Source organism: Leptidea sinapis, chromosome 12, assembly GCF_905404315.1.
Source record: "Leptidea sinapis chromosome 12, ilLepSina1.1, whole genome shotgun sequence".
In the NCBI taxonomy this organism is placed as follows: domain Eukaryota; kingdom Metazoa; phylum Arthropoda; class Insecta; order Lepidoptera; family Pieridae; genus Leptidea; species Leptidea sinapis.
Genome location: NC_066276.1, coordinates 2387813 through 2950271, shown reverse-complemented (window position 1 = coordinate 2950271; position 562459 = coordinate 2387813). Strand labels below are relative to the sequence as shown.

The 562459-nt window shown below is 36.2% G+C and overlaps 12 protein-coding genes, 7 long non-coding RNA genes, 3 other non-coding genes and 1 pseudogene across 28 annotated transcripts; 13 read left to right on the top strand and 10 right to left on the bottom strand.

Annotated features, from left to right (window-relative positions):
- The first annotated feature begins 5360 nt into the window (after positions 1-5360).
- On the top strand, positions 5361-16146 carry LOC126967062 (transmembrane protein 134). The gene is made up of 2 exons (XM_050811397.1): positions 5361-5640; positions 13140-16146. Exons 1-2 carry the CDS (start codon positions 5489-5491, stop codon positions 13480-13482), a joined length of 495 nt encoding a protein of 164 aa, XP_050667354.1. The 5' UTR covers positions 5361-5488; the 3' UTR covers positions 13483-16146.
- Positions 16147-20593: 4447 nt separating this feature from the next.
- LOC126967064 (translation machinery-associated protein 16 homolog) lies at positions 20594-21563 on the bottom strand. Its single transcript, XM_050811398.1, has one exon. It carries the CDS (start codon positions 21257-21259, stop codon positions 20774-20776), a length of 486 nt encoding a protein of 161 aa, XP_050667355.1. The 5' UTR covers positions 21260-21563; the 3' UTR covers positions 20594-20773.
- An 8587-nt stretch (positions 21564-30150) lies between these two features.
- LOC126967037 (RNA polymerase II-associated protein 1) lies at positions 30151-33997 on the top strand. Its single transcript, XM_050811347.1, has one exon. The coding sequence runs from the start codon at positions 30372-30374 to the stop codon at positions 33960-33962; it is 3591 nt and encodes a 1196-aa protein (XP_050667304.1). The 5' UTR covers positions 30151-30371; the 3' UTR covers positions 33963-33997.
- A 2626-nt stretch (positions 33998-36623) lies between these two features.
- Positions 36624-50344, top strand: LOC126967048 (cell division control protein 45 homolog). Of its 2 annotated transcripts, XM_050811372.1 has the most exons (10): positions 36624-36777; positions 36862-37152; positions 37294-37377; positions 37519-37653; positions 38859-39035; positions 41063-41220; positions 42312-42513; positions 44901-45095; positions 45604-45773; positions 48276-50344. In XM_050811372.1, exons 1-10 carry the CDS (start codon positions 36727-36729, stop codon positions 48415-48417), a joined length of 1605 nt encoding a protein of 534 aa, XP_050667329.1. In that variant the 5' UTR covers positions 36624-36726; the 3' UTR covers positions 48418-50344. The 2 variants fall into 2 exon arrangements, with proteins under 2 accessions (XP_050667329.1, XP_050667330.1); XM_050811373.1 differs by lacking the exons at positions 36624-36777; positions 36862-37152; positions 37294-37377 and having other exon boundaries at positions 37519-37645.
- Positions 50329-52725, bottom strand: LOC126967056 (venom serine carboxypeptidase-like). The gene has a single exon (XM_050811385.1). The coding sequence runs from the start codon at positions 52064-52066 to the stop codon at positions 50660-50662; it is 1407 nt and encodes a 468-aa protein (XP_050667342.1). The 5' UTR covers positions 52067-52725; the 3' UTR covers positions 50329-50659.
- Positions 52726-53206: 481 nt separating this feature from the next.
- LOC126967316 (uncharacterized) lies at positions 53207-53851 on the bottom strand (annotated as a pseudogene).
- A 2877-nt stretch (positions 53852-56728) lies between these two features.
- On the bottom strand, positions 56729-57875 carry LOC126967066 (uncharacterized). Its single transcript, XR_007729867.1, has 2 exons — positions 57604-57875; positions 56729-57489 (listed from the first exon to the last, which is right to left on the bottom strand). It is a non-coding gene; the product is annotated as an uncharacterized LOC126967066 (long non-coding RNA).
- Positions 57876-60736: 2861 nt separating this feature from the next.
- LOC126967053 (venom serine carboxypeptidase) lies at positions 60737-62576 on the top strand. Its single transcript, XM_050811383.1, has one exon. The coding sequence runs from the start codon at positions 61057-61059 to the stop codon at positions 62479-62481; it is 1425 nt and encodes a 474-aa protein (XP_050667340.1). The 5' UTR covers positions 60737-61056; the 3' UTR covers positions 62482-62576.
- A 718-nt stretch (positions 62577-63294) lies between these two features.
- On the bottom strand, positions 63295-64894 carry LOC126967058 (ATP-dependent RNA helicase WM6). The gene has a single exon (XM_050811388.1). The coding sequence runs from the start codon at positions 64763-64765 to the stop codon at positions 63488-63490; it is 1278 nt and encodes a 425-aa protein (XP_050667345.1). The 5' UTR covers positions 64766-64894; the 3' UTR covers positions 63295-63487.
- A 4939-nt stretch (positions 64895-69833) lies between these two features.
- On the bottom strand, positions 69834-125485 carry LOC126967054 (nucleoredoxin-like). Its single transcript, XM_050811384.1, has 6 exons — positions 124932-125485; positions 92034-92264; positions 91198-91307; positions 73701-73902; positions 72487-72577; positions 69834-71991 (listed from the first exon to the last, which is right to left on the bottom strand). Exons 1-6 carry the CDS (start codon positions 125295-125297, stop codon positions 71573-71575), a joined length of 1419 nt encoding a protein of 472 aa, XP_050667341.1. The 5' UTR covers positions 125298-125485; the 3' UTR covers positions 69834-71572.
- Positions 125486-131681: 6196 nt separating this feature from the next.
- LOC126967060 (crossover junction endonuclease EME1) lies at positions 131682-141286 on the top strand. 2 transcript variants are annotated; one of them, XM_050811394.1, is made up of 10 exons: positions 131682-131895; positions 131997-132065; positions 132317-132411; positions 132941-133114; positions 134342-134511; positions 136385-136458; positions 138391-138496; positions 139441-139523; positions 140886-140998; positions 141114-141286. In XM_050811394.1, exons 1-10 carry the CDS (start codon positions 131814-131816, stop codon positions 141267-141269), a joined length of 1122 nt encoding a protein of 373 aa, XP_050667351.1. In that variant the 5' UTR covers positions 131682-131813; the 3' UTR covers positions 141270-141286. The 2 variants fall into 2 exon arrangements, with proteins under 2 accessions (XP_050667351.1, XP_050667352.1); XM_050811395.1 differs by lacking the exon at positions 131997-132065.
- A 3249-nt stretch (positions 141287-144535) lies between these two features.
- LOC126967059 (required for meiotic nuclear division protein 1 homolog) lies at positions 144536-164188 on the top strand. 4 transcript variants are annotated; one of them, XM_050811390.1, is made up of 8 exons: positions 144537-145012; positions 145168-145323; positions 147102-147179; positions 148434-148511; positions 149504-149630; positions 150746-150901; positions 153440-153588; positions 163932-164188. In XM_050811390.1, the coding sequence occupies exons 1-8, from the start codon at positions 144636-144638 to the stop codon at positions 163990-163992; spliced, it is 1182 nt and encodes a 393-aa protein (XP_050667347.1). In that variant the 5' UTR covers positions 144537-144635; the 3' UTR covers positions 163993-164188. The 4 variants fall into 4 exon arrangements, with proteins under 4 accessions (XP_050667349.1, XP_050667350.1, XP_050667347.1 ...); XM_050811391.1 differs by lacking the exon at positions 163932-164188 and adding an exon at positions 157718-157833; XM_050811392.1 differs by lacking the exon at positions 163932-164188 and having other exon boundaries at positions 144536-145012; positions 150750-150901.
- A 7082-nt stretch (positions 164189-171270) lies between these two features.
- Positions 171271-397164, top strand: LOC126967039 (GAS2-like protein pickled eggs). Of its 2 annotated transcripts, none has more exons than XM_050811350.1 (5): positions 171271-171371; positions 308774-308981; positions 372328-372891; positions 382449-383109; positions 394494-397164. In XM_050811350.1, exons 2-5 carry the CDS (start codon positions 308799-308801, stop codon positions 395384-395386), a joined length of 2301 nt encoding a protein of 766 aa, XP_050667307.1. In that variant the 5' UTR covers positions 171271-171371; positions 308774-308798; the 3' UTR covers positions 395387-397164. The 2 variants fall into 2 exon arrangements, with proteins under 2 accessions (XP_050667307.1, XP_050667306.1); XM_050811349.1 differs by lacking the exon at positions 171271-171371 and adding an exon at positions 283298-283437.
- Trnar-acg (transfer RNA arginine (anticodon ACG)) lies at positions 177674-177746 on the bottom strand. The gene has a single exon. It is a non-coding gene; the product is annotated as a tRNA-Arg (tRNA).
- LOC126967345 (5S ribosomal RNA) lies at positions 193068-193186 on the bottom strand. The gene has a single exon (XR_007729979.1). It is a non-coding gene; the product is annotated as a 5S ribosomal RNA (ribosomal RNA).
- Positions 294997-298183, top strand: LOC126967040 (zinc finger BED domain-containing protein 4-like). Its single transcript, XM_050811351.1, has 2 exons — positions 294997-295807; positions 296374-298183. Exons 1-2 carry the CDS (start codon positions 295588-295590, stop codon positions 298077-298079), a joined length of 1926 nt encoding a protein of 641 aa, XP_050667308.1. The 5' UTR covers positions 294997-295587; the 3' UTR covers positions 298080-298183.
- Positions 351323-351394, top strand: Trnag-ucc (transfer RNA glycine (anticodon UCC)). Its single transcript has one exon. It is a non-coding gene; the product is annotated as a tRNA-Gly (tRNA).
- Positions 397165-409442: 12278 nt separating the features above from the next.
- Positions 409443-415493, top strand: LOC126967344 (uncharacterized). The gene is made up of 4 exons (XR_007729978.1): positions 409443-409630; positions 410294-410381; positions 412954-413030; positions 415290-415493. It is a non-coding gene; the product is annotated as an uncharacterized LOC126967344 (long non-coding RNA).
- Positions 415494-431454: 15961 nt separating this feature from the next.
- Positions 431455-432914, bottom strand: LOC126967288 (uncharacterized). Its single transcript, XR_007729964.1, has 2 exons — positions 432770-432914; positions 431455-431712 (listed from the first exon to the last, which is right to left on the bottom strand). It is a non-coding gene; the product is annotated as an uncharacterized LOC126967288 (long non-coding RNA).
- An 8520-nt stretch (positions 432915-441434) lies between these two features.
- Positions 441435-442791, bottom strand: LOC126967292 (uncharacterized). Its single transcript, XR_007729965.1, has 2 exons — positions 442653-442791; positions 441435-441768 (listed from the first exon to the last, which is right to left on the bottom strand). It is a non-coding gene; the product is annotated as an uncharacterized LOC126967292 (long non-coding RNA).
- A 23304-nt stretch (positions 442792-466095) lies between these two features.
- Positions 466096-470988, top strand: LOC126967113 (uncharacterized). Its single transcript, XR_007729928.1, has 2 exons — positions 466096-466301; positions 470665-470988. It is a non-coding gene; the product is annotated as an uncharacterized LOC126967113 (long non-coding RNA).
- Positions 470989-480702: 9714 nt separating this feature from the next.
- Positions 480703-485583, top strand: LOC126967112 (uncharacterized). The gene is made up of 2 exons (XR_007729927.1): positions 480703-480899; positions 485262-485583. It is a non-coding gene; the product is annotated as an uncharacterized LOC126967112 (long non-coding RNA).
- Positions 485584-491636: 6053 nt separating this feature from the next.
- Positions 491637-493733, top strand: LOC126967114 (uncharacterized). Its single transcript, XR_007729929.1, has 2 exons — positions 491637-491800; positions 493409-493733. It is a non-coding gene; the product is annotated as an uncharacterized LOC126967114 (long non-coding RNA).
- The last annotated feature ends 68726 nt before the right edge of the window (positions 493734-562459 follow it).

Here is a 562459-nt window from a genome sequence, read left to right as displayed (position 1 = left end):
GCCCGGCCTCGCCGCCGGAGCAGGAGTCCGGCCAGCGGCTGCACGGCGGCCTGCCGGACTGGATCGCCGTGACGCGGCGACGTGCGGCCAAGCCGCGCCCGGACAACGGACGCCCCAAGCCGTTGGCAACGGCCAACGTATTTAAGCCGCTCCCGGTACAGGAGACACCGGGAGCCAAGGTAACGGCCAAGCCCTCACAGGCGAGGCCGACTCCAATTGTTATCTCTAAGGAGAATTTCGACTTTGAAAGATGCCGAGCGGCGCTTATCGCCGCGGGCATCAAAAATTTTAATTTCAACATCCAGCCACATATGGCACAGCTGTCCTGCAAGACTAAGGCCGATAAAGAATCGGCTCTTGCAGCGCTCAAAGGTGTGGAACGTTTGCAGTTCCACACATACACGGATAAGGACGACAGAGCTCACATCTCTGTCGTCCAAGGGCTGTACTACAGCTCCGCAGAGGAGCTAGGTAGTGCACTCCTAGAACTGGGGTTCAAACCCACTAAAGTTGTCGCCTTCAAGGGCGATGCACTGGTACCAAGGTACCAAGTGACGCTCCTGAAGAGCACTGATATCGGTGCCTTCAGGAAAATTAAATATATTTGCCACCAATCGGTGCGTATCTACAAATATAAACCGAACAATAAATACGGCACCATGTGTTCCAGGTGCCAGACATTCGGACATGCAGAACGGAACTGCAACCGGGCCGCCCGCTGCGTCAAGTGCACGGGAGCCCACCTCACAGCGGAGTGCGACCGGAAGGAGGAGGCTCCAGTCCGGTGCTGCAACTGCGGCGGAGAGCACGCGGCCTCGTACCGCCAGTGCCCCCAACGCCGCATCTACCTTGCGGCCGTCAAGGAGCGCCAGGAGCGCTTCCAGACCCGCCAAAGCGCACCACCCCAGCCCCGCATGTTCAAATCGAACATGGCGAACGGCCGCGGGTGGAACTCAGTTATGACAGGGAACGCCCCGTCACCGTCAGGCCTTCAGCCACAGGGCCTTCAGCCACCCACAACGCGGTCCACTGCCGGACCGCCGCCCCTCACGGGCACCCAGTCCGGAAGACAAATCTTCCCAGGCCTTAGGCCCACTGGCCCTATGCCAGGTGGCTTTAAAAGAGTCGAGACAGACTCAGCCGCCTTTAAAACAACCGAAGAGCCAGACTCGGAGGAAATGTCAACACATGAAATTATAAAATTAATTAAAATCGCAGGTCAGCTGAAGCCTCTGCTCCGCCGCAGCATGAGCTACGAGGAGCAAATCATCACAGTATTCGAGTTCCTGAGCATCCATGGATGAAGAGACGGCGACCCCTTCCCTGACTGGCACTGCTCGTCCTCTACGAGTAGCGTCGCTTAACATAAACGGTATTGTGAGTAGGAAAAGAGAACTCATACATTTCCTAGGTACACACAACATCGACATTACACTCATACAAGAAACACACCTCGTTCCCGCACGACGTTTTTCAATTCCCGGTTACACCTGCTACAGACGTGACGGACAGACAGACAACCGCGCCCGAGGTGGCGTCGCAATTTTTGTCAAGTCAAATATATCGCATCATTCACTCCCACCGGTGGAGCATGATATATGCGATATAATTGCAATTAGATTAAAGTCTCACCGCGGACAGACACCCATCACAATAGTTAACTTTTATTGCCCTAAGCAAGACAGTAGAATCACGACAGCCATCGCAAAAGCTCTCTCTCTCGGCAACACCGTCATCTGTTCCGGAGATTTTAACGCCCGCCATAGACACTGGGATTGCAATCGAGCAAATTCCAATGGATCGCGTCTTTTTAATCACTTTGCAGGTCACGAATATAATATTTTAATTCCGGACAAAGCGACCCACCTCCCCTCCAACCCTAGGCACTCGGCCGCTAAATTACAACTCACCCTTGCCAAAAATATCACAAACGTTACAGACCCACTGACTTACGACGTTATCTCGGACCATTGTCCCATTATTTTCGAAATTAATAGCCTCATCCCGCGCATCTCGCGACCTATTTTTAAATACGGTAATGCTAAATGGGACACTTATAAAAAACAGATTAATGAAGCCCTCCCCTCCCCCGGCTCCTTAAAATTACACCGACCCGAATTAGTGGACAACGCCATACAAACACTGACTGACGCTATAATCAAAGCCCGTAACGCGAACATCCCGACGTTCACACCGAAACAAACAAACAAACTTCCACACGACATAACAAGACTTATCAAACTAAAAAACCAATACCGACATCACGCACAGAGACTCCATACGCGTCGGTTTAACACGATTATTAATTCACTTCAAAACCAAATATCTTTTAAAATAAAATCTCTCACTTCCAACGAATGGAACAAAAAGCTCGAATCGCTTGACACCCGCGACAATTCCCTCTGGCAGTTCGCGAGACGCCTCAAAAACGTACACACCCCTCTACCCTGCTTCAGCACCTCCTCGGGCCCCGCCCGGTCGGACGCTGAAAAGGCCGAGGCCCTAGGTACACACTTCGAGCGACAGCATAGACTCACCGTGGATTTGAGCGACCCCGACACCGAACGCGAGGTGTCGCGGTCTCTAGACCACCTTTACAAAATAAACGGACCGACCGCACCTACGCCAGTTGTACCTCGCGAAGTAAAATTAATTTTAAAAACCTGTAAACCGCGAAAAGCCCCCGGGCACGACGACATACAGAACATACTTCTAAAACACCTCCCTTCAAAAGCAATAGACACCTTAGTTAATATATTTAATGCGTGCCTTCGTCTTACCTATTTTCCCTCGTCCTGGAAAATAGCAGTAATCACCGCGATTCACAAACCGGGAAAAGATCCCACCTCCCCCGCGAACTACAGACCAATTAGTTTACTTTGCACACAAAGTAAAATATTAGAAATTTTAATTAATAATAGAATAAACTCACTTATAGAATCAAACCTACCTGACGAACAATTCGGTTTCCGAAGGTCACACGCGACTACTCACCAACTGGCGCGCGTAGTCGAACATATAACACACCAATTTAACTTGAGACACCAGACTGGTATGGTTCTACTCGACCTTGAGAAAGCCTTCGATACCGTCTGGCATGATGCCTTAGTTCACAAATTATTCGAAGCACAAGTCCCCTTTGAATATTGTAGAATAATAAAATCATTCCTTACGAATAGATTTCTTAGAGTTAGAGTCAAAAATAGTTTATCCTCCCCACATCCAGTAGTAGCAGGTGTTCCACAGGGCTCCATCATCTCACCGAGGGCATTTTTACTCTATATGAGAGACATCCCAAAACCTCCGAACACGGTCCTCGCCCTGTACGCTGATGACACAGCTTATCTGTGCAGCAGTAAGAACATCAATTCTATAGTCTCACACCTTAATACAGCCCTACATTGTGTAAGCAACTACTTCTCTAAGTGGAAGCTTAAAATCAATGACACAAAGACCGAGGCGGTTCTTTTCTCATACAAAACTTCCCGTAAACTCAATATCTCTTTAAAGCCACATATTAATAACCACCCAGTCGAATGGCAGTCACAGGCTAAATACCTAGGACTTATCCTCGACCGGAAACTTTCCTTCACGCCTCATATTAATTACGCCCGCTCTAAGGCACTTACTGCCTTGAGCCTGTTGAGACCCATTTTCTATAGGAATTCCACTCTCTCAACTAGTAACAAGCGTCTACTATACCAGTCGTACATACGCCCGGTCATGACATACGCAAGTCCGGTATGGATTAACACAAATCAAAACAATTATCGTAAACTACAAACTGTGCAAAATAGATCCCTTAAAACCATCTACCGGACCCACCCGCGTACAAATCTTAAACGACTTCATGTAAAGAAAAACATCCCAACACTAGAACAACACATACAAGAGATATCTCATAACTTCTACAGAGGGCTACGCCGACTGAAGGACGGAATAAACCCCGCCCTCCGGTCGACTTGTAGTCGTAAGTCACTCACAGAGTACTGCCTCAGCATAAAACGTTATAAACATGCATTACCACATCACAACTGGTTAGAGCTCACAGAACACTAGCGTATAGACAAACACACACCCACGCACACAGAGTTCTATCTATGTCTGAATAAATGTAAAACCAATATATTGTAAATTGGTTTAGTTATAAGAATTAAATAACGGCGAAAACTGGCCTCCTATTCCCTCTCCCTCCTTCCCTTTCCCAAGATCCCCCCTCCCCCCCCCCCTTATATTTATGTTATATATGTATGTATACATATCTATGTATTTATTTACCTTAGTTTTTAAGTTAGTTTTAAGTTCTAGTCATTAGTCTTAAGTTAGGTTAAGTGATAGGTTACGATTAATATTACGTTATATCAATAGCAAATAGCCAGGTTTTCCCAGTTTCCTGGATTCCCCCCCCACAAACCTCATGTATTAGTTTTTAAGCTTAATAAAGTTTTATCCCTCAATACGTAGATAGGGTTGTAGAAATAAGTTTTCTGATACCTACATATATAAGGCTTAATTGTAAATTGCTTTAATAAGTAGATTTAAGTAATTTTGTAAAATGTATTTAATACCAAATATAGAAATCTTGAATTTGAATTTTTTTTTTTGTTCCATGGTTTTTTTTTATAACGCGCTCCGTCGACTGAATGTCGACGATTCGGCCAACGTCAAGGTGGAGAGATTTTTTATTTTAAGTTAGCTGATTGAAGTATATAAAGAGTTGATTTAAAAGGAAATGATCGGTTGATATAGCTGTGGTTTTTTTGTGAACTGAAGAATAGGCAACAAGAGTCAGTACGGTTAGTAATAAACACCCATAACACAACAATAGTTTGTTCTTAATTGTTCGCTATAAAAAATTGTTTGTTCTTTTGTTGTTTATTTAAAAACAATTACAAAATCGAGAACAAACAAATGTTTATAGAGAACAATCAAGAACAAATGGCGAACTAACGATGTAATAAAAAAAACTTAAAAAATAAAAAAAATCTGGGGGGCTAACTTTCTTGAGCTATATCGAACAAGGATAAAAGCACTCTGACAGCCGACAGTCCAGTGGTACGTAGTAGAGGTTAGTGGCGCCACCACTAGGTGCGGTACTTACATTACATAAATGTTTTATTATAGGTAAGAAAAGTATTATTTGTGTATTGATTGCTAAAGCATATACTTAATTATAATATGTAATAACATATATTCAAAAAGTACAATAATTGTTGTATGTTATGTGCCACACGTCAACCATAACACAGATTACCAACTAAATAAATCAACTGTCACTTTCGTGTTAACTGTCAACATCACATACTCGACAGTTGACAGTTGACTTGTACAGCTGTCTCTTGTCATTTCACATTTCACAATTCACATTTTGTATAGTGTAAAGTGTAATCTTAAAATTATCGCGATTCAATCGTACCTATTCCAAAGGTACAAAATTGTAATGTTTTAACTTTTAAGTACATATTCAATAATATACCAGGCAGCTACCATGACTAAATCTTTTGGCAACAGCGAGAAGCGATTTTCAATTGACGATGCATTCGAAGAAGAGACGGATGAAGCCATCAAAGTTTACGGTGCAACGGGCGATAGACCTCAATTTCAAAACAAATTCAAGAACGGAGGCGATTATATTGCTAGGTGAGTTCTTTGTTTATTTATTTAGGCCATATTTGTATTTGTTGCACTTTTAGGCGTTATGAAATATGATCTTTAAAGTACAATAACAAAACAGGTCTGTGTGTTCATGACCTTCTGTGAGTCATGATGCTAGTGGGGCAAAGGCTTATGAACTGAGTCTATACCCGTTATTTATAACACCTCTTAAGCATGCTAATTATGTTCTAATTACACTTTTATCTGCTAATTCTGGGGTCATACAACTGAAACAGTTACAAACCTTTTAACAGTACCTGTTTAACACTTTGTATCTTATCAACATTAATTAAGTAAATAAATTATGTCCTTGTGAAATAGCTTAATTGATTGTCATTATGAAATGTATGTTGCTTTATTTACATTCATATTAAGTTCCCATTAGAATAGTTTGTTTTATTTTTACATAATAATTCAAGTAATTCTTATTTAGAAAACAATTGATTGGGGTTAACAGTATGCTAAATGAATCTGAAGATTCTATCTATGGCTATGACAGGGACAAGATGAGCAGGACATTTAGCTGATGGTAATTGATACACCCTGCCCATAACAATGCAATGCCACTCAGGATTCTTGAAAAATCCAAAAACTCTAAGCGGCACTGCAGTTGCGCTTATCACCTTGAGACATAAGATGTTAATTCTCATTTGCCCAGTAATTTCACTAGTTACAGAGCCCTTTAGACATCAACACTGCATCACGGCAGAAATAGGTGCTGTTGTGGTACCCATAATCTAGCTGGCATCCTGAGCTTCCGACTATTGTTATGTTCATGTTTTTCTTGCTGTAAATATAACTTTTAGTATAAGAAATATCAGGTCCCTACTCTGATCTGGTCTAGTGTGTGAGCAAAATAGACTCCCACAATCCCCTTTCCCCTTTATCTATGCATTTCAAGCTACATTAGTATTTTGAAGTAAAGGAAAATTTTCAATGTCAGTAAGAAAATGTGATGAATAGTTAAGAAAGAAAACGTGGGAAGCTCCTAGTTTAGTCAGAATTCTCATATTCATCTAGCATACTTTCAACCTGTAAACCAAACCAACCTGAGTTGTATTTTATAAATTTGCAATTCCAATCTCACTGCTACATGCTGAGTTCTTTCAAATAAATAGAGGCTTGAATTTGCATTCTTAATTAAGGTTTGAGGGCTGAAGGAGGGAGGAGGGGAGTGACATGAAAATGGAGGTATGGAGTGGAAATTTAAACCATATATTCAAGTTTACAGTCTCTTGAAGCAAACCAATTTACCAAGCTAATTAAAAAAAAGATACAGCCATTTATGCCAAAACAAACATATATTTCAACAAGTTATTTTCCATTGACCTAGAACTATGAAATTTGGCAAGTAATACCCATCATAAACTACAATTACAGGAAAATGTCTGAAGACCATATATTTACAGTAAAGTCATAAAAACAGGGTCTTTATTAAAGGAATGGTGCTGGGGTCACTAGAGTTGTCATTCGGCATGTTGGCGAAATTCTACTTCATCAGCAACTTTAGTATGGAATTCCCCTCAAGAGCTGACTGGTTAAACAACCAAATTACTTGGAAAAACGGGAGTGTTACATGGTATACCAATGGATCTAAATCGGGATCTGACATTGGCTGTTGAGTGACCCAAATATGGCTGGCAACATCTGTTAAGTTGAGAAATGACTAGATTAGTTCTAAAGATCGTCTTGAGCAATGTTTTCCGTAGTGACAATAATTTGAAGCTTTAATAACTTTATGTTTATTAAACGTAAAGTTATTACTTATTCAGATATTACCAGTGGGAGGCTCCTATTATGGGTACCACAATGGCTCCATCCAATGTACATCCTGCTTGTCTCATCCCTTATAGGAGTAAAAAAAATCAGATATTAACTTTTGTTAGTTGCAACGTAGCATTTTTTGGATACTACCAAGGTTTAGTTTATTACGGTAACAGCATTATTGTTTGTAGCAATTAAGGGGAGACCATCTACTTTTTCATAGTACGACCTGTTTCTTCATTATGCTTACCCGCATAATTTTTTCTCATTTAGGTGTAATCTTTCTTTTTTAGGTGTAAGATTTATGAGCCCCGTGACGGAAGGTTTTTGTCCTGTCATGTATTATCATCTAGACAACTTTCAACATCCTCTTTCGCTGAATCTGCAAGTGATTATCCTAATTGGATAATTTTAATATATATAAATTACGTGACACACTGTTTGTCCGCGATGGACTTCTAAATTAATGAACGGATTTTAAAGGGGATTACTTCATGGAGTGCAGTTTGGTCCAACTTGAGAGATATTATTTCGATTTGGACCCATAATTTTTTTTATTTCTAATATTTGTTTTGTATGGACATAATATTTTCCATTCGAGAATTTATTGACGCACGGGTTGACAGTTCCGCTGTGAAACAATTTCATTATAACAACAGGGAGCATATTTTACGAAATAATTTTTGATGTTTTGAAATATTATTGGCAAATTCCTATAAAACACTATTTTTATTATTATCTACAGAACAACGTCAGTCGGAGCAGCTAGTAACCGTATATGTTGGGAGTTCTCCGTTTTTTTTCTATAATTGCTCCAATGGCAGACTCAGTTGTATGCATATGCTGGGGGTTACCTCTTCGGTGACATCATCTAGCTCTTTCATGAACAGCGTGAGCGGTGTCATTACGGTTCTGCACTCAGCGCACAAAATGGGCGAGGCTCTGTTTTGTGTTTGAGTACGTGTATTATAATTGGGCGGCTTAGGATTGGAAGATATTTTCGTATTATTTGGGCTATTGCACTAGCACTGCCATGTGCATTCAGGCAATTTAGAATCGGCTACCGATAAAAATGTCAAATTGAGGGACATAACATTAATGAGATCACTAAATGGCTATTTGTAGAATTATTATTATATTTGTCCATACACGAGTATTATGCAAACTTGTCCACTTTTGGACAATAACCTCACAGATTTACTGACAAAAACGTAAGTTCCACAAAATTTGCGATTTCACATTATTCACAGTTTGATGTTTGCTCATTGAATAGTCAGATACAGTTCTTAATTAATATAGCATACAAATCTGCATGTCCTGTTTTAATTAAATTGCCGTTTTAGCGTACTAACTAATTTAGATTTAAATAAATCCTTATTGTGAGATGACAACTTGAACATTCTAGATTTCAAAAGGCGTTAAAATTAAAAAAATAAATAAAGTAATTTTTAATACGTGTACCGGCGTGGAACTAACGCAGCAGAATGTATAGAATACGAGTGTAGATACTTCGATTACATAATTATATTTTAACTTAAAAAATGTTTGAATTTTTCAGTACAAAACGGCAGTTTCATTACTGAAAACTTTAATTATTAGGAGACATTTTCATTACCACACTTTCGTATGAAGTATTAGCCTGAGGCTGTTTAGTGAAAATGCGTGTTTTTTTTAAACATATAAGTAGTATGTTCACATAAATAAAAAATATACTTAAGATTATATTATGAACAAGCAAAAAACAAAAAGACTTAAACATTTCTACTATATACGATTAAAAAAAAAATTCACCCATATTTCTCAAGTCTGAGACAATCCAATTCTGACCTTCTGTAATTTGTAATATTCTTAAGTAAGATTGTATAATTCTATTTTAAGTAACATATTAATTTAATATTATTTGACATTAGTTGGTAAAATATGATCCAGCTAATGTTTATAGAGATTCATCTACTCGAACCCACGACCTCTGGCGTTCCGTGCCAGTGCTCAGCCAACTGAGCTAACCGTTCGAGTGACGTATCATCATAAAATCCTGTACGCTTTGTTCAACTCTCAGGTTTTGGTTTCATCTACAGCATAGGTTCTCAACGTGGGCGACTTGAGACTTTCGTGGGGGCAGTAGAAGACCCAGAGAAAATTAGGGGGCATTGAGATGGGGCGTGGCCGTGGGTAGATAAAAAAATATAATCTAAAAAGGCAAAAAAATACACGAAAATACTCTAGACAAAAACATATTCTCAAAGTGGGCGGTGAGCAAAATTAGGTATGATAAAGAAACTATGATCTACAGGATCTACTTTACAGTTGATAACCTGCTCAACCCCAACATTTGCATATTAGGAAATCGACTTGAGATGTCGCTCTTGTAAATCTAAACAATTTGTTATGTTTTTAAAGTGATAATCCTCACTTCTACTGTCGTGAGTAGGAAGAAATGCCTCTTTTCTTCACACTACTCCGGCAAGTTGCAGAACTATCTTTGTGTAACATTGTAATATGTAATTTTTACAATGTATCTTGAGACTTTTATTGAATGTCCCTTTTTAAACATGTGTCGATCATTACTCTTGTTAATCTGTAAATGGATGGTATCTGCAATGTTGTTAAATTGAATTACCTGACTCATTGGACTGACATTATAAACCTTAAGTGTTCTGTTGACAATCCAATTACCACGTACCATAACTGATGCTGTTTAATGTTTACAGCTGAAAGAACATTCAATTAATGATAAAAATTCTGTACGCGGGTAAACATTATTGGGTAATTTTTGTGCAACGATGCTTTTGATGTTGTTTTTAATTATTTATAGGGAAACTCATGTAATTGCCCTGCCCATTACAATGTATTATCGCTCAGAATTCTTGAAAATCCCACAAATTCTGATCGGTACCACAATATCGCTCGTCTCCTTGAGACATAAGATGTCATGTCTCGTTTGCCCAGTAATTTCACTAGCTATTCGCCCTTCAAACCGAAATACAATAATACTTACACATTACTGCTTCACGGCAGAAATAGGCGTCGTTGGTATCCATATTCTAACCGGCATCCTGTGCAAAGGTGCCTCCGACTGGTAAATCACCATCTTGCTGATGGACGCTAGTGTAGCTACGGACTATTACGATAATTTTACAACGGCGATCACATTGCCATTTCCCGTAAGGCAATAACTCGGGTGTGGGTACATGAAAAAAATTATCGCGAGGTATGTGCGTTAAAGCGGGTGACAATATGATTGTCATTGAACTCCGGGACCGCGTCTAGTGTTTGTACTATATCTTCGATGGTATAATAATTATGGAGTACGCTAACGAAAAAGTATTTGTGTTTCTAGAAGTACTGCACACTGAGCCATGTTTGCGGAATACATGTTATAAGAATCGTGCATCACAAGATGATACTTACCGATGAATAATCCAATTACCAAACCAACAATAGACGAAATCAAAAGGAAACCATATTGGGTACAGTCCCAGTCAAAAAAATATTTTACTTATAACAAAATTACTAAGCTTTATGTAGGTTATTCAAATGTTACAATCGGATTATCCCTGACTCTTAAACTAGATCTACGTGGGTAACACTGAAAATGCTTAGAACTGGCCAGTTAGAAACATTGCTAATGAAAACCTTCTGAATTTCAATTTTAGAAATCCTTGGTAATCTAATTTAGTCTATTGCATTCATTATCATATTTTGTTTTTGTGAATTCGCGGCAAATCTAAAACACTTGTTACACGTGAAAATGAAGCTAACGCCCCGAAGCCGCATCTCGTGCCATTATTTACAACGATCAATTTTTAACAACTGGTTTAACGAGTTTAAGCTTGGACGTAACAATCTCAATGATGATCCGCGTGAGGGACGTCCTTTAATAGCGACTACTGAAGATAAGATCAGTGCTGTGCGACGCATGATAGAGGAAATAAGAGAGTGACCTATCAGCAGATACGAAAGCCTAGGGATTGGTATGAGTCAAGTTCAAAAAATATTACACGAACATTTAGGCGTCAGGAAGCCTTGCACCAGATGGATTCCCCATAATTTAACCGACGACCATAAACACCTTCGCATGGACTGGTGTCGCCAAATGTTAGATAAATTCAACGGCGGTGACTCAAATGCTGTATTTGACATCGTCACAGGTGAAAGCTGGATATATTGCTACGAACCCAAAACCTTAAGACAATCAACTCAGTTGGTGTTTCCTTTCGAGTATCGGCCAACTAAGATAGTGAAAGGTAAAGATAAGGAAAGAAGTCAAGGAAAAAAATTATTGCCTCATTCTTTAGCCGGAAAGGTCATTTCGCGACATTTGTGCTAGAAGATGGAAGGACTGTTACTGTAGACTGGTATTTCAATCGCTGTTTGCCTGTTGTCTTGGAAAAAATTCGTCAGCAGCGCCCTCGAAGGAGAATCCTCCTTCACCACGACAATGCTTCAGCGCACTCCGCAAAACGTACTGTTTAATATTTGACTATGGCAGATGTCGAGATAATGAGTCATCCGCCATACAGTCCTGACCTGGCGCCCTGCTACTTTACTTTTTATGTGTGTTTATTGTATAGCTTACTTGAAGATCATCACATTGTGAATCAGCAGGCGTGGTTCAGCACTTTATTCGTGGATAAATGTTTTGTCTCGTTACGTCTCACGACAATGGTTTGAGTCATTTTTGCGTATAACTGTGCGAAGTATGTAAACCTGTTATATCGTTAGGATCTTACTTTCCGAATAAAGTTGTTTTGTCGGGTATAGTAACAGACTTACGAGCCATCACTTTTAAGATAGCTCGTTCTTTCCTACCTAATCCGTTCCTTCCCGTTACGTTACGTGTTACGGGAATACAGTAGGTAAGGATGGACTGGCACGTGGCAAGATAGAATCTAGATTATCAGTGCGTTTTATAACTTTAAAAATGAAAATAAGTTTCCTTACCCGCGACAGCCAAAACAATGACTTTTTTAGTACTTGGGTACATAGGTACTCTTGTATTTGTTAAAAAAAATTAAATCACTTATTATGTTAATGTGAATGTCAATTTATTAAGTACTCATTTTTAAACAGTAGATATCTATTATTCTTTGTGTTTCGGTAAGCAACCAAGCACTTTTTTCATTCAGGTTCATTTCAGGGTTATATAAGCCTTTTTTATGAAAATGTCCTTGATTACCGATTTAAATCTATCAAAGGGCAATTCTTGCAGGCATTTTGTTGTTTTTTTTATAAATGAGGACATTCCCACAGAAGAACAATGTACTTTTTGCAGGCGATAATATTCAGTACGCAATTATGATTGTGTTTGTTCAAACAAATATAAATTCTGACGGACATGCGTTACATGCGCACAATCGTTAAATATCTATGTCCTTAAAAAACTCCTTTAGAGAATATCTTGAACCTAGGTGATAATTACACCAAGTCCTTAAAGGTCGGCAACGCTCCTGTGATTCCTCTGGTGTTGCAAGAGAATGTGAGCGGCTGTCACTTAACACCAGGTGACCCGTACGCTCGTATGTCCCCCTTTTTCCATAAAAAAAAATTATCTTACCACCCGTTATTGTAAAACAAAGACTATGGATATCAGCAGCATTTCCCAAAGTCAGAATACCATAAGATTTTAATTTAAAAACAGGCGATAGCTGATAGATATTTCTGATCTGGCCTAGTTCTGCCTAGTGAAAATTCTGATTTTTATTTTTGTTTGTTCACAGTAAAACATACAAATGCACAGAGGATACCGCATCCAGAGACTCAGATTCACTGATACATGAATATGTAGAGGCTACACAATCCGTCTACTGTTGGAATCATCCCAAAGTAAGAGAAAATTGGAAAACTGTGTGTGCAGCTGTCATCCTCCTTGTAGTAGGAGTTGGCCTGTTGGGGATGGGTGCCTTTGCTGTCGCCGAGCCAGAGAAAAGTCTGCAAGGTGCAGTGTTCTTTGTTGCGGGAATGATTTGCTTCGTACCTGGTGCATACCATGTTGTTTACATTTGGCTGGCTGCTCGTGGACAGAGAGGTTACGACTTCTACCACCTGCCTCTATTCACCTGAACGGTTAATGGAGATGTAGAAATCTAAATTGTGAAGTGTATTCCAGGTATGACTGATTTTGTGATGTGCTCTCTACAGTTTTACAGTTTTTTTTAATTTAATTTAAGGCATCTATTCGTTTTTTCAGTCATACAAAAACAGCCGAAAGTTTATTGTATTTTCATTTGTATGAAAATCATTATAAATGTTGAAAGAACTTGTGATGGTTAACAAGAATTGTGCTGCAAACCTTGTTTAGTAGTTACTAAATATTACCCATGCAACATTATTAATAATTGGGTGTGCCTCAATCTCAATTACTAAAAGAGGTAATCAAATGAGTCAATTTTATCATCTTGATTATGGTGGTTTGTCATATTAATATAATTTAGTTCCTCTCATAATATTTTGTGTTTTGATTTTGCTTAAGGGAAAATGCTGGAATTAATTTAATTAAAGTAAATTATTGTATTGTCCATCAGCCCATAGAATATTATCGTAATATTAGTTTGAATCTTGTTGTGTTTAGTGTAAATCATATTTTCATAAATCTGAATTTTTAAGAGCAACATGGACCACCTTGTTCCAGTGAGTTAGACAAAATTAGCCCATTTTAAAAACTAGTAATGGATAAATAAGTTAACTTGTCTTATTATAATTGTTATCACAGAAAATATTCACATTGGAGTCTAACACAATAAGAATACTCTCTAGTACTGTAAAACACACGTACCCTCTTATTCATAATAGTCTGCTAACTTAAAGCATTGCTAATTCTCACTCTGTTTTCTTCTATTGACCTAAGTCAGAATGAGAAAAAACACTCCTAAGCGGCTGTTTAAAGTCTGCGGACCATTAATTAAAGCGGGTTAATATTTAAAGTCAATGTGCTGAAAAAGCTTAATAAATGCAATGAAGTTACTCAGGACAATCTAATATAATTCTTTGTGTAAATTGTAAAACAATATCGGTGTGACACAAGTTGAACCTAGCGTGATTCATTGGGATAGTGTGAAAACAGTACTAATTGGACCGTTATAGAAAATATTTTAAACCTAATTCCCGAACATTCGAGATAGTTCGTATCGACAGTCGTACAGCCATGCCTGTACACAGCTTGTCGTGTAGTTGCGTCGCTTCCTTACGCTGTTATGACACATAAACACTGACCTGTACCTGTTCTGACCACTGGACCTGTTCCACATGTTTGACAGCTAATTTTGTGCCTATTTGAAGCGCCACTCGCGAGCGTCCAGAGAACTGATTTTGACGTATAATACAAATGGCTGCGAAGGAACGTACAATGCTGTGAAGTATTTTTACATTTTGAATTAATTTAGTGCGTTTTCCGTGTTATTTATAATTCAAGAATCAATGTAGGTACTAAAGTATACAATTTTTTTTTGTAAATAGTTTCCCACCATCTATGTTGTCCACTAGTTTTAGTACCGCAGACTCTCGCTACATGGCCAACAGCGCCAAAATGGCGAATATCAAACAGGCACAAAAGCACTTTGACAACCGCCAGTCCAGTGGTATATAGTAGAGGTGAGTGCACATAACGTATTGTTGTTTTTTTTTGTGTGGGAGTCTGACAAAGTGTGCGCGAGGCAATCCCCCCCCCCCCCCCCCTGTTTTATACGATGAAAAAAAAACGTTATGTGTACTCCCGCCCCTACCGCCGGTGGCCCATTTTGCTCTATATTTACGATCATTCATTAAACATATTTAACTTAGGTAACCATAGTATTTACTGATCTGATATTCAATGTAGCTGTATAGAAAAACATTAATTAAATAATATGAAATTATATTGAAAAAACTTGGTAATTACTATGTAAATCAATCAATACATTCACCAAAGTTATAAATTAATATGGTGTTATGGAAAAAGAGTATTTATTACTTTTTGTTGGTACATCGTAAACTTATTAATAATATATTGTATATAAATATATACAATAACTTATGAAAGGTCTAGTTCAAGAAATAACAAATATATAAGTGCTAAGGACTTTCCTTAAAAAAATATCTTCTTTTTTCTGCTTCCAATATCGAGTCTGCTGATAGATCGGTTTGTGATTATTTATTATGGTAATCGAAATATTACAAGATTTAAATCAGTCGAGTATTATTGATTGCCAACTACATTAAATGCTTTAGTCGTTTAAAACCAATGTGATTATGTAGGTATCTAGTGTTCCAGATAATGTTAGTTGACGAAATTATGGAGAATATTGCATACAAAAGAACAGTAGGCAGCAGAAAAGTAAATTTATAGGGCCATGGTTGTATAGTGTTTCAACCTATTTTGAAAGCATGCCCTTGAAATAACCTTGTACATAATATACAGTTCTAAATATATACTGAAGCCTTTATCTTACTTCTTTGAAGACTTACTAATGTAAAGACTATTTTATTATTTTATTATTGTATCAAATCTAATATGATGTTATGGATGATATTGTAATTATTATCAACACCACTCAAGTGTGATAACCCAGTTGTTGTGTATCCAAATCATTTTTTTTATATTAATGAATTCACTATAATTTATCAAAATTGTAAATATGTAATTTTTTTATGATTTCTCTATTATCATTGTAATGAAGTTTGTAAATTTCATTATTATACTTTATTTAAACATGTAAATATTAATGTAATAAATATAAATTATCTATAAAATGTAGTTTTAAAATTTTATTCCTTTTTAACAACTATACTTAAACTTTTATGTAATTAATATGTATGTATCTGAATTGTATTTTTTGTGATTGACCTTGACGAGCAGTCTTTTGATTTTATGTCAATAAAATATTTTGACTTTGTCTTATATAATTGAAAATGACACTCAATAATAATAAATTTATGATGAATGTGGTATTTCAGTTCCCCAATCAAAGCAACATGAAAATAAATTTTAAAGTAAGTCTTATTCAGGCGCGGATTAAGGGTAACTCAGATATTTTTCTGACGGAAGTAACTGAGTGTTATATTAAAAGAAAATGTTAATAAACTGTTAAAATGTAATGGTTTAAGTTTTTATAAATTTTCTGACATTTACAAACTTCTTTAATATTTAATATCAAAATTAAATTGGCATGTGCTAATCTAACCCATAATTTCTTATTCTCAATAAAAAAAATTAAAGAGTTTAAATTTTTAAAATGGTAAGTGGTATTAATAAATTATAAATATCCTTATCCTGCCCATTGGTATTTTTAAAGTACATTTTAAACTTCACGGTTCCTGTTTAATTTTATGCCCACTGTCCAGCAAAAATTACATAATCATTTTTCATCCACAGGATTTGAAATTGCCGTTCAATAGCTAAATTAATGTTGTTTGATGATTGGTTATTTTGCAATTAATGAGTGACAAGATGTGATCTGGGGCATAGACAAAATATTTTCTGACAGTTATAACTCCACCATCCAAGATGTTGCCACGCCAGAGACAAGGTAAGTATAAATCTATAACTTGTTTGGTTTTAGCATTATTTTTGAAAAATTGCTAGTATTTGTTTTTTCGTAGTCTCCGAAAAATTTATGTCATTTAAAAATCACGTTGGATATTTTCTTTACAGAATCGAGGTTAAAGAATATTGAAATAGAAGTACTCTTAGGAGATGTTGACCCGGAGTTTATTCCGGAGCGCAGGGGAGAATCGCTAAGCGATAATAACACTACTGATTCCGAGCCTGAAGAAGAGACAAATCTCAACTTGGAAAGTTGTACTATATGAACAATGATTGATCATCATGGTTGGTCCCCGATAATTCGAGCTGCACTGCGTTGCACGAGGTCAAATGGTTCGAGCTGATACTGGGGGTGCCAGATGACAGCAATACTCATAATGTGGCTGGACCTGCGCTTTGTCTCTAGTAATTAGGTCAAAGTAAGTTCCTTGGTAAATCGCCCGAGATTTCGAGATCAAATTTATATTTAAGTTTTTAGTTTTTTAATTAGTTGATTTACATGCTTTTTGAAACTGATTTTGAGATTAAAGGTTGATTCAAATAAATATCCTTTCATTTAAATGTACCATATGTCTTTCAAAATGGACAAATACAGCTTAGGTAATTTAAGTAATTGTGCCCAATGTGCTTTCAAAGGGACAAAATATATCAGAGTTTGGAATTACCCCAATACATTTAGAATAGACCAAGGGTATCCGAAAAAAATTGTTCAAAAAATCTACACGCTCATATGAGAAAAATAAAGTCTTTATTTGTCTTGGGCAGGAAGCACGTGAATATTAATGTTTTTTATAAATGACACCGGGCAAAATTACAAGGCATTCGGTTAAACGCCTGGGCAGGAGGAGGATATAATATTTTTGACTGACATCAGGTAAGGCATTATATATTTGATATACGAGTTATTTTTTTCATGACTAAATACTACCACGGACTAGTAAAAAAATAAGGACTCCGTGTCACCTTACATGACAGTGTAGCAGCAAAACAAGCCGATAACGTGTACATACATAGCACACTTACACTTATACAAGCATTATTTTAAAAATACCGTCGCGCGTTGTGAAAATGTGTAATCACAATACTACGGAACATAAAAATGTCAAGGAATTACATCTCACAGATAGAATAGTAGTTATCACACTTTTTTTGTTCTTTTCTTACAAATAAATTAGATGTTTGGAACACAAAACCTCCACAACGCTAGTTTTTTTTTTAATTTATTTAGTGGCAAACGCGCGATAGTAACATCCAGTGTAACCGGAATATAAACAGGGACATTACCCGAAAAATTGGGTAATCCATATTTTAATGGTGTTCTAAGTAGATAATTCATTTTTTTTATGAAAATAAGGGTCGAGATGAGCAGGACGTTCAGCTGATGATAATTAATACGCCCTGCCCATTAAAATTCAGTGCCGCTCAGGATTCTTAAAATACCCAAAATTTGTGAGCGGCACTACAACTGCGCTCGTCAACTTGCCAAGTCTCATTTGCCCAGTAATTTATTTTAGTCTTTACCAACAATTTTTCAAGTAGTGTGGAACACAACTTCAAACCGGCCCATATTTGTGTGCTTTATAAGGTGCGGTTCCGGCCACATGCGGTGTGGCCAAAATGAGGAAGCTGTAAATGTTGATTTGAAAGCAATGAGTTTCTTTCCACTTCTTCTCATTGTTCTAACATAACCTAACCAATATTTATAAATTATAGTTGATACAGCTTTTGTCCACGATTATAGTCCTACTAATCATATTACAAGGTAATGCACAATTTTCAATAAAATAACGAAAAAATAAATTACAACATCTAAACGGGTAAAACACGTAAATAAAACACAGAACATAGGAACATTAACGCAACAACGCAAGAAACGGAATAAAGAATAAACATTCTAGGAAATTGGAATAAACAAGGTTTAAGAAAAATAATTATTGTTTTTTTTACTGGCTTTACAACTCTGGGTTCTAGCCTTTTTAGTTTAAATATTATAATTGATGAAACTGTCTAGTCTTACCTCGACTATTTTTACGATTCCGTTTCATTTTACTGTTTTTCATTATAATTGACAGTTTTTAGCCTCCTGGCTCCAAGACAGCGCTCATCTACAGTATTTTTATACTCATTACATCTACATTTACTTATCCGTTTTAGAATATTCTTGAAGTTATGCTTCTTTAGCCGCGTTATGAAAAAATGATGAGAGTGAAATTTTAAGATGCGCGCGCATCACTGTAATACAAAAGTAACAGGGTGAAGTTGGTTCCTAAAATATTCTGATTTTTTTTTTTTATATTAATTCGTTCTTTCGAACAGGCTATAGCCAGGGGCCTTACTGCCTTGTCGTTAGTATTTTCATTTCTTTGGGTAAAATATTCTGATGTTTGCGACATTCGTTATTTATTTTGGTTTCTTCGTCCATTATTAGGACAGGCAAAGGGTTAAATCTCATACAGCCGTATTCGTTATTTAATAATTAATTGTCAAAGCCATCTTTGTAAGATTTTTACAATATTGTTCTTTCTACAAACGTAGAATAGCACGAATAATAAATAATTTTAATGATTTATGCTTTGTTACGCCAAAGAAGTACAAATTCTCGCGTGCATACATATGTACACACACATTTTTTGGTTATTTTCTTGAAAACGGAGCATTACCTTGTAATAATAGTGGTATCATTATAATCTTGGACTAAAGCTCTATCAACTACAATATTTTTTACCTCCTAATTCGTGCTACGGGCTACAAAGTCCAACCCGTAAATTTAAAAAGAAGAGTTTCAATATTCCTTAGTGTCATTTCCTCGACGAGTCGAGTCCCAGGACGATTGGCTCTTTCATCAATATATAAGAGGAAATCAAGAATATGACTTAGAATACCCTAAAATCATGCATATTATGCATGATTTTTAAAAATACTTAAATTTGATTATTTACTTCCTAAAAGATATCCAATTATTGTTAAAAACATTCTTATTGAATTAAAAAATTAAGATTATTTTTGGGCAATATATTTCCTATATTTGGAACCATATTATTGGTTATGATAATCTGGACTTTTACGACACACTGAGCTTCAACCAATAGCATTGTGTTTCAATGTTTTATATTATGGGTGTATTTTTAATTGTTACACTTTTGTTTATTTAATAATTATTATTCAGCTAAAGTTTAACAAGAAAAAACTATTTAAGATTTTTTTTTATAGATAAAGTAAAAAAAAAACATTTGAACTAAAATATATAAATTACATGCATACATCCTATGGACCTGTAAAAGATGTAAGTGTTTATTTTTAATGAATAATATCAAACTATCAAGTTGCGCCTAAAGAAGTTTTACTTCAAAAACAGGAGTAGAGACTACTTTAAAAAAAACTAAAAATTTAAGTAAAATAATTGATATTTTCAAAAAAAAAAGTTTAGTTATTGTAGCTCCTAACTGTTTTATAACTTATTGAATTTGATATAAAACACTTTATATCCCTAAAAGGAATAGGTGAAGGTTGCTTTCCATCTAGGTCTTCTAAGACTTCTCCACAATTACAATCAAATTTCATCTTACAATTTATCTTATTCATTAATTACATGAATAAATATTCCAAAATGTGAATTTATGTGTGACTATCATATTATAATAACAAAAAAAAGTATTATAGTAATAATAGATATATTTTATTTAAACATTTCAGTAAGTATTTAATTTTCATAATTTATGCTCTCTTGGGTTTCCATTTTGGTTATCAAAGTATGAAATAGACTATAATCACTATGTAACAAGGTTTATTCGTATAATTATTTTACATTTCTGTCCACAAAAAATAAAACCTGAATCATGTCAAGTGCTTTTTAGATATTCTTTTTAACTTAAAATGTTGAAGAAAACGTAATTCACCATTCCAATTCTTTAGAACCTCCATTTCATGATGGTCCATTAAATTTGGCATTTCTAAACCACATGTTTCAAATTCTTCGCGTTCCTTCTGCTTAGTTATATTTATAACGTCTTCTCTACTTGCATGTTGGCGATTTTTCCTTTGGCCTATAGAATTTTTTAAAGCTATTTGCTGTAATTCTTCATCAAACCTAGTTAAATACCTTTCTATTAACTCTAGGGTCTGTTCCTTAGTTAAAATTATACAGCCATCAGGTAATCTTTCCTTAAACCACATTATTTTTTCACCAACTAAGTTCTGCTTGATATGAGTCCCAAGTTTGTTATTGTTTTTCTTCTCTTGTTTACACATTTTCTTAGTAAGTGACAACATTCTTCTACTGTTAGGATGCTTAAGCTTTTCTAAATTTTTTACTTTTGGCATTTTCGATTAGCTTTTAACTTCTCTTATTAATATATATTTTATTAAACTTTGTCTAAAAGGTGAAAATAACCTATAAAATATTATGCAGACATGAAAAACAGGCGATTGGCAGCATAAACATTTTTTTTTTTGGTTCTGTTCGTCCATCTGGACAGGCAAAGGGGTCAAAAGCCCATACAGCCAAGTCTTATTTTTATTTTTCTATTCTTCAGTCTTCACTTTACACAGCTTGTTCAAAGTCAAGCTAAGTCTTTATATCATCTTCAAACATAAATAGTACAATTTCACATAAAAGTAGTATTTCGTGTTCTTCATGTTTCATTTTCTTCATATACATATAGGTTCACATGAAAGGCCGAAGCCAAGTCTTTTATTGATAATATTCTTGTTCCAATGAAGATCAAGCTTAAACCCCGGGCGGGTTTAATAATAAACTTTTATGACATAATACTAAAATATAAATCTCATATACGTTATAAGAAATATATTATACATGAATTATAAATAATAATGATGAATATTAGTTGAATATAATAATTATAAGATAATATGAAACTAATTTAAGGTATAACTACAAATATACTATTTACATTTTTATATTAAAATTTAAATTATAAACACAAGTCCAATAATAATTTATGGACGAATATGTTTTAAGTCTGTGTAAGGGATTGTGTCAAAAGCCAAGCCGTATTTTCAAATTTCGCCTACCGTTGAAACGATAAATTTGTAAAGCGGCACGAAGCAGTCATAAGTTTTCAATAACTGCTGAAGTGAGCGCGGGATGCAGTGATGTCATATCTACCAACTTTTTGGTAGATCTACCCATTTTCACCTCAGTCTACCTATCTACCACCCTAGACCTAAAAACTACCTATTTTGTAATTAGTTTGACCATATCACCACTTTAAATTATTTTTATATCGACAAGTGACGATTCGATGTGCTGCGTGAGCCATGCGACGATGCGTCAAGCATACATAGAGTCCAGGCCATAAACCACAAAAAAAAACATCAGCAACAGTTCGCCGTTCGCGCTATTTCGCGCTCATAAGTCATAGCCATTATTATACTGTTCTGTCATCTGTGGCTCATTCCCGGTTGGTTAGTTGCGGAATCAATGGTGAATCTTTACTTTTTGTGAGATTATTAAGAAACATGACATTTCATTTCACAGAAAAAAATGTGGATCCTACACCTGAAGAATTCTGGAAGCATGTTTCATCCATTAAAAAAGGAGACCAGTCTCCAATGTTTCTCCTGCTATGCGAATTCGTGAGAAAATTACTCGCACTTCCACATAGTAGCGCCAACATTGAGAGATTGTTTTCTGCAATTAATAATATGAAAACCTTCCAGAGAAATAGAATTTGCACGGAGACTCTAGAGGGATTGTTGCGTACTAAAAGATTTATAGCAAACAACGGGCAGCCTATCACAGAACACTTACAATTTTTCAATAAAAATATGTATAATTTTCAAAAATAAACATTTTAAGAACAGTTCATGCATTTTTAATCTTATTTTTTTTTTTAAATTGAGGTGGTAGATCTACCAATTTTGCATTTTACATTCTACCAACTTCTACCAACATTTGGCACATAATCTACTAATTTTCTAAAATTCGGGTTGGCAACACTGGCGGAATGTTTTCAGCATTCTTATAAATATCCAAGAGGCAGTCTATCAATGTAAATCTTTGAAGATTATATTGGGGACAGTCAAAGAAAATGTGATCAAGAGTTTGGATGGATAAATTACAGAATTGAGAAGTTGGAGAATCTAAAACACCGATCCTAAATAAATGAGCACCGCTACGAGAATGTCCCAGACGTAACCGACAAATTGTGGTGTAAAATTTTCTGTGTAAGTATTTTTTCTTTTTAACAAACCAGGGAGGAGAGATTTCGTTTTAAATGTCGGCTAACCAGCTAAGCTAAAGCTAATTTGCCCTTTGTTTGAACAACTTGTTGCCAATAATTCTGAAAGTCTTGCAAGAATGTACCTTTAAAATGAGACAGTGCATCTGTATGTGGTATGGGAATGTTCAAAGCAGTATGTATCTAATTACTATTCACAATAGATTTAGCAAGATAATCAGCTTGTTCATTTCCTTCCACGCCTATGTGTGAAGGAGTCCAGAATAAAACAATATCTTTTGTTAGGGATAAGCATTGATATTTGTCTCTAATATTGTAAATGATGAAATTAGTTGTAACATTACATTTAGGATATTGTAAAGCTTTTAAAACACTCATGCTATCCGTTATAACAATCCAATTATTACGAGAGGTGGTTGATATAAAATCTACTTTGTTAAAGAAAGTTTTGAAAATCGAACTGGCCACTGCAAAATCATATTCTATATTTATTCCTTTTTCAAAATTATGACGCTTATTTTTTTTCGCTTGCTTTTGTTTTTTTGGCGCGGCTTTGATTTCACCATGTCGAAAGAAAATTGTAAAATGATGAAATTTGAGCATCGAGCAGTGATTAAATTCCTAAGTAAAGAAGGAAATACGCCTACGCAGATCAGAGAGCGCATGTTAAAGGTGTTTGGTGATTCAAGTCCTTCTGAATTCGTCATAAAGTTTTGGTCGAAGCAATTTAAACATGGCCGTGAGAGCCTGGAAGACGACCCACGTAGTGGAAGGCCAATTTCTGCTGTTACCGCAGATAATGTTGAAAAGGTGAAGAACCTGATTCTTGCAGATCGGCGAATCAAGCAGTGGGAGATAGCCAGAGATGTGGGCATTAGCAAGGAACGAGTTCATGAAATTATTCACGAACATTTGGGCATGTCCAAGGTGAGCGCGCGTTGAATCCCTAGAATGTTGACCCCCTTTGACAAACAAAGGCGAGTAGAATGTTGTCAGGCATTTCTAGACCTGGTCAAAGGTAAAGAAGAAGAGACTATCTCTCGAATTGTGACCTGTGATGAAACTTGGATTCGCCAGTGGGATCCGGAAAGCAAACAAGAGTCAATGCAATGGAAATTTAAAGGAGAAAAGCCGCCAAGGAAGTTCAAGGTTCGGCCGTCGGCTGGAAAACTAATGGCCACCGTATTTTGGGATGTCGAGGGATTTTGATGATAGATTATTTGCCTAAAAATACAACAATGAATGCTGAATATTATGCAAACTTGCTTGACCAGCTTCGTGAACAAATCAAAGAAAAGCGGAGAGGCAAACTCAGCAAAGGTGTTCTGATTTTACAAGACAATGCTCCTGTACACACAGCCTTAAAACGGCGAGGTCAGCCCTGAGCAAAAAGGGCTTCACAGAAATTAACCATCCACCTTATAGTCCAGATCTGGCTCCCTGTGACTATTTCTTATTCAAAGATTTAAAGAAAAAATTGAGGGGTCACAGATTTTCGACGGACGAAGAAATGAAGGAGGCTGTGACTGACCATTTTGACGAGCAAAATAAAAATTAGTATTATAACGGCATGATGTCACTTATTTGCAAATGTCATAAGTGTATTTCACTTGCAGGAGACTATATAGAAAAATAAAAAAAAAACTAGCCATCAAAGTCTTTTCTTTCATAGTTAGGTAGATTACTTATCAGCCTCCCCTCGTATATGACTGTTCTCCAATATATTCTAGAGCAGCATATATGGCAGCACATTCTGCTGTGTATATACTAGCCAAGGTATTTAACCTATGACCAAACCCACTCCGCAGTTGTATGTCATAAACTGCCATAGAGACAGCAGTATTACTTTTAGATCCATCAGTATAAAGTTGGTTATAATTTTGCCACTCTGACAGCATACTATATACATCTTCCTTATATTTTAATGATTCATTAATAATTATTTTAATAGGTGTATATTGTTGCGTAGCAACCCTTCGAAGTATATGACCAGAGTTGTCAAACTTCAAGACATTGTTAATTTCAACAGCTCCGTCAGCATTACTCGTAGCTCAGCGGAAAAGTGTTTACTCTAGACGCTGTAGACCCGGGTTCGATACACCTACCAGTGTATGGATTTTTTTGGGTTTTGTGAAGTTAAAGGAAATTTCTAGTCAGTTCAGGATCAAATCGAACAGAAAATGTGTAAGCAGGATAAAAATAGTTAAAAGAATTTTCTAGTACAATTTAAATTTAAAGATGGAATGGGAGAATCATTTTGAAAATAGAACGGATCCGGGGGTATATAAGCCGTACTTAGCGTGGCCTACGGCAGTTCTAGTTCTGACTCGAAAGTGTAAAGAAGAAGAAGAAGAAGAAGTAGTGAAAAGTGGAAGTGTTCCAAGAGGAAGAAGATAGAAGAGACTTAGTGTTCGGTGCGGTGTGACGCGTTGAAGGTACCGCCGCCCACAAGAGGAACAGCGGCAGACCGGCGAAGTGCAAGTTCAGAAAAAGTGAACGCAAATAAAGACTCGTTCCTATAAGCGGAGTATTATTTCCAATCCCTGACCCACTCCTGTGACAATATTTTGAATTATAAGAATTTAAATAACATGGCCAAAGAATACTAGAAAATAGATTAAGATCACAAGAAAAATGTAACAAATCAGAGATGCCTTCTACTTGATAGTAGGAATTATTGTCAGTTTGGTTAATATAGTCCTGTCCACTATTCCATTCTTCTGGAATAGTGGAGTTCTTCCATAGGAGATTTAATATTTTTAGAAACTTATTTAAGTTAGAAGAGTTTAGGAGATTAAACATTTTATAGGAGAGCCAATCCAAACCGCATGCAGAGTCCTTTCTTGATGATAGACCAGCTTTTAATTCTTCAATAGTAAAAGGGGCAATCATAAATGAGTTGGTGCTATTTAAAGGATGATTATTATGAATAATTGTCAAATTTGGTACTGTATCTGGAGTATATTTGTGTAAAAAGTTGGATATCCAATTATTGCTAGAGAAACAATTATTATTAGAATATAAGTTCTTAAATTTCCTCATTTTTGTCTAAATCTGTTTCATTGGTGTTAACCTATTTATGGTGGAGCAAAAATCTGTCCAGGATTTACGACGTTCAAGTCTTAATATACATTTTTTCTTTGCTTGAGCTTGCTTAAAATGAATGTAGTTTTGGATATTGCAATTTGATTTGAATAACAGATAAGCCTGTTTGCAATCTTCTACCACTTTAGTACATTGCCCATTCCACCAAGGAAGTTGTCGCTTTCTTTTAGGTAGATTAGTAATATTGTTACAGTGATAGTTGATTTTAGGTACTGAATTTTCTACCGCTCTAAGAATTATGGAACAGAAGTTATTGTAAGACTTCTGTAGATTATAATTATTTATATCAAATTGTTTTAACAAGTCATTTACTAAGTTCTCATATTGGTCCGAATTTACTATTTTCAGATTACTGTGTGGAGGAATGTTGGATGGAATTGAAGAAGATTCAGTTTCCGACACTATCATGGAAAATTTTGTGATTGTAGGCAAGTGATACCTGCCCAAAGAGTCCTGATGAACTTGGCATTCACAGCACAGGAATAATGAAGATGATACTATTGTTAGATCTAGTCCATTCGGTCTCCAAGAATTAGTACCCACTGTAATTGGTTGATCATTATTTAAGAGCATTAAGTCATTATCGTCCATTACATCCATGATGTCTCTACCTCTAGAATTGGTTCTATTACAACCCCAAATGGTATGGTGAGCATTAAAATCACCAGCAATTATTAGTGGTTTTGGAATACTATGCAACAGTCTATTAAATTTAGATTTGTCAAAGTTAGGTACACTGTTGCCAGGACTATAAAAGCTAACAATTGAGATGTCTTTTTGTTTGTATTTAATTTTGATTGCTACATTTTGCAAGGAGTTATCAGAAAATGTTTCCAACTTTTGAAAATAAATGTAATTTCTAAATTGCTACACCATTGTGATCATTACCACAATAATTTCTTAGTATTATATAACCTCTGATAGAAAACTGTATATTTGGTTTAAGCCAAGTTTCTGATATAAGTGCTATGTGTATGTCCTGCTCATAAAGTAGGTTTTGAAGCTCAAGTCTGTTACTCAACAGACTTTGAGCATTCCACTGTACTATGTTAAGTTTGTGACAGTTGAATGTGATGTTTTATTTTTAATTTGTATGGTATCTTTAATAGCTGAACTAATTGCGTGTGAGCTAATGCTTTGATTCTGTGTTTTATCTAGTGTAATGACTTTGATTATTGATTCTGTGATTAGGTTCATTGCTGCTGGATTGGATAAAATTAAATTAATTATGTTTTGTGTGTTCTCTGTCTTATTGAGTGATGGAAAGTTTGTTGGATGTTTAAATAAATCTGATAATGGTGTTTTACTTTTATTTTTACTATCCAATATCTTTTTTGTTTTATAGGGCATTGACCTGATACTGCAAGATGGTTACCTTTACAGTGCACACATACTGCTTTGTCAATAGGTATAGTACATTCTTTATATGAATGATTTTCAGTACAGATTGAGCAACGCTGAGCATTCTTACAGAATTTAGCCAAGTGGTCAAACCTAAGGCATCGGAAACACTGCTTAACTGGCGGCACATAAGGTCGCACTGGTAGACGCCACGTCTTTAAGTGAACGTAATCTGGGAGTGAAGTAGATGACGCAAAAGTAATAATGACTGCCTGTGTAGGTTGTAATATAAAACCACTATCGGATTTGTTTTTTTTCATTATACGCCGAACAGAAATATTTTTTTTTGTACTTGACAAAGATTTGAAATTTTTTTTGTTGGACATATCAATGGGTACGGAGGAAATCACTCCAGACAATTCAGTGGCACCAGCTGGGATGGACGCCTTAATATTTTGTTCCCTTAAAAATGTCGTGTTGTCTAGGAATGTATTAGCCAAATTGGGTCGTTTAAACACTACTCCTATCTTATATTTGTTGAGTTTCTTAAGATATTTAATGCCTTTAATGAAGCGCGATAAGTAGCTACTAAGAGTTAGCATGTCACGACTACCAAGTGGCTGTTCAGTGACACTCTCTATGAAGACTATAAATTCATGACCGGCACCTGCGTCTTCCGGATATCGGCGACAATAGTCGGCCACCCTATATGGCAAATAAAAGTCCTCGTGGTCTTCCAAAACTGTACGCGAATCTGACTATTCGCTACTTTCAGAGGTGGAATCTAAAATAGACTCACCTTTATCTCGTTCCGGCTTGGTTTTTTTCCGCCTTTTCGACATCTCTTATTACAAACCTAAATCACTAAATATATAGACTATTACTTATACTAAACAAATTAAATGATAAACATTACAAATACTTATATACTTTTCAATAATATGAGGATTATATACAACATAATAGAAATATTTAATGTTATAGTTAAAAAGACCGCCTTATGCAACCAAGAGATCCCGCGCTTTTTTTTTTCGCAGCATAAACATTCATGTAATTGTCAAATGCATTTTTTTTTCTTTGGCACTGCACAGTATGCGCATTCAGCCAATGACTTTTATTACTCGTAGCTGTTGATCATAGTTATCATTATATTCGTCCTTTGGCCTTTTTGATTTGGACAAATGATATAAGTTTTCTTATTTTAATGTTTGTTGTATGAGGTCTGCGAGCTCAAATCGCTCCGCTTCAATTTAGTTGACCTCCGCGCGTTGTTCGTGACGGACGTCTACGGCATAGAACACTTTCACTTTAACGAGGTCTACGGATTACATTCTAATACCGGAACGCATTACAGCGGTGCTGCGCTGCGCGTCGCTTAACGGGACCTATCTCATTACAACTGCAGTAAGCGGTAACTCTCGTCATTTCTATACCAGTTCCCGTGCGAGCTTTATTACAAGATGAGCGATAAATAAGAGCTCTTGAAAAGAACATACAAGAAACACAACGGCCACTCTTTTCAATCAATAGAGTATTTTACAATGGCTACAAAATAAATTTGTTTGTAGGGGTATGCATCCAAAATAAATCAAATTATTAATTGATTAAATTTAAATAATAAAATTATTTTTATTTCGATTTTATAATTAATTTAATTATAAGACAAAATCCTATAAACTTAACAATTAACAGTATGCATACTAAAGCGACGCGCCGCTTGCTGTGACGCACTGAGCATCGCTGCACTGCGCGGCGCTAATCGTCATAATATTATTTCAACCATTTAATTATTAAATATTATATATAAACAATTCATAGAATATGCAACACTAGAGGAATCACAGGAGCGTAGCTCGACCTTAAGGAAGGTGTACGCGCTTTTTTTGAAGGTACCCATGTCGTATCGTCCTGGATACACCACACCAGGAAGTTCATAAAACAGCTACATGGATGAAAGCTCCTTGAAAACCGCACTCTGGAGTACTGCCACACATCCAGATCCTAACTTGTGGCGTGTTTTGCGAAGGTGGAATTCGGTGGCAGGAATCAGGTGATACAGCTCTGGAACGCAAGGCCAAGTGATCCAACCATTCACAGACCACTGGGACCCAGACAATTCGAGCTGCTCTGCTTTGCATGCGTTCAAATGGATCAAACTTATCAGTGGGGTGCACCAGACCCGAGATGACAGCAATACTCCATTTGTGGCTGGACATGCACTTTCTAGAGCGCTAGAATGTGGGCCGGCGTGAAGTATTGCCGTGCTCTATTTATGACGCCCAGATTCTTCGAAGCCAATATGGCTTTGCCCTGGAATTGGCAATCGCTTGAGGTTTCGAGATCCAGATACTTATACGTTTTATATTATTTTATATTTATAACTACAATTTTCCGAAGTCGATTTTCTGCAGAACAATTTATAAAGACAAGGTACTAGGCAGGAAGGCCCCGGGCCGCTACAGTCTGTCCAGAGAGACGAATAAAAAAAAATTGGAGTGTTTATTTACATTGACATAGTATTGACATTTGACATCCTCTTTGTTTACTTTTACTGAAAATTGAAAACAGAAAAAGCTACAATAATTTAATTCAAAGAATAATAGTATAATTTTAAAGTTTCTTGAAATAATTTTTTGATATTATAACTAGTAGGTAATGTTAGAACTGTTGTGATTGTTGATCTTTATACAAATTGGCTATATTAAACTAAATAAAAATACATTACATTTATCAAGAAGTGAAATTATCAGCGTTTCTTATTTTGTATAGTTGAAAAAGTCATAAAAATGCTAAGACGTCCTAAACCCGGTGACGACGAGTTTGAGATACTTCGAATGCAAGAAGAATATTTGCTTGAAAAGGGAAAAAATCAAAACCTTCAACCAGCGGCACAGGTTATAAACCTACGGAAAGCCGAGCATCAAACTACTAAGCGATGTAGCCCCGGTACATCGACAGACCGTAAACCATCAAAATATGCACAAACTAAGGGTCTTTCGAATAATTTACACAAGCGTGTGAAATTTGACGAAAACATTTCCATTGTTGGTGACATCCTTGAAAAAAATATAGATGAAAGCAACACTAAGAAAATACCTGAATCAATGGATGATAATATTTACTTCCCGAAAATAATTCCTTCAGTTTTAGGAGACATAGTCGAAAAAACTTCTGATATTCAAGTTGAACTGGATTTCAAACAGATGCCTTCTCAAGGATTTCCAGTTGTTACCAATCAAAAAGATTTCTCTGTAAAAAGAAATGCTAGTACCTCAATAACTCAAGAAAAAATGAATGTTGATGAACCACCAGGAAATGAGATGGATTCAACAAATTTACATAATAACCTTCCTAACCAAAGTTATATTGTAAGTACTGATGATGCAAATGCTATCCACAAAGACAACATTGATATTCTAAGTAAAATGTCAGAGAAAGATATTTTAAATGAACAGCATAAATTACTAAATAGCTTGGATCCTAAATTGATAGAATTTATAAAATCCAAACGATCTGCAATGTCTAAGGGTAAAGAGGAAATTATTAGAACCCCAATAAATTCTGATGAAAAGGAAAATTCAATGGACATTACTGAGGAGAGTTTGGCTGATGATATACTATGGGATAATGATGTTCTTTCCCACCCTCACATAAACAAATGGTTAAATTTTGACAAGTTAGAAAGGGATAAACTAGACTGGATGCAGGGTTTGCAGGAACATGGAATAAAGCCAGATGAACCCTATGAAGCTAGGTTTAATTTTCAAGGATATTTATTACCATACTCAATTGAGTATACTGAGAAAACTAAAACACTTTTCCATCATGGTGAAGAACCACATAGACCAGGATATACTTTAAATGAACTTTTTGAACTCTCAAGATCAACCATTATTCAACAAAGGGTGATGTCATTAAATGCTATAGCTGGTATCTTAGAGTATGAGAATGCAGGAATTTACAAAGAAATCATTGAAATTCCACTCAGTAAAATATTCTTTTTAATCAGAATTGCTATGGATGAAAATAAACTCATTATATTGGAGCCTGCCCTAAAAGGGATGAGAAATTTGCTGTACAATAGATTAGATGAGGCCAGTCTCGATGCTTTGATAGGTTTCAGGGATGCTGCATATCAGCCATGTTTAGAAAATGACAAATCAGAAATAGCGGAAACAGAATACAAAGAGTCTGAAATAAAAGATTTTCATTTGGCTGAAATAGACATTGTGGCAGCTACTTTAAGGACATCAATATTACAAAGGATCTACTATATATTGAATCATGTGAAGCCATCATTTAACTGTGTGCAATATTCATTGCAAATATTAATTCGTTTAGTGAGAAATTCTCTGGAAACAGCAAAAGAAATTATTGGTACAGAGCATCTTATGAATGCAATTCTAGTCTATTTTGTGCCAAATACTGGCATCAACTTTTGCTTTGAGCATGGTATTGTGTATAATGGTAAACCAGTATTGAGTGCACTTAAACTAATAAGAATATTATCACTGCAATCTAGAGATCTTAGTCAGACTTTAGTGGAAAAATACAATATTTTGAAGCCTCTATCAACATATTTATGTTCTGAAGTAGATGGCACATATGGGCTGAGATTACAGATAGAAGCATATTCTATATTTACAAACATTATGAAGTTCCAACTTGGCATGGAGGAAGCTATGTCTATTTGCCCAATTATTGTGATGGCACTGTATAAACATGTGCAAGGAACTAGTATATTTATCAACTCATCAATACTATCAGCAACCCATGCTGCTGTTTTATTGCAATTCGTGAACAATTTTCTTCTTAGTGGTTTGAATAATCTAGACTATTACAAGCAACAATTATACCCATTATTAACAGAAGGCATGCACAAATGGTTCACACAAACTGCTCAACTAGATGCTTTTACATGTGGACATTTGCGCCTGGTTTCCTCATTATTTAATTGTTTTGAAACCATTATTACTACAGATAAACTATTTATCAAAGAATTACAGGAATCTTTACTTAATTTAGGCAAATCTGCTGGTATTAGAATCATCATGCAAAGTTTGACTTCTAATTCTAATCTCTTATCTGGAATTGAAGACAAAGATATACACAATATAAAAAATTTAGTAACATTGGGGTCTTGTAGTAGTCTAAAAGAAAGAGTTCTACCCATTCTAAATCCTGGATCACCAATACCATTTTTGGATTCTTTATTCCAATTACTGAATGTGATAGACAACAAGAATTTGGCTATGTTTTACTTGGAACAAACTCTGCCTTATATGCAAAGAATATCCAACACTTCACCATATTTAATGAATAACTGGTTCACTAGAATGGAAACAGATATGATATTTAATATAATCAAGCTATCTTCATCACTGGACATACCAGAAACCTTAAAAGATTTATTATATGCTGTTGCAAGTAAACTATGTTATATCTTAAGAATAGATAAGCAAATGGAATTGGAATTTCTTTTTGACTCTATAATATTTAACAAAACTTGGTTTACAGCCCAGAGACTGTTTAATCTAGTGTCATTATCAGAAGCAGATGGGTTTTCTGTTGCCCTAAATAATATAGAAGATATTAAAGCTTGTTATAGAAGTGTGAGCCTCAAATTTGTAGACACTGGGTCGATTATCATTTTACATAAATGGCAGGAGCCAATTCTTCCCCGGGATTGGATATATCTGCCAATATTATCATTGTACAGTAAAAGTCAAGAAAATGTCGCACCTAAAGTTGTTGGAGATCATGCTAATAAGATACATCTTCAGATTGCAGGAGAGCGAGAAATTATAATAAAAAGTAGCCTCGAATGGATTTTATTCAATGAGCTATGCTTTCCAGATTTACTGAAAGACATTGATGTTACTGATAGATTTTGTAGAATACTGTGTGTATTTTTATGTGATAATTCATTATTTTTGAACAAGAAAATCAAAATGCTTTTAGAAAAATGTGTTCAAATATTGTTTAAAATGGGTTCAAAGTTTGATTTTGATAAAGAGCTTGTTGGTCTGCATAATTTCCAAGATTTTTACACACAAATTCTAGAACAGTTCCAGTCTGTTAGCTATGGAGATGACACATTTGCTGCATGTGTATTGGTGCCAGTAGCACAAAAACATAATATTAAATGGAGAAAATTAATGTGGTCTGAATATGCTGGGTGCTTAAGAGCATTAGACTGTCCCGAAAATCAACTTTGTTATGGAATAAATGATTATCTCTATCCAGAAGAATTAGATGAATCTCTATTAAAGTCGTATCATAGAGCATTAACTTGTAATTTGTTGAGAGAAGGAACAATAGCTTATAAGATTGCCCAACACCATGTAGAATCATTTAAGCTAAGGATTAAAAGGTAGGAGTAATAAATTAATAAAGGTTTTATATTATCAAATTCAGTGTTTTATTGCCATATTGGTAGTACATATTGATAATTTGATTTCTAGTACTGGATGTACATACAGTACATCCTGGAGCTAACATCATAGCTGGTCATCTGCATTCAACACCCTTTTAATAGGCAAGTTGTCGGACAGACATTTGTTCTGCAGCATATGCTGTTAACATGCATGGAAACTGCACAGCTTAATTATTTTCACGGCATATTCTTATAGGGCCTTGTGGGGTAGTGCTGCAGATATTGATTGTATCTTTGTGCTGCAAAAGGGCCTTCTGCCATATATGGAATGGACCCTGAATGTTGGAGTGTCGTATTTCAGCTAAGTGCCCCGATATATTAACAATATTGCGTAAATAACTTGACGTTATTAATAATTTAGCTGAATAATTACAATTCAATTGTTAAAACAAAATGTTCTTGCCTCGTGTTCGCGACCGAACTTTTAATGAGCGTATACAATAGGTTTTGAACACTACTTCATTACATATCTTACTTAATTTGAATGAATGTTTTAATGTTATCTATATAAGTTAAAATATATACAATGCCGCTCGGACATTTTTTATGCATCATGGGCCACGGTGGTTCATTAGGTATCGATGCAGTGGATGGACTGGCAAGGCGGGACTTGGATAGCTTGTGCAATGCCATTAGCCCTCAGCCAAATACGATCATGGCTACGCTATCTTTCCTTCGTAAAGGCGATGGGTAAATCTTACAAGCTGTAGACAGTCTGACTTTGAACTTGTCAGTGAGAATTATGATGGGCAACATAACGGGGCACATACCTACCACTAAGTAAACACCTATTAGCAATCGGCATAACAGACAGCCCCAAGTACAGTCTGTCTGGTCGAAGGCGAATCGGTTAAACATATAACCCTCAAATATACAGGAGTGGCTGACCAACGGGCAACATTCTCCAAATTATGAGGTGGCTCCGAGAAGCCTGAACCTTTCTTTTCCTCGAACTCAGTCACGCGCAACGATAGCGCCCTATGGACATAAAGTCGCCACATGCGATAGCTCTTGCATTGCTTCCATGCGAACCGATCGTTTGTTGGTTTTTGAGACTGCATCAAAGTGTAGCTGTACCTACAACCAATAATATCACTTAATACAAATGTCTAATACCTAACTTGTAACGTAGCATTATAGATCGTAGAAATAGTAATCGTGCATAATAACTGTAATAAGCGTATGCCGAAAGATTCGTTCTGACAAGAACATTTTATTTTATATAACGTAATATTAGCTCTGATAAGAACCATTTCATAATGCTGTACATCTCTACTCATAGAATCATACAGATCACCAGTAGTCATCTCAGTGAAGTTTCAAGCATCGTACTTTCTCTCGACGATCGCAGACATACTCACGTGATCAGTCATATGCTCCGCGTTACACAACCACACAGCAAGGCCGAGCGTCCTCCAATAACGCGTCGGGACTCGGGCGTCGATCGCTATTCATGCAATTTTAATCAATGAGCAATAGCGTAGGTGCGGAATGCTCATTGACATCGTATGATCGAGCTTCGACGCGAGTTTACACAAACTGCGAAAGCATTAGTTTTAGAGCGAGATAGAACACATAATATTATTCTCAATTCTTATTGAATGAAACGTTTTACTATTGGTTAAAATGTAAGCTTTAGTATTGGTGTGTATTTTCTGAACTTGTAAATATTTTTTAAGTAACGATTGTAATTGGGTAACTAGTTTTAAGGATTTTGTATATATATCGTGTTACCTTTTAATAAATCATATCTTCCATATATCTTCCACATATTCCTTACAGTCAAGCAGTTGTTTTATTTAATCACCAAACGCTCAGTCTCTAAAAAAGTAACCGCGGTCGTCTTCTCGCGCGGCGATATTCAGAATGGACGATGTCACGTGGCGATTATTATTATATTTGTAGGAAAATTACTTGTTGTGAAGCACTAATTCCTCTCAATACCTACCACAAAAAATCTGAGGTATGATTAATATAATATATTTACGACTGCATGTATATGAATATACGATTATAATTATTATTGCGCATACTACAACCGGTGCCGCAGCAGCACTGAGCCAGCATCGAACAGATGATTTGTTCCGATGTTTATACATGCTTATCGTTAGAAAAAAACAATAAGAAGGGCATAGTTAGATTATGAGTCGTAAATAAGCTATCTATTATCTAAGCCTTTTTTGGGAATAAAACTTGTCTTCAGAATATGGTACTTTCATTGGCTATGTTTTATTCAACTTTGATTGTTGCTTTTGGCATCAATGCCGTAAATTTCAAGCCTTAAGTTGAAAGTTATACATAACGTTTCCTTTTTAGGGTAATGGGTATGTGCAGGATGGAGGAATTTTAATAATTTTTTCACTTATTTAATAGATTATAAAATAGCCATTGAAATACCATTTTTATTATTATGTACTAACCACAGGGAACAGGCTTACGAAAGGGAAGACTAAAACAAAACAATAGATTATATAAAACAAACACGAGCATCAGTTTTTTTAAAAAGAGCAACACTAAAATTTGGCGGGAAACAAAAAGTTAGTTGTTACTTGTACGATCTTGTTTTACTGTTTGTCACTATTTTACTACTGCTAATGTCAACTTTCACGCACCTAGCAGGTGTTTAGCCTTTCCCCACTTGTTGCTTAATTTGAAAATTGAAGATGGATTTATAAATTATGATATTATACTGAGGAGAGCAGAAAATGTTCGTGGAAGACATTAAAAATGACTTCTACAACAGTCTCCTAGGAAATGTGAGATTTTTTTTAAATGTTTATAATCGTGGATACATAGCCGTTGAAGTGTTTCTACATTATATATAAATAATTTCATTTCAGAGAGTTTTATTATTAGTCCACTATGATGTGGATGCAATATGTACCTGTAAAATACTTCAAGACTTATTTAAATGTGATAATATATCTTACACACTTGTCCCTGTTGGAGGTATATCTGAATTGAAGACTGCCTATGAAGAAAACAACGAAGAAATCAAATATGTAGTGTTAGTGAACTGTGGCGGGACAATTGATTTAGTCGATATCTTACAACCAGAAGAGGATGTGGTATTTTTTGTGTTAGACTCTCATAAACCTACAGATATTTGTAATGTGTACAGTGACGGACAGGTATGTTAGATACAAGATTTTGTTTATCAATCGTTAAGTGCTGTTATATTGATATAAGATAACTGTGTATGGTTTATAATGATTATATTAAGTTAATGATACAGTTTGTGTTTAGTGTTGTTTGTTTGATTGTAATTTCAGGTTAGGGTCATTTACAAAGATGATGAAGAGAACATTCCAAACTTCAATGATATATTTAGAGAGGATGAAGATGAAGATGATCATGTGAGTATTTTGTTTGAACCAACAAAAGTCATAAAAAAATTCAGGGATATTTAAAAATAGAATACTTAAAAAAATATTTAAATCCAAAAACACTACCATTTTATACTGTAAAATATTTTTTTTTGTTGCATGTTTTTTCAGGAACCAGAAGAGGAATTACAGGGAACTGAGAGACTAGAAGCTGTAGTCCAGAAAAGAAGGGAGAGAAAGGCTTGGGAGGAAAGGAGACACACTCTTATGTTTAATTACACACAGTTTTCATATTATGGTAAACCGGTAAGACTTCTATATAGGTATTTCAAATATAAATAACTTTATTTACATGATGAGAATGAATTTTATAATAAGTTATCATTTAATTATTATTACCACTGGTTTCTGATCTTGTACTAGATTATCCAACCCCAGAGAAGAAAGCAGTTTATTAATATATTCAGGAAGTGAGTTGCCAGTTCATCAATTACAGTATTTAATGTTTTTGTCTGAGCTTTTTGTACTTGCCTATATAAATAATTAATATCAGTTTATTGCCGTTATTAAAAATGTTATTTTTGATTTTGTACAGATAGCATAATAATTTTATGCTAGTCAAAACAAAGTTCTAAATTCTTATTGAAGCGTAATTTATTCAGTAAAGTTTCCAAGAGCTGCTACAGTGTCTGGGTTCTAGTTCTCTGAATAGCTTGATGATTTGGAGTTGTGTAAAGGCATTGATTATTGTGTGTTTTGTGACATGTTTATCATTGAGGACTGTTGCTGTTGAAAACCTTTTTTTATTATCCTTACCGTCTTGGTTTGGGGCACTTCTCTTCAGAGTGCATTTTTCCCAGGTTTCATCAAATCAAAATTATTTTATTTCATAGGTAAATTGCATTACACTTGAAATATGTCATTTTTTATACTCTAGCTCATTCAGAAGGCAGACTTCCTTAGAGAAGAACGAGGAAACTCTAGGGTTGCTCTTTACAAAACGGAATGGTATTACAGGTTCTTATTTTCAATTAAATTTACAAATCATTTCAATTACAATATATATAAAGTGATGCAACAAAATACACAAACATCAATTAAATGCCTTACACAAGTAACTAAAAAAATTAATAAGTAAAAACATAGTTATAGTTATTGAGTACATACTTAAAGTACAATACAGTAGATGCATCAATCCGCACATACGGTATTTAGTTTAGGTATCACGCGAGCATTTTATTAGATATATACTTAAAAATATATATAATAACTTTAATTTAAGAAAATAAAGGAAATAAAAAAAATCAGATTTCCCAGTGAGAGGATCATCCAGCCACCACAAGCAGCGCCCGTTCATGAGCATGACACATGGACATATTTTAGGGAAAGGAACGACCCGCCCCACGTCGTCGCCACAATTAAAAATTAGTACATTAAAAAAGCTTGTTAATTATTGTGTAACAAAATAATCCTTCTCAATGAATTGCTATGGTGATTTTTGTTGTGTGCAGAGTGGTTGTGTGGCTTTGGAGTTGGCGGTTCGTGCTTCTCGCTGTAACACGGCGGCACTCTGGGCTGCCGCGGTTGCGTGCACGGCGCACTCCGCATTGCACCTGCGGACTAACGCTCGTTGTTTGCTCGACGCCGAACCCCTGCACCGCTATTTAGCCACACACTCTCATGCTGAGGTAATTAAACAACTGATAAAATATATACTATGTCCCACGGCCACATGGAGGGAAAGTACCTTAAATATTTTAGATGTAACATTTTACTGAAAGAAGACTTTATTTTAATTTAATAAATAATTTAAGAAGCTAGAGGCTACCAGCCTCAGGATGGGTCTGGCAATAAATACGGCCAAAACCAAGGTCATGGTCGTCGACCGCTTCGCAGCCATCCCGCGCACTTATCTCCTACAGAGCTATGAAACCGTGGATCAGTTCAACTATCTTGGCTCAGTGATCACGAACAGAGGTAACTGCGAGATCGAAATAAGGAGGCGAATTGGAATGGCCAAAACAGTAATGACACAGCTAAGCAAGGTGTGGAAGGACAGAAATATCACCAATCGGACGAAAATTCACCTGGTCCGCTCTCTTGTCTTTCCCATCGCGCTCTATGGAGCTGAAACTTGGACCCTGAAATCGACTGATAGACAACGGATTGACGCGTTTGAGATGTGGTGCTGGCGCCGCCTGCTAAGGATACCATGGGCAGCTTACCGCAATAACGCCTCGATCCTTATACAGCTTAAAATAGGGAGCAGTCCACGTCTATCCACTACATGTCTGCAGCGGATCATGAGATACTTTGGCCACATTGCACGACGCGGTGCTGATAACCTTGAACGTCTGATGGTCACCGGGAAAATTGAGGGGAAGAGACCAAGAGGCCGGAGCCCACGACGCTGGTCTGACCAAATATCCGAGCAGACTAAACAACCCATCAGCATCGCACTCCACCATGCGACAGACCGAAACAGATGGAGGAAAGCTGTAGACGAACTTAAGCGGAGTCACGATCTTCAGCAATGAGGGAACGACTGTGAAGAAGAAAACAATTTAAACTGCATTTATAAATTTTAAATAAATGTGAATCAAATACCATAATGTCAGTTGTATGTCCTTATGGCAATATTAGCTTTTAATTAAATGGTGCTTTTATTTCTGATTTTGTGTTATGTTGTACCAAAAAATAATCATTCTGATGAATGAGCCTTTTGATCAGTGTGATTAAGCTACAGGGTATTATTTTGAGTAGCCGTTTCGCTTCCTGTTTCTACCAGGCAATTATTTAAAATCTATGAACGCAATTTAATTTGTTTTTAAAATTAAAATAAAGTATTCTTTCTGTACATCTACAATATTTAAGAGGAAAAAATATTTTTTTTGACATTCACAAGTGTCATTTCCGTGACCTACATGAATAAAGTTATTTTGATTTAAGGTACTTCCCCTCTATGTGGTATAGCTTTGGGACACCTGTATAGAAGGTTTACAAGTTTTTGCAAGTTCGTTTAAATTACGATTATCAGAAAAAGTCTACAGAGCTCGTAAAATTGAACACCTGTTGATTCTGCTTGTATGTTCTAAAATCAAAAATGTATTCCACATTTCTGTCCCACCATATTTTTTCGGTTTTAAATTGAATAACCCTACTTAAACACATGGCTGAGTTATATTGTCTGTGCCTAATATTATGACAAAGTATTCCCGTTTTTTACTTTTAATTTGAAGGTTGAAGAGTATTTACATCATCGATTCTTATCATGGTATTATCGTTATATAAGTTTTGATAAACAGCACACTGGTCTTATTTGTGCCTAGTATAGTCCAACAAAGTCACCGATATAGCCGATCGATGATCTTTGGGGGAGGCCTTTGTCCAGCAGTGCACGTCTTCCGGCTGATGATGATGATGACTATGGTCTAACAAAAGCTAACGTGCGGACTCTCTTATATACCTCAGTGTGTTTTCAAGAAATGCGATAGTAACCACGGAATGACCGAGTTTTCAGGAGATTACATATTAGTTAAACTGATGAAAAATGATTATTTTTACAATCTAGAACAAATGTACACATGAAATAGTTGATACAAGTGTCTTCAGGCGATTGAGATGAAGAGCATAGCATATCGGTTTTTAACAGCCAGTGCACTATTTTGCTAACTATGGATGTTGAGAGAAAACGTGAAAAATATTTATGTTTCAGGGTGCTCGCGTGGTTGTTGAGAAAGACTTGTGTATACCGTTGTACCGCTGCTGGTCAGTAGAGAGTGCCTTGAGCCACGCTCGCTGCCTGGCGCCCGTGCTGCGTCTGCATGCTGCCTCCGGCCCCGCGCGCTTGAGACAGCTGCTCGCTGATATGGGGTAACCGATTGTGTCTTGCAGGAGGAATCATAGGAGCGTTGCCGGCTTTTAAGGAGGCGTACGCGCTTTTTTTGAAGGTACCCATGTCGTATCGTCCCGGAAACACCGCACAAGGAAGTTCATTCCACAGCTTTATGTTATAGGCTATTTCGCAACTTATTACAAATTGTGGATAACCTACCAGATTATAGGGTAAAACACGTACTACCCGGCCAACCTTACTTGGGACCTGAATCGAGAAGCTGCCATTCTCCCTTTCCGCGTTCTCCACCCCGCCGTCATCATATTAGTAGCGATAGCAACTTAGCACACTAAATATCCCTAGATTATTATTCATTATTATACTATTATGCTTGGTTTTCTTACGTTTAATTCTACCTTCTGAACATAACGTATTTAATAATAATTACTTAACATTTATTAAGTGTTCGGAACATTAGAAAAAATATCCCGCTAATTCCATACCTAAACGTTTAAAATTTTACTTATGACGACTTTGAGCTCTTCGAGCTCATAGATAGATAGATGATGAACACTGGATTCGCTGTCAGCGTATGTAAATGAGATAGCGATAGTCTGTGACATGCGTTATGTTTTAATGTTTTCGTTATGAACGATTTGTACATCATAATTGACAACAACGTCCCATATTTAAATAATATCTGAATTCACTCCTAATCAGACAATTAATAATCAGAATGAAATGAATTCCCAAATGATTGCCAAAATGAAGTGGCAGTGGGCAGGGCACATAGCTCGGCGGACAGATGGCCGTTGGGGCAGTAAGGTCCTCGAATGACGACCACGTACCGGAAGGCGTAGTGTTGGTAGGCAAGATTGCCGGAGTAGGTTGGATGAGCAGCGCAGGACCAATCGTTATGGCGATATTAGGGGGAGGCCTTCGTCCAGCTGTGGACGTCTTCCGGCTAAAATGATGATGATGATAATGAATCAGAATTTAAATTAAATATAATTTTACCACGGCAACCATTATTTGTTGGAAGCCGATAAACTGGGTCCAATCAACAATAACAAGCAGATATTGTAGTGTACCTCACTCCTCTAATACATGTGCGTCTGCGCTGCGCCAGGTTCCCGCTGCAGCAGGCGCGGCAGGCGTACCGCTCCATGGACGTGGAGCTGCGTCACGGGCTCCTGTCGGCGCTGGAGTCGGCGGCCCCGCGCCTCCGCCTGCCCGCGCCGGCGCGCGCCGCCTTCCTGCTGCGGCGACCGCATGCGCACGTGCTCGCCGCGCTTGACACCGTGCTCGCTGTCATGGCGCTCATTGAACACGTGAGTCATGACCGCATCGCTGCCACGCTGCCACTTTAATGTTGTGCATGATTTACATAAATAATGGTATTAATACATTACCATTTCTCATTACGAAAAATAGTATACGATAGTATTAAGTTGCGCAAAGTTCGACCACTACAGTTATTTTGAATAACTGGGTGGCGTTGGGGCTCGTTGTCCGTATTAAGAAAACGGCAGGATAAAAACACAGAACGCACGTTTTGACAGGTCCATTCCAGACGACAAAGATGTAAACAAACCGGCGCGAGCGAGAGCGCCCGGGCTCGGAGCGACAGTGTTAATGCGAACAGAGTGCCAGAGATGACGCGCGCGTATACATCTTGGAATCGTTCGCTTACTTTTATACATTCCCGCCCGCTCTTGTCAACGTCTGGGAAAGTGGTACTTTGCGAACGTAAATGCATGCGCAAAATAAAACTGCACGATAATAGGAAAAATAATATACTCCGCGGTATTCTCTTCCGTGACTGCTAGGTCACGTGATTATCCTAAAAATACGACATCAGTTGCGATGACTGCTTTCAAACTATTCTCGAATGAAACAACGATATAAACTTGCTATAGGTGTGAGCGACACGACAGTAGCAATGAAATGAGGAGCTGTCATTAAGACAATACCAAGCGAAGTAAGGATATTATAAAACTATGACAAATATAAGGTCGGAACTCGTATTTTTTATATTTAAGGTGTTTTTATACATCGATAGCAAAAGAAAATAAACTCTTTTTAATTGTTTTGTTCTGAATTTTTCATGTGACATTTTGACTCTTGTTTTGACATTAGTACCAATGATATTTAAAAGTATAGATAGGTTACGTAGACAACATTCGATGTTTGAAAATGACACACTAACGCACTCATGAATAATTTAACATTGCAATAGCACACTACATTACGATTACACGTCAAAGAAGAATAGTAAATGCAATTATCGCAAGCGAAAAAGAGATAACTCTAATTTGCTAATTGCTTCGTATTTGTATAGAAATATACAGTTAATTCATCAGATATGATTTTTTACCGTACACCGTGATTTATGCCTAAATTACGATTTCAAATTCAAATAATTTTATTCAAAATAGGATTCAAAATCACTTATTGAACGTCAAAATCTACCACCCATTTAAAAGAGAAAGATTCATTCATGAGTTCATGTAGTAAGCTATAAAGTAGTAAAACTGCATTAAAATTAGGTAGATAATTTGTCATTGATTTTATATGATACAGCCACATTGATGATATCAATTATTTATACATAAAATAATAAAAAACATACAGACATTAAAAAGCAAAACAGAAAGAAAGGTATCTACAGTTAGGGTCCTATTTTTACAATTTTACTAACGACGGCTCCCAAAAAGTTTTAAGTTTACAATTTTTATTTTTTGTATCTTATATTATTTATGCATGTCTTTTTGTTGAGGGTTTATTACAATAAGGTAATGGGAGAAGAAGAAAATGATCCAGTGATTCTTCTGCAGTTAGCAAGGGATATACTGAAAGGGACAGTGTTACTGAAAAAACTACTACATAAACAAATAGCACTCATTGTCTACGTCCGCTACCTACCCTAAAACTTGTTTTAGTAGTTTTATAGTTCAGCTACCTATATACGGACTTGTTAATTAAAAATTATTACATTTCGTATTACATTCACTGCAGCGACGACTTTTTACATCATTTCCTAAAATATTTTACCTCGATCATCATCATTTTGTCATTTCTGTACGTTAATCTATGATCGGCTTGGCGGCGACCGGCGTTGTCATGGCGACATATTTATTTTGTTAGATAAATATTGAAATCAAATAAAATTTTATAATTCATGATTTCTTAACTGTGGTATGTAATTCTATGATTTTTTTTACTTTCGTAATTAGTGCATCGTCCCATAACACAAGACGACGTTTTAATGTTGTACCTATATCAAATTGTAAGCAATTCTGTCAATAACAAACGCGTGTGTATCGTTTTTGTATGGAGAGAGCGACTACGACCAAAGGAACCAATTGACTCCATTTAGGCGATTGATTTTCGGCGCGCTAGTGACATTTCTACCTCTTTTAATACTATAATTGATTAGTACTAAGAATGTAAACAATGATTGAATAATTGAATTTGCAAAACGTGACACTAAGATAATATATTCGTCTAGATAGACAGCTGCTGTGAATACGTCGAAAAAATATTACGGTTAGCCTCTATTTTCAGCTAACGCACGCACACTAAAGCGATTTATAGTCGGTGATGTAAGACATAGCTGTCATGCACACTAAAGTAATAAACCTGGCCTGGCTATGAGTTACCTAACAGCAAGAGCCTCTATCTAGACGTATAATAATGTTTTTTTAAATTGTTTCAGGATACAATACCCAAAGCGGATGGTTTTCAGAAGGCCCTGGCGGCGTTACAAATAACCGGGGAGAATGAATCTCTTAAATTTGGCATTGCCGCTGCAAAGAGATCTATGGAGGCTGTAGGCAGGCTGTCAAATGGCATACTATCTTCTAAAAGTTTAATGCTAGCGGGACCGTTTAATTACTTTATCATTCAAGAAGTTAGTATAGCCTTTACTTAACTAATACTATATTGAGTTTGTGCGATTGTAAGGGGGGAGGGGGGAATCTCTGGATCTAATGATACCGATTTTGAAAGACACTTTATTTGTGTCTTATGCTATATATTAACACGAAATGAGAGATATATCATTTTTTGTGTATAATATATGCATGTTGCTACGGTCCTAGTATTGTTCCTTGGGGGAACCCATATCACGCAGAATTCAGGCTGCTTTCATTTATTCCAAGTTTAACAAGTTGTTGGCGATACGTATAGTACAATTCAAATATTGTGTGTGAGTTACAGTGCTGCTACTATCATTAAATTTACTACAAGCCACAAAATTATTTATTTTGTGGCTAACCATATCGAAAGCTTTCTTTTGTTCACCTTAAACGCTAGTTATAATTTTGTTTCTGTTCTTTCTCTTAATGTTAGTAGTGGTAACCAATCTTGTCGTTTGCGAAATGACTCATGAGATTTTAATTACAATGTATGTTTAACAGGGCGTTAGCGAGTGCTGGTGTGTGCGGGGCCCGCTGTGGCTAGGCGAGGTAGCGCGCTGGGTAGCGGGTGCCACGGGTGGCTCGCGACCGCTTCTAGCTTCTGCGCCGCTGTCCGCCACACACTGTCTACTGCTGGGGCTGCCACCGCGCCACGACGCCGAGCCACGCAAGTATGTCTCTCCCTATACAATGTTGGCGAGGTGGCGGGTGCGACGGGTGGCTCGCGACCGCTTCTAGCTTCTGCGCCGCTGTCCGCCACACACTGTCTACTGCTGGGGCTGCCACCGCGCCACGACGCCGAGCCACGCAAGTATGTCTCTCCCTATACAATGTTGGCGGGGTGGCGGGTGCGACGGGTGGCTCGCGACCGCTTCTAGCTTCTGCGCCGCTGTCCGCCACACACTGTCTACTGCTGGGGCTGCCACCGCGCCACGACGCCGAGCCACGCAAGTATGTCTCTCCCTATACAATGTTGGCGAGGTGGCGGGTGCGACGGGTGGCTCGCGACCGCTTCTAGCTTCTGCGCCGCTGTCCGCCACACACTGTCTACTGCTGGGGCTGCCACCGCGCCACGACGCCGAGCCACGCAAGTATGTCTCTCCCTATACAATGTTGGCGAGGTGGCGGGTGCGACGGGTGGCTCGCGACCGCTTCTAGCTTCTGCGCCGCTGTCCGCCACACACTGTCTACTGCTGGGGCTGCCACCGCGCCACGACGCCGAGCCACGCAAGTATGTCTCTCCCTATACAATGTTGGCGAGGTGGCGGGTGCGACGGGTGGCTCGCGACCGCTTCTAGCTTCTGCGCCGCTGTCCGCCACACACTGTCTACTGCTGGGGCTGCCACCGCGCCACGACGCCGAGCCACGCAAGTATGTCTCTCCCTATACAATGTTGGCGAGGTGGCGGGTGCGACGGGTGGCTCGCGACCGCTTCTAGCTTCTGCGCCGCTGTCCGCCACACACTGTCTACTGCTGGGGCTGCCACCGCGCCACGACGCCGAGCCACGCAAGTATGTCTCTCCCTATACAATGTTGGCGAGGTGGCGGGTGCGACGGGTGGCTCGCGACCGCTTCTAGCTTCTGCGCCGCTGTCCGCCACACACTGTCTACTGCTGGGGCTGCCACCGCGCCACGACGCCGAGCCACGCAAGTATGTCTCTCCCTATACAATGTTGGCGAGGTGGCGGGTGCGACGGGTGGCTCGCGACCGCTTCTAGCTTCTGCGCCGCTGTCCGCCACACACTGTCTACTGCTGGGGCTGCCACCGCGCCACGACGCCGAGCCACGCAAGTATGTCTCTCCCTATACAATGTTGGCGAGGTGGCGGGTGCGACGGGTGGCTCGCGACCGCTTCTAGCTTCTGCGCCGCTGTCCGCCACACACTGTCTACTGCTGGGGCTGCTACCGCGCCACGACGCCGAGCCACGCAAGTATGTCTCTCCCTATACAATGTTGGCGTGGGGCTGGTTGGGCAATATATAGATGTATAACAGTTTATCTCCTCGCTTTGTGCATCTCAAGGGTGTAAAAATTGGGTCGTCCCTGGTACTAGGTGACTAAGGGCTCTGATGATGTAGATGCGTTAAGTTGATGCCCTACTTTGATGTTGATGCACGAACGATAAACTGGCTTGGGTGGCGGCGGCTAAGTGACGCAATGTTTCGCATAGGTAGGTAAGTGTCGCGAACTGGCAATCTTAACATGGTAATCTGTGTATAATTTTGCATTGGCGTGTCATTTATCGCCCACGCGGCTCACAGCCTCACAGCGTCCTTGTTGGATGACCTACTTATTATAAATTCTAATAATTGTCAAGTATCCGTCGGCGCCTCTTGGGATTTTAGGGTATTGCCTACGCCTTCGTCTCACAACACCAGCGACCAGCTGCGTATGGCACTACTACAGCAGATTCAAATATATGTTTCTTTCCGTTTATCAATCTTACCCTTCGAGCAGGTTTTGTTTCCGTTCCAGTGATCCTAGTACGTGTGCTATTGCACAAGCCGATAAAATACCACAGAGCATTCACACCTAGTACTGTGGTACTGATCTGTGCCACATAGCAGCCCTATCGTCCAGATAACATCGGCAAATGGCCCGAGCAAAAATTTATGCACGTCGTCTAAATCGGCAAAAAGCTTTCAAAGTCACCCGGTACGGACACATTAAATCTTTCGCAGTCGAAAGCTGGTTTTGGTAACTTCAGGAGGCAATCCCTGCCACCGCAGCACATGGAGACTGGCTCCCTGTGCCATACGGCAAAGGTGAAGGCTGATCTTCTGAGCACTCTTTTTGCGTCTAACAAGGCTCATTTTTATGAGCGGGGCGTTATTGTTTTTACAATGGAAATACACAATTCTAATCGCGCTGTACTTATAACGATTGATGAACCGGATTCATCTCAGGGGTGTGCCCCTGAGTATCACTTTGAATTATTTGACTACGTGCAATGCAGGGTTTATCGAATCATCGGGTATACAGTACTTTGTAAACGGCTCGAAGACTAGTGTTGCGTAAAGACACCATTACATTGTGGATTTTCTGAAGACTCAAGAAAGAGACTCATGAAAAGCTTTTTGACTTGATTCCTGCTGGTAAATTGCATTCTACCACTTGGATGTGACGATAGACAAATTGTTTTATTTATTTATACAAAATAATTTTTTTTTCAGTTTATTCGGGGCAGCTTTTGAACAGGCAGCTACAAAGAGTAGTGTTAGTGTGTCGCTGGACTATGTGGACACTTCAGTAGTGGTGTTGCCAACCTCACAGCGGACTCAGTTCCTGGACGCGCTCACCGCATTACTGGCATGATCTCATAACTTACTGTACACAACATTTTTTATGTTTATCTGACTAATTGAAACACTTAAATTGTTGGGCACAAGGTTATATTTTGTCATTACTGGATGCAATCATCATGACCAACACATATGACCTACTATTAACATGGTTGAAAAGATTCTCTGACTAGGAATTAACAAGCACCACAATGTTCAAAATCGGTATTAATGTGAATATTAATTACAATATGACAAGGCTATCTAGGGAGTTGTGCCTCATCAGGTTATTAGCCTCTCACTTTTCTATATTGCCACGATATATCTGGGTTAACCTTACCTAACTTTTCTTACCATTGACTTGAAAAGGCCATCAGTTGTAACATGGTTTCACTTCTGGAATAAGTATAAATCAGTCTGTCCTGGGCCGAATATTCTACAGTCCAATGACTAAAATGTGTATACAAGAATAAGTATAAATGGAAGTCTGTCCTGGGCCGAATATTCTACAGTCCAATGACAAAAATGTGTATACAAGAATAAGTATAAATCGAAGTCTGTCCTGGGCCGAATATTCTACAGTCCAATGACAAAAATGTGTATACAAGAATAAGTATAAATCGAAGTCTGTCCTGGGCCGAATATTCTACAGTTCAATGAATAAATGTGTATAGTACATAAGGCATTCAGCACACAGTCACTGTCAAATTTAAAGATAGATGTCCTCGAATTTTCCAGAGCTATTGCCCGCGATTTTGATCGCGTGGAAATGATGTGGGTTACCAGAAATTATGTTGACCCTTGCTCTGCGAAAGACGAAATCTATCCCACTGGAACCGTAAATTTTCTCAGTATCAAAAGTGGACCATCCTTTATTCCAGATTATAATCTATCTCTGTGCTAAATTAAGAGTCTGTTGTTATTGAGTAACAAACATCAAAATTTTCACATTAATAATATTAGATTTCATATGATCATGTCATAAGAACAATATTATAAAAGAACTAATTCAAACAAAAAAACTGCATGTTGGATACAAATCTGTTTAACTTTAAAATTAGACTACCTATGAAGACATGTTCAAAACAAAGAGTTTCAATTTATTTGAATAAATAATAGTTTTCAGCCAGTTTGTTAATATTCAATAATTTGTATCTTATTTAACAAAATATGGCAGGTTACTATTTATTCACAGAATTTGAGCAGATACCGAAAAATGTACTTAACCAATTTTTTGTGAGCTTTTTAGTCTGTGTATTTGGAACAGTCAAGAAAAAAAACAGTTTATTTCATAGGTTAGCTTATTAAATAAATCATCACATAACCAACAGTCATGTACTATTAAGTAATTTTTAAATACTAGAAATGGATTTGACTTTAATTTACTTATGTTCACCATGAAAATAGCAGCTTGTTGACCATAGAAATCTAAATAAGAATGTCTAGACATATCCTGGTTAAAGATGTCAGCGAGCAAGTAGTGATGGATTGGACATGAAACAATCTGTAAATATGTCAATACTAATATACAATCTTTACTTATACCATATACCAATTAAAATATTATATTTTATCAGCAAGTCTTATTTTTAACAAAACAGCTGTTTTTTAAATAAAATACGTGTGGATAAATTTTCACTCTGAGATTCTTAAAAAGGAATTAGCACTAATAATATTTCTATTACCTTCTTATTTAAGATTTCTATTTTGGTGAATAGTTAGCTAATTTAGTACCTGTAATAAAGTTCATAGGCTCAACAAAAAATATTTTATAATCTCTAAATTGTGTTTTAAATATGATCCATTTTAGAGATTTTTTAACCTTATGTACAAAACTCCTCTAATTTTCTAAGAATGTTTATGAAATGTGTGTGAATGAGTGTAAAAAAATGTTTGTTTAGGGAACACAATGTTATTTATTTTTAAATAATAATTGAAAATAAAATTTGTACATATGAAAAGGCATTTAATTCTTTGTAAAACTTAAAATTTAAGTGAGTAATGAGTATTCCTTGTGTTAACAAAGTTAATAGTAATATTATTATTGGAGTATAAACACTTAAATCATTAAGAAATATTACATCTATAAATGAGAATATAAATTATTATTATATAATATACTCAGTCAGTGCTTAGATTGGGGTGTAGCAATTTAGCAGAGGCCAGCTGAACATGATGTGATGTTACACCCTAAAATCTCTACCTTAATGAGTGAGTGATATTACTATCATATCTTACCACAGTCAACACCTATTATGATAAAAAGCTAAAATCTATTATTTGTTTTCAATAAACATTGTAATCAAATCCATTGCCCATTTAGCTTGATCATGAGGTACCATATGTCCAGCATTTCTAACCAATACTTCAGTTAAATTTCCTGCTTTCTTATAGTAACCTGCAATCTCACCTTCTACTCTCCAAATTTTTCTAAGTGCCAACTTGTATTCATAGTTGGATGAAAAATTAAGGTTACGAAGAAAATTCTCTGTTAATGGGTATGCCACAATTATGTCCAATATAATAATAATATAAAACAACATTCTATAAAAATTTAAAAGTGTAGAAATATATGGTGCTACAGATTGTAAGATGTCTTCTGCTAAATTTATTTGCACATCTTTGCCTGAATTAAAAGGCAAACGCCCAACATGTACACTACTTCTTACTTTATCATTATTTAGTAGATCTATTAAAATACTCATATCTGTATTATCTTTGTCAAATAGAAAATTATAATAAGTATTAAATCCAGTAAAGTCCCTAAAATATGAGAAATTACTTAAATCACCATCCATTAGTTTGTCCATCATAATACCAGCCTGTACCCAGTTCTTTTTCTGGATTTCATCAATAATTTTCAGTTGCTGTTGAGAGAAAAATATTCTCTGATTTCGATCTAGAAGCCCAAGCTGGTAGAGATAATTACAATAATCTATCTGATTAATGGGATCACAGTAAGCATTGCCTAATGCCATACCTTTCAAATTTATTTTATTTTTGGCTATTAAGTTTTGCTTATGAATAAAAACACCTAATGAAGGGATATATTTTCCAGCATAAGATTCACCAGTTATGTAAAAATCATTATATTTCAACATAGGAAATAATTCAAAAAATTGTTGCATGCACTCATAGAGGCCTTCTGCAATACAAATTTCATCTTTGCAGTATCCTTGTGCATCCTTGGTGAAACTAAATCCAGTGCCCACAGGATTATCAATAAATATAATGTTGTATTTCAAAGCCCAGTGATACTTTCTTGTAGCAAATCCTCCTTTTTTTGCTATTAATGGGCCATTTTCTGTGAAAAGTCCATATAACGAGGATGCACCAGGCCCTCCCTGTAGCCATAAAATAACTGGAGCTGCTATATTTTTATTAAATGCAGGAAAGAACCAAAAATACATGTTGGATTCATATTTTTTGTTAATTGTAAAGAAGCCGGCGTAACTTTGAAATCCTATTTTTTGCGTAAGATAAACTCTTGAAAGGTTCCTTGCTAGTTCACCTTCTTGTCTTTCTAAATATGGAGTAAGTATTAACGGATCTCCAGCATCGCTGTTTTTGTTCGCTACTAGATCAATGCGTGGATACACGAAAGGAAAAGATACTGCCTGAGCCACTCGCAGTTTAACTACAAAAGTTAGAACAGTTATCACTCCAATACAAATGTTATTCATTGTAATACAGTAGAGGCACTAGGGCACAAAACATAACACAAAAAAAAAAGTACTACAGTTATCCAGAGCTTTAGAAACTGGAATCAAGTATTACTAAACGTACTCAGTGACTGGAATCCTAAATACGATTCTCGTGACTCGTGAGACCAATAGTCAATACTTATGTTTATTTCATTACCTACGTAGTACGTACACATCAATAATAAGTCGAAACCGAAATGGCTGCCATTGTAACTTCAAATGTGACGGTTTTTTTTAAATCCATATGGAGGACCTAGGTACAATTTATAAGACAGGGACCGTACCGAGTATGACGGCCGACTAATTTGTGGGAGGCGCCCACTAGATCGTACCAAACAGACCATGTGTTTAGGCTATAAGTGGTTCGAACTTCGAGTAAGAAATAAAGTCTTTTTATTTAATAAGGGTCTTATGCGCAATGTAAACGACCAAACATATTTGTCAAATTCTGTTTTGGTTGATCAAGGTCATCAAAACCTCACACCGTTCAATCAAGTTCGTCAAGCAGTTGGTAGAAAATTACGCGTTTGTTTGACAATCTCAGCCGTGCACCAACATGTTTAAAAAACACTATCAATAATTAAACACGACGTCAATAAAATTTTCATTCAAACGCGCCTTCCAAACGCATCAATACAGAACACTTTTTCTATCACATCAAACACGGCCACAGACTATAAAAAAAATTTACAATCACGTTAAATTTGTCAACAATGACCGCTTACAGTACGTTCACATTTATTTTACCTCTAGCTGTTAGGTTAGCTAACCTGAGCGTAATGTTGCCATATTTAGTTTCTATGACTCCCTTATTCAACTTGTTAAATTTTACGGTAATGCTGATAATTTTTTTATACAATATAATGATATATTTGAACGTAAAGTTTGTAATAAGATTTTTTGTTATCGGGCCGGACGAACGCATTTAAATTAATCTATATTTGGAATCATCGGTTGTACATAAATTTGCTTACCATAATTTTTGTTATATTTGATAAAGTAAGTAAAGGTAAATTTTCAATTATAATTACATCAGTGTGATATATTTACTGTTAATATTTTTTTATAATAATTAAAATATATATTTTGAATAAACATCATGTTTATTTGTTTTTTTTGTCATGTTTGTTTGTGTTTTACCATGCGGATTGCCGATGATGAATAATCACAATCAGATGAATCATCGTAACTGTTTTCAGATTCTGTATCAGACTCAGCATTCAATTCTATTATGAATCTGTCCATAGCAGTATCCATAAACCCATCTCTTTCACATAACTTTTCTTCAATGTGGCGCACATGTTCGCATTGTTTTTGCCAGTCTTCTGCAGTGATAGACTGAAAATAATTTTCAGTTAAATTAACAATGTTGTTTGTTTCTTGCCGTACATTTTCAATAGCTACTCGCCTTTTAACGAGAGTCCACTTTTAAAGAGATTCAATAGCGTTTAGCTCACAGTGGTATGGCGTTAATCACGCCACCTTGTGGCGATGAGCTTGAAGCATTTAATCGGCTTCATATATTTGAGCTTCTTTATGCTCTTAAATAATTTTATATAGTTCAGGTTTTACCATGGAAGACACATAAGATAACCCCTCATTTGTTATCCAGTTTTGCATTTCTGCTTTGATAGAGCTTAATGTCGGTGCTTTGTTTAATTTTACCGTGTGATAAGGGGCATATTCCATAACTTTTAAATTATAAGTTGGCAAGTTAGGAATGAGTTTTTCCTGAAGCAGTTTCATAAAATTTGTTTTATTCATGTCATCGTGATAGTCACCCGATTTTGACTGGGATTTAAATATTAATAAGGCAGGTGGTATAAATCCCATTTCACCACCTCCATGAATTATCCATCACACGCCAGTAAAACCGTTTTTAGGACACCTTGCTCCTCTTTGTACCTTGTACCTCGTACCTCCGCTACAGTGTCAAGCCTTTCCATAAGGATCTTTCTTTAGAACATCAAGTTTTCAGTAAAATTGGGAAAAAATTTCAAGACTGGTGAACCTTTGTAAATGGAACTAAAGGAGCATTATTTTGTTTTTCTCTATCACAGAAATTACGCGCCGATAGTATAATATTTCATCCGCTACCTTGAATTCTTTTCGGCGTGTTAACAGACACAAAATATATTAAAGAAAAACGCTAGGAACTTTACAAATAGACTCGACAGGAACACCAACATAACGAAAACACATTATAATATAACTTCTGTCAGAGGTAAAATAACTGTGAACGGACTGTACAGGGCCTGGCTAGGCTACCCTATATCAAGATTTTTTTACCCATATCCCATAAAATAAATCTAACGGGGGTTTTTCTTATAACCGAGTAGGATATATTGAAAAATGATATAAATATTCTCTTTGATAGTTTTTTTTCTTTCGGAAATCGGATACAATACCTATCGTAACAGGATAAGTGTTTTGCACAGCGTTCGGAACCGTACGATAATTATCGTACACATACGATAATTTTGTGCCTACGTACGATGTACGATAGCATATTATTATCGTACGCAGATTGTACGACAATTTCTATCATGATGCAAAATTTGAGAATTTATATTATTTCACTCATGCGTTGATAGTCTAAATCGCAGTAGCATGATTTTATTTTGTCCAATAAAATCTTGGGAAAATACCGGGAAATACAAGTTCTCTATTCCTATTGGTCCTTACGATCCGCTCTACTAAGTTTCACAACTGCCGATATTGTAACTTTATCCAGCGCCTGCTGTACACGCTTTCTTATTGGTTAGTATAGCATCTACCAATGCGAACAAGAGAATATAAGTTCGATATTTCGATTATGTTCACACTTCATATGTATCGTATATTTTCGTGTAGAAAAGTTGGCAGTTATTTCGTCATATTTATATGTCTGTATTCGCTCTGACAAACGGAATTATTCAAATTAAGTGAAGAAAGAAGTACTTGCATGCATATCAATATTACAATTTATATGATTTATTTATAATAGACATTATCCTAAAAAATATGATAATTTCGATCCATGTACGATAATTTTTACTCCTCTGGTACGATAGTCAGTCCACTTCAAGTTGCTAACGCTGGTTTTGTAATCTATGGATACAATTATTACAAACAAGTATTTTAATGAGAAAGGGCGGGAAACTTAAGATCGGTCGAACGTAATTTTGATAATTTTTCATTTTATTTTTAAATTTTATGTAAATATTTAGATATTTTGATCAGATAAGTTGTAGTTTGTATATATTTTTGTAGTTAGTTTTTATTAAAGTGTTAATTTGTGTAAATTTCATCCTATTGGTAAGTCTTCTTTTCTTCACTTTTCTATGATATGATGGACCCCCCGGATGATCCTGGGGGGACAGCCCCTGATATAGGTCATGTAGTGACAATTTCTAATAATGACGAAGGTAGCACTATGGATACAGATGGTTCTGTGTCTCAGACATCTATCTTTTACGGCCAGTAAAAGAGTGTCAGCTCGACCCAGAATATGCAGACACTGTAATAAAAGACGACGAAAACACCGTGGTGATAAGAAGGATATTAAGGAAAGTGATTGCAAATGTGTAGACATTAGTGACAAACAAATTCTTTCCAAAGTCGATTCCTGCAATAATTCTTCTATAGTAGTAGAGACCATACAAAAAAATAACACAGACACTCCACAACAGCCACAGCCCCTGTTGTAAGGCTGTTATATAACTCATTAGATGCTGCTCCTTTTGTTGTACACATTCAGAAACAGTATTCATCTCCCGATGATAATGTTACTTTACATCCAGTTACATTTGGTCGTTTTCTCAAAAGAAATTCTATTAAAAATAGTGAATGGAAGTTTAAAAAGGATAGGCCGGAATAGGTTATCTATTTCTTTTTCTAAGTACCAAGATGCAAATGACTTTGTTGAAAACAAAAATTTAGAAAATGAAAAATATAAGGCTGTTATTCCATCATTTTCTGTGAGTAGAATAGGAATAGTCAGAGGAGTACCAGCTGAGTGGTCTGAAGAGGAAATAAAAGATAATGTTTCTGTTCCTATTGGCTGTGGCCCAATCATAAAAATTAGGAGAATAAAACGAAAGATGATGATTGATGGACATGACATCTTAAATGTACTGAGTCTGTGGTATTTACTTTTGATGGACAGTTTTTGCCTAAACGAGTATATATGTGCTACACTTCTCTTACTGTAGACTTGTATATATATCCTACTATTCAATGCTACAATTGTTGTCGGTTTGGTCATGTGAAATCTCAATGCAGATCTAAACCAAGATGTTTTAGATGTGGTCAAGGACATAGTGGTGATAACTGCTCTGTTCAAGATGATTTTATATCTTGTTGTTTATGTAAAGGTTCCCATATTGCAACTGATAAAAAATGTTTAGAATATGAAAGACAAAGAGCTATAAAGGAATCAATGGCTAAAAACTGTATTTCCTATTCAGAAGCTTCAAAGATACATCTGTCTCTCGAATTTCATATGCAGATACATTACTCTCATCACTCCTAATACTTTTACAACCCAGCATCAACATTCAACACCTAAAGCTATAAACAATACTTCATATAAAAAAACTGTTTTTGTTAAACCAAAGCCTCCACCTACACTTAGCAAAGGATAATGAAAATCCTTTGGAATCCTCAGTAATTGATTTAATTATTTCTCTTATAAAATCTCTTAGTCAATCGAATGAATTTTCACCATCCAACGCTGCCTTATTAGTTTCTGCAATTACTCAAATTTATAAACCAAATAATGGACAAAGTTCTTCAATGGAATTGTCAAAGCATCACTCCTAAAAAAAATGTGATCTTATTTATTTATTAAATAAATATAAACCTTATATCTGTTCTCTTCAAGAGACATGGTTGAAACCAGGATCTTTATTTAAGATTCGTGGTTATTCATGTCTCAGAGAAGATCGTGTGGATGGGCATGGCGGAGTAGCCATGCTTGTGAAACACCCTCTTTCCTTTTCTCTCTTCTCTATTCCTTCTCACAGTAATGATTTTTCTATTATTGCTGCTTTAGTTGAAAATATCTGTTATGTATCTATTTATATACCTCATCCTTCTTCTGCAATCTTAAATGAAATTAAAGATATTATTTCCATTCTTCCGAAGCCTTTTATGATCCTTGGTGATTTTAACTGTCGCCATGAATCCTGGGGTTACTTATCTTCTAATAGTTATGGTAACACATTAATAGATATATTTGATTCGGTGAATTTGTGTATATTAAATGATGGTCGTCCTACACGACGTTCTCATCCTGACGAGGGCTCAAGTGCTCCAGATTTAACAGTCACTACACCTAATCTTGCTTCTTCTTTGTCCTGGGATCCATTACGATCTACTTTTGGTAGTGATCACTTCCCACTATTATTATCATTTCCAACCTGCAATAATAACAATAAAGTATTACATAAAACTTATTCTCCTCGTTTAAAATATAAGCTTAATGATGTTGATTGGGATTTATATAAAGATCTAATAAAAAACAAAATTATTACACTTCCAAAAATTAATCCAGGTACAGAATCTCAGTGTGCAGATTCTTTAGCAAGAATCTTTATTGAGGTTGCCAATGAGATATTTCCAAGTAAAAATAGCTCTTTGGGTTTTATTCCTTCTCCTCCTTGGTGGGATAACGAATGTACTGAGGCAATAAAGAGAAGAAAATATGCTGAAATTACATACTGTCAATGTTCCACTGACGAGAATTTTGAAATTCATACAAAGAGTATGTCAGAAACTTAAAATTTCTAAAGAAAAAGAAATTTGATGGCTGGAAAAATTTCTGCTATTCAATATCACCTGATGTCAATCCATCTCTTGTATGGCAAAATATAAGAAGGTTTAGATCTGAATACAAAGATTCATCCCCAAAATCAATCCCTTTTCATTTAGTTAATAGCTTTTTAGATAAATTGGCTCCACCTTTCGTTCCTGAAGACTTTATAATTGGTTACCCTGTAATAAATATAAATAATGATAACTGTTTTGGTTTAAACAGTATATTTTCTCTCACTGAACTAAATGGTGTATTGTCTCATGTTAAGGATTCTGCTCCTGGACTGGACGGTATTCCGTATTCCTTTATCTCTCATTTAGATGATGATGCTTTATTTTATTATTTATCTCTTATAAATTCCATAGTGACATCTGGTAACATCCCCTCCACGTGGAAACGTCAAGAAATAATTCCCGTACTGCAACCTAATAGGTGTTCTTCAGACCATTCTGCCTATCGCCCAATCGCACTTTCTTCTGTTTTGATGAAAATTACAGAACATCTTATAAAAAATCGTTTAGAATGGTTTGTTGAGCATAACGGTCTATTATGTGAATCCCAATTCGGTTTCAGACGTGGAAAAAGTACTATTGATAGCTTAAGTATATTAATTTCTGATATTCAATTATCATTTTCAAATAATAAATCAGTAATAGCTGCGTTCTTAGATATAAATTGTGCCTATGATAATGTCGCAATAAGTATTTCCAAGAGTAAGCTTTTACAACTTAATATACCTCTGCTATTAACAAATTTTATCATAAACATGCTTTCCGAAAGATACATAATCCTGAAACTAGATGACAGGAAGTCAATTACTCGACTTGTTTCAAAGGGCCTCCCCCAGGGATCAGTACTTAGCCCAATATTGTATAATATTTATACACACGATTTAAAATCATCACTTAATAGTGTATATGTTCTTCAGTATGCTGATGATCTATTAATTTACTGTCGTGATATTTCTATTGAAAAAGCTAGTTCTTCTATAACACAACCGCTGATAAATTTAAAAACTTGGTTGGACTTAAATGGCCTTGATCTATCACCTGAAAAAAGCACAATTGTTTTATTCACGAGATCAAGAACTCCTCCTCCTATTTCTATATTTTATGAGGGTTATCAGATTCCAGTTAAAGATAATGTTAAATTTTTGGGAATTGTCTTAGATTCGAAACTAACTGGTATCCCACATTGTGATTACCTAAATGCTAAATGTGAGCGTACTCTTAATATTTTAAGATGTCTGTCAGGTGTTTGGTGGGGTGCGCACCCTTTTTGCATGAAATTGTTATATAATGCTCTTATAAGAAGTATATTAGATTATGGTACATTCTTGCTGGAGCCTGGTAGTGTTAAGACATTTAAAAAACTAGATCTCATACAGTCCAAAGCTTTACGAGTAGTTTCTGGTGCTATGCGGTCAAGTCCTATCAATGCTCTTCAAGTAGAATGTGGTGATCCTCCACTTCATCTACGTCGTCAATATTTAGCAGACAAATTTATATTCCGATCTTTTCAGTTTCTTAACCACTCTCTTTATAACAAACTTCAGAAACTTTCTCATCATATAGATTCATCTGCATATTGGTCAAATAAAAAACCACCTTGTCTAATCAATAGTTTTAAGAAATTTATCAACATAAAAGCTCCTATTCATCGATCCATTAATTATCCTCTTTTCAGTACTAGCTTTGAAGCATTAATGTTGCTTCCAGAAATTAATTTTAACTCAGATTTAAATAAGCACGATATTAGTACAAATTTTTCGTTTAATCTTCTTAAAAATACTGTTTGGGTTGATTACCATCATATTTACACAGACTCGTCTAAACAATCCTCCTCGGATCCCGTTGGTGTAGGTGTCTATCACGCTCAATTTAAAATATCACAGAAAATTAAACTACCTCCGGAAACATCGGTGTTTACTGGGGAATGTTATGGTATTTTTAAGGCTATTGAATATATTATTCTATTTAAACTTCCAAAAACAATAATTTTCTCTGATTCAAAAAGTGCCTTACAGTCTCTCAATAGGTTCCCATTTAAATCAAAAAACATTTGTTCTGTTGTCATAGAAATAAGAAATCTATTAAATAAATGCAATCACTTTGGTCTTTCTGTGTTGTTTGTATGGATCCCCAGCCATAGCGACATTCCTGGTAATATAAAAGCAGACCAACTAGCTAATGAAGCCGTGGTCGATGGCGATATTTTCCCTTATAAAGTTTTTTGCCAGGATCTAGGTGCTCTCCCTATAGTTCACCTTCAGGATTGTTGGAATAGACTTTGGACTGAAACTGGTCAATCAAAAGGCAGGAAATATTTTAACCTTCAGCCGCTTATTTCATTTAAACCATGGTTTTTCCGTGCCAAATGCAATAAGTTAGTATGTTCTTCTATCATAAGAATGCGTTTGGGTCATGTTTGCACTCCTGTTCATCTTAATAGATTAGGCATTGTATCTACTGACATGTGTGAATGTGAATCCGATAAATGTGATCTAGATCACATTTTCTTTTCATGTTCTCTATACGACCGCTCCTCATTCCTGAATGATATAATATCTCTTAATGTTCCTTTTCCTACCTGTATATCCTGACTAATTATGTATCCATGTAAATTTTATAAAATATTGTCATCTTTCATTCTTCAGAATCATATTAAAGTTTAAATATTTGTAATGTTGTGTAAGTAGCAAGTATATATGTATATTTATGAAATTTTTAATATCCGTTTCAATCCTCTTTCTACTTATTTGATCCTTTCCCGTGTTCCGTATCCTTTTTTTAACTTAGTTTCCCAATCTTTTAATTTACGTTATTGGCAAAAAGTAAACGCTATTGCCAAAAGAAGAAGAAAAAAAAAATTATTTTAATTTTTAAAATATCATTACACTTAAAAATATTAACGTTTAGTTTGCTTGTTTAACCTAATTGAAAGGTCAGGGAAGTTAGAGATAAAATGTAACGATAACATGTTCAACACGAGATATAACTATTAAGTAGCACTTAAGTTCAATTTCTGTAAGAGCAAAGAATTGCTTTAAATATTCACGATATCATATTGGAAAGCTTCAACGAGAAGAACCGTTAGAGTAAATATATATTTTGGCCGGAACAAGATAATTTAATGCATACAAATACAGTTCGGTTTCACATACCTATTTAAAATGTACAACAAAATGACAGTGCTTTATTGGATTCTCTTGATTCAATCTCTCTCTGTACAGTGCATGATCCATCATTATCCAAAGTTAAATCTTCCAGAGATAGATGGCGGTGATACAGGAGCTCCTCTGTTTTTGACACCATACATTGAAAGAGGCAATATTACGGAAGGCAGACGATTAGCTCGCGTACCGTTTACAGAAAGCTTGGGTTTCAAAAGTTATGCTGGATATTTCACAGTCAACAAGGAATATGACTCCAACCAATTTTTCTGGTACTTTCCAGCCATAGTGCCAAATAAGGATGCTCCAGTTATCGTATGGCTGCAAGGTGGACCTGGTGCTACATCTTTGTTTGGACTTTTTACTGAAAATGGACCGTTGAGGGTGCATAATGGTAAATTTGAAAAGCGAAAATATAATTGGGCTCTAGGACATCATGTTATTTATATTGATAATCCTGTTGGGACTGGCTTCAGTTTTACTAAAAACCCAAAGGGATACTGTACCAATCAAACTCAGGTTGGACAAGATCTGTATTCAACAATCACACAATTCTTTCAGTTATTCCCAGAACTTCAAAAAAATAAATTTTTCATAACAGGTGAATCTTATGCTGGAAAGTATGTGCCTGCATTTGCCTATACTATATACAAAAACAATCCTGCTGCAAAAGTTAAAATTAATTTAAAAGCAATTGCTATTGGAAATGGATTGAGTGACCCTGAACACCAGTTGGTGTATAGCAAATATTTGTATCAAATTGGTCTTTTGGATTGGAACCAGGCCAAGGTCTTTGCAGACTCTGAAAGTAAAGTTGTTGAATTAATTAAAAATAAACAATGGCTTCAGGCCTTTAAGTCATTTGATTCACTACTCAATGGAGACCTTATAAATGGCAAAAGTATGTTTTATAACATGACGGGATTCGAATTTTATTTCAATTTTCTACACACAAAAGATTACTTTAAAAAAGAGGATTTTGGACCAATGATTCAGAAGTCTTATGTCAGAAAAGCTATTCACGTGGGTAATCTAAGTTTCCATGATGGTAGTATAGTGGAGGAGAATTTAAAGGAAGATGTGATGCAGTCTGTAGCGCCATGGATATCTGAGCTGCTAGATCATTACTATGTTCTAGTTTATAATGGTCAGCTTGACATCATTGTAGCATACCCTAACACGCTTAACTACCTTAGAAATCTTAACTTTACTGGAGCTGATGATTATAAGACAGCAAAACGTTATCACTGGTTGGTTGATAATGAGTTGGCTGGATATGTTAAGCAAGGTGGCAAGTTGGTAGAGATAATGGTGAGAGATGCTGGTCATATGGTGCCTGGTGATCAACCTAAATGGGCATTAGACATGATCACTAGACTTACTCATGAGAAGACTTTTACTAATAAAAAATATGTAACATTTTAAGAATATTGTTTGTTCTAACTCTTTTTTGAAAAGGCAATAATCATTTACTGTTGATCATAATGGAAGTATATTTTTAAATAAATTTTTTATGTAAATTGTTGTAAGTTTTTTTCCCCTTTTTATGCTGAAAGATATCTAAAACAACTAATTACTGCCCAATCTGTAATAGATATATTAATGACTCTTCTGGATTCCTTTATCTCATAAATGTATAAAATAACTTGCCTATTTATGCAGATTTTCTTTATTTCTTCCTTCTACAAGGTGTGTAGTTGACATGTAGCTGGAGTTGTATGTTTTGATGCTATTCATACATGACACAAAATCTTGGGCTTACTTTTTCGATGTTTGCTTTTAGTCTCCCATGCTTTTGCCACTGGGGAATGTTTATTTGTTCAGGGTAGGTTAGTAGGGAAACTGTTTTACTTAGATTGTAAGTTTTATGAACTCGGTCTATGCTATTATTGATGTAACAAAAACTTATGTAGCCACCTAATGCACACATTAGGCAGGTAACTTACTAAATGGACCAAAAAAGAGTTTATATGTTCAAAAACAGAAGTCCATATCATTATAACCAAACTACTGAATATGTTTTTCACCTCCATTGCTTACAAGATTTTTTTTCAATGTAAATTCAAAACTAGGAGGATGATCCTTACTTGATTTTACAGGTATGCTTTGCATGTATATTTTGCAGAGCTCCATGCATTAAATTTGTCTTGACAATAATATAAGTTGTTTTATAACTCTCCAACTAATTTACTGTTAAGACAATGGTGATTCAACAATGTAAGGAAATAAAACCAGGCATTAAATCAAAACATCTTCATTGCTCACTTAAACTAAATTACTCATAATAAGACTTAGCATGTCAATACAAATTCCTTAGAATTTAATGTTAGTTACACAAAGTTTCAAAAATAATTTGATTGTAAACACAACACAATTAGTGATCAATCAATTACCCCTGAATACAGATGGAATGAACTAAACATTAGATATTTTATCGACCTTCAATGTAAGTAGATAATTCTATTTCTTCAGGTAACTCAGTGATATTAACATCAAATCTATCCTGAACTTCATTGAGAATCTTGGCATCATTTTCATCAGACACCATGGTGATGGCAAGTCCTTTGGTACCAAACCTACCAGCTCGGGCCACTCTATGTAGATAAGTATCAGAATCTTCAGGCATGTCATAATTAAAAACAATGTTGACTCGTTCAATATCCATTCCTCTTCCAAACAGGTTGGTTGCTACTAATATTCTCTTTTGAAAATCTTTAAACTGTTGGTAGCGAGATAGGCGCTCATCTTGACTCATACTTCTGTGAATTCCAATAGCAGGGAAGTTCTGGTCAGTCAGCAGTTGAGCGAGGGCAATGCATCGTTGTACTGATTTAACAAAAATAACAACTTGGTTAAATTCCAAAACATCCAGTAACTCAAATAGTTTCTTATTCTTCTCGTTTTCTTTGAGTTTAACATAATGTTGCTGAAGTCCATGAAGAGTGAGTTTAGCTTCATCATCTACATAAACTTCCATTGGATCTTGCATAAATTTCTTGCAAATTGGCCGGATATCTTTGCTTAATGTAGCTGAAAACATCATCACTTGCTTTCCATGAGGTGTGTTCCTAAATATTTCTTGGACATCACGTCTCATGTCCAGAGATTCTAACATTTTATCACATTCATCCAATATGAAGTGCTTAAGATGTTTTAAATTCAACTTTTTGTTATTTACCAAGGCTAAGATTCGTCCAGGTGTCCCAACAACTATGTGGGGGCATGCTGTTTTTAATACTTCTTCATCTTTCTGGATAGGCATACCACCAAAGAAGACAGAAACTCGAACTCCCGGCATATATTTGGAGAACCTCTCATATTCCTTGCTAATCTGAAAAGCGAGTTCTCTTGTGTGACACATGACCAGAACGTAGACGTGGTTTTCTGATGGTTCCAGTTGTTGGAGTGTCGCAAGTACAAATACAGCCGTCTTTCCCATACCAGATTTAGCTTGACACAATATGTCCATACCAAGTACAGCCTGAGGTATACATTCGTGCTGGACCTCTGACGGATGTTCAAACCCGCAATCAACTATTGCTCTAAGAATCTCAGGTTTTAAAAGAAAATCTCTAAATCCTGAACTGTGAATTGATACATACGAGCCTTTAACCTCTTTCTTGGGAGCCGCTTCGGTGGTTCCATCAGTCGTCTGCTGTTCTGCTTGCTCTTCATCTTCGTAGTCAAGAAGATCGTCGTTATCAGCCATTTTAATGCGTAAGTTTTATATTTTTAATATACTTGTACTAGCACGTGAATAGTTTAGAATATTGCGAATTGGAAAAATATTATTTCCTGCTAATGGCGTCGGTAAAGGCAATAGACAATAGACTTTCATAGAGTTAAAATTTTAAAAATATGAACGATAGCGTCATTCACAGACTATGTTCCCGAGCAAAAACAACATAAAAGAACGTAGATAGAGTTGCATAGTAAACTATGATAACTTGTGTATTCACCACATTGTGGTATTCAGTTATGGTGTTTTAAAATAAAGTTGGTAATACAACTTTACTTATATAGATACGAAAAAAATTCCACTTTTATTCAAAAAAAATAAAATTGTCTATTTATTATGTTATAATTACAATGTTAATATTCAATTCAACTTTATGTTATATATGATAATTATAACATATATAACTTCATACCTCAAAAACTAACGAAAACGAGTACAAAAATGAGTTGTATGCAAAAATGAATCTTTATTGTTTGCCTCTATTGAAATTTAAAATAAAAAATGGAGGTCTAACCTCTATCAATAATTGTCTTTCCCATAAACCTAACGGAGTTTTTCTTGTAATCGAGTCTTTTAAAATTATTTAAATCATCATCAGCTGGAAGACATCCACTGCTGGACAATGGCCTCCCCAAAGATCGAAAGACCACGACGATCGGTCCTGCGCTGCCCTCATCCAACGTATTCGGCGATCTTGACCAGATCGTCGGTCCATCTTGTGGGGATCTGCGAACACTGCGTCTTAATTATGTAAATATTCTTCTTTTATTGTATTTTGGTTTGAGCTTATGGTCTTGTTACTCTTGTTGTGGGGAAAAGCACACTAAGAATTGACTGACGTTTAATGGACACTCATACTCTTTCTTGACGAGTCATTGAACACAATTTTTTGCCTCATTCCGGGGTATGTGTGTATGTTAGGGAGGATATCTGCTGTCGCTGTCTCGGCAATTTTGAGGGTGAGACCTGTCTACTCTCTGGCTGCGCGTAGATTTATAGGACCGCGTCCGCATCTATGCGTGTGTCTACAGGTCCCATAGTGGTAACGCAGAAACCGATCAACCCATGGACTGCGTTAAAGCGGCAATTGACGACGTGCTTGCACAGAATCAATCCTCTGAAATCGTAGTCTTGGGTGATTTCAACGGGCACAATGCCGAATGGCTTGGATCACGCACCACAGACTACGCAGGGCGATCTGTGCATAATTTTGCATTGGCGTATGGTCTGTCCCAATTGGTTGAGTTGCCAACGCGGCTCCTGGATGTGGATAGCCACGTGCCGTCCTTATTAGATCTTCTGCTGACTACACATCCCGATGGTTATCAGGTCTTTGTCGACGCCCCTCTCGGAACGTCTGACCATTGCCTGGTCAGGAGTGTAGTGCCTATCCGACACCAACGTCGCAGACCACCAGCGACCCGCCGCGTTTGGCACTTCAAGTCAGCAGATTGGGATAGGATGCGTTCCTTTTTTGCATGCTACCCTTGGGGCAAGGTTTGTTTCCCTTCTGATGATCCTAGTGCCTGCGCCGTTGCAGTAGCCGATGTGATACTACAGGGCATGGATATTTTTTATCCAAGCTCTGTAGTACCGACCGGTGGCAGATCATAGACCTGGTTCAATGCGTCAGTTAAAGCAGCATCTGACTGCAAAAAACAGGTGAATTGAACTTGGGTTGCGGCGCTGAGCACAAAGGATCCGAACTGCAAAGTTCTTAAGAGGAAATATAACCGTGCCTCAACAGACTCTTTAAGCGGCAAATCGCCCGAGCGAAATCGAAGCACGTCGTCAAAATCGGCGAGCAGCTTTCCAATTACCCGACCGGAACACTGGTCGTTGTCGAAAGCTACTCAACTGCTCTCTGGTAACTTCAACCAGCCGTCCATGCCGCCGTTGTACATGAGGAATGACACCCTGGCCCATACGGCAAATGAGAAAGCTGATCTCCTTTGCGCTCTTTTTGCCTCCTACTCGACTCTTGACGACAGCGAAAAAACTTCGCCGACCATCCCACGGTGTCAGAGTTCTCTATGCCTGAAGTAAAGTTCAGACCGAAAACTGTTAGGTGGGCTCTGTTTTCGTTGGTCGTCAGGAAGTCAAGCGGGCCGGAAGGCATTTCTCCAATCGTGCTTGGAACGTGTGCCCCTGAGTTGACGTCAGTGCTAATGCGTTTATATTCCGGCACTCTTATTCCAAAGGCGTATTCCCTGACCCATGGAAGTCAGCCTTTGTCCATCCGATCCAAAAAAATGGAGACAGTTCGGATCCGGCAAACTACAGGCCTATTGCTATTACCTCCCTGCTCTACAAAATCATGGAGAGCATAATCAGCCGCCAGCTCTTGGTATATCTAGAAGGTCACCAGTTGATCAACGATCGACAGTACGGCTTTCGCCGTGGTCGGTCGGCAGGAGATCTTCTGGTGTAACACATAGATGGGCTGCGGCTATTGAAAGCAAGGGGGAAGGAAGACTGGCAGTTAGCCTGGATATAGAGAAGGCCTGTGATCGTGTATGGCACAAGGCGCTCCTCTCAAAACTTCCATCATTTGGGCTTCCCGAGAGCTTGTGCAAGTGGACCTCCAGCTTCCTCACTGGGCCTCAGCATACAGGTCTTTTTCGACGGATATTGCTCGAACCCGAAGCCCGTGCATGCTGGAGTGCCCCAAGGCTGTGTGCTATCTCCTACGCTGTTTCTTCTATGATATGTTGGACACCTCCAACATACATTGCTATGCAGATGACAGCACTGGTGATGCCGTATACACGGGCCATGCAGTTCTCTCTCGGAAAATCGTCGACTAGTGCCGGGAGAAACTTGTGTCTTCTATCGAGTCCCCTCTCGAGAAGGTCGCGGAATGGGGTAAATTGAACCTTGTCCAATTTAACCCCCAGAAGACTCAACTTTGCGCGTTTACCACTAAAAAACCCCATTTGTCGTATCACCGCTCTTCGACAACACTTACCTTAAAGCCTCGCCTAGTATCGGAATACTGGGTCGCGAAATCTCGAGCGATTGCCAATTTAAGACCATCTGGAGGGCAAAGCCAAATTGGCTTCGAAGAAGCTGGGCGTCATCAATAGAGCACGGCAATACTTCAAGCCGGCCCACATTCTAGCGCTCTACAAAGCGCAGGTCCAGCCACACATGGAGTATTGCTGTCATCTCTGGTCTGGCGCACCCCAGTATCAGCTCGATCCATTTGACCGCGTGCAACGCAGAGCAGCTCGAATTGTCGGGGACCCAGTGCTCTGCGAACGACTGGATCATTTGGCGTTGCGTAGAGACGTTGCTTCATTGTGTGTCTTCTACTGCATTTATCATGGGGAGTGTTCCGAAGAGCTGTTTAATCTGATTCCTGCCGCTGAATTCCACCTTCACACACGCCACAAGTTAGGATATCATAGGCCACAAGTTAGGATAGCCAAAGGCCGGCAACGCTCTTGTGATTGATTTGTGATTGTGTGTTGCAAGATAATGTAGGCGGCGGTGATCACTTAACACCAGGTGACCCGTACGCTCGTTTGTCCTCCTATTCTATAAAAAAAATATTAATGGTTTCGGCTGGAAATCATTTGGTCGTAACTAATCGTATTTGTTTTACAGGAAACTTCATTTTAATACCGCACTGAGGTAGTGGAACCTGTAATTATCCCGCATGGACTGCAACTGCAACAAAGAGCAACTTTTTGTTCACCTGAAAAGAACCTGGGAGTTGGGACCTTATAGTATACACGAACAAGATATGGACAAATTAATATTAAGTAGAGAAGAACAGATGCAGAACTCTTATTAATGTCAGGGGTGGAAACAACGATTATTGAATTTAAAAATAAATCGTATTTGGCGTCCTGACCCATTTTTTAAAGTTTCATCTTGTTAAGATCTAATCTAAGTACAATGTGTCAAAATTCAAGACAATTGTAAACGTTATTAAAAAAAAATAAACGAGGCTGGTTTTGCTAGCAGGTGCTGGTGCTAGCTGTTGTTATTTTTTCATATTCAAAGTTCACTTATGAAGTTACTCATAGATTTTCTGAAAATTATGGATGTAGGTGTAAGTGTATAATGTTCATAGATAAAGTTGATGTGTATATTTTTATAATGTGAGAAAGGACGAACGTAGCATGAAACACACGGCACCGCTAGTAAGTAAAACAATTTCACTACTAGCGTTGTATCATGCAGGTTTAGCGCGCGGCTGCGATAACGTGGAACATCTTCTCCACTAGCTTTGCATAGTGCAGGTTTAGCGCACGGCCGCGAGTAAGTAGAACATCTTCCCTCCTAGCGTTGTATCGTGCAGGCTTAGCGTGTGGCCGCGAGTAAGTAGTACATCTAATAATATCTAATATTGACAACAATTGGCTTACGGCCATTCCCAATATTCAGTTTATCTCTTACTTGAGATAAAAATCGTAACTTTCGTTGAGTTTTCTGTCCCAATAAACTTATCGACGGTAACTCACCATCGGTACACGCCGTCTGTCAATGGGACGACGTATGTCGTATAGCTTACCAGCGATAGATGTTTGTATGGAAATTCCAATTCACGCGTTCCAATATAAGGCGATAAGAATGACTTATCGGGTATATTGGGACAGCTTCAGATTATTGACAGCTAATTACTGACAGTAGAATATTGGGAACGGCTGTTAGAGAATAGATTACGATAATTGATATAAACGAGATTTTAAAATTAGTTTTCCAATGAAGTTTTACTTGTGTACTTTGTACGCACGCCATTTTTTTTATTTACTTAGATTCGAGTAAGTATTTAGAAAGAAAGCGGTTGGTATTTATTGGTACATATTGAACTACCCTCATTGTGAGTAAATATTATTTTTAACATTTAATTTTAATTTAAAGGTGAGAAAGAAACAGTTGCATGTAGAGGAAACAATGTTTGGCACCATATAGTATTTAATCTTGTGTTTACGTGATACAAGTTGAACCACTTAAGTAAAAGATATCTACTACTATATCTTTATAATATTCATTCTGTATTAGAAGTGGGTAAGAATAAATAAACCAGTTCTATCATTGTAAATATTTACTTTAATTGAAACTGATCACAGATAATATAAATATAAAAAGGATACAGAGGTTATGTACAAGCGACTTAGACATTTTGAATAATTGTAATAAAAATGTGGTTAAGTATATTTCTATACTATTTTGAATTGGTGTAATTTTTCTCTATTATAATTATGTTTTGGCTTGTACAAAACGTTTGCATGCACTGCAGTAAACTAGTTATACCAAATACAAAAACTGCCTAATACCCCCAAATACTTCCTTACCCTAATGGTAAATATGAATAACTACATCTATAACCTAATTATTACTTATCCTTCTATTAAGAATGTCCTTGCTACTGATTTACTCTAATATCTGTCCGTACCTACAAATTTTCTAGTAGCAGTAGCTATGAAGTAATTGAAACTCCTAATTTTATAGTAGGTATGTTGAGCCATTATATATTATAAATTGATCATGTTGATACCAGCAGCTGAATTCAACCCCAATTCAATCATTACGTCAAAATACGAAAATCAACCCGCATTATGACTGGCATTCTAAAAACAGCGCAAAGAACTTCTGATCTCGCACAGCCACTTTGTGCAATCAACTACCGGCTTCAGTTTTCCCGAACCGATACGACTTAGGGACCTTCAGCATAGAGCATGTTCCCAACTTAAATACCACGCATCTCTTGACCCTAGGTGTTGCAGAAGTCCATGGGCAGTTGCCTCATCAATTCCCACCATAGATAATACACTATATACTAGAGATAGATGTGCAACTAATGTTTTTATTTTGTAAAATCAGTGTACCTAGGCCAAGAGATGGCGCTGCGTTATTTTTACGCTCTTAGCGTACCGTCGCTAGATGGCGCAAATTATGTTTATAGTTTTTACTATTGTTGTAGACCGTATTGAATGCATGTTGATGTTTGTTGAGTGTGGGTGGAAATTATTATTCGTTTATTAAGTTCAGCAGTCACCTTTATATCACGAGAAGCCTTCAATGATTAGTGATTACAAGTTACAACACGATAGTCAAGTCTTGTTTTAATAAGTACGTTAAGTGAGTTTTTTGCTATCACTAGCCCCATCTATCCATCTATCATGTATGTTAAATTATCGCCATCGTGGTGAAGTTGCAGCGTACCTAATAGAATAGGTGGCAGTACTTTTAATGTAGGGAAGTTGCACCCCTCTGGTTCCCACCACGCGAACCTCTTGTTTTTCTTCAATAAAAACATCTAATCAGTAAAATTGAAAACACATTGAGTGTTTACTGCAACGGTGATCTTTAACTTTATATTTTTGAGTTTAAAATCTGTTTTTAAATTCTTTGTGACTCTACGATAGTTGATCATAAAATTGTCAAAGATTATAATTTTTAATACTCAGTTCTAAAGTGAACATAGGATCTGTTTTGTAATAAATACGAGAGATCATCATATGTGTGGAGAAATTGTTTGTTCATATTTCAGTGAATATTGGCTGAACGAGGAAAAATTGGTATTTAAATCTTTAATAATATTTTTTAACCCTTAAGAAAATTACTCCTTCTGTTACAGTTTAATTTATGTTACTTCTATTCGGGTGGTTATTTTCGCAGTTCTTGAAAATAGAAAGGCAAGAAGGTTATTTGTGCTCTTATTTCTCCGGGAATTAACTTTAGTCTCATACATACTTGATCGAAGCCCATAATTTGATAAAGTTGAACATAAGATAGACGTCATATTTATACTACCCGCAATATCTAACACTTATCACTATACGGCTTGAGTGGCTTAAAATCAGCATTTCCACTGAGGAAGGAATCCACAAAATTCTGCACGCTGTCTGTGGTGATCTCCTCTCCGTTCTTCATGGTGACCATGCGTTGCCGGTGGAAGTCGATGGCTGTGAGCAGCGGAACCGCGTCATCAAGACCGATGTGCTCTCGGATCATGTCAGCGCTGTCCGTGCCGTCGATGCCGATGAAGAACATCACGTGCTTGAACGACTTCTTCTTGATTTTGGATGATTTTGTCGTGTAGTCGAAGTCCATGGTCTCGTCGTCTGATGAGTTCTGGTAGGGACAGAATCCAGGATACTGGATGCTGCACTCCTCGTAGTAAGACTCCGCGGAAGGTGTCAGAACTGATTCCGCGAACTCTATCTCGGCATCTTCATCATCTGGAAAGCAGAACAGCGTTACGTAGATTAGAGTTATATTGTGTAATGCTTGTGAAAGGGAGTTCAATTATATTCGGTATATAACTTATAAGAACCTTACGTGACGGAATTATGCTTTGAAAACTCAGAAAAACGCGTTTCCCCAGAAATGACGACACCTAACTAGATTAATATTTTGCCCACGAAAACCTGCATGTTTTGTATATGGTTCTAACGATTTTCATTAGTTACACAAAATGTACTCAGAAATATATATTATACTAACTAGGACTGCTCGTGTAAGTATACCATACTAACAAAAGAGCATTTTTAATTTTATTGGCGACTTTAATCTCTTGTCTCCCTTTTCCTACCTAGGTATGATGATTCATCCTACTCTATTTCTACTTTTAAAAATGCAACATTAGGAATGTTATTTTTTATCCCTTTTCCCTTTTCCTTATCCCGCAAAACTTGAGATATCTTTTTCATTAAGTACTATATTCGATTACTTACCAATAAATAGTACGAGAGCAGGATGTCGAGCCATTTTCAACAGTGCTTGTTCAGTGAGTACAGAAACGGGGCGCTGTCCCCACGGGAAGTTCTGAAAACATTTTGTGGAAGATATTATACGCTGTGTGTGACAGCTTGAAATTAGTAAAAGTACAGGTTGAATTTTGCAACAAATTAAAGTTTAATTTTTTAAACTTTAAAACTAAGCGTAACGTTTTAAATAAAAACGCATTAAATAAAATTTATAGTTAAAATAAGTTATGGACGACCGCATAATTCCCAATGATTTGTTATGATTTAGATAGCCATTCAAGCTGTATATTCATTAACAATTCTTTTGAATTTCGTATATTTTTTGGTATCCCATCACCTACAGCTACACACATAGCAGACACTTCGAATAGCCTTACTTACTCGACTTATTCGAGTGGTATCCTGTCAACATTGACGATTCACATATTTAAGATAAGGCAATTCACATGTTTATTAAGCAAATATTATTTGATTTTTGACACTAATATTAGTTCAAAAATAAATTGCGCTCTGACATAAGAAACATCACAAAAAAATCTCCCAGAATGCTGTTTGCATCCTTAATAATATTTTCTATTATAAATAAAATTATATTCTAATGTTTTTATATTAAGTTCCAGGGAGTCTAATTATGTAAATACTCTGCACTCAGTATAAACACAGTCTTACAATAGAGCATTTTTTAATCTTAGATTTATACATGTCATTTATTCTACAGCTGAATGCAAAATGTCGACTATATCACTGACAAGTGACAACACTGTCAATGATATTCTGAAGTCTTTCGAATGTCAAGCAACCTTGCAAATAAACGCGGGAAATATGATACCTCCGAATAAACCAATCTCCAGCAAAATGTCTATTTGTAAACATTGTGTATATTCTTGGTTTGGTATAAGGTTATGTGTAAGGCCGTATGTTTTTAACATAACACAATCTAATCAAACATGAGAGGATCTTTTTGATCTGATTCCTGCAGCCGATTTCCAACTTCGCATCACACGTCACAAACTCATATATCCCCACAATCTGGATATGTGCGTTCTTCCACTGTGCGATTTTTAGGTCTTTCTTCCACGTATACTACAAAATAGTTAGAGTTACAACAATATAGTGGTAACCTAAATTATTAAGGTAATAGTGACATAAAAGATAGAGTAATAGGGAAAGGGAATACGAACCAATCCAATGGGATCAGCGGCTAGGTGGTGTCGCCCGTTGGAGGTGAGAACTTTGCCGTCACCATCGGTGATCACCAAAGCGGGGATGCCGGCTACACCCAGTGTGGAAGGCAGAGAGGTGCGCACCTCGCAGTTCCAGGGGACGGTTAGCGGTCCGGCAGCCGCCACTGACGCCGCGGTACGCTTGAATGACTGCTCTGATCTGAAACGTTTACAATTGATTTAATTTGAGAAAGTGAAAGTTACAGAGAAATTTTGAAGTTGAAAAGTGCTTTAGACACCCTGAGCACTTTATGTTGTGGGTTATGATTGAGCCTTTTTACCAGTGGGAGGTTCCATTGCACAGGATGCCGGCAAGACTATGGGTACCAAAACGGCGTCTATTTCTGCCGTGAAGCAGTAATGTGTAAACATTACTGTGTTTCGGTCTGAAGGGCGCCATAGCTAGTGAAATTACTGGGCAAATGAGACTAAGCTTATGATTTGTAAAACAACTAAAATGTAAATTTTGACTTAAAAGAGTGGCAATGAGTTTCTTGCTACTTCTTCTCATTAGCTCAACCCTTTACGAAGTAGCGGTAAATTCAATAAGAAACAATATTTATATATTTTTTTTGACATTCATAAGTGTCATTTTGTGACCTACATGAATAAAGTGTTTTTGACTTTGAATTTAGCATCTTATGTCGCAAGGTGACGAGCGCAATTGAAGTGCCGCTCAGAATTTTTGGGTTTTTCGAGAATCCTGAGCGGCACTTCATTGTAATGGGCAGGGCGTATCAATTACCATCAGCTGAACGTCCTGCGCGTCTCGACCCTTATTATCATAAATCATAAATACTGAGCTCGGCTGTGTCACGCTAGAAGTATAGAAATAACGCCTAGAAGTGGGCATCAACAGTTTGTTTTTGTTTCTTGTAATATATCTTTCATAGTAGGTAAATTATCCATAGGTATTGTAACCATAATAATTTTATAATCAAGTTTTCAACTAAATATATCTCTAACAGCTTTTTCCAGCAGCACAAAATATTATAGGTACCATTTTACATAATGCCGCGAAAGTATTTAAAATAGATCTATCTTGTTAAGATACGAATCTTTTATTGCGTGTGGAGCCGAACGATTATTTGTCTATATGAGGCTTTTCCCTTTGAGTGTGGCATCTAAATTTATCCAAAAAAAAAAACAGCGGTATATTCTATATCTAGGACCCACACACTACATATGTTTAAAGAACCTGCCTCAAATCGCATCGAAAAGTCCAATCTTAATTTTTTTTTGTCCGAGTATGAAGGTTATGGTAAAGAGACCGTAGAAGCAATAAACGTATTTTGCTGAGATAAGATGGTGTTGAGCCAGCCCCTGAGCTGAGAGCCAGCGGCTTTTCAATTCATCCGCAGTATTGATACTAGATCCACTGTGTAGCCACACTGTTATCAGAGGCCATTTTTTGTAAGGATTGGTGACACTCTTAGGTTCACTCAAGTCCTTTTTGCGTCCAGTATTGGTAAGTTACTCCAACCCGTCTGGCTTCTTCCAGACGTTCAGAACGTTTCCGGGACTTCGCAGACTTCTACACGAGAAAAAAGGACGCTGAATTATGAAGCTGTCAGCTGATCAATAAGTTTAGAGCCTTTTACCAATGTTATATTATTATGCATTAAATACTAGCGCAAAATTGTAACGAACAATATATAACTGTATATTTTTTTTTTATAAAAATACGGAACGAGACGAGCAGAACGATCAGCTGATGGTTATTTATACGCCCTGCCCATTACAATGCAGTGCCGCTCAGGATTCTTGAAAAGCCTAAAAATTCTAAGCGGCACTATAATTGCCCTCGTCACCTTGAGACATAAGATGTTAAGCCTCATTTGCCCAGTAATTTCACTAGCTACGGCACCCTTCAGACCGAAACACAGTAATGTTTACACATTACTGCTTTACGGCAGAAATAGGCGCCGTTGTGATACCCATAATCTAGCTGGAATCCTGTGCAAATGAGCCTCCCACTGGTGAATTAGTTTTAGTTTCAATGATTATTATGAATAAGAAACTTATAACTAACTTACTAGCAAGCAGCAAACGAAATCTTACAGCTTATAAATTAACTAAACTTTGTCCTCACAAAATATTTTACTCATTGCAGTAAAATCCTACATGCTTTTACAACAAACACCCAGCTCAGATTTTGTTCGTTATTTGAGAGAAGCTTTTTTATTAAACTTCTCAAAGAAACAAAATAAACTAATATTATGTTCGTAAGTTTTATTCGAGTTATGGGATAGCCTCGTTTTAGTTAGAAATTGTACGTTTTTTTACTCATACGCAAAGATTGCAATGTATTGTACCTATTTTATGTAGTTTTTATTATTTATGGGAACTGCGGGTATATCGCTTATTGGTTATAGCTAGCCTCAGCCCTCAACACACCACCAATTGGCCATACGTCCGTTTTTTTTTAATTTTATGAAAATTAAAAAAAAAGACGAGACGAGCAGGACGTTGCTGCTAGCTTATGGTCATTGAAACACCCTGGCCATTACAATGCAGTGCCGCTCAGGATTCCTGAAAAGCCCAAAAATTCTTAGAAAAAGTAAAAAGGCTTAGACACGTGTTCTGTTAAACAGTGACCAAACTATAATAATGTCAGTGACCTAACGATAATAACGATTGCTTAAATGGAATTTAACTTTTTCTATTACAAAACATTTAGCTTGTGTTAAACTAAAACATCGATAAACACAACAAAAACTAAAGTTTACAGGAACATTTTAAGGAACGAAACTAAGTTTTGTCAGCTGTCATCTATCTGTCATGATATAATCAGAATCCGTTGGATACACCTTAGACAAGCTTCGACTCGTGTTTAAATATAAGCAATGTCTAAAGATTCTTTTACGCTAAACAACAGAACTTTTCTAAACAAATGTTCAACACATGTTTAACTTTTTTGTAAGTTATTATTACATTAGAATAACAGAATTAATTAATTATTGCTATCTATGTTAGAATTAATTCATACTAAATATATCGCAGCAAAACAATTATTTTCTTCTTATACAATAAAATAATACACTTTATTTTATGCTGTTTATCTATGGAAACCTGCGCGTAGATAGTTCATTGATTATAGCTGGCCTCAACACACCCCCAACTTGCCAGCCCCTTAACATAACTTTTACCATGACTACGAAACTCTAACTAGGAAAAACTTTACTGAAATGTAATCTACTTATATTAGCTGTGCCCGTTTCTTTGTCAGCTTGGACTTAAAATTTAAAATGTTTTCCTTTTAGCAGGCAAAATATATTATAATTATCGCATCTCACACCACTCACTTTTTTGACCCTTCTTATACAGCTGTTCCATTAAATACTATTATGTAGGTACTCTATTTTACCTTCTAATCTCTACTTTTTAATAATTAATTAAGGCGATTGTCTAACTCGGTACGCAAGGGGTAAAGGATTTTAAATATATAATATATGAAACTCAAATAGATACCTACTTTTAATCTAATTCAAAGAGTCAAAGACTTGGGTCTTATATTTTAAAAAAGATCTTTCTTGCAAGTGCAAGTCAGGGAAATGATCCACAGTACATATTAATAAAGATTAAAAATAATGAGTTCCAATAAAAACTTGTCTAACAGAGACTCAAAGATAGATTCAAGCTGACTGTAGAAGCATATTAAGCGGTAACAAAGGTTTAACATCAGACGAATGCGCCTCCCCTGCAACTCAATCAGTCGGGGTGGGGCTAAGCTGAACGAGGGCTTACGTCTGTAAGACTTATAGTTACTTGGCGCGAGTAAGAGCGGGTAATTCAGTACACGTAAAATCGTTCATAATTAACAAAAATAAATAAAAAATACGTTTTATAAATTATTTTTATGATGCTCTATCTAAACACCAAAAATTGCTAAAATCTAGTATTTTTTACTCACATTTTCAATTCTTAGCTGCATGTACAGCGCGAAGTACTGTATTCACTTAATATCTGGGCGACGCGCACAGAAGTATAATGTTAGTTAGTCTATGGATGTATGTTTTTTGTGGTTTTTCTAGAGGATAATTTTATTATTGTGTGTGCCTTTTTTAATGATTATTTCGTAAAAAATATTGCCTTAATTGCAATACCAGCTGTACTTGCAGCTTTGTCCTCTGTCCTATATCGAATGGCGTGGCGCGGCTGTGCTATCGTATTATCGTACCATAACCACAGCCACAACCAGCACACGGCAGGTGTAACGCAACGTGGCACCCGATTCTATGAGGTTTCTAAACTAAATAAAAAATATAATATTCAATCGCTCTAAGTGTGACCCTACGTTTCGGTTTGTTTGTATCAATGACGTCACAGAGTCGCGACGATGCGGACGGGTTATTGTGTACTGGGAAGGGTAGTTTGTGCTGATACAGTCAATTCAAAGCTGTCTCGCCCGGCAGGTCCTTTAAAAATCCGACTTAAAGAGCCAAGATTATTTACAATATACTCCTAGCATTAGGCACGAGTCATAGGAGTATATTGTAATTGCGAAAGTATGTTCTTTTGCTAGAATTTCACATTGTTTTGATGAAAATAAGCGAGGAGACGAGCAGGACGTTCAGCTGATGGTGATTGATACGCCCTACCCATTACAATGCAGTGCCGCTCAGGATTCTTCAAAAACCCCAAAAATTCTGAGCGGCACTACAACTGCGCTCGTCACCTTGAGACATAAGATGTTAAGTCTCATTTGCCCAGTAATTTCACAAGCTACGGCGCCCTTCAGACCGAAACACAGTAATGCTTACACATTACTGATTCACCACAGAAAAAGGCGCCGTTGTTGTACCCACTGGTAACTGGTAATTATCTTATCCACTCAATAAAATAGAGAGCTTATAACTTATCTAGCCTTTAATCTAGGAAAATAACAGAATTCGCGTGAGGTAAAAAAATATTTTAGATTATCACATGACCATGCGACTCTCTAACATACACGCTGAAAATTGAACCATGACTGCATTTTTTGTCGATATTATAAAGCGTTTCTTTGAACTTGATTAACGGAATTCCACGCTGAGAAAACTGTGGGTAGAAAAAAGCTTATGTACTTACTTGAGACTACCTGTTTTAATTTTTTCTATGATATTTTGCCTCGTATTTCAACAAAGGAATAATATAGTTTGTACAGACCTTAAGATTTGTTATAGTAACTAAATGCATAGGTTATAGTAACCTTTTAAAATCCAATCAATAATCGACAGAACCTGATTGTTCGTATTTATCGTTGATATACAGGACATACCCTAAATCAAACCCGTGTAAAAACGTGGCTCGATCAAAATACTTGCTGTCTCTATCCTTTTAACTGATGATAAAACTTTCACAATGATAGAGCACTAAAATAAACAAAAATACAAAGTCTACGCTCATAGCTCCAAAGAGGCTTAACAAGTGATCGTAAAAACTCAGCGTGGACCATATCCTGCGTCAGTTTTGGTTTGGTTTGCAGTATCTCACCAAGGAGCCACACAGCTTAAGTTTCGTGAAAAAGAGGCGAAGATTTCAGCCATAGTGTATGAAGACTTGCTTAGATCGTACTGTAAAACCTCTTAGTAATACGCTTTTAAAATGGACCATAGACTATCCAGCAAGACTCCGCACCTGGTCACAATGCACAAACTACCCAAGATTAGCTGGAAGTTAACATTCTAGACAGAGCTGAAGACTGGCCAGCGTCTAGCCCAGATCTGTTCGCCTTGGACTACAAATTATGGTCAGTTTTAATTGACATAGCCAGTCGTCTGCTCTAACGACACGCTGTCATCGAGGCGCTTAAGAAATCTCTAGAAAAAATAGTGACAACATTTCCAATGGAAACAGTGAATTAAACCAGGGATTCATGGCCAGACAGACGCAAAGAAGCCTGAGAAAAATAAATAAAAATTTTATTTGAATCAGAACTTAGAATATAATAGAATAGAAATATATTAATTTACCATAGGGAGTGACAATAACATAACATATTGCAACAAAACTTGGTAACGTCATCTCTGGTCTGGCGCACCCCAGTATCAGCTCGATCCATTTGACCACGTACAACGCAGAGCAGCTCGAATTGTCGGGGACCCAGTGCTCTGTGAACGGCTGGATCACTTGGCGTTTTGTAGAGACTTCGCTTCATTGTGTGTCTTCTACCGCATTTATCACGGGGAGTGTTCCGAAGAGCTGTTTAACCTGATTTCTGCCGCCGAATTCCACCTTCGCACGACACGCCACAGGTTAAGATATCATCCCCACCATCTGGATGTGTGGCGGTCCTCCACAGTGCGGTTTTCAAGGAGCTTTCTTCCACGTACTACAAAGCTGTGGAATGAGCTTCCTTGTGCGGTGTTTCCGGGACGATACGACATGGATACCTTCAAAAAAAGCGCGAACACCTTCCTTAAAGGCCGTCAACGCTCTTGTGATTCCTCTGGTATTGCAAGAGAATGTGGGCGGCGGTGATCACTTAACACCAGGTGACACGTACGCTCGTTTGTCCTGCTATTCCATAAAAAAAACGTCGTGAAGCTACATCAGTTCGTAAAGGAGCTTTGACAAGTTGAGAACTGGAAAAGAACTGATAAGAAAATTCCCAGGCCATCTTTTAAATTATAATATAATAACTAAAAAAATATTATACAATATTAGGTGGCCTGCGCAGAACCAGACGTACCATACCTGACAACTACCTATAGCATAGGTTCTCAACGTGGGCGATAACGCCCCCTTGTGACTTTCGGGGGGGAAGTAGAAGACCCGAGATAATTAGGGGGCATTGAGATGGCGCAGATGGGGCGTGGGTAGATTAAAAAATATAGCCTAAAAAGGCAAAAAAATACACGAAAATAGTCTAGAAAAAAATATATTCTCAAAGTGAGCAAAATATGGTTGAGAAACTATGATCTATAAGCAATTTTATGTCAAGAAGAAAATGAGAAGAAGTTAATTTAAGTCTTGAATTTGTACTCAGTGAGTCCTAATATACGGTCAAGTATTTTATTGTAAAATTGGATACAAAGACCTATGAAGGAGCCTTTAACCCTAACTCTAGATTCTAGGAAGGTTATTGAGTAAATATAACTATATTAACACACGAGAGCTTACGAGTGTTGCGTTAACTATCACAATTAAGAATAAACTGTGAAATGAAGCCTAGCATGACAAATAGCATAAAATAACAAGAAATCAAAGTAATGCCAAAATAAATGGCATCAACAAAACTTATTATAAAGTGATTATTAAAAATGTTCAAATGTAAAACATAGCGCAAATGTTGCCAGTCGGCACAGACGTCAAGGGGTGCCATTACGTGACCACCATGTTTCCCGCCATTTTCGCGTTACCTATCCGTCATTTTATAATAATTATGGTTGCGTTCACATCAAGTGCATTAAACGTTTCCCATTTTATTCCGTTTGCTTTTCATTTTAAAAGCAAACTTGAAAAAGTTGAAACTTAACGTTTCGCGAGTAATTTATTTTTATTTGAGTACGAATGAGGAATAGGTTCTCTGTTCTACTTCTTGGAATATTATTATATACGTAAGTAGGTAATGAGTTGGGTAAAAGTATTTTTGATCAATAATTTATCAAGTTTACGTACATACTTCTACACTTTTTTGCATATTTTATTTATAATACAACCTGGCGTTGATTTAGATATTTTAAGCTGTTATTAAATTTCGATTTTAATTTATGTCATTTATTTGCACTCACATAAACAAAACTCAACACGTTCGTTAAGATAAAACAAGTACCACGACAAAGAAAAGGCAATAAAAAACCAGCGAGGCACACAAATCAGTCCTTAACCGTTCAAGAAATAACACTATGATCTTTTTAAATATCTACTTTAGTAATTTTAACACCTAGAACCATGTCGCGTATTTTAAAAGATGACTTAGGACTTACAGCCTATAAGAGACGTACTGGCCATTTCTTAACTGATAATTTAAAAAAGAAGAGGGTGATAAAAGATAGGTATAAACGAGAGGTCATAGAAAAAATTTGTTTACGGATGAGATGTTTTTTATAACTGAGCAACATTTTAACAAACAAAGTGACCGTATTTATGCTTTAAGGAAGCTTCCCAATTAGTCGACAGAGTGCAACGTGGGCACTATCCGACTACAGTGATGGTTTGGTAGGATATTAGCTATAAAGGAGTGACTGAGCCATACTTTTGTGAAAAAGGTATCAAAGCATCGGCACAAGTGTATCATGATACCATTCTTAAGAAGGTAGTGAAGCCCCTTAACAACACCATGTTAAATATCCAACAATGGTCCTTCCTGCAAGACGGATCATAAAGCACGGTGTACGCAGTCTTGGTTGGAAACGAACGTTTCGGACTTCATCAGAGCTGAAGACTGGCCGTCGTCTAGCCCCGATCTTAACCCGCTAGATTATGAGCAGTTTTAGAGAGTAAGGCTTGCTCTCAACCTCCCTAAAACAATCCGTACGATTGGCAGTGAAGATTTTTCTCATGGAAAGAGTGCGTGCTGCTATTGATAACTGGCCTCAACGTTTAAAGGACTGTATTACAGCCCATGGAGACCACTTCGAATAAGCTGTTTATATTTTAAATTGCTTTATTTTTATGTATTAAACTAACACAAAATGTATATGTTATTTACAATAGAATTTGTTTTTCTTTGTTTCAGTAGTTATGGCAAGACTAAGGTACATACTTAAACATACATAAATATGAATAGACATCCATGACTCGGAAACAAACATTTATATTTATTTAAATCCAATATTCTGGATTTTTTGAATTCATATTTGAGTTGTAGAATACAGAGTGTTGATGTCAATGGAGTGAGGTAAGCATTTTCAGTAGGGCGTGCCACAGGGTGCAATTCGAGGCCCTTTCTTATTTATATAATTGTCCTCCCCTATCATATTGACAATTGACCAAGTAAATGAGCGCGTTACCAATTTTGATTTGTCAATATGTGCATCAAAATACTAAGGAGGTAATGCCAAGGGTGGCTGACTGTTTCCGACTTGTCAATCAAGTTAATCAGTTACAGTAACAATAAATTCGCTTTCCTTTTCAATCTTGCTGTATATTCGTTAGTGATATTCTTCTCTCTCATCTCTTGTCACGCTTTGTTTGTCTTTACGCAAGTATTTTGTCTATGGTCAGAAAGGACGGATAAGACAAAGAGGACGTCTTGGTAATTAATTATTGCTCCATTTGGTCACCCTTTGGATATCCAAATGGAAACTAATAAATTAAATAGTTAAGCTATACAAATGGTATAATTTGAGTTTAGCTGTGGAGATTAAGAGGAAACATTTGTAGTGTAAACCGGCCTTGGTAACAGATTTAAGAATTCTGAAACAACATACCGTCGCGCTAACGCGGGTGAGACAATCAACAGTCTGATAAGAAGTAAGGACAACTCCATCTAAAATTGTGTGTAATAAACTCAAATATCAGGGTTTCGTTCTCGAAAATCTACTCCTCGAAAATTAACGAAATTATTGAAAACTGAACAGGAAAGATTATTTCAGACATTTTATTATTTTTGGTGTTTACTCCTTAAGAATCAATTTTCATATAAGGCGCTCGGTATGCGAAAAATATGGAGGGTAAAACCTACTCATAAAATGGCATAGTAACGTTTTTGGTGCGCATCATTTCTCGCGCATCTTTCAGTTTCTTGTGTTTGAAGCTTTATTATATTATTAAAATTGATTTATTATTATACTTTTACAAAGTGAAGTGAAAATTCTATAAATTATCGAAGAAAGTGGTGTAAATAATAGTGCCGGAAATCTGAAAAGCACTTAGGTACTAAGTAAGTTACAATTCATACATTAATATGACATGTATTGTATATAATATATACATGTGTGATTTGTATTTATTAAATAATTATTGAATTATCAATAAAGTTCATACAAATTTATATGAGCTATGCACATAATTAAATATGGAGAATATATATAGCGCATATCACGCCAAATAGACAATTTTTAACCTAACCTATTATTTTATTTATTAATATCTATATTTTTTTTAAGTTATTTTTATTTAATTTCTATCAACTATTTTTGTAGTTTCAGTTATGATAATTAATGATTCGATAGTATAATTATAATGATGTAATCATGTAAGATCTACTTAAATGTAAAATATTTGATATATAATATTTCGCCGGATAGTAAGAGTAGTTAAGAATGTGAATAAAATAAAAATGTATATATTCTTTAAGAATTTTCATTAATGCGTTTATTTAACCTTACATATGATGTCGATCTTTTTTAATTAATACGCTTTTATTAGCTTCTGTTGTATGTCTGTTTGCAACCGACTCCATTGGACTTGATTTTGTTTAGTACCTGTTCAAAGACAATCGTTCTTGAGGAGTAAACTCCAGTCGTGCGTCGGAGCTGACACACACTCTTTTATCTGACACCATTATAATCTATAGGGTTAAGCCGTTTAAGCACATATTGAAGTACTCTACTTACAAACACAAAAATAAAAATAGCATAGCAGAGAGACATATAACATAATGATGATATTGTTCTTATTTGAAAGAATTTCGATCTAGAATTAAAAACCAAGGCAAAAGATTCCAGAATGTTTGTATGGAAAGAATGACTACTAAATGTTTCCTCATAATCTAGTACCCAGCGATGTTCCCAATATATAAGGCTTACAAAGTAACTCTGCGTATAAACTTACCGCTTACATAATCGCAATAGTCCGCTATATATAATGCAATTTTTGGCAAATTATTACAGAGATGCTAATAATAGATATCTTCTGTGACAATATACCCAAAATAAAAAAATAAATTAAGTACATAGATAAGTTAGCAAGTAAGTAATCTATTATTTTTTTTTATTCTTGTTATTGGCTGTTGTAATAAGTCCTGTTTTTATCAAGCTTGTTTGTTAAGCGTGTTTTGTTGCGCTGTAGTTATTGTATCACTTAATCACGCATGCCACGTCCACATCCAGTAGACTCAATTGATAAATAGTATTTTTGTATATTTTACTACTTTGCAATCCATACAATTGTAGTCAGTTTTGTGTACTAAATAAAAAAAATAAACTAACTGATGTAACACAGTTTTCATTAATGGAGCTATGCAGGTAAAGTTTCGCCGAATGACATCTCTGCTACCAAGAGTAAGTTTTGCGACTGATATTAGTATAAGTATAAAGTTTAGAAGCTTGCGACTTGTGAGACAAAACTGATTCAGAAAGTAGGAACCTTATACCCTTATCAGACATCTTGAAGGATCTAAGAAGTTTAAATTGAATAACTTTGTGCATTCATTTTACTAAATAGTGCTGAAATTTGGGCTTTATTTTTATGGAATAGGAGGACAAACGAGCGGACGGGTCACCGGTTGTTAAGGTGAAGAGTAAGCAGAAAACAAGCAAACAAGGTGTTTTTAGACAAGTTTTTTGGTGAAAATATAGCATTTCCAGCTATGAACACTACTTAATCCTGTTACACATATCCTCAAGTCTTATTTGTAGGTTGCGAATGCTTGCTATTGGTTAAAGTTAACACTCCAGAGTCTTTTTGAACTACCACTTTTCTTTACAGTTTACGCATTATTTTAGTACAACTCTCAAAAAAGTAATTCTTATAGCTTGTACTTTTTTGTGTAGGTATATTTATTCGGATTAGTAATGAATAACGAGTATAAACTGTTTTCCACGCAAGAATTTTGAAAATATTGGCTTTGTTACATAGATGGCGGGCCGGAAGCCGTAAACTCATATCGCTCAAGGTCGCTGGCATTTAGTATCGCCTTAAGTGATCACCGCCGCCCACAATCTCTTGTAACACCAGAGGAATCACAGGAGCGTTGCAGGCCGTTAAGGAAGGTGTACGCGCTTGATGAGTTTTGGTATAAACCTTGAGATTAAAAAGATATTCAATTAAGTATATATCTAATATATAAAATTCTCGTGTCACAGTGTACCGAAACAGTTGATCCAATTTGTATGAAATTTTTTGTGCATATCGGGTGGGTCTGAGAATAAGCCAACATCAATTTCTTATAGCCCAAAAATTTTCAATTTTTTTGGCAATACAACGTTTGCTGGGTCAGCTTGTAATATATAAAATACTCCAAGCGGCCATGTTTACTGAAAAACTGAGTAGAGTGAATGACGTTACAGCTTAGTAGTAATAACCACAGAACACAGAAAGATAGCTAATAACCGTGTCCCTTGAAGTTCTTGTTAAACATAACGCGTTTTTACACGCTTTTTTTTAAGCTTCAGCTGTATGTATGTTTGTTTGTAACCGACTCATTTGGGCGCGATTTTGATCCACTTTAAACGGCCTGATTCCGTTCAAACTTCGTAGATCTATCGAGGACCGATGACAATACATTAATTTGATATATTTCATTTTTCAATTGTTAAAAAAATATTTTTCTTAATTTATTTAATTTCTATCTATCATCGTCGTCGGCAGGAATTGATGTTAATTTTAAATTTCTTTTCTATTTTTTAGTTCGGTTTTCTATAAAATGCATGTTTTTTTTAACTATTATATATTATTACTATCGTTGATTTCTGATGCATGACATATACAAGAAATAATAAAATATAGAATAATTAAACTTTGTGCATCATAAGGTTGCGATTTCGTTACGCCGTTACCTGTCGAATTCGATGACTCTCGACTGACGACCAAATTTCGACGTGACTTTCGTAATATGCAGATAGGTTTAAAAACAAACCCGGTCGAGTGCCAGGTGGACGGATGCACAAGAAGTGTTTCTTACCATCGCAAAGGATCATGAGTTTTGAATACTTTTACAAAAGTTTTTTTTTATTTACCTGATGACCCTTCTGGAATTAGTTAGTCATCATAGTTTTGATATTAGCAACCGAAAAATTCACAATTAAAATTTCAACTGCAGCTAATGCACAGACACAACTGACAAAACGTTAAGATTTTCTACACTGAAACCAGGCAGAAAGGGCCGAAGATCAAAACCTTTACTTTAAACATTTGTTCAAATAACACCTCGTATTATAACTCAATCATAAGAATGTGTCGCTCATATAATGAAATAGCCAAATTAGACATGGATGTTTTCGATTCCAGACTTTCGTTATTTTTTAATAAACTTAGAAAAATAATTAAGTCGATTATTAATTTTGAAGCTGATTTAATTTTTAGAATCTTATTCAAGCTGTGCGACCCTATAGGATTGCATAAAGATTTAAATGTTATTTAATTAAGACTTTAGAAATTATTGTTATGAGTTATCTATTTGGTTTGCCTATATACAAAAGAATGTCACGATAATTTTATATGAAAACTAGCTGACCCAGCAAACATTGTATTGCCATAATTAAAAAGAAATTCAATAATTAAAATTTTTGGAGTATAAAAATTTAATGACGACCGATACTACCAAATATATAGATGTGGATACATAAAATTTAACGTACTGTAATTATTGTATTCGATTGCCATCTTACCCGATCAATGGATGGAATAGAATATTAATATAAAAATAACGGTACAAAAATAGGTGTTGATCGTAGAGGATTGAAAATTTAGGGTTGTATGTATTTTTTAATATTGTATCATAAAAAAAATATAATATCTAAAAATTAAAAAAAAAACGTTTAGGGGTGGACTATCCTTACATTTAGTGGGGTGAAAAATAGATGTTGTTCGATTCTCAGACCTACCCAATATGCACACAAAAATTCATGAGAATCGGTCAAGCCGTTCCGGAGGAGTTTAACTACAAACACCGCGACACGAGAATTTTATATATTAGATAGTTGTCACAAAGATTTAAATAACAAGCAGACCGACTATTCAGAGCGTTGTAAATGTACGTACCAATGTAGTTTGTATATGTATATAGGCGACAGTGGTGCTGCAAGGAATTAACTAACATTTCTACTTCCTTCATATTTTACCAGTGGGAGGCTCCTTTGCACAGGATGCCGGCTATTTTATAGGTACCACAACGGCGCTTATTCTGCCGTGATGCAGTTATGACTTATGTGTAAGCATTACTGTGTTTCGGTCTGAAGGGCGCTGTAGCTAGTGAAATAACTGGGCAAACGAGACTTAACATTTCTCAAGGTGACGAGTGCAATTGTAGTGCCACTCAGAAGTCATTTAACATCAGCTGAACGTCCTGCTCGTCTCATCCCTTACGATCATAAAAAAAAATTTAGATTTCTGTGGATACGACCCTGATCAAATAGCACTGGTTCTAATATAGGCCATTATGACGGACCCATACCCTTCAATACTGAACACACCTACAGCTGCTTAAAATTGTGAAGAATATTTTGTGACTCAAAACAATTAGCTGCGCCACACCAGCTAGTGACCCTCGCGCTCGGTAAGGGTCAATATGAAGAGCGTGCAATCTATGTGAATCCAGGCTTTTGAACAAAACATTCCCCTGAATACCCACTCAACTGTACACCTTCCCCCATTGAGTTACGGTTTTTTTTTGAAGAGCACCTACTTGTATCCTCCACGGTTCGTATTACATCGCTCCTGTTGTAAGGGTGCGTTGTAATTATTTTTGAAGCAGGTTTTTCTGAAGTCGTGATGAATGAGGCAATTGTATAATATCTTGGCTGAATGGAGTCACTGTAAAATTACCCTCCGGGGATTGAAATGTTGAGACACTGTCGAGTCACTGAATAGACACTTCGTACCTACCTGTAAACATTCATTTTGCAACTTTTACATATTCATAACACCAATTTTACTAAAAGTTATTCTAAATCTTTATTCAAATACAAAATCAATACATTTATATTTAATTTACTAAAAAATCAGAGCCCATGAGAAGAACGTACAAGGAACATTAAATTGATTCCTATCGAATACATACATTAACATCTATTAAATCACTACCACAGCGTGGTAAACAAATGGTGCGCTGAGATATAGAAGAGGTGCTTTAAGAGAGAAGAAACAGCGCATTTTAAATATGCTGTGTTTCATTTAATCGAAAACTGCAAGTCATAGCCTAGTGGTTAGTGACCCTGCCTACTGAGCTAGGTCCCGGGTTCGAATCCCGGTGCAATCATTTATATGATTAATATTGACACGAGAGTGGGTCAGGGATTGGAAATAATACTCAGCTTATAGGAACGAGTCTTTATTTGCGTTCACTTTTTCTGAACTTGCACTTCGCCGGTCTCCCGCTGTTCCTCTTGTGGGCGGCGGTACCTTCAACGCGTCACACCGCACCGAAGTCTCTTCTAACTTCTTCTTCTTGTAACACTTTCACTTTTCACTACTTCTTCTTTTCTTCTTCTTATTCTTTACACTTTCGAGTCAGAACTAGAACTGCCGTATGCTACGCTTAGTACGGCTTATATACCCCCGGATCTGTTCTATTTTCAAGATGATTCTCCCATTCCATCTTTAAATTTAAATTGTACTAGATATTTTTTTTAACAATTTTTATCCTGTTTATACATTTTCCATCCCTTGTTTTCTGTTCGATTTGCTCCTGAACTTACTAGAAATTTCCATTAACTTTACAAAACCCAAAAAATACCATATACTGGTAGGTGTATCGGAACCCGGGTCTACAGCGTCTAAACACTTTTACGCTAGAGCTACGTGTATTGCTGACGGAGCTGTTGAAATTATCAATGTGTTGAAGTTTGACAACTCTCGTCATGTACGTTGCTGCACGATATGACGTTTGACAACTCTCGTCATATACGTCGAAGCGTTGCTACGCGACAATATGAATGTTTGTTTCCGAGTCATGGCTGTTTTTTTGTATTTATATGTAAGTAAGAATATTTTGTATTAATTATATCGTTACATACTTTCCCATAGTTCAGGCTATGCCTAGTTTGGGGCAAGATAATTTGTGTAAGAGTGTGTCAATATTATTATAATTATAAAATAATAGTTTATGAATGCATGAAGTACGATAATCCCTTGCTATCAGTTGTCTAGCAAGTTAGTATGTTAACAGGGGGCTGTTACCCGAAAAATTCTGGTTGAAACATAACATAACCTCACACTTAATTTGCTTTACAATATTAAAGCATACAACAAATCTTAGGTTCTCTCCCCTTCAGGAAATAAATAAATTGGATTTGAGATTTTCCCCTGTTGTTTAATTGTTTGAATTAATTGCCAGTACGATGGGCCGTGGGTACGAGCTTGTTAGGGTGCATTAGGGGCTTAACTTTGTTCCGCAACAATGTGTTTTAACAAAAGTTAGCCACTTTTGTTAAAACACATTGTTGCGTTAGCTAGAGTTGCACGTAAACACTGAGGGTAGGTCGGAATCGAAAGGTCAGTCAGGAATAGGAAGCTTATTAAATGCTTTCTAACTTAAAGATAATAATAATTTTGTAGCACAGAACAGTCTGAGAAGCTTTATGAGTCTGTCTATAAATCTGTATTAATTATTTATTAACACGTAATACAGAGAGCTCTTTGGTGTGGAACCTTTGAATTTCGTTTAAAATGATTACTCTTAGTAAACTGAAAACACATACTAATTATACATATGTATGTAGGAAAAAATGTGTATTCTATAACTCTGTACTATCGTACGAGGTAGTTTTATAATACGTTCGAAATATTAAGGTTTTTTAGTTTATTTTTACTTGTAGAGAAATAGTAATCGCTCTGCCAAAACTACAGCTGTCTAATTATTGCGAGATCATACAAGTCGCTGACAGACAGACAGACGCACTTATGCGTGGATAACCGAGTAAACGTGTATGTACGGATCCCAGCAATTGGGAATTTCAATGGCAGAAGTTTCCAAAATGCGGGAAGTACAGTTAGATAGAAAAGTGTAATCAAATTTAAACTTTTACCAATCCGATTTTGTTGCACGCCCGTTTAGTCAGTTTAAACCGGAAGTGATTTGGCAGATGAGCTTGTGGCCGTGCTTGGTTGTAATATGAGTTATGGACAGCTGTGATCAACTCACTTAGACTTTGCATCGTGTTTGTACAAATAACACGCATTTGAGTGATGTTGATTTTTTTTTATGGTTAAATGTGACGTAACTTAAGTGGCAGTGGGCAGGGCACATAGCTCGACGGACAAATGGCCGTTGGGACAGTAAAGTCCTCGAACGGTGACCACGTACCGGAAGACGTAATATTGGTAGGCTAACGAAATTAACCGATCATCTGGTCAACATCGCCGGAATAGGTTGAGGACTGCTTGATAAGGGCAGCCCAGGACTGATCTTCTTCGGGCTGGAATGATGATGATTAGTGATGTTGTTTTCTTCATCAAGTCGTGATAATTTCACTATCTATATCCCATAAGTGAACTCATAAAATAAAGTAAGAATACAGTTAATGGCCATGTCTATGTCATGTCAATTTTGCAGCATTATCATCCATCTTTTCTGCATAACGAAAATACGTAATCTTTAATTTCTTATCACAGTATTTGTAAAGCATAAGTGATAAAGAAAACATACCTGTCGCTGGAAACGACGATGAGCTGAGTGTTGGCGTACTTAGCTCTGCGTTTGCGCACCGCTGCCAGAGTAGTGCATAGTCCAGGGGCGAAGGAGCGACATGGTGGGCACTGTCAACAAATCCCATATTGTGTAAGTTATCAATCCAAAGAGGAGTTTTTCGTAATAAAAGATATCATAAAGGCTTATTTTGCGTAAGTGATTGAACATGCCAGCCCCCCCCAACATCCTTCAAAAACTTTCGACCTGTATCATGGTAGATCTTACGCATAGAGCAGTAGGGCTCCTCCTTTATATCAAAGGAAGCATGCATGAAGTATCCACAATGCCAGAAGTGTACGCTTCCATAAAGAAAATCCATAAATTATCTAAGGCTTTCATATTAAAAAAATCGCATTTTCTCTTTATGACGCTTGAAATTGTTTCATCGGTCTACAGAATTTTCGAACATGATTTCCATTCAATTCACAATGTTACTTGAAAAATTTTTTCACATATTTACGACCTATGACAATAATATAATTTTATCATTACTCTGGCCTTGAATATTAACCAGAATCACCAGGACAATTAAAGTCATACTATAATATTATACTATAAATCCGCCGATATCAAACATAACAATAAGTGAATATAATCACATCTAAGAACACTTCTGTGCACAGGATGCCGGCTATTATGGGTACCACAACGGCGCCTATTACTGTCGTGAAGCAGTAATGTGTAAGCATTATTGTGTTTCAGTTTGAATTAATTACCATCAACTGAACGTCCTGGTCATCTTGTCCCTTATTGTCATTAAATAAAACTTTGCGGCATGATGTTGAAATTATTACCCAATGAGCAGCGAAGTAGAAAACCCTGATGGCATCAGCGGGCAGGTCTTCGTACAGCTTGTTCTCGTCTCCCTGGAGCTGCACACCTCGCAGCACCTCGTTGAGGGGAGGTGCTGGCCACGGGAACCTCTCCCCCTGTGGGTCAGATAGCAGGGCGTCCCGCACAGCACGACCTCTGATGACTAGAGTGGGCACTCCCACCGCGATGCTGTATTTCTGGGTTAAGCGACGCTGTGAAAAGAATTTATGATATTGAATATCGTGTTAAGCTTTTAGAGCTGCTACGTTAACCATTAATGAATTGACTACCCATATAGCATCACAATTGTCGAATTGCAAAACAAAAAATCAGGTAAAGAACTTATGGCGAAAGTTTTACTTAGCACAATGTGCATAATAAATAGACGTAAGAAATATTGGTAGGGACTACTATTAAATTAAAAAATAAATAAATAGTCACACATAAAAACATATTATTATTGGTTTGGAGACAAATACTTATAATATGCGAAACACTAGAATTACTGCCTGAATAGCCGAGTGGTTAGCGATCCTACCTACTAAGCTAGAGGTCCCGGGTTCGAATCCCGGTAGGTGCAAGCATTTATATGATGAATATAGATGTTTGTTTCCAAGTCATGGATGTTTAAATGTATTTATGTAAGTTTATATGTATGTTTATATGAATATATGTATGTTTGAGTAAGTATATTGCATTAAATATATTATTGTCTTGTAACCCATAACACAGGCTATATATGCTTAACTTGTGGCAAAATAATTTGTGTAAAAAGTGTGTCAATATTATTATTATTATTACTGCCGACAACCTCCTGCGCAGTTTGGCAGAACTTTACTTACTACCTCGATTACATAACTACAACCGTTAAAAATAGTTTTTAAGAAAAAATAAATTGTCTATTTTGAAATTTTTTAAATTTAATAATGAACTTTCACTAAATCCATTCAATTTCACTTATAAGATATACATAGCACTAATGTTGCACAATACGTCAGCTGTATAGCTACAGATATACTGCTATAAGCATTTCGGTGACGCGAACGCACAAGATTTCGTCCATCCAAAAAAGTGTCTAAATATAATATTTATATATTTTATAAATTATTTATTTATCGCGAAATGTCAACATATATTGCTATGTTATTTTGTTTCCGAAATAAATGATTAGCTAGCCGCAATTGTTACAGCTGAAATTTGTTTGCACATAGCTTTATATTTTGTAGGGTGATACGAAACCGGTGGTATGCTATTTCGGCCCGCACTTGACCGGTTGTTGACCACATTTTATACAATAAATCGTACACGTGTTGTGTCTTTACAATAAATTATTGAAGTGAAAATTTCTTTAGCCGCATTGGAGACTTTTTGGTAGGGGAAAACCTTATGCGTTCGCGTTAACGCCATGCTCATGCCTGGCGCACGCGATAATTAAATAATAATAAAAAATATTAATATTATATTTAGGCACTTTTTGGATGGGTGATATCTTCTGAGTTCGCGTCACCGAAATGCTTATAGTAGTATATCTTATGAATGAAATTGAATGTATTTCGTGAAATTTATTGGAACGAAGTTCCTTACGGCAGGCTTGGAGGATATAGGGATTTTGCTGCGGGACCGAACTGAAAAAAATGTGATAGTAAAACCGTAAGAAAAAGTCCGTGGAATAAAATCGTTAAATGAGACGTGCGCATCTAGTCGTTTCTATTTCTATGTAATTTTATGTTGTCAAACAAAAATAAAGAGACATATTTTATTATTTTAATTGGATTTAATTTGGATTACGGTTTTTTTTTATTTTACGTAATTTATTATTTCTTAAAATACTGAATTTCCTAAATACTTTCGTGTAGTTAAATAAAAACTAATCTGCAAAATTTAAGAGAAAAATCAAGAAAATCTACATAAAATTGAACACGATTTTTTTTTTACAAATTGTTTCGATTCTACATTAGCCCAAGGAACTTCGTTCCTACCTGGTGTCTCACGACACCACATCTTTTTTTATTAAATTTAAAATTTTAATACTAAAAGTTTTAGGTTTTCATTTCTATCAGCAGTCTCTAATACTGCCGATTTAAAAAAGCAAAAAACTATTATCAACGGTTGTAGTTATGTCATCGAGGAAGTGAGTAAAATAAGTCATTTTTATAATTTTTGTTTATTTTTTTTTTACGGAAAAGGAGAACAAACTAGCGTACGGGTCACCTGGTGTTAAGTGATCACCGCCGCCCACATTCTTGCGTTGCCGACCTTTAAGGAAGGTGTACGCGCCGCCATGTCATATCGTCTCGGAAACACCGCACAGAGCTTTCTTCCACAGCTTTGTGGAAGAAAGCTCCTTGAAAACCGCACTTTGTTTGTAACGAGCATCTCTGTTAGAATGTCATTTCTCGCCTCAAAAGTTTGAAGTCAAACACGTCTGTATAGGAGATTAAACATAAATTTGATTGAACAAAGCCGCGGTGTGAACTGGAGGTCTATTACCAAAATCGAAAGCCGAAGTTTCGGTCTGAAACGAAAGAATGACGACTTTCAAATTAAATCCTACTACCAAAGTACTTCGGATCCAAATAGTGCGGACGAATTTCGTTTCGGAACCATATGATCATAATAATATAATGTCAAACAACAAGAAAGTAAATGTCAAGTGATTTTAGGAATATGGTAAACGAAAGACAAAATGTCCAATCGCGAATTTCGTATCGACTTTCGGATCAGAAACATCTTCGTAATAGGAAAATGTACGATCCGTCGACCGAAACTTCGTATTTGAATTTGGTAATAAGGCTCCTGGCCTGAAGCAGCTCACTCACAAAGGGAAGCAATCAAAGTAAGCCGCAGTAATACGATCCTCAAACAGTGCAATATTCTGCAACGCATGACAATAGGCCGGAAGTTGTGGTTGCCAGACCGTGTCATATCATATCTACACTAGCGTTCGGTTTTGTTCACGGGATAATTGCCGATTGCATTTTATATAATACCATAAAATTTAAAGATACAACATAATAATAATAAGATACAACAATAAAGCTTTTCAGATACAACACTCAATTATTTTTTTTTAAAATATCATTTTAATTAATTTAATTACTTTTTACCAATTTCAATTATTATATGTTATTTCAAAATATTCAATTATTGATATGTATATCAATTAACTGTCATTGTGTATAAATATATTTGTTTGACTTGTTAGTAATTACTATTTGTACGTCACAGCATGCGGGCAAGGAATGGAGAACTTTTTTATTGTGACTTGTAACATCTATGTATACCCGTGACTACAAATAAATGATCTTATCTTATCTTATCTTAATTTATTTTTAATCAGCTTAAACCTATTCTACGTAAAGGTCTCGTATGTATGTAAAGTGTGATCACATTAAAGTGATAATACAATTTATGTCAAAACTAATAATCTAAGGCGTAGCGTGCCGTGGATAATAATCCTAGACTCATGATATGCCTGTTTGTCACTGCCTTAGAGTCCCAGATGAATACCTACAGCACATGCAGCAAGTATATAGTTGTTACTATATAATATATACTGCATGTAACTTATATTTAGTTCAAATTTTACGATTTTATTTCAGTTAGTCTCCGTTACATTAAATTATTTAATTAATTATTAAAAATTTACTAAATCCAAATTGTAAATAAATCCACTAAACACAGCGTTAGATAAAATAAACGCAGTAAAGAGTTGCGGCGAGTTAATTGAACAGTTATGTTTGAAGTTCGCTCCAAATATAGTTGTACTTCCGGCGGGAAGAGCACGTGTGTAGTTTACACAACTAATGATTAACAAACACCGCATGTATATTTACTTTATAGATAATCTCTTCATTATGTGGCCACAGACGACTGTGGCATTCCATAGGTATGATTTTGTTAATGTTAATGGTTAGTGGTTAACTAAAAGCGAGCTTGTCATCCAGGTGGGAAAAAAAATCGTATACGCAACAACGTGAGATAAGTAGGACATTGCCCCCCGCGATTGTCACTATTCAATATTCCGCGGGTGAGATAGACCTACTTTTCTCCCTAGGTGCGTAATATACTATTTTTCAAAATTGGATTTCGCTTTTTTCGCAGAAAAGAAATGTCGAAGTGGCTAACTCTCAGCAGAACATTATCATATTATATAGCTTTGACAGTTTACAAATATATTTGTTCTAAACAAAACAAATCTTATAACTATATTAACAATACTATGATTACATTAAATTAAAACTATCATTAGCATCATACCACTATACCGATGCATGAAAAGTTACAATTCGATTCATAACATAGTCCCTGTTGTTAGAGATAGACATTTTCTCAAATTCTATAACACAATTTAAGAAATTGGCGGATGAGACTATAAAAAATCATCTTAGTTAAGTAGGTAGTTAATTGAAATATGTAAAATATGAATTTAATAGAATTATTTAATTTTTAATAATTATTTGTTTTTGTTTGTTGTCTTAATTTGAATTATTATTTGCTGTTAGCTTAATTTTATTTATTCTATTGTTAGTAAATTGTTTTTTTTTTGTTACCTGTTATAAGTAAAAACTGTATATTCATTTAATTATTATATTATTACTATAAATTTATTGTAATTTAATTTAATAGTGATTTAATTTTTAATCTAAGACATAATCGTGATTTAATTTTTAAAACAGAAATTTTTACTTTGTAATGTACTTGCTTTTTATATAAGAATGTTATTTGCGCCTATAATTGAGGTAGCACTCAACTTGTATTTTTGTCTATATATATATATATATATATATATTGCATGAATTAGTGTATACTTTGTTGGTGCAATAAATAAATAAATAAATACTGGCAGCATTTCCAAATTCCACGTTGGATAGCTAGGCTGATTCATTGACCGAAATAGCTGCCAGCCCTTGGGTTGAAAGTAGCCCTATTGAGGCGAGAAGTTAGTACTTAGTACATTCTCCGCTCCTCTGGGCACCTTTCGAAACCAAATGACACAAAGATGTAAGACTCACTGAGACCGACATATTTTGACAACTGCTGTCTTCAGCAGTCGAAGCAGCAGCCCAAGTACCAACTGACGTAACTTGGACATGAGAAGGAGCCAGAGTGTCGACGAATATTATAATAATAAGTATCCAGGATCTAAAAAAGGATTAATACACAAATAAAATTTGAAAACAAAATGTAGATTTAGTAGATAAAGCCACAACCTGAGAGTTGATTAAAGCATACAAGATGTTATGACGATACGTCACTCGAACGGTTAGCTCAGTTGGTTAGAGCACTGGCACGGAACGCCAGAGGTCAGGCCAGGGTTCGAGTTCCGCATCGTTCATAAAATTTTATTCAGGATATTTTATGGCTAAATTATATAATTATAAAAATTACTTGATCAAAGAAGCTGGGGGCGATTGATAAATTCCTAATGTGTTCTATCATTTATATGTTTATGTTTGTCTACTTGTATGTATCGTGTTTTAAAATATTATTTTGAATTTTACTATAAATTACTTTGTACAGTTTATAAATTTGTTATCTTTTCGTTAGAAAAAAATAATACCGAATAGTAAGGCAATGTCAGGACTTCATCGTTCAAATAAATTTTAGTGATTCTCTATACAAGCTTTATTATTTTTTTTCAGTTAAAGCGCATTTATATAAGTAATTCAATATATAGCTTAAATAATAGCGAGATAGCCAAGCTAACTAACATTTATTCACGTAGCATTTGTTAAGACTTACATTAAAAGAAACAAAAAAAAATAACAGCATGGAGACAAACAGAATAGTTGGAGCGTTGTTGTCATGAAAGCTCTGGAGAGCTGGGCTTTTAGCTGATTGCGTCATCTTTGTGAAGCTTCAATAGCTTGGCTGGATACGTCGCAGGAATCAATTCATTTTGTTCTTTTTACTAAAACTACTATTAATGCTTGTTTAAAATTTACTCACGTTTTTGCGACTTTTATTATACTGTTTTTAATGTTGCCAGTGTTTTGGGTAGACACTCGTAGTGTGTAGCATATAATATGTAACATTAGCTGAAACCTTCCGCATATTTAAATTTGAATTCTACATAAAAAAAAAGGTTTTGTTGTTTCGGATGACACTTCACTGATTCTTTTTACTTTAAGTAAAAAGAAATCAGGTTATATATGATGAAGTAAACGATATTATTTTACATCGTGTACTGGTTTAGCAAGATCGCCGGAATACTTTGGATGAGGGCAGCGTAGGACCGATCGTGGCGGAGATCCATGGGGGAGGCCTTTGTCCAGCAGTGGACGTCTTCCGACTGATGATGATGATTCTATGATTAATCCGTTATAATTACTCTTTTAAGTATCCTACTTACTTATTCTATCTTATTCTACGCACTTAGAAAAACAAAAAAAAGGAAAACAGAGAGACTGAAGCTGATGATGATCATAATATAGATCTTAATAGAAAAGATATTGATCTAGGATTAAAACCGGGGGGAAATATTCAAAAACGTTTCCATATTGTGAACGAGTGACTTTGCTTGCGCTTTCGTTAATGACAATTCAATAGATTTTTATAACAACTTAAGATGGTTATGCCGCGTAACGCTGATTATGTTTCTAAAAAGTTACATACCATGTTACACTGTGTTCATGAGTAATTATTCAACAAAGAAAATCCAGTCCATATCAGTAATGCCGGTTCAAAGATAAGCCGGAACAAAATAGCCAAAGTCAATTTCACCTGACATCCCTAATGTGTTAGCTCTTGAGAGCCGAACAGCTGAAAGTTGGACAAACCACTTAGTATTATAAATGATGAAACACTTATGATATATTAGTAATGTGGGTTAATGGAGCTGTTAGCATAGCGCCTACACATTGGGCTAAGAGCGTTGGTGGCGTTATATTTATTGACCCTTTTTTTTTAAAAAAAGGGGAGTCAAATTTCCAGGTTTGTGCGCATAATAGTTATTTGAATAGGGAATGAGAACACGAAGAGCAACTCACATTCAATTCTACTAGTGCAATGGAAAGAACCTTCGTTTGTTTCACGCCAAATCTTCATAGCCGATTATTACATATACAAATCAAATCGAATCATTTATTTATAAAAACATTGTTACAACTCAAAAAAATAATTAAATTAATAATTCTAATTAGGTATCAGTTTAAATAGGTAGGGAAGTACTTAACTCACAATAGGACATCACAAAGGGGCAGGAATAAACAGAGTATATTTTATACAGAATATTTGCATTTGCAATTGTTTTTATCACAAAATTTCACAAGAAAATGTAACTACAGATAGAGGTTAGAGGTTTATATAGCTGTAAATACCTTAATTGAACAGGAAAAAACGTGTTCTCGTTTTGTTGGTTGATAATATCAGAAGTACAAGAATTGAGGTCGAGAGTTGGGACCTACACGATGTATTGTGGCCTTTCTTTCAACTTAACATTTTTCTTCGCACTATTTTTCAGTGACACAGTTTTGTTTCATACAGAAGAAGAGATTTTAATTACACAGATGCTCATCATTTATGTACAAACTCCTTTTAGTGATTATCTTTCACGACAGAAAGCAAAGACAATATCAGCGAAGATGTAGAGATGAGATACGACTACGGCGTCCCACATGGTATTGTGTTTGGTCCCACCCTTCTCTTATTTACTCTTAATGCCATCTGATTACAATTGATCAAACTGGAAGTTGGAACAGAGTGATAGAAAATAGATTTCATCACAACTCCAGATGTTTAATGGCGCGTAACAGTGATTTTGTTTCTAAAAAGTTACATACCATGTTACTCTGCGTTCATGAGTAATTATGGAACATAGAAAATCCAGTCCATACTAGTAATGGCGGTTCAGAGATAAGCTGGAACAAAATAGCCAAGCTCATTTTCACTCGACATCCCTAATGTGTGAGCTCTTGAGAGCCGAACAGCTGAAAGTTGGACAAACACACTAAGATTTATTAGTAATTTAGGTTAATCGAGCTGTTAGCATAGCGCCTACACATTGGGCTAAGACCGTTGGAGGCGTTATATTTATTGACCCTTTTTTTTTAAAAAGCAGTCTAATTTGCAGGAATGTTCGCATAAAAGTTATTTGAATAGATAATGAGAACACGAAGAGCAACTCACATACTAGTGCAATGGAAAGAACTTTCGTTTGTTTGACGCCAAAACTTCATAGCAGATTATAACATATACAAATTAATTCGAATCATTTATTAAGAAAAACATTGTTACAAGTCAAAAAAAATCTAATTTGCTATCAGTTTAGATAGGTAGGGAAGTACCTGACTCACAATAGGACATCACAAAGGGGCAGGAATAAATAGAGTATATTTTATACAGAAAATTTGCATTTGCAATTGTTTTTATCACAAAATTTCACAAGAAAATGTAACTACAGACAGAGGCTAGAGTTTTATATAGCTGTAAATACCTTAATTGAACAGGAAAAAACGTGTACTCGTTTCGTTGGCAGGTAATATCAGAAGTACAAGAATTGAGGTCGAGAGTTGGGACCTACACGATGTATTGTGGCCTTTCTTTCAACTTAACATTTTTCTTCGCACTATTTTTCAGTGACACAGTTTTGTTTCATACGAAAGAAGAGATTTTAATTACACAGATGCTCATCATTTGTGTACAAACTCCTTTCAGTGATTATCTTTCACGACAGAAAGCAAAGACAATATCAGCAAAGATGTAGAGATGAGATACGACTACGGCGTCCCACAGGGTATTCTGTTTGGTCCCACCCTTTTCTTAATTACAATTGATCAAATTAGAAGTTGGAACTATGTGATAGAAAATAGATTTTATCACGGCTATTTAATTGCAGCTGTTAATTGTTATTGTTATAAATACCATTAACGAAAGTATTAGATATGGCACTGCGTAAAAGTTGAATTTTTTTGGTAAGATTATAAATAATCGTTTTATATGAGGAAAATATTTCTATTTTCGGAAATGTTGCAGTTTGGTAAGCAGATTTAGAAGATTACTGAATTACATAACTAATTAATTCATTATCTACAATTTGTGTAGCTGCTTTAAGCAGGCACTCATAATATGAAGTGATGTAAATAACGCGTTATTTTATCGAATAAGATACATTAATTTATATACATTATTAAATACTTTAATAAGACAATTCTAACTTTTGTTTGAATTGTTTATTGTGAGAATACTCCTCATCGTTAAGACGCAACAATTCAGTATCGAAATAAATGAAAAGCTATAAATCTAAAATTGTAAAGTCTAGACTGAACGCTACAATGGGCTCAAACGTCACAATCAAAATATAACAATCTCAAATAGATTCCCGGGGATTCTTTAAAATGTATTATACGAAGCTTACAAAGCAGATATAAATTCTATTATATGTGTACTATATTTAACGTTGCAAGTTTTAAGTCTTTTGATACGCATTTTCCTAAATATAGGCCTTCAATATTGTTTTAGCGAATTAGGACTAGCACAACCGACTAGCACATCTTAAATGTTATATTAGGGAAGATTATATGATTTTAATTTTCTATTTGTATTACAAAACTTTTAATATTTATAGAAATAGTACATAATTCAGTATAAGGGCAGATTTGTAGATTATACATAGGTTCCTGCATGAATAAATAAATACTTTTTTTATGAAAATAAGGGACGAGACGCGCAGGACGTTCAGCTGATGGTAATTGATACGCCATACCCATTACAATGCAGTGCCGCTCAGGATTACTGAAAAACCCAAAAATTCTGAGCGGCACTACATCTGTGCTCGTCACCTTGAGACATAAGTTGTTACGTTTACTCATTTGCCCAGTAATTTTACTAGTTACGGCGCCCTTCAGACCGAAACACAGTAATGCTTACACATTACTGCTTCACGGCAGAAATAGGCGTCGTTGTGGTACCCATAATCTAGCCGGCATCCTGAGCAAAGCCTCCCACTGCTTATCGAATATAACTAATATAGTTTCCGCTCTTTCGTTATTTTTATATTTATCTATATATATCAGGCAAACGAAGAAGGAGATGCCTAAGGCCTTAAAATGCCGGATATAAAATTAATACTTTTCAGTTTATACACTAATAGTAACAGTAGCAAAATCAGGCTTGCCATCTAGAAATATTCACCAAAGAGTTTACAATTATTATACCCTACCCTATACATTTACCCCCTTATTCATAATGGTCCGCTAACTTAAAACAGCCGCTAAGGAAGGAGTGTTTTTTCTCATTCTAACTTAGGTCAATAGAAGAAGACAGAGTAAGGATTAGCAATGCTTTAAGTAAGCAGACTCTTATGAATAAGGGGGTTAACAAACAACTTATTAAAACTTATTAACTAATTATGTCATAATGAAGATTAGATGTAATCTTCATAATGACACACACACACACATGTTTTTTGTAAAAACTAAAACTTGAAAAGAATATGTCACAATCATCTATATGTCTATTGAAAAATTTATTATTGAACCAGCACCCGTGTGGCTATGTACGTACTATTTTGCCGCAGAATGGATATGCAATTTGGCGTTACTTTTACACTCTTAGATAAAATCCTACAATTGAAATAAATTCTTAATTTTTTTTATTGAAGTAGGCGTTACTTTACGCCAATATTTGTCTTTTAATCAATTCGATACGTGTTTCGCCACTACACGAGGCATCCTCAATACATGTTGACTCACCAAATATTTTTTGGCGAGGGAATTAAGACTAAAGAAAACTCAATACATTTGAATAATTCTTGATCTTATAAATTATAATATGGTCAAATTGCGTTCAGCTGCCGACCCCTTATTCTGTTAAATCAAATATGATTTTATTTGGCAGACATAATGTGAAACAAACAAATATAATCGCAACTGAAAGACATGATTTTTATATCCGCCCCAGGTGCATCTCATTGCCTCGACCCATAGGGGTAAATGAGGGGCACATGGGGTGAAGTACCCCCGCCATAAATATGGGGTTAATCCTGATGCGAGAGATTTCACCGTATATTAAAATGCACTTGTTTATGCAACATTTTACGCTGCAAAATTCCAAGTGCGATAAAAATGTATATTATTTTAATATTTGTTAAGGCTTATAGTGCAATATTTATTTGAATTAAATTTAAATATAGGATACAAGGGCTCGCTTCTAATCGTTTATTTGAATAGTAGTGTGAAGACTTCTAATGTTCTCGTTTGAACTGAACACTTATTTAAAAGCGCGTTGAGCACTTTATTTTGTGATTATTCGACTGAGGTAAAGTTACGATCGGCTATAAAACGTTTATACACAATTATAATTTTATATGTTTGTAATGTTATGTCTTGGTAATAGGAAAAAGGTTATCCGACATCACAGGAGACCGAAGAGCATGCAGCTACCTCGGACAAAGAATTAGTCTAGCTATTCAAAGGGGGAACGCTGCCAGTATCTTCGGAACCTTGCTTAGTGGGACTCCTTTTAATTTTATATTTTAGTTATTATATTTTATAAGTATTTTAGTTTTAGGATCATTGTTCTAGCATATATATATTTTTCTTTCTCTATAAATAAATGCATCATATTTCTTTATGTGTAGAGACCAAAAATGTACAGAAATAATATTTCATATTAATAAGCTCGCTCCCTCTTATCACTTGTAGTGTGGTTTTAAAGGGGAATTTAAGTAGAAATGTTTCCATTCAAACGCTTTCGGCCGTTTTCTCCTACATGAATAGTTTTTTTCGATTAACATAAATAATATTGTGATCTGTGTATATAAACGGTTTATTATTATTTTTTAATGGTAAAGGAGGACAAACGAGCGAACGGGCTACCTAGTGTTAAGTGATCACCGCCGCCCACATTCTCTTGCAACACCAGAGGAATCACAGGAGCGTTGCCAACCTTTAATTAACCGTGGTACCGATCTCGTATCATCCCGGAAACACCGCACAAGAAAGCTCATTCCACAGATTTTTTTGTACATGGAAGAAAGTTCCATTAAATCTGTGTCACTGTGGATGATCCACCACACATCCAGATGGTGGGGATGATATCCTAATTTGTGGCATGTCGTGCGAAGCAACGACAAGTGATCCAGCCGTTCACAGACCACTGGGTCCCAGACAATTCAAGCTGCTCTGCGTTGCACGCGGTCAAATGGATTGAGCTGATACTGAGGTGTGCCAGACGAGAAATGACAGCAATACTCCATATAGGCCGCAAACAGAAGCCTAGTATACGAATCCGACAATAATAAGCGGAAAATAAACAAACCAACACATTCTGTGCGTAAGAATTTATAAAATAGCAAGAGAGGTTAAGTAGTCGAGAACGAAGCCTTGAATTTTGAGTTTTTTACTAACGATGTTAAGTCGGTGCTATAATTGCCTTATCGTACTGATTACTGTCTCGCCCACGTTGGCGCAACGGAAATATTGATTTTGAATTCTTAAATATGAGACAGGCCTTAGCTTATGTTACATATTAAGCCCACATCGTTTCCTTTTAGCATCAAATATTTGCATGTAACAATTAATATTGTATGATCTATATCATAGGTATGTTATAATATAAAATCGAATTAAGAACTGTAGGTACTACATTGAATATTTTTTTAAAGAATATTCGCTCTGTGTTCTACGAACAATACCGAAGCCAAAATAGTACCTACTTTTTACAATTTTTGTCTCTTTGTCCGTTTTTATATATGTTCGGTAAAAACCCCTAATCAACAGAAGAGATTTATTTCAAAAATCAAATGAAGTGAAGTTAAATTCCGTTCAAGAGGCCGGAGCAATATATACTTAGGCTATTATAACGCTTAATGCAGATATAGTGTTTTTGCGGCTTATAACGTCCACACGGACGACGTCGCGGGCAACAGTTAGTATTATATAAACAATTGTATCATAAGCATATAAAATTTGGCGTCCAAAACTCAATCAACGGAATCGCTGTATCCTATGCAAAATGTACATTAAACCTCTAACCTGCATATGAAGTACTGGTATATGTTGCTAGGATGACACATGATTTCAACCGCTATGAAAGACATTACTATCACCGCTACCATATTTATGTTCTCCTGGTGTCTATGTAGTAATATCTTATATATAAAATTCTCGTGTCACAATGTTCGTTCCCGTACTCCTCCGAAACGGCTTGACCGATTCTCATGAAATTTTGTGAGCATATTGAATAGGTCTGAAAATCGGCCAACATTAGCTATTTTACATCCCCCTAAATGTTAAGGGTGGTCCACACGAAGTTTTTTTTTAAAATTTTTGACATTTTTTTTTAATTTGTTTGATTATGATTCAACATTAAAAAATACATACAACTTCATCCATCTACGATCAACAGTTACTTTTGTATCGCGATTTTAATATCGGCAATACAACGTTTGCTGGGTCAGCTAGTATACTATAATATAAGGTGTACTAGCGTCAAACATAAGACCATCTCTTCTTTAACTATGATCACCTGGTACCAAAACAATAATTAATACTTCCTACCTCATTTTCTCCCTCACAAAATTTTATGAATTTTTGTGTCCTGTCTAAAGAGACAAAAATTAGTTATTGTCTTGCTTTTTCGTTTCTTCGAATTTCAAATCACAATGATGCTAAAAAAGTTACAGTACCTATGATGATGAAAAAGAACTCTTCTAAAACAGGCAGCTTATGATACCATCAACAGCTGACGTCGCATTTGCTTCACTAAGAAACAAATTGAGAAGTGAAAACGAGTTCCTTTGAAAGAAACGTGAGAGCACTTGTGGAGACGTCAACCCTTCAGTGATTCACGTCCGAGGCGTTACGAGAGCTGTGGGATGTGTGGGCAACAATCTAAACACCGCCTGGCTTGTAGCTAACAATTATTATTATGTAGAACCTGAGACCGAAAATGGCAAGAAGAACGATGTTTGAACGGAGGACCATATTATAAATTCAAATATTTTTATTCAAATTATGTCACTTATTGAAAGTCAAAAACTACCAACCATTTGAAGATGTATGCCTCAGACCTGAGAAGTACGGGCGCAAGAAACTCAGCGGGCTTCTTTTTTTTTAATAAAAATATGGTTTCAATGTAATATTGGACAATAATGGTATATTTTCATACAAGTGAGTTTGCTGTCTAGTGAGCAATTTGCCCACGAGTTTCATACGCACTTTTACAACACACTTCCGAGGAATAAACAAACATATATTGCATAAATCATTTATTTATTAAAAGAATTCGTGAATATACAATTTTCAAAACGATATTGCATTTAGTATTTCTGGATGGGTTAAATGTATCAATTGATCTCCACTAAAACTTGACATTTTTACAATTATTCACCTCACAGAAAAAAATACGATACAAAAAAAATATGAAAATTATTTGAAATGGAGAGCAATTTTCTTGCGCCCGCCAAATGTAAGATGATTGATTACATATGGCCATACAGCCTACTTCAAAATTTTAATTTTAAGCCGACTAAAGTCGCGCAAACGCAATTCCAACGGCTTACAATTATCAATCTTATTTGTGTCATAAAAGAACTAGCAATTATTTAGCTTAATAGCAATTTATTTCAAGTGTCAATGTAAGAACTCTACTTCAAGACGACAGAATTAGAAAGTGCACTTAACAAAATTAAATGTGACATAATTGGCCTTGGTGAAGTCAGAAGAGAGAATAATCAGTTGCAGAGCAAGTAAGTAAAAAAATATCTGAAATAACACAAACAAAATTTTTAGGCTTACATATTCAAAATTTGTGCATGAAGCTAAATAGATTTTGATTTGCATTGGACATGCTTTCTTAAGTAGTAATCCAGTCCGCAGTGTTAGTTGCTTTTAACGCATATGTCACATCAAATATTCGGTACGGGATCATGTTTTGGGGAAATTGCACAGATAAGGATAGAGTCTTTAAATGTCAGAAAAAATGTATGAGAACTATATTTCATTTAAGCCCCACTGATTCCTGTAAACCATATTTTGATAAATTTAAAATACTTACTTTCCCGTGCTTGTATATAATATATGAAGTGCTAGTATTCATTAGAACAATTAATGATTAACTACTTAGATACTCTGATAGTAAACGCAGAAAAAATAAAATATGTTTCACGCAGCATACAACGGCACTTTTTGGTAATAATATATTTAATATAGCTCCTCAACTGTATAATAAACTGCCAGCATCATTAGCGGACCAAAACTTAAATATTAACTCTTTTAAAAATAAAATTAAGGAATTTTCAATGACGAAGAAATATTATTCAGTTAAAGAGTATTCAACAGACATGAATCTATAGTAATTAGAATAAGTTAATTTAGATATTTAAAGTTGACATTTTTAGTAAACAATTTTTATTTTTCACATTTTAATAATATTATGATGGATAGTAGACTGTACACTTTTATGAATAATGTGGTTTTTATGTTGTATGTTTTAACTGTAAGCTTAGAGTAAGAATTGTTAAATATTATTTTTGCATGCCTACCCGGCTAATTGTTAGCACCTATGATTATAATGTAACAACAATGTACCCACTCAATCTATGCAAATAAATGGCTTGATAATTTAATTTTATACCACTCATACAAAGGGTAGAAACAATCTCTAAAAAGTTATTCTAAGAGAGTTTCAGCTAGAAAAGTGTAAATCATGGACCATTACTCAATTGTACGCGCCTGAAGATAGCTACCATGAAGAAGTAATAAATTCATTAAACCAAACAGTGGATGAGGCGCCAGCGAATCAGCGAATACTAGCAATAAAATTGGATGGGAGATTTCAATGACAAAATAGGGGAAATGCAACAAGTTGAAAATGGAATTTTGGGAACTACTCGTCTAGCAAGAGAAATTAACGTGGTCAATAGCTGGTAGACTATGTAATAGAGAACAATTTAAAAATTGTAAACAACATGTTTCATTTAAAACCTCACAAAAAATAGATATGAATGATTAACTTTTTCCACACTTTCCATTTTTGTTTTTTTCTTATGTTTTTTATTCTTATTTTTCTTGCTTTCTTATTTTCAACATGCTTCGCTTGGTCCCATGTTGGCACACTTTTAATTTGTTTAAATTTTTATTTGTGAGTCACCAAGTTTGGCACCCATAAGTCATACAAGGACGTATACACGTATTTAAAACTTTTGTCTTAATGGATTGGAATATGTGACCGCTTTTCATTATTTGTTTGAGTGACCAGTACCTTTGCCAAGTACTTGTTATTCTTTGCTCAATTTCCTTATATGATCTTTAGTAGAAATTATCTGGCGATAAAAATGGACATGGTGATCATCAAATCACCAATATCACAATGAGATTGATTACATCAATATGTAATCAATCTCATTGTGATATTGGATATCGTCAATACGAGTCGCCCAAAATAAATACACAACTTTGATATAATTAAGAACCTGAACTTTGAAACAGATCATCACATGATTTGATTTGATTTGTGGAATATAACAAAAAGCTCTATTTATGTTTTATAGATTACCAAAAAGCTTTTAATTATTTGAACCACAGTTCAATCTGGGAAATGCTACAACAGCAGGTTATTGACGCAAGTAACATTGCTGTTTTACGTGAAATATACTTAAATAGGTTCTCTAAAATCAGATTAGAAAGGGAGGGCAGAAGGTTCCCTATACAAAAGGTGTGTTAGGCAAAGAGATCACCAAAAATATTTACAGCAGTTTTTGAAAACATCTTTAGGAAATTAAATTGGACAGGAAAAGGATTGAGAGGGAATGGAGAGTAGTTAAGTCATCTTCGTTTAGCGGATGATATTGAAATTTTCGCCGAAAATCCGACATACTTAACCACCATGTTGATTGAATTGACAGAAGAGAGTAGGAAATTGGATCTATGTATTAACACCAATAAAACCAAGATAATGACGAACGATCCCATAATCATTGACAATCAACACATTATAGAATTTGTATAGGAACATATTTATTTAGGCCAATGGATTTTATTCGAAAATCCTATAGCAAAAGAAATTCAGAGACGTATTACCATAGGGTGGAAAAAATATTGGAGCTCAAAAATAATAATGGCAAGCAAATGCATCAGTATTAATATAAAAAAAAAGCTGTTCGAAATAGCAATCCTACCATCTCTAACATGTGGGTGTTAAAGTTGGTCACTAAGGAAATGTAAAGAAAATTTGCTAGCCATATGTGAAAGTGAAATAGAAAGAAGTATATACATCATCCCAAAAAAGACATATTAACTCCACTTAGCCGAGTATTAGTGTTAATATTATGGTTATGACATTAAGCAAATTCACTTATTAAATAAAAATAAAATAAGTAAGAGACCAAAGTTAAAATAATAAAGTAAATAATAAAAAGTCCAATTTTATTTCTCAGTACCGGCTGTATACTTTAACCTTTGCCTCTATTGTCTGGAATAAAAACAAAAGCATAATATGTTATTTGATATGCATGTAAATGCACATACCAGGTGACGTCATTGTATTGTACGCCGGTTCTGGTTATTGTTGCTAAGTATGCTTGAGAGTTGAGGCTATATTTAGAAATGATCGGTAGCCCAACACTGTATACGAATATCAATAAGATATATTGGTTAGTTATAAAGTCCTATGACTACAATTACGCATATATTAGGTTATCATACGAGTCGGGTACCCAATTTTTGGCTTTTGTTGTGTTATTTCACACATTTTAACATTTCCACATATACACACGCACACGCACACGCACACACTCACTCAAACACACATACAGTTATCATTTAAGTTGAAATTAAAAAAAGAACCTACCTATTCTTTAAGAATTAAATAATTTTTATAATATTTGTAAATCTATGTCGCTGCATTGTTAAGGTGTTCAAAAATAACTTTCCAAATATTTATATTATCAATTTATATTTATGTTTTAATCATTTCATAACTACTTTATTATTATTTCACTAGCATGGAGCAAGAGCGGAACCACCTGGTTGGTACAGGTATTATTTGCCTCAAAGGAGACTCCGGTCACTGTTTTTTTTTTAAATAACAATAAGGGACGAGACGAGCAGGACGTTGAGGTGATGGTAATTGATACGACCTGCCTATTACAATGGAGTGCCGCTCAGGATTCTTGAAAAACCCAGACAATCTGAGCGGCACTACAACTGCGCTCGTCACCTTTAGACATAAGATGCTAAGTCTCATTTGCCTTAATTTCACTAGCTATGGCGCCCTTCAGACCGAAACACAGCAATGTTTACACATTACTGCTTCACGGCAGAAATAGGCGCCGAAATAATCTAGCCGGCGTCCTGTGCAAAGGAGCTGGTGTTGAGTGTAAAATCGCAATGCTACTGCCATTGCCGGCTTTCAGAAAAGTGTATCTAAGCACCGCACAAGGAAGCTCATTCCACAGCTTGGTTGTAAGGGGAAGAAATATCATTGAACACTGCACTGTAGATGAAAGCCAGACATTGTGACAGAAAAGTTTAGAAAGTATTGAGAAAACACCGGAAAAGGCAAAGTATATATTAAACAAACAATATTTAATATTATTATGTGTATCATAAGGCGTGTTAATATAATTAGTATAACAATTTAATATAATGTAAGTAATTAAGAGCGATCTCGTCCCCACGGATAAACCTTACAGGGTTTCGTGTGGGTGACTTTATATGTATTTTGCTTTGTAATACTTTATTTATTGTGAAAAAAAAAAAGAAAATAAAAGATAAAAGGCATAAAAGGCATTTATTTTCTCAAGATTGATTCCTTTAGAATTCTTTTTGATGTCATTTCTAATAACTACTACATACTACTACCACTTCGGAAACAAATGGCGCTCTGAGAGAGAAGAAGCGGCGCAAGAAACTCTCCCAGCATTCTTTTTTTGCGTTCTTTTCAATAAAATATACAATATTGTACAGTCATTTCTATCGCTATAAAATAATCACAATCTAGTCCCAGGCTTTCTGATCATTTAGATATTCAGCAGTGGAGTAATAGGATTTACGACAGAGCCATTTTTTATAAAACATTTAAATTTATTTATAGATAATGCCTGAACAGTGGCTGGGACTTTATTATAGAAGTGTATATATACATTTACCCTTAAAGCTATTATGTATCTTGTGAAGCCTACTAGAATTAGTTACAAGCAATCCCTTATTTCTAGTGTTATAATAATGAAAATCACTATTAAGAGCAAAAAGGTGACGATGATATGCATATAATATGTTTATATATACCGTCGCAAAGCTGAGAGAATTTTTTAGTAGTACCTATATAGTTATATCGGTAATCTGAATCAGGACATGTAATAGGCTTATAGCTAACATGCAAAGTCTGGCTTTAGTAATTACCTAGTTAGCTTATTGGTTTATCCGGTACGGGGCATTGTTCTTAGCGTCCATACCATGAGAAATACAGTGTATCATTTTCTGTATGCAGACATAATTCGAACTTCGCGATTATTACTAGGAACTTGCATAGTGTAAGGCCATTTAATGCCACAGATTGTCTATCAGGATCGAATAGCTTCATTTCCGCGGACGGATTCGATTACTAAAGAATTCTTTGTGCATTAGTAATAATAATAAATAAAGCAATTTGTTCTCTCATTCAATAAAAAAAACGACTCCAAAGATCGATAGCATATTTGACATTGATCATTATCAGCAAGTATTTCAGTTGACAATGTATGTAGTAATGAGAGTTAGGCTTACCCCATTATTCATAATAGTCTGCTAACTTAAAGCATTGCTAATTCTCACTCTGTCTTCTTCTATTGACCTCTCTCTCTTGTCAGAATGAGAAAAAACACTCCTTAGCGGCTGTTTAAAGTTAGCGGACCATTATGAATAAGGGGGTTAGACTTTACATACATAAAATTTTAAAAACGTTTTAATAGTCATTTGACAGCTGAAATTATAAAGTGTGTAAGCTAACGGCCGTTCCCAATATACTACTATTTACAGAAAGAGATAAATTACTATCTTCTACTGTCAGTAATTCGATGTCGATAATCTGAAGCTGGCCTGAATGAATGACTTATATTGGGACGCATGAATTGCAATTTCCATACAAATTTCTATCGCTGGTACGTCCTCTCATTGACAGACAGCTTGTACGGATAAGGTGAATTACAGCATGGATAAATAAATACTTTTTTTTATGAAAATAAGGGACGAGACCCGCAGGACGTTCAACTGATGGTAATTGATACGCCCTGCCCATTACGATGCAGTGCCGCTCAGGATTACTGAAAAACCCAATAATTCTGAGCGGCACTACAATTGCGCTCGAGACCTTGAGACATTTATTTATTTTTTTATTTATTTTTTGTATGGATCTCCTACAGTTGTACATATTAACTTACATCTAACACATGCCTTATAACTAAATATTTATATGTACTACCAATTATAGGAGAACACATCATTCCATAAAAATAGCAGTGGTTAATTTGCATTTAAGGTGACTATAAACTACTTAAGTATCTTAAATAGGTTATATAATAAGTATTAGTTGGAAGAATATGGTTTTCTGAACAATAACAAATGTTGAATATAATAGAAAGTTAAACACTCATTAATTGGCCAGAGCGTCGCTACATTTTTTTAGAAAAAGTGGGAGCCTATCACAACCAATGTCCAGTGTTGCTATGTTTTTTACACATTCGTTGTATACGCGTGACATACGGGCTGTAGGAGCGTCCTGTCCAAGTTTCGTTCGAAAATTATTAGTTTTAAAGAAAGGACATGGGTTGCGAGGAGGTCTCCGAGGTACGTTTATATTGAATCTACTCAACAGTTCATTGTCATCTATTTTTCCATTGAAAACTTAAGATGTTAAATCTCATTTGCCGAGTTTCACTAGCTATGGCGCACTTCAGACCGAAACACAGTAATGTTTACACATTACTGCTTCACATCATCCTGTGCAAAGGAGCCTCCCACTGGTTTGTTTCATAGAGATCGAATGAACAACATTTTTCATAGTTTTCTTTGCAAGGTTGCTCTTATAAGTGGGTAATGTGTACTGTGGGCTTAACGGGGTAACAATATTTTGGTTTTTTTGAAGTTATACTTCTTTAGGCGCGTTATGAAAAAATGATGAGTGACATTTTAAGATACGCGCGCATCACTGTAACACAAAAGTAACAGGGTGAAGTTAGTTCCTAAAATTTTCTGGCGTTTGCGTCGTTCGTTATTTTTGTTTTGGTTTCTTCGTCCTTTAGTAGGACAGGCAAAGAGTTCAAGCCGATACAGCCGTATTTATTATTTAATAATTAATTATCAAAGCCATCTTTGCAAGATTTGTTCTTTCTATAAAAACGTACAATAGCACGAGGAATAAATCATTTTAATGATTTTTGCTTCGTCAGGCCAAAGAAGTATAACTTCTTGCGTGCTATAAGTACACACACACTTTTTTTATTGTCCATGTAAGCCTGTGCTTAGATCTTAAGTAAAGTAGTAGCTACAAAGAAATTGTAATTAGCTATGCACAAAGGAAAGCGATCTGCATTGTACATAGTGCATTGTGTTATAGTGGTGGTTTTCTTCACCTGTCTCTTATGATTATATCGTTATATTTAGATACTATATAACGCAGTAGTTAGTAAAATCACTGTTGGTAGTTTATATCCTAGTGCAATTTTATATGCTGAAACTGTCTTTTATGCGAATCGCGATGCTGTTTCAATTATTTCAACATTTTAAGTAGGTATAGGTAGACCATGCTGACCATGCTGTCTGCATGTTTCCGGAGCTAGAACTAATTATTATAGACAAAATAGTTATCTACTGCGGGCTGGTCGGTCTTTCAACGACTTGTCTAGGCTATTAGACCTGGATTTGTTCATCACTCCAATAAGGCAGGTAAAACAGCTCCTTACCGAGAATTTTTTCAATCAGGTGTAATTGTAAATTTGAATTATTTCGTTAATTTTTTTTTGTCTCTTTATCATATTTTTATACAATTTTCGTATTTGTTGTCCACTTAACTCTTACATCATATATCGATTCCTATCTGTGAAAACTTTTTATTGTCCTTCTGTAATTATGTATGTAACTTATATTTATTAAACCTAGCTGTAAGTTTTCCAAAAAATGTAAAATAAAATAAAAATAATACAAAATTAAGTTAAGTCAAGGAAAGCTTAAGTTTATTTATTTATTTTTATTTTAATGTGAACTGTTCATTATATCTTGACAACCTAACATTAAACTTTTGACTATTAATATAAGTATCTGTAAATACTATATTAGTTTAAACAATAATCAATTAAGTGCATTTTCAATTCTTGTCAAAAGAAAAAACCAATGGGTATCCACTATGTAATCCTATCCTGGATTATAATATTAATGGTTATAACTCAGTTATCTTTCAAAGAGGATAGCTCGTAAACGATCCGACTCTCAACTATGAAAACGAACAGCATAATGAAATTTTCGTGAATTGCCAATTGGAAACAGAGATCTCTCACATGGAAGATACTCTACCAATCCTAGCACAATGAAACGTTGTTACAATTGTAAGCCAAATTTTCAACGAAAGGACTATAAAACAAAATAAATGTAAAGTTTTGAGTACGTTTGAGAGCTGAATAGAGTCGAGTGGCTCTAGTCTGCTCTAAACTATAGTAAAGCAAGCTCTACATACAATGTGTGTACGGCTGAACAAACGAAGGCAGAAACAACGGGCCTGTGTTCTATTGATTCATCTCGGAAACTGATGTTTTTAAGTTTTTTTATATTCGGAAACCAAACCAATTTAAGCTTGTTTCTGCAAAACATTGAATCTATTTAATATGTATTATGAAAAAAAAAGGATTGTGTGGTTTTATGAAACCACGGTAAAAGTGAAACTTTTTTTCACATTATAGACATTTAACTAAAAAGCTCACTAACTGTGTCGTTGTTTACCAAAAGCAAATAAAAGTTTTATTTTAATAATTACAACATTTATATTAAACACTGACAAAACAAACAAAATAGCGTGGAGCACTGGCACAAATGAGTAATAATCGTCTATACACTACACGGTCAGCTGCTGCGAACTATAGGCGCCGCCCGACCGTCACGCGACATGCAACACACAGACGAAAAAGTTTGAGACGATGTAATAAAAGCGAAGCGAGCGGGACCGGCTAGTATTGTTATAAATCTGTTTACTTAATCCGTATATCTATACGTATAATAAAATCTTACCATAGTAAAAACTGGATCTATATTCAATTTTACTGAATAGCTTTAATTCAAATTCAAAATGCAAAATCTAAGCGGGTATAGAACATATTTTTTTTATTCAAATTTGGAACGAGTTTATTATGTTTCGCCATGGTTGGTCGACAGGTAAAGTATGATACAAAATAGTCTAGTTGGCAAACTAGGGTATCGAATTTGGGTGTCGGTGTACGGGTATCGTAATAATTCACTCTCATAATTTTTTCCCTAACGCTAACGCGCCATAAGAAGTATAACTTATAAATAAATAAAAGTAATTCAGATTATTTTAAGGTTACACCGTTATATCATGCAAAAGATAAAATAACTGATTTTCGAAATATTTTATACATCCTGCCGATTGTATCAATGAACGCTGCTAGTGTTCAGTGGAGAGTATCGGAGTCGCGCAGTGGAACAACAACTTCCTGACTGTACCAGCCTGTGCGTGCAAGATATTTTGGACTGGCTTTATAGTATTGTGTATTGTTGATATTAATATTAATAAATCTTTATTTTCAAGTAAATACAGACTCAAAATCATGTTAGTTAGACTTAAAAAACTACGTTAGTACTAAGATCTAATCTTAACTAACTGCTTACTATTATTTGAGTGACTATTTCTCCATTCCATTAGTGATAGAGCAGCAGTGACTCATATATTTGCAGTCTATCCTGCTGCTAATCATCTTCAGGATGCCGTTGGTGTTGCCTCTTGTTCTGCGCACCAGGGAACTACATCTTTTGCGCATAGTTGCGTTAAAACAATCTACTCGCGCCGTCGCAAACATCCCCGATGCACTACAGAAACGAGGCAACCCCAGTAGCACGCATGAAAGCATTGTTATATTGCACGCGGAGGGGCATGTGACCAATTTCATATCCAAGCGTCGTGTTTGGTCACGGTCTACAGAGCTACCTGCATTGTTACCAGGTAGATAATTTAGATACAATTCATTCGCCTCGCCCCAAAAATAAAACCAAAGAGCTTCCTTATTAAAACTTTTAGATAAAGCAATTCAATATAAAACACTTATGACGACTTGGTTGATCCCGATGACGTCGACGACACTATTACGAACGCGGCACCATCTAAAGGGTAAACCTAGAAAAAGAGATGTTCCGCAGGGTGCTATTCTCGGTCCTTTGTTGTTTTCTATATATAACGTCCTACCTTTTGTGGCAGACAATTTGCAAGAGATTGTATTGTTTACTGATTATATTCTACTTATTTTTAAAGAAAAGCATTGCACATATATTGATGACGAGGTGAATAATGTACTCAAAAACTCTCAAAGGTTTTTGAGTACATTATTCACTTTGGTTTAAGATAAGTAATTTCTTTAAAACAGTAAACATAAATGTTTACAGTACACCGAACACCTGCTTATTACATTGCAGAAGATAGCTGTATATCAGCTGGTTAAAGACAGTCTCTGAAGAAAAAATAAGAAAAAACATTATGAATGTTCAGTGTATATTAATGAATTTTTTTTATATATGCTCATAAAAATCGGGATATTTTTGCTATAAGTAATAGCTGGTTATAAATTCTAGTACGCTCCATAAAATACACTACAAAACTATTGAGTCTTAGGCGGCAAAAGAGACATAACAATATAGCCCCAGCATTTATTAAGACGTTGTCTCTAAATAAAAATAAAAAGATTATTAAAAAATGGCTCTCCAGTACCTTAGTTATATTACTCAACCACAGATTATTTAAGCGATGTGCTAAATTCAAACATAAGTAATGACTGATATAATGTAATGTTATGATGTTTGCATTCGCATATTTGGGGCACGTACTCAGGCACAAGAGGTACGAACTCCTACAAATCATCATGATGGGAAAAGTTGCCGGAAGAAGAGGCGTAGGTTGTAGAAAAAAGTCTTGCCAGCGCAACATCCGAGAGTGGACAGGAATCGCGAGTGTGGCAGAAATATTTCGCTTCGCGAAGGACGAAACGTTAACATTACAAAGTTGACTGCGATCTTCGCTAGTCGGAAAAGCACGCGAAGAAGAATGATATTTAGATACATATGAAAGGAGAGTTCCTTGTGCAGTTACTACTCTCTCGGCAGGCCATTAATTTATAATGCATAATGATTTAATTGACTTCAAAAAATTATTCTCAAGGTATATCAATGTTGAAGATATAAATGTCCTTTACAAGTTCTTATGACGCCTTTTATAAGGAAGATTTATTAGTAAGTAAATTTTGTTAAAAACTTCCAACAAGCCGTATGTAGTATTTTTTTAGTATCTTAACTTGTGTAAAATATATTTATTTATTTATTTAGATTCACCAGTGGTAATAACAATACATTTATAATTATTATGCTAATTTACAAGGGTCTTATTACTACATGCATTACCTTTTAAGGTAAATACCGCATGCTAAATTATGTGTGAAATAGTTACATAAAATAAGTATAAGTTATAAAACAACCATTCTATAATGTAATGAAATTAAGAAATTAACAAAATCTACTAAACAAGTCAAGATAAACGTATTAAACAAATAAAGAATTCTTATTAATTATTTATTTACAATACATATTTTTTACATTTTTGCGAAACCTTGGCAACGAATCACTGAATGGGTTAAAATCGTTTATAATTTTGCATAATCGCGACACAGGTGAATTGATCCCCAAAATAGTTCTGCGAGAAGGTTTTTCAAATAAGTTCACAGGTTTACGTGGACATCTAGGCACTCTATAATTAAACATAGACACAAGAAAGGAGTTGTCATAAATGTTGTTAATACTTTTGTTTAAGAAAAGTAAATCCAATATGTCCCTACGTTGTTTCAGAGTTAGTATATTAAAATATGTAAGTCTTTCAGAGTATGTTGCGAGTGATCTAGATTTCCCAATTGAGAAAGCCAAGTGATAAAGAAAACGCTTCTGGATTCTTTCGATTCTGAGACAATGGCAAACGGAGTGTGGTCTCCAGACGGTACTGCCGTATTCCAAAATACCCACAACCAGACTTTTATATAGGATCACCTTCGTACACCAGTTTCTAAAAACTTTGCCATTAGAAATTACAAATAACAGCATTTTAGAGGCTCTGCTTACAATAGAGTCTGTGTGCGAATTATATATGTTTGCAGTTGGTATTTTTTATGTAGAAAGCTTACCTTTTGTTAATATGAAATAATTATTTTGATCTCTACCGACAGGGGTATACCGACGAGGGTTATTGTTATTATATTTATTTAACAGCCCTGAGTTGTAGATTTCAGTTTCCATAGTGCTATTCTTCCCAAAATATATAAACCGCGGAGCTTTTATTAACATTAATTAATTGCCAGTCAAAAGTTTGCAAAAATTTTTAGTTAACATTATTATTTCGCCTCCTTCAGGTTTCATTAATTGTTAAACCTGAAAATATAACAAAAGTAATATAATTTATTCAGAGACAATATGGCGGAAAAATAGAATACAAAACGTTCTGAGAGGCTTCCCTTTTAAGTTTTATGAATTGAAAATTCGTAGATAGTTAAAAATTTTGAGAAGCGCCGAATTTTCGGCCGAATAATCGGTTGATTTACCGAATAATCACTGAATGTTTTAATTATTTAAGTAGTGGACGTCTTCCGGCTTTCTTAACTTAAAATGTTCAAGATATAAACAAATTTTCATTCTTAATATTTTGTCCGTACTATGTATATATATATATAAATGATATAAAAAGCACATCGTCAGAAAGATAAATGATTGTTGAACTTATTAAATATTATAATATAACTCGCTTAATTGCTATTTTTACATAAATAAAAGGGTTTTAGTGGCTTATAGTGTGGATTTATAGAGTCCGCATGGCAGGGTAAACACAATAACTTCTGAAAATATCGTTTTATAACTCAATCTTATTATTAATCTCTTCATAAATTATGTGGTAAGACATAGAATGTAAATGGCAGTATAAAATATAACGTTTATGTATTTTTAAACAATATTGATAAAGAGTCTGTAAGTAACTATGTAAGACGTCATTTGATCATTTTTCTCTGCTGTTCAGGAATAGTAAAACCTCATACGAGTATACCGTTATATGTATAGGCAGTAATCTTTTTTATGAATCACGACCCTTGGCCGGCCTCCACAACAACCTGCAGTCATCGATATAAATAATAATTCACTAGTCGAATGAAATTCGGTGTGACAGGTAAACCGCCCTTAGTGGTTAAGAGACAAATTACTGTTTCAGTCACAGGACACAGAAATTCTTCTGTGTTCTGTGGTTTCAGCGCTACAGCAAACATTAACTGTATAAAATTAACAAAACTACTTGTACTATTATATTATATATTATTTTATCACTAAAATTATAATTTTGAAGTAGTAACTGTATGGCTATATGTAATCAATCACCTACATTTGGCCTGTGCAAAAATGTTTTTTTAATTTTTTTTCCATATTTTGCTTGTATAGCATATTTTATTGTAGTAGGTATGGTAAATAATTGGAAAATAGTTTGTTTTTTCTCGCAAGTGTGTTAAAAAAGTGCGTATAAAACTCGTGAGCGTCTTACTCACTAGACACTCGGCTGATTTACACCCTTGCCTACGTCTCGGGCTGCAACCCACAGCCTCGTGTATAATGAGCAACTTAGCTTACTTGTATTATAATATACTATTATTTTATATCCACCAAGCCGTCTTTGAGTAATCGTTACATATATTATTATGTATATTACCAACATTCACGACGAATATTATAATCTTTTACAATTTGAATTCAGTTAAATAGAGTGACCATCTACCATACATCTCCTCGATTATCGCATACCTATTAGTTTAAATGAAAAATAAGTAAGAAGATAATAATATAAATAAGAAAACAAAATTTATGAACGATGCGGGACTCGAACCCGCGACCTCTCGCGTTCCGTGCGAGCGCTCTTTTCAATAAGAGAACCGTTCGAGTGACGTTTCGTTGATAAATCTTGTATGTCTTGTTCAACTCTCAGGTTGAGGTTTTCATCTACAGGATTTACAGAACTGTTAAACTTCACTTAATTTGTGTAATTAATCCCAGAAGTGAGGGTTTTATCACTTTAAAAAATAACTAATTGTTAAAATAATAATATTAATATATATGTGAAATTCCTATTTTTAAGGTTCCTTGTCATTTAAATAACAGAATCTTATCGGCTTTTCGTCTTGCCAACTTACATTAATCCTTTTGCAGAAATGAGGGTTATATGAGTTTTATTATTTCAGCATTTCGTAGACCGGAAATAATTGGCAGTATTACCCCCGACCTTTTCCTCCCACGCTCCAAAAGTAATGGTTTGTCGGGAGTGTTTTTAAGTGGATATAGTATATCATTGGTTATCTCCGGGTTACCAGGATGATGCTTGAGCTTGGTTCCCTAGATAAGGGTAATAAATTTATCGATGGGATAAGCAATTTGGACGCTGTTTGTCTCATCTGGCAGACACAGGAACTCAGGCCAATTAGTAATAGTAGTAAAAAGTAGCTATTATAAAAAGCGGATTAAAATTTAAAATTTGAAAATGAAGTTTTATACAGAGATAGACTAGAGCTTGGAAAAGGACAGGCTACCTTTAATTGCGAAAAAAAAAACGGAGGGATTGAAATAGGAGACGGAAGTTTGTATGTAAACTAAAGTTAGTAGTAAAACCATAAACTTTGTATTTAGGCACTTGATAAGAAGTAATTTATAAACATTTGCTCGAGCATATTTGAAACTTTGACCAACATGGGGGTGAAAAAGGATATTAAAGTTTGTAGGGAAATACTATTAAAGAAACTGCCCTCAATGTAAAGGGATATCCGCTGTATCATAGAAGAGGGCCACCAGCAGCGGATAGAGCTGTTTGTATGTGTATTATCTGCAAAGTGTCCTAAAAATGCAAATGCTGCCCAAAGTAACTATTCCACGCCGACGGAGTCGCGAGTAAAAGCTAGTATTACTATGAATTCGAAAACCGAAAACACATTGATATTTGGCGAGCGATGATTGAACCGGGTTCACAGTAATGAGAGGCCACAGAACAGAAAAAACTAGAGAGTCAACGGTTTTATCTATTGCGCTACCGACTCTTTGAATAATTTCAAATTTGATGATGATTTTATGCCAAAACCTAATCGATAATTGCAAGAAGGACAAAGGTTCCTGAAAGGGCACTTTATGCCAGTGATCTCCGCCATCCATAAGCATTTTAGCACTTCAGTGCATCAGCACTGGTCAAAACATAACCCTTTAAATTTTTTATTAAAAAAAACTCTGTACTAAGGCTTGTTGTATAATATTAGTTGTTATAGTTTAACGTTAACAGTAACGCTGACTTTAACATAGACTGCGGAATGTGTTGCACCATGCGTTCATTGGTTGCACCATCGTATTCCTTGGCATAAGTAAAGTTAAAAAGTGAAATATCAAGTCTATATTGAACTTGTATTTATTTGAAACTTTAGACAGGTCGCTATTTAGCTTAACTTAATATTAACAATAGCTTTAACCGGCGAAGATTGGACGGTTACAGTTAACAGTTAAAGTTATGACGTCATCTAAAAATTGTCAAATGGCGCAAAATATTTTTTGCTTAACCGGTACTTAAACATTTTTGTGATTGCTAAAGTTAGTTGATGCAACCCAGCCTAAGAGCGCTTCCGATCCGAATCCGATCCGTACCCGTGAAAATACGATCCGAAGTAGTCGTAAAACTATTTGTATGGTAGTTTACGCTCTAGATCCAGCTTTTGTCACTGATTTCTTGCCGTCAACAGTTAGAAATAGTTCAACGACTACACTGGACCGTATTTTCACGGGTACGGATCGGATTCGAATCGGACTAAAGCGCTCTAACGGCCGTTACTATCGTTGACTTTTCTGTCCCAATAATCTTATCGACTGTAACTCACCCTATCCGTTCACATTGTCTGTCAATGGGCGACGACGTATAGCTTACCAGCGATAGAAGTTTGTATGGAAATTGCAATTCACGCGTCCCAATATGAGGCGATAAGAATGACATATCATTAAAATTGGGACAGCTTCAGATTATTGACAGCTAATTACAGACAGTAGAAGGTAGTAATTTATCTGTATCTGTAGATAGTATATTGGGAACGGCCGTTAGTGTTCAACGATGTTAGCAAAGTTGACACTATTCTATACTCTATTTAAAATACTCAACATAGGTACTTCATACTCGTTATTTTATTTGCTTATAAAAGATGTGGCTCCCTAGAATGTCTATTCAAAGTTCACACTGATTTCAAGCACGAGTTAGGTACCTACGCGATTCCAATCAACACGCTACGCGAGGCCAAGCAATTCGATATTTTATCCATCTTTTCGGGTTCCGTACTGAAAAAATCAGAATAGACAGAATTTCACATAAAATTTTAACATTTAAATTATATTGTGTACATATCTTAGATAATTCATTTGATTAGTGTGCGTGACAAACTACGTCTTACACTCGCGATTTGTATGACACTTTTTGTTAGTGTGCGGACTTGCTTAAAATAGAGGTTAGTTCTAAATTCAATTATTTTCGACGTTTTCACAGCTGTCATAGTCATAGATGTATAACGACCGAACCCTATATACTATCTACAGATAGAGATAAATTACTACCTTCTGCTGCTAGTAATTAGCTGTCAATAATCTGAAGCTGTCTCAATATACCCGATAAGTCATTCTTATCGCCAGTTCACTGTTGCAATTTCCATACAAACTTCTATCCCTGGTAAGCTGTACGTCGTCCCATTGACAGACAGCGTGTACGTATAGGATGGGTTACCGTAGATAAGTTTATTGGGGGAAAAAAAAGTCAACGATAGTTACGAGTTTTTATCTCAAGTAGGCCACAACCGGAGATAGACTGAATATTGGGAATGGCCGCTAATATATGATACAAGTCCCTATTATATGACTCTAGCCTACTTTACCCGAATGTGCGATATATACCCGATTCAATAATCGCAAAATAAAGTACCCAGCGCGCGTTGAAAAAATTTTCATTTCAAAATTAGAATGAGACAATTTCTTAGATACATCTAGACGTAGAACGAGTGTCTATACCAACTCTGACGTTATAATACTAATTTACGATAACGTGTCACTTTACGATACCCCCGGGAAGGTGGGAGGTGGTAGGTGTAGGTATTATGAACACCCCGCAACCAAGCCCCTGCCTCTTAGCAATAATTATAGAGGGGAACGTGCTTTACTGCATGGATAATTCTTACGACTCCCTTGAATAGTGCGTTCCTTTTTAAGTTACTTTAATTTATAGTCTTTTTTTTATTATTTAAATCTTAATGACTTTCAGACATTAGTGTCTTTATAATTCAATAGAGCATTGGGCTACAGTAGTTCTACCATAGAAACAAAAATAAATTTATAGCTGCATAGCGTTTTTTTTTATGAAAATAAGGGACAAGGTAAAATGCAGTGCCGCTCAGGATTCTTGAAAAGCCCATAATTCTGAGCAGCACTACAATTGCACTCGTCACCTTGAGACATAAGATGTTAAGTCTCATTTGTCCAGTAATTTCTCTAGCTACGGCGCCCTTCAGACCGACACACAGTAATGTTTGCATATTACTGCTTGACGGTAGAAACAGGCGCCGTTGTGGTACCCATAATCTAGCCGGCATCCTGTGCAAAGAAGCCTCCCACTGGATAATATAGAAGATAGTATACATTGAATATTTATAGTATTTTGGTAGGAGTGAATACTTGACTGATTTTTTCTGTTGGTTATGTTGTTAGGTTAGCTAATTACGTAAAAACTTAAGACAGAAAGGACCCAAGTAAGGATTAAATAAACTGACCGACTTGGTATTACATGGATTTGATTTGACAACTTTTTACGGTGGAGGAACTAAGTTGCGAGACTTGGTTATTTAAAAAGTTATGTTTTTGATAGCATAATATTTTTTTAGATTTAGTAGCAGTTATGTGCAATGTTCGTCCGGGCCGATAGTGGTACTTTACTTATCGTTGTACTCCGGTTTGAGGCGTATGTGCGCTACGCCTTAGATAGCTGCGTTGTGACTCATATTTCTACTGTTTTGAGTAATCAGGTGGTCGTTTCGTCATTTGTTTTCAAAAAAAGGTGTACTTACATATAATTAATGTATAGTCTCAGAAAATTGTGACTGGCTATTTTGTATTTTTGTAAGCATTTTTATAGGTAACATCATTTAATATAAGGCGCAGTTGAAAATACTTTTCGAACTACCAACATACATTTTAACATAGGTACTTTATTTATTTATTTTTTTGTACAGTACTTACTTATTATTTCTTACTTAATATTCTTCTTAATACCATGATTTGACGACTCCTATAGCCCAGTAGTTAATGACCCTGCCTACTGAGCTAGTGGTCCCGGGTTCGAATCACGGTAGGTGCAATCATTTATATGATGTATAATGAATATGAACGTTTGTTTCCGAGTCTATGTATATGTTTACATGTATTTTTGTCTGTTGTCTTGTACCCTATACTATACAGGCTATGCCTAGTTTGAGGCAAGGTAATTTGTGATTGTGAAAAAAAATATATAAATTTATAAAATGCTTAAAAAAAGTAAGTACTTGTCTTCAATGCCGTAAAATAAATCAACTAGTGCATTACTATTTACTCTAATATAATTTGTAATTTTACCTTTGTATCAACGTCGTGGAATGGAACAGCAAACCAGGGCTTTCCGGTCAACGTGCGTCGGAACCCGGCCTCTCTCTCTACAGGTCCTTCCGGCGTACCAACATGGGCCCATAGCACCACTTCTACGACTTTCAAACCCGGACTAATTCGTCTGTACAATTCCTCCAAACGTACACCAAAATCATCACTAGTGTCACTTATATTTGCGAAAGAGAAGTAAATACCACATACAGCACCAGCTTCTCCTTCCTCAACACAATCACCCAAAGCTTCTAAAGTTGGTATACTCTCGTATTTGCCGCTCTGAGTACATGGTGAATCGCATTTTATCAAGTAGCGTCCAAAAAGTTTTTCCCGCCAATCCATTTTTAAATTAGTTTTTTCGAATGGCAATGGTTACTTTACATACAGCCAGTGTTTTGTTTATTTTTTAAGACCGGTTTACAAGGTGTGATTTTTAAGTTCAAGGCCAGTTTAAGTTAACTTGATAAATCCGAGCGTAAGTTATATTTAGACGAAAGCTTGTTTGCGAAGCAACCGTCTTGACGCGTAAACAAAGACTGACTAGCTAGAGTTCAAAGTGGGAGGATCGGAGGAGGGAATTGAGCGACCCTCCCGCAAAGATTATCAATTCACAGAACCGACAAACGCAATAATCACTATCATTGTTACATTATTCACATATTTTGCGGAGTATAAAGGCCGGTAACGCTCCTGTGATTTATTTTCTGTAGTAGAGGAGAATGTGGGCAGGGCCGCGATCACTTAACAACATTTGATAACTTTAAATCTGTTGGGTAAAAATTTTTGAATGTGTTTATTTATGAATACAATATTTAAGGATGATTTTGAAGGTTACCCATAGTCCATATATTTCTTAATTTTCTATTTTATTTATTTGGTTCGCTAGCATGTATGATTGGCAGACTTTGCTGGTTACTAACGTGTATAATGTATATGTAAGTAATGTGTATACCTGAATAGTTTAGTGGTCTTTATAGTTTTAGTGGTGTCATATGTATTTCGCTTAGTGTTGTGAAATAGGATTCTAGATTAATATAATAAATTAACGATTTAAGATGTACTAAATATTCATAAATACTTATGAATATTTTGTGTTACTATTGTATAGTAATCCTGGGGTACGCCTGGGAGAAAAATCAATAGGATAGTTGGATGTAAGTGGAGGCTAAAGCCAACTCCAACTTATGTCCGCGTCGCCCGATCGCGTGCACGATCACGGTCAGTTATGCTCGGACTTCACACGGGCGATGTTACGCGTCGCACTATCGCGCCAAAAACATCGTCTACGGGTTAACGCGATGTTCGTGGCTACAGCTACGCAGCCAATAAGGCCTTGTCCAGAAAGGGTGAATTCGCCGCGAATCAATCGCACGTAAAACGCGCGTATGTTGCGTCCAGAAGGAGCGTACTAACGCGCGAGCATTTTGGAACGGAGCCAGTCTAAAACATCGAGTTGAACGAAGCGGTCTCGTTGTGGTTAGCTTACTATCGCTGGAAGAGACAGAAACGGAGGGAAAATAGAATGTATTTAGTACATCCAATTCTTAATGATAGAATGACACATAGTTTGTTTGAAACTTTGTATCCGAAATTAAGACAACATGAGAAGAAATTTTTTAACTACTTTCGTATGTCCGTGAATCATTTGATGAAAATATTAACACCAATTCTTCCCAAGACCTACGTTTTAAAAACCTATTGGCATAATCAGGTGATTCCAAATCCCATATCGCCGGCCTTTTCATCTATTTCGTCTATAAACAATTCCGTGTCAAAATTTTGGGGCTCCATTTCCCTCGATACGTGCACTCGCTCTAGAGTTCGCGCGTTAACTGGACGCAACAAGGCGTCCTTAGTATCTCGACTCGCGCGCAATACGCGCGAATCAAGCGCGAGTCGAGAGTCTGGCGTAGTGCACGCGATTTACACGCGTATTTTGAATTCGCGCGATGCTTGTGGACGCGATGTATTGATGTCTAGTACCTCGACAACGCGCGTATGAATTCGCGCGATACGATTCGCGACGAATTCGCCCCTTCCGGACAAGGTCTAAGATCACCTACCGCACGACCGACGCGTGAATTATGACGAAGCGGCGAGGTGTTGCTTCGTAGGCGAATGTTGTCGCGACAAAACCTTTTGTAGCGCACCCGCTTGCGTTTACCGACAGTGCCGCGATGTGCATTCGCCTGCGCCCGTTACACACTGCGATGCGACGAAGAGCGTGGCTTCACTACGGCTGTACTGCGCTTTAGAGCCTTCTGATGGTGGGTGAGTGAGGTACCACCGGCGGCACAGCCATTCTCCCGGCCCTGTTAAGCCGCGCACTACTAGGGCAAATCCTCAGCGTGAGACTGCCTACGGAACGTTACCGCGAACTCATTACACCCACCCTGATGGAGGACTTCTGAATGGTCCGAATCGTGAGTGAAGCCAAAAGTTTGAATAATTTTAAGGACTCTCTGCGTAGTAGTTGTTCTATGACAATCTCGATAACACATAGTATACGGTATACCCCGACAACAATGCAGTCCGCGCGCGCCAACTCTGAGGGCATACAAGGGCAACTTATACTCCTTTCCCTGCTTTTTTTTTTCAATTAGGCCTGATTAATCGTTTATTACACTGTATATTATATTTAAACTGCGTCATACTTTTTGTATTTTAAATTACAACATAATATATGATAGAATAATGGATATGTAGGTGTAATATTTTCATTATATATTTTACAACAAAAAACTCATAAGAAAGTTGGATACCTAATAACAAAGATTATTAATTTTAATTATTAGGTAACTATGTACTTATCCATAAAAAAGGTTAATTTTAGCAAATCTTTCTTGGGTTCAATGGTTTTTGATAAGAGAAAATGATAAAATAATTATATTGTACAAATCATCAACAGCTAAGTGGTCTAAGTGGTCAGAAATAAAATATTTTGATAATTACAGTTGACGTATCTCTTGACATTTTACTAAGCAGGGCGTGAAGCAGTGTGGGATATTAAATAATTGACAATCTGATACTGGTTTTTACTTATAAATAGATACTTTATACAAATTGAGTACTTATTATTTATCAGACATAGAGATAATACTTGTTAATTATATATTCTCTAAGGAGAAATTTGGTCTCGGGTTTGATATCAAAAAGATCCAGCAAACAAATGCTTGTTTGCCGAAAACTTTAATTTTAACTTCGAGGTATGATAGAAATTAGAGATGACTTTGATGGACGTTTTTAGTCTATTAAAAACATTTATTTAATAAATATTGTGTCACTCATACAACCGATTGTGTGGTCAGATACGAATCCGCGCACAATAAGACGCAGGACATGATTCATTTGACAGTTTTATGTGAAATCAATATCCCGCCCCTTTCAGTACCTCCCGGTATCCTTACTTACCTTTTATTTAAATATTAAGTTATATACTTATACTAAACATTTTAACTTTTGTATAACTTGAAGTGTTAGTAGGTGGTTTGTATGTGTTCTTGCTTTTTCTTAATGTTCTTCTTGCAAATGATTTTGAATCTGTTATCCTCAATGAGGTAAAATATTATATGCATATTTGAGTCTTATCCCAGATGGATATCCAGAATAAACTTCACATTAAAGGGACTCTCTATAGATCAACATTATATATATTAATATAATTTGTCACCGATGGAACCATTCAACGATTAACAGCACATACATAATGAACCACTTATATTAGGTACGTTTTTCAAATAAAAGGGTTTTCTGAAAAAATATTATTTCAATAAACTTTTAAACAATTTGTTAAAATAAAACGTTTTTAAAATGATAGCCCTCACTTCTAGAATTAATACACAAATAAAATTTGAAAAACAAAATTTTATGAACGATGCGACCTCTGGCGTTCCGTGCCAGTGCTCTAACCAACTGAGTTTTAAACTTAGAGCTTTTTAACCAATAAATTATTGTTATCGTTTTAAAAGTTATACCGCAAAATATTTAATTATATACTCGTAAGTGTCACTATTATAATTAATGTGTATTTTTTATTGGACTGCGGTATTTTAGAAGAGAATAAGTGTTTTGTTGTAACAGTAACTCTGCAAGAACTATTAATTCTTCTACATTGAAAATATCACCATGCCTTTTTTTCCACGCTTTATTAGCTTCACCTGTATGTATGTTTGTTTATAACCAACTCATTTAGGCGCGATTTCGACCCACTTTTAACAGCCAGATTCGTTAAAACTTCGTAGATTTATCGAGGACCGATGGCAATACATTAATTTGATAAAATTATTCCATTATTCAATTTGCAAAAATAAGACTTTTGTTAATATATATAATTTTCTTCTATAGTCTACAAGGGCAGAAATTGATGTTAATTTTAAAATTAATTAATAAATTTATTTGGTTCGGTTTTTTCAAAAAAGCGCGTATTTTTGTTTTTTGATATACTACTATTTACTAAGTTATTGTTTGTATTTTTGGTCTAGAGCTAGTCGTGTATAAATTGTTTTATTTTTTCTAAAAATTACTTTGGAAGTTATACGCAGCCATGTGTTTTTCCTTGCCTCTATTTGCTGTACCTCTACCCTCCATAGCAGACACCAATACCTATACCTAACGAATTCAACACAGAACAGAAAAAAATAGGATAGAAGTGGCATCATGTCATTTTACTAGGGAAACCGATGTCGCCAAACTTACACATTTAACTATTAAATATGTAATACACACACTTAATTCCGGCTTTATGTTAGGCCTTCACAAATTCAAACTTATTACAATTACGCTAATCTCATATTCTTATAGTGATGGTGACAAACTCAGAACTTTTTGTTAAATTGAGAAAAGTTACATATAAAAACTTGAAGTAATAGGAATTCTAGAACCATAGATTTGAATTCTGCCAAAATACCTAGTGTTGTACAAAAGTGTGTACAAAAATAGGTTAGTGAAAACTAGAAATGATCTAATCAGGGTTGATAAAGTATATTACCGATAAACTACGTCGTAAGCTAAAATAATAAAAATTTTTTCTTAGGTATAGTTCTATTTAAAAGGATGGACAATATTTAGCTCAATTCAAATAAAATCAAGACAGTATACTCGATACATAATCAATATTATATTTTCCTGGGAAGCAAGACACGCATAAAACATAGTATTTTTTTATAAGTAATCATCGTTATTCTGTATTAACCCAAGGGGCCAGTAAGACATGAGATTTTATAAACCGTACTGCTTCCATACGTAATGCGCGTGCGGAAAGAAAATTTCCAAAACAAGCAGTAACGAATGATTAATAAATAGAGAAGCTATAAGTACTGATGAAGTATTAAAAATCTTGTTAGTCATATAATATTTTATAATATGATATACATATGCTAAAATGATGGCAAACATTCCCAGAATTCATGGTTTTCGATCTAAGTTTTACAATTCTATGACGTATTTCCTCTACTCCATGATGTGACGTATTTACTAGTGGGAGGCTGCTTTGCACCGGATGCCGGCTAGATTATGGGTACCACAACAGCGCCTATTTCTGCCGTGAAGCAGTAATGTGTAAACATTACTGTGTTTCGTTCTGAAGGGCGCCATAGCTAGTGAAATTTCTGGGCAAATGAGACTTGACATCTTATGTCTCAAGTTGACGAGCGCAGTTGAAGTGCCACTTAGAATTTTTGGGGTTTTCAACAATCCTAAGCGGCACTGCATTGTAATGGGCAGGTCATATCAATTACCATCAGATGAAAGTCCTGCTCGTCTAGTCCCGTCGTTATTAAAAAAAAATGTGATAAGGATTTTCTTTTACTCCACCTCGACTCAACCTTATCGGTGGAACATCAATATATGCCAAATATTTAAATTTAATTAAAAAAAATTGTTTAGGTATTTAGTTAAACTGGAATTTTACACATATTAGTTAAATGATTATTAGCTGTACCTAAGAGACAATTAAAACTATTAATTTGAATTCATCGTAGGCTCTCTTGTACACAATTACCACAACCATAATGCTTACTTACACCCTTATCGCATGATGCATGGAAAAGAGCAGACCTTGAATACAATTTATTTCGATAAAATTATATCGATATGTACATGCATGCACCAAGATATTTTTACTGTTTACATTAATTATTCAAACATAAGTTACATCGATTAAACGTACAGCTAAATGAATCATACGTCGTAATACTATGGTTCAATTTTTAATTGTATATTTTTCACAACACATAAAAAATATTAATTGAATTTAAATCGGAAAATTATGATAACCGATGATAGGAAATCCCTTTGTTGGACATATTTTTATTGCGGCTATGATATGCACAGTAAAAAATCGCACAATAAGGCATATTTGTATTTTTTTAAAAGATAATTATGCTTCACTTGACATCAAACGACTGGTCTCACTTGAGCCTCGAGTAGGTACATTTGTACACAATAGTGGAGACAGGGTAGCGCCCACATGCCACTTCCAGTAGATTTTTCTTTTCCGTGAAATTCAAGTTAACATTCGCGCTCATATTTGTTTCTGTTGCTATTCTGTAAAAGGAGCCAGTGTGGTGTTAGTGTCACTGTCAAGTGTCAGTGTGTGTGGTATCTGACAATTGACATTTGACACGCTTAAATGGTGGTGGCGAATGGCGAGTGGCGACTGACTGGCCGCTATCGCATCCTAAATAGAAAACTTTGTAAATAAACCGAAACAATGCTGCCCATGTCCGTTATCAAACAGAATTTAAACACTACTCTGCTTGAAAATTAAGATTTAATTTGAGAAATTAGATTTAATATGTATTGTTTTCTGATATTACTTTTTATAAGACTACGTAAATAACATAAGACTATCAAAATACAATGGATACTGTTACTATAGATTTATCAGAAGACGATAGTGATAATTTAGATGATTTACCTGAATTAAATTTAGGTGTAAAACGTTAGTTTTTAAAACTGCTTACTCACCTATTTACTACCTAATACTTGCAACTCGAAGTGATACAAATTATTATTAAAGATTTTAATTTATTTCTTCTACAGGATCTCATGTAAATGAAATTCCTCAATCCGGTAGCATTGGAACACATACATGCACAGATCTAACAAATGGTATATTACAAAATTTATTTCTGCTTTGGAGTTTGGAGACAAGTCCTTTGAGCAAACTTCCAATTTGATTCATTTTTTATTTAAATAATATACTTATATCATGTATTTGAGAGTCTGTTATGTAAGTTATTGTGAAATGGTTCCCACTTATTAATTATTTGAATATGTATAAACAAATATTCCTATTTTTTTAACCAAACTGGTTTAGAATACCATATGGTCAGATCATATTGTGCTCTTTGTTTTTTCAGGAAGCACTAAGAACATTAATTGTAAATCAAAACACATAGACCAAGCAGCTGATAAACAATCACTGAAAATACTCAAACCAGGGGAATGTATGAAGGTATGTGTAAATGTATTTTTTTCAAACAAGTCATTAATTTTTACCTTTGATTATTTTAAACATCCTTTTTTATATAAGAGGTGTATATACGAACACTGTGAAAAAAATATTTTATTATTAAAATAAATAACAAAATTTTAGCTAAATTGAACCCTAGAAAACAATAATTAGCCCTCTTCTGCACAAAGAAAAATCATATTAATGTTGTTTGCATTGCCCCATAGTAGTAATAATTTAGTATATCCTTCTACTCTGAAAAAAAAATCAAATAAAAATTGAATACTTACTACTTAGTACTGAATTTTCTCAGAATATGTGTAATATTAATACCTAATAAAAAAAAATTAGTAAATCTTCAATTAAAAATATTAATCTATGTATTTTTAAGTTCATTCTACTACAATATGCATTCTTATAGTTTGTGAACATTTAACAGATATCATTGACACATTATGTTAGTTTTGCCATTCTATGATATATAGTGTAAAGTTACATATCACATTAACTAATTCATGAATAATTTCTACAGCACATGGTTGTAGAAATGCACCCAACCCTCATGGAGCGCTGGTACTGTGCCGATGTGCTGAGAGAAGTTGGAGCCTCTGGAGCCAGGGTCCAGACCTCCAGTACTCTGTGTGATGTTGCACTTGTGATGTGGAGGAGACTGTTGGAACCCACACTCACAAATTCAAATGGGATGGTGAGGTTCAACATATTTAAAAACTAAAATAATTGTGCTATGGAGCATGTATTTAAATGCTATTTATCTTTTTAAATAATATTTTTATTACTACTACTACTTTATCTAATATATATTATATATAAATATAAAATTCTCATGTCATGGTGTTAAACTTTGAACTTCTCCGAAACGGCTTGACCGATTCTCATGAAATTTTATGTATAAAAATTTAGAGTGCATATTGGGTAGGTCTGAAAATCGGACAACATCTATTTTTCATCCCCCTAAATGTTAAGGGTGGTCCACACGAAATTTTTTAATTATGAGACAGCATTAAGAAATACATACAACTTCAAATTTTCATCAATCTACGATCAACAGTTAGTTATGTATCACGATTTTAATATCGGCAATACAACATTTGCTGGGTCAGCTAGTGTTAACATAGATGATAGTCATCCCGGAAAGAATTATAACATTTCCGTTACATTCTTATTTCGAATTCTAGGGTTGACCTTTCACTTAGGGCTACATTTAAACTGCCATGTACCTATTTAATGTTTCTGTGAAACCTATGTCTAATATGTTTACTAAATAAATAAATAATTTTTAATATTGTTTATCTGCTGCCCAAAACACCATTTGGATACTATAAAATGCAAAAATACTATGTGCACATCTAGTATTATAATTTGTAGCCTGTATTTTGTTTTGAACTTGTTCTAATTGTACATAGGTTTAATTGGATATTACTATAATTAATTGGAATTAAATCTATTCATTAATTTTGCATTTTAAAGACAAAAATTTTATAAACCACTTTTTTTGGATTCATTAATGTAAGCAGAGCACACAGCAATTATCCCTTAAAAAATATTAGAGTAGAGTTTTTACTTTTTTACGATTTTATTATACGTGTTAGATTAAGAATAATTTTTCATTCGTTGATCAAGCTGTATGTGGTAGTTTGTTGTCGTTATAATTTAGAAATAATATGGCCCAATTAGAAAATCATAGGCCCAATGGCCCCTTCTTTGTTTCAATTTATTCCATATATTATAATCCTAGGTACACAATTCCATACGCAAGTTGTCATAGTATAAATTTGATTGAATACTTATTTGAATAGAAAAAAGGTCAAAATTTACATATCACCTAATGTAAGTGATCATGCCATCTATGCTAGTGAAACTCAACTACAACCAAAGCTTTTCCAGATTTTCAAGTATATCTGTTGTTTTCTAGGTGGCACTTGCAACTGAAGAGAAATCTGATCATGGACTTTACATCACACATCTGGATGACATACAGACATACATTCACACACAAACATTGTCAAAACATATGAAGGAGGTGGCAGATCTTGCTGGCTGTAAACTGACCCTTGTTGTATTTGCACCTAAGAACTATTTTAAGTAAGTATTTCATGTTACTATCCTATACTATCTTATCGACATAGTAAAAGAGATTCAGAGAATCCAGAGAGAGCCAGAGAATCCTTCGCCGAGCATTCTCGCTCGGGTCGCCCGTCGTAGTTTGGGAAGACATTTCAGAGAACAAACGGGGCATCAATACTACGGCACCCCGTTCCACGTTTACTGTGGCCTGTAGTAACATTAGATTAATCTACTTCCATTTAAACGCCGTCCAACTACCTTGAGATGGCACAGCTGGCCTTGTTTTTCCTTACAGAGACGTAGATATCTCGAAATACAACTTTTTTAACATACCTCAAAATTTAGCATAATGTTTTGTGTGTTCCTTGGGAAAGATATCTGCCGTTTAATTTTGAGGGTAGGGACCTTTCCGCTCTCTTGCTGCGCGTAGATTTTGAGGACCACGTCCTCATTTACGTGTGTGTCTACAGTTCCCATAGTGGTAACACACAAACGATTCATCTCATAGGATGCGTTCAAACGGCAATTGACGACGTGCTTGCACAGTTCGGATTCGATAGAGGATTAGATTGTATCCTTTCTTGAGAATGTCGCGCAACGGCATAAAAAGTACCTTGTGAAATTTAACCCCCATAAGACTCAAATTTGCGAATTTAGCATAGCATAAACCGACGATTGCACTTGATGATCACACATTTAAAGACACATGCAATATGTCTTCGAGAATTAGTTTCATAAATTATGTTATCTTCAGTGATTATGGATTTGGACGTCTTTCACATGGGTACATACAAAAAAAGCACGGAGGTACACCTTTCTACACCAAAAGCCGGCAGCGCTCTTGTGTTTCCTCTGGTTTTGCAACAGAATGTCAGCCGACGGTCAGCGCTGATGTCGGTCGAACGTAGCGCGTACAAGTACGCGCTGATCATGTTGCGTTTAGTGCTCAGCTGACAGCAATTGCGCGTGTACAATTTCGAAGAAAAATAAACCCATTTTTAACCTATTTAACATGTGCGTACTACTTACGCAAACGATTCCGGAATAAAAGACGGAGAAGATATCATGTTTACCCAATTACTATAGAGCGTCAAATTAAAGAAAAAATTGATACAATATATTCCAGATTGCAAGGAAACGAATTTTTGTTTACGATTTTTGGTGACGATGTTATAGGTTATCACGGGCTACTATCCGCGACTCGACGACTATGGCGCGCCTATTTTGCGTGGTGAGGTGGGCGGCTAATCTTGCCATCCCAGCTCTTCAAGGTAGTTAATCAAACCTCTGATGTCACCCATAACCTCAGGGAGAGTCCTCGGTGACCCCAGGTGTTTGGCCCGGTAATTGGCCACACTCCAGAATGATGTGTGCGGCCGTCTCTTCTGCGTCCATGCAGGCTCTGCACAGCGGGCTGTCGCTGACACCTATACTAAACAGATGTGGTGACGATGTTATAAACGTGCGTACGGTCGGTCGTTCCTTCAGCGTCGCACTGAATTTACTAATTTATCGCCATGGCGCGTTAGGGGACCGACTAGCTCAACCGACGATTCTCGTCAGTGCGACGTAGCTGTACGCGCTTAGCAATTCATGAACGCTATCATATATTTTCATTGTTATATCTACGCTTTACCGCCATCAGCGCTGATCGTCGGTCGAGCACTAAATGCAGCCTGAACGTCAGGCGATCCTTACGCTATTTTCTGTATGTCCTGATCTTTTAAAAAAAACAGCTACATAAATTTTTTAACATTGTCTGTATTTCTAGTATTGTTAAAACAACGGATACACCGGTCGATATGAAACATCTGTTACAAGTAATATTAAGTAATAGTGTTGTGGGAGATCACATATAATAACTAAAAAATGTTTACATTAAATCTTACAGAAGTTCAGGCCGCAAAACCAGCAATAGTAACCATAAGATAATACAACCTGTTGATGTTGAAATGGCTTTGACTGGTAAGAAATTATTATTGTTTTTTCTGCTAAGGGTACACGGGGCTTAAATGTTTATGTAGGTATTCTGTAAATGAAAACATAGATAAAAGTTTTCTTAAAAGGCAACTACCATGAGAGTAGTTGTTCAATGAGGAGGTTAGAGGAGTAATAGAGATGTAATCATGATTTGGCGCATATTGATTTACAATATACCTACTTGCCTAGAGTATAAATACAGGGTGCAAGAGAGGAGAACAAGGAAAGCGAATCTATTGTTCCTGAACATAATATTTTGATTGACAAGTCACACATAGTCAGCTACGCTTGGCATTACCTTTTAAGTATTTTGAATATTAAACCACTAGCTTACGCTCCAATTGACAAATTCAAGTTGGTCACGCTGTCAGGTCGTCTAACGGCCGTTTTCAATAACCTATCTATCCTTAGTTTAACTTACGGATACATGTCACTGTTTAATGACAAGATCTTATCTATCCATAGTTATGTACAATATAGTTATAGTCCAAAGCTATCTGTCAATATGTTATTGAAATGTACGTAAGCGTAAAAGGATAGATTTGTCTACCACTATCTAAGTTAAACTAATGATAGATAGGTTATTGAAAACGGCCGTTAGTCTATGTGCGCACCTTACCAATCTTAGGCTATATGATCCCACCGCTCGAGTCTGCAAGTACGTGTTTTTTTGAAATGATTGTTGATTTAAAACTAATTTTAAATTAACAATCATTTTTTATTAAAACTAAAAAAACAGATAACTGTAAATTATTAACAAAAATGTACTTACCTGTTTACACTTGGCAAACCTTATGTTGCGGCTGAATGAGAGCTGGCAACTATTTTTTTTCCATTCTATATATAATTTCCTATAAAATGACGTACAATTACTATTGATGACGTACAAAAACATATTGGTGCTATCTATATCAGAAAATTAATTATCCTTAAAATGAATTACAGGTACTTGCGGCACAATTTTTTATAGGCAACCTATCGCTATTATATATATTATATTAATATATATGTCGGAGAATTAGAATATAAAAGTAATATGGCCTGTATGATTATATTCTACTCTGTGTATTGGGCTGAACTGATGGCGAACGTCATCTTTCAAAGTGTGTTTGAAGTTGTCACTGTGTACGTCAATGTCGGTGACGTGATTGAAGTTAGTTATTATTGTCCATCAGTAGAGCGCTCATTGAGAGGTCGCATTCGTCTTCAAGCTAGCGCCCGATTTTAAATCCAAATAAATCTCCGATATAAATATATATATATATATATATATAAATTGCATACTCCCTAAACGTTCATTTAAAATAAGTTTTATCAACAAAAAGACTTACCTGCAGAAACTTTGGGATCTTGTACTATTACATTTCTTTTTATGAAATAGGAGGACAAACGAGCGTACGGGTCAACTGGTGTTAAGTGATCACCGCCGCCCACATTCTCCCGGCCTTTAAGGAAGGTGTACGCGCTTTTTTTTGAAGGTACCCATGTCGTATCGTCCCGGAAACACCGCACAAGGAAGCTCATTCCACAGCTTTGTAGTACGTGGAAGCAAGCTCCTTGAAAACCGCACTGTGGAGGACCGCCACACATCCACATAATCCAATGCTCGACGATTTTCTTGTCGAGCATTGCATTATTCTCAAAGCTTTCCTCATATCCTTGATGGACTTTTGTTCAATTCTAAAATTATATTTCTATCTTATCTCGGCAAATACAAGTACTTCCGTTGAAAAATCTTGATATGTTTCATTTTCGCTTACTTTTTGATAACAGTTGTTGTAACCGCATTAGTGATATTATCAAATGAAGCCTTTCATTCTGTGGATTAATAATAGCACCTTCTAATTCTTTTTTTAAATTTTCTTTTCTATGAATACCTGAGAAGCCCTATCAATTACGTTTGTCGATTGATTTCAGATCTGCTTGTAAGTTCAGACTGTGATACCATTACTGTAACGACCCCAAACGAGGTGGCATTGACTATTGTGCACTTCACCAAGGCAATAGCTGAGGCGCCTTACAAGTAAGTAAATCTATTACTATAATAAAATTGTCACTTGGACATTACATTGGATTTTTTTTTATCTAAAACCGATTGCATGTGATAAGGGAGTGAAGCTGAAGACAATAATACAAATTGTTTGTCTGTCGGTTTTTTTGTAAATGCTTTGTTGTTGAAATATCCGGTTCCTGCGTGAAGGGACACCAGCAACTTGGAACGAACTTGTATAAACTTTGTCAGTTGCTAGTTGCAGCAAACTGATATTTTTTTATATAAGAGGGCGCAAACTGGCAAGCATGTTATGGGAAGTAGTTTAATTTTTTTTTATATGAAAGAGTTTAGACTTAATTTGGACCATTCTTACTCAAGTTAAGTCTTATCTCAGTCATAATAACATAAATTTAGTCTTATTTCTGACTGTTGCCTTTTATATGTCAGTGTTAAGATCTACTTTTGACCTGAAGTGAAGTGAGGACCGCCCATGGATATTCGCAACACCAGGGGTAAAGAGATTCGTTGCCAGCTACTTTGGGAGTAGGCTCTAAGCTTAAATGTCCCTAAGTCGTATCGCTTTGGGAAAAATGCAAGCGATAATATTAAGATTCCTCAAAACGCGCGGTTATATAATGTCATTCATCAAAACTCTCAACTAGAGTGGCTATCTCTGCATGGTTTCTGTAATTTTTATTGTTAATACATATTTACTGTGTGCCACAATGTATAAATGAATGTTACGCTGTCTGGGGTGTGACCAGAACTCATTTTTCTAAATAATGACACAATATTTTTAACAATGTTTTTATAATGCACCATTAAACTTCTGATAACAACAGCTGACCCTCTGAGGAAGATAAGAAACTCTTCGAATATTATTCTAATATTATGAAATATAATTAATCTCATAATTTTTTATATTTATTGATGTACGAAGCCTAAGAAGGTTAATACTGCTGTAATTGTTGCAGGCAAGCGAAGAGGTTGGTGGACGAACAAGCAGACTTCTATATGAGAGGAGACAATAAGAAATGTGTTCCTATTGCTGCCAATGGTAATGATTTTATTGCAATAATATATTTTTTTTAATTAATAACCTTTTAAAGAGAATAGACCGACAATAAAAACTAATATTATAAAGACCGCGTCAACTATTTTTATCGGGGGTATGGGCGTGGCTGGACGCGATCAAAATTGACCAATCAGATAGCTAATCGCCAAAAGTGGTATGATAGAACTGTTCTATGATAATTGTGTTGTACACAAATAAAATTTGATAAACAAAATTTTATGAACGATGCGGGATTTGAACCCACGACCTCCGGCGTTCCGTGCCGCTGCTCTAGCCAATTGAGCTAACCGTTCGAGTACCGTGCCTTCTGTGGCTTCGCCACCCTCATCAGTTGCTTGCGCCGTTTCTCTCTCAGAGCGCCATTTGTTTCCGAAGCGGTAGTAGTATCTAGTATATTAGAAATGACATGAAAAACAATTCTAAAGGAATCAATTTTGAGAAAATAAATGCCTTTTTACAGTGATCTTTGGTTTGGGGAAAGGTTAGCGGCCGAGTTATTGTTGGTCAATTCTATGTAAAAAAAATAATATAAGAGGGGGAAAAAGGGCCTGCCCATGGAAATCCGCAACACCAGGGCTCTATTCTTGAGATTCCCTTAGTGGTATCGGTTCGGGAAAACAGTAACCGTTAATTTATGTCTTTAAATGTCATTGGTAATAACCATCTGATGTTAAGCGGCAACAAATCCAGTTTTATTGTGATTTTGTGTTGTGTACCTTACGCACCATAATACGACCTGAGCGTACCGTTAAAACATACATACGCGTCGATTACATCGCATTTGGATATATGACACCATACAATTTTTGTTGTTTTGCCCATTCATGGACAATTCGAATGTCTACAAACCGAAGTGGTGACATAGACAGTCGGTCGCGGATGACGTTTATTTGAATTAGATTCATGGATTTCCAAACGTGCCATTTGTATTGATGGACGTATCGTCAATAGGCACCTTTAGACTACTGCCAAGATTATTATTTATTTATTTATTGCACCATCAAATTATACACTAATTCATGCAAAAAAAATATATAGACAAAATACGAGTGCTACCTCAATAACAGGCGCAATTAACATTCTTATATAAAAAGCAAGTACATTACAAAGTAAAAATGTCTATGTTTTAAAATTTAATCACGATTATGTCATAAATTGAAAATTAAAGTACAATTAAATTGAGTTAAATTAAATTGCAATACATACATATTTAAATTATTAATTTTATGGTCATAATTTTAATTTTATTATAACGGATTATGAATTATTTAATAATTAAGTCACACAGTTCCTTAAAAACATAATTCATACAAATAATATACAAATATAAAAAATATATTACAGGGAGTGGCATAGGCATGCTGTGGCAGCAAATGTTGGCAGTGCTGCCACACTCTAGCCTCGAGACAGCGAGAACCATCCGCGGCCAGTACCAAACGCCCCGGGCCCTGTATAAGGTTGGTTCTACACTGAGTTAATTGCTATTTAATTAAACTTACTAGGTCTTAAATACTAATAAGAATTTAGCTTATACTTTAGCTTAGCTTAATTAATAGCTTTTAATTCTTTCAGGCTCTAATGAAACCCAGTGGTGTAGACGATCTTGCCAATCTGGGCGTGTCTCGGTCCGCAGTGCCGGGCGCTAAGACCCGCCGCATCGGCAACGAATTTGCTAGAAAACTACATGTACTGTTCACTGCTGACGATGGTGATAGTCTTGTTGAATAAAGAAATGAATTACTCAAGACTGTTTTATTGCTAGCGGCTAAATAGTGCTCATGGACAAATTTAGGGGAACGCAAGAAAAAGGTTTAATTTTTCTTGATAGGTATTGTGCCTACTGGCAGGCCCTCTTACTCCCCGTGTAGGTATCGAATGTACGCGCGATGGCCACGCCAGCGGGGCTATCCAGTAGGGATTCACGAGTGCTCACAAGCGAGCAGTGACGCACGCGAGAGCTTTGATCGGCACCTACTTCACCGATCCGACCGATCTTTAAATAATAGAGAAACAATAAATAAAGAAGTTTTCACTTCAATAGTATGCATATTTCTGTCTCATTCTTTGCCGGCTTCATCCTACACATTTTTGTATTTGTGTAGAGACACAGGTAAGAGTACCTGTCGTTTTTTCCGTTGCATCTGGTTTGAAATCACAACGATTCTAAAGAAGTTTCACTTCAAAAAGCAAAGCATATTATAATAGGTCATTGCGATCCTTATTTTTATGAGTTTCTATATTCAAATTTTTTTATTCAAAATAGGATGTGACATCACTTATTGAAAGTCAAAATCCATTCCAAAATGGATGCCTCAGACCTGAGAAGAACAGCCGCAACAAAGTCAGCGGGCTTTTTTTTGAAAAAATATGTTTACAAAGTAATATTGTACATTTAAACTTATTATTTAATAGCCTGAGGGCGGTCACTCCATTCCCAATCTGTGGTATCATTAAGAAAGTTATTTATGTTATAGTAACCTTTACCACACAAACGTTTTTTAACAATTCTTTTGATTAACGTAATACTTTTGTTTTGAACATTTTCTGGGATCCTGTTGTAAAACCATATACATCGACCCACAAAAGACTTACTAACTCAACTTAGCCGAATAGTAGGCATTATAAGTTTATGTCTGTTCCTGGTGTTAACATTATGGTTATGACAGTTTCTAGCAAATTCAATTATGTGCCTATGGCCATACATTACATTATCAAGAATATATTGAGAAGCAACAGTCAAGATGTTAATTTCTTTGAATTTTGCTCTCAATGATTCTTTAGGACCTAGGTTATAAATAGCGCGAATAGCCCTCTTCTGCAGGTGCAGCACAAATATTGTATTAATATCGGCAGCGTTGCCCCATAGCAATATACCATAGGACATAATACTATGGAAATAACTAAATTATACTAGTCGCGCCGTATCTATGTCAGTTAATTGTCTAATCTTTAACCGCGTATGCTGCAGAACTAAGTCTGTTCGCCAATCCTGCAATATGGGGGCCCTATTGTAATTTGGAATCTAGAGTGATGCCAAGAAATATAGCAGATTCCACTGGTTCTATCACCTCTCCATTTAACAAAACACTTGCTACATTTTTGACATTTGGTACGGTAAATTTAACAATAGACGCTGAAATAATCCAATTTAAAGTGATTATGATGAAATAACTATTAGTGATAGCTACCTAATAATAAAAATTTATTATGTTGGTTCAATGGTTATGTTTCCTTTTTCGTACTTAGACCATGAGCTAACCGAAAAAAAAAATTGTTATTGATAATATAATACCTATCTAAGAGGCTGTGTGCAATTCTAGCTTCTATGTTTAGCTATGGTTCTGTTCAAGCTCATATGTACCTACCTATTTAAACAGTTCCTACTTTTTGGAAGAAAAATGAACTTTGTTGTGGGCTTCCACCTGTTTAATTATTTACAACTAATGTAGGTTTGACAACGAAAGAATATTGATTTAAGATTACGATTACATACCTATCTATATCATAGAAAAACCTTCAGAGATATTTTTATAACATGACCTTAAACTTGGTAGGTACTGTTTTAGTTAAACAACTCTAACGTCGTCAGAAGAGGTAAGAGCGACAGAAAGAGAGGCAACTTCTAGGTGAATAAAAATGTAGATATATGTCATAGCGCTGTTCGATCTGAATTGCACCTTATTCTGTGGCAGCAAGAGTCCTATTTTTTTAACTGTACTGAGCATTATTGTACTTGTACCAAAGAATATCTAATAGTACAAAGACTGAAATCAGCCGGAGTGAACTCACACTTGCTTGCCGAAAGCCCCCTTCTAAAGAGTATTTCAACCATTTCGTGTATATTTTGAATACTTTTTTTGTGGACTTTGTGTTTGCGTAATATTGGTGGTGGCAATATATTGGCTTGCCTTTGTAATTAACTGTACCGTATTTTTACGGTGACAATATGTTTGCCACTGCACGTTTGGTGTGATATTACAAGATAACAATTCAACAAGACAATAATATATATACCAGTTTATTTTTTAGACACAAAATGTCGTGGATACTCAAATATGATGTTACAGAAATGTAAGATACATTAGCAGCCTAGACGATTGCGAGCCTACTTTTGATACATATTCATCTGAAGATGACTGTGAAAACGAGGAAGATGAATATGAACAACAGGACGTGAGAATTTGGTCAATAATAAATTAGCTGAAGTCGCTTCTACAACATCTTGCATCAACAATTGCGATTTTAATATTTCTGAACATTCTACTGAACTGTCCCCACAAGCAACACGATTAGAACAGCAAATAACCACTGATTCTGATTTAGAGATAGATCCATCAGATGATGATGAAGACGAATGGACAAAAAGTGGATGGATGGTACAACCAGATTTATCATATTTTAGTTCAAAACTCGTTTTTCTTCGTTTCCCTAGGGTTTTACGTCTAGGTATCCCTAATGCATTTACTGCCGCTCTTGAAGATATTCTTTTATGTTTAACGTTTTCAACCGCGACTCCCATCATCTCAGTACAGTACAATTTTAGGTAAAGAAGACAACCCTAATGTCATTAGAAGAGGTAAGAGTCACGCGATAGAAAGAGCGCTGTGCGATATGATTTACATCTTAATGTATGGCCGCAAGAGTCTCTATTTCTTTAAGGGATTTTGCGGAGTGAGGCTTCTGTACTTGTACTAGTATATATACTTTCACCCTACTGACTTTAAGCACTTTTTACGAGCAACTCAGTAAACTTGACACTACATCTTTCATTCAGTATTGCCAAATATATAATCATATTTACCAAAAAAAATAAAAATCTTACGTTTTACAGTACTCATTCACTACATTTTAGGTAGCATTGTCTAAGTTCTGTCTTATGATTTTTTTATCAATTTCATGACTTTGGATGCTAGTCCTTTAGTCGAAATGATAAAATGACATAAAAAGGGTTAAAGGTCTTAGTTACCAGGTCATAAAATTACTAAAAAAAAGTACGTTAAGTTTGTAATTTGTAAACTAAAATATAACCTCAAAATTATAAAATATTAGGCATTTAAGTACGATAGAAAAGGTTTGAAATAAAAAATTAACAATATGAATAGATACTTATCAAGAATTGTTATAAATATACTTCAAAATTCAACTCAAAAAAGCTTCCTGTGTACAAATTCGTCGTTAAAAGTAATGGCTCCGGTTAGCCTCTTAGCTAATAAGAAAAGCGAGATTTTCTATAACAAAACAAATAAAATTCAACATAAGAGCTATTCTTTCGATGCAGCACAACCTGCTTTAGCATTAGAAAACGCATCTATGCCTTTAAAAAAGAAAAATGTTCATAAAAAGGCTGTGTTAGAGGAAGTGAGTCAGAAAGAGGGACATTTTCTTACACTAGCTTATGCAACAGCTAATTCATATGACTTAAAAGGTCTAAAGGAAGCTTTGGTACAACAGAAGCTTTATGAACCTGGAACGTAAGTTCAAAAATAGTTATGCAATATTATGATTATTAATACAAAAAAATGCTTTTCATTTACATCACAACTATATATTCTATCACTGAGAGGGTAGGTATCCATTTATGATGCAAGGATTTAAATTACTATACATAAATATATTATATTCTCAGACTGAAGGCACAAGAAGTTGGGGATGTTGTTGTTGCTAATGCTGTTTACACAATAGGAGATGAGCCAAGACAGATTATATTCTTCAAAGAGGGAGCAGTTGTCTTCTGGAACTGCACAGAGCTGGAGGCCCAAAATGTGCTGGATTTTATAAAACCGTAAGCTGTTATATATATTACATAATTATTCATCTAAATTGTATACTGAAATTGAATCATGTTTTATCAGTTTCAATAGATTTTGATCTTATAAATCCCATGTTTCATTCAATTTAATTAATCAATATAAATGTGGTGTGTGTAAATTCATATTGTCAATATTCTATTAAGCATTAAGTTTATGATGGCATGTTAAAATTGCAATTCAATTTAAAGTTAAATTGTTATCTTATTCTGAGCAGTATTGAAATTGCATTTGTCGTTTTGATACCTATGATGTTAAATCTCATTGGTCGAGTAATTTCACTAGCTACAGCACCCTTCAAACCGAAATAATAATCCTCACATGTTATTGATTAACACCAGAAGAAGGCACTGCTATAGGACCCATCTAGACAGCATCCTGGTAAGCCTCCCGCCAGTAGATACATATAGCAGTTTGGTTATTCCACCAGCAGCATTACTATACAGAGCTTATCATGTCACAAAAAGTTTCACTGATGAACAAGGCCATAAAAGGACACTAAAGACTAAACGCCTTATTCATAATGGTCCGGTAACTTTAAACAGCTGCTAAGGAGTGTTTTTTTTCATTCTGACTTAGGTCAATAGAAGAAGACAGAGTGATTTAATTAGCAATGCTTTAAGTGAGCAGACTATTATGAATAAGGGGGTTTAGCTATAGGTATTTCATGTATGGGGACTAAACAGGTACAAGATTGTATAAACCAAACAAATATAATTAAATAGCTAATCATGAAACTGTGTGTCCTAGTTGTTTAGGTTGGGCTTATTGGTATTGTGAGATAACTTCTTAGCATTCTGTTCTATGGCAGGGCAAGCCAGTCTGATCTGTTCACCTCAAGTCAACCCTGAATGCCAGAGACTTGTTCTACTGACTTGTGACCAACAGTTTATGGGGCACTATATACAATGAGGGCACTACTTGTGTTGCTACTTGCAAGATTTGGTCCAACTTTAGATATTTGTTCTTTGAAAGAACTTAGATACTGCAGATGTCAATAGATTGAGGTCTCTCATTAGGTTGTACAGCATTTAACTACACATTTTCGTAACTAAAAAGTGTAAAATAAAAAAATTAAAAATAAATTTAAATTTAAAATAAATCTAGAACAATTTGAATTTGGTGCCAATTTACTTTCTATATTCAATTGCAATCTTTTAAATTGAATCGTCTGAGATTGATATTTCAGTCCATATCATGCATTTACCATTTAATTATCCAATCTATGGATCATTATGTGTATCTATTCCCATGGAGGTAATGAGGAATTTGTTGCCCGGACAGATTGGTTTTTCTATGGATGTGAAAGATAAGCAATTTCTATACCATTTTTCTGAATTTGACAGGAAATTAGATTTTTTTTTGAATTTTTGCAAGCTGTGGATTAGTTTTAGTTATAAATGTCCAGATCAATCAATAACATACTATTTTGTAAATTGAAACATCAAGGACGACTCAAAATTATGACCAATCCCATTTTTTGGCTTTAGTTTTAGAGCACTTAATGTTTGTGCTCATTTTTTTTACTTAAATGTTATTTTTACTTAAATGTTATTTTTACTAATAGGATTAAATAAAATTCACCTTACACAATCATTGTGACAAGACCAGCTAGCAAAGGAGCTTTACTTCATTGATTTCCTAGACTGGGTTAAAAAATTATGATACCAGTGATAATTCATGAATCAATATTATTGTTTATCAACCTACACTGATAACTTCAATAATTATTTATAAGTCTTGTTGTCTACAGGTTTGAAATAGAGAGCTACCCGAGGGAAGTAGTGAACAGGGAGAGAGAAGTGATGACCTACTTTTATCAGACAAGTGCGTGAGTATTTCTTCTGAATTGTAACTTATGTATGTTCATAGGCACATAACTGAATTTGCCAGAAATGTTAACACCATAATGTTAACACCAGGAACACACATAAACTTATAATGCCTACTACTTGGCTAAGTCGAGTCAGTAAGTCTTTTATAAGGCGATGTATATGCTTTTACAATAAGATCCCAGAAAATGTTCAAAACAAAATTATTACGTTATTCAAAAGAATTGTTAAAAAACGTTTGTGTGGTAAAAGTTACTATAACATAAATCACTTTCTTAATGATACCACAGATTGGGAATGGAGTGACCACCCTCAGGCTATTAAATAATAAGTTTAATTGTACAACATTACTTTGTAAACATATTTTTCCGATGAAAAAAAAAAAGCCTGCAGAGTTGCGCCCGTTCTTCTCAGGTCTGAGGCATTCATTTTGGAACGGGTGGTAGTTTTTGACTTTTAATAAGTGATGTCACATCCTATTTTGAATAAAAGTATTTGAATTTGAATTGAATTTACAGATGCATAAAAATATTCGGCAGAGTATTATTAATTTTTTCCTAAGAAATGAAGAGTTCCATTACTTTGTCATAGATCCCATAATCAGAACCTAACTAAACTCCCATAACTTTTCCTTTAAAGGTTCTTTTCCAATAAAAAAAGAATCATCATAATTGGTTGGCGCGGTATTGAGTTATGATGATATGATATGATATGACGATATTATGACTATTTTTCGCGCAAATACATATAATTCAAGATGTTCATTCATATTGTTTTCTCATGGATGCCATTGTCAGATTTGGACCAAATTGCAATGGGACCACAAGGGAAGCACTTGCTTTCAGATAAAATAAGAATTATCAACATGAGTTCACCCAGTTGAAAGTTCTGAGGTAACAAACATAAAAAAACCAACAAATTGAGAACTTCCTCCTTTTTTGAAGTCGGTTAAAAATATGTGCTACAAAAGCTACAGACGCTGTTATTTGGCATCCAGTTGAGTTGACTGTCAGGTCAAGTTATCTTCTGAGGTATGGGGATATTATTATTATAGATAACTTTAAACTCAACAAAAAACAAAAATCCCTAGAGAGGGTTCATGCCTCCTCTGTTAAAACTTGACTATCTACTAACGATTTCATTTATAAAGCATATAATATAATATTTTATTTTATTATTTAATTAGGACTTATGTCCATATATTTACCACCTAAATTAAAAAATAATTTCGTTAATAACCTTGATTTTTTCAGAAAGAGCTGTCACCTACTAGAATCATGTTTTGTGCTGGTTCCTCACGATGAAAACTCTTTGGAGAAGTACACTTTCAGGTAATTACTTATTTGTATGGATACATAATATATATGGATACATAATATATATATATATATATATATATAATGTAGTTAGAGTAAAAAATTTTAAGAAATTTTTAATAATTTTAACAGTTTTTAAACTTGCGGAGACCAGACTGTATATTGTATTTTATTTAAAAGCGACGAAAGAGAATTAATTTTTTAGGAGAAAAAAAATGTATTTTAAGCCTAACCTTTTAACTAATTCTAAGAATGATAAGGTTAGAGAAATTAAAGTCTACAGTCTTAAATTCACTATTAAAATTTTTGTAAAATATTTTTAATTTATTGAGTTACACCTTGATTCTAGTTAAACATTGAATATAAGATCTTGTATATACAACAACTAACAAGTAATATCCATTTTGTATATATAAGATGAATAATACTTGTTAGAGGCACATTCCTTCATAAACTAGTGAATCTATCGGGATGGGACTACGAATATTTGACTCGGAATTTTTCGTAGACGGTGAAATTGCCCATAGTTTTTGCTCTATTATTGCACACATTTACTTCTTATGTTGTAATATTAAGCCGGAGCCAATAGTACATAGATTATATCATTTAATCATCTAGATAGACTATGACAGCTATGAAAACTTAAAAATAAATAACATTAGAAGAAATCTCTATTTTGAGCAATTCACGCACACTAACAAACAAATCGCGAGTGTAAGACGTAGCTTGTCACGCAAACTAAACTAATATTCCTGGCCTGTTTTTATCGGTTGTCTAACAGCAAGAGACTCTATCTAGACGTCTAAAATATAAATTATCTAAGGTAAATAGTATATTATGTAAAAAAAAGCCAGCTGAGTTTCTTGCGCCCATTCTTCTCAGGTCTGAGGTAGTTCTCTTTTGAATGGGTGGTAGTTTTTGAAGTTCAATAAGTGATTTTAAATCCTATTTTGAATATAAATATTAGAATTTGAATTAATTTTAGCTTGTAATTCTTAACGTTTTAGTCACGCTATGGCCCAGTCAGCACGGCTGGGGGCGTGGGAAGCGCGGCTAGAGACTCTGGGTGCGGCTGTGAGGTCACACACAGTCCTCATGGAGAAGGAGGGCGCCGCTAAAGTCGACAAGAAAGAGGTACGCAGTTGATACTAGTTCTATATCTGAAGACTGAATCTCATGGGTACTCGCTACCCGACGTTTCGAGACCTTTCCCGATCGCGTTTTCAGTGGGACTGCAAAACGGGTTAAAACGAAATGGCGGGTTAGCTAGAATAATAATAAAAATCTATAAACAGTGTTATATTTCTAACTGCAAATGATTAATATATTGTGAGCAACAGGTTTATATTTTACAGTTTATATCTAGATTATTCTAGGCTTTAGATTTTTTTAAAGATCTATTTATTTATTCATAAATGCTTACCAACTAAATACAATTTATTAATAAAATACTTTAAATGGACTAAAATTATAGGTAGGCACAACATTACTGTACTGCATACATGTGATATTTTAAAATCTAAAATCTACAAATTTTGGAGAGCAAAAATAAACTTAAGTAAATTTTAAAAGATGGTATCAATGTTTTCATCGACATTGAAAATACTACTATATAATTGAAATATTGGCTGTAGGGGAGAGTTTAAGACATAATTACTGTGAAGAAATTTAATGTGCATTTTTGTATAAGTTATATATTTTGTAAAGTACTAAGCCGAAAATTGAAGGCAGGCACATGTAAACCGATTTGTGATAAAGCGAAGGACAGTCCATAGCTTAAAAGTTTATGTAAACACAGCAATTGTGAAGCACTTCTACGTATTCGCAGAGATCTCATTTGAAATGTATTTAATCTATTGTTATAGCTATCACAGCTATATTTATTTGCAAAAAAAACTTAATACCAGTGGGAGGCTCCTTTGCACAGGATGCCGGCTAGATTAGGGGTACCACAACGGCGCCTTTTTCTGCCGTGAAGCAGTAATGTGTATACTCTTTTCGGTCGGAAAGGCACCGTAGCAAGTGATATTGCTGAGCAAATGAGACTTAACATCTTATGTCTCAAGGTGACGAGCGCAATTGTAGTGCCGCTCAGAATTTTTGGGCTTTTCAAGAATCCTGTGCGACACTGCATTGTAATGGGCAACACGTATCGATTACCATCAGCTGAACGTCCTGCTCGTCTTGTCCCGTATTTTCATAAAAAGAAATAAAAAAAAAGAATCAAAAAAAAATATTATAATATTCAGATAGTTCGCAAGCTGGGAGAGCTGTTCTCCCTCCGGCATCGTATCAACGTGGACTCGGATCTGTTGGACACGCCCGACTTCTACTGGGAGGAAGAGAATCTCGAGCGGCTCTACTCCAACACTGTCGCGTACTTCACAATCCCGCGCCGGACCAGGGTACCGTACAACGTACACTCACAATAATACTTTCATGTTAACGATTGTAATACTATATATTGAAGAAGTATTATGTATTATTGTGTTTCGGTCAGGAGGGCGCTGTAGCTAGTGAAATTACTGGGCAAATGAGACTTAACATCTTATGTCTCAAGGTGACGAGCGTACTTATTGTAGTGCCGCACAGAGCTTTTTTATTTTTCAAGAATCTTGAGCGGCATTTCATTGTAATGGGCAGGGTGTATTAATTACCATCAGCTGAACGTCCTCCAAAAAAAAAGTCATTCACAAAGATAGAATCATTATTCCTAATCAGTAATTGACTTGATGTCCATGCTATTTCATCAGATCTGTCACAGCAACACTTACAGACTTACATAACCGTGATTTGGAATGACCATGATACATTGGAACCACTGACCTCTACTTTAAACCACTGGACTGGCGGCTGTCAAAGAGCTTTTGTGCCTGTTTGATATTCGCCATTTTGGCGCTGTAGGCCATATAGCGAGAGTCTGCGGTACTAAAACTAGTGATGACAACCTCAGCAAACACCGATAGTTGGTGGGAAACTATCTACAAAAAAAATTGTGTACTTTATTATGTTGATTCTTGAAGTATAAATAACACGAAAAACGAACGAAATTAATTCAAAATACAAAAATACTTCAGTGTTCGAACGAATATATATAATACGAAGGTATTATACGTCAAAATTAGTTCTCTGGACGCTCGCGAGTGGCGCTTTAAATAGGCACAAAAATCTGGCTGTCCAACATATGAAACAGCCTGTCCAGTGGTATTTATACAAATCTGTGATTGGAACACATAAAACACACACACACACATGGAATGATAAAAATAAATGACTCTAGTTACTAACACAACCCAAGAAGAAGGATTCTAAATAATTATGTATATAAGGCCGGCAACGCTCCTGTGATTCCTCTGGTGTTGCAAGAGAGTATGGGCGGCGGTGATCACTTAACAACAGGTGACCCGTACGCTCGTTTGTCCTCCTATTCCATAAAAAAAAAAAAAAAAACATAATGTACCAACATCATATAATGTATCATTTATACAATCACATGTTCTACACACTTAAATTTCAAGATATTGGAATTTATTTCTTTTCTTTTCTATATTTTTCGTTGTTGAGCCTACGCTGGTCTGGGCTTGGGTATGAAAGGGCATAGAGATTCCATCCCGAAACATTTAAGAATACCCGAAGATGCGCGATATTGTCATCTTAATTAATTGCCTATTCATTTATTTTATTTTAATATTTTTAAGGAAGCCAACAGCTTGTTGTACATACACAAATAAAATTTGAAAAACAAAATTTTATGAACGATGCGCGACTCGAACCTACGACCTCCGGCGTTCCATGCCGGTGCTCTAACCGACTGAGCTAACCGTAACTAGTGACGTATCGATTCTTAAATAAAATTATTAAATAAAAACTTCTGGCACTCCCATCGCCAGTTGAAAGCCAGTTAAAAAAGGAGTAATTTCACACCTAATCTTAATTTCTTAATCACTGTTAAATAATGGACGTAGTTAAGCAGAAAGGACTCAAAACACACAAAGGCACTTTTGAGTTATGCGCATTTGAAGTTTCAGCTCTAAATAATCTCCCATATAAATATCCAAAAAAAAAACAGTTTCCGTTTACATTTTAAAAATTACTATATTACAATTCGACCTTCAGGAGTACGATAGCATACTTGACGACCTGTATAGCCGAGTGGTTAGCGATCCTACCTACAAAGCTAGAGGTCCCGGGTTCGAATCCCGGTAGGTGCAAGCATTTATATAATGAATATGGACGTTTGTTTCCGAGTCTTTTAAATGTATTTATGTATGTTTATAATATGTATTTATGTATGTTTAAGTAAGTATATTGTATTAAATATATCATTGTCTTGCAACCTATAACACAGGCTATTTATGCTTAACTTGGGGCAAGATAATTTGTGTAAAAAGTGTGTCAATATTATATTATTAATATTATACTTAACTCTATTTTTACCAAAGTGTGGTCAAATTTAAATTCAAAAAAATCTTTATTCACTGTATAACTTTATATGTTATCTAGTGCAAGTCAGAATGAAGTACAAAAGTTACAATAGCATTCAAATGAGTATAACAATATTCATTCAACGAAATTTAGAATATTAATTCTAACTATCTTTATCATTCAAATAATCTTTCACATTATAATAGGCCTTGGATGTTAATATTTTTTTACGATTCTTTATTATTTTTAATAGGTAATATTTTAATATCATTTGGGAGTTTCTTATAAAATATAACACAATCCACTTTAAAAGATTTAGCAATTTTACGGAGCCTAGTAGATGCAATTGCGAGTTTATGTTTGTTTCGAGTATTGACATTATGTACATCACTATTCTTTTTAAATTGGCTAATATGTTTATGAGTACAGGAGGTTCTCGTATATGTACTGGCAGTGTACTGTCATAATATTGTTGGTTTATGTCCTTTACCAAACGGGTGTTTGTGTGTGTGCGGCAGGTGCTGAACGAGCGGTTGTCCCACTGCGTGGAGCTTCTGGAACTGCTGTCGTCGTGGGCCGCGGACCGACACCACGTGCGCCTGGAGTGGATGGTGATCGCTCTCATCATGGCCGAGGTCTGCTTCGAGCTGCTGCACTACTTCGAGAGGTATGACGCCAAGCGAGCTACCGCCCACGACGAGTAGCGGCCATTACCATTAGAGAGGGGTTACTTCACTGACCTCTACTATTTACCACTGGACTGGCGGCTGTCAAAGTGCCTTTGTGCCTGTGTGATATTCGCCATTTTGGCGCTGATCGCCATATTGCGAGAGTCTGCGGTACTAAACTATTGATGACAACCTCAGCTAAACAAAAATCGATAGCAAAACTATTTACAAAAAAACTTGTGTATTTTATTACGTTGATTCCTGAAGTATAAATAACACGGGAAACGACTGAAATTAATTCAAAATCCAATAATACTCCAGAGTACTGTACGCTTCTCTCGCAGCCATTTGTATTATACGTCAAAATTAGTACTCTTGGCGCTCGCGAGTGGCGCTTCAAATAAAATCAAATAATTTGCTGTCAAACATATGGAACAACCTGTCCAGTGGTATTTTATACAGGTCGGTGGGTTACTTACTTCATAGGATAGCTAATTTATTACATTGTAATATATAGAATTTTGTGCTGTATGTTAATATGAGATGTGTTTTTGTATGTAGGCGCGCCACGGACAAAATAACATTGATCATGCATTTACGCGTCTAGATAGAGTATGACAACTGTGAAAACGTTGAAAAAATTTAGTTAACCTCTATTTTGAGTAATGCTCGCACACTGTGTGTAACACAAAGTAGCTTGTCACGCACACTAAACTAATATTCCTGGCCTGCATGGCCTTCTATCGTTTGTCTATCAAGAGACTCTATCTAGACATATAAATTATCTAAGATATTATGTTTATTTTAGCTTTAGTAAGTAGTGGTTAAGATGTTATAAGAATGAGAGTGTATTTATCTTGTAATATTTTTCTAATACGTTGCAGTACCTAATAGTTATTCTGCGAATATAGTTTGTATAGTTGAACAAAACATATTAATTAAGTACTAAGATATCTTGCCTTACAGAAGATTGAATATAAAGGTTGAAAATTATTTTAGCGTTAAATGTACAAACAGTAGCGTATTATTTAAAGTATGGTTAGAGGACTTTGTAGATGGGTGTAGTATAAATATATTATCTAAACTTTAATATAATATTTCATTTACTCTTATATAAGATACTCTTATACTTATATTTATATAAATCGTATTGTAAACTTCAAAACGAGTTTAAATTGTTATATTATAGTTTCATCTGGCAAGAACCACGTGTTTAGCGAGGAAATTCTTGCCCCGCGCAGCCACTCTTTGGAATCAAGTTTTCCCGAACTGATACGACTCATGAACTTTCAAGTATGAAGCATACACCTTAAAGCAATCCCAACAAAAGGCAACAAATCTCTTGACACCTGGATTTACGGTGTCCATGAGCGGTTTGCCTTCCCATCACGTAGTCTTGCCCGTTTGCCCCTATAAAATAAAAAAAAAATGTTGAGGTGAATAATCTGATACAGTATACTGTATAATAAGTACTGAAATTTAAAAGTTGAATCATAGAAACTTCTTGTCTATGAATTACAATATATATAAAGGTAAAAAACTAATAAAAAATATTATTTATAGTGTATATCAATGGAGTCCATTTTGTCCCTAACATAATATGGACTAAATAAAAAACACGACCAAAGTTTTAAATTTAGGTCCGCGCGCGTGAGTCCAAAGCACAATCCTCTTCATCTGGAGCACTCCTTGACCACTTTGACCCCTGCCCACAGTAGCCGATATCTTTTGGGGTTTTGTAGACCGGCATGATTAGTAAATTTTCTCAGATTCTAGCAGATTCCCGTAGATCTCAAAAAATTTGTGTAAATATACTACAATTGTTTTCTTGTCATCGACATATTTTCATGCTCCCCTGATGCGTTCAGACACGGTTTAGAATTAGAATTAAAATCATTGTTATTTTTGTCCCAAGTTTAATTTAATTAAACTTGTTAGATCTTTTGTATCAATGTATATAATCAAATTAGTTATGTCTGTAAAATATTTACGTTTGTGACTGGTATACCATTAATTTTTCTTTTTGCTATCATTGTATCTGGGAAACGTGTTAAGATGCATCTTTATTTATATTTTGTATCTCTTCCTATATTGTTCAGTTCTTAAATAATAATAAATGAAATACTTCAACATTAACGTTGTGCATTTTTTAATATTTTGGGAATAATTTCGCACGAATTGCTTTATTTATCGGTATGAAAGTACTAACATTTATGTGGATAAATACAATTATTTTTCATTTATTGCGCTATCGAACACAAAAATGACAATTTATATAACATAATATACTTAACACTTCAGAACTATTCCAATTATTTTACATTAAAAAGTTTATCCCTCAGAAAAATCAACTTCCATCCGTAATTTCAACGACTTTTTCACCATCTTCATTACCAGCATCATCATCGCTAATCTTAAAAACTGAAACAATAGGTTTATGGTAGCTGAGGTACGAACCAAAATAATAATAAAAAAAATTTAACAAAATTAATTGCATAACTATCGCCTAAGACTCTCCGTCTTCGCTAATGACAAAGCTTAAAAAAACAAATCATTAAACTGTAAAAATATAAGATTCAACTTAGATTCTATCCCTCCCGATCCGATCCCGTAAATGTAAGTACAGTTCAATGGCCCAACGGAAGACCTGCGTAGGTTTTCAAAGGTGAGTTGGGACCATTTTCAAAGTCAAATTCAAATAAACTTTATTTAATTAGGCTTAAAGTAAGCGCTTTTGAGTCGTCACTACAATTTCTTTTAATTATTGAATTTACCATTAGTTCGTAAACAGTTGAGCTTGTGAGAAGAACATACAAAAAACTCAACGGCCACTCTTTTCAAACAAATAGAGTATTTTACAAAGGCTGTAATATATATAACAAATAAGTTTGTAAGGTGCTGCATCCAATATGAGTCGTGTTTAAATAATATATATTATTTAAAATAAAATACCAACGAACAAATTGTATAAAATATATAAATTATCTTATATTGGATGCATCAACCTTTAGAGCCTGAACTCGTTGTTTGTGTAAGGATTCATGGTGAACATGATGGTCGTGATTACTGTCACAATAAGTAATTGTATACAAGTAATTTTATTTTGGATGCGTACATAATATAAATGTTTTAGTTTTTTGTTTATTGTTTGTCTTTATCATAGTTTATTTTATATCTTTTGTATTTGTGTGTACTACTACTTATACGTTACAAAATAAACATTTTTTTGTGTCTTTCTTTCAATAAGCGGTGAAAGTTAACTGTTTGAATTTGATTCAATCTGCCTTATGCCTATGAGTTATATATATGTTATGGTATAATTGTGTGTAAATTTTTATTGGTCAATGTTAGTCTGTCATGATATAATATAGTTTAAAAAAAATATACAACAAGTTTGTCAACATTCAAACAATACGCTTCTAAATTACAACCACAAACTTAGTATACTACCGTAATAGACAAACACTCTCCTCATTACGGCGAGACTAAATTTAAAATGTTCATGTGTGATAGTTTTACAGATGTGTTGGTGAGTTAGTGAAGTGTGTAGTATTTTGCCTTTAGACAATCCCTATGACAAATATTGATAAACGGCGTCATATTCACGCAGGTATACAATATTTAATTTACTAACATATATTTTTTTAAAATTAGTGTTATCTTTAGAAAATAGAGTGTTTATAAAATGTAATATTTAGTATTTTAGTGCATATGTTCTATGAAAATAAACATCGCGAAAGTAGTATTGAACTATCAGTATTTACCTGTGAAATGTTTCTTTAGTTGTATTAGTATATCTATATGTACCAACACAATCTGATACAGAAACGACACCATTCTATTTTTTAATTAATATTCGTTAAAACACAGAACAAGATAAAAACACTAAAATTAAAACGCGGTCCAATTTGACAGGAGACTAATGGACACTAAATTGTTTCAAAACGGTTTCATGGTCTTCATCTATTCCATCACATTCTCACACCCAGGTTTGTATGTAAGGAACTATCCTTATGAACTATTAAATAACTATATTTCACTCTCACACAGGGTGTGTCTATTACGGTAGTATAATAAGTTTATGGTAACACAATTTGTATATTATTATTGTGATAAAATTTTATTTAGGATTACAATGGCGGGAGGTGTTCTGCTTGAATATACAAATGTGAACCATGAAAAATGAAAATTCGTGTTTGGACAATCTGTTCTTATTGATAAGATAATGAATATGTATTTTGTAATTGTTTTTTATCTATCCCCCAAACCGCAATAGTAAGATATGAATTTTTACTGAGTGTGAACTAACAAAAACAAATTTTCGTGTTCAAATTACTATCGCGCCCTCTCTTGCTTTTTGTCAAGCAGTCAGGGGAAATTAAAACAGAAATCCAACACAAACCACTGTATGATGTACAGATATTATAATTATAACTTTTAACTTTCAAATATACACTCTCTGAATTATTTAACAACACTAACCCTGCAGAATTATCAATTTAATCCCGAGCAAGGCATTATATCCTCTTCGCCACCCCTCTCCTGTCCTCACCCCTCACTCCCAACAATAATTGACGATCGATCTTGTTTCAAGAAAACGCATCATACGATTTCCCTAAATCGGAACTGAATCGTAAATTTGTGTTACGAGAATACGATGTTTAACTATTTGACATAAGGTCGTTTCGATTCTATTCTCGTTTTGTGACGAGAATAGGTTGACTGGACGTACCAGATACCACATTTGACGGACAAGCTTAAAAATCGTATTTAAAAAAATTTTAGGAATTATACTAGGCCTATATCTAGTAGTAATCTAGTAGGGAAGATGTTCTTCTTACTTGCAGCCACGCGCTCCAAGTGCTTTGCCTATGTTGTGTTTGCCTAGGTGCCCTATTTACAATCTAGGTCCATTAGTATTTAGAATTCTTTCTTTAAAAAACTGTACTAAAAGTCCCTTAAAATTTAGGGCTGGTGGCAAAAACCGGCATGAGTATTACATAAAAATACGATGATACACGACGACAGGTTCAGTTCGTCACTCAAGATGTTCCCTCGACCTTTCACTTTTACAATTCCCAAATTAAAAACTTCGATTAATGAAATAAAAACTCGACATTTACTGGATTTTTCAATACACTTGTCGTACGCGGAGGCATGCCGGTAATTATGTATACAGAGTTGTTATTATCGAGATATAAGATAATTAAGGAGCGCCTATAAATATTGTGGATGTCTCATCGCAAGCTCTAGTGTTTATTCGTGTCGAGTCATTATTGGCTTCGCGGTTGCCGCCGATAAGTGAAATTTTTATTGTAAAGGTACGGTCATAGTGAAAAAATGATAATGTAGGTCGAAGATATCTTCAAATAAAAAAAAAAATTGTTTTCTTTGATTAACGCGAGTGTTTAACGATATTTAATTAAATAAAATATTTTATTAATTATTATAACGCGTTTAATTATGAATTTTTAATAAAATGTTTTATCTATATATATAAAAATGAATTGCTGTTCGTTAGTCTCGCTAAAACTCGAGAACGGCTGGACCGATTTAGGCAAATTTAGGTCTTGAATTATTTGTAGAAGTCCAGAGAAGGTTTAAAAGGTGAATAAATAGGAAAATGTGCTGCTTAATTAAATAAAAACAACGTTTTTCCTTTGATTTGTCCATACATAATTTCTATAAGAGAATTTATTGACGCACGGTTTGACAGTTCTGCTGTGAAACAATTTCATTACGACAGCAGGGTGCATATTTTACGAAGTAATTTTTGATGTTATGATATATAATTGACAAATTCATATAAAAACATTATTTTATTTATTATATACAGAACAACTGCAACGTCTGTCGGGTCAGCTAGTAAGTCATAAAAAATTATGTGTGTCATAGATATGGAAAGAACATTTACCGAAGATTTGCTCATAAATGTGACGGCGACATCCCTACACACTCTAGTAGGGAAGGTGTTCTACTTACTTAGGGCCACGCGCTACAAGTACTTTATATGCCTTGATTCTATAAAAATGTACATCTTCATTTATTTAAATCAGCTTTCTTCATGATTCATCGGTGTTGGTAACGTGAAACGTCCCGTATCACTGAGATGTGTGATCTCCGTCGGTACCAACATCTGTCACCTATAATTCGCTAGAAAGGCCGGCTCAAATTAATAAAGTTAAAAATGTGTCACGAAAGTTTTAATAATTTAACTGTACTTTTCTTATATCAGGTAAGAGTTCAGCCATATCACATCTGCAAACATTAAACGCTAAACCACACTTTTTGCCAAAAAGCAGAACTTGTAATAACAGAATCAGTGTAGCGATCATTTGCGTACTGAAGATTTTTTGCTAATGTATTTATAATTAATATTATTATTTAAGTTTTCAGTTGCAATAAATAAAATTAAGACTGAAAACTCGAGAAGCGCGGTGTTAACGCCGCCTTACTTGTCGGCATTTTTTCAGATATCGATCGTTCATTACTGATCGTTATTTTTAATTAAATAGCGCTTTTGTTCGTCTGACGGCTAGCCAGGGTTGCCGAGCAAAAACGACGCGAATTGTTAATTAAAAGTATAAAGTGACGACCATATCGCTAATGAGCTTGATTTGGAGTTTTGGATGCGACGTCTTGTAATAAAAGGTAACGAGTTATCGACACGATTTTACAACAAACACCTGCTACTCCTCCTAAGGTGTAATATTTTTATCATCCGTAAGATTAACGTATCAACAACAACAATCAAGTCGTGGAAATGAAATGAACGTACTTATTACAATATACTTAAGTCTGGCCATAAATACTGTTACAATTAAAAATATTCAAAATATTAGATTTGTATTTGGAAGCTGTCATTTTTATATGATTGTTCATTGAGTTTCTTATTTTTGCGCCAATACATTGTACCATCAATATTTTGCGATATTAACCTGAAAACGAGCTGTTTAACCTGATTTCTGCCGCCGAATTCCACCTTCGCACGACACGCCACAAGTTAGGATATCATCCTCACCATCTGGATGTGTGGCGGTCTTCCAGTGCGGTTTTCAAGGAGCTTTCTTCCACGTACTATAAAGCCGTGGAATGAGCTTCCTTGTGCGGTGTTTCCGGGACGATTCGACATGGGTACCTTCAAGAAAAACGCGTACACCTTCCTTAAAGGCCGGCAACGCTCCTGTGATTCCTCTGGTGTTGCAAGAGATTGTGGGCGGCGGTGATCACTTAACAACAGGTGACCCGTACGCTCGTTTGTCCTCCTATTCCATATTAAAATGGAGTGGAATGGAGTGTTAGAGCTAGTTAGTAGAGAGGAGATTTTAATCTTATTCCTACCATAATAATGAAGGCCTCTTTTACCTGACTTTTCCGCCACCCGAAACCTGTTGAATGTTTAATTTAATTCCAGTTAATAATTGGCAGTCTTTCTCTTCGCTCATCTGGAAGACGTTGGCAGATTTATTTTCGAGTAGTAAACCACTAAATTCAACACCAGATGAATCACATATCAGCTTAATTGGCTCCTTGAAAACCGCACTGTGGAGGACCGCCACACATCCAGATGGTGAGGATGATATCCTAACTTGTGGCGTGTCGTGCGAAGGTTGAATTCGGCGGCAGGAATCAGGTTAAACAGCTCTTCGGAATACTCCCCGTGATAAATGCGGTAGAAGACACACAATGAAGCGACGTCTCTACGCAACGCCAAGTGATCCAGCCGTTCACAGAGCACTGGGTCCCCGACAATTCGAGCTGCTCTGCGTTGTACGCGGTCAAATGGATCGAGCTGATACTGGGGTGCGCCAGACCAGAGATGACAGCAATACTCCATGTGTGGCCGGACCTGCGCTTTGTAGAGCGCTAGTATGTGGGCCGGCTTGAAGTATTGCCGTGCTCTATTAATGACGCCCAGTTTCTTTGAAGCCAATTTGGCTTTGCCTTCCAGATGACCACGAAATTGGCAATCGCTCGAGATTTCGAGACCCAGTATTCCGATACTAGGCGAGGCTTTGAGGGAAGTGTTGTCGAAGAGCGGTGATACGACAAATGGGGTTTTTTTTAGTGGTAAACGCGCAAACTTGAGTCTTCTGGGGGTTAAATTGGACAAGGTTCAATTTTCCCCATTCCGCGACTTTCTCAAGAGAGGACTCGATAGAAGACAAGTTTCTCCCGGCACTGGTCGACGATTTCCCGAGAGAGACCTGCATGGCCCGTGTATATGGCATCACCAGTGTTGTCGTCTGCATAGCAATGAATGTTGGAATCCTGAGCAAAGGAGCCTCCCACTGGTAAAAGATAATGAGAAGAAGTAGCAAGAAACACATTGCCACTCTTTTAAATCAAGATTTACATTTTCATCGTTTTAGAAATTATATTCAATTACAATTTAATATGTTAAGTGATAAACCTTCTCTGGACTTCCACAAATAATTCAAGACCTAAATTTGCCAAATCGGTCCAGCCGTTATCGAGTTTTAGCGAGACTAACGAACAGCAATTCATTTATATATATATAGATTTTAAAAAAGTCATCTTCTTCAAGCACGCTCGCTGGAGTATGTATATGCTCTAGTTATGTCATAAGTCCTACTCTTATGATGAGCCGGTCTCGCCACTAGACCATGGTGTGGTGTCTTGTAGAACACGGCTGACAGTTTAATACTTCTGCGGAGATCTTGGCTGAGGTCTGTCTTTCTCTAGAGGCGTCCCTGTACCATTCTTCCATTGTTAATATAGACCCCAGAGGACGCACCACTTAACTAACCTCATCAGTGACTAACGGCCGTTCCCAATATTCAGTCTATCTCTTACATGAGATAAAAATCGTAACTATCGTTGACTTTACTATCCCAATAAACTTATCGACGGTAACTCACCTTATCCGTACACGCTGTCTGTCGATGGGACTACGTACAGCTTACCAGCGATCGAAGTTTGTATGGAATTTGCAATTCACGCGTCCCAATATAAGGCGATAAGAAGGACTTATCGGATATATTGGGACAGCTTCATATTATTGACAGTATTAGTAGTATTTATCTCTATCTGTAGATAGTATATTGGGAACGGCCGTTAGAGACTTAAACATCAAACACGAACTTAACGAAGAAGAAAGGAATCATATAAAGGGCAATTTTCTCCCCCGGGAGCTGAAGAGGAGTGCCAGGTCGGTTCCCTCCGTCCCTGTATATCTTTCCTCACCCGGACACCCAGTTGCGCTTACAACTGCGCCTCATGTCAACGAAAATGTAAGCGCTTGAACTAACAATAGGAAAAAAAGAAAACATATCTTCTTATATTTTCATCGCCAATCATTATTCACACAATCAGCTCAAACCAGCCTATTACACTCTTCTTTACAGGAGAGACACTCGGCTTATATCATGTTGAATGCAAATGCTAATGATATTTTTGTCAGAGTTCGGTATATAAATATAATTTTAGAGTAACTATCAACAATGTCTATCCTTCAAGCGCCGGGTTCTAACGTAGCAAAAATTTATCTGGTCTCGGAAAAGAGAATGGGTGGAGATGTCCACTAATCAGCATGAAAACAGGTTTGTATACTTCTGCAACATTTCCTGCAAGAATTCTTGTAAAATAACAAAAACGCGGATTTTAAGCAAAACAATGCAAATACCTTATACAAAATATTTTTTAGTACACTGTACACTTTGCTATTATTAATAATTAGGCGCTTATTTTTTTTTTCAATATTTGTTACATAGTTACTAACAACGCGAGTTTAACATTTTATATGGATATAAAATTGGGATGGGTCCCAAGACAAGTGCTCAACGCCGCTAAAGAAGTTTGTTCACTTCAAAAATTATTAGGTTTCCATTTTTGTTTTAGAGGTAAACAGAAGATTAAAAGAGGAATAACATCGTTATTACAAGAAGGCTTATAATAAAAAAAAGAATAAATTAATGATTAGGATTTTATTCATCAACACTCTATAGTGCCTGCGTGACACTTTCCGACGAACGTCCTTTGTTAGCCGACCTACTTCAATCAGACGGAGCTGCGAACAATTGGACTAAATGTTCTTTCTGACACATTCATTAGTAGCTGTTAGTGTTGGTATTTACATTACGACAGTAGTCTTAAAGTTGGTAATGTTTAGGGACTGACCAATTACCACAGTGCAGAGATATATACTTACCGATAAACTAAAATGGCAAATAGCCTTATTAAGCTCAAAAGAATTAAACTTAAACTAACTGGTCACGGTCCTAATTATAAAAATCTATTTAATATAGGCATAACTTACAGGCCCCTTTGCATAACCATGGTAGAAGAAATACGGCTTGGCATGTACTTTTGCATTGTCCAGGTATAGCGGCACATCGGGCTCAACATCTTTGCACCCGAAACACATTCCCGGGAGTCTTTAGGAAGGAGAGGAGGTTGCCGAGATTTCTGGAGGACTTGGGGTGCCAGGAATGACAAATATATTACGACACTCGCACAATACGAGCACACTGCGGAAATTAGCTTATTTATACCATACCAACGGATCGAAAGGGAAACATTTTTTAATGAATATTATGATAAAGTTCATAGAATTTCTGTATGAGCTTGTAATAGATATGGAACATAATAATAATACAACATAATTTAATTATTATATTAATTCTTTTGTAATAATGAGAGACAAGATGATGCTCACTTGATGGCTAATTATACACCTTGTCCGATGTTGTGTGGCCCAGGATTCCTGAGCAACCAAAATTGAGAGCGACACCGCGATGTGCACACCGTGGACGCCAAATAACGTCAAAAAAAAATTGAAAAAAATATAATAAGCGAAGTAATAAATAAAACATCAAAGGTAAGTTGAAATATTTCTTTATCATTTTGAAGAGTCTAAAACGTCTTAACTCTGTTGATTTTTGTGCAAAAATAGCTTTAAAAAAATGTAGAAATTCTAGAAATATATTTTGGGCGCCTACGTGAGATACACATTAATCAGTACGTAAACTTTTTTTCCTTTTATCCAAGACCTTTCACAAGTACAAGACATTCTGAAAAACTATATTAAGACTGCAGTTCTAAAAATGAAGAAGACATTAATTGAACAAAATATGCTCAGCAATTGTCTTTATAAAGTGAGCAGTTTGATTCAACACTGGAAAATTTGTTACATTAGGATGCCCGGATATGTAAGTGCAAGAAGAGACTGACTTTGCAAGAAGCTATACAAGTCATATCCATAAATTATAGATCACTGGAACACAAAGAAACATGTGTATGTTGTAGACCTAGGTAGCACGGGTTGCGGGCACCATGACGTCACGATACACGTTGTCGTGTTCTCACGAGTGACATGTCGTAGAGTTGATGTTAATTACAATACAATGCATTGTAGGTAGCAATCTACCGCACGAACTTGCATTTTAATGTCTATACTCCGTTAGCTTTGTGTCGAAATAAAAATTTCTATGAAATATATTATATCTATAAAGTTCCAATAGGAGCCCGTCGTCGTATGTTGCAAACGAGTACCGAACAGCGAATTTAGCTGCTTTGTTCAAGTATTGGGAGTGGCTTTGCACAGGATGCCGGCTAGATTATGGGTACCACAACGGCGCCTATTTCTAGTCTCCTTTCTTCACCCCTCCTGTCTTCCTTTCGAGTCTTATTCCAGCAGATCATATTTGATAGTAAGCGATCTACTCTCCTACCTTCACACAGCCGGTCCGAGTTTCGAATCTCCACAATTGCTGTTGCGTAGTATTTGCGGCCTCCACGGCCCACGTGCTATGTCGTTGTAAAGGGCTTTTTTATGAAAATAGGGACGAGACGAGCAAGAAGTTCAGCTGATGGTAATTGATACGCCGATAATTCCCATTACAATGCTGGGCCGCTCAGGATTCTTAAAAAACCCAAAAATTCTGAGCGGCAATACAATTGCACTCGTCACCTTGAGACATAAGATGTTAAGTCTCATTTGCCCAGTAATTACACTAGCTAAGGCGCCCTTCAGACTGAAACACAGTAATGCTTACACATTACTGCTTCACGGTTGAAATAAGCGCCGCTGTGGTACCCATAATCTAGCCGTCATCCTGTGCATAAGAGCCTCCCAGCTGTCTGACAGCATAGTGGAGGGTTTTTGTCGGAATTTCCCTCCACGATCCTCCGGTACCTCCTCCTCGGTGTTAGTAAAGTACTGAAGTCGGCAACGCTCTATTGATTCCTGTGATGTTACAAGAGAGTGCAGCGGTGATCACATACCATCAGGTGACCCCTACGAATGCTCGTTTGTCCTCTTCTTCCATAAAGAACATTGTAATAATAATCGTCCACAGACATTTGTATAACACACATACTCAACACAAATACCTGAGTGTAGTGTATAATCTCATTAGACCTAAGCCATGACATATCGGAAAACCTACTAACAGTCTTGATATAATTATTTGTTATTTGATTTCTTGTCATTTTGATGTTGAATAAAGATCTTGGTCACAGTATTTATGTAGCTAAGTAAAAGTTCCCGATCAAAAGCCGAAACATACTAAAATAGGGGACGAAAATTCATATGGGTAAAGGATCATCAACGTTTTCTTGAAGGATTTGAGAACTGATTTCGAAGAGGATAATAACAGTACAGATTAATAAAATATAGTATGATATTTTTCATTATTCATTTAATTTCCTGTATCCCTAGCAGGGCATCCACAACGCATCTCCATCGCGATCAGTCCTGAGCATCTCTCTTGATTTCACACCAAGCCTATCCGATGTACTTCTCTTCGTCAATGACAGTCCGCCGCCAGGTTTGCTTTGGTCGGCCACGTTTGCGTTTTCCTTGAGGGTCCCAGTCTAGGGCTTGCCTCGGTATATTGTTGGGATCCCTCTGGAGTGTGTGGCATATCCAGCTCCATTTAATTTTACACATATAACTTTTATGATAAATATTTTTTTTTAATATTTCCTTACCCTCAAAAATATGTCACTTTCACATTATATATTCACCTGGCTGATTGACCACTATAAATAGACAAGCATATGTAACAAGAATATTATAGCATGAATTATAAATAATTAAAAAATGTTGTTCACAAGACTTAATAAATATATAACATTTTTATAATACATAATTAGGTATATTTTCATTTAATGCCTGCGATAAAAATTGTCTAACCGTTTCAGGAAGTGCAGGTTAACACATCTGAACGGCATCAGGCCATTTAAGGAAGTCGCATACAAAACGCATCGAAATAATAACCTCCTTTTTTGGAAATCCATTAAAAATGTCATGACAATATTAAAACATAAAGCTGTCTCACACTGAATGCGGTTCAACCGCTTTTCGCATGTTGGTATTGTATTTGTAACATATTTGATACATAACGTTTTACTATAATTTGCTAGTGTATTTTTAGGAATCAGTACACGGAAACCCTATTACTGACTCTGCTATCCGTCCGTCCTTTAGTCAGCAGGCCGTGCGTCATAGACTCCAATAGATAGACAGCTGAAATTTAGACAGAGTGTGCGCGTTTGTGCCACTATAAAAACAAATGCAAATTAAGATAGCAGTTTCAGAATTGTTGAGTTGCAAAAGAAAAATAGAGGTTTCTTTAAAAAAAAAAGTAATTATTTTACAACTACAAAATAGTATATATCTTGTACGATGGTATGGAACTGCTTGTGAGCTCGATTTGTATTTGACCGATTTATATGCACGTTTCTTACGCAAATCTGTAAGTAGAACACCATCGCGATACGTACGATATAAGTAGAAAAGGCGGTGGGTTGTGGGCACAGTACGTTTGCCAGCCATCACTTCCGAGTTATTTATAATAACCGAAAATAATAAACAAAATCACGATAATTTAATTAAATATTTTTACAATCTATCTATTAATTAAATATGTATAAATTATTTTAAAGTCAGATGTCAAATTAATTTTTAAATGTCAGTTTTTTCTGTGGCGTAGGTTCATGTTAAAATTTATTAGGATATTTACTTTTCCTTAAAAGGATATTCGTGTCACAGGAGTTTACGTGTGTCGTGTTTTCGTAGTTTCGCTTACACCAAATCTTATAGATTGAACAAAAAGATTGATAGAAGATTTGTTGGTAGCTACGTTGTCGACAACCTTACACGCACTTTGCGCTAAAACTGCGAGAATCAACGTTAGCGGGGAAGATGGTATAAGTACCTAGATAGTCTGTCCTGAAAAAATATTCTGATCCCTTTATTATAGTAATAGTATATTTTGTTCAATGTCATTGTTCTATGCAATAATTCTTGATGATGTTTTGTATTATAAGCACATTGAGGAATTTGCTAGAAACTATGACAATTACAATGTTAACACGAGGAACAAACATAAACTTGTTATGCCTAATACTCGGTTAAGTCAAGTTACGAAGTCTTTTATTGAGCGATATATATGCTTCTACAATATGATACCAGAAAATGTACAAAACAAATGTGTTACGAAATTTAAAAGAATTGTTAAAAAACGTTTGTGTGGGAAAGGTTACTATAGCATAAACGATTTTCTTAATGACACAGCAGACTGGGAATGAAGCGAACGCCCTTAGGCTCTTTAATTATAAATGTTTATTGTACGATATTGCATTGTAATCCATATTTTTTTTTAAAAGCCACTGAGTTTTGTGCCCCCGTTCTTCTCAGGTCTGAAGCAGTCTCTTTTGAATGGGTGATAGATTTTGACGTTCAATAAGTTTTTGAATTGAAATTTGAATCCTATTTTGAATAAAAATATTTGAATTTGAATAATGTTATCTACTGTAGCTATATTTCCAATGCAATTGGAAGCAAATTTATTTATGTTGGGCTTTACAATTAAAGTAACACACATATCCAAAAACCTTATCTAAAGCAATAATTTTGCCGCGTACAGCTTATAAAACTTACTAGTCACGATGAAGTCGACATCAACCCAAATGCGTCAATCGTTGTGTGGTCTGTGTGAAGCACCTTTTAACAATAAAAGTGACAAATGCTGCTCGGTGGCACACGACAGCGTAGCGGAAGGCGCCGCGCACAGGCGTCACCGGGTCGCTGTTGGCGCAGCATTCCATTCGCAATCACAGTCTACCCTTGACCATAACGTCCACTTGATTGTCCCAAGGTACAGTTTCGGGAAACTCTTATTGTTTAAATTATCATTGATGACTTTAAGCACCGAGTGATTCAATGTAAGTTTATTTATGTTTGCTATAAATGTACGATTTCGAGACATATTTGGTATTGATCAAAACTGAGTTTACTGTAACAACGAGCGCTGATTAGATTTGCAAACTGAAATGTACTTCATGATATTTACATAGGACGAGCTTATAAATTATTGAGCCTACAAAATATAATAGATACGGTAATTTAATTTATATCAACTTTTATCGACACAAACATACAAAGGTTGGAGACGTAGTTCCAACTCGAGAGGCTCGGGTTTGAGTCCTGCATTGACATAAATTTTGGTACAAACTAAATTTGTATTTTTAAGGCGTCGTCACACCTCAATAAACATAAATTTGGTTCTTTGGATAGTCGAGCAATGACATAAGGTAATGAAACAATCTAATACAAATAAAGTGCATATAGTAAAGCTTCGAAAAGTTTTTAGGCCGAATAAATAGATTAAATCAAATTGGATATTAGCAATAATAAATTTAAAAATTGCTCCACAAAATTAAACTCTGGCGTCGAATATATCTAAATTAGAGGACATAGTATTTACATTCCCGTTGTTAGGGGATTAACATAAAACCATCTGTCAACTGTCAAAATAGTCAGTTTAAGTTTTAAGCTGCACAATTTAGAATAGAACGTGCAATTAAAAACAATGTAAGAGAAAATAAAAATGCCTAACATCATAGATAATGTTAATATCAACTATAATAACAGCCAAGCGAAACAAGCGATTTTATCAAAGGCGCAGTGATTGATATATTGACAGATGACGGCTATAATCTTGTATAATGGAGATATACTACGTTTTAAGCAAGTGTTCGCTTTCGAACTTAGCCGGATTATACTTCGTCGCCTTAATGTAATTACTCTTTGAAACTTATGTCAAATCTCACTGCACGTTTCATACTAAATTTCAATTGTTACTTAGTAGTATTTACATCCTCTTTGTTTAATTAGAAATAGTCGTATTTTGAATATTAGTTCAGATCAGATTTTATAACAAGTTATTTACACTGTTTTTATTTAAAAATCAACTATTTTGTTAAACCACGTGTTAAAATTCCGCCTTTGTCTATACCCCCGAGATCGTCGCGTAGTCCCCTTGCGCATGGTGGGGAACTCCAAATAATATTATCTTAATATATATAAATTACGTGACACGTTGTTTGTCCGCGATGGACTCCTAATGAACGGATTTTAATGGGGATTTCTTAATGGAGTGCAGTTTAGTCCAACTTGAGAGATAGGATAGTTTTTATTTCGATTTGGGATCCATAATTATTTTTATTTTCAATATTTGTTTAGTATGGACATATTTTCTATGAGAGAATTTATAGTGACATAAGGTCTGGCAGTTCCGCTGTGAAATAATTTCATTATAACAACAGGGACCATTATTTACGAAATAATTCTTGATGTTTTGAAATATTATTGGCAAATTCTTGTAAAAAAGTATTTTTTTTATTATCTACAGAACATCGTCTGTCGGGATGGCTAGTAATTTATAAATATTAAGTTTCATATCATACAAAATATTTTAAAACTGATTTTTTTAAACATGATACTAATAGTTATTAATATGGAAAAATAAAATATTAATTCAAATTGTTTTTTTTAAATAGCTTTATCTTTTATAATATTTGTTTTAACAGTAAAATATTTAGTGACGTCACGACAAGTCCAAATGAGATGGAGATAGCGATTTTCGTTAATTATAGCAAAAATTATTTAATAAAGTATGACTTTTCAATGTCAAATAATCGAAAGTTCGAGTCTATAGTAATAGACTTACAATATACTAGCGAATAGATAAACAACGCGAGCAAGAGAGAAGAACATCTCTTACGGAGATACAGCAACATAAAAAAGGAAAGCGAATCTATTGTTACTGTAACCGATTTTCATTTACAGGTCGTAAACAGTCAGCCACGCTTGGTATTAGCTTGTATTTTAATTGTAAAAATAATTAAGTATTGCAATATTAAAATAGCTTTAGCACACATTGACAAGTCAAAATTGGTCACATATCGGTATATAGTATTGGCCTATAAATATATTTGAGAAAATTTGTCAAAAATATAGTAATACATTTTAAGGTCGATCCTGTAAAACGTCGTGTTTACAATAAGCGGTTTATTAGAATTTACAATAACTTCTTATATTACTTCACTTAATGTACGAATATGGTATTAGAAGGCAACCATGCCAGGTGACTGTTGAAGCTCGACTGGCTTGCTGATCGTTTGTGTTAAAAATGTTAGTAACCGATTGACAGCTTACTGAACAAAGAGGAGATTGGCAGATTAGAGAGAACCAACACTGTCTATGGAATTAAAGTAGAGTAGACTTATGGTTTTAATATTTGTAACATACAATAATATGAATTAGGACCCGTAGTGAGCAGAGACCCCGCGGCGCTCTCTAGACCGCATGCGTGGATCCCACCGGGTCTGCGAGCCGGATCGCCGGCCAGTCAGCTGAAATACGCGGAGGGTGGTCCTCTCAACGCGGGCTGTGAATATGTGGGCAATATTAGATTGTGTGATCGTTCCCGTGCTCTGCGTTCATTGCCGACTTTGATTGAAATCGATAAAGGTAAATTTATAACGTTCATAGTCAACGCGCGTGCTATATCACGCGCCTCGATATCTACGATTTAAGTTATGTTTAGATTAAGACCAGTATTTATAGTATGTTACAAGCAAAATATGGTGAATATCTTAGTAAACACGTGTTCCTACTGCCATAGCACAACAGTAAACTGTACTATAAAGGACGAATAGTAAGTATTACGTAGTATTTTTAGTTTATAGTTGTACGGTCTACGTCTGGAAACCACTGCAGTACTAATGTGTTTTGTCGTAGGTTGCGGAATCATCTTTGTGGAGAGCACCGTTAGTGAATAACTGAATTCGGTTCAACACACTAACAGACTTATCACTATTATATTAGTTTTACAATTGTTGACGTAAATATCTTTTAACAAGGTATTGAGAAAACATTTCGAATTTAAACGGTGAAATCTATAAAAAATTGTAGGTTGTAGTGGCGTAGCGTGCCTTGGCGGGGCTCTGCATAAAAATTTGTCTGGGGGCCCTTATGAAGGGTAAAAAATTCTCACAAAAAAATGTTTGCATAACATTAAAAGTAATATTTATTCATCATAATTATATATCTGTCACTTTTTCCAAAATTAAATGTACACTCTCCTTGCCTTTTTTCGGAAAGCAGTTACCAGTGGGAGGCTCCTTTGCACAGGATGCCGGCTAGATGATGAGTACCACAACGGCGCCAATTCTGCCGCGAAGCTGTGTTTCGGTCTGAAGGGCGCCGTAGTTAGTGAAATTACTGGGCAAATGAGACTTAACATCTTATGTCTCAAGGTGACGAGCGCAGTTGTAGAGCCGCTCAGAATTTTTGTGATTTTCAAGAATCCTGAGCGGCACTACATTGTAATGGGCAGGGCGTATCAATTACCATCAGCTGACCTGCTCGTCTCATCCCTTATTTCCATTTAAAAAAAGCAGCAAAGTTTTTATTAACTTTTGCTCACGCACGTTGGGGGCCCCCGTGACCCGGGGGATAATTGATACGGCAGGTACGGCGGTAGCTACGCCCCTGGTAGGTAGATATCAACACAATTATTGTTTATACTTTATAATACTACTATGAAGCAGAAATATTTGTGTTCTTGTTTATAATAAATAAACTTCTTGGGCTATTTTTAATATTATTTTACCAGTAGAATGTTATAACGATCATTAGTAACAAGAAACCAGTCGGAAATACCAAGTATTGCCAGGAAATATAATGAAAGACGATATATACATATACTCGTTTTCAGGGAGACTGCCGATGAAATCAATCAATCAATTTTTATCTACAGCCCCCCTGAAAACGAGATCTCGAAAGGTCTTGATACGTTTTAATCTATATCTGTATATATAAAAATGAATTGCTGTTCGTTAGTCTCGCTAAAACTCTAGAACGGCTGGACCGATTTGGCTAATTTTGGTCTTGAATTATTTGTGGAAGTCCAGGGAAGGTTCAAAAGGTGAATAAATATGAAAGTATTCGGAATTAAATAAAAACAACAACTTTGTTTTTCCTTTGATGTGTCCCACGTCGTCCGATATTTGTTTTGTATGGACATATTTTCTATAAGAGAATTTATTGACGTACGGTTTGACAGTTCTGCTGTGAAACAATTTCATTACAACAACAGGATGCATATTTTACGAAATAATTCTTGATGTTATGAAATATTATTGACAAATTAATAAAAAACATTATTTTATTTATTATATACAGAACAAAGTCTGTCGGGTCAATTATGTATATAATATAATATTATGTATATAAAAATGAATTGCTCTAGTCTCGCTAAAACTCGAGAACGGCTGGACCGATTTGGCTAATTTTGGTCTTGAATTATTTGTGGAAGTCCAATGAAGGTTTAAAAGGTGAATAAATATGAAAATTCTTGGAAAATAAATTAATATAAACAAAAATTTTGCTCTTCCTTTGATGTGTCCCCCGTCGTTCAGAAATCAAATTGAAAGAATATTTTAAAATAAATAACTAATTAGAATCTATTTATCTTTCTATCTCTCAAGAGGTAAAAAATAAACTTAATTTTAGCTAATAGTTGGTAGATTAACAACGGTTGTTAATTATCTATCAGATTATTTATAAGTAGATTGATAAATCTTAAGTTTTGTCCCAAATTAATTTATGGACCATTAGAATCCATCTTCTATGTCGATTGACACTTAAGACAAAGAGTTCATCCTTCTATCTTTGTGAGTGACGATTACCGCTACGTGCGAGAACTTTATTTACTTCGGTTATCCATTGTGATAGTGGCGTTTCAATTCTTGAAAACATAATTTTATTTATTATATTCAGAACAACGTCTGTCGGGTCAGCTAGTCCTATATAAAGTGTTTTAAATGTGTAACACTCGCGTTAATGAAAGAAAATACTATTCTTGAACTACGAAGACTGTTTGAAATTTATATTATGTTATTTCCATGTCAAAATGATAATGTGATTGATACTTGAACTATAAATGCAATTAAATATTTAAATATGACATTTATACTTAAGTCTAGTCAGTATGATAACTGGAATTATCTTCATTAATAATTTATCTGTTAGTTATCTATCTAGTACATGATGCATACCTACCTACTTAATGTGCTAATGACTTATTTATATTCCTTTGTTTGAGTTTGTAAATGATTAACTCCTACATATAAAGTACAATTATTTAAGTATATGTAATAATTGAAGCAGCCATTAAAAACTGTATGTCGCTTTCTTACATTAGTCAATATAGGTACATAAAAGATATATAAAGAAAACGTAATGCCTTCCGAAGCAATAGTTCAATTTTAATCATCACTACATAGTCTTATCCCGAACATATGTATACGCATTGTCAAATAACCTAAGTGGAGATGGTTGGGTCATACGATCAGGGGCCCAACCCAGAGATGCTAAAAGAAATGCTAAGATACTAAGGTGGTAAGATCATATAATGAAAGTTGCTGGACGAGTTTGGAGTAGAGAAGCGCGGAAGAGAGAGCACTGGATGGTCTTAGAGAAGGCTTTTGTCAGTGGACAAGCTAGAAGTAATTAAAAAATAGAGTAAATATAATAAAACATGTTACTTAATACAATATCTAGCAATAAAGGCTATTTTAATGTTACTTAGTCGTATCCCGCTGCCTGTCCCTATATGCCTCAGCTGTCTCCGCTGTATGCTTAGATCTTTAAAACTACGCAACAGATTTTGATGCAGTTTTTTCTAATAGATAGAGTGATAGCAGAGAAACACTGTAGTTTTCGAGGTTTCTAATATGATGTCGTCAATAAACACATTTTTTTTGCGCTTACACTGAAAACGTTGGCTAGATAGATCAAAATAATTTACAACAGTATTGTACACCTTAAATAAGTCTCCAAAAGCGCGATGGTATATGTGTATCTCTTAGGGATAACCCACAATACCCATTTTTTATCCTTTACTTTTTACGAACAATAATGACTTATTTACTAAGCGATTTTAAGCAATACAGCATTAATCCTTTTCCAATTAAGTACCTTAAATAGATTGTTCATTTAATGTAGATCAATATGGCCATTTACAGCATGTAATTTAAATGAATATTTTCAAAGATATTACAACAGATTTCAAAGCATGGATATAGCGGTTGCGGCGGTACAGGTGGGAATTAACTATATACAGTACGAGTGCGAGTGCGAGTCTGTACGGGCAGATGGCGTTGATAGAAATACAATTATTGTGAGACAATAGAGTCAAATGATTTTAATGTCGTGAACGAAACGCACATTGGTCATATATATTTTCAGTAAATCATGTAAATATAGTGACCGAAGCGACTACAGCGCTTTGTGAGCGTGTAGTATAAGACCAGAATTCGAGTATAATTTTTTATTCTAAATTTTTGAGGCAACGTGCGTAACACGCGGTTCGCCCACGGTGTGTGTGTGCAGCAGTTATAGACAAATTATTATCAAATTTACTCTCTTGATAAAAACAAAAAATAATCACAGTCGTATTACGATCTCTTTGTTTTAAAATAATTGAGTATATAACATCAATAAAAAAAGAACACTTCTAAAGGATTAAGAAACGTGTAATTGTAATGGTGATTATACATTAGATTTTTGCGTAAGAGTTAAATTTTAATAATTATTATAGTTAACCCGACGTTCCAAGACCTTTCCAGATCTCGTTTTCAGGGGGACATTATTGTAAGTATTACGGAAAAATCTAGAAAAAGACACAGTTACAATTACACGCATTTAAATCCTTTCAAAAGTGTTTTATTTAAATGTGTAACACTCGCGTTAATCATTGAAAATACTATACAGGATGTCCCAAAGTTCTGGGACATGAAGGGAAAGTATCTTAAATATCGTAGATAGGGTATTTTACTGAATTAAGACTTTATGTTATTTTTAAAAGTTAGTAATTCTGCATTCAAAGATTTTCTAAAAAATACTTGCCTCGTCTGGGAATCGAACCGACTTAAATGTAAAAGAAACACCCCTACTTTTATTTTTACCTACTTATATTTTACAACGGTTAAGGCAAAGGCTAATAATAAATTCTCCCTTAAAGCATTTATGTAACATTATTAACGCTAATTAACTAATAATTAACTTCTCAATAGCAATTGGCCACAACGCGTAAAGATAGATTAAAGTCGTTATAGTGTATCCTGGTATTATAATCACATAGCAGAGCAAAGGGGACTTAATGGGTGATTAGTTAAATCGACCGTAAATGATAGGACATTGCGGCTACGGCAACTCTGATACTCTGTACACGATCTGTTGGACGGAAATAAATGCAATTATATTGTTAACCTAAGATTATCATACAATTATAATCTACAAGCACTTTAAGAGTGAAAAAGACTATTAATAGTATTTTCCTTAGATGATTTAGAAGTCTAGATAGTCTCTTGCTGTCAGTACCAGTGGGAAGCTCCTTTGCACAGGAAGCCGGCCAGATTATGGTTATTCAGCGCCTATTTCTGAAGTGAAACAGTAATATGTAAACATTACTGTGTTTCGGTCTGGAGGTCGCCGTAGCTAGTGAATTTTCTGGGCAAATGAAACTTAACATCTTATGTCTGAATGTGACGAGTGCAATTGTAGTGCCGCTCAGAATTTTTGGATTTTTCAAGAATCCTGAGCGGCACTGCTCTGTAATGGGTAGGGCGTATCAATTAATAGTAATCAGCAGAACGTCCTGCTCGTCTCGTCATTTATTTTCATATTTTTTTTAAATGTACAAGCACTTTAAGAGTGAAAACGACTATTAATAGTATTTTCTATAGAGTCTCTTGCTGTTAGATGACCGATAAAAACAGGCCAGAAATATTAGTTTAGTGTGCGTGACAAGCTACGTCTTACACTCGCGATTTGTATGACACTTTGTGCTAGTGTGCGTGAATGTCTCAAAATAGAGGTAAGTTCTAAATACAATTTTTATCGACGTTTTCACAGCTGTCATAGTCTATCTAGACGTATAAATAATCTAAAGTATTTTCTTTGATTAACGCGAGTTTTACACATTTAAATAAAACACTTTTTAAAAGAGTAAAACGCTTGTAATTGTAACTATGTTTTTACATAAGATTTTGCGTTTAAGTTAATTTTTTATTAATATTTTAGTTAACCCTACGTTTACAGACCTTACCAGATCTCGTTTTCAGGGGAACTGCGGTTGAAATGAGTCAAAGCTAGTATTTGTCATAGTTGTCATTATGAAGTTTAGTTAAAATTTACTGACAGTGTCCTCTTATTTTTTGGTATGTGCACGGGTGAGTTTTAAGACTATTAATTTTATTATCTTCTTGATCTAAGGCGTCTATTTATCACCATTTACTAGTGCGAGCCTCCTTTGCATTAGCTTTGGATCCAGGTTAGGTGGTTAGCACAGCCATAACACAGCGGTGCTGCATCATTTGTCAGCCGCCAAAAAACGGTGCTATTCACGTAATTTCAAACTCGTTGCCGTTAAGTTCAAATTCTGTCCACTTTCTGCTAAAGGCTCGTATTATCCTACCATTTCCATAGAACGTTAACTGTATCATTGAGATCCTAACGAATCATCGACAGCAAAATTTCTTAATATGGTTATATATAACATATTTACAAAGGCACTTAGTAAATTTGCTAGAAAATGTCATAGCCCGAATATAAACATTGGGAACAAACATAAACTTAAAATGCCTAATACTTGGCGTCGAGTTACTGAGTTTTGTGGGCGATGTTATATGCTTTAACAACAAGATCCCAGAAAATATTTAAAAAAAAATATTACGAATATATAAATTTGAAATTAAAAAAAACCACGACCCTGCCAGGATTCGAACCTGGAATCTTCTGATCCGTAGTCAGACGCGTTATCCGTTGCGCCACAGGGCCGATGTCAAGCTTTGTGAAATACTGAACCTTATTCAACAATTTTGGTTGATCAATATAATCATACCAAAATAGATAAGTAATATTATTAGTTTTCATTTTAATTTTTAAATAGATATATAAATGCACTATAATAATATTAATAATAATATATATAAGTACTATATAGATATATGGAAGTACCTATGTTATATTTTCCCATTTACTTCTGCAAAGTGACAATAGATGGCAAGAAACTCATTGCCACTCATTCAAATCATTATAATATTATTAACATCTTCAGCATTTTCTCAAATATTTCGACAAACTTAAAAATAGTTCAAAAATTGTACGAGTAGATATACATCAATCCGCAAACAATGTATAAATAAAATATAAGTAAATGAATAATATGCAATATTTCAACAAGGATGGAATAAAAACTTATGTATTCATAAGTTTTTATTGCATAAATAGCTCTTTGACCAGGCACTACATGCAGCTTTCGTTCACGAACATGACACATACCATCGACCTATCTTCGGGACTGTAACGACGCGACGCAGCTGCCACAAGCAAAGTTACTTTTAACCGACTTCGAAAAAGAGGACTGTGACCTTTTTATGCGCTACCTATTAAGGCGAAGAGCAAGCAGAAAACACGAAAACATGGTGTTTTTAGACAATTTTGTGGTGAAAGTATAGCATTTCGAGCTATGAACACTACTTAATCCTGTTACACATATCCTTAAGTCTTATTTGTAGGTTGCTAATGCTTGCTTTTGGTTATAGTTAACACTGCCGAGCCTTTTTGAACTACCACTTTTCTTTGAAGTTAAACAAGTTTTTTGGCATGGCGTGACGCATTTTTTTGGTACTACTCTCAGAATAGTTATTCTTATAGCTTGTACTTTTTTGTGTAGGTTCATTTATTCAGATTAGTAGTGAATAACGTGGATTGTAAGCATATAAACTGTTTTCCACGCAAGAATTTTGAAAATATTTGCTTTGTTACATAGATGGCGGGCCGGCAGCCGTGAACTCATATCGCTCAAGGTCGCTGGCATTTAGTGTCGCCTTAATAGGTTTGAAGTCGGTGCCTAACCAAATGTAATAGCAGATACCTACACTCGCAACGCGTGACTTTGAGCCGGATAGCTTCATCTAGAACCAAACATCTATAGGTAGCACATACAAATAATAGTATTTTATTAATATTAAAGGTATAAGATTTGCATAATAGGTGTATCAAATTAAACCTCTATTAAGTTATTTTATACTTTTGAGTTTTTGAAGGATTTTTTTTTGACGTTTTTATTAAATAATTTTGCTATATTTTCACATGTGTTGATTGTAAGAAGTCACAATATTATAATTTCTGAGATTTAATCTCTTGTCCAATTTCTTATAAAAAAAGCTCCGGTGGCTCAATAGGTACTACTCGGCCACATTATCTTTGGCCCTCGCTGGAACGTTAAGCCCCCTCGCGTTTCCCTTTCACCCCCTTGCGGTCGTCCTGTTGCGTCAGTACGGTCTGCAGTTTCATTACCGTTAGGTACATGTGATATTTTCATACTATCGCTGAGTTGTTTTCATTGTTACGTTTCGACGTTTGTTGTTAATAGTTCTGTTGTTCTGTGTTGCTATAATAATATTGCCAGACAAATAAATACTTTTTTTTCACAACCTGAGAGTTGAACAACATACAAAATTTTATCTCACTCGAACGGTTGGCTCAGTTGGTAAGAGCGCTCGTATGGAACGCGAGAGGTCGCGAGTGCGACTTCCGCATCGTTGATTAAATTTTGTTTTCTAATTTTATTTGTGTAATAAATTAAATCCCAGAAATGAGGGTTATCACTTTAAAACATAAGAATATTGAGTATAAAAGTACCTACTAGCATTTATGTGGTTAAATACAATATTTATTTATTGCGCTATAAAGTAATTGGCGATCATTTTGTATAGCACACAAAAATGACAATTATTTATATCTTCTCTAATATATAAAATTCTCGTGTCATGGTGTTAAACTTTGAACTCCTCCGAAATGGCTTGACCAATTCTCATGAAATTTTGAGTGCATATTGGGTAGGTCTGAGAATCGGACAACATCTATTTTTCGTCCCCCTAAATGTTAAGGGAGTCCATCCCCAAAAATTTATTTTTTTATTTATAGATAATTTTTTTTATGATACAACTTTAAAAATACATACAATTTCAAATTTTCGCCCGTCTACGATAAACACCTATTTTCCTATCGCGATTTTTATATTATTCTGTTACATCCGCACTAGGGTTGCAAGATAGCAATGGATTTCACCTAGTACATACAATACATAAAAAGTTTAAGAACTATTACAATTATTTTGCATTAAAAAGTATGTGTTTCAGAAAAATCAACTTTCATCCATAATTTCAACGACTCTCTTATCAATTTTCGATCAGGTCACGTGTCCTGACGCGAGTTTAACATTTTATTACCATCTTGGGATGGTGATAATGAAAAGTGCTCAACACTGCTAAATAAGTTTTCACTTCAAAAATAAGTATGTAATTTAATAAGTTACAAACAAGAGTTATTGAGTAAACAGTAGGAGTATCAATACACAGACACCGAATATAAATAAAGTAATGCGAGCATTTTATTAGCGATTATAATTTTTGTATGAATTTGTCAATAATATTTCATAACATCAAGAATTAGTTGTTTTTAATTAGTTGTTCTGTATATAATAAAAAAAAATGCATTATAGGAATTTGCCAATATTTCAAAACATCAGTTATTATTTCGTTAAAAATGCTCCCTGCTGTTGACTATAATGAAATTGTTTCACAACTGTCAAACCGTGCGTCACTAAATTCTCTCATAGAAAATATGTCCATACAAAACAAATATTGAAAATAATAATAATTTTGGGTCCCAAAACGAAATAAAAACTATCCTATCTCTCAAGTTGGACCAAACTGCACTCCATGAAGTAATCCCCATTAAAATCCGTTCATTAGTTTAGGAGTCCATTGAGGACAAACATTGTGACACGAGATTTATATATATTAAGATATACTTCCTGTTGTTATAATGAAATTGTTTCACAGCAGATCTGTCATACCGTGTGCCACTAAATTATTCTCTTATAGAAAATATGGGCATACAAAACAAATACTTGAATTAAAAATAATTATGGGTCTCAAATCGATATAAAAACTATCCTATCTCTCAAGTTGGACTAAACTGCACTCGATGAAGTAAACCCCATTAAAATCCGTTCATTAGTTTAGGAGTCCATCGCGGACAAACAACGTGTCACGTAATTTATATATATTAAGATAATAACTTTAATAACATGAAGCAGAGTTTCTGGTAACAGGATGATCCAGCAATATTACCTACATCACGTTCCATATTGACATAATTATTTTGTAAATTAGGAAGACCATTTGACGCGTATCTTAAAGTTAACCACACTTCATGTACAAGAGAAAGGTTATTTTATACAAGATGACTAGTGGACCCGACAGACGTTGTCCTGTACACACGTAACATACACATGAGCAGGAGAATTATATTATGTGGACGGAATTGAGGCACCAAACCAATGTCACATTCACTGGAACACACAAAAAAATCATCAAAATCGCTCCAACCGTTTAGGTGGTGGTTCAATTGTAAATCTAAACCATTCTCGAATCCACCTGAAGACATACAGAAAGTTTCATTAAATCGGTCCAGCCGTTTAGGAGGAGTTCAGTTACAATAGACGCACAAAAGAAATATTTATATTAAGACTAGCTGACCCAGCAAACGTTGTATTGCCGATATTAAAATCGCGATACAAAAGTAACTGTTGATCGTAGATGGGTAAAAATTTGAAGTTGTATGTATTTTTTAATGCTGACTCATAATTATACAAATTAAAAAAAAAAACTTTAACATTTAGGGGGATGAAAAATAGATGTTGTCCGATTCTCAGACCTACCCAATATGCACTCAAAATTTAATGAGAATCGGTCAAGCCGTTTCGAAGGAGTTGTTTAACTACAAACACCGCGACATGAGAATTTTATATATTAGATGTAATATTGAAAACCAAATAGTTTTAGTTTTCGTAAGTATACTTTTAATGAAATACCAGTACTAATAATCATAAAGGAAAACCGTAATTTCCTTTTGCGTGCTGGGGAAAAATGCGCTGTGGACTGTTTCAGGGTAACAAGAGGGAAGGGGGGTGTAAGGGGAATTCCAGACGGCCCGCCCTCTGTGTGAGGTCACGTGACCGACTAGAAAATTGCTTTGCAAGTGGTTAGGCACTGGTTACTCAGAATATGACGCATTGCAATATTTCCCATTTAGACTATAATTAAATAGTTGACTGGCTCATTTATGGCTGGTGGGCAAACATGATAATTTATACGTCTATATCAGATATTATCAAACTTAACTATTTCTTTTACCGCCCCTTTGAAAAACAATTATTTTTCAGCGTCCCAAACTTTTTATAGACTCCTAGTACAAGTATTCCTAGTTTTATACTCTCATACAGGGCAGAAAGTTTTTTTTTATGGAATAGGAGGACAAACGAGTGTACGGGTCACCTGTTGTTAAGTGATCACCGCCGCCCACATTCTCTTGCAACACCAAAGGAATCACACGAGCGTTGCCGGACTTTAAGGAAGGTGTACGCGCTTTTTTTGAAGGTACCCATGTCGTATCGTCCCGGAAACACTGCACAAGGAAGCTCATTCCACAGCTTTCTAGTACGAGGGAGAAAGCTCCTTGAAAACCGCACCATGGAGGACCGCCACACATCCAGATGGTGGGGATGATATCCTAACTTGTGGCGTGTCGTTCGAAGGTGGAATTCGGCGGCAGGCATCAGGTTAAACAGCTCTTCGGAACACTCCCCGTGATAAATGCGGTAGAAGACACTCAATGAAGCGACGTCTCTACGCAACGCCAAGTGATCCAGCCGTTCACAGAGCACTGAGTCCCCGACAATTCGAGCTGCTCTACGTTGCACGCGGTCAAATGGATCGAGCAGATACTGGGGTGCGCCAGACCAGAGATGACAGCAATACTCCATGTGTAGCCGGATCTGCGCTTTGTAGAGCGCTAGAATGTGGGCCGGCTTGAAGTATTGCCGTGCTCTATTGATGACGCCCAGCTTCTTCGAAGCCAATTTGGCTTTTCCCTCCAGATGGCCACGAAATTGGCAATCGTTTATTTTTAAAGAAAGGAGGAATAAAGCTACGATAGCAGTGTGGCACTTAGGAAGGATTTCTCGTTTTAAACATTGGAATATAAAAAGACCATACCGAAAACATGTATGGAAACGGGTTCTCTTGAGTTCTTACATCAATATTGCAAGCAAAATCACTTGAAATCACATAAGTACAGTGTGTATGTGTGTGTAGTGAAGTACATAAACATGCACTTTGATATATTTCCGTTGCGTTTTGCGTCCTGTCGACGACAGCACACTAGTGCTGGGAAATTTACTATGATACTATCGATAAAAAAATTAATACAATATCGAGCTTAGCTAACTTAGGCTACGAGGATTACAAAATGGATTCAACAATTAAAACTATCGTATGTTAGTTTATCAGCGGCAGCCTAGAACTTGATCACGATAGAGTAAGATTGACTTTTATCGATACTTACACATCTTAAATTGCATCGATATTGCAAAGATATATAAGCGTTGGTGTTATGCATCTACGTTTAGTGTTATTTATCAAACTCGGGGTAGAGCCGCACTTCTAAAAAAACGCCTTAAAATATATTTTATTTTTCACTCGAAAATTTTTCTTGCATAAAAATATATGATATATTGTATAATACTATATATCTATACTAATATTATAAAGCTGCAGTGTGTGTTTGTTTGTTTGTTTGTTTGTTTGTTTGTTTGTTTGTTTGATTGAACGCGCTAATCTCTAGTACTACTGGTCCGATTTGAATGATTCTTTCAGTGTTGGGTAGTCCATTTATCGAGGAAGGCTATAGGCTATTTTTTTTTTCAAAATTAGGGATCCGTAATAAAATAGCTATTTTATAACACAAGGTGTAAAATCGAAAACCTATTTTTGCGTGCTCTGCAAAAACTATTGACAATAGAACAAAATGATGTACAGGCTATAATATAGGCAATATTTTATTACTTATAAAACTATCGCGTGAATTATACTTTATATGGCAAAACAACGTTTGCCGGGTCAGCTAGTATGTGATATGTGGTGCCTATAGCGACCACATATGTCGCTCTACCCTAAACCTGCTGCTTTATGCTGCTATCATCAGGTACTGTCTCGTATATCCTGTACTTGTGCTCGGTTATATATAAAAGTCAATTTCAATGTCAATTTAAAATATAACGAAGTTTGTTCCATATTAATCTCAAAATATTATGAATCTTGCAAAGTTACAAGTGATGATCAGTGACCATCACCTTACTTTGCAAATGCATCACCAAAATTTGCCAAAAAATATACCTAATTTCATGCTAACCGTTGAATGATAAAGATAAATATCCTCAGAGTCTCATTTAAAAGCAGATAAACGTGGTGTAAAATACAACCGCACACACAAATCTGTTCATTTTATCAGTAAATGCCAAAAAAGTTCAAATATGTTACTTGTACAAATACAGATAATACCCAAGTGATTAACTGTCTCAAAACATCGATAAACACAGAATTATTGTCTGAATCATCGACCTTGGCATTGTGGTGATGTAACATATTGTCGATAATCATGTTATTTAACGCGTGCGCATCGTACCTTCCGCATCGAGCGTTCAAGCTCTTCAATTAGCAATGATTTGTGTCACGATTTCAATTTATATTCTATTAGTAGGTTGTGCAATGTTTTACTAACGATAGAGATAATTTAAATTAATATGTATATTACTAATTAATGTATATATGTACATGATGTCACTTAATTGACTTTTTTTATTAGGGTTTTCCTTCATTTTTCGTTCTTGTGATAAAGGATGAGCTGTTTCTTAGAAAGTGATTTCCAACATAGAATATATTATGGTATTTTTGGATGTTTAAGTGGAAAACAGGCACAACAGTTTGTACAAATATGTCAATACCGAAACTAGTAGGTACTCTCTCTTTTATGACAACATATTTTAAAAATCCATCTCCAGCCATTATTTTTCTAATATCTATGGCGCTATGCTTTTGCAGAGGTTATCCCCTAATATCAGTGTAATATAATATTGATTTTCATAATAATGAAAATTTGAATTATTATGTAATTAAATCCATCTCCAGCCATTATTTTTCTAATATCTATGGCACTATGCTTTTGCAGAGGTTATCCCCTAATATTAGAGTAATACAATATTGATTTTAATAATTATTAAAATTTGAATTATTATGTAATTTTTGTATTTTATGACTTTTGTAACTAAAGCATATATGTATGATGACTGTTTATTTGTAAGTATTTTACTTTTTTTTAAATATAACTGGCCTATAGTGTGATTTTATACTTTTATCATTATTTTCTTTAAATTAATTAGTAGGCTGATATAGCAAGTATATAGTATCAAATATTTATTGACAAAAGAAGCGCTATTAATAGTTTCGATAAGATTTCCCCCTTGTAATGTTGTGCCATTTTATTATATTGTTACATACTCGTATTATGTCAGGAAGCGTCTGGTTAAATAATTTACGTTCGATCGATATTTTTGATACTAAAAAATGCAGGCGTCGAATATCGATAAGTTGCCACATCCCCATTCGGAAACAATAATTGAACAGAATTAGTGCAGGGGTCAGTTCTGTCATTGTTCCGAGAGGAAACACTCGATCAGTCCCAATCGCTTTTCAATGAACGCACCATTGACTCGGCTTAAAGTACAATTTATTTATTTACAGCATGCAAATACAACTTATTTTTAGTAGTGCAAGTAGTTATCGAACCAACGAGGGCCTGAGCTAAGTCCTTCGTTTACTAAACAAGCTGGTTTTGTTCAAGACTTCATTGGTGATTTATTATTCTATCATTACCATTTGTCCCGTGATTTGTTTTAACTATTATAAGCACGCTAGATTTTAAACTTAACGACAAGCTCAAGGTTTTGTTTTTATACTCTTAGTTACTTGTTAATTGTTCTTTATGCTTATTTCAAGCATATTACACGCTTCGTATAAGAATCTTCTTCTTCTTCTTCGTTGTTACACTCTTGACAGAGCGGTCGTGGTCATCACGAAGTGAAATCTTTTGGGGCAGATGTGATTCGCACCACGAGCATTCACCACTTTTCCCTGCAGTCTGGTACACTCGTTCAATGGACCGTCCACAGTAGACTTAATTTGGTCGGTCTATCGCATGGGCGACCTTCCTCGCCCTCTGGTGCCCTCTACTTTGCCCTGCACGAGAAGGCGCTTAATGGAGTCACTCTTGCGCCGGGAGACGTGTCCAAAGAACATAAGAATGCTACTCTATATTAACACCGAAAGGCGTTGTTTTATGCCAAGCTTTTTGAGAATGGAGATGTTGGTACGAACTCGGTCCATGAAACTCCCAGCATTCTCTTCAGCACCACATCTTCAGATCATCAATTTTCTTTTTCTCGACTAGTCGCAACGTCCACGTCACTGCAGCATACAAAAATATGGGAAATACTGTTGTAAACTATACTGGTGGTTGTGGTACACCATATTTTTTACAATTTGTCCATCGCAGTTATTGCTATCGCCATGCGAACGCACGCATAAGAATCTACTATAAAGTAAAACTTGTGTGTATGATTTACCTGCAATGGGGCCGCCGTAAGTAACTTACGAGTATCTATGTTATTGACAGATTGTATCGTTAGGAAATTCCGTATGATTTACAATGTTATGAGGTTGTGCTTTAAGGGGTGGAGTACAATTTATTTCAGGAAAGGGCCTTGGGTCGATACAACTGCTTGCAGTTGGTAGGTTAGAAGTAATGAAATTGATTTATACTATTTTATACGATTTTAGTAGACGATTGTCCTGTCGGGTTCTTTTTATGATTTTATGAAATTTTATAAGAAAATAAGGAACAAGATGAGTAGGATGTTCAGCTAATGGTAATTGATACGCCCTGCCCATTACAGTGCAGTGTCGCTCAGGATTCTTTTATAGCCAAAAATTCTGAGTGGCACTACACTTGCAGTCGTCACCTTGAGACATAAGATGTTAAGTCTCATTTGCCCTGTAATTTCACTGGCTACGGCGCCCTTCAGACCAAAACACAGTAATTTATACACATTACTGATTCACGGCAGTAATAGGCGCCGTTGTGGTACCCATGATCTAGCCGGCTTCCTGTACAAAGGAGGCTCCCACTGGTATAGGTGTCGGGTTCTTCTGAAGTACAGGTCATTACGCAACATTGTTTTAGATGATTGAAAATCAGATACCTACTCCAAAGTGGTATAACAATTGTTTCCAACTTGTCTTGAATAAAGTTCGACGGTAACGACTTAATTTCTTCTTCACTACGATAAGGCCTCTTCGCGCACCGCCAGGCGAAGGATCGACTGATTGGCCACCCGGACGTCACACGTAGAATTACTGGGTCACCCTCCGTATATCCACGTGCCTCGCACCATATAGAGTTTAACGAACAAGAAGAAGAATATTAAAACAGAGCTGGCAAATTACAATTGAGTCATTGGCGTACTGTTGTTTCTTACGTATTTACTTTTCTATCTTATACGATGGTACGGCCGGTTATTGTGCCAGTACAATTCACAATTTACCAGTTTTATGCTAGGTAAATACTATTGTTTATACCTTAGAAATACGAATAAATTCAAATATTTTTATTCGAAATAGGATGTGATATCACGTATTGAAAGTCAAAAACTACCACTCATTCTAAAAAGAATGCCTCAGACCTAAGAAGAATGGGCGCAACAAACCCAGCGGGCTTTTTTTTTCATCAAAAAATATGTTTACAAAGTAATATTAGAATCATTAAGAAACACATTTATGTTACCTTTACCACACAAACGTTGTTTAACAATTCTTTTGAGTATTGTAATACTTTTGTTTTGAACATTTTCTGGAATCGTGTTGTAAAAGCATATACATCGCCCCACAAAAGACTTATTCGACTTGGCCCAGTAGTAGGCATAACAGGTTAAGGTTTGTTCCTCGTGTTAACATTATGATTGTCACAAAAAATAACCAAAAGACCGATTACGGAACAGACTGTTAGTCTTCTGGTAGCTAGATTTTACCTCTGATTCAATCTCATTATAAACGCATATCGTAGTGATAACAGCAGGTTTGTTATCGGTCGATAGCTCGCTTTGTAATTGATATTTTTATAGTTGTTTATCTATCTTTTACTACGGCGTACGTGCCTTCAGTCACATAGGCTTCGTGGTTTTCGGAGTAATTTGCCTGCACTTAAGGCGAAGAGTAAGCAGAAAACATGCAAACAAGGTGTTTTTAGACAAGTTTTTTGGTGTAAATGTAGCATTTCGAGCTATGAACACTACTTAATCCTGTTACACATATACTTAAGTCTTATTTGTATCTTTCTAATGCTTGCTGTTGGTTATAGTTTTCACTCCAGAGCCTTTTTGAACTACCACTTTTCCTTGCAGTTAAACAAGTTTTTGGCATGGCATGACCTTATTTTTTAATACAACTCTCAGAAAAGTTATTCTTATAGCATTACTTTATTGTGCAGGTATATTTATTCTTATTAGTAATGAATAACGAGGATTGTAAGCATATAAACTGATTTCCACACAAGAATTTTGAAAATATTGGCTTTGTTACATAGATGGCGGGCTGGAAGCCGTGAACTCATATCGCTCAAGGTCGCTGGCATTTAGTGTCGCCTTAACAAAGAACTATTTGTGAGACAGTAGGATGAAGTGGAGAAAACTTATACATCCTAACTTAGGGACTGCAGAATAAGCACCATTAATCCTGGACCCTTACGAATCCGAAAGCATTAAGACTGTAACTCGACGGATATAACCTCGTTGCATACTTTAGTCGAATGTCTTTGGGAAACCTAATTCTTAGACCGTTTGAGATACATCAGAGTACTGCCAACGGTATAATATAGTTCATGAAAGGAATCAATATTAGAACTTTACCACTGTGAGGCTCCTTTGCACAGGATGCCGGCTAGATTATGGGTACCACAACGGCGCCTTTTTAGCCGTGAAGCAGTAATGAGTAAGTCTTACTGTCTTTCGGTCTGCAGGGCGCCATAGCTAGCGAAATTACTGAGCAAATGAGACAGTACATCTTATGTAACAAGGTGACAAGCGCAGTTGTAGTGCCGCTCAAAGTTTTTGGGTTTTTCAAGAATTTTGAGCCGCATTGCATTGTAATAGGCACGGCGTATCAATTACCATCAGCTGAACGTCCTGCTCGTCTCATCCCTTATTGTCATTAAAAAAAAAGAAGTAAATAGCGGCCAGTACAAATAATTTAACAGTGGTAGGCTTATTTACACTTAAATGCCACATGGGTACAACACAGGCACATTTTTCCGCCATGAAGTAGCAATGCACAAGCATAGTGCATTTAAGGGCACGTTAGCTAGTAGAATGACTGGGTTATTGAAACATCTTATGTCTATATGTAGACGAGCACAGTTGCGAAGGTACTCAGAATATTAGGAATTTTATTTATTTATTTATTTTATTAAATTGCGTTACATGCGACTTAGTTACTAAACAAAATTGTAGTACTAAATAATTATCACATGCACCTCGTAATAAGGCATAGCAATGAACGACAGAGGGGCAGACATTCAAATATATTTTTCCTCTAGGTATTCATTAATAGAATAGTAACTTTCTTCCAAAAGTAACTTTTTCAAAGAGCTTATGAATTTTTTAATATTGTTTTCGGCTTTTAAGTGTTCTGGTGACTTATTATAAATTTTAACTGGCATTGGGTAGGGACCGTAACTGTGTAATGTTAATTTAGAGTTAGTTTGCAAAAGATTATTTTTATAGCGAGGTGTGTTGTGCCGGGGCACGTCTATGATTTTAGTGTATAGATTTGGGTGTTTTCTTACAAACTTATATATTTCGATTATATATGTGCATGGTAATGTAAGAATATTTGCAAGCACACGAATACATATTTTCTGTAAAATTAATAGTTCGTGTGCATGTTTAGGGTCAATCAAGAATTTTGGGCGGCACTGCAATGAGCAAGGGCCAAGTACACATCTTGCTGGTCTCGTCAATATAAATTTAAACTGCATTTAAATACATAATATTGATTGCAGTGAGACAAGACTACCCAGAACTGATTTAAGGCACTTTACAAACTATATCATAGGTAGGTACATAATAGCTTTAAGGGCAAATACACTTTTATAATAAAGTTCCAGCCTCTGATGGGGCTATCTATAAATAAATATTCAAAATTAAAATATAAATAAAATTACTTAAAGTTTTATTAAAAAATTACTCCACAGCTGAATATCTAAGTGATCGGACAGCCTGGTACTAGAATAAGATTATTTTATAGCAATAGTAATGACAGCACGATATTGTATATCTTTATTAAAAAGAGCGCAAAAAAAGAATGCTGGGAGAGTTTCTTGCGCCGCTTCTTCTCTCTCAGAGCGCCATTTGTTTCCGAATTGGTAGTAGTATATTAGAAATGACATCAAAAAGAATTCGAAAGGAATCAATTTTGAGAAAATAAATGCCTTATATAATTTAAAGTAGTTAAAATAAAGATACATAAGTACTTCTAAATGACTTGTCTCCTGTAAGATAACATCAACATGTTCTGATAAATACTTTAAAACGATACAAGCATTGCATACCCACCCATAGTATATCGAATATTACAACAAAATACAGCTGATAACAATAGCATGGTTATCAAGACAAATGTATGCTGTAATATAATTATTTACCTAATACATAGAAATATTAAAAAGCGGCCAAGTGTGAGTCGGACTCGGCCATGAAGGGTTCCGTAGCAACACGTAACATAATATAAAAGTTCTTGTTCGTTGTAACGACTTATGACGTATTAAATAAATAATAGTTAAAAAAAACTAAAAAGCACGCTTTATATAAAATTCAACTAAAAAATAGAAAATAAATTTAAATTGAAAATAGTGTAAAAAAAATATATATTTTATTGTAAAAAAAAAGCGTGGGGTGTAGAAGAATTATTACTATAAATAATTTTTCATTTTTTAGTTAATATTTCTATAAAAGCGTATTTTTAAAACTATTAAGTACTTTAACATCAATTCCTGCCTTATCGACTATAGATGAAAATTATATAAATTAACAAAAATCATATTTTGCAAAATGAAAAATTGAATAATTTTATCAAATTAGTGTAATGTCATCGGTCCTCGATAAATCTACAAAGTTTGAACGAAATCTACCCGTTTAAAGTGGGTCGAAATCGCGCCCAAAGAAGTCGGTTACAAACATACAAACATACAGGTGAAGTTAATATAAAGCGTATAAAAAGCTACTTACTAGATCTCGTTCAAACCAATTTTCGGTGGAAGTTTGCTTGGTAATGTACGTCATATATTTTTTTTAGTTTTATAATTCTCTTATTTTAGAAGTTACAGGGGGGGACACATTTTACCACTTTGGAAGTGTCTCTCGCGCAAACTATTTTTGGAAGTTTGGAAAAAAAATATATTACAAACCTTATCATTTTTGTTTTAGCGTTGGATGAAAAAAAGTTTTGAGTTTCAGTTCTAATCATGGGGATTTTTTTTTCTATTTTTGTGAAAATCTTAATGCGGTTCACACAATGCATCTACTTACCAAGTTTCAACAGTATAATTCTTACAGTTTCGGAAAAAAGTGGCTGTTACAAACGGATAGACAGACAGACAGACACCACGAGTCTATTAGGGTTCCGTAATTTGCCATTTGGCTACGGAACCCTAAAAATAATAGACCGTTATGATCAGTATTGTTGGAAGTTATAGAATATGAAAGAATTTGAATAGATAGGCTTATGAAAAATTAAGCAATATTACTGCTTTAAATGTTACTAAGCTAAAATTAACAACATTATATACACATATATTTATTTTATATATTATTTATTATTAACATTATTATTATATATTATTTATATATTATTAACACATATTTTCTTGTTTTAGGCTGAAGCCGTGGCTACCAAAAAATATACATATACGCTACTAATAATTATCTATTATAAAATATGTGAATATGATTTTGTTTGGCGGTTGTTTTGTTATTAGCCAATACCCAGCGACGTCGTTCGCGAACGTATTTTTACACCTTGGGTTGTAACCCAATAAAAGTCCAGTAATGTATTACTGGACTTTTAGTAGGGATCCCTAATTTTTTGAAAATGTAATATAGCCTATAACACCCGGGGATAATGTAGCTTCCCAACAGTGAAAGAATTATTCAAATCGGTTCAGTAGTTGCGGAGCCTATTCAATGCAAACAAACATACAATCAAATCTTTCCTCTTTATAATATTAGTATAGATGATGTCGCGCCCGATCTCGAGTTAGGGGTACAGAATGATTAATATGACATTACATTGTCATGTAAGTACATTAATTTATCTCGAAATTGAGTTCCCAAGCGAACGCGATATGAACTCAACGCGGACAAAGATACGGTCAGAAGCTTTTATGATAATAATTTATATTATACATACTAGGTACTACTAATTAGAAGATGTAGAATTACTATAAAAATTAAGGTCGTACTTGTTTTCTATATAGGTATATTCAGAGGAATAATATATGCAGAGGCATATTGATATATAATTTCCAAAAAGAAATTAGGACTTCGAAACTAGAACATCCATTTCGTTTGATACAATTAACATATGTTTAAATGATCACAACAAGATAAGGCGTGAATGACTCCTTGACACAATAACATATTCACACCCCCTCGACGGTTGCTCAACAAATACCGGCGGGTTCGAACCCACGACCCACGCCTCCCGGCCCGTTCGTTAAGCAACACTATGAATTTACACGCAATGGATTAACATTTCACTGGATGCGATATCATGGCTGATGTGAAAGTTATATGTCGTAGGATTTGATTATGCTTAGTACAAACCGCCCTCAACTGTGCCCGCGCTTTTTTGGTGACAATCCCAAGATGATAAATGAATTGAATTCTGATCAATAAATTCAATTTAATTTTTTTGTGGTGAAACTTAATTTAATTTTTATTAGATAAATGTAAACGGATAAAATCAACCAGACCCAACCAAAATAGACCGAAATTGAACTAAATCTTATTAAAAATATCAATTTTAGTAAAACATCAAATTTTAAAAGTATAAAATTTCAAATAGCATGAAAAAATAAAAAAGCCAACATCACGCGGTGTTCCCAAGCGGTCACCCATCTAAGTACTGACCGCGCCCGACGTTGCTTAACTTCGGTGATCGGACGAGAACCGGTGTATTCAACGTGGTATGGACGTTGGCAAATATGATGTCGAAATTATACACCAGTATGCAGATAAATATATATAGAAAACGAGTAGTTCGACCTTAACTTTTATTATTACAACATCTTCCATTTACGGCCATTTTCAATAACCTATCTATCCTAAGTTTAAATTACTAGAGGTAGATAAATCTATCCTTCACGCTAACTTACATTACAATAAGCTTTCGAGATAAAGCATTGGACTATAACTATATGGGACATAACTATAGATAGATAAGATCTTGTCATTATAAGGTGACAGCACGGTATCCGTAACTAGAGATACGTTATTAAATACGGCCGCTCATAAGAATTATATTATAAATTATTATCACACAAGCTTCTGACCGTGGCTTTGTCCGCTTTGAGTTGGCGTTCGCTTGGAGTTCCCCGTTTGAAATTTCGGGATAAATTAATGTACAAGACAATGTAATGTCAAATAACAGCAACATCTCTTACTTCAGATAAAAATCGTAACTATCATTGTCCCAATAAACTTATCGACGGTAACTCACCTTATCCGTACACGCTGTCTGTCAATAGGACAACGTATAGCTTACCAGCGATATAAAGTTTGTATGGAAATTGCAATTCACGCGTCCCAATATAAGGCGATAAGAATAACTTATCAGATATATGGGCCAGCTTCACATTATTGACAGCTAATTACTGACAGTCGAAGGTAGTAATTTATCTCTATCTGTAGATAGTATATTGGGAACGGCCGTAAATCATTCTGTACCTACCCCTGACTCGAGATTGGTCGCGACATCATAACAAATAAGCCAACAAACAAAATTAGTTATGTGTGTTTTTTAACAACCACTTCTTTAGCAAGAAAATATAATCTTTCAATAGCACATCAAAGGCCTTCCAACATCCTGTGCAAAAGGAGCCTCCCACTGGTAGACTCTAGTTCTGTAAGAGTGTGTTTTGTAAGCATTACCTTAATGTTATCATCGACCATTCAAAAACTGAAGCGGTTTCGCTAGGTACTAAGTCTATCTTTTTTTTTATGAAATAGGGGGACAAACTAGCGTACGTGTCACCTGGTGTTAAGTGATCACCGCCGCCCACATTCTTGTGCAACACCAGAGGAATCACAAGAGCGTTGCCGGCGTTTAAGGAAGGTGTACGCGCTTTTTTTGAAGGTACGCATGTCGTATCGTCGCGGAAACACCACACAAGGAAGCTCATTCCACAGCTTTGTAGTACGAGGAAGAAAGCTCCTTGAAAACCGCACTGTGGAGGACCGCCACACATCCAGATGGTGGGGATGATATCCTAACTTGTGGCGTGTCGTGCGAAGGTGGAATTCGGCGGCAGGAATTAGCTCTTCGGAACACTCCCCGTGTTATATGCGGTAGAAGACACACAATGAAGCGACGTCGCTACAACGCCAAGTGATCCAGCCGTTCCCAGAGCACTGGGTCCCCGACAATTCGAGCTGCTCTGCGTTGCACGCGGTCCAATAGATCGAGCTGATAATGGGGTGCGCCAGACCAGAGATGACAGCAATACTCCATGTGTCAACCGTTGTAGAACCGTTGACTCCCACCACGGAGACCACGGCTCGTTTGATCCTCGTCCGCCACGTGACAATGTGTTTACAATATTAGTTTAAGATAAGATAAGATAAGATAAGATCATTTATTTGTAGTCATGGGTATACATAGATGTTTCAAATCACAATAAAAGTCCTCCATTCCTTGCCCGCATGCTGTGACGTACAAATAGTAATTACTAACAAGTCAAACAAATATATTTATACACAATGACAGTTAATTGATATACATATCAATAATTGAATATTTTGAAATAACATATAACAAGTGAAATTGGTAAAAAGTAATTAAATTAAGTAAAATGATATTTAAAAAAATGTTAATTGAGTGTTGTATCTGAAAAGAAGTCTTTTATGTAATTGTACGATTTTGTCTATTCTTGCTTCTCGAATTTATATTGTGGATTTCAGATGTTCTGATTACGGTTTTTGGATTCGTTTATACGTTTATCTACACCCATGCTTTAAATTCTCTATTAAAGATTCTGAAACAGTTAGCTTATTACCAACATTAAAACACACAATGTCATAATAACCATTACATCATCCAAACGAGTGTTGTAGTGTTGTACTGAATTTCATAACAACACTCTTTTGTTTTTTTTCGATCCCTTCATGCGCAAAGAGTTTCAACATACAGCCACATTCTTATTGCTCGATGCGTGGTATCTGTATGAATTTCAAAAAAAGAACATTTTCGATTACACGCGTTCCACACTCGAATAATTTGGCGCGCTGTAAAAAAAGTAGGTTATTCGAAACCCCGCCTTTTTTATTGAAAAAATGAGCGGTTCAAGTTTTGACAGCACACCGCCGGATATTTAAAACGCTGCAAAAGAACATAATATTCAAGTGAATTTTAATAATTCCTCTATACAAAATGTAAATTACTACTAAAATAAATAATTCTTGAGTTTATTTGTATATAATCAATAATAATAAAAGTAATGGATGATATTAGGTTACTACTAAGACGGCTGGCTGTTTTAATGTTAGCAGTAAGTTACCTGTTTCAGAATCTTTTAAAGGATTCATATTCTGGGTGTAGAATAAGTCTTGTATGCAACTGTTGATAATTAGGTATTAAAACACTCATGTGATACTATTATCACACTCGGCTTCGCTTCGTGTTATAAACCCAAATTCGTGTTTTAATATCCCTTATTACACAACAGTTGCATAAATAACTATTATTCGACTCTTTATAGGGTCGGTAATGCTCTTGTAACAAGAGTATATGGCCCGCGGTGAACAAATAGTAAATACCATATAGCCCAGTGGTTAGTAGCTCTATATGAAAATAAGTGAAGAGCCGAGCAGGACGTCTAGCTTATGGTAATTGATACGCCCTGCCCATTACATTGCAGTACCGCTCAGGATTATTGGAAAACCCAAAAAATCTGAGTGGCACTACAACTGCGCTCGTCACCTTGAGACATGTTAAGTCTCATTCGCTCAGTAATTTCACTAGCTATGGCGCCCATCAGGTTGAAAAATAGTATAATTTACACATTACTGCTTCACGGCAGAAATAGGTGCCGTTGTGGTACCCATAATCTAGCCGGCATCCGGTGCAAAGGAGCCTCCCACTGGCAAAAGTGTACCACAAGATCATCGACTATCGTCGCGCATTTGAATATTTCATCACGGAAAGGGTCCGATACTGCTGTCCTTTGTAACTTTTAAAAGAAACAATGTTGCACAAAACGAAAGGTTTATCGGAATGTCGTGCAACCCTTCCTTAGCGTTCAAACCGCATGACAACGAGTACTTGAAGGGTGTACTTGAAATAAAACAAAGGGCTAAAATAAAACTTTCCCAAGTAGAGTGAGCTCGCTACATATATCAGAGTTTTAGAATTCCGTACTTCATATAATATATTATGCAAGTCATATTAAAATTTTCAATAATTTGGGTATAAAAAATAGATGTAGACCGATTCTCAGACCTACCAAATACGCCTGCGGTATCTAGCTGGAGTGCTGCGGAGACCATCTAGACTAATATCATAATATTAGATTAATAAGAGCAATAATCAACAAGGTATTATTGTCAAATCTAAAATGTCTTTAGATTTCAACACCGTCGCATAAACGACCTTAAAACAACAGCATAAATAACTGATAAAGATAATCTCAGGGAACAATATAATTAATAACTCGAAACATGTTCTAGTAGATTATCTAATTAATAACAATCAATTACTATAAGTAATTTCAAATTAAAAACTGAACTTGTCGTTGCGGGCTTGTAACGCAATTCGAGATAAGTATTTCTATTGTAGGATTGTATGCATGTCGTACAGTAGAAGCTATAATATTATTATATAGATTCATCAAGAAGATTTAAATTGAAGTGACTTAGATCATTTATACGTCTAGATAGACTATGACAGCTGTGAAAACGTCGAAATTTAAATTTAGAACTAATTTAAACTTTTGAGCTCTGCACGCACACAAAGTATCATACAAGTCGCGAGTCTAAAACGTAGCTTGTCACGCACACTAAACTAATATTCCTGCCCTATTCTATCGATTGTCTAACAGCAAGAGACTCTATCTAGACGTATAAATTATCTAAGTGAAGTGACATAATATTTATTACAAGCTGACCCGACAACCTTTGTTTTACCATTTAATATTTTAAGAGTTAGACCGTTTCTTAGACATTGCAACATTACTTTATTTTTCTAAAATAAAAGAAGTTTTCGTAAATAAATGTAGCCTAAGTTACTCCTTATTACATCAGCTACCTGCCAATAAAAGTCCCGTCAAAATCGGTCCAGCCATTTCAGAGATCAGCCGGAACAAACAGACAGACAGACAGACAAAAATTTAAAAAAAAATTATTTGTGTATGTACCGTATATTTATTCATATACATGTAGTAAAAACAGTTATTTCAATATTACAAACAGACACTCCAATGTTATCTATATGTATGTATAGAGTTGTGGTGAGTCGGCACCATATGATTAAGTTTACCTGGCAACCTGACAGTAAAATTTAATTTTGTTCAAAATGTTATGAATTAGTTTTGCACGAAACCCTAATTGTGTTGAAAATTCAACAGACTTTGCATATTATAGGGTATATTTTTTTATGGAAAAGGAAGAAAACGAGCGTTCCGTGTTAAGTGATCACCGTATCACACATCTAGATGGTGGGGATGATATCCTAACTTGTGGCGTGTCATGCGAAGGTGGACTTCACGTTTTTGTATGTTTGTTACCACATATCTTTATTTTCGTTTGGAAAGGTAGATTCCCAGATATGTCTTATTGTAAATAAGATGTGATGATGGGATATATGAGTAATTGAAAGAACTCGTTTTTGGTTGTTACCAAAAACGAGAAACGCTGTTGCGATGGGGCTTTAATTTCAATAACTAAATTGTCATTTATATCTATTCGAAAATACCGATTCGTGAAGCGGAACTCTAAAAGATATGTGATAAGATATTTAAGCGACTATAATGGTAATGGGTATAGTACCCACCATTGAACTAATCTGGTGATATGTAGCTTTATTTATGAAATTAAGGGACAAGACGAGCAAGACGTTCAGCTGATGGAAATTGATACGCCTTGCCCATTACAATGCCGCTCAGGATTCTTGAAAAACCCAAAAATTCTGAGCGGCACTACAATTGCGCTCGTCATCTTAACACATAAGATTTTCAGTCTCATTTGCACAGTAATTTCACTAGCTACGGCGCCCTTCAGACCGAAACACAGTGTAGTGTTGTGATGGTATTGTTCCGCGTTACATCTACAGCTGGTTCGCGCTACTTGTAGTATACTAGTAATAAATTAGTATTATTATTAGTAGTAGTAGTAGTATTGTGGTGTGGACTTGATTATATTATGTATATACACGTTCGTATCACACATATTATCGCTTCGCTAGCACTGGTCGTAATCATAACGAATGAATGCGGTGACAAACTCCATTAAATAATAGAACGGCTGAGCCATTTGCGAAACTGGACGAATTCCGATCTTGTAACAAACCGAACTACATGTTACCTTTCTGTTATGTTAATTATGTTCCTATCCGACATTCTATGCATAGCATTATGTATATTTTACAGGAGTTGCCCAATGGGACATATTAAACAGTGCACGCGTAGAAATCCTGCAACAGAACATTATCTACGGACTAAAGATCGATTGTATCTTCTGTAGCATGTTCACACAGAATTCTTTAAATAATGATTTAGTTCGTTATGGCTATTTGAGAATATTTGGGTCATTAAGTCTAACTAGTTTGTTATATTAATATTTTTTATAGAAAAAATATAATTACATTTATACATATTATGTAGGCACTGTTTCAATTTACGAAAATAGATAAATTCAAATTCATATATTCATTCAAATAGGATGTGAAATCACTTATTGAAAGTCGAAAACTACCACCCATTCCAAAGAGAATGCCTCAGACCTGAGAAGAATGGGCGCAACAAACTCAGCGGGCTTTTACCCCATACCGAGAGGAGTCCCAGGATATCTCCATTCACATCGCCCCTCATAATCTTATTATTTCAATATGAGATCAGAAGATCCTATATACCCACCCTCTTATACTATAGTGGCATAGCTTCCTGACCAGCATAGAATGTTGAACACAATCAAAAGCCTTAGATAAATCACAGAAGATACCAAGTGCAATGTATGATAAATTGTAATATTGTATTTGTGTTGTTTTAGTGTTTGCTGTGTGATGTTAAAAGTGTTCATTTGGCATGGATTAATATGCATTTATGGTGTATGTGGATGATGCAGCTACTGTACTCAATAACTTTTGTATTAATTTACATTTACTTTTTTGACTTACTCGTGTAAATCATTGACTATTTGACGTTTGAGTATGTTTGTTGCATCATTTTACATATTACATTGTAATTGAAATGATTTGTAAATCGATGGAAATGTAATTCTTGATATAAAAGAGTGGCAATGAGTTTCTTGCTACTTCTTCTCATTAGCTCAACCCTTTACGAAGTAGCGGTAGATTCAATAAGATTTTTTTTTGACATTCATAAGTGTCATTTCCGTGACCTACGTGAATAAACTGATTTTGATATGATTTGATTTGATTTGATTTTACATATATTATTTAGAACGTGTCTATTAATAAAACGCCACGCTTTATGAATTCTCGACGAATATTCGCTGGTCATTCCAATCAGCAAGCTCTTGAATCGAATTGTATAACCGCAGAGCTGGGGTAGATTCTTACGTAAGGGTTGCTGTTGCAAGGTTCGATTACCGCTGAGAGTTGACCTGTGATGGAATCACGGTGACCGTATGAAATTATTTTAGGAGGAATGTGCTCGCTGATCGCAGCAATAACTGAGGGCCAATTTGATACCCCTAGAGCTGTATTCATAGAAGTCTTAGTAAATGGTAGAGGTTTGTGTATAAAAACTTTAAAAGAGAGTACTGCAATGTGTGTTGATAGGTGCAAGAGGAGCATAACCAAAACCAGGGACCTGTATTGAGTCGTTGGACAAAACTAAGTCGAGGGTACGGCTAAAGGAGTTACGGACTCCAGAGGTTATATCATCAGTGCATTAACTCGTCAAATGATACGTTGTTCGCCGGGATGAGAGCACTAGAAATTGGGGCACAATAACTGACTGGTACAGAATATTTGCCGACTAGATGTTAGTATGACTCTTTCTATTACAATATATCATTAAACATTCCTCCTTTCCTGTCTCCCCGCTTGTAATATTAATAAAATATATAATATTGACACACTTTTACACAAATTATCTTACTAGGCCTGTACTATGGGTACCAGACAACGATATATTTAATACAATATACTTACTAAAACATACATTAAAACATATAAACATCCATGACTGGGCAACAAACATCCATATTCATCATATTAATAAGAGTTAGACTTATCCAACGCTTTTGATTGCGTCCATCATCAGATTTTACACAGATATACACAGATATTATTACACAATATGGAATCCGTAGTATCACTCTGAATTTCACTACACCCTTCCGCTGTGATATAATTCAGAGAATTGATATCAATGGTATAGTATCATCTGGTACACTTGTAACAATGGGGATGCCAGAGGGTTCAATATTAGGCCCATTTCTGTATCTGATCTATATTAACGATTTACCCTACCTTGTGGGAAATAATCATGAAATAGTACCTATTGTTTGCAAATGACACGTTTTGGATGAAAAGTTTGTATTTTTTATCCATAGATGATGTCGCCAATCGTTAAAATACCTTTAATATCGACCGTAAACGTTTAAATTCCACATAAACGCTAGTAGAGTTATTTTTATTAATTAAAACACATATATGACAAATATATCAGAGGCTAAATTGGTCGTTTCAACAATATGAATTAACGAGAGTAAGATATGTCACAGAAATTAAGTTGATATTCAAAGTTTACGCTTAATTGTGAGATCAAAAATAATTTATATCACATTAACAGCTTAAGGTCTTCCGGATCCGGAAGTAGAGTCAGGAAGAAATGGCCCACAAATAGTTTAATCAATGTTAATAATATTCTACGTTTGAGTGACGTGTCGGTCGAGTGGTAAATATCTGAGAAGGTCGTGTCCTTATAAGGACGAACGCCTGATTCTAAGAGATCGTCCTCGCTGCATATAATTATTATGTTGTAATTACTGTGTCGAGAACTGCGTAAATGAAGTGAACTATGCTGCGTTTTGCATATTATGGAGTTTCAATTTGTGAACCGGTTTCAAGCGGAAAATAATGGGTTGCAAGTTTATCAACCCAGGCCGATTTACGTTTTAAATCGTTTATAGCCTGTCGGCCTGACTATAAGTAAATTTTTATGAGCTGCATTAACAATGGTTTAATTTAAAATTAAAAATATGGGTTGCACTCCGGGAGTGCCGGCAGAAGTGAAGACTTGAAAATTAACTTTGTGCATTATTGAACATTTTAGAATTGTTAGGGAATAATTTCGCACGAATTGCTTTATTTATCAGAATAAAAGTAGCATTTATGTGGTCAAATACAATATTCATTTATTGGGCACAATTTATCGTACACAAAAATGACAATTTTATACCCATCCCAAGAAAAATTTTCAACGCCCCTAAAGAAGTTTTGACTGCATAATGTTATATACCACTGGACAGGCTGTTTCATATGTTTGACAGCGAATTTTTGTGCCTATTTGAAGCGTCACTTGCGAGTGTCCAGAGAACTAATTTTGACGTATAATGCAAATGGCTGCAAAGGACCGTACAATACTCAGAGTATCTTTGCATTTTGAATTAATTTTGTTCGTTAGCTGTGTTATTTATACATCAAGAATCAATGTAATAAAGTACACAATTTTTTTGTAAATATTTTCCCATCATCTAACGATGTTTGCTGAGGTTTTCTTCAATAATTTAGTACCGCAGACTCTCGCTACATGGCCAACAGCGCCAAAATGGCGAATATCAAACAGGCACAAAAAGACTTTGACAGCCGCCAGTCCAGTAGTATATAGTAGAGGTCAGTGGATATATAGTATATGTGACGCACTGTAACAGCATTATTATAGATCTTACAAACAAAATAATATTAGGAAGTCGGCACAAAAACTCATAAAAGAGCTGTCCAGGCGTCTAACCGATTTAACCGGTGACTCAAGATCTGTTACGTTCCTCTGTCAAAGGATAAGTCTGGCTATACAAAGAGGCAAGGTTGCCAGCTTCATGGGCACCTTACCTGCCGATAGCGATCTTAATGATATTTTCTATTTGTAATTGATTAATTTTGTTAGATTATTTAAGTTTTATTTTATTATTTTATAAAAATAGCGTTTTTAATTATTAAGTCATATTATTATTAATATGATATTATTTTTTAATAATTAAACTATATTAGGAAGTAATTGTTTAGTAATAATAGAATAAATATGATTACTAGCTGTTATAATTATGGTTAATACACATAATATAAAAAATATACTACTAAATATTACTATGATATCATAAGGTACTAGGTTTCACAATTATTTTGGTTTGTTTATGTTCAAAAGTAGATTTCATTGGAAAATTCTGAATATCGTTGCTACTTAAGCAATCTTCTTTGACGGAAAGTGTATGGGTTAAGAAATATTAACAAATATAAACTTGTTATGCTTTCTACTCGGTTAAGTTGAGTTCATAAGCATTTTGTTGGGCGATGCGTTATATGCTTTTTTCTGCTCCTCTACTTTTTACTGTCATTTAAATAGCCACGATAATACTTTACACACAGACGATACGTATGTACTTTATTAAGTCTGAAAAAGTCTATACTCTATGGCCTATAAAAAATATTGTTTTTTGCTGTAATTTTCTTGGTGTCACAGAGAACAGTAAGCACATAGAAAAATAAGGTAATACGTAGTACATACTATATAGTACTATACTTATATATATATATATTACTAGCGGACCCGACAGACGTTGTTCTGTTAAAAAAAACTCTCGCTAATGGAATTTCGTAAAATCCGTTCTTAGCTGACCTCTACTCGATCAAAGTAATATTCCTACCTACCTATATAATTTCATGTCTCTACGCCTTATGGTTCTAACTCGACATGCAAAATGTTCATGAAGTAGTTGTTGCAGATCATGAAGAATTGCTATTATTATTGTTGCATTATCGTCACTCGCTTATGACGTGCACTGTCAGTTGTATTTTATTACTCATGTAGCGTGAAACTAACAAAAACTTCATTGAATTCTTTCTATTCTCGAGATGTCATCAAAATGTCAATCCATACAAAATGTATGAGAAAATAAATGATTTTATAATAATACTAGCTGGCCAGACAGACGTTGTTCTGTACATACTAAATAAAATACAGTTTTTGATGAATTTGTCAATAATTTTTCATTGTAACATAATAATATGCTCCTTGTTGTTATAATGAAATTGTTTCACAGCAGCACTGTCAAACCGCGCGTCAAAAATACTCTCACAGAAAATATGTCCAAACAAAACAGATATTGGAAATAAAAATAATTATGGATCCCAAATCGAAATAAAAACTATCCTATCTCTTAAGTTGGACTAAACTGCACTCCATGAAGTAATCCCCATTGAAATCCGTTCATTAGTTTAGGAGTCCATTGAGGACAAACATTGTGACACGAGATTTATATATATTAAGATTATTTTTGTGATTTTTTCGGTATTTTATTACTTATTATCCTATTCCGGACTAAGAGTAACCCAAAAAATCAAACAACAGAAAAATGGTCTAGCCGTTCTTGAGTTATAAATGGTGTAAGTAATACGACTTTCTTTTATATATATAGATATGTAAAGCGCTCTTACGAACCGAGCCAAAAGTCAGAGTCCGATAGGCACAGGTTCGAGTCTCGCTGCGTCTAAAAATGTGAGTTTAAATTAAATAACTATATTATAGAAGAGGTTAAACATTGACAGCAACTTAGCAGCTTATCGGGATAACTCGTTTGATAAATTGTTTGTTTGAAAAACAATAAAGGTTATGATTGTTGCATAATATACGTTAATATCTATCCCTACTCTATGGTTACTCTATATAGATAATTCAATAATGTATTATCTTAGCGTAGAGTTGAGATCTCGTTGAGAGCGTGAAAGACAAGTGGCGAGGGGTTCTCAAGAGAGACGAGTGTCGCCCGTCTTGTGTGGCCCAATCGCTTTGTGCACCGACTCGTATGTTACGGTAGCGGCTAAGATAGGGATGCATAAATTATAATATCTGCTTTATCTAACTGTAACGTGTCTCAAGTAGTTAACAGAACGGTTTGTGTTTTGATAAACATTCGTTGTCACTTATTTATTGCTTTTCATTTCGAAACTTTAGAAATGACTGTACAATATTGTATATTTTTATTGAAAAGAGCGCAAAAAAAGAATGCTGGGAGAATTTCGTGCGCCGCGTCTTCTCTCTCAGAGCGCCATTTGATTCCGAAGCGGTAGTAGTATCTAGTATATTAGAAATTACATGAAAAAGAATTCTAAAGGAATCAATTTTGAGAAAATAAATGCCTTTTATGCCTAAATGAGTGTACAAAATCATAGCAAAACTTGACATAGCTAGGTTATGGGTACCACAACGGCGCCTATTCCTGTCGAGACGCAGTAATGTGTAAGCATTAATGTGTTTCGATCTGAAGGGCGCCGTAGCTAGTGAAATTACTGGGCAAATGACATTTAACATCTTAACATCTTATGTCTCAAGGTGACGAGCGCAATAGTTGTGCGGCTCAGAATTTTTGGGTTTTCAAGAATCCTTAGCGGCACTGCATTGTAATGGGCACGGCGTATCTTAATAGATATTAATGATATTAATAGATCAGCTGAACGTCCTGGTCGTCTCGTCCCTATTTGTCTTTGACATTTTGTGTTTAATACAGTTTTATACAGTAGTAAATTATTATTAGATTAGAGAAATAGATTTTGTATAAATATCGCATCCCTTTTAATAACAAGTATTACCAAAACATAGTTAAAGCATTTACCATAACACACAATCACAAAGTATTACATAATATACTCATTTACAATTGGACAGCTTAAAACAAGGCACGTCTCTGCAGAGGTAGTACGATAAAAGCACACTTTGCCAAGAGATCGGCGAGCGATCCTTGTCAATGATTGATATTTGAACAGTTCCACAGTTTTGCAACTCTCTAACGATTCAGATCTGCCTTGTGATGGGTTTTAATGAGACCTTTTTGTATCTGATCGCGTTGTCAATACATGACGAGCTTCACACACGAATGAATTACAATTAAGGCAGTCAAGTGAATATCAAATTGCGTCAAATCAATGCAGAGCCATAGAAGCAATTTTTGTAATTCAGAATTACAAATTCGCGAAACGGCAATTAAAGTTAGTGATTGCAAAAATTGCAAGATAAAACATGACCACGAACAGTTGACCCTAAGGCCTAATTACTATATCTTCTGAATATTTGTTATATTTATTTATTTTCAAACAAAACATATCTTATAACTATATTTAGAATACTATGTTTACATAAAATTAAAACTATCATTACGGGGAAGCGTACTAAGAAACCGGCAGCATTTCCACGTTGGATAGCTAGGCTGATCTGTTGACCGAAATAGCTGCCAGCGCTTGTTTGCCAATAGTCCTTGAGGCGAGATGATAGTACTTCGTACATTCTCCGCTCCTCTGGGCTCCACGGGACAAGTGTCTCGACACCAAACGGCATAATGATGTAAGACTCACTGAGACAGACATATTTTCGACGCTTGCTGTCTTCGGCAGTCGAAGTAGCAGCCTCAGCACCAACTGACGTAATTTGGACATAAGAAGGAGCCAGAGTCTCGACGCAAGTCACGTCCCAGACCAGGGCCCTTCCTCGTGCCCAATCAACCATAGTTATTCCGCATATATAATATTATTATTATTCTAGCTGACCCGGCAAACGTTGTTTTGCCATAAAATTAATTTTTAGTGTTCGACGATTTTTTCTTCGACGTATTTTATAAATACAACTACTATGAAAAAGTATTTTAGAGGGTTAATATATAGTATATATATGACACTCACAAATATATTTGAATTTCTATTGGTAACAGAATCGGCGTAGTAGATCCAGAGATAAAGGCCGACAATGCTCTTGTGATTCCTCTGGTATTACAAGAGAATGTGGGCTGCGGTGATCACTTATCACCAGGTGGCCCGCTCTTTACTCCTCCTTTTCCATACAAATATTACCCTGTAGAAAATTGTGATAATGATTTTAAATGAAAAAAAGTATTTTCTTTTTTTAATGTAAAATTGTAAATGTTGCAATGATTTTATATTATTCTGCGATTCGGGACGGAGGCAAATCCAACAAATTAAAAGTCATCAAAATCAGTCCAGCCGTTCTCCAGATATATCTAAGTGTTCGAACAACTATATTGTGTAATGTATGTTACTTTACAATTACAGAAGTGTGAGCCCCCACAGACTGAGAAATAGAATTTCTGTTACTCTTTTTGCCAGAAGGGCCTGGAGAAAACTGACAGTTACAATTATTATACATTTTAGAGATTGAATTAAAAACACTCTGTGTTATAGGTACTTAACTCAATCAATTCATCCATAGCCGATATGTGTTCAGCCATGTAAGATTTCTCCTGTAAGATGTGCCTTTTTAAGATATCTCATATTGCTGAGACACAAGATCCAGATTTTTATTTAATGTTAATAACTCAGACTGAACACTTTCCTTTTAATCCCTTTTAATATTTTCCAAATCTATACAGACTTCTTCAGTCTGTAATTTCAGCTGATTTCTTTCCCGGTATAGTTTAGAAAATTATGCACATGACATATACATCCAGACATCCATACATTCTCACAAACATTCCTATTTATAATATGAGCAGATAGTTTTTTGGAAAGCCAGAAGGTTGGGCTGCAATTTTCACAGGTTCATATATCCAGAAATATATGGACGATATATTTCTACAAACTTTCGTATTTATAATACGACTAGATACTTCTTTGGAAAGCCAGAAGAAAGGGCTGAGACTTTCACAGGGTTGTAAGATTAAGTTAAGTATGTATCGATTTACCTATATAATATTATATCTGACCTAAATGACCTGTCGCTCTCACTTTTTGCCTCAGTTGGAAATTATGTTCGTCACACACAATTGATTTAATGGTAAGTTTAAGTTTGTTTTATATAATTGGAAAATGTTGCATGTTTTAATTATTATAAAATTTTATTGATTTCTTATTCATTTATGTTTAATTCAATTTGTAAATATTTCGTTAATTTTTGTAATAATTAAATACTTGTGTTTGCCTACGCAAGACTTTTTGTAATGATATTATTATGCTTTTGTTAGAGTTTGTCTTGTTGGTGTTAAATAAATAAAAAAGACGTGTGGCACTCGGGGACTGCCGCGGTAAAGCTATTGCATAGCATTTTTTATCAACTTATGCAATTATAATTATTTGTTTATTTTATTTATGCAGTATTTTTTTTAATAAAATTTATTTAAAAAAAAAGCAAACGGGAAGTGAGTAAAATTTAACATGCAAGATTTGATTACAGACAGACAACGGGACAGGTGAAACTAAATAAAAATGCTTGTCAAATAATAAAAAATAAAAAAAAGATAAAAAAAATAAAGAAATTAAATAAAAATCAAGACGTACCCCAGGCTTGAACCTGGGAACTTCTGCACAAAAAGCATACGTGATAACCGCTGTTCCACGGCAACTAAATAAATACTGTTCTGTAATAAATTGTGTGTCCCATTAAGTTAGACTTTGAAAACCGGACGTTCGTTCAACAAATACACTGCGACAATAATCGCAGATTCACACGCGGGCCTAAGCCGAGCGAATAAAGGCTACCCCGATGAATACATCAGCCACCCTAAATCGGTAGCTTTTATTAACACCAGCCCGCATACATGCAGCACGCCTCCCGGTCTGCGCTGCGTCTAATTCTGTACGACACGCGCCATCTGTGCTTTGCAATTGTGTAAGATGAAGACAAGCTATCAGGGCTGCCACAAAGAAGGTTTTTTATTACAAAATGATGAGTGTAGAGATAGTTCCTTGAATTTTCTACCCGATGGCTCTCCTATTTTTGAACGTATGGAATAGTAGATTGTTAACCTACGGTCGAAAGAATCAATTCCCGAAGTATTTAGACACCCGAGCGCAGCAAGGGCGGCTATAGTCCATGTAGGAATTGATTCTTTTACCCGTGTTAAGCACTTTACTTTTCATTTCGAATATGAGGAAAATAAAACTTGTTGTTTATCTAAACTATTTATTGATATTAAATCATAATATTAGCAGTACCTATTTAAAATTAATTGTCAAATTAGGACAATTTATGATGACTTTTTAAATTTTAAATATAGAACTCTCCGCGTAATTGTTGCGACTTATTCCGCTTTTTCTCCCTCTACGGAGGGAAGCAGCATTTTCCACCCAATAATCAGATCAAAACAACATTACGTTCCGAGTATGAGAAATGAAAAATATTATTTTTGCCAATACGAGACGAGCAGGACTGGCTCACCTGATGCTAATTGATACACCCTGCCAATTACAATGCAGTGCCGCTCAGGACTCTTGAGAAACCCATAAACTCTGAGCGGTGCTACAATTGCGCTCGTCACCCTGAGATATAATAATAATTAGAAGATAGACAGCTGCAATAATAATAATAAAAAAAAACACAGAATATACTCTATTTATTACGATAAAAAAAACTTTTAAAACTCCGATTAAATTCAATCTAGTTTAGTTTAGTGTCTTCTCTGTTTGTAATATTTTTAGACGGTCACTTTTAAGACCTATAAATAAAGGAACCGTGTTGTCTACGGCTGCTGTCAACAGGTCGACTTGGTAGGTACCTACTGAAAATCAGTGTTCGAATTTCTTATTTCAATTCCAAAAAATGCTCAGTGGGTGTCCTTTTCGTGACGCCGTATTTGTTAATTTTACATAAATTTGTTAATTTTACATAAATTTGTTAATTTTACTATGTATATAATGTTTTGTGTTGTCATGAATAAATGAATACTTTACTTTACATAAGATATATAAGTCTCATTTGCCCAATAATGTCACTAGCTTTTATTCAACTTGCTGTAGGAGCTTCCACATGTATGAAATTTTGCTTTTTTTTGTTGAGACAAGTCGAAACATCCACATGGTGGTGTATATTCTGTCCCATGTTGCGTTACTTGACAGTGAACTGAGGGACTGGCTTTTGGAAATACATACTGGTTCCTTGACCCTGGACAGGTATCAATAATATTATCTATAGCGCTCAAATCATTTCAATATACGTCCATATTAGCACACTTGCATATATCCATCCATCCATTTATGGGTATCACAACGGCACTTATTTTAACCATGAAGTAGAAATGTGAAAACATTACTGTGTTTCGGTCTCAAGGGCGCCGTAGCTAGTGAAATTACTGGGCAAATGAGACCTAACATCTTACGTATCGAGCTGACGGGCGCAATCGTAGTACCGCTCAGAAATTTTGGGTTTTTCAAGAATCCTGAGCGGGGACTGGCCGTATCTATTATCATCAGATGAACGTCCTGATCGTCTCATCTCTTATTATCAGTAAAAAAAAAATATCATCACGCTGCTCTTTTCGGATTTCAGTGTCTCGTTGTCATTTGTATTAGTTCATTATTCTGTGGTCAAATCTTGTAAGCCGAATTAGAACCAAATTTTCTCAGACTCTTTCTTTTTCCTTCAGAGATAATTTTTTACATGTTGGCTCAGTTCCGATGAAATGCATTTCTATAAAACAGACTAAAACGAAAAATAATTTTATAAAATACACTATTTGCTATTAAAAGCCTATTTTGAAAAGTGCTTTTAGTCTACATGACTTTAGCAACTGACAATGAAGGGGGTCTTCGAAAATTTATTCCTATAACTCTATCATATAGATAGGTTTGTAGGGTGAGGGTATAAAACTTTAATCCAACTAATTATAATATGCTTTAAAGAGAAGTCCAGGAAACTGTGAAATACAGGCAAATACTTAAATTAACTTAATACTAATAACTAAATTAAAAATAAAAACACTTTCATAATAAGCTTTTATCGAATTTTTCAAACCTCATTTTTTCTTATTTTATTCATTTTATTAAAATACTAGTGGACCCAACAGACGTTGTCCTGTACACACGTCTTAAATTGGTCCAGCCGTTAGGAGGAGTTCACTAACATACACATGAGCAGGAGAATTATATTATATGGACGGAATTGAGAATCTAAACCAGTCTCAAATTCACTGGAACAAACAAAAATATCATCAAAATCGGTCCAACCGTTTAGGAGGTAGTTCAATTGTGAATATAAACCATCCTCGAATCCCCTTGAACTCACACAAAAAAATTCATCAAAATCGGTCCAGCCGTCTAGGAGGAGTTCAGTGACATACACACGCACAAAAGAAATATATATATATAAAGATTGAATTAAGAAAAGTTATTCTTTTTCGTATTTTCCCTTAATGTCATTTAACACAAAAACCACTTGATTCTTTCAAGTGGTTTTTGTGTCTATGTATTATACATTTCAATGAAACTCACAAACTCCATCCCCGAAAACACATTGCAGTTTTTGAAACATTTTTTGAAACTATTGCAAAACAATTACAAGGATACTGCGTGAGTCATCCAATTAATACTTGTATAGATTAATTAAATAAAGACATCGTCAGTCTCTTTTAATTATTATTTTGACAGAACTGACAACCCTATCACATGATTCATATTACGGTCGTGACTTACCATAATAGCCCAAATTATATTTAAATTTCACGCCACATCAAGTATTTAAAATCTTTTTTTAAAATCTTTAAGCTCGTGAACTAAACAAATATGTTTAGTTCACGAGTTAATGTTACTAACTTGTGTAAGATGAGTACGAATAGAAAAAATAACCTGAAATGGCGTCGTTTCTCGTTTAATTTCTTTCCCAATATAATGCTGTCTATATTGTAAGATAAGTAACTCCAAATTATTTGAAATCCACCGTTTTGTTGATGTTGGTTACTTGGTCAGTGGCCAAGGTAGATTTAGATGTTGTACTTTGGCCAGGAGAATATTTTAAATTATTTAACATTTTTTTTTATGGAATAGCAGGACAAACGAGCGTACGGGTCACCTGGTGTTAAGTGATCACCGCCGCCCACATTCTCTTGCAACACCAAAGGAATCACAAGAGCGTTGCCGGCCTTTAAGGAAGGTGTACGCCCTTTTTTTGAAGGTACCCATGTCGTATCGTCCCGGAAACACCGCACAAGGAAGCTCATTCTACAGCTTAGTAGTACGAGGAAGAAAGCTCCTTGAATTTACGTAAAATAATATTCCTAGTAAAATATAAACGCTTTGTCTCATTAGAAAAAAGAAACTATGAATATCATTTCGATGTTCACAATTTATTAGTTATTTTTTGTTAAATATGTTATTTAAACGAATAAAACGGTTTAAGTTAAGAATACTTATGTTTTCCATACATTACCGCCACACAATGTGTTCTAGGTACAACATAGTACTGTCCTAGGTACATAGGGTATGTTGTACCTTGGCCACAAATCCCTTTCGTTTTAATTATTAAAACACATGTATGTATGAATTTTACACTTCTAATATTTTGGTGGTGAATACTCGAATAATTGACCTTTCAAAATATGCTAAAATCGTTTGAGTACATTTCGTCAAATAAAAAAATAGATATCTAAAAAACTGTCCTAGGTATTGGTATTGGTAAAGGGCTCCTGTTTCCGCAATTAGACCGCTTAATTAGGTCCATTTTGCGTGCATTGATGGCCAGTCATTCCAACCAGCCCAGCTCCTTCGGGTGTTCGCAGACTTCCTGGAGCGACCTTGTATTTACTAAGGTTTTTACCCGTTGGTTGGCCACCGCAGCACATACCAGGATTACATGAGTGACCTTTTCATCTTCGGTTAGTACAACTGTCCTAGGTACAACAGGTACTGCAATCCGTACAATAACTTAGCAGATCTTCGGAACGACACTTGACAATCATTATTATTGTAGACATTATATTTTTATAAGAAACTAGCTGACCCGGCAGACTTCGTACTGCCTCAATGGATGATTAAAAGACCTAAACTTTTGTTTAAAAAAACTTAAACAAAACAATAGGAATCATCTTTTTATTAAAACAAATAAAAAAATGCTCGGTTTGAATGAAATTTTAATATTATTTTCGATTAATTACACACGATGTTGCTTACTTACAAAACAGAGTTTTCCTGAAATATGTGATTTGATATTGACAGACAGTTATGATACAGCCTCTTAATCAATTAAACGCTTTCTAATAAACTATATTTTTTGTTTTGTTTTGGTGCGGTTAGGTTTAGAAATTTTATTTTTTGACAAAACTTAAGATTTATCAATCTACATAAAAATAATCTGATAGATAGTTAACAACTACCTACTATAGTTACCTAAACTTAAGTTCATTTTTATCTCCTGAGAAAGTTAGAAAAATATAAAAATTCTAATTAGTTATTCCTTTTAAGCTATTATTTTAATTTGATTTCTGAACGACGCCGACGGGGGACACATCAAAAAAGGAACATCAGAATCGTTGTTTTTATTTAATTCCGAGCATTTTCATATTTATTCAAACCTTTTAAACCTTCTCTGGACTTCCACAATTAATTTAAGACCAAAATTAGCCAAATCGGTCCAGCCGTTTTCGAGTTTTAGCGAGAGTAACGAACAACCTGATAATATCGGGAGTAGTTCGAACGTTAGTTGTATTGTGGAACTACTACTGTACTGTACTGTGTACTAACAAATCGTAACTATTGTTGACTTTTCCTAATAGACTTATCGACTGTAACTCTTCTTATCCGTACACGCTGTCTGTCAATGGGACGACGTATAGCTTACCAGCGATAGAAGTTTGTATGGAAATTGCAATTCACGCGTCCCAATATAACGGCCGTTCCCAATATACTATCTACAGACAGAGATAAATTACTACAGTCTACTGTCAGTTATTAACTTTCAATAATCTGAAGCTGTCCTAATATACCCGATAAGTCATTTTTATCGCCTCATATTGGGACGCGTGATTTGCTATTTCCATACAAACTTTATATCGCTGGTAGGTAGGCTATACGTTGTCCCATTGACAGACAGCGTGCACGAATAAGGTGAGTTACCGTCGATAAATTTAATGGGACAGAATTTCACCTTCGCACGACACGCCACAAGTTACGATATCATCCCCACCATCTGGATGTGTGGCGGTCCTCCACAGTGCGGTTTTTAAGGAGCTTTCTTCCTCGTACCACGAAGCTGTGGAATGAGCTTCCTTGTGCGGTGTTTCCGGGACGATACGACATGGGTACCTTCAAGAAAAGCGCGTACACCTTCCTTAAAGGCCGGCAACGCTCTTGTGATTCCTCTGGTGTTGCAGGAGAGTGTGGGCGGCGGTGATCACTTAACACCAGGTGACCCGTACGCTCGTTTGTCCTCCTATTCCATAAAAAAAAAAAAAAAAAAGTCAACGATAGTTACGATTTTTATCTCAAGTAAGAGATAGACTGAATATTGGGAACGGCCGTTAGGCGATAAGAATGACTTATCGGGTATATCGGGACAGCTTCAGATTATTGACAGCTAATTACTGACAGTAGAAGGTAGTAATTTATCTCTATCGGTAGATAGTATATTGGGAACGGCTGTAATAGAACAGTAGCATAACTCAGCGGTCTCCGTGAAATTAATAACTGGAGCAACTAACTAATTTAGATCGCAGCTTACTTGCTGTACTTACTTTCGTTGAAGGTGGTTTTAAATCCGCCTGCACTTATATTGTGTTTTCAGCAATATAACATAAGGCTTAAGAAAATACACATAGGCTTAATACAAGTCATAATATAACAGTAGCGTTACTCAGCGGTCTTCTTGAAATTGATACCTACGTCTGGGCGTAGCGGTAGGGTTGGTACATACAAAATGATTGACGACGTGGACGGCACGGCGCAGTTAATTTAATTCGGATAGCGACCAGTGACGGCGGCGCACGGCGTGGCAATCAATAGTTTTGTCTTCCCAAGATTGCTTAGCGACCGTGTAAATCGTGTGTAAGTGTGAGTGCCTCGATTCAGGCGCTCTAGTATTAAGTAAAATTACAGTTCGATTAGGGCTAAATTTACCGGGACACCACGGTCACGCAACCAGTCGCACCACCACATATCGTGGTGTCCGTAAGCTACCAAATTAGACACCATACAGAGACCAGTCATGACGTGTCCGAGCTGGTCGCGCTACCAATTTTGTTGCTCAACAAAACGGACACCAGGGTGAGAAGACTCTATAGAGTATATATTTTGTTGGTAGCGGCGACTGGTTGCTCCAGCGTGGTGCCCCAGTGTAATATAACCCTTACTGAATTGTGGTAGTGCTTCAAGAGTGGCGAGTTCAAGTTTACCTAGCGATTTATTATTTTTGTCCGAGAATTAGTGACGATATTCAGAGTATATGCGGTTCCAGATTGTAAACCGCAAAATAATTAATAACAATGAAGACGAAATCTAACGGACACAGGTTTCGGCTATAAAACATTTAATGTATTAACGCTACCAGCACCAAAAACAGATAACGACCTATAAGGAAATGGGTTAGCTTTAGTGCTGCCATAAAATTAATCACAAACCGGCTGCCGGTGTTGCTACATCCAAAAATGCGTTTATGGATTAACGAGCAAAAAGCTATTAAAACTGATGTGAAAATAAGATTATGTAACTCGATTTATAATATAAGTTATCCATGAAGGCTGAAATCATAATGGTTGGATACATTTCTCTATACATGTTTTCTATTTAGAAAACCGCACTGTGGAGGACCGCCACACATCCAGATGGTGAGGATGATATCCTAACTTGTGGCGTGTCGTGCGAAGGTGAAATTCGGCGGCAGGAATCAGGTTAAACAGCTCTTCGGAACACTCCCCGTGGTAAATGCGATAGAAGACACACAATGAAGCGACTTCTCTACGCAACGCCAAGTGATCCAGCCGTTCACAGAGCACTGGGTCCCCCACAATTCGAGCTGCTCTACATTGCACGCGGTCAAATGGATCGAGCTGATACTACATGTGTATACGGCATCACAAGTGCTGTCGTCTACATAGCAATGTATGTTGGAAGTGTCCAACATGTCATTGATATGCAGAAGAAACAGCGTGGGAGATAGCACACAGCCTTGGGGCACTCCAGCATTCACGGGCTTCGGGTTCGAGCAATATCAGTCGACAACGACCTGTATGCTGCGCCCAGTAAGGAAGCTGGAGGTCCACTTGCACAAGCTCTCGGGAAGCCCAAATGATGAAAGTTTTGAGAGGAGCGCCTTGTGCCATACACGATCAAAGGCCTTCGCTATATCCAAACTGCCAGGCCTTCCCCCTTGATTTCAATAGCCGCAGCCCATCTATGTGTTGGGTATACCAGAAGATCACCTGCCGACCGACCATGGCGAAAGCCGTATTGTTGGTCGTTGATCAACTGGTGACCCTCTAGGTATACCAAGAGCTGACGCCTAATTATGCTCTCCATGATTTTGGAGAGCAGGGAGGTAATAGCAATAGGCCTGTAGTTTGCCGGATCCGAACTGTCTCCTTTTTTTGGATCGGATGGACAAGGGCTGACTTCCATGAGTCAGGGACTACGCCTTTAGAATAAGAGTGCCGGAATAAACGTGTTAGCACCGACGTCAACTCAGAGGCACACGTTCTAAGCACGATTGGAGAAATGCCATCCGGCCCGCTCGACTTCCTGACGTCCAACGAAAACAGAGCTCGCCTAACAGTTTTCTGTCTGAACTGTATTTTCAGGTATAGAGCTCTGACACCGCGGGATGGTCGGCGGCGTTTTTCCGTTGTCGTCAAGAGTCGAGTTGGAGGCGAAAAGAGCGCACAAGAGATCGGCTTTCTCTTTTTCCCTATGGGCCAGGGTGTCATTCCTCATGTGCAACGGCGGCATGGACGGCTGGCTGAAGTTACCAAGAGCAGCTTTCGACAACAACCAGAACTTGCGTGTTCCGGTCGGGTAACTGTAAAGCTGCTCGCCGATTTTGACGCCGTGTTTTGATTTTGCACGGGCGATTTGCCGCTTAAAAAATCTGGAGGCATGTCTGCCTTGTGCATCTCATCCAAAAAGTCGGGTAAGTTCGTTTGTTAGTTCTGGTTGTCATGTTGCTGTTGTACGAACATCACCTAATGTCAATTGAATTAACATAAGGTGATGTTAGTATGTCGCCCATTAACCATATAGCCCAGTAGTTAGTGACCCTGCCTAGTGCCCACTTACATAGTCAAAGTCAAAGTCAAAAGTAGAGGATTCGGGTTCGGTGGTGGTGGAGGTACAAACATTTATATGATGAACGAGCCGTTTTGGCCCGCTTCGCTGGGCGAATTTTAAAAGCTAATAAATTAAATTTATTAAAAAAAAGTAAGTAGCCATAAACTATATAGGATAAAATTCGCATCAAATGGTGGTAGTTTCATGGCGATACGATCAGTGGTATAGGCGTGATTGAGCCTCAAACAAAGACCATTTTCATTGTATATATATATAGATATGGATGTATGTTTCCGAGTCATGGATGTTTATATATGTTTAAGTAAGTATATCGTATTAAATATTTCATTGTCTTGCACCCATAGCATAGGCTATGCCTAGTTCGGGGCAAGATAATTTGTGTATTAGTGTGCCACCATTATAATTAACAAATTCTTCCGAAACTGATTGATTTCGAGCCTGGTATCTTAAGCATCACTGCAATGTAATGGGCAGGGCGTATCAATTACCATAAGCTGAACGTCCTGCTTGTCTCGTCCCTTATTGTCATAAGAAAAAATAAAGCCTTAAATGCGAAATAAGATATTTTCCAAGAATTGCTTGTTCCATTAATCAATCAGGTTAAAGACCGAGTTATAAGCGGAGTCTTGAAGAAGTAGTTACATAAAATAATGCAGGATACTGCAGTAATTAAACAGCAGTCGTAAGTCACAATAAGGTCCGCTGACAGCTGGTGTTTGGTTTCCGCCGCGACACACGTGGCAGGCCACATCAGACAATCCAGTCAGCCAGTAATGAAGCGAGATGAGGATTTACGAGCGATGGGTCGGCTGATAGCATCGTTCTACGAAGTAATCATTCTTCATTCTTAAGCGAATTTAAAATGGAGTGTTATCTAATCGATGCATGTACAAAGATTATGTTACGTACATTCTTTGCCACCAACTAAAAGTGAGTTTTGAAGGCCGTTCGTTGAGTTTCTTGCCACTTCTTCTCATTAGCTCAACCCTTTGCGAAGTAGCGTTAGATTCTATAAGAAAATATATTTTTTTTTGTCATTCATAAGTGTCATATCCGTGACCTACATGAATAAAGTGATACTGATTTGATTTGATTTGTCGCATATAGACCAGTGCCGAAGCCTTTGAAAATGATAAAAAGTGAAACAAAATAATAGTAGGATGAAACCCATTGGAAAAGGACGAGAATATAACAAAAATTAAGGGAAAAATAAATTACGGGCGATCTGAGGTCGGGAAGTGGAAAAGGAGGGGTGTTTTAGGGAAAAAACGGTTTATCTCGATTTCTGGCAAAACTACAAGTCCTATGGCAAAAAGTTAATTGGCAAAGTTGTAGGTAATAAAGAGATCTACAACTTTTGTAATTACACATTTTCACATAACCTCAAAATTTTGGTGAAGCCTTCAAAAACCAATTATTTGTTTTTTTTTATAACTTTTTCAAAAAAAAAATTCTACGAAATTTGGTGAAAACTTACCTTATTATGTCCTAAATACACTGTAATTTATTTGATTTAAAATACATATTTTTTCGCCTTATTTTAACTTAATATCAAAAAAGCACCCTAATTTTCAAACGAAAATTCTGACGTCAAAATATTAGCTTTTTTCAAAAAGTTTGGGGGCTTTTTGTTCGTTGAAATATCTACTTTCTGATGGTGTACAAAAATATAAATTACAATTGTAAATGTTCGGAAAATTTAAGTCCAACAAAAAGCATTTCATAAAGAATTCATACCTGTTGTTTCGTAGTAGCAAAAATATGGATTACGATTAATCAAATCTATTTATAAATGTAAAAAGGATAATGATTCAGTGTTAAATTAACCTTTTTTTTCAATTTTATTGATTTTCCAACCCATATTTTTTTTATTTCTTTACCCATGGGTTTCATCCTACTGTAATTTTTTTTGGTTTCAAAAATTATCGACCGTGGTCTAATAGCGTAAGAGTGCAATTTGAAGCGGTCTTTTGCAAGAAGGATATTTCTTCCACTCTATTGTAACTTTTGAAGTGAAAACTTCTTTAGCGGCGTTGTGCACTTTTCTTGGGATGGGTATAAAATATTAAACTCACGTCAGGACACGTGGCCTGATAGAAACACCGCGAGGTCGAGGGCTCTAATCTAAGCTTGTGAAATATTTTTTTCAGTTTATTATGGATTAAAGTTGATTTTTCCAGACAGATAAACTTTTTAATGTGAAATAATTATAGTATACTAGCTGACCCAGCAAACGTTGTATTGCCATATAAAGTAATTAAAAAAATTTCGATAACAAACATTTTTGGGTTATAAAAATAGATGCAACCGATTCTCAGACGTACCAACTATATCGTACTACAATTACTGTATTCGATTGCTACCTTGCAACCTTATAGATGTTATAGCGATCCAAAAATAGTAGAACTATTTTCGATTCGATTTATCGATCGTAGAAGGGCGAAAATTTGAAGTTGTGTGTATTTTTCAATGCTGAATCATAATAAATTAAAAACAAAAAAAAAATGTCCAAAAATTAAAAAAACTATGTTAAAAAACAACCCTTATCACTTAGGGGTATGAAAAATAGATAGTAGCCGATTCTCAGACTTACTGAATATGCATATAAAATTTGGTAAAAATCAGTGAAGCCGTATCGGAGGAGTAAGGTAACTAACATTGTGACACGAGAATTATATGTATAAGAAGATGTCATTCTTGTGTACGATAGCGCAATAAATAAATATTGAATTTAACCACAAAACTGCTTGTACTTTATACTGATAAATATAGGAATTCGTAACCATTCTAAAATATTCAAATATGCACAACGTTAATGTTCAAGTTTTCACTTCTGCCGGCACTCCCGGAGTGTAACCCGTATTTTTTTTTGGAGTATTTTCTGTGTGGAAGGTAAGTTAAGTAAATAAATATAGACTCGGAAGGAGCGAAGATACGCCTTGCTACAAAAGTACACAAGATGAGTGCACATTTAAGAGTTAACTTTCGTGATATTAAATAGATAAAGATTTATAAAATATTTTTATATCTGGTAACGGGATAGCAAATTCAGAAGAGCATCATAAAATAATGTACAATTTTTTTATTTAATGTGAAATTTTAGGTTAAGTATTGGTCTCCGCTGCGCTACAACTAGATACCGCATTCCATATGAACAATAGCTTCTTTATTGCGGCAACTAATATATGCTTGTGTGCGTGGCATCTTGACACTCAATGGCATCTTTCAAATTTTGTAACATACGCTTCGTGATATTTTATATTGAACTAGCTGACCCGACAGACGTTCTGTATATCTTATATATAAAATTCTCGTGTCACAATGTTCGTTCCCGTACTCCTCCGAAACGGCTTGACCGATTCTCATGAAATTTTGTGAGCATATTGAGTAGGTCTGAGAATCGGCCAACGTCTATTTATTATCCCCCTAAATGATAAGGTCCACACGAATTATTTTTTTAAATTTTTTTGACATTTTTTTTTTAAATTTGTTTGATTATGAGGCAGTCTTAAAAAATACATACAACTTCAAATTTTCACCCATCTACGATCAACAGTTACTTTTGTATCGCGATTTTAATATCGGCTATACAACGTTTGCTGGGTCAGCTAGTAATAAATAAAATAATGTTTTTATAGGAATTTGTCAATAATATTTCATAACATCATAAATTACTTCGTAAAATATGCACCCTGCTGTCGTAATGAAATTGTTTCACAGCAGAACTGTCAAACCGTGCGTCAATAAATTCTCTCATAGAAATTATGTATGGACACATCAAAGGAAAAACAAATTTGTTGTTTTTATTTAATTTAGCAGCATTTTCCTATTTATTCACCTTTTAAACCTTCTCTGGACTTCCACAAATAATTCATGGCCTAAATTTGCCAAATCGGTCCAGCCGGTCTCCAGTTTTAGCGAGACTAACGAACAGCAATTCATTTTTATATATATAGATTAATAAAATACAAAATACTTACTGATGATATGTGATCCCAGTGTCTTTCTTATTTCTTGTAGTATTACGACGCAACCCGGCATTCTAGTTTCAATTATTAACAAAGTTTAACAGTACACGTGGCGTCAACGTCACACATTGTTCGAGACTGGCTCGAGTACCCCCACCACAAAGTATTCGTTGCCGCACTTTGCGACTATCTGCGAGATCCACAGTTAGAGTTGGAAGTGGAACATTTAAACGCGAAAAAAAAATGTAGTTAGTATAGGTTGTCTCTGTGACGAGCATCTGTTACTTACCATCAGGCATCAGGTGATATACCCAGCTTGAGGAATTGCTTCTCAGGTCACTTTTCTCAAACTTGTTTTAATCAGTGTCATTACAAGTATTCTAAAATAAGGATTGATTTGATTGAAGCAGATGATAATTTATAATTAAAATTGAATGTTGCGCACTATCGGTGTGCAGAGACAAATTATGAGACACGAGTGATTGGTTTGGAGCGAGTGTTAGAAAGAAATAGACGGAGCAAATAACAAACCGTCGATTTAAAATTGAGTTAAGTAATGTTTTTTTAAGAAAACCTAACAAAATTAGAAATGTGGACATAATGGTTGGTAAGTTATTAACCGTACAGTTTTGAGGCCGCACACATTTCTATTGCCCTATATATATATATATATTCTATTTTTTTTATGAAAATTAGGGTGAGACGGGCAGGACGTACAGCTGATGGTAATTGATACGCTCTGCCCATTACAATGCAGTGTCGCAAAAATTCTGAGCGGCACAATTGCCTTTGTCACACATAAGATATTAAGTCACATTTGCCCAGTATTTAACAAGCTACGGCGCCCTTCAGACCGAAACACAATAATGCTTACACATTAGTGCTTCACGGCAGAAATAGGCGCCGCTGTGGTACCCATAATCTAGCCGACATCTTGTACGAAGGAGCCTCATACTGGTTCAATTCAATAACAAAAGTAATTCTTTGATATTCTTTTGTATCATTTGCGTGACCTACTAGATAATGTGATTTTGATTTGATTTGATTATCCACGTAGCAAGTTAAGCAATTGCTACAGGACCCGCATATTTGAGCAAACTGCTCTCTGCCTGAGCGTAATTTTTTGAGTGAAACTTATTGAGATTAACTTTATGTCACAAAAACGTGAAACATAAGACAAGACACATCAAATACTCGGTCAGACTATTTCCAATATTATAATTAAGGTTTAAAGTAAGCAGTTCAGCACAATGTGTGTGCGCAATTAGCAGGCTTGATTCCATCTTGTTTCGCGGCGAGTCTCAGACGATTACTGGTAGGTATGTCGAAGGACGTGGGGAAAAGGTGCGGGAAGCAGGAGGTTATAGAGGTGTGATCGAATCTTTTCTTTTTAATTATACTTAAATAAACAGATGGCAATACCACAAAATAGATCAAGGGCTCTATGAAAGAATTTGCTACGGACTCCGCGCTTGTTTAATCCGGCACTGCCCTATGAGGTCGAGCGCACATATTACGATCGACGGCAAAAGAGCTACATATAATATAGCAAGTAAAAAGAAAAAATATCATTTTCTGGCTCTCACTTGCTATGCTATCGTTCGTATATGTGGCAGAGGCCTTATATTCTATAAATAATTTTAATATTTCTAAAAATTATGTAGTAATCTTATAGACTTGAAATAACTTTTTACTAAAATTAATTTTATCCTACCATATAACATTACTATTTAGTGCTCTGTGTCTTTTTTAATACCTTTTTTTAACATAGTATTTTTTTGATTAACGCGTGTTCTAAGCAAATATTAGCTTAGCGGAATTTTTAGATTTTTTTAATGCGTAAGAGTTACATTTTTAATTTTTATTTATTCAACCCGACGTTTCTTGACCTTTGCAGGTCATGTTTGAAACGATTAAAACGATTGACCTACGACTATGCACGTTTCAATTCTTCAAAAACTATTTCATTTTAATTTACCCTTTTGTAATCTTAAAAATTAAGAACATAAATACTTCGACCAGTGCGGTCCGTCTAAAATATTAGTTAAGTCTGTGATGTAAAGGCTATTTCTTCAGTCGTAATTCGTGTTGTTCATTACGGTTTATTGAAAACAAACCCACCGCCTGTGATAACTAATTAGAGTTTATTTACATTCATCAAGACTTCTTACGTTTATTGTGCACTTACAAAATGATAATTTGTGAAACACAGAGTACAATCATCTCTAATATTTCTTTTTGCTAAAGGATTGTTAATATTTCACAAATCATACTATCCATTAAATTGTCACTCCTTCTTCTTCTTCTTCTTCATACGGGCGCTTTCCGCAACTCGACGTCATATGCGCCTATTTTGCGTGCGAGGGTGGTAGAGGCTACTCCAACCAGCCAAGCTCCTCCAAGAAGTCACTCAACCTCTTAACGTCGCGAAAGACTTCCCGAAGAGCGCCTGGTGACCCCAGGTGCTTCGCCCTGTAGTTTGCCACCTCACTGCATTCCAGCAGAACGTGAGCGGCTGTTTCCTCTGCCCCCAGGCAACCTCTGCATAGAGGGCTGTCCGTGACACCTGTATTAAAGAGATGCCTGTTAAAATTGCTGTGACCTGTGGCCGCACATAATATTAATCTTAGTCGACACCGAGTAATTGTCACTCCTTAGCTTAAGGATTGGTCTCCACTGCGCTCCAACTAGATACCGCAAGCGTAGTCGCAAAGTGCGGCTACTAATATTACGCTCAAGTGGGCGTACTCGAGTCTGTCTCAAACAATGTGTGACGTTGACGTGCCACATATTCTGTTAAACTTTGCAGATAATTGAAACTAAAATTCCGGGTTGCTTAGTAAAACTTTGAAAAGATAATACTAGGTATCAGAAAGATCCTGGGATCACATATCATCAGTAAGTATTTTGTATTTTATTAATTTAAATGTAAAATAACACGAAGCGTATGTTACAAAATTTGAAAGATACAATTGAGTGTCAGGGTGCCACGCACACAAGCATCTAAGTCTAGTTGCTGTAATAAAAAAGCTATTGTTCTTAGGTAGTGAGGTATCTAGTTGGAGCGCAGCGGAGACTAATCGATACTATAAGTGTCACTCATTGTGCACTTGTAAGTTACGTCTATTCATCTTTTGTAATAAATGTTACACTGAAAAGCTCGCTAACTTGGTACTAAATTGACGTTGTAGAAGCTGGTTGGTTCTGCTTTAACAGTCGAAGTTAAAAATGAGAAATCCCCTTGGGTTATCAGTAATTTGATAATATGAATCTTAATTTATTTTTCATATATCGAAAGATCGATTAAATTTAATATTGTTTGGCTAGAGTTGGAAAGTAAAATTTGGATCCCAATATTATAATGTTGTTAACTATTTTATTATCACTGGCGTCATAATGTACTTAGCGTTATTATTAAAAGGCAATACATGTTTATCGAGAGATTAATAAAAAATGTTTCTAACTTCAAATCAAATGAATTCTCAAACCATCTGGATGTGTGGCGGTCCTCCACAGTGCGGTTTTCAAGGAGGTTTCTTCCACGTACTACAAAGCTGTAGAATGAGCTTCCTTGTGCGGTATTTCCGGGATAATACGACGTGGGTACCTTCAAAAAAGGGCGTTCACCTTCCTTAAAGGCCGCCAACGCTCCTGTGATTCCACTGGTGTTGCAAGAGGTGTCCCGTACGCTTTTACCATAATAAAATAAAAAAATAATTGTTTAAAATGGTCAGTTAAAGAATTAAAAAAAAACATCAAATATATATTCGAAATCACTCATTGAAAGTCAAAACCCTTGCACCCTTTATTTAAGAAAAAGAGCCCTTAAGTCTATGAAGAAAAAATCTGGAATGTTCGAATGAATGTGTAAAGAACATAATGTATAGACCGAATTCAACGACGCACACAAGAACTGCCACGACCCATTAGCATAATATTACAATTATTATTAATTCTCAACCCTTATTTGGTTGAATCTAATTATATAAATGGCCGCAACAATTTATTTAATATACAGGATGGAAAACAAAATTACAAATGTGTAGTTCTTTGTTTAAAATAAAAGCAATTGTGTGTTTTTATGAAAACACGATTCAAGTGAAACTTTTTGTCATAAAATAGAGTAACAATAATTTGTACATAATAATCAAAAGAAAATGTATATGTTATCTTTGACTTCTTAAAAAAAATCTGATAAAATAATCTCTGAGAGATGTTGGGTTTGAACCAAAACCCCACTCGGGAACCAGAACGAAATTAGAAATGGCGTCTTAAACCACTTAGCCAACCTGACTCGAAAGCAGTAGTTGAAATTAATGAATCAAAAACCCTATTCGGCAGCCACCTGTAATGCGACAAGCGATAGATGTACGATAAGTTTGAGGCGATTGTTTCATTTCAATATAGCTTAAAGTTGCTTCAAGCTGAATTAATTATTATTAAAATTAACAAAAATATAACAGAGTATACAAATATTTTATCAACAGGTACACATTATTTGCATAAAAAGTCGTGGAGATGGCCTTTGTCCAGCAGTCTACGTCTGCCGGATGAAGAACACACAATTTATTCCTAGGTAAATTTAGATCATATTATATATTATATATACTAGTTGACCCGACAGACGTTGTTCTGTATATAATAAATAAAATACTGTTATTTTATTAATTTGTCAATAATATTTCATAACATCAAGAATTATTTCGTAAAATATGCTCCCTGTTGTTATAATGAAATTGTTTCACACCAGAACTGTCAAACCGTGCGTCAATAAATTCTCACATAGAAAATATGTCCATACAAAACAAATATCGGACGACGGGGGACACATCAAAGGAAAAACAAAATTGTTTTTTGTATTTAATTCCGAACACTTTCTTATTTATTCACCTTTTAAACCTTTCCTGGACTTCCACAAATAATTCAAGACCAAAATTAGCCAAATCGGTCCAGCCGTTCTCGAGTTTTAGCGAGACTAACGAACAGCAATTCATTTTTATATATAGATATATATATCATATTATATATTATCACTAGTTGACCCGACAGACGTTGTCCTGTAAACAAGTCTTAAATTTGAAAAATTGGTTCAGCCGTTAGGAGGAGTTCACTAACATACACATGAGCAGGAGAATTATATTATATGGACGGAATTGAGAATCTAAACCAATCTCAAATTCAGTTGAACACACAAAAAAAATCATCAAAATCGGTCCAGCCGTTTAGGAGGTAGTTCAATTGTGAATCTAAACCATTCTCGAATCCACCTGAAGACGCACAGAAACTTTCAATGAAATCGGTCCAGGCGTTTAGGAGGAGTTCAGTTACAACAGACGCACAAAAGAAATAAGATTAAGATATATTATATATACTAGTAATTCTTGATTTAATATTGTCTGCCCGACTGTCTGTGTGTATGTTTCTCCGGAAAGCACAGAGTTATCAATTTTGTGGTATTAATCAATATTAAATGCGGTCACTTTGACTCGTAATGACTCGTAAAATATTACATCAAACAAAACGTAAGCGAAACCAAAACGATTTGGGTATTAGTACAAACCTTACCTAACCTGCTTCTCGTTGAACTAAAATTACAATTTACAGCAAAAGCAATGAAATAATCCGAATATTTTTTGTATAATGTGAAGCCTAAGTTTATAATATTATAATAATTATTAAAATTATTATAATTATTATATTATATTATTATGCACGCCTCGAGCGCGAAGCGGCGAGGTTGTGCTTTATAACCGACCTGTCCAGGTCATACGATTTCCACTCTTTAAACTGCATATTTTTTTTTCTATTACTCTTTCTTCTACACATTATAAAATGTACATCAATATAAAGCTGAGATACTAATGAATAATCCTGGTCCTTTTTTAAGTTGTCGAATACGTATTAATATAAAAAATAGCTTTAAAAAAATTATCGTGGACGTCCATTAGTCTGTGGTTCAATAAATGGCGTGGTACGGATATCTCGAGAATGACTTGACGAAACGACTTAAATTTTTTTCACAATTTTCAGAATTAAGCTGAGAAGGTTCCTTTCGAAAATCACTACTGTAGGCCTTCTCGTTTTTTTTTAAACGCAGGTGATGCGATTTTGTTTGAATTTTAACTATAAAAAAAATATACCATGAGCGTTCGACTTTTGGATTTTCCAATTTTTTTTAATATGATGTTAGTCCTTGTAGTTTTTTGACTTTCAATAAGTGATGTCACATCCTATTGTGAATAAAAATATTTGAATTTGAATTTGAAAAAACTTGGTAGAATGATTGTGATGAAACTTTTCCTTAATTTTTAGCTTTATTGACAATAAACATACTAAATTAATATTATATAAACAAAGAAAAATATAGTAGCAAATACGTTTCATATAATTGCGATTGCCACTTAAGTTTTCACTTCTGCCGTGCGGTCTTAAGCGGGCATTCTTTCTTTTTTCTTAGATTTTTTCAAATCAGTTCTTCTTTCTTCGGTGTCCTGTTTTGATCACCCTGTATATAAACGTCGCAAAAAAATCATAGCACGATATAATAACGTTGTTATATTGTTGCAGTGTGGGTGTAGATAATTGGCGTGCGTTCTAACAGTCATCAACGTCACAATAGCACTGGGTTCGTGACTTTTGTCAATCATCAGTGATTGATGCAAACAAAAACTGACTTAAGATCTTCCTTATTGCCTTAAATGGGAATTGTTTTATAAATAATTATCTCTACTATAAGAACATAGAAACTACTTTCCAATTAATTTTATTAAGGTAATATAACCTTAGATTAAGAATTGGTCTCCGCTTCGCTCCAACTAAATACCACAGGCGTAGTCTCAAAGTGCAGCAAATAATACTATGCCCAAGTGGGCGTACTCGAGCCAGTCTCTAACAATATGTGACGTTGACGTGCCACATGTAATGTGATGTAACTATTACTAGAAATAAGTAAGACACCGGGATCACATATAATCAGTAATTATTTTGTATGTTATTACTTTCTCATTAATTCTCTTTTTATTTTTATAAAATAATTTAAATTATTTAAACACGATTCATAATATATTGGATGCGGCATCTTACAAACTAATTTGTTATGTTGTATACTCTATTTGACTGAAAAGAGTGGCCATTGAGTTTCTTGAAGGTTCTTCTCACGAGCTCAACAAAAGAAATATTTGTGTGAGCATTCAAAAGCGTTTAGTTTATGCCTAATTGAATAAAGTTTTTTGTACTTTAATGTCTTTTTTAATGACTATAAAGGACGAGACGAGATTTTTTTGCCCTGTGCTGCCCGGGGGCGTAAAAAGAATAGGGTAGTCCCAGGTCTAAGGGTGTCGGAAGAGGCGACTACGGGCTTTTTGAAAGTGGGAGAGTCACGCTGCTGTCTTATGACGTCAGCACAATCGGGCCAGACTCGTCCGGGTTAGTTACCACACTCGCACAGAATAAGGGCGTGAAGTAGCGGCCTAGTGCCGCTATGTTTCGCATAGGTTAGTGTCGAGGACCGGTGGTTCGCGCTCGGGCTGCCCCTCGTATCCTGGGGAGGGCACAGTACCGCGTATGTCACAGGACAAAGAGGACAGCAATACCACGGCACCCCGCTCCACGCTTAATGTGGACTTTTGTAACATCCGGGGAATTCACTCGGCCTTGTGTTTCCTTACGGAGACGCAGATATCTCAACCTAGCGATACATCATATTTAACGTACCCCGGGTACAAAATTGAGCATAATTTCATGCCTCATGCCGGGGTATGTGTGTACGTTAGGGAGGATATCTGCTGTCGCCGTATCAGCAATTTTGAGGGTAGGGGCCTGTCTACTCTCTGGCTCCGCGTAGATTTAGAGGACCGCGTCCGCATCTATGCGTGTGTCTACAGGTCCCATACATGATGATAACGCAGAAACGGATCACCTCATGGGCTGCATTAAAGCGGCATTTGATGACGTGCTTGCTCAGATCCCCTCCGCTGAAATCGTAGTCTTAGGTGATTTCAACGGGCACAATGCCGAATGGCTTCGATCACGTACCACAGACTACGCAGGGCGATCTTTGCATAATTTTGCATTGGCGTATGGTCTGTCCCAATTGGTTGAGTCGCCGACGCGGCTCCCGGATGTGCATAGCCACATGCCGTCCTTATTTGATCTTCCGCTGACTACACATCCCGATGGTTACCAGGTCTCTGTCGACGCCCCTCTCGGAACGTCCGACCATTGCCTGGTCAGGAGTGTAGTGCCTATCCGACGCCAACGTCGCAGACCACCAGCGAACCGCCGCGTTTGGCACTACAAGTCAGCAGATTGGGATAGGATGCGTTCCTTTTTTGCATCCTACCCTTGGGGCGGGGTTTGTTTCCCTTCAGTTGATCCTAGTGCCTGCGCCATTGCAGTAGCCGATGTGATGCTGCAGGGCATGGATATTTTTATACCAAGCTCTGTAGTACCGATCGGTGGCAGATCACAGCCCTGGTTCGATGCGTCAGTTAAAGCAGCATCTGACTGCAAAAAACAGGCGTATCGAACTTGGGTTGCGGCGCTGGGCTCAAAGGATCCGAACTGCAAAGATCTGAAGTGGAAATATAACCGTGCCTCCAGATTTTTTAAGCGGCAAATCGCCCGTGCGAAATCGAAGCACGTCGTCAAAATTGGCGAGTAGCTTTCCAGTTACCCAACCGGAACACGCAAGTTCTGGTCGTTGTCGAAAGCTGCTCTTGGTAACTTCAACCAGCCGTCCATGCCGCCGTTGCACGTGAGGAATGACACCCTAGCCCATACGGCAAAAGAGAAAGCCGATCTCCTGTGCACTCTTTTTGCCTCCAACTCGACTCTTGACGACATCGGAAAAACACCGCCGACCATCCCGCGGTGTCAGAGCTCCATGCCTGAAGTACAGTTCCGACAGAAAACTGTTAGGCGAGCTCTGTTTTCGTTGGACGTCAGGAAGTCGAGCGGGCCGGATGGCATTTCTCCAATCGTGCTTAGAATGTGTGCCCCTGAGTTGTCGCCGGTGCTAACGCGTTTATTCCGGCACTCTTTTTCAAAAGGCGTAGTCCCTGATTCATGGAAGTCAGCCCTTGTCCAGCCGATCCCAAAAAAAGGAGATAGTTCGGATCCGGCAAACTACAGGCCTATTGCTATTACCTCCCTACTCTCCAAAATCATGGAGAGCATAATTAACCGCCAGCTCTTGGTATACCTTAAGGGTCACCAGTTGATCAACGACCGGCAGTACGGCTTTCGCCATGGTCGGTCGACTGGCGATCTTCTGGTATACCTAACACATAGATGGGCGGCGGCTATTGAAAGCAAGGGGGAAGGCCTGGCAGTTGGTCTGGATATAGCGAAGGCCTTTGATCGTGTATGGCACAAGGCGCTCCTCGCAAAACTTCCAGCATTTGGGCTTCCCGAGAGCTTATGCAAGTGGTCCTCCAGCTTCCTCACTGTGCGCAGCATTCAGGTCGTTGTCGACGGTTATTGCTCGAATCCCAAGCCCGTGAACGCTGGAGTGCCCCAAGGCTGTATGCTATCTCCCACCCTGTTTCTTCTGCATATCAATGATATGTTGGACACCGCCAACATGCATTGCTATGCAGACGACAGCACTGGTGATGCCGTATACACGGGCCATGCAGGTCTCTCTCGGGAAAACGTCGACCAGTGCCGGGAGAAACTTGTGTCTTCTATCGAGTCCTCTCTCGAGAAGGTCGCGGAATGGGGTAAGTTGAACCTTGTCCAATTTAACCCCCAGAAGACTCAAGTTTGCGCGTTTACCACTAAAAAAACCCCATTTGCCGTATCACCGCTCTTCGAGAACACTTCCCTTAAAGCCTCGCCTAGTATCGGAATACTGGGTCTCGAAATCTCGAGCAATTGCCGATTCTGTGGCCATCTGGAGAGCAAAGCCAAACTGGCTTCAAAGAAACTGGGCGTCATAAATAGAGCACGGCAATACTTCAAGCCGGCCCACATTCTAGCGCTCTACAAAGCGCAGGTCCGGCCTCACATGGAGTATTGCTGTCATCTCTGGTCTGGCGCACCCCAGTATCAGCTCGATCCATTTGACCGCGTGCAACGCAGAGCAGCTCGAATTGTCGGGGACCCAGTCCTCTGTGAACGGCTGGATCACTTGGCGTTGCGTAGAGACGTCGCTTCATTGTGTGTCTTCTACCGCATTTATCACGGGGAGTGTTCTGAAGAGCTGTTCAACCAGGTGATCACTTAACACCAGGTGACCCGTACGCTCGTTTGTTCTCCTATTCCATAAAAAAAAGGACGTTCAGCTGATGGTAACTGATACGCCTTGCCCATTACAATGCAAATTCGGCGGCACTACAACTGCACTCGTCACCTTGAGACATAAGATGTTAAGTCTCATTTGCCCAGTAATTTGACTAGCTACGGCGCCCTTTCGACCGAAACACAGTAATGCTGACACATTACTGCTTCACGGCAGAAATAGGTGTCGTTCAGTACATAAGTTAAAATCTCTTATATATATAAAAACGTTTAGGATAGCAGTAGTCTGGTAGGATCGTGTAGATAAACAGATGAACCGCTATCCGTCACATTCCTAACATAAATAATGCAAAAACCTCAATGTCACTTGTCGTACATAATTCAGATTTCGTCAAAAACAACGGCGTGTTGAGATGTGCACGATAAATATACAGCTGCTTCCGGGAATCGAAGCCGCGGCATCGCGGTAACCATCAAATGCCAACGACCCCGCTGAGTCACGCTTACCTTACGAAAATTAACATTCGCAAATATAATTCGCCGTCACAGTTTCTATGAAGATAAAAATAATAAAGTTAAGTTATCAATGACTTTTTTTTAATGAAAATAAGGGACGAGACGAGTAGGAAGTTCAGCTGATGGTAATTGATACGCCCTACCCACTACAATGCAGTGAAAAACCCAAATATTCTGAGCGGCACTACAATTGCGCTCGTCAACTTGAGACATAAGATTTTAAGTAATTTCACTAGCTACAGCGCCCTTCACACCGAAACACAGTAATGTTTACACATTACTGCTTCACGGCTGATATAGGCGCCGTTGTGGTACCCATAATCTAGCCGGCTTCCTGTGGAAAGGTGCCGCCCACTGGTCATAGCCGAATTGATCTTTTTAGTGGTAGTATGAAAAGCATAAAAAGTGCGTTCGCAAAGGATTTTACGACATCTTTAGACTAGTTTAGTGTAATTATCTTTATATCTGTGTATGTATAAGTGTTTCTATTCTAACCCCCTTATTCATAATGGTCCGCTAACTTTAAACAGCCGCTAAGGAGTGTTTTTTCTCATTCTGACTTAGGTCAATAGAAGAAGACAGAGTGAGAATCTATACTTATAGTTGTTGATTTGTAAATGTTGCTGTAAGCTCCCCAAATAAAATCTAATATATAAAATTCTCGTTAAACTTTGAACTCCCCCGAAACAGTTTGACCGATTATCATGAAATTTTGAGCGCATATTGGGTAGGTCTGAGAATCGGACAACATCTATTTTTCATCCCCCTAAATGTTAAAGGTGGACCACACGAATTTTTTTAACATTTTTTTGACATTTTGTTTTAAATTTGTTTGATTATAAGTCAGCATTAAAAAATACATACAACTTCAAATTTTTACACATCTGCGATCAACAGTTACTTTTGTATCGCGATTTTAATATCGGCAATGTTTGCTGGGTCAGCTAGTATAATATAATATTATGTAATACAGGCATAAATTTTAAGCCTTTAGCAAAGTTTTAAATCACTTTGTATATCGTGAAGCCAACTAAGATATTACGTACTCTCTAAGTTAATATTGTAAACGAAATAAAAGAGATAACGTAATATTGTTATTAAGCTCGTACTGTGGTGGGCGGTACGGTCCCCATATAAGTCAATGTAAACATATTTAATTTGTGTGGCCATTGTCTGTACCTGGTGACCTTGGGCCACGCACCACTCGACTTTTTAGTAAACATAACCCGCTGATTCAGTGGCCAAAGTCCAATTGTTGCAATTGATTTGGAAGTCCAGTAGGGTTTTACAATACTAAAACTGGGGTGTTTGAGTACTGTTGCAGTATTACTTGAGCAATTATAGTAAATATATTATATTATATGGGACAAATTTAATTTATATGTATGTATATGCTCTAACTGAAAGACGCGGTGTTGGTTGGCCTCCCACAAGATGGACCGACGATCTGGTCAAGATCGCTGGAATACGTTGGATGATGGTAGCGATGGACTGATCGTCGTGGAGATTATTGGAGGCCTTTGTCCAGCAGTGGATGTCTTTCAGCTGAAATGATAATGATATGGTCTAACGATTTTGAAGAATTTTAATCCACTTTTATGAAAATAATACGGGACGAGACGAACAGGACGTACAGCTGATGGTAATTGATTCGCCCTGCCCATAACAATGCAGTGTCGCTCAGGATTAATGAAAAACCCAATAATTCTAAGTGGCACTACAACTGCGCTCGTCACCTTGAGACATGAGATGTTATGTCTCATTTGCCCAGTAATTTCACTAGCTACGGCGCCCTTCAGACCGAAACACATTAATACTTACACATTACTGCTTCACGGCAGAAATAGGAGCCGTTGTGGAACCCATAATTTAGCCGGCTTCCTGTGCAAAGGAGCCTCCCACTGGTGAATATATAAATTGTGTTTGGCTGTGTCGTAAAACTCTTTCATAGAGCAAAAATCATATTTATCGGTCAATATACCCAAGAACTAGTGACAAATGAAACCTTAAAAAGGCACCACAAAGGTTAAATTCTGCAATTTATAATAACGTAGTGTATTTTATGACAATAATTGAGCGCTCGTGAAGATATGAGTCATGTCGCGCTTGACCTCTGCGTCCGTTTCCGCCAGACAAATATGGACATGCCTCTAACTATTATCCACTTATATGTACCTCTAATAACCTGACTTTGCCACAAGGTTATTAATTATTGCATTACTAAGTGCATAAGTCATGAAATATTGTATTAATTTGTTCTACTTACAAATTCGTGCATCTGGGAGGACATCACGCAAAATAAACGGGAGACGCGTGAACAGCTTCTAATGAAAAGACTACAAACCTATTAAATTTTAACATGAACCTACAAATAAAAATTAAAAAAAATAATACGGATGCACTCCGGGAGTGCCGGCAGAAGTTAAAACTTGAACATTAACGTTGGGCATTTTTATACGCTTTATATTAGCTTCACCTGTATGTTTGTAACCGACTTCTTTGGGCGCGATTTTGACCCACTTTAAACGGCTAGATTTCGTTCAAACTTTGTAGATTTATCGAGGACCGATGACATTACACTAATTAGACTAAAAAATTAAAAATAAATAATAGTTAAAATAAACTTAATAATTCTTCTACACCCACGCTTTTTTTACAATAAAATACATTTTATTTACAATATTTTCAATTTAAATTTATTTTCTATTTTTTAATTGAATTTTATATAAAGCGTGCTTTTTAGTTTTTTTTAAATATTTTTTTTTAATATTTTGGATTGGTTAGCAAATAATTTCGCAAGAATTGCTTTATTTATCACTATAAAAGTAATAGCATTTATATGGTTAAAAACAATATTCATTTATTGCATCTATCGTACACAAAAATGACAATTTATATTACATAAAAAAATTAACACTTCAGAACAATTACAATTGTTTTACACTAAACTAGTTTCTCACAGAAAAATCAATCAATCAATTTCAACGACTGTCTTACAAATTTTCGATCAGGCCACGTGTCCTGACGCGAGTTTAACATTTTATACCCATCCCAAGAAAAGTGCTCAACGCCGCTAAATAAGTTTTCACTTCAAAATAAAATTGAAAATATATAAAAATATGTAAGCGTTATGTATTGAAATGAAAATCTCTTAAGGCGAAGGGTTAACAGTAAACACGCAAACAAGGGGTTTTTAGACAAGTTTTGTGGTGAAAAAGTAGCATTAGGAGCTATGAACACTACTTTAATCCTGTTACACTTACCCTTAAGACTTATTTGTAGGTTGATAATGCTTGCTGTTGGTTATAGTTAATACTCCACAGCCTTTTTGAACTACCACTTCTCTTTGCAGATAAACAAGTTTTTTGGCAAGGCATGACGCATTTTTTTAGTACTACTCTCTGAAAAGTTATTCTAATAGCTTGTACTTTTTTGTGTAGATGCATTTATTCAAATTAGTATTGATTTTAGGCATAAAAACTGTTAGAACCTGTTAAAATGTTACGTTTTCCACGCAAGAATTTTGAAAAAATTGGTTTTGTTACATAGATGGCGGGCCGGCAGCCGTGAGCTCATATCGCTCAAGGTCGCTGGCAGTTAGTGTCGCCTTAAGTCACCACGGTTGATTCATACAATATAGGAAAATTTGTACTTATACAGTTCATTGTTTATTACGATATGAAATATTTGATATTTAAAACATTCATATATTGGATGCAGCACCTTACAAACTAATTTGTTTATTACATGCCTTTACTACTTTATTTATTGAAAATGTTACTAACTTGACGTTATTAATCATTTTGCAAAATAATTACATTTCAAATGCTAAAACAAAATACATCGCCGACGAAATGTGCGAAAGAGACGGACGGCACACAATAGACTTTGAACATTACCGCCATAAGGTATTAATTTGAATGAATATTTTAATGTTACCTGTGTAAGTTAATGTATTCGTATGTATGTCGCAGGGTAATGATAATAACAGAGATTTGGTCAATTCCCTAAGTGATTTGATCAAATCACGGAGTATGTTTAAAGAACTACACGATTCTATCATTTCTCTAAACAAATATAGTGATTTGATCAAATGCCAGGGTTGCTTTCGTGAAATAACAATGAGTGAGGCGACTAGAAGAACTTTGGATGTAAAAGCGAGCGAAGCGAGCGTCAGACTTGAGTCATACTCTGACATGGATGGATACATGAATGGGCTTCTGTTCGGCCTTTTTTTAAACTTTTATCTGTTTTGAGGTTAGGTTACATTAATTTGATTTTCAAGAGACTGGTGCGTTACCTTTTCATAGGAGTGGGGGAAATAGCCAGGGGACAGAGAATTTCTCCCTCCCTCCCCTTCCCCTCTCACCCCCACCACTTGCGACACAATACTAAATTCTTACCAAATTATGTCTAAGTCATACCAAATAAACTTAATAAATACTAAAGAAAATACTTTTTGTCATTTCAAGGAACCAACTCTGGCATTTGGTCAAATCACTAGATTTGTTTCGAGAAATGATAAAACTGTGTTGTTATTTTAACATCCTCCGAGATTTGATCAAATCACTGTTTTAATAATATCCCTGCGACATACATACACCGTCGCTAGGACATTTTTGACGACCTTTTAATAGGCGATCGGGAGTCTTGTTATTTATAGTACGTCGATGGTGATCATTTTATGCTTACCTTTTGATATGTAACTTGGAAAAACTACGTCAACCTGACACAGACCCAAGCATTGTCTAAAATTCGGTATTATAGAACCCATTCAGTTGAACTGTTAGGCTCGGTACCACCAAAGCGTAGAGGAGAGGAGACGAGAGGAGAGAGAAGCCGCAAAGCTGTCAGGTTATTTCCACCAAAGCGGAAAGGAGATGTGAGCTGTGAGAGCTCGAAATCAGTCAAGTGATGTCTACGAAAGGCCCATCTTCTCGCATCTCCGCTCTGGCCGCGCCGCTTGATCGCTCGAAACGGCACAAATTCTATAGAAAAATGATGATTCTTGAAAAGCCCAAAAATTCTGAGCAACTCTACTCTACAACTACGCTCGTCACCTTGAGACATAAGAAACATCTTATGACTGAAGAGAACTGGGCAAATGAGACTTAACAAAGTCTCATTTGCCCAGTTCTTTCACTAGCTACGGCGCCCTTCAGACCGAAACACAGTAATGTTTAAACATGACTGTTTCACGGCAGAAATAGACGCCATTGTGGTACCCATAATCTAGCCGGCATCCTGTACTACTAGTAACGACTAGTTATCAATATTTGTTTATATTATCTCCTCTTCTCTCCGCTTTGGTGGATACCGGGCCTAAGCAAGTGATCAGATGCGTGTACTGATAAAAGTAACAGATCATTGATCGAGGGGTCACTCGGTACAATTAACAAGACACGGCTTGATAGTGGTGATTGTGATGACGAGATAATGTTACTGTTGACCTCTATCGCCTTTATTTGGCGAGAACGATAGACTACGGTCACTAGTCATGTTGTGAAACCACTGAGTCATTGTGTTCTTGTCGTTAATAATTGTAGAGGAAGAAAAAGTGGGAGGCTCCTTTGCACAGGATGCCGGCTAGATTATGGGCAGCACAACGCCTGCCTTTTTCTGTCATGAAGCAGTTAATGTAAACATTATTGTGTTTCGGTCTGAAGGGCGCCGTAGCTAGTTAAATTACTCGCCAAATGAGAGATAATATCTTATGTCTCAAGGTGACGAGTACAATTGTAGTGCCGCTCGGAACTTTTGGGTTTTTCGAGAATCCTGAGCGGCACTGCATTGCAAAGGGCAGGGCGTATTAATTATCATCAGCTGAACGTCCTGGTCGTCTTGTCCCTTATTGTTATAAATAAAAATATTTACTGAAAGAAACAGACGCTTAAGACACACAAACATAATATTATTAAGATACAACAATTTGTATTCTTGCCCCAGATTTCGTATACAAGCTCCTTACAACCCCAGTAGTTGGGAAATAACATTAAAAAATATGTGACAAGTGACAGAATTGAATCCAGGTGACTCTCTGTTAATCGACTTGAGCTGAATTCACCCCACCGAACATAGCAGAGCGTAACATCTCATTCAATATAACTCCAACAAAATGAAGTGCCACGCTAAATTAATTATGAAAATTATTACATTATACTGAACAAGAACAGTGTAAATAGTGTAACATTTTCGGGAAATTTTAAATATTTGAAAAGAGACGCCATATTTGAACAGAGCGAATTCGAAATTACAGAATGGTGACAAAATATCAACTTTCAACCAATCAGTTCCGCTTGTTAACATTTTTGAAGCTAAAACTTCTTTAGCGGCGTTGACCAATTTTCTGGGGATGGATATATTTTAAATTCAAATATTTTTATTCAAAATCACTAATTGAACGTCAAAAATTACCACCCATTCAAAATAGACTGCCTCAGACCCGAGAAGAGCGGGCGCAAGAAACTCAGCGGGTTTTTTTTTTGAAATATGGATGTAACAATGTAATATTGTACAATAAACATTTATAATTAAACAGCCTCAGGGTGTCCACTTCATTCCCAGTCTGTGGTATCACTAAGAAAATCGTTTATGTTATACTAACCTTTCCCACACAAACGTTTTATAACTATTCTTTCAAATTTCGTAACACATTTGTTTTGTACATTTTCATGGATCATATTATTGTAGAAGCATATACATCGCCCAATAAAAGACTTACTAACTCGACTTAACCAAGTAGTAGGCATAACAAGTTTACGTTTGTTCCTCGTAACATTATGATTGTCACAGTTTTGCTAGAGCAAATTCCTCGATGTGCTTATAAAAATATAGAACACTATCAAGAATATATTGAGAAACAACAGTAAAAATGTTTATTTCTTTAAATTTTTCTTAATGATTCTTTAGGACCCAGGCTATAAATAGCGCGAATTCTATTCACTAAGCATTGCGAAATAGTCAAAAATGCATAACGTTAATGTTCAAGTTTTCACTTCAGCCGGCACTCCCGGAGTGCAACCCGTGTACATTACAAACTTCCACCGAAAATTGGTTTGTTCGAGATCTAGTAAGTAGTTTTTTTTAATACGTCATAAATCGTAAATCGCAATTATGCTGCTACGGATCCCTTCATGGGCGAGTCCGACTCGCACTTGGCCGCTTTTTTAATATAAAGAATGAATTGTAGGAGATTCATTACATTGCAGAGTTTATAATTAAATTGCCTACTTACTTTGTGTGCAATCAGCCTTAATTGTTTTTTATGTTTGTAAAATTAAGCCATAATATCCTTTTTTGGTGGTTACAAACGAGCGTCCCATATACGTGCTCCTACTGAGAGGTGGGCGTATGTTTGTTTGTGAGAGCGGCGACCACGGCAACGTACGCGCGGCGCGCCTATCCTGTGTTTAATCTGTCGGGTTATCAAGCACCTATCTCTCGTCTATTAGTGTAATAATCCTGTTATCCAACGCCAGCTATACTATATAGTAACGGTACTGTTGTGTATTTGTTAATAAACCTATAGTTATGGTTTTAATAATGGCTTTATACAATTCGGCGATAGTCCTTCTTCACTGCAACTGATATCATCTTTTGTGATAGCCAATTTTAACTATAGCTAACCACTAAGATATTTTATATTTATTTCTGTCATGCATCTTAAAATATATTTCGCAGTGAGCGAGTGAGTAAAGGATTTTACAACTATGTAGGATTGTAATCACATAAAGTGTAGTGGGTTTCATCTCAATTGTTACAGAATCTAACACTCTAAAACTACTCGAAGTCTAAGACAGACTGTTTATTGAGTCTACAGTGCCCTGTAAGCGTACTGGTTCAGATGCATTACTTTTCTTTACTGAGCCCTCTAAAAATGCTAAGGATAACACTTACATTACATTTCTTAAATGCTATAACAAAGTAAATAAAAACAATTTTATAAGAATTATTGGTTTCTTTAATAAAATCGTATAATCGTTTAAATGTTCAATTATTAATTTTTGTAGCTAATATTCTTTTTTAATAGAATAGTATTATCCCAGTATGTGAATTTTAAATTCTTTTTGAGAAAAATAATGTTTCTAAAACAGTTTATCTAACTCAATATTTATTTTGTAATAAAATAAACTTGTAAGTCAATATCTAAGCTGAGTAGATAATAATATTTATTAATCAATTTGATAAGTCACCTCAGAAAGAGTGTATAAGTGTATTCTTCACGACTGGATGCGGTGATTACATACCATTAAGTGTTCATCTGTGCTACAATATTTTTCTTTTATAAGATAAAAAAGATAGAAGATGATATAGCTAACAAGTATCGGTGGAACACGGCCCTTAAACTAAATACACCAAACAATAGCTTACCTACTTGATCATACAAAATAGATTTTATCTACTAGATTATACGTTTCATTATAGCATGACTAATCTCGTCAAAAGCTCTCAATGGATGTCCAAAACTGTAATGGCTTGCAAAAATCTCGTTAGTACAAGTGTATTGTTGCCAAATCTCGTACGAATCTGTTGTGAAATTGAATTCCACAGTTTCATATAACAAGGTCTTCTATACCTAATTTATTTTTGCCTACATGACGATTACATGTTTGATTTCTTTGTGTATCTTATATATAAAATTCTCGTGCCACAATGTTAGTCACCTTACTCCTCCGAAACGGCTTTACTGATTTGTACCAAATTTTATAAGCATATTCAGTAGGTCTGAGAATCGGCTACTATTCCAAAAATTTATGATACTACATTAAAAAATACATACAACCCTAAATTTTCAACCCTCTACGATGAACCCCTATTTTTGTATCGCGTGTTTTATATTATTCTGTTCCATCCACAATTCCGCTTCAATACTTACAATAATTGTAGTACGATAAATTTGGTAGGTCTGAGAATTGGTTGCATCTACTTTTTACACCCCAAAATTTTTTTTATTACTTTATATGGGAATACAACGTTTGCTGGGTCAGCTAGTATATCTAAAATATAAAATTCTCGTGTCATGGTGTTAAACATTGAACTCCACCGAAACGGCTTGACCGATTCTCATAAAATTTTGAGTGCATATTGGGTAGGTCTGAGAATCGGATAACATCTATTACTATATTTTTCATCACCCTAAATGTTAAGGGTGCTCCACACGAATTTTTTTTTAATTTTAAATTTTTAATATCGGCAATACAACGTTTGCTGGGACAGCTAGTATAGGTATAGTAATAACATTTACATCAGATGAATCAAAGACATTCTATACGCGTATAAGGATATGAACGATATGTCTTTCGCAGTTTAATAGCGGAACGGCAAAAATGTGCTTAAAAATAATGTAAGCACACTTTACTCCTTAGTTGTGTGTCAACTGTCACTGTGAGAATCAAATCTGAACTGAATAAATGTTTTACATTGCTGGTTTTTGACCAAGAATATTTTAAACAACTGGAGTAAATGCGGCAATGTATAGATCGATCGACTGCTATAGTCGAAGCCATATATTTATTTAATCAAGCGTAATAAAAAATGGAGTTCTTTCCCACGTTACGAAATCTTTTTGCCCATAAACCTAGCAGGGACTTTTCTTGTAATCGAGTATACCTACTGAAAAAATATTTAAATTTTCGTCTAATTTTGGTTTTTTGTTTGAGATTGCGGTTGCGGATTCTAAGTAAAGTAATAATAAAACTAAATCTAGTGTGTTTTTTTTTGCTTTTCAGTTTCTAATCACTTTTTCTTATTTTAGTTTGCATTTCCTAAGTGGCAGTTTATATACATAAACAAATTTAATTAGAAATATTATAAGGTAGGTTGGTAAGAGTTGAGTCTAATATTATTGTGTACCATTTTTATTTAAAATTGTTAAAACAAAATATTTTATTCTCCTTTGCCAACATCATTGCGACATACAGATAGACAGAACAAGGAAGCATTTATCTCTAAAACATGTAAGGAATATTGTTGTAGTATTAATAAGTGATACAGATGGAATGCTTCAATGACCGACTAATACATAATTGATGTGAATTGGCGCCAACTCCTCGACCTAGACCGGAGGTGGCGCGCGATAAGATTAAGGGTCGCGGGTTCATCTATAAATATCCAGCGAGAATTAAGACTGTAAGTATGTATGCGAAATAATAGACATTTTTGCTGGAGATTGGTTTATTCGGACGTATTCTACCGCGTTTACTTGCAAGACTGCCTGACACTCGGTAAACTTTAGAACTTTGTATTGCCAGTGTTGTCAGCGATATACGGCCGTTTTCAATAACCTATCTATCCTTAGTTTAAATTAGCTGAGCTTGATAAATCTATCCTTTTACGCTTACTTACATTTCAATAACCTCTCGACATAAAGCGTTGGACTATAACTATATTGGACATAACTATGGATAGATAAGATCTTGTCATTAAACGGTGACAGCAATGTATCCGTGACTAGAGATACGTTATTGAAAACGGCCGATAGTCAACAATTTGTATATTCTTGGTTTATGCTCAGGTATAACTTTATACCAAATTTATTAAGGCCGTATAAATTTAAAAATACTCTTGTTTTGTTTCATTTAAAAATACCATTTAGTTTAGATTTTACACACATCTAGAATTTCCATAAATATTAGGGCTTTAGAGTTTAGAACTACACGCTGGAAGTTAATAAAGTTTTGTTGCAGTAAAAAGCTACTTATGATACTTTGAAGTGAATACGAGTATCATATATTCAAATAAAACACTTTTTATACTAAGAATTCTTAGCGTATATGCGTCCAAACTGATTTTTCATTGTTTATTTGGTGAATGGTAGTACCATTGTTAATTTATTTCGACCTTTCGGCAAATTAATATTTGAAATACTAAATGCAAAGCGACAATCTACAATATAATTATTTCTCTTAGTTCGGTGTGTAGCGAATCGCGATTAGGGCTTCCAATCCCGCAATACCGAGATCTCGGTATTGTGTATTTTTTGACAACGATTTGTTTTGTTTTGATTTGCGTTTTATTCAGAAGTTTTTTTTTTTTTTTTTGTGAATAAAACAGTATAATTTGATTGATCTCATTTAAATAGTAATATGTTCGTAAATAAATGTGGAGTTGATGAATTCATTGTTTAAAACTGTGCATATTTTCAATATGCGGGATCCCGCAAATACCGAGATCCCGCGTGATTGAAAATTCGTAGTCACGCAAATGCCGAAATTGAATACAGGCCGCGTGATTTCCAATCCCTAATCGCGATTTTCAACAATTTCTACTTTTGTTTGTTTTGGAAACAGCTCTTCTCTAGTTAGTTTCAATGTTCCCGCCCTGTGTGTTGTTTTCCTCGTGTTATTTTACCATCTCTTGGGTACCTGTATTCTGCAACTCTCTTGCTCTAATTCTCCACTTTATGTCGTTTGAGTGTGTCGGTAAATTTCTTAATCTTCCTTAGGTCAGTGTTTCTAATATTATCTTGTCGTCCATATTCATTGTTAATGCACGCTAACATGTTTTAGAACGTCCAGGAGATTCTCGTATATATACTGGCATATATAGCTTAATCACGTGACATACAATCAATTATCATATCTGATGAACAAGCAATCTCAGTTAGTGCCAGCTCGTTGCCCTACTCCATAATAGACATGACATCCAGGCGTCAAGCACCTCTTCCAAGACAGGTGTCTGTACGAGCACTTAGCAACATCTTGATAATAATAATAATATAATAATAATATTGACACACTCTTTTACACAAATTATCTTGCCCCAAGTTAAGCATATATATAGCCTGTGTTATGGGTTACAAGACAATGATAAATTTAATACAATATACTTACTTTACCATACATAAATTCATATAAACATACATAAATACAATTAAACATCCATGACTCGTAAACAAACATCCACATTCATCATATAAATGCTTGCACCTACCGGGATTCGAACCCGGGACCTTTAGCTTAGTAGGTAGGATCGCTAACCACTCGGCTATACATTTAGGTGTTATGGCACATTTCCCTCAATGCTTTCACCAGGGCAAGCTATTTTATTTTATTAGGAATACCAACAGTATCACATAACATAAATACGTTAAAAAAGTATGCATCTATTTAGAAACTATAAGTGTGTGACAAATAATGAACAAAAATCAAGAAGTTATACAATAAAAGTATAAATATATAATACACGAAGACAAAATTAATGGAAATTATAGTATTCAGGTATTCAGCACTATAGAGAACACGCACTCACCCAACGCCAATCGCGTTCGATAACGTATTGATTAGATCGAAATTAGGCAAGCCAACAAATTTCTTATTTGTCGCTTATGAACTGTGTCAAGGTTATTGGGACTGAATATTGGGAACGGCCGTAAGTATTGCAGATTATGAGATAGAGTCAGTTGACATACAGACGGTTGGATAGACTCACTAAAGGACAGTGAAGTCTTAGCAATGTGGTTTCCTTGGTTACATTTCAGGTACGGAAACCTTAAGAAAAGCATTATATTAACTTTATTTACATTATTGGTTTGGATTTATTTGTAAAAGTAAAAGTGTGTGGCAAAAATGCCAGATATTTTACTTTGTAGTTAGTTCGTTTACATTCACGAGCAGAATGAAAATGAAACAAACAAGACCCCTCTGTTAAAATAAATCTAGCCATATTAATGATCACCAAATAAACAAGTCAGCGCAGTTTGTTGGCAGCTGTGAGATTTAGTTACCAAATAAGGCAAGGGTGCATTGTTGTTTGCTCACAACTAGTGTTGCGACTTGCGGTTATGTGAAACAAAATATCGATGTTATGTTCTCTGATATATCGATAAAACTAGAATAAGTAACTTTTATTCAAATCCAAATATTTTTATTCAAAATAGGATATGAAATCATAATTAGCAGTTTAGACAAATCCAAATTATAAAGGTTCGAAAGCATATTTACTAATATTGCCGTATGTTTCAAAATCTATATCTAATTACTCAAATTGAAATATTTATATTCAAAATAGGATATGACCTCACTTATTGAAAGTCAAAATCTACCACCCATTCTAAAAAGTATGCCTCAGACCTGAGAAGAACGGGAGCAAAGAAATCACCGGGGCTTCTTTTCGCAAAAATATTGTGACAATATAATATCGTACAATAACATTTAATACTTAATAGCCTGAGGGCGGTCGCTCCATTCCCAATCTATGATTATTAAAAAAGTAATTTATGTTGTAGTAACAAGTTATGTTTATTTCAACTAGATTGTGGGTTACTTATTGGTGGCATTTATGTTTTTGGTCGCAAGTTTATTTCGTTCTCTATGATAACCAGATTCAAGACGGAAAGCATATGTTATCAGGACTTACATACTGAAGAAAAACCCGGACTCCCGAACCTCTTTATCTACTCACAATAATTTTGATTGTTTTGTGAAACATCTATAGGCTGAGGGTAAACCTGATAATTGGCGTGGCGATACATGCCGTGGCGACGCTTCGCCACGCTATTTCATTGTTACCGCCATCTATATGTTTTACGTAGTACTTTCTCTTGTGGTAACTTCGAATTTCAAAGGTTCTGTTTATTGTGGTAAAACAGAAGTTACATAATTATTTTAACATCATTTTTTGGAGAAAATTCGTAATATTGTTTTTTTTTATCATGCCATATTTAGTTCCTGTATCCTGTATCTGTACTTTTGTGCCTATTATTTGTACAAAATAATTTCGATGTTTCACATCTGCCAGGCGTCCCGTGTCGGCTCACAATTTTTTTATTCATACAGTTTTGCCGAGTTTTACTTGCAGTTTATAAGCACGCTACGATAAGTTAATTTTAACCATTGATTTTTTTTACAATAGAAAGATAAATGAGCATGTGTGACACCTGAAGTAAAATGATCATCGCTGCCCTTACTCTGGGACCAAAGGTAGTTTTTTTTTTCACCAAATTAATGTTTTGTTGTTCATCAAAGAAGGTTGTTTACATATTACGCATTCAAACAATTTCAAATGAGAAATATAAATAAAAATTGTACTTATGTATGCACGCAAGTAGTTATACTTCTTTGACCTAATGAAGCAAAAATCATTAAAATTATTTATTGCTCGTGCTATTCTAAGTTTTTAGAAAGAACAATTTTGTCAAAATCTTGCAATGATGGCTTTGACAATATTAATTATTAAATAATGAATACGGCTGTATGGGCTTGAACCCTCTGCCTATCCTAATAATGGACGAAGAAACCAAAAAAAAAAAAAATAACGAATGACGCAAACGTCAGATTTTAGGAACCAGCTTCAACCTGTTACTTTTGTGTTACAGTGCTGCGCGCCCATCTTAAAATTACACTCTCATAATTTTTTCATAACGCGCCTAAAGAAATATAACTTCAAACTATGGATTTTTAAGTTGGTCGATGGAATTACTACGACATTAATTTTAAGTAACATCGATATGTTTAGCGAATCCTTATTCGTGAAACAAGGCACGTGGGACTAAGCAAACAGATGAAAAATATCGGGGGGATAATTATATACACGACTATAATAACCATTTAACTTTGTCAATGGAAACGTGCGACGGCAAGGATTGTGACCTATTTCGTAAAGGTGGTCACAAACATAATGTTTACGTTTCGATTAGTTTTGTGTTTGTGAGTTTTGACTGGCGATATGTGTGTATACAGTTAAACACGCTTAGGACACGTTTTAAGACGCATTTTTGGTTGGGTCCTTGTGAAATTGAAAGCGTATTTATTACCTATACGGGATAGGGAAATAAAACGTAGTAAGTACCTTCTATTATCATAAAATAAAATCGTATAGGTATGTAGGTATTAAATTATACATGTAAACTTATTATTTAAACAAAACAAATCTTATAACTATATTTACAATACTACGACTACATAAAATTTAAACTACCATTACGTGGAAGCGTACCAAGAATACTGGCAGCATTACCGAGTTGGATAGCAAGTCTGATCCGTTGACCGAAATAGCTGCCAGCGCTTGGGTTTCCAGTAGCCTTATTGAGGCGCGAAGATAGTATTTTGAACATTCTCCGCGCCTCTGGGCCCCACGGGCCAAATGTCTCGACACCAAACGGCACAAAGATGTATGACTCACTGAGACCAACATATTTGCGACGCTTGCCGTCTTCGGCAGTCGAACCAGCAGCCCCAGCACCAACTAACGTAATTTGGACATGAGAAGGAGCCAGAATGCCGACGCAAGTAGCGTCCCACACCAGCGCCCTTCCCCGTGCTCAAGCCACCAGCGTCATTTCATCAGGTCGCTTGCCATCGCGGCGGGTAATACCATTTGGCTCTAAAACAGCTGGTATATTAAATTAAATACATAGTGTAATTTATTTGCGTTATTTAAAGTTATCACTTATTTTTTTTTGACAGAAAGATTTTGCTACATTAGCAATTACAAGATTTTCAACATAAGTAATTTAACTTTTGCAGTGCGTCTTTGCTTTGATTTAAAGAAGCTGCATGGCGTCTTAAATTGTTAACAGCTCATAATGTCTGGGCGCTTGGAAAAATCGAAGTTGACTCCTCTTCGTCTTTATTACTCTCACTTAGGGCTCCTTTTTGTGTGTAATTCATTCTCAATAAGGTCTTCAATTTATTGAATTTCGTAGGGTGCCACCACAGACATAGATCCAAGTAGATAACGCAATACCCTCCGTTTGTATGAAAACCAAGCGTGCCCTTTTTTTTTGTACCTACTGTGACGTCGTTAAAAATGCCAGTGCATCGAGCAAAACGTTTAGCTACTTACCTCATCATTAGTTGACGTTTTCAGTACATTAATAGTCGGTATTGCTTATTACTAAAATCAGCGATGTATATCATAATAAAAAATAAAATAAAATAAAGGCGTCAAAGGAAGAGCATTGATCCTATTTTTGTCGTCTTTTTGACATTTTTGAAAGTACATACACTCGCGGTATCTATATGGATCCAGGTCTGTGGGTGACACATTGTCCATCAATGCAAGAATATCCAGGAAATCCCTGCAGTATCAGGGTTCTTATGTTGTTGATGTATTAGGCGTGTTAAACGGGATGACGATCGTATTGCGGGAGGCTATTTTAAACAGGATGCCAGCTAGATAATGGGTACACCACACCGGCGCCTAATTCTGCCGTGAAGCAGTAATGTGTAAACATTAATGTGTTTCGGTCTGAAGGGCGCTGTAGCTAGTGAAATTACTGGGCAAATGTGACTTAATATCTTGTCTCAAGGTGACGAGCGCAACTGTAGTGCCGCTCAGAATTTGGGTTTTTCAAAAATCCTGAGCGGCACTGCATTGTAATAGACAGGGCGTATCAATTACCTAAACGTCCTGCTCGTCTCGTCCTTTATTTTCATTAAAAAAATTGCATTAAAATGCAAATTACGTAATTTTTGTTTAGGTCGCGCGGAAATCTACTTACATTGCTAACTATATCTCCATTTATGTGTGGTCTGTTTGTATGGCTTCTGTTAAAGGAAAGAAATATATCACTGAATGAGTTTAACGAGTTAGCCAACTGTTTACTGGGGACGTCTTTTATTGTCGAACTATATTCTTTCTTCGTAACATCGGGACCACACGCGGACGAGAAAGGATTAATTTAATTTTTTCTTTTACTCTTTATAAAACAAAACTTACTGCACAAGCTATTGTATTATATAAAATACCAAAATTTTAGATATAGGCATATGTCTCTTATATTAAGGATTGGTCTTCAACTAGATAGCACACTACCTAAGAACAATAGCTTTTTTATTACAGCAACTATTAGATGCTTGTGTGCGTGACATCTTGATACTATACTCAATTGCATCTCTCAAATTTAGTAACATACGCTTCATTTTATTTTACATTGAAATTAATAAAATACAAAATATTTAGTGATGATAATATGTGATCCCAGTGTCTTTCTTATTTCTTGTAAAATTATTTAAATACAAAGTTTTATTATGCAACCAGGCATTTTTGTAATAATCTTTTATTCCTCAGAAATATGTATTAGCGGAATATATCATTTTTGAAGTGAAAATTTCTTTCGCATCTTTGTGATTTGAAAGTCGATGAAACGAAAAAGCGCGACAGTAAAAAGAGACAGACACATAACTTTACAAGATTTAACGTCGGAGAAAATGAGATAGGAAGCATTATACATTGTTCTGGTACCAGGCGATCATAGTTGAAGAAGAGATTATCTTATGTATGACGCGAGTATACCTTGACATATTCTTACGTCATGCGCACGACATATTACTGCATAGACACCAGGAGAACATAGGTATGGTAGCGGTGATAGTAATAATACATAGCGGTTGAAATCATGTGTCATCCTAGCAACATGTACCAGGACTTCATATGCAGTTTAGAGATTCATGCACAATGCAAGTTTCACTTTGTATGCACGCAATTTATTTCGTGTGAGTACAGATAGCTGTAGAGTGTGAGTGATTCCTCTGAGGTTGCAGGTGAAAGTGGGCGGTGGTGATCACTTAACAACAGATCACTTGTACGTTCATTTGTCCTCCTCTCCCACAAAACAGACGTTTAAAAACTTTTTACTCTTTCGAACAAACGGTTAACTACACCTTAAATTCGTATCTCTTCTTATCTTTCCAGTAACAAAGCATATATATTATGTACTTAAGCAGATGGCTTATTATAAAACAAATCCAATATCATTTATATAATTTACTTTTACCTTCGTCCCCGTTGAATAGTTACTTTGGGCATGTTTTTTATTTTTTTGGATACTTTTCAAAGAATACACATACAAACTGCTCTTTCCGCTGCTAGCAGCGCTGTTAATATTATACAGCGCATATCCCTTGTCATTGTGGACAGTCTCTTTAATAGTATTTCCCTGGGAACTTTAATCTCTTATTTCATTTCTCATGTAGGTCAAATATGCAAATGCATGATGGTTCAAAAATTCTCTGACAAATGTTTATAATCTTTTTTTATCAAGTGCAAGTTTAAAAGTTTCATGCATTTATCTTCGATAATAACGAATTTCCATACCAACTGCCATCCCCTATTTCATCCCCTCCATTTATTTTCTCGCGATAAAAGGTAGCCTTTGTCTTGTCCTTTTTCAAGTTCTAGTCTATCGTTGTACTAAATTTCATCAAAATGGTTTCAGTGGTTGGCGTGAAAGCGTAACAAACAAACTTACATTCACATTTATAATATTAGTAGGGATAATGTTAGCGTGAAAGGGCTACAAAGCGCAGGTCTACAAACCGCAGGTCCGGCCACACATGGAGTATTGCTGTCATCTCTGGTCTGGCGCACCCCAGTATCAGCTCGATCCATTTGACCGCGTGCAACGCAGAGCAGCTCGAATTGTCGGGGACCCAGTGCTCTGTGAACGGCTGGATCACTTGGCGTTGCGTAGAGACGTCGCTTCATTGTGTGTCTTCTACCGCATTTATCACGGGGAGTGTTCCGAAGAGCTGTTTAACCTGATTCCTGCCGCCGAATTCCACCTTCGCACGACACGCCACAAGTTAGGATATCATCCTCACCATCTGGATGTGTGGCGGTCCTCCACAGTGCGGTTTTCAAGGAGCTTTCTTCCACGTACTACAAAGCTGTGGAATGAGCTTCCTTGTGCGGTGTTTCCGGGACGATACGACATGGGTACCTTCAAAAAAAGCGCGTACACCTTCCTTAAAGGCCGGCAACGCTCTTGTTATGTTGTTGTTGTTATTCCTCTGGTGTTGCAGGAGAGTGTGGGCGGCGGTGATCACTTAACAACAGGTGACCCGTACGCTCGTTTGTCCTCCTATTCCATAAAAAAAAGGGCTGATTACCAAAACAACCTTCTTACAGAACTTAAATTTTACAATTTACAAGAAAAAGTAAAAAATTTCGTTAAATTAATCTATTGAACTATACCTACAACTTATGTTTTGTATATGAATTGTATTTTAATTATACCTTAAATTATTTTAAATATTTCATAACATTTATAGAGCGTACAACTTTGCTCAATGTATATGTTTTTACAACAGGATCCCAGAAAATATTCAAAACAAAAAATATATTACGAAATACAAAAGAGTTGTTCAAATCTGTTTGTGTGGTAAATGATACTTAGATAATATAGATGACTTTCTTAATGATACCACAGATTGGGAATGGAGCGACCGCTCAAGCTATTAAAATATATATTTTATTGTACGATAAAACACTGTTACCATATTTTTATAAACAAATAAGTCAGCTGAGTTTCTTGTGCCTGTTCTTAGCTCTAAGGAATACTTTTTCGAATGACTATAAAACCGAAATGAAAAAATAAACTCAGCTAAGTTATAAGTAAGTAAAGTTTGAGTACAGTCTAAGTACGGTCTATAATAGCCCCCTTATTCATAATGGTCCGCTTACTTTAAACAGCCGCTTAGGAGTGCTTTTTCTCATTCTGACTTAGGTCAATAGAAGAAGACAGAGTGAGAATTAGCAATGCTTTAAGTTAGCAGACTATTTTGAATAAGGGGGTGGATCTCAGCCTTAAAGCAACTTGTAATTCTACCAAGAATCCTAAGCGGCACTGTATTATAACGAGCAGGGCGTATCACTACCATCAGTTGAATGTATGTATTTTTTTCTAATAAAAAAAAAATGATTGTATATTTTGTCATAGTAATGTAGTACAGTTCAGATTTAATGCTCATACAAAAGCTATGAAAGAATCCCACATCTTCACGTCAAAATCAATAACTTTCACGAAGTAAATATACTGATTTTACTAGAAGAGTTTTTTCGAAAATAAACTTAATGTTTACAAGTTTCTTAAGGCGCCACTAAATTCCAGCGACCTTGAGCGATATAAGCTCAAGGCTGCCGGCCCACCATCTATGTAACAAAGCCAATTTTTTCAAAATGCTTCCGGTTTTTGAATTAATTAAATTTGAATAAATGCACCTACACAAAAAAAGTACAAGCTATTAGAATAACTTTTGTGAGAGTAGTACTAAAAAAATGCGTCATGCCATGCCAAAAAACTTGTTTAACTGCAAAGAAAAGTGGTAGTTCAAAAAGGCTGTCGAGTGTTAACTATAACCAACAGCCAGCATTAGCAACCTACAACAAGACTTAAGGATATGTGTAACAAGATTAAGTAGTGTTCATAGCTCCAAATGCTACTTTTTCACCACAAAACTTGTCTAAAAACACCTTGTTTGCGTGTTTTCTGCTAACCCTTCGCCTTAATACAATTTAATGAGTTAACAATATAAAACTAACTGCTATTACATCTCATATTTCCTCACAAACATCAAACGTAATAACAGCTGAAAATTTCTTAAAAGCTCAATTAAAACTTGACTTTAATCGTGTTTAGTTAAAAGAATCCCTTTTACTACATAGTTAAGGTAGATAATCGTGTGAGGCTGCTGGTGCATTGTTTAAGTTATAACACATGTGGAAGTCCCCCTCATGCAGTTTGTCACTAATTTGATATATAGACAAAGAGATACGCACATTTTTATTTGTAAAAATATGAATAATATATCTGTAAGATTCTAGTTGACTAGGATGCCGCAATCGCTCGTCGTAACGCTTCGCTGCGTCGTATATTTGAGCGAAGTGAGCTAACCTCTGTGTACAAAAACAAAACGAAATTAATCCAAACAATAAAGAATAAAACGAATCTTTTGAAATTTGGCGCCACATTTAAACATGAGGAAATTAATACCTTATTTGGTCACACGAGAATTTCTTTTTTTTAAATAAATATAAATAGCGCGTGCTAATTTAGAATAATTTGTTATTCATGTTTGTTTTTAATTAAAATAATTGAATCAACTCGAAATTTCAACTCTTTCTCGTCAACTTAGAATATTTCGAAAGCTGTCTATAAATTAATTTTTTTTTAAATCGGTATAGAAATTCAGAAATCAATTGGAGTCACCCGGTGGGAGCTCCGCTCAGCTACGCTCAATTAAACTATTGTATAATATTATGAACTATGAACCACTTTAGTGTTTTATACTTATCTATCTTAATATCTGTTGTATTAATTGGGGTACAAGAAAAACGCCTTTCGACCAAGTCAAAAATCATGTGCGATGATGACAATAATGACTACACAATTAAATTCTAAAAAAATATATGAACGATGCGGGACTCGAACCCGCGACTTTTCGGATTCCATCCGAGTGCTCTTCCACTGAGCCAACCGTTCGAGTGACGTATGGTTCATAAATCTTGATATTTCTTGTCCTAAGGTTACGGCTTCAGTGGGTCAGAGTAGAAGTAGAAGATACATAAATTATGTTTGGTTAATGTAATAAACTAACTCATATTTTTTATCAGCAGCTCCTTGCATGACGCAAGGCAAGCCAAGTTTAGTGACCGAGGCAGCATCACTTCGGATCCGGCGCTTTGTAGACTGCACTCGTTAATGTAACATTATAACGACCTCTTTATATCTTACTCATTAGTACTTCCACTTTGTCGCTCGCAGTAGGAAACTTAATAAAATAAATGTGGAAGTTTATATTGATTTAATTCCTTACATAATTGTCTCCTCAAATAATAGAAAATTTATTGAAGTAGGCGGTACTTTCCTTCTTGAGTGTTAATTCCGCCGATTCCGTCTTCGGTCATCTAAATGATGTTTCAGCTGAGGTACACAACATAATATTATCAGTCTCGTGCCAGATTTTGGCGAGACATCACGTCCTGAGGATGCCTCGTGTAGATGCGAAACACGTGTCGAATTGCTTAAAAACAAATATTGGCGGAATTAACACTAAAGAAAACTTAAATCATTTGTATCATATTATTATAAAACAAAATCTTCCGCCGCGTCTGTCTGTTTGTCAGTTCCCGATAAACTCAATAACTACTGAAACGATTTTCATGTTGTTTTCACCAATGAATAGCATGGTACTCAAGGATGGTTTAAGTATATAATTTATTCAGTATTTGTCTACATTTTTGTATACGATATTTGTTGGAGATGTCGTAAAAAAAATAAGTCGTCTGGGAGCTTTCAACGAACTCGCTGTCTACCCCCTTTGAGATATAACAAAATAATGTATCGTGGAATTGTGTATCTTATATATTTATAGAGCCTATTTAGACTTTGCTTAGTGTATGCTGTTTAAAAAAAATCAAAAATGTGTTACGAAAAACAAAAGAATTGTTAAAATCAGTTTGTGTGGTACGGGTTACTATAACATAAATGACGATAAATGAATGGAGCAACCACCCTCAGGCTATTAAGTCTAGCCCTTTGAGATATAACAAAATAATGTATCGGGCAAAGTCCGCGATCGCCTATGTCTAACTCTTAAGTCGCTATAGTCCTAAAAAGTAACATTTTTGAAAATCTATTTAAAATACTTCTACAAATACTACGATTCCAATTTTTTGACATGTTTTTCTTCATTTCTTTATCTAAATTATCGCGGTTTCAAAAACACGATTACGAAAAAACTCTCTCTTAAGGATAACATAGTATAACCAATTTAATACTTTAATACTTTTAGTCGATATGATATTTGGTACCTTTAAAAATCGTTTTTAAAATATCCTTAACATATTCGAAGTCAAACACAAGTAATATTTATTCTTAAAAAAATATTATTTAAAAATACTTTAACTTATGAATTCTACATTAGGTTTTGTTTAATAGCAACCCATTCAGATAACGACATTAAATGTTGAGATTTATTAACTTTATTTATTACTAAGCTAGAGGTCCCGGGTACGGACCCCGGTAAGTGCAATCATTTATATGATGAATATGGAAGTTTGTCTTCGAGTTATGGATATTTATATGTATTTATGTATATTTAAATAACTATATTGTATTAAATATATCGTTGTCTAGTGCCCATAGTACCTACAGGCTATGCCTAATTTGGGGCAAGATAATTTGTGTGAAAGTATGTCAATTATTATTATTCATTTAGAGACTAGAGTGTGAGTACTGACGCCTGTATTGTAAACGTTACTTCTTCGAGTATTTTAGTCTTTAGGTATTTCCTTTTCTTCCTTAACTTACTTTACTCTAAACTTTTGGGAATTTCACCAGATTTTTATGTGAATTATCTACCGCTTTGGAAAATATACACGTTTACCTATAAATTATAACCAGTGGGAGGCTCTTTTGCACCGGATGCCGGCTAGATTATAGGTTCCACAGCGGCGCCTATTACTGCCGTGAAGCAGTTTTGTGGAAACATTACTGTGTTTCGGTCTGAAAGGCGCCGTAGCTAGTGAAATTACTGGGCAAATGAGACTTAACATCTTATGTCTCAAGGTGACGAGCGCAATTGCAGTGTCGCTCAGAATTTTTGGGTTTTTCAAGAATCCTGAATGGCACTGCATTGTAATGGACAGGGCGTATCAATTACCAGCAGCTGAACGTCCTGCTCGTCTCATCCCTTATTGTCATAAAAAATGTTAAGATAAATTTTAATTAAATCAAAAAGCAATATTAAATTCTGTCAATAGAAAAAAGTCGTATCGCATCAATCGAATCGATTACCCCTACGGTATGACTAATATTCATTTAAATTATATGATATAAAATATGTAAATTAAATTTCATTTAAAATATCTAATACATTTAAACGATAAGGATAAATATCGTATTTGTGTAAACAACTTTTACATTACCAATTTATAATTGCCAATTGTTTAAACTATTAAAATTGATATAGTATGTTATCTTTAGAAGATATATTTAGAAGATATATAGTTTTGACATCGTTTTCGTTGAAAGCTCCCAGACAGCTTATTATTTCCGACACCTCCAACAAATATCGTTAATTATACAAAAACTTAACAAATTATATACTCAAACCATCCTCGAGAACCTCACTATCAATTGGTGAAAACAACATGAAAATCGGTGCAGTAGTTTTTGAGTTTATCGCGAACAGACTGACAGACGCGGCGGAGGACTTTCCTTTATAATATGTAGTGATATAAGTAGTTTTCCTATTTCAAATTAAATATTAACTTCTATGTTTAAATGACAACATGATAAAGAAATGACCTGTTTAACAAGAACCGTTATCCCGAGTCCTGTTCAATCTCAAATCAACAAACAGTACAATCGTCTCATTATCCGACACCCTCGCCGGAAGTGGCCCACATCAATCCCCAGGGAACTCTCGTTGTCAATAGATCATTCAATATATTTCGGGTCACGTTTCGGTTTGGTGATGACAAGACGCTGCTAGTGACACGTTCAGAAAGGTTATCTGTTTTTAACGTTCCTATCAGATGTTTTAATTGAACATGAAATATTATGACTGTTCATTGTCAGTACATTTATGAAAATTTAATATACGTTCACAAAAATCGTCACCGTTTTACTCTTAATAGTGATTTTCATTATTTTAACACTAATAATAAGGGTTTGCTTGTAACTAATTCTAGTAGGCTTCATAAAATACATAATAGCTTTAAGGGTAAATGTATACACTTTTATAATAAAGTCCCAGCCATTGTTTAGATATTATCTATAAATTTAAATGTTTTATTAAAAAATGGCTCTGTCGTAAATCCTACTACTCCACAGCTGAATATCAAAGTGATCGGAGAGCCTGGGACATAAGGACATAATTAAGATTTTTTCGATTCTTGCTACTTCTTCTCATTAGCTCAACCCTTTACGAAGTAGCGGTAGATTCAATAAGAAAAATATTTAATTTTTTTTGACATTCATAAGTGTCATTTCCGTGACCTACGTGAATAAACTGATTTTCATTTGATTTGATTTGTTTATTTTATAGCAAGAGTAATACCTGTATAATATTGTATATTTTATTAAAAAGAGCGCAAAAAAATGCTGAGAGAGTTTCTTGCGCCGCTTCTTCTCTCTCAGAGCGCCATTTGTTTCCGAAGCGGTATTAGTATCTAGTATAATAGAAATAACATCATAAACAATTCTAAAGGAATAAATTTTGAGAAAATCAATGTCTTTTATGCCCTTTCATGATGCGTACCGGGAGTAGAACAATCGTATAACATTCATAGAAAAACTCTGTAATAAGTTCAATTTCTAGCGCTCTGAAAGGCGCAGTCACATAATATGGATACTTTATATCCAAAATGTATCAATTCTGAAATTCAGTAAGTTTGAGATATATTTTTTTTATGAAAATTAGTAACGAGACGAGCAGGACGTTCAGCTGATGGTAATTGATATGCCCTGCGCATAACAATGCATTGCCGATCAGGATTCATGAAATACCCAAAAATTTTGAACGGCACTACGATTGCGCTCGTCACCTTGAGATATAAAATGTTAAGTCTCATTTGCCCAGTAAATTCACTAGCTACGGTGCTCTTCAGACCGAAACACATATTACTGCTTCACGACAGAAATAGGCGGCGTTGTGGTACCCATAATCTAGCCGGAATCCTGTGCAATGGAGCCTCCCACTGGAAAAATGACTAACTAACAATATGTAATCTACTTTAATATAGTAGATAATAACTTCAAAATCAAATAGAATGTAATAATTATTTTAAGTTGTCTCAAGTAGTATTAAAATCTCTCTCAGCATTACGGGAGAAATATTGCAACAAAATGTTAAGGATTGTTTGGATGCGTTTGGCTCAGAAAGTAGCTGTCTGTACAACGACTACAGTAGGATTATAGAGTTTATAAAAAGGCATAAAAGGCATTTTTTTTTCTCAATATTGATTCCTTTAGAATTCTTTTTTAATGTCATTTCTAATATACTAGATACTATTACCGCTTCGGAGACAAATGGCGCTCTGAGAGAGAAAAAGCGGCATTTGTTGCATAGGATCGTATAAATAAATAAAAGCGCTGCATTAATAAACGTACGATAAATTTTCATTAAATCAAAATGCAATATTAACGTTGATAAATAACAATGTCTGCTTCCATGGTTGACGTTATGTGTGGTGTCGTAAAGGTCGAGATTATAATAACATAATCATAATGACACCGTGATCACATTAGACCGAGAGACTTAGATAAAAATTACCTGATTCAGTAACACAATGCATGCATATGCAGCTCCTCGATGTTATTGTTTTGTTTTATTTCAATTTCAGTAAATCGAACTGTGTGAGGCTCCTTTGCATAGGATGCCGGCTAGAGTATGCGTACCATAACGGGGCCTATTTCTGCTGTGAAACAGGAATGTGTGTTTGGGTCTGAAGGGCGCCATAGCTAGTGAAATTACTAGGCAAATGAGACTTAACATCTTTTCTCAAGGTGATGGACGCAATTGTAGTGCCCCTCACAATTTTGGGTTTTTCAAGAATCCTGAGCGGCACAGCATTGTAATGGGCGGGGCGTTACAACTACCATCAAGTTAACGTCCTGCTCGTCTAGTCCCTTATTGTCATAAAAAAGGTCAGTCTTAATTATTTTTTAGTTATCTTTACAGTTTAAGTATAGTTTTCATATATACTTCGTCTCGCCATAAATACTGTTACAAAAATAACCAAAATATTTGAATTTGGAATCTGTGTCATTTGTAAATGATTGTTCATTGAGTTTTCTCAGTTTGGCGCCAATACATTGTACAATATTTTGCGATATTATTTTTTCTTTGTGACAGTTTTGATGGCAAGAGTAGGTATATAGTTTTTAACATATTATGTTGAAATTAAATTTTTATTAAAGGTTCCTTTTTTAAATTATAAAAAATAAAAAATGGTGTGGTGTCGTGGGACACCAGGTAGGAACGAAGTTCCTTCGGCTAATGTAGAATCGACACAAATTGCAAAAATAATCGTTCTAATATTGCTATAATCGTTATCATATATTAATATAAATATCCGGACGACCGAGCCTTGCTCGGATTTTTAAGAATGTACTAAACTTGAACAAAAAAAAAACTAATAGGACATCTGGATTCGAACCGGGGTCTTCTGCTTTCCGGATCACCCAATGTCCCATCTGAGCTATAATAGTCTTGTAAATAGTGGCGAAATTTACCTTTGTATTCTAATGTTATTGTAGCTGTTTCTCATTCAAACATGGATAAAACCATTTTTTTTAAATTGAAACCTAGCTAGATCGATTTATCACCCCCGAAATCCCCTGCATACTTTTGAAAATCCCCTTCATGAAAATCGTTGGAGCCGTTTCCGAGATTCAGATTATATATATATATATATATATATATATATATATATACAAGAATTGCTCGTTTAAAGATATAAGATAATATTGATAATATATATACACTACTCGCTTGTGTATGCGACTGTCGCGCCTGCGCACGTCTCATTTAACGGTTTTATTCCACGCACTTTTTTCCACGGATTTTTTCTTACGGTTTTACTATCACATTTTTTTCAGTTCGGTCGCGCAGCAAAATCCCTATCATCTCCAAGCCTGCCGTAAGGAACTTTGTTCCAAAAAACCAAACGGTTAATAGGTAACTTAAGTAAAATTATTTATACAAGTATTCTCTAAATATCTTTCTTAAACTGTTCGATCATATATCTATTGAATATTTATATTTTTTATTATTTATATCATATTATATATATATTGTCTCTTTGTCTATGACACGACTTAATAAACTTTGATAGAATATCAACACGCGCGTTAAGTAAATATCACTGGTCGTAGTCGTGTTTGTAAACAATATTATTTTGTACAAGTATTGAATCAACAACTTATCAATCACGACGTATAAATTTAATTGAAGACAACCTATACATAAATGAGAAAATTGAATAAAAACAATTTTGAAGTCTTGAACATATCCTTCGAGTTTTTGAAGTTATATAACGATTTTTTAGGTAGGTTACTTTATTGAAACCTAGATTGGCGATCCAAGATATTTGATATTTCAATCAATTTTCCGTTTTATGTATCTCAATCACCAAAGATGTTTTTGCAAAAACATCTTCGGGAGGATGGATTTTAATTTAAATATGCATTTACATTATTGGTTGTAGATATGGACATTAAGATTAAAATGAAGATTTAGACTCGAACGGTTAGCTCAGATGGGAGAGCACTTGCACGGAACGCGAGAGGTCGTGGCTTCGAGTCCCGCATCGTTCATAAAATTATGTTTTCAAATTATATTTGTGTAATTAATCCCAGAAGTGAGGGTTATCACTTTAAAAAAATAGCAAATTGAGCTACTTACAAGAAATGAAGTAGAAATTCGTTAAAATTTTCTTAATTAAAGTAAGTCTAAAGTTTTTTAACATTTCTCGTGTTGATAACACGAATAATGAGAGTGTAAGTTTTTTCTTCGAATAACTGGAGCAAGTGACTAATTTAGATCGCATTTTACTTGCTGTAGTACCTACATTCATTGAAGGTGGTTTATAATGTACGTTGGAAAATACAAATAGGCTTAATACAAGTAATCATAGAACAGTAATGCTTAGGATAAGTAATGAGAGAACAGTAGAACGTTGCGTAGAGATTTGTATTCTCTCTGCATCTTCTACCGCATTTCTTTTTTTAAGACTATAAGGGACGAGACGAGCAGGATGTTCAGCTAATGGTAGCTGATACGTCCTGCCAATTACAATGCAGTGCTGTTCAGGATTCTTGAAAAACCCAAAAATTCTGAGCGGCAATACAATAGCGCTCGTCACCTTGACATAAGATGTTTACGTCTTATTTACCCAGTAATTTTACTAGCTACGGCGTCCTTCAGCCCGAAATAGAATAATGTTTACACATTAATGCTTTACATATAATTTATCACGGGGAGTGCTCAGAAGCAATCAATTACCGGCTGCTGTTTTCGACTTAGGGACCTACAGGAAAAGAGCATACCACCTTAAAAGCCGGCAACGGATCTCTTGACACCTGTTCTTGCGGATGTCCATGGGCGGTTGCCTCAATACTGCCGTCCCGTGAGCTTCTTGCCTGTTTGCGTCCTCTTATACATAAAAGAAACATAAGCGTAACTCAGTGGTGTCCTTGAAATTGATACCTACTTCTGGGCGTAGCGGTAGGGCGCTCTAGTTTACCAGTGGGAGGCTCCTTTGCACAGGAAGTCGGCTAGATTATGGGTGCCACAACGGCGCCTATTTCTGCTGTGAAGCAGTAATGTGTAAGCATTACTGTATTTCGATCTGAAGGGCGCCGTAGCTAGTGAAATTACTGGGCAAATGTGACTTAACATCTTAAGTCTCGAGGTGACAAGTGCTATTGTATTGCCGCTCAGAATTTGTGTGTTTTTCAAGAATCTTGAGCGGCACTGCATTGTAATGGGTAGGGCGTATGAAATACCATCAACTGAACGTCCTGCTTACGAATATGTGTGGTCTGAAACCAATGCAAACATTCACATAAAAAAAAACAAATTTATTTTATTTAATAATCAACAGTTTTTGCTTCAACTTCAAACCGATAATATAAAATAATACCCTTTAGCAATGCAATCGACTTAATATAACTAACTATCTCTGTACTACGTACAATGATTAATGTTTATCTTTTTTAAGAGAACTCTGCCAATTTTAATAGTCAAAAACACCTTCAAACGTTCATAAATGTATTCAGTAAATTGGTACAAAATTAATGATATTTATCGAAAGAACATAAAAAACGCCCTAGACCCAAATTCTGCTTGATAATGTGCCACGTGGGTGAACATACAATTCAATTCTGTTTTCAACGGATGCTTTCTGTATTACCAAGAATTTAATGAATCATTAACAGAGATAAGGATAATGATAGTTTAGTTGACTCCATAGACTTATTCATTTATTTATTTACTAGCTGACCCGACAGACGTTCTTCTGTCAATAAACGGTTCGAGAGATATGGTAAATGCGTGGGTGAGTGCGTGGGTGGCATCGTGACACTACAAACTATATATGTAAACCTTCCTTGAGCTTCAACAAATCTATTACAAAAGATTTCATTGAGATCGGTCGAATAGTTTAGGAGTTATTAAGGAACATACAAACATACATTCTCTTTTATACAGGGTGTCCCAAAGTTATGGGACATGAAGGGAAAGTATCTTAAATATCGAAGATAGGCTATTTTACTGAAAGAAGACTATATGTTATTTTTTAAAGTTAGTAATTCTGCATTCAAAGATTTTCTAAATATTACTTGCGTCGTGTGGGAATCGATCCGACTTAAATGTAAAAAAAAAACACCCCTACTCCTATGATGCCAATCGAAAGAATGGCCAAAAACTAATAACTCTTCTTAAGTAACATAGTATTTAAAAGCAAGGAACAACGTTAAATGAATGTTTTCCTACTTGGATTGGTACGAATGGACCGATTAGATGAATAATTTTTAGAAAATCTTTGAATGCAGAATAACTAATATTTAAAAATAACTTCTTTCAGTAAAATAGCCTATCTTCGATATTTAAGGTACTTTCCCTTCATGTCCCATAACTTTGGGACACCTGTATATATAGATGAACTACCAACAGAATTAACATAACATATGATACATTAACATTAAACAAGTCTTAGGTGCTAGGGATACACATAATTATATTTTTAGGCAGCTACAGCATGTACATAAATACAAGTCGTACAAAAAGTTAGAATTTATATAATAAGTAAAACCTACATAAAGTTATGTAGATGTTAAATGTATGCAATGAAAGGTATTTAAGAAATAAATTATTACTGGGTAAATGAGACTTAACATCTTATGTCTCAAGATGACGAGCGTAGTTGTAGAGTAGAGTCGCTCAGAATTTTTGGGTTTCTCAAGAATCCTGGGCAGCATTGCATTATAATGGGTAGGGCGTATCAATTACCATCAGCTCAACGTCCTGCTCGTCTCGTCCCTTACTGTCATAAAAAAAAGATAAGGTTATAGGTATAAGTCTGCAAACACCTACTTATAAAGCTTATAAGTAAATTGTTGTAATATTGTAGATCTTAAGCACTTGTCAATATTCAATATCGTATTAAGATCTTTTTAATTTGTTGAATGAAATTTAATAAATTAAAAACCACAACAGAAAATCATTTTATAAAGTTATCGTTTCCTCTCTCCAATATTTGTATGTCTAATCTTAAAAAATAGTACACTTTATGTGCCATATACCAAATGAGCCCACGAGAACGTTTAAGGGAAAAATTTAAAGATATTCATATTATGACCACGTACGGCCAATATATTTATAGCAATCTCTTGCACGTACATAAACATTATAATTTATACACTAAAATAAGCGACAAACATAATTTGAACACTAGAAATAACTATAAGCTTATAGTGCCCCCTACTAGGCTCTGTAAATTAAACAATTCTTTTGCATGCAATTGTATTAAATTTTACAATAAATTACCAAAAAGTGTATCTGAATTATCAATAAATAAATTAAAATCTTTTATTAAACACAGACTTATTTCGAAGGCTTATTACATTATTGAAGATTACGTAAACGATATTACAATATGGAATTGAATAGTATTATAGTTGTTTTTTTTTATGGATATTATGGTTCAGCCTTGTATTGTTCTACTGCATTGCATTATTTAAAAAATATGTGTAGGTATGTTTAAACTTTGTAATTAATATGTATGTAGTATTTTTTGTGATTCACGTTCACGGGCATTCTTTTGATTTTTATGTCAATAAAATATTTTTGACTTTGACTTAGTCTGTGCTTTCATCCCAGTTATCTCATTAATTCGATTACCGATAAGTTATAACAGAAAACACAGTTTGAATGGTTTGACAGATGCATTATGTACTCAAATGTCGCCGATGTTACGAACGGTCATCGCGTCGTTGTTCGCAATCATAATGACCATGTTGGGACATCCCACCTCGCTCAGAGGACAACCAGATGACCGAACCAGCACCGACCCGGAAGGAAACGCCGAGAATGTCGTGCTCACACACTGGCTGCTTTGTTTTTGCGAGATATAATGAGTTTACTCAACACTGTTTTACAAGTTGACACATTTATTTATTTAAGATTACCTACAGAAACTACAACATACTTCACCAGTGGGAGGCTGCTTTGCACAGGATGCCAGCTAGATTATGGGTACTACACCGTCGCCTATTTCTGCCGTTAAGCAGTAATGTGTAAGCATTACTGTGTTTCGGTCTGAAGAGCGACGTAGCTAGTGAAAATACTAGGCAAATGAGACTTAACATCTTATGTCTCAAGGTGACGAGCGAAATTGTAGTGCCGCTCAGAATTTTTTGATTTCTCAAGAATCCTAAGCGGCACTGCATTGTAATGAGCAGGGCGTATCAATAACCATCAGCTGAACGTCCTGCTCGTCTCGTCCATTACTGTTATTTAAAAAATACTCATAGGCAATTAGACATGTCAGAAAAATAATTTTATGACGTTGTTTGTCGGCCGTAAAGTAATAACAAATTATATCAATCTAAAAATATCTTACAATTACTTCTAAACTGATAAGAAAAAAAATATATAAGAACAAATTTAAATTAAATAAGTAATTAAAAGAAAACATTTTTTGATATTGTTTGTCATAGAACTCTAAAATATATTCTACAAATATTTCTATATAAATAAAAAAAAAGTACAAAATGTTAAAGAACAAATTTTAATTAAGTTATTATTTAAAAAATTAGAAAAATTAAAACGCTTGAGGCCGTCCATCTTTATGAATCAGGGTGACGTGCAACACGTTCGATGATGTATTACGGTACGATACGTTTAAAATAGTTTTGTATTGCGTTCCGAATAAGTTATTTTAATTACTGCCAACTGACTGGATGCTGGTTGATGAAACCAGTGTTAGTTAGTTACCAGTGGGAGGCTCCTTTGCATGGGAAGCCGGATAGATTATGGGACCACAACGGCGCCTATTTCCGCCGTGAAGCAGTTATGTGTAAACATTTCTGTGTTTCCGTCTGAAAGGCGCCGTAGCTAGTGAAATTACTGTGCAAATGAGACTTAACATCCTATGTCCCTAGGTGAAGAGCGCAATAATTGTATTGCCTGAGCGGCACTGTATTGTAATGGGTAGGGCGAATCAATTACCAACAGCTGAATGTCCTGCTCGTCTCGTCCCTTATTGTCATAAAAAAACCAGCTTACATTGTCTGTATACTTGCAGATAATATTGATAAAATTGTGATTGAATAAAATAATAAACTGAAATGATAGGAAGTGACATAAAATTTGAAACGAACATGTACTAGATATGTAACACCATATTGAGAAGTAATTTCTTATAAAAATAAATAACTGTTTCCGGATTTAAGCTGCAAATGGAATTTATCGATAAAAAATTAATAAGTAACAAGTCATGTTAAAGTAATTTGAACTTTAAATAATTGATAATTATCAAAACAAAATTCGTCAGGTCCAAACGAGAAACCTACATACCTGCGCAATTTTACTCTACCATAAACACACATTTGAAAATGTATGAAATATCTGGAGTATTGTCCCCGCCAAGTCGAGCAGAAATAAGAGGCACGGTCGTACCATCCTTATCTCGAAGTAGTTCGGGCCATTTTCGAACCCCTATAACTTCTTTGTGGTTAAAACTAGAAACCTGAATTTTCAATTACCAAAACTTACCAAACAGTCACTGTATAAACATGGTATATAACAAATTTACAGACAGAAATTTCAAATTTAGAATAGAATAAGTGTTTAGTGTGTAAATCAAAAGAAAACAAAAGATTTTGCAATTTCGGTCCAGTTATATATATCATAAATAATAATAATAATAACTTTGTTATCCAGTATAAAATAATATATAGGATTACATAGTTATTAATGCAGTTGGTGCCCAAGCCACCAGGATCATTCCATCAGGACGCTATATTCATATTTTTAGTGTATCAATTCGTTTTGCCAAACTCGCTAATTTATAAACGATTGCGTGAACACAAAAAGTATAAAACACATAGATATGGGTCACACGTTATCATCGTGTGGGATTGGAGCCGTGTTGATAACAAGTGCATAATAGATAAGGGTACGTTGACCCATCTGTACTTCTGCGTCGCTGTGGAGTATCACTAATATAAAGGGCTAAGCTAAGCATGTCTATGAATGTAAAAAAATCGTTGTGACCCGAGCAAGTAGCAACGACCCTAATAACACCCAAAGACTCCCAACGTTTTGGGAGAAGAAGAGCCAGGGTATAGGGCTCAGCCCTGACACCCTCCTCCACACACACAGAGGGTGAGAAGAAAACTCGTCGTCGTCTATGAATGTGACCTTTGGGGTTAGTTTTTTTTTCTATCGAGAGCGATAAATGTGATGCCACTTCTTTAACAATAATAAAAAAAAACAGGGAAGTGACTGATCTGAATAAAAGCGAAAATAATAGAAGTTAAAATATACTATATCTCATTTAATGAGGGTAGTCACCTAAATTATAAGCAATTCTGATTTTAGTTTCATATGCTAGTGATGAGCCGATCTGGACCTCCACCTGTTGGTAAGTAACAACCCCCTCCCCCACAGAGCCACTCAGGACTTTTGAAAAACATAAAATCCTGAGCAGCATCACCCTGCTCTATGGCAGAATAAGGTGAAGCCGAAGTCCTAGCCGCCACTGGGCCATTGTCATAAATTGACAAATAAACTTTAATAATATTTTGATTGCCAAGTCGTAAAAGGTCAGCCACGCTTGACATTAGGTCATTGTTCATTCATTATCAAGTATTATTCTGACAGCTCGTCTCTACTCTAGTATAGTAAGTAGTCTATATTCCAAGTCACCATATAAACCAGTGCCACTTCGTACTCAGTTGCTCCTTAACGCACGAGCTAAATGGATGCTTTCGTCTTATTTATACCTATAAGGATTATTCTCAAATGATGTCGAAAAGTAAATAGATACAAATCAATTGTTTTAAAGCGTGTTTTAAAATTGCAAGATGCAGGTGTCTATAAACTGGACTGCGACTGTGGCCTGTCTTACATTGGGCAAACCAAACACAATATCTCAAACCGACTTGGGGCCGTTTTCAATAACGTATCTGCATTAATCTGTATAACATTGCTATCGCCGTTTAATGACAAGATCTTATCTATCCATAGTTATATCCAATATACACTAGCCTGCAAAAGTAAGTATCACACTTTTCAAATAAATTTTTTTTCTTAACTATAGAAGGTAGAAATTTAAGATTAAAAACGTTTTGTTGCAAATTTTATAGGCTTTAATTCTAAGAAACTAAAATTATACATTAGTAACATTTTAAACTTAAAAAAGATAAAACATTTTTAGTTTAAAGTAATTACATGTTATTTAATTTTTAATAACTGGTATTGCCTCCTCGAGCTCTGATTACAGCTTCGAGCCGGTTTGGCATACTGTTCACTAGGTTTCGGAGCCGATGTTGGGGAATATTCTCCCATTCTTCTACCAGGGCCTGCTTTAGTATCCTGAGGGTAGTAGGTGGTGGTGTGCGATATCTGACTAGCCTCCCACGCTCATCCCAGGCGTGTTCAATCGGGTTGAGATCAGGACTTCTTGATGGCCAAGCCATCACGCTGATACCGACCTCCAGAATATACTCTTGTACGATATGAGCCGTGTGTGGCCGGGCATTATCATCCATCAGCATCGATCCATCACCCATATTTGCTGAATACGGCCCTGCATACTCATTGAGAATCTCTTGAGCATATGTTTGCCCAGTTAGGGTGTCATTTTCTATGGCTACTAGCTCTGTGCGACCTTCTAAAGATATGCCAGCCCATACATGTACACTGTCTCCACCGTATTGGACTCTTTCTGAGATGCAGGCTTGAAGGTATCGCTCACCTGTAAACACTTCGCCTTCCATCAGAAGTGTAAAGGGAGAATCGAGACTCATCTGCAAACAAAATTCTTGACCATTCTTCTTCATCCCACTACATGTGTTCACGGGCGTATCGCAGTCTCACTACTCGATGCTGTCTCTCGAGTTTTGGGCCACTCACTGGTCTTCGGGGTTTCAAATTTGCTTCAGCAAGTCTTCTTCTCACTGTACTGTCACTAATGTAGTCCCTCCGGCTCTGAAGTAGCTGTTGCTGGACTTCAACTGCATTTTGGTGGCGATTTCTTAACACAGTGGAAATAATATAACGATCTTCTCGGGCATTGGTACACCTGGGTCTGCTATTACAAGGTCTCCTCAGATGGTGTCCAGTCTCTTCGTACCTTCGCTTTACCTTCTGGACCGTTCGTACCGTCACACCCACCATTCTTGCAGTGCGACGCATACTGATGCCTAGTTCCAGAAAAGCCATGATCCGAGCACATTCTTCAACTGAAAGAGGCATGATAAATAAATGTTATGTGCTTTTTAGCATAAATTTTTAAAACAAGACCCATCGATCTTGAAAAAATTTAAAACAGAAAGAAAAATGTGAATGGTAAAATTGTAAATCGGAAACGTCTACTTTGAAAAAGGAATGGTTTTGTTTTTGAAGTTTTTTTTCAGCCAATTCTTAAAAGAAGGTTACCGACTATAAAGTTTTTATGTACAAAATGAAATTCTCTTTGGAGTCCTTTTTATTTCGAAAGTATATCTTGTGAACTTAAAACGTTATCCCAATTTTAAAAGTGTGATACTTACTTTTGAAGGCCAGTGTAGTTATAGTCCAATGCTTTATGTTGGAAGGTTATTGAAATGTAAGTAAGCATAAAAGGAGAGTATTGTTTACCTCTAGTAAGTTAAACTAAGGATAGATAGGTTATTGAAAACGGCTGTAATAGAACACATTTCGGATATCAAACACAGACGTCACTCTAAGTCAGCTGTATGTGAACACATAACAGACCGTCCTTATCACTACATCCAGTTCGACTAACCAAAAGTTTTGGTAAATGAGAATAGATTTCGCCCAAGACTGGTATGTGAAACCATTGAATGTAAAAAAACACCCAAATTTCAATAGAGAAGACGGTCTAAAATTATCTAGCCCACATACCAAAATAAAAGAGGACACTGTCAGTAAATTTTGCCAAAAACCATCAGTCTATAGCAAATACCATCTCCGAGGCAATAAATGGCGCTAAACTTCATTTTGACAACTATGACAAATACTATCTTTGACACATTTCATCTGCAGTCCCCCTGAAAACGAGGTCTGGAAAATAAAAATGTAACTTTTACGCAAAAAATTAAATGTAAGAAAATTGTTAAAAAAAAAAATTAAAAAAAAGTCTTTGTTTCTTTCTAACAAGACGTCAAAATGAAGCTCGGCCTTTGCGCTTACAGCGGTTACAAAATATATCCTGGCCATGGCAAAACCATGGTTAAGGTTGATGGAAAGACCTTTACATTCTTGAACTCAAAATGTGAGGCAGCTCATCTAATGAGGGGAAATCCTCGTAAAGTAACATGGACTGTGCTATACAGACGAAAGTATAAGAAAGGTCAAAAAGAAGAATAAATGTAAAAACACAGATACCTACAATTACATGCGTTTTGATCCTTGAAAAATGTTTTATTTTAACAGTAATTTATTTGAAGTGTTGGTCTGGGAAGCGATGCACCAAGCGTCGCCCTCAGCAAGTATTAATCTGGCGCCGATCTTTATATGGCACAGTGTAAGGTCGTTGTACGATTGCTGTGTTCTCACGTGGCTAGGATAACACTCATGGTCGGACGATCGTGGGGATTATTTAGTTTCTTAAGAGGTATCTTAAGCAAACGCCCAATAACTCCAGAATAACATGACTTAACTGAGGAGTACCGAAGCCTACGTTTGGCCTCCAACTCCTTCGGTGTTTTTTTCTTAAATTTGATTGGTTATACCCGCTTAATTATCCTATCAGCATGAAATAATGACGTCATAAGCAGAGATCATCACTTAGGTACCACGAGATTACAATATTCATGTTTGTTCCCCTGTCTCTTAAAGTGACACTAAATTCCAGCGACCTTGAGCGATATAAGTACACGGCTGTCGGCCCGCCATCTATACAACAAAGCCAATATTTTCGAAATTCTTGCGAGGAAAACGTAACATTTTAACAGTTTATATGCCTACAATCCTCGTTATTCATGACAAATCTGAATAAATTAACTAACTATAAGAATAACTTTTCTGAGAGTAGTACTAAACAAATGCGTCATTCCATGCGAAAAAACTTGTTTAACTGCAAAGAAAAGTGGTAGTTCAAAAAGACTCTCGAGTGTTAACTATAACTAACAGCAAGCATTAGAAACCTACAAATAAGACTTATGGGTATTTATAACCGGATTAACTAGTGTTCATAGCTCCAAATGCTATATTTTAACCATCAAATTTGTCTAAAAACACCTTGTTTGCGTGTTTTAATGCTTACTCTTCACCTTAAGATTAAGGAGTATACCTAGCGCATATTAAAATAAAAGAAACTTAGATTAAGGATTGATCTCCGCTGCGCTCCAACTAGATACCGCACTACCTAAGCACGATAGCTTTTTTTACTGCGGCAACTATTAGATGCCTGTGTGCGTAGCCTTGACCTTGTCCCTGTGTCTTTCTTATTTCTTGTAGAAATATTTTTACACAGTCTTACTACGCAACCCGGCATTTTAGTTTCAATTATTAGCAAAGTTAAACAGATGTTCTTGCGTGTCAACGTCACATATTCTTCGTGACTGGCTCGAGTACGCCCAGTTGGGCGTAGTTGTAGTTACCGCACTTTGCAACTACGCCTGCAGTATGTTTTTGGAGCGTAGCGGAGATCAATCGTTAAGTCGACACTAAATGCCAGCGACCTTGAGCGATATGAGTTCACGTCTGCCGGCCCACCATCTATATAACAAAGCCAATATTTTCAAAATTCTTGCGTGAAAACAGTTTATATGCTTACAATCCTCCTTATTCACTACTAATCTGAATAAATGAACCTACACAAAAAAGGACAAGCTATTAGAATAACTTTTCTGAGAGAAGTACCAAAATAATGCGTCACGCCATGCCAAAAAACTTGTTTAACTTTAAAGAAATGTGGTAGTTCAAAGAGGCTCGGCAGTATTAACTATAACCAACAGCAAGCATTAGCAACCTACAAATAAGACTTAAGGATATGTGTAACAGGATTAAGTAGTGTTCATAGCTCGAAATGCTATACTTTCACCACAAAACTTGTCTAAAATCACGATGTGTGCGTGTTTTCTGCTTACTCTTCGCCTTATATAGCAATCGAGTATAGTTGAACATAAGATATGCGATATAGCAATTCAAATATCTCTTAATTTGTACCTTATTAATAATTATTATTTAAATTCATATGCATAAATATTCTGTACCGGTGAAATGTCTGTCTTTCTATGTAGTCATAACATGTAATAAAGTAGTTCATAGTAACATTCATCGGAATATAATTAATGATCAACATAATACATTATGTTGACGGAGAATTTGCAATGAGAACACTGAGAATGTAATGTTACTTGTGCTGTAAGCTTTATGACTTCACTAGTGTTGTGTAACCTGATTTAAATTGTCGATAAATAATTTACACTAAGTTCTATATTTTATATTTCTCTAGAACGTATTTTTACACAACGGTTTTCTTTTAATTCAACAAGCTAACCATTTCTTGTGAGAAGATAAAATATTATTAATTAATCAGCGTTCTGAATAAAATTAATCTTTTTGTGTTTATTACATTTTCATTTTACTACTGAACGTAACTGCGCGGCGTGACTGTAAACTGGAAAATAGTAAAACGATATTAAATATCCTCGATAATAGGAGATAATTCTAATTATGGAACATTTCAAATTTTTTTTTGTTACTTATCTTTTAACTTCAGTAAGGACGTCAGGGAATATGTCAAACATTTGTTATAATAAAACGTATAGTAGAGCTTTTGTAAATATTTCTATCTAGACACTGTGCTATCAAGAATACTATGTAGTAATGTTTCCCAAATACATTCAAAATTATCATTTAAGGTCTGCGAGTTAAATAACACTAACACACACAACTATCTAACTAATATACACTAACTCTAATGGATCAAAAGACGTACAATAAGTGGTGTATAACAGCGTAATAAAATTTATTGAAGTGGGCGTTACTTTGCGGAAATCCATAATTATAGACTAAGACTTAGAGTCTCGTGAGCGATTTTGGCGAGTCAACATGTCCTGAGGATGCCTCGTGTAGAGGCGAAACATGTGTCGAATTGTTTAAAAGACATATATTGGCGGAATTAACACTAAAGAAAACTGAAAACATTTGGATAACAGCGTAATAATTATTTGGTTGTACCAAAAAATTATCACTTAATGTTCTATCGATAAAACTATCCCATCACTAGTCACTTCCGCAGTCCAGGTAATTAGCTCGCAGTGAACGTGTCACCACTACCGAAATAACGAAGATTTCACTAAGATTTTCAGCGGGGCTGCCTGATTTAGTGCGCGACGTGACTAATTTCATTACAGCAATTATGTTCTATAATTATTATATTTGCTATTTTACCGCACCAATCTAACCATCCATCTATCTAGTTTATTATACCATTATAATGCTATATTAAATTATATTATTATAATAATCCTGCAGACAAACTGTCCAAACAGTTTTGCGGGACTATGTTAGCTTTTAAGATTCTTTCTGTAAATGATTAATGGTATAAATAAATAAATAATAAAAAAAAATCATGTCTGTTAATATCGCTAACGTTTTAAAAATAAAGAGTACGGGAACCTGTTATACCCAGGACAGTTTTTAGATATATACTATCTGACCCAGCAAACGTTGTATTGCCATATAAAGTAATAAATAAAAAAATCCATTGCCATCTTGCAACCCTATTGCGAATCTGTGGATGTAACACAATAATATAAAAATCGTAAATGAAAAATAGGTGTTTATCGTAGACGAGCGAAAAATTTAAATTGTATGTATTTTTTAAAGTTGTATCATAAAAAAATAAAAAATAAATATTTTTTATAAAATGAAAAAAAACAATTTGGGGTGGACTACCCTTAACATTTAGGGGGATGAAAAATAGATGTTGTCCGATTTTCTGACCTACCCAATATACACACAAAATTTCATGGGAATCGGTCAAGCCGTTTCGGAGGAATTTAACTACAAACACCGCGACACGAGAATTTTATAAATTAGATATTTTTTTTTTATTTGTCGAACTGTACTCAAACGATTTTTGCATATTTTGAAAGGTCAATTATTTGATTATTCACCACCAAAATATCAAAAATGATTATTTCATACTTTTTCGTGTTTTAATAATCAAAACGAAAAAAGGGATCTATGGCCAAGGTACAACATACCCTATGTAAAAAATAAGTCGCTTGACATCTGTTAAATCGGTCGCCATCTTGAACAGTAATGCCAACTTAAAGTTCTATACCTCTAAAAAAAACATCCTTTATAAACCGTTTTATTCGGTTAAACAACATATAATACAAAAAATAACTCATAAATTCTGAACAAAATCTAAATGATATTCATAACCGTATTTTATTCATACCGAATTTTTATTTTATTAAGGGTTTTTACCTACTCTGTGAAGATAGCCCTTAAGGCTTTTACAGCGAAGCCGGGCGGCTGACAACTGGACCGAAACTGCATCATTTATTTCGTACTAATATGTGGGTAGAAATATTTTTTCACTTCTCATGCTCTGAAATTGCTTATTTGTACACGATATAGGCTGCACAAAATCTATTTTTGTGCCTAAGTGCATAAACGTAACTACTCATAAATGTATCTAAATTAAGGCAAAGAAAATGAGCCATACAGCCAAACACAATAAAAAGTTCAGGGATAGAATTTGTTATTTTATAATATTTAATTTAATGTATTTGCCTCATGTGGTTTTTAAGACATAAAAGATATAAAATTTAAATAAAAATACGGTAGGTTATTTAATTAATTAAGAAATATATATTACAAAATTAATTTTAATAGTAGGCTGTATAGGTCTGGAGCCCAAGCCTAATATCAATGTCGTAAGATTAAAAAAAAAAGCGGCGGGAAACAGGTCTTGTTTTTTCTTGCGTTTTTTAATTTCTTCAAATTTGCTAAAATTGTTAGAAATGTCCAGTCAACAAGAGGATTTAGCACTCTCACCCAATACGCTTATGGAAATTAATGCACTGAGAGTTGTGCAACAGATATTACCGGCAAAGTCTCGGGAAAAATATCTCAAAGTTTACGATAATTTTCTAAATATCGTCAGAGCCATCTTCTTATAATATGCCATCTTCTCACAATATGTCATCTTCAAAAATTCTGAAAAATATCGTTAATATGCCGGGAAAAACAATTTCCTTCAGTATTCAGAACTGTACATATTTTACTTTGAATATTAATTAAAGAAATGTTATGTAATACTACTGTTATATTTTCTAGCAATCGAAATGTAAAGCAGAGTTTATAACTCGTCCACAAAACCATTTATTCTCGACATCACTATCAGCCTAAAGGTCTCGGATAAAAATGGTTCGCTTTGTGCACTCGTTGTAAAATCTACTATTGTTTGACGAAAAATGTAGCTGGCCAGTTATATTTAGTAAATGCTATACAAATTATAGTTTATTTGTTACATACTTAAAAATTTAAATTTGTAATTTGTGTATTAATTTGTTTCACACGTAGGTAACTAATAGTAGTATGAAGCACTATACTATACTATACACTCGAGTGAGTTGAAGACATCAACTACGCCTGAATTGATTCCATTCTCCAATTAGTGAACAATGTACTAATTTGCTTTTTAGTTATAATTTAACGACAAAGAGCACGTCAAATTAAAAGATGGGAGGACGATTTACCAACAGGATGGAGAATGAAGAACACAAATGAAGAACAGTTTCTTCCACTTATCTCTATCTTGTTCTCTTGGGGAGCGTTGTGTCGAAAGATATACCAATAAAGTAGTTGCTCTACATTGATATAATTTTAATTAATTTTACTTTTTAATAGATTTAAGAAAACCTGTGTAATAAATAGTATAAAAGTTAAAATGTATGGTCAATGAATTTTATTATCAACAAGGCTTTTATTATTATTATTATAATAATTTGGAGGCTGCTTGGAACATAATGCCTAGTTTGGCCACAGTTGTGTCTCCTTCTGCCGGGAATTAGCAATGTGTCAGTATTATTGCGGCATTGCTTGTCAAATAAACAGGCTTATTATGTCTCAGAGGTTCAATTAAAAAATCCTGCGGCACTGCATTACGAGGGCAGAGTATATAACCTGCTATAGGGTGAGAGTCCTGCTTGTTTTATCACCTTTGCTCATTCATTTATTTTACTTATATATCTAACTTAACTTATTATTTCTTGGAAATCAAACATGATTCCTGCCGCCGAATTCCACCTTCGCACGACACGCCACAAGTTAGGATATAATCCCCACCATCTGGATGTGTGGCGGTCCTCCACAGTGCGGTTTTCAAGGAGCTTTCTTCCACGTACTACAAAGCGTTGGAATGAACTTCCTTGTGCGGTGTTTCCGGGACGATACGACATGGGTACCTTAAAAAAAAGCGCGTACACCTTCCTTAAAGGCCGGCAACGCTCCTGTGATTCCTCTCGTGTTGCAAGAGATTGTGGGCGGTGGTGATCACTTAACAACAGGTGACCCGTACGCTCGTTTGTCCTCCTATTTCATAAAAAAAAACCTGTAGAAAATTGTAATACGCAAAATAATTATTGCAGTCAGGCCCTAAATCATCGAGAGGTCAAATTTCAGAGAAGTGCTATAACTGAATGATCCGTACCCTACATAAGAGTACAATGTCTCGTAGATGACCGCAAATGAGCGAGCTGGTAATGATTTGGTCAGCCGTCAGGTAACCAGTAACCGGAGTTGGCGCCGCGGCTAATGCTAGGTCAGGGTCGAACACACGCAAGTCTTGTAAACAGACGTGTAGACATATTTTACCACATTTTACCAGTGGGAGGCTCCGCGGTGCATATTTCTGCCGTGAAGCAGTAATATGTATGCATTATTGTATTTCGCTTTGAAGGGCGCTGTAGCTAGTGACATTATTGGTCAAATGAGACCTAAAATCTTATGTCTCAAGGTGACGAGCGCAGTTGTAGTGCCGCTCAGAATTTTTGGATTTTTCCAGAATCCTGAGTGGGACTGCATTGTAATGGGCAGGACGTATCTATTACCATCAGCTGAACGTCCTACTCGTCTCATTTTTATAAAAACAAATAGAAATATGGGTTATTAGTATGTTTACTAATATTTGGTAGTACACAAAAAAAGTACACAATCTACGATATATAGACAATTATTTTCCTATAATGTGGCAAATTCTTGAATAGAATTTCATGTGTTAATTGATTTACGAGTAACAACATGACGTCAGGAATATACGTCCTACGTCAAATATACGACAGAAATGTTCAAATATATTACGAAATTCAAAAGAATTGTTAAAAGAAGTATAACTATAATAGACTTTCTTAAATCGTATCACAGATCACGGGACCGACCATCGTCAAGCTATTTAAATTATAAATTTTCTAGTTACAATTTTGATACAAAAAAAAGAAGAAGCCCTGAGTTTCTTTCGCCCGTTCTTCTCGTCTGAGGCATACATTTTCTTATAGATCTATTTTGATCATCATTATCATGTGATTTTCCCCAAAGTTATATTAATACTAAAGTACATGTTTACCGTATTATATGCATAACGCATAACTTGTAAGGTACCGTAATATAACATTAAATATGTTTATTAAAAAATACGTGTCGATTTTTTATTTGAAAATAATCATGAAATGAATAAAAGTAGTTTGCTTTTATTCATTAACTCTCTTATAATATTTGGGAACTGTAGACTTTTATCCAAACAATATTTTATGTTTTTAAAGTGATAACCCTCACTTCTAGGATTAATACACAAATAAATTTTGATAAACAAAATTTTATGAACGATGCGGGATTCCACAACCTGAGAGTTGAACAAAAAGCAAACAGAATTTTATAACGAGGCAGTACTCGAACGGTTAGCTCAGTTGATTAGGACACCGGCACGGAACGCCGGATATCGTGGGTTCAAATCCCGCATCGTTCATAAAATTTTGTTTATCAAGACTTTTATCCACTTCGAAAACATTTTTCTTTGAAAACAATATAGTTCTACAGTAAGGTGCTTCTTGATGTCCCTGGGTGGTAAAAGAGTGTGAGGGTATTTTATAATGTACTAGCTGACCCTTATATATTAGATAATAATATGTTATATCTGTTTAATTTTGTTTTAATGATTTAACTGAAGCTAAATCATAGTTTATTAAAAGTTATCAATGGATCCCTCTACTTAAATCCCCAAGAAGGATTATATAAAAAAAAAAGACGTGTGGCACTCGGGGACTGCCGCGGTAAAGCTATTGCATAGCATTTTTTATCAACTTATGCAATTATAATTATTTATTTCTATATGACTATGGCGAAATATCTATATACATCTAGTAAGTGGGGTGTTAGGTTATTTTCGTTACGGAATTTCTGGATTCGGTCTCCACGCTTAAGGCCCGCGATAGAAGCTATGCAATAGCTTAAAAATAATACTAACATTACAATTTATTAATAACGAACCGAACATTACAAGCCAACCTGAAATAAAAAATCTTGCATTAAATAAAAAGATTCTTAATATCATCATTGAAAGTCACGGGGAAAAGTTAGTGGAACATAAAAAGATAGCAAGTTCACATGTTGATAACATAATCGCATGAACAGAAAGCGATGAGAATTAGCTGAAACAATAAGTATTATATCATAACAATACGGTTAGGGTCGCTGCTCGAAACTCGCACGGTTATCAAGTTTTCTAATCGACAACAAAAACACGAGCTTCATAACTCATATCGCGATATAATTTTCACGCTTATTACGCACTTAACTTACTTTTATTAATGGAAGAGGAAGGCAAACGAAAAAATCAACGTACGGGTTACCTGGAGGAGGAGGACGCTAGGAGGAGAAGAAGGTAGAAAGGTAGAATCGTCCCGGAAACACCGCACAAGGAAGCTCATTCCACAGCTCGGTTATATGCCGAAGAAAGTTCCTGGAAAACTTTGGAGAAACGCCACTCATCAGACAGTGGGGATGATATCCTAATTTATGGCGTGTCGTGCGAAGTTGGATTCCGGTGGCAGGCATCAGGTCAAAACAGCTCTTCTCAACAGTCCCCTTGATAAATGCGGTAGAAGACAAACAATGAAGCGAAGTCTCTACGCAACACCACGTAATCTAGCCGTTCACAGAGCACTTTGTCCCCGATAATTCGAGCAGCTCCGCGTTGCACGCGGTCAAATGGTTCGACCTTTAAACTGAGGTGCACCAGATCAGAGGTGACAGCAATACTCCATATGTTGCTTGACTTGCGGTTTGTAGAGCGCTAGAATGTAGAAGTCTTGAAGTATAGCCGTGCTCTATTTGTAACGCCCGTCTCTATCTTCGAAGCCAATTTGGTTTTGCCTTCCAAATAACTGCGGAATTGGCAATCGAGATATCGAGACCTAGGATTCTCATACTAGGCGAGGCTTTAAAGGAAGTGTTATCGAAAAGCGGTGATACGACAAATGAGGCGAATAAGTTTGTAAAATTCTAATAAAAATATTTTAGAAGATATATTATAATAAGTCTTAAGAACTGATATTATGTAGTTTCGTATATTTTTTATTTTATCTTAATAAATTATTTATGCGTCGATGCAGTACACGGTAAAACCCGAATGGGTTTATGTTTGTACTCACATATGAGTAAAATTGTAAAATATATTTTGTGTATAAATAAGATAAAATAAAAAAATCCAAAGGGAATTAAATAAATAAATAGGAACACATTATATCTGTATTTTGCATTCCGTGATCGAACAATATCCGGCCATTTCTTGCAGTCTGAGGTTTCGTTTGGGATTCTACCTGGGCTCAACATCCACCATCCCCAACGAACAATGCATACTTACAAAGCACCCCTGTAGCGTGATCCTTTTTAAAATTGATGAAACTGATGTTATACAAGATAACTTAGAATCCAGATTTGATATATTTCTAAATATCTATTTATCTTTAATTACACATACATTGTAATAAAAACACTAATTAAAATAATAAGTGACATTGAATCAAGTAATAATGTAAAAATATTAGTAAATATGTCATCCCATAGATGAATTGTCATGCATATGTTTGAAATGGAATTAAATATACTAAGCATCAAAAGTAATTATTTTTAATGGCTCAATTTCGTCGTTGGTAAGTACAACGATATATTTTAATTATCCCTGTGATCCCGGTAAGGATAAAAGGCAAAAAGAGTGAAAATATTTCATTGCAATCGGCGCGGCGCTTGGTACTTTTTTATGAAAATAAAGGACGAGACGTGCAGTGCCGCTCAGGATTCTTGAAAACCCCAAAATTTCTGAGCGGCACTACAATTGCGCTCGTCACCTAGAGACATTTGCCTAATAGTTTCACTAGCTACGGCGCCCTTCAGATCGGAACACAATAATGTTTACACATTACTGGTTCACCGCAAACAAAAGGCGCCGATATGGAACCTATAAACTAGCGGCATCCTGTGCAAAAGAGCCTCCCACTGGTGACTGCCCTAAGTCGCCTTTTACGACACCCTCGAGCTTGGGACTTCCCTATTCTTTTTATGCCCCGGCGGCTTCCTACTACAGGGCTCGTGTTCAAATAATCATGTAAATCTGAGGTTTTTAATTACTTAATAATATCTAAAGTAAGTTTTAGTTTCAAATTTCTATAGGTATAGGTGCAACATGTTTACTTTCCATCTGCAAATGTAAAATTGTAAGCTTCTATTTATTACATTCGGTAATTTAAGTTCCTTTTACGCTCTTCCTTCTTGAGAAATTTCATAATAATTTTTTCAGTTCTACGTTCGGAAGCCTAATAATTAATTATAAGCAAGTCACATATCATCATCATCAGCCAGAAGATGTCCACTGCTGGACAAAGGCCTCCACCAAAGATTTGCACGACGTTCGGTCCGCCCTCATCCAACGTATTCTGGCGATCTTGACCAGATCGTCGATCCATCTCATGGGGGCCTACCAACACTGCGTCTTCCGGTACGTGGTCGCCATTCGAGGACTTCACTGCCCCAACGGCCATCTGTCCGTCCAACTATGTGCCCTGCCCACTGCCACTACAGTTTCGCAATCATTTGTGCTATGTCGGTAACTTTGGTTCAACCACGGACCTCCTTATTTCTGATTAGATCTCGCAGAGAAACTCTGAGCATAGCCCTCTCCATTGCCCTCTGAGCGCCCATAAGTTTTCTCATAAAGCCCAAAGTTAGCGATATATAATATATGAAAATATAATATTTCTACAGCTTTAATATCTTGCTCTACCAAGTGAAACTATACCTTTAACATGTACCTTAGTAAAGTTCTTACACGCTATTGAGTGTGAACTGTCGAGCAAGTCTAAATAAAATGATAAATAGAGCACAAATATTCCAATATATATCCAAATGTTTTGAGTTTTCTTTAGTGTTAATTCCGCCAATATTCGTCTTTAAACCTTCACAGGTATGTAAAATATTAAAATTATTATTGTTTCCGAGTGAGTGACCGGTGTCAATGAAATGTTTCGCGAAGTGTGAAATGAACAAACAAATTTGGTCTCTTCACCATTGTTACGTATCTCTTCCGTGGGTAATACGTCACAACAGCCGACCAATTACAGCGAGTTATTTCATGGGACGAGTCAATTTGATTCAGTCTCATGCCAGATTTTGACGAGTCAACAATGTCCTGAAGATGCCTCGTGTAGAGGCGAACCATGTGTCGAATTTTTTAAAGACAAATATTGGCGGAATTAACACTAAAGAAAACTCAAAACATTTGGATAATTATGGATTTCCGCAAAGTAACGCCTACTTCTATTCTTAAGTTGTAAACACACAGTTGTACTGTGGAAAATCTGAGTCTTGGAATAATTACATCATAGTTATCATGGTGACAAGTCCCAATAAGGTCGTGTTCTACTCTTTGACGCAGGTCCGTATTGTAATTATGATGAAACATTTTTTCTTCGTACCACTATAGCAGTCTATGTTAGCAAAATGCATTTTCCATCAAAATTATTTTCTGATGCTAAAAAGTCATTCTTCAAGGCAAGTTAATAATGAAGACTATGTAGTTAATATTAACAAAATAAATATAATTCGGGCGTAGCACCAATTCTAACAAACAAAAAGAATCACTTATTCGCTTAGGGTATTTTTCATATATACTTGTGTACCATTTAGTACCACTTCGGGAAAGGTTGAGCTTTATTGAAAAACTATACTTCCAATACTATGATTACATAAAATGAAAACTATCATTAAGGGGAAGCTTACTAAGAATACTGACAGCATTACCGCGTTGGATAGCTAGGCTGATCCAGTAGCCTTATTGAGGCGCGAAGATGTCCCAAGACAAGTGCCTCGACACCAAATGGCACAAAGATGTAAGATTCACGGAGACCGACATATTTGCGATGCTTGTTGCTGGCAGTCGAAGCAGCAGCCCCAGCACCAACTGACGTAACTTGGACATGAGAAGGAGTCAGAGTATCGATGCAAGTCGCGTCCTACACCAGCGCCCGTCCCCGTGCTCAAGCCACCAACGTCATTCTATATATACTGTATTTTAAACTGTACGTGCTGTTCAATAGCTTAGCTAAGTTTAAGGGCTCCTTCATATGAGTTAGTATTCAATTTTACACTGGATAACAGACTATATTAGGGCTCACTGAGCATAGATTCAAGAAATATACGAGGTTAAGTCGACCTATTCAAGTTAAGGGCTCATAGTTTACATGGTTTCTGACTGACTTGACTATGAAACAATCTATCCTAAATTTAATCATTTTCGAGATATTTGGACTTTTTTTTTGATAAAAATAAGGGATGAGACGAGCAGGACATTCAGCTGATGGTAATTGATACGCCCTGCCCATTACAATGCAGTGCCGCTCAGGATTCTTGAAAAAACTCAAAAACTCTGAGCGGCGCTTCGCTCGTCACCTTGAGACATAAGATATTAAGTCTCATTTGCCCAGTAATTTCACTAGCTACGCGCTTACACATTACTGCGTCACGGCAGAAATAGGCGCCGTTGTGGTACCCATAATCTAGCCGGCATCCTGTGCAAAAGGAGCCTCCCACTGCTCCCACTTAAAATTTTTATAAAAAAAAAACCACCCGATATTCGGCTATCACTTTAAATATTTTGAAATGTGGCTTACCTATTATTAATATTATTTTATTTTTACATGTAAAGTAAGATTCTTTATGACCTCAATAACCAATATTGTACGTAAAAGGAATACGGGAATAAGGCGACTTAACCTGTTACCCTGAATAAAGAAGGTTATCGTAGATTATCGTAGACTCCTCTTAGTATGGGGGTACCACAAGGGTCTATTCTTGGACCCTTCCTCTTCCTAATTTATATAAATGGTCTACCTAACCTTGTAGAAAATAAACACAAGGTGGTATTGTTTGCGGATGACACTTCACTTATATTCAAAGTGAAACGAAGTCAAGTTTTGTATGACGAAGTAAACAATGCTCTATCTGACATCGTGTACTGGTTTAGCGCCAATAACTTATTGTTAAATATTCATAAAACCAAATATATTAAATTTACCGCGCCAAATGTCAAAAATGTAGATGCGAATATTTTATTAAATGGAGAGGTGGTAAAACCAGTGGAATCTGCTATATTTCTTTGCATTACTCTTGATTCCAAATTGCAGTGGGGCCCCCATATTGAAGGATTGGCGAATAGGCTTAGTTCTGCAGCATATGCGGTTAACAAAATTAGACGGTTAACTGACAAAGATACGGCGAGATTAGTATACTCTAGTTATTTTCATAGTATTATGTCCTATGGTATATTGTTATGGGGCAGTGCAGCCGATATTAATACTATCTTTGTGCTGCAGAAGAGGGCTATTCGCGCGATTTATAACCTAGGTCCTAAAGAATCATTAAGGGAAAAATTTAAAGAAATAAACATTTTGACTGTTGCTTCTCAATACATTTTCGATAATGTTTTGTATGTTCATAAGCACATTGAGGAATTTTCATGACATTCATAATGTTAACACGAGGAACAAACATAAACTTGTTCTGCCTACTACTCGGTTGGGTCGAGTTAGTAAGTCTTTTGTTGGGCGATGTATATGCTTCTACAATATGATCCCAGAAAATGTACAAAACAAATGTGTTACGAAATTTAAAAGAATTGTTAAAAAACGTTTGTGTGGGAAAGGTTATTATAGCATAAACGATTTTCTTAATGACACCACGGACTGGGAATAAAGCGAACACCCTCAGGCTCTTTAATTATAAATGTTTATTGTACGATATTACATTGTAATCCATATTTTATATTAAAAAAAAAGCCCGCTGAGTTTCTTGCGCCCATTCTTCTCAGGTCTGAGGCAGTCTTTTTTGAATGGGTGGTAGATTTTGACGTTCAATAAGTGATTTTAAATTCTATTTTGAATAAAAATATTTGAATTTGAATTTGAATTATAAAGAAAATAATGATGCATGGTTCTTGACTGGCTTTCATGTAGCCTAAGTAATTATTAATCCATAGTTTAAAAGATGGGCTTGGAGTTTCTTATCAGATCTTGTCCCCATGTCAAAGCCCTTTACGAACTGATGAAGCTTCAAAACGTTTAGCAAGTATTTATTGTCACTCCCTAATGTAAATAAAATAAAATAAATTTCTTGTCACCAAACCTGTTAAAAGGTCTTTCTCATCATTTGCACATCAACAAATGATAGCGTCTGTATACAAATTATTTTGCCGTTGCATTCATTTTAGACACGATATCAAATGTGAATATTAAAAGGTCATCTAGGTATTCTGAATCTTATTCAAACAATAATTTTACCACGAAATATAAATATTTTGAAATCGCATGAAGGCTATCATTATTCGACAGTGGCCGCATCCCCGCGTTGCGCATACGCACAACACAGCTTAAAATTCAACGACGAACTAAATTACGATTGATACAAAACTCAGTCTGCGATCAACGCTCGAGTTATATGCGCGTGTTCGAGCACGGCACAAGTCGCCGGAGTGTTGTGTTGTAGTGGATTTAATTATTTCAGCTGTGGCCGAATTGTTTCTTATCAAATAGAGGTAAAATATACCTAATTTATTACTAATTATTTATATAAACAGACTTGTTAATTCATTGTCATATCCTTAACGTCCTTTTTGTTACAATAGATGTTATTATTAACTTGCATTGAACATTTGATATAATTTTTGCGATGAATATTATTAGTCCTTCATAAATCGTATTGCGTGTAATATACCTACAATATAAAATATGACATTTAAATGTTTTTTTTTTGTGTTTGACAAGTTTATAATTTTTTATCATTACAATCCCGAACTTCATAATTTTTTCATGATCAGGGAATCGAATGAGTAAATACATTGGATTGAAACCGGTAGTAGTCTTTTTAAAACGTCACCTATATGAAGGTAATATGTACAAAATATATTAATCATAAAATACTTATTGATAAGATTAGATAATCTTTTGAGTACCTACCTATAGAGATACAATTGAAAATAATTTTTACTGTTTGTATCGAATATTTTATTGTCTCTCGTAGTTTTATTGGTTTCTACATTTTTGATTACTTGAATTATTATGTTGTTTTATAGCTGGTAGCAAAAACTTTACGAATATATTTACCATCTTATAAACTTATATATAATATTAATTTTATTTTTTTACAAACACAAAGTTATGGCCCGCAGTTTACATAGATATTATCAATCCATAATAAATGAAAGTACTTATGTATGTATTAAAAAAAAACATGATATAAAATATATTTTGGCATAATATTAATAGTATTGGATTTATTAATGATATTTAATTTGGGTTTTTTTTTTCGTGGAACGCAAAATGATACAGATTGCATTTTCTTGAATTAGGAACATATAAATATTCATTAGTTAGGGGTCCTCGAAAAATTTTTTAGGTACCTTTAACTAAATTTGTTCTGGAACCGTAATTAAGTATATAATTTTATATTGATAAGCTTTATTAGGCGTATATATGAGTAAGTTGAAATAACCTCGGCCGTTTACTATTGCAGCAGTGATATAACTAACAAAACAAGAATTAACGTTTCCATCTCACCAGCATTCAATAATAATAAATCGCATCGGAATCGGTCTATTAATTTTGGAGCTATTATGATGCCACAGACAGACACAGATATAGGTTAGGCTTTAAATTAGATATAATCCCTGAGTCGGGGGTTAAACTTCAATCCGTAACATCTATTATTTTTTGTCTCAATATTTTATCTAACTAGAAATAAAGAATTTGAATGTAGCTTTCTCTCTAAATAAATAATGAACCAAAAAACCCAAAAATTCTGAGCGGCACTACAATTTCGCGCGTCGCTTTGATACATAAGAGGTTAAGTCTCATTTATAAGGCCAGTAATTTCTTTAGCTTCGGCGCCTTTCAGACCGAAACATGATAATGCTTACACATTACTGCTTCACGGCAGAAATAAGCGCCGTAATATTTATGAAATTGCTTATGTACGAATACAAACAATTTGACTATATTGCCACAACAATTAAATATTTTCTCGTGTAAATTAGTCTCTTAGTAACCTACACTTTCCTGAAGAGACCGTGGTTATCAACTAGTATCAAAAAGTACACCGAAGAAAATTTTCAATGATTCGTATTAGGACCAACACAATAGCAGAAACTGCTTTATGAAGAAGCAATTAATATTATTGTCACGATCATTATTTTAAATAACAATTGTTGATTCAAACTTGAGAGTTGCTTGGCTTTGTCTCACCGAAATTATTTAAGGCGTTACTACACGCTGGTGACCTTGACCATATGGGGGGTGATCAGGGCGTACGAGTCGTATTTAAAGGTTAAAATATTTATTAATTAATAATAATTGATGACTTAAAAAAAATTAACACTATCACCCGATGTAATTTTCTTTTCTGCATCTTTGGAAACAAAAATTATGTTATTTGGAGTAATATTAACCGAACGTTTATGTTAACACTGATTGAAACAAAAATAAAAATGTAATAATATTACAGAGAAGTCAAATAATTATGGATTCTTATTGGCGAAGCGTTCTGTTCAGTTCTACTGTACCTACCTCGTGTGAAATCACTCACAGCTCAAGATCCATATTGGCACGTATGACTGTAAAAAGTAGCGACAAAGTCTAGTAATATTAATCAAGTGGGTTCATAAAAACAAACCTTATAATCGTTAGTTATATTTTCTTATTACTAAGATTTAATTATTAATGATTAAATTATTGTCTAATCCAGCTTAATAGTCTATTTAAACCTAATATAATTAAATTAAACTTGAATCACTACTTATTATAAAAAAAGTCCTCTGCCGCGTCTGTCTGTTTGCGATAAACTCAAATACCACTGCACCTATCTTCACAATGTTTTGACCAATGGTTAGCGTGGTTCTCGAGGAAGGTTTTAGTACGTTATTTGTTAAGTTATTGTTACATTTTCGTATGTATTAACGAAATTTATTGGAGATGTCGGAAAAAATAAGCCGTCTGGGAGCTTTGAACGAAAACACTGTTAAAACCCTTTGAGATATAACAAAATAATGTACGGTGGAATTGTGTATCTTATATATATAGGTTATAGGTCTACCGAAAAGTCCGCGATGGCAAATGTCTTTCTCTTAAAGATAACATACTATATCCATTTTATTATTTTCAAAATTGGCAATTATAAAGCAGTACTGTTGCTTCTCAATATATTCTTGATAATGTAATGTATGGTCATAGGCACATAAGTCAATTTGCCAGAAACTGTCATAACCATAATGTTAACACCAGGAACAGACATAAACTTATAATGCCTACTACTCGGCTAAGTCGAGTTATTAAGTCTTTTGTGGGGCGATGTATATGCTTTTACAACAAGATCCCAGAAAATGTTCAAAACAAAAGTATAACGTTATTCAAAAGAATTGTTAAAAAACGTTTGTGTGGTAAAGGTTACTATAACATAAATTTCTGGGAATGGAGTGACCGCCCTCAGGCTATTAAATAATAAGTTTAATTGTAAAATATTACTTTGTAAACATATTTATTCGATGGAAAAAAAAAGCCCGCTGAGTTTGTTGCGCCCATTCTTCTCAGGTCTGAGGCATTCATTTTGGAATGGGTGGTAGTTTTTGACTTTCAATAAGTGATGTCACATCCTATTTTGAATAAAAATATTTGAATTTGGAATTTTATTGTAAAAGCCGTTTGCACAAATACGATATTAATCCTTATCATTTTTTATAGGCAGAACAGCGTCTGTAGGGTCAGCAAGTTGCTAAATAATTAAATGTAATTAAAACAAAATAATTGGGATCCTTTCAAAAGTTGCAATTTTATATTGAAATCAATATTTTTAATAATCTTAAGCCACTTAGGTTAAAGAAATCACACTTTGGAATATCAGTTTATCATTGAAATAATCAATTTTATCCAATTAGATAATTGTAATTAACATAATGCAATGAAAATGGCTTGGCTAGAGTACAATTGATGGATTGGTTATTACTAAAAAAATTAGATACGCCTTTCTGGAACTATACTGACAATATTAGATAATATTAATTAATAAATTAGAGGAGGAATCTGTTGGAATCCCTCCAGTACAACTAGGCAATAATGTCTTGCCACACTGTGATTGTATTAAGTTTCACCTGGATCGCCGCCTCACTTGGAAGTCCATATAATAATACAGAAACGAAATAAAGTAATCCTTAAATTCAAGAATATGTACTGGTTAACGGGGCGGTATTCAATTCTCTCCGTAGGCAACAAATTACTTCTATACAATGCAGTCGTCAAACATATTTGGACCTATGGTATTCAACTATGGGGAACAGCCAGTGACAGCAACATAATATGTCTTCAAAGAGCACAAAACGGTATCTTGCGGACAACAGTAAATGCACTCTGGTTTGCTCGCACTGGATACATAAGTATTTGGACATGCCCACCATAAAAGGGGAAATAATGCCGAACGCCTAGCCACACACCCAAATCCCTTGGGTGCTAAACTGCTTGGGTCCTCTCAAGTCTTGAGAAGACTGAAAAGAAAGCAAGTTGTATTAGAACAAGGGCTGGTCGAGGTGATGGCGCTAAACTCTACGGAACTCTTCCGACTGATGGCAGTTAAATAAAATAAAAAAATTAATAATAATGATAAAATGTATTAAAAAAATTTGCAGAGACGATTAATGTCAGAAATATTACATTCTTATAAACCGTAAATGCCCAGCCATTTCAGGATGGCGTTATATATATATTATAGTAGAAGAGTTATTGCTGACGCGAAGTCGAAGCACATTGGCAGAATTGGCGAGAGACTTGCACGCCTTCCCTCGGGATCTCGTGCGTTCTGGTCGCTCGCCAAGGCTGTCCAAGGAAACTTCTGCCAGCCAGCCATTCCGCCACTGCACAGGGATGATGACTCGCTGGCCCATGACGCGAAAGAGAAAGCTGATCTGCTGGGCTCCCTCTTCGCGTCCAACTCGACTCTGGATGACCAAGGTGCACCACCACCGCATATTCCGCGGTGCGATTCTTATATGCCGGAGGTAAAAATCCGGCATGGTGCCGTGCTTAAGGCGCTTCTCACCTTGGACATTCACAAATCGAGCGGGCCCGATGGCATTCCCCCGATAGTGCTGCGGACATGTGCTCCGGAACTGGCGCCGGTCCTTACCCGTCTTTTCTGGCTCTCCTACTCATGAGGCGTAGTCCCGAAATTATGGAAGGCGGCTTTAGTGCACCCGATCCCTAAGAAAGGTGTACGCTCAGATCCGTCCAACTACCGCCCCATTGCCATTACCTCCATTTTCTCCAAAGTAATGGAGTCGATCATCAACCGCCAGCTCTTGGGATACCTAGAGGGGCACCAGCTGATCAGCGACTGCCAGTACGGTTTCCGTCAGGGTCGCTCAGCTGGTGATCTTCTTGCGTACCTCACCCATAAATGGGCGCAAGCGGTTGAGTCGAAAGGAGAGGCGTTGGCGGTGAGTTTGGACATAGCGAAGGCCTTTGATCGGGTGTGCATACTTGGCGTCGATATATCGAGCGACGTTCAGTTCCGTGGTCACTTGGAAGAGAAGGCCAAACTGGCCTCTAAAAAGCTTGGTGTACTCAGTAAGGCGAGACAGTACTTCACTAAAAGCCACCGCCTGCAACTTTATAAGGCGCAAATTCGGCCTCACATGGAGTACTGTTCTCACCTCGGCGGGTGCTCCCCAGTACCAGCTTCTTCCATTTGACCGAATACAACGAAGAGCGGCTCGAATCATCGACGATCAAGTCATCTCCGATCGGCTTGATTCTCTAGCATTGCGTAGAGATGTGGGTTCTCTCTGCATCTTCTACCGCATTTATCACGGGGAGTGCTCAGAGGAGCTGTTCGAGTTGATTCCAGCGGCCGAATTCCACCATCGGACATTACCTGCAAAGTACCATCCGCATCACGTAGACGTCTGGCATTCCACAACCGCGTGTTTTCTTCGAAGTTTCTTGCCTCGCACAGCCACTTTGTGGAATCAACTACCGGCAGCGGTCTTCCCGAACAGATACGACTTAGGGACCTTCAAGAAAAAAGCATACTCCCAACTTAAAGGCCGGCAACGCATTTCTTGACACACCTGTTGTTGTTGCGGATGTCCATGGGCGGTTGCCTCACCTCTCCCCATCCCGTGAGCCTCTTGCCCGTTTGCCCCCTCTCATATATAAAAAAAAGTGCAATCTAATCTTCTTGCTACCATTAACATCTCGGAAACACTGCAATGACGGCGTAACCCAAGAATCCATATTTTCTAGTATAGTTGGCCCTCAGAAACTTTTACAAAAAATCTAGCTGACCCAGCACACGTTGTGTTGCCGATATTAAAATCGCGATATAAAAGTAACTTCATCGTAGGTGGGTGAAAATTTAAAGTTGTATGTATTTTTTAATGCTGACTCATAATCAAACAAATTTAAAAAAAAAATCGTGTGGACCACCATTAACATTTAGGGGGATGAAAAATAGATGTTGTCCGATTCTCAGACCTACCCAATATGCACTCAAAATTTCATGAGAATCGGTCAAGCCGTTTCGGAGGAGTTCAATGTTTAACACCATGACACGAGAATTTTATATATTAGATTGTATGCAGCTGTTACAAATTACTTTATGACAAGTTTAAGACTTTTAATGTTAACAAAATATTTAACTTGGTTCAGAAGTTATTTACAGAAGGTAGTCCCATTTGTTTGCAATAAGTTCCGATTTCACCAGTTAGCTTATTAAAATTAATTTTTACTTAAACCGGTGCAAGTGTTAGTTAATATAACTCAATATAATATTATTTAATTTAAAACTAAAAATAGTAATAATTTTAATAAATTTTAATGAAGCTAACAAATTCACGAGTATTTTGAAATAAATTCAGTTGTGCTACGCTATATATAACATTTGCGTACTGTAGACAAAAAAATTGAATAAAATTATTATATTTTTTTTATTATCAATGTGAGAATTCTTTTACATGTTTTTTTTTATGATTGTCAAGAAATAATCAAGGTTGTCACGTATGTATTAAAGTTAACGCCGCTTAAATTAAATGTTTAAAATTATTGAATAATCCCCATACAGTATTGATTTATTGTTATTATATTAGTAAGTGCGCCATTTTGAGATGCGTCGGGGACGCTTGCTCCATCGCTGTGGGGGACGGCGATATATTTAGACAAAATTCCAACTATTTCTGTCTCTATGTTTGCTTAAAGTATGCGAGAGCATTACTTAGCAGTCAGTGTTTGTTGAGTGTATCGTAAATTATTCAGTCTTAAACAATATTGTGATATTGGATAAGACTTTGATATGTTTGATCACGTTTGTATCAAACCACGGATATAGCCATATCATAAACGGTGAATCTGCAGAGATGAAATTATAATAGTTTAGTTGCTATGGTGAGTGTAGAAAATGAGAATAATCTTTTTAGCTCTATAGATACAAAAATGAACCAGAATATGACAAATCCATCTTTCGTCAGAACTGGGTGGAATTAAAAACAGACTTTCTGAGTTTTGATGATAACATGAACATGTGAATTTGAGCCTACAATATGAATATTGTTACTAAAATATATGATAAACGAATATAAAAGTAGTAACTTACGTGACGTGTGAGCGGAGTATTTAATTTAATGTAATTTTAATAAGATATGATCTATGCAGCTTCTTGCACTTTTCGCCTTATAATCTTTAACTATGCTTAGTGCGTAAAGGTTTTACTTTCAAAACAAAAGAGTTTATTTTCTCTCGATTGCGCATTAAGGGACTACGCGCACTTATTCAGCTCCATTCGCGTTTCACTGAACGATTTTGGCCACACTTATACAGCTCTGCTTCTATCAGCCGCGTACGGCGTCGTAAGAAAGAGAATAATAACTATTAAATCACGTCTGCACTCTTTAATCTTTGCGTGCATAATGACTGCGTCAAATCAATGCAGGAACAATGCAGGAACAACTTGTCGACAAGGAGTCGCGAACCATCCCTGTAAAGAGCTGTTCCGCCGCATTCGACGGCGAACAGCGCTGTACTCGGCGGAACAGCGCCGAACGCTCTCTATAGCATTCGCATAATAAAAATACATTTATCCTCATTTTATGCTGGTTTGCCGCGAAAGCAGAATGGGACGCGGAAAGCTGAATTGACGCGTACACGTCTCCATACAAAATTGTTGTTTTCTATGGACAAAAGCTGAATAAGTGCGCGTAGTCCCTAAGTGATCTATTAACGATTCAAACTGCTACAAGAATTAAATCAAGATTGAAAGAGCGACAACTCATGTCATTTCCTAATATGCAATTTAATTATGGCTGAGCAGGCTATTATTAACTGTAAAGTAGATTCTTTAGATGGTGCCATATTTGAGTTAAAAAATCATACTTAAATTTTATGAACGAAACGCTAACTGACGGTCAGCTTAGGTTTACATACGGTTTCAATATATTCTGGATGTAATCCCTTAACAACGATTTGCACGTACGATCCCGGTCGCACGTCTGTCGTAAATATTATCGTTGGAATGATTACTTAAGAGGCTGACACGACCTAATTTTGTTGAAATTGATCTTATTTAAGGAGTTTTAATACAAACTATTTGTTCTAGTACAAAAAAAAATATAGGTTTCTGACCCAGCAAACGTTGTATTGCCATCATAGTATCATCATCAACTATAGTTAATCTATCAACTATAGGTAGCTAAAATTAAGTTTGTTTTTTTAACTTCTGAGAAAGTTAGACAGATGCAAAGATTCTAATTAGTTATTCATTTTAAACTATTCTTTCAATTTGATTTATGAACGACGGGGGACACATCAAAGGAAAAAGAAAATTGTTGTTTTTTTTTAATTCCGAACATTTTCATATTTATTCACCTTTTAAACCTTCTCTAGACTTCCACAAATAATTCAAGACCAAAATGAGACAAATCGGTCCAGCCGTTCTCGAGTTTTAGCGAGACTAACGAACAGCGATTTATTTTTATATATATAGATTATTCATCATATTTCAAAGATCGTGACCGAACTTGATATATAATTATACAAAATCTAGATTCAAAATTTTTGGATGTGGCAGCGAACCTCTGTTCATCAGTGTCGTGAAATGTATGTATCATTGTAATTCATCTCGTATTTATGTATTTATTAGTGCGCAACAAAGAAGTATATTCGGCAATATTTCGATGTTCTATTTTAAAAGACGTAGATTTTCATCCTGGCATGTTGTTATTTAACACAGACGGCGTTAATGACTTACTCATCATATCAAGCACCAGATACCCAAGCTTCCTTGCTATGTTCTATCTAATAATTTTATTATAATCACCCTCCTTTGTATAGTGTCATTGACCTAAATATGCCACAGTTTAAGTAAGTGGCAGTAGGTGACAACAATAACGGAACGGATTACGTGCTCTGTGACAACTCATATCACAACCATCGCTTGGTCGTCGTTACACTGACAGGTAACGTGCGCAACAACATAGCTTATTAGTTGATTATTTGTTTATTTATATTTATCAATTTTCAAAGCATACAAAAACAATCTTATTACAAGATTTATCAACGATACGTCATTCGAACAGTTGGATCAGTTGGTAAGAGCGTTCGTACGGAACGCGAGAGGACGCGGGTTCGAGTCCCGCATCGTTCATAAAATTTGTTTTCAAATTTTATTTGTGTAATAAATTTAATCCCAGAAGTGAGGGTTATCACTTTGAAACACAACAAATTGTTTTCATTTGCAAGAGCGACATCTCAAGTCAATAATCTAATATGCAAATATTGGGGTTGAGCAGGTTATCAACTGTAAAGTAGATTCTGTGGGTGAAGCCACAACCTGAGAGTTGAACAAAGCATATAAGATTTTATGACGATACGTCACTCGAACGGTTGACTCAGTTGGAAAGAGCGCTCACACGGAACGCGAGAGATCGTGGGTTCCAGTGACGCATCGTCCATATTTTTTTTTCAAGTATTATTTGTATAGGAATTATTTGTATAATAATTCGTTAAATTTCATTTTTCTTATTATTAATTAAGTCTGAATTCATAATATGGATCTCAAATTTGTGTAATATAATATAAAAATATTACTTAAATTGTACTAGATTTTTTGATTTCATAATTTAGCATAGCGCTATTTAGTGTTTTTAATTTAATTTTCACTTTGTACAATGGAAATGTCATAATCAAGGCGCTGATGATTGCAGTTCATGCTTGACTGCTTTTTATACATTGAAGTTTATTACCTCGCGGGAAATTAATTTTTAATATCGTAGATAAGGATTTAGTGCTGCTTTGTGAAACTGAATTACATCATCATTGGTCAATAATTATAATCCTTCATACCAAAAGTTAACTAGTTAGTATACGTATGATCTTGTTATACAACACAATAAAAAAATCAAAAAAAGTTCCTACCTTGTATTTCATTTGAAAATGATTAGTTAATGAGTAGTTATTGGGTCCTTTGATTTTTGCTCTTTTATATTATACTAGCTGACCCAGCAAACGTTGTATTGCCGATATTAAAATCGCGATACAAAAGTAACTGTTGATCGTAGATGGGGTCGAATTTAAAAAATATTTAAAAAATTAAATTGCGGTGGACCATCCTTAACATTTAGGGGGATGAAAAATAGATGTCTGATTCTCAGACCTACCCAATATGCACTCAAAATTTTATGAGAATCGGTCAAGCCGTTTCGAAGGAGTTTAACTACAAACACCGCGACATGAGAATTTTATATATTAGATTAGCTTTCCTATTTTAGTGGAATATAGTTAAACTTCACAAGATAGCCCATTTGATATTTAGTGAATATTTATTTAATATACATGTTTAACTCGATCGCATATCCTGACACTTTAAAATAATAACAATTTTGAGTTAACAACAATTATTAATTTGGAAATAAGTAAAATGGCCAATTGATATTCATGGTGATAAGTATTGATAATGAACACAATGATGGCTGTGCTATAAAACACATTTAAATATAAAATATTATATAATATGTGGTGTTGTATATGCTATCGGTACATGGCAGGAAGTCGTTCCCTTACGCAAGAACGACGTGGAGTGCGGATCTTCACGCTATTGTTATGGCATGCTCGTCAAAGCTGTACTCGCACACAAACACACATACATACATATATTATGCTATTCTTTATAGTTCTTTCAGTTCTTTATAGTCTGTTACTAAAAGATATAGAGCTTTATTATTTGAATTCGTATAAATATTTATCGATACATATTTATAGGAAAACTTACCACAGAATGGCACCCTTTAAACGGAAAGAGACATAGAGGAAGACAGGCTAAGAGATGCGAGGATGACGTTAAGAAAATAGCGGGTTCAACATGGACTCGCACTGCAAAAATGAGAAAAGACTGGAGAGCTTTAGAGGAGGCCTTTGTCGAAAGACAAGTTGTAACCGAACTACCGTTTGCCGATAATCAATAGATATTCAAATTGTTAGTATATTAGTTAAACTCTAGTTAATAGTCAAAATAATAATATAATAATAATAAAAGCCTTTTATTTTATTTATTATTATTAATTATAGGAAAATAAGACTTTCCATCTTACGAGTAAATGTCAGAGTTACCGACTCCGGGTGATGTTAACGGAGTTGTATCGAATTATGCTACGCCTTAGGACGTTTGGTGTTGCGTGTTGGTTTGATCAGGCGGACCAGCTGCTCCTAGTGCCTCCTACTCCCGTTAACAAATTAATTAAAAGTAAAAGTCGTTTTATCAAAATTGATTGCTTGAGAAATCTTTTCAAATGAGTTCAATGAGAATGTCATTTAAATCACTACCAACGTTTTGGCAACAAGTTGCACTCTGAGAGAGAAGAAACGGCGCAACACACTCTCTCAATATGCGCTTCTTTAGATCTGCATTCTACTGTTATTACAAAGTAATAAAAAAGGAATTGCTAAGAAATAATTGTAATCATGTTCAGGGCTTCCTGATATCAGGAACATTTTTATTTATATATACATACAATAAATTTGGAGTGTCTGTTTGTAATATTGAAATATTAATAAATTGTATATGAATATACATACCAGGGATGTTGCGAACATTCGCATCTGCATCCGCAAATGCGGAACATCCGCATTGTTTTGGACATCTGCATCTGCTTCCGCATCCGCATTAATCAATGCGAATGTTCATGCGGATGCGAATATTATACAAGTAGCGACAAGAAAGAAATTGGGCGGGGCCGGTGATTGACGCGTGCCGGTCGCACGTGACAATAACCAATGGGAGCGAAGAAATTAGTGACAAGATTCGACACGTTTGTTTGTTTTCGCTAGTGCATCATTTGTTTGTTCCTTTCCTTGCAAGTGGAAGTGAATAAATACGTGTTTGTTTGCGTTGTGAAGTGAAAGTGAACTACTTATCGTATCATAAAGATAAATAGGTATTTTTAATGTTATTGTGATACAGTGTGTAAATAAGAAGAGTTTACAAGAAAACTTTATATTATTTAAGACTAATATCCATAAGATCACAGGGTAACTTCTATTATATTACGCCGGTAATACGTTTTATTGTAGGAAAAAATATCGTTTTATGACGAAATTCGTTATTTTTCCAGTGTGATTCCCGTTATTGATAGTTTATCTATCTAACTATTTAGTCAACAATGTCACCACCGACCAAAAGTAATGTATGGGATTATTTTGAACCAAATAAAGAAGACCAGGATAAAGCTGATTGTAAAATATGCAAAAAAAGCTACTCTCGCAAGGGCCGCACCACGTCGTCTTTAAAAAACCATCTTAAGTCGATGCACTCAGAAGAATTTTCTACATTTGAGAACATTAGTAAAGAAAAAAAATTACAACAGATGAAATCTGACGCAAGTAAGTTTCATAATTAATAGTTTTAATTAATTAATATTTACTTGAGGCATTGTTTGGTTAGTTTAATAAAAGAATAGTTTTAGTTGTGGTTTATTGGCTAAGTTTCCACTCAATATTATAGTTATTTGCTGTCATATAAAACGTCAGTTGTAAAAAGACTAATATATGTAATTCATTTATCTACTTTTTTATTGTTTCAAAATAAAACAACCTGTACATAAATGTATATTTTTAATATGATATTAAAATATGAATAGTGAATTACTTAACTCAAAAACTATTCGGCTGATTGCAAAAATTTTATCACTATCAAAAAGTGTACCTTTTCTTTTTAGTGTAGTTTAGCTTCACGCTATATTTAATGTTAATGCCAGAAAACATTAGGGATCCTTCCTTCTTATAAATATTTATAAGGAATAAACTCCTTTTATTTTTATTTTTTGCAATATAAGTTGGACATTTGATAGAAAGGTTTTCTGGTGTTTTAAAATGTCCTCACTTTTTAATTACTTTTAAGTAAATAGTTTTTTACAACGAAAATTTTTATTTATTTGTGTATTTTTCAGATAAAGTTACCACTCCTCTGCAAGAATCAAAGAAACAACTTTCATTAGAGGAAATGGTTCTAAAAGAAAAGAAGTGGGACGTCAATAACTTGAATTCTAAAAAAATTGATAAACTCATTGGAGAAATGATTGCACTTCAAAATTTGCCGTTTAATTTTGTTGAAGGGCTAGGTTTTCGTAGACTGATGCAAGAATTAGCACCAAGATATAACTTTAGGGGACGCAATTTTTTTACAGATTTTGTATGCAAGGAATTATATAGCAAAGTGGCTCAAAAAGTTAAAGGATTAATCGAAAATTTTGATAACATGTCGTTTACGTCTGACATTTGGTCGGATCCTAGCTCAAACGCTTCTTTGCTTAGCCTGACTTGCCATGGAATTGCAGAAAACTTTGATAGATCATCGATAATATTGAAATGTGAGACATTTGACGGCCGTCACACTGGTGACATAGTTGCTGAAAAATTCAGTAACATGCTTTCTGAATGGAACATTAAAAAACAACAACTGCATTGCCTAATCAGAGATGAAGGGTCTAATATGAAACGAGCCGCGCGATTAGCAGCATTAAATGATATAGACTGTACTGTTCACAAGATACAACTGGCTATCCGTAGTTGTTTAGGTTCTCAAGAAAACATAAAAATACTAAAACAAAAATGTAAGAGAATTACGACCCATTTCAATCACTCTACCATTGCCCAGAAACAACTGCAATCAATTCAGGACAGACTGAATCAACCGCACCTGAAAGTGTTTCAAGATTGTGTAACACGATGGAACAGTACATTCTACATGTTCGAGCGTTTTTCAAAGATAAAGGATGCTCTGAGCCTTTACATGAATGATAATGAAATTGACCCTATTCTACCAGAAGAATGGAAAATGATTGAAAGTTTCATTCAATTACTGGGACCTTTTGAGGAAGCAACACGGGAACTGAGCAGCTCTTCTGCTCTTATTTCATCTGTGATACCGATAATACAAATGCTTGAAAAAAAAGTTGATGACTATTTATATTTAACAAGATCGCAAGAGTTTGATCCGATTCGTCAGGCTGTAACGACTTTGAAAAACGAACTTTCTACAAAGTTTTCTAGCTTGGGAGAAAACAATTTATATACCATCGCTACCTACTTAGATCCTCGCTATAAGCACAAATTTTTCACACCGGTGACTGAAGAAAAGATTAAAGATGACATTTTAAAAATGATAAATATTGAGAATGACAATTTTGAATCAGTTAATACCAATGCCAAAAGGGCTAAAATAACTGATTGCATGGAAAATGAAACAGAACAACTAGGACCAGGGACTTCAGGTTTCAACAAAAAGCCATGCTTAAAAAACGACCTGGCTATGATGTTAGATTCGTCGAGTGAAGACGAAAGTCAAGATGAGCCAGAAAATAGTAGCGTTGAAGCTGTATTAAAAAAAGAGTTACTTGCTTACCGTACTAAAAAAAGAATAAATGTGAGTGAAAATCCTTTAAACTGGTGGAGTGTACATCGAGGGGAATTCAAGGTATTATCGCCGATAGTACGAAGATTTTTATCTGCTCCACCGGGCAGTGTTCCTAGCGAACAACTATTTAGTAGCGCGGGATTAATTTACGAACCTCTGCGTAACAGACTAGAACCAGAAAAGGCGGCAATACTACTCTTCATCAAGTATAATGCTCCTATTTTTAAATTCAACTACTGATATAAAAAACAGAAGGTGTTCAGTTACATTATACATGACTTATATTTTTAACATAAAAATAAGTACTTAATTATGTTTGATTACAATAAAAATGTTAATAATTACGTTGTCATTGTTTTAATTCTTCATGGATAGACTTTATTTACATAATATCTTATACATCCGCATCCGCATCTGCATCCGCGGATGTGAGCCTGCTAAACTCCGCATCCGCATCCGTATCCGCGGATGTGAAAATATCGGCATCTGCAACATCCCTGATACATACACCAAAATAACATTTTTTACAATTTTTGTCTGTCTGTCTGTTTGTTCCGGCTAATCTCTGAAATGGCTGGACCGATTTTGATGGGACTTTTATTGGCAGGTATTTATTTATACAAATGATTTAAGTTCTCTTTACACGAGACTGAAAACTGGCCAGATTTTGGCGAGACAGCAGCGAGTCCTAAGGATGCCTCGTGTAGAGGCGAAACACGTGTCGAATTGTTTAAAAACAAATATTGGCGGAATGAACACTAAAGAAAACTAAAATCATTTGTATAATAAAAAGGTATTTATTAAACGTAGAAATTACTGGCCAAATGAGACTTAACATCTTATGTCTCAAGGAGACGAGCGCAATTGTAGAGCAGCTCAGAATTTTTTGGTCTTTCAAGAATTCTGAGCGGCACTGCATTGTAATGGGCAGGTCGTATCAATACTATCAGCTGAACATCCTGCCCACTTCTTTTCATAAACAAAAGATTTTTCTTTATAATATTTACAATTCGGCTTGCAATAATGACTACAAAACTATAAATAGGAATGAAATAATTCTTATGACATTATGCAAGTAATTCGCAAGAAATTATTATATTAAGATTAAACCTTGAATTCGTCAATAGCACCATCATGAGGATTTATCATCATGGAATTTCACGAACTGTGTTTTATTTGAGGATAAACTCAAACTGAACTTATGACGTTATTAAGTATGTGTTTATGTGTATGATCTATTAATACTTGGTATTTTAATATTTATAATTATAACATATTTATATAATAAAAAAAAGAGTCGGACCGGCGTAGGTTCTTTACAATTCCAACGGTGGTTGTGGCGACAGACTGAGGAATTTCCCAAAATTAACGACCCTTAATCCAGTTATTTATTATTATTATTATTAATTATTTTTTTATTAGCTTTGATTATCTTGATTAATGATTTATGCTTAATGATGTGGTGAGCACGTGCGATCGCCTTGCTGCTTTCGTGCGAACTAATTAATAAAATCGTGAGTGTATGTAAACCGCTGACAAGTACAATATAATGTGCGATTTTGACACACTTTTTACACAAATTATCTTGCCCCAAACTAGGCATAGCCTGTCCTATGGGTTGCAAGACAACGATCTATTTAATACAATATACTTACTTAAACATAAATAAATACATATAAACATCCATGACTCGGAAATAAACATTTATATTCATCATATAAATGATTGGGGATTCGGACCCGGGACCTCTAGCTCAGTAGGTACAAGATCGTACATATTAATCCGGATAGCTTTTACTATATTAGATTAAGACTCGAGTTTATCAACTATAATATTATAATTGTTGATTACTTAACCGGTCTGTTAACAGCTAACAGTTATTTTAACATGCAACTTTTTTTTCGTATTCATCATATTTTTTTATCCAACGGTTTACTAACCGAGCTTTTTTTAATAAATGAGTTACAACTGACGGAATAGTGTAACATTACTGTGTAAAGATGACACTATATTCAGTTATAATTGGTCTTAACCAAATGACATCCACAAATGGAAGGGTAACCAACAATGTTGCATAATGTAAGACACGTTTTGTCAAAGTTATGTCCATAGCGTGAACGGCTTTATAATTTAGCAACTTTCTTTCTGTCAATGTAATTGACATTATTATAGTTGCCATAGAAACAAATAAACAACCATTCAAATGATTAGTAAAAGTAATTACTCCGTATTTGGAATAAACGAAAAGGGCGCATTATTCTTTAAATATTCTCAAAATCGTCGAATATATCGTCTTCTTCAAAAATTCAAAGCGTCTTGCAATTTTATTTTGAAACAGACAACAATTTACCACGTCATGGAGCAAAACAATGGTTAACCTACGTATACTAAAAGTAAATTAACTTAAACAAAGGTTTAAGTTAATCAATTGGTTAAAGTACCAAATCTGGTTAGTGCATGGTGAAACTAAAATATTAATAAACGGCCGTTTAAAACCTTAAACAGTCGTTCATTATTTAAGGTGACACTAAATGCCACCGACCTTGAGCGATATAAGTACACGGTTGTCGGCCCGCCATCTACGCAACAAAGCCAATATTTTCGAAATTCTTGCGAGGAAAACGAAACATTTTAACAGTTTATATGCCTACAATCCTCGTTATTCATGACTAATCTGAATAAATTTACCTACACAAAAAAGTACAAGCAATAAGAATAACTATTCTGAGAGTAGTACTAAACAAATGCGTCATGCCATGCGAAAAAACCTGTTTAACTGCAAAGAAAAGTGGTAGTTCAAAAAGGCTCCCGAGTTAACTATAACCAACAGCAAGCATTAGAAACCTACAAATAAGACTTAAGGGTATTTATAACAGGATTAAGTAGTGTTCATCGCCCCAAATGCTATATTTTAACCATCAAATTTGTCTAAAAACTCCTTGTTTGCGTGTTTAATGCTTACACTTCGCCTTAATCGTCTGTTGGTGACTTCGGCTCTAACACAACTTCAGGGCCACTACAACCTTGTTACCCTATGCCACGAGCGTGTCAATCCATCTCTGTCATAATTATGTTATGACAGATCTAGCACGGGAGCTAATTGCAAGCTTTTGAAATAATCATAATATAAATGTCTGTATCAAATGATTTGCAATGCTAGTGTGAACCTGAAATTGATTGATTGATTGATTGATTGTACGATTGTAAAATCCTTACAGTATAATAGTAGAAAATTTATTGAAGTAGGCGTTACTTTGCGGAAATCCATAGTTATACAAATGATTTGAGTTTTCTTTAGTGTTAATTCCGCCAATATTTGTCTTTAAACAATTCGACACGTGTTTCGCCTCAGGACGTGTTGTCTCGCCAAAATCTGGCATGAGACTATGATTTTGAGATCTTATAAAATACATATAGTTAAGAAAAAACCGAAGAAATTTAAAGTAATTTTGAATTTGTTTGAATTATGAATAGTTTTATTGCGTGTAACAAATGTAAATGTAATATTTACTAATTAAACATCAATTTTACATAATAAAATTTATACAGCCTCAACTTATATGTCCTATAAGTGCAGGCTTTATTGCTATAGAAGTTGACAACAATTACACTAAGGTCCCAAGTATTTAGTAAACTGTTCACAAAACCTTAACCCTGACAAGACAGTGAACCCACATATTTTTTTATGGATACATACATACAACGACCAGTGGGAGGCTCCCTTGCACAGGATGCCGGCTAGATTATGGGTACCACAACGGCGCCTATTTCTGCCGTGAAGCAGTAATGTGTCAGCATTACTGTGTTTCGGTCTGAAGGGCGCCGTTGCTAGTGAAATTACTGGGCAAATGAGACCTAACATCTTATGTCTCAAGATGATGAGCGCGCTTGTAGTGTCGCTCAGATTTTTTGGGGTTTTTCAAGAATACTGAGCGGCACTGCATTGTAATGGGCAGGGCGTATCCATTACCATCAGCTGTACGTCCTGCTCGTCTCGACGTAAGCAATCCTGCGGCTTATAGAGAGCAAATAGAGATTTATTTAAGCAAATTTAGCTTTTCCTTTCCGTTAACTGCGAAGTTGTAAATCGCTCTTAATTTTGGGTAGCTTTAAGAGAAGTGTTGTCATATTGTGTTGGTACCTCTAATTATTACTCTTACACGGTAAAGTTACTAAACTTATTTTGATGAAACTAAGTGTGAATAATTTATGTTTATATATAAATTATTTTTAAAGTGATAACCTTTCTCAACCTCTCTTCTGGGATTAATACACAATTTAAATTTGAAACTGTAAAGTGTATCCTGTAGGTGAAGCCACAACCTGAGAGTTGAACAAAGCATACAAGATTTTATGACGATACGTCACTCGAACGGTTAGCTCAGTTGGAAATGGTTGCCTAGCAGTACGTGGCTCTTTCTAGATTCTAGATGTAAAGACTATTTGAGAGATACATATACTATCCCCTAACCTCAAACTATGTCTACAGTTAGTTGAAAAATAAAATTTGAAAACAAAATTTTACAAACGATGTGGGACTCGAACCCACGACTTCATAAAATCTTGTATCCTTTGTTCAACTCTCAGGTTGTGGCTTCATCTACAGGATCCACTTTAAACCGGTAAAAACTTTAGTGTGCGTGAGAAGCTACGTCTTACACTCGCGATTTGTATGACACTTTCTGTTAGGGGGACTGCATTGCTCATAATAGAAGTAAGTTCTAAATTCAATTTTTTCGACTTTTTCACACCTGTCATAGTCTATCTAGACGTATAAATGATTTTATGCACGCACACTAACACAAAGTGTCATACAAATCGCGAATGTAAGACGTAGCTTGTCACGCACACCTAAACTTTTTACCGGTTGTCTAACAGCAAGAGAATCTATCTACACATATAAATTATGTAAGGTGCATTGTTTTTTTTTTGGATTTTATGGCCTGGTAACGAGACCTTTTCTTTGATATAGAAGTTAACTGTCAACCTCAATATTTTTCGACGTTTTCACAGTTGTCACAGTCCATCTATACCAGTCTTTCTCAAAGTGGGCGACAACGCCCCCTTGTGGACGATATAGTCCTGGGGAGGGGTATTAAAGGGCCCAGAAAAAAAAGAGGGGCATTGGCGTGGTTAGGGGAGCTATAGTTGATTTGTAATGTCATTTAGATAGACTTATCACTCATAATTAAAATTTTGAATAAGGGTATTTGTGCAATAATCTGTGATTTTACGGATCCATGTAAATCATACGATCTGAATGTACGTTTCTGTATGACGGCCTGTTTGAAGAATCACAGATACGAATTTAAAACGTATGAGTGCAGAGACACATAATTAGTTTATACATATTTATATTAGGAATACTTATACTAAACTGGCCTGCGAAAGTAAGTATCACACTTTTCAAATTAATTTTTTTTCTTAAATAGTTAAGCATAAAGAAGAGATTCAATCTTAAATCTCTACATTCTTCTATAGAGAAGGTAGAGATTTAAGATTAAAAACGTTTTGTTGCAAATTTTATAGGCTTTAATTCTTAGAAACTAAAATTATACATTAGTAACATTTTTAACTTAAAAAAGATAAAACAATGAAATATTTTTAGTTTAAAGTAAAAAAATTCAACTAAAATGTATTACATGTTATTAAATTTTTAATAACTGGTATTGCCTCCTCGAGCTCTACTACAGCTTCGAGCCGGTTTGGTATACTGAACCCTAGGTTTCGGAGCCGATGTTGGGGAATATTCTCCCATTCTTCTACCAGGGCCTGCTTTGGTACCCTGAGGGTAGTAGGTGGTGGTCTGCGATTTCTGACTAGCCTCCCAAGCTCATCCCAGGCGTGTTCAATCGGGTTGAGATCAGGACTTCTTGATGGCCATGCCATCACGCTGATACCGACCTCCTGAATATACTCTTGTACGATATGAGCCGTGTGTGGCCGGGCATTATCATGCATCAGCATAGAGCCATCACCCATATTTGCTAAATACGGCCCTGCATACTCATCGAGAATCTCTTGAGCATATCTTTGCCCAGTTAGGGTGCCATTTTCTATGGTTACTAGCTCTGTGCGACCTTCTGAAGATATGCCAGCCCATACATGTACACTGCCTCCACCGTATTGGACTCTTTCTGAGATGCAGGCTTGAAGGTATCGCTCACCAGGTCGACTGTAAACACTTCGCCTTCCATCAGAAGTGTAAAGGGAGAATCGAGACTCATCTGCAAACAAAATTCTTGACCATTCTCCTTCATCCCACTGCATGTGTTCACGGGCGTATCGCAGTCTCGCTACTCGATGCTGTCTCTCGAGTTTTGGGCCACTCGCTGGTCTTCGGGGTTTCAAATTTGCTTCAGCATGTCTTCTTCTCACTGTATTGTCACTAATGTACTCCCTCCGGGTCTGAAGTAGCTGTTGCTGGACTTCAACTGCATTTTGGTGGCGATTTCTTAACGCAGTGGAAATAATATAACGATCTTCTCGGGCACTGGTACACCTGGGTCTGCTATTACAAGGTCTCCTCAGATGGTGCCCAGTCTCTTCGTACCTTCGATTTACCTTCTGGACCGTTCGTACCGTCACACCCACCATTCTTGCAGTGCGACGCATACTGATGCCTAGTTCCAGAAAAGCCATGATCCGAGCACATTCTTCAACTGAAAGAGGCATGATAAATAAATGTTATGTGCTTTTTAGCATAAATTTAAACAGAAAGAAAAATGTGAATGGTAAAATTGTAAATCGGAAAAATCCACTTTGAAAAAGGAATGGTTTTGTTTTTGAAGTTTTTTTTCAGCCAATTCTTAAAAGCAGGTTACCGACTATAAAGTTATTATGTACAAAATTTAATTACAATGGGACCCCCATATTGAAGGATTGGCGAACAGACTTAGTTCTGAAGCATACGCGGTTAAAAAGATTAGACAATTAACTGACATAGATACGGCGCGACTAGTATACTTTAGTTATTTCCATAGTATTATGTCCTATGGTATATTGCTATGGGGCAACGCTGCCGATATTAATACAATATTTGTGCTGCAGAAGAGGGCTATTCGCGCTATTTATAACCTAGGTCCTAAAGAATCATTGGGAGCAAAATTTAAAGACATTAACATCTTGACTGTTGCTTCTCAATATATTCTTGATAATGTAATGTATGTTCATAGGCACATAAGTGAATTTGCCAGAAACTGTCATAACCATAATCTTAACACCAGGAACAGACATAAACTTATGATGCCTACTACTCGGCTAAGTCGAGTTAGTAAGTCTTTTGTGGGGCGATGTATATGCTTTTACAACAAGATCCCAGAAAATGTTCAAAACAAAAGTATAACGTTATTCAAAAGAATTGTTAAAAAACGTTTGTGTGGTAAAGGTTACTATAACATAAATGACTTTCTTAATGATACCACAGATTGGGAATGGAGTGACCGCCCTCAGGCTATTAAATAATAAGTTTAATTGTACAATATTACTTTGTAAACATATTTATTCGATGGAAAAAAAAAGCCCGCTGAGTTTGTTGCGCCCATTCTTCTCAGGTCTGAGGCATTCATTTTGGAATGGGTGGTAGTTTTTGACTTTCAATAAGTGATGTCACATCCTATTTTGAATAAAAATATTTGAATTTGAATCTCTTTGGAGTCCTTTTTATTTCGAAAGTATATCTTGTGAAACGTAAAACGTTATCCCAATTTTAAAAGTGTGATACTTACTTTTGAAGGCCAGTGTAGGAGTGTATCAAAAATTGGGGGCGCTGAAAAACAATTGATTTTCAAAGGGGGCGGTAAAAGAAATAAGTTGGATAATCTCTGATCTATACGAATAAATGATCTAAGGTAGATCTGTTTATAGAGTCCGGATAAAACGGAGACTAGTTGCCATGGGTGCGAGATAAAACTCAAATCCATGCGGACGATTTCACACACGGTCATTGTAATATTGTTGCTCGTAGAACAGCGATTCATTCGTGATTGTAGATTACTATATTGGACTTACGTGCGTGCAGTGTCTGACTCCGTTGTGTGCGAGCCAGTGAGCCGTGACGTCACGGGCATAACGGCCGAAGTACTCACTGTGCACTAACCAGGACTCCATTCTCTAACTCATTGAAACGACATCAATATATAATAACTCTGTATACACAGTATCTGTATACCAGTGGGAGGCTCCTTTGCACCGTATGCCGGCTAGATTATGGATACCAAAACGGCGCCTATTTCTGCCGTGAAGCAGTAATATGTAAGCATTACTGTGTCGGTCTGAAGGGCCAATGAGACTTGACAACTTATGTCTCAAGGTGACATGCGCAGTTGTAATGCCGCTCGGATTTTTTTTGGTATTTCATTAATCCTAAGGGGCACTGCATTGTAATGGGCAGGGCGTATCAATTACCAACAGCTGGACGTCCTGCTCGTCTCGTCGCTTATTTTCATAAAAAAAGCTCCATACAAAAGTTACGCTTCAAACTATCCTCAATTGTATATAATAAATAATATATCTACATATTTGTAGGTATATTATTTATTGATTGCTATATAAACGTCGATTAAAGTTGATTCTAATGTTATATGTAAATAACCCGTCTCATTAAATTCGCCCCATTTAATATGAATACAAAAAAACACTAATATCTTGATTACAGTGATGCAATGATAAAAATAAACATTATTTACCGAAAATAGTAGTAATTAGTGTATTTAAACTTTCCAAAAAGTGTTATTTTTTCAATATTTTAGAGCGCCAGTGCATCCTTAAGTTGTCTGTGGTTCAACCACACTAAACACAATTCACGTCTGTGTTATACACACACATTAGAAACGGATATATTTTTTACTTTTTTTTATCGAATTTACTAGCTACAGGGCCCTTCAGAACGAAATACAGTAATGTTTACACATTCACTTCACGGCAGAAATAAGCAAGCAACCGTAAGGTGTAATTCTGCGGCATGACATACAGATAATCTGTAACCATTTCCCTCCGTTAAACATTACGCGGATTTCTAACAACAAAATCAATTTATCTCTAAACTAATTTGATACGATCCGAGAATCATCTGGCGCTCCCAGACAGATAAAAACATTGGCGAAATTGTTGGTAATTGCTTGCTGCCAATTAGCCACAGTTTAGTGAATGTGAGCCGACGTTCAAATAACTTAGAACCGACATTCGTATCAAATTGTTTTTGCGTGTATTTATATAATTGTTCGATTGTTGAATTTATGGGTTTTTCGATGTTAATTATAAAATAATTGAGTTTAGTCTTGATATTGTACGGTTTAGATAAATTTAAAGTGCTTATCTGTAAATTGTTGAAATTATTGGATTGTCTTATTATTGATGTGAATGCTTCTTTAGCGGCGTTGAGAAATTTTCTTCGGAAGGATATAAAATGTTAAACTCGCGTCAGGGCACGTGACCTGTTAGAAAATTCGTAAGACAGTCGTTGAAATTTTGGATGAAAGTTGATTCTTGTAATTTAAACTATGGGCTGCTCGCTATATGAGTCATGATACTTGAAATAATTTTTTATTATATTATTATTCAGATGCATTACCGCGCAGGATTGTTTATTAAAGCCATAACTCTGAGCGACATCGCTTTTGCGCTCGTCACTTCGAGACATAAGATGTTCAGTCTTATTAGCGGAATTTCTCTTAACCAGACGGTCTAGGCGGGTCTGGTCGGGACTAAACAAAACAAACATTGACGAGCCGTGTCCTCTCTTACACTGGAGCCAGTGCTCGCTCCGGAGAGGGGTTCCGATCTTGACCAGATCGCCGATCCATCTTGTGCGGGGCCTACCAACATTGGGTCTTCCGGTACGTGGTCGCCATTCGAGGACTTTACTGCCCCAACGGCCATCTGTGTGTCGAACTATGTGCCCTGCTCACTGCCACTTCAATTTCGCAACCAATTGGGCTACGTCGGTAACTGTGGTTCTCCTACGGATCTCCTTATTTCTGATTCCATCTCGCAGGGAAACTCCGAGCATAGCCCTCTCCATTGCCCCCTGAGCGAACATGCCATGCCATGAAAATTACAAGTCTATATCAAATATGGGAAAAGAAATTGAGAAATTCAAAGTCAAAAGTAATAATTATACAAGTAGGTTAATAATCATAACACTAATTGTTAACTAGGTGTGTTTTTTTATACTTCCCGCGATTTACAAAGTTGTTTATATCTATAAGACCACTCTTATCTCTTAAGTTTTGATGGCGCTGATCATCACCAGATGACTCCCATGCAATTTTTTTTATATTGACACATTTTACACAAATTATCTTGCCCCAAACTAAACATAGCCTTGTACTAGGGGTTACAAGACAATGATATCTATATATATAAAAATGAATTGCTGTTCGTTAGTCTCGCTAAAACTCGAGAACGGCTGGATCGATTTGGAAAATTTTGTTCTCGAATTATTTGTGGAAGTCCAGAGAAGGTTTAAAAGGTGAATAAATAGGAAAATGCTCGGAATTAAATAAAAACAACGAATTTGTTTTTCCTTTGATGTGTCCATACATAATTTCTATGAGATAATTTATTGACGCACGGTTTGACAGTTCTGCTGTGAAACAATTTCATTACGACAGCAGGGTGCATATTTAACGAAGTAATTCTTGATGTTATGACATATTATTGACAAATTCATAAAAAACATTATTTTATTTATTATATGCAGAACAACGTATGTCGGGTCAGCTAGTATTTAATACAATATACTTACTTAAACATACATAAATACATATAAACATCCATTACTCGGAAACAAACATTCATATTCATCATATAAATGTTTGCACCTGCCGGAATTCGAACCCGGGACCTCTAGCTCAGTAGGCTCAGTAGGGTCACTAACCACTGGGCTATAGGGGTCGTCATTGCCGTTTAAAAATTTCTCTTCGTTGTTGCAGAACTAGTAATGTCCACAAACTGAAAATGGCGAGCGCAGGAGCTGTCCTGTTGGAGGCGAGGCCCTTCCGGCCCTTCAAGTCCTCGGAGGAGTACCTGTATGCCATGAAGGAAGATCTGGCTGAATGGCTCACCGTGCTGTACCCGGAGCTCAGGATCACGGCCGACAACTTCCTGGATAGGCTAGACACGGGCGTCGCTTTGTGCAGGGTGAGTAATATTTGAATATAGCGACCTTGTATATATCCCTACTTAATATTATTAATGTGAATGTAAGTTTGTTTGTTACGCTTTTACGCCCGAGCCACTGAACCGATTTGGATGAAATTTGGTACAGCGATAGCCTAGATCTTGGGAAAGGACATAGGCTACATTTTAACCCGGAAAAGTCCTTGATTCCCGCGGGATTTGTTTTAAAGTGAAATTCGCGTCGATGAGCCATTACTATACCAATAGTAGGTTAAGTATGCCATAACAATCTTCCTCGAAATAAGATTCATATAATATGTTGGGAACGGGAGCGAAAACAGGAACCGGAATTGGAATAGGACATGAGATAATCTTCAATTCCAGACTTGCTTATTATTTTTAAAAACCCTTCAGCTACGCGAGCGAAGTCGCGGCGATCAGCTAGTACAGAATATACAAAACGTGTTGTGTGTACCACACACATATTGACACATTGATATAGGGTTGACAACCGCACTCTAAAATGGAGTATTTTAGTCTATTTCAGGTACACGTACCGATGTGTTTTGGGTATCCAAACTCATATATGTAGGTACGTGTATTTTTAACAAGGTGGGCAAAACTCTTGTGATTCATCTGATGTTACGAAAGTATCTCTTTTCCCATAAAAATACCCATTAATATAAAAAAGCAATTCAATAGATCCACTCTTACTGAATTCTTTACATAATATATAATTATCCAAGTGATTTACAAAGTCAAAGTCAAATTTACTTTATTCAATTATGCTAAAACTAAGCGCTTTTGAATCGTCACTGCAAATATTTCTTTTAAATTACTAAATTTACCATATGTTCGTAAAAAATTGAGCTCGTGAGAAGAACATTATAATTATACTAGCTGACTCGACAGACATTGTTCTGTAGATAATAAAAAAATACTGTTTTATAGAAATTTGCCAATAATATTTCTAAACATCAAGAATTATTTCGTAAAATATGCTCCCTGTTAGTATAATGAAATTGTTATACAGCGGAACTGTCAAATCGTGCGTCATTAAATTCTCTCATAGAAAATATGTCCATACAAAACAAAAATTGAAAATAAAACTAATTATGAGTCCCAAATCGAAATAAAAACTATCCTATCTCTCAAGTTGAACCAAACTGCACTCGATGAAGTAATCCCCATTTAAATCCGTTCATTAGTTTAGAAGTCCATCGCGGACAAACAATGTGTCACGTACTTTATAATATATATTAAGATAAAAAAATCAACGGCCACTCTTTTCAATCAAATAGAGTATTTTACAATGGCTGTAATATACATAACGAATTAGTTTGTAAGGTGCTGCATCCAATATATGACTCGTGTTCAAATAATATAAATGATTTCATAAAAAGTAATAAAGAATTAACTGTATAAATATAAATTATCGTATACTGGGTGCATCAACCTTTAGAGCTTGAACTTATTGTTTGTGTAAGGATGCTTCGTGAACATGATGGTCGTGATTACTGTCACAATAAGTAATTGCATCGAACAAATACAATGATTTACTAACTTTTTTTATGAAAATAAGGGACAAGCCGAGCCAGACGTTCAGCTGATGGTAATTGATACGCCCTGCCCATTACAGTGCAGTGCCGCTCAGGATTCTTGAAAGACCCAAAAATTCTGAGCGGCCCTACAACTGCGCTCGTCACCTTGAGACATAAGTTGTTAAGTCTCATTTGCCCAGTAATTTCACTAGCTACGGCGCCCTTCAGACCGAAACACAGTAATGCTTACACATTACTGCTTCATGGCAGAAATAGGCGCCGTTGTGGTACCCATAATCTAGCCGGCATCCTGTGCAAAGGAGCCTCCCACTGGTGAACTTATCTATACTTCTATACTAAGATTATAAAGAGGAAAGATTTGATTGTTTGTTTGTTTGTATTGAATAGACTCAGAAACTACTGAACATATTAGAAAACTTCTTTTACTTTTGGGAAGTTACACCATCCCCAGGTCACAAAGGCTATATTATAGTTTCAAAAATATTAGGGATTCTTACAAAAACTACAATAATGTTACCCAATGCGTTATAAATATTTCATTGAAATGCCGCCACTACGTTCTCAGTCCTGTGTATATGCGGACGAAGTCGCGGGGTATCAGTACATTATAAATACGTCATTGTAATATTTCTAATAATTCAACTAAGTAATAATAAAGAGGCCAATAGTATTGATCGATTAGATACGCCGATAAGAGATAACAGTACTTCAGTCGCTTTTACTCGCATTTCATTTGACTTTCATTAATACCGATATCATAATACAAAAGGAGGCTTCCTCAGCAGCGGTATAAAAGGGCATTAAAGGCATAATCTCAAAACTGATTCCTTTAGAATTGTTTTTAATGTCATTTCTAATATACTAGATACTACTACCGCTTTGGAAACAAATGGCGCTCTGAGAGAAGCGGCGCAAGATACTCTCCCACCATTATTTTTTTGCGCTCTTTTTAAATAAAATATACAATATTGTACTGTCAATTCAAATTCAAATTCAAATATTTTTATTCAAAATAGGATTTATAATCACTTATTGAACGTCAAAATCTACCACCCATTCAAAAGAGACTGCCTCAGACCTGAGAAGAATGGGCGCAAGAAACTCGGCTTTTTTTTTTATATAAAATATGGATTACAATGTAATATCGTACAATAAACATTAATAATTAAAGAGCCTGAGGGTGTTCGCTTTATTCCCAGTCCGTGGTGTCATTAAGAAAATCGTTTATGCTATAATAACCTTTCCCACACAAACGTTTTTTAACAATTCTTTTAAATTTCGAAACACATTTGTTTTGTACATTTTCTGGTATCATATTGTAGAAGCATATACATCGCCCAACAAAAGACTTACTAACTCGACCCAACCGAGTAGTAGGCATAACAAGTTTATGTTTGTTCCTCGTGTTAACATTATGAATGTCACAGTTTCTAGAAAATTCCTCAATGTGCTTATGAACATACAAAACATTATCAAAAATGTATTGAGAAGCAACAGTCAAAATGTTTATTTCTTTAAATTTTTCTCTTAATGATTCTTTAGGACCTAGGTTATAAATCGCGCGAATAGCCCTCTTCTGCAGCACAAAGATAGTATTAATATCGGCCGCACTGCCCCATAACAATATATGTCATTGCTATTGCTATAAAATAATCTAAATCTAGTAATAGACAAACTCAGCTTGCATGACAGAAGAACATCTCTAACGGAAATACACCAAGATAGAAAATGAACGCGAATTTATTGTTATTTTAACTGATTTTTATTGACAAGTGTTAAACAGACAGCCACGTTTGGCATTAGCCCTTTAGTATTTTAGGTTTAAATAACTTTATTCTCATTAAGACATATTGTCACTTACATGAGAAATCTAAATTCAATTAATTATATTGTTATTTCACTCATATATTTAATGTATTTTGCTTCATAACTCGTAAACTATTGAACATCATAATTGTTTATGATCTTAAACGATACTAATTCCATTAAACCATACCTTCAGGTTGCAAATTAAAAAATAATACTAACTAATACAATACCTTATTTTTCATCCTTACTCTGTGCTAATTAAAAAGTGATATTGGTATTTTAAACTTTCTCTGTGTTATTAATAATCGCGAAGTAAAGTTATTCCAAATTTAAAAGATTTTGTCTATATCTTTCATAATATGTCAATACAGAATTACATGACAGGGAGAAATAATTTTAAACTTGGAATAACTTTAAATTGCGTTAATTAATAAGACAGTATGTGCAATAGATCAGTATCTACATAGAGCTGTTAGTAAACATGTTATAATTAATTAGATTAGAATATTTCGTAAGCAAGCGTGACATTTGGGTGCTAGAGCCAGTATAAAGACCTTCAGATGTTGGAAGCAAGTGTGATTGTGAAATTCTTCTTGTATGTTTGCCTGCTTGCGTAAAGGTCGTGCTTATCTCTGGAAAGAATACATTACTTACTGCATTTGGAAACATAAATTTAGTAAATTGATGGTATAAACTACTCTATATGATTAATTCATAGTGGTATTTTACTGAACAGATAATAAGTGATCACCGCCAACCAATCTAATAATTAATTAATTGTAACCCCAGCAAAAATACAGGTCTTCTTAGAATAACACAATAATTTTGTTTATTTCTTATAATTTATAATTAAATGTGATAGTTTTTTGTTTTGTTGACAGGCAGGTGTTCTATAAAAAATTGTAGAGCTGGGCTTTATAAATACTGTTATTGTAATGCCAGAATTATTTTTTGATGATAATTAAAAAAAAAAAAACATATATATTTAAGCTCGTTAAATTAAACAAGTATAATGTAGGTACTGAGTTCAATAACTATTCGGTCGCTAAGAATAAGAAATTTCGGACAATGACCTTACTACATATCCTAACCACATCCGTTCCACTCACACAGGACAGGATTTACTACATAAAATTAGGCAATCGGTTGATTCATTCGTGAGTTATCTTTGACGAAATAAACTGAAAAAAGGTGTTTTTTTTCGGAATTACTTCGAAATTCCGAGTTCGATCAAATGAAATTCAAAGATTCTTTATGACGCTAAAAACTACTCAGAAAACTCGGTTTTCGAAAAACAGGGTGAAACAAATAACTTCCGAATTTTTTTAAATTTCAAGCGGGAAGTTAAAAAACTACTTTTTCACAACCAGATATTATGTGATGATGATTATGTTATATCGTTCAATTTTTTTCTTGTCTCTCCCAATTTTTTTTTTTCTAATTTAATAATGTTCTTATATTAATTTGCTATAACGTAAGTAATGCTCTGTTTATGTTCGTTTTGCTACATGTTATCGATTTGCACCTATAATTGGGGTGTCACCTAAATAGATATATCTGTGTTAGTTATTAAGGAATTGTACGAGCTTTCTTCCTCGTACTACAAAGCTGTGGAATAGCTTCCTTGTGCAATGTTTCCGGGACGATACGACATGGGTACCTTCAAAAAAGATGATTCCTCTGGTGTTGCACGAGAATGTGGGCGGCGGTGATCACTTAACACCAGGTGACCCGTACGCTCTTTTGTCCTCTTATTTCATAAAAAAATTGTATTGGTGCTTACCCTGTTGGAGCAATAAATAAAATTAATAAAATGATTACGGTCTCCGTTCATGCAGTAGGTATTTCATACAATTAAGGCGTATGATAGCCGTGACTGTATATCAGGTTATCAGTGCCTTTGACGGAATTTCCGCGAAGACGAATCAATAAAATAACATCGTTAAAAACCTTTAGATACGTTGTTAAAACAAAAGCAATATCCTCATTAGATACCAGCACTTGTAACGGTTGTGAATGAGTAAAGGCAAAGAAAGGTACACGTGAGTCAACTTCTGTAAACGCCTGAATCACTCGGAATTCAGTTTTAGTCATTCGCATTTGAACTATTTCCGTGCGGTGTGAAAAATGATGCGTTACTAACGTTTACGAATAGACACTAAGGTATATTATTATAATATGACGCCGCGCCGGCCCTGGTCATTACAGCTGACCTTAATTTTAGCATCGCATCACACTTAAAACTTAATTGTATAAATTCAAAATATATCATTAATGCTAGTATTACTTAAATATATTTTTTCTACTGAACTACAACTACCCACGATCAGTAATATAAGTAAATACTTTATCGAGTCTCTAAATTCTATAACTCGATGGTCTAAAAAAGGATTGTTTACCGTACTATAATGTCGCCAAAAAAGCACAGTTGTTTTGGTGCCACAGAAAACTAAATTGTTTAAATTATTATTAAAAAAACTTGTTTATTTAATGTGCCAAGATGCTGCCAGGTATATTTTGTTCTTTTATATTTTCCCGCGTTGGCTGTATGGGTGTACCTTTGCCATTACATTGAGCGAAAAAAGAAACCACTCACCAGAGTAATGTATGTATTCAATACATTTCCCGCCCATTTAAGCGGCAAGTCAAAGACAGAGAAAGTTTTTGTTTGTTTATTACTAAATTGAATTACCAATTCGTAGAAATTACATATTATTATACTTTTGTAAGATAGATGTATAAGTATTAAATGTGACTAACTTTTTCTATCAATTTCAATATTATTTCACATAATATCATTTATATATTTCACAATCTCCAAGTAAGTGGGCATCATAGCACTGAAGGTTTGTGTGCGTTTGTAACCTGTGTTTGGCCTTGTGTGCGTGAAGTATTTAGCGTATGTCTGATAATGTTTGTATCGACATTTATGTAGATAATCAATGGCGGTCGATAAGGGATGAATATTATAAAAGCCATAGCCTCTGATTTAGGAGGCTGAATACTGTCAATAATAGCAATTCTTATCTAATATAGATATCATTTAGTATATATAATTATGTTATGAATATGATATGAAGATTTTAACTTGACCTAATATACAACAAACTAAGAGTATAATATGTACTGTATTTGTTGCATAAGAATATTTAGTATAGTTTGATTATTGTATCAGGGGCGTGCATATCATATAGGCAACCTCGTTATGAACCTAATCTACCTACGGTAAACAATCTTTGCTTATTCCAAAGCTCAAATAAAGAATATAATAATTTGTACTGTATATGTTGCACAAGATTATTCAGTATAGTATTGATTAGTGTGCATAATAAGATACTGTAACTACATATCACTTTAGAAAGAAAGAAAGAATAAATGTTTATTGGCGTCATTATACATTTTGATTATAGTTCTTAAAGTTATATCATTCTAATTATGATCTAATGACGCCAATGGGACCCCAACTCAGCATAGTTGTGGTTTCGAAAGAATCCACAACGCTGGTCTTTCGCAGAAACCCAGAGAGCGCTACTAACGCACAGTCCTATCACACGAAGGTTTACAAACTATTAATTCTCTATGAGCTATTTAAGTGGTAGAGTTTAATACAAAAGAAAATGGAGATAAGAAAGATTAATAGCTGATAAAACTACGTTGTGTAATATATTTGGCAATAATTAGTACATCTAATAGGCCTGCTATAATATCGAATGTGGTCTGCTAGCAGACTGCCTCCGATCATTCGGCCATTCCAAACCTGATAATGTATTTAGACTATAACAATGACTACTCTTTGTACCGTCTCTGAGGTTCCAGAAGAAAAAAACCAATAACACCTACAGCATACGAAATAGTAATTAATTAACAGTTAGCGAGTTTATACAGTATGTGTGTACTCGTATATTACACTCAGTCTGTTAAAACACGGTTGAGTGTAGGTAGGGTTGCCAATTTTTCTGGAAGAGTTAGAGAATGTCTGATTTTATTTATGAGAAAAAGTAATAAAATGAGTCTGGCGTTCAGGTGATGGTAAGTGTTACGCCCCGTCCATGACATTTCAGTGCCGCTCAGGATTATTGATTAAACCCAAATCACTTTGCGGTGAACAATCGATCATCAATCGTTATGCGTGCTCTTTGGTTGATCATAGTGGCCTGTCCCCTTCAGTACTTATTACTGTAGTTTACCAGTGGCTAGATTATGGGTACCACAACGGCGCCTATTTCTATCGTGAAGCAGTAATGTGTAAACGTTATTGTGTTTCGGTCTGAAGGGCGCTGTTGCTAGTGAAATTACTCAGGCAAATGAGACTTAACATCTTATGTCTCAAGGTGACAAGAGCAATTGTAGAGCTGCTCAGAATTTTTGGGCTTTTCAAGTATACTGAGCGACATTGCATTGTAATGGTCAGGGCGTATCAATTACATTCAGCTGAACATCCTGCTCGTCTTGTCCCTTATTTTCATAAAAATAAATATAGTATTAGACTATTTTATTGTACGTTGGCAACCCTAACTAGCGTAGCACCTGCCAACCCGCGCCTGAGCCTCCGCCCTCGCAGCCGGCGCTCAAGGACGATTCACTTTCGTATTGCTAAGTGTGATCTAAGTTATATCCATCTTTATGGCATTATCTCTTCAATGATGTGATAATTATATTACTTTATTTAATTCTCTATGATTTATGTTATACGATCAAATAGGGAGTAAAATAGATGCATATATATTCCTCATGCAAAGTAGCAGATATTGATAGGAAAATCTTAGGGGTGAGGCGACCATGTTGATTGTAGAGAGTACGAACAAACATCAAATTGACTGCAAAAAAAATTATAAATCAAATGTAAAAGAAGTGCTAGGAAAGGTCGACCAAAGCGTAGAAGCCTGGTACGTCGGGTCGGGAGTCGAGGATGTATTGAAAATAAATAATAATTAAAAAAAATTAAAAAGCACGCTTTACATAAAATTCAACTAAAAAATAGAAAATAAATTTAAATTGAAAATAGTGTACAAAAATATCTTTTATTGTAAAAAAAGCGTGGGGTGTAGAAGAATTATTAAGTTTTTTTAACTATTATTTATTTTTAATTTTTTAGTCAAATTAGTGTAATGTCATCGGTCCTCGATAAATGTACAAAGTTTGAACGAAATCTAGCCGTTTAAAGTGGGTCAAAATCGCGCCCAAAGAAGTCGGTTACAAACATACAAACATAAAGGTGAAGCTAATATAAAGCGTATAATGAGCCAGGTCACTGAGTACTATGACAATTACATTGATCTGCGCTCTACAAAGCGCAGGTCCGGCTACATATGGATTAATGCTGTCATCTCTGGTCTGGTGCACCCCAGTGTCAGCTCGATCCATTTGACAAAGTGAAACGCACAGCAGCTCGAATTTTCGGGGACCCAGTGGCCTGTGAACGGCTGGAGCACTTGGCGTTGCGTAGGGACGTCGCTTCATTGCGTGTTTTCTATCCCCATTTATTACGTTGAGTGTTCCGAAGAGCATCTGATTTCTGCCTTCGAATTCCACCTTCGCACGACACGCCACAAATTAAGATATCATCCCCACCATCTGGATGTGTGGCGGTCCTCCACGGTGCGGTTTTCAAGGAACTTTCTTCCACGTAATACAACTTTCCTTCTTTCAAGGCCGTCAACGTTCCTGTGATTCCTCCAGTGTTGCAAGAGAATGTGGGCGGTGGTGATTATGTCTCGAGTTGACGAGTGCAAATGTTGTACCACTCAGAATATTTCAAGAATCATGAATTACCATGAGCTGAACGTCCTGCTCGTCTCATCCCTAATTGTCATGAAAAATTTACATGTAATCGACAACCTGTATTATAAGTACCTAGGAAACGTATAGAGCACCTGTGATGTACAGGCAATGTACGAAATTCCCACAACCAGCGCATATTTTTGCGTATGGCAAACACCATCTAAATAAAGTTCTCACGGAACTGAGTGCAGTCTGAATTTTAATCATGGCAACATTGTGACGGTGAATTATTATTGATCTTTCGAGAATCTCATTGTTTTGTCACTTCTTATGTTTGACACGTCCGTGTTTGTGTGAACGGAGATGTTGCCAAACAATAAAACAATTTAGTGGAAATGATTTGTGTTATTCCTTTTATCTAGTAAACATCTAGTAAAGTTTAAAAGCGGCGGTAGCGCGATATGATTAACCGTTGATTCTTAGGCTGAGATCTATAGAGCGTACTTAGAATTTGCTCAGACTTTACTTACATAAAACTTAGCTTTAATATGATATATTTTACTTAATTAACGCACTAAATCGCAATGTTGTGACCGACTTGACCGACTCGGTATCACCCAAGCTGACACGATTTACATGTATACTGCGACGTTGCCAATTTACATGGTGTTTTTTTGGAGAGGAGGAAAATACATTTACGGATTGAAGACCTCGAAACGTGGCCCATATGTCGGGCTCGGGTGTAAACACCCCTTACCGACTAAAATCCTCTGTGCTAAAGGCTTTTACAGCGAAGCCGGGCGGGGGCCTTGGAGGCCGCAATTTACATGCGCTATCCTTTTTACTCAAAGCTTTCGAGAAATACAGACTATACACACAGTATAAGAGTGGCAACAACTTAAAACAAGCAATAGCTCCGTCCAGTATAATAATTGGTCCGAGGGTTTCCCTTTTACAGCTTGATTCTGAAAACATAGGCTCTCTATGAGATCGTGCACCTAGTTATGACTAATTTCTCAAGCACATGTCCTACCTACCACCAATAATTGTATTTGGCAAATTCATTAGGGGGTATGGAATATCTGATTGTCAATTGTCAGTTTTAAAATTATGCCAAGGGTAAGACCCGTCAAAACAAACGAAACGGAGTATTCATAATATAGTTAAAAAACAATAGAAACATATCACACCATTATTACTTTTTTTAAATATTTTATGACAATAAGCGACGAGACGTTCAGCTGATGATAATTGATACGATCTGCCCTGCCCATTACAATGCAGTGCCGCTCAACATTATTGATAAACCCAAAAATTCTGAGAGGCACTATAATTGTGCTTGTCATCTTGAGGCATAAGATGTTAAGTCCCATTTGCCCAGTAATTACAGTAGGCATGGCGCCCTTCAGACCGAATCACAATGATGCTTACACGTTATTGATTTATGGCAGAAAACGTCGCTGTTGTGGTTAGTAATCTAGCCGGTATTCTGTGCAAAGGATTCTCCCATTGCTAAATGCCCTGAGTCGTCTCTTACGACACCCTTGGGCCTTATGCCTCGGAAAACCATAGCGCATACCTTACCAATACTGCTATACGGCGGCTATTGCTGTCGTGAAGCAGTAATGTGTAAACATTACTGCGTTTCGGTCTGAAGGGCGCCGCAGCTAGTGAAATTACTGGGGAAATGATACTTAACATCTTATGTCTCAAGGTGAGCGGCACTGCATTGTAATGGGCATGGCGTATCAATTAACATCAGCTGAACGTCCTGCTCATCTTGTCCCTTATTTTCATAAAAAAATTAATAGAAATCATTAAGCATCTATTTTTTTTGACACTCATGTAAGGTGCTGTATCCCGCAGTATACTAAACGTATAGTAGTGAAAGTAGCAGTACCTATAAACGAATGATTGAACGACCTCTGAATGCTAAATAAACGCTTCCACACGGAAACCAACCATGCGCTATCAGAATGTCACCAGTGCACTGGTCGGCGGCCTCCAAACGACATAATATGTTTCATTAATAAATAAACACTGCCGATACCACACTATACATTGTACTTTACAACAATTTTAGGTACAAAACTTATTGAAGTGTTGTGACTTTGTTGTACCGAAGACGGTAGGTACGCTATTTGTAATTTTAATCTTAATCGACCATACAAATAAACTTGGTATAAAAACTGATAATAAGCCAAGTATATTCAAAATGCTTACGATTAGCTTATGATTGGTTTATTCAGACGTTATAACGCATATTTGCAAGGCTGCTTGACATTCGGAATACTTCAGAACTATCATTGTATTGACAGTGCTATCATTTATAACACTTAGATCAGTTATACGTCTAGATCACCTAATCATCACTAGTTATCCTCTATTTTGAGCAATTCACGCAACACAAATCGCGAGTGTAAGACGTAGCTTGTCACGCACACTAAAGTATTAAACTTGACCTGTTTTTATCTGTTGTCTAACAGTAAGAGACTATCTAGGCTATTTAGAATTATCAAAACCTTTGCGATTAATTGTGACTTAGCTACATTGTAGGTTATAGAAATTAATGGAAAATGTTGATCATTCTCAAAGTTTTTCTGAAATAAGACCATTGCTCCTATCAATTGTGTGTGATTCTGTTTTTCAATTTGAATATTCCGCGTTACGGGCTTAGGAACAAAATCCCAGTGCTAGAAAAGTTATCGTCTGATTGCTGGATTCTGTTAATCAGATACTCAAGGGCACGCTTCCAACGAAAAGGTAAGTTAACAATTACTTAAATGGCAACCAAAATACATAATTAAGACAACAGGGACAATAAAACCATACGTTAAGTTAACTCGCATTAATTGACATTTAAATCTTATCTCGGAAATAGTTTTGGCTCTTGTCATCACTGTCTTAATGCCACCATTAATAATGTCTTTGAACTTTACCTGGTTACTGTCATGGGCGGGCGGCTGCCAATGACATGTCATTGTCAATGCCTTTTATGTGTCAATGAATTATTGATGAGGCGCGCGATACTCGAATTTCGATTAGGTTACTCTTGTGTCATCCATTACGTTTTGGGTGGAGATGTCATATGTCAAATGTCTGTCAAAACTGACAGAACTGTAATTGATGCTTCTTGTTGCCGTGTACAGTGTGATGTGTTTAATCGACGTATTAGGTCATAAGTGGAGGGAAAAATAATAGCGCAATTAGCATAACCTCTTGTTATATTAAGTGGCAACTGTGAATGAATATACCTATAATTATAGCAGTCACATTTTTATATGAAATCCCTTTTATATGCTATTTAAGTATAACTCTTAGTAAATAGCTCAGAATTGTTTTCAAGGAGCTTTCTTCCACGTACTACAAAGCGGTGGAATGAGCTTCCTTGTGCGGTGTTTCCGGGACGATACGACATGGGTACCTTCAAAAAAAGCGTGTACACCTTCCTTAAAGGCCGGCAACGCTCTTGTGATTCCTCTGGTGTTGCAAGAGAATGTGGGCGGTGGTGATCACTTAACACCAGGTGACCCGTACGCTCGTTTATCCTCCTATTCCATAAAAAAAAATTGTACATAATGTTAAGAAAATCGAGTTGTTTTCGTTTCTTTGCATTTTCTGAGTACAAATACCATAGTAATCGTTTTCAGTGAAACTATTCCAGGATATATCCAATATTGTAATATTTATATTCTATTTAGCTTCATTTTGTACTATAGTGATGTATCTGTTTGTTTCCTTAATATATAAATAAATAATCTATATAATAAATAATACCATTGTAATGTATATATTTTAATACCATCAGAAAGTGGGATTACAACGAACAATAAGCCCACTGACTTTTTTAAAAAATAGCTGATATTTTGGAGTGAGAATTTTGGAAAAAGTGTAAATACAAAAGTTATAAACCTTTTTATTACCTACAGCTTTGCGATTTATCTTTTTTCCATAGTACCTACTTATAGTTTTGTCGGAAATCGAAATCAACCGTTTTTTACCCTTAAACCTTCCTCTCCTTTCCTCTTGCCGATCTAAATTATCTTCCTTTTCCAATAGGTTTCATCCTATTATTATTTTGCCTTCATTCATACTTTAATTCAAAATATGATATTAAATCACTTATTAAAAGTCAAAAATTACCCTTAGTTCATTAATATGTCTAGATAGACTCTGACAGCTCTGAAAACGTTGAAAAATTGAGTTTAGAGTTAATCCCTCTGTTTCGAGCAATGCACGCGCACTAACCCAAAGTGGCATACAAATCGCGAATGTAAGACGTAGCTTGTCACGCACTCTTAAGTATTAAACCTAGGTTGTTTTTATCGGTTGTCTAACAGCAAGAGATTCTATCTACACGTATAAATTATCTAATAAACTAACATTCAATTTAAAGCGATTTGTAACATAATCCTGGCAATCTTCTACAAATGTGTCTGTATCATAAAATTAATATTTATCACCACAGGTGCAAAATATTTCAAGGTCTGGTTTCCTCGAACTCTAATTCCCGAAACAAACGCATCAGATATTTATATAATCCTTTGTGCTAAAAACTAAGCAAAGCGCCACCATTCTGCATTTAAATTAGTCTTGCGAATCCGACCCCAAATGGCAACACTAATTCAATACATTAAATTAACAACTGTAAAATTTATTCGTTAGAGTTTAGATTCGATTGAAGCTAATCTTTTATACAGGATTAGATTAAATGCTTTGATTCACAATTTTGAGTTCTAATGCTATGAGTGATAGGGCTAATGTTTATGTGTAATAAGTTATTAAGGACCTGAGCTAATCGAATGTTTAGTATAAAAGGCTTTTCATACGGAATACAGCTGAATTAATAAAAATATGATAAAATGTTATGTTTTTTGTATATTTTAAATTTTTATGTTTATACATATGATAACCCAAAGAAAACTAATAATTATTAAATTTAGTTAAGTAAATCCATAAATCCACAAACTTAAAATTTTAGATCAAAACTTCAATTTTTTTTTACAATTTGGCCGAGGATATTTGTACAGTCCTAGCTCAGGCTTTAAGTTTTAGTCTAATACATTGGTCTGTAAATTATGGTGTAAATTGTGTGCACTTTTTTAAGTCTCTTAATAAATAAGTAAAATATAAATTTGATAATTTCTACCCAAAAACTACTTACGAAACATATCCAACTGCTGACAGCTGATGAAACTTGGTGCTCGAAATTAATAATGAAAAAACTGCTTAAAATCGTACTCATAAGAATAAAGGAGAGTATTTGAAATAAAAATTATTGTCGTTTTTTTTTATTCCTATAAAAAAAAATCGAAAAACATGCTAAAACAAAAGTGGCTTCCGAAAATCTTTGTGAAAATAACTCAAAAAGATAAAAACGTTGATAGACACAGATAAAATTCTGAGACGTAATTCTCTGAAAATATTAAAGATTTTTTTCTCGAAAGTCAATTATTGTTATTTCGCTGGTTATAATATCCATACTACATAATGTGTACACGATTTAAAAAAATGAATTTACACAGAAATATATATGACATACAAATGAATATTATCATATTCGATTGGTGACATATCATTTTATACATGTTATTAATTATTTATTTAAATTTCCATCCGCATCAGAAATCATTCCAGTACTTACGGCCCTTAAAGGGACGTGTGACTCGTACAGCACTATAGGCGTGAGTGCTATATCCCAGACCGTAGGTTTGAAATAAGTCACACAAAAATTTAGAACTTATTTGTGCCTAAGTGCCGACATGTGTTCGAATTGCTGAAATTAAAATTCAATTTTGTAGAAAACTATTCGCTGACGTTTTCTCCGCAACCGGTGTGGAGCAGCCATTATGTTAACCCATTCACAGGATGTGAGCGCGCCTCTTGAATTTAAATCACCAATTTGTGTTAGCTTCGATATAAACAGGTCGTGATCGAACCCTTTGCTTGGAAGGTATGGGCGGGCTTTGCTAGCAACCGGTACAGGGTTTGATTTCACGAGCTTCAGGTGGTATTTTTTTAAAAACATTGGTTAAGGCATCGCCAGATCGCCCCGCGTAAATTATTTATAAATGCAGCGGCGATCATCTCTTCATTGTAACTTCAAATAACGGAATAAAAGTGCAAGTTACGTCATAACATTTATAAACAGTGACGTGTTGTTCTGCTGCAATAACTTAATTCAAGTTGCAATCGCGCAAGTGCCTCATCTAATGGAAATGATAAAATATAAAGCCACCCATAAGCCGTCCATAAACATGAATCTACCTTATGTTCGGAAAAAATTGAGCTCGTGAGAAGAAACATACAAGCACCTCAGCGGCCACTCTTTTCAATCAAATAGAGTATTTTACAATGGCTGTAATATACATAACAAATTAGTTTGTAAGGTGCTGCATCAAATACATAAATAATATCAAATATTTCATGAATAGTAATAAAGAATAAACTGTATAAATATAAATTATCCTATATTAGATGCATTAAGGCGCTTGGTATCGTGAAATCTTCATCTTTGAGGGCCTAATACTATGCAATGAGTTGGCTGGGAGCTTAAAAAGTATATGTGCAGGACTGAAACTACTGGTGATATTTTTATCGCTATTTTATTTCTCTAAAAAGCGAATGTTTTAAAAGTTAAAAAAATCATATTATAACTTTGACATAGGGTACTTAATACTATATTTATTTCAAACGGCCGTCCACGGATCCGTGTGCGGGCGACTTTCACACGAATTATATTTGTTTGGGATTGGTTTGAGCACGTGAATCGAGATAGCTAGCTCCGCCCAAACGCTGAAATTCGTTGGTGTGATCCTAAGCTTTAAGAGCTTAAATTCATTGTTTGTATAAGGATGCTTCGTGATGATATTCAAAATCTTAATCCAGCAATAGTTTGGTCGCTTAACCTTCCAGCGGCTGAATTCCACCACCGGATATTACGTACTTACCACCTGCATCACGTTGACGTCTGGCATTCCACAACCGCGCGTTTTGCAATTACCGGCTGCGGTTTTCCCGAACAGATACGACTTAGGGACCTTCAAGAAAAAATCATATATATATACACATATAAATATAAAATACTTTGGTGCCCATACGGATATAGAGCCCTAAAAGTTACAGACAGTTTTTTTAATGATCCACTAATAATGGCTGACATGAATGCTGGTTCACGGCAAGACGCTGTGAATATAAATGATGCTCCATAATATTGTCAATAAACTTCCATTGAGGACCACCATATTGGACCGTTCCATATTGGATTCACGAATATATCTTATCTGATTATTGGATCTGCACAGTCGTGTTACGTCGACACATAGACTTAGAATATACTAGAGAATACACGACCTGACAGGCGGATAATACGCGATCAATTTTGATTTGTGTGCGAAATATCTATATCGAGAAAGATATTCGGCCGCACGGTTGCTAGCAAACATAGTGCTTTCTGATCGTCTCCCCTCTTTAGCGGCCCGTGGAAAGTGTCTATTTATATTTAATTATGATCTACGAGTAACAGTTAGACTTATATCATTTATACATCTAGATAGACTATAACAGCTGTGATAACGTCGAATTAATTAGAGCTAACCTCTATTTTGAGCAATGCACGCTCACTAATCCAAGCTGTCATACAAATCGCGAGTGTAAGCCGTAGCTTGTCACGCACACTAAAGTATTAAACCTGGCCTGTTTTTATCGGTTGTCTAACAGCAAGAGACTCTATCTATATATATAAATTATCTAAGCAGTAAGACTTCAGTTTGTCGAAATGTCATCGGAAAATAATAAACTTACGTTAATGAAAACCAAAATAAACTTTATTTCTGTTATCGTGTTACAATCTTCATCAAAAAGAAGTGTTTGTTGGAAGAAATTTGGCACATTAGTGATTGAGTTGGATGGAAAAAAAAAGATCAAGTTTTTTGTACGCTTTGTTTAGAAATTATCAAACAAAATAATGATGAATAATTGTTCAGGAGTTAAGTAAAATTAAAAATTTATTTCTGTAATTTGAGCTTCTAAGTGCTTTATGCTTTCAAAAGCGTACTTACCTTACCTTACCTTCTACAATATTACATACTAAGTTATGTTTGGCTCGATTGTTTCGATATAGTGATTCATGCCGAGATTTTTTATGACGCCATTTACGCCGCCGCCGACCAATTTTTACCTCCACGCTGCCGATGAAGATTTCGGCATCAGCGCACATTGCAGCACATAGCGGCGCTGATAGCTAGTTTTATATTGAAATTACTATAGACCTTATACCATGTGTGGCTGAATGTTGACGACTTGTCAACCTATAATAAAACTATCGTAGGATAATTCTTAATCTATATAATATTCGCAATCTGTTGTATCTTTATGAAAGACACATTAACTTCCCCTTAATAGAGACATTAAGAAATATGTTAATGGACACATTCTAAGTTTAATTAATCTAGCAATTTATGTTAAAGTAGAATTACTTATTAGCCTAAGTTAAGGCTAGGTTGTAATTCAAGTGGGGCAACATTATAATAACTATATTATTATGTTCTTTGAAGGAAAAAATCATATTTTGTCATCAACATATCTATTAGACCAAGCAACATTGCAGTTAATATATAAAAGATCAAGTTCTATCGTTCGATCTACATTAAAGTTAATAACTCAGTCTTAATTCCGATAAGTTTTACAATAATAAACTCTGTCAACGCTCCTGTGATTCCTTTGGTGTTGCTAGAGAATGTTGGCGGCGGTGATCACTTAACACCAGGTAACCCGTACGTTTGCTTGTCCTCCTTTTCCATAAAATGATTTTAGTTTTCTTTAGTGTTAATTCCGCCAATATTTGTTTTTAAACAATTCGACAAACGTGTTTCGCCTCTACACGAGGCATCCTCAGAAAATCTGGCACGAGACTGAAGTGTGAAGAATTAACACTAAAGAAAACTTAAATCATTTGTATAATTATGGATTTCCGCAAAGTAACGCCTACTTCAATAAAAAAAAATCTCCTTTTCCATAAAAAAATAACACTAAAATATGATTTATAACATTTTAAATAGCAATGCTTTTAACACGTTAAGGTTCCCTTAAACTAAGTTAAAAGTAACGCCTACTTCAATAAAAAAAAAATCTCCTTTTCCATAAAAAAATAACACTAAAATATGATTTATAACATTTTAAATAGCAATGCTTTTAACACGTTAAGATTCCCTTAAGCTTAAGTTAAAAGTACTTTCAAACAGGAATTAATTACGGAAAAGTTCACATCGGTAAGTTACCATACTTTCCGGTTGGAACCTATACTTAGATATTTCATATAATTCCTTTGTTCGTGTAAAAAACTCAAATTATATAAGTAAATAATTAAACGCGAGAGCGATGGGAAACCACACACAATACGGAATTACTCAATCTGGGTAAACTGCTACAGAGCCGTTCTTTCTTTCGTGTTATTAGATAACTATAAAGCCATTATAATGATAATAATAACGGGCAAATGCCTGAATTCGAAACAGACTCGGCTATCTAGCAAAGTTTCAGTTCAAGTTTGGCCAAATTATGTATAAAAAAATATGGTACCAAATGGCAGACATTTCGCATTCAGCAAAGTCGAATCATAAATCTCAGCGTAATCGGTGTACATACATAAAAAAATATTGATCGAATTTAGAACCTCCTCCTTTTTGAAGTTGTTTAAAATAATTATAAATACGTTTTGTCTTGTCTCGGCTGATGTGATGGCTTGTGGCGTCTCCTCACACTCAATTAGAAACTACATCTATGATCGAACAATCAGTTATTAGGAAGCAATTATTCGGACACGGTGTTGTGTTACGCTTTGCGTGCGCCTGCGCAGTTCGTTGCGTGGGTATTACGTGTGCCGGCAACCAGGTGACTGTGGTAGGGTTGACACCTCTGATTTAATTAATACCCTGTGAATTATTATCTGCTTTGGGTTATAATACTTGGGTTAAAATACTCCAATCATAATCTAAAAACTAGAGACAGGCTACGTATAGTCTAAAATGATTAACGCCACATTTGAACTAGACTTATTATCTATCTATATATATAAAAATGAATTGCTGTTCGTTAGTCTCGCTAAAACTCGAGAACGGCTGGACCGAATTGGCTAATTTTGGTCTTGAATTATTTGTGGAAGTCCAGGGAAGGTTTAAAATGTGAATAAATATGAAAGTGTTGGGAATTAAATAAAAACAACAATTTTGTTTTTCCGTTGATGTGTCCCCCGTCGTCCGATATTTGTTTTGTATGGACATATTTTCTATGAGAGAATATATTGACGCGCGGTTTGACAGTTCTGCTGTAAAACAATTTCATTACAACAACTACAATATCGTTAGAAATGAACACCGCTTCCTTACACCTTTACAAAGTATGCCCTCAAATATACACATGACGCAGGTGACGCACGGTAAAAAAAGTATTTGATTTCAAAATCAATTATTGAAAAAACTACCAACCATTCGAAAATTATCTGCCTAACACAGTATCGACCGCAGTAGTAGTAACCTCACCGAAAGATTTCCAATATATAAGTCATAACTTGATGATAAGAAATAAAAAGGTCTAGAGGACTGCTTTAGTAATCTTGAGATTTTATTTAAGAATTAAATTAGCTAGCCTTAAAAATATATTAAATTAACATAATACTGTATTTCATTAATCGGAAACTGTCTATTACAAAAAATCGTTAACTTTTGGTTAATTAATTAATTGATTTTATATGTACCTACAACATAATTAGTGGCACATTTGAGCGGTTGCAATGACAAATGACGTCTAAATTTATTCACAGTAAACGAGTGAATAAATAAAATATTTAATAATAAAATATCTGGAGTGGCAACCCTGGCAAGTGATAGCATCGGAGGTAGTCGGTCTGCGCCTTAATTGATAATTGTCGGCGATTTACATCTACTTCTTCATTTTTTCGTGGCTTGTGTTAATGTTTATCTACGTGCAACAACCTGATGACATGTGAAGTCATTTATTGATTAACTTGACATTACCTTACATTATTTATTCTATTAGATTCTGCTTTTCGAGCTAATGGATGTATATTACGTTACAACGTTTACATTTAAAAGTACTAACCACACTTAATAAAATAAATAAATAAAATCATATTAATTGTTTTCAAAGAAAAAAATACAGAATAACATACATATGATTACAAATTAAAATAAAAACAACAAGTAGGCTCATCTTCTGCTGCCTTGCGTACATTACCCCAAGCAGCGTTAGTTTTGAGCCGCCCCCGCCCCTGTGTTATTAGGAAACTATTAGGGTCCACGTCCACTAAACTTACAAATCTGGTACATTATCTGTTCTAAGTTTCATATCCATGAAAATCTATCATATTCTATATTTAGAATATATCACAGTCTTGTTTGTGTGTGTGTGTGTGTGTGTAATGTAAAAATAGTAAGTTTGAAATCTTTTAAACAAGAGTGTATAAACTTATAGTTTTGTTTTTATTTTTATAGAAGAGGACGACATACATACATACGGGTCACCTGATCACTGCGGTGTGACATAATATGTCTCCTCTGTAGTAACACCAGAGGAATCACAAGAGAGTTGCCGACCTTAAAAAGTCGAATTAACGTACATTATTTATGAATTCGAAAACTGAAAGTTGTTGAACTTTATTTTTTTTAATAAACACTTACTATTTATTATGTTTATCATTAGTTACAGTTTATTATAAATTAAATCATTAAGTAGAGCCGATACCGAGATTCGGAATATATATTTTAAAATACCTATATAATATTGAGAGAGATTTTGGCATCTGAACGGTAAAATTTTTCGGTAACAATAATCTTTTATAATCTCTACACATTTGCTAACTGGTATGACTTGAATTAATATTACAATAAGTACGGCAATTATCGCAAATCCGTTCCACAGTTTTTGCATGATTGAGCAACAAACCAACAAACTTTCGCATTAACAAAATTAATAGAATACTTGAGCGGAGAAGAAAGTAATGAGCGTTCTCACTTTCTAACGTTAAGTAATGTTGTGTTGATATTATCGATAATCGATGTAGAAATGTGACCCGCGGCCATTCGATAATTGTCTGATTTGTGCGCGCATTCGATACGCCGCGCTAAGCTCCGTACTTCCCTAATCTGGACTTGAATCTGATCAAAATGTAATTTTGGTAACCAAGTTTAAAAGCTATTTCTATAATTTTAACCGACTTCAAAAAAGGAGGAGGTTCTGAATTCGTTCGTATGCTAAATCTAATTCTAGTTACGATTATTGTTACTTTTGGAGTCGGTGTCAGCCAAGGTAGGTTTTTAACTACATACATAGTTATAGGTGAGATGTGCTTGAGTCGCACGCGCGAGTTGTGGAAGCGAGAGGAGAGCGGGGCCGCGGCGGGAAGACACCGATTCCAAAAATAACAATAATCGTAACTAGAACTAGATTAATTAATTAGATTGGTTAAATATACGCAATTATTTTTATACTTTTAGGTGCATATTATAAGTTCTATTGTTTTGGAATAGTGTTTTTTAAGGTCGGTTGGTTATTTGTTAATTTTTTTTTCTATTTCTAATTCAGATGCCATATTTATAATTCTAAATGACGCAATTATGGTTATTAAAGTTTTTTAATTCGTAGTATACTATGATAATAAAGAAGGATTCAGGACATTTCACTCTACCTGCAAAATGTCTCCAGAGTATGATCTATTGTTAGACGCATGCGTCAACAAATTCATAGGGCCGAAAAGTGCTACTTATCTCCCGGGAAACAGGGTAAAAAAAAGGACCTACAGTTTTCCAAAGTTTAAAATGGCCTTTTCCTACCGTATACGATGAATATAAAAATATTCATACTCAAATAGGTTTGGAAATCGCTTTTTTTATAGTAAAGGAGGACAAACGAGTGTACGGGTCATTTAGTGTTAAGTGATCACCGCCGCCCACATCTCTTGCAACTCCAGAGGAATCACAGGAGCGTTGCCTATACGGAAGGGCGTCTTACTTATAGGGCGTCAAATCTTCCACCATATCTTGGTAGATACATGACCTGTCGTTAAACTTCAAAGAAAATAATAGCGTATGACCCCATAATTGTCCCCATCTTATTAAAAACTTTTTATCACATCATTTCATCTTGTATATGGCGTGACACAATGATCGCGTCTCCGCCGGTATTCATCAATACATGATAATGGATGACGCCGCGGCTCCGGAGCTGTTTAATCGTCGGTCTGTCCGTCATTAAGCACCAATATTGATTAATTGCGATGACATCGCGGCGTTTATTGCTATCGTTTGGTTTTGTATGGAGCGCTTATTTGGTGTTGCAAATTGGAAACCATTGAAGGCTGGGGTTTTTGTTATGTATGTTTTTTTTACAAGAAGCACGCAGATAATATGTATTAAACTATACTAACTTTTGCGTTTTTACTTTTGATATCTCATTCATTTTTAGATTGTCTTAGAATACATAATAGGCATTTATTTTCTTAAAATTGATTCCTTTAGAATTCTTTTTGATGTAATCTAATATACTAGATACTACTACCGCTTCAGAAACAAATGGCGGTATGGGGGAGAGACGAAGCGGCGCAAGAAACTCTCTCAGCATTCGTTTTTTGCGCTCTATTTAATAAAATATACAATTTAATACTGTCATTTCTATTGCATAAAATAATCATAGGCTGTCCGATCACTTAGATATTCAGCTGTGGAGCCATTTTTTTAATAAAACATTTAATTTTATTTATAGATATTACCTGAAAAGTGGCTGGGACTTTATTATACACTTAATTTTTAAGGATAGGCTTACAATACACTAACGTATAGATAAACAAGAGATAAGTATATCCCTAACAAAAATAGAAAAGGTAAGCGATTCTTTTGTCACAGAAACCGATTTTGATGACAAGTTGTGAAAGCTACGCTTGGCGTTATTCAAAATTCAAAGGATAGAATTTTGAATATCGAATCCCTAGTTAACGCACACATTTAGAAGGATAAATTAATAGGTGATGACACAGTATCGAGCTGTAAGGAATCGTATAGAGTATAGACCATCAGTGTCGGATTAGAGTTCTGGAGGCCCCGGGGCAACGAGAAGTGGATGCCCCCTCGCCCTAAAATGATTTAAATAATTTTTTGACAATTTTTTTCGGTAGAGTTTTTCAATAAATGATTTATTATGAAACTTAGTATAGATTTTTATATATATAGATTATTTAACAAACATTATATAAATATAATTATCTGAAGCTATATTTAGAATAATCATAAATGTTCGAAGTGTATAGTGTAAAAGCGTTTTACCTAACCTTTACTGTATAGGTAAAGTCCTAAAAAATATCAAAGGAAAAGTTGTTAAGACTTTTTTGGGGCCACAATAGCATATTCGGAAAAAAGAAAGAAAGGTCTTGTGGAGGCCCCAGGGCTATAGCCCAGTTGCCCTCCCCTAAATCCGTCCCTGGCTAGTATATTCCAAGTTTATGCACATACATTACTTTGCCTTTTTACTTTTATTACGGCGCTCAAATGAAAACAAAGAGTGCTTACACCACAGAACAGATAAAAGAAATCTCTTTAAACTGTTTTGTGGCGTACACACTATCCCTATCAACAATTTTAACTTTCGTGTATTTGATCGTGATGAAAATAAGACGGTGTAGTCTATCAATATCCTGTGATTAAGGTAACAATGTGTTAGTGATGTAAATGTCGATATAAATGTCTTGAGGGCGCAATACAACAGGTCGCGAGGATTGACCCCGCGCTATACTCGACAAATTGCCCCCTCACGATGTTGACTCGATTTGACCCCTTCACTTCTGACGGGTGATGACTTCATAATGAGCTGAAGAAATGTTTTATTTTATTTTTAAAGTATTTGTTTGAACTAATTCCTGCCGCCAAATTCCATCTTCACACCATACCTTACAAAGTTAGATATTATCAATTTCATTTTTTTTTTCTTCAAAATAGGATTCTAAACCACTCAAAAATGTACCTATGCCTCAGACTTAAGAAAAACGGGCGCAGCTCACCGGGATTATTTTTTTTCATAAAAATGGTAAAAGGTACAAAGATATTACTTTGTACCTTAAAATTTGTACCGTACATTTAAACTTATTAATTAAAAGTGTAAGAGCGGTCGCTCCATTCCCAATCTGTGGTATCATTAAGAAAGTGATTTATGTTATTCATTTTTATTTTATTTATTTATTTACTGTCCAATTAACACGGCAGTGACACTCACACTAATTAGACGAAACACAAAAAGGAATATTAAAGAATTATTGAATTAATTATACAATTCCAATGCTCATACCAAACCTTAGTATTTCAGAAACTAGGGAAGTCCACCCATCATTGAATGGATTCCATAGAGCATATAGTTATAGTAACCTTTATTCCGAATCGAATTAGCCATCTCTCATATTTTTAGGAGCATTAAATAGTAGATTGTTAACCGAGGGTCGAAAGAATCAATTCCCGAGGTATTTAGACCCCCGAGCGCAGCAAGGGTGGCTATAGTCCGAGTAGGAATAGGTTCTTTTACCCGTGTTAAACACTGTACTTTGAATTTCGAATATGAGGAAAATAAAACTAGTTGTTTATCTAAACTATTTATTGATAATATATAATATTAGTAGTACCTATTTAAAATTAATTGTCAAATTAGGACAATTTATGTCGACTTTTTAAATTTTAAATCAGGAACTCACCGCGTTGCGGCTTCTTCCGCTCAAAGAAGTTTGCGCTAAGTTCACACTGGCTGTTTAGAAAGTCACATGGCCGCAGTTCTTTTTTTTAGTTTTTTTTTTTACATAAAACTTCACAGCTGACGGCAGTTCCCTTTTTAAAATTCATTCCGGCCCTTTGGTGGGAAGTAATTTGTATGAGTTTTTCCCTCTCTATGGAGGGAAGCAGTATTTTCCACCCAATAATCAGATCAAAACAACATAACTTTCCGAGTATGAGAAATGAAAAATAAATAACACGTTTTAGATCTTATAGACTGGCTAATTTGTGAAGTCAGCAGTTCCCACGCGATACGGCACGTATTTCCGTCTGTCAGCGCTAATAGCACCTGTTTCCTACTGTGACATTATTGATAAGTCGCGCACACACGTACTTCTTATCCGAGCGTACTTGAAGTATTGGTCAATTCCATTAATTATTAGAGCATTATCTCAATAAGATTTCTTAACATAAACACGTTTGACCCGTGCGCTCTCCGGTGACCTTCCGCGACCTCTATTAAGATGCTTAATGATTGACTCCTATTTAGCCTCCGGTTCTTGTATTTTATATCGAGATGCTCACGTGATAAGTGTATTTATTATTATTATTTAGAGAGGGTGGCTAATTATCTAGTTCTAATGAGTCCTATGAGGTCAATAGAGTACCCTCTATTGAGAGGGCTATGCTCTGAGCTTCCCTGCGAGATCGGATCAGAAATGAGGAGATCCGCAGGAGACCAAAGTCTCCGACTTAGTGCAGATGGTTGCGCAACTGAAGTGGCAGTAGGCAGGGCACATTGCTCGACGTTCAAATGGCCGTTGGGGCAGTAAAGTCCTTGAATGGCGACCATGTACCAGAAGACGCAGTGTTGGTAGAAAACATGGACCGATGATCTGGTCAATTTCTATTATTACCTTCTTCCTACTGCCCCCTAGGGAACCATTATATACTGTGAAAACGTAACGTAAAAAAGCAATCATATTGTCATTGAATAATAACTATCCGGTAAATTTGCCGTAAACCAACTCTAGTGAGGAAGATGTTCTACTTACTCGGAACTCCAAATATTTTAGTTTAACAGCTATTGTACATAATACATACTTTATACATTATCACATCATTCTGTCCAGCTATTGCGGTTTATATTAACAGCATGCTGACAGACATATGAATAGACAGCCGGAGTTATAAGTAACAGGGTACCCGTTGGTTAGCCTTCGGGTACGGTACGCAAAAAGATAAAGGTATTAAAAACAAAACTATTAAGTGATTTCTTTCATTATGTCACTTGAGTCATACCTCGGCTGACAGTAATTACAACTGCAAAATAAAATACACATACAGGTGGCCGAGAAGTTGACGTCCAAAGCTAAAATTTGAAAGCCAAATGGTGATGAGTATCCGAATCACCCCTATGTATGTTCTACGATTTTGCGTAATTTAGGAGATAATAATATTTTTCCCCTTTTATCCGCTTTTTTCGCCTACTTGTGGTTTAGGACTTTTTTCTATTTTTTTTGAACACTTTTAGTTAATTTTATTCTTGATAATTATTAACTACAGTTGCAATAACCACATAAGAAACTATGAATAGTTTAGACAATGCGGAACTAGTTTAGAATTGAGTCGTAAGTTCAAGATAACTGCTCCAGCTAAATTCATGAAAACGTTCAAGGTATCAAAAAATAAATGAAATGGAGCCTATGGCTTCTAACTATTTTTAAAAACTTCCCAGAACATTGGCCAATAAAATGAGCCAAATTCAAATTTTAGCTTAGGACGTCAACTTCTCGCCCACCCAATATTTACGATAATTTACGATCTTTCAACATCGCTTTTATTTTATGAATTATAAGTTACGTACAGATTGCAAACTGAACATAAACCAATTTATTATAATTAAGTCAACAATTTTAATAATTAACAAATTTTAACGACTCCGTATTTAGTGTCAAGATTGTTTTAAGTCTTACACAATGGACAGTGAGTTCGGTTCTTACTGAGGTTATGAGTTATTAAGTGACAGTATTTGACGCGTCAAGAACCTTGCTGTATTTTTTTTTATTTGTAAGTTGTGCCACAAGAATTTCATGACATTATAAGATTTTATCGCGTATTTATCTTATTAACTTATCTTTAAACGAGCAATTCTTGTATATATATGATCAGAATCTCGGAAACGGTTTAAACGATTTTCATAATTTGTATACAGGGGATTTCGGGGGCGATAAATCGATTTATCTAGGTTTCAATTTTGAAAAATGTAGTTTTATCAGTGTTTTAGTGAGAAACAGCTACAATTACATTAGAATACAAAGGTAAATTTCGCCACTATATACAACGCTATAATAGTTCAGATGGGACATTGGGTGATCCGGAAAACAGAAGACCCCGGTTCGAATCCAGATGTCCTTTTAGTTTTTGTTCAAGTTTTGTATATTCTTAAAAATCCTAGCAAGGCTCGGTCGTCCAGATATTTAAACTTAGATTAAGGATTGTTCACCGTTGCGCTCCTTTTTGCACAGGATGCACGATTTTGGACGGGACATGGGGCGTCTATTTCTGCCGTGATCCAGTAATGTGTAAGCATTATTGTGTATCGGTCTGAAAGGCGCGGTAGCTAGTGAAATTACTGGGCAAATGAGACTTAACATCTTATGTCTCAAGGTGACGAGCGCAATTGTATTGCTGCTTTCGGTTTTTCAAGAATCCTGAGCGATACTGCATTGTAATTTGTAATGGGCACGGTGTATCAATTACCATCAGCTGAACGTCCTGCTCGTCTCGTCTCTTATTGTCACAAAAAACCTCTCGCACACTTAGTTTGTCTATGCTGCTCTGCTGTCTATGTATATTGTTTGTCTATGGTTATCAGCGATTAGTCACAGTAGTTCCCAAATATCTAATATTTGGAGCGGCGTGTCAAGAACAGGTCGGTCGTTGCGACACCTGCCCACTTGCCACCTACCACCTCGCCGACCTTACCACTAACCATTACTTACCACCTGCGATATTTACGGCCGTATCGCGGCCAACGCATTCTACACTTAAGATTTTTGGCTTTATTATTAAGGCTTAAGTATTAAGGCAACGTAACTAAGGCTTTTCTGAGACTTTGAATTCTAAAACAATATTTCTGTCGCTAACTCTGGCGATAAGAGCAGCTGAATCTCCAACTAAAAATATCTTTTTTATACTTGGCGTTGCGTAGAGATGTCGCTTCATTGTTTGTCTGATACCGCATTATCACGGAGAGTGTTTCGACGAGCTGTTTCACCTGATTCCTACCGCCGAATTCCACCTTCGCACGACACGCCTCAAATTAGGTTATCATCCCCACCATCTGGATCTGTGGCGGTCCTCCACAGTGCAGTTTTCAATGAAAATATCTTCCACGTACTACAAAGCTGTGTGGAATGAGCTTTTGCGGTGTTTCCGAGACAATGCGATATGGGTACCTTCAGAAAAAGCGCGTACACGTTCCTTAAAGGCCGGCAACGCTCCTGTGATTCCTCTGGTTTTGCAAGAGAACGAAAAGAGGCGGTGGTGATCACTTAACAGCGTACGCTCGTTTGTCCTCCTTTTCCATAAAAAATATTAATTATTAATTAATTCTATCATATTAATAGTAATATCTAATTAAACTGTCTACCTAAAACGTTACACCCATTTTAATAAATTATTTTGTTAATACATTCAACGTTTATTTTTGTAGAACTCAACCAAAAGTATTTGTTTCCCTAAATAAATAAATTAAAACATTAATACTGCCCTCCGGATAAAAATATATCTATTTAATGTGAATTTTCCAAAATAAAAATAAACACATGTTAAAATTAATAGTCCATAGTTATAAGCATGTATCAATTATCTAAAGAGAGACGATTCAACTTAAACTAAACCCTAATATATTTTCTATAATTAAACTATTCTTAGTGACTCCTTACAGCATGAGCTAACTGCCCTTCGGTTCAGTCGTTTCATATATACAGGATGTCCCAAAGTTATGGGACTTGAAGGGAAAGTACCTTAAATATCGTTGATAGGGTATTTTACTGAAAGAAGACTTTATGTTATTTTTAGAAGTTAGTAATTCTGCATTCAAAGATTTTCTAAAAAATTCTTGCCTCGTCTGGATTAATTTATAGAAAATCTTTGAATGCAAAATTACTAATATTTAAAAATAACATAAAGTCTTCTTTCAGTAAAATACCCTATCTACGATATTTAAGGTACTTTCCCTTCATGTCCCATAACTTTGGGACAACCTGTATATATCTATATATTATCCCAATTAAACAAAATAATTCGGCATTGGTAGCTTGTAAAATTATAAATAATGATATATATCTAGTAAAAAGCTGTTATTTTATATTATTATATTTAAATTATAGCTTTTTCTTTACATATATAAAAACATATTTATATTTTTGTATGTTTGTTTCAGGTAAGTTGCGCAGTTGTCTACTATAATGGTGAGAGGTAAAAAAGTAATTGTATGGTATAAGTTATAAGCGAGGGCTGAAGACACCACGCGAATGTTACATAATATATGAATATTTTATTTATAATAATCTAAGATTAAGGATTGGTCTCCGCTGCGCTCCAACTAGATACCGCACTACCTAAGAACAATGGCTTTTATATTACGGCAACTATTAGATGCTTGTGTGCGTGACATCTTGACACCCAATGACATCTTTCCAATTGAGTAACTTGTATACACTTCGTGTTAATTTACATTGAAATTTTACTACGCGACCCGGCATTTTAGTTTCAATTATTAGTAACAGAACATGTGGCACGTGAACGTCACACATTGCTCGAGACCGGCTCCAGTACGCCCATTTGGGCATAATGTTAGTTTGCGCACTTTGCGAATACGCCTGCGGTATCTTGTTGGAGCGCAGCGGAGACCAATCCTTAATCTTAGCTTATAATATAGTAATGTTACACTCTACTACGATACTATAACTTACGGTTGGCGCGATTTTGTGACAATCTTAAACCTACGCCCGAGTCACAAGTCTCAGACACTCAGGGGCGTGCATATCATATTGGTAATTAGGCAGTGCCTACCTCGTTAAGAACCTAAATAAATACAGCATTAGTGTTAAAGTTAAATTACTACCTACGGTAGGCAGTCTACAGGTTGCATATACGAAGCAAGCAGCGATTGGAGTCGGAATAAAGCGCAACTACAACTAGTGGCCGTTTTCAATAACCTATTTACTCTTAGTTTAACTTACGGATACATTGCTGTCACCGTTTAATGACAAGATCTATCCTATAGTCCCATACTATCTGTCAATAGGTTATTGAAATGTAAGTAAGCGTAAAAGGACAGATTTGTTTAAGTCTAGTATGTTAAGGCGTAGGGTAAGCAGAAAACATGCAAACAAGGTGTTTTTAGACAAGTTTTGTGGTGAAAATATAGGATTTGGAGCTATGAACTCTACTTTATCCTGTTACACATACCCTTATGTCTCACTTGTAGGTTGCTAATGCTTATTGTTGGTTAAAGTTAGCACTCCAGAGCTATTATGAACTACCAGTTTTCTTTGCAATTAAACAAGTTTTTTCTCGGCATCATGCATTTGTTTAGTATACTACTATCATAAAAGTTGTTCTTATAGATTTTACTTGTTTATGTAGGTACATTTATTCAGATTAGTAATCAATAATGAGGATTGTAACCAATTAAGCAGTTTGCGCCTGTTAAAATGTTACATTTTCGACCCAAGAATTTTGAAAGTTTGGATTTGTTACATAGGAGCCGTGAACTCATATCGCTCAAGGTCGCCGGCATTTAGTGTCGCCTTAAACTAAGGATAGATAGGTTATTGAAAACGGCCGTAGATATATAGTGCCTAACCTTGCTAGAATACCAATGCACGCAGACACTGTTAGCACTGCTATATAATGGATCCGACATCCATAGCTAGTTTTATCATAGGTACAAAGGCGTAGCAGATACTAGAGTGGCATTCACCAATTATTATTATTTTAATAAATCCAGTGTCCTGATGTTTGTTTCCAGTGCACTCCTAAACTAGTGAACGGATTTTAATGGGTATTACTGCATGGAGTGCAGTTTAGTCCAACTTGAGAGATGAGATGGTTTTTATTTCGATTTGGGACTCATAATTATTTTTATTTCCCAAATTTTTGTTTTGTTTAGACATATTTCTATGAGAGAATTAATTATTGACGCACGGTTTGACAGTTATGCTGTGAAACAAATTCTTGACAATATAAAAACTTGTTATTTAATATCATTGACAAATTCATAAAAAAACAGTATTTTATTTATTATATAGTGTGCAGAACAACGTCTGTCGGGTCAGCTAGTATTTATATAAAGTTTAGCAGTTAAACGGTCAATCAAATAAAAGTATCTAAATTTCGAAAAACAATCGAAAATTAATATGTCTGACCACGCTTAACCGATTCTGAAATATGACTGGCGCCTTACTCCTCACATGTCAATACGTAAGGTCGTCTCTCAGAAATGGGGGCTTTTAAAGTGATTCAAAGTTGAATTATTCAATGTTCAACTGATGTTAATGTTGTTTTTAACAAGATTCGCCAATCATGCTCGACGGGCAGACAGACAGACTGACATCGAACACTTATCTGTTAACATACTTAAATTAATATCTTGACTGGACATAACGAGATACAATGAACTCATGTGATAAATTACTTAAGCTTTTACGGAGGTTATTGTTTATACCGCTGCATTGAAAAATAAAGAATTTTGTCTTTATTTAACGTAAGAATATGACAGATTAGGGTGTGGTTCAACTGTCAGCGATTATATTAGTTATATAGTTGATATTCATACAAACTATTTCATCGTTATATTGTATCTATTATTTTTAGTAATTTGCTTAAAATCCTTGTTAAATTTGTAGGTCGAACTGTATTTTGTATTTAAATTAATGTCTTGCAATGAGAGTGGTGTATGCACCAGTAACTGGAATTCATACCAGATTATAAACCTATAAGACCATAATTATTTTTAATGTTTGTATGTAATGCTGTTGGTGTGTCAATAAATAAATAAATTACCTATTTTCAAAACATTTATTTGTTGACAATGGAAACATTTATAGATTCTTACAATTGGAGTAAATTTATAGTCATTACCTTATCTTGTGATGTTGTATATAACCGTTATGGTTAGAACGAAGTTCCTTACGGTCGAAGTTGACTGATAGAAATACAAGTAGGCGATCAAAGAATAGAAAGTTGAAAAAATGTGAGGAGTTTCAGTCCTGATGAAGGTGGACCCGCAAAGGGAAGCACGCGCTTACTTATGCCAACAAATAACATTAAATTTGTATTATTTTTATTGTAAACGAGAAAGAATTGAGTTTTATTTTTTTTTCTTTTTCCACTCGGAAATACACGTTTATTTTTCTTGGTACTTTCAATTTAATTAAAATTTTCTTTACAATCATATATTTTTGGACATCTTATATTTTCTTTTAACTGACAACAAATTCACAATCGTAACCAACAAATTATAACATATTTTATAAAAGATATAAGAGAATAGACTCAGTTTATTCATATAAACACCTCTTTCTGTATTTCGATAAATATAATTTAAGAAATTTTACAACGTAGCTATTTATAACTTACATAGATTGACAGTGAATCGCCGACGCGTGAATTGTAATTTCCATACAAACTTCTATCGCTGGTAAGCTATACGTCGTCCCATTGACAGCCAGCGTGAACGGATAAGGTGAGTTACCGTCGATAAGTTTATTGGGACAGAAAAGTCAACGATAGTTACGATTTTTATCTCAAGTAAGAGATAGACTGAATATTGGGAACGGCCGTAAGGCGATAAGAATGACTTATCGGGTATATTGGGACAGCTTCAGATTATTGACAGCTAATTACTGACAGTAGAAGGTAATAATTTATCTCTATCGGACAACGGCCGTAAGAGAGATACTGTATAGTGTGATCGTAGAAAGATTTAATTTTTTATGACAATAAAGGACGAGAAGAGCAGGATGTTCAACTGATGGTAATTGATACGCCTTGCCCATTACAATGCAGTGCCGCTCAGGATTCTTGCTAAAAATTCTGAGCGGCACTACAATTGCGATCATCACGTTCAGACATAAGATGCTAAGTCTCGTTTGCCGAGTAATTTCACTATCTACAATTAATATTATTATAATTAATTTTACTCGAGGGAAAGAGGATTTTACAGGTATTTACAGCCCACACACATTGTCATGCAGATATTGTAGCGATACCAGGACTTAAGGAAAAATATCGCGCTTTTTATCACGAAATCTATAAATAACAATAACCATTGAAATGTGACCGCGGCGAGTATGACAGTGTATCGTACAATAAATTGGTGTGTGACCCCGACACGACACGATAAATCGTACACGATGGTTACGCGGACAAGGTCGGTGAGTCACCCGCGCGTTATTCGTCGATGGCTTGTAATTACCATCCAATTGTTCCGGCTTATATGATCGGACTCCGCGGTTTTGTCCGCCTCAGTTATATATCAAAGACCAGGTAAAAAATATTTATTTAAAGTTAAAATTTTTGTAGAAAATTTAGTGTTTATAGAAAATTTGTAGACATTAATCTCTGGTAAAATATGGCATGAATTCTAATCCAAACGATATACAAACAAAGTAGGTATACTACAGACATTGCTAGATGGTCAGTACTGTTTTATTGTTATTTCTGATTATATTATAGTTAGGTTATTATATTCAAAGTCAAAGTCAAATAATATTTATTAAATTAGGGTTAAAATAAGCGCTTTTGAATAGTCACTATAAATATTTCTAACAAATAGTACATTCAGTAATTTAACACTGAATGTACCATATGTTTGGAAAAAGTGGAGCATGCGAGAAGAAGTTACAAGAAACTCAAAGGCCATATACAAAACTTATTAGTTCATAAGGTGCCGCATCCAATATTTGAATCGTGTTCAAAGTCAAAAGTGTAATAATATATATTATCTAGCTGACCCACCAAACGTTGTATTGCCGATATTAAAAATCGCAATACAAAAGTAACTGTTGATCGTAGATGGGTGAAAAATCTGACTCAAAATCAAACAAATTAAAAAATATGCCAAAAAATTAAAAAAAAAATCGTGGGACCACCCTAAACATTTAGGAGGATGAAAAATAGATGTCCGATTCTCAGACCTACCCAATATGCACTCAAAATTTCATGAGAATCGTTCAAGCCGTTTCGGATGAGTTCGGTCCCGCACACCGTGACACGAGAATTTTATATATAAGTAGTATCTAACAATTTTTAATTTTTTTGAATTTTTTTTTAAATTTGTTTGATTATGAGTCAGCATTAAAAATACATACAACTTCAAATTTTCACCCATCTACGATGAACAGTTACTTTTGTATCGCGATTTTAATATCGGCAATACAATGTTTGCTGGGTCAGCTAGTATTATATATGACTTCCAATTATGAAGATGTCTCTGACGCTAAAAATCCTCAGGAAACTCGATACGTGATTCTCTTATTATGACTTAAATTAAAAAAGTAACAATATATTTTAAAAGTTAATATCTCTAAGTGGTACTACTGCTTGTGGCGGCGTCGTTCAGCGAGTCTTCATTGTAACCTACTAATCATCTTTTTGAAACAATTATCAGTCCTTTTGGTTAAATAATATTTCGTCATTAAATTAATTAAAAATGTTATATAAGTAATGACAAATCGTCGCCTTAACTTAGGGTAACCATTGGTTCTATCCTCCAGTCTTCAAAGCAACTAAACTAAAATAATAATTATGACATCATCTAAATATTCATCAATAACAACACAATGCAGTAGTTCAAGACCATTTGTATATTAGCTGTCAAAGTGACAGTTTGTCAGACGTCAGGCTGTAAGCTTCCTGGCCAGCCAGCGGGTGAGGCATTGTCTTGTGACAGTTGTTCATTTGTCAAGCTTACGTCATCCGTGTCAATTGTAATTTATTGTAGTTTGTTGAATGATATTTCAAGGTCTTGATGTTTTGCTAGTCCGGTGCCGTATCGGAACGCCCTTTCAATGTCAAACTTGAAAAAAGCACAAAAATAAATATTATATTTGATATCAAAGAGGATGTAAATACTAGATACGTATTAAGAAATGAAATTTTTGAAATTTTTTTGAAAACATTTGAAATTTAGTTTAGTTTGAAATGTGCAGTGATTTGATTATAAGTTTTAAAATAGTAGGTAGTAAATACAGAATGGAGATTGGTGTAGAAGTATAGTCCTGCTTATATAGATTAAGGTTGGGTCTTCGAATCCTTAATCTAAGCCGGTTTGAAAGCGAACAGTTGCTTAAAACGTAGTGGACTTCGGCTATCTCCGTTCTTTACAAGATTATAGCCGTCATCTGTCAGTCTATCAATGAATGCACGTTTCATACAATCGAGTGAATCGCTTTTTGTACAGAGTTTCGTTAGGCTGTTTAATATCAGCATTCAGCCAACAACGGACGTGCATGAGACTTCATAGCAGGTGATCACCCCGCACCACAGTGATGACGCGCTGCCGATCGATATTTTGAAAAGTTTCCACTTCTTATGCTCCGCCTACTCAGCTAGAGGTCCCGGGTTCGAGTCCCGGTAGGTACAAGCATTTATATGATGAATATGGATGTTTGTTTCCGAGTCATGGATGTTTAAATGTATTTATGTATGTTTATATGAATTTATGTATGTTTAAGTAAGTATATTGTATTAAATAAATCATTGTCTTGTAACCCATAACACAGGCTATATATTAACTTGGGGCAAGATAATTTGTGTAAAAAGTGTGTCAATATATATGTTATGGCGTGATTGCGAAAAGTTATGAGAGTAAATTTATACTATGCACGCCCACAACCCTATAACTTTCACAACAATAATAGTGAGTCGGTAAATTTTACTATAGTATAATGTAAAGTGATATCTTTATTTATAATATTGAAGCAAGTGACACCGTTAATATATTAAAATAAGTAGCTTTAGTAAGCATAGCAAGTCCTAATTTTTGAAAAGCTAAACTTTTCCGAAGTGGTGGTAAATGGTAAAATGACGTTTATAAGTACCATTTTATATCCTATAATTCAAATTCACGTTCAAAAATCTTTATTCACTGTAATACTTTATAAGTTATTTAGTGCAAGTCAGAATGAAATACAAAAGTTACAGTAACATTCAAATTCAAAAGTATAACAATATCTATCTAAATTCTATCTATATATATCAAAATGAATTGCTGTTCGTTAGTCTCGCTAAAACTCGAGAACGGCTGGACCGATTTGGCTAATTTTGGTCTTGAATTATTTGTGGAAGTCCAGAGAAGGTTTAAAAGGTGAATGAATAGGAAAATGCTGCTAAATTAAATAAAAATAACAAATTTGTTTTTCCTTTGATGTGTCCATACATAATTTCTATGAATTTATTGACGCACGGTTTGACAGTTCTGCTGTGAAACCATTTCATTACGACAGCAGGGTGCATATTTTACGAAGTAATTTTTGATGTTATGATATATTATTGAAAAATTCATATAAAAACATTATTTTATTTATTATACCTATACAGAACAACGTCTGTCGGGTCAGCTAGTTCACAATAAATTTAGATACATTAATTCCAACTATTTTTATCATTCAAATAATCTTTCACACTATAATAGGCCTTAGATGTTAATATATTTTTATGATACATTTAAATTTTTTAATTGGTAATATTTTTATATCATTTGGGAGTTTATTATAAAATATAACACAATCCACTTTAAAAGATTTAGCAAGAGCCTAGTAGATGGAATTGCGAGTTTATGTTTGTTTCGAGTATTGACATTATGTACATCGCTATTCTTTTTAAATTGGCTAACATGTTTTAGAACGTACCGAAGATTCTCGTATATATACTGGCATATATAGCTTAATCACGTGACATACAATCAATTATCATATCTGATGAACAAGCAATCTCAGTTGATGCCAGCTCGTTGCCCTACTCCATAAAAGACATGACATCCAGGCGTCAAGCACCTCTTCCAAGACAGGTGTCCGTACGAGCACTTAGCAACATCTTGATAATAATAATAATATAATAATAATATTGACACACTTTTTACACAAATTATCTTGCCCCAAGTTAAGCATATATAGCCTGTGTTATCGGTTACAAGACAATGATGTATTTAATGCAATATACTTACTTAAACATAGATAAATACATATAGACATCCATGATTTGGAAACAAATACGATCAATTATCATATCTGATGAACAAGCAATCTCAGTTGGTGCCAGCTCGTTGCCCTACTCCATAATAGACATGACATCCAGGCGTCAAGCACCTCTTCCAAGACAGGTGTCCGTACGAGCACTTAGCAACATCATGATAATGAACTTGGGAACCAGAGTGATTGGCACTCCACATCGCAGTCCCAACGTACCCGCATCATGAAGCTATTAGCGTGGGAGATGAACGGTACTGTGATATCTCGCGTGACACACATACAATTATTATAGTTTCACTACTGTATGGTAATTAAAAGTTTGAATTGAATTGAATCTTACTTCCGTTGACAGACACCTACAACCTACTAAACATTTCAATCTTACTGGCACAATTCAAATAATACCAATAAAACGACGCAGTATTTTATGAAACTATACAGGGCGTCCCAAAATTATCGGACATACAAGGAAAGTACCTTAAATATCGTAGATAGGGTATTTTACTGAAAGAAGACTTTATGTTATTTTTAAAAGTAAGTAATTCTGCATTCAAAGATTTCCTAAAAATTACTTGCCTCGTCTGGGAATCGGAATAACTTTGGGACGACCTGTAGAATAACGTCTCTGAGTGGTATTTATTTATTTGTTTATCTAATACGTACACACTACAGAAATTACAACAAATACATAATTAACAAAAAAACTATCAGCTAAATACAAGATAGGCTGCAACTCCACGAGGGTGTGTACACAGCATGCTTAGCATAAATGAATAACTATTAAAATACAATAATAATAACGATTTTAAAACTAGCTTTAGGTGATGTAATATCATAAAAGAAAAGGACAGAGAAAATATATATATTTTGTAAAATTTTTATTAAAAAGGAATTTTTATTATATAGATTTCCATTTACAAACAGATAGATGAACTATTCAGGTTGTATTATGACAAAACCTTCAAAAACAAACCTGTTATATTATAGTCCGGTCAATCTAGACATTGGAAGGCGCATAAAATCAGAACACGCTGAATATCAGTTAAAAATTGTTTTAAACATAATAATTATAAATACAAGTCTTCCCAATACGTCCCCCATCATTCCCGAGCATGGAAAAAATTTTACTCGAGGTCAAAGGTGAATAAATTTTCTATTTCGCGATTTTCAGCAAAACGGTAAGTTTTACCATAAAAGTACCCACGACAAAAGTTATAGATTATAAAATTATTTATAAAAAATGTATCAATACATTTTGTCCTACAAGCAATCGTTTTTGAGATATAACGATTCACTCTCACTTCTTGGCCTAGATCATAGGTTCTCAACGTGGGCGATAACGCCCCCTTGTGGGCGTTTGAGACTTTAGGGGGGGCAGTAGAAGACCCAGAGAAAATTAAGGGGCATTGAGATGGCGCAGATGGGGCGTGGGTAGATTAAAAAATATAGTCTAAAAAGGCAAAAATATACACGAAAATACTCTAGAAAAAAACATATCCTCAAAGTGAGCGGTGAGCAAAATAAGGTTGAGAAACTATAGTCTAGATTGACCGGACTATTATGCTAACGTTTAATTTTTAAACCTCATACATCGTTTCCGAGAAATATTAAGTTTCTACAATGTAAAAATAACAATAATTTAATAACCCGTGAGCAAGTATTGTATCGAAAAGCTCAAATCCTTTTTTCCGAAATTCTCCTTGATTGATGGTAAACCTACTATCACGTAAGCTGGAAGATTTTGTTTCCCTGATGTGAAAAAACTGTGTAACGTTGCTCCTATCGAGAACATGGCTATTTTAAATGCAAAATATCTCAATTATGATAAAAACTTATTAACTTATATGTGACCTATCTATTGAATATCGATCTAAAAAATTAAAAACAAAAGTGTTTTGATTTTCCAAAACTACTTTTGAAATGCTTTAACACTCCAAATATACTTTATTTTTATTTAGTTTAAAAATTGTTTTGCAATAAAAATTTAACAGTTGTGTTTTATTTAGACACATTTTTCCTCTTATAATAATATATTCGAAGCACAAAACGTAATTTATAAGGAACTAGCTGGTGACTGGTGCGCTTCCCTTCACCTTAATATATAACCATGCACCTATGGGTTTATAAAATTTCATACCCAAATTTAAAATATATTTACGAGTGTAGAACTTCAATCATTACAACATATAGTTATTTAGTTTTCCCTGTTCTTGTAATGAAATATCACAACAGAACTGTCAAAAATTTATCTCCTAAAAAATATTCATATAGAAATTAAAAAGTATTGAGGGTAACTAATCGAAATAGCACGTAGTATACAAAATTTGATTGAAATTGGTTTAGTAGCTTAAGTATCTATCACGGACAAAAAGTATAACACGAAATTAAACAAAATATATTATATTGCACAGATAACAAAAGCAGATGTTAATATTTTTTATTTTGTAATTACAAAAAAAAATTAAAAATGATTTTAAAACTGAAAACTGTTACTGATTTGTCACGTTTAATAAAACCAGATAAAATGATGAAATATTTAATAAAACAAGTTGCTACTACCATAAATAATAATTATTCTAGATTTAGCTTGAGGATAGACAAGTTCGGTCTAGGTTGCTTAACTATGAAAATTGTATTGAATATCGAATATCTATTGCTACTCAAGAATCTAGTAAACACTGACGCAAATGGCCAGAATTCTATATTATTTGTGAATTATTGCAATATTGTCTTTTACAATACATTGCTGACAATATATTTATTATTTATTAGTCGTTAACTTCGAAATAATAAAAAAATCGTATGAAGATTGAAATAATTCCATTGGTTTATAACCAAAATTGTACTTAGATTTAATTAATAATTATTTAGATCTGAAAGTCCGATATCTCAAGTCAATTTTCTAATATGCGATTATTGGGGTTGAGTAGGTAATGTAAATGAATAGTATACCTGTAAAGTAGATCCGCTAAATGGAATCACAACCTAAGAGTTGAACAAGACATACCAAGATTTACGAACGATACGTGACTTGAACGACTGGCTGGAAGAGCGCTCGGACGGAACGCGAGAGCTCGCGGGTTTGAGTCTCGCATCATTTTGGTTACAAATTTAATTTATATAATCCCAGAAGTGAGAGTTATCACTTTAAAAACATAAAAAATTGATAAATCAAACTTTTATTATCTTAAAATGGATTCGTACTGATATAAATATTTACTTAACTCATGTTAAGGAAGTATTTGTGAAATCAAACAGAAGCAGATAGACCTTACCATATGTGAGCAGAAACAATTGAACAAAAAAAAGAGTACTGGCCGAAATAATAGTACATAAAGCACAAGCTGATTATAGTGAATGTTCTAATAGATGAGTGAAAGTCTGCCACTACCTAGAATCAAATTGTAACAGTTCTGCTTTATTAAATCCTTTGTTATAAGCAATAAGCCAAAGGAACCGAATATGGCTAACAAGTGTACGAGGCAAAGGTCGGAGTTCAAATCCGTGGGAACTGCTCCATAGTAAACTGAGTGCGGTTTCGATTGGCGACAAAACAAACAATAGATTGGCCATGATTTCCAATAAAAATCTATAAATTTGCTTTTAGTTTTTGATTAGGTAAATATATAACCACACATATATTTATGAATGGAGATGTAATAAAAAGTGACCTATTACGAAGGCCTTAATTCACGTTTCAATATGTAATAGTTTTAATTTAATTAACATAATTATTATCCAACAAAACTTAAAAAATATATTTGGTCTTAAAATGTATTATATTCTAAGTAATTTATCTGATCATCATATCATGTGTTCACAATCAGTAGTAATATAAAGCACTAGTTATTAATATAATTATTATGTTTTAGTTTCGATCAAAATTATAATGAGTACTTTGTACACTTTGAAGTTTCTTTTTGTATATGACATGGCAGTACAACTTTTTCTATGTATTTAGCCAATTGAATGACAGTAATTTTAATTGCGTTATTTATTTATTTACAGTGTTCCTGTATATTAAAAATAATTTTATGTATTTAAGCTGTAAAATAGTCATTTCATACAAATATTTTGTACAGAAAGCTTTTTATTTATACATAGAAGGGAAAAAATAATAAATTTTCAGACGCTAAACACCTATAGTAAAGGCTACTTTTTGAGCAAATGTATCAAAAAATATTATCCTATAAATCATATTTTTTTTTATTGAATAGGAGGACAAACGAGCGTACGGGTCACCTGGTGTTAAGTGATCACCGCCGCCCACACTCTCCTGCAACACCAGAGGAATCACAAGAGCGTTGCCAGCCTTTAAGGAAGGTGTACGCGCTTTTCTTGAAGGTACCCATGTCATATCGTCCCGGAAACACCGCACAAGGAAGCTCATTCCACAGCTTCGTGGTACGAGGAAGAAAGCTCCTTGAAAACCGCACTGTGGAGGACACATCCAGATGGTGGGGATAATATCGTAACTTGTGGCGTGTCGTGCGAAGGTGAAATTCGGCGGCAGGAATCAGGTTGAACAGCTCTTCGGAACACTTCCCGTGATAAATGCGGTAGAAGACACACAATAAAGCGACGTCTCTACGCAACGCCAAGTGATCCAGCCGTTCACAGAGTACTGGGTCCCCGACAATTCGAGCTGCTCTGCGTTGCACGCGGTCAAATGGATCGAGCTGATCCTGGGGTGCGCCAGACCAGAGATGACAGCAATACTCCATATAACGCCGGACCTGGATGCTCATCCCCACCGTCTGGATGTGTGGCGGTCCTCCACAGTGCGGTTTTCAAGGAGCTATCATCCACGTACTACAAAGCTGTGAATGAACTTCCTTGTGCTGTGTTTCTGGGACGATACGACATGGGTACCTTCAAAAAAAGTGCGTACACGTTCCTTAAAGGCTGACAACGCTCCTGTGATTCCTCTGGTGTTGCAAGAGATTGTGGGCGGTGGTGAAATTAAAATCAAATAAATTGGCGGTGATCACTTAACTCGCTATTCCTCCTATTCCATAAAAAAAACAGTATTGGATTCACAAAAAAAAACCTACATAATGAAATATTACCTTTAAAGACATTGTATCTTTATGTAATATTCTTTAGCTTGTTTCAATATTCTACTTATTATAATCACAATGGCTATAAAACAACTTGATAAGCATAAACGGGTCATTGACTTTATTTTGCAGATTCGTAGCAAATGACGCGACTAAATTAGTATTTCAATTCTCTCATCAGATGCGATGGTGGTGTAATGGTCAGCATAGTTGCCTTCCAAGCAGTTGATCCGGGTTCGATTCCCGGCCATCGCACACTTTTTTTTAATCTTATTTTTTTCTGTTGTTAATATAGTTTTTTTTTGTTCATAAAAATTTATAAATTTAATCAAATATATGTACTGAAATTATAATTTAGTTTTGCATCTATTATTATAATTCACTTATATATTGTTTAAATTGAATAATGCAGTATAGAATATGCATTTTAATTAATTCTTACTTATTATGCATAAACATTCGACCTCTTAGCTTAGTGGTTGCTATGTTCTGCTGTTCTGTTCTGAATTTCTGTATGTAGGTCATAATATTATTTAAACTAAAACAATACATCCGGTAATATAGTAAAACCTCTTTATTTGCGCTTCCTTCATTTATTACATAACCTTAGATTCGCGGCTAAAGATTTCTTTATTCGGGGATGTAATCGGTGCATCGTTGCATCGGTAGGTACATTCATATGAATAAAGGCGATTCCAATAGGTATCAAATCCAGTTATCCTCTAAGTATAATTAAATTTCAATTAAATTAAATTTCTAAACGCGTCGTCAAACGGATTAATAAAAAATTAACACACACCTTATACCAACCAATTGAAGGAGCTTTTAAAAACTGACAAGCGAGAAAATATTACGAAATTCATTAAATATTTCCTAAGCCTGCTAATAAATTATTACCTTTTATACGGAATTATACTTAGAGGATAAGTTCCTAGATGTCATAATAAAACACACATAAGTATATAAAAAAAAATTTTTTTCATCGTATTGACTAGTTATTAGTATATCTAAATATATAAAAATGAATTGCTGTTCGTTAGTCTTGCTAAAACTCGAGAACGGCTGGACCGATTTGGCTAATTTTGGTCTTGAATTATTAGTGGAAGTCCAGGGAAGGTTTAAAAGGTAAATAAATATGAAAATGTTTTTTGTTTTTCCTTTGATGTGTCCCCATCGTTCAGAAATCTAAACTAATTAGAATTTTTATATACATCTAACTTTCTCAGTAGGTAAAAAATAAACATAATTTTAGCTAACTATAGTTGGTAGATTAACTAAAGTTGTTAACTATCTATCTTAAGTTATCATACATCTTAAGGTTTGTAACAAATTAAATTTCTGAACGCAAACAATACTATTTGACGTACATACAAAAGTTTACGGGTCAGCTAGTTAGTAATAATTAATAATATGGTGAAAAACTTCAATCGAATAAATTTTTTATACATATTTTTTCATCTAGGAACAACCTCTAGGTATAATTCCATATAAATTACCATTCCATATTCACGGTTTCTGTTACCGCACAAATAAAGAGATATTACTGTATTTATATTTGTGATAGGTTGGCAGTCGGAACTCACAGCAGTTCCGTAAACTAACATCTTTACAACTTACTTATTACTGTAACGTTTTCCCACGCTGCCGGTCCTACGGTATATCTGTTACGCGTTCATGATTGATCTAGGGATAACTTAGGCGTCATCTTGCTGCCATACTATTACAGTGATTTCCTTGTTTTTGAAGTGAAACTTCTTTAGAATCGTTGTGATTTCAAACCGGATGCAACGGAAAAAACGACAGGTAAAAGACACAAATACAAAAATGTGTAGGATGAAGCCGGCAAAGAATGAGACAGAAATATGCATACTATTTTATTTTTATGAATGAGGCGAGTAGGTATACCTTAATATATTCTTATGTCATACGCACGACTGCATAGACACCAGGAGAACATAAATATGGTAGCGGTGTTAGTAATGTCTTTCATAGCGGTTGAAATCATGTGTCATCCTAGCAACATGTACCAGGACTTCATATGCAGTTCAGAGGTTCATGCACAATGCACGTTTCTGACATGTGTACTTTGTACACACGCAATTTTTTTTTATGGAATATCACCAGATGTCGCCAGTTGGTATGTGATGCCGTGCCCCATACTCTGTTGTAACACCAGAGGAATCATATGAGCGTTGCCGACTCAAATCCATCGAATCAGTGGCGTGCATTGGTTTTCTAGAAAGGGAGCCACTGTAGATGTAACTAATCGTAGTTGAGCTTTGGAATATGCAATCTGGATATTGCTTACTGTAGGTATTTAGTATCTATCGCAAGGAAAAAATTATAAGTAGGTGTTCAAAAGAATTTTGGTTATAAAATAACGGAACATAATTAAACTAAATTAACTTTAACACTATATTCATTTTGGTTCGTAAAGAGGTAGGCACTGCCTAATTGTCTATAATCTATTTAATATGCATGCTCCAGATATATGTATATATATCTATGATAGATACTTATTTGTAGAAAATATAATGATACATACAGGGCCCTTTTGAATCTTCCGAGATGCTGCAGCGCATCAGGCATGTTCGTTGAGGGTGGGGTCCCTGACTTCTTCGCTGTAATAAGAACAAGAATCGCGACATTCTGGCGTCGATTGCGCAGCTCAAATAATAAAATCCTCACGGCTATGTCTGATCATATCAGGAGCTCTATATATAAACGATGGACATCTGTTCACATGGAGAGCAACAAAAAATAAATTGGACTTATACATGTAATCAATATTATGAATTTTTATACTTTGGACACCACACCCCTATCCTATACATAGCGATGGTTTTCTAGTTTTTTTTTAATAAGAATAAGGAATTAATGTTAACTATGGGGCGTAATTGGCCTGAATTAAAAGAATATTATTATTATAAGGCCATACTATATATAATGTATCAGCTCGATCAAACAAAAGGCGCATTCTGCCGCGGCCGGTAGGAAGCAGGCTGCATAAGGCCCTCATTATACTATCAGCTAAATGTCGCCGCTTAAACAGTCAAAGATACGAGAACATATTATCCTTGGCTTCGGTGTTAACAAACACACACACACACTCACCTGCCTCCGAAACATATACCTAGTCTTGCCATAAATACTGAAACAAAGAAATAAAAAATCTATTGCAAATAACATTTATTACTTTTACAGTGTGTAACTTTAATACATAAATATAAAACAATTTCAAATATAAAGCTTATTCGAAGTGGTCTCCATTGGCTGCAATACAGTCCTTTAAACGTTGAGGCCAGTTATCAATAGAAGCACGCACTCTTTCCATTGGAAAATTCACTGCCAATCGTATGGATTGTTTTAGGTATTCTAAATTATCATGGCGTTTAGAGTAAGCTCTCTAAAACTGACCATAACTGATAATACAGCGGATTAAGATCGGACTAGAGACTAGACGACGGCCAGTCTTCAGCTCTGATGAAGTCTGAAACGTTCGTCTCCAACCAAGACTGCGTAGACCGAGCTTTATGAACCGGCGCCGCGCGAGTCTTGCTGGAAGAACCATTCTTGGTTAATAAGCATGGTGTTGTTAAGGGGCCTTACAACCTTCTCAAGAATGGTATCTTGAAACATTTGTGCAGATGTTACTAAGTATAAGCGGCTTAGCCGTTGAGTTTTGTTCAGTATACTGGCCTGACTATCACCGTAGACCTAAACCAGTATGGAAACTACGTACAAACGTTAGATATAACCTACGCACACATACGCAGGTGTCATGCATGTCTCAACGAGGCACGCGCAGGGCTCGACAGAACTGCGACGTCCGCTTATTGGCCTTGTTGAGACCTGCGTATGTTTTTAAAGTAATAACCTAATTAAACAAAAAAATCTTAAAAACATTACAAATTGTTTAGATTAGCAAGAGCGACATCTCAAGTCAATTTCCTAATATGCAAATATTGGGGTTGAGCATGTTACCAACTGTAAAGTAGATCCTGTAGATGAAGCCAAAACCTGAGAGTTAAACAATGCATACAAGATTTTATGACGATACGTCAATTGAACGGTTAGCTCAGTTGGGAGAGCACTCGCACGGAACGCGAGAGGTCGTGGGTTCGAGTCCCGCATCGTTCATAAAATTTTGTTTTCAAATTTTATTTGTAGCTTAATTCGCAAACAGGACCCAAATCAATCTTGTGTGGTGCGGAAATACACTCGTATTCGAATGCAACGATGTTAATTAATGTCAGCTCAATCTATCGATCGATCAATGACATTTCGAGGTGGACACACAGCTATTGAGTATTTTAGTTAATTATTAACTGGCATACAAATATAAAAAAGTCGTGTGTTTATTTACGTAGCAACTTAAGAAGTTATATTTGGAATGGAAAAATAAAAATAACTTTAATGTATAAATTATATCACGAGTTGCGTACCTAGACCTGTCGCGACAACGCAAACCTTGACCTTATCGCAAAAATGTGGCCGCAGCATAAAAAGATGAAATTATTTTGAATACCTAGCTTTATAGTAATTTAATGTAATAGTAACCATATTTATATGAGGCTTTATTGTAACACTGTATAATAGATTTATCAGTTCACACTTACGTCCAATAACAATTCGTTGATATCATGTTGCCTGTCATTTTTATTTAATCTAATTTTATTTTTGATATAGTCGCCTTTTAGTATGATACACTTGGAATATCAAATTCAAATTCAAATATTTTTATTCAAAATAGGTTTTAAAATCACTTATTGAACCCATTCAAAAGAGACTGCCTCAGACCTGAGAAAAATGGACGCAAGAAACTCAGCGGGCTTTTTTTTTATATAAAATATGGATTACAATGTGAAATCGTTCGCTTTATTCCCAGTCCGTGGCGTCATTAAGAAAATCGTTTATGCTATAATAACCTTTCCCACACAAACGTTTTTTAACAATTCTTTTAAATTTCATAACACAGTTTTTTTTACATTTTCTGGGATCATATTGTAGAAGCATATTTATCGCTTTCCAAAACTTAAAATGTCTTTAGGGAAAATCTTTTATCTAAAAATTGCATTACAGTAATAACTACGGCTTTGTCATCTTCAAATCTCTGCTCAATTAAATACCTAATCTTTTAACATTGGAAATACATAGAAATCACTGGGGGCCAGGTCGGGTGAATATTGAAGATGCTTAAGTATAGCAACAGCAATTATTGTTAGTTTGCCTTCCTTTTTCTTTGTGAATTTTGTAGAGCAGTTTTTTTATCTGTTCTGCATTTAAAGCCTGTAAAATTAGCTCAATAGTTCGAGAAATTCCACCACCAACCAACCACTGGATCGAGTTGCATAACCCACGGGAGATTTCTGCTGAACGCCAATACATCCCACGGCTCGTTAGAGAAGCTATCGAAATTAAAAAAACATCCTAAGAATTTTAATAGGGAGGATGGTTTTAGACTAGCGCAAGCATGGAATCCCGTGGTTTCTTTCTGTGTAGTGTGTGTCATGTATTAGGGAATCGAAGACTGAAACTAAATTAGACGCCACGTGGACAGATTGATGTACTATTCGTGTCAAGCATCAATGTGTTAAGAGCTCCTCGCCGCCTCCGCAGTTCCGTCGCGACCATGATTCATGCAATCGAATCTAAATATTATCTTCAAATTAATAAAATATATATTGGGATTACCCGTCGAAATAATATCTTTGTTTTTTATGACAAAAAGGGACGAGACGAGCAGGACGTTCAGCTGATGGTAATTGATACGCCGCTCAGGATTCTTGAAAAACCTCGATAATTCTGAGCGGCACTACAATTGCGCTCGTCACCTTGAGACATAAGATGTTAAGTCTCATTTGTCCAATAATTTAACTACCCCTTCAGATCGAAACACAGTAATGTTTAGACTTTACTGATTCACGCCAGAAATAGGCGCCGTTGTGGTACCCATAATCTAGCCGGCATCCTGTGCAAAGGAGCCTCTCACTGGTGAATCTCAATAATGGTCACCCCTTGGGAGATATATGAGAGAAAGGGCTCAGCTTGAGCCCTTTTTCAGATCTCTCATATTTTTCCTTTTATTAACAATGACTTGATAGTCATGGCCTAGCTTAAATTGTTATCAAGCTATAAGATATATCTACAGTTAATACTACCGGAATCAACTTATTGACAATAATGTATTATAAATTAAATGCTAAATGCTGCAATAAACATATAATAATATTGTAATGTAAGTATTGAAGTAATGAAATACAATTTGCAATTCAGAACCGTTGCAAAACAAGTATGTAAGTGGAGGCTATCAATTTGAAACCTATAATAATCCACAATTATGTTAAGTGGTTCACTTAGAGCTTGTTGAGCAAGTGTGAACAGCGGTGTAATATACCCGGGTATGTCTATTCCGAACTAAGCTTAGAATCTTATTATCTTGTTAGGCGATGAGGATAGACTTGTGGAGAACCGATAGTTACAGGATAGAAGAGTAGTTATGGAATTATGTCACATAAAAACATAGGGCTCAGTTGATAGTTTTGATACTTAGAATTCATATATTTTATCACTGACCTCTGCTATATACCACTGGACTGGCGGCTGTCAAAGTGCCATTGTAGCTGTTTGATATTCGACATTTTGGCGCTGTTGGCCATGTAGCGAGAGTCTGCGGTACTAAAACTAGTGATGAAAACCGCAGCGAACACCGACAGATGGTGGGAAAATATTTACAAAAAAAATGTGTACATTATTACATTGATTCTTGAAGATAAATAACACGGAAAACGAACGAAACTAATTCAAACTGCAGTATTTTACGTTCCTTCGCAGCCATTTGTATTATACTTCAAAATTAGTTCTCTGGACGCTCGCGAATGGCGCTTCAAATAGTTATAAAAATTTTGCTGTCAAATATATGAAACAGCCTGTCCAGTGGTATTTAAATACAGGTCAGTGTATTTTATACTAGCTAACCCGACAGGCGTTGTTCTGTACATAATAAATAAAATACTGTTTTTTTATTAATTTGTCAATAATATTTCATTACATCAAGAATTATTTCGTCAAATATGCTCCTTGTTAGAATGAAATTGTTTCACAGTAGAACTTTCAAACCGTGCGTCAACAAATTCTCTCATAGAAAATATTATGCACATACAAAACAAATATTGAAAATAAAAGTAATTATGCTGAAAACTAAACTGCACTCCATGAAGTAATCCCCATTAAAGTCCGTTCATTAGTTTAGGAGTTCACTGGACACAAAAATCACATGACACTGGATTTATATATTACTAGCTGACCCGGCAAACGTTGTTTTGCCATATAAATTATATTTAGAGTTAAACCGTTTCTTGGACATTGCAACATTACTTTATTTTCTTAACTTAAAAGAATTTTATAAAATAAATGTAGCCTAAGTTACTCCTTATTGCATCAGCAACTTGCCAATTAAAGTCCCGTCAAAATCAGTCCAGCCATTTCAGAGATTAGCCGAAACAAACAGACAGAGAGACAGACAGACAAAAATTGTAAAAAAAAATATTTTGGTGTATGTACCGTATATATATTCATATACATGTAGTAAAAAACGGTTACTTCAATATTAGAAACAGACACTCCAATTTTATTTATATGTATAGATATTAAGATATACTTATAGTGTGTCCTGTCCAAAAAAAATTTTTTTATTACGATTTTCTGAATGTGCCCAAGCCTGAAACGATTCGTCGAAATCCAATTCGTTTTTTCTGCCAACAGTTTCAACTTTCCGCCTATGTGTTAAGACTTCAGATGTGAGCCTCTTTTATGCTGATAAAGTTGTTAATATGTAATGTCGCTATAAACAGGAAGTATTTTCAATAATAATATGTAAATTTATAATTTTCTTATAGACATACTAAGGGCACGTTCGGAAGTGACTTTTTCGCGCGTTATAATAAGCAGATTTATACATTTTCCTTTTTTAATTATTAATAATTTATTTTGTCGGTATCTCGCTTGTTTTAATATGAATATTAATTAAGTAGTGTTAAACACATGTTATTTATACATGAATAAGATATACCTAGCTACTTAGATTAAAGTACTTTTATAGGTATTACGGCAACTATTCGATGCTTGTGTGCGTGACATCTTGAGACTCAATGGCATCTTTCAAATCTTGTTACTTATATACGCTTCGTGTTATTTTGCATTGAAATTAATATAATACTTACACTAAACTATTGATGTTAGAACAAAAAAATGTTCTACAGTATTATAGAACGTATCAATATCTACAAAAAAGTCCGCGATGCCATATGTACAACTTCTGTAGTTATGCCACTATAACTACCTTTTTACTTTTTTAAAGTTGTTAAAACATATTATTCTTACCTCTTTATTAAGATTAACCCTTATGAATTAACCCCATTAAATGATATTTCATTAAAGACGCTTTCAATACCTCTAAAATTCTTTTAAATTTATTAAAATCGGACATTCCATTCAAAAGATATAAAGAATTTAAAAATGTCAATCTAAAGAAAATAATGCAATAATAAAATAAAAACTAATTGAAATTAAAGTTTTATGTTAAGAAAAATAAATCTATAGTCCGACTTAGTAGACTTTCCACTACCACTAGATCGGTATCTAAGCGAGTGAAGCCGCGGGTCATTACTAGTGTAATTTACATTTAAAACATGAACTTAAAGTTTGAAATTTATTTCGAACTCGCTGACCCGGCAAACGCTGTTTTGCCATATAAATTATTTTTATAGTAAGACCGCTTCATAGACATTGCAACATTATTTTTCTACCTGCCAGTAAAAGTCCCGTCGAAATCGGTCTAGCCATTTCAGAGATTAGCCGGAACAAACAGACAGACAGATAGACAAAAATTGTAATAAACGTTATTTTGGTGTATGTACCGTATATATATTCATATAAAAACGGTTATTTCAATATTACAAACAGACATTCCAATTTTATTTACTTATGTGAATAGATTGAGTTTGTGAAACCCGATACTGGAAATCCTAAGAATTACATGCCAGTAAATTATAACAACATCATCCTCCGATGATTATCATAAAAATATATGGAAGGTTTGTTTTTTATGGGTTATTCAACCGCCGGGTTTGCACTGGACCTAATACTTAAACAACAATAATAATATAATTTATGTATAATTGTGCATTTCAGTGGATAAATGTTTACTTGAGTGTCGGTTATTTCTTGACTTGGACACAGCTCATAAATAAACCATATCTGTGACAATAAAATGGTAATATTATTGGTTGGTTACCAGTGGAAGGCTCCTTTGCACATGATGCCGGCTAGATTATGGGTACCACAACGGCGGGCGCCTATTTATGCCGTGAAGCAGTAATGTGTGAGCAATTAAGTAAGAAATTACTGGGCAAATGAGACTTAACATCTTATGTTTTTTTTTATGAAAATAAGGGACGAGATGAGCAGGACGTTCAGCTGATGGTAATTGATACGCCCTACACATTACAATGCAGTGCCACTCAGGATTCCTGGAAAGCCCAAAAATTCTGAGCGACACTATAATTGCGCTCGTCACCTTGAGACATAAGATTTTAAGTCTAATTTGCCCAGTTTTTTCACTAACTACGGCGCCCTTCAGACTGAAACACAGAAATGCTTACACATTACTGCTTCACGGCAAAAATAGTCGACTTTGTGGTACCCATAATCTAGCCGGCATCCTGTGAAAAGCAGCTTCCCACTGGTCAAGTATCTATATAGGTCGAAGCACATCATTACATACAGAAATTAACACCTAGAAAATATCCATGTTTTATCATATATCTATCACGCAGACCAAAACCGATAACCGATCGCTAGTGTAAGACGTAGCTTGTCACGCACACAAAAGCAATAAACCTGGCCTGTTTTCATCGGTTGTCTAGCAGCGAGAGACTATCTAGACGTATAAATTATCTAAGCTGTGAACTCTTGTTTTTTTATGTGTTCGATTAAGTTTGTATCGATATTATACTTATTGGTGTTACCGCTCCCTGCCGCAGTTCATGGCGAAGCTTATAAATAAATATTATTGACACACTTTTTACACAAATTATCTTGCCCTAAGTTAAGCATATATAGCCTGTGTTATGGGTTACAAGACAATGATATATTTAATACAATATACTTACTTAAACATACATATATTTATATAAACATACATAAATACATTTAAACATCCATGACTCGGAAACAAACATCCATATTCATCATATAAATGCTTGCACCTACCGGGATTCGAACCCGGGAACCTCTAGCTTAGTAGGTACGATCGCCAACCAATCGGCTATACAGGCTTATCTATATATATATATAAAAATGAATTGCTGTTCGTTAAAACTCGAGAACGGCTGGACCGATTTGGCTAATTTGGGTCTTGAATTATTTGTGGAAGTACAGGGAAGGTTTAAAAGGTAAATAAATAGGAAAATGCTCGGAATTAAATGAAAGCAACTAATTTGTTTTTCCTTTGATGCGTACCCCGTCGAATTTATTGACGCAACGGTTTGACAGTTATGCTGTGAAACAATTTCATTACAACAACAGGATGCATTTTTACGAAGCAATTCTTGATGTTAACAAATTCATGAAAAAATCATTATTTTATTTATTATATACAGAACAACGTCTGTCTGGTCATCTTGTAAGTACATATAAATTACATAAGGCGAAATAATTTCTATACACCATAACAACAATTCGTAATATCATAAGTTTAGCATCAATTTGCAGTAATCGCTGAGGTTACAGCGATTATATGTCACCTCGACTCTGTAACCTCGCATTACTCCGAACTTCAACAGATGTTTACGAGGCATAGGCACGTTTTGTTTTCCTCTACGGTGTGATATATATTCTTCTCCAAAACTTATAAGCAGCTCTTGTTGTTAAATGTTGAACTTTATAAAACAGAAGTGAATATTAAATATTTTTATTTTTATTTAGAGCTTTATTTCCTCACATCTATACAAGTAAATACCTTACTTATAAATTGTATTTATTAGTATGTTTTAGCATTCTACTGTTTTAAATAAAAGTACCTATTTTCTTAATATTACTATTTATTATTTTCGACATAAGGCCCGCATTTAGCGGTAAAAGCCTCCTCTATTGATTTCCACTCGTTCCTGTCTCTTGCAATTCTTGTCCACATCTTTCCTGCTGTTTCTACTATGACATCGCTTCATCTCTTATTAGGCCTGCCTCGTTTTCATTTCCTATTTATAGGGTACCAGTTCGTTACTACTTTGGACCATCTTTCGTCTTTTGTTCTTTGTATATGTCCAGCCCATTTCCATTTTAAACGTAGAACAGATATGGCTACATCTTTTTTTTGGTTTTCTTTCTTATTGTGAAATTATTAATTTTGTCTCTTAGTCTTTGCCCCATATAACTTCTCTCAGTTCCTCTCCGACAAACATTAATTTTTTTCTAAGAATCTAAGAGGCCATATTAAATAATACATATCAATGAAAGGCATAAAGGCATTTATTTTCTCAAAATTGATTCCTTTAGAATTATTTTTTGATGTCATTTCTAATATACTAGATACTACTAACGCTTCGGAAACAAATAGCGCTCTAATAGAGAAGAAGTGGCGCAAGAAACTCTCCCAGCATAATTTTTTTGTGCTAATGAAATAATAGTGACCAATCGAAGAGAGAAGTCAGTGAGTGTTTTTTTTTTTAATAATCTGCTCACGTGCTTTACGTTTTCAAAGTTATTGATAATTCAAAACATGCTTAATTTTCAAAAAACTTTAAGACAACTTAATTGCAAAAAATATATTTTTATTTGACACTACATCGTTTAGGATAGGAACCATGCCACACTGTTTATACCCGAAAATACCAAAATATTTACTATATGAAATAATGACACTGTTTCTTCGTTCATTAAAAATATGATTAATATTTTAAAATAACGACGAATAGATGCATTGTACTTGCTTACTTACTATTAAAGTAAATTTAGTTTAATTGAACAATTTTTTAAAGTATTACTTATGTAAAGTGCTCTTTTGTTTTTTTATGATGAGGACAAACACCGGATGTATGCCACATTCGGGTCAACTCATGGTAAATAATCACCCCAGTCCATACTCTTGTAACACTAGAGGAATCTCAAGACCGTTGCCGGTGCTTTATAATATGATTTCGACAACCGTAGACGCTTCAGAATTTAAACAGTAAATTATACCATATTCGAAGTCAAAGTGAAATAAACTTTATTCAGAATAACTAAGCGCTTTTGAACAGTCTCTATCAATATTTCTTATAAATTACTGAGTTAACTATATGTTCGGAAAAAGTTGAGCTCGTAAGAAGAACGTACCAGAAACTCAACGGCTATTATTTTCAATCAAAATGAGTATTTTACAATGACTGTAATATATATATATATATACATAACAAATTAGTTTGTATGATGCTGCATCCCAATATGAATCATGTTTAATTAATATAAATTATTTCATACAATAAAGAATAAAATGTATGAATATAAATTATCGTATATTGATTGCATCAACCTTTAGAGCTTTTTTATTTATTGTTTGTGTTAGGATGCGTCGTGAACATGATGGTCGTGATTGTTGTCATAATTAGTAGTATATTACTATATTATAGAGATTTTAGATTTTAGAAGGCTCTTAAATAAAGCCTTTTACGTGACTTGTGACTTGGCGCGAAAATTTGAAATCCTAGTAGTCTAATATAATATGCAAAAATACATCAACATAAATATCTAGCAAATAACAGTAATATACAGTTTAACATGTAAACGCAAGTAAATAAGAGGTACCAGTGGGAGGCTCCTTTGCGCAGGATGCCGGCTAGATTATGGGTACCACAACGGTGCCTATTTCTGCCTTGAAACTGTAATGTGTAAGAATTATTGTGTTTCGAAGGGCGCCGTAGCTAGTGAAATGAGACTTAACACAGAGACATAAGGTCTCAAGGTGACCAGCGCAGCTGTTGTAGTGTCCCTCAGAATTATTGGGTTTTTCAGGAATCCTGAGCGGCACTACATTATAATAGGCGGGCCGTATCAATTTCTATCAGCTGTACGTCCTGCTCGTCTCGTCCCTTATAGTCATAAAAATAAAAAAAAGGTAAATACAACACAACTATCGTATGAAATCGAATGCTTGAATTTGACTTTGACATTATGGAACATGGAACACCAACTGACCACCAGTGAGCACCGACATAATAATATATCTACAGATTCCGAATCATAATTGTTGCGGCATTCAATGTAATGACTGCTGATTTTATATTGTACCTGCCAATATATGGTTATGGTAATTAAGGTATTTCGTAGATAAGTACACAGCCATTACGTTGGTTTGGTTTGTTCTCGTGCCAACGATGATAATATGCTTCAGAAACGTTCGGGTAGCAGTCATTCATTTTGACAATCCAGTTAATGGTGGTCTGGACGTTAAGACGCCTATACTCGTAACCACATAGAACAGAATAGAATAGATATATTTATTTACCATTCATTTCAGCTGGAAGACGTCCACTGCTGGATAAAGGCAAAGATGATCGGTGCTGCGCTGTCCTCATACAACCTATTCCAGCGATCTTGACCAATCGTCTATCCATCTTGTGGGTGGCCTACAAACTCTACGTCTTCCGATGCGTGGTCGCCGTTCGAGAACTTTACTGCTCCAACGGCCATCTGTCCGTCGAGCTATGTGCCCTCTCGATTGCCACTTCAGTTTCGCAACCATCTTGACTATGTAGGCAACTTTGTTTCTCCTACAGATCTCCTCATTTCTGATTCGATCTCGCAGGGTAACTCCGCGATCTAGCCCTCTCCATTGCCCTCTGAGCGACAATGAGTTTCCTCATAATCATAAATTTACCATAAGTTGTGGTATGGACGACCTGTATAGCCGAGTGGTTAGCGATGCTACCTACTAAGCTAGAGGTCCCGGGTTCGAATCCCGGTAGGTGCAAGCATTTATATGATGAATATGGATATTTGTTTCCGAGTCATGGATGTTTAAATGTATTTATGTATGTTTATATGAATTTATGTATGTTTAAGTAAGTATGTTGTATTAAATATATCATTGTCTTGTAAACCATAACACAGGCTATACACACATATATATGCTTAACTTGAGGCAAGATTAATTTGTGTAAATAGTGTGTCAATATTATATGGTAGCAACACTTTGTGATCGTCATGAAGCTACATCAGTTCGCTCCGGGGCTTTGACATGGGAGAAGAACTGATAAAAGAACACGAAAATGCAGTGGAAGTTAAATAGTCATTTAATAGACAATTGCCTAGAAGTAATACAGCCTTAGATAATTTATACGTTTAGATAGAGCTTCTTCTTCTTGAATCGGCCACTCATCTAAGACAAGGATTAAGGCGACACTAAATGCCGGCGACCTTGAGCGATATGAGTTCACGGCTCCTATGTAACAAAGACAATATTTTCAAAATTCTTGGTTCGAAAATGTTGTTGTTAATTGCTTACAATCTTCATTATTGATTACTAATCTGAATAAATGTACCTACATAAAAAAGTAAAATCTATAAGAACAACTTTTATGATAGTAGAAACAAATGCATGATGCCGAGAAAAAACTTGTTTAACTTCAAAGAAAACTGGTAGTTCATAATAGCTCTGGAGTGTTAACTTTAACCAACAATAAGCATTAGCAACCTGCAAGTAAGACTTAAGGGTATGTATAACAGGATAGTGTTCATAGCTCCAAATCCTATATTTTCACCACAAAACTTGTCTTAAAAACACCTTGTTTGCATGTTTTCTGTTTACCCTTCGCCTTAATGATCGTCAATTGAATTTAATAGTAACGCAAGCTGTTGCCCGCGACATCGTCCGCGTGGTCGCAGTAGTAGCAAAAACAGTATGCCTGTGTATTATATCGAGATATGTAGTTTCTATGTTGTCTCTACTCTTGTGAATATTCATGCAAAATTAGAATTAAATCTGTTTGGTAGTTTTTGCGTTTTGGCTAGTTTTACTCTGATAAGATTTTATTATACTTATCATATATTATAACTATAGCCACAACCTGAGAGTTGAACAGGACATTCAAGATTCATCGTTTATTATCGATACTTAACTCAAACGGTTGGCTCAGTGGAAGAGCGCTCGCACGGAACGCGAGAGGTCTGCTCTTTTACCATAACTTTACATTTGCAAAGCAGATTCACAATAGCAGTAAGTCAGTTGGTTGACCTCATTACCATAAGTCCGGCCTATACAACCGCAACTAATGGGTATTCAATATTGTGTTTCTCGAATTAAATTAAAAAAATATATATATGAACGATGCCGGATTCGAACCTGCGATCTCTCGCGTTCCGTGCGAGCGCTCTCCAACTGAGCCAATCGTTCAAGTGACGTATCGTCATAAAATCTTGTATGCATTGTTCACCGATCTACTTTACAGTTGATAACCTGCTTGAGCAAATATTGTGGTTGACCACAATATTTGCATATTAAGGAATTGACTTCAGATGTCGCTCTTGTCGCGGTCCAGTGACGTCACCTTCATACATCTTGATCAACTCTCAGGTTGTGGCTTATTAAAATTTGTTTTCAAACTTGAATCCTAGAAGTGAGGTATATATATCACTTTATAAAATGTCAAATTATTTTATTTCAATTAACTATTAAACTAACTTTATTTATTTATACAGAAGGCTTATATAACTCGTAAACCGCAATAATTAGAAATTTTCTGCCGCCGAATTCCACCTCCGCATAATATTCCTAATACTATAATTAAGAATACGATTTCCACCATCTGGATGTCCACCATTCCTCCGCAGTGCGGTTTTCAAGAAACTTTCTTCCACGTACAGCCAACATTTTTTCTATGAAAACAAGGGACGAGACGGGAAGGACTTCAGCTGAAAAACCCCAAAAATTCTGAGCGGCAACACAACTGCGCTCGTCACCTTGACACATAAGATGTTAAGTCTCATTTGCCCAGTAATTTTCCTAGCTACAGCCGACTTCACGTTCAGACCGAAACACAGTAATGCTTACACATTACTACTTCACGGCAGAAATAGGCACCGTTGTGGTACCCATTATCTAGCCGCGCATCCTGTGCAAAGGAGCCTCCTACTGGTACAGCCAAACTATGGGATTATCTTCATTGTGCGGTGTTTCCAGGGACCAGGACGATACGATTTGGCTTCCTTAAAAAAATGCGCGTACTGGCAACGCTCCTGTGATTCCTCTGGTCTTGCAAGTGAATGTGAGCGGCGGTGATTACTCAACATTACAATTGTTATTATCTAAAGGTTGTGTTGAAGCAATATTAATATTTTTAGCGCTTGTAAAATAGCATTAACTTTTCGTTAACCCTTTTTAGGACGAACAGGTATTCGTTTTAATAAAATAATATCCGGACGACCGAGCCTCGCTCGGATTTTCAAGAATGTACAAAAATTGAACAAAAAAAAACTAATTGGATGTCTGGATTCGAACCGGGGTCTTCTGCTTTCCGGATCACCCAATGTCCCATCTGAGCTATTACAGTCTTGTATATAGTGGCAAAATTTACCTTTGTATTCTAATGTTATTGTAGCTGTTTTTCATTAAAACACGGATTTATTTATATATTTACATTACTTTTTTATATTGACACCTAGCTAGATCGATTTACGGCCGCCAAAATCGCATGTATACAAAATTATATGAAAATCATTGGAGCCGTTTCCGAGATTCATATTATATATACATATTTATGTATATATACACAAGAATTACTCGTTTAAAGATATAAGATATAAAATAAACAGTGTTGTCATCTCATTAGGACTGCATTTACAATGTTAAACAAAATCAACGAAATGCAAATGAGGTTAAGAACCTTTAAATTTGCATCTTAAAACAACTTAATTATCTACTCACAAACGAGCTACAGTTTTCTTCTTTGTTTACATAAAAATAAGTGGGGCAAGGCTTTTAAATAAAGCCTTTTACGTGACTTGTGAACTTAGCGCGAAAATAAGGAATCCTGGTAGTCTAATATGTAATGCAAAAATGTATTAACATAAATATCTAGCAAATATTATTTATAAATATACAGTTTAACATGTAAACGCAAATAATAAGAGGTACCAGTGGGAGGCTCCTTTGCACAGGATGCCGGCTAGATTATGGGTACCACAACGGCGCCTATTTCTGCCGTGAAGCAGTAATGTGTAAGCATTACCGACTTCTTATCTGAGACTCAACATCTTGTCTCAAGGTGACGAGCGCAGTTCTAGTGCCGCTCAAAATTTTTGGGTTGTTCAAGAACCCTGAGCAGCACTGCATTGCAACGGGCACGGCGTATCAATTACCATCAGCTGAACGTCCTGCTCTGTCCCTTATTTTCATAAAATAAAAAAATATATAAGGGCCAAGCGTCTAAGGAATAAAACATAGAAGATTTAATTGAAACCTATCCAGTAGTTTCCCCGTGATGCGCGCACAAATGAAAACTTCATATTACTTGATATATATATATATATACGACTTCCTAAATTCTTATTAGTTACCGTAGTTACAATTCCAATAATTTTCCACTGAGTCTAACAGACAACAACATATCCTAGAATACTGAATGTGCTTCCTGGATCATATTCTTGAGAATTGATTGTTATTTATAAGTGGGCACACCGGAGAATCCCGAATCACACATCACACCTGGAAAGTATCGAGTTGCTTTCACAATAGAAATTGTGGAAACTTTATAATCTTCGGTTAAGACGTAGGCAGTTGAAACATGATAATTAAACAGCTGCTCGTTAAGAAGTCTCAAAGACAAATATTTTAATTAAAATAGAGCGCGCGTGAACAATATATTAAGGCGAAGGGTAAGCAGAAAACACATAAACGAAGTGTTTTCAGACAAGTTTTGAAGTGAATATACAGCAATTGGAGTTGTGAACACTATTTTAACTGGTTATACATACCCTTAAGTCTTATATGTAGGTTGCTAATGCTTGCTGCAGGTTATAGCTCACACTCCAAAGCTATTTTGGACTACCACTTTGCAGTTAAACAAGTGTTTTCTCTACATGACGCATTTGTTTACTACCCAGAAAAAATATTCTTATAGCTTGTACTTTTTTCTGTAGGTATATTTATTCAGATTAGTAATTAATAATGAGAATTGTATGCATATAAAATGTTTGCGCCTGTTAAAATGTTACGTTTTCATCATATCACTCATGGTCGCCGGCTTTTAGTGTCGCCTTAAGGCCGCTCCAAGAAATCGCCAAAATAGCGCATAACTATAACCATTTCTCGACGGTTAATATAAAGCTTATATTTTCACAATAAATAATTATATATGTACAGAATATGATAATAATATTCATAGTTTCTTTACATTTCTATTTTTTATAGACAGTGCGGATAAAAATCACCACAGTACCCCTAACTTTTACAGTTGGAGCCATGCTAATCATTAAATCTAGATAAAAATTTATTAACTGTACACCAATACTATATAACATGACATAGTTTTGTTAGTTTTGTAAAGAAAATTGTATTATGTTTGTGATAAATTAAAAATGTTTCTAATTCTGAATTAAAACTATGGCGATCTTGTGCGAGAGAGGTAACCTAGCTCCGTTCGATTCCTCAAGGCTATTAGCTCAGTCCCCAGCCTTAAAACAGTGCGAAATTCTTGACTTGTGAGCCACTTTGTGGAATCAATTACCGACTGCAGTTTTCATGAACCGGTTTTATTTGCGCCCAGATTAAGAGAAAGGGCTAAGGACTCCGGATTAAGGACGTTGGTTATGTGGGACTCACAAAAACCGATGTGCCTTAAACAACACCTGAGGTTGGCTTTGGGCAAGTGACCGCTAAGCCTTCATGGGGACCTCTCTTGGGGAAAGAGAGTCGCAAGCGGCAGTCCCTTGGGAGTATCCGCTGGGATATAGCACATAAGGTGCTATCTGATTGGGACTCGTGACGTCCCCGAGCCGTAACGACGGCCGGCAACGCATCTCATGACCCCTGGTGAACGAATGTCCATAGTTGCCTCACGTGAGCATCATGCCCGATTGCCCTCTCTTATATAAAAAAAGTATTGATCGCTTAGTCAGACGATAATTGAGATGATATAAATGCTACGGAGATCGAATCAAAAATGAAGAGATTCGAGGAGAACCAAAGTCACAGACATAGCTCAGATGATTGCGAAACTAAAGCGGCTGTGGGCAGGGCACATAGCTCGACGGACAGATGGCCGTTGGGGCACTAAAGTCCTCGAATGTCGATCACGTACCGGAAGACGCGGTGTTGGTAGGCCCCCCACAAGATGGAAAGACGATCTGGTCAAACGGAGTAGGTTGGATGAGGGCAGCGCAGGACCGATTTTCATTGGGATCTTTGGGGAGGCCTTTGTCCAGCAGTGGACGTCTTCTAGCTGAAATGCTACGGATCACTTGATCTCACTATATCTCATCTCATCCATACATACTATTTATCTTGACTAATTTATCAAAGTGGATCCAAAATCACTGAGTTTCAAACTAGAAATACTCAAACAGATTCACTTAATAGTGTGCCTATAGTGAACATTACGAAGGCATTTGCAGAAATTTACCCCCAAAGGGGATAAAATAAAGTTAAAAACGGTTTGAAAGTTTGACAATTTTTAAATTAAGAAGCAATAAATATATACGCATATCAATGTATTTTATAATTTAACCGTTCAGAGGGTCAATTAGGGTTAAAATTTTTGTATGGTTCGCTGATTTTATTATAAAATGCTATTTGCAAATTTCGTCTGCTTTTCAGTGCATTTGAATATTAAGAAACGGCTAAAACTAATCTATAAATATTTACTGTCAAAATGTCAATCGTATTTTGTTAAATTATTTATTAGTAACTTTGTTATTTGCTTAGTAACTTTCAACTGTACCCTTGTGAAATCTTCGATAAATCTTTACCACAATGCAACTTGACTAAAAATAGTCCGTCTATAAATAGTGTATCTGCAGATAAAGATAAATTGTGAGATAAATGACAGAAACGGTTGTCTTTACCAAGTTTGGGCCGGCACCATATGGCAGCTCGGATGTAGAAAGCCTTAAAAAAGTTAGTTAAAACCGCACCAAATAGGTTTGTTTCGTTAACTGCCACTAAAACAGCCACTAATTCGTGTTTGACTAGCCAATGTAGTTTTTTAAGTGTTTCAAAACTATTTTTATACTTTAATTGAACGACTGCATATAAATAACCACGTAAGGTGTGCGTGGTTTATTTATAAAAATTAATGAATTAAATATTTATTCTGTCGATCTCTATATATGGTTTATGAAAACTAAGAAAGAAATTGTAGATATATATGTCTTTACCAAAGTGTTACTTGTATTTACATTGGTGTTACAAATTTATTTTGTGGTCAAATCTGTAAGTGATAATCATAGATGGCCTTCTAGACTTATGAATAAAAACTTTGATATAATCGTTAAATATAGTTTTAATTTCATTATTAAACTTATTTTTTATGCATGAGTGTGTGTTTGCTTTTTTGTTAAGAATGTACTTAAGAATATTTGCAGCATAATAACTTCGATCTCAGTACCAAATTTTAAATTTTAGATTTAGATTCCGCTTAAATTTGTAATTATTAATATTTTTATTTAAGTTAGCTATATAATAAAATGCAAAATCTAATTTAATGTATTTACAATTAATATCAATAATTAAAATATTTTTAGTGTGAGTTAACGTCGGACCAATTTTAACTTCTTTTGTAGTACATAAAAATAAATATTAACAAATGTACCATATATACGAACTACAATCTATTTTGAATAAACATTAGATATTGTTTTTATATAATGATTATATTTTTGAATTTTTATTAGGGATCCCTATTATGTTTAATGTAATATATGTATGCCTATGACACTCAGTAACTCAGCTTTCTAATGGTGAATGAATTTTTGAAATTGGCCCAGTAGTTTTTGTGTGAAAACATTACAAACATACATACAAAAACACAAATGTTTCCTCTTTATAATATTAGTTAAGATAATATTATGATGGACTTTCATCATCATTCCCGAATTTTCTCTGATTATTATTTTAATTCAAACTGAAGACTGATCTTATTTTTCTATTGTTGCAGCACGCAAACGCCGTTCGTGAGTCAGCCAGACAAATCCTGGAGTCCTTGAAAACAGAAGCTGAAGAAGCCATTCTTCTGGCCAAATCTCTCCGCTCCAGACCACCAGTCAACATGTTGCCAGCTGCAAAAGCCGGCACTTTCTTTGCCAGAGATAATTTATCGAACTTCATAGACTGGTGTAGAAAAGCCCTGGGCATTCTCGAATGCCTACTCTTCGAAACTGACGACTTATGTTTGAGAAAAAACGAAAAACACGTAGTATTATGCCTTCTGGAAGTTGCTAGAAAAGGCGCTGTTTTGGGAATGCCGGCTCCACTGCTGGTACAGATGGAGAAGCAGATAGAGCGGGAGTTGGCTGGAGAGGAGTTGCGGCCTGATGACTCTGCGCTAGGCCTGGTGCCGTCTGGACCTCAGCCACAGCTGGTGACAAACGACTTGAGAAGTTTAGATGAGAGAGTCAGGGATCTGGTGGAAAGATGCTCTTGTCCAACACAATTCCCTATGGTGAGGGTCTCTGAGGGAAAATACAGAATCGGCGATACAAGGATTTTGATTTTTGTTAGGGTAAGTGTTTTAAGGAACATGTTTCTTTTAGATATTAAAAGGCAACCCATATAGACTAGCGTAAATGGTTAGCGACCCTGACCAAAGAGCTAGCTAACGGTCCCGGGTTCGAATCCCAGTCCAAGCATTTATATGATGAATATGGACGTTTATATGTAAGTATGTTTATGTAAGCATATTGTATTAAATATATCGTTGTCTTGTACCCATAGTACAAGCTATGCCTAGTTTGGAGCAAGATAATTTGAAGTGTGCCAATATTCTTGTTATTATTAAATTATATATAACAAATAAATATAGGTAGTAGCTATTCTTAATTTGAAAGTCACAAAACACAGTGGAATAAAACATACCTATGTATGCACCTACCCGATAGTTAATACAAAAAAACTAATTAGATAATATTTCAAAAGTAAGAAAGAAAAATTTAAAATAAAAAAAAACTATTTTCAGCGTACATTCACCTTATTTCCATAAATTTCTGAAGCCAATTGTATTTCATGCATCGATCTCCATAAATATATGAAATCAATCTACTTTCATTTAGCGGAATTAACACAAACAATATTAATTCATTACATTTTAAATGTTTTATCGATTTCTACGTAACACGCAAGAGAACCATTACACCTAGACTTTGACGCAAATAGTATTTCATGCTGTATTTATAATTAAGATCCCGACGATATTTAAGAATGTACAAAACTTGAACGAAAAAAAAACTAATAGGACACCTGGATTCGAACCGGGGTTTTCACGATCACCCAATGTCACATCTGAGCTATTATAGTCTTGCATATAGGTAGTGGCGAAATTTACCTTTGTATTCTAATGTGATTGTAGCAGTTTCTCGTTAAAACACTGATAAAACTACATTTTTTATAATTTAAATCTAGCCAGATCGATTAATCGCCCCTGAAATCCTCTGTATACTAAATTATATGAAAATCGTTGCAGCCATTTCCGAGATTCAGGTTATATATATATACAAGAATTGCTCGTTTAAAGATATAAGATGTATAGTTTAATGCTGAGCTAAACAACCTGTATAGCCGTGTGGTTAGCGATCCTACCTACTAAGCTAGAGGTCCCGGGTTCGAATCCCGTTAGGTGCAAGCATTTATATGATGAATATAAGTAGATGTTTGTTTCCGAGTTATGGATGTTTAAATGTATTTATGTATGTTTAAGTAAGTATATTGTATTAAATATATCATTGTCTTGTAACCTATAACACAGGCTATATACGCTTAACTTGCGACAAGAAATTTTGTGTAAAAAGTGTGTCAATATTATTATATTACTAGCTGACCCGACAGACGTTGTTCTGTATATAATAAATAAAATAATGTTTTTATATGAATTTTTCAATAATATATCATAACATCAAAAATTACTTCGTAAAATATGCACCCTGCTGTCGTAATGAAATTGTTTCACAGCAGAACTGTCAAACCGTGTGTCAATAAATTCTCTCATAGAAATTATGTATGGACACATCAAAGGAAAAACAAATTTGTTGTTTTTATTTAATTTAGCAGCGTTTTCTTATTTATTCACCCTTTAAACCTTCTCTGGACTTCCACAAATAATTCAAGACCAAAATTAGCCAAATCGGTCCAGGCGTTCTCGAGTTTTAGCGAGACTAACGAACAGCAATTCATTTTTATATATATAGATTATTATTCTCACAACATGTTTTTCGTTTGACAACTCTCGCTCACGTCATTTCATACATCATCCTTTCTATGCTGAATCATGGGAACCCTTATAGATTCGTCTATGTCTGTTTGTCTGTCCGTGTATGTCACAGACACTTTTTTTCCAAAAGTATAAGACCTATACTGTTGAAACTTGGTAAGTAAGTAGATGTATTCTGTGATCGCATTAACATTTTCACAAAATAATCTCTAAATTAAAACCCATAACTACACATACCAAAATAGAAGAGGACACTGTCAGTAAATTTTGCCAAAAACCATCTGTGTACAGCAAATACCACCTCCGAGGAAATAAATGGCGCTAAACTTCATTTTGACAACTATGACAAATACTATCTTTGACTCATTTCATCTGCAGTCCCCATTAAAACGGGATCTGAAAAGGTCTTGAAACGTCGGGTTAACTAAAATAAAAACAAAGAAAATACTAAGATTATAGCCGTCATCTGTCAATCTATCAATGACTGCACGTTTCATACAATCGAGTGAATCGCTTTTTTCTTAGAGAGTTTCGCTAGGCTAACTGCCAAAGCATCTGTTGACTCCTGGCGTTGGTGATTTTCATTTTCTAACATAAATACAAACGGAACTATCATATATTCACATCATAAATTGTTTTATGCTTATCAAGTGTGACGTAACAAAAATATAATTCAATACAATTGTCATTAGTCTCGTACCAAACACGTGTAAAGAAATGTGTTGTTGATATCAAGTTGATAAGATAATACCAGGTCGGGTTGGTACATCGTCATACGTAAGGAATTCATGAGCGAGCAATAAATCAATCAATGATATCCAGGAACAGACTTATAGCTTATGCTTATAATGCCTATTAATATTGGGAACGGCCGTTAGAATATACTATAGTATAGGTGACGTGACAGCCCGCTAATACGTGATATTTGATAATGTGTACGCGTTACCTATTGGTTTAATATTCAAAATACTAAAGAGCTAATGCTAGGCGTGGCTGACTGTTTACGTCTTGTCAATCATAATAGGTTACAAAGTATAAGGTAAAGCTGAACGAACCATCACATCACAACAGACAAAATAACACATTTACTAAACTAGTATGGATATTTTATATTAAGAACATTGCAATTCCTTACACGATCCACATTTATCTTAAATTACGTTGACAGCTGCCTGAAGTGACCACCTTGATGTCATTAACCGTAAACAAACTGACGCACAGACTTAGTAATAATATAGACGGAGTTTATTTTTATTAACACCGTTGCTTTTTAAAAAATACTATATATTATGGTGTAGGTAAGTAATTTTTATAAGATGTTTGCATAATATATACCTAGTGAAATAACTAATACTTAAATAAATTCCAACGAGCAACATTAACCACTACCCTTAGTTAACTCATAATGATGGTTTGAGATGGTCTGCAGTCACTTTGCAAAATAGGAATAATATCAATGAACAGAAATATTTCGTTAATGGATTAAATTTGAAATAATTAACATATTCACGATAATATGCATATTTCTATAATTAATGACGGTTAAAATAAATTTTCATGAAGGCTTTAGTAAAATTTGTTTTTCAGTGCTCTTCCGTTGTGACTATATTTTATCTCTACGTAGCAAAGCATAGATACAGTCAATGAATAATTGTAAGAGACTTGTATTTAAGTGTCTTTATTTTATTATTATACTAAATACGTTTATTTTTTGATGGTAATGCAAGTAACGGTGGTTTTCTCATAATTTGACAAAGACTCATGTCACCAACAAAAGTGTTCAACATACTTTTTCCGGTTTTTCATGAGGTGATGACATTAAACAACTATAGTATAATATCAATGGCTGCAGTACACAGTACACGTGACAAAGAATAATTGTGTAACTTTTGTGTAATTGCAATCATGTTCACATATAAATGTACTCTTAGAGTATCACAGTCGCGTCTATAACTATTAACTCTATGGCTCAATATCACCTCGCTACAGACCTTGCGAATCCCAATATGGAATGATCGACAGCCAAATACAAGACTGATCTATAACATGTCTGTCAAAATCAACTTTTTATTCTCCATAACATTTGTTATCTTATCTAGTCTGATGCGTGAGTATTTTGAATTGATAAATTAAAATGAAATCGGTACTATATACGATATACCACTGTACAAGTCAAAGAACAGTAGCGTAACTAAGCGGTCTCCTTGTAATTTATACCGTCTCTAATATATACGTCTGGGCGGAGCGTTAGGGTTGGTACATACAAAAAGATTGACGACGCGGTCGGCGCGCTGCAGTTAATTGTACTCGGACAGCTACTAGTCTCAGTGGCGTACGGCGTGGCACTCAATAGCTTAGTCTTCCCAAGATTGATTAGCGGCCGTGTAAATTGTGTGTATGTGTGCGTGCTGAAACTCATGTGTTCGAGTTATAAACAAGAGTATTGAAATAAATGTTTTCGTTTATATTAAGTATAGATACACTGATACACTGATACCAATGTTATCATCATTATGTCGTTATGTCAATACGATTAAGCAGTTCCTTATATTACAATCTAGATACGGCTGTAAATAGAAGCAATGCTGAGGTAAATTCTATATCCGCAAAATACTCATTCCAATTTCAAATAACAAAGTAAAAATGTCAAATAAACTTGTTGAAACCATCAATATGTTTAACTATCATTACTATAGGTCATCTTATATATAAAATTCCCGTGTCACAATGTTCGTTCCCGTACTCCTCTGAAACGGCTTGACCGATTCTCATGAAATTTTGTGAGCATATTGAGTAAGTCTGAGAATCGGCCCACATCTATTTTTCATACCCCTAAGTGTTAAGGGTGGTCCACAAGATTTTTTTTTAATTTTTTTGAATTTTTTTTTTAAATTTGTTTGATTATGAGTCAGCATTAAAAAATACATACAACTTCAAATTTTCACCCATCTACGATGAACAGTTACTTTTGTATCGCGATTTTAATATCGGCAATACAACGTTTGCTGGGTCAGCTAGTAGTTATATACTTTGTAATTATTATGACGGGTACTCATGATATATATTTTATTAATTTGATGCCGATATTTCGATTCGATTGCATGAATCGCGGTCGCGGCGGAACTGCGGAGGCGGTGAGAAACTCTTGACACATTCACACTAATAGTACATCAATCTGTCCACGTGGCACCTAGTTCATTTCGGTCTTTGATTCCCTAATTCACTAAAACCCCTTATAATAGTTAAAATTTTAAAGATCCGCGATGATAAAAGTTTAGAAAATATATAATCATTCTCAGTTCTAACTTTCTTTCCTTTTCTTGGTTCACTTCTTTGTCAGTTAATAAGTTTTTTTGTTCAGTCAAGTTAACATCTGCAGGCTCTAAGAGAATTTTTATAGAAGTCTGAATATTATAATATACTTTTCTTTTGTCTTACAAAAATTACCTTTCCCCCAAACTAGGCATAGCCTGTGGTGCAAGGCAACGACATTTTTAATACAATATATACAAACATATTAACATGATTTGGAAGTTAGCATCCATATTTATCATATAAATGCTACCACCTACCGGGATGCGAACCTGGCACCTCCAGCTCAGTAGATCTAGCCCATAAATCCAGTGGTATTGCCGAGTAACCAAGATCCAGGTGGTTGCGAAACTGAAGTGGCAGGGCACATAGCTCGACGAACAGATGGCTGATGGGGCAGTAAAGTCCTCGAATAGCGACTACGTACCGGAAGACGCAGTGTTAGTAGCCTCCCACAAGATGGACCGACGATCTGGTCAAAATCGCCTGAATAGTTGGATGAGGGCAGCGCAGGACCAATCGTCGTAGAGATCTTTGGGGGAGGCCTTTGTCTGGCAGTGGACGTCTTCCGGCTCTATTGATGCTGATCCAAGATCTTATAGTACAAGTAAAAGAATAATCTTAAATAAATAAAATGTTATTCTTATACCGCGACCGTGTCAACTAAACCCATCCATAGCGCCTAAAAATATTCACGGCAAAAATATCTTCCTGCGTCACACCGCTTTTTAGCTATAAGAATGCCCCAGTCCAAGATGCGTGTCATTCAATTAAAAAATGTTTCTTACACCAATAGTGTTTTAAAAGCGAGTCCGACTTGCACCTGTTCCGTTATTTATATCTGCACAAACTTGAAATTAAAATTAGATGGACAAAATATGCCCCAGAGTGTACAAAAGTAAATGTATTATAAATATCAATTAAAAAAAAAGTTCAAATTTATTAATTCACTTTAATAGCAGTTGTAGAAAAAAGTTCTTAATAAAAAGTATTTTTCTGATTTCCAAATTGAGTACCAACGTTACGATATAATATAACAGAACAATGGAAACTAACTAAACCCATACGGAGCCTGAAATGTAAAATATTCATAACTTACCGTAACACAATATTTAATACATCATTTATGTACAAATCTTATCAACAATTCCAATTTAAATAAAATAAAAATAATCTAAATGTAGTTACGGATTATTTCATTTTAATGTTGGCGACACTCAATCTCGAGCCGCAGATCGATTACGATTAATGAAACTAAATATTTGAAATAGGAACATTCGTTAGAACAACTTCCCGCCGTTTCGTTTTGTGTTATAACATATTATTATTAGGTATACCTACGTTTTTATTTTATAGTGTCTATATACAATATGCCGGGGACCAATATATTATATATATATATATATATATATATACTAGCTGACCCGACAGACGTTGTTCTGTAGATAATAAAAAAATACTGTTTTATATAGATTTGCCAATAATATTTCAAAACATAAAAAAATATTTCGTAAAAAATGCTCCCTGTTGTTTACAATGAAATTGTTTCACAGCGGAACTGTCAAACCGTGCGTCACTAAATTCTCTCATAGAAAACATGTTCATACAAAACAAATATTGGAAATAAAAATAATTATGGGTCCCAAATCGAAATAAAAAGTATCCTATCTCTCAAGTTGTACTAAACTGCACTCGATGAAGTAATCCCCATTAAAATCCGTTCATTAGTTTAGGAGTCCATCGCGGACAAACAACGTGTCACGTAATTTATATATATTAAGATATTGTATTGTTGACAAAAAGAAGATGGCTATAAAAGGCGAAGTCTCCTTAACGTTTTTCTATTTAATTTTACAGTAATTATTTAGATTTTAGCTTCATTGTAATAAACCCCCTTTTGATCTTATTTCCTAGAATATATTATACAAATATGTTTATATCCAATATCCATATATAGGTACGATAACAACAATATTTATTTATTTATTTATTTATATGATTGGAGAATCTACAGCTGAATACTTTATAATAGTCACATGATAAAATAACAGAAAGCCATTTACAGATTCTCACGAGTAGCTTTGTAAAATATAAAACAAAGTGAGAGTTACGTATACAAATCAAATGCTTAACACTTTAGTATTAATTATCTAATTATATATTAACAGTTCGACCACCAAATTGACCAAAGAACTCATTTCCTAACTGACGCTTAATGGAATCAGAGCTGCTACAGAATAAGTCAAGATCTAATTGTTTTGATAATTTGTTGACGTTATTGCTGACACGTACGATGAATGAATTTTTATATTGCCGTACCTAGTTACACAACTTCTTTAAAACTATAACTTTTGTCCACCGCTGCTGAGCGATACGCACCCTTTTTACTTTTTTTCTATAATAAGTTTACTTAATTACTTGCGAATGACATTTATCGATTGGTTTACCCTGTTGTACTTTTCTTACCATATATGTGGCAAGAGAAAAATAGACTAAGAGTGTAATCTTACGAAATTATTGAATCAGAATGAAATGATAAGTCTATAGCACATTTACTAAATATAACTATACCGGAAGCCTGCTGAATTACCAACACGTGGCTGAACAACTATTCCATTAATGGCAACACAATTTTTCAATAACGATCTATTTTAAGACAGCGCCGGCCATTACCGGCCACGGCGTCGTCGCGCCAATGATTCACGATCGCGCAGCTCCATCTATAGTCATATCAAAAGGTCTAAGGAACGTTTGGCGCCTGACCTTTGTAAATATTTGCGCCGTTTTTGGATCTACGAAATGGCTATAATATGTTTAGATAGAGCGCTATCTAAAATTAAAACGATGAAAGAGGTTCCGGATAAAAACATGACTTGAAATAAAGCTTGCTTTTCTAAAAGCAAGCCACGTAATTAATATATATTTAATGAATCAGGTAATTTGGTATTTCTTTTGTCCCCGTATTTCAAGAGTTTTGCAGCTATAGCATTCAATAACTTCTATTTTTTTTCTACATACGTGGCGTTTTCCAGTGGTAATTGAGTACCTTGAAATAATTGTTTTCCATATTTGGGTGTCATCATCGTTATCATCAGCCGAAAGACGTCCACTGCTGGAAAAAGGCCTCCCCCAAAGATTTACAAGACGACCGGTCCTGCGCTGCCCTCATCCAACGTATTCCCGCGATCTTGACCAGATCGTCGATTCATATTGTGGGGGGCCTACCAACACTGCATCTTCCGCTACGTGGTCACCATTCGTGGACTTTGCTGCCCCAACGGCCATCTGTCCGTCGAACTATGTGCCCTGCCCACTGCGCCTTCAGTTTCGCAATGATTTGGGCTATGTCGGTAACCTTGGTTCTCCTCATTTCTGATTCGATCTCACAGGGAAACTCCGAGCAATAGCCCTCTCAGTTGCCCTCTGAGCGACCGTGAGCTTTCTCATAAGGCCCATACATAGCGTTGGATGTGTGTCTTGTCATTCTTACCACAATTATTTTTTAGAACATTTTTATAATTTATCCATTTGTTCAATCATTTATCTATTTATTTAATTTATATTATAATTATATAATATTTTCAACATAAAACTTTTAAGTATTTGGTAGCCTTATCAAAATTGTTATTACAATAACGTAACGCAACGCACTGCGGTTTCTAAATGTCAGGACTTTACAAGTTTGGATTGTATTTTAGAGCCTCACGTAATAAATATCTACAGTACCTCCAAGTTATCATTAAAACAGTTTCGACGGCGTGAATATACAATCTGCATATGAAATGGAATACCTTTGTGGCAATTATCACTATTTACCCACAGAATACCTAATTCTTAACCTATTCTATAAAAATATGACATAGCTCTGTCTACATATTCATATACCCATAACCAACAAGTTAATTAGACTTAAAAATTTACCATGATTAATATGCTGGCATTAATGCAAACATGGTCATATGATTGAGTAGTTTTCCGATATTATGAATACAACTTTGTATATTACAAAATAATTTATTTTGATGTAAGTTTTAGTTCTAGATTAGGTTCATTAACACCAGATTTCTTTATGGTTGATTATCACATATCAACATGCGAACTTTAAATTTAAACTGGTAATTTCTTTTGATTGTAATTATTGTTTTATATAACATCGTTATATACCAGTGGGAGTCTCATTTTGCACAGGATGCCGGCTAGATTATATTTTATAACAGTAAGGGATGAGACGAGCAGGACGTTCAGCTGATGATAATTTATACGCCCTGTCCATGCCAATGGATTGCCGCTCAGGATTCTTGTAAAAAGCAAACATTCTGACCGGTACTACAATTGCGCTTGTCTCCTTAAGACATAAGATATCAAGGCTCATTTTCCCAGAAAATTTGACCAACCGAAAGACTAATAATCCTTACACATTACTGCTTCACGGCTAAAATAGGCGCCGTTGTGGTACCCAAAATCTAGCCGGCATCGTGTGCAAAGAAGCCTTCCACTTTAGATGAACACTGGCAGTTTTTATAATATTTATAAATCGTTTTCAGATTCTCCGTTCCCACGTCATGGTGCGTGTTGGCGGTGGTTGGGACACTCTGGCCCATTATCTGGACAAGCACGACCCTTGCCGCTGCAAGGCTCAGCACCGCACCTCGCTATCAGCTCGCCTGGCTCGCCCCAAACACGATCTGGCTGGTGCCACCGTCACCTATGAACGACCAGAAGCCAACCCCACTTACAAGGAATACACCACAAAAACATACGAACCAATGTCTCTACAATACTCCGCGAAAGTCTACAACGATGATCCAAAAAGTATTCAGTACCACTCGAATAATAAATTAGATTGTCCGACGAGTTTGCCCTATCTGGGTGACGTAGACCGGGCTCCGAGTCCAGGTAGAAAACACTTGGCTCCAAGAACCCATAGTCCCAGCCGTCATTCAGCTTCTCCAGATAGAAGAACGAAGATAGTGACCACCAACCATTTGGTTCCAAATCCTCATGCAGTGAGGAATAAGAGCCCAAGACCGGTTTCTCCGGTGCCAGCTGTGGAAAGTGCTTCCGATAATGGGTCGGAGGTGTCTGATGAAGGATACAGGAGCTTGGGCTTGGTGGCCGGATCTACCCAGGGGTCACCCTCGACAAAAACTACGAATCGATACTCTTTGCACAGCCAAAATTCTATGGATGACGCTGACTTTAGCGGTAAGTGTGCTATCTATTTTCGAATATGTTAAAAGGGAATTATTATTTATTACTAGCTGACCCAGCAAACGTTGTATTGCCATATAAAGTAATAAAAAAGGGTATAAAAATAGATAACGACCAATTCTCAGACCTACCAAATATATCATACATAAAATTTATCGTACTACAATAATCATTATATTCGATTGCCATATTGCAACTCTATTGCGTGTCTGTGGATGGATTAGAATAATATTAAAATCGCGATACAAAAGTATCTGTTGATCGTAGTTGGGTGAAAATTTGAACTTGTATGTATTTTTTAATGCTGAATCATAATTAAACTAAAAAAATTAAAAAAAAATGACAAAAAAAACTAAAAAAAAATTTGGGGTGGACCCCCTTAGCATTTGGGGGGATGAAAAATAGATGTTGTCCTATCTTCACCCTAGCCGATATGCACGCAAGATTCACGAAAATCGGTCAAGCCGTTTCGGAGGAGTTCAATTACGTAAACCGTGGCACGAGAATTTTATATATTAGATTATCAACGGTACTAAATTGCTTTTTTTTCAAAATCAGGTTGAACAAAAATTTGTAGACCATTATAGGATTACAAAGTCAATCAACTTTAGTTAAGTTTTAGATGATCAATTCAAATATAGTTTATTTCGAATAGGCCTGCTAAGAGATCTAAGAGAGATCTAAGAGAGCTAAGAATCGTAATGCATTTTTTTTATTTGGGCAATTGCATGTAATGTTAATTATTACGTTATTCAAAAGAATTATTAAAAAGCGTTTGTGTGGTAAAGGTTACTATAACATAAATGACTTTCTTAATGATACCACAGATTGGGAATGGAGTGACTGCCCTCAGGCTATTAAATAATAAGTTTGTACAATTAAACTTGTAAATATTACTTTGTAAACATATTTATTCGATGAAAAAAAAAGCCCGCTGAGTTTGTTGCGCCCATTCTTCTCAGGTCTGAGGTATTCATTTTGGAATGGGTAGTAGTTTTTTTGACTTTCAATAAGTGATGACACATCCTGTTTTGAATAAAAATATTTGAATTTGAATTATGTGAAAAGCTTCAGAAAGAATTATAGAAAGTCATAACTATTCAGTTTTTTTTATAAAAATAAGGGACGAGACGAGCAGGTCATTCATGGTAATGGCCCTGTCCATTACAATTCAGTGCCGCTCAAGATTATTGAAAATCCCAAAAATTCTGAGCGGCACTACAACTGCGCTCGTCACCTTGAGACATAAGATGTCAAGTCTCATTTGCCCAGTAATTTCACTAGCAACGGCGTCCTTCAGACCGAAACACAATAATGCTTACACATTACTGCTTCACGGCAGAAATAGACGACGTTGTGGTATTTATAATCTTGCCGGCATCCGGTCCTCCTGTAACAGTACCGGCATTTTGATTGAGAATTTTTCATGGTTTCTACCAGAAAGTTAGTTATGCGTCGAGAAATTTTTAACCCCGTGTGTAATAAGCGTGCTTATATTGAATTACTTACTCAATTGTGTGAAGCCAATGTTCATAAGAGTCTCCTTGTCACACATAACGACGAGACATTACTGTCGCGACAGTGTCGCAACTCTCAGCGCGGCGACTCTAATGAAATATCTGCAAATAATTGCTCATGAGTTGCTTATTGTTTGTTTTGCACTGGACTTACACTTGGACATGTTATAAACTTACAGCGATTTAACTTTTCAATACTTTACTGAATTAATAATTGATAGTTGTAGATTGTTTTGTTTTTATTTTATTTGATCGCCTTGTACAATTATTGTACATATTATCAGCTTTTTGTTCATGTTTCTCATGGTCTTTATCAACATGCATGAATGATTATTATTATTTACTAGCTGACCCGACAGACGTTGTTCTGTAGATAATAAATAAAATACAGTTTGAATTTGTGAAGAAATTTCATAACATCAAGAATTATTTTGTAAAATATCCTCCCTGTTATAATGAAATTGATTTACAGCAACTGTAGTAAACTGTCCATACAAAACAAATATTGGAAAATAATTATGGGCCCCAAATCGAATTAAAAACTATCCTATCTCTCAAGTTGGACCAAACTGCACTCCATAAAGTAATCCCCATTAAAATTCGTTCTTTAACTTAGGAGATTACTGGAAACAAACATCAGGACACTGGATTTATATATTAAGATTTTAATTACTTAGAGCATTGGTAACAAGACCATGAACTCGAACCAAAATAGGTACTAATACAGAAGAATATTTAAATAATTTTTCAATATACTCGTTTCCAATTTTATAGGCCTAAATTTCTTGATGTAGGTTTGACCTCCATTTTGATTTCTTAGGTGTCAAATATGACACTTATAAATGAAAAACATACATTCTACCATTAACCATCACTAAGAAAAAGCTGAGTTATAACAAGAAGAATTCGCACAAAACTCATTGCCACTATTTTAAATCAAATCAATTTATCAGCTGCAGCATTTTTAGCCGACTACAAAAAGGAGGAGGTTCTCAATTTGAAATTACGCATAGTTTGGCCCCGTAGTTTTCATTTCATGAAAATATTTTATGAATCTTACCGCACCGACTTCTAACCTATCAAAAGGTAGCACATACAAATAGTAGTATTTTATTAAAGATATAAGATTTGCGTGTGAGGTGTATTAAATTAAATGTTTATTAAGATGTTTTATACTTTTTAGTTTTTGAAGTCGGTTTTTTGAAACGTAGTTTTTTTTGCAAAATAATTATACAGTTTCTGTAACGTGATACAGCTTTGACCTAAAAGATGTAAGTAATGAATATGCCAATAAATCAAAAACTCCAGAAGGTTCATCAACATACAAACACTGAATAAATAAAGGCATTATTAGAATATAAAAAAAATTCGTGTCGTTGTTTGTCCGCGATGAACGCCTAAACTACTGAACTGATTTTAATAAAATTTTGCACAGTGTCGTGCAGTTTAATCCAACTTGAGAGATTTTTTTCGATTCATGACACTCAATATTTTTTAATTTCAAATTTTATTGTTGTATTAGTAATTCTATGAGTTAAATTTTTGACACACAGTTTGACAGTTCTTCTGTGACATAATTTCATTGCAAGAACAATAACTAAATACTTTTTATAATGATTGAACCTCTTCAAATTTCATAATAAACAAAAAATAAATTTAATTTTGTTTATATGCATTTCTATAGGTGAAGAGAAGTGCACCGGTCATTAGCTAATAATTATATAAAGTTAAACTTTTTTTGACCAACAAAAAAAGCGAACTTCGCGATAACAAGAAGATCGGTCATCGCTTCAGCGCTTGATCGCAGCCACAACGCACTGACCAGCCATCGAAATTTATTTTCACCTAATTTCTTTTATATTTGGACCCGGCCACACGTGCCTTCTATGCGTGCTTTACGAAACGTGGCTTGGAATCTTAACCATCTAACAAAAAAACTATAAATAGAATATTGTAGACACTTATACACTGGTGTGTTTTCATCCAGCAATAGCTAACAATCTCACCCAGCTATAACTCACAATCTCATCCAGCAATTGCTAAATATCTCACCCGGCAATAGCTCATAATCTCAACCAGCAATAGCTAACAATCTCAACCAGCAATATCTAACAATGTCATCCAGCAATAGCTAAAAATCTCACCAAGCAATACCTAATAATCTCAACCAGCAATAGCTAACAATCTCACCCAGCAATAGCTAACAATATCAACCAGAAATAGCTTACAATCTCACCCATAGTAGACCCTTTAAATATGCACTGGTGTGTTTTATACCGGTATGCACTATGTATTTCGCTATAATGTTTTCAACTCGACACCTGCACTATGACAGGTGGCCTATTGTTTTCATTGTCAGCATTCCTACGAAAATCGACACAGCTGTTCTCTATAGCAAATACGAATTCCCATTTGACACATCGAAGAACGCAACGTTTACAATAGCTTCTTATAGCTGGGGACTGAGCCAACGGCCTTGAGAAATCGAGCGGAGCTTGGTTACCTTTTACGTACAAGATCGCCATAGTTTTAATTCGGAATAAGAAGCGTTTTTGTATTTATTACAAAGATAATACAATTTTCTTTACAGAAATAACAAAACTATGTTATGTTGAATAGTGTACAATTAATAAATTTTCGTATAATTTTTATCTAGATTTAGTAATGGCTCGAACTGTAAAAGTTAGGGGTATTTTGGTGATTTTTTTTTCCACACTGTATAAAAAATAGAAATGTAGTGAAAAAATGTCAAGTCAAGAAATGGTTTAAACTATGCGCTATTTGGGCGCTTTCTTGGGATGGCGGCCTTAAATAAAGATAACTGTATTCTTGCTGTCAGGCAACGCATGATAACAGGCCAGGTTTATTACTTTAGTGTGCACGACAGCTACGTCTTACAGCCTAAACACATGGTCGGATTTGTAACGCATCACCATCTGACGGTCCGGTAAGCACCTCGCGCCGATTGATCCGGCGTTTTACTCTGTACACTCCGGATAGTAATAATAATTTTATGCAATGGACAATACGACATACCATCGTATATGGTCTGCTACCAAACCGCGTCCGATGGTTCGATCATGTGTTTAAGGCGACACTAAATGCCAGCGACCTTGAGCGATATGAGTTCACGGCTGCCGGCCCGCCATCTATGTAACAAAGCCAATATTTTCAAAATTCTTTCGTGGAAAACAGTTTATATGCTTACAATCCTCGTTATTCACTACTAATCTGAATAAATGAACCTACACAAAAAGTACAAGCAATAAGAATAACTTTTCTGAGAGAAGTACCAAAATAATGCGTCACGCCATGCCAAAAAACTTGTTTAAATTCAAAGAAAAGTGGTAGTTCAAAAAGGCTCGGCAGTGTTAACTATAACGTTTTCGTTGCAAGCATTACCAACCTACAAATAAGACTTAAGGATATGTGTAACAGGATTAAGTAGTGTTCATAGCTCGAAATGCTATTCTTTCACCACAAAACTTGTCTAAAAACACCATGTTTGAGTGTTTTCTGCTTACTCTTCGCCTTAAGCTATCACACTCGCGATACGTTAGACATTTTGTTTTAATATTGTGCGTGCGATACTGATAATAGAGGCTAACAGTTCGCCGCAATTTTTTTCGACTTGTTCATAAGACGCAGTAAATTACTTTTAAAAAAACAACTATGACTCAGAATATATAATAATAATAATAATATGGACACTCTTACACAAATTATCTTGCCCCAAACTAGGCATAGCCTGTACTATGGGTGCAAGACAACGATATATTTAATACAATATACTTACTTTAAACATGCATAAATACATATACACATCCATGACTCGGAAACCAACATTCATATTCTTCATTTAAATGAGTGCACCTACCGGGATTCGAAGTTGGGACATCTAGCTCAGTAGGCAGGGTCACTAAAGACTGGGCTATAGGGGTCGTCATAGAATAATATAGATATAATATAGTTGGACTTCCACAATTGTGCGAAGGCATTTTTTACTGCTTCCTGCGAATCTAAAAGTATATTTATTTCAACTCTATCTAGAAGTATAACGGCCGTTCCCAATATACTATCTACAGATACAGATAAACTACTACCTTCTACTGTCAGTAATTTGCTGTCAATAATCTGAAGCTGTCCCAATATACCCGATATGTCATTCTTATCGTCTTATATTGGGACGCGTGAATTGCAATTTCCATACAAACTTCTATCGCTGGTAAGCTATACTTCGTCCCATTGACAGACAGCGTGTACGGATAATGTGACTTACCGTCGATAAGTTTATTGGTACAGAAAAGTCAACGATAGTTACGATTTCTATCTCAAGTAAGAGATAGAATGAATATTGGGAACGGCCGTAAATAATCTAAGCATGTTACGTAAAACTGAAATGTAATAAACTTAAAATTATATTCAGTTGATGGTCGCGACAATCGCTTGGCGACGTTCTATTGTTTATGTTTAATACCGAGCCTTATTCGAACGTGAGCGCGTCATCAAACACGTCACGGGTTTTGAACAGCTATTGTATTGTCTACTCGTCTCAATTTCTCATGAAGGGCAACCTTAAAAAGCAATGGGATATGAACAATGATAATCTCTCGAGTATTTTTTTATTAGACGGAAAAGTGGCACCTTTTTTCTAATGTAACCGACGACCTGTATAGCCGAGTGGTTAGCGATCCTACCTACTAAGCTAGAGGTCCCGGGTTCGAATCCCGGTAGGTGCAAGCATTTATATGATGAATATGGATGTTTGTTCCGAGTCATGAATGTTTGAATGTATTTATGTATGTTTATATGAATTTATGTATGTTTAAGTATAGTATATTGCATTAAATATATTATTGTCTTGTAACCCATAACACATGCTATAATATATGCTTAACTTGGGGCAAGATAACTTATTGAATTAGGCGTTATTTTGTGGGAATCCATAATTATACAAATGATTTAAGTTTTCTTTAGTGTTTATTCCGCCAATATTTGTTTTTAAAACAATTCGACACGTGTTTCGCCTCTACACGAGGCATCTTCAGCACGTGTTGTCTCTCCAAAGTCTCGTGCCAGATTTTGGCTAAAACTTAAATCATTTGTAGCAAGATAATTTGTGTAAAAAGTGTGTCAATATTATTATATTATATTATTATTGTTATTATAAGAGGAGACAAACGGGCAAGAGGCACAGGATGGGGAGAGGTGAGGCAACCGCCTATGGACATCCGCAACAACAGGTGTTAAGAGATGCGTTGCTAGCATTTAATTAGCTCTTTTCTTGAAGGCCCCTAAGACGTATCGGTTCGGTTAAACAGCAGGCAGAAATTGATTCCACAAAATGGCTGTGCGTGTCAAAGAATTTCTTGCAAAAAGCGTGGTTGTGGATTGCCAGACGTCAATGCGGGTGGTATTTTGTGTTTTGATGTAAAGTTCGGTGGTGGAATTCGACCGCTGGAATCAAACCGAACAGCTCCTCTGATCTCTCACCCTGATAAATGCGGGAGAAGATGCATCCACCTTTTGGAAGGTGAATCGAAAAACAGAATCTGCAACACCAAAGAATATCAGTCAAGAGATACTGGGCTTGTGTGTCCCTAAATCGTTTCGGTTCGGGGTATTTCATAATGTATTAAGTCCTTCGGCTTAGCTAATATATTAGAATGATGTGTCACTTGCGTCATACCATCGACTATGGTTTGCTACCAGACCGCGTGTCATGTCACATGTAATCCTATAATGTGTTAGGGCTTTTACACTCGCGATACGTTAGACATTTTGTTTTATTATCAGTTATTTATTTCTATTATTTTACTATAATAGAGGCTAACAGTTCGCCGCTATTTTTTCGACGTGTTTACAAGACACAGTAAATTACTGTTAAAAAAAATGTTGTATTGAGCAGCACGAATCGATTATCAGCTGAACGTCCTGCTCGTCTCGGCGCTAAAAATACATAATATAGTTGCTAAGCATACGTTTGTGGATACAAAGATCGTAATTTGCTAAGAGAAATGAGATTCAATTTTTTCTATCTAGTTGGAGGTCAAAGTGAACCTATTAAGGATAGCCAGTTCATTTAGTAAGTCGTGACTTTGACTGTCCTCTCCATGTCCGGTACCAAATATGTAAGATCAGTGTAGAGCCCAAGAACCACTGTCAGCTATACTGACACTTTAAGAATAACCTTGTGCCCTACATATTATATAATGTGTATCATATTATTATGTCTGATAAATATAATAACTGTTTCAACTCGGTCACTAGACAGAGCATTTACGGTATTGAAGGAGAACGGCGTCCCCCTCTTAAGCCCGATGTCTGCGGTCTTACCGATTCGTTTCAATGCATATCGGTACTTGTATTAGAGATCTTCCACGAAATCAGTTGCACACATTTGTCACGCAGATCTCTTGCCACAACATGATTTTACTACTTGCTAAGAAAAAATTATTTTAGCAAATTAGTTTATACATCATTGATCTAGCAAGTTACATGTGAAGCGTGTCTTTCACTTTATGGCAAGGTCGCTAGTTGTAGGCAATGATATTATAGTATTAAAAGAGGTAGATATGTCACTAGCGCGCCAAAAATAAATCGCCTAAATTGAGACAATTGGTCCCTTTGGTCGTAGTCGCTCTCTCGATACGAAAACGGTACGCACGCGTTTGTTATTGACAGAATTGATAGGTACAACATTAAAATGCCTTCTTGTGTTATGGGAAGATGCACTAATTACGAAAGTAAAAAAAATCATAGAATTACATACCACATTTATGAAATCATGGATTATAACATTTTATTTGATTTCATTATTTATCTTACAAAATAAATATGTCGCCATGACAACGCCGATCGCCGACAAGCCGATCATAGATTAACGTACAGAAACGTCGAAATATTGATGCTGTCTGTTGCGGGAATATATCGAGGGAGAATATTTTAAGAAATTATGTAAAAAAGTCGTTGTTGCAGTGAATGTAATATGAAATGTAATAATTTTTAATAAACAAGTGCGTATATAGGTAGCTGAACTATCAAACTACTAAAACGAGTTTTAGGGTAGGTAGCGGACGTTGACAGTGAGTGCTATTTGCTTACGTAGAAGTTTTTTCAGAAACGCTGTCCCTTTTGGTATATCCCTTGCTAACTGCCGAAGAATCAATGGATAATTTTCTTCTTCTCCCTTTACCTTATTGTAATAAACCCTCAACAAAAAGACATTCATAAATAATATAAGATACAAAAAGCCGGGAGCCGTTGTTAGTAAAATTGTAAAAATGGGATACTTACTGTTATCTTTCGGTTTTGTTTTGGTGTCTGTATGTTTTTGATTATTTTATGTTAAAATAATTGATATCAAAATTAAAATATTTTTTTATAAATTCAATGACACATTATTTACCTAATTTTAATGCACTTTGACTCCTTTACAGCTTTTACTACATGAACTCATGAATGAATTGTAATTTTTGCATAAATCACGGGGTACGGTGAAAATCATATCTGATGAATTAACTGTTTTTTTTCCATACAAATACGAAACAATTAGCAAATTAGATTTATCTCTTTTTTCGCTTGCGATAATAGCATTTATTATCCTTCTTTGACGTGTAATCGTAATGTAGTGTGCTATTGCAATGTTAAATTATTCATGTGTGCGTTAGTGTATCATCTTCAAACACCGAATGTTGTCTAGGTAACCTATCTATACTTTTAAATATCATTGAATTGTAGGTAAAGCTCAGATTCCTATATCTATTAACCTTATGATTTGCTTACCTGAAAATTTGCCGTCGTCTAGTCCCGATTTTAATCCGCTGGATTATGGTCAGTTTTAGAGAGTAGGGCTTTCTCTAAACGCCATAATAATTTGGAGTCCCTAAAACAACCCTCAACGATTAGCAGTGAAGAATTTTCCCATGGAAAGAGTGCGTGCTTCTATTGATAAGTGGCCTCAACGTTTTAAGGACTGTATTGCAGCCAATGGGGACCACTTCGTACAAGCTTTCTATTTGAAATTGTTTTATATTTATGTATTAAACTAACACACTGTAAAAGTAGTAAGTAAATGTTATTTGCAATAGAAATATTTTATGTTCTTTGTTTCAGTATTTATGGTAGGACTAAGTACAACTGAGTTTTGCATCATTAAGAGATTATTCATCCTCTCTTCACAAGTTCTCTATGCTCAAACACAAAGTTACTCTGCACATTATATCATCCTAAAGATAATGAGTATTAGTGCTTATTATGATTATCTTAGTAATAAAATATGAACAACCGAGTTGAGTCTTTGTTTATGTAAACAACCCTGTCAATCTCGGTTCGAATGAGGATGTGATATGTCCGTACAGATATAAACATATTCGCATTAATGTAATGTGCGTGAGTAATGTGCATTGAAGTTTCCTGAATCGCCATAATAGTTGAGATACACTACAGCCTTCACAGCCGCGAAGCCTTCATGGTGTCACATGCGTGCCGCGTGTAAACGTCTACCATTCAATTATTTGTAATTGTTAATATTTATACTATACAGTATGTCCCTAAAGATGACAAATAGCCCCGTGCATGTATAAAAAGGCAAAATTGATTCCTTTAGAATTCTTTTTAATGTCATTTCTAATATACTAGATACTACTACCGCTTCGGAAACAAATGGTGCTCTGAGACTCTGAGAGTTGTAATGTCATTGTTACTGCTATAAAATAATCATAATGTAGTCCCAGGCTGTCCGATCAGTTAGATATTCAGCTGTGGAGTAGTAGGATTAACTACATTTGCCAAATAATGACAGCAGTGCTTAAAGCTCTATACGTAATAAAAATGAAAATTGATTCAATGTGTGCTTAATATAATCCTACCAAATTACTTATGCATCATCTTTGAGGCGTGTAGGTACATGTGCAATGAGTACTTTTTAAAATAACGTATTATATTTGGTTTTCATACGAAATTTATTAGCACTACGAAAAAATTGGTAAAAATAGCTACGTCGAAATTGTACATATACTTAATTATTTTCCGGAAGAAAACATTTTTCCATTTTTGTGATAATATTTCACTTCAAGATCTTAATAACATATTGCTTACTGAGGCTATTAGGCTCACTAAGTGGCCAGAAGGTAAACACCGGCCTTCATTACGCAGTGGTTTATTCATCGAAGCTACGAGAATATAAAAGAAAATTAATGCATAAACTAATAATCAGAAAAAAAAATATTTAAATTATATTTTAAAATTAAACTACGATTTTATTGACGCCGTCAAAGCCATTTTAGTTAGAAAACTATTTACCAATTTCGTCATTTAAATGACAAATTAGCAACAACATTGTTTACCAAGATAAGAACTATTTCACCAATTACCTATAAAAGGAGTTTACCATAAACAAATCGGAAATCGTGACCATATGGAGTTGGGCGTATTTATGGTGACTCTATGGCTAATAAACTTGAAAATATTCGTATCTCGATAAGTCAATTATTTGTATATGGCAATTATTATTTCAATCTGCTTTGAATATTATGGCTTTTCTAATTTCTCAAAGTAAATTCCACAAATATTTCACTTCCGAACGTTGGAGGGCATTTAATAATATATTTTAATTTTTCGTCTAACAAAAGACTTAGTAACTCGACTTTAACTAATAGTAGGCAGTACAATTTTATATTTGTTTCTTGGTGTTGTTAAACATTATGACAATCACATAATCACGGGAAGCCAAATAACAAAAGAATGTTCATCTAAATAAGATTATGTAATACTAACTAAATACCTCTACTTCCAATTTGACCATTATTATTTTAATTTAATATATTCACAAATTTACAAACTTTTTTTTTCCTTTTTCAGAGCGTCTCGACCATGACGATGGCTGTTCAGACAAAACCGATCGTGTGGATGACTACGTTAGTCTGACGACTGGTCTGCGTAAAACGGACTTCTCCGACACCTTCTACGGTGGCAGGAAGGCTAGTTCAGAGGAGAAATCCAACAGAGCCAGTCCAGAGTGTATCATCAGCACGGAAAGCAACGATTCGCCGAGCAAAAGCTTAAAACCGATACGAGGACCTTCTGAATCGCCAACGAAGACGATACGCAGTCGTCAAGCAAGCAGGATACCGCATTCTCCAGTTAGAACCCGTACTCCCAGCCGTGGAAACACACCCAGTCCTAAACACACTCCAGCGCAGTCTTCTCCGAAACTAGCACCAAAGTTACCCCCGACATCGAGAAATACCTGGGGCGGTAGAACAGCCCCGAATCAAAGCAAAACAAAGTCCCGTCCAACTATTGGTGCAGATACCTTTGAGAACCCAAACAAATCACCAAAAACAAAGCCCAAAGCTGTCCAAAACGAGTTTTTTAAGAGGAACTCACCACTGAGGGCAAGCAGTGCGACTCTGAGGTCGCCAACGCACCAGAAAGCTTTAAGTCCACTTCTGGAACAAATTTTAAGATCAGCTGAAACTGCTAAAGATGACGCAACAGTTTTGGAGAAGATGAAAGAGATAATTCGGACGTATTCCAAAGGCGAAGACTCCCTGTCCCGAGCAAGCTCGAAGGATTCTGACTACGCTGACTTCACTTCTGCATGGGTTATGTCTGATGGCAAGCTGGAACGGTCGACGAGTACCAGGCAACTTGCTGCTCCGAGAAAAGACCCTCGGAATGGAGCTTCGAGGATACCAGCTCCCGTCGCGGTCGGCTGCCGGCGATCTACATCCACGACTCAATTTCAGTGAGGTGATTTAAGACTGAATCTAATTTATATGACAAAAGTGTCAGTGTTTAGTTATTGAATTTCAATTATAATATTTATAGGTATTTTTAAGTTCAACGACATATTATATCATATCTATGTTTAGATAAGTAGTTCTTACACGATATTTTTTGAATTTGTTAAAGGTAATGTAGATTTATCTTTTCTACAATCACCGTAACCATTGTATGAGATTGGAGGTTATAATGATTTTCTGTTAAACCACCTACAGTTTAACAACACGAAGGACCGAATTAGACCGATAAATGCACTTAGTCAATAGAAAATCATTGAACTTTATCATTATAATGATAAAAAAGAGAAATAAGATGGTGCTAAATTATGTATAATTTGTTTTTATGAAATATGACACAATATTAAGTTTACCGCCATCTTGTGTTATGACAGTTAGTACATATTCAAAATGGCGTCTATGTGTTTTATCTATAATCACAAGATTACTTGAATTGTAATATTCAATAGTACTTTATGTGTAACATATTTTAGTTTTAGGATACTTACTAATTTAGTTTTAACCGGCTATGTTTAATTGGACTATTTCTTGCATTTAAAATATCATTCCAACTGTGCCGGGATTTTGGCAATTTTGATAGCAATCTCATTACTTCGGGGAGCTTATAATTTCTTAGAACCATTCTAGATGAAAAATATTATGTATAAATACACATGTTGCGTAAAATTAGAAGTAGAAATAAATAAATCCACTCTTATACCTCATAAGTATACCAATGAGAATATTTTTGCACGACAAAACTCGACCGTCCAATATGGAAATTCGTTTCGTTCATATTAAATGAATAATTTAATGTCAAATTAAATTTATGTCCGAATCGAAAGGTTGCATATTTCGTTGGTATTTTATGTTTTCTAGCAGCTTCTTCGAAGCCAACTACTGCTTGAAATAAAACAAGTACATTTCTGTAGATTCTAAGACAGAATACTTTATTTAATAAGTTATTATTATTCTTTTATTAACTTTGTTATCATAAGATATATCTGGTTAAACTATACAATGGGTAGATTATATTGTTTCACTAACGAAGCTTACATCACCAAGCTGGTGTTATAAAACATTTTTTGACACTTATCACGCATACCTTAAACAATTATTGTATTTTTGCAACAAACTGTGATTTGTAACGCCCCTTTGCACGCTTAAGAACATCAATATCTCAACTTTTCCCGTAAAATTCACTTTCCATTGATAATAATGACATAATGAGAGACATATGTGCGAAAGTGTCGCGGGGTAAGTTAAAATATTTGAATATTTCCTCCCAAGTTTAGCTATTAATTGATGATTTTAGTTTAATATATTACTTATCTTAATTTACGACATATTAATCGGTAGGTAATTTTAAATTTTTGTACTTCGAATCGTCTTTTAAGTTTAATTTATCACAACTGGGAGATGAATATTTTTCTGAAAATGTTCGAATTTGCTTTCGATGTAGCGATCTATTTTGAGTAATGGTGTATTTGCAGAAACGGTGTTTTCATGCAGTTGGTGTTTGAAATAGTTATAAATGCTGCAATCATTTTTTCGTTGAACGGTATTTGTAAATTAAAAAGCTCTCAAGCATCTGTGCATAGGGAAAAGTACGCCATTTTTGCTGACGTCACAGGATAGTTCGCTACAGCATAGCAATGTAAATCTAGAGGCTAGTTTCTTCACGCTCGTTACCAGTTACTATGCCATAGAAATTGTTGTAATTCAAACAATAAAAACCATTAGTGTAATTTGATTTTATTTCGCTCTGTAAACTAGTACCTCGATTAACTGTTCTATTCAAGTTCAAGTTATAAAGGGTTTATAGGTGTGGTGGTATAGGTACAGATAAAGGTTGAAGGGGATAAAACTTAAAGCAAAAAGGGAGAGAAGATTGAAGGGGATAAAGGGAGAGAGATATCTTCAACACCCCTTTTTTTGGAAAAGGTGGACAAACGAGCGTACGGGTTACCTGGTGTTAAGTTTTCATCGCCACCCACATTCTCTTGCAACACCAGAGGCGTGTACGTGCTTTTTTTGGGATATTATTATCTTAACTTATCTCTGGGACAGCTCGGATCAACGCGTATCCCAGAGAGGAAATGCTCGATCGATTTTATTCCGGCGTGTGCAAATCAAAGCTCAAATATTTACTTTTGTGGAAGCAGCGAGGCAAATCTGTCAGAACTGTCAAAAACCGGTGTCTATAATCTATGCTCACCCCTGTGTCACCCAAGTGTGATTGCTTGTATTTATAATTGCTATTTTTATAGGACAGTTTCAAGAAATAGAATAAGAAATATATTTATTTACCATAGGTACTAAGAATTATATAATATTTTGTAACAACACTTGGTAAACGTCATAAAGCTACATTACTTCGTAAAGAGGGCTTTGACATGGGAAGAACTGATAAGAAACTGCCCAACGTATCTTTTAAATGTTTAACAAAACTAAGCCTACTTAATATAATACTGTTGCGTAGCAACGCTGCAACGTAAATGACGCGAATGTCAAACTTCAAGACATTGTTAATTTCAACAGCTCCGTCAGCAATACTCATAGCTCAGCGGAAAAGTGTTTACTTTAGACGCTGTAGACCCGGGTTCGTTACACCTACCAGTGTATGGAATTTTTTGGGTTATGTTAAGTTAATGGAAATTTCTAGTAAGTTCAGGATCAAATCGAACAAAAAAAGGGATGGAAAATGTGTAAGCAGGATAGAAATAGTTAAAAGAATTTTCTAGTACAATTTAAATTTAAAGATGGAATGGGAGAATCATTTTAAAAATAGAACAGATCCGGGAGTATATAAGCCGTACTAAGCGTGGCCTACGGCAGTTCTAGTTCTGGCTCGAAAGTGTAAAGAAGAAGAAGTAGTGAACAGTGGAAGTGTTCCAAGAAGAAGAAGATAGAAGAGACTTAGTGTTCGGTGCGGTGTGACGCGTTGATGGTAATGCCGCCCACAAGAGGAACAGCGGCAGACCGGCGAAGTGAAAGTTCAGAAAACGTGAACGCAAATAAAAGACTCGTTCCTATAAGCGGAGTATTATTTCCAATCCCTGACCCACTCCCGTGTCAATTGGTGTCAGAAGTGGGATTGGAATGATGCCATTAGTGCCCAGGAACGAGAAGGGAGTGACCACGCGAGCGGGAGCAGCTGCAGCGGCAGAGAATGAGTCAGAAACATCCGGTTCTGGACTCAGTGCGACTGAGCACCGCAGGCTCCTACCGTAGACATCAGCGCGCTCATGCAGCAGATGGCCGCCATGATGCGAGAACAAGCGCGCCGACAGGAGGAGCACCTACGGGCCTCACACGAGGAAAAAGCGGGCCGACAGGAAGAGCAGCTGCGGGGCTTGCAAGAGGAACAAGCGCGCCGACAGGAAGAACAGCTACAGCGCTTGAAAGAGGAGCAAGCGCGCCAACAGGAGGAACAAGCACGCCGACAGGAGGAGCAGCTGCGAGGCCTGCATGAAGGCCTCTCCAAATACATTTTATCCGTTGTGCAGAAAAACTCCACCCGTATTGAAGCTGTTGAAAAAGAGATCGCCCGGATTGACAGTGTGGAAAAGAAGATGGACAAAGTTGAAGAAAACTTTCAACGGAAAGCTATGATTGAGAGAGAGACATCGGACATGACATGGATCCCAGCCAGGGCTGTTGTGGAAAACTCCCAAATTGCGATGGTTCCCGTGTTTAATCCTCATGAAGAGAAGCAAATCGTTAGGAAGGGGACAGTGATCGGAGCTTGTGAGGAAATAGCTTGGTTAAGAAAGTGTGAAGGAGGGAGGAAGACCGTAGCTGCAAGCCAGGATGTGAACATACAGAAACTTCTGGATGGCTGTAAGGACAATCTTACCAAGCTACCATTAATAAAAGGGAGAAATTTCCTGCTACGCTGGGCCAGGATGTTCTGGAAGAACGACGGAGACATCGGAAGAACTGGTTTGGTGAAACACAAGATCGACACACTATTCCGATACGGCAGAGACCAAGACATATTCCGTTTGCACGCGAACAAGAAGTGGAAGACATGATTCGGGATATGAAAGAAAATGGTGTGATAGAACCGTCGTCAAGTCCATGGTGTTCTCCAGTGGTTCTGGTGAAGAAGAAGGATGGATCAACTAGATTTTGTGTGGACTATCGGCGTCTGAATGATGTTACTAAGAAGGACAGTTATCCATTGCCAAGAATCGATGACACCTTAGATTCACTTTGTGGCAATACGTGGTTCTCTACTCTGGATTTGAAAAGTGGCTACTGGCAAGTTAATCTGGACCCTAAAGACAAGGAGAAGACGGCTTTTTCAACCGGAAAAGGGTTATGGCAGTTCAAAACAATGACCTTCGGATTATGCAACGCCCCAGCTACTACTCGAAAGGTTGATGGAGTATGTGCTGGCAGGTATGTTGGGAGATACCTGCCTTGTCTACTTGGATGACATAATCATTATGGGACGAAGTTTTGAAGATCATCTTAAGAAGCTCGAAAAAGTCTTCGCAAAACTGCAGGGTGCCAACTTGAAGTTGAGTCCAAAGAAATGTTCCTTCTTTCAATGTCAGGTGAATTACTTGGGGCACGTTTTCTCGGAGCAAGGCGTTGCAACGGATCCTGCCAAGATAAGTGCTGTCAAGGACTGGCCGATGCCGACAGAAAAGAGACATGTGAGAGCATTCCTTGGACTATGCTCTTATTATCGACGCTTTTTGTGAAAGGGTTTACCGATGTTGCTAAGCCCTTACATCGACTGACGGAGGAGAAAAGAGCCTTTTCCTGGGATGAAGACTGCGAACAAGCTTTCTTAGAGTTGAAGAAACGACTATGTGAATCACCTATCCTCGGATATCCTGACAAGAAGGGAAGATTCATAGTAGATACTGATGCTAGCAATTTTGGAATTGGTGGAGTGCTATCTCAGAAGAGGGGAGATCAAGAAGTTGTAATTGCATACTTTAGCAAATCTTTATCGAAGCCGGAGAGAACTACTGTGTAACTTGTAGGGAGTAACTTGCCGTGTTACCAGTTACTATGCCATAGAAATTGTTGTAATTCAAACAATAAAAACCATTAATGTAATTTGATTTTATTTCGCTCTGTAAACTAGTACCTCGATTAACTGTTCTATTCAAGTTCAAGGTATAAAGGGTTTATAGGTGTGGTGGTATAGGTACAGATAAAGGTTGAAGGGGATAAAGCTTAAAGCAAAAAGGGAGAGAAGATTGAAGGGGATAAAGGGAGAGAGATATCTGGAACACCCCTTTTTTGGAAAAGGTGGACAAACGAGCGTACGGGTCACCTGGTGTTAAGTTTTCATCGCCGCCCACATTCTCTTGCAACACCAGAGGCATCACAGGAGCGTTGCCGGCCTTAAAGGAAGGTGTACGTGCTTTTTTTGGGATATTATTATCTTAACTTATCTCTGGGACAGCTCGGATCAACGCGTATCCCAGAGAGGAAATGCTCGATCGATTTTATTCCGGCGTGTGCAAATCAAAGCTAAAATATTTACGTTTGTGGAAGCAGCGAGGCAAATCTGTCAGAACTGTCAAAAACCGGTGTCTATAATCTATGCTCACCCCTGTGTCACCCAAGTGTGATTGCTTGTATTTATAATTGCTATTTTTATAGGACAGTTTCATGAAATAGAATAAGAAATATATTTATTTACCATAGGTACTAAGAATTATATAATATTTTGTCACAACACTTGGTAAACGTCATAAAGCTACATTACTTCGTAAAGAGGGCTTTGACATGGGAAGAACTGATAAGAAACTGTCCAACGCATCTTTTAAATGTTTAACAAAACTAAGCCTACTTAATATAATACTGTTGCGTAGCAACGCTGCAACGTAAACGACGAGAATGTCAAACTTCAAGACATTGTTAATTTCAACAGCTACGTCAGCAATACTCATAGCTCAGCGGAAAAGTGTTTACTTTAGACGCTGTAGACCCGGGTTCGTTACACCTACCAGTGTATGGAATTTTTTGGGTTTTGTTAAGTTAATGGAAATTTCTAGTAAGTTCAGGATCAAATCGAACAAAAAGGGATGGAAAATGTGTAAGCAGGATAGAAATAGTTAAAAAAATTTTCTAGTACAATTTAAATTTAAAGATGGAATGGGAGAATCATTTTAAAAATAGAACAGATCCGGGGGTATATAAGCCGTACTAAGCGTGGCCTACGGCAGTTCTAGTTCTGGCTCGAAAGTGTAAAGAAGAAGAAGTAGTGAACAGTGGACGTGTTCCAAGAAGAAGAAGATAGAATAGACTTAGTGTTCGGTGCGGTGTGACGCGTTGATGGTAATGCCGCCCACAAGAGGAACAGCGGCAGACCGGCGAAGTGGAAGTTCAGAAAACGTGAACGCAAATAAAAGACTCGTTCCTATAAGCGGAGTATTATTTCCAATCCCTAACCCACTCCCGTGTCAATTGGTGTCAGAAGTGGGATTGGAAAGATGCCATTAGTGCCCAGGAACGAGAAGGGAGTGACCACGCGAGCGGGAGCAGCTGCAGCGGCAGAGGACGAGTCAGAAACATCCGGTTCTGGACTCAGTGCGACCGTGTCAGCACCGCAGGCTCCTACCGTAGACATCAGCGCGCTCATGCAGCAGATGGCCGCCATGATGCAAGAGCAAGCGCGCCGACAGGAGGAGCACCTGCGGGCCTTACACGAGGAAAAAACGGGCCGACAGGAAGAGCAGCTGCGAGGCCTGCATGAAGGCCTCTCCAAATACATTTTATCCGTTGTGCAGAAAAACTCCACCCGTATTGACGCTGTTGAAAAAGAGATCGCCCGGATTGACAGTGTGGAAAAGAAGATGGACAAAGTTGAAGAAAACTTTCAACGGAAGATGGGAGAGATGGAAGTAACCATTCATCAGCTCAGTGGGAGGGCCGTGTGTCCTTCAACCAACACAGGAGTCACCTGCGGAACCACATTGACGTGAAATTTAAAAGTACCTCCCTACGACGCCAAGTCTTCCTGGGCTGCCTTCAAGCTACAATTGGAGACTGTCAGAAGAGCCTGCGGTTGGAGTGACCAAGACGCACACTCTGCCCTCACACTGGCTTTCCGTGACGATTCACTCTCCGTATCGGAAGCACTCGGCGCTGGGAAGCAGGAAATGACCTACACAGACCTTCTTGACGCGTTGGAGGCGCGTTATGGCGATAAACACCTTGAGCATTTGTATCGGGCGCAACTTAAGGGCCGCAGTCAAAGGGCCAACGAAACTCTGCAGCAATGGTCTGTGGAAGCTGAGAAACTAGTGCGTAAAGCTTATCAGTCGTCACCAGCTGCAATAGAAGAAATGTTGCTCCAAGTGTTCATCGATGGAATACGGGACGCCGAAGTTAGAGCAGCCGTTCGATTAAGTCATCATACCAGCTTGAAGTAAGCGGTGGCACATGCGTTGGAAGTAGAAGCGGTACGCCACGATTCTCGGCCGTTGAGACTCCGCAAAATCGTACCAGCAGATTCCAACCGAAGGCAAGCATACAACCCGGTATGTTTTGGCTGTGGAGAGCGAGGACACATCAGGAGCACTTGCCCTAGGCGTGAGAGCATAACGTTAGGTAGGAAGGATGCGGCGGTCTCAACATCACCGCTGGAGCAGCAGGAAGACTAGAAAAGGCCAGGGCAGTGGGGTGGGCGCTGGCCGGTAGAAGCAAAGCCCCAAGGATTTTCGTTAAGCAGACATGTGACGGAAACACTTTAGCTATAGAGGGAATGGTAAATGGAAAATCTTGCCGTTTCACTTTGGATACGGGAGCCTCACGCACTGTCTTTAGCCAAAGAAGACTAGAGAGCATCGGAAGACGACATATGCGAGAAAATGTTAACTTAACACTCACAACAGCCACCGGTCAGCGCATACCAGTCCAGGGAGAGAAGATTGTGGCCATCAAAATCGGTGATGCGTTGTACTGGCAAAAAGTGGTAATCGCGGATATAACAGATGACTGCACCATCGGATTGGATTTTCTTCGAAATCATCAGTGTACCATTGACATGAAACATGGTGTAATGAAGCATGGAGGTGAAGAAATTCCAATAAAAGGCGGAATTTTTGGAAAAGTGCTGTGCTTGAGGGACACTACCTTAAATCCGAGATCGCAGACCTTAGTCCTGGTAGTCCTGCCATGGGATGACAGAGGAAGATCCTGTAATTGCGCTATGATTGAGAGAGAGACATCGGACATGACATGGATCCCAGCCAGGACTGTTGTGGGAAACTCCCAAATTGCGATGGTTCCCGTGTTTAATCCTCATGAAGAGAAGCAAATCGTTAGGAAGGGGACAGTGATCGGAGCTTGTGAGGAAATAGCTTGGTTAAGAAAGTGTGAAGGAGGGAGGAAGACCGTAGCTGCAAGCCAGGATGTGAACATACAGAAACTTCTGGATGGCTGTAAGGACAATCTTACCAAGCTACCATTAATAAAAGGGAGAAATTTCCTGCTACGCTGGGCCAGGATGTTCTGGAAGAACGACGGAGACATCGGAAGAACTGGTTTGGTGAAACACAAGATCGACACACTATTCCGATACGGCAGAGACCAAGACGTATTCCGTTTGCACGCGAACAAGAAGTGGAAGACATGATTCGGGATGTGAAAGAAAATGGTGTGATAGAACCGTCGTCAAGTCCATGGTGTTCTCCAGTGGTTCTGGTGAAGAAGAAGGATGGATCAACTAGATTTTGTGTGGACTATCGGCGTCTGAATGATGTTACTAAGAAGGACAGTTATCCATTGCCAAGAATCGATGACACCTTAGATTCACTTTGTGGCATGACGTGGTTCTCTACTCTGGATTTGAAAAGTGGCTACTGGCAAGTTGATCTGACCCTAAAGACAAGGAGAAGACGGCTTTTTCAACCGGAAAAGGGTTATGGCAGTTCAAAACAATGACCTTCGGATTATGCAATGCCCCAGCTACTTTCGAAAGGTTGATGGAGTATGTGCTAGCAGGTATGTTGGGAGAAACCTGCCTTGTCTACTTGGATGACATAATCATTATGGGACGAAGTTTTGAAGATCATCTTAAGAAGCTCGAAAAAGTCTTCGCAAAACTGCAGGGTGCCAACTTGAAGTTGAGTCCAAAGAAATGTTCCTTCTTTCAATGTCAGGTGAATTACTTGGGGCACGTTATCTCGGAGCACGCGTTGCGACGGATCCTGCCAAGATAAGTGCTGTCAAGGACTGGCCGATGCCGACAGAAAAGAGACATGTGAGAGCATTCCTTGGACTATGCTCTTATTATCGACGCTTTGTGAAAGGGTTTACCGATGTTGCTAAGCCATCGACTGACGGAGGAGAAAAGAGCCTTTTCCTGGGATGAAGACTGCGAACAAGCTTTCTTAGAGTTGAAGAAACGACTATGTGAATCACCTATCCTCGGATATCCTGACACGAGGGGAAGCTTCATAGTAGATACTGATGCTAGCAATTTTGGAATTGGTGGAGTGCTATCTCAGAAGAGGGGAGATCAAGAAGTTGTAATTGCATACTTTAGCAAATCTTTATCGAAGCCGGACAGAAACTACTGTGTAACTTGTAGGGAGTTACTTGCCGTGGTGAAGACATGACAACATTTTAAAAAGTACTAGTTGGGTCGCAAATTCCTCGTAAGGACTGATCATGCCGCCTTGAAGTGGTTACTAGAATTCAAGAATCCGGAAGGACAAGTGGCCAGATGGATTGAGCAACTTCAAGAGTATGACTTTGAAATCGAACATCGAGGTCTTTTGTGGGGCGATGTATATGCTTTTACAACAAGATCCCAGAAGATGTTCAAAACAAAAGTATAACGTTATTCAAAGGAATTGTTAAAAAACGTTTGTGTGGTAAAGGTTACTATAACATAAATGACTTTCTTAATGATACCACAGATTGGGAATGAAGTGACCGCCCTCAGGCTATTAAATAATAAGTTTAATTGTATGTGGAATATTACTTTGTAAACATATTTATTCGATGAAAAAAAAAAAGACCGCTGAGTTTGTTGCGCCCATTCTTCTCAGGTCTGAGGCATTCATTTTGGAATGGGTTGTAGTTTTTTGACTTTCAATAAGTGATATCACATCCTATTTTGAATAAAAATATTTGAATTTGAATTTGAAATTTTGAGGAGGAAAAGCTCATGGAAACGATGCTTTATCTAGAAGACCTTGTCCTACGGAATGCAAACATTGCATTCGTCAGGAGGAGAAAGAAAATCCAATAATCCGACTGATCAGAACAGACTCGATCGATGAGAACTGGAGCAACGATGCAATGAGGAGAGCTCAGGAAAATGATAAGGATCTTAAACCACTTTTACATTGGCTAGCAAGTGGATAATTTTAACCAAAATGGTCTGATGTAGCTAGACACAGCATGGCTACCAAGAGTCTCTGGGCACAGTGGGACAGTTTGGTGATGCATGATGGGTTGCTCTGCCGGAAATGGGAAACCCCGAAGGGAAAGGATTGCCATCTGCAACTGGTCGTTCCCAGGGAGAAGGTGAACGAGATCCTGAGAGCTTATCACGATAGTTCTTCAGGTGGACATTTGGGAATAAAAAGAACTCTCACAAAAATTAAAGAACGATTTTACTGGTTGCATTGCCGTGATGATGTGGAAGACGATGGTGTCGTAAATGCAAGAGTTGTGCATCTGTCAAAGGACCTCAGACCCGGAGCAGAGGAGCTATGAAGTTGTATAATGTTGGGGCTCCGTGGGAGAGAGTAGCTGTGGATATAGCCGGACCGTTTCCAGTCACCAAAGCTGGAAATCGTTACATAATGGTGGTGATGGATTATTTCACGAAGTGGCCGGAAGCATTTGCTCTACTTAATCAAGAAGCAGTCACCGTTGCGACGAAGCTGGTGAATGAAGTTTTCTGCAGATTCGGTGTGCCTTTGGATATGCACGGTGATCAAGGGCGGAACTTTGAGTCACAATTATTTGAAGAAGTTTGCAAGATCTTGGGAATCCATAAGACCAGAACTACGCCATATCATCCACAGTCGGACGGTATGGTCGAGAGATTTAACCAAACATTGGAGCGGCATCTGGCAAAAGTAGTGGACAGTCATCAGGATAACTGGGATGAGTACATTCCACTGTTTCTAATGTCGTATAGATCCGCAATACACGAGACGACTACGGTGACTCCTGCGTACGTCAATTTTGGAAGGGAATTAAAATTGTCAGCTGATTTACTCTCAGGCTGTCCACCAGATTCTCCGAAAAGTATAACAGAATATGTGGATGAGTTACGGAACAAGATGGTTGACATCTACGAGGAAATTAGAACAACTGGGCTTAAGGCAAGTGAACGGATGAAGACCCGCTACGATCGAAGAGCTAATAGTCCTAGTTTTCAAGAGGGAACCCTGATTTGGTTACACAATCCCGTAAGGCGAAAGGGGAAGTCTCCGAAACTCCAACCAAGTTATCACAAGGATAAATGATGTGACTCTCAGGATCCAGCGTACCCCTCGAAGTCCCCCGAAAATCGTACATGTCGATCGGGTGGCTAAGTACTACGGAAGCAACGATGATCAGGACGGTCATGTCTTAGGGGGGGGGGGGGCAGTGTTGCGTAGCAACGCTGCAACGTAAATGACGAGAATGTCAAACTTCAAGACATTGTTAATTTCAACAGCTACGGCAGCAATACTCATAGCTCAGCGGAAAAGTGTTTACTTTAGACGTTGTAGACCCGGGTTCGATACACCTACCAGTGTATGGAATTTTTTTGGGTTTTGTTAAGTTAATGGAAATTTCTAGTAAGTTCAGGATCAAATCGAACAGAAAAAAACGGATGGAAAATGTGTAAGCAGGATAGAAATAGTTTAAAGAAATTTCTAGTACATTTTAAATTTAAAGACGGAATTGGAGAATCATTTTAAAAATAGAACAGATCCGGGGGTATATAAGCCGTACTAAGCGTGGCCTACGGCAGTTCTAGTAAGAAGAAGAAGAAAAGAAGAAGTAGTGAAAAGTGGAAGTGTTCCAAGAAGAAGAAGATAGAAGAGACTTAGTGTTCGGTGCGGTGTGACGCGTTGATGGTACTGCCGCCCACAAGAGGAACAGCGGCAGACCGGCGAAGTGCAAGTTCGGAAAAAGTGAACGCAAATAAAAGACGGAGTATTATTTCCAATCCCTGACCCACTCCCGTGTCAATACTATACAATTACCTATAGGTGGCCTTCGCAGACCCGGACAAGAACAGTGAAATATTATCCACATTGCGATAATATGTCATTTCGAAAACATGTGTTACGAATCTGATCACAATGTCCCTGATACAGGGCTATTATAATGCTGTTTAACACCATAAATGAATGTTATATGTGTTTTATCAGTAAGAGTACATAGACTGGCAATTCACAAATAAAATTTGAAAAACAAAATTTTATGAACCCACGACCTCCGGCGTTCCATGCCGGTGCTCTAACCAACTGAGCTATCAAATTTTATTTGTGTATTAATCCTAGAAGTGAGGGTTATCACTTTAAAAACATAACATATTGTTCAGACTTGCAATCTCTAAGTAGTGTTTTGCAAAATTTAATTACGAGATGGACCGTTAGATGTCACAGTTGCGCTGGATTAGCGATTTTGTACCAAAATGTTGGACTGCACCTAAAATAAAAATCACCACAAGATGGCGCTTATAATTTTAATATGTTTATGATATATTTGATGTATCAAAGTATATTCTTTCACTATTTGCACACTTTTGCAAGACATCAATCAAAAGTGTGTACATATTCATAAATATTATTATTATCTACTCAAAAAGGAATTGTAAATCACTTTTTGGACGTCTAAATCTACCACCGACACGAAAATATGGTATAATGAGCTGTCCTTTTATACCAGTAAGGATACTTCTAGAATGATATAAACAGGGTAGTAGGGAGTGACAAGAAAATCATGTTTTTGTAAACAGTCTGTGTGTGAAGGTGTCTTTAAAGCCTATAACTATTTATTAATTAATTAATAAACTAGTCGCACCGTATCTATATCAGTCTAATTTTCTCAGCAGCGTTGCTGCATAACTAAGTCAATTGGCTAGCGCTTAACAGAAAGGAACCTGTCCACAAAATCATAAAAAAATTACTGTTTGACACCCGAACAAGACATTTTATTTTTTTTATGGAATAGGAGGACAAACGAGCGTACGGGTCACCTGTTGTTAAGTGATAACCGCTGCTCACAATCTCTTGCAACACCAGAGGAATCACAAGAGCGTTGTCGGCAATTAAGGAAGGAGTACGCGCTTTTTTTGAAAGTACCCATGTCGTATCGTCCCGGAAACACCGCACAAGGAAGTTCATTCCTCAGCTTTGTAGTACGTGGAAGAAAGCTCCTAGAAAACCGCACTGTGGAGGACCGCCACACATCCAGATGGTGGGGATGATATCCTAACTTGTGGCGTGTCGTGCGAAGTTGGAATTCGGCGGCAGGAATCAGGTTATCTTTTCTGACATTTCTAATTTAAAAAGTAACCAGTTCACTTCTCGTATCTTTGCTACAAAGATAATAAACACATCCGCAAGAAATATACTAAAAGTCACAAAATAAAACAATAGCTATCTTTTGACTTTGGACCTCAAATACTCAGCTTAGTTTGCATGTGGCATGGCCACATTCCATTCCATTCTGCTAAGCGCTAGCCAATATGGAGGCCCCATTGTAGTTTATATACTTCCTATCTTTTCAGAAAATTTGAGGTGTAATGCGTGACAAGAAACTCATTGTCACTCTTAAAATTAATTTTGGTACCACCTAGCTTCACAAGTCAGCAAATTGGCCACCCATAAAATATATTCTGCTTATTTATGGTCAGGCAAATTTTCTGTGTTTTCCGTCTTATCAAGCATAAGATTCATTGAATGGTAGTAAGACATGTATTAACTGGTACGTAAAAGCATATAGATTGAAATAATCCTCCAAGAAGATCCAATATAAAACCATAACAAATTGATTATTCTCTGTGTAACACTGACATGAGACGTCAGTAAAATCACATTCATGTTGAGTTACAAACAAATTCAGGTCCCATGGACACTAGTACTATAAAATGAGTTCACAGCTGGTAGTGGCACATTTCTGGGAAACCTCATTTTTCCTATTAATACTGTTTGCTGCATTTTTGTCCATACGAGGTCTCTGGAGAGCCACTAGAGCTGCCAGAGTACCTTGCCAAGGGTAAGGATTTTCTTCATTGGGATCTATAGAAACTATTTAATACTAAATACAGACCGGGACGCAGGTTTAGGCGAGAGTAAAACTATGGTTTAATACAGCGATATAACGATTTTTTTAAGTTTCCCTGGTATATAACGTCTTGCTTACAAGTAACAGTAACGAGTGGTTGGAAGGTATTGCAAACACTTACTCGGATATGGAATTTAGTAACTAGTTTTCAAAGGCTAAGTTAAAAATTAATTAATAATATCCTTTATTAACATAAAACAAATAAACGGGTGTGCTCCTGTCTGTTATATTTGGCGCATGGGAACTTACTACAAAAATTGTTTTTCGGTTTTGGAAAAGCTTTTCGCCTGTCTTATTCTCAAAATAATTCGTTACCACATCAGTCTTTATAACTAATAACATTGATATATTTTCCATATTTAAAGCCAGTTAATTCGCAAATTAACACACACTCCAAAGGAATTTTAACTACTTATTTAGTGAAGCAATACTGAAACCCTCGAGAATACTGATGCGAAAGCCACCAAAAAGACCTGAAGTGATTTTAGGAAAGATGATCAACATGAGAAGCACTATGTGTTTTGTCTTAGCTATAGTGACTATATATATAGTTTCCCATCAGAACTTTATAATAACATTTATTGTATGGCGCAGAAGGTGAACGGCTGATGAATGCTTCATTATCATCATCAGAACTCTTGGGTCCATGCGGTTCCGGACAATTAACTGCGTCTTCTGTAAGGTACTAACGATAGATATACGATTGATAATATTATTTGTAAGTAACTCACATTGCTTTTGGTCTCACGTCTCCGCCGAATTCTACATTCACACGACACGCCACAAATTAGGATATCATCTCCACCATCTGGATGTGTGGTGGTCCTCCACAGTGCGTTTTTCCAGGGTCTTTCTTCCACGTACTACAAAGCTGTGGTATGAGCTTTCTTGTGCAGTTTCCGGGACGATACGACATGGGTATCTTCAAAAAAAGAGCGTACATCTTCCTTAAAGGCCGGCAACGCACCTGTGATTCCTCTGGTGTTTCAAGAGAATGTGCACCCATAACATCGGTGATTACTAATGATCATCACGGAACCCGAACGATTGTTTGTTATACTTTAAAAAAAGACGCCAAATCATTGTTTATCTTCAACTGGATCTATCGTAGGTACCTCCATCATTATCATTTGATGAGTAGGCATAAAAGGCATTTAGTTTCTCAAATCGATTCCTTTCACTATCCAAAATAAATGACAGAGAACAAACAGCCGCTGCGCAAGAAACGCTTCCATAATGTATTTTAAACGATGTATTCATGTACTATCATTGTTATTGCTATAAAATAATCGGCAATCTCTCTAAACCTCTTCTGTAGTTATTGCGTTTTGCTCGTACATACATACGTAGAATAATAACGCTTAGAACGTGAGTAGGCCCAAGCGAAATGAAGAGGTTTCAATGTGTTCGTTTATGACCACATACGTTTCCCGGCGCGTCAATGTCATTCTGTCAACTTCCAGGACAATCAGTGCGCGAAATTTAATTGAAATATGACTTACTGTGCAGTGAAAGGGTGTCGTCTTATAATAAAAATTATGTTAAGAAAATCACAATTCACACCACCTTAATACTATTTCACAACTTTTAATTTAAGCTAATACTATAATACTTAATAATAATTAATAATACTTTATTTCATTTTCTTTTTTACACTCACTGCAAATAACATCTTTTTATCGCTAATTGTAATAATACATTGAACATTGAAAAACGGTTTTGCAGTTATATTAAATGAGACCCCGAAACTAGTTAAAACTGTATCTTCGGGGTCAGTGATTCCTCGACAAATGACAGTGACAAACGAAACAAAATTAAATGTGAATGTGTGTGTGTGTGTGTGTGTGTGTGTGTGTGTGTGTGTGTGTGTGTGTGTGTGTGTGTGTATGTATGTGTGTGAAACTATATCGTATAATCCGTCAAAACAGCAAAATATTCAATTAGGCTAAAACTAAGCGCTTTGAATAGTTACTATAATATATCTATTAAATTACCGAATTAACCATTTATGTTTTGAAAAAGTTGAGCTCGTGAGAACATTAACGGCCACTCTTTTTAACCGACTTCAAAAAAGGAGGAAGTTCTTAATGCGACAGTATGTTTTTGAAGTGAAGCCTCTTTATCGACGTATTAGAGAAATTTTATTAGAGAAATTTTATAGCAAATCATCACGATTTTCGGTTACGCGCCATTTTGTTTTTTTAAATCTAAGATGGCCGCGCGCAAAATTATGATTACAACAATATGGATATCGTATCCGAGGTTCTCGAGGGTGCAGAGAACGTATTTGGGATCATTTTTGAAATCCAAGATGGCCGCCGCGCAAAATAAATTTTATTTGGATGATACAGGATGCATCCTGTGCCACTAAATAAATTTAAAAAGACCATGGGACAAACTGTCGTTAATAATAATATTGCCAGCACCAGAATCAAAACTTAACTTTAAAATATAAAACTAAAATATATGCAACTATTAGACAAATATATATTATTTCCTAAAAAGTTCCAAGAAGTTGTCAATTTTTCCTTTAGTCTATTAAATTTTCATTAATAAATAAACAGTGAGTTGATACATGATAATGTCAGTAGCCTCATACAATGAGACATGAGGCTATGAAAATAGCTGAAATAGACTAATATAGCCGAAACATCATTAGTGTACTCTCTGATCTTTCTAACGGCTTATGCAACAGAACTGAGTCAATCTGCTAACTACTTTTTTTATGAAAATAAGGGACGAGACGAGCAGGACGTTCAGCTGATGGTAATTGATACGCATTGCCCATTAAAATGCAGTGATAGCAATGCAGTAATGCTTATTACACATTACTGTTTCTCGGCAGAAATGGGCGCCGTCGTGGTCCCCATAAACTAGCCGGCATCTTGTGCAAAGGAGCCTCTTACTGATCCAAGCTAGTTAGCTGATGTGTATAGTTCTCCTAACGAAAATTTCATCAAACTCCAATCAAACATTTAAACAACATTCCTTTAATGGCACAAAGGAAATGTAATTGTAAAATAAGGACCGTACGATCACGTTATTCCTCCTGTTCCTGAGATAAAAGGAAGCGAACTTGTATCATTTTTGGCATTTCATGGATTTACCGTGTCTGTGCTAAGTCCATCGTGTGATGGATCTAGCAACCGAATAGTACGCAAGACTTCTGACTTAAATACTCTTTCTTCCTCAATCTAGAGCTTTACGTTAATATGATATTATTCCATAAATAATTCTAAGGTGTTCTATTTCAGTACCTTAAATTCTTACAAAATGGATTACGTCGCAATTCTATTAGGCTTGGTCATCTATTGTCTATTAATCTCTATAGGTAAGTGAACTTATTCATTATTCTGTAATAAGTAAGTATTTAATATATATTTTTATATATTTTATTAAGCTATTGCATAGCTTCTATCGCGGGCCTTGAGTGTGGAGACCAAATCCAGAAATTCCGTAATGAAAATAACCTAACACTTACTTATTAGATTGCTGTGTAACAGCGGTTATCACGTATGCTTTTTGTGCAAAAGTACCCAGGTTCGAACCTCGGGTACTTGATTTTTTTAATTTATTTATTTTTTTATCACATTTTTTGATTTTTATTATTATGCCAAGCATTTTTATTTAGTTTCACCTGTCCCGTTGTCTGTATGTAACCAAATCTTGCAAGTTAAATTTTACTTACTTCCCATTTGCTTTTTTTAAAATTAATTTTATCAAAAAAATAAATACTGCATAAATAAAATATATAAATAATTATAATTGCATAAGTTGATAAAAAATGCTATGTAATAGCTTTACCGCGGCAGTCCCCGGGTGCCACACGTCTTTTTTTTTAATCTTGATTTTGTATCTAAAGAGAATTATTATTTGTGAGATGTCTTATAAATAACATTTATTACTTTTACAGCGTGCTAGTTTAATATATAAATATACTATAATTTAAAGCACAAAAAGGCTTTTAAGTCTTCAGCTCTGATGAAGTCCGAAACTTTCGTTTCCAGCCAAGACTACGTAGACCGAGCTTTGTGTAGTTAAGGGGCTTCACTACCTTCTCAAGAATGGTATCTTGATACATTTGTGCTGATGTTTTGATACCTTTTCCACAAAAGTATGGTTTAGTCTAGCTAATAACCCATAAAACCATCACTGAAGTCGTATACTGGCCCCGTTGCACTCTGTCGACTAATTGGGAAGCTTTCTCAGAGCTTTGAGCATAAATACGGTTATTTTGTTTGTTAAAATGTTGCTCAATTGTAAAAAAAAAGTGTGTGTGTCAGCTCCGACGCACGACTGGAGTTTACTCCTCAAGAACGATTGTCTTTGAACAGGTACTAAACAAAATCAAGTACAATGAAGTCGGTTACAAACAGACATACAGCAGAAGCTAATAAAAGCTTATTAATTAAAAAATAAAATAATAGGTTAGCTTAAAAATTGTCTATTTGGCGTGAAATGCGCTATATAATATTATACTCTCCAAATTAAATTAAACATTCAATTATGTGCATAGCTCATATAAATTTGTATCAACTATATTGATAATTTAATATTTAATAATTCAAAGCACACATGTTTATATATACAATACATGTCATATTAATGTATGAATTGTAACATACTTAGGTAGGGGTACACGTGGGTAACGTGCTTATCAGATTTTCCGGCACTAGTATTTACACCACTTTCTTCCATAATTTATAGAATTTTCATTTAACTTTATTAAAGTATAATAATAAATCAATTTCAATAATATAATAAAACTTCAAAACTTCAAATACAAGAAAGTGAAAGGTGCGCGAGAATTGATGCGCACCAAAAACGTTACTATGGCATTTGATAAGTAGATTTTTCTCTCCATATTTTTCTCATACCGGGCGCCTTATATGAAATTTGATTCTTAAGGAGTAAACTCCAAAAATCTCATCCGTAAACAATGCAATCACAGCGGTTATCTTCATCACCCCACTCCATTTTAATATCGCAAAATATTATACTATATATATAACAATCATATAAAAATGACAATTTCCAAATTCAAATGTAATATTTTGTTTATTTTTAATTGTAACAATTTATTTTTTAATTGTATTTATGGCCAGACTAAGTATATTAGTAAATATATTAGTAACAATATATCTTATGAAGTATGTTAGTATTATTAGTCAAATACATTTATAAACCTAGAGCTAACTGTATGCAGTGTTTCTGGAAGGAGAAGTTAGCTCTTGCAGCAATAATCTTCGGGATGCTGTTACTTCTAACACGTATATGCTGCAACATGGAGACCGCTTTTTTGCGCTTTATAGCATGGAAACCATCCACAGGTGCATCAGCAAACATTCCAGAAGCACTACAAGACCACGGTTGCCCCAACAGCCTCCTAAACGTTAAACATTATTATATGTGGCACGCAGAACGCTGTAATCTCCGCGTGAATAGGACACACTCAGCAATATTATACAAATATTTATTATATTGTATAGCTTTAATCCAACGTTCTGTGCTTACAAAACCCTCCACATACCTGAATTATCATTTTAATGATGTAGTAAGCATTTATCCACTTATAATCTTTATGTTTTAGTGATAATATTAAATGAAGCTTTCTGCAAATCGGCTTGTTTGCGAAACACGCGTCTAGCCCTCAGCCAACGTACGGAAGACATAGAATTGAACGAGAGACTGCCGTCAAAGAAACTGGCATCGAAGAAACTGGGTAGGGGACATCCTTACAGCGATCCAATTTTGAAACAACCAACAAAATTTTGAAATAAACTAATTTACTTAATTTGTTGATTTTTTTTTATTTGTTGAATATAATCATGCAGTTAATCTAAACAAAAAGAGAGAAAATACTAGCGGGATTACCATCAAACATACTTCGTTTATGAGTGCACACGTAGGATATGTAGATTACAATACGAACTATATGAAACTAGTTAGGAAATTGGCTTAAAAAGAATGGGTCTTTAAGAAAAAAATATTCTTCATAATATTACTGCTTTTCATCGAATTGCAAATACATTTTTCCTGTCTTACATATTATTTTGGGGGTCATGTGATAAGCACAGCGTCCAGGAATTGAAAGGGCTGCAATGTAGTCGCTGCAGGTTGAAAGCCAAGATCGTCATAATTACAAGAAATCGAGGCCAAGTCCGTGCTGGGGTAACCGAGAGAAGCGGCCAGCTGGAGCAAGGTCCATATTTAGGCCGTGGTCCTTTAAGTTAGAAAATCGTAGGTTTTAAAAGCCAAGTCATCGGTAAAAATGTAATTACAGAGAAAAAGTAATTGAAAACGCACACGCAAATACAAACGGAATTTGATTTGTATGTTGACATTTTACAAAGACATTTTCAAATAACGAAATCGAATAAATACCTATAGATTTTAATTATTTATCTATTTCATTACTTTTTTATACTCTTATTATTAACACTGCATGTATATGCCTCGTTATACCATTTATTAATATCTTACAATTATTCCACTGTGCAACAATCAATAGGTATATGAGGAACATCCAATGAATAGGTAGGTATTAGGCAATAAGGAGACGAGGATTCGATTAAAATTTATTTAAAATGTGTTAATAAATTTCAACACTATTTATATGGAAATAATGTCTCAAACGGCTGACTACTGGTGCCGGGCTGACTAGGTGTTTTATAAAACAATAAGCTATTCACATCATAATCCTACTATCCTACTAATATTATTAATGTGAAAGTTTGTATGTCTGGATATATGTTTGTACTTCTTTAACGCAAAAACTACTGAATGGATTTTGATGAAACCTTACAATAATATAGCTTACACACCAGAATAACACATAGGCGTAATTTATAAAACTAGAGTGTGAATTATCCAAAATATTAAAGAAGTGTGAAGTAAGTAGAAAAGAAATCTGCAATCTGCAAGATATTCATTGCTCATGAATAATCAATAACATGAAAAATTAAATTTATTCTTACCAATAGAATTGTGTTATGCTATATTATATTAGCCCAAAAATGAAAAGACGTTTAGTGGTCGTGTTTCGTTGTCGGCTTTAAAAAGCAAGTCTGAGAAGAAACGGTCAAACACTAAAAATAATTTATATTGCAAGACAACGTTTGCCGGGTCAGCTAGTCCTATTATAATTTAAGTCCTATTATAATTTAAAACCTATGTGATGACAACAATATTTTTTATTTATTTAATAGGAAGCCCACATTGTGTACAATGTGTTGCCTTATGGTATATTTACACATTAATTACGTATAGATATAATTTAACATCGTATAGGTACCCCATTTACGGGCTAACTCGACATGCAATTAATTTATTGAATTACAAGTACTTATTAACATTGTTAAAAAAGACAATTTCCTTGTTTACTTACTACCCAAATTACTTTTTAAAGTAGTAACCTACACAAAAATATAAAAACTTATACCTAAAAACAAACGAAATTTATATTTAACATAAAAATAAACATTTATATAAACTAAATTTAAAATACAGCAACTATTATTAAATACGAAAAAAAAAACGAATGATATTATTTAATTAAATGATTTTTAATTTTGCGCTTGAAATCGATGCAGAGTTCCAAAATATGTCCAATTCTGCTATTTTAAATATATTGTTATAGGACATTACAATTCTGTTAATATGTGCGGTCCTACCTAGGTTACTCTTTGTAATTCTTGGCCTAAAAGTAATATTATTTTTAATATGTGACCGTGCATTTTGTCTTGGAACCGCTAACCTTAGGCTAGGGTTACTATGGATGCGAGTTCTGACGAAAATTTGTTCTGACGAGTACGTCCGAAATCCTCGTCAAACAAGGCGTTTACACTGTGCGCGTTTTCTGTTATTCTGATAGTCAGTTCGTTTCTGCCGTCCAGCGAAGATGGACGAATTAGATGAATTTGATTTTCTTGAAAGTCCATTATTTAAATTTTTATTGTTAAATAGTGGAAAGACAGAGCATGTCAACGAGTTATTTTCTAGAAGATATTTACTAAGCTGATTGGCCTCCCCGGGAATCAGAAACCTGTGTACATAGAAGAAAAAATACCATCAAGAACTAAAAAACTTTATCTCCAAGCCAGAGAATTTCGTAAGAAGAAGAAATACGCTTTCTGTTGGTGCTCTAATGGCAATATTTTCCTCCGGAAAAAAGAAGGAGATAAACAAATCATAATTAGATCAGAGCAGTGTCTAGTAGATTTGCAGAAAAATATATTGTGACTTTTATTAATTAAATTTCAAACGGACACTTTTAATTTTAAATCTAGTATTTTCAATATTATTAATGTTAAATTGCTACTGTGTAATAATAACTCACACATGCACTACACACACAATATAACATATATCCCACAACTTAATCTACTGACATTCAAAACACACAATCTTAATCTGAAGTTAGCATTATGTAAGGCAAAAAGTCAATATCATTTTATACCAATAAGTTACATGTGTATAACTACACTCCAACTACTCTCACAGATATCACACAACAAAAGCATTCTCATATGCATGTTTATATTATATACTAAAATGGCCACACATAGAACATCAGTGTCTTATGACTACCATTCACAATTAACTCACTATGGATAGTTTAAATAATCTGCACGAACTAGATGAGATACAAACTGCAACCTCAATTAAATGTGATATTCAAGATCTATCTATCTAAAAATGTAAGTAGTTCCCACAATAACTTATATATTATTACTCAAAACATTAGAAGTATATACAAGAACATTGAAGATATCCAGATAACGTTATCGCAACTTAGCTTTGAAGTTGATATTGTAATCCTAACTGAATGCAGACTAAATTTAGCTAAACCAATCCCTCTTTTGACAAATTATACTTCCTATCATACAGTTAGACTACTTAATCAAAACGATGGAGTGGTAGTTTATGTAAAAAGTAACTTGCAGGTCCAAATACTAGAATTAGCTCTTTGTGAAGCAACTGGACTTCAGATTGTGACTTCTAATTATACTTTACTTGGAATTTATCGATCCCCATGTTGTTGTAGGCAACAAAGCTGATAACTTTATTTCTTCCCTCAATTCATGTCTTGAATCTATCACGCATCACAGAAATATTTATTCTAGGCGACATAAATATTGGCCTTATACCTACTCAGACTGAAAAAGCCCATGTACGTAGGAATAGGCTTGAATATTTAAATGTACTATCTTTTCATGGTCTCTTACCGGGCCATACTACATCCACGAGAGAGAATAGCTGCATCGATCATGTCATTCTCAAACTAGAAAAGAACGAAAATAAAGCTTATGTAGCTGTACCAAATACTACAGTAACAGACCACAACATGGTGGTGTTGACTATATCGAGCACATATGAAAAAAAGTCAAAACGCAAGATTAAAACTACTACTGATTTTAACAAAGCATATCGCACCCTTATGACGTTACTAAATTAAATATATTTAATGACCCTAATTTATTTTCTAATTATTTAATAGAAATGATCAAATCTGCTATCCAAGTAAACACTAAACCCTCAGTGATAACGCCTGGAGTTTTGCGTTGCATCAAACTTTGAAACAATATGCAAATTAAACTGAGATTATACCCACAGAGTCTTATTCTAAAATTAACCTACAAACGTTTCCGAAATTATTGCACTAACCTCATAAAGAAGCTTAAAATAAAATACAACAAAGATCAAATAAATAAGTCCCTAAGACACCCTAGAGCTCTCTGGAGTACTATAAATGAAATAACTCATTATAAGCCTCCTAAAACTAAAAACATCGAGCTACTTAATATTACTCCTGACCGACAAAGCTCAGTAAATCTGATTAATAGAATCTTTGTTGAAAATGGGCAAAAGCTGGCTAAAACAATTATTGAGCAAACTGGCTCCTACCAAAGTCCCTCTGTACATCATTTTCATTCATCTTCTCTTGTACTACTTGATACTGATACTGAAGAGATCAACAGCATACTTATGAGTCTTGACTTTAGAAGCGCTCCTGGCTGGGACGGAATTTCAACGAAATTTCTAAAGCTCTCTAAAGATTACTTGATCCCACTGATAACAAGATTGGCTAATCTCTGCTTTAAATCAGGTATTTTTCCTTCCTCTCTAAAGCGTTCCATTGTTACTCCTGTGTACAAGAGTGGGACTAAAACTGATTAGTAAACAATTATAGACCTATCTCTGTATTGTCTGCTCTTTCAAAAATAATAGAAAAAAATAATTAACAATAGACTTCTTAAATACTTCAATAAATATAATATTATTTCTAATTATCAATATGGCTTTAGAAAAGGTGTTTCCACACAAGACGCAATTTTAGGATTAACAAAAACTATAGTAAGAGGACAAGGGCAATAAATGTCACGCAGTTTTCCTAGATTTAATAAAGGCCTTTGACACAGTTTCTATTCCCATTCTTGTGCGCAGATTGGAGGGCCTGGGCATTCGTGACAAAGCCCTCTCTCTCCTAGACAGCTACATAAATGACCGAATACAGGAAGTTAAGGTTGACCTATACCACAGCACAATGGAAAATGTGAAATTTGGCGTACCGCAGGGCAGTGTCCTTGGCCCGACACTCTTTTTAATCTATATTAACGACCTATGTAACCTCCAGATCGACGGGGCGAGTATATTCACTTATGCTGACGACACAGCCACATCAAAAACAAACTATATATGTTTCTCTCCACATGACAGATACCAGCCCGTTCAAGACTTCTATATCAGAATCCAATCATGCTCCAACCCACACGATTTGAATTGTAATTGTCCCTCCATAGAAAAGGTGAATTGTACCAAATATCTCGGCATCCTGATTGACCAAAGGTTAAGTTGGCATTCCCAAATCGAACTGGTCATAACCAGGGTGAGAAAACTTATGTGGATTTTTAAAACTCTGCGGCACGTTATGAATAGCACAGTCCTTAATAAAATATACATCGCTTTGGCTCAATCAGTGATCACCTACTGCATCCCGGTATGGGGCGGTTTAACTAAGATAAGCCTCTTAGAATTGGAAAGAGCTCAAAGATCATTTTCATCTTCACATCATTTCAGCCGTCCACAAGTCACTTCCTAGATCACGCCAAATTGATCAGTAGAAGAAATGATAAAGTAGCAGATACCATTACTGTTCGCACTACTTTTGCTGAACGAGAGTTTAGCTGTCAATCAGTGTTCTTATATAATAAAATAAATCGTGTCCTAAATATATATCCTATGACATTACATCTATGCAGAAAAGCTTTAAATAATTGGCTAACTTGTCTTGCTTATGATGAAGTGGAAAATCTTCTGATCAGACTGACATGATAAACACACGCATTGCATAGAGGGACCCAATCAAAGGTCCAATTCAAACCCACATCCACACACACACTCACTCACTCACTCACACACACACACACACACACACACACACAATTAATTGTAAATTGTAAAATTTGGTTTTTATTCATTTCTGTTCATTTCTATATTGTTTACTAAATAAAAAGTTATCTGCTAAGGAAGTTGCGAGATATTCCCAATACAAGTGTCCTAAGACAACTTACTGGGAAGTCTCAACCACTAAAAAATGTATATGTAATCTTTGAAATAAACGAAATTTATTATTTATTATTATAAGAGACGACAAAGGATAGTTCAAAATGTAGTGTTGAGTTCTGTAGCAACTTTCTCCAACTTTTGCCGAGAAATATATCTGTTGTGATAATTTTTGTCTCTCATATCTCACAAACACCTGTTATCGTACACGAGACTGATCAATTTATCGTCAATTTATCCATGGTGGAAACCAAATCACTCGAAATTTGCAGACGCAGGTCGTTCGAAAAAATCAAACTCGTTTGAACGCTCGAGTGGTTCTGACGACGTTGTGCATGTTCTGACGCGTTCGTCGTTGCCAGTGTAAACACTGTCATTGGATGCCAGGCGTTTGTTTCTTCTGACGAATCCGTCAGAACTCGTCAGAACTAATTCTCGTCAGAACTCGCATCCATAGTAACCCTAGCCTAATCCACCCATTTCAAAATGAATGTCTCAGACCTGAGAAGAATGGGCGCAACAAACTCGGCGAGCTTTTTTTTTTCAAATATCTTTTTGATATATTAATATTTTTTATAAAGAAGAAAAAATATGAAGTTTTGTTAGATAAAAGTAAATTACTGGGCGTTTGCTAGCCTAAAATAGACATTCTCTTTTAATGGTCTTAACCTTGTACATATTGGCTAAACTTCTTGAATGTATGTACGCTTGACTCACCAGGCGGTTACAATAGCGGCCTGCAGTTTAGTTTTTTTAGTTTTCAAGTTTATCGTGAACAGACAGACAGACACGGAGGGGGGGGGGGACTTTGTTTTATAATATGTAGTGGAATACAACGATTGTTACGACTGTTAAGAGAATATAAATAAGTTCTGTGACCTTGTTTATTGATCACTTTTCAAATAAGATAATTTAAGCATTTGATTAAAAAAGAACGGAAATGAGTCAAATGTAACATTTTAATTTAACTTGTGTATTTCATCATCTTACATTATTTATTCTCACACGGTAGGAAAAAATATTGCTAAAATAATTTATACTTAACACTATTTCAGATAATTCCAATTTTCGTCATTTTTTATGGCGGCATAAAAACCATTGAATAAAACATAATTTTCTCTATACAAAAAATAATTTAATGTTTTTTTTTTCTTAAATTAATGCATATCTCAGAAAAACTACATCAGTAAATGGTGTTTGTAATAGTTCGATTCCTTGACCTTCAAATTGACCTCACCCTAAGTCCACGGATATGGAACCAGTGTGAACCGGTCCAAGATTGAATCCCGTCGGTTACTGAATGAGACTGAGTCGACATGTTCGGCTTGTAACGCTTGATTCCTATTTTTACCCAAATTAGAAATGTTAAAATATTGTAAATCTTATTAATTTATGAGTATAGAGCAAAAAAAATTAATGACACTATAGAAGTAGTCTCCGCGTGCCACTTTTGGATAGCAATAGTTTTGACATGAGTAGTATTTGGTGTTGTCATATTAATATTATGATTAAAAAAAAACTACCTTTAAAAAACTGACTTCAAAAACTGAAAAGTATGAAATAACTAAAAATGTAATATTAATTGTTATTAATAGTTATATATTATAGTATGTTTACTACGGTGTTAAGCCCTAAACAAAATTAAAATAGCTTACTTACTATAATTATTAAGGTTGTCTGGCCACGCGTGTCTGTCCGCTTGGGTTGTTTTGTTCTAGAATCTAGACGAAGGTATCCCGCACACAGTCACGCGTGGCGAGTGTAGGTACCTAATTTATCACCTTTGGCTTGGCACCGACTTCAGAGCTATCAATATGTAGCACATACAAATAATAGTATGTTATTAATATTAAAGGTAAAGGTTTGCATAAGAGGTGAATTACATTTTGAGTTATTTGATACTTTTCAGGTTTTGAAGTCGGTTTTTTCAAAGTAGATTTTTTTTATATTTTACTTTTTAGTGTCAGTTATTAATAATAATATATTATCAACCTGAATGAAAACTCCTAAAAAGCCATACACTAAAAACAATTATATCATCCAGGTAGACAAAAAATTTCATAAGAAATGTCCATAAAATAAAAACTACTGGGCCAAATTATATAAAAGTTTTATGGGACCAAATGGTATCTATTCCGCATCGAACTAAAGAAGAATTACGTAAATTATTACGAAATATTACGGATCATAAATCTCTGAGCAATATAAAAATATATATACATACATAAAAAAAATACCGATCGAATTGAGAACCTCCTCCTTTTTGAAGTCGGTTAAAAATTATCCCTAAGGGAGTTACATCTTACGACACAAAGTCACATACTCAACAGATGACTGGAAATGTAAATAAAGTAAACACAATAACGAAAAGCATGTACTGATAATTATATATTTATTAAGGGACCATAACCATGATAAGTAATATTATGAATGAATGAAATTTCTTTATTCATTTAGATACAATTTGTACGCTTATGAAAGTCAACTTAGATGCCATATTGGTTCAAGAGACTAGTAAGAGTTTACAAAAGTAATTCCAATAAAAAAAGTATGTGTGTGTAACCTTTACGCGCGATTGAAGTAAAACTGAATAATAACTAAGAGATACATAGATATATTAAATTATATATTCATTAAATGAAGCCGTGTTACCAACTAAACACTGACGTATTACTGAAGAGCTAGGAGCATTGTTAAATGTTTTTTCATGGAAGCGCTGCCGATATAACAACATCTTTGAGCAAAGTTGGCATTGACAATGACTGTACCTAAAATAAAACAAATGCCTTTATTAATATTTTATTAAATTTTTTTTATCAAGTGAGATTATGTATATTATACAAAGAATACTATAATGTGACGTTCTGATATTATTATTCTTCAGAAAAAAAATACTTACTTTACAGATCAAGTGATTATCAGGTCCTTAATTTTCTCTTTTAATCTTATTGATGAAAGAGTAAAATGTTCCTGGGATTCCATCATTTTATTTGACAGATTGTTATTTTCATTTTATATTCTATTCATAATTTAATACTACTATTCGCACATTTTAAAATTTTCACTCATTAAATAAAATAATTGATAGTAAGAAATTGAAGGTTAAATTATTATTAGCACATATCAATATGATGTTGTTACAGAATATTAACAAATATGACAGTATGGGCCGAACCCTTTGCCTGTCCTAAAAATGGGCGAAGAAACCAAAAACAAATTAGCGAATGTCGAAAATGTCAGAAAATCAAAAAGAAAAAATATTTTGTCTTATTAAGCTTCTATTGCGTGCCTTGAACGTAGGGACCGAATCCAGAAATTCCGTAACGAAAATAACCTAACACCCCCACTAGAAATATATAGATATTTCGCCACTTGTGCAGAAGGTCCCAGGTTCGAGACTGGGGTACGTCTTGATTTTTTTTAATTGCTTTATTTTTTTTTATCACTACTTTTTATTTTATTTTATTATGACAAGCATTTTAATTTAGTTTCACCTGTCCCGTTGTCTGTCTGTAGTCATACCTTGCAAGTTAAATTTACATTTGGATCACTTAGTGTATCCAAAAAATAATCCAAGCAACTGGAGTACACTGAAGAAGGGTTGAAAATACTTGGTACAAATGGTAATAAATTTCCACTTATTTTGGCTGGCGATTTCAACATCAACTTAGCTGATAAAAAATCAGACAACTTTTCTTTCGATAGTATTGAATTTGAAAATGAATAATGATCCACAAGAATCCACAACAAAATATGGGACCACCATTGACGCGGTATTTTCCCGATATTTAGAAGATATCAAGTCTGAAACTTATGTTTCTTATTTCAGTTAACATAAACCTATAGTTTCAATGATATTCCTGAATAACCTACATGTATTGTAAGATAATAAAAATATTTTGAATAATATTAACTTCTCATTTATTTAATAAAAGAAAATAATTTGTTTTCTTATCGGTCACCACGCTCAAAAAGTGTAACTTGAATTTATATCAAAGAAAAAAAAAACAAAGGAAAAAAATACTGCATAAATAAAATAAATAAATAATTATAATTGCATAAGTTGATAAAAAATGCTATGCAATAGCTTTACTGCGGCAGTCCCCGAGTGCCACACGTCTTTTTTTAAATTGCAGAGGACATGCTTTGTATTGCGTAGATTAACATATATTTTTTTTAAGCTTTGTCAAATAAGGTAACGGAGAAAAAAGGTTTTAATGTACCCTTTATCAAGCCGAATTCACATATGCCCCGACCTTTTGTGTTTTTTAAGTTACCTATTTTGTCTATATGTTTACTTCTAAAGATTTAATCCCATACTGGGTAAGTTGTGTAATTATCTATAATTGCTTTTAGCTTTTCAAATTAAAGTAATTGAAAAATAATGCTAAATTGTGATTTTATTAGGTAGGTTTATTCAAATATTAAATGTTACAAATGTAATTATTTAGTTAACTTTAGTCTTAAGTTTTAGACATTTTAAATATAATTAGTAAGCTAGCTAGCTTCTTTAGTTATAGATTTAAGATTGAATAGTTTAATTATTAATTTGTTGATTTTGCTTGCCAGCAGTTAGGTATTTTGTAACCGTATCTGCTTTCTCACTATTACTGCCACATCTTCCCAGTAAAATGTATTCTAAATTTTACTGTCACGCTAGTTAACATTCGGCTTTGGCTTTCCTCGCACATCACTAAAATTACACTGGATTGACACGTGGCAGTTCATGACTTCACTCGGCTCATTTATAATACTGTCAATGGCTTAAACAGGAACTACGACTGGGTAAGAAGAGATTCTTTTTTTTCCACTGGGGAAGAAAGACCAACAGCGTGCACCTACACAGCATACTAAGCAGACCAGGGAAGTGCACACCAGGGGACTACATGAGAACCTACCTACGACCTTTGAGGCCCTATAATAATCTTAATTCTTAACTTTCTTGTTTTAAGCTACGAGTACTTTATTAATTCTTGTTTCAAATTGATCTTAATACGAAAATCAAACCTTAATTATTCTTGAATTTAACTTTTACTCTCTTTTACTTAACTTAATTTTAAGTGTAATTCAATAGATAATTTCTTAAACTTATTTCGTCGTTTTTATTTTAATCATAAAATAGACGTGACACTCTTAAACGAGAAAACTCAATGAATAATCATAATATGATTTATTATTAATATAAAAATTTATTTCTCACTTAATCATAATATAAAAATAATATTTTCATAAAATTTCAATAAATTACAAATTCCAAATTCAAATGATTTTTTTTTATTGGAACAATATTTATGGCCACACTATGTATACACACGGAACGCCAGTAAAATTTATTATAATATTTAAAACAAGCGGCCATTTTTGTCTTCGCCCCCGTAAATTTTATTGACATTGATGTTTTTTATAATTGTTTATCTTATATATGTTAAATTATATATCTATTTGGTAAATACTTGGCAAAATACTTACCAGCCGGTACTCATTGATGTCTCTTATGTCTCTCTTCTTGCATAGCAAAATAATATTGGATGCTGGACATTGAGACGGTGTCATACTATACTATTATAATATATAATATAATATTATAAATGTGAAAGTTTGTATGTCTGGATGTATGTTTGAACTGATTTTGAATGGATTTTGATGAAACTTTGCAATAATATAGCTTACACACCAGAATAACATATAGGCTATTATAATTTATAGAAATATTGTGTGAATTATCTATACATTAAAATAAAATTGTTGTAATATTGAAATAACCGTTTTTTACTAAATGTTTATTATTAATACATATACGGTACCTACATACACCAAAATAATATTTGTTCCGTCTAATCCGGCGACTTTTATTAGCAGGTAGCTGATGTAATAAGGAGTAACTTAGGCTACGTTTATTTTAGAAAAATAAAGCAATGTCCAAGAAACGGTCTAACTCTAAAAATTTCGCATACCTCTATTGGGTCCGTAGTAACAGTGCCGTTTTCAGAGGTTAGGTTTGGAGGAGCACAACTATTAACAGTTTTGTTATTAGAAAGGGTATTGATTAATTTCCACATTTTTTTCGGGTTATTTGTGAATTTTGAGAATTCTCCGTAATAATATTTTTCTTTTGTCTTCCTTATTATTTGTGCTAGGTTGTCTCTTTTTGTTTTAAAATCTTTTTCTAGTTGACTATTGTTAGGGTGTTGTTTTAGTCTACACCATAATTGATTTCTTTCATTAATTCCTGCTAATATCTGTCTGTTGATCCATTCATTTTGTGGCTGATTAAGTGTTTTGTATTTGTATATTTTATTTTCGGAGATCATCTTTTTGTACTCATCAAATAGTGTGTAATCAGGAGTATTGACTTCTAAAATTGTCAATTCAACCGTTTTATACAATTTCGCAAAATCTATAGACTCGTATTGAACTATTTGTTTCTTTGGTGGTCGTATTATTTTTAGTTCTGTAAAGATATTCTTATGGCCTGATAAGGATGACTCAATGATAGCTGAATGAAAATTGTCTTACTTTAGATTTGTAGAAATGTGGTCTATGATTGTTCTAGTGGTTTCAGTCTCACGTGTACAGTATTTTGGATCAATTTTGTTAATCAGTTTATAGCCGGATTCCATAAGCATGATACTGTAACGTCTAGTTGTACTGTCAGAGCTTAACAAGTCGATGTTTGTGTCTCCAAAGATGATAGTTCTCTTTTGTTTAAGAAGTTGTTCCTGATAGTCACAAAGAAAGTCATTAAAATTTGTGTGTCCAGGCTTATACACAACCCCAACTGTGAGTGCATATTTGTGGAGATATATGGATAGGTAGTTATTTCCACCGACATATAATGATGTAGTTATGTCGTGTTTTAAGTTGTTATGCACATATATGGATACACCGCCTCCGATGATATCTGGTCTGATATTATAGTAATGAGTATAGTTTTGAATTCGAAATTGTTGTACTTGTGTATCCAACCTTATCCAGGTTTCAGTTAGTAGGACTATGTGTATACATTTTTTAAAGGAATGTAGGATACAGAGGAGTTCGTCAAATTTACCTGGACTACATATGCTTCTTACGTTGGCGTAGAAAAAGTTAAGACTTGATTTACAGGTAAGTACATTTTGGTATGTGTCAACTACTTGATATGTCATTGTGTCTTCACTGTTTGAGTTTGCATTGCGGGTATTGAGTTTGGTTGTCATATTTAGTTTTTTGAATCATTGATTTCAATAATTTTTGGTAAACCCTTGACATACTTTATTGTGATGTTGTTTTCCCCATTAGCTTTACGCTGCGCTAGTTCAGTTTTCAAATCTTTCAAGTATTTTTGTTGCGCTGGTGTTTGATCTGAGTAGATTTTTATGTTCTTACTTAATTTACCTTTATTATGAAGTAGCAGTTTCGCGGTATGGGAAGATTCGAAGCAAACTTTGATGCTACGGTCTTTTTTTGCATTATACTTCCCAAGTCGAAATATTCTGATAGGTTTTGGGCAGTCCTCTAATAGGCTATTTGTGATATTGGTTACCTCCTTCATATCACATAAGCGGCCCTCCTTAGTGTTCGTAGAGTTACATTCCGATATACCCATCAAGATAATATTTTTTTCCCTAGAATAACGGTCCTGTAATTCATGAAGAAAGTTTTCATTGCAGATGATGGTACTCGCAATCGTGTTGTTTTTCATTCCCATAATATCAGATTCAATTGTGTGAATTTTACTATAGGTTGTAGTCGCTTTGTTAGTTAGATCAGATATTTGCTTCTTCATTGATATCTGTTCCTTTTTTAGGGAGTCAGTTGCTGCTTTAATATCATTCAACCGAGTTTTCATTTCAGAGATGTTTTCTTGAATTGACTTCATTGTATTTTCTTGGTTTTCCATGAATTTTTGTAACATTGCTGTTATGTCTCTGTGGATATCTTGAAGCTCTTTTGCACAATTACAACTTACATCTGGCTGCTTTCGTTTTTTGTGTGTAACTTGAGACTCCATTGAAAACTCACTTGCTTTGGATAAGTTCGTTAAAGAACTACTTTGGCCCGGTGGTGATCGCCTGACGCTCATGATTTGTACCACATAACAGAATAATTGTCGGTATTGTGTATGAGTCAAATGAGGGTAGTTTCGAGTTACTTTGTTTTGTTCGGACAAAAATATAGCCAGTCGATATCTATTGGTATAATAATCTAGATGTATTATAATTGTGTTTGTATCGGTTTTGTGTTATTATATTTCGTTGACAATGTTAAACAATGTACATTTTCATTCAAACACTAAAAGTGAATGTGATAAACAGTGTAGTTGTTTATAGCAATTGTTACCTTTTTGAAGATATTTGTGTTTCACAATAATTCACGATATTTTTACTAATCGTAAGTATTTTGAGCAGTCACCATTTATTATAAATTTTCACCGGTTCGTACAGTTATTTAACTCACATGTATAGGTGTTTGTCCCGAGAATCTAATTTTAAATGATATTTTTATGCCGAGCACAAACCGCTGTTACGCGTTCCGGTAGTGTCTTCTTGACATGACTTATCGCGTATATTGGGACAGCTTCAGATTATTGACAGATAATTACTGACAGTAGAAGGTAGTAATTTAGCTCTATCTGTAGATAGTTTATTGGGAACGGCCGTAAAGGGTGACAGCAATGTATCCGTAAGTATTAAACTAAGGGTAGAGAGGTTACTGAAAACGGCCGTTAGTGGCGTACAAATTCTGACATTGAAATTGCGTTGCCTCATAGACGGAATAGTAGAAAATATTTACATTTTGCATTATGGTTACATTCTTTACTGAGATTAGGCATTGTGACACGTTCACGCATAATGATATTATATACCATATTAATAAGTTATATATAAGTTATAATTATAATCATTAATAAGTTATATGCAGTTATAAAAAAAAATGCGTCGCCGCAGTTATACTCTTATTTAAAAAAACATATTATATTATGTATAGAGCCAAAAAGTCATTTTGCCGTAGTTACAAAACTTATTTAAACCCCCATTACTTGTGTCTATAACTGCTGAGAAATATTTGTTTTTATGGAAAAGGAGGACAAACCAGCGTAAGGATCTCCAGGTGCTAAGTAATCATTGCCACCCACATTCTCTTGCTATACCAGAGGATTCACAGGAGCGTTGCCAGCCTTTAAGGAAGGTGTGCGCCTCCCGGGAACACCGCACAAGGAAGCTCATTCCAGAGCTTTGCACTACGTGGAAGAAAGTTCCTTGAAAACCGCCACATATCCACAGGTTGTGGGGATGATATCCTAGTTTGTGGTGTGTCGTGCGAAGGTGGGTTTCAGCGGTAGAAATCAGGAGAAACAGCTCTTCGAAACACTCCCTGTTATAAATGCGGTAGAAGACACACAATGAAGCGATGTCTCTATGCAACGCCATGTGATCCAGCCGTTCACAGAGCACTCCCCGACAATTTGAGCTACATATGTGGCCGGACCTGCGCTTTGTAGAGCGCTAGAATGTGGGCCGAATTGAAGTATTGCCGTGCTCTATTTATGACGTCCAGTTTCTTCGAAGCCAATTTCGCTTTGCCCTGCGACCGCGGAATTGGAAATCGCTCGATATTTTGTGACCCACTATTCCGATATTAAGCGAGGCTGAAAGGGAAGTGTGTTTTTTTATGAAAATAAGGGACGAGACGAACAACACTTTCAGCTGATGGTAATTGATGCGCCCTGCCCATTATAATGCAGGGCCGCTCAGGATTCTTGAAAAACCCCAAAAATTCTGAACGCCCCTACAACAGACATAAGATGTTAGGTCTCATTTGCCCAGTAATTTCACTAGCTACGGCGCACTTCAGACTAAAACACAGTAATGCTTACACATTACTGCTTCTCTGCAGAAATAGGCGCCGTTGTTGCAATCATAATCTAACCGGCATCCTGTACAAGGAAGCCTGCCACTGGTAAAGTTGTTGTGTTATCGAAAAGCGGAGAAAACATGCATTTAGGAAGAAAACAGAAATTACAAAGATTTGAACATATTATGTGTACCTGCTTGTTTTACATGAGAAGAAGCCTGCCATGAGTTTCTTACGCAGGCCTGAGGTATATACCGCAGACTTCAAAAGTTCTATTTCGGACAAAAATATTTAAATTATTTGTGTATTGGCTGCTGATTGCTAATGGTTCCGGAAGTATAAAGAAAGATATAAAATATTTTCAAAAACTTTATTTGCTAAAACTTCATAATGCGGCGAAAAATATATTTATTACATTAGTAGCAAGGCAGGTTGCGTGATGGCTGATTCTATTGTCCATTTTTTTTTAAATAAGAAGCTGGTTCTGGAACCATTGGTCCATCATCTTTTGCCATCGATTTCATTTTCATCCCAAAGGATGCAGGTGTTGCAACGGCTTCTGGGTCTATATCATTGGTCGTACCCATATCACTATCCCTTCTAGCTTGTAAGCTCTGAAACCCAAAAAAAAATTAGGATTGTATTTTAAAATTATAAATGAAGTTAAAATAAATATGTCATTGTAAAGTTCACGTTTTACAATAACATTAAGGATTCACATCTGATTCGCCTTACTGGGTAAGTAGCCCGGTTCATTACATCATGTTCAGAAGATCAAGACCCTTTATATAAGAATAACAATAGCCGAAAATAAAAATCTATAATAATACATACAAAGAGATTTTATCCGTATCATTAATGTTACTTCAACCAATATCTGGCTGACTCAAGATAAAATGCCAAGAATATTCTGCACGACGCGATGTAATACTTAAAATTATTCACATTGTAAAAGCCCGGTTTCCACCGAAGCGGAGAGGACAGGAGACGAGAGGAGATTAGCCGCGAAGCTGACAGGTTATTTCCACCGAAGCAGAGAGGAGATGTGAGCTGTGTTTATAGTAATGCTTTCGGGCGTGAGAAGCGTGGGAAGAAGGCAACGGGAAAAAGGGAGCAGGCCGCCCGGCCGCACGCCTACACGCATCTTGATCGCTCGACGCGGCACAAAATCAAAGAAAAATGGGACATCTCCTCTCCTCTCCGCTTGATCAATTTTCTTCGAAGCTAAGCGGAGAAGAGATGCGGAAATAACTAAATCTGATTGGTTATCAAACCGCATCTCCTCTCCTCTCCGTTTTGGTGGAAACCGGGACTTACCGGAGTCCTTTACATACTATTCCTACAATAAAATCCTTTAAAAGGGTCTAGTCACATGCACAAATAATATTACGAATATGAAATTATTAAAAACGAAAGAATCTATACTGTGGATGATTTAATACGTCAGCGAAATAATTTACAATAAAATAAATTTAATACGACAGGGTTTTTTTAAATTTACATCTGCTCACATATTGATTAAAATCAAACTTAGAATCATCGAACTTAAAGTCGCTATGACCGTTCTATAATGGTTAAGATCACATTTTGTCAATGATACCATTGTAAAATATTATCTTGGCGATTAATTAATTATAAACAAAATTATTTTAAAAATATAATTCAACTTACACTTTCCACAAACATTGTAATGAGTAAAGCAATACAAAAATATTTCATCATTTTGTATGTTGCGAATTGAATTGTATATGTATATTTAACTGGAAGTTCAGAAATGTAATGCTAGTTAGTATTGAGAAGTCGACTTTTATGCTGTTTTGTGTTAATTTTTTTATTATTTATTTAAAACAAATTCCTCATTTCTAGCAATTTCCGTTCAATTAATGAAATCGTAAGTCCGATTTACACGAGTAGAGTTTAAAATTCTATGGTGCTTGTTTATTGTTGTATGTATGCATTTATGTATGATATTACAAAACTTTAACAATAATAATGTATGATATATTATATTATGGTTACTACTTTAACTTTATTATTCAAACAAAACAAATCTTATAACTATATTTACATTACTACGATATATGTTAGTCTCAGTGAGTCATACATCTTTGTGCCGTTTGGTGTTGAGACATTTGGCCCGTGGGGCCCAGAGGCGCGGAGAATGTTCAAAATACTATCTTCGCGCCTCAATAAGGCTACTGGAAACCCAAGCACTGGCAGCTATTTCGGTCAACGGATCAGCCTTGCTATCCAACGCGGTAATACTGCCAGTATTCTTGGTACGCTTTCACGTAATGATAGTTTAAATTTTATGTAGTCGTAGTATTGTAAATATAGTTATAATGTATAATTGAATATAATATCCTTATAATTATTACGAAAAAAAATTTTTTTTTCGATGTCAATACGTGAATGGACTCTAGAAAAGCTGAAATAAAAAAAGTTTTTTATTATTTTTTTATTTTAATTAAATATTATTATTTGGCCCTCGTAAACTATAAAATCCATTTTACAAATTACTGTGCGTACGGACACGCACGGACTGGACTTTTAAACAACGGACTTTTCATCATTGGTGGCAGAAAAGGACGATACTGTGGTACTTGGATATTTGGTCCTTCTTAAATGATACATAATCCTTTAATTCTTTTTCTTCCTTATATATTTACACACATGCGTTTTTTATTATTTGTGTTATAAGTAGTCATTATTTATTTTTATTAACATTTTTTTGTTAATCTATTTTTTTTATAATAATTATTTTAGTGCCACAGTTAATTATATTTTGCTTTTAAAAATATGTCAGTTAGCTCCAAACTTCACACAATGGGGTCACTGAAAATCAGTGTTGTGCTCATAATGTATGGACACAACTATAACTGAGTGGACTCCAGTTTTGGAAGACCACTGCCACATTAAGTTTTGCTTTTGTTTCATTTGTATTAAGTAAGTTAAGTATTAGATTAAGCATATATTTTATTGTCATATAAATTTTTGTGTGAATGTGTCAGTTTTTCTTCCAAAATAAATTCATTTTCATTTCATAATATGATATATATAATAATAGTGTCGTACTGTGTAAGAAAGTCCTAAAAATCCTTTTGTTTCTAATTTAACTATCACTGTGGAGAAATGTGTAATTTAAATTAAAACATTAGCATTTTATTAATTTCCGCTCTTGGTACTTATTCCGTCATCCTGATTGAAAAATAAGTCAAACATTGAAGTTACAAAACACGTCATAGGTACTAATTATTAAAGTTTTGAAGAACGTTCTTCAGAAACTATAGACGCAAGTAAGTAACGATAAACTATTGATATCGGCACGCAGTTATGAGATAATGAATTAATAAAATTGCTTTATTAATTTAAATGAAATTTGTGTACCTATGAAAGTCAATTTTGATGCCATCGGATTAAGTGACCAAGAGGCCTTGTTTTGAGATTAACACGCCAGAAACTCGGCAATTTTTATCCACATTTTACAGTTCTCCACGGACTAGTAAAAAAATAAGGACTCCGTGTCATTTTACATAACAATGTAGCACCAAAACAAGCCGATTAACGTGTAAATACATAGCCCACGCACACACTTACACTATCACAGGCCGGTAGGCGGCCATTATGAGAATTGTCATCGTCTGTGACAGATCAGTTTGCGTCTCAGTAAAATATTTTAAAAATGCCGTCGTGCGTTGTCAAAAAGTGTAAAAACTTTGCAAGTATTTTTGGCCATATATGATTATTTATGGGAGAAAAAAATGGTGTAACTAGTATCCCCCGTAACCGCATACACACTAGCATAACGTTGCTTCACTTTGCTAATATCTCGGCGCGGAGTCCATCTTTTGTTACTCGTCCTTGAGTTTTATCATATATATTCTTTACCATGAACCTTAATTGGATGTAACGGAAATTCAGTTTCACGATTTGGGAGTTTATTATATACTTGTTTATATTGTGAATGAATAAGTGACCAGTTTTATGAAGTCTGAAAGTTGGAACAGCAATTGTCTCCATCTCTTGTTTATTATAAATATAGTGGTAATCACTAACACTAACACAATGATGTCCTATATATGTTTATTGTATACAGTTATTATATTATATTATTATTATCTTACAGATAGAGATAAATTACTACCTTCTACTCATTAATTAGCTGTCAATAATCTGAAGCTGTCTCAATATACTCGATAAGTCATTCTTATCGCCTGTTAAGGTTTGTAATCGAATACAGTTTGATATTGTTCATAGATATCGCCCTAAGCCATCAAGGACGCATTATTTAAGTTTATTACAGAACTGTGCCATTACTTATATATATTGGGACGCGTGAATTGCAATTTCCATACAAACTTTTATCGCTGGTAAGCTATAGCTTATATACGTATACGTCATCCTATTGACAGACAGCGTGTACGAATAAGGTGAGTTACCGTCGATAAGTTTATTGGGACAGAAAAGTCAACGAACTTGGGAACGGCCGTAAGTATATCTCTCAGAAAGTCACGAGGTCTTCATTTTAGAGTTGAGACGTACTAGGCAAAATGCAATACTAGGTATGACGGTGACTGTGACTCAAAAGTAACAGCGACAAATACCTGTTACAAAATACTAGCTGTTATTTTAATATTATCTGTGATAATATACTAGCAACGCCATCTATACGTATTACATAGAACTTTCTCTTGTGGTAACTTCGAATTTCAAAAGTTCTGTTAAGGTAAATCTGTATAGACCTATTAATTATTCTTATAGTTTTGATGTAATAAAAATAAACTATATAATTTCGTATTCATTATGTTTTAACACTACCTATGCTTAAACAGTAATCCTTACCTAGAACACAATAAAAATGTGCCCTTATCATCATAAAGATATATTATTCAGTAGGTACTATCAAATTACCAATATAGGTTTTTTCTATCGAAGAGGAGAGCCGTATTTTCCTGCTCGTAGGCATAATATAACTGTGAATAAATACGATTACGAAAAATGATATCAGAGACAGGGTCTTCCATTTGAAATTTACTTCAATATTTTAATTAGGTACCTACCTATCTAATCTTAACAATAGTATGTTAAATAAATGTACGAAAGTGATGTATCTATTATTTACAAATGTGTCTAAAAGAAAAATATTCAGTAAGCAATAAAAGTAAACAGGGTTTTTCTTATCCCATATATTTTAAAAGAATAGTTGAACCATAACTATTTTATTACCTATTGAATTAAAAATAATATAACAGACCTACAAATCACACAATTATAGCTGTATCAAAATACTGTTAAAAAAATACCTACTAAATACTCCTAATTATTTGTTCAATAACAGGTATTACTCAAATATCAGTTGCTACTAAAATACTAGCTGTTATTAAATACTTGTTCAGTAACAGTTGTTACTAAAATACTAGTTGTTATCAAATACTTGTTCAGTAACAGGTGTTACTCAAATAACAGTCGTTACTAAAATACTAGGTGTTATAAAATACTAGTTGTTACAAAATACTAGTTGTTACAAAATCCTAATACTTGTCACTGTTATTTTTGATATCCTGTCACAGTGACAACCGGTGATAATTTAATTCCTGTTACAAATACCTGTGACGATAAATACGTCTCACCCCTACTTCATTTATATACATATAGCGCATATGACTCTCTTTTGAAATACGAAAATGTCCTGAATATCAACTGTTGGGTTATTGTCACTCCTTCCAAGTCCTTCAAAACATATCTCTGAAGCATGGCCCGTGCTCGATGTGAACGCGCATTGTCATGCATTAACTTAAAATCGGAGCCAAAGGTTTGTGCAAATGGATGGCCCCAGACCTTATGTCTAAGTATATCCTGAACGTAATTTTCAGCGTTCATGTTTCCATTTACAAAATCGAGCTCACTTCGCCTGTTCTTCATAATACCCGCCCATACCATAACTTTTGAGCCGCTGTATGGATGTACTTCCTAAATGAACCTGAGCCTTTCAGTATTTCTGGGCCGACAGCACGCTCGCACCCTTCTTGTATCAGGCCTTAACCGAAATCGCGACTCATCGGAAAACATAATTTTATCCCATTGTTCCTGGGTCCATGTGTTGCGTTCTCTACACCATTTATTTTGACGAGCGCGATTCCCGGGACGTATCGGTGGGCACCTAATTGGGCGTCGAGCTCGTAGGCCGTACTCATTCTGTCAAATTCGCACAGTTTGGGGACTTACATCAACACCACTTGAATTTTGTAGCCTCAAACTTATCTCTCGAGCGGTTAACATCGGCTGGCTTCTTGCAGTCATTTGTATGCACCTACCGGTCTTGCCGAGTGGTTGTACTCCTTTTACGGCCTGAATGCTGTTCCGCGGGTTCCCTTGTATTATTGTATCTCTGCCAACGACGACAAATATCACTTCTATGAATTCCAAAATGCCTGATACGTGAGATTGATTACTTCCCGCTTGCAACATCCCTACAGCTCTTTGCATTTCATTTGCCGACAAATGACGTCGCTCCACGACGTAAAGAATATCTAACAATTCAATTGTGTCGCTAACTTTATTTAAATGGTTGGTAAAATTATAAGATCAAGACTAAACGTGGCAATAAAAACGCACTTAAATTCAAACAAATTCCGTTTAATTTCATTTTATGAAAAAAACAAAACATAATCGATTTTTTTTTACAACCAGCCAGTATGTCATCAATAATAAAAGTTTACATACTTATGCACTTTGAGTGAATAAAGACTTAGAAATTAATTAATATAAATGTAATATCATGCATGTTGCTTAGACTTTTTTGATGTGTGTAGAAGGGTAATAGGGGAAGCCAGTAAATAACAGACGGACAGAATAGAGTGGGTATCCAGCCCTTTCTTGAACTGGATTGTTCAAATATTTTCGTATAAAATAACATAGAAATTATCTTTCCATTTGATTATCCATTGGAAAAAAAGTAAAACAATGAGAATAAAAATTATTTGTTTATTGTCGCGTAGCAACGTTTCGACGCACATGACGAGAGTTGTCAAACTTCAAGGCATTAATAATTTCGACAGCTCCGTCAGAAATACTCGTAGCTTAGCGGAAAAGTGTTTACTTCAGACGCTCTAGACCCAGTTTCGATACATCTACCAGTGTATGGAATTTTTTAGGTTTTGTAAGTTTAATGGAAATTTCTACTAAGTTCAGGATCAAATCGAACAGAGATTAAAGGATAAAGGAAAAGAAGAAGTAGTGAAACGTGGAAAGTGATCCAGGAGAAGAAGATGCAAGAGAACTAGTGTTCGGTGTGGTGTGATTTGTTGAAGGTACCACCGCCGACAACAGGAACAGTGGCAGACCGGCGAAGTGCATTTTCAGTAAAATGAACGCAAATAACGACTCGTTCCTATATGCGGAGTATTTGATTTCCAATCCCTGATCCAATTTTGTGTCAATATATTTTAACAGTGAATTTTCTTCTAAGACATTGACTACCCTTCCTGTGAGCTATGCGATTATGCTGGAGTATGTTACACATCTTTGCCCATGCTTGCCTGTCGGGTTGCGACTTCCCCGCTACTGCTTGCGTCTGTTTTACTGTGTGGCTTGCCCTTGGGGCAGCGTGGGCCTATACTTGTTGAGGTGGGAAAGCTTTGATTTTCCTGCTGACACTCCAGTACCAGTACAGCTGTGAGGAGCGGAGAGCCAGCTAAACTCTTTTCTCCTCTTCTTACTACCATCAAGCAGTAGACCTGCTCCTATTTCTCTTACAATCTGCAACCGCACGATTTGCGAAAATTTTCTTGCCGCTCACGATGAACGAGAAGTGATTAGTAATAGGAACTAAAAACGAGTGAGCGAGCAGCTAAAAACAAGTTTAGCTTTTTGTTAGTTACGCTGGACAACAGTACAGCAACAACAGTGAGACAACAAGATTATCCCTCGTACTACAAAGCTGTGGAATGAGCTTCCTTGTGCGGAGTTTCCGAGACGATACGACATGGGTACCTTCAAAAAAAGCGCGTACACCTTCCATAAAGGCCGGCAACGCTCTTGTGATTCCTCTGGTGTTGCAAGAGAATGTGGGTGGCGGTGATCACTTAACACCAGGTGACCCGTACGCTCGTTTGTCCTCCTTTTCCATAAAATAAATACAAGATTATTTGCAGATCACAATAAACTAATATTATGACAGTACAAGTATGCTTTAAGTCAACTTAAATTGCAAAAATGTTTAAGTTTTTTACCTACCTACTACATTATAATACCATTAATTTTTAAAAACTTTTTCATAGTTTTTTTGTCGAGTATAAATAAAATGGCCGCTTTAGACTACCAAGCTCTAGATATACTACTAGAGTGATCTATGACACCTTCATTGATAGCTCTTGGCGCTGCGACAATATTATGTTTGAAAGTAATTAAATACGCAAATAAAATTAGAACGACTATGTGTTCTATGTCGCTGAGTTCATTTACTAGTTTCAATAAAGACGACGCATTAGGTATTCAGGTAGAGGCACATGTTTTCTCGATAAATATCGTTTTCTTGGAGACAATTTACATCAGATACCAAATGGTATCATATTATTTTCGGGCAAAACCCGATTTTAGGAAAAACTATCCGTTCCTCACCCAAATCATAATATTTCGTATCATAAAGTTCCTTAAGGCGATAGGATAAACCAGTACAGACTAGGTTAAATGTTTCTTCGATCATTTCGTCATATTTACTACTTTAAAGTTTTTTTTTATGAAAGTAAGGGACGAGGCGAGCATGACGTTCAGCTGATAATAATTGATTCACCCTGCCTATTACAATCTTCAGGATTCTTGAAAAACCCAAAAATTGTGAGCGGCACTACAAATGCGCTTGTCACCTTGAAACATAAGATGTTACGTCTCATTTGCCCAGTAATTTCTTTAGCTACGGCGCCCTTCAGACCGAAACACAATAAATATTTAAATATTACTGCTACACGGCAGAAATAGGCGCCGTTGTGGTACCCATAATCTAACCGGCATTCTGTATAAAGGAGCCTCCCACTGGTAAACTTGTAGCGCGTGCACAAAGAACGTGCACAATTGTTTTCTTAATTTTGCAATTCTAACCGCCTTACAAATAAAATTGGCATAAAGTCATAACTAAGCATAAACAAAGAATATGTAAAATGTTTACTATTAGACATTTTGCTGACGAATGGTTTATTCGGATTTATAACGTTTCCCGCGTTTACTTGCAAGGCAGCTTGTCATTCGGAAAACTTCAGAATTATCATTGTATTGACAGTGTTGTCAACGATATTGTAAACATTTTGCATATTGTTTGTTTATCATCAGTTATATTTTTATACCCAGTTTATTTGTAAGGCCGTATATGTTTATAGGTCGGGGAAAAATCTTTTCGCATATAGTATATAAAAACTTGTAATAAAATCTCTTATTCTGTATTATTTACACAATATGCAGAGCCTACTGTCACTTCCTAAACTATTGGTTAATATTTATTGACGTGATTAAATTTCTGATTTCAGTAAACATCCTTTCGTGTTGTGTACAATGATAGGTCGTACACAACAAAGATCGAATAGACTGTAACGCTGAAGGAAGTACTTAGTCCCAACACGGACTAGTAAAAAAAATAAGGACTCCGTGGCACCTTACATAACATTGTTGCACCAAAACAAGCCGATTAACGTGTAAATACATAGCCCCACGCACATACTTACACTACTACAGGCCGATACGCGGCCATTATGAGACTTGTCATCGTCTGTGACAACTGACAGATCAGTTTGCGTCTCAATAAAATATTTTAAAAATGCCGTCGTGCGTTGTGAAAAAGTGTAAAAACGATACTAAATAAGTATTTGTGGCCATATATCATTATTTAAAGGAGAAAAAATTGTGTAACTAGTATCCCCCGTAACCGCACACACACTGCGGTGCTTCACTTGCATTTAATATCACGGCGCGGAGTCCTTCTTTTTTTACTCGTCCGTGAGTCCCAAATGTCTATTGGTTTGTTATTCGAGCGAAGGGCTAGCTGAATTGTTTCCCAAAGAGAGTCGTTAAATCGTTCGACTTAGCCATATTCTCTTGACTGATATTGCATTGTCCTGATATAAGCGATCCCTCTTAAGCTCTAAAATTTTGATTTCACTAGACACAAAAGAGGCCCCAAGATCTGAGTGGAGGTAATATAAAGTCTGAGACGTATATTTCCGAATGAGAGGTATAATCTAACATTTAATAAGTGAGTTTAAATGTTGTTTTTTGAATAAAATATATGAATTTGATTAAAAGTTATCTATGCAAATTGGACTGCAAATGGTTCAGGAATCAAACGAGATTCAAGATTTTCAAACTATTTATTTGCCGAAGCTTTATATAGTGGCGAAAAATACATAAATTACATTAAGTAGTGCAATAGAAGCAGCGCAATGGCTATTCCTATAGTCCATATTTCCTGCCTCTCTTGCCTGAATTTGGAACTTCATCTTTCATTTGGCTCGGTAACCTTTATCCATTTGTTCTGGTGGTATATCTTCTTGTTTCATATCTGAACCTTTATCCATTTGTTCTGGTGGTATATCTTCTTGTTTCATATCTGAAGCTTTATCCATTTGTTCTGGTGGTATATCTTCTTGTTTCATATCTGAACTTTCCCACTCTTGTTGTAAACTCTAAAAAGCAAAAAACTGGTGAGCAGTATATAGGATACTATTTTTTACTTACGAAGTAAAAATAAATACTTTAAATTAAATATTCACGTCTAGTTAACATTATCAGTTAAGTGAAAATACTCTTGCTGTATATAAGAAAAAGATAAAAAATACGGGTCGCACTCCGGAAGTGCCGGCAGAAGTGAAAACTTGAACATTATTAACCTTGTGCATTTTTAAATATTTTGGAATGGTTCGTCCCATATTTTAATTATAACTGAAATCACCATGGCAACCATTGTGTATTGGGATCCGATGAACTGGGTTCAAACAAAAATATTGCATACGCGAAAGGGATAGCAAATATTGTAATGTATCTCGCTTACTCTCAATACATTGGTGTTGAAAGTAAGCGAGATAATTTATGTGTTTCTGTCATATTATTATTGTTATTTTAGTGATGCATCTATTGTTGATCTTCTATCGCCGCTACCATATTCATGTTCTCCTGGTGTCTATGTAGTACCTAATACTTCGTGCGAATGACGTCAGAATAAATTAAGGTATACTCGCGTCATACATAAGACAATCTCTTCTTCAACTTTGATTGCCTGGTACCAATTCTTATTTATCTAGACGCGTTCGCGGTCTGCAATATGTACATATGCATATTAAATGCACACACTATAGCTGCGTCTCGTAACGGTGTCGCGAGTCCAGAGATTTTATCTCATCTATAATATATATGCGTACCGCACTAAAAGAAGTTATCACTTCAAAAATAAAACTTTTGTATTGTAAAATATTTGAAACAAATAAAGAAAGATTTTGCCATTCTAAAATAAAGTATCTTAGCGATTTATTAAAAAAATGCAAACCTTTATTAAGAATAGAATTCAACTTACATTTTCCACAACCATTGTAATGAGAAATGCAATGAAAATATATTTAATCATTTTGTATTTTGCGAATGGTTTTTATATCTGACGATTAACTGGAAGTTCACAAATATAATGCTTGAATGTTTTGAGAATCCGCCTTTTATACTATTTTGTGGTTATTTTTTGAATTATTTTGAACTAATTTTCTCAATTCTAGATATTTAATTGTAATTATATTATTAATTGAATTGTAAGTCCCACTTACACGAGTAGATTTCACATAATATTTTCTATATTTCTTGTGTATTGGTTTTTATTAATATTAAAATTTTTGTTTATATATGTTTTTGTTTGTAATAAGTAAATGAACTTAAAAATTATTTGACCGGTTTTAAAAATTTCGAGACTGAAATCATATCATGTATTGGACTTTATTTCAATTAAAAATAATATAAATACAGAGAACCGTACGAAATATATAATAGGTGATATTTATGTATAATACTTATTCTGGCCATAAATACTGTTACAATTAAAAATGAACCAATTATTACATTTGAGTTCGGACTCTATCATTTTTATTTGATTGTTCATTGAGATTTCTCATTTTGGCGCCAATTACCCAATATTGTGTGATATTAAAATGGACCCAAATCCATAGATAAGGAGAACCAAATCGCTGTGATTGCATTATTGCTATTATTACAAACGGAGCAACGATCTAGGATGTACAATGCAGAAATAAAGGGTGCCCCTATGCGTCCATCTGAAAATCTCTTTGAGGTCTTTGACAATCTAGGGAGCCATATTGGATGCATGCCAAAGAGTAAATAAACTACATTTCAAGAGTCCCTATGTGCAATGACACGCATAATATGAACATTATAGTTTCGGTTCATAACAGATACCTAAAAGATGACTTCGCTGCTGCAGCAAAGAAGCGTACATTGATACCCACCGACCTGGGCCTACAGGGTTTAAGCAGGGTTTACGAGTATGTGAACGATCACCTCACGTATACAAATAACTTGCTCTTAAATAAAGCAAAGAAGCTAGGTAAGGAGCAGGATTTTTCCTACATCTGGATCGAGGGGTGCAAAATATTTGCTCGAAATAACCCTACTTCTCATATTATATCAATTGCATCAGAATCAGATCGCAAAAAGATTTCATAATCAAATTAGCTGTAAGCTATAGTTTTATATCGTTTCAACTTGTTATATTTTTTACTCATAATACTTATAACCGTATTCAAAGTTTCAGAAGGGCCGATTTGCCAGCTGTTCAATACTATGCTTACTTACGTGCCATGTGCACGTGCAGATTTTCCCTTATATAGCAAAGAATATCGTGTTTTTTTGGTCGGCCAGCCTTACATCTCTGCTTTTGTTCCATAGTGATCGCTACGTTGTTTATAGACGTGACCGTAACTATGGTAAGACCAAGGAAACTTTTCGAGGCGGGGTATTACGAGAGCTGGTTTCCGAATGTCGCAGTGACTGGTGCTCGAATGTTGAGGATATATGGGTGACGCTGACATCGCAATGCCGTAAGCCTGTAATTAAGTATAAATTGCATTTATGTATTGCTTATTTTTGTAACCAAAGTTCAGGTAACTCATTATCTGTACAATTAAAATACTTTTCGGAACACCTTACCGATCTTTATTTTAAATAACCCACGCGATAAGTTAATATTATTAGAAGATTTCAATATGCCGAACCTAAGGTGGAATCAATGTAATGAAAATTCGTCCTATACTGTTTTTAATGTACAAGGCCCACACAAAGTAGAATTTTTTGATATAATTAATTTAAGTAACTTATCGCAATATAACCACATACCTAACGTAAATGACAGAATATTAGATATATTTTTTTGTAATAGTGAAGTATTTGTCTCTTCCTGTCCTAACCCCCTTGTACCTGAAGACCCACATCGTCCAGCTCTCTGCATTTTAGCCGACTTTATGCAGCTTCATACTTTAAGACCTCGGCTCTACACAAAGTTCTTATATAATTCGGGTGATTATGACTCAATTATATCAAAGCTGAGTACAATTGATTGGCATTCCTATAGATCCCTTGAACAAGTGACCTGACCTTTTTCTATGGCATTTTAAACGACTTACGAAATCAGTATATACCCTCAAAAATAATTATCGCGTCACGTAAATATCCTCCTTGGTATAAAGAGCCACTCATTAAAATTCTAAAAGAGAAATTCAAGTTCCATTCTAAATACAAGATGTATGGTAACAGATCAGACTTCAATTCCTTTATAGCTCTCAGGGAACGTGGTAAAGCCTTAGAAAAGAACATGTTCTCAGATTATATTTCCAGTATAGAAAAAAATATCTGCACAAACCCAAGAGCGTTTTGGTCATGCATAAAGTCTAAAAACCACAATAGCTTTCACGCGGTTTTACGCTTTGGGGAGCGCTCCTCAGATTATGGGGAAGGCATCTGCAATATGTTTAACGATTACTTTTGTTCCAATTTCTTAGATAATAATTATGATGACTACTCTACACATGAAATTGCAAAGAATAATTTTACTCTAACAGATATTAATGATGTTGAAATAGTGCCCCCGAAATTGTATAAATTATTAAAATCACTGAATCTAGCCAAACCTGCTGGCCCAGATAACATCCCTACAGTGTTTGTTGTAAATTGTGCCAGGAGTCTTGTCATTCCCCTCACCTTGTTGTTCAAACGCTCTCTATCAGAAGGAGTGGCAATTTGGAAAACAGCTTACATTACGATACACAAAAAAGGCCCTAAAGATATAGTTACAAATTATAGACTTGTTTGTAAATTATGCTTATTTGCCAAAGTTTTAGAGAGAGTTGCTTATAAGCAATTATATGATTGCTTAAAACACACTTTTAGCTCTGAGCAACATGGTTTCTTGAAAGGACGACTTTAAAGGACGTAGCGACTATCTGGGTGTCCATATATCACAACCTTGTCAAGTTGATGTCATATACACAGATTACAGTACATGTTTCGATAGAATTGACCACTTACTATTATTGCGTAAGTTGCGCGCATTGGTCTTCAGGTTCCGTTTACCTCACTCCGGAGACCATGCTGCCTGCATGTTTCCGGAGCTAGAACTAATTATAGACAAAATAGTTATCTACTGCGGGCTGGTCGGTCTTTCCACGACTTGTCTAAGCTATTAGACCTGGATTTGTTCAACACTCCAATTAGGCAGGTAAAACAGCTCCTTACCGAGAACTTTTTCAATCAGGTGTAATTGTAAATTTTTGTTATTTTGTTAATTTTATTTCTCTTTTTCATTTTATATAATATTCGTATTTGTTGTCCACTTAACTCTTACATCATATATCCATTCCTATCTGTTAAAAGTTTTAATTGTCCTTCTGTGATTATGTATGTAACTTATATTTTTTAACCTAGCTGTAAGTTTTCCAAAAAATGTAAAATAAAATAAATAAAAAACAAAATAAAATTAATATTTATTTATCTATACTTACTTTATAATCTCCATACCTACTTTTTTTATGGAGACTTTATGTATTATATGCCTGTTTGTGTGAGTGTGTTGGTGCACAGCGGCAGCTGCTAGTGCGGCAACCAGACAGATACACATACATGAGCAAGAGTGTCCATCCGTCCTTCATTCCGTCATCACGTCTGATGACTCGTCGGGGAACGAACCGGACATTAACGCTATACGCGTTATGAGACGGAAGAGTTGTATGTACTCACAGGTAGCAGTGAGACGTGCTCCTGGGTCCCTGAGCTTGTCAACTTGGACTTAAAGCTCAGAGACCAAGTGTGTGACATGAAGCGACACACCTCGTGGGCGCTAGCTGGGACTGAACTGCGGGCTGAGCCGGGTGCAGGTGAGCGGGAATAGGACAGGGTTTTGCCCACGCTCCGGTCTTGGGTGGACATGCTGGGTTCAAGGTCTCAGCCTTCTGTCTGTCTGTCCGTCTGTCGAAAAGTTAAGTTTAGAATATGACAATTTTTTTAGAATTTTCAATGTTTCAAAACCTAGTTTTTGTTCAAAACCTAGGTGTGAGAAAGAGACGGAATAGATGAAGACCATGAAACCGTTTGATACAATGTAGTGTCCATTAGTCTCCTGTCACATTGAACCGCGTGTGTGTCTATTCTAATTTTAGTTTTTTATCGTTATTGTTCTGTGTTTTAACGGATATTAATTAAAAATATATTATAGTGTCGTGTTCTGATTAGATTGTGTTGTTACACATAACAATAATCCAAAAAAAACATTTCACAGGCAAATACTGATTATATTGTACACACGATATATATTTCATTGATTTGACGCCGATATTTCGATCCAATTGGTTTTACCAAGAAATTACGAAATAGATTGCAGCGATTATTCGATTTAAGTCTTTTAGACACGAATTTCACCGCATGTGCAGTCTCTCTTTGTCTCTTTGCCTTATTACGTCTCATAAGTGTTTTCATGAGAGCTAATTATATTTCATGAGAGCTGGTTATTCGCTCAAGGATTTTTTAAGTCTTTCAGTGTAACATTATTATATGTATATAACAAGTAGTTATTACAATGACGTAAAACTCACGGCCCCCATCAGTCCCAAACAAAATAGTGCTTGTACATTTATTCTGTTTGGTGGTAGAAAAGTTCTGTACTATGGTACTTCAGTATTTGGACATTAGGGCCTTCTTCTGTAACATAATACATATTCCTTTAATATTGTCGTACTGTGTGAGAAAGTTCCAGTTAACTAATTTAACTATCACTGTGGAGAAATGAGTAATTAAAATAAAACATTAGCATTTTATTAATTTCCGGTCTTGGTACAATTAACTTTTCGCGTCATCTTGATTGATATTAAGTCAAACACCGAGGTCACAAAACACGTCATAGGTACTAATTATTGAAGTTTGGAGGAATTTTCTTCAGAAACTACACACGTAAATAAGTAACGATAAACAATTGATATCTTCACTCAGTTTTGAGATAATGAATGAATGAAATTGCCAGAAACACAGCAAGTTTTATCCTCATTTTCAAAGTATATCTAATATATAAAATTCTCATGTCGTGTGTACGTAATTGAACTCCTCCGAAACGGCTCTACCGATTTTCGTGAATCTTAGCGTGCATATCGGCTAGGGTGGAGAATCGGTCAATATCTATTTTGCATCCCCATAAATGTTAAGGGTTCCACCCCTAAATATTATTTTTATTTTTTGGGCCGTAATTTTTTATTTTTATTTTATTATGATTCAGCATTAAAAAATACATACAACGTCAACTTTTCACCCGTCTACGATCAACACCTATTTTTGTATCGCGATTTTAATATTATTCTATTCCATCCACAGATCCGCAATAGGGTTGCAAGATGGCAATCGAATATAATAATTATTGTAGAACGATATATTTGGTAGGTCTGAGAATCGGTCGTCATCTATTTTTTATACCCCAAAAATTTTAATTATTGATTTTTTTCATTACTTTATTATTATTATTTATTTATTTAACCGAAATTCAGTTGTAAGATTTTGGAGTTTATTATATTATATTAATTTTGTATGTATTTCCCCATTAATAAGTAACCACTCTTATGTAGTCTGAAAGTTGGAACAGCATTTTTTTTCTACCTCTTGTTTAACATAGTTGTTTATATATTGTTAATCACTATGTTGTACATACACAATATTGTCATATACACTTCTGGACACATGTATTGGCCCACCTTGCATTTTCAGTTACGTTTGGTCCTAGCTAATAATTTATATTAGGTCGATGGTTTTTATGCAGTTTTGAACATGGCACATTCATAATTTCATTCAATAGTCTTTTTTTGAATTTCGAACACAGAAATTAAAGAAACAAAAACAATTTGGAGTCTTTTCGTTGATATCAAACAATCGAATACTAAGAAAACTTTATTTTATTGGTTTATTTGGATTTAATTCTTGGAAGTGTGATTTTTCTCTTTGGTTTTGCAACAAAAATTACTTATGCTTAACATTAAGGTGAGGTTCTATCAATAATCTATGGATACTTCGCCTGAAGTGACCGCCCAAGCTGTGGCACTTGTCCAGGCCGGTCACAGCCAAAGAAATGTGAGTGGTCAACTTAATTTAAGTCGATCTGCAGTCCATAATGTATATCAGAGTTACCCAGAGACTGGCAGCTTTGTTCCTCGCCAAGGAAGGCCATGATCTCGGGTCACAACTGAAAGGCAGGATCGTGTCATCGTGACGATCACCTTGAGAAATCGTCACCTTACCTCCATTGAGATACAAAACCAACCTCGCTACTTCCACGGAGTACCTATGAGCGCTCGAACTGTTCGGAGAAGGTTAAAAGCGATATGGTACCACTCAAGCCAGCTAATGGCCCCAAAGTAACGCGAGCTCACCGAACAGCGCGCCTTCATTTCGCGCGCACTCATTTAAATTGGACTCAGCAGCATTTATCAAAATTTAATATACGTTCACAAAAATGGTCACCTTTTTGCTCTTAATAGTGATATTCATTATTATAACACTAGAAATAAGGAATTACTTGTAACTAATTCTAGTAGGCTTCATAGGATATATAATAGCTTTTAAGGGTAAATGTATTCACTTCTATAATAAAGTCCCAGCCACTGTTCAGGCATTATCTATAAATAAATTTAAATGTTTTATAAAAAATTGCTCTTTCGTAAATCCTATTACTCCACTGCTGTATATCTAAATGATCGGACAGCCGGGGACTAGATTGTGATTATTTTATAGCGATAGAAATGACTGTACAAAATTGTATATTTTTATTGAAAAGAGCGCAAAAAAATAATGCTGAGAGAGTTTCTTGCGCCGTTTCTTCTCTCTCAGAGCGCTATTTGTTTCCGAAGCGGTAGTAGTATCTAGTAGTTATTAGAAACGACATCAAAAATAATTCTAAAGGAATCAATTTTGAGAAAATAAATGCCTTTTATGCCTTTATTGTATCCCCTGTCGTTCAGAATAAAAATTAAAAGAATAGTTTCAAATGAATTATTAATTAGATTTACATTTCTTTCTAACTATCTCAGGAGGTATAAAAAAACTACGTTTATAAAAACCGAGTTCAAGAACTGTAAGTCTCAAATAACTATAAATTTAATTTAATACACGTCTTATGCAAACCTTTAGCATTAATATTAATAAAAAAAACTATTATTTATATGTGCTAACTACTGATTGGTTTTAAGTCAGTGCCAAGCCCTAAAGAAAATATAACTTAATATTATATACAGCTTACTGTAATTATTTAGGTTGTCTGGCCAAGCGTGTCTGTTCGCTTGGGTTGTTTTGTTCTAGACGAAGCTATCCGGTCCGAATTCACGCGTGGCGAGTTATGGTACCTTTATTGCAATTTGGCTTGGCACCGACTTCAAAGCTATCGATATGTAACATGTGTGTATGTGTATTAAATTAAATTTTTAGTTATTCGATACTTTACAGTTTTTGAAGTCGGTTTTTTTAAACGTAGTTTTATTTTTATTTTTTACGTTTTAGTGTCATTTAATAATAATATATAATCAACCTGAATGAAAATTCTAAAAAAATCCGTATACAGAAAACAATTACGTCATCCAGGTAGACGAAAATGTTCATACAGATGTTCATAAAATGAAAACTACTGGGCCAAACTATGTAAAATTTTTATGGGACCAAATGGCATCTATTTCGCATCAAAAAAAGAAGAATTACGTAAATCGAATCATAAATCTCAGAGTAATCGGTGTACATACATAAAAAAATACCGATCGAATTGATAAACTCCTTTTTGAATTCGGTTAAAAAAAAAACTTAAACTTAATTTTAGCTAACGATATTTGGTAGATTAACAACAGTTGTTAACTATCTATTAGATTAATTTATATATTATAATATATAATATAAATTTATATAAATCATAAGTTTAGTCACAAATTAAATTTCAAAACCTAACTATAATATTTAACACCTGTATGTATGTTTGTTTGTAAGATTTTAACCCACCTTAAACGATTTCGTTCAAACAATTAGTTTTTATTTCCAATATTTGTTTTGTATGGACATATTTTCTATGAGAGAATTTTTTGACGCAGCGGTTTGACAGTTATGCTGTGAAACCATTTGATTACATAATTATATACAAAACAACGTCAGTCGGGTCAGCTAGCATATGATAAATTTTATTGGCGTTCCGTGTATAGGTACTTAGTGAGGCCATAATATATACAGTTACATTTTACAATAAGCAAAATATTTCATTTGAATTTGCAATCTGTCATTTTTATACGATTGTTTATTGAGTTTTCTTATTTTGGCGCAAATTGGCAACATTGTACAATATAAAAATGGAGTGGTGTGATAAAGAGAACCGAATCGCTGTGATTGCATTACACAAAGTAGGTATGGAGTCTAATGCAATTTTTAAAACTCTCCATACGCTTGGTAAAGTAAGATGTTTGTGTCCCGGGTTATTAATAGTTACAATGAGACCACCTCTGTTTGTGACAGAAAAAGATCTGGCCGTCCACGTAGTGTTCGTACGAAAAAGGTGGTCAAAGCAGCTTACTGCTTCATTCCCTTAGGAAAGAATTCGAAGAAATCCTGTCCGAAAGCAGATGATTTTATTTCAGGAGATAAATAAGTATATTAAATATCAGGTACCAAATGTTTGTTTATTTTAATTTTTCTAGGAGTATGTTCCGATATGCACTGCGAGCACTGCACAGTGCTAGCACTGTAGAAAAATTCGTTCCGCTATGGACTGCCAGTATACTGTCGCAGTACCCTAGGGAAATAAATCGCCCCCATATTCTACTGTGAGTTTCGAGGTAAGGTAATCGCAGTACTTTGATCACGTGATCAGTCAAAACTATTCGAGTGCCTAACGTTTTATAAACAATACCTACAGTTTTATCCCAAAGATTTTTAATTTGACAGTACTTCAACAACAGTTTTTTTTTTAATGAACTAGAAAACTTTAATACACTCATTTGAATGCTGCGTCAAAAAATGCGACTGACAGTATACGGGATTGCGTTCCGTTTCAAATAGTTACCAATATAACTGGCTATAAAGGAACGGCTTCACAGTATGCTAAACTGACGTCACACTGTACAGTGCTCGCAGTGCATATCGGAACATACTCCTAGAAAAATTACGTCGTGTAAGAACAAATGCCACAAAGGACAATGCCCATTATTGCATGGATTTCCGTAACATGTTGCTTCAAATTCAAACATTGCTCTTTAGAGACTACATATATTATATTAACACCTACAGAAGTTTTTTTTTGTAACAAAAACCCGGGTTTCGGAAATATTTTATAAAATGAAAAATAACCTCAAAACTGGGCAAGTAGATATATTTTGTTCAATGATATCAATAACGTATTTCTATTGACACGTTATACACGAACGAACATTATTACTCTAAATACGACATCAATCCGCTTAAAATACTTTCTATTTTAGTACGAGACATACTTTTAAGCTTCCGGGAGTTACCCCACATTTAGATATCTATATTGCTAATATAGGTATCTAAATGTGGGGTACCGCTAGCAATACGCTGATACAGTTAACTTTTGAAAAAAGGAAAAAACAAATATTTTACTCCCAGAAAGAGCGCAGACACAGGACTTAAATCAGGAGTCAACAGTCTCAGATAGTTTAAATAAATGATTGTTGACTGGGAAAAAGTATCATGTTACTGAAGTAAAGCAGGACAAGAGAGCAATTCCAAATAAGCCTAAGGGAGTAGTTGAGGGAAAAATCCAGAAAGATGACTTACTGAAGCTTAAATCAAGAAAAAGGATCGTGATTATTGCGGATGAGCAAGGGAGAGGTACTCAAAGAATATTGTAAAATTTGACTGGGCCCATGTATAAGGTCACGTGTTTTCTGAAACCAGGTGCAAAATTGACTAATATACTTCTTTCCGAGACAAGGTTGATAAAAAGCTTAACAAAAAATGATGCTGTGATTATAGTAGGAGGCACTTATGAAACTAATCCCTATGATTTTCAACTTAGTTTGAATAGATTTTTCTATAATAACACACATACAAGTATTTTAGTAAGTGAAATACCTTATAATAGAGGCTTAAATGAAAATAAGCTTAATTAAGATTTAAGATTTATATATGGAAAATTCCAAAATGTATCAAATGTTAACATTACAGTAGAAACAACAGGATTATAGTAGAAGCAGAATGAAATGACGTATGCAAATACGACATATATGCCAGGTACTCATAAAGGATATTGTACGCCTTGAATATCGAAGCAAAATAGAAAGTTATAAAAAACAAATAAAGAATAAGCAGAGGAATAAAACTACCCAAACTGAACATGGACAAAGTGAAGGTGAAAACGGTAATGAAAGACAAGAGGAAAAGGACGATGCCATAAAACATATTACTGAAATAGAGCAAAATGGAACTAACGGAAACAGTGCAGAACCTAATAATTTTTTTCGAGTCTTATAAGTTTTACATAATACATCAAAATATTAATAGACTTATTAATAAATCTGAACAGTTGGTAGTACAACTCGACGAATTAGAAATTAGCAAAAATATTTTTATATATGTACTTTGTTTTACGGAACATAATTTAATTAAACTCGATTGGGAGCTGCTTAGGATATCAAATTTTCGCATTGCTTATGTGTATTTTCGTAATAATAGAAGGGATGGTTCAGCCATACTAGCCATACATACGAAATTGGGTTAAATTTAAAGAGTTAACGGATATCACACGCTTAAGCGTACCAGGTGTTATAGAATGTAGTGGAGTTTTTTTTATAGACCACCAAAACTCGATAAATTTATCGTAGACACATTTTTTGACAGTTTATACACTATATTTAATAAAAATTGCTTCAAAAAAGGAAAATCATTATCTGTGGTGATATAAATATAGACGTTTATAAATCAAATAACATCACGCAAACCTTTAAAGAATTAGTACATGGTTTTAATCTTAAATTAGCACTTAAGCAGCCAACGCGTTTAGTAAGTGGCACATGTATCGATAATTTTTTGACATCGTCATCATAAAAATCATATCTAACGAGGAGGCAACAAATGAAACAAATAACGAAGTTAGTACGTCATGATAAAACAGAAACACCATACATATCGGAGTCAAAAACCGTAACCACTGGAGTACCGCAGGGAAGTATTTTAGGTCCATTGTTGTTCATAACATATATAAACATGGTAACCAACCATAAGATGATTTTATTTGCTGACGACAGCACAGTGATATTTAAAGGTGACAATTTAAATTCTTTTGAAAGTGATATTAATAATGCTATAAACAATATTATAAACTGGTTGACATGTAACAATTTAATCATAAGTCTTGACAAAACTAGCATAATGACACTTGTAAATAGACGCAATAAAATAGCATTGAACATTAATTATCTAAGTAAATAAATATCTGAAATAACCCAAACAATTTTTTAGACTTACATATTGATGATTGCCTAAATTGGAAAACACATATTGAAAATTTGTGCATGAAGCTAAATAGATTTTCATTTGCATTGCACATGCTGTCTAAAGTAGTAAACCAGTCCGCAGTGTTAGTAGCTTTTAACGCATATGTCACATCAAATATTCGGTACGGGATCATATTTTGGGGAAATTTAACAGATAAGACATTTCAAGACTCTATGTCTTGAAATGTCAGAAAAAATGTATACTAGCAATATTTCATTTAAGCCCGACTGATTCCTGTGAACCATATTTTGAAAAATTTAAAATACTTACTTACTTTCCCGTGCTTGTATATATATGAAATGCTTCATTAGAACAAATGATCAACTCTGATAGTAAAGGCGGAAAAAAATATATGTTTCAAGCAGCATACCACAGCACTTTTTGGTAATAGTATATTTAATATAGATCCTCAACTGTATAATAAACTACCAGCATCATTAGCGGACCAAAACTTAAATATTAACTCTTTTAAAAATAAAATTAAGGACATTTTAATGACGAAGAAATATTATTCAGTTAAAGAGTATTTAATGACATGAATCTATAGTCATTAGAATAAGTTAATTTAGATATTTCAAATTGACATTTTTAGTAATGTTTTTCACTATAAACTTAGAGTAAGAATTGTAAAATATTATTTTTGCATACCTACCGGGCAGATTGTTAGCACCTATGATTATAATGTAACACCAATGTACCCACTCAATCTAAGCAAATTACTTGATTTGATTTACTTCCGTCAGAAAAATATTCTGAGTTACCCCCAAGTCACGCCTAAAGAAGTTTTACTTCAAAAAAGTCTTGCGCCCCTCCTCAGGTCTATGGCTATATTAAAAAAAACAGAAATTCAATTAATCAAAAAGTACTAGTGCGTCAAAATATAACTTTCCGAACACCAAGCACATATGGAAGAGTCTACTTTTTGAGCAAAAGTATTAAATGTATAAAACATATTAAGACAATTGACAAATTTTATGATTTTTGATCGTCTTTCAGAAAGACGACATACAGTACTCCCATAATTGGTAATTTTATAACGCGATGGAAGCCGTTGTAATAAAACAAGGAACTGATAATTTTTAATACTTATTTAATCTCTTATTAATAGTTAAAGCAATTTATAAATACATATTTGTTATTTTCAACTAATCTACTTATATTAATACCTTATGCATAATAATATGTCTCTTATCTTTATTCTATCTACCTATCTCCAAAATTAAAATGAATATTTTCCGAATCTGTGTAGGTATATAATATACAAAATTATGGTTAAATAATAATTGGACTGGAAAAAGCGATAAATATTTCAGAAACAGAACGTTAAGAAACATTTATTAAAAATATTGTAAGTTTGTTGGTTTATTTGTACGTAGAAGCACCAATATCGATCTAGAAAATATTAATTTTTAAAATTTAGAAATATCATGGAAAACAACGGACAAATTTGCTTATAGGATTAAATGAAGGAATCATAAAAAAGTGCTGTTGCTTGTCGAAAATTCTCTTATTTTATTAACTGTTTTGTTTCGAACATTAAAAAAAATGAATAGTTTATTTTTATAGTGCTAATTTGTTGTAATTTCACCATTCATTTAAATTACCTACTTTTAGTTCAATACAGACCTACTAGGACATACTAGGAGGTATCTATTTACATATTACTAAAGTCATTAGCAATTCGAGCACCTACTCAAATGGCCAATATAGTTCTGTATCAGTCTACTATAGTTCTCTAATTACACGAGTATTGTTCAAGGGCTATTCATCCTCTGGGAATATCTTGTTCATAGGTACGGAATTGAAGATCTTGTTGGTGACGTCCTGGAACACGCTGCTCAGACTCTTCTCATAAGACTCTTTGAGCTCGTTGAAGACCAAGTCCGAGTTCTCGTTCAAGAATCTGTCCGAGAAAGATAATAATATTTTCAAATTACATTTTTAACATACGAAAATCATTTTCTTGAAGTTGTCAAACATAAATTTGTCTCTTGGAGTTCAACTGAACAATATTGGTTTCACCTCAATCTGTGACCCCATAAACACCAGCAGTATTTTCTTACCAACACCAATACTAATAAAAATATTTCCTGAGTACTCAATAAACTCGTAAAAACGTAACCTTCATAAAGTACCTATAAATACAATAGGAGCAAATAATTCTTTAGCCAACTGTGTAATCTTTATATGTAAAAATGAATTGCTGACCGATTTGGCTAATTTTGGTTTTGAATTATTTGTGGAAGTCCAGAGAAGGTTTAAAAGGTGAATAAATCGGAATTAAATAAAAACAAAAAATTTTTGTCGTTCAGGAATCATCATCATCATGAACAACGAATTAGAATTTTTATATCTTCTCAGGAGGTAAAAAATAAGCTTAATTTTAGCTAACTATAGTCAGTAGATTAACTACAGTGGTAAACTATCTATCAGATTATTTTAATGTAGATTGATAAATCTTAAGTTTTGTCACAAATTACATTTCTGAACCTTACCATAATATTTGACATTTGACAACCAATATGTCGATCCATCCTCTATGACGATTGATACTTAGTCAAAGAGTGCATCCTTCTATCTTTGTGAGTGAGAGTGCTATCGCACTACGTACGATCCGCATCCTATCCGTACCCTTTAAAACATGTTCCGGAGTAGTCGTAGAACTATTTCTTTAGTAGTTTACGCAGTAGATTCAGTTTCCCTCATCCGATTTCGTTCCTTTAACGTTAACGTTTTCACGGATACGGAGAGTGCGAAAGCGCTCTGACGATTACCGCTACGTACGTTAAGGGTATTTTATTATGACCCACCCCTAAATATATGTAGTTTTTATTTTTTTGGCAATTATTTTGAATTTTGTATGATTCAGCTTTAAAAAATACATACCACTTCAAATTTTCACCCTCCTATTTTTGTATCGCGATTTTTATAGTATTCTGTTCCATCCACAGAAATCCTATGTCTGTGGATGGAACAGAATAATAATATGCAAGATGGCAATGGAATGTAATAATTTTTGTAGTACAATACATTTTATGTACGGTTTAATAATATTTGGTAGGTCTGTGAATCGGTTGTCATCTATTTTTTATACCCCAAAATTTTTATTATGTAATTTTTTCTTATTACTTTATATGGCAAAATTTTTATGCTGAAAACCAAGCCGGTTTAATTCAGCATTCTTGAATTAATGGGCTTGGTTTACTTAGATGGTACTATTGTGTTAAGATTTAATAGTAATAATATTGGCACATTTTTACACAAATTATCTCGCCCCAAACTAGGCATAGCCTGTACTATGGGTATACAACGATATATTTAATACAATATACTTACTTAAACATACATAGATACATATAAAAATCCATGACTCGGAAACAAACATTCATATTCATCATTTAAATGATTGCACCTACCGTGATTCGAACCCGGGACCTCTAGCTTAGTAGTTAGGGTCACTAACCATTCAGCTATATGGGTCGACAGCAATCTCAGGATATGCAACAACACATTCCAAATATATATCGGATTGTTGTTATGTCTAAAGAACAGCTGTAGCTTAACTTTCTTAACCCTCGAGACTTGAGGGACAAAACAATCTGATATTTGAGCCGCCATTAATTTTAACCATTTTGAATCAATTTCCGACAAGCCACTTACGAAGTATTGGAACCGTAACACTCACAGGTTCATCTGATCCCCCAACCGTTTGTCTCCGTTGAACAGGTTGGAGAAGTGTAGCAGCACTCTCTTGGGCACAAACTTGACTCTGTAGTCCCGCATCCGCATGTACGTGTGTCCATCACGCTCCACTGGCTCGCCGATCAGCTCGTGTTTCACGACCAAGTTTACTGCAAACGTTCACATAGTGTCTCCTCAAAAATTCACAAATTCGCGAATGGCAATTCCAAATGATACAATAAACAACAGCAAATATGATTAACCCATTGAAGTTTTATACATGTTAGTATAAAACTACAAGTATGTATTTTAATACTTTATATATATATCAAAAAAACATTTAAATCGAATAGATATATATAAGGATGCAACGAAACTATCATACTATAATTATTTTTGAATTGAGTTTCAAATAAGCAGCGCTTAATTGCATTGAATTTGAAGTTGATGTTATCAAAACATTAAAGACTATTGGACTAGGTATTTGTTATCAATTAGCCTTGATATTTCCACGCGCTGTAGGAGAATAAAATAAATACATAATATATTTTAACTAACTATCCAACTCTTTAAATGCATTTTGCTGAAAAGGTGCGGTTAATCCTTTCTAAAAGGCCGGCAAAGCTCCTGTGATTGCTATTATATTGCAAGAGAGTGTATTCAAATAACTGGATTGTTGTATGCTGAAATTAGGGTTTAGGTCTATGAATTTTTCTTCCAATTGTTTGTTAAGGTCTCTCTGATCTATCTCTATCTGACAACTGGAGCAAATTAAAGTAGAAGAAAAATATTAAAACGACTTCGAATAAAGAAAGAAATGAGAAATAATTTAAAGCAAAAAGGGGCGGATACTGAAAGATTCCGATCCGTGTGTTTTATTAATATTTGTGATAATTTACATGAAATAATTACAATACATTAGAAATAATGTATCGAAATATATCCGTTTATGGGTACTTGATTGGATTTTGGGGAGATCTAGACTGGGAGGGAAAATGCCATATTTGGATGATATTTCTTAACATAAAAATCGCGTCCCAATATCGATCAATTAAAATAACTAGGTTTAACCCATTTTTTTCCTTATTGAATCGGCAATAAAATGATTAAATTAAAGGGCAGATTTGTATTCTTTATATTGTGGCTTTTGCAGAAAGGTCACCACAATTGTCATGGTGAGGTAAGCTAACAAGTTAAAAATAACACCGTATGTTGAAAAGCATTCCATTTTTAACGGTAATGACCAGTTATTATATACAACAGTTTTATTATTTTACTTGAGATTCTGAAACAAAAAGCAAGCTGTTATTTATTATAAAATGACTCAAAGAACATGCGCATAGATGATTGCTAACAAAGAGAATGTAAAGACGCAATAAGAGGCGGGACTGCCTAAGTAAAGGTTGAAATTTAGTTTAGTATGAAACGTGCAGTGAGATTTTACATAAGTTAGAAACAGTAATTACAATTGAGCGACGAAGTATAATCCGGCAAAGATTGAAAGCGAACAGTTGCTTAAAACGCAGTGGATTTTGGCTATCTCCGTTTTTTACAAGTTTAGCCGTTATCTGTCAATCTATCAATAAATGCACGTTTTAGGTATACAATCGAGTGAATGGCTTTTTTCTTAGAGAGTTTCTCTAGGCTAGATACTAGGTAACGTTAGTGATAGGAGTGATATTTAAAGCTTAATCATATTTTTACAAAAAAATTATACAAATTGAGCAAGAACCAAGAAAATGAGATACTTCAAGGATGTAGGACGGAGAATTCATGAGGTATCAAATATTTATTCAGCACTTTAAATGCCAAACTCACAATCGTTCAAGTTGTTTTACTTAGTTAGATTTTGGTCTCGAAGCGTTTCTGTTTATTAGTCATACCGCCAGGCTTCCTGGATTTATATGGAATTGAATATACCTGCTACCCATCACTTTCTCTATTTAAGTTACCCATAGTAATATTGGCGACGCCCTTCCCGTGGATCGGCAGCACCAGAATACGGCCCTTCATCACGTAGTCTGTGATGAACTCCATTTTGGGCGTAGGGACTCTGTGCGTAGTCTGTAGTGCTTCAGGTCAGTCCTTCAAATAAAAAGTCACATTTTATGTCTTTGTCATTTATCGAAGAAAAAAGTCACTTTAAAATCGAAATTAAAATAATGTTATTTGCCATTGTTTAACATTTTTCCGTTATAAAAACATAAGAAGATAGATAGTCTGTATGTTGCTAAATATTTTCATTAAAAGAATAGCCCTGGGACACCAAGTGAAATTTCGATTACAACTATGGGGTACACCCTCCAACTCAAATATTGAAATACTTCAACGGCTATAATCCAAAATGCTTCGAATGATAGCTAATACTCCATGGTTTATTAAAAACGAACGTCTGCATCGAGAATTAAATATAAAAATTATAATAAAGGAAGTAGCAGACTCACTATAATCTTATCAGAAGCGTATGCAAAATTCCCCAATTCAACTTGCAAGATCTGATGGATAGTTAATAATATTTGAGTAAATCACTAGATTCTGCTCCAAACACGACCCCGACTACAAATACTTAATATGCAGCTAAATGTTTTTAAGATTGTAGGAAAAATAAGAGTTCAAAAAAATATACAAAAATAATTGAACGAGACACTCAATTCAAGAATAGGCTGGATATCCACGCCAATCTGTCCTTCTGTTATTAACTAGCGTAGAGATATGAAGTTGTGATTAATATCCAACGCTTACGTCTGTATTTTCTGAGGATTGTTTATCCCTCCAAACTTCAAGAGTTCTAAAATTGAAATTAAATAAAGTTTTCATTAGCAATGTTTCTAACTGGCCAATTCTAAACATCTTCAGTGTTACCCACCCAATTAGTACCTACATATGACGTGTTTTTGCTTTGATGTTAATTGACTTATTTTCAACCAGGATGCCGCAAAAAGTTAATTGAACCAAGAGCGGAAATTAATAAAATGCCAATTTTTTTATTTAAATTACACATTTCTCCACAGTGATAGTTAAATAAGTTAACTAGGACATTCTTACACGGTACGATAAGGATTATGTATTATTAAGAAGGACCAAGTGTCCAAATAATGAAGTACCACAGTGTCGTGTTTTTCTACCAGCAAGCAGAATTAATTTACAAGCACCATATTGTTTCGGTCTGAAGGGAGCCTTGACAAAAGTCAAGAGTAAATATACATTATAATTACTACTACTCGTATATAATAAATAATGTTACACTCAAAGACTTAAAACGCTCCTTCAGCGAATAACCAGATCATTCTACCTGCAATAATTTATATCGTAAAATTCGTGTTTTTGCTCTCATGAAAACGCTGACCAGACGAAAGCAGATTCGCAGTGAAATTCTCGTCGTGGTGATTATTTTTTTATCATCAATATTTCATATATTTGACATTAATATAAACTTAACAATTAAAAATGTACAAAGGGAACGTTGTTATATAGAATAGGTAACACTAAAACAGTCCATAATTTTCATTCATGCAAAGCATCCACAAAGTAATGATGAAAAGCCCGCATTAGAATACTACACGCAGTCACTGGCGAAATACGTTCTACAGTACGATGCGAGGGTCCAACTACGTAAAAGCTCTTAGAAATTCAAAAAAATGATTTAACTAGCCAGGTCTTAGTTTTATTATATCTTTTCCGAATAATATTAACGTCAATACATCGCTGCAACCGATGGAACCACCGAGAAAAGCACTTTGCCCCCTTGTACTCATCAACAAAACTAGGCGTTTTGTGTATGAGTATCTACACAGATTTTTTTACGTTTTAATTATACTTATGTATACTTACTTCACCTTAATTAAAGTTTACACATTACTATTATTTTCTTTATTAGAATCTCATCTTATTTAAATTTCACAAAAACAGAATAGCTGTTGCATTATCATATTATATAAATAACTCAACCAAAAATTTGGTTAGCCTGACTGCCTCTTTTCGGCAACATACTAGTAGTAGTTTACAGACATGTATGGAAAATTGTCCAACTAATGATTGCCAAATTGCCTCTATTGGGCAAGCAAATAGTTTTAAGACTTTGGAAAGCATTCCAAACATTTTTTTTAGATAAGTGTACAATAGAGAATGCCTCTAGCTCAGACTTTTTGTTAAATACTTATTCTTGTAAACATTCAAATGTTAAACGAAATACAAAAAATGTTAAACTTATAAACTTAGTACACCAAAATATACAGGGTATGCTAGGTAAAGATTTGGAAATAGAGTTATTCATGAACTGCGACAACATAGATATACTGTGCATTAGAGAACATTGGCTAAAATGTCATCAGTTAATTTTTAATTTAAATAGTCACCAGATTGGTAGTTCATTCAGTAGAGAACAAGCCATACATGGTGGCTCTTTAATACTGATCAGTAATGAACTGAAATATAAGGAGCGGAAAGAAAATAAATTGAAATAGCCTGTGTTGAATTGGAGCAATTAATTATTATGAGCATATACAGACCACCCTCGGCACCATATGACAGTTTTGAAAATGTAATGGAGAAAGCTCTATCAATGATTTGTAATAAAAACAAAAAAGACTATTTTTATAAATAAAAGGCCATGCTTTAGTGACTGGGCTACCGTAGGCATCCATAAAAGTAGAAAACGACTGTATGAATTATATAATGAGAAAAAATTTAACACAAGTGTTAAATTCATTAGTTATGTTAAAAAATATTCCAAAATATTTAAAATTGTATGTAGAACAGCTAAATCTCGTTTTTTAAGTGAAAAGATTAAGAATAGCAATGATAAAATAAAAACCACATGGAGCATTATTAATGCTGAGACAGGAAAGTCTAAATCACATAAGACTGATTATTGCCTACAATATAACGGGAAAACGGTTAAATCAGAAACTGAAATAGCTTCATTATTTGACAATTTCTTTTTGAATATCCCAATCTCAACAAATGAGTCCCTAAATTCTTCACCTCTACAAGCTGAAACTATGTTGAAAGAAAATGTCGAAGAATGTTCTAAATATTTTAAATTTCAATATGTGCACTATACCGAGGTCGTAAAAGTATTTAACTCTTTAAAATTAAAAAATACAATTGACCTCTGGGGTCATTCTGTCAGTTTAATTAAAACTATAATCTCTGTCATAGCTCCACAATTAGCAATAATATTTAATAAATGTATTGACTGTGGTACCTTTCCTGATCTGATGAAATACAGTAAGACAATACCTGTTTTTAAATCAGGTAATACTAGTGATCTCTCAAATTTTAGACCTATATCTGTATTGCCTGTTTTCAGTAAAATCTTTGAAAAACTTATTTTAAATCAAATGCAGACACACTTTAGTACTTTGCTGACGTGTAAACAGTTTGGATTTACGAAAGGTCGCTCAACAACTGATGCGGGTGTTGAGCTTATTCATCATATCTATGATGCCTGGGAGGATTCAATGGATGCGCTCGGTGTTTTTTGTGATCTATCTAAGGCATTCGATTGCGTCCAACACGAGACTCTTAACAGGGAATTACAACACTATGGCATCAGGAACAATGCGCTGACACTTATTAGTTCTTATTTAGAAAATAGAATTCAGACTGTTCATAAAAATGGAAAGCGCGCCCCTGGATCAACCATTAAAATGGGTGTCCCACAGGGTTCAATTCTTGGTCCATTTCTATTCTTTATCTATATAAATGATTTGCCATATGTTGTTAAAGGTAATCATGAAATTGTTCTATTCGCTGATGACACATCCCTTTTATTTAAGATTAAAAGACGTGAATCAGTCTTGGATGATATAAACAATGCTTTGTTCAAAATTGTTCATTGGTTCAATGCTAATAATTTGCTTTTGAATAGTAAGAAAACTAAATGTATTAAATTCATAACCCCAAATGTCAGTCAGGTGAATTCAAATGTACTTGTGAACGGGGAGTACTTGGAACTTGTAGACACCACAGTTTTTTTGGGTATTACTTTAGACGCAAAACTCCAATGGCGTCCACATATAGCTGGTTTGGCGAATAGACTTATTTCTGCAGCATTTGCTGTAAGGAAAATTCGCCAGCTCACAAACGAAGACACGGCACGTGTCGTATAATTTAGTTATTTCCATACTGCTATGTCTTACGGTATATTACTGTGGGGACACGTTAGTGATATTCAAACGATTTTTGTGCTGCAGAAAAGTGCTGTTCGAGCAGTCTACAATCTGTCCAGTAGACATTCGTTGAGAGATAAATTTAAGGAGATCAACATATTAACAGTACCATGTCAATACATATTTGAAAACCTAATATTTGGGCATAAAAATATAGATCGTTTTAAAAAAAAACAGTGACATTCATAACTGCAACACTAGAAATAAACATAATCTTGCTCTGATTCACACAAGGCTAACGAAAATAGACAAATCATTCAGAGGACAATGTGTCCGTTTTTATAATAAAATCCCTGAAGAAATTTGCAAACTACAATTAAAAAAGTTTAAAATATTTGTTAAACAGAAACTTTTAAAAAAAGCTTATTATACAATTAAAGATTATATAACAGATAAAAGTGCATGGGATTAAAGCAATGTAAATAATATTATAATAATTTAGCAGTAGGACTGTATTATTCTATTATTTGTATATTTTCTTGACGTCAAAAAGTGATACGGTTATCCTATTTTGAGAAATAAACTATTTGAATTTGAATTTGAATTTCCTACATTTATATATATAAAATATTTATAAAAAACAATGTCCGTTTGATCCAAAAAAAGGAGACTGTTTGGATCCGGCAAAATACATGCCTTTTGCCTCCCCACTCTCCAAACTCATGGAGAGCATAATTAACCGCCAGGTCTTGGTATACCCACAAGGTAACCAGTTGATCAACGGCTGACAGTACGGCTTCCGCCATGGTCAGTCGGCAGGCGATCTTCTGGTATACCTAACACAAAGATGGGCGGCGGCTATCGAAAGCAAGGGGGAAGCCTTGGCAGTTAGCCTGGATGTAGCGAAGGCCTTTGATCATGTATTTGCACGAGGCGCTTCTCACAAAACCTAAAGCATTTGGGCTTCCCGAGTGCTTTTGCAAGTGGACCTCCAGTTTCCATTCCACTGGGCGCAGCAAACAGGTCGTTGTCGACGCTTATTGCTCGAACCCGAAGCCCGTGAACGCTGGAGTGCCCCACGGCTGGATGCTAACACCTACACTGTTTTTTCTGCATATCAATGATATGTTGGACACCGCCAATATACATTACTATATAGACGACAGCATTAGTGGTGCCGTATACACGGGCCATGCAGGTCTCTCTCCGGCAATCGACGACCAGTGCAGGGAGAAACTTGCGTCTACTATCGAGTCCTCTCTTGAGAATTGTCGCGGGATGGGGTAAATTGATCCTTATACAATTTAACCCCCAGAAGACCCAAGTTTGTGTACTAAAAAAAACCATTTGTCGTATTATCGCCGTCAGTATCCAATCACGTGCAACGCAGAGCAGCTCGAATTATCGGGTACCCAGTGCTCTGTGATCGGCTGGATCACTTGGCGTTGCTTAGACACGTTGCTTCATTTGTTAGTCTTCTACCGCATTTATCACAGGAAGTGTCACATCTAATTCCGGCCGCCACAAATTAGGATATCACCACCACCATATGGATGTGTAGCGGTCCTTTACATGCGGTACCAAGGAGTTTTCTTCCACGTACTACAAAACTGAGGAGTGAGCCTCCTTGTTCGGTGTTTCCCACACGATAAGACAGGGGTGCTTTCAAAAAAGCGCCTAGACATCCTTAAAGACCGGCAACGCTCCTGTGATTCACCTGTCTGTGATCACTTAGCACCAGGTGACCCGTGCGCTCGTTTGTCCTCCTTTTCCATAAAAAATAAAAAACAATATTACGTATATAAATATAAAAATTTAGAGTCCAATCGGCGTTGGTTTACTACAATTCCGCCGATGGTTATGGTGACAGACTGAGAAACTTCCGTACCCAAAACAGATGCTTTCTGTAACTTACCCTTAATCCAGTTATTAAGGAACTGGAGACTGGAATTCGGAAACATCTAGATTGGGAGCATTCTGTAGAAATTATCATATTGGATGAAATTATTATTATTATTTATATAATATAAACAAAAACGCATACATACAAATGTAACAATATAATAACCAGATCATAATATTAATAAATACTAATAACTATAAAATAGTAACACAGAAATTTAAACTCTACTCGTGTGAGTCGGATCCACGATTTAATTAATATTATAATTGGAAGGAAATTGATAGAATCGAGGAAATTGTTTGAAAATAAGAATAAAAAAATAAACACAAAACAGTATAAAAGTCAAAGTATCAAAATCTACAAGCATTATATTTCTTAACTTGAGTTAATCGTCGCAAAATACAAAATGATTAAATATTTTTTTATCGCATTACTTATGACAATGTTTGTGAAAAATGTAAGTTGAATTCTATTCTTAATATAAATTTTATTTATATTTAACTACCAGATCAATACTAGTTTATATTAATCATATTTATAGTGTCAGTCTCAAAAACAGAAACAAAGAGGCACCTTTAATGTACTAAATTCCTCTGGATGGCTCACTAGGAAACCCTGTGCACAGCCAACCAGTGATTACCGTCTGCTATGTAATTTTATTTAATGTTAATAATAAATGCACTAGAACTAAGACTAAATTATACTATCTGACTACATCTAAACAATATTATAATATCTAACTTTAAAGCATACCTATCTAATAATAAGAACTTTATAAAATTAAATAGTAATAGATAAAGCAAATAGTCTATATATATAAAAATGAATTGCTGTTCGTTAGTCTCGCTAAAACTCGAGAACGGCTGGACCGATTTGGCTAATTTTGGTCTTGAATTATTTGTGGAAGTCCAAAGAAGATTTAAAAGGTGAATAAATAAGAAAACGCTGCTAAATTAAATAAAAACAACAAATTTGTTTTTCCTTTGATGTGTCCATACATAATTTCTATGAGAGAATTTATTGACGCATGGTTTGACAGTTCTGCTATGAAACAATTTCATTACGACAGCAGGGTGCATATTTTACGAATTTATTTTTGATGTAATGATATTATATTATTGACAAATTCATATAAAAACATTATTTTATTTATTATATACAGAACAACGTCTGTCGGGTCAGCTAGTTATAAATAAATATTCATAATTAAAATAATTAATTTTGAGTTGATAATTTTCTCGGTTTCATCATAGCTTAATTGTAAAAGCCACTCTCGTACTGTATAGATCTTACTTTGTAAGAAGAGAGGTCCGCAATTTTTATTTTATTATTTACTTGGTTATATATTGAAGGTCCTAGATAGCTAGCATGATTTCGACACATGACAAGATTGAACTTCGGAACACAGTAAATATTTTTGAATCTACGAGAAGGTAAAGCCAAATTTTCTTTAAGGCGACCGGGCTTTTTGTGCTGTTTGATAGTTAAGCAGTGTAAAAATAATTGTCGAACGGTAAGGACTCTAGTTACTTTGTAGAGCATATGAGAAGGGTACATGAATGGTTTATATGCTATGATTTTTAGAAGCATGCATTTAGCTCTTTCAAGACGTATTAAATGGGTTTTAGTTGCTCCTATCCAGGATATTACACAATACCTGAAAACAGAATCGATGAAGGCATTGTAAATTTTTAAACAAAAATCTAGATCACCTAGATGCCTTCGTTTTGAGAACCTTGCCAACTTTTCGGATTCTCCCTGAAAGTGTTTCAATATGTTTATCCCATCTCAGATATTTAATTTGATGAACACGTTCAAGTTTTATGCAACTGCATTGGTCTAAAGATGAGCAACAATGCACTTTAACTGAGATGTTTTTGGGTGTGTTCTGATATGCACTGCGACCACTGTACAGTGTGACGTCACTTTAGTATACTGTGAAGCCGTTCCTTTATAGCCAGCTAAACTGGTTACTATTTAAAACGGAACGCAGTCCCGAATACTGTCAGCCGCATTTTTTGATGCAGCATTCAAATGAGTGTATTAAAGTTTTCTAGTTCATTAAAAAAAACTGTTGTTGGTGTACTGTCAAATTAAAAATATTTGGGATTAAACTGTACGTATTGTTTATAAAACGTTAGGCACTCGAGTGGTTTCGACTGATCACGTGATCAAAGTACTGCGAGTACCTTACCACGAAAACGCCAGTGCTAACAGTAGAATATGGCGGCGATTTTTGACGTCATATATTTACCTAGGGTACTGCGGCAGTATACTGGCAGTCCATAACGGAACGAATTTTTCTACAGTGATAGCACTGTGCAGTACTCGCAGTGCATATCGGAACATACGCTTTATTTGGTTGTGATTTGACACCTGCAGAGAATGTTATAAATTTTGACTTTTTTAAATTCATTGTTAGAAGGTTTTTTTTGAGCCATAGTGATATTTTGAAGTCCTAGTTCAGCTTTTGGACAGTATCCCATGTTCCAGCTGTGAAGTGCAGACCTGTATCATCGGCATATGATATTATTTTACATTTTGGAATTCAGGGAGCAAAGGTCGATTTATACTATAGTAGGTTATATTTAATTGTTTCTATTAAAACAGACGCTGTTCTTTCAATAGAAAAAAATGATGTTCCTGAGTATTCCGTAATATTATTGTCGTCTAAAGCCATAGGAAACTTTGATTTTATAGTAGTAATAAAATGATAAGGAATAATATCGTATTTGAGTAAACAGCTTTTATATTACTGCTTTAAAATTGTCAATTTTTAAAGTATTAAAATGGGTATAGCATTAATATTTTGCTTGAAAGATAGATATATGCCATAGTGGACTTTTCTGTAGAACTATAAATGATACCTACACATTTCCTCTACACATTATTTTGTTTTATCTCAACGGGTTATGACAGCATTTTCGTTGCAAGCTCCCAGACGGCTTATTTTTGCCGACACCGCCAACTAATATCGTTAGTGTATAAAAAATTGTGTAGAAAAACTTAACAAATTATATACAAAAACCTCTCTCGAGAACTACGCTATCCATTTTTCGAATTAGCATGAAAATCGGTGCATCAGTTTTTGCGTTTATCGCGAACAGACGGACAGACGCGGCGGAGGAGTTTGTTTTATAATTTGAAGTGATAAATCGCCAAGATAATATTTTAGAACGACTGATAAAATATAATTTTTACCACTGTAGAACAATCATAACTATGTTCCATGATTCTATGTTTGATTTTAGTCAATATCAGAGCAGATGTAAATTAAAATAATAACTCTGTCGTATTATGTTATAGAACTATTTTGTAATTCGCGTATCAAATCCTCCAAAGTAAAGATAATTTTCGTTTTTAATAATTTTATCGCTGTTCAATGATTTGTGTATGTGACTAGAGGCTTTTATAGGATTTCATTAAATGTATAGGAATCCGGTAAAAAACAGTGTCCTTAGAAAGTCATCAAGATTCAATGTCGTTACAATTAGAATTTTTTTTATGACATTAAGGGACATAGCGTGCAGGATGTTCAGCTGATGGTAATTGATACGCTCTGCCTATTACAATGCAGTGCCGCTCAGGATTCTTGAAAAAACCCAAAAATTCTGAGGGGCTCAATAATTGCGCTCGTCGCCTTGAGACATAAGATGTTCAGTATCATTTTCACAGTAATTTCACTAGCTACGGCACCCTTCAGACCGAAACACAATAATGCTTACACATTACTGCTTCACGGGAGTAAAAGGCGCCGTTGTGGTACCCATAATATAGCCGGCACCCTGTGCAAAGGAGCCTCCCACTGGTAAAGTGTTAGATAGCTCGTGGTGACTGTTCTCGGCACATTATCGTTATTATTCGTAGAAGTAACATTAGAGTTATGGTTGAAATCTCTTTCTCGTATTGTTAGAGTCTTATTTTCGGCTTTACTTATTCTTAAATAGAGACTTTCACTTACCCAGAAAGGAAAATTTGATGTGATTCTGGAATGTCACTTTGATACTTATTTTTATTTGATATTTATTTTTACCTTGCTTATAATATATTTTATCTATACCCATGCTTTAAATCCTCTATTAAAGATTCTGAAACAGTTAGCTTATTGCTAACATTAAAACACCCAATGTTCTAATAACCATTACATCATCCAAACGAGTGTTGTAATGTTGTACTGAATTTCATAACAACTATCCTATGTTTTTTTCGATTCCTTGATGCGCAAGGGGTTTCAACAGACAGCCACATTCTTATTGCTCGATGCGTGGTATCTGTATGAATTTCAAAAAAAGAACATTTACGTTTACGCGCGTTCCACACTACCAGAAGCCGCGCGCCGTAAAAAAAAGTAGGTTATTCGAATCCCGCCATTTTTATTGTTTTGTTTACAAAAAATGAGCGATTCATTTTAAACGCTGCAAAAGATATTCGAGTGAATTTTAATTATTGCACTATACAAAATGTAAATTACTACTTGAATAAATAATTGATTCATTAATACTTACTTTTTTGTATATAATCAGTAATGAATGGTATTAGGATACTACTAGGACTGGTGTTTTAATGTTAGCAGTAAGCTTACTGTTTCAGAATCTTTTAGAGGATTCATATTCTGGGTGTAGATAAAGTCTTGTATGCAACTGTTGATAATTCGGTATTAAAACACTCATGTGATACTCTTATCACATGACTGTTAATGTTAATGATAATAGTATAATCCACATTCGTGTTTTAATACCCCTTATTACACAACAGTTGCATAAATTACTATTAATTGCTATTCTTTCTAACATTTCATTCCTTATTTTTTATGTTTCTAGAGTTTACAAGATGGATGGGAAAAGTCAAAAGATGCGAATGATATGAGCCAAGAATTAGAAGCAGAATCATCACGTGATGATATTCAACGATCAATCGACGAAGAAGATGAAGTTCCAGAACCGGCTGATGATGATAATGGTGATTTTAGTTCAATTAAAAAACAATGGAAACGTATGAAAAGATCTCCACGTTATTATCCACGATCCAACTAATCAAGTCAAAAGAGAGACGACATAGAATGAGAACAGCATTAATGTAATTTTGTTTATTTCTCGCCGCAATATTATAAAGATTCATTAAAATAAAGCTTTCGAACATTTGAATGTATGTTTTATGATTTCTGAACCTTTAGCAGTTAGGATCGGAGATTTTAACTTTTTATTTATTTATTTGGAAACCCAACAATCACTTGCATTACATAAACAACTTAGAAAAACTATATATCTAACTGTTTTTTTTTTTTTTTTTTTGAGAGGAGGAAATACTGTTACGTTACCCCGTTCCGGGGCGTAATATGTCGGACTCGAGTGTCCGCGTAAGCGGACGCCCCATACCGACTAAAACCTCCTCTGTGCTGTTAGCAGCCCTGGCTTCCACAGCGAAGTAGGACGTGGGCCGTGGAGGCCGCAAAGACTACGCAACAACAGTAGCGGGGCGTCTCCTAAGGAGACTCGAACCTCAGACCGGCTGTGTGCTTGTGGGAAGGTGAGAGAATGAAAATGAAAATGAAGATGAAATGAAGATGAAAAGATGAGAAGAACACACTCGCCGGCGAGTGTGGTGATGTTTAGTGTAATGTATGTAAGTGTGTGTGTATATGTTTATGATTATATGTATGTATGTTTGTATGTGTGTAAGTAGTGTAAACGTAGTAGTAAAACGTAGTAGTAGTGTTAGTGTGCATGTATGTTTGTGTTTGTGGTTGTGTAAGTGGTGTATGTCAGTCCGTCAGTCAGTCCGTGTGTTAGTGAGTGTAGTGAAACGATTACAGGACGAGGACTAACGTCTCGTCGGGTATCAAAACAATGTGTGGTGTATCTAGGGTGCGGGCCGCTGGCCATCGTCAGAGTGACAAGTTCCAGTGGTTTGCGGTGGTTGACCGCGCCTACGCCTGCGAAGGCGGTGTGTGCGTGTCTGTGGCGGTGTTTGTGTGGGTGTCGCGTTCGCGATGGTGATGTCGTCATCCGGGTCTACCGTTACGTGTCTGGGACGTCTTATTGGGTTGAGACTATGGTGAAGGGGGGTGTACCCGCATGCCTTCCTAACCAAGATGTTGGGATGGTTAGGCGCCTTGTCAAAGAAGCGTCGCGAGATCTCTTTAAAGTGTTGAGCTATCGTCGGAAGCTCTAGGTCGCGGTGAAGGTCAACGTTTCGGATGAACCACGGGGCTCCGGTTGCCATGCGCGTGAATTTATTTTGAACTACTTGCAAACGACGTAAGTAGCTCTGTCGGGTGTGCGCGAAAACGACGCTTGCGTATGACAGTATGGGCCGTACGATGGTTTTGTACAGCGTCACTTTGTGTTTGAGCGGAAGTTTGCTTCGCCCACACACAAGTGGATAAAGGCGACTGAGGACAAATCGGGCTCTATTGCATACCGTATCAATGTTTCTTGAAGTTCATATTGCTGTTGAACGTGACTCCTAAGTATTTGTAATCCTTCACCCACGGTATGGGTGTTTCATACAATTTAATGACGTCGGTCGGTCGTTTTTTAGCGCGGATGCTATTCGCGTTACCGAAGAGTACCGCTGCACTCTTGGTGGGGTTCACTTCAATCCGCCATTTTCTGAACCAGTTGCCTAGTTCATCGACGGCGGCTTGAAGTACTTTAATGTTCCTGCTCAAGGTTGAGCGGTTCAATAGAGCGGAGCCAAAGTAGAGTGCCGTATCGTCAGCGTACTGAGCGAGCTGGACACTCGGAAACTTGGGAATGTCGCTCGTGAGAGTAGAGCGAGAAAAGAGTGGGAGAGAGGATTGGACCCTGTGACACGCCAGGGTCTGGGTGAGGATAGGGTGCCCTCTACTCGATGTCGGAAGGAGCGATCAGTAAGGTAGGCTCGTATGATGCGCACGAGCCTGTCTGGCACTCCCAGTTGATACAGCTTGAATACTAAGCTGTTGTGCCATAGATTGTCGAATGCCTTCGCGACATCGAAAAACACGGCTGCCGTGGTAGCGTGAAGTTGACGCCGTACGAGAATGTACTCGGTGAGTCGGTGAGCCTGCTGGGGACACGAGTGAGCGGTTCTGAATCCGAACTGTATGTTGGGTATCAGGTTGAGCTCCGCGATGTAATGATTAAGACGCGCGAGAATTAATCTTTCGTAAAGTTTCCCGATCGAGTTAATTAAGCTAATAGGCCTATAGCTACTCGGATTAGCCTTAGGTTTATTGGGTTTTGGGATACCGATAACAATGGAATCTTTCCATTGTTCGGGGAACGCGCTATTAGACAATAGAATATTAAAAATGGTAACCAATAAAGTAATAAGAGTCGAGGGTAGGATTTTAAGAATCCTATTGTTTATAGTGTCGGGCCCCGGGGCCTTCTTGGAGTGAAGCTCCTTCACCTCTTCGTAAGAGGTGGGTTTTATTACATCGCCTGAAGGGCTCAGAGCGGAGCGACGTTCAACTTCACGATCAACTTCGTCAACGTGTGTCGGGTCGGCTGCTGCATTTGGAGAGCACTGACTCTCGAGACTATCGGCGAGGCATTCAGCCTTCTCATCGTCATCGAGCGCCAGCTGCAGTCCCGGTCTGTCCAAAGGAGGCATGACAGTGGGCGGCTCCTGTTTGAACGCGCGAGGCAGATTCCAGAAAGCCACATGTGATGGCTTAAGGTTGCCGAGCAAGCGGTCCCAACGTTCGCCGCGGAGTTCCGCGATACGTTCCCGTACCACCCGCTGTAGGTAGCGGAGGTGGCGCCTATTCTCGACCGACGGATACCTGTTGTAAAGTCTAGTGGCTCAGTGCTTCTGTGTGAGTAAGTTCCTGACCTCTGGAGGCAGGTTTTGGCGATGCGGTTGCATAGTCGGAACCTGCCTGGAGCAGGCCTTGATCCTATCTATTCTGTATATGTGACGTCACATGAGAGATAGCACTGTGAGCCGTGTCGACCGAGTAGATGACGTCCGGTATAAGGTCAAGGTCGTCGGACTTGATAGACTCGAGATCCTTTTCCAGCCGTTGCCAGTCGATCACTGTTTTCGTCGGTGGTTGAAAGTTAACCGGTGGGCCTAGATTTAGGACGAGGGGCCGGTGGTCTGACTCTAATTCGTGAAAAACCTCGATTGAATTTACATTGAGCGTTACGTTCTTAAGTAACGCAACGTCTAGAATGTCGGGTCGGTGCGTGACGTTATCCGGATAACGTGTTGGTTCGTCGGGTGCTATTACTGAAAAGTTCAGCGTGTCTGTCAGCGAATCTAATAAGATTCCGTTTCTATTTGTGGCTCTACTGTTCCAGCTGGAGTGTTTGGCGTTAAGATCGCCACCCACTATGACTGCAGCCCCGTGGCCGAGTAATGCTTCTATATCTGTGTATAATACTTTTTTGTTGGGCGGAAGATAAGCTGAAATAACAGTGATCGGCTGGTGATTCGCCATACTGACCCGGATGGCAGAGGCCTCGATGTTAGTGAGGACCGGAGGATCTATAGGTATACAGTGTAGAGACCTTTTAAAATAAATGAGGGTGCCGCCCATACGGGTGGTGCGATCATTCCTGACTAAGTTATAATTAGCGATACGCGGATCGCATATACGTGGTTTTAGAAATGTCTCTTGCACTAAGAATAGGTCTAATTGATGTTCGTGAGCGAACTCCTTAACCAAGTCTAGTTGAGGCTTAAGGCCTTGGGTGTTAAAATACGCTATACGGAGCGTATGTGGTTTAACCCGTCCGCTTACGTAATTAGGCATCGCGAATGTTTTTATACTTTCGCCCTATATCGGTGAGGGCACGGAATATTTTGCCGTTGTCTGCCATAACTTGCAGGAGCGACGGCGGGTCGTCCCGGACAGCATCGAGCCTGTTGGCCAGGGCTGTGATTTCATCAATGTCGAACAGCTCTGACAGTTCGAACATGAAGGCAAAGGTGCTGCCGCCTTTGTTACCTGTTGCCGCGGACGCGGGCGCCGGTGGCCTCGGTCGCGGGACCGACGCCGCCGGGTGGGACGCTAGCGGTGGCCGGAGGGGCGCGGGGGCCGCGAGAGTGGCCTCTGTGGCAGCGTTTGCAGCCGGAGGAGACCTCGCCCAGGCGTTTACCTTCGGAGGCGGTGCAGGTTTGAAGGTTGGAGTGAACTCCACCTTCTCTGCTCTGCCTTGCGGCTGGCTGCGCCCTGGGTGACGCTTGTGTTTGGGTGCCTTGGGACACCCGCGATAGCTCGCGGGGTGCCCCTTCTCCCCGCACAAGACGCAGGCCGGGGGCTCCGCGCATTGCGATGGTCGAGGGCACTCCGGCGTGCCGATATCTAACTGTATTTATAACTTACTCACACATCATTCATTAAATGTTAGTTTGATTACGATCTTGTTACGTGTGACCTAACACACAAAATTTTGCGTAACTTATAAAACAACATGCTATAACCAAAATATTATATTTATTGCTTTTCAAAATACTCTCGTTTACATTTTAAACATTGTTTCATGCAATCGAACCGTTTTTAAAACAGGAGGACCACAGATCTGAAGGCATATTTTCTACGTGCTGATTGAACGCTATCACAGCCTCTTCGGAATTGGTAAAAGAGGAACCTCTCATCAAATTTTTGATTTTGGGGAAAATACAGAAATCCCATGGTGCAACGTCGGGGCTATGTGCAGGATGGGTGACGAGTTGTACTTATTCGGAAGCCAAAAAAAAAGCGTTGTCATGATGTAGGAGAACGCGACTTTTTGGTCTTCTTTCGCGAATTTTTTTTAACACCGTGGGTAAAGAAACGTCTCTCGCCTGCCTCACTTTTGGCCTGTTCGCATTTTCAAACACCCATTCACAAGATTGCTGTTATTTTTTGGGTTCAAAACAATAAAATAAATCCACGCTTCGTTTCCTGTGACAGGAGCAGTACAATGTCCGTGGTCGTACTTCATTAGCATCTGTGAGCACAATCCTACGCGAGCCCGCTTCTGCTCCGCTGTGAGTTCATGAGGGATCCAACGACAACAAAGTTTCCGAACTGAAATTGGCTCATACCAACCCCCAATAGTCTTCGAATTGTGTCATAGGTAATCCGCGGGATTTCTCCAATTAGCCGCTTAACAGAAGCCACATTATTTTCGTTGAAGGCAGTTAAAGGCAGCCCTTCACGAAATCCGTGATGTAAAAAAACCCGACCTCTCTCAAATTCAGCAAACCTCACGGTGCTCAAGCAATGTGCTTCTCTCCCAAAAGCATTTTAAAGACGAGCGGCACAGTCTCGCGGAGAGAGAGAACTTTTAAAATCATAAAAAATCATCACTCTAAAATCTTTTCGATTTAATTCCATTTTCGTTGCGTACGTAGAACATTGATTTGTAATAAAAAACAATTGACAGAAGATTTCCTGCCACTTTTTTTTTATTACTATAAGAAGGTTGCAACATTTCAAAAAACATTCGAAATTCAAATAGCTACGATTAGCTAGAAGTGCAAAACTTTTAGTGTGCCCCATGTATAATGAGGTGTAAATGTGAATGTCTGTTTGTTTGTTACACTTTTACGCCTGAGCTACTAATCCGACTCTGATGAAATTTGGTGGTAAGCTATAGAGATTGGGAAAGGACATAGGGTACATTTTGTCCCGGAAAAATCCATGGTTCCCGCGGGATTTGTGATAAACTAAAATTCACGCCGATGAGCTATACCTTTACCAATAGTAGGTTTAGTTTGCCATAGCAATTTTCCTCGAAATAAGATTTATATAATATGTTGTGAACGGGAGCGAAAACGGGAAGCGGTACTGAAATAAGACATGAGATAATCTTCAATTCCAAACTTGCCTATTATCTTTAAAAACCCTTTATCTATACGTACAATGTCGCGTGCATAAGCTAGTAAAATATTTTTACTAATTATAAACCTATTTCTTAATCTATAATTATTAATCTGCGATCAGACCACTCTGGTCAAATAGCCTCTTTTAATATTGAAGTAAATAAACTTCAATTTAAAAGGTTATCTTTGCAAGAGGCATTGTTTCAGTAAAACTCTCAAATTTGTATTTGAATTATAATAATTATGCAAATTAAATGTATAATATGTTATTTGAAATAATTAAAACAGAGTTTGCTTCTAAATTTGCTTCGAAGACAGTCAACTCAGGTGGTCTTTTGTTCTTTAATTATTGGGCAACAGGTAGTATTCATAGGAGCAGACAATATGACTGGCTATCTTAAGTTTTTTTTTTTATTTATTGTTCAAAATATACAAGAAACAAACTTCTAAACAATTTAAGCCATCCTCATTAAACTTAAGGTTTTATGTGAGGAATAGCGAGTCCACTTATTCTAAACTTAAAATATTTAAATATTAAATAATTATCATTCTAAAATTATCCATACTATTCTAAAGTTATACATACTACCAACTATATAGTGAGAGATCATTATATAATCATGATGTGCATATCTTTACTCGTGTATGTGACAAAATACTTTAAATTATTTAAAATACATAGTAAATTGTAAAGTCGATGCATATTAGACGACCTGTATAGCCGAGTGGTTAGCGATCCTACCTACTAAGCTAAAGGTCCTGGGTTCGAATCCCGGTAGGTGCAAGTATTTATATGATGAATATGGATGTTTGTTTCCGAGTCATGGATGTTTAAATGTATTTATGTATGTTTATATGAATTTATGTATGTTTAAGTAAGTATATTGTATTAAATATATCATTGTCTTGTAACCCATAACACAGGCTATATATGCTTAACATGGGGCAAGATAATTTGTGTAAAAAGTGTGTAAATATTATTATATTATATTATTAGGGAAATAATTAAAAATGCATCAAATAAAGATAAAAATGACTTGGAAATTATCAACTGGGAATCTGCAAGAACGAAACTGCAATTTTAAATATAATCTAATAATAAACAATACAAAAATCCGCTCTGAGCAGGAAGTAGCTTCTGCTTTTGACTATTACAAAAACTTAATATTCGACTAAATGTTTTTAACATTGTAAAAAAACTAAGAGTTACAAAAAATAATTATTCGAAAATAATTTAACAGACCAGTCAATTTAAGAAAAGACTGGATTTCTACGCTAGTCTGTCCGTCTGATATGAACTAGTTAGAAACTTCTTCTCGTGAATGAGTGCCGATTTCAAGTTGTGTTTAACATCCAACGCCTACGTCTGTAGTTTCTGAGGATCGTTTATCTCTGCAAACCTAAATAATTATGACGTATTTTGTGACTTTGATGTTAATTGACTTATTTTCAATCAGGATATGAAAAGTTAATTGTACCAAGACCGGAAATTAATAAAATGCAAATTTTTAAATTTAAATTACACATTTCTCCTCAGTGATAGTTAAATTAGTTAACTAGAACTTTCTCACACGGTACGACACAATTATAATATACTAAAAAACATAAATATACATTAAGACCAAAGAGGACCAAATGTCCAAATACTGAAGTAAATACATTGTCGTCTTTTTCTGCCGCCAAGCAGAATTAATGTACAAGCACTATTTTGTTTCGTCTGAAGGGGGCCGTGACTATTTAACATTATAATTACTACTTCTCATGGGGCGCTTACCAGAAACCTCCAAGTTACCCACAATCTGAATGGAGCGACACTCACCACCCCGGTGCGTCCTGGTAACATTGGTCAGTGATTGATAGTTATTGTGCTCGATTTTCATTAATCGCTGTGCAATGGCTGTCTTTTGCTGGCTAATGGCTAATATCTGCTCTACTACGGTTAGTGGATGCCAACCGGAAGATCTTATAGCGTCCACCTGCGTCTTGGCCTGCGCAGTTGATCGCCGTACGCGGGGATGACGGAATCCTGGGGAGTTGAGCGGGACAGGGGTCGGGGTTTAGTTACCCCTGTAATGCAATACGCTCTTTTTGGCCCAGATTTCACGCTAAACGGTAGCCCCGTAAGTAGCCGCCACGTGGGTAATGGTCTCGTGTCCCTGCCTCGGCAGGGCCACCGGGCGAGGTTCAGCTGGGATCGGTGTCCGGCCATGCTGACGGGGCAAGAATGGGTGGAGTACCTGTTGGAACGGATCGATCCACCAGCCACTCATCTCGAACTCCTTATGTCGCGCATGTGCATCACCCAGTGGGGCCTATACTCCCGACGTAGCCCTGATGGTCAAGTTGATCATCCCCAGGTGCGGGCTCCGTGAAGGGTGGGGAGCGGCGGGAATGAAACATACCCGGTTTAAGCTATGCAAGCCAAACGATCCTCTAAAAACCCCAATATGGGACCTGGAGGGAAACCACAAGGTACCACTACTGGGCAACACACACTTCCGGAGATTGTTCAGCATCTGCTGGCACACGGAATATACTGGCAAATGAGCCATCAAAACAAAGGTAGGGTGCGACTCCGGTTAAGCCCAGACAACCGTCTATGGGCATAGATGCTGCCTCTGCAGTGTCCATCCAAACAGTCGATAGACTAGAGGCAGGTTGGACCCTTGTTGAGCTATGGGCCGAAAGCAAGTAAATCTCCTAGTGGAACCGAATCAAATGAAATCGGTACCCAAACAGACTATAAACCATCGGCCAAACAGGAGGCAGAGGAGAATAGCGGCCCGTCTGCGGAAAGCCAAAGATCTAAGTTCTGGGCCCTCAGCACCTCCTGCTAAGCCTAAGGTACCTGAACCGCAACCTAGTACCTCTAGATGTACTAATGAAGCGAGGAAACAAACTGTACCCATCTTCAGGACGGCTCACGACCACCAAGGGCCTTCCTCCAGAAAAATTGGTGCCGTAGTCCAGCCCGTTGTGTTCTCCAAACGCCCCCGTGTAGACGACTCCAAATCTCCTACCTATACCTAATCTTTGTCATATTTATACTCGTGTTAGCTCTCATTCAAACGCTTACGAGACGTAATAAGCACAGTAGGCATATGTGTATACTGTGTAATAAAGCAAAGAGAGACAGTCGCTTCACATGCGGTGAAATTCGTGTCTTGGTTGGTATTTTTTTTTTTTGGATTATCAACTTTACGTATATTTGACATTTCTATAAACTCACGTTAGATACAATTGATATATCTAACAATTAAAAATGAACACATCATACAAATTGAAACAGTGTCAGTGTTGTTAATAGGTACCACTAGTACAGTCCATAACTTTCATTCAAGCTAAGCATCCACAGAGTAATGATGAAAATATACAGTGAGAAAAGCACTTTGCCCACTCGCCCTAAGTTTAGTTTATGAGAGAGAATGAACAAAGAAAATGTTTTTTGAAGTGAAACTTCATTAGAATCGCTGTGATTTGGACCTTGATGAAACGAAAAAGTGAGACGATAGAGAAGTGTACAATCACTATCTTAGTTCCGGTCTGAATGGGGCCGTACCGTTTACTTTAACATTATAATTATTAATATTATGCAAACAGGTAAAAATGTGCTCATGGAGTCAGAATCTTATAGATTGCGCACGACGTATTACTACATAGACACCAGGAGAACATAATAACAACATATGGAAGCGATGATAGTAATGTCTTTCATAGCGGTTGAAATCATTAGTAACCTAGCAACAAGTAACAGGAGTCAGGACTTCATATTATGCAGTTTAGAGGTTTAATATAAATTTTGCCAAGGCATACAGCGATACCAGTGATTGAGGTTTTGTAAACATGTTTTTTTACGTTTTAATTGTATATAATAATCTCACCTTGATTAAGATTACAAAAACATATACATACAAAATATGAATATAACGACCTGATCATAATATTAGTAAATACTAATAACTATAACCAAGGGACACAGACATTTAAACTCTACTCGTGTAAGTCGGATCCACGATTTAATTAATATTATAATTGGAAAGAAATTGCTAGAATGAAGGAAATTGTTTTCAAATAATAATAAAAAAATAAAGACAAAACAGTATATAAGTCGAATTCACGAAACCTACAATCATTATATTGCTGAACTTCAAGTGTATCGTCAGATATTATACGAGTACAGTTTATATTCGGAAAATACAAAATGATTAAATATTTTTGTATCGCGTTACTTGTAACAATGTTTGTGGAAAACGTAAGTAGAATTCTTTTCTTAAAATAACTTTTGTTATATTCAATTTTATCCCCCTTATTCGTAATGGTCCGCTAACTTAAAACAGCCGCTAAGGAGTGTTTTTTGAGATTCTGACTTAGATCAATAGAAGAAGACAGAGTGAGAATTAGCAATGCTTTAAGTTAGCAGACTATTATGAATAACGGGGTTGATCTTTAATTAACATTTATTAGCAGATCACTGCTAGTTATAAATAAAAAGACGCTGCTCTGTCGATAGAAAAAAGGAATGTTCCTAAGTATTCCGCAATAAGGTAGTCTAAAGCGATAGGATATTTATGATTTTATAATATGTAGTAATAAAATGATAAGGAATTATATCGTATTTGTGTAAACAGCTTTTATATTACCGCTTTATAATTGTCAATTTTTAAAGTATTAAAATGGGTATAGTATATTATGCTGGAAAGATAGACATACGCCAGTGTGGACCTTTCCCCTAATTCCCCCATACATTATTTTGTTTCATCTCAAAGGGTTTAGACAGGGTTTTCGAAAATATACAGGGTGGCCCACCCAAACCGGTCAGTATGGGGATTTCAGAATATATAAGAGATAGAAGAATATCTTGTAAGGAACCACGATATCGATTTTAGAGAAAACAAAAACTGTATTCATAAATTTTCAAAAAAAAAATCATTCACGACTCGGGAATCGAACCCGGTCATTTTGGAAAAAAAAATACATTTTTGTTTTATTGCCATATTGATAGTGTAGGTTGTAAAGAGTGATTGTTGCTATGAAACCTTGTGTCTAAAATTAAAAGAAATTGCTTTATTTGATATTGTTTCATGTAAGTTGTCGGTTTTACTCGTTAAAAAAATGTAGGCAATAACCAATCGTCATGTTGTCTGGGTATACCAGTAAAAAGATTTTGTTTTGCTGTTATTTGAAAATGGAATGTGAACTTCTAAGATTGCCGTATTTCAATTTTAAAAAATGAATGCTTCATGTCTGCGTACCAGTAAAAATATGTTTTTTGCTTTTATTTGAAAATGGAACGAGAACTTCTGGATTACCAAATTTCAATTAAAAAGAAAACTAATCTACCTACAATCTATTTAGAGAAGTTTTTTTCTTTGTGCTGTGTTGTTTGTTTCTGTGTTATTTCTAAATATACCATTGACAAACGGTGAGAATTTAGATTTATTAGAAGCTTACTTTCAAAATGACAGAAATTATATAAATGATATAAAAATATCGCTCAAGGATTTTACCAACTCGCAAGATATTTCCGAAAATAGTTAACAATTTAAATAATTATGGAAGCTTCAAGAAAGGAAAACAGAGAAGTCCACTAAGTTATGACACTGACATGGAAATAAATGTTTTAACGTTTTTCGAAGCTTCACCAGATGCCTCCACTCGTGATGCAATGAATCCTAAAAAAACATAAATTCAAGTGCTATCGAAATGGACGTTTGGTTCAGGCCTAACATGCACGTGATGATGGCAGACGACTTGAATTTTGTCACTGGTTAAAAGAGCAGATAGATTCAGACAGAATTTTTTTAAGGTACGTAATATTTATTTTGTAAAAAACTGAAATAAGGCGTAAACTAAGATAATGCATTGAGGTCAAACCTCTGTGGTTTTTACAATGTATCCTATTTGTTCACATTTTGTAAAATATGCATTTTGATAAATGAAAAGAAAATCTGATAAGACACAATTTTCCAATAACGGGATGTACAACCGTAAAAATCATCACTATTGGTCTCGTCAAAACCCCTTACGAGTGCATGAAGGACGACGTCAAGTTAGATTTTCATTTAACTGCTGGGTTGGACTTCTTCATGATAAAGCTATGTTCTTTAAAATCTATGATGGGCGTTTGGACAGATTCAAGTACATCGAAATATTAGAAGATGTTTTAGATGTCACGAGAGAAATGTCGGTAGAAGAAAGAGAATGAGTGTATTTTCAAGAGGATGGAGCACCGGCACACAATAGTCAGATTGCCATAGATTTTTTAAATAATCATTTCGAACAAAAATGGATTGGAACAACCGGACCTATCAAATGGCCCTGGCCCGCGAGGTCACTCGATTTAACCCCACTAGATTATTTCTTGTGGGGTTACGTTAAATATGAAGTCTACAAAACTAGCTACGACACCACTGAAGATCTAAAAATATCCATAGAGACTATTTTAACCCAAATTCACAACTTCAAAGTACACTACGGCATAACAAAATTGTAACCTAAACGAGTTGACTATTGCATTCAAGAAAATGGTTGCCATTTTGAACATTTACTAAAATAAGTAAAAAAATATTTAAAAAAACAATTTCTTTTAATTTAAGACACTAGGTTTCATAGCAACAATCACTCCTTACAACCTACACTATCAATATGGCCATAAAACAAAAATGTCTTTTTTTTTCAAAATGACCGGGTTCGATTCCCGAGTCGTGTTTAATTTTTTTTTGAAAATCTATGAATGCAGTTTTTGTTTTCTCTAAAATCGATATCGTGGTTCTTATCTTCTTATATTCTTATATTCTTCTATCGCTAATATATTTTGAAATCCCCATACTGACCGGTTTGGGTGGGCCACCCTGTATATATCGTTAATGAATATAAAATTGTGTACAAAAACTTAACGAATTATATACTAAAATCTTTCTCGAGAACTACGCTATCCATTAGTGAATTTCGCATGACAGACGCGGCGGAGGACTTTGTTTTATAATATGTAGTGATAAATCGCCAAGATAATATTTTTTAATGGTATCACTGATAAAATATAATTTTTACCACTATAGAAAGATAATATCAATGCTAAGTTCCATGATTCTGAGTTTGATTTTAATCTTAGTAATTTTAAAATTTTATACACTTCTATAATAAAGTCCCAGCTACTGTTCAGGCATTATCTATTTATTTAACCCCTATAGCCCAGTGGTTAGTGACCCTGCCTACTGAGCTAGAGCTCCCGGGTTTGAATGAAGGTGAAAAAATAAAGGTGCAATCATTTATATGATGAATATGAATGTTTGTTTCCGAGTCATGGATGTTTATATATATATATATATATATATATATATATATATATATATATATATATATATATATTTATATATATATATATATATATATATATATATATATATATGTGTATGTATGTTTAAGTGAGTAATTAAACATGTTATACACGATATAATTAATATAAAAATATTGTATTAAATATATCGTTGTCATGTACCCATAATATGCTAGTTTGCTATGCCTAGTTTGGGGCAAGATAATTTGTATAAAAGTGTGTCATTATTATTATTATTTATAGTATAGATAGTAGATTATGATTATTTTATAGCAATAGCAATAACACTACAATATTGTAAATTTTATTAAAAAGAGCGCTCAAGAGTTTCTTACGCCGCTTATTCTCTCTCAGAGCGCCATTTGCTTCCAAAGTGATAGTAGTATCTAGTAAATTAGAAATGACATCAAAATCTAAAGGTATCAATTTTGAGAAAATAAATGCCTTTTATGCCGTTTAATATCAGGTTCAATATCAGGGCAGATGTAAAGTAAAAAAATAACCCTGTCGTATTGTTTTATAGAAGTAACAAGCGTATCAAATCCTCCATAATAAAGATTATTTTAGTTTTTTTTTATAATTTGATCTTTGTTATGTGATTTGTGTATGTGACTAGACGCTTATATAGGATTTTATTAAATGAAAAGTATGTAAAGGAATCCGGTAAAAGTCAGTGTCTCTTAGAAAGTCACCGATATTCAATACCTTTACAATGTGGACATTTTTATGAAATAAAGGGACGAGAGAGAGAGAGAGCATGACGTTCAGCTGATGGTAATTGATACGCCCTGCCCATTACAATGCAGTGACGCTTAAGATTCTTGAAAAACTCAAAAATTCTGAGGGGCTCTATAATTGCGCTCGTCACCTTGAGACAAAAGATGTTCAGTCTCATTAGCACAGTAATTTCCCTAGCTATGGCGCCCTTCAGACCGAAACACAATAATGTTTACACATTACTGCTTCACGGCAGAAAATGGCGCCGTTGCGGTACACATAATATAGCCAGCATCCTGTGTAAAGGAGCCTCCCACTGGTAAAGCGTTAGATCGTTCGTGGTGAATGTTCTTAGTACATTATCGTTATTATTGGTAGATGTAACATTAGCGATATGGTTGAAATATCTTTGTAGTATTGTTAGAGTTTTATTTTCGGCTTTTTTATTCTTACACTTTCCCAGTAAGGAAAATTAGATGTGAATCTGTATTTTTATTTTAAAGTTGATATTATTTTCAATTACAAATAAACATTTAATTACTTATTTTTTATGGTTTTTAGAGTGTACAAGGTGGATGGGGAAAGGTAAATTATGCGAATGATATGAGCCAGGTTAAAGATTCAGATTCAGATTCAACACCGACTACTGAACCATTCATCCATAGGAAAGCGTTCGACGGAGATGACGTTCCCGAACCAGCTGATGATGATAATGGTGATTTTAGTTCAATTCAAAAAAAACGTATTAAAAGATCTCCACGTGATTATCCACGATCCAACTAATCAAGTCAAAAGAGAGATGACATAGAATGGGAACAGCATTAATGTAATTTTGTTTATTTCTCGTCGCAATATTATATAATAAAGCTTTTGAACATTTTAATGTATGTTTTATGATTTCTGAACCTTTATTATTTATTATTATTTGTAGAGGGTGGCTATTTGGCAAGTCCTAATGAGTCCAAGTAATACCGCGTCCAGAATTGAATTATTGTGTTCGCCACTCATACTTATAGCTCAGCGTCAAGCCCTGCCACATTTGCGAACCGCAGTATCTTCTTGACACGAGTATTGCGAACAGCATCTGGCAGTAGGGTATAGTCGCCAATGATTGTGTTACGCTTATGCATTAGTGGGCCGCAATTGCAGAGGAGATGAAGAGGCGTTTCATCGGCCTCAAGGCAAAATATGCAAGTTATTTCGGTTTTATTCCGACCACACTGAGGTGCTTATTTAGGCGACAGTGTCCAGTTAGCATCCTGATGAGTATGCATAGGTTTTTCCTGCTTAATGATAGGACTTCATTCGCGTTTCTGTTATTGAATGCCTTTATCAGTGCTTTGGTTTAAGCCTGTTGATTTGCTCCAGCCTTTAAGTGTTCCTGAAAATTTAGCAGTTAGGAGCGGAAAACTTAACTCTTTATTTATTTATTCATTTGGAAACCCAACAATTACATGCACTACATAAACCACTTACAAAAAATATCTAATTGTGTAAGTAAGTAAGTGTATATATATGTATATATATATACACTTACTAGAGTAAGTGTATATATACATATATATACACTTACTCATCATTCATTAATTGTTATCTTTCTAACTATCTTGTATAATGAGGTGTATATCCCTACATAATATTACAAATGTGAATGAACATAAACCACGTACAAAAAAAGAAAAACTATATATTTTAAATCTTTAATATCTTCTAAAATATTCATTTAAATTAAATGCTGTAAAAAGCCATGTTGATCTATATTAAATGCACAATGTATATTACTGATTACTGCTGTATTGATTAAATTCGTAAATAAGCCATTATTTCTCGTAAATAGTAAAGGATAAAAAATGGTTATTGTTGGTTATCACTAAGAGATACACATATACCTACCATCGCGCACTTTTTCGTCGAACAACAATGTGTTCATTTACGACATCACATTAGAAATCTCTAAAATGATCAGTGTATCTCTACTATCATCATCATTATCATTAAGTTGGAAGACGTCCACTACTGTTACAAACAAATGTTGACAAATTACCTCCACCAAAGATCGCCATGACGATCGGTCCAGCGATGCCCTCATCCAACCTGTTCCGGAGCAGGGGGGGCTACCAACACTATATCTCCTATCTATTAAAAACCGCATCAATATCCGTTACGTAGTTTTAAAGATCTATGCATACATAGAGACAGACAGCGGGAACGACTTTGTCGTGATGATGATACAAGAACATTTGACATTCAATCACGAATGTAAAATATATATAAATATTGATATAGTGTATAATGAAAACATAAATTTGTAACAATGTAGAAATACAACGTTAGTGAAAGGAATCTGGGGTAGGTTTCTGTCCAGGAAATGGATATACCCAGCTGTGGAGTTGCAGATGGTTCTCGGGCAAAACGTTCGTACAAAAGTGTATGTAGCTCAGCGTCCGGTGTTGCTTTGTTGGACTGCAAAATAAAAAGTTACTGCTACTGGTGATGATAAGAAGATTTACTAGGTCGACTAGAATTAGAGCCTGATAAGTGATATCTCTCCTCTGTATAAGTTAAATTTATAGTTAAAAAGCTGAAGAGGTTCAACACAGTACAATTGATCAGAGTTATGATGAATTTAGAGAGGCGCAAGCGTATTATTGCCTTAAATTTTGGAATTATTAAAGTCATTGTTATACTCCCAAATCTCTACTACTGTACTATGTACGGTACTACTGTACGTTCGTAGTAAACTGGACTGTCAAAAGCGGAATATTCGGGGATAACCATAAATGTTGTTTATCAATATTACTCCTGATTGCCTAATAAATGATGATTCCACTGTGGAAGTAAAATCCAATATAACATTGAAAAAGTTAATACGAAAGATGGAATAGAAAATGAAATTACTGATTTTATTACACTTCACAAAAACATGTTCAAATTGAAAAGAATTCACGATTATTCTTTATCATTTTTCATTATCATCATCATCAGTCAGAAGACGTCCACAGCTGGACAAAGGCCTAATGTTTTATCATTTCAGTTATCACGTTTACACAGTCAAAATTCTAATAAATTATTTTATGGAGCCCTAAGGAAATAACTCTATGAAACTATATATAGAAAATATATATATACATTATCGGTTCATGAGTTAAACAATCATAGTCTAACTACTCAAAATTCTACTCCATGTCGCTGATGGAAGCAGCTGTGATTAATCAAATACAAGTTCAATTTCGCCCAGCTCCGTGTCAGTGGAAACGCGCCCTTATACTTGAGGTTGCGTGTATAATTTATAACTACATGCTTGTCTATCCGTAGGTAACTTGCATTGATTTATTCTATATGAATTAATATAATGAATCATAAGTCACACACTACATACAATACATCTCACATTCAAATTATCCAGTAATAAATTTTAATAAATCGACAAGAAAACCCATAGTATCCGGGCGATACACTATATATTATGTGCATAACTCATAAGTTATACTCCGGACTGGCCAACCAACGCCCCTCACCTCCAGCCTTCCCCCGAAGAGTGCGATAGGGAAAAATGCAGCTCAGACCTATTTTACCTACAAAATTTTCACTAAATAGAGGTTTCGTATACAACTGTTTTCCTCTGTAATTAAAATAATAAATTTTAATGCAGTATTTTCAGAGAGAACGAGTCTGTGTCGGTACGTTTTCCTTTTTTCTTAAAAACCTTTTAAAATTGTTACGTATTCATCTACACAGGGCGGTACTAAAATGGCATTTTGTACGATGTTTGAAGAGTCATATTTTCTTTTGTCGTAAGTTGATTGAAAAAACAAAACGTACCGACATACTATACATATACAGCTTTAGCATATCTTGGTTTTGTGACAAAAAATCTCCTCTTTAGAAGCATTATCCAGGGAGAAAAAAAGGGAATACTTTTGTATGGAATAACGCTGCTAGCGTCAATATACAACTTAATGTTCTTAAGATTGTAGGAAAAATAAGAGTTAAAAAAAGATTATACGAAAATAATTGAACGAACCAGTCAATTCTAGAAGATTAATTAAGAAGGACCAAATGTCCAAATACTGAAGTACCACATTGTCGTCTTTTTCTGCCGCCAAGCAGAATTAATGTACAAGCACTATTTTGTTTCGGTCTGAAGGGGGCCGTGACTATTTTCTTTTACATTCTAATTACTACATCTCATATTATACAATAAATAATGTTACACTCAAAGACTTAAAACGCTCCTTAAGCGAATAACTAGCTCATTGTCACTACAATAATTTTTATCATATGATAAAAATAAGTTCGTTTTCGCTTTAAGAAGGCTCAGACAAACTATATCCTTTAATGCTGCACATACTGCATACCACGGTTATATTGCGTCAGTTTTACGGTACGGGTTAATACTATGGGGAAACTCCACTAATATTTCAAATGTTTTTCTGGCACAAAAAATGTATAAGAGCTTTATGCAATGTCAGTCCTCAGCACCATCTGTTAACGCTTACTGGTCTATATATATTAGAAATTTGTATGTTCATTAAGAAACATGGTGAACTTTTTAAACCAGCAAAGGACTATTCCATATTAGGATTAAGAGATCCAACTCGCCTTCTGATACCATACTGTAGAACAGCGCTTCATCAAAATAGCGCAAATATTATGTGTATAAGGGTCTTTAACCACCTTCCAAAGAATATTAGAGAGATGCCTAAAACATTAATGCATAAAAAATTTAAATTATGGCTAATAGATAAATGCTTTTATAGTTTAAAAGAATTCTTTAGCCAAAAAGAATAGTATTTAAATGTAATTTTTTGAGAGGTACCTACAAACTAATGTTTATTTAATATTATATTATAATTAAAACTATGTAATGTTTATTAGCGACATATAAATATAAAAATTCCAATATTAACAATCAAATATTTGTATGCCGATATATTGGCGAATTGTGTTGTACAACAATTAATTGTTAACAACTATGTTACCACGATTCATACAAATAAACCATTTCGTTTCAAAAGAAAATGTTTTTTGAAGCGAAACTTCATTAGAATCGCTGGCAGGATGATCCTGTAGCCGGAAACTGCCTCATGGTTTTAAATTAAAAATTGTATTTTTTTTATAATTGCTAATAAAATGGTCGCTGAATACCTTTATTTATTTACGGTGTGTATGGATTTGAGTATTATTGCTGCATCACTTTACATATATTGTAACTGAAATGATTTGTGAGTGAGAGATTGTCACAAAGAGTTTCTTGCCACTTCTTCTTATTAAAGCTCAACCCTCAAAGGAGGTGCATATAAAAAGAAAAGTCATTTCCTTGACCTGCCTGAATAAGGTGATTTTGATTTGATTTGATTTGGACTTTGATGAAACGAAAAAGCGAGATGATAGAGAAGTGTACAATCACTATCTTAGTTCCGGTCTGAATGGGAATTCCGTACCGTTTACTTTAACAGTATAATTATTGTTATTATTTTGCAAACAGGTAAAAATATGTGCTCATGGCGTCAGAATCTTAAAGATTGCGCACGACGTATTACTACATAGACACCAGGAGAACATAAATATGGTAGCGATGATAGTAATATCTTTCATAGCGGTTGAAATCATTAGTAACCTAGCAGCAAGTATCAGGAGGCAGGACTTCATATTATGCAGTTTAGAGGTTTAATGTAAATTTTGCCTAGGCATACAGCAATACCAGTTATTGAAGTTTGGTACAGGTTTGTTTTTTTTTTACGTTTTAATTTTATATAATAATCTCACTTTGATTAAGATAACAAAAACATATACATACAAAAATATGAATATAACGACCTGATCGCATTATAAGTCCCTCGTGCGACCCCAACTAGAATATGCAAGCCCAATATGGAATCCTTTTTACTCTATCCTGTTCACCAGAAATAAAAATATTATCACGATTCTCTTCGATCTGGGTATTCATTTAGACCGCACACTAACCCTCGGCAACCATATAGACCATATTATAAATAGCTCTCTGCGCATGCTAGGCTTCATAACACGTGTATCCAAGCAATTTAAAGACAAGTGTACTTACACATATCTTTATAAGTCCCTCGTGCGACCCCAACTAGAATATGCAAGTCAAATATGGAATCCTTTTTACTCGATCCACGAAAAAAGAGTCGAGACTGTTCAAAAAAAGTTCTTACGCACATTAAATTATCGTGTAAAAGGAAACCGAGCCCACTATAATGATTTGTTGCTTGAATACAACTTTCTTCAGCTATGTCAGCGCCGCACAATGACAGACTGTGTAACTTTAAAGAAAATATGTACTGGTGAGCTGACATCTTCTGAACTCCTCAGTCTTTCACGTAGGCTTTCACGTCCCTCCGCTCATGCATTACTTTTGAGCTATCGTCCCCAAGAACTAACATTGGGTTTCGCGCGCCATTACACTGAATGTGTAAATCTTATAACAATAGATTTCTTGAGATCGACATATTTTCGTGCTCCCCTGCTGTGTTCAGACACAGTTTAGAATTAAAATTAAAATCGTTGTTATCATTGCCCCAAGTTTAGTTTTAATTAATTTCATTTATCTACATCTTTTGTATCAATGCTCATAATCAAATTAGTTACTTCTGTGAATGTTTGCGTTTGTGACCTATAGAACCTTTGATTTTTCTTTTTGTCATTATTGTATTTGTGAAATATGTGTTAGGACGCATCTATATTTATATTTTGTATCTCTTTCCTATATTGTTCAGTTCTTGTGATGTGTTTGTTATGTTTCCTTGTAATAATAAATAGATCATAATAATAGTAAATACTAATAACTATAACCAAGTAACACAGAAATTTAAACTCTACTCGTGTAAGTCGGATCCACGATTTAATTAACATTAAAATTGGAAGGAAATTGCTAGAATAAAGGAAATTGTTTTAAAATAATAATAAAAAATAAAGACAAAACAGTATATAAGTCGAATTCACGAAACCTACAATCATTATATTGCTGAACTTCAAGTTTATCGTCAGATATTATACGAGTACAGCTTATATTCGGAAAATACATAATGATTAAATATATTTGTAGCGCGTTACTTGTAACAATGTTTGTGGAAAATGTAAGTTGAATTCTATTCTTAAAATAACTTTTGTAACATTCAATTTTATATCTTTAATTAACATTTAGTAGCAGATTACTGCTAGTTGAATATAAACTGACGCTGTTCTGTCCATATAAAAAAATGTTCCTAAGTATTCTGGATTAAGGTAGTCTGAAGCCATAGAATTTAAATGATTTTATAATATGTAATAATAAAATGATAAGGAATAAGGAATAATAATTTGTGTAAACAACTTTTATATTACTGCTTTATAATTGCCAATTTCTTAAGTATTAAAATTGGTATAGTATATTATGCTTGTAAGATAGACATATGCCATTGGACTTTTCTGTAGAACTATCAATGATACACAATTCCCCCATACATTATTTTGTTTCATCTCGAAGGGCTAAGACAGCGTTTTCGTTGTCGTAAATATATTTATCGTTAATGTATACAAAATTGTGAAGAAAAACTTAACGAATTTTTCTCGAGAACTACGCTACGCTACGACAGACAGACGCAGCGGAGGACTTTGTTTTATAATAAATAGCCAAGATAATATTTTAGAATGGTGTCATTGATAAAATATATTTTTTACCTTCTTTTTTATGATAAAAGCGATGTTAAGTTCCATGATTCTAAGTTTGATTTTAATCTTATTAATTTTAATATTTATACACAAATAAAATTTGAAAAACAAAATTTTATGAACGATGCGGGATTCGAACCCACGACCTCCGGCGTTCCTTTTTATTCCGTTAGCTCAGTGGTTTAGAGCACCGGCACGGAACGCCGGAGGTCGTGGGTTCGAATCCCGAATCGTTCATAAAATTTTGTTTTTCAAATTTTATTTGTGTATTAATCCTAGAAGTGAGGGTTATCACTTTAAAAACATAACAAATTGTTAATATTTATACAGTTTTATTATAAAGTCTACTGTTCAGGCATTATCTATTGCCTGCCTCTTGAGAGAGGTCCCGGGTTCCAATGAAGCTGAAAAAATAAAGATGCAATCATTTATATGATGAATATGAATGTTTGTCTCCGAGACATGGATGTATATACATCCATGTCTCGGATATTAACATATATAAACATACGGTATATAACATACGGTATATTTATGTAATTAAGTAATTAAACATGTTATACACGATATATTCAATATAAAAATATTGTATTAAATATATCGTTGTCATGTACCCTTACTACAGGCTATGCCTAGTTTGGGGCAAGATAATTTGTGTTATAGTGTGTCAGTATTATTATTATATGATGTATAAATAAATTTAAATGTTTTATTAGAAAATAAAAAATAATATAACCGGCATCCTGTGTAAAGGAGCCTCCCACTGGTAAAGCGTTAGATAGCTCGTGGTGACTGTTTTTGGCACATTATTACTGGTAGAGGTAACATTAGTGATATGGTTGTAATGACTTTGTAGTATTATTAGAGTTTTATTTTTGGCTTATTTTATTCTTACACTTATCCCAGTAAGGAAAATTAGATGTGAATATGTTATTTTATTTTAAAGTAGAATTTATTTACAATTAGCATTCAAACCGACATTATAATTGCTATTATTTCTAACGTTTCATTCCTTATTTTTTTATGGTTTTTAGAGTTTACAAGATGGATGGGGAAAGATAAATAAAGCGAATGACATGAGCCAGAATAAAGATTCCTTAGATTCACCATCTGATATTCAACGATTTAGCCATTGGAGAGCGAACGAGGGAGATGAAGTTCCAGAACCAGCTGATGATGATAATGGTGATTTTAGTTCATTACAAAAACAAATGAAACATTTTAATAGATCTCCACGTGATTATCCACGATCCAACTAATCAAGTCAAAAGAGAAATGACATAGAGTGGGAACAGCATTAATTTAATTTCGTTTATTTCTCGTCGCAATATTATATAATAAAGCTTTTGAACATTTTAATGTATGTTTTATGATTTGTGAACCTTTATTATTTATTATTACTTGAAGAGGGTGGCTATTTGACTAGTCCTAATGAGTCTTAATCTGCAAGTCCTTTCGTTTTTTATTCCGACCACACTGAGGTGCTTTAGGTTATTTAGGCGACAGTGCAAAGTTAGCATCCTAGTGATTATGCATAGGTTTTTCGTGCTCAATGATAGGGCTTCATTCGCGATTCTGTTATTGAATGCTTTTTTCAGTACTTTGGTTTAAACCTGCTGATTTGCTCCAGCGTTTAAGTGTTACTGAACTTGTAGAAGTAAGGAGCGGAAAACTTAACTTTTTATTTATTTATTCATTTCACGTTGGAAACCCAACAATTACATGCACTACATAAAGCACTTACAAAAAATATCTAATTGTGTAAGTAAGTAAGTGTATATATATGTATATATATATCTCATTCACTCATCATTCATTAATTGTTATATTTCTAACTATCTTGTATAATGAGGTGTATATCCCTACTTAATATTACAAATGTGAATGTAAGTTTGTTTGTTAAGCTTTTACGCCGGAGCTACTGAACCGATTTGGATGAAAATTGGTACAGCGATAGAATAGAGATTGGGAAAGGACATAGGCTACATTTATACCGGAAAAACCATATTTCCCGCAGGATCTGTGAAAAAAGAAATTCACGTCGATGAGCTATAACTATACCAATAGCATGTTAAGTTTGCCATAGCAATCTTCCTCGAAATTAGATTCATAAAATATGTTGGGAACGGGAGCAAAAACGGGAACCGGAACTAGAATAGGACATGAGATAATCTTCAAATTGAAACTTGCCTATAATTTTTAAAAACCCTTTATCTAAGCGGACGCAGTCGCGTGCATCAGCTAGTATAATGTAATACTGACACACTTTCTATAATATAGAGTACTAGAGTAAAAAGCTGTATTGATATTGTTATTTATGCAACTGTTGTGTAATAAGGGGTATTAAAACACGAATATATATTTATCTCACGAGGCGAAGCCGAGTGTGATAATAGTACCACATGAGTGTTTTAATACCTAATTATCAACAGTTGCATACAAGACTTTATCTACACCCAGAATTTGAATCCTCTAAAAGATTCTGAAACTGTTAACTTATTGCTAACATTAAAACAGCAAGTCCTAGTAGTAACCTAATATCATCCATTACTGATTATATACAAATAAACTAAGTATTAATGAAATAATTGTTTATTTTAGTAGTAATTTACATTTTGTATAATGCAATAATTAAAATTCACTCGAATATAATGTTCTTTTGCAGCGTTTAAAATGAATCGCTCATTTTTTGTAATCAAAACATTAAAAATATCGAGGAAAATGGCGGGGATTCGAATAACCTACTTTTTTTACGGCGCGCGACGTTCTGGCAGTGTGGAACGCGCGTAAACGAAAATGTTCTTTTTTTGAAATTCATACAGATACCACGCATCGAGCAATAGGATTGTGGCTGTCTGTTACAACTCTTTGAGCATGAAGGGATTGAAAAAAAGGAGTGTTGTTATGAAATTCAGTACAACATTACAACACTCGTTTGGATGATGTAATGGTTATTAGAACATTGTATGTTTTAATGTTGGCAATAAGCTAACTGTTACAGATACTTTAATAGAGGATTTAAAGCATGGGTGTAGATAAATATTTTTACTAATTATAAACGTATTCCTTAATCAAATTATATTTATATTTATTTATTAAGTATAACCACATTACACATATCCTTAAAAACTAGTTTTATGCATACAGGGAAACACGTGTACTTTGTACACACGCAATGTTTATTTTTTATGGAATAGGAGGACAAACGAGCGTATGGGTCACCTGTTGTTAAGTTACAATCTCTTGCAACCCCAGAGGAATCACAGGAGCGTTGCCGGCCTTTAAGGATGGTGTACGCGCTTTTTTTGCAGGTACCCATGTCGTATCATCTCGGAAACACAGCACAAGGAAGTTCATTCCACAGCTTTGTAGTACGTGGAAGAAAACTCCTTGAAAACCGCACTGTGGAAGACTGCCACACATATCCAGATGGTGGGGATGATATCCTAACTTGTGGCGTGTCGTGCGAAGGTGGAATTCGGCTGCACGAATCAGGTTAAACAGCACTTCGGAACACTCCCCGTGATAAAAGCGGTAGGAGACACACAATGAAGCGACATCTCTACGCAACGCCAAGTGATCTAGCCGTTCACAGAGCACTGGGTCCCCGACAATTCGAGCTGCTCTACATTGCACGCGGTCAAATGGATCGAGCTGATACTGGGGTGCGCTAGACCAGAGATGGCAGCAATACTCCATGTGTGGCCAGATCTGCGCTTTGTAGAGCGCTAGAATTTGGGCCGGCTTGAAGTATTTCCGTGCTCTATTAATGACGCCCAAATTCTTTGAAGCCAATTTGGCTTTGCCCTCCAGATGGCCAAGAAATTGGCAATCGCTCGAGATTTCGAGACCCAGTATTCCGATACTAGGCGAGGCTTTAAGGGAAGTGCTGTCGAAATGCGGTGATACGACAAATGGCATTTTTTTGTCGTAAACGCGCAAACTTGAGTCTTCTGGGGGTTAAATTGGACAAGGTTCAATTTACCCTATTCCGCGACCTTCTCAAGAGAGGACTCGATAGACACAAGTTTCTCCCGGCACTGCTCGACGATTTCCCGAGAGAGACCTGCATGGCCCGTGTATGCCGTATACACGCCAGTGCTGTCGTCTGCATAGCAATGTATGTTGGAGGTGTCCAACATATCATTGATATGCAGAAGAAACAGCGTGGGAGATAGCACACAGCCTTGGGGCACTCCAGCATTCACGGGCTTCGGGTTCGAGCAATATCCGTCGAGAACGACCTGTATGCTGCGACCAGTGAGGAAGCTGCAGATTCACTTGCACAAGCTCTCGGGAAGCCCTAATGATGGAAGTTTTGAGAGGAGCGCCTTGTGCCATACACGATCAAAGGCCTTCGTTACATCCTCATATTATATTATGTAGGCCTTCCCCTTGCTTTCAATAGCCGCCGCCCATCTATATGTTAGGTATACCAGAAGATCACCTGCCGACCGACCGAAAGCCGTATTGTCGGTCGTTGATCAACTGGTGACCGCCTAGGTATACCAAGAGCTGACGGCTAATTATGCTCTCCATGATTTTGGAGAGCAGGGAGGTAATAGCAATAGGCCTGTAGTTTGCCGGATCCGAACTGTCTCCTTTTTTTTTGATCGGATGGACAAGGGCTGACTTCCATGAGTCAGGGACTACGCCTTTGGAATAAGAGTGCCGAAATAAACGCGTTAGCACCGACGTCAACTCAGGGGCACACGTTCTAAGCACGATTGGAGAAATGCCATCTGGCCCGCTCGACTTCCTGACGTCCAACGAAAACAGAGCTCGTCTAACAGTTTTCTGTCTGAACTGTACTTCAGGCATAGACCTCTGACACTGTGGGGTGGTCGGCGGTGTTTTTCCGTTGTCGTCAAGAGTCGAGTTGTAGGCAAAAAGAGTGCTCAGGAGATCAGCTTACTCTTTTGCCGTATGGGCCAGGGTGTCATTTCTCATGTGCAACGGCGGCAGGGACGGCTGGTTGAAGTTACCAAGACCAGCTTTCGACAACGACCAGAACTTGCGTATTCCGGTCGGGTAACTGGAAAGCTGCTCGCCGATTTTTACGACGTGCTTCGAATACGCACGGGCGATTTGCCGCTTAAAAAATCTGGAGGCACGGTTATATTTCCTCTTAAGAACTTTGCAGTTCGGATCCTTTGTACCTACCGCCGCAACCCAAGTTTGATACGCCTATTTTTTGCAGTCAGATGCTGCTTTAACTGACGCATCGAACCAGGGCTGTGATCTGCCACCGGTCGGTACTACAGAGCTTGGTATATAAAATATCCATGCCCTGTAGTATCACATCCGAAGGGAAACAAACCTTGCCCCAAGGGTAGGATGCAAAAAAGGAACACATCCTATCCCAATCAGCTGACTTGTAGTGCAAACCGCGGCAGGTCGCTGGTGGATGGCGACATTGGCGACAGATCACCCTGCGTAGTCTGTGGTGCGTGATCCAAGCCATTCGGCATTGTGCCCGTTGAAATCACCCAAGACTACGATTTCAGCGGAGGGGATCTGTGCAAGCACGTCGTCAATTGCCGCTTCAACGCAGCCGATGAGATGATCGGTTTCTACGTTACCACCTGCAGATACACGCATAGATGCGGACGCGGTCCTCTAAATCTACGCGCAGCCAGAGAGTAGACAGGTCCCTACCCTCAAAATTGCCGAGACGGCGACAGCAGATATCCTCCCTAACGTACACACATACCCCGGCATGAGGAAAAAAATTGAGCACAATTTTGTACTCGGGGTACGTTAAATATGACGTATCGCTAGGTCGAGATATCTGCGTCTCCGTAAGGAAACACAAGGCCGGCTGCGCCGTCTCCCTGATATTGCACAAGGCCACGTTGAGCGTGGAGCGGGGTCCCGTGGTGTTACTGCCTCGTTTGTCCTCGGTCATGCGCGGTTCCGTGCCCTCCCCAGAATACGAAGGGCAGCCCGAGCGAGAGTGCTCAGGGAGGGATTCTCCGGCTCTGGTAGAGCCGGTCCCCTCCTGGGGTAATATCTTTTTTCGGACCTGTCGGAAGTGATGGCCTCCGGTCCTCGACTAACCTATGCGAAAAATAGCGGCGCTAGGCCGCTACTTCACGCCGGTATTCTGTGCGTGTGTGGTAATTAACCCTGACGAGTCTGGTCCGATTGTGCTGACGTCATACGACGGCAGCGTGACTCTCCCACTTCTAAAAAGCCCTTAGTCGCCTCTTACGACACCTATGGGCCTGGGACTCCCCTATTCTTTTTCTTTAGTTTTTAGTTTCTTCTTCAGGCGTAGTCCCGAAATTATGCAAGGCGGCTTTAGTGCACCCGATCCCTAATTTAGGTGTACGCTCGGATTCGTCCAACTACCGCCCCATTGCCATAATCTCCATTTTCTCCAAAGTAATGGAATCGATCATCAACCGCCAGCTCTTGGGATCAGCGACTGCCAGTACGGTTTCCGTCAGGGTCCCTTAACTGTTGATCTTCTTGCATACCTCACCCATAAATTGAGTCGAAGGGAGAGGCGTTGGCGATGAGTTTTGACATAGCGAAAGCCTTCGATCGAGTGTGACATTAAGCGCTTATAGCGAAACTGCTATCCTATGGGCTTCCCCAGAAGTTGTTCAAATGGGTCTCTAGCTTTTTGGCCGATCGGAGCGTCAAGGTTGTTATCAACGGTGCATGCTGCGACTTAAAACTCATAAACGCTGGTGTTCCGTAAGGCTGCGTGCTATCCCCTACACAGTTTCTTCTGCATATTAATGATATGCTGCAAATCAGCAGTATTCATTGCTATGCAGACAACAGCACAAGGTATGCTTCCTACACCAGCCCTGCCAACATGTCCCGGGATAGCGTCGACGAGAACCTGTATATACCCTGTAGAACCAGTATTTACGCCCCGTTCCGGGGCTCGACGTGTCCGCGTAAGCGGACGCCCCATACCGACTAAAACCTCCTCTGTGCTGTTAGCAGCCCTGGCTTTCACAGCGAAGTAGGACGTGGGCCTTGGAGGCCGCAAAGACTACGCAACAACAGCCGCGGGGCGTCTCCTAAGGAGACTCGAACCTCAGACCGGCTGTGTGCTTGTGGGAAGGAGAGAGAATGAAAATGAAGATGAAATGAGGATGAAAGATGAAAGGTGAGAAGAACACACTCGCCGGCGAGTGTGGTGATGTTTTGTGTAATGTATGTAAGTGTGTATGTATGTGTTTATGATTGTTTGTATGTATGTTTGTATGTATGTAAGTAGTGTTCCGCAAGGCTGCGTGCTATCCCCTACACTGTTTCTTCTGCATATTAATGATATGCTGCAAATCAGCAGTATTCATTGCTATGCAGACAACAGCACAAGGTATGCTTCCTACACCAGCCCTGCCAACATGTCCCGGGATAGCGTCGACGAGAACCGGAACAAACTTGTGTCTGAAATCGAGACTATGCTTTGCAAAGTCTCGGAATGGGGCCGACAAAATTTAGTCCAATTCAACACCAAGAAGACCTTGTGTCTTCTTGTGTTCACAACCGCGCGTTTTGTTCGAAATTTCTTGCTTCGCACAGCCACTTTGTGGAATCAACTACCGGCGGCGGTCTTCCCGAACAGATACGACTTAGGGACCTTCAAGAAAAAAGGATACTCCCACCTTAAAGGCCGGCAACGAATTTCTTGACACACCTGTTGTTGCGTATGTCCAAGCGCGGTTGCCTCACCTATGCCCATACCGTTTGCCCCCTCTCATATAAAATATTAAAAAAAAAGTTGTATTGAATATAGCGTATTTCATGACCTTCTAAAATATAGTAAGATTACACCAATATTCAAATTGGGACAAAATTCTGACCCGCATAACTATCGTACTGTTTCTGTACTACCGACGCATAGTAAAGTTTTTGAAAAAAATAATATTAAGCCAAATGCATACCCTCTTTACCAGTGGGAGGCTCCTTGGCACAGGATGCCGACTAGATTTTGGGTGTTTCTGCCGTGAAGCAGTAATGTGTAAACATTGCTGTGTTTCGGTCTGAAGGGCGCCGTAGCTAGTGAAATTACTGGGCAAATGAGACTTGTCTTATTACGTCTCAACGTGACGAGCGCAATTTTTTTTTTTTGGGTTTTTTCAAAAATCCTGAGCGGCATTACATTGTAAAGGGCATTGCGTATCAATTGCCATAAGCTGAACGTCGTGCTCGTCTCGTCCCTTATTTTCATAAAAAACTCGCTAGAAACTCGGTGCGCGTTTTTTTTCTTCTTAATTTAGTTACAACATAATAATTGTGTAGTATCGTACAATACAATTTATAACTAAGTAACCTGTGGTACCATTATTATGACTGTGTGTGTGTTTATGAGCATAAATAAATTTTTATTATATTATTTTAAATTTTGCTGTTAATGATTCTTTAGGACCTAGGTTATAAATAGCGCGAATAGTCCTATTCTGCAGTACAAGGATGGTATTAATATCGGCTGCACTGCCCCATAACAATATTTCATAGGGTCTTAGATTAAGGATTGGTCTCCGCTGCGCTCCAGGTAGATACCGCACTACCCAAGAACAATAGCTTTTTTATTACGGCAACGATTAGATGCTTGTGTGTGTGACATCTTGACACTCAATGGCATCTTTCAAATTTTGTAAGTAATATACGCTTCGTGTTATTTTACATTGAAATAAATAAAATAAAAAATACTTACTGATGATATGTGATCCCAGTGTCTTTCATACATAAGATGTTAAGTCTCATTTGCCCAGTAATTTCGCTAGCTACGGCGCCCTTCAGACCGAAACACAGTACCTTCTACACTGCTTTACGGCTTTTTTTTTTTGAGAGGAGGAAATACTGTTACGTATGTACGCCCCGTTCCGGGGCTCGCCGTGTCCGCGTAAGCGGACGCCCCATACTGACTAAAACCTCCTCTGTGCTGTTAGCAGCCCTGGCTTTCACAGCGAAGTAGGACGTGGGCCGTGGAGGCCGCAAAGACTACGCAACAACAGTCGCGGGGCGTCTCCTAAGGAGACTCGAACCTCAGACCGGCTGTGTGCTTGTGGGAAGGAGAGAGAATGAAAATGAAGATGAAATGAGGATGAAAGATGAAAGGTGAGAAGAACACACTCGCCGGCGAGTGTGGTGATGTTTTGTGTAATGTATGTAAGTGTGTATGTATGTGTTTATGATTGTTTGTATGTATGTTTGTATGTATGTAAGTAGTGTAAATGTTTGTGTGCATGTATGTTTGTGTTTGTGTCTGTTTGTGGAGTGTGTTTGTGATTGTGTAAGTGGTGTATGTCAGTCCGTCAGTCAGTCCGTGTGTGAGTGAGTGTAGTGAAACGATTACAGGACGAGGACTAACGTCTCGTCGGGTATCAAAACAATGTGTGGTGTATCTAGGGTGCGGGCCGCTGGCCATCGTCAGAGTGACGAGTGCCAGTGGTTTGCGGTGGTTGACTGCGCCTACGCCTGCGAAGGCGGTGTGTGCGTGTCTGTGTCGGTGTTTGTGTGGGTGTCGCGTTCGCAATGGTGATGTCGTCATCCGGGTCTACCGTTACGTGTTTGGGACGTCTTATTGGGTTGAAGCTTTACGGCAGAAATAGGCTCCGTTGTAGTACCTACCCATAACCAAGCCGACATCCTGTGCACAGGAGCCTTCCACTGGTGGTCCCGCATCGTTCAGGAAAGTTTTGTTATAAATTTAATTCAATTAATCCCAGAAGTGAGGTATATCACATTAATAGTAACAAATGGTTTATATTATATTTTTTCTTAAAAATTGCAATGGCTGGCTCCATCCATACTTTGTATAATGCAGGATTTCTGTTCTCTCTATCACCGACTTTTTTTACCCCTCAACAACTATATATAACAGTTTTAACGTGTCAGGAACGCTTTAGAGTAATTTTAACATTTTGCAGATAAAACTAAACCGACTTATGTTTCCTTTTTACCTAAAATTATTAAATTTAGCTAGTAACAAGTTATGGTAGGAAAAAAACAATATTTGCTTAATGTAATATCAAAGAATAGATATTACACACATCAAAAAAGTCTAAGCAACCTGAATAATATTACAAATTTACCATTTATTTTGATTAATTTTGAGATATAACAAAATATCGCGGAATTGTGTATGTTATGTACAAAAAAGTACGTGAGGGCTTATGTATATCTCTTAAGGAAAACATTCTGTGTAGATAGAACATTGCGCGATTGTTAACGCCTACCATAATATTAATAGCAAAGTGATCAATGTACTTTTCAACTGACTAACAATTAAGGAGAAATTTTTCGTTTTTAAATGGTAGATATACTCACAGATTTGTCCCATTAAAAAAACCGTTAAAATATAACGTTTTTGGTTTATGTTTAGAGAATCTAAACACTCAAACTGTTTGATTAGCTGTGTTCTGTTTGTATTTCCTCTGTTTCCAATTAATAACATTAAGGTAGTGTCAGGGGTGAAGTTAAATTTAGATAGCCTTTGCACAATCTGTGAAAAGGTTAGTCCTGGTAAACAATAATTTGTTACTGCCTGTCCCATCTCGCTTGAAATAAGCCGGCCCATACCTTTACCTAAGTTATCACTAAACATTACAATTTTGCTATTCACATTATTTGGTTTAAAGGAACTGATAGACTTAGTATCAGATGAGCTTGTGTTTTGATTATATTTGTGTGAAGGTAATTGCTGATTAGCAAGAGGCTCACAAGTAGGCTCAGATTTCTTCTCTAAGTTGTAGGTAACACATTTGTGGTGTCTTGTCACGGACTCCTTGTTTATAAGAAGTTCATCTAAAACCAGTACTTGATCCTTCACTTGTTTGTTTGTAACATTGTATCTGTTATTCATTGTTTCCAATGATTTCTGTAGATTTAGGATTTCATTATTTAATTTATTTATATCTGATTCATATTTTAATTGGTTCTTTTGAATTGTTAATGAGTATAAATTTAATTGATTAATTAGATCTATTCTTTCTTTACTAAATTTTACATTTTTGTTCATTAATTTTTGCTTATTTACTAATTTATTTGTCTTTTTTATGTATTTATTTATTTTAATATACTTTTTCAGCTTGTTTCTGCTACATTTAATTCTCTTAACCTCTTTAGATGAATTCAGGTGACTATTGTGACTTGTAAGGTTAATTATTAAACTATTGTTGGAATTAGTCTTAGCAGAAACAACTTCAGGAGCGCTACAGACCAACTCATCAAATAAACTTTGGTTATGTGAGGGAGTCAAATTGGATTTATAGATCTGAAAATTACTGATTTCATTTTTAGCATCATGCAATTCAATTTCTAACTCAGTGATGCGCTTCAGGGCCTCTTCATATGCATCACTACAGTTCCCAAAACCTTCTAATATCATTTGAAGTTGGTCACGTTCCCCAATAGCATTTGAACATTTCTCATCCAACTCAGCCATCTCGCTTTTCAACTGTCTATTCCTGGCTAGCATATCAATTAATTCCTTTTCATTTTCATCCCTTTCCTTATGCAACTGCAGGATTTCCTCTTTAGCTGCCTTTAATTGCTGCAAAGTCAGTTGGAGGTTAATCTCCTCCTGACGAGCTAAGGCTCCGCGAGTCATCATTTTGGTCGTTTTATACAAAACAATATCCAAAAACAATGACTTACAAGGTTATAAAATAGTAGAAGTTTATAAAATAAAATACAAAGACAAAAAAAAAAATTAAAATTATTGAAGTAATATCATGTAAAGTAGTTTTATGTGGTGTATAATATATTATAGTGTGTTACTTATTTTGTTATTTTGAAAAGAAATACTCCCTGAGATTATTTTGAATTCAATCTTCTGGTTCCTTTTGTACAGTTTAAAATCCGACCGTTAGCACGAACAATTTTAAGTACACCGGACACCCGTCTGCACTCTGCAGCTGTTGAACTTTATACACTTTTATTTAATAGTTTACCGACATTAAAATTTACTTGCATAACATAATATTTTATATTTTGAAGTCTTAAAATTATTTTTTTCAGAATGTCGTAGACAAAATTCTATAAACTTAACAATTAACAGTACGCATACTCAATCGGCGGGCCGCTTTCTGAACCATTCTGAAGTTAGTGTGATATCGTGTAGATATCCGCCTTCTTGCTAGCGTGACCCTGGTATGTAGGCAATCTAAATGGATGGAGGAGGAACGAATTATGGAGGAGGATCTCTTCCATTCTTCATTCTGCACACAACAAAGAAATAATGACCAAATTCTCGTCACCATCCCTCATATTGTAGCGACAGCTACCGTCTAGCGACGTGAAGCGACGCGCATCGCAGCGCTGCTCTAGTGCGGTCCAGCCTTTAATGCGTTCCGGCCTTGACTCAAAAGAATGTTTTACTTGCTTGTAATTAGTACTTACCAAGGCGCGCTCTCAATTTAAACCGATAGAAAACAGCTGATACTTCGTGATACGAACCTTTCCTCATCTTGCGCAGGGCATCCGGCACGGCAGCCACCAAGCAGTCGTTGAGGTGGGCGTCCTTCTGTCGACACCGAATAAACTCGTCCGTTGAAATGTGAACAAACGTGAGAAGACGTCCTCGACCGGCGCACGTGACAGACCTTTACTTGGCCAATCTGTGTATGCCTTAACTGCGTTCACTACGATTACATTTTAAGAGTGTATTAGCGAAATAATGAACCAGCGATCGCAAATGCGAAGGTCTTTCGGTGCAGGCGTCAGCTTTTTAAGAGATAACATATAAGTTGAGGGTTTTTGCAGATTTAAGAATCTTGTATGTCTTGTTCAACTCTCAGGTTGTGGCTTCATCTACAGGATCTACTTCACAGTTGATGACCGGCTCAACCCTAATATTTGCATATAAGAAAATTGACTTGTGATGTCGCTCTATTAAATCTAAGCAATTTGTTATTTTTATAAAGTGGTAATCCTAACTTCTGGGATTAATTACACAGATTAAAGTTGAAAACATAAGCTGTTATGAACAATGCAAGACTCGAAACCGGGACCTCCGAACTCGCTGAAAGAGTGCTAGCACTGAACGCGAGAGATCGCGCTAATACGCCGGTTAAAATCGTTAAAAACTCATTAATCGGCAATTTCCTTCTCTAAAAATTAACCAATCATAACGAAATTTTGTAAAGTGAATGGAAAATTAATATTCTATGTATAACGAACTGTTTAGATTTTCTCGCTTAATGTTGTGGAATTTGTACTCAAATAAATTAAAATTCACTTTATTTATCTAGGTCAATGAAATGACACTTAAAAATGCCAAAAGTTTTCTTTTCTTGTTACCGTTTCGTCCATTCGGAAATGGTTGAGCTTTAATGAGAAGAAGTGCCTGGTAAGTAATTGCTACTCTTGAAAACCAAAATTTGCAACTTCTTTTACAATTAATTAATTTATTTATTTAACACCAACAAGACATACTCTAACAAAATCATAATAAAATATATACAATAAGTAATAAATTCTAAGTTTTGGAACTTTTTTTTACTTGTACTAGTATATATTCTATGGTTTTGGCTTAATTCAAATTCAAATTCAAATTCTAATTGAAATTGAAATTGAAATTCAAATTCAAATTCAAATTCAAATTCAAATTCAAATTCAAATTCAAATTCCAATTCAAATTCAAATTCAAATTCAAATTCAAATTCAAATTCAAATTCAAATTCAAATTCAAATTCAAATTCAAATTCAAATTCAAATTCAAATTTAAATTCAAATTCAAATTCAAATTCAAAATAAAATTCAAATTCAAATTCAAATTCAAATTCAAATTCAAATTCAAATTCAAATTCAAATTCAAATTCAAATTCAAATTCAAATTCAAATTCAAATTCAAATTTAAATTCAAATTCAAATTCAAATTCAAAATAAAATTCAAATTCAAATTCAAATTCAAATTCAAATTCAAATTCAAATTCAAATTCAAATTCAAATTCAAATTCAAATTCAAATTCTCTTCAAATTCTTCATATTTGAAACCCAAGATGGCCACTGCACAAAATTATGATTACAAAAATATGGGTATTGTATCCGAGGTTTTCGAGGGTGCAGAGAATGATTTTGTGATCATTTTCAAATCCAAGATGGCCGCCGCACAAAATTATGATTTCAACAATATGGATATCGTGTCCGACGTTCTCAAGAGTGCAGAGAACGATTTTGTGATCATATTTGAAATCCAAGATGGCCGCCGCACAAAATTATGATTTCAGCAATATGGATATCGTACCCCCGGTTCTCGAGGGTGCTAAGAACGATTTTGGGATCATTTTTGAAACCCAAGAAAGCCGCCGCAAAAAATTATGATTTCAGCGACATGGATATCGTACCCGAGGTTCTCGAGGGTGCAGAGAACGTTTTGGTGATCAGTTTTCAAATCCAAGATGGCCGCCGCACAAAATTATGATTTTAGCAATATGGATATCGTGTCCGAGGTTATCGAGGGTGCAGAGAACAATTCTGTGATCATTTTTGAAATACAGGATGGCTGCCACACACAATTATGTTTTCAGCAAAATGAATATCGTGTCCGAGGTTCTCGAGGGTGCAGAGAACGATTTTGGTATAATTTATGAAAACGAAGATGGCCACCGCACAAAATTATGATGACAACATTATGGGTATCATATTCGAGGTTCTCGAGGGTGCAGAGAACGATTTTGTGATCATATATGGAATCCAAGATGGCCGCCGCACAAACTTATGATTTCAGCAATATGGATATCGTACCCGAGGTTCTCGAGGGTGCAGAGAACGATTTGGTGATCATTTTTCAAATCCAAGATGGCCGCCGCACAAAATTATGATTTTAGCAATATGAATATCGTGTCCGAGTTTCTCGAGGGTGCAGAGAACGATTTTGGTATCATTTATGAAAACGAAGATGGCCACAGCACAAAATTATGATTACAAAAATATGGGTATCGTATCCGAGGTGTTCGAGGGTGCAGAGAACGATTTTGTGATCATTTTTCAAATCCAAGATGGCCGCCGCTCAAAGGTATGATAACTACAGTATGGGTATCGTATCCGAGGTTTTCGAGGGTGCAGAGAATGATTTTGTGATCATTTTTCAAATCCAAGATGGCCGCCGCACAAAATTATGATTTCAACAATATGGATATCGTGTCCGAGATTCTCAAGAGTGCAGAGAACGATATTGTGATCATATTTGAAATCCAAGATGGCCGCCGCACAAAATTATGATTTCAGCAATATGGATATCGTACCCCCGGTTCTCGAGGGTGCTGAGAACGATTTTGGGATCATTTTTGAAAACAAAGATGGCCACCGCACAAAATTATGATTACAACATTTTTGGTATCGTATCCGAGATTCTCGAGGGTGCATAGTACGATTTAGTGATAATTTTTCAAACCTTAGATGGCCGCCGCACAAAATTATGATTTTAGCAATATGGATATCGTGTCCGAGATTCTCGAGGGTGCAGAGAAAGATTTCGGGATCATTTTTGAAATCCAAGATGGCCGCCGCGCAAAATTATGATGACAACATTATGGGTATCGTATTCGAGGTTCTCGAGGGTGCAGAGAACGATTTTGTGATCATATTTGAAACCCAAGATGGCCGCCGCACAAAATTATGATATCAGCAACATGGATATCGTACCCGAGGTTCTCGAGGTCGCAGAGAACGTTTTGGTGATCATTTTTCAAATCCAAGATGGCCGCCGCACAAAATTATGATTTTAGCAATATGGATATCGTGTCCGAGGTTATCGAGGGTGCAGAGAACAATTCTGTGATCATGTTTGAAATACAGGATGGCTGCCACACACAATTATGTTTTCAGCAAAATGAATATTGTGTCCGAGGTTCTCGAGGGTGCAGAGAACGATTTTGGTATTATTTATGAATACGAAGATGGCCACCGCACAAAATTATAATGACAACATTATGGGTATCATATTCGAGGTTCTCGAGGGTGCAGAGAACGATTTTGTGATCATATATGAAATCCAAGATGGCCGCCGCACAAACTTATGATTTCAGCAATATGGATATCGTACCCGAGGTTCTCGAGGGTGCAGAGAACGATTTTGTGATATTTTTTCAAATCCAAGATGAACGCTGCACAAAATTATGATTTTAGCAATATGAATATCGTGTCCGAGTTTCTCGAGGGTGCAGAGAACGATTTTGGTATCATTTATGAAAACGAAGATGGCCACTGCACAAAATTATGATTACAAAAATATGGGTATCGTATCCGAGGTTTTCGAGGGTGCACGTGTCCGAGGTTCTCAAGAGTGCAGAGAACGATTTTGTGATCATATTTGAAATCCAAGATGGCCGCCGCACAAAATTATGATTTCAGCAATATGGATATCGTACCCCCGGTTCTCGAGGGTGCTAAGAACGATTTTGGGATCATTTTTGAAAACAAAGATGGCCACCGCACAAAATTATGATTACAACATTTTGGGTATCGTTTCCGAGATTCTCGAGGGTGCATAGAACGATTTTGTGATAATTTTTCAAACCTAAGATGGCCGCCGCACAAAATTATGATTTCAGCAATATGGATATCGTGTCCGAGATTCTTGAGGGTGCAGAGAATGATTTCGGGATCATTTTTGAAATCCAAGATGGCCGCCGCGCAAAATTATGATGACAACATTATGGGTATCGTATTCGAGGTTCTCGAGGGTGCAGAGAACGATTTTGTGATCATATTTGAAACCCAAGATGGACGCCGCACAAAATTATGATTTCAGCAATATGGATATCGTACCCCAGGTTCTCGAGGGTGCAGAGAACGATTTTGGGATCATTTTTGAAAACGAAGTTGGCCACCGCACAAAATTATGATTACAACATTTTGGGGATCGTATCCGAGATTCTCGAGGGTGCAGAGAACAATTCTGTGATCATATATGAAATCCAAGATGGCCGCCGCACAAACTTATGATTTCAGCAATATGGATATCGTACCCGAGGTTCTCGAGGGTGCAGAGAACGATTTTGTGATCATTTTTCAAATCCAAGATGAACGCCGCACAAAATTATGATTTTAGCAATATGAATATCGTGTCCGAGTTTCTCGAGGGTGCAGAGAACGATTTTGGTATCATTTATGAAAACGAAGATGGCCACTGCACAAAATTATGATTACAAAAATATGGGTATCGTATCCGAGGTTTTCGAGGGTGCAGAGAACGATTTTGTGATCATTTTTCAAATCCAACATGGCCGCAGCACAAAATTATGATTTCAACAATATGGATATCGTGTCCGAGGTTCTCAAGACTGCAGAGAACGATTTTGTGATCATATTTGAAATCCAAGATGGTTGCCGCACAAAATTATGATTTCAGCAATATGGATATCGTACCCCAGGTTCTCGAGGGTGCAGAGAACGATTTTGGGATCATTTTTGAAAACAAAGATGGCCACAGCACAAAATTATGATAACAACATTTTGGGTATCGTATCCGAGATTCTCGAGGGTGCATAGAACGATTTTGTGATAATTTTTCTAACCTAAGATGGCTGCCGCACAAAATTATGATTTCACCAATATGGATATCGTGTCCAAGATTCTCGAGGGTGCAGAGAATGATTTCGGGATCATTTTTGAAATCCAAGATGGCCGCCGCGCAAAATTATGATGACAACATTATGGGTATCGTATTCGAGGTTCTCGAGGGTGCAGAGAACGATTTTGTGATCATTTTCCAAATCCAAGATGGCCGCCGCACAAAATTATGATTTCAGCAATATGGATATCGTACCCCCGGTTCTCGAGGGTGCTAAGAACGATTTTGGGATCATTTTTGAAAACAAAGATGGCCACCGCACAAAATTATGATTACAACATTTTGGGTATCGTATCCGAGATTCTCGAGGAGGCATAGAACGATTTTGGGATCATTTTTGAAAACAAAGATGGCCACCGCACAAAATTATGATAACAACATTTTGGGTATCGTATCCGAGATTCTCGAGGGTGCATAGAACGATTTTGTGATAATTTTTCAAACCTAAGATGGCTGCCGCACAAAATTATGATTTCACCAATATGGATATCGTGTCCGAGATTCTCGAGGGTGCAGAGAATGATTTCGGGATCATTTTTGAAATCCAAGATGGCCGCCGCGCAAAATTATGATGACACCATTATGGGTATCGTATTCGAGGTTCTCGAGGGTGCAGAGAACGATTTTGTGATCATATTTGAAACCCAAGATGGCCGCCGCACAAAATTATGATTTCAGCAACATGGATATCGTACCCGAGGTTCTCGAGGGTGCAGAGAACGATTTTGTGATCATTTTTCAAACCTAAGATGGCCGCCGCACAAAATTATGATTTCAGCAATATGGATATCGTGTCCGAGATTCTCGAGGGTGCAGAGAATGATTTCGGGATCATTTTTGAAATCCAAGATGGCCGCCGCGCAAATTTATGATGACAACATTATGGGTATCGTATTCGAGGTTCTCTAGGGTGCAGAGAACGATTTGGTGATCATTTTTCAAAGCCAAGATGGCCGCCGCACAAAATTATGATTTCAGCAACATGGATATCGTACCCGAGGTTCTCGAGGGTGCAGAGAACGATTTTGTGATCATATTTGTAATCCAAGATGGCCGCCACACAAAATTATGATTTCAGCAATATGCATATCCTACCCCAGGTTCTCGAGGGTGCAGAGAACGATTTTGGGATCATTTTTGAAAACGAAGATGGTCACCGCACAAAATTATGATTACAACATTTTGGGTATCGTATCCGAGATTCTCGAGGGCGCAGAGAACGATTTTGTGATCACTTTTCAAACCTAAGATGGCCGCCGCACAAAATTATGATTTCAGCAATATGGATATCGTGTCCGAGATTCTCGAGGGTGCAGAGAATGATTTCGGGATCATTTTTGAAATCCAAGATGGCCGCCGCGCAAAATTATGATGAAAACATTATGGGTATCGTATTCGAGGTTCTCGAGGGTGCAGATAACGATTTGGTGATCATTTTTCAAAGCCAAGATGGCCGCCGCACAAAATTATGATTTTAGCAATATGGATATCGTGTCCGAGGTTATTGAGGGTGCAGAGAACAATTCTGTGATCATTTTTGAAATCCAAGATGGCTGCCACACACAATTCAGCAAAATGAATATCGAGTCCGAGGTTCTCGAGGGTGCAGAGAACGATTTTGGTATCATTTATGAAAACGGAGATGGCCACTGCACAAAATTATGATTTCAGCAACATGGATATCGTACCCGAGGTTCTCGAGGGTGCAGAGAACGATTTTGTGATCATATTTGTAATCCAAGATGGCCACCCTACAAAATTATGATTACAACATTTTGGGTATCGTATCCGAGATTCTCGAGGGCGCAGAGAACGATTTTGTGATCATTTTTCAAACCTAAGATGGCCGCCGCACAAAATTATGATTTCAGCAATATGGATATCGTGTCCGAGATTCTCGAGGGTGCAGAGAATGATTTCGGGATCATTTTTGAAATCCAAGATGGCCGCCGCGCAAAATTATGATGAAAACATTATGGGTATCGTATTCCAGGTTCTCGAGGGTGCAGAGAACGATTTGGTGATCATTTTTCAAAGCCAAGATAGCCGCCGCACAAAATTATGATTTTAGCAATATGGATATCGTGTCCGAGGTTATCGTGGGTGCAGAGAACAATTCTGTGATCATTTTTGAAATCCAAGATGGCTGCCACACACAATTCAGCAAAATGAATATCGTACCCGAGGTACTCGAAGGTGCAGAGAACGTTTTGGTGATCATTTTTCAAATCCAAGATGGCCGCCGAACAAAATTATGATTTTAGCAGTATGGATATCGTGTCCGAGGTTATTGAGGGTGCAGAGAATAATTCTGTGATCATTTTTGAAATACAGGATGGCTGCCACACACAATTATGTTTTCAGCAAAATGAATATTGTGTCCGAGGTTCTCGAGGGTGCAGAGAACGATTTTGGTATCATTTTTGAAAACGAAGATGGCCACCGCACAAAATTATGATGACAACATTATGGGTATCGTATTCGAGGTTCTCGAGGGTGCAGAGAACGATTTTGGGATCATTTTTGAAAACGAAGATGGCCACCGCACAAAATTATGATAACAACATTTTGGGTATCGTATCCGAGATTCTCGAGGGTGCATTGAACAATTTTGTGATAATTTTTCAAACCTAAGATGGCCGCCGCACAAAATTATGATTTCAGCAATATGGATATCGTGTCCGAGATTCTCGTGGGTGCAGAGAATGATTTCAGGATCATTTTTGAAATCCAAGATGGCCGCCGCGCAAAATGATGATGACAACATTATGGGTATCGTATTCGAGGTTCTCGAGTGTGCAGAGAACGATTTTGTGATCATATTTGAAACCCAAGATGGACGCCGCACAAAATTATGATTTCAGCAACATGGATATCGTACCCGAGGTTCTCGAAGGTGCAGAGAACGTTTTGGTGATCATTTTTGAAATCCAAGATGGCCGCCGCACAAAATTATGATTTTAGCAGTATGGATATCGTGTCCGAGGTTATTGAGGGTGCAGAGAATAATTCTGTGATCAATTTTGAAATATACGATGGCTGCCACACACAATTATGTTTTCAGCAAAATGAATATCATGTCCGAGGTTCTCGAGGGTGCAGAGAACGATTTTGGTATCATTTTTGAAAACGAAGATGGCCACCGCACAAAATTATGATGACAACATTATGGGTATCGTATTCGAGGTTCTCGAGGGTGCAGAGAACGATTTTGGGATCATTTTTGAAAACGAAGATGGCCACTGCACAAAATTATGATAACAACATTTTGGGTATCGTATCCGAGATTCTCGAGGGTGCATTGAACGATTTTATGATAATTTTTCAAACCTAAGATGGCCGCCGCACAACATTATGATTTCAGCAATATGGATATCGTGTCCGAGATTCTCGTGGGTGCAGAGAATGATTTCAGGATCATTTTTGAAATCCAAGATGGCCGCCGCGCAAAATGATGATGACAACATTATGGGTATCCTATTCGAGGTTCTCGAGGGTGCATAGAACGATTTTGTGATAATTTTTCAAACCTAAGATGGCTGCCGCACAAAATTATGATTTCACCAATATGGATATCGTGTCCGAGATTCTCAAGGGTGCAGAGAATGATTTCGGGATCATTTTTGAAATCCAAGATGGCCGCCGCGCAAAATTATGATGACACCATTATGGGTATCGTATTCGAAGTTCTCGAGGGTGCAGAGAACGATTTTGTGATCATATTTGAAACCCAAGATGGCCGCCGCACAAAATTATGATTTCAGCAACATGGATATCGTACCCGAGGTTCTCGAGGGTGCAGAGAACAATTCTTTGGTCATTTTTGAAATCCGAGATGGCTGCCACACACAATTCAGCAAAATGAATATCGAGTCCGAGGTTCTCGAAGGTGCAGAGAACGATTTTGGTATCATTTATGAAAACGAAGATGGCCACTGCACAAAATTATGATGACAAAAATATGGGTATCGTATCCGAGGTTTTCGAGGGTGCAGAGAACGATTTTGTGATCATTTTTCAAATCCAACATGGCCGCAGCACAAAATTATGATTTCAACAATATGGATATCGTGTCCGAGGTTCTCAAGAGTGCAGAGAACGATTTTGTGATCATATTTGAAATCCAAGATGGTTGCCGCACAAAATTATGATTTCAGCAATATGGATATCGTACCCCAGGTTCTCGAGGGTGCAGAGAACGATTTTGGGATCATTTTTGAAAACAAAGATGGCCACCGCACAAAATTATGATAACAACATTTTGGGTATCGTATCCGAGATTCTCGAGGGTGCATAGAACGATTTTGTGATAATTTTTCTAACCTAAGATGGCTGCCGCACAAAATTATGATTTCACCAATATGGATATCGTGTCCGAGATTCTCGAGGGTGCAGAGAATGATTTCGGGATCATTTTTGAAATCCAAGATGGCCGCCGCGCAAAATTAAGATGACAACATTATGGGTATCGTATTCGAGGTTCTCGAGGGTGCAGAGAACGATTTTGTGATCATTTTCCAAATCCAAGATGGCCGCCGCACAAAATTATGATTTCAGCAATATGGATATCGTACCCCCGGTTCTCGAGGGTGCTAAGAACGATTTTGGGATCATTTTTGAAAACAAAGATGGCCACCGCACAAAATTATGATAACAACATTTTGGGTATCGTATCCGAGATTCTCGAGGGTGCATAGAACGATTTTGTGATAATTTTTCAAACCTAAGATGGCTGCCGCACAAAATTATGATTTCACCAATATGGATATCGTGTCCGAGATTCTCGAGGGTGCATAGAATGATTTCGGGATCATTTTTGAAATCCAAGATGGCCGCCGCGCAAAATTATGATGACACCATTATGGGTATCGTATTCGAGGTTCTCGAGGGTGCAGAGAACGATTTTGTGATCATATTTGAAACCCAAGATGGCCGCCGCACAAAATTATGATTTCAGCAACATGGATATCGTACCCGAGGTTCTCGAGGGTGCAGAGAACGATTTTGTGATCATTTTTCAAACCTAAGATGGCCGCCGCACAAAATTATGATTTCAGCAATATGGTTATCGTGTCCGAGATTCTCGAGGGTGCAGAGAATGATTTCGGGATCATTTTTGAAATCCAAGATGGCCGCCGCGCAAATTTATGATGACAACATTATGGGTATCGTATTCGAGGTTCTCTAGGGTACAGAGAACGATTTGGTGATCATTTTTCAAAGCCAAGATGGCCGCCGCACAAAATTATGATTTGCGCAATATGGATATCGTGTCCGAGGTTATCGAGGGTGCATAGAACAATTCTGTGGTCATTTTTGAAAACAAAGATGGCCACCACACAAAATTATGATAACAACATTTTGGGTATCGTATCCGAGATTCTCGAGGGTGCATAGAACGATTTTGTGATAATTTTTCAAACCTAAGATGGCTGCCGCACAAAATTATGATTTCACCAATATGGATATCGTGTCCGAGATTCTCGAGGGTGCAGAGAATGATTTCGGGATCATTTTTAAAATCCAAGATGGCCGCCGCGCAAAATTATGATGACACCATTATGGGTATCGTATTCGAGGTTCTCGAGGGTGCAGAGAACGATTTTGTGATCATTTTCCAAATCCAAGATGGCCGCCGCACAAAATTTTGATTTCAACAATACGGATATCGTGTCCGAGGTTCTCAAGAGTGCAGAGAACAATTTTGTGATCATATTTGAAATCCAAGATGGTTGCCGCACAAAATTATGATTTCAGCAATATGGATATCGTACCCCAGGTTCTCGAGGGTGCAGAGAACGATTTTGGGATCATTTTTGAAAACAAAGATGGCCACCACACAAAATTATGATAACAACATTTTGGGTATCGTATCCGAGATTCTCGAGGGTGCATAGAACGATTTTGTGATAATTTTTCAAACCTAAGATGGCTGCCGCACAAAATTATGATTTCACCAATATGGATATCGTGTCCGAGATTCTCGAGGGTGCAGAGAATGATTTCGGGATCATTTTTAAAATCCAAGATGGCCGCCGCGCAAAATTATGATGACACCATTATGGGTATCGTATTCGAGGTTCTCGAGGGTGCAGAGAACGATTTTGTGATCATATTTGAAACCCAAGATGGCCGCCGCACAAAATTATGATTTCAGCAACATGGATATCGTACCCGAGGTTCTCGAGGGTGCAGAGAACGATTTTGTGATCATATTTGTAATCCAAGATGGCCGCCACACAAAATTATGATTTCAGCAATATGCATATCGTACCCCAGGTTCTCGAGGGTGCAGAGAACGATTTTGGGATCATTTTTGAAAACGAAGATGGTCACCGCACAAAATTATGATTACAACATTTTGGGTATCGTATCCGAGATTCTCGAGGGCGCAGAGAACGATTTTGTGATCATTTTTCAAACCTATGATGGCCGCCGCACAAAATTATGATTTCAGCAATATGGATATCGTGTCCGAGATTCTCGAGGGTGCAGAGAATGATTTCGGGATCATTTTTGAAATCCAAGATGGCCGCCGCGCAAAATTATGATGAAAACATTATGGGTATCGTATTCGCGGTTCTCGAGGGTGCAGATAACGATTTGGTGATAATTTTTCAAAGCCAAGATGGCCGCCGCACAAAATTATGATTTTAGCAATATGGATATCGTGCCCGAGGTTATTAAGGGTGCAGAGAACAATTCTGTGATCATTTTTGAAATCCAAGATGGCTGCCACACACAATTCAGCAAAATGAATATCGAGTCCGAGGTTCTCGAGGGTGCAGAGAACGATTTTGGTATCATTTATGAAAACGAAGATGGCCACTGCACAAAATTATGATTTCAGCAACATGGATATCGTACCCGAGGTTCTCGAGGGTGCAGAGAACGATTTTGTGATCATATTTGTAATCCAAGATGGCCACCGCACAAAATTATGATTACAACATTTTGGGTATCGTATCCGAGATTCTCGAGGGCGCAGAGAACGATTTTGTGATCATTTTTCAAACCTAAGATGGCCGCCGCACAAAATTATGATTTCAGCAATATGGATATCGTGTCCGAGATTCTCGAGGGTGCAGAGAATGATTTCGGGATCATTTTTGAAATCCAAGATGGCCGCCGCGCAAAATTATGATGAAAACATTATGGGTATCGTATTCCAGGTTCTCGAGGGTGCAGAGAACGATTTGGTGATCATTTTTCAAAGCCAAGATGGCCGCCGCACAAAATTATGATTTTAGCAATATGGATATCGTGTCCGAGGTTATCGAGGGTGCAGAGAACAATTCTGTGATCATTTTTGAAATCCAAGATGGCTGCCACACACAATTCAGCAAAATGAATATCGTACCCGAGGTACTCGAAGGTGCAGAGAACGTTTTGGTGATAATTTTTTAAATCCAAGATGGCCGCCGAACAAAATTATGATTTTAGCAGTATGGATATCGTGTCCGAGGTTATTGAGGGTGCAGAGAATAATTCTGTGATCATTTTTGAAATACAGGATGGCTGCCACACACAATTATGTTTTCAGCAAAATGAATATCGTGTCCGAGGTTCTCGAGGGTGCAGAGAACGATTTTGGTATCATTTTTGAAAACGAAGATGGCCACCGCACAAAATTATGATGACAACATTTTGGGTATCGTATCCGAGATTCTCGAGGGTGCATTGAACGATTTTGTGATCATTTTTCAAACCTAAGATGGCCGCCGCACAAAATTATGATTTCAGCAATATGGATATCGTGTCCGAGATTCTCGAGGGTGCAGAGAATGATTTCAGGATCATTTTTGAAATCCAAGATGGCCGCCGCGCAAAATGATGATGACAACATTATGGGTATCGTATTCGAGGTTCTGGAGTGTGCAGAGAACGATTTTGTGATCATATTTGAAACCCAAGATGGACGCCGCACAAAATTATGATTTTAGCAGTATGGATATCGTGTCCAAGGTTATTGAGGGTGCAGAGAATAATTCTGTGATCAATTTTGAAATATACGATGGCTGCCACACACAATTATGTTTTCAGCAAAATGAATATCATGTCCGAGGTTCTCGAGGGTGCAGAGAACGATTTTGGTATCATTTTTGAAAACGAAGATGGCCACCGCACAAAATTATGATGACAACATTATGGGTATCGTATTCGAGGTTCTCGAGGGTGCAGAGAACGATTTTGGGATCATTTTTGAAAACGAAGATGGCCACCGCACAAAATTATGATGACAACATTATGGGTATCGTATTCGAGGTTCTCGATGGTGCAGAGAACGATTTTGGGATCATTTTTGAAAACGAAGATGGCCACCGCACAAAATTATGATAACAACATTTTGGGTATCGTATCCGAGATTCTCGAGGGTGCATTGAACGATTTTGTGATAATTTTTCAAACCTTAGATGGCCGCCGCACAAAATTATGATTTCAGCAATATGAATATCGTGTCCGAGATTCTCGTGGGTGCAGAGAATGATTTCAGGATCATTTTTGAAAGCCAAGATGGCCGCCGCGCAAAATGATGATGAAAACATTATGGGTATCGTATTCGAGGTTCTCGAGTAAGCAGAGAACGATTTTGTGATCATATTTGAAACCCAAGATGGACGCCGCACAAAATTATGATTTCAGCAACATGGATATCGTACCCGAGGTTCTCGAAGGTGCAGAGAACGTTTTGGTGATCATTTTTGAAATCCAAGATGGCCGCCGCACAAAATTATGATTTTAGCAGTATGGATATCGTGTCCGAGGTTATTGAGGGTGCAGAGAATAATTCTGTGATCAATTTTGAAATATACGATGGCTGCCACACACAATTATGTTTTCAGCAAAATGAATATCATGTCCGAGGTTCTCGAGGGTGCAGAGAACGATTTTGGTATCATTTTTGAAAACGAAGATGGCCACCGCACAAAATTATGATGACAACATTATGGGTATCGTATTCGAGGTTCTCGAGGGTGCAGAGAACGATTTTGGGATCATTTTTGAAAACGAAGATGGCCAACGCACAAAATTATGATTACAACATTTTGGGTATCGTATCCGAGGTTCTCGAGGGTGCAGAGAACGATTTTGGGATCATTTTTGAAAACGAAGATGGCCACCGCACAAAATTATGATGACAACATTATGGGTATCGTATTCGAGGTTCTCGATGGTGCAGAGAACGATTTTGGGATCATTTTTGAAAACGAAGATGGCCACCGCACAAAATTATGATAACAACATTTTGGGTATCGTATTCGCGGTTCTCGAGGGTGCAGATAACGATTTGGTGATCATTTTTCAAAGCCAAGATGGCCGCCGCACAAAATTATGATTTTAGCAATATGGATATCGTGCCCGAGGTTATTAAGGGTGCAGAGAACAATTCTGTGATCATTTTTGAAATCCAAGATGGCTGCCACACACAATTCAGCAAAATGAATATCGAGTCCGAGGTTCTCGAGGGTGCAGAGAACGATTTTGGTATCATTTATGAAAACGAAGATGGCCACTGCACAAAATTATGATTTCAGCAACATGGATATCGTACCCGAGGTTCTCGAGGGTGCAGAGAACGATTTTGTGATCATATTTGTAATCCAAGATGGCCACCGCACAAAATTATGATTACAACATTTTGGGTATCGTATCCGAGATTCTCGAGGGCGCAGAGAACGATTTTGTGATCATTTTTCAAACCTAAGATGGCCGCCGCACAAAATTATGATTTCAGCAATATGGATATCGTGTCCGAGATTCTCGAGGGTGCAGAGAATGATTTCGGGATCATTTTTGAAATCCAAGATGGCCGCCGCGCAAAATTATGATGAAAACATTATGGGTATCGTATTCCAGGTTCTCGAGGGTGCAGAGAACGATTTGGTGATCATTTTTCAAAGCCAAGATGGCCGCCGCACAAAATTATGATTTTAGCAATATGGATATCGTGTCCGAGGTTATCGAGGGTGCAGAGAACAATTCTGTGATCATTTTTGAAATCCAAGATGGCTGCCACACACAATTCAGCAAAATGAATATCGTACCCGAGGTACTCGAAGGTGCAGAGAACGTTTTGGTGATCATTTTTCAAATCCAAGATGGCCGCCGAACAAAATTATGATTTTAGCAGTATGGATATCGTGTCCGAGGTTATTGAGGGTGCAGAGAATAATTCTGTGATCATTTTTGAAATACAGGATGGCTGCCACACACAATTATGTTTTCAGCAAAATGAATATCGTGTCCGAGGTTCTCGAGGGTGCAGAGAACGATTTTGGTATCATTTTTGAAAACGAAGATGGCCACCGCACAAAATTATGATGACAACATTTTGGGTATCGTATCCGAGATTCTCGAGGGTGCATTGAACGATTTTGTGATCATTTTTCAAACCTAAGATGGCCGCCGCACAAAATTATGATTTCAGCAATATGGATATCGTGTCCGAGATTCTCGAGGGTGCAGAGAATGATTTCAGGATCATTTTTGAAATCCAAGATGGCCGCCGCGCAAAATGATGATGACAACATTATGGGTATCGTATTCGAGGTTCTGGAGTGTGCAGAGAACGATTTTGTGATCATATTTGAAACCCAAGATGGACGCCGCACAAAATTATGATTTTAGCAGTATGGATATCGTGTCCAAGGTTATTGAGGGTGCAGAGAATAATTCTGTGATCAATTTTGAAATATACGATGGCTGCCACACACAATTATGTTTTCAGCAAAATGAATATCATGTCCGAGGTTCTCGAGGGTGCAGAGAACGATTTTGGTATCATTTTTGAAAACGAAGATGGCCACCGCACAAAATTATGATGACAACATTATGGGTATCGTATTCGAGGTTCTCGAGGGTGCAGAGAACGATTTTGGGATCATTTTTGAAAACGAAGATGGCCACCGCACAAAATTATGATGACAACATTATGGGTATCGTATTCGAGGTTCTCGATGGTGCAGAGAACGATTTTGGGATCATTTTTGAAAACGAAGATGGCCACCGCACAAAATTATGATAACAACATTTTTGGTATCGTATCCGAGATTCTCGAGGGTGCATTGAACGATTTTGTGATAATTTTTCAAACCTTAGATGGCCGCCGCACAAAATTATGATTTCAGCAATATGAATATCGTGTCCGAGATTCTCGTGGGTGCAGAGAATGATTTCAGGATCATTTTTGAAAGCCAAGATGGCCGCCGCGCAAAATGATGATGACAACATTATGGGTATCGTATTCGAGGTTCTCGAGTGTGCAGAGAACGATTTTGTGATCATATTTGAAACCCAAGATGGACGCCGCACAAAATTATGATTTCAGCAACATGGATATCGTACCCGAGGTTCTCGAAGGTGCAGAGAACGTTTTTGTGATCATTTTTGAAATCCAAGATGGCCGCCGCACAAAATTATGATTTTAGCAGTATGGATATCGTGTCCGAGGTTATTGAGGGTGCAGAGAATAATTCTGTGATCAATTTTGAAATATACGATGGCTGCCACACACAATTATGTTTTCAGCAAAATGAATATCATGTCCGAGGTTCTCGAGGGTGCAGAGAACGATTTTGGTATCATTTTTGAAAACGAAGATGGCCACCGCACAAAATTATGATGACAACATTATGGGTATCGTATTCGAGGTTCTCGAGGGTGCAGAGAACGATTTTGGGATCATTTTTGAAAACGAAGATGGCCAACGCACAAAATTATGATTACAACATTTTGGGTATCGTATCCGAGATTCTCGAGGGTGCATTGAACGATTTTGTGATAATTTTTCAAACATAAGATGGCCGCCGCACAAAATTATGATTTCAGCAATATGGATATCGTGTCCGAGATTCTCGAGGGTGCAGAGAATGATTTCGGGATCATTTTTAAAATCCAAGATGGCCGCCGCGCAAAATTGTGATGACAACATTATGGATATCGTACCCCAGGTTCTCGAGGGTGCAGAGAACGATTTTGGGATCATTTTTGAAAACGAAGATGGCCACCGCACAAAATTATGATTACAACATTTTGGGTATCGTATCCGAGATTCTCGAGGGTGCATTGAACGATTTTGTGATAATTTTTCAAACCTAAGATGGCCGCCGCACAAAATTATGATTTTAGCAATATGGATATCGTGTCCGAGATTCTCGTGGGTGCAGAGAATGATTTCAGGATCATTTTTGAAATCCAAGATGGCCGCCGCGCAAAATGATGATGACAACATTATGGGTATCGTATTCGAGGTTCTCGAGTGTGCAGAGAACGATTTTGTGATCATATTTGAAACCCAAGATGGACGCCGCACAAAATTATGATTTCAGCAACATGGATATCGTACCCGAGGTTCTCGAAGGTGCAGAGAACGTTTTGGTGATCATTTTTGAAATCCAAGATGGCTGCCACACACAATTATGTTTTCAGCAAAATGAATATCGAGTCCGAGGTTCTCGAGGGTGCAGAGAACGATTTTGGTATCATTTATGAAAACGAAGATGGTACTGCACAAAATTATGATTACAAAAATATGGGTATCGTATCCGAGGTTTTCGAGGGTGCAGAGAACGATTTTGTGATCATTTTTCAAATCCAAGATGGCCGCCGCTCAAAGGTATGATAACTACTATATGGGTATCGTATCCGAGGTTCTCGAGTGTGCAGAGAACGATTTTGTGATCATATTTGAAACCCAAGATGGACGCCGCACAAAATTATGATTTCAGCAACATGGATATCGTACCCGAGGTTCTCGAAGGTGCAGAGAACGTTTTGGTGATCATTTTTGAAATCCAAGATGGCCGCCGCACAAAATTATGATTTTAGCAGTATGGATATCGTGTCCGAGGTTATTGAGGGTGCAGAGAATAATTCTGTGATCATTTTTGAAATACAGGATGGCTGCCACACACAATTATGTTTTCAGCAAAATGAATATCGTGTCCGAGGTTCTCGAGGGTGCAGAGAACGATTTTGGTATCATTTTTGAAAACGAAGATGGCCACCGCACAAAATTATGATGACAACATTTTGGGTATCGTATCCGAGATTCTCGAGGGTGCATTGAACGATTTTGTGATCATTTTTCAAACCTAAGATGGCCGCCGCACAAAATTATGATTTCAGCAATATGGATATCGTGTCCGAGATTCTCGAGGGTGCAGAGAATGATTTCAGGATCATTTTTGAAATCCAAGATGGCCGCCGCGCAAAATGATGATGACAACATTATGGGTATCGTATTCGAGGTTCTCGAGGGTGCATTGAACGATTTTGTGATCATTTTTCAAACCTAAGATGGCCGCCGCACAAAATTATGATTTCAGCAATATGGATATCGTGTCCGAGATTCTCGAGGGTGCAGAGAATGATTTCAGGATCATTTTTGAAATCCAAGATGGCCGCCGCGCAAAATGATGATTTTAGCAATATGGATATCGTGTCCGAGGTTATCGAGGGTGCAGAGAACAATTCCATGATCATTTTTGAAATCCAAGATGGCTGCCACACACAATCATGTTTTCAGCAAAATGAATATCGAGTCCGAGGTTCTCGAGGGTGCAGAGAACGATTTTGGTATCATTTATGAAAACGAAGATGGTACTGCACAAAATTATGATTACAAAAATATGGGTATCGTATCCGAGGTTTTCGAGGGTGCAGAGAACGATTTTGTGATCATTTTTCAAATCCAAGATGGCCGCCGCTCAAAGGTATGATAACTACTATATGGGTATCGTATCCGAGGTTCTCGAGTGTGCAGAGAACGATTTTGTGATCATATTTGAAACCCAAGATGGACGCCGCACAAAATTATGATTTCAGCAACATGGATATCGTACCCGAGGTTCTCGAAGGTGCAGAGAACGTTTTGGTGATCATTTTTGAAATCCAAGATGGCCGCCGCACAAAATTATGATTTTAGCAGTATGGATATCGTGTCCGAGGTTATTGAGGGTGCAGAGAATAATTCTGTGATCATTTTTGAAATACAGGATGGCTGCCACACACAATTATGTTTTCAGCAAAATGAATATCGTGTCCGAGGTTCTCGAGGGTGCAGAGAACGATTTTGGTATCATTTTTGAAAACGAAGATGGCCACCGCACAAAATTATGATGACAACATTTTGGGTATCGTATCCGAGATTCTCGAGGGTGCATTGAACGATTTTGTGATCATTTTTCAAACCTAAGATGGCTGCCGCACAAAATTATGATTTCAGCAATATGGATATCGTGTCCGAGATTCTCGAGGGTGCAGAGAATGATTTCAGGATCATTTTTGAAATCCAAGATGGCCGCCGCGCAAAATGATGATGACAACATTATGGGTATCGTATTCGAGGTTCTCGAGGGTACATTGAAAGATTTTGTGATCATTTTTCAAACCTAAGATGGCCGCCGCACAAAATTATGATTTCAGCAATATGGATATCGTGTCCGAGATTCTCGAGGGTGCAGAGAATGATTTCAGGATCATTTTTGAAATCCAAGATGGCCGCCGCGCAAAATGATGATAACAACATTTTGGGTATCGTATCCGAGATTCTCGAGGGTGCAGAGAACGATTTTGTGATCATTTTTAAAACCTAAGATGGCCGCCGCACAAAATTATGATTTCAGCAACATGGATATCGTGTTCGAGATTCTCAAGGGTGCAGAGAATGATTTCGGGATCATTTTTGAAATCCAAGATGGCCGCCGCGCAAAATTATGATGACAACATTATGGGTGTCGTATTCGAGGTTCTCGAGTGTGCAGAGAACGATTTGGTGATCATTTTTCAAAGCCAAGATGGCCGCCGCACAAAATTATGATTTTAGCAATATGGATATCGTGTCCGAGGTTATCGAGGGTGCAGAGAACAATTCTGTGGTCATTTTTGAAATCCAAGATGGCTGCCACACACAATTCAGCAAAATGAATATCGAGTCCGAGGTTCTCGAAGGTGCAGAGAACGATTTTGGTATCATTTATGAAAACGAAGATGGTTGCCGCACAAAATTATGATTTCAGCAATATGGATATCGTACCCCAGGTTCTCGAGGGTGCAGAGAACGATTTTGGGATCTTTTTTGAAAACAAAGATGGCCACCGCACAAAATTATGATAACAACATTTTGGGTATCGTATCCGAGATTCTCGAGGGTGCATAGAACGATTTTGTGATAATTTTTCTAACCTAAGATGGCTGCCGCACAAAATTATGATTTCACCAATATGGATATCGTGTCCGAGATTCTCGAGGGTGCAGGGAATGATTTCGGGATCATTTTTGAAATCCAATATGGCCGCCGCGCAAAATTATGATGACAACATTATGGGTATCGTATTCGAGGTTCTCGAGGGTGCAGAGAACGATTTTGTGATCATTTTCCAAATCCAAGATGGCCGCCGCACAAAATTATGATTTCAGCAATATGGATATCGTACCCCCGGTTCTCGAGGGTGCTAAGAACGATTTTGGGATCATTTTTGAAAATAAAGATGGCCACCGCACAAAATTATGATTACAACATTTTGGGTATCGTATCCGAGATTCTCGAGGAGGCATAGAACGATTCTGGGATCATTTTTGAAAACAAAGATGGCCACCGCACAAAATTATGATAACAACATTTTGGGTATCGTATCCGAGATTCTCGAGGGTGCATAGAACGATTTTGTGATAATTTTTCAAACCTAAGATGGCTGCCGCACAAAATTATGATTTCACCAATATGGATATCGTGTCCGAGATTCTCGAGGGTGCAGAGAATGATTTCGGGATCATTTTAGAAATCCAAGATGGCCGCCGCGCAAAATTATGATGACACCATTATGGGTATCGTATTCGAGGTTCTCGAGGGTGCAGAGAACGATTTTGTGATCATATTTGAAACCCAAGATGGCCGCCGCACAAAATTATGATTACAGCAACATGGATATCGTACCCGAGGTTCTCGAGGGTGCAGAGAACGATTTTGTGATCAGTTTTCAAACCTAAGATGGCCGCCGCACGAAATTATGATTTCAGCAATATGGATATCGTGTCCGAGATTCTCGAGGGTGCAGAGAATGATTTCGGGATCATTTTTGAAATCCAAGATGGCCGCCGCGCAAATTTATGATGACAACATTATGGGTATCGTATTCGAGGTTCTCTAGGGTGCAGAGAACGATTTTGTGATCATTTTTCAAATCCAAGATGGCCGCCGCTCAAAGGTATGATAACTACTATATGGGTATCGTATCCGAGGTTCTCGAGTGTGCAGAGAACGATTTTGTGATCATATTTGAAACCCAAGATGGACGCCGCACAAAATTATGATTTCAGCAACATGGATATCGTACCCGAGGTTCTCGAAGGTGCAGAGAACGTTTTGGTGATCATTTTTGAAATCCAAGATGGCCGCCGCACAAAATTATGATTTTAGCAGTATGGATATCGTGTCCGAGGTTATTGAGGGTGCAGAGAATAATTCTGTGATCATTTTTGAAATACAGGATGGCTGCCACACACAATTATGTTTTCAGCAAAATGAATATCGTGTCCGAGGTTCTCGAGGGTGCAGAGAACGATTTTGGTATCATTTTTGAAAACGAAGATGGCCACCGCACAAAATTATGATGACAACATTTTGGGTATCGTATCCGAGATTCTCGAGGGTGCATTGAACGATTTTGTGATCATTTTTCAAACCTAAGATGGCCGCCGCACAAAATTATGATTTCAGCAATATGGATATCGTGTCCGAGATTCTCGAGGGTGCAGAGAATGATTTCAGGATCATTTTTGAAATCCAAGATGGCCGCCGCGCAAAATGATGATGACAACATTATGGGTATCGTATTCGAGGTTCTCGAGGGTGCATTGAACGATTTTGTGATCATTTTTCAAACCTAAGATGGCCGCCGCACAAAATTATGATTTCAGCAATATGGATATCGTGTCCGAGATTCTCGAGGGTGCAGAGAATGATTTCAGGATCATTTTTGAAATCCAAGATGGCCGCCGCGCAAAATGATGATTTTAGCAATATGGATATCGTGTCCGAGGTTATCGAGGGTGCAGAGAACAATTCCATGATCATTTTTGAAATCCAAGATGGCTGCCACACACAATTATGTTTTCAGCAAAATGAATATCGAGTCCGAGGTTCTCGAGGGTGCAGAGAACGATTTTGGTATCATTTATGAAAACGAAGATGGTACTGCACAAAATTATGATTACAAAAATATGGGTATCGTATCCGAGGTTTTCGAGGGTGCAGAGAACGATTTTGTGATCATTTTTCAAATCCAAGATGGCCGCCGCTCAAAGGTATGATAACTACTATATGGGTATCGTATCCGAGGTTCTCGAGTGTGCAGAGAACGATTTTGTGATCATATTTGAAACCCAAGATGGACGCCGCACAAAATTATGATTTCAGCAACATGGATATCGTACCCGAGGTTCTCGAAGGTGCAGAGAACGTTTTGGTGATCATTTTTGAAATCCAAGATGGCCGCCGCACAAAATTATGATTTTAGCAGTATGGATATCGTGTCCGAGGTTATTGAGGGTGCAGAGAATAATTCTGTGATCATTTTTGAAATACAGGATGGCTGCCACACACAATTATGTTTTCAGCAAAATGAATATCGTGTCCGAGGTTCTCGAGGGTGCAGAGAACGATTTTGGTATCATTTTTGAAAACGAAGATGGCCACCGCACAAAATTATGATGACAACATTTTGGGTATCGTATCCGAGATTCTCGAGTGTGCATTGAACGATTTTGTGATCATTTTTCAAACCTAAGATGGCCGCCGCACAAAATTATGATTTCAGCAATATGGATATCGTGTCCGAGATTCTCGAGGGTGCAGAGAATGATTTCAGGATCATTTTTGAAATCCAAGATGGCCGCCGCGCAAAATGATGATGACAACATTATGGGTATCGTATTCGAGGTTCTCGAGGGTACATTGAACGATTTTGTGATCATTTTTCAAACCTAAGATGGCCGCCGCACAAAATTATGATTTCAGCAATATGGATATCGTGTCCGAGATTCTCGAGGGTGCAGAGAATGATTTCAGGATCATTTTTGAAATCCAAGATGGCCGCCGCGCAAAATGATGATTACAACATTTTGGGTATCGTATCCGAGATTCTCGAGGGTGCAGAGAACGATTTTGTGATCATTTTTCAAACCTAAGATGGCCGCCGCACAAAATTATGATTTCAGCAACATGGATATCGTGTTCGAGATTCTCAAGGGTGCAGAGAATGATTTCGGGATCATTTTTGAAATCCAAGATGGCCGCCGCGCAAAATTATGATGACAACATTATGGGTGTCGTATTCGAGGTTCTCGAGTGTGCAGAGAACGATTTGGTGATCATTTTTCAAAGCCAAGATGGCCGCCGCACAAAATTATGATTTTAGCAATATGGATATCGTGTCCGAGGTTATCGAGGGTGCAGAGAACAATTCTGTGGTCATTTTTGAAATCCAAGATGGCTGCCACACACAATTCAGCAAAATGAATATCGAGTCCGAGGTTCTCGAAGGTGCAGAGAACGATTTTGGTATCATTTATGAAAACGAAGATGGTTGCCGCACAAAATTATGATTTCAGCAATATGGATATCGTACCCCAGGTTCTCGAGGGTGCAGAGAACGATTTTGGGATCATTTTTGAAAACAAAGATGGCCACCGCACAAAATTATGATAACAACATTTTGGGTATCGTATCCGAGATTCTCGAGGGTGCATAGAACGATTTTGTGATAATTTTTCTAACCTAAGATGGCTGCCGCACAAAATTATGATTTCACCAATATGGATATCGTGTCCGAGATTCTCGAGGGTGCAGGGAATGATTTCGGGATCATTTTTGAAATCCAATATGGCCGCCGCGCAAAATTATGATGACAACATTATGGGTATCGTATTCGAGGTTCTCGAGGGTGCAGAGAACGATTTTGTGATCATTTTCCAAATCCAAGATGGCCGCCGCACAAAATTATGATTTCAGCAATATGGATATCGTACCCCCGGTTCTCGAGGGTGCTAAGAACGATTTTGGGATCATTTTTGAAAATAAAGATGGCCACCGCACAAAATTATGATTACAACATTTTGGGTATCGTATCCGAGATTCTCGAGGAGGCATAGAACGATTTTGGGATCATTTTTGAAAACAAAGATGGCCACCGCACAAAATTATGATAACAACATTTTGGGTATCGTATCCGAGATTCTCGAGGGTGCATAGAACGATTTTGTGATAATTTTTCAAACCTAAGATGGCTGCCGCACAAAATTATGATTTCACCAATATGGATATCGTGTCCGAGATTCTCGAGGGTGCAGAGAATGATTTCGGGATCATTTTTGAAATCCAAGATGGCCGCCGCGCAAAATTATGATGACACCATTATGGGTATCGTATTCGAGGTTCTCGAGGGTGCAGAGAACGATTTTGTGATCATATTTGAAACCCAAGATGGCCGCCGCACAAAATTATGATTACAGCAACATGGATATCGTACCCGAGGTTCTCGAGGGTGCAGAGAACGATTTTGTGATCAGTTTTCAAACCTAAGATGGCCGCCGCACGAAATTATGATTTCAGCAATATGGATATCGTGTCCGAGATTCTCGAGGGTGCAGAGAATGATTTCGGGATCATTTTTGAAATCCAAGATGGCCGCCGCGCAAATTTATGATGACAACATTATGGGTATCGTATTCGAGGTTCTCTAGGGTGCAGAGAACGATTTGGTGACCATTTTTCAAAGCCAAGATGGCCGCCGCACAAAATTATGATTTGCGCAATATGGATATCGTGTCCGAGGTTCTCGAGGGTGCAGAGAATAATTCTGTGGTCATTTTTGAAATCCCAGATGGCTGCCACACACAATTCAGCAAAATGAATATCGAGTCCGAGGTTCTCGAGGGTGCAGACAACGATTTTGGTATCATTTATGAAAACGAAGATGGCCACTGCACAAAATTATGATTACAAAAATATGGGTATCGTATCCGAGGTATTCGAGGGTGCAGAGAACGATTTTGGTATCATTTATGAAAACGAAGATGGCCACTGCACAAAATTATGATTACAAAAATATGGGTATCGTATCCGAGGTATTCGAGGGTGCAGAGAACGATTTTGTGATCATTTTTCAAATCCAAGATGGCCGCCGCTCAAAGGTGTGATAACTACAGTATGGGTATCGTATCCGAGGTTCTCGAGGGTGCAGAGATTGATTTTGTGATCATTTTCCAAATCCAAGATGGCCGCCGCACAAAATTATGATTTCAACAATATGGATATCGTGTCCGAGGTTCTCAAGAGTGCAGAGAACAATTTTGTGATCATATTTGAAATCCAAGATGGTTGCCGCACAAAATTATGATTTCAGCAATATGGATATCGTACCCCAGGTTCTCGAGGGTGCAGAGAACGATTTTGGGATCATTTTTGAAAACAAAGATGGCCACCACACAAAATTATGATAACAACATTTTGGGTATCGTATCCGAGATTCTCGAGGGTGCATAGAACGATTTTGTGATAATTTTTCAAGCCTAAGATGGCTGCGCACAAAATTATGATTTCACCAATATGGATATCGTGTCCGAGATTCTCGAGGGTGCAGAGAATGATTTCTGGATCATTTTTGAAATCCAAGATGGCCGCCGCGCAAAATTATGATGACAACATTATGGGTATCGTATTCGAGGTTCTCGAGGGTGCAGAGAACGATTTTGTGATCATATTTGAAACTCAAGATGGCCGCCGCACAAAATTATGATTTCAGCAACATGGATATCGTACCCGAGGTTCTCGAGGGTGCAGAGAACGATTTTTTGATCATATTTGAAATCCAAGATGGCCGCCGCACAAAATTATGATTTCAGCAATATGGATATCGTACCCCAGGTTCTCGAGGGTGCAGAGAACGATTTTGGGATCATTTTTAAAAACGAAGATGGCCACCGCACAAAATTATGATTACAACATTTTGGGTATCGTATCCGAGATTCTCGAGGGTGCATTGAACGATTTTGTGATAATTTTTCAAACCAAAGATGGCCGCCGCACAAAATTATGATTTCAGCAATATGGATATCGTGTCCGAGATTCTCGAGGGTGCAGAGAATGATTTCGGGATCATTTTTGAAATCCAAGATGGCCGCCGCGCAAAATTATGATGAAAACATTATGGGTATCGTATTCGAGGTTCTCGAGGGTGCAGAGAACGATTTTGGGATCATTTTTGAAAACGAAGATGGCCACCGCACAAAATTATGATGACAACATTATGGGTATCGTATTCGAGGTTCTCGAGGGTGCAGAGAACGATTTTGGGATCATTTTTGAAAACGAAGATGGCCACCGCACAAAATTATGATAACAACATTTTGGGTATCGTATCCGAGATTCTCGAGGGTGCATTGAACGATTTTGTGATAATTTTTCAAACCTAAGATGGCCGCCGCACAAAATTATGATTTCAGCAATATGGATATCGTGTCCGAGATTCTCGTGGGTGCAGAGAATGATTTCAGGATCATTTTTGAAATCCAAGATGGCCGCCGCGCAAAATGATGATGACAACATTATGAGTATCGTATTCGAGGTTCTCGAGTGTGTAGAGAACGATTTTGTGATCATATTTGAAACCAAAGATGGACGCCGCACAAAATTATGATTTCAGCAACATGGATATCGTACCCGAGGTTCTCGAAGGTGCAGAGAACGTTTTGGTGATGATTTTTGAAATCCAAGATGGCCGCCGCACAAAATTATGATTTTAGCAGTATGGATATCGTGTCCGAGGTTATTGAGGGTGCAGAGAATAATTCTGTGATCAATTTTGAAATATAGGATGGCTGCCACACACAATTATGTTTTCAGCAAAATGAATATCGTGTCCGAGGTTTTCGAGGGTGCAGAGAACGATTTTGGTATCATTTTTGAAAACGAAGATGGCCACCGCACAAAATTATGATGACAACATTATGGGTATCGTATTCGAGGTTCTCGAGGGTGCAGAGAACGATTTTGGGATCATTTTTGAAAACGAAGATGGCAAACGCACAAAATAATGATTACAACATTTTGGGTATCGTATCCGAGATTCTCGAGGGTGCATTGAACGATTTTGTGATAATTTTTCAAACCTAAGATGGCCGGCGCACAAAATTATGATTTCAGCAATATGGATATCGTGTCCGAGATTCTCGAGGGTGCAGAGAATGATTTCGGGATCATTTTTAAAATCCAAGATGGCCGCCGCGCAAAATTATGATGACAACATTATGGATATCGTACCCCAGGTTCTCGAGTGTGCAGAGAACGATTTCGGGATCATTTTTGAAAACGAAGATGGCCACCGCACAAAATTATGATTACAACATTTTGGGTATCGTATCCGAGATTCTCGAGGGTGCATTGAACGATTTTGTGATAATTTTTCAAACCTAAGATGGCCGCCGCACAAAATTATGATTTTAGCAATATGGATATCGTGTCCGAGATTCTCGTGGGTGCAGAGAATGATTTCAGGATCATTTTTGAAATCCAAGATGGCCGCCGCGCAAAATGATGATGACAACATTATGGGTATCGTATTCGAGGTTCTCGAGTGTGCAGAGAACGATTTTGTGATCATATTTGAAACCCAAGATGGACGCCGCACAAAATTATGATTTCAGCAACATGGATATCGTACCCGAGGTTCTCGAAGGTGCAGAGAACGTTTTGGTGATCATTTTTGAAATCCAAGATGGCCGCCGCACAAAATTATGATTTTAGCAGTATGGATATCGTGTCCGAGGTTATTGAGGGTGCAGAGAATAATTCTGTGATCATTTTTGAAATACAGGATGGCTGCCACACACAATTATGTTTTCAGCAAAATGAATATCGTGTCCGAGGTTCTCGAGGGTGCAGAGAACGATTTTGGTATCATTTTTGAAAACGAAGATGGCCACCGCACAAAATTATGATGACAACATTTTGGGTATCGTATCCGAGATTCTCGAGGGTGCATTGAACGATTTTGTGATAATTTTTCAAACCTAAGATGGCCGCCGCACAAAATTATGATTTCAGCAATATGGATATCGTGTCCGAGATTCTCGAGGGTGCAGAGAATGATTTCAGGATCATTTTTGAAATCCAAGATGGCCGCCGCGCAAAATGATGATGACAACATTATGGGTATCGTATTCGAGGTTCTCGAGGGTGCAGAAAACGATTTTGTGATCATATATGAAATCCATGATGGCCGCTGCCTAAAATTATGATTTCAGCAATATGGATATCGTGTCCGGGGTTCTCGAGGGTGCATTGAACAATTCTGTGATCATTTTTGAAATCCAAGATGGCCGCCGCACAAAATTATGCTTTCAGCAATATGGATATCGTACCCCAGGTTCTCGAGGGTGCAGAGAACGATTTTGGGATCATTTTTGAAAACGAAGATGGCCACCTCACAAAATTTTGATTACAACATTTTGGGTATCGTATCCGAGATTCTCAAGGGTGCATAGAACGATTTTGTGATAATTTATCAAACCTCAGATGGCCGCCGCACAAAATTATGATTTCAGCAATATGGATATCGTGTCCGAGAGTCTCGAGGGTGCAGAGAATGATTTTGGGATCATTTTTGAAATCCAAGATGGCCGCCGCGAAAAATTATGATGACAACATTATGGGTATCGTATTCGAGGTTCACGAGGGTGCAGAGAACGATTTGGTGATCATTTTTCAAAGCCAAGATGGCCGCCGCACAAAATTATGATTTTAGCAATATGGATATCGTGTCCGAGGTTATCGAGGGTGCAGAGAACAATTCCATGATCATTTTTGAAATCCAAGATGGCTGCCACACACAATTATGTTTTCAGCAAAATGAATATCGAGTCCGAGGTTCTCGAGGGTGCAGAGAACGATTTTGGTATCATTTATGAAAACGAAGATGGTACTGCACAAAATTATGATTACAAAAATATGGGTATCGTATCCGAGGTTTTCGAGGGTGCAGAGAACGATTTTGTGATCATTTTTCAAATCCAAGATGGCCGCCGCTCAAAGGTATGATAACTACTATATGGGTATCGTATCCGAGGTTCTCGAGGGTGCAGAGAATGATTTTGTGATCATTTTTCAAATCCAAGATGGCCGCCGCGCAAAATGATGATGACAACATTATGGGTATCGTATTCGAGGTTCTCGAGTGTGCAGAGAACGATTTTGTGATCATATTTGAAACCCAAGATGGACGCCGCACAAAATTATGATTTCAGCAACATGGATATCGTACCCGAGGTTCTCGAAGGTGCAGAGAACGTTTTGGTGATCATTTTTGAAATCCAAGATGGCCGCCGCACAAAATTATGATTTTAGCAGTATGGATATCGTGTCCGAGGTTATTGAGGGTGCAGAGAATAATTCTGTGATCATTTTTGAAATACAGGATGGCTGCCACACACAATTATGTTTTCAGCAAAATGAATATCGTGTCCGAGGTTCTCGAGGGTGCAGAGAACGATTTTGGTATCATTTTTGAAAACGAAGATGGCCACCGCACAAAATTATGATGACAACATTTTGGGTATCGTATCCGAGATTCTCGAGGGTGCATTGAACGATTTTGTGATAATTTTTCAAACCTAAGATGGCCGCCGCACAAAATTATGATTTCAGCAATATGGATATCGTGTCCGAGATTCTCGAGGGTGCAGAGAATGATTTCAGGATCATTTTTGAAATCCAAGATGGCCGCCGCGCAAAATGATGATGACAACATTATGGGTATCGTATTCGAGGTTCTCGAGGGTGCAGAAAACGATTTTGTGATCATATATGAAATCCATGATGGCCGCTGCCTAAAATTATGATTTCAGCAATATGGATATCGTGTCCGGGGTTCTCGAGGGTGCATTGAACAATTCTGTGATCATTTTTGAAATCCAAGATGGCCGCCGCACAAAATTATGCTTTCAGCAATATGGATATCGTACCCCAGGTTCTCGAGGGTGCAGAGAACGATTTTGGGATCATTTTTGAAAACGAAGATGGCCACCTCACAAAATTTTGATTACAACATTTTGGGTATCGTATCCGAGATTCTCAAGGGTGCATAGAACGATTTTGTGATAATTTATCAAACCTCAGATGGCCGCCGCACAAAATTATGATTTCAGCAATATGGATATCGTGTCCGAGAGTCTCGAGGGTGCAGAGAATGATTTTGGGATCATTTTTGAAATCCAAGATGGCCGCCGCGAAAAATTATGATGACAACATTATGGGTATCGTATTCGAGGTTCACGAGGGTGCAGAGAACGATTTGGTGATCATTTTTCAAAGCCAAGATGGCCGCCGCACAAAATTATGATTTTAGCAATATGGATATCGTGTCCGAGGTTATCGAGGGTGCAGAGAACAATTCCATGATCATTTTTGAAATCCAAGATGGCTGCCACACACAATTATGTTTTCAGCAAAATGAATATCGAGTCCGAGGTTCTCGAGGGTGCAGAGAACGATTTTGGTATCATTTATGAAAACGAAGATGGTACTGCACAAAATTATGATTACAAAAATATGGGTATCGTATCCGAGGTTTTCGAGGGTGCAGAGAACGATTTTGTGATCATTTTTCAAATCCAAGATGGCCGCCGCTCAAAGGTATGATAACTACTATATGGGTATCGTATCCGAGGTTCTCGAGGGTGCAGAGAATGATTTTGTGATCATTTTTCAAATCCAAGATGGCTGCCGCGCAAAATGATGATGACAACATTATGGGTATCGTATTCGAGGTTCTCGAGGGTGCAGAGAATGATTTCAGGATCATTTTTGAAATCCAAGATGGCCGCCGCGCAAAATGATGATGACAACATTATGGGTATCGTATTCGAGGTTCTCGAGGGTGCAGAGAAAGATTTTGTGATCATATATGAAATCCATGATGGGCGCTGCCTAAAATTATGATTTCAGCAATATGGATATCGTACCCGAGGTTCTCGAGGGTGCAGAGAACGATTTTGTGATCATGTATGAAATCCAAGATGGCCGCCGCACAAAATTATGATTTCAGCAATACGGATATCGTGTCCGAGGTTCTTGAGGATGCAGAGAAAAATTCTGTGATCATTTTTGAAATCCAAGATGGCCGCCGCACAAAATTATGATTTCAGCAATATGGATATCGTACCCCAGGTTCTCGAGGGTGCAGAGAACGATTTTGGGATCATTTTTGAAAACGAAGATGGCCACCTCACAAAATTATGATTACAACATTTTGGGTATCGTATCCGAGATTCTCGAGGGTGCATAGAACGATTTTGTGATAATTTATCAAACCTCAGATGTCCGCCGCACAAAATTATGATTTCAGCAATATGGATATCGTGTCCGAGATTCTCGAGGGTGCAGAGAATGATTTCGGGATCATTTTTGAAATCCTAGATGGCCGCCGCTCAAAGGTATGATAACTACTATATGGGTATCGTATCCAAGGTTCTCGAGGGTGCAGAGAATTATTTTGTTACCAGTTTTCAAATCCAAGATGGCCGCCGCACAAAATTATGATTTCAGCAATATGGATATCGTGTCCGAGGTTCTCGAGGGTGCAGAGAACGATTTTGTGGTCATATATGAAAAACATGATGGCCGCTGCCTAAAATTATGATTTCAGCAATATGGATATCGTATTCGAGGTTCTCGAGGGTGCAGAGAACGATTTTGTGATCATATATGAAATCCAAGATGGCCGCTGCCTAAAATTATGATTTCAGCAATATTGATATCGTACCCGAGGTTCTCGAGGGTGCAGAGAACGATTTTGTGATCATGTATGAAATCCAATATGGCCGCCGCACAAAATTATGATTTCAGCAATATGGATATCGTGTCCGAGGTTCTCGAAGGTGCAGAGAACGTTTTGGTGATCATTTTTGAAATCCAAGATGGCCGCCGCACAAAATTATGATTTTAGCAGTATGGATATCGTGTCCGAGGTTATTGAGGGTGCAGAGAATAATTCTGTGATCATTTTTGAAATACAGGATGGCTGCCACACACAATTATGTTTTCAGCAAAATGAATATCGTGTCCGAGGTTCTCGAGGGTGCAGAGAACGATTTTGGTATCATTTTTGAAAACGAAGATGGCCACCGCACAAAATTATGATGACAACATTTTGGGTATCGTATCCGAGATTCTCGAGGGTGCATTGAACGATTTTGTGATAATTTTTCAAACCTAAGATGGCCGCCGCACAAAATTATGATTTCAGCAATATGGATATCGTGTCCGAGATTCTCGAGGGTGCAGAGAATGATTTCAGGATCATTTTTGAATTCCAAGATGGCCGCCGCGCAAAATGATGATGACAACATTATGGGTATCGTATTCGAGGTTCTCGAGGGTGCAGAAAACGATTTTGTGATCATATATGAAATCCATGATGGCCGCTGCCTAAAATTATGATTTCAGCAATATGGATATCGTACCCGAGGTTCTCGAGGGTGCAGAGAACGATTTTGTGATCATGTATGAAATCCAAGATGGCCGCTGCACAAAATTATGATTTCAGCAATATGGATATCGTGTCCGGGGTTCTCGAGGGTGCATTGAACAATTCTGTGATCATTTTTGAAATCCAAGATGGCCGCCGCACAAAATTATGCTTTCAGCAATATGGATATCGTACCCCAGGTTCTCGAGGGTGCAGAGAACGATTTTGGGATCATTTTTGAAAACGAAGATGGCAAACGCACAAAATTATGATTACAACATTTTGGGTATCGTATCCGAGATTCTCGAGGGTGCATTGAACGATTTTGTGATAATTTTTCAAACCTAAGATGGCCGCCGCACAAAATTATGATTTCAGCAATATGGATATCGTGTCCGAGATTCTCGAGGGTGCAGAGAATGATTTCGGGATCATTTTTAAAATCCAAGATGGCCGCCGCGCAATATTATGATGACAACATTATGGATATCGTACCCCAGGTTCTCGAGTGTGCAGAGAACGATTTCGGGATCATTTTTGAAAACGAAGATGGCCACCGCACAAAATTATGATTACAACATTTTGGGTATCGTATCCGAGGTTCTCGAGTGTGCAGAGAACGATTTTGTGATCATATTTGAAAACGAAGATGGCCGCCGCACAAAATTATGATTTTAGCAATATGGATATCGTGTCCGAGATTCTCGTGGGTGCAGAGAATGATTTCAGGATCATTTTTGAAATCCAAGATGGCCACCGCGCAAAATGATGATGACAACATTATGGGTATCGTATTCGAGGTTCTCGAGGGTGCAGAGAACGATTTTGGGATCATTTTTGAAAACGAAGATGGCAAACGCACAAAATTATGATTACAACATTTTGGGTATCGTATCCGAGATTCTCGAGGGTGCATTGAACGATTTTGTGATAATTTTTCAAACCTAAGATGGCCGCCGCACAAAATTATGATTTCAGCAATATGGATATCGTGTCCGAGATTCTCGAGGGTGCAGAGAATGATTTCGGGATCATTTTTAAAATCCAAGATGGCCGCCGCGCAAAATTATGATGACAACATTATGGATATCGTACCCCAGGTTCTCGAGTGTGCAGAGAACGATTTCGGGATCATTTTTGAAAACGAAGATGGCCACCGCACAAAATTATGATTACAACATTTTGGGTATCGTATCCGAGATTCTCGAGGGTGCATTGAACGATTTTGTGATAATTTTTCAAACCTAAGATGGCCGCCGCACAAAATTATGATTTTAGCAATATGGATATCGTGTCCGAGATTCTCGTGGGTGCAGAGAATGATTTCAGGATCATTTTTGAAATCCAAGATGGCCGCCGCGCAAAATGATGATGACAACATTATGGGTATCGTATTCGAGGTTCTCGAGTGTGCAAAGAACGATTTTGTGATCATATTTGAAACCCAAGATGGACGCCGCACAAAATTATGATTTCAGCAACATGGATATCGTACCCGAGGTTCTCGAAGGTGCAGAGAACGTTTTGGTGATCATTTTTGAAATCTAAGATGGCCGCCGCACAAAATTATGATTTTAGCAGTATGGATATCGTGTCCGAGGTTATTGAGGGTGCAGAGAATAATTCTGTGATCATTTTTGAAATACAGGATGGCTGCCACACACAATTATGTTTTCAGCAAAATGAATATCGTGTCCGAGGTTCTCGAGGGTGCAGAGAACGATTTTGGTATCATTTTTGAAAACGAAGATGGCCACCGCACAAAATTATGATGACAACATTTTGGGTATCGTATCCGAGATTCTCGAGGGTGCATTGAACGATTTTGTGATAATTTTTCAAACCTAAGATGGCCGCCGCACAAAATTATGATTTCAGCAATATGGATATCGTGTCCGAGATTCTCGAGGGTGCAGAGAATGATTTCAGGATCATTTTTCAAATCCAAGATGGCCGCCGAGCAAAATTATGGGTATCGTATTCGAGGTTCTCGAGGGTGCAGAGAATGATTTCAGGATCATTTTTGAAATCCAAGATGGCCGCCGCGCAAAATGATGATGACAACATTATGGGTATCGTATTCGAGGTTCTCGAGGGTGCAGAGAAAGATTTTGTGATCATATATGAAATCCATGATGGGCGCTGCCTAAAATTATGATTTCAGCAATATGGATATCGTGTCCGGGGTTCTCGAGGGTGCATTGAACAATTCTGTGATCATTTTTGAAATCCAAGATGGCCGCCGCACAAAATTATGCTTTCAGCAATATGGATATCGTACCCCAGGTTCTCGAGGGTGCAGAGAACGATTTTGGGATCATTTTTGAAAACGAAGATGGCCACCTCACAAAATTTTGATTACAACATTTTGGGTATCGTATCCGAGATTCTCAAGGGTGCATAGAACGATTTTGTGATAATTTATCAAACCTCAGATGGCCGCCGCACAAAATTATGATTTCAGCAATATGGATATCGTGTCCGAGAGTCTCGAGGGTGCAGAGAATGATTTCGGGATCATTTTTGAAATCCAAGATGGCCGCCGCGAAAAATTATGATGACAACATTATGGGTATCGTATTCGAGGTTCACGAGGGTGCAGAGAACGATTTGGTGATCATTTTTCAAAGCCAAGATGGCCGCCGCACAAAATTATGATTTTAGCAATATGGATATCGTGTCCGAGGTTATCGAGGGTGCAGAGAACAATTCCATGATCATTTTTGAAATCCAAGATGGCTGCCACACACAATTATGTTTTCAGCAAAATGAATATCGAGTCCGAGGTTCTCGAGGGTGCAGAGAACGATTTTGGTATCATTTATGAAAACGAAGATGGTACTGCACAAAATTATGATTACAAAAATATGGGTATCGTATCCGAGGTTTTCGAGGGTGCAGAGAACGATTTTGTGATCATTTTTCAAATCCAAGATGGCCGCCGAGCAAAATTATGGGTATCGTATTCGAGGTTCTCGAGGGTGCAGAGAATGATTTCAGGATCATTTTTGAAATCCAAGATGACCGCCGCGCAAAATGATGATGACAACATTATGGGTATCGTATTCGAGGTTCTCGAGGGTGCAGAGAAAGATTTTGTGATCATATATGAAATCCATGATGGGCGCTGCCTAAAATTATGATTTCAGCAATATGGATATCGTACCCGAGGTTCTCGAGGGTGCAGAGAACGATTTTGTGATCATGTATGAAATCCAAGATGGCCGCCGCACAAAATTATGATTTCAGCAATACGGATATCGTGTCCGAGGTTCTTGAGGATGCAGAGAAAAATTCTGTGATCATTTTTGAAATCCAAGATGGCCGCCGCACAAAATTATGATTTCAGCAATATGGATATCGTACCCCAGGTTCTCGAGGGTGCAGAGAACGATTTTGGGATCATTTTTGAAAACGAAGATGGCCACCTCACAAAATTATGATAACAACATTTTGGGTATCGTATCCGAGATTCTCGAGGGTGCATAGAACGATTTTGTGATAATTTATCAAACCTCAGATGTCCGCCGCACAAAATTATGATTTCAGCAATATGGATATCGTGTCCGAGATTCTCGAGGGTGCAGAGAATGATTTCGGGATCATTTTTGAAATCCTAGATGGCCGCCGCTCAAAGGTATGATAACTACTATATGGGTATCGTATCCAAGGTTCTCGAGGGTGCAGAGAATTATTTTGTGATCAGTTTTCAAATCCAAGATGGCCGCCGCACAAAATTATGATTTCAGCAATATGGATATCGTGTCCGAGGTTCTCGAGGGTGCAGAGAACGATTTTGTGGTCATATATGAAAAACATGATGGCCGCTGCCTAAAATTATGATTTCAGCAATATGGATATCGTATTCGAGGTTCTCGAGGGTGCAGAGAACGATTTTGTGATCATATATGAAATCCAAGATGGCCGCTGCCTAAAATTATGATTTCAGCAATATTGATATCGTACCCGAGGTTCTCGAGGGTGCAGAGAACGATTTTGTGATCATGTATGAAATCCAATATGGCCGCCGCACAAAATTATGATTTCAGCAATATGGATATCGTGTCCGAGGTTCTCGAAGGTGCAGAGAACGTTTTGGTGATCATTTTTGAAATCCAAGATGGCCGCCGCACAAAATTATGATTTTAGCAGTATTGATATCGTGTCCGAGGTTATTGAGGGTGCAGAGAATAATTCTGTGATCATTTTTGAAATACAGGATGGCTGCCACACACAATTATGTTTTCAGCAAAATGAATATCGTGTCCGAGGTTCTCGAGGGTGCAGAGAACGATTTTGGTATCATTTTTGAAAACGAAGATGGCCACCGCACAAAATTATGATGACAACATTTTGGGTATCGTATCCGAGATTCTCGAGGGTGCATTGAACGATTTTGTGATAATTTTTCAAACCTAAGATGGCCGCCGCACAAAATTATGATTTCAGCAATATGGATATCGTGTCCGAGATTCTCGAGGGTGCAGAGAATGATTTCAGGATCATTTTTGAATTCCAAGATGGCCGCCGCGCAAAATGATGATGACAACATTATGGGTATCGTATTCGAGGTTCTCGAGGGTGCAGAAAACGATTTTGTGATCATATATGAAATCCATGATGGCCGCTGCCTAAAATTATGATTTCAGCAATATGGATATCGTACCCGAGGTTCTCGAGGGTGCAGAGAACGATTTTGTGATCATGTATGAAATCCAAGATGGCCGCTGCACAAAATTATGATTTCAGCAATATGGATATCGTGTCCGGGGTTCTCGAGGGTGCATTGAACAATTCTGTGATCATTTTTGAAATCCAAGATGGCCGCCGCACAAAATTATGCTTTCAGCAATATGGATATCGTACCCCAGGTTCTCGAGGGTGCAGAGAACGATTTTGGGATCATTTTTGAAAACGAAGATGGCCACCTCACAAAATTTTGATTACAACATTTTGGGTATCGTATCCGAGATTCTCAAGGGTGCATAGAACGATTTTGTGATAATTTATCAAACCTCAGATGGCCGCCGCACAAAATTATGATTTCAGCAATATGGATATCGTGTCCGAGAGTCTCGAGGGTGCAGAGAATGATTTCGGGATCATTTTTGAAATCCAAGATGGCCGCCGCGAAAAATTATGATGACAACATTATGGGTATCGTATTCGAGGTTCACGAGGGTGCAGAGAACGATTTGGTGATCATTTTTCAAAGCCAAGATGGCCGCCGCACAAAATTATGATTTTAGCAATATGGATATCGTGTCCGAGGTTATCGAGGGTGCAGAGAACAATTCCATGATCATTTTTGAAATCCAAGATGGCTGCCACACACAATTATGTTTTCAGCAAAATGAATATCGAGTCCGAGGTTCTCGAGGGTGCAGAGAACGATTTTGGTATCATTTATGAAAACGAAGATGGTACTGCACAAAATTATGATTACAAAAATATGGGTATCGTATCCGAGGTTTTCGAGGGTGCAGAGAACGATTTTGTGATCATTTTTCAAATCCAAGATGGCCGCCGCTCAAAGGTATGATAACTACTATATGGGTATCGTATCCGAGGTTCTCGAGGGTGCAGAGAATGATTTTGTGATCATTTTTCAAATCCAAGATGGCCGCCGAGCAAAATTATGGGTATCGTATTCGAGGTTCTCGAGGGTGCAGAGAATGATTTCAGGATCATTTTTGAAATCCAAGATGGCCGCCGCGCAAAATGATGATGACAACATTATGGGTATCGTATTCGAGGTTCTCGAGGGTGCAGAGAACGATTTTGTGATCATATATGAAATCCATGATGGGCGCTGCCTAAAATTATGATTTCAGCAATATGGATATCGTACCCAAGGTTCTCGAGGGTGCAGAGAACGATTTTGTGATCATGTATGAAATCCAAGATGGCCGCCGCACAAAATTATGATTTCAGCAATACGGATATCGTGTCCGAGGTTCTTGAGGATGCAGAGAAAGATTCTGTGATCATTTTTGAAATCCAAGATGGCCGCCGCACAAAATTATGATTTCAGCAATATGGATATCGTGCCCGAGGTTCTCGAGGGTGCAGAGAACGATTTTGGGATCATTTTTGAAAACGAAGATGGCCACCTCACAAAATTATGATTACAACATTTTGGGTATCGTATCCGAGATTCTCGAGGGTGCATAGAACGATTTTGTGATAATTTATCAAACCTCAGATGTCCGCCGCACAAAATTATGATTTCAGCAATATGGATATCGTGTCCGAGATTCTCGAGGGTGCAGAGAATGATTTCGGGATCATTTTTGAAATCCTAGATGGCCGCCGCTCAAAGGTATGATAACTACTATATGGGTATCGTATCCAAGGTTCTCGAGGGTGCAGAGAATTATTTTGTGATCAGTTTTCAAATCCAAGATGGCCGCCGCACAAAATTATGATTTCAGCAATATGGATATCGTGTCCGAGGTTCTCGAGGGTGCAGAGAACGATTTTGTGGTCATATATGAAAAACATGATGGCCGCTGCCTAAAATTATGATTTCAGCAATATGGATATCGTATTCGAGGTTCTCGAGGGTGCAGAGAACGATTTTGTGATCATATATGAAATCCAAGATGGCCGCTGCCTAAAATTATGATTTCAGCAATATTGATATCGTACCCGAGGTTCTCGAGGGTGCAGAGAACGATTTTGTGATCATGTATGAAATCCAATATGGCCGCCGCACAAAATTATGATTTCAGCAATATGGATATCGTGTCCGAGGTTCTCGAAGGTGCAGAGAACGTTTTGGTGATCATTTTTGAAATCCAAGATGGCCGCCGCACAAAATTATGATTTTAGCAGTATTGATATCGTGTCCGAGGTTATTGAGGGTGCAGAGAATAATTCTGTGATCATTTTTGAAATACAGGATGGCTGCCACACACAATTATGTTTTCAGCAAAATGAATATCGTGTCCGAGGTTCTCGAGGGTGCAGAGAACGATTTTGGTATCATTTTTGAAAACGAAGATGGCCACCGCACAAAATTATGATGACAACATTTTGGGTATCGTATCCGAGATTCTCGAGGGTGCATTGAACGATTTTGTGATAATTTTTCAAACCTAAGATGGCCGCCGCACAAAATTATGATTTCAGCAATATGGATATCGTGTCCGAGATTCTCGAGGGTGCAGAGAATGATTTCAGGATCATTTTTGAATTCCAAGATGGCCGCCGCGCAAAATGATGATGACAACATTATGGGTATCGTATTCGAGGTTCTCGAGGGTGCAGAAAACGATTTTGTGATCATATATGAAATCCATGATGGCCGCTGCCTAAAATTATGATTTCAGCAATATGGATATCGTACCCGAGGTTCTCGAGGGTGCAGAGAACGATTTTGTGATCATGTATGAAATCCAAGATGGCCGCTGCACAAAATTATGATTTCAGCAATATGGATATCGTGTCCGGGGTTCTCGAGGGTGCATTGAACAATTCTGTGATCATTTTTGAAATCCAAGATGGCCGCCGCACAAAATTATGCTTTCAGCAATATGGATATCGTACCCCAGGTTCTCGAGGGTGCAGAGAACGATTTTGGGATCATTTTTGAAAACGAAGATGGCCACCTCACAAAATTTTGATTACAACATTTTGGGTATCGTATCCGAGATTCTCAAGGGTGCATAGAACGATTTTGTGATAATTTATCAAACCTCAGATGGCCGCCGCACAAAATTATGATTTCAGCAATATGGATATCGTGTCCGAGAGTCTCGAGGGTGCAGAGAATGATTTCGGGATCATTTTTGAAATCCAAGATGGCCGCCGCGAAAAATTATGATGACAACATTATGGGTATCGTATTCGAGGTTCACGAGGGTGCAGAGAACGATTTGGTGATCATTTTTCAAAGCCAAGATGGCCGCCGCACAAAATTATGATTTTAGCAATATGGATATCGTGTCCGAGGTTATCGAGGGTGCAGAGAACAATTCCATGATCATTTTTGAAATCCAAGATGGCTGCCACACACAATTATGTTTTCAGCAAAATGAATATCGAGTCCGAGGTTCTCGAGGGTGCAGAGAACGATTTTGGTATCATTTATGAAAACGAAGATGGTACTGCACAAAATTATGATTACAAAAATATGGGTATCGTATCCGAGGTTTTCGAGGGTGCAGAGAACGATTTTGTGATCATTTTTCAAATCCAAGATGGCCGCCGCTCAAAGGTATGATAACTACTATATGGGTATCGTATCCGAGGTTCTCGAGGGTGCAGAGAATGATTTTGTGATCATTTTTCAAATCCAAGATGGCCGCCGAGCAAAATTATGGGTATCGTATTCGAGGTTCTCGAGGGTGCAGAGAATGATTTCAGGATCATTTTTGAAATCCAAGATGGCCGCCGCGCAAAATGATGATGACAACATTATGGGTATCGTATTCGAGGTTCTCGAGGGTGCAGAGAACGATTTTGTGATCATATATGAAATCCATGATGGGCGCTGCCTAAAATTATGATTTCAGCAATATGGATATCGTACCCAAGGTTCTCGAGGGTGCAGAGAACGATTTTGTGATCATGTATGAAATCCAAGATGGCCGCCGCACAAAATTATGATTTCAGCAATACGGATATCGTGTCCGAGGTTCTTGAGGATGCAGAGAAAAATTCTGTGATCATTTTTGAAATCCAAGATGGCCGCCGCACAAAATTATGATTTCAGCAATATGGATATCGTACCCCAGGTTCTCGAGGGTGCAGAGAACGATTTTGGGATCATTTTTGAAAACGAAGATGGCCACCTCACAAAATTATGATTACAACATTTTGGGTATCGTATCCGAGATTCTCGAGGGTGCATAGAACGATTTTGTGATAATTTATCAAACCTCAGATGTCCGCCGCACAAAATTATGATTTCAGCAATATGGATATCGTGTCCGAGATTCTCGAGGGTGCAGAGAATGATTTCGGGATCATTTTTGAAATCCTAGATGGCCGCCTCTCAAAGGTATGATAACTACTATATGGGTATCGTATCCAAGGTTCTCGAGGGTGCAGAGAATTATTTTGTGATCAGTTTTCAAATCCAAGATGGCCGCCGCACAAAATTATGATTTCAGCAATATGGATATCGTGTCCGAGGTTCTCGAGGGTGCAGAGAACGATTTTGTGGTCATATATGAAAAACATGATGGCCGCTGCCTAAAATTATGATTTCAGCAATATGGATATCGTATTCGAGGTTCTCGAGGGTGCAGAGAACGATTTTGTGATCATATATAAAATCCATGATGGCCGCTGCCTAAAATTATGATTTCAGCAATATTGATATCGTACCCGAGGTTCTCGAGGGTGCAGAGAACGATTTTGTGATCATGTATGAAATCCAATATGGCCGCCGCACAAAATTATGATTTCAGCAATATGGATATCGTGTCCGAGGTTCTTGAGGATGCAGAGAACAATTCTGTGATCATTTTTGAAATCCAAGATGGCCGCCGCACAAAATTATGATTTCAGCAATATGGATATCGTACCCCAGGTTCTCGAGGGTGCAGAGAACGATTTTGGGATCATTTTTGAAAACGAAGATGGCCATCTCACAAAATTATCATTACAACATTTTGGGTATCGTATCCGAGATTCTCGAGGGTGCATAGAACGATTTTGTGATAATTTTTCAAACCTCAGATGGCCGCCGCACAAAATTATGATTTGAGCAATATGGATATCGTGTCCGAGATTCTCGAGGGTGCAGAGAATGATTTCGGGATCATTTTTGAAATCCAAGATGGCCGCCGCTCAAAGGTATGATAACTACTATATGGGTATCGTATCCGAGGTTCTCGAGGGTGCAGAGAATGATTTTGTGATCATTTTTCAAATCCAAGATGGCCGCCGCACAAAATTATGATTTCACTAATATGGATATCGTATCCGAGGTTCTCGAGGGTGCAGAGAACAATTCTGTGATCATTTTTGAAAACGAAGATGGCCACCGCACAAAATTATGATGACAACATTATGGGTATCGTATCCGAGGTTCTCGAGGGTGCAGAGAACGATTTTGGGATCATTTTTGAAAACGAAGATGGCCACCGCACAAAATTATGATTACAACATTTTGGGTATCGTATCCGAGATTCTCGAGGGTGCATTGAACGATTTTGTGATAATTTTTCAAACCTAAGATGGCCGCCGCACAAAATTATGATTTCAGCAATATGGATATCGTGTCCGAGATTCTCGAGGGTGCAGAGAATGATTTCAGGATCATTTTTGAAATCCACGATGGCCGCCGCGCAAAATGATGATGACAACATTATGGGTATCGTATTCGAAGTTCTCGAGGGTGCAGAGAACGATTTTGTGATCATATATGAAATCCATGATGGGCGCTGCCTAAAATTATGATTTCAGCAATATGGATATCGTACCCGAGGTTCTCGAGGGTGCAGAGAACGATTTTGTGATCATGTTTGAAATCCCAGATGGCCGCCGCACAAAATTATGATTTCAGCAATATGGATATCGTACCCCAGGTTCTCGAGGGTGCAGAGAACGATTTTGGGATCATTTTTGAAAACGAAGATGGCCACCTCACAAAATTATCATTACAACATTTTGGGTATCGTGTCCGAGATTCTCGAGGGTGCAGAGAATGATTTCGGGATCATTTTTGAAATCCAAGATGGCCGCCACGCAAAATTATGATGAAAATATTATGGGTATCGTATTCCAGGTTCTCGAGGGTGCTGAGAACGATTTGGTGATCATTTTTCAAAGCCAAGATGGCCGCCGCACAAAATTATGATTTTAGCAATATGGATATCGTGTCCGAGGTTATCGAGGGTGCAGAGAACAATTCTGTGATCATTTTTGAAATCCAAGATGGCTGCCACACACAATTCAGCAAAATGAATATCGTACCCGAGGTTCTCGAAGGTGCAGAGAACGTTTTGGTGATCATTTTTCAAATCCAAGATGGCCGCCGCACAAAATTATGATTTTAGCAGTATGGATATCGTGTCCGAGGTTATTGAGGGTGCAGATAATAATTCTGTGATCATTTTTGAAATACAGGATGGCTGCTACACACAATTATGTTTTCAGCAAAATGAATATCGTGTCTGAGGTTGTCGAGGGTGCAGAGAACGATTTTGGTATCATTTTTGAAAACGAAGATGGCCACCGCACAAAATTATGATGACAACATTATGGGTATCGTATTCGAGGTTCGCGAGGGTGCAGAGAACGATTTTGGGATCATTTTGAAAACGAAGATGGCCACCGCACAAAATTATGATAACAACATTTTGGGTATCGTATCCGAGATTCTCGAGGGTGCATTGAACGATTTTGTGATAATTTTTCAAACCTAAGATGACCGCCGCACAAAATTATGATTTCAGCAATATGGATATCGTGTCCGAGATTCTCGAGGGTGCAGAGAATGATTTCAGGATCATTTTTGAAATCCAAGCTGGCCGCCGCGCAAAATGATGATGACAACATTATGGGTATCGTATTCGAGGTTCTCGAGGGTGCAGAAAACGATTTTGTGATCATATATGAAATCCATGATGGCCGCTGCCTAAAATTATGATTTCAGCAATATGGATATCGTACCCGAGGTTTTTGAGGGTGCAGAGAACGATTTTGTGATCATGTATGAAATCCAAGATGGCCGCTGCACAAAATTATGATTTCAGCAATATGGATATCGTGGCCGGGGTTCTCGAGGGTGCATTGAACAATTCTGTGATCATTTTTGAAATCCAAGATGGCCGCCGCACAAAATTATGATTTCAGCAATATGGATATCGTAACCCAGGTTCTCGAGGGTGCAAAGAACGATTTTGGGATCATTTTTGAAAACGAAGATGGCCACCTCACAAAATTATGATTACAACATTTTGGGTATCGTATCCGAGATTCTCAAGGGTGCATAGAACGATTTTGTGATAATTTATCAAACCTCAGATGGCCGCCGCACAAAATTATGATTTCAGCAATATGGATATCGTGTCCGAGAGTCTCGAGGGTGCAGAGAATGATTTCGGGATCATTTTTGAAATCCAAGATGGCCGCCGCGAAAAATTATGATGACAACATTATGGGTATCGTATTCGAGGTTCACGAGGGTGCAGAGAACGATTTGGTGATCATTTTTCAAAGCCAAGATGGCCGCCGCACAAAATTATGATTTTAGCAATATGGATATCGTGTCCGAGGTTATCGAGGGTGCAGAGAACAATTCCATGATCATTTTTGAAATCCAAGATGGCTGCCACACACAATTATGTTTTCAGCAAAATGAATATCGATTCCGAGATTCTCGAGGGTGCAGAGAACGATTTTGGTATGATTTATGAAAACGAAGATGGTACTGCACAAAATTATGATTACAAAAATATGGGTATCGTATCCGAGGTTTTCGAGGGTGCAGAGAACGATTTTGTGATCATTTTTCAAATACAAGATGGCCGCCGCTCAAAGGTATGATAACTACTATATGGGTATCGTATCCGAGGTTCTCGAGGGTGCAGAGAATGATTTTGTGATCATTTTTCAAATCCAAGATGGCCGCCGAGCAAAATTATGGGTATCGTATTCGAGGTTCTCGAGGGTGCAGAGAATGATTTCAGGATCATTTTTGAAATCCAAGATGGCCGCCGCGCAAAATGATGATGACAACATTATGGGTATCGTATTCGAGGTTCTCGAGGGTGCAGAGAACGATTTTGTGATCATATATGAAATCCATGATGGGCGCTGCCTTAAATTATGATTTCAGCAATATGGATATCGTACCCGAGGTTCTCGAGGGTGCAGAGAACGATTTTGTGATCATGTATGAAATCCAAGATGGCCGCCGCACAAAATTATGATTTCAGCAATACGGATATCGTGTCCGAGGTTCTTGAGGATGCAGAGAAAAATTCTGTGATCATTTTTGAAATCCAAGATGGCCGCCCCACAAAATTATGATTTCAGCAATATGGATATCGTACCCCAGGTTCTCGAGGGTGCAGAGAACGATTTTGGGATCATTTTTGAAAACGAAGATGGCCACCGCACAAAATTATGATTACAACAATATGGATATCGTGTCCGAGGTTCTCGAGGGTGCAGAGAACGATTTTGTGATCATTTTTCAAATCCAAGATGGCCGCCGCACAAAATTATGAATTCAGCAATATGGATATCGTGTCCGAGATTCTCGAGGGTGCAGAGAATGATTTCAGGATCATTTTTGAAATCCAAGATGGCCGCCGCGCAAAATGATGATGACAACATTATGGGTATCGTATTCGAAGTTCTCGAGGGTGCAGAGAACGATTTTGTGATCATATATGAAATCCATGATGGGCGCTGCCTAAAATTATGATTTCAGCAATATGGATATCGTACCCGAGGTTCTCGAGGGTGCAGAGAACGATTTTGTGATCATGTTTGAAATCCAAGATGGCCGCCGCACAAAATTATGAATTCAGCAATATGGATATCGTACCCCAGGTTCTCGAGGGTGCAGAGAACGATTTTGGGATCATTTTTAAAAACGAAGATGGCCACCGCACAAAATTATGATTACAACAATATGGATATCGTGTCCGAGGTTCTCGAGGGTGCAGAGAACGATTTTGTGATCATTTTTCAAATCCAAGATGGCCGCCGCACAAAATTATGAATTCAGCAATATGGATATCGTGTCCGAGATTCTCGAGGGTGCAGAGAATGATTTCAGGATCATTTTTGAAATCCAAGATGGCCGCCGCGCAAAATGATGATGACAACATTATGGGTATCGTATTCGAATTTCTCGAGGGTGCAGAGAACGATTTTGTGATCATATATGAAATCCATGATGGGCGCCGCCTAAAATTATGATTTCAGCAATATGGATATCGTACCCGAGGTTCTCGAGGGTGCAGAGAACGATTTTGTGATCATGTATGAAATCCAAGATGGCCGCCGCACAAAATTATGATTTCAGCAATATGGATATCGTGTCCGAGGTTCTTGAGGATGCAGAGAAAAATTCTGTGATCATTTTTGAAATCCAATATGGCCGCCGCACAAAATTATGATTTCAGCAATATGGATATCGTACCCCAGGTTCTCGAGGGTGCAGAGATTGATTTTGGGATCATTTTTGAAAACGAAGATGGCCACCTCACAAAATTATGATTACAACATTTTGGGTATCGTATCCGAGATTCTCGAGGGTGCATAGAACGATTTTGTGATAATTTATCAAACCTCAGATGTCCGCCGCACAAAATTATGATTTCAGCAATATGGATATCGTGTCCGAGATTCTCGAGGGTGCAGAGAATGATTTTAGGATAATTTTTGAAATCCTAGATGGCCGCCGCTCAAAGGTATGATAACTGCTATTTGGGTATCGTATCCAAGGTTCTCGAGGGTGCAGAGAATGATTTTGTGATCATTTTTCAAATCCAAGATGGCCGCCGCACAAAATTATGATTTCACCAATATGGATATCGTGTCCGAGGTTCTCGAGGGTGCAGAGAACAATTTTGTGATCATTTTTGAAAACGAAGATGGCCACCGCACAAAATTATGATGACAACAATATGGGTATCGTATTCGAGGTTCTCGAGGGTACAGAGAACGATTTTGTGATCATATTTGAAATCCAAGACGGCCGCCGCACAAAATTATGATTTCAGCAATACGGATATCGTGTCCGAGGTTCTTGAGGATGCAGAGAAAAATTCTGTGATCATTTTTGAAATCCAAGATGGCCGCCGCACAAAATTATGATTTCAGCAATATGGATATCGTACCCCAGGTTCTCGAGGGTGCAGAGAACGATTTTGGGATCATTTTTGAAAACGAAGATGGCCACCTCACAAAATTATGATAACAACATTTTGGGTATCGTATCCGAGATTCTCGAGGGTGCATAGAACGATTTTGTGATAATTTATCAAACCTCAGATGTCCGCCGCACAAAATTATGATTTCAGCAATATGGATATCGTGTCCGAGATTCTCGAGGGTGCAGAGAATGATTTCGGGATCATTTTTGAAATCCTAGATGGCCGCCGCTCAAAGGTATGATAACTACTATATGGGTATCGTATCCAAGGTTCTCGAGGGTGCAGAGAATTATTTTGTGATCAGTTTTCAAATCCAAGATGGCCGCCGCACAAAATTATGATTTCAGCAATATGGATATCGTGTCCGAGGTTCTCGAGGGTGCAGAGAACGATTTTGTGGTCATATATGAAAAACATGATGGCCGCTGCCTAAAATTATGATTTCAGCAATATGGATATCGTATTCGAGGTTCTCGAGGGTGCAGAGAACGATTTTGTGATCATATATGAAATCCAAGATGGCCGCTGCCTAAAATTATGATTTCAGCAATATTGATATCGTACCCGAGGTTCTCGAGGGTGCAGAGAACGATTTTGTGATCATGTATGAAATCCAATATGGCCGCCGCACAAAATTATGATTTCAGCAATATGGATATCGTGTCCGAGGTTCTCGAAGGTGCAGAGAACGTTTTGGTGATCATTTTTGAAATCCAAGATGGCCGCCGCACAAAATTATGATTTTAGCAGTATGGATATCGTGTCCGAGGTTATTGAGGGTGCAGAGAATAATTCTGTGATCATTTTTGAAATACAGGATGGCTGCCACACACAATTATGTTTTCAGCAAAATGAATATCGTGTCCGAGGTTCTCGAGGGTGCAGAGAACGATTTTGGTATCATTTTTGAAAACGAAGATGGCCACCGCACAAAATTATGATGACAACATTTTGGGTATCGTATCCGAGATTCTCGAGGGTGCATTGAACGATTTTGTGATAATTTTTCAAACCTAAGATGGCCGCCGCACAAAATTATGATTTCAGCAATATGGATATCGTGTCCGAGATTCTCGAGGGTGCAGAGAATGATTTCAGGATCATTTTTGAATTCCAAGATGGCCGCCGCGCAAAATGATGATGACAACATTATGGGTATCGTATTCGAGGTTCTCGAGGGTGCAGAAAACGATTTTGTGATCATATATGAAATCCATGATGGCCGCTGCCTAAAATTATGATTTCAGCAATATGGATATCGTACCCGAGGTTCTCGAGGGTGCAGAGAACGATTTTGTGATCATGTATGAAATCCAAGATGGCCGCTGCACAAAATTAAGATTTCAGCAATATGGATATCGTGTCCGGGGTTCTCGAGGGTGCATTGAACAATTCTGTGATCATTTTTGAAATCCAAGATGGCCGCCGCACAAAATTATGCTTTCAGCAATATGGATATCGTACCCCAGGTTCTCGAGGGTGCAGAGAACGATTTTGGGATCATTTTTGAAAACGAAGATGGCCACCTCACAAAATTTTGATAACAACATTTTGGGTATCGTATCCGAGATTCTCAAGGGTGCATAGAACGATTTTGTGATAATTTATCAAACCTCAGATGGCCGCCGCACAAAATTATGATTTCAGCAATATGGATATCGTGTCCGAGAGTCTCGAGGGTGCAGAGAATGATTTCGGGATCATTTTTGAAATCCAAGATGGCCGCCGCGAAAAATTATGATGACAACATTATGGGTATCGTATTCGAGGTTCACGAGGGTGCAGAGAACGATTTGGTGATCATTTTTCAAAGCCAAGATGGCCGCCGCACAAAATTATGATTTTAGCAATATGGATATCGTGTCCGAGGTTATCGAGGGTGCAGAGAACAATTCCATGATCATTTTTGAAATCCAAGATGGCTGCCACACACAATTATGTTTTCAGCAAAATGAATATCGAGTCCGAGGTTCTCGAGGGTGCAGAGAACGATTTTGGTATCATTTATGAAAACGAAGATGGTACTGCACAAAATTATGATTACAAAAATATGGGTATCGTATCCGAGGTTTTCGAGGGTGCAGAGAACGATTTTGTGATCATTTTTCAAATCCAAGATGGCCGCCGCTCAAAGGTATGATAACTACTATATGGGTATCGTATCCGAGGTTCTCGAGGGTGCAGAGAATGATTTTGTGATCATTTTTCAAATCCAAGATGGCCGCCGAGCAAAATTATGGGTATCGTATTCGAGGTTCTCGAGGGTGCAGATAATGATTTCAGGATCATTTTTGAAATCCAAGATGGCCGCCGCGCAAAATGATGATGACAACATTATGGGTATCGTATTCGAGGTTCTCGAGGGTGCAGAGAACGATTTTGTGATCATATATGAAATCCATGATGGGCGCTGCCTAAAATTATGATTTCAGCAATATGGATATCGTACCCAAGGTTCTCGAGGGTGCAGAGAACGATTTTGTGATCATGTATGAAATCCAAGATGGCCGCCGCACAAAATTATGATTTCAGCAATACGGATATCGTGTCCGAGGTTCTTGAGGATGCAGAGAAAAATTCTGTGATCATTTTTGAAATCCAAGATGGCCGCCGCACAAAATTATGATTTCAGCAATATGGATATCGTGTCCGAGGTTCTCGAGGGTGCAGAGAACGATTTTGTGGTCATATATGAAAAACATGATGGCCGCTGCCTAAAATTATGATTTCAGCAATATGGATATCGTATTCGAGGTTCTCGAGGGTGCAGAGAACGATTTTGTGATCATATATAAAATCCATGATGGCCGCTGCCTAAAATTATGATTTCAGCAATATTGATATCGTACCCGAGGTTCTCGAGGGTGCAGAGAACGATTTTGTGATCATGTATGAAATCCAATATGGCCGCCGCACAAAATTATGATTTCAGCAATATGGATATCGTGTCCGAGGTTCTTGAGGATGCAGAGAACAATTCTGTGATCATTTTTGAAATCCAAGATGGCCGCCGCACAAAATTATGATTTCAGCAATATGGATATCGTACCCCAGGTTCTCGAGGGTGCAGAGAACGATTTTGGGATCATTTTTGAAAACGAAGATGGCCACCTCACAAAATTATCATTACAACATTTTGGGTATCGTATCCGAGATTCTCGAGGGTGCATAGAACGATTTTGTGATAATTTTTCAAACCTCAGATGGCCGCCGCACAAAATTATGATTTGAGCAATATGGATATCGTGTCCGAGATTCTCGAGGGTGCAGAGAATGATTTCGGGATCATTTTTGAAATCCAAGATGGCCGCCGCTCAAAGGTATGATAACTACTATATGGGTATCGTATCCGAGGTTCTCGAGGGTGCAGAGAATGATTTTGTGATCATTTTTCAAATCCAAGATGGCCGCCGCACAAAATTATGATTTCACTAATATGGATATCGTATCCGAGGTTCTCGAGGGTGCAGAGAACAATTCTGTGATCATTTTTGAAAACGAAGATGGCCACCGCACAAAATTATGATGACAACATTATGGGTATCGTATTCGAGGTTCTCGAGGGTGCAGAGAACGATTTTGGGATCATTTTTGAAAACGAAGATGGCCACCGCACAAAATTATGATTACAACATTTTGGGTATCGTATCCGAGATTCTCGAGGGTGCATTGAACGATTTTGTGATAATTTTTCAAACCTAAGATGGCCGCCGCACAAAATTATGATTTCAGCAATATGGATATCGTGTCCGAGATTCTCGAGGGTGCAGAGAATGATTTCAGGATCATTTTTGAAATCCACGATGGCCGCCGCGCAAAATGATGATGACAACATTATGGGTATCGTATTCGAAGTTCTCGAGGGTGCAGAGAACGATTTTGTGATCATATATGAAATCCATGATGGGCGCTGCCTAAAATTATGATTTCAGCAATATGGATATCGTACCCGAGGTTCTCGAGGGTGCAGAGAACGATTTTGTGATCATGTTTGAAATCCAAGATGGCCGCCGCACAAAATTATGATTTCAGCAATATGGATATCGTGTCCGAGGTTCTTGAGGATGCAGAGAAAAATTCTGTGATCATTTTTGAAATCCCAGATGGCCGCCGCACAAAATTATGATTTCAGCAATATGGATATCGTACCCCAGGTTCTCGAGGGTGCAGAGAACGATTTTGGGATCATTTTTGAAAACGAAGATGGCCACCTCACAAAATTATCATTACAACATTTTGGGTATCGTGTCCGAGATTCTCGAGGGTGCAGAGAATGATTTCGGGATCATTTTTGAAATCCAAGATGGCCGCCACGCAAAATTATGATGAAAATATTATGGGTATCGTATTCCAGGTTCTCGAGGGTGCTGAGAACGATTTGGTGATCATTTTTCAAAGCCAAGATGGCCGCCGCACAAAATTATGATTTTAGCAATATGGATATCGTGTCCGAGGTTATCGAGGGTGCAGAGAACAATTCTGTGATCATTTTTGAAATCCAAGATGGCTGCCACACACAATTCAGCAAAATGAATATCGTACCCGAGGTTCTCGAAGGTGCAGAGAACGTTTTGGTGATCATTTTTCAAATCCAAGATGGCCGCCGCACAAAATTATGATTTTAGCAGTATGGATATCGTGTCCGAGGTTATTGAGGGTGCAGATAATAATTCTGTGATCATTTTTGAAATACAGGATGGCTGCTACACACAATTATGTTTTCAGCAAAATGAATATCGTGTCTGAGGTTGTCGAGGGTGCAGAGAACGATTTTGGTATCATTTTTGAAAACGAAGATGGCCACCGCACAAAATTATGATGACAACATTATGGGTATCGTATTCGAGGTTCGCGAGGGTGCAGAGAACGATTTTGGGATCATTTTGAAAACGAAGATGGCCACCGCACAAAATTATGATAACAACATTTTGGGTATCGTATCCGAGATTCTCGAGGGTGCATTGAACGATTTTGTGATAATTTTTCAAACCTAAGATGACCGCCGCACAAAATTATGATTTCAGCAATATGGATATCGTGTCCGAGATTCTCGAGGGTGCAGAGAATGATTTCAGGATCATTTTTGAAATCCAAGCTGGCCGCCGCGCAAAATGATGATGACAACATTATGGGTATCGTATTCGAGGTTCTCGAGGGTGCAGAAAACGATTTTGTGATCATATATGAAATCCATGATGGCCGCTGCCTAAAATTATGATTTCAGCAATATGGATATCGTACCCGAGGTTCTCGAGGGTGCAGAGAACGATTTTGTGATCATGTATGAAATCCAAGATGGCCGCTGCACAAAATTATGATTTCAGCAATATGGATATCGTGTCCGGGGTTCTCGAGGGTGCATTAAACAATTCTGTGATCATTTTTGAAATCCAAGATGGCCGCCGCACAAAATTATGATTTCAGCAATATGGATATCGTACCCCAGGTTCTCGAGGGTGCAAAGAACGATTTTGGGATCATTTTTGAAAACGAAGATGGCCACCTCACAAAATTATGATTACAACATTTTGGGTATCGTATCCGAGATTCTCAAGGGTGCATAGAACGATTTTGTGATAATTTATCAAACCTCAGATGGCCGCCGCACAAAATTATGATTTCAGCAATATGGATATCGTGTCCGAGAGTCTCGAGGGTGCAGAGAATGATTTCGGGATCATTTTTGAAATCCAAGATGGCCGCCGCGAAAAATTATGATGACAACATTATGGGTATCGTATTCGAGGTTCACGAGGGTGCAGAGAACGATTTGGTGATCATTTTTCAATGCCAAGATGGCCGCCGCACAAAATTATGATTTTAGCAATATGGATATCGTGTCCGAGGTTATCGAGGGTGCAGAGAACAATTCCATGATCATTTTTGAAATCCAAGATGGCTGCCACACACAATTATGTTTTCAGCAAAATGAATATCGATTCCGAGATTCTCGAGGGTGCAGAGAACGATTTTGGTATGATTTATGAAAACGAAGATGGTACTGCACAAAATTATGATTACAAAAATATGGGTATCGTATCCGAGGTTTTCGATGGTGCAGAGAACGATTTTGTGATCATTTTTCAAATACAAGATGGCCGCCGCTCAAAGGTATGATAACTACTATATGGGTATCGTATCCGAGGTTCTCGAGGGTGCAGAGAATGATTTTGTGATGATTTATGAAAACGAAGATGGTACTGCACAAAATTATGATTACAAAAATATGGGTATCGTATCCGAGGTTTTCGAGGGTGCAGAGAACGATTTTGTGATCATTTTTCAAATACAAGATGGCCGCCGCTCAAAGGTATGATAACTACTATATGGGTATCGTATCCGAGGTTCTCGAGGGTGCAGAGAATGATTTTGTGATCATTTTTCAAATCCAAGATGGCCGCCGAGCAAAATTATGGGTATCGTATTCGAGGTTCTCGAGGGTGCAGAGAATGATTTCAGGATCATTTTTGAAATCCAAGATGGCCGCCGCGCAAAATGATGATGACAACATTATGGGTATCGTATTCGAGGTTCTCGAGGGTGCAGAGAACGATTTTGTGATCATATATGAAATCCATGATGGGCGCTGCCTTAAATTATGATTTCAGCAATATGGATATCGTACCCGAGGTTCTCGAGGGTGCAGAGAACGATTTTGTGATCATGTATGAAATCCAAGATGGCCGCCGCACAAAATTATGATTTCAGCAATACGGATATCGTGTCCGAGGTTCTTGAGGATGCAGAGAAAAATTCTGTGATCATTTTTGAAATCCAAGATGGCCGCCCCACAAAATTATGATTTCAGCAATATGGATATCGTACCCCAGGTTCTCGAGGGTGCAGAGAACGATTTTGGGATCATTTTTGAAAACGAAGATGGCCACCGCACAAAATTATGATTACAACATTTTGGGTATCGTATCCGAGATTCTCGAGGGTGCATTGAACGATTTTGTGATAATTTTTCAAACCTAAGATGGCCGCCGCACAAAATTATGATTTCAGCAATATGGATATCGTGTCCGAGATTCTCGAGGGTGCAGAGAATGATTTCAGGATCATTTTTGAAATCCAAGATGGCCGCCGCGCAAAATGATGATGACAACATTATGGGTATCGTATTCGAAGTTCTCGAGGGTGCAGAGAACGATTTTGTGATCATATATGAAATCCATGATGGGCGCTGCCTAAAATTATGATTTCAGCAATATGGATATCGTACCCGAGGTTCTCGAGGGTGCAGAGAACGATTTTGTGATCATGTTTGAAATCCAAGATGGCCGCCGCACAAAATTATGAATTCAGCAATATGGATATCGTACCCCAGGTTCTCGAGGGTGCAGAGAACGATTTTGGGATCATTTTTAAAAACGAAGATGGCCACCGCACAAAATTATGATTACAACAATATGGATATCGTGTCCGAGGTTCTCGAGGGTGCAGAGAACGATTTTGTGATCATTTTTCAAATCCAAGATGGCCGCCGCACAAAATTATGAATTCAGCAATATGGATATCGTGTCCGAGATTCTCGAGGGTGCAGAGAATGATTTCAGGATCATTTTTGAAATCCAAGATGGCCGCCGCGCAAAATGATGATGACAACATTATGGGTATCGTATTCGAAGTTCTCGAGGGTGCAGAGAACGATTTTGTGATCATATATGAAATCCATGATGGGCGCCGCCTAAAATTATGATTTCAGCAATATGGATATCGTACCCGAGGTTTTCGAGGGTGCAGAGAACGATTTTGTGATCATGTATGAAATCCAAGATGGCCGCCGCACAAAATTATGATTTCAGCAATATGGATATCGTGTCCGAGGTTCTTGAGGATGCAGAGAAAAATTCTGTGATCATTTTTGAAATCCAATATGGCCGCCGCACAAAATTATGATTTCAGCAATATGGATATCGTACCCCAGGTTCTCGAGGGTGCAGAGATTGATTTTGGGATCATTTTTGAAAACGAAGATGGCCACCTCACAAAATTATGATTACAACATTTTGGGTATCGTATCCGAGATTCTCGAGGGTGCATAGAACGATTTTGTGATAATTTATCAAACCTCAGATGTCCGCCGCACAAAATTATGATTTCAGCAATATGGATATCGTGTCCGAGATTCTCGAGGGTGCAGAGAATGATTTTAGGATAATTTTTGAAATCCTAGATGGCCGCCGCTCAAAGGTATGATAACTGCTATTTGGGTATCGTATCCAAGGTTCTCGAGGGTGCAGAGAATGATTTTGTGATCATTTTTCAAATCCAAGATGGCCGCCGCACAAAATTATGATTTCACCAATATGGATATCGTGTCCGAGGTTCTCGAGGGTGCAGAGAACAATTTTGTGATCATTTTTGAAAACGAAGATGGCCACCGCACAAAATTATGATGACAACAATATGGGTATCGTATTCGAGGTTCTCGAGGGTACAGAGAACGATTTTGTGATCATATTTGAAATCCAAGACGGCCGCCGCACAAAATTATGATTTCAGCAATATGGATATCGTACTCCAGGTTCTCGAGGGTGCAGAGAACGATTTTGGGATCATTTTTGAAAACGAAGATGGCCACCGCACAAAATTATGATTACAACAATATGGATATCGTGTCCGAGGTTCTCGAGGGTGCAGAGAACGATTTTGTGATCATTTTTCAAATCCAAGATGGCCGCCGCACAAAATTATGAATTCAGCACACAATTTTCCAATAACGGGATGTACAACCGTAAAAATCATCACTATTGGTCTCGTCAAAACCCCTTACGAGTGCATGAAGGACGACGTCAAGTTAGATTTTCATTTAACTGCTGGGTTGGACTTCTTTACGATAAAGTTATGTTCTTTAAAATCTATGATGGGCGTTTGGACAGATTCAAGTACATCGAAATATTAGAAGATGTTTTAGATGTCACGAGAGAAATGTCGGTAGAAGAAAGAGAATGAGTGTATTTTCAAGAGGATGGAGCACCGGCACACAATAGTCGGATTGCCATAGATTTTTTAAATAATCATTTCCAACAAAAATGGATTGGAACAACCGGACCTATCAAATGGCCCTGGCCCGCGAGGTCACTCGATTTAACCCCACTTGATTATTTCTTGTGGGGTTACGTTAAATTTGAAGTCTACAAAACTAGCTACGACACCACTGAAGATCTAAAAATATCCATAGAGACTATTTTAACCCAAATTCACAACTACAAAGTACACTACGGCATAACAAAATTGTAACCTAAACGAGTTGACTATTGCATTCAAGAAAATGGTTGCCATTTTGAACATTTACTAAAATAATTAAAAAAATATTTAAAAAAATAATTTCTTTTAATTTAAGACACTAGGTTTCATAGCAACAATCACGCCTTACAACCTACACTATCAATATGGCCATAAAACAAAAATGTCTTTTTTTTTTCAAAATGACCAGGTTCGATTCCCGAGTCGTGTTTAATTTTTTTTTGAAATTCTATGAATGCAGTTTTTGTTTTCTCTAAAATCGATATCGTGGTTCTTATCTTCTTATATTCTTATATTCTTCTATCGCTAATATATTTTGAAATCCCCATACTGACCGGTTTGGGTGGGCCACCCTGTATATATCGTTAATGAATATAAAATTGTGTACAAAAACTTAACGAATTATATACTAAAATCTTTCTCGAGAACTACGCTATCCATTAGTGAATTTCGCATGACAGACGCGGCGGAGGACTTTGTTTTATAATATGTAGTGATAAATCGCCAAGATAATATTTTTTAATGGTATCACTGATAAAATATAATTTTTACCACTATAGAAAGATAATATCAATGCTAAGTTCCATGATTCTGAGTTTGATTTTAATCTTATTAATTTTAAAATTTTATACACTTCTATAATAAAGTCCCAGCTACTGTTCAGGCATTATCTATTTATTTAACCCCTATAGCCCAGTGGTTAGTGACCCTGCCTACTGAGCTAGAGGTCCCGGGTTTGAATGAAGGTGAAAAAATAAAGGTGCAATCATTTATATGATGAATATGAATGTTTGTTTCCGAGTCATGGATGTTTATATATATATGTGTATGTATGTTTAAGTGAGTAATTAAACATGTTATACACGATATAATTAGTATAAAAATATTGTATTAAATATATCGTTGTCATGT

What these genes read in the sequence shown, in the direction of transcription:
- LOC126967062 (XM_050811397.1), top strand. Translation starts at nt 5,489, where the DNA reads ATGACTAAATCTTTTGGCAACAGCGAGAAGCGATTTTCAATTGACGAT. An exon ending in GGAGGCGATTATATTGCTAG is followed by an intron (nt 5,641 to 13,139) that starts GTGAGTTCTTTG and finishes GTTTGTTCACAG; the next exon opens with TAAAACATACAAATGCACAG.
- LOC126967064 (XM_050811398.1), bottom strand. Translation starts at nt 21,259, where the DNA reads ATGCCAAAAGTAAAAAATTTAGAAAAGCTTAAGCATCCTAACAGTAGA.
- LOC126967037 (XM_050811347.1), top strand. Translation starts at nt 30,372, where the DNA reads ATGCTAAGACGTCCTAAACCCGGTGACGACGAGTTTGAGATACTTCGA.
- LOC126967048 (XM_050811372.1), top strand. Translation starts at nt 36,727, where the DNA reads ATGTTCGTGGAAGACATTAAAAATGACTTCTACAACAGTCTCCTAGGA. An exon ending in TCATGGCGCTCATTGAACAC is followed by an intron (nt 42,514 to 44,900) that starts GTGAGTCATGAC and finishes AAATTGTTTCAG; the next exon opens with GATACAATACCCAAAGCGGA. An exon ending in CACGACGCCGAGCCACGCAA is followed by an intron (nt 45,774 to 48,275) that starts GTATGTCTCTCC and finishes TTTTTTTTTCAG; the next exon opens with TTTATTCGGGGCAGCTTTTG.
- LOC126967056 (XM_050811385.1), bottom strand. Translation starts at nt 52,066, where the DNA reads ATGAATAACATTTGTATTGGAGTGATAACTGTTCTAACTTTTGTAGTT.
- LOC126967053 (XM_050811383.1), top strand. Translation starts at nt 61,057, where the DNA reads ATGTACAACAAAATGACAGTGCTTTATTGGATTCTCTTGATTCAATCT.
- LOC126967058 (XM_050811388.1), bottom strand. Translation starts at nt 64,765, where the DNA reads ATGGCTGATAACGACGATCTTCTTGACTACGAAGATGAAGAGCAAGCA.
- LOC126967054 (XM_050811384.1), bottom strand. Translation starts at nt 125,297, where the DNA reads ATGGATTGGCGGGAAAAACTTTTTGGACGCTACTTGATAAAATGCGAT. An exon ending in ATCGTCGTTTCCAGCGACAG is followed by an intron (nt 73,903 to 91,197) that starts GTATGTTTTCTT and finishes TAAACGTTTCAG; the next exon opens with ATCAGAGCAGTCATTCAAGC. An exon ending in TGCTCTCGTACTATTTATTG is followed by an intron (nt 71,992 to 72,486) that starts GTAAGTAATCGA and finishes TCTGCTTTCCAG; the next exon opens with ATGATGAAGATGCCGAGATA.
- LOC126967060 (XM_050811394.1), top strand. Translation starts at nt 131,814, where the DNA reads ATGGATACTGTTACTATAGATTTATCAGAAGACGATAGTGATAATTTA. An exon ending in ATGCACAGATCTAACAAATG is followed by an intron (nt 132,066 to 132,316) that starts GTATATTACAAA and finishes TTGTTTTTTCAG; the next exon opens with GAAGCACTAAGAACATTAAT. An exon ending in AACCAGGGGAATGTATGAAG is followed by an intron (nt 132,412 to 132,940) that starts GTATGTGTAAAT and finishes TAATTTCTACAG; the next exon opens with CACATGGTTGTAGAAATGCA.
- LOC126967059 (XM_050811390.1), top strand. Translation starts at nt 144,636, where the DNA reads ATGAATAGATACTTATCAAGAATTGTTATAAATATACTTCAAAATTCA. An exon ending in CTAAAGTCGACAAGAAAGAG is followed by an intron (nt 149,631 to 150,745) that starts GTACGCAGTTGA and finishes TATAATATTCAG; the next exon opens with ATAGTTCGCAAGCTGGGAGA. An exon ending in CAATCCCGCGCCGGACCAGG is followed by an intron (nt 150,902 to 153,439) that starts GTACCGTACAAC and finishes TGTGTGCGGCAG; the next exon opens with GTGCTGAACGAGCGGTTGTC.
- LOC126967040 (XM_050811351.1), top strand. Translation starts at nt 295,588, where the DNA reads ATGTCACCACCGACCAAAAGTAATGTATGGGATTATTTTGAACCAAAT. An exon ending in ACAGATGAAATCTGACGCAA is followed by an intron (nt 295,808 to 296,373) that starts GTAAGTTTCATA and finishes TGTATTTTTCAG; the next exon opens with ATAAAGTTACCACTCCTCTG.
- LOC126967039 (XM_050811350.1), top strand. Translation starts at nt 308,799, where the DNA reads ATGGCGAGCGCAGGAGCTGTCCTGTTGGAGGCGAGGCCCTTCCGGCCC. An exon ending in GGATTTTGATTTTTGTTAGG is followed by an intron (nt 372,892 to 382,448) that starts GTAAGTGTTTTA and finishes AATCGTTTTCAG; the next exon opens with ATTCTCCGTTCCCACGTCAT. An exon ending in GGATGACGCTGACTTTAGCG is followed by an intron (nt 383,110 to 394,493) that starts GTAAGTGTGCTA and finishes TTCCTTTTTCAG; the next exon opens with AGCGTCTCGACCATGACGAT.